At 45.7% G+C, this 576,716-nt stretch overlaps 1 protein-coding gene across 2 annotated transcripts; it reads left to right on the top strand.

Annotated features, from left to right (window-relative positions):
* The first annotated feature begins 274,317 nt into the window (after positions 1-274,317).
* LOC147658893 (prostatic acid phosphatase-like) lies at positions 274,318-574,651 on the top strand. 2 transcript variants are annotated; one of them, XM_086952050.1, is made up of 12 exons: positions 274,318-274,493; positions 306,809-306,904; positions 339,032-339,118; positions 353,320-353,472; positions 389,345-389,443; positions 392,941-393,039; positions 430,313-430,445; positions 473,032-473,114; positions 503,922-504,028; positions 539,526-539,701; positions 566,575-569,152; positions 573,620-574,651. In XM_086952050.1, the coding sequence occupies exons 1-11, from the start codon at positions 274,380-274,382 to the stop codon at positions 566,685-566,687; spliced, it is 1,260 nt and encodes a 419-aa protein (XP_086808176.1). In that variant the 5' UTR covers positions 274,318-274,379; the 3' UTR covers positions 566,688-569,152; positions 573,620-574,651. The 2 variants fall into 2 exon arrangements, with proteins under 2 accessions (XP_086808176.1, XP_086808177.1); XM_086952051.1 differs by lacking the exon at positions 566,575-569,152 and having other exon boundaries at positions 574,174-574,651.
* The last annotated feature ends 2,065 nt before the right edge of the window (positions 574,652-576,716 follow it).

The following is a 576,716-nucleotide window of genomic DNA, read 5'->3' as shown; positions in this document are numbered from 1 at the left end:
AGTGGATTCAATCGAAGGGCGGTGTCAAGAATATGGCGCTGAGATTATCGGGTGCCAGTCCTGTGGAAGATATAAATTCAAGAGACAACGTGGATTCTTCTTCAAGATCAGGGAGTTTGAGTTCCTCAATTCCAGCCCTAGATGGGGACAGAACGGGGGACACAACCACTATCTGTTCTGACATGCCCCCATCTCCTATCACTGCCATCACTACTGTCACTGCTGCTGCCCCTGCCACTTTCACGGCTACTGATCCTATTTCATCCTCTATGTCTGCTAATGAGCCACCCGCTTCTGAGGAGACATTGGGTCTAGATCACTCTGCTTCTTCTATTGATTTAATTTTGAAGACTTTAATGGACCAACGGCAAGAAGGGCAACAATACTTTCTGCAGTTAAGAGAGGACAATACTAAATTACAGAACTCTTTGTTAGAAGTATCTAGCAAATTAGGTGGGGTGACACAGGAAATTGAGGAACTAAAGCAAAGGGTAGTTGAGGTGGAGGAAGGAGCTACACGAACCGAATCCCTAACCCACTTACATGTAGAACGAATTACCAGTCTCGAAGCTAAATTGGAGGATATTGAAAATCGCACAAGAAGGCAAAATCTCCGACTTTTTGGGGTTCCCGAGGGATCTGAAGGTGCAGAGCCCAGGGCCTATGTAGTTAAACGGTTTCAGAAAGCCTTCTTAGATATTTCAGATTGGGACTGGGACTCGCAATTACAACGTGTACATAGATTACCTCTTGTTCAGAGAAATAAGGAAAGCAAATTCCCACGCCCTCTTCTGATAAATTTTGGATTTTTTTTGCTGAGGCAAGCAGTGTCCTTAAAAGCTAGGCCTAATACTCCTGTAACTGTTGATAGTGTAACATTTTTTGTGCGTTCAGATTTGTGCAAAAGTACAATGGATAGGCGATGGCAACTACGCCAGGTAATTGATTCTTTCAAAGATATTGGTTGCACTGTATATTTACAAGAACCAGCCCGTCTTAAGGTGATCAAGAGTGGCCATGTATATTTCTTCACAGATCCTAAAGAAGCTGAGCAAGCACTAGCTAAATTTAGTACTTAAGCTAGATGTTGGATATTTGTTATTCATAAATATATTTCTGATAATGCATACTATATGATCTGATACTGTTTTGTCTCTCTCTCCATATGGGAAAAATTATTATTTTTTTGTTAAGGGTATTCGGTTAAAGCCTCCCGGCTGCTACTCTGCAGTGCTGCCACTCCAACGGCAGCAGGATATAGAGGGGTGCTCTCCCCACAGGGACTAGAGGGTGGGTGGACTGAGCTTGGGGTGAGGGGTGAGAGGGTAAGTAGGGGGAAAATCTTATTGCAAGAGGTAGAGGTGGTCAACAGAAACAAAGCAAATCATTTCATTTTAGGAGTTTAATAATACAGAGGAAGGGCTGTAGATTTCAAAATATGTCTTCTTTTAGATGTTTAGTTTGGAATGTAGCTGGTCTCAACAGCAAGCATAAGAGGAGACTTGTTCAGGAAGAGCTTAACATGTATAAACCGCAATTGGCTATGATTTCTGAAACACATATTGGGTTTCAAGATGGAAAACTTCTCGGACAATTGGGTTACGAACTTATTGTTTGTTCTACTTTGGGAGCATCGATCAGGGGGGCTGGCAATATTGAAGCAGAAGCATTTAATGATTGAGTTATCAGAACGGCTGCTGATCCGAGGGGGAGATGGGCGATTGCTCAAGCACAAGTTGAACACTCTAAATATGTATTTTGTGTAGTTTACGGGCCTAATATTGATGAACCAACAATTTATGATCGGCTGAATATCGAGTTGCTAGACTGGGAGGGAGAATTTCTGATTATGGGCGACTTCAACTGTGTCATGAACTATGACATAGATTCTACCAGGCAAGGTGCTTCACCACGGATGCGCAAAGTTAGAGCTGCTATATTGGAACTAAGTGATCTGCATAATCTGAAGGATCTCTGGCGTACCATACATTCTAATATAGCAGGATTTACTTATTATTCAGCACCCTACCAATTATGCTCCCGGATAGATATGATATGGGCCACAGATCGAATCTTGGAAAGTTGTAGTATAGAATTGTGTCCAAGCGTAGCATCTGATCACAATCCTATACTGTTGGAATTTAATATTTCTACTATGAGACAAGGGGCTCGGCAATTCACATTTCCTAGACACCTTTTTACAGATTCAATATTTATTTCACAACTTAAAGTACATATTACTGAATTTATAGAAATTAACAAGAACTCTGCGGCAGTAATATTTGTATGGGATGCTTGTAAGGCCTGCATCAGGGGCTTTGCCCAACAATATGTCCTAAAAAAAATGTTTGAGACAAAAATTATGACTTCCAATATTCTATCTGTGGAACAACAGTTAGCAGCGGCCCTCATGCAAAGAAAACGAAATATCGAGGAGTTAAGAATCGAATTAGTGAAATTACAATCAGATACTAAAAAGATGCTAAGGGAGAAATACAGTGTGAAACTTCATAAGTACCATTTGTCACAGTATGAAAGTGGGGATATAATTGGGAAAGTGTTAGCTTATAAGGTTGCAGATAAGAAAGCTAGAACTACTATTAAAGCAGTTAAGGGCTTAGATACAGTCATCTATAATCAGCCAGAGCAGATACTAGATCAATTCGCTAAATACTATTGTAAGCTATATACTCCTGAGAACTACCCCACTAATGATAATATACTATTATATCTTAGTACTAACCTGAACAATCAACGAGATAACGAAGGTGTTAGACAATTGGGCTCTAAGATTACAGCTACTGAAATAAAATCTGCAATCGCCTCTCTTCCCTTGGGTAAGGCAGCTGGGGAAGACTTACTTCCTATCGAACTTTACAAGACCTGCATTCAAGAATTACTTGCCCTCTTTTTGGGCTAGTTCTAGATTCAACTGGAGAAACTGGGAAGGCCCCTTTGTCCTGGAAAACTGCTAAAATTGTATTTTTTCTCCAAAAAAAAGCCTGCGGATGATTGTGGGTCATATAGACCAATTTCATTGATTAACGCTGATGCCAAGGCTTTTGCTAAAATGTTGGCAAATCGATTAGCTCCCCTTATGCCCGAACTAGTCAACACTCAACAACATGGATTTGTCATGGGGAGAGATACTACTGCCCATATCAACATGGCTATTACAGCCTTTGATGTAGCGTCAACTGAACTCACCCCACTCGGAATGATTATGCTAGATGCTGAAAAAGCATTTGACCAAGTGGGGTGGGACTATTTATGGGCAGTTCTTAAGGCCTTTGGCATTCAGGGGCAATATCTTGGATGGATTCAGTCACTGTGCGATCATCTGATGGCTAAGATAAGTTATGCAGGAATGAATTCTTCCAATTTTCTGATAGAGAGGGGAACAAGGCAAGGGTGCCCTTTGTCTCCCTTGTTGTTCGCCCTCTCTATGGAACCATTTTTAAACTCACTCCTTACTCAAGGTCATATTATCCCTTTTCAACATGCTGGGAATAGCCTAAAAATAACTGCATAAGCGGATGATATCGCGATACTCACCACTGTTATAGTTAAGGCCATCCCAGGGATAACAGAGGAAGCGAAAAGATTTGGGGATGTTTCAGGCTATAAATTGAATATAAATAAAACTCAGGTCATTCTCAATTATAAACCTGCGGTTCTGGTACAAGGTATGTGCCCAAATGCTACTTATTTGGGAGTAAAAATAGCGGCAAATATTGATGAAATAATAGCATTGAATTATGACTCATTATTGAACGAAGTAACTCTCTCACTAAAAAGCTGGCATAAGATACCACTTAGCCTGGTTGGACGCATCAATTTAATTAAAATGAAAATTGTGCCTAAATTTCTTTACTTATTTAGATCAATTCCATTACGACTCAATAATCTTTTTTTTTTTTAAATGGATGGAATTTGTAGTAGTTTCATATGGGGATACAAAAAAGCTCGCAGATCAATTCAGCTACTGAAACTCCCAATTGAAAAAGGAGGCTTAACTTTCCCCGATTTTAGACTATATTTTTTTTGCAACTTTTTTTGGTCGGATCCACAGCCTTCTTAAAAATGAAAGCTCGTTATTTTTCCATCAGTATATGTTAGGACCGGACTGTAAACAATTTCTGGCTCGAGCCACGATCCAAATTACTTTAAACGAGTCAAGTTTAAGACTGCTACACATATAACAAAAATCTGGCATCGAATTATGATTTTTGATAAGATTTCGTTTTTTACTGCAGAACTACAACTGTGGGGGAATCCAGGACTGCCTGGAATTTTCTCAGATGGTACAGGGATTTCATGGGCAAGGTGCGGTATTAAAACTTTGGGGGACCTCTATGGCTCTGATGGATTACTAGGATTTACATCACTCAAACTTTTATATAAATTGAATGACGGTATGCATTTTAAATATATGCAAATTCAGGATTTTCTAGTCCTGAAAATATTAATTTATCAGGTTCCCTATTCAGATACTTTGAAATGTTTGTATTCGGACCGGACTAAATCACTTATAAGCGAAAGCTATGGCTATTTAAATCAAGGCAAGATGGATGATTGTGGAAAGATAGCATCTAAATGGTCGAATAGATTGAAATTAAACATCACTTCTAGTCAGATATCTGCCTCTCTATGCCAAATTAATCAGGTTGTTCAGTCCTCTAATGTAAGATTACAACTTTACAGAACCATTTGTCAATTATACTACACTCCTCAAATAATTTCCAGGTGGTCACTAAATGATCGATATAACGAACGTACGAAGTGCTCTAAATGTGATCTGGAAGCTGCTGATATAGAACATATGCTTTTTTCTTGCCCTGCGCTATCTCAGTTTTGGAAGGGAATAGAAGGCGTTTTAAATAAGAAACAAATTAAATTCCCGACTCTCTCAGCTCATTTGATCTTACTTGATCTACAGGATGTAAATAGTATACATAAAGATTTGAACTCTATTTTATTTGCCTGTGCAAGATTAATAATAGGTAGGTCGTTGATCTCTTCAGAACCTCCACATGTTATGGAGTGGTGGACTTTAGTCAATGAAATTTATACAATGGAACTAGCACTAGCAAGGCTAAGGGGGCCTCGCTCACTGAGAAAAAGGGAGGAAATTTGGGGAAAATTTATCTGATTTGCTAAATATTGCTTAACTTTAAAAGACTGATGAGACCATTTTAATTTACAGTTATCTTATATGTTTAATACTTATTTCTGAACTTACTTTTGTCTTAATGAATTCCTCTGTAGTAATAATTTGTGGTAAAATATTTTCGCTTTAATGTTATGTTTTGAACCATAATGTAACAATAAAAATATTTTTTTTTAAAAAGGAAACAACTGCGGCCACCTCAAATGTCAAACCTTTCATATCAAGGCTATACCATATAATGTTCTTCAAGGCAATAGCCCAGCTACTTCCCATGTGCCCTGTTCTCAGCATGGCTACATGACCAGTTTACTGTGATATAAGTCAAAATGTCTGTCTATAGCCATGTATGGTGCCCCCTTGTGGGGATTGTCGCCTCAGGGGAAAATACAAATTGCGGAAAACAATTTTCTTAGAACATTGCTAGGAGTCCCACAATCAACACCAGTTTTTTCCCTGCACACTGAGCTAGGCATAGGCTATGTCACCGATGAGTTACAATTGGCCCCTCTTGTTTACTGGGCAAAAACCTGGGTAAATAACGATATACCCTTGAACCACTGCATCCTTAAAGACTGCATGGAGTTAGATAAGGCAACTAACATCTCCTGGCTTGCATATATCAAGAACACGATGAATAAATTGGGTAGGCCAGATCTCTATGATAACCCGAACACCATAGTCAAAGGTGACGTAAATTGGATAAAGGAAAATTTCCTGTATAGGGCTAACCAAGCAAGGGAAGAAGAGGAACTAATCAAGCCTAAAGTAAGAGCGAATTTTCTGCTAATAAATACTCCTTCCCTAGAACCCTATCTGAAAATTGTCAGCAATCCATTTCATCGACATCTCCTCATCAGATTCAGCATTAATATTATACAATACTCCCTAGGCAATTTCCCTGTGTGGGGGGTACCTGACACTCTAAACCCATGCAGTTGTGACAATTTCTCAGAGCAGTCTCTTATGCACTTTGTTATGTTCTGTGATCACTTTAAGGAGAGTAGAAGACGGTTTTTAGCCCCAATTCTAAGAGACGCAGGTTTTCTCCAGGTTCGCCCAGCTCTCTTGTACCTACAACTCTTAGGAACCACAAGGGTACTTTTCGGGGTTGCTAGCTTCCTGGTAGCTGCTATTCGTATTAAGTCCAGGAAGCTATCCCCGAATAATTAGGCGGGCTGAACAAATACACTGAGTCTTTTTACTATTTTTAAAATTGTCTCTTTTACATGTCCACTTTTTATCAACTTGAAATGATTTTTATATGCAGTGATATTACCACTAAAGTTTACTGTATTTTTGAATTGATGAATTGTGATACTGTATTTTTATTGTCTGATTGTGCTTTTATGATTTTAACAATCGAATAAAGCTTGTTTTGACTTGACTTGACTGTGAAGTGGCCACAAATGCAAATCTCCCCCATACATCCTCCCACAAAAAAAGTGCAGGGTCGTGGGATGTCAGGTTACTCGGGAGAGTAAACTGCCTCTGTCTGCCATGTTTAGGAGAGGGAGGAGCTCTGTTGATAGGGGTACTCTGATAAAGAGGTTTCCCAAAGAGGGTACGCCCTCTAGGGAAAGTATGTGAGGGAGCAGGGGCGTAACAAACACCCCCACAGCCTCCGCGGTGCGGGGGCAGTCTTCAGTAGTTGATAGGGGCCCCCTCACCTCTTCAGTAGAGAGCTGTGAGAGAGAGGCTTGCTCTAATGCAGCTGCAGTGTGCAGCCTGCTCTGAGCCCCTTGCTCTGACCCAGTACTGAAGAGAAACAAAGTAACAAGTTACATTGTTTCTCTTCTGTCAGAGCCCAGCTGAAAAAAGGACGGGGGTGGGGGCCCCATCGACAGCACTCTCCACAGGGCTCTGCTCCTCTGAGGCAGCACAGAGCTGATGGGGCAGGGGAAGGATTGCAGCTAAAGGAACAGGATCTGCTGGGATGCATCGGAAGGTAAACAAACATTTGCAATATATGGTTTTGCAATATATGCATTTGCATATATGCAAGTCATCTATGGTTTGGATTGGAATTGTTCGTTGTGGAATTGTGTTGTGTGGATTGGATCTGTGTAGTGAAATAATGTGGCACGGTGTGCAGTGTAATTATATGGATAGTAATTGTGTGGTATTGAGTGTACTGGAATTATGTGGAGTGGGATTGTGTGTCATGAAGTGGGATTGTGTGTTTTGGAGAGAGATTATCTGGAATGGTATTTTGTGTTGTGGAGTGGTAAGTAGTGGAGTTTACTTATGTGGTGTGCTGTTAAATATTGTAGCATGATGGCATAGACTGGATTCGTGTGGAGTGTATTTATGCAATATGGAGTAGAGCATAATTATGTGGAGGTAAATTATATGGTGCTGAGTGGTATTATGTGGAGTGTAATTATGTTGTGTGATGAATTGTGTGGGGATGAATTGTGGAATTGTGTGACGTGTGGAATTATGTGGCATGGTGTGGTGTATAATTGTGCAGAGTGGAATTATGCAGCACGTTGCAGTTTTGTATTTTGTGGAGGGTAATTATGTATTTTGGAGTGGAGTGTAAATATGTTGTGTGTAGTATAATTATAAAGGTTGAAGTGGAATTATGTGTAGTTGAATTGTGTTGTGTGGAGTGTCATTATGTGGTTTGGAGTGGTATTAAGTTTTGAGGAATGTTATTATGTGATTTGGAATTATGTAGTATGGAGTGAAGTGGAAATGTGTGGTTTTTTTTATTTCTAGGATTGTAGTTATGTGGTATGGAATGTTGTAGGGCTAAATTATTTGTAGTTGAATTGTGTGGCATGGAATTATAAGATATTCAAATGTGCTGTGTATGGTAGACTTAGCATAGCTGCCAACGTTTCAGATTGCAATGTGTGACATTTTCATAATTTCACTGTAATTATGAGTGAAATTTCAACGTCAATGAGTGACACTTTCTCGTGAACAAAATCAAGCAATGAAGAGGAGAGAAACATATAAATATTAGAAATTACGCCCATTTGAGAAAATAGAAACTCTAAGAAAGTCACTGAACTGAAGTGCGCTACCAGCAGGCTACTGAAAACTGAGCAGACAAAGGCTGTGTGAATGTCACCCATTATTACAGTTAAATTATGAAAACGTCACACTTACCAATGTGAAACCTTGGTATCTATGAGTGAATCAGTCTGAAAATGTGCTGTAATTGATGTGTATTTCCTCCTCACCGTGATGGTGACCAGCCTGTCAGATGTCTTTGCAAACTTGCAAGCGCCAAGCAGTTTTCCATCAGCTACATGTTAATGTAACTCTACAAAATAAACACATAGGATGTTCACTGCAGAAATCAGAGGTTCGCCTGCACCAGGTTACACTTACTCCAGCACTTTAAAAGTGGCAGTTCATTCAAGGTCCAATCAGGCCTCCTATAATGCCTGGTTACTCTGCATAGAAATGCTGCAAAGTTTTTTTAAATGCTAATCTGTGGTCAGATTAGACCTTCCAAAAATAGCTGCTTTCTTCTATGAGTAATCAGTCCGATTCTGGGATGCTAAAATCACAGTAAGACCCCGTGACTTACCCTCTAGTGCCTCCTCAGTGATCTTCTGTCTGAGATTGGGTGCAACTGGGATCTAACATGTTTTAGGACTATGTGGTCTAGACTGCCCTGGTCTGCAGTGTTTCGTCCATTTGGCCAGGAGTGTGAGGAGGGGAGTTCTAAGCCTAATCAGTATGTGCAGTGGTGCCTCTGATGCTCCCAGACTGGAATTAGGCCACAGCTCCCTGCACCACGGTTGACACCTAGACCCTCAGCGCAATCAGATCGTCTGAGGAGCAAGGTCTGTAGGTGCATTAATACAACACCTGCTGGACGGACTGGGACCTGAGGCCTCTTCTGTGTGTGTGTAAATTGGGCCTCACAGGCCTGCGACCAGCAGCCAGAGGCCAGAACTTGAGAGGCTAGGTGAGGCAATATAGTAGACTGTTAGAGCATGCCTTTTAATGGACTCTAGTCACAAGAGGATAATTGAGGATCGTGTGAGGGCCAACAGGCATTAGATGGCTTTGAGGTGACTGACCACAGTAACAGGTGGAACTACAAGAGAAGAGTGGAGGCGCTAACCCTCTGAGGAGCAATATTTCATGGCAGTAAGGGCAGGGAAGGTTATGTCTATGCACTCAGAGAGTGTATTGTGTGGTATCAATAGAATGTCACCTAGGTACAGTAACGCTTTCGGAAACCATTGTCACTGATTTAGCAATTACTCAAAGTAACACCCCTAATCAGTGCAGCTATATATCTATCTTGCTTCTGAAGAAATCAACGCTCTGACACAGGTAAGAGTTACCGATACACCTAGGTCACAGGAGTTATGGGACATTCACAATAAAAAAAAATGTTTTTCATTCCGGTCTGTCTGCTGCTGAAAGTAGTTATTACTGCCATGTGAAACTTTCGAGGAAACAAGTACGAATCAGCCTTGAAACAGACTCCTGCATGTTATTCCTTTAATACTTACTCATCGTTATTTCCATTCACCCAACAACAAAACAGCAATGAAATTGGGCACTTCAGCGCAGAGGTTATCCCGGGCCACATCAACCACTCCAGAGCTCCGGTGACCTTCTCAATCCCCTAGCTCCCATCAGGAACCAGTCCTTGCATATGTTGCACTCGAAACGGCTGACTTTGTAGGGCTGCTGGTGCATGGTGTGCACCTGCAACAAATTCTCGCGAGACCTAACTTTATGGACATACTAAGGAAATATGGAAAAATGTTGTGGACATAGAAAAAGGACATTCATTATAGGACTACCACACACACAGCTGTACTGCATAATGAAATTTACTGCATTGCGTTTAGGTGACATGGGAAGCACCAGAAAACAGACGGCGGCCACGTGGAAATAATACTACACCAGAATGTATTAGCAGCACTGGTACCCGAGGAGGTGTGAGTCCGGTTATGCGTGATTACGCATTTTAGTGCGGTGATGCAGACCACCACACTTAAATGTGTTAGTCTAACGCGTGGTACTTGGCAGGGCTGAATTAGGTGGCGTGGATTTGGACAAGCTGTGCACGGTAAGGCTTTTATGCTATGGGATATAAAGTGGATGTTTGTCTATTTTGCTTTGTAAAAATAACATGGGCTGTTTCGTTACCTTCCGGTACATTTCTGAACAATTTGTTAAGCTAAATTGTATTGTTGCATTGTGTGCGCATGCAGGGAAGAACAAGTGTCTGGCAGACATGCAAAAAATCATCCTACATCTCAGTATTAACTTCCACACTTCTAAGCAGTAATTCCAATCCTAAAATGAGTTACCTGTTTGCTTTACGACGGCAGTTAGAAAAACAAGTAAGTGCTTTTCGAGCCTGTATGAGTAGCAACGGTTTTAAAGGGACTTATTTTCGTGCAAAGTATTGCTTTTCCCAGTTCACGGAAGGGATAAAAAACATCTGCAGATAATATAAGGGTTGACAGGAAGATGCAGTAGCAGAATATTGATACGTGTGGATCTGGTGAGGACTGCGGGCAGCAAGTGCTTGATACGCTATTTGCATAAGAAAATACTATATATTTTTTCACTATCCTCCATTAGTTATTAGTAAGGAAGGGGGAAGAGAAGCGTTCACCGACAGCGTTCTTTTAGTCTTACGGAGACAAAGAATGCTTTGGTCTGTGGTAGATGCCGCCCAGAAGTCATAGGTATATGTATCAGGAGCTGCCATTGAAAGGAAGTGGAAATGCGTTTTAGATGTTGCCGGTATTCATGGCTAATTTGCGGTTGCAGACTTCGCTGGGCTGACAGTTGGTGGGGAAATGCTAAGTTGTCACTATAGGTTTAATTACATGAATCGGAACGTGGCCAAGATGGCGGTGTGAGCAGACGTGCCTCGCCGAGCTCCCGCCGCTGGCCGCCGTTCTACCGCTTCTAAAGTACCCCTTCTGGTCCCGGGTGGCTCTACGGGACCTCCGGACCCGACACTAGTGCAGCGGTATCCCTGTGGGGCGGCGCCGCGGACCGGCGGTGCCTGGATCCGGCAGAATCCGAACGGGATTGACGCGGACCGCTGGGGCCTGCAGAGGCCGGAGCTGCGAAGACGAGGCCGCGAGGGGCAGAGCCAGGTAGCCGGCGCTGAGGCTTCCCTGGCGGGCAGTGGTAGGTCCGACCCGCGCTGCCGAGCGCGAGGCCTCCCACGGCTCCTCCACGGGGGCTTCTGCGGACCTGCCATCCTTCAACACAGACACAGCCGGGGTACCTGGGCCGCGCACAGAACTGTTGGAGTGCGGCGGCGGGGAGAGGTGCAGCGTCGCACGCGACCAGCAAGAAGTCTGAGGTGAGGAGAGTGGGGTGACCGGGACGACCCCCCAGGCGTCACACCGACTCCAGACTGTAGCACCGGGGCAGCCAGGGGGAGCTAGTGACAACGCCGACACCCCCTCCATGGTGCTCCACGCTCAGAGCCCTCCCCCGGTCCCTGCTGTGATTGCTGTACCTGAGAGCCGCCATTTTGAGAGACGTGTGCCCGCGGCCCATGCGGCGCCCTCGCTGGGCCTACCCTTTGCCCCCACCTGGTTGGGGCTTCGGGCCACCCCTGCAGCCGAGCTTCTGCCTCTCTGCGCATACGATAGCGGGGGACGAAGCCCTGTACCCGCTGAAGCCCCGGAGATTGAAGGTGTGCGGGGGGCCCCCAGCTTGCACAACGGACGGTGGTGGGTCAGCGGAGGCGACGTGGAGATTCCAAGGCGGAGCAGTTGCCTTGGTGGCCCCCTGCACGCACTGCACCGTCCATTACCCGAGTGGTGGTCGGTTGCCTCGTGACCTCTATGATTTTGAGACCTGGGGGCTGCCATTTTGTGACTTAGCCCAGTCCTGCGCCCTGCCCTCACACACGGGCCGCACTGCCTAGGGCTAGACTCTGAGCGCCGTCTCCGGGAGGGGGTGAAGACCCGTGCGCGCCTCGGCTGGGTGCCTGGCCTGGTGGGGGGAGCTGGCGCTGGTGACCCTAGCAGCGAGAATAAGTGGCACCGAGGGGCCCCGCAAAAGTCCACTAGGGCTGGACTCTTCATCCCTACTGTCCGGAACTTAAATATTGAAGCTGCGACGTACCGTCGGCCCGGTCTGCCCTGCCCTGCCTGGTTCTACTGGCGGGCCTGGGGGGTATGGCAGCAGGAAGAGTGCGCAAGGACAGGACCATTAAGGACTTGCTCAATCCCATCACCATGGGGAAGAAAACCGACCTTCACAGCGCTGGACCCCACGCGGCACCCGCCAAGTCGACAGCCGGCTCACCGGGAAAAAGCCCTCAAAGCACAGATGAGCCTGTCACAAGGTCCTTTTTGGAGTCTCTGTTTGGCGGCCTAAGGGAGGATCTCCAACTCCTTAAAACGGAATTGAAGGGGGAGATTCGGGAGCTACGGCGGGACACAGACGCCATTGGTGAGCGAGTGGCGGACCTCGAGACGAAGAGCGATGGCCGGGATGTCGAGATGGAAGCGCTCCAGCAAGAAATTATCCGCATTCACGATCAGCAGGTTGACTTGCAATCGCATGTTGAGGACTAGGAGAATCGTTCTCGAAGGCATAACATTCGAATCCGAGGGGTGAAGCTCACCCCGGACACGGCGGACCTCTTCAAGTTCACGCAGGGCCTCTTCAACCACATCCCGGGCCGGCCGGCTGATTCCGTTATAAATCTTGACAGGGCGCATCGGACGGGACCGCCTAGGGCCGCGAGTGCCTTGCCAGCAGATATCCTGGTGTGCGTACAGGACTTTCGCACCAAAGAAGAGATTCTTAACAAGGCGCAACAGCTAGGCCCCATCACCTATGGCGACCACTCTCCGACACTCTTTCAGGACCTAGCCTCCATCACCTTGGAGAAGCGTAGGTCATTCAGGCCGGTCACTGCTGAACTGAGACGCATATAGTTGGGGACACCCGTTCCGTATAGTGTTTAAATGGGACAATAAAGTGCACCAGCTGAGATCCCTCACTGATGCTTGCCGGTTGTTGGGCATTGAGGAACCAGAATCGGAGGGAGGCTCGCAACCTGGGAACAACTCGGAGACTGGCCCCGCTAGCCGATGGCGGCAGCAGAAACGGCAGCGTAGGCCGCGTCGCCCACCCCAGGAGGAGATCCACGAAGGTCAAAGGGCGGCAGTTGAGACAGCGGCACTGGAGCTGGCAGCGACGGATGACGGCTGACGGACGGGAGCCGGGGGCCCGGGTTCCCTCGGGCTAGCCATGAATTGCTTCGGCGATCAGCGGCGGGAGGGGACTCGAAGGAGCCAGACACACTCCCCTGCTTTTTCCACTCATCTGTGAAAGATGAGGGACAGTGTTCTACTTTTGTGGCACTATGTTTTGTGGTTCTCAATTCGGGGATGTTGGGGGGGTGGAGGAGTGTGGGGGAGGGAGCATGGAGGTTTGAAAGAGGGTGGGGTAGGGGTAGTTCCTTTTGGCGGGTTGGCGAGGGAGGGGTTCCAGGTCCAGGGAGTACTATGGAGTTGGATCGTACGATATCCTGAGTTACGGGTGTCTGCTTACAGCGGGATATGGCTCAACCTGATGGGGGAGTCCGATTGGCGCAAGACTAGGTGCACTGAAGACCGACATGGGTGCACAAAGCGGGTGGTATGGGTGATGACTTATGGCTTCCACTGAAGTGCGAGTCCTCTCGCTAAACGTGTGGGGCCTCAACAACCCTATCAAAAGAAGGGCGGTACTGTCCTGCCTTGAACACACACAGGCTGACATCTGTCTCCTCCAGGAGACCCACCTATTCCAGAAGGACTGCATGAGAATGAGGGCTCACAACTTTCCGCACCAGTTCTTCTCGTCCACACCTCATAAGAAGGCGGGGGTTGCAATATTGGTTGCGAGGAGGTTCCATGGGAAGGTCCTGAGACAGGGAGCCGAGATAAAGGGAAGACTCTTATCATACCACTTATCCTTGGGGGGCTCCGAGTTCACAGTTTGCTCCGTCTATGCTCCTAATGAGGGACAGGAAAAATTATTTCATGATGCGCTTAACACACTGGCGGCTTCCGCAGATAGGCATGTCCTAATGGGGGGTGACCTCAACTTGGTGTTTGACACCACTTTAGATAGGTCAGCGCAGCGCTCTACACAGGCTGGGTCTCTGTCAGAAGAGGGGCTGGCGAGATTGCGGGAGCTGGGTATGGTAGATCTCTGGCGCAGCTTCCATCCTGGTATCAGGGCTTACTCATATTTTTCAAGCGCGCATCGCACTTATGCCAGGCTGGACTACTTCTTGGCCTCCTCCTCCCTGCAAGCGCTGACATCAACAGTAGAGATAGGCGTAGCTTCCTTCTCAGACCATGCCCCACTGCTGGCGACTTTCCTTCTCCCTCCAGCGCAGCGGCCCTCACGGTGCTGGCACCTCAGAGACACGCTGTTGCACCGCAGGGAAGTCCCGGAGAAAATAATAGGCGCGATACAAGATTATCTGCTACACAACAATACTACAGACACCTCCCCGACAACACACTGGGCGGCGCTTAAAGTGGTCCTGAGAGGTGAATTTATAGCCTTATCCGCAGCGGAGAATAGGGCGCGGGCGGAGAAGAGGGCCAAACTGACACAAAAAGTCATGGAATTGGAGGGTATGCACCAACGGACCTGCGCCCCGAGGATCTGGAGACAGTTGACCTTGGCTCGAAAACAGTTAAGCGCGCTAGACCAGGACAGGGCAGAATTCGCGGCACTAAGGGTGCGCCACATGTACTACAATGGGGGGATCGATGCGGGCGCCTCCTGGGGCGAGCCCTCAGGGAGAAACGCCAGCGTCAAGCGGTAAAGGAAATTAGGACACCTGACGGACGCCTAGTTACAGAAGATAGAGAGATCGCGATAGCCTTCAGCGGTTTCTACACCTCGCTGTACTCGGGAGCCACGTTGGAGGGGGAAGCGGGCGACATCTTTCTGGACGCTGCTCAGCTCCCGGCGCTCACCTCAGATCAGGCAGCGGCCCTAGAGGGTGACATCAGACCCGAGGAAGTCATTTCGGCCATTGCCAGGCTCAAGTTGGGGAAGGCCCCGGGACCAGACGGCTTCACAGCCCTCTTCTATAAGAAATTTTGTGCGCAAGTCGTGCCGCTGCTTACCACCCTGTTCAATCATCTCTCGGAACCCGGAGCGATCACAGAGGACTTGTTGGATGCTACCATCTCCGTGATCCCTAAATCAGGGAAAGACCATTCGAGATGTGACGCGTACCAGCCCATCTCGCTGCTCAATATAGACTTGAAACTATACACCAGCATCCTTGCCGCGAGACTTGGCCCACTGATGCCGAGACTGATTGACCCTGACCAGACGGGCTTTATCTCGGAACGTCAAACCACTGACAACACCAAACGGGCAATGCATCTCATAGAAAAAGCCACACGCACGGAAGGGGAGTACATGTTCTTATCCATCGACGCGGAAAAGGCCTTCGACCGCGTCCACTGGCCATACCTGGAGCGGGTCCTGACGCGGGCCGGCCTGGGTGATCGTTTCCGCGCTTGTGTGCTCAATTGCTACTCGAGGCCCTCGGCAACGGTTCGAGTTAATGGGTGTTCATCTCCCCGTTTCCCCATAGAACGGGGCACGAGACAGGGGTGTCCGCTCTCACCCTTGTTATTTGCCTTATATATGGAGCCCCTGGCACAAACGATAAGACTTGACCCGGGGATTAGCGGAATCAAGATGGGAGCCTTTGAACACACTATTAGCTTATATGCAGACGATGTTCTGTTATCCCTTCCTCCCCCCGTGCATCACTTCCGGCCTGTGTGGCGGTGTTGGATGCCTTCGCTGAGGTGGCTGGTTTTAAGGTTAATCTCAATAAATCCGTAGCACTTGACCTTTCCTTGGCGGCATCCACAAGGGCGCACTTACAGAGTCTTTTTCCCTTCCCGTGGGCATCTGAGGCCGTCCCTTATTTGGGTATTCAGCTAGCCTCTACACTACAGGGTACGGTCCAACTACGCGAAACTTAGGCGTACGATTCGCTCGGAGCTCGGCCGCTGGAAGCATCTTCCGTTGTCATGGCTCGGCAAGGTGGCAGCGGTCAAAATGACAGTCCTTCCGCAGATCTTGTACTTATTCAGGGCTATCCCTATGAGGCCCCCGGACGGTTGGCTTCGTCAGACCCAAGCTGAACTAGCCCAATTCATATGGAATGGACGGCGCCAACGCATAAAGCTGCGCCTGGCAACGCTGCCTCCTGAACACGGAGGACTGGGCCTTCCGGATCTATTATTATATTACCAGGCGGCGCAGTTGAGGACACTCGTGGAGTGGAGCAAATGGGAGTCGGAGAAGCATTGGCTCTTTCAAGACCAAGCAGTGGCCGGTCGCACTTTGCAGGAGGTTCCTTTCCTGTGGCGGCAGCATCGACCCCCTAATCTCTATGCCTCCTTCATCACGAGAACGCCTCTGGAGGAGTGGGATCGGGTGAGCAAACCCCATGACCTGACCTCCTTTCCGTCCCCACTGACGCCTCTGGTATCCAACCCGGATTTTAGTCCTGGCATGGATGGAGTGGCATTCGCGAAATGGGGGCCCGCGGGTTGTAAGGTATTATCCCATATATACGCTAAGGAGGGGGTCATCCCCTTTGATGCCTTCCGCCGAGAATTTGGCTTGCCGGAGGGGGAACGGCTACGCTACCTCCAAGTACGTCACTGGGCGCTCCATCCCACAGTTCGAACCGGAACTGACCGTAGACTCAGCGAATATGAGTATTGGCTCTTTTTGAGGAAATCTGACCGCAACTTAATATCGGACCTTTACCGCATGCTGTTGGGTAGGTACACGCACATTCACAACGCGGGGAGAGCAAGATGGGAGAGAGACCTGGGGCGCGAACTGGGCAATAAGGAATGGGAGGGCATTTGCTACAGGGCCCGTCACTCCGCCCACCACATGGGCTTAACTGACACTCTCACTAAAATTGCCACTTACTGGTATCAAACCCCTGAAAAGCTGCACGAAATGGACCACACACGAGACACACTCTGCTGGCGGGGCAGTGGGGAAAAGGGTACCCTAGTACACCTATTGTGGGACTGTTCTTATCTACAGGAGTATTGGAAACAGGTGCTAGACGAAGTGGACCTCCACTTAGACACCACCATCCCAAGGTTCCCTGCTTATGTGCTGCTGGGCTCTCCCAACCCTATCACCTACCCGCTGCGCTCCCACAGAGGAAGATTGATAGCCATAGCTCTAGGATCGGCGACGCAGAATATTCTCTCTCATTGGCGCACTGCGCATGTCCCCACCTTTCAAGGTTGGTTGCACCGTCTCTGGCACGTCCTAGGTATGGAGAAATTGTCCCTGATTGCCAAAGGGGAGGGAGACAAATATCCAGAATTATGGCAACCCTACTTGTCGCTCTTAGCTTCTGAATTCAGAGAGGTGACCTGCCCTAGATACTTGCGCCTACTCCGGCTATCCCAACCGGATGTCGGACAACCTAAGACATGAAAGAACACTGCTTGGTGGTGGACGGCTGGACCTGGAACTGGGGACGGGGGTGGGTAGGTTGGGGGGTGGTGGGCTTGGGATCCTTCAGTTTGGTTACTGTTCTTTTTTCCTTTTCTGGACGCTATTGCACAGCTTCGATGCAGACCCGCTCCCTGGTGACACTACCTCGAGGCGGCACTCTAATGCTCCGAGCCGCCGTCAATGGTTCTTGGGATGCCTTCTGTGGACACTTGGTCCCATCTCCGGGGCCTGCTATGCACGATTATCTATGCAATTCACCCTCCCTTTTTCTTGTTTATACTTGTTGTTAAAAGCTGCATTAACGCTGGCCGAGCTGAATGTTGATGCCACGCCGGCTTGTCAAGCATGTTGGTATGTCAAATTTGATGCGCAGCGCAATAAACAAAATTTGTGCATAATTACATGAATCGTGCATTCTCTCTGGTGTTTGTCCTTGGGGTACCAGCTGACTGGTGCTACACATGGGATCAGGTTTACCTTTGACAGGAGATATGGTTTAGTGGGGTACATAGTTTAAATTAATGTCGGCGGACGAAACAAAAATCAGACCCTTTGTACATTTAATATTATTGTGTGTATCATGCAGAGGATAAAAAGTAGCAGAAACGGCTTTGATGCCGTAGAGGCTAGCAGGAAGAACTGTTTTGTGGTGGTCAGTTGAAGAGATTGTTTAATATGTTTTAAACTACTACAGTGGCATTGGGGAGGGCAGCAGCTGAAAAGCTCTGTCTTTACTGGTAGGCAGTGGTTAGATGGGGACTAGTCATCAGTCTTTCTGTAGGTGGTGGACAGGGGAGCAGTGGGCGGTGGTCACGGGTTCGCAGTGACATCCAAGGGGTGGTTTTAAAGGCGGGCGGAAAAGCATAACTGTGGGTTTCGTAGGGTGAGAGTAGAGTTAATGGATGCGTTAGTAGCAGGCACGAAGGCAGTGGTCTGTGCTTGGAGGTGGTTAACTGAGCGGGCTTCGCTTGAAGGTGGGTCATTAAGTAGAAGGATGTGTTTGGTAGGCCAGCTGGAGGCAGTGTTATGTAACTTTGCTGGAAGGCACAGCAGCAGTATTTACTGATATATGTAAATCACCCAATGAATGTGCGGATGTGACCAATGGAGAAACCAGAATCCCTTTTTTATGGCTGGGGTGAGCCCCTGCAGTATGGCGGGTCGCTGGCCTGAGAGCTCTTGACTGATGCGGAGAATGGGGGCCCCCCTCCATGTAATTTGCAGGGGGCACCCTCAAGTTTTGTTACGCCACTGGCTTAAATGACAAAGTAGCCAAATAATACTGCCATATTATGGTGCATAATTTGCCTTATCTTGCCACATAATTTAGTCAACCCTGCAGCATACTTTGGTCCTCCGTTGAAAAATATTTCAGAGGCCCTCCCTATATGTCTGGGTTTTTAAAGAGGACCTACATTCTGAGACAGCCAAACCTGTCTGCTGTATAGAGAGTATGTTCTGCTGCCCTACTGGGTCACAGGCTGACATAATCAACCATAAATGACCCTTCTTTGAGAAAAAAGGCCTTTTTTATGAAGATGTAGTCCTAGTAGTGGAGGATTTTATCTCATCAGGAGCTTATCACCCAGAGTGGTACATCTCCATGCAGATTTCCAGTATAATTAACAGTGTCCCACCATTGTGGCCAAAAGTTTGCTTTGTTTACTAAAAACTGATAGTCTCCTCTGCCATGCAATATCAGAATCTTTGAGACCAGGGCATGAAGGTACTCAAACCTGATAAAGCTGCAAGGTCATACTAATTGCACCGCAATACTAACAAATCTCTGTTAACTTAACATAACTGTAGGAAGGTGGATACCTGACTATGGTTGCCCCCAACTTTTTGCCTGGTGTTTTGCTGGTTTTCCGACTTAGTTGGCCTGGGACCCTGCCAATCAGGACCCCAGGCCTACTGCTCTCTCTCTAAAATGGATTCCATGTACCTTAGGTACATTTCCAATTGGTACTGGGCCACCTTATCAGACCCTGTAACTCAGGGCATGGGTGGACCCAGGGCCTACCAGGGGCTGAAGCATGTATTATGCCACCCCTGGCTGGCCATCTAAATCTGACACAACTGGATGCACGACAGCTGGGGCAAGGTGGTGTAATCACCCTTTGCTTTAGATATAGTACACCTATATCTAACCCTAAAATGGACACACAGATTCCTATCAGTCACTCCTATGGCAGGCCTTGACAATCCTGAAGGCAGAGTGCTTGGAATCGCGTGAGACAGTGCTCTGGCATGAGCTGAGCCCGTTTGCAGCTTGCGGAACCAAGTCCTAATAGCTGTTCCATGATAACGCGTACCATATACTCTTAAGTGCATTATAATCCTCGCGGTTAAATGCTATCTTTGGTATCGCTTTATCAAAACATGTCGAGTAAGGTGTCATACAAATTGGAATACTAACCCCTCGCCAATTCTGGCGACGGGGTTAGCATTCCACCCTTCTAGAGGGACACGACATGTATGTAACTGTGAACCCCGGTTAAAGTTAACTCGAGCCTCAGCATCACAAAATGGATGCTGCCACCACAGACACGGGTCTGACCCCCTGCAGCTGGGAGTCCTTCCAGCGAGGGGAGCTTGGACAAAGGGTTTCCTGTCTGGGGCGGTGCTCGCACAATCCCAGACAGGGTTTTGTGTATCCTGGGTAGGCAGGGCTTTTCAGGAAGGTGACTGCGAGTGGCACCCCGGTGCTCACTGGGCATCTGCCGGCTAGAACCAGTTCCAGGGGCACACCAGCCCCTGGCCTGGGGAAAGTCCGGCATGGGAGAGGGGTGTAACCACCCCCCTCCTGGTCCCACCCCTGGGGCAGGACCTAGTCGCGTACCCACCCCTTTCTTTAGGATAAAGGCAGGAGCGGGGACCCTTCCAAATTAGATCATCTTTGAATCAAGAAACTACTTTCCACGAAAGGAACTCTCGACTCTTCTCAAGATTTCTCCCTTGTGACTAAGGAGTAGTCACCCTGCATCCGCAGGCACCATCTAAAGAACTCTGCGGTTTGCTGCACGTCCTTCCTCCGGAATCCGACTGACCAGCTCGACGAGACCCGGCTTCCCTGGCACCTCTGACCTCTACCTACCTCTACAGCTAAGCTGAGAACCGTAGGTGCGACGAGACCTCGAGGGACCGGCCATCATCAGAACTGCACGACTTCTATCCAGCACGACCGCCGAGGGATCCTCTGGTGAGTGCTTTGGGGTCCGAGAAGCCCCGACCCTGAGCAGCTCCAGCACCGAAGTCCAGCCTCCCAGCATCCACGAGATCTGCGTGGGGCCCTTCTGCATTTTGCTGCTCACCGCGTTGTCTGGCTACTAGCCCGCTGGCTTGTGGCCTTCCCGACGATGCCCAACGACAACAACGCTGCTGGTCTGGTTGCTCCAGACTGGCCCTTGCTCCCTTCCAAAGGAGGAGCACCCCGGACCCTCCTGGTCCACTCCAGACGCCATTTTAGGTCCACCGCGTGGGCTTGAATTTGCCAAGACTTGTTGCCCCAATCCTGGGTCCAGCGACGTCGACAGCATCAACCATCGTGGGACAGCTCGCACCTCCATCCTGGTCGCCGCAAGGCCTCCTGGTCCGTGAGACTGCAGAGCCCAGCGTCGCCCACTCACCTGGTCGAGGTGACTACCATCCGGTGCCCTCCTGGTGCCATCTGATCACTGGCTAGTGGTCAAGAACTTGGTCCCCTCTGCTTTCAGGTGTCATCCATCTTCGATTCAGGCTTGGATCACTTCGAACAATCTTCACTGGTCGCCTGCCAGCAACTCTTTCTTCAGGCTCCTGGTTCGTCAATGAGGATTCCCGACGTCTTTTCAGACCTATGCAGCCGCAGCCCCTGGGCTAGGTAACTTCGGCATTTCGGTGCCCCAGCATAGCCTCACTATCCAAGGGTCCAGAGTCACTGTCGTTTTCGACCTACCTTATCGGGTTCGCCCGAGAACACTAACTTTTGCTTTTACTAGCTCCCATAGACTTTGTCCCGCATCCCGCGTGAGAGTGCACACTCTGCACCCGAGTCCCCTAGGCCTCCTACTAGTAATCTGAAGGTTCAGTAACGTAGTCCTAGCGATTCCAAAGCCTATTAGTCCAGTACTTACCTGCTAGTAATTTCGCATTCCACTTCCATAGTATATGGTTTTCCGTGCCCCTCGGGCATTTGTGTAAATTGTGCAACTTAAAGTATTTTCGTAAGAGTTTTGTTGTGTGCTTAGTACCCTGTCCTCATAAAGAGTATAGGGCTGTTGTGATCTAAATAAATACACTGTTTATTTTCATAACACTTGTGTGGTGTCCTTTCACTTGGTGTTCAAGGGGTATATGTGATGGTATAACAGCTGGCTTAACACGCCCTCTAGAGTTTAGCCCGAAGACTGCTCTTGTCCATGCTACTAGGATAGCTGGTCTATCGGTTGACTTACAACCAATCACCATAAGGGTTGTTTGGACTGATACATAGTGATCACTAGAATAGTGAACACTGAATATCAGGCCAACTTCTCACATTGGTGAGCAGCGGGTGGGATTTGAGCTTGCTGTTGTTTTACCACACGTATCCTAAGAATATCTTTGTGAAAGATCACATAAGTATTTAAGGTACATATAACTTAGCTTAGAATACTCTGAGTTCTACTGAACCAGCTGTTGTAGTTCAACAAGGCTTAGCACACCTTGACTACAACTCTTAGCAAGGGACCAGTAGGCAAACAAATAGTGTAGGTAGGTGCATCACTTACACCACACTAGAAGCATGTCTAACCACAGAGAGTCTTCAGAGACCTCTCTTGTGGTTGTGGACCCTCCACAGGTCCCTTCCAGATATGCTGCTCTTAGCTTCCAGGAGATGAGACAAATCTGTACATCCAGGAAGCTAAAACAGGGTTCCAACCCTACCATTCCTTTTCTGATTGGTCTCTTGGAGACTTATGATGCCAGGAGAACTGCTAACCCAGATTCTTATAATCCAGATGGGAATATGCCCCCCTTAGAGGGAACCACTGGTGACCCTGACCGCCACCTCCAGGCAACAGATGATGCAGAGGAGGAGGAGGAAGAGGAGTTATCAGAGGATGAGGCAGACAAAGGTCAGGTAGAAGTCAGTAGACTCACTAGGACCAACTTAAGTAGGCATGAGAATGGATTTGGGGGACCCCCAGGGCCACTCTCAGGCAGACTTAACATTGGGAATGGACGAGTTAGGTCTCTATCCAGAGGCTCTAACAGATCCATTCGAACCAATGGCTCTCAGACCTCTTCTCATAGAGGGATGTCATCCCCTAAGAGAAGGGAGCATGAAGCTAAAATGAAGGAAGCCAATCTGAGGATTGAAAGGGAAGAACTTGCCCTGGCCAAAGAGAGGCTTGCCTTTGCTAGAGAGCAAAAGTTAAGTGGGTTAGATCTCACTGGTGGCAGCATTCTCCCAAGAGAAAAAGACAGGAGTTTAGACACTAGACACCTGAGTAAGATAGTGCCCCCCTTTAAACAAGGGGATGACATCCACAAATGGATGACTGCTTTGGAGAGGGCCTGCACTATACAGTGTGTCCCCCAGAGTCAGTGGGCAGCTATCTTGTGGCTCTCCTTTGAAGGCAAAGGTAGTGATAAGCTCCTCACTACTAGAGCTGAGGATGCTAACAATTACCAAGTACTGAAGAATACACTGGTTGATGGGTTTGGTTTAACCACTGAACAGTACAGGTTGATGTTCAGAGATACCCAGAAAAGTCAGTCTCAGGATTGGACTGAGTTTGTTGATTGTGCCACTAAGGCTTTCGAAGGCTGGCTACTGGGAAGTAAGGTTACTGATTTTAAAGGATTGTACAATCTAATTATGAGAGAGCAAATCTTAAGTAATTGTCAGAACCAGTTATTACACCAACACCTGGTAGACTCTGATCTGACCTCTCCACAAGAATTGAGTAAGAGGGCAGACAAATGGGTCAGAGCCAGGGTCAGTCCTAAGAACCAGGGTGGTGACCAAAAGAAGGAATCAACCAAGCCTCAAGAGAAGGGTGGGAATAAATCTTCTGATCAAACCACAGGGCCCCAAAATTCCTCTGAAAAGGGTGGGTCCCAAACTTCTCCCAAAACCCAAAAGAAACCTTATTGTCATACCTGCAAACAGGTAGGCCATTACAAAAGTGACAGCAGTTGTCCCAAGGCCAATAACAATAAGGAGAACATACCCCCAGGTAATACTCCCAGACCTCCTGTTACCACTAGTGGTAATCCCCCAGGTGGTGGGAGTGCCCCCAAGAATGTGTTGGGCATTACTTTGGGAAACCAGGTGGACTATGGCCTAGCCAGGTCCCCTAACAACACTCTTGTCTGTGAGACTGGCATGGGGTTTGCCAACTTCACTACTGGTTCCCACATTTTGGGAAAGTATAGACAAGAGCCCTTTATCAATGGTCAGAAAGTTGAGGCATATAGAGACACAGGGGCCAGCATCACCATGGTGATTGACCATCTGGTCCCCTCTGCTCAACTGACCCCTGGTTTCCTTTATCAGGTGACAGATGTTCATGGAGTGAAAAGAAGGCATCCCATGGCAGTAGTCGAGCTCAGTTGGGGTAATGTCACAGGGCCCATGAGAGTGGCAGTGACAGATAACCTACCTGTAGATTGCTTACTGGGGAATGACCTGGAACTCTCAGCATGGGCTGAGGTGGAGCAAGAAACTCACTCCAGGATGATAGGCCTACCCAGGAAGGTTAGTGGGGCAGTAATAACTACAGCCCCAGTCCAAGCACCAGTCCTCCCTGAAAAGGTTGGAAGAGCAGTGGTAGCCACTGCCCAGGCTCAGACAGACTTTCCTGAACAGGATAGGAGGGCTGTGACAGTCACAGCTCAAACACAGACTGAGTGCCCTCCTGAAAAGGTTGGCAAGGTTGAAATGGTCTCAGCCTCTACTCAGACAGACAGTGGGGTTGTGAAGCCTGAAACAATGGATCACTCCACCCAAACTGAGAGCATTGAGGAGGAAGAAAAGTATTCCCCCTCCCAGACACTAGGTGAGAGCCAGCCTCCTCAGGGAACTGACTCTACCCCTGGTGAAGGAACTGCCCCAGAGGTAGTCAGGCCTAGCCTGGCAGAGCCCCTGATGGCAGTGGACCCTTCCCAGGTGGGACCCAGTCTGGAGCAGGTAGCCTGCACCTCTCTACCCTGCCTCAGTCAGCCCAGGGCTGTAGAGGTCAGGAAGGCCAGTGGTGGACCCCAAAGGGCCCCCTGTCCAAAAATCCCCAGTCAGCAGATTAGGATCACTGAAGCTAGTAGTCCTAGCCAAGTGAAAATAAAACAAACTCCTGAGGGATCCCCCTTAAACTTAGTTAGGGAACTCCCACAGCTGGACACTGCTGGGCACAGCCAAACCTGGGGCCTAAAAACCCCAAACCTGACCTGTCCCTCCAGTAAGCCAAACAGAGGGACTCAGCCTCCAGCTTTAGGTAGCCAGAGGTTGACCCTGAGAGCTCATAGCAACTAAGTACTGGAAAGAAAGGCACATATGGTGGATAGTGATTGGAGGAAGTTGAGCCCAACAGCAGTGGAGTCTCACTTCAGTACTCCATTCCCACACCAGCCTTTTACTTTGCCAAAGCACACCACAGGTAGTGATTCCCTATGGTGGAGACCCTCAGATACGCTTAGAGTCAGGGGTTGCTTAGTGGACCATGATACAGGGGGTAACCATGCCAGTGCATGTACCACCTCATATGGCCACTCAGACAATATAGGCTTACCTGGTCAAGGATAGCCTTATCTCCTTTCGTTTGGGGGGGGTTGTGTAGGAAGGTGGATACCTGACTATGGTTGCCCCCAACTTTTTGCCTGGTGTTTTGCTGGTTTTCCGACTTAGTTGGCCTGGGACCCTGCCAATCAAGACCCCAGGCCTACTGCTCTCTCTCTAAAATGGATTCCATGTACCTTAGGTACATTTCCAATTGGTACTGGGCCACCTTATCAGACCCTGTAACTCAGGGCATGGGTGGACTCAGGGCCTACCAGGGGCTGAAGCATGTATTATGCCACCCCTGGCTGGCCATCTAAATCTGACACAACTGGCTGCACAACAGCTGGGGCAAGGTGGTGTAATCACCCTTTGCTTTAGATATAGTATACCTATATCTAACCCTAAAATGAGCACACAGATTCCTATCAGTCACTCCTATGGCAGGCCTTGACAATCCTGAAGGCAGAGTGCTTGGAATCGTGTGAGACGGTGCTCTGGCATGAGCTGAGCCCGTTTGCAGCTTGCGGAACCAAGTCCTAATAGCTGTTCCATGATAACGCGTACCATATACTCTTAAGCGCATTATAATCCTCGCGGTTAAATGCTATCTTTGGTATCGCTTTATCAAAACATGTCGAGTAAGGTGTCATACGAATTGGAATACTAACCCCTCGCCAATTCTGGCGACGGGGTTAGCATTCCACCCTTCTAGAGGGACACGACATGTATGTAACTGTGAACCCCGGTTAAAGTTAACTCGAGCCTCAGCATCACAAAATGGATGCTGCCACCACAGACACGGGTCTGACCCCCTGCAGCTTGGAGTCCTTCCAGCGAGGGGAGCTTGGACAAAGGGTTTCCTGTCCGGGCGGTGCTCGCACCATCCCAGACAGGGTTTTGTGTATCCTGGGTAGGCAGGGCTTTTCAGGAAGGTGACTGCGAGTGGCACCCCGGTGCTCACTACGCATCTGCCGGCTAGAACCAGTTCCAGGGGCACACCAGCCCCTGGCCTGGGGAAAGTCCGGCATGGGAGAGGGGTGTAACCACCCCCCTCCTGGTCCCACCCCTAGGGCAGGACCTAGTCGCGTACCCACCCCTTTCTTTAGGATAAAGGCAGGAGCGGGGACCCTTCCAAATTAGATCATCTTTGAATCAAGAAACTACTTTCCATGAAAGGAACTCTCGACTCTTCTCAAGATTTCTCCCTTGTGACTAAGGAGTAGTCACCCTGCATCCGCAGGCACCATCTAAAGAACTCTGCGGTTTGCTGCACGTCCTTCCTCCGGAATCGAACTGACCAGCTCGACGAGACCCGGCTTCCCTGGCACCTCTGACCTCTACCTACCTCTACAGCTAAGCTGAGAACCGTAGGTGCGACGAGACCTCGAGGGACCGGCCATCATCAGAACTGCACGACTTCTATCCAGCACGACCGCCGAGGGATCCTCTGGTGAGTGCTTTTGGGTCCGAGAAGCCCCGACCCTGAGCAGCTCCAGCACCGAAGTCCAGCCTCCCAGCATCCACGAGATCTGCGTGGGGCCCTTCTGTTTTTTGCTGCTCACCGCGTTGTCTGGCTACTAGCCTGCTGGCTTGTGGCCTTCCCGACGATGCCCAACAACAACAAAGCTGCTGGTCTGGTTGCTCCAGACTGGCCCTTGCTCCCTTCCAAAGGAGGAGCACCCCGGACCCTCCTGGTCCACTCCAGACGCCATTTTAGGTCCACCGCGTGGGCTTGAATTTGCCAAGACTTGTTGCCCCAATCCTGGGTCCAGCGACGTCGACAGCATCAACCATCGTGGGACAGCTCGCACCTCCATCCTGGTTGCCGACAACGCCTCCTGGTCCGTGAGACTGCAGAGCCCAGCGTCGCCCACTCACCTGGTCGAGGTGACTACCATCGGGTGCCCTCCTGGTGCCATCTGATCACTGGCTAGTGGTCAAGAACTTGGTCCCCTCTGCTTTCAGGTGTCATCCATCTTCGATCCAGGCTTGGATCACTTCGAAAAATCTTCACTGGTCGCCTGCCAGCAACTCTTTCTTCAGGCTCCTGGTTCGTCAACGAGGATTCCCGACTTCTTTTCAGACCGATGCAGCCGCAGCCCCTGGGCTAGGTAACTTCGGCATTTCGGTGCCCCTGCATAGCCTCACTATCTAAGGGTCCAGAGTCACTGTCATTTTCGACCTACCTTATCAGGTTCGCCCGAGAACACTAACTTTTGCTTTTACTAGCTCCCATAGACTTTGTCCCGCATCCCGCGTGAGAGTGCACACTCTGCACCCGAGTCCCCTAGGCCTCCTACTAGTAATCTGAAGGTTCAGTAACGTAGTCCTAGCGATTCCAAAGCCTATTAGTCCAGTACTTACCTGCTAGTAATTTCGCATTCCACTTCCATAGTATATGGTTTTCCGTGCCCTCGGGCATTTGTGTAAATTGTGCAACTTAAAGTATTTTCGTAAGAGTTTTGTTGTGTGCTTAGTACCCTGTCCTCATAAAGAGTACAGGGCTGTTGTGATATAAATAAATACACTGTTTATTTTCATAACACTTGTGTGGTGTCCTTTCACTTGGTGTTCACGGGGTATATGTGATGGTATAACAGCTGGCTTAACACGCCCTCTAGAGTTTAGCCCGAAGACTGCTCTTGTCCATGCTACTAGGATAGCTGGTCTATCGGTTGACTTACAACCAATCACCATAAGGGTTGTTTGGACTGATACATAGTGATCACTAGAATAGTGAACACTGAATATCAGGCCAACTTCTCACAATAACCTGCCATAAGTATTTCTTTTATTTGGTAAGAAGAAGTCAAGAAAGCAATATAACCCACAGCATGGGGTGAGCCAGTGCCCAGTGACTGTCAGACAACCGTGTCTCCCTCATCTCCATTCCCTCTCTTTTCCCACAGCCTGGCTGCCACATTCCTCTGAGCCCTGCAGGATGCACTGGATTGGGTATGGTACCAGAATATTGTAACTAAAATATCGCCTGACTAAAATATTGTATCTTAAATCTCATTTACAAAAACATTGCCTCTTTGGAGTTAATATTAGGAAATCTACACCCAATGGGATAATATATTTCAAAAAATATTTAGGAGATAATATTTCTGTCACATAACCTTTTTGCTAGCGATATTCTGATATACAGTCCTGGGTTGGAATTGTGTTGGTTAGTACAAATTTGTCACACCACATGAATTACAAATATGAACATGTCTGTATTGGTGCTTGAAACGCATACCCCTTGTTATGAGTCCTCGCCTGTGACTTGAGAAATAAGGATAAAATAAATAATTCAAAGGTTACACATATATACATATTTATATATTTATCTTTATGTTAACAAATATGTAGTTATAAGTCATTATTTCATTCTTTTGAAAAGTTTTGAATCTTATTTTAAAACAGTGGAATTAGACTACTAAAGAGACGCAGAACAAGAAAGTAGTGTACACCTGTTCACTTTACTATTACGAATGTAGAGGAGTATACATACATGTTCTGTAAATGTACTTATGCTACTAACCTCAGCTGTATGTCGTCTTTCACGATGCTTGTCTGTAATGCATTTATACTGTTTTGAACGACCTCAGAATGTTAAAAACTTCAAAAATGCAATATATATATTTTTTTAATTACATTATTAAAGTTAATGAAAACATACATATTAACAACATTTACTACATGTTAAATCAAAATTGTTAGTGTGGATGAGATTAATTATTTAATACATATTTATTTTAATAAGTTAATGCGCTTTAACATTTTATTTGTTCTGGGTTAAAAACAAAAATGTAAAAATATTTTTACATTTATATTTTAACATTAAAATATTTGTAGTCATTTTTTAAACTAAAATAAACGTTATTCATGTCTCCTATACTTTCCCATTGGGAAACCACCACGACAGTGGCAGAGATCTCCATCTTTGTGTGCAAAGTTAATAGTAGAAAGTTTACACTTGTAAATCCTGTTGTAGAAGGCTCAAGCCCCTAATGTGATGGGGGGAGGGGTAATGCATGAATGTCTACACCTAGATGGTGACTAGCAAAACAGTGTAGAGTTGCACATGTGTAGTTGTGAATACACACACGCACAATTACGCAAATGTAAATTCATATTAGTGAATAGGCCCCATAGCCAGGGAGTTTATGAAATACATTAAAGAGAGTCTCTTTCAATATATCCAGCTCACTTGCTACCCACACAGAATCATCTCAGATGGAACACCAAGAAGCCACTTTAACAATATTGCAGTGAAACATCCAGACACAAAAAGTAGCACGAGCATTGTGTGCCGCAAAAATGGATACAGCAGCTCACATAGAAAATTAAATAACCACTTCTAAGGATTGCAGATGGCACAACCACACAAGCTAAACAGGTTGACACAGCAACACGCAACAAAGAAAGAGCTATTTATCACAGCAGGGTCATCAATGCAAAAAGTGTCAAAGAACAGTAAGACCAATATAGTAGCAGTACCAGAACTGAGTGATGGATATATTATTTAAAGAAATGATCCAGGTACAGAGAATGCATAAGGGGTTTTTGCACCCTTGAAATCGACACTTGTCTCTGTAAGCTGAGAAAGGTTCTGACGGGAGGGAGCCTGAAGGAGGATGAAGAGGGAACCTCAACAGTAGAGGAATGGGTGGAGTGTACGACACACAGGACCCATTTTACAAACATGCCCAGAGGTATGCCTGGAAATCTACACTAAAGCCCGTATTACAGAAGTGCCCCGGGGCCTCAATGGGCATTTGAGCCCACTTTGCGCACCACCGGGGCACTTTGGTATAAAAAAACGGGTTTTTAGAACCCAGCGGCGCCAGGGGCACGCCCAATGTCTTCGAGTTCACCTGTCTTAAAATACAGAGACACGGGATACTTCTCAGTGACGTCAAAGATCAAATTTATTGGCTGCAACCAGGAACAGAAGTCTACGAAGCACGACACAGGTGGTTCGTCAGAGACTGTACAATTTTAGTATTGCGAGACATCGTTTTTTATGCCAAAAATCACATTCCTGACTAGCATCAAATATTTACGAACTGTCCAATTACAAAGTGACATTTCAGAAGGTATCGCATAACGACAAGCCCACTTTTCAGTTTGTCCAGCCCACCATCAAATACACGGGAAACCCAACATTCTTGCTCGGACAAGCCAGACAAACCCATAATAAAAGGACCTCAACCCAAACCATGAATAGGCCATAAAAGAAGGAACAGAAACAGATGAGAAGCAAGATAGAAATGGGTGTGCATGTACCATAAACTCAGCAATGTCCTGCTCTTTGATCTCTATCTTGGCCAGCTGCCGAACAAGGAACTGGCTCAACAAGGTTAGCTTCGGGCAATGGAGTCAGTTCGCTCAGGTCATCTAAAAGTCAGCTAAAGGCGTACGTGTCCCAAGAACTCGCTCGGCCGTAGTTATCGGCCTATGTGAGGGCAACCACAAAATGGCTGCCGTACACAAAATGGAACCCAAAGGTTCGGAACGAAATCCCTGAACACACAGTGAATCCATCAATCGAACATGACTAAAATACTCGTACATACCGCACTCATCATTTGCGGTCCGCTGATACCAAAATCGTCACGATACGACGACCTTTATTGAACGGGTTCAGAATCACGGAACCTCAGACCCTCCTTTTGCCCTTACATAGGCAATAAACCCAAACTCACATCAGTCTGAATCCAGGTCTATATTCATCAGATCATCAAGGTGTTGCTGTAGCATCATCCTAGTACTTAGTAACTCTCTCTGGACAGGTCTCCTCGCACATGAAGTAGCACAGAGGCCACATATAGCAGGAGCACACTGTACACAAAGACAGAACAGGAAAAGGATAGCTAATGTCATCCCAATGATCATCAAAATCTTCCATCCCCAGGTGGATAACAATCCCCAAAACCATCCCATTAACAACCAATCTCCTTCGTCCACATGTACAGACTCGGAGATCTTATGTAGCTTTGGAAATGGCTTGGTACACTGTCGGAGCGTTGTCTGGAATGAAAACACAGCAGCTCGATTGAATCAATTTACATACCCCTCCTCTATCTGCAAGTATGACATCTAACGCAACTCTGTTCTGAAGAGTCATAAGGCGATCCGACTGGAGCTCGGCAGTCAAGTTACTAAGGGCACCAGCAGTCTCAACTATGGTGGACTCAACCACTCTCGTCAATTGTCGGATGTTCCTGCTGTTAGCCATAGGTCCCCAAAACTGCAGAAAACCCTTCAAGAAATCTCCTAATTCTTGTCCTGCAGTATCTTCCTTACTGAAGACACCTCTAACACCTCCCGTCTTGTGGTAATCTGCCGCAGCTGTATACGTAGGAGGCAACAGGAACGAGACAAAACATGTGCCCGAGAAATCAGGGGGCAACCATGTGTACGCTCTATCGTAGCAGACAAAATAGGTACCCTTAGCTGCTAAAAACGATGGGGAAGTCTGGGACACAAAAACATACGTCTCAGTGCAAACACTCTTCCCTAACTGAGCTCTCGGATTCTTGCCATTACCTTTCAGACAGTAATGACCCTGATGGGGTACAATCCAAATCAGAGAGGATCTTTTCGCTCGCTGGTTTCCACTCAGACTAACTCCATATCCAGTAACGTTCCATCCAATATACGCTAGTGTCTCATCTCTCGGGATAGTCTCGTAGGAGCTCACTCCTCCAATCATGTCTACTATACCCTTAACTAGAGCACTATTCTTCGGATTGTCCTTCACAGAACGTAGGGGGTAAACTTCACGAGCATAGATGAGCATCGTTCTGTATGCCCACACAGAACCATTGTAGCTGAATGGCAGGACCAGGTAAGGAATACCTTTATCAGTAGTATGAGGCATAAGACCACACACCCAACAATCAGTCGTGTTCAATACTAGCTGGTGTTGGTGCAGAAGCTGAACAACAGAGTTATAAACAAATTCCAACCTCCTAATGGACTCAAGTTCGGGCAGAGGGTGAAAAGAATGCGAAGAAACAGTAGGAAAAGGCATAGGCTGTGTAGTGGGTGCAAACGTCACTTGGAAAGAGAATATAATATATCCCATCAGAAACATCATTAGGCTAAGTAACATAAAAGGACACAATATTAAAAAACACTTTCTGCTCATAATTTTACACATTTTGCTCTTAAAGCTCATTCTTTCAACAGGTCTCTCCATCTCGAAAAACTCCATCCTCTAACCGTGCTGTTCGCGGCAGTTGGTTCGATTCACTCAGTGTACCTCTGAATGTCCCAGGGAACGCCCTAGAACAAACCAGAACCGTCGACCTTGTGTCTACACGGCAGTACGCTCTAAGTCTTTATACCGCGACCCTACAGCTGAACCCGGATGGCGGTTCGAAAAACAAAAATCGGTCAAAACTGTTTCTCGTCGGAGAGAGCTTAAATTCAAAAATAGCAAAGAAAAGATTTTCACTTTATTAGTCCCACGACTCTTGGTCGCAAATTATAACGGCCTTTGCCAGGCAATGTCTGATCACGGAACAAAAGTTCAGGTTCAGTGATGTCTAGTCGAACTGTCGGTGGCACAGCTTCTTGCAGAAGATCGTCGCTTTCACGCTCAGAGTTTGTCCCAATTAAACATGCATCGCTAAAAGGCAGAAAACGAGGCACGGTTTCACTTTCAGAGTCAGGAATACCTTTCTCGACCCACTGGTCGTACGGCAGAGGCAAAGGAGCTCTCTTACAATGTACGCCGTGGTTCCAGTTCTTTTTACCGCACACTTGCACTGCAGATCGTGTAGATAGCAACACCAAGTAGGGTCCGGTCCAGCGGGGCTGATCGTTCTTGGTCCGCTGAAAATTCTTGACCAGGACCCAGGAACCAGTATCGATGGTGTGTCCTGAATCTTCAGAAGCCTGAGGCAATGTATCATGAACCTGTTGGTGTAAGACACGCAATTTAGCCGTCAATTTGTACAGATAGTCAAGCAATACAGGGTGCTCAATTTCGCTGAATTTGGTCGGCCTCGGCACTCCCCATATGTTTGCCGGGCGACCAAAGACAATTTCATAAGGACTAAGTCCCACTCGTGAATGTACAGTCATCCTTGTTGACAAAAGTGCTAACGGCAAAGCATCGGGCCATTGTAGACCAGAACTCGCCTGAATCTTGGCCAATTTTAACTTAAGGGTGCCATTATAACATTCTACCAGACCAGCAGATTGGGGGTGATTTGCAGCATGGAACTTTTGTCGGATTCCCAAACCATCACACACTCTCTTCATCACTTCACCCACAAATTCACTCCCATTGTCACTCCAGACCATTCTTGGCAAACCAAACCTAGGAAAGAATTCCTTAACAAGGGGCTTTAGCTGTGGACAAAGCAGTATTATCTTTCAGGGGATATGCTTCTACCCATCTCGAAAAGGCACAAACAACCACGAGTACGTATTTCAAGTTGTTGCACCTCTCCATGTGGATGAAATCTAATGGCAGTAACTTTCTTATGTGCACTGCATTTCACGATCGCAACTTGCAACGGCAAAGTAAGTGACTCAAGAAGTTCATTCACCAACTGACCATGCTGAATCTTAGTTCCATGAGGCGTGAGGAACCCACGTTCCTTCCACAATCGACCAAAACTATGAGCCACACCAAACGCATACTGGCTATTAGTGTACACAGTCATGCGTTTCCCTTTCGACAACACACACGCTCTTGTCAATGCAATCAACTCTGCTGCTTGCGCTGAATTATGTGGGATACGTGCAGCTTCAACAATCGTATGCAAAGTCGTAACAGCATGTGCCGCAGTCGTATCACCATTCGGAAGCTTGAAGCACGAACCATCAACCCAAAAAGTACCATCACACTTTGGAAGAGGAGTGTCCCTAAGATCAATTCTACCTTTCGTTTCCTCCTCTGTCCTAAGAAAGCAATCAACGTAGCTGGATTCAACGTATTGCATCTCTTTATGTGCACATGACTTGCTAAGAGTGTCAACTCGTAACCTGACAACCGAGCACTAGTTAAGTGCTGTGTCTTGATCCTATTCAACGAGGTATCCACTGCATGTGGAACCATCACAATCAATGTATTATCCATCACCAAACCAGCAGACTGTCTAATAGAGACAGCCGCTGCCGCTGTAGCTCTCAAACAGCTCGGCAACGCTCTAGCTACCGGATCCAAAGTCGACGAGAAATACGCACATGGACGTTGCTTATCGCCAAACTGCTGTGTCAAAACTGACAATGCACATCCCTCTCTCTCGTGAACATAGAGTGTAAAAGGCTTACTGTAGTCGGGAGTACCCAATACAGGAGCCGAACACAGGCGATCACGCAATTCTGAAAAACTCTTCTGACATTCATCAGTCCAAGGAATAGGATTCGGAGTATCCTTAACAGTAAGAGCTATCAAAGGTTTCGCAAGGAGCGAAAAATTTGGAATCCACTGTCTACAATACGACGTAATACCCAGGAAAGCATGCACTTCTCTCTGTGTCATTGGCACACTCATTTTCGCAATCGCTTGAATTTGTTCTGGGGTCAAGCTTCTTCCCTCCTTCGATTAGAGATGACCTAAGTAGGTCACTTCTTGTCGACAATACTGCAACTTCGAAAGAGACACTTTATGGTGCAAGTCAGACAAATGACGCAACAACAACAAAGTAGCCTCTTTACAAATCTCCTCATTATCAGCAGCAATTAACAAATCATCGACATACTGAATAAGAGCAGCACCATCAGGTAAAACAATCGTATCAAGCTGTGTTTTCAAAGCCTGACTATAGATGGATGGACTCTCACAATAGCCTTGAGGAGCGCGCTTGAACCGGAAACTTCGGCCTCCTAAAGAGAAGCCAAAAATATCTCTACTCTCCTCGGCAATCGGGATGCTGAAGAAAGCATTCTTCAAATCAATCACCGAAAACCAGGTAGCAGAAGCTGGAATCAGAGTCAGTAAAGCAGTGATATCTGGCACAACAGGAAATTGCAGAACTACAATCTTATTCACCTCACGAAGATCGATCACAAACCTATATGCAGGCGGTTGCGAAGAATCAGTACGTTTCAGAACAGGCAGAACCGGACTATTGCACACGTTACCTCTCGTTTCTTCAATCACACCTTTCTCAATCAGATCATAGATGATCGCTAAAAGCGCTCTTTCACCATCGCTAGAAATCCTATATTGGGGAATACGTGGCAATTTAGCATTCGCTTTCAATGTCACAACATATGGCGGGATCTCCAAAAGACCCACATCATTAGGACCAGTAGCCCAAAGAGAATCAGGAAGAGAAGACAATTCTGCCGGAAGTCGATCTTTCGACAAATACATTGGAGAGATCACTCTCTTACCCAATGTAAGCTGTACTCCTGAAGGAGAACAATGTAGCGTTGCATACAATCTTTTCAACAAATCTAATCCCAACAAGTTCTCACCACAACCTATCGTCAGAATAAGGGGTGCTTCAAATTCACAAAGTCCAACAGAAAGAGACAAAGGACTAGAAATCGGATTACTAACTGGGGCGCCAGAAAAACCTACTGAAACATTCGTCAAGCCAGACAAAGGTGCGCCAGGGAGTTTAGAGTGCATAATAGAACTCTTCGCAGCACCAGTATCCAACAGAAAAGGCTCTGACACACCTGATGTAATCACTTCAACATAAGGTCCACTCTGATCTACTGGAACTGAAACAACTCCCTCTCTTTGTCTATGGCTGTCCTAGCAATCATTACCATCCATATTCTCACCTTCGACATAGTAGTCGTCAGCATAGTACTGAGTCGTCCTACTAGACGCACCATTCTGCTGATCAAAACTATTAATCGAATTCTGTTGTGGAAAGGAACGCGCATTCTGGGGGAACACAGCACATCCCCTACCTCTAGGAGCTTGCTGAACACCTCGACCTCTCACACCAGAAGCACCATTCGTGCGTTGCAACAGAACCGGACAACTATTCTTGAAATGACCCTCTTCTTTACAATACGCACACTGATTAGGGCCTACAGGAAATCGCTGTTGAGAAGACTCGAACCTTTGCGAGTTTCTCTGATACTGCTGAGGTTGCTGATACTCGCGCTGATTATTATGAGGCGGATATGCTTGCTGTAAAAGAACCTTTGTCTTTAACTCTTTAGTCTTCTTGTCGGCTCTATCTTTCTCATCCTTATCCCTATTCTCATAGTAATGTGCAGTAGCCAATATTTACAAATTCTAAATAACATAACATAACACAACATAACATATCTGCGCTGACGAAGAAACAGCCCAAGAACTCTCTGAATCCTTCAACTTAGTACACAAATCTGGAAGCAAATTAAGCACAAACCTATCTACAAACAATCGTTGACCACCTTCCGTACTCATGTCCTGACCACTATGGTCAATAAACGCCTCTTCAAACCTAGTGAAGAAATCAGACACACTTTTGTCTTTCTTCTGCTTACATGCAGACAATTTGTCCCAGTTTACCCGCATAGCAGGCATCAAAGTCTTCATATAATTAATAATCCTACCAGGAAGTTCTGCAACTAAAGGCTCAGGTTTAGCACCACCAACTTGTCGGCCATCCGCTGCACCAATATTATTCCATGTATCACCTAACTCTTGCGCATGATCCGTATGACGAATCAATCCCCATAAAGGCTGAGGAACCACATTTCCAAACAACATGTCTACATCGGCTAAATTCATAACACATGAGTCTGCAGTCTGTGATAATTCCTTATAGTACCCTGCTGGATTTTTATGAGGATCAGGCAAAGTCTGCTTAAGGGCCAAAACTTCAGCTCACTTCCATGGAACATGTACCCAAACATGCTTAAAATGAGCCGGCGCAGCTAGAATACCCTGGTTAACATCGGCCTGAACTGCCTCTTTCCACACCGGAGGAACCTCTCTCATTGGATATTGTCGCATTTTTCTCCTAACAGGAGGATCAGGCTCAAACAACGACTGAGAAGGAGACTCGCTCCTAAACGACAACTATGTCGCAACTGCTCGTTCAACTTCGAGACTCACTATAGTTCCCTTCGCAAACTCGGACTGTACACGGAACAACTCAGACGGAGTCTGTCCCAAATCACCATCTTCCCATTCTTCACGAAGGAAAGTACACATTTTATCGAAAACATACCTCTGCTTCGGTGCTTCCCATTGACGGAAGACATCCATAACAGACTCTAAACTATATCTTAAAGAATGAGTAACCCATTTACGCGCTAAATGATCCAATACTTCCCGCTCATTGGGACCAGGCATTTGGCTACGCAACTGTTTACGCGCTGAAGCAGGAGTCGTACTCAATGACCCAAAGAGAGGAGACAAAAGACCAGTAACAGTGTCAGTCATTCTCTGTCGAACAGAAGGAGAAGTTGACAAAAGAACAGGAGGAAAAATAGGCCGAGACAAAGTATACGTAGAAGTAGTATCAGAAGGAGTATCGGAAGAAGTAGACAATATAGGAGACAAAGTCGTAGGAATCGGAGACGGAGCAGGTAGCAAAGTCGGCAGCCCTTGAGAAGGCTGCACCAGAGGAATAGGAGCCAACTGAAGAAGAGCTGGCGGTTGTACAAAAACAGGAGGCAAAGCAATCGGAGGTTGCGCAACTAAAGGTTGCGGAGGTGCTGTAGCACTCTGCACATAAGGGGGTGGCGAACTCAACAAATGTGACATCAAAGGATCTTTCTCAAGGTCCTTCGTTGCACCTTGCTGATGAGGTGGCAAAGCTGGATAATATTTATCAATCGCCATTTTTCGTTGCCTGTGCAACTGCTCACTCGCTTGTTCTTCTTCGTTATCTTTAAACTGTATAGCAGCCTGCATTATTGAGATACCCTTCTCTCTTTTATTTCTCTTCGCTAATTTGATTTCTTTCTGTTTGGCTTCCTTTCGCCAAAGGCGGAAAGAGTCTAACATCGCCGGCCGGGCTTTCTTCTTAAAGAGTTTAACTTCCAGATTATCTAAAATCTCTGTGTCATAACTACCATATTGGGGCCATTTTAGGACACCATCCTTCCTAGTATATCTAATCCATACTTCATTATAAGTGATGGGGCCCACGCCATGTTTCAAATAGAGCTCATAAGTCGGAGTTCCAATCGGAGGTACCGGACACGAATCCTCCAAATGGGAATCCCTATTACAACCACAACAAAATATCTTTCCAAGCCTGCTAAGACCAGGTATCTTCGCTCACTAGTCTAGCTTCAAACTTCAAGGGAATATCGAATACGATAGCCTCGCGAATACACGAGTCCCTCTGCTTTGGAGCTTGCAAATCCCAAATCAAAGATCCCAAGGGATACCCAAAAACTAAGGACTGGGAGACGCTCCACTCATACTTAACTGAAATATCGATGACGTCGCCAGAAGACCCGTCTATCGTCTCGCTTTACAAATCATCAAAGGGTCCAAGACAGGGCAACAGTCAGGGCAGCAGTCCTTCGTAGCTGTCAGAAAGCGGGGAACCTCGCAGCAAAGACTTTCGGACCACGACGACATACAGGGGTCGATGAAGTGGTAGGCCTTCCTCCAGAATTTTCACACGAAGCTCCTCACGATCTTCAGGCTTGGACCGGTACCGCTGAAGTCGCCCCACATTGGGCGCCAACTGAAGAACCGGGTTTTTAGAACCTAGCGGCGCCAGGGGCACGCCCAATGTCTTCGGGTTCACCTGTCTTAGAATACAGAGACACGGGATACTTCTCGGTGACGTCAAAGATCAAATCTATTGTCTGCAACCAGGAACAGAAGTCTACGAAGCACGACACGGGTGGTTCGTCAGAGACTGTACAATTTTAGTATTGCGAGACATCGTCTTTTATGCCAAAAATCACATTCCTGACTAGCATCAATTATTTACGAACTGTCCAATTACAAAGTGACATTTCAGAAGGTATCGCATAACGACAAGCCCACTTTTCAGTTTGTCCAGCCCACCATCAATTACACGGGAAACCCAACATTCTTGCTCGGACAGGCCGGACAAACCCATAATAAAAGGACCTCAACCCAAACCATAAATAAGCCATAAAAAAAGAACAGAAACAGATGAGAAGCAAGATAGAAGGGTGTGTGCAGGTACCATAAACTCAGCAATGTCCTGCTCTTTGATCTCTATCTTGACCAGCTGCCGAACAAGGAACTGGCTCAACAAGGTTAGCTTTGGGCTATGGAGTCAGTTCGCTCAGGTCATCTAAAAGTCAGATAAAGGTGTACGTGTCCCAAGGACTCGCTCGGCCGTAGTCATCGGCCTATGGGAGGGCAACCACAAAATGGCTGCCGTACACAAAATGGAACCCAAAGGTTCGGAACGAAATCCCTGAACACACAGTGAATCCAACAATCGAACATGACGAAAATACTCGTACATACCGCACTCATCATTTGCGGTCCGCTGATACCAAAATCGTCACGATACGACGACCTTTATTGAACGGGTTTAGAATCACGGATCCTCAGGTATTATACGTAAGGGGCTGTAGACGCTGGTTTGGTCCCTTTTGTTATGCAGATAGCGCCGGCTTATAAGTTGCGCCAGAGCTATCTCAATTGGGACAGTTAAATGTTGCTCAGTTTATTGATTTCAGAATGATGAAAGGCTGGGTTGGTCCTGCCTGTATTCAAACCTGTGACCTGCAGATTACACCAGATCTTGCCAGCTTGAGAGGTAGCTTCACGGTGCATGTTGACATTATTAAAGTTGAAGTAGAAAATGTGCATCCTAGCCAGGGCCAGCTCTGGGGTAAGGCTTTAGGTAGTGAAGTGAAGTGAAGTGAAGTGAAGTGAAGTGAAGGGGTTTTGTAGAGCGCGACTGCTGCCCAAGGGCGTCCAAGCGCTAATTAGAGGAAATGAAACTCTGAGGGACAGGGGAGAAAGACCAGGAGGGGAGCTAATTTCTAAATAGGAATGTTTTCAGCTCTTTGCGAAAGGACGAGAGAGTGGGGTTGGACCTTAGTGAGAGGGGAAGAGAGTTCCATAGTCTAGCAGCGTTGAGCGTGAAGAACCTGCCTCCTGCTCTGGACCTTTTAATTCTGGGGACTGCAGCAAGAAATGCGTTTGTGAATCGAAGAGATTTACCGGGACAGTAAGGGGAGAGAAGTGAGTGGTTGATCTCAGGGCTAGCTCTATGGAAGGCTTGGTGCGATATGCAAACCCTGCAAACCCTGCAAACCCTGCACTCCCCCACCCTCGGACAACATCGCTCACAGACCCTGACTCACTAGCGGTTCTGTGGCGGCCATATTGCGGGAAGTAGGCAGTCAGCGCGCTCTAGCGCCACACTACAAAAGGAGCTCTCGCGAGCCCCCGCGAGACTTGTGTATTTGTGTGCACCAGAGGCGGAAGCCGGGTGTTAGGCCACTTGCAGCACCTCTTATTTTAAAAAATTGAAAAACCCTCGTTATACTTTTGATTTGCGCCGTTTTTAGAAGGCAACAACTGCAAACCCTGCACTCCCCCACCCTCGGACAACATCGCTCACAGACCCTGACTCACTAGCGGTTCTGTGGCGGCCATATTGCGGGAAGTAGGCAGTCAGCGCGCTCTAGCGCCACACTACAAAAGGAGCTCTCGCGAGCCCCCGCGAGACTTGTGTATTTGTGTGCACCTGAGGCGGAAGCCGGGTGTTAGACCACTTGCAGCACCTCTTATTTTAAAAAATTGAAAAACCCTCGTTATACTTTTGATTTGCGCCGTTTTTAGAAGGCAACAACTGCAAACCCTGCACTCCCCCACCCTCGGACAACATCGCTCACAGACCCTGACTCACTAGCGGTTCTGTGGCGGCCATATTGCGGGAAGTAGGCAGTCAGCGCGCTCTAGCGCCACACTACAAAAGGAGATGGGCACTACTCCGCGCAGCGGACGCGGACAGCGGCGCCGCAGTGGCGCCGAAGTCAAGCCAAAGTCCTGCCCGTCTGCGCCCGTCCGCGCTGAGTCCGGGCCTAGGGCCAGAAATTCTGCCCTAATCACCCCCCACATGTCATTCAGTAAACAACAACTCCTATCGCTGAATACCCATACCTCCCACTGCCCCCAAACCATTACAGTAGATAAGTGGACTGAACATTTCACCTGCCCACAATGTAACCAAACAATTGTACCCTTTACAACTAAAAGCCCCAAAAATATTGACAGGTCACTCAAAGGAGGCCTTATAAATGCACGCTCCATGTGCAAAAATGCCCAACACGTATACGACCTTATTTCTGAAAATGACCTTGACTGCCTAATGATTACTGAGACGTGGCTCAAAGACTGGTCCAATCCCGATATAGTAAAAGCCCTACCCCCGGGCTTTCTAATCCAAAGACTGGACCGACCTCTTCAACGAGGAGGAGGACTGGCAATAATTCACCGAGACTCCCTTAAATGTTCCACCGCAGTAATACCAGAAATAAAAGAAGCAGAATGCCTTAGCTTTAGTCTGTAAGCCCACGACTCTTTTACTTTTTCCGGTTTATTAGTATACCGGCCCCCCGGACAAGCAACTCTCTTCTTGGAAAGCCTTGGAGAAGCACTTGCCAATCTAATTCTACGATCTGCTAATTTCACTCTACTAGGAGATATTAATATACACCTCGACAACTCTAATGACCCTAACACCGTATGCCTCAAAGATATTTTAAACATACTGGATCTGACAATTCTAACTGAGGAACCAACTCATAATGCTGGGCACATATTAGATTGCATTTGCTCTAATGCCAATACAATAACAGTAGAACCGCCACTGACCCAAACTTGGTCAGACCATAAATTCATCAGTTTTAATATAAAAACTGACAATAATAAAGACATCAAAAACATTAATCTTAAACCCTGCAATAATAGTTCAACCCCCTGCTGGAAAAAAATAATCGAGCACCCTAATCTAATGAACTGGGTACAGACAGAAAAACTACTACCAGTAGGAAATGTGAGCACTGACTATGAACACTATAAGAGCTGGATGAAATCCATTGGAGACAGATTGACTACAGGAGGAACCAAATCTAATAAGACACAAAGGAAAAAATCCGCTCCTTGGTATACCAAATCCTTAAAAGTCACGCTGAGAGAAGTTAAACTTCTAGAAAGACAATGGCGACGCCATTACAGGAAGGAAGATAGGGAAATCTATAAGAACGCCAGGAGGAATTACCACACCTCTATCAAGCTAGCGAAAACAAATTACTATACCAACCTGATAGAATCGTCCAACAACAACCAAAAAGAAATATTCCAAATAGTCAACAGCTTTAGAAAACCCAAAATATTATCACAGGAAATTCCACCGTCTCAAGCTCTCTGCGATAAAATCGCGGAATATTTCGAACAGAAAATTACTAACTTCACCAAAGAATTTCCACAGATTAGCCAGCTAGCATTAAACACAATGGACCCCAACTTCCCTAAAGATACACCTGGTACTACAACATGGAACAGTTTTACCATGATTAATTTAGCCGAGTCATCTCAAGCCATTTCAAAACTGAACTCAGGTTCCCCTCTTGATCCCTGTCCACCTCTACTACTCAAGACCATAAAAGATGAGGTCAATCCAATGATTAACTCTATTCTGAACTCTTCCCTGCGAACAGGAGACATCCCCACCTGTTGGAAAGTCGCAGTAGTCAAGCCTCTTCAAAAAAAATCTATCCAAGACCCCACGACACTGTCTAACCTTCGTCCCATATCACTTCTCCCAGCACTATGTAAACTTACAGAGACATGTGTAAACAAACAGCTCACCGCATATTTGGAAAACAATAACCTTCTTCACCCCAACCAAGCGGGTTTCCGTTCTCACCATTCTACTGAATCTGCCCTCATCTTCTCAACGGAAACAATTAGGACCGCATTGGATCAGGGCAAGAGAGCTGTCCTGATCCTACTTGATTTATCCGCGGCGTTCGACACGGTGTCCCACGATATTCTACTTCATCGCCTGAGTAGCACAGGCATAGGGGGCACCGTGTTGAAATGGTTCACCAACTTTCTCAAACAAAGAAAACAAACCATCATCCTAGGGCCATATCACTCTGAGGCCAGGGAAGTTAAATCTGGGGTACCTCAGGGCTCTAGCTTAAGCCCTATATTGTTCAACCTGTATATGGTCCCACTAATGAAAATCATTTCCTCCTTTTGCTATCAGCTCGATAGCATACGCCGATGACACTCAACTAGTGTTAATTCTAGAAGAGGACACGGCAATCGCCGAACGCTCCCTTAAGGACTGTCTGGAAGCCACCTTTAAGTGGATGAACCTAAACCACCTTAGATGTAACACCGCAAAGACCGAAATTCTACCCTTCGGGAAAAATAACTTGTTCTCCCCCCAAACCTACTGGCCACCTAATGCCGAAGCCCCGCCAAGCACTATAAAAAGTGCCCGCAACCTAGGCATCAAATTTGATGAGGCATTATCATTTAAACAGCAGACCATTGAAGTGGCTGGCTCATGTTTTAATGTCATCAAGAGCCTTCGGAAATTCTTTGACTTCCTTCCCTTATCATCCAAGAAAACAGTAGCGGTGGCATTAATCACATCCAGATTAGACTATTGTAATAGTCTATACGTAGGGGCCAATAAAGCATTACTACATAAGCTGCAAATGGTACAAAACGCTGCAGCAAGATTAGTGCTAAAAACATCGAGAAAGTCCTCGGCATCGGCAGCACTAGATACTCTCCACTGGCTTCCCATTCAAAAGAGAATATTATTCAAACTACTGATAATTTCCTTCAGGGCATTCCACAAAACAGGTCCAACTTACCTGTATAACAAATTCAACCGCTACCACCCCGGACGTCACCTAAGATCTGCCACGGCCAACCTAATGATTATCCCAAAATTCCGATTGTCCACTAGAGGGGGAAAGTCTCTGACGGTCAAAGGATCAAGAGCATGGAACAAACTCCCTCCTCAAATCCGGGAAATCTCATGCGAAAGCAAATTCAGGAAAGCCATTAAAACCTGGATCTACAATCAAACAGCCACTACTTGTAAAGCCCTGGTCTAATTCTGAAACATCTTTTGGGGTTACTATACCTTTTCCCCTCCTTTGATCCACACAAATCACATCCAGCGCCAAGATGCTCCTCGGAGCGATAGAGCGCTATATAAAACCCCCAATCAAATCAAATCAAATCAAATATGCACAGGGTTTTTAACTTTATTCTGTCCCTGACGGGGAGCCAGTGAAGTGACCTGATTCCTGCCTTAGCTGACTCTCTGCGAGGGATTTGGAGAAGGGTGCGAGCTGCACAGTTCTGCGTGCGCTGAAGTTTCTCCAGCACGTATTCAGGGGCTCCCAGGTATAGGGCGTTGTTGAAGTCTAGCCTGGACTGGATGAGGCCCTGAATAACAACCTGCTTAGCTTCAAAGGGCAAAATCGGCAGGATCTTTCTCAGCATTTGGATAATCCCGAAGCAGGTTGCTGCTGTTTTAGTTGCCTGAGTATTGAAGGTGAGCGTTTTGTCCAGCCATACTCCTAAGCTTTTGATGTCCTCCTTCGGGGTTGGAGGTGGGCCTAAGCTTATGGGCCATAGCTGGTCGTAGGCGATGAGAGTAGGGGGGCCGAGGATCATTATCTCGGTCTTGTCGCCGTTGAGTTTTAAGGATGATGTTGTCATCCATCTTCTAACATCCTCCATGCAGGCTGCCAGGTTGGATTGGGGGAGCCCGCTGTTTTTCTGTGTCAGGGAGACCACCAGCTGGGTGTCGTCCGCATACGAGATGATCTTGATACCGTATTTTTGGACAACCCCAGCCAGCGGCCTCATGTACACATTAAACAGCGTGGGGCTCAGGGAGGAGCCTTGGGGTACACCGCAGTTTAGGGGTCTGCTCGTGGAGCAGGAGTCGCCATCGAAGACCTGAAAGGTTCTTCCGCTGAGAAAGGAACTCAGCCAGTCGAGGGCGTTTCCTGAGACTCCAAGGTCGAATAGTCGGGACAACAGGGTTCTATGGCACACCGTGTCGAACGCGGCGCTTAGATCGAGGAGGACCACTGCCACTGACCCCCCTCGATCCAAGATCCTCCTGGATTCTTCCGTGATGGCTAGAAGAGCCGTTTCTGTGCCGTGTTTGGAACAGAATCCTGTTTGGGTGGAGTCCAGTAGAAGGTTCTCCTCAAGGTAGTTGGTGAGGTGGAGATTGATGTACTTCTCCAGAATTTTGCTAGCCCATGGCAGCAGGGAGATTGGACGGTAGTTATTAGGGTCTGTGGGATTGAGATTGGGTTTCTTAAGCAATGCTCTCACCATTGCTTGTTTCCAGGAGGGGGGGGCCACTCCTCTTTGCATGGAACTGTTGAGTAGGTCCATGAGGATGGGGAGGATGACATGGTTGGCCATGTTCATCATCTGAGGGGGAGCTGGGTCGAGGGGGGAGCCTGATTTTACCTGAAGTGCAAGGGATTTGAGTGATTCCAGGTCTAGCGGTGGGAATTCATTCAGGTGAATTCGCGGAGGATGTTCTGTAGCGCTTGGGGGAGGTGATATGGCAGTGATAGTTTCCGGGCTGGTGGCTGCGAAGGAAGAATATATTTTATTGATTTTTTGAAAGAAATATTCAGCCAGTTTGTTACAGCGATAAATAGGATCGTAGGTTGGGGCTATGGCGGGGGGGGGATCTTAGAGAGGCTTTTGATTACTTGATATATTTCACTTGGCTTAGATCGGGCTGCCATAATTTTCTCTTTGTAGTAGTTGGTTTGAGCTGAGTTTATTTCGGTTTTGTATGCCCTGATGGCTTCCCTATATCTGTCTTTCTCGGCGATGGCATATCCCAGGCGCCATTTCCTTTCCATTTTTCTACACTGTCGTTTCAGTTCCCTGAGTTTCTCCGAATATCAGGGGGCAGTTTCTCGAGCTCTTTTTAGCCTGGTTTTCCTGGAAGGGAAGATGGTGTCGATGGAGTCCTCGATCCACTTGTTGAATTTCCTGCTGTTGGGTGCAGGGTTTTTGGAAAGAGCGGATTTGGAGGTGGAAAGGAGGCTCGACCACTGCTCTAGCGGGAGTCTCGATCAGTTTCTCATCTTGCGCGAGGTAGGGGGGGGAGTGACTTTACAGGTAGACCAGTTGAGGGGAATCAGGAAGTGATCCGTCCATGGTAGGGGAGTAATGGTGCCAACTGTTAGGTTGAGGCAGTTGCTAAAGACTGGGTCGAGCAAGTGACCTTTGTCATGAGTGGGAGACCTGATTAGTTGTTGTAGTTGAATCGCGGCTAGACTAGAAACTAGCTCGTTGGCGGTACTGTCGGTGTTGACATCGAAGTGGATATTGAAGTCACCCAGCAGCGTGAAGTTGGAGGAAGACATGGCAGATTCTGCCGATAATGAAGGTAGAGAGGAGTGGAAGTGATTTAGTGGGCCTGGCGGGCGGTATATAAGCGCCCCTGTCAGACTGTCGTTAGGGGTGAGTTTGAGGCAGAAAGACATGCTTTCGCAGTCTGGGATTGGATCCAGGGTACAGTAGCATTGGTATATAGATTTATGAATGATGGCGAGGCCTCCTCCTTTTCCGCGTGTGCGGTCCCTACGAACAATTTGGTAGCCCGGTGGCAGGGCTTGAATTACATCTGGGTCGCAGTCTGGGGTTAACCAAGTCTCGGTTAGGAAGATGGCGTCAGGAGACCATTCCTCTAAGAGAAGGGAGATTTCTGCACTGTGTTTTGGCAGAGACCTGCAGTTTAGGAGCAGTAGGGTGTAGTTTTGCTGAGCCTGCTTGAGCCGAGCCGTTAGCAGGTTGGTGTTGCAGTACTGACAGTAGGTGGGTAGGTTCAGAGGATGGTGTTGGTGAAGGCAGCTGTCCTCCGTGGGGGGGATTCAGTGTGAGAAGGGTAGCAGCACTGTATTGTGTCCTAAGGGGGGGAGCAGGGGGGTGGCCCCTGTCCCCGGCCGGACGCGGACGGGTGCAGACGGGCTTGCCTTTTGCGCGCCTTCGGCGCGCTGGCGGCGCGCCCGCTGCGCGTTCGAAAAATGCACATATTTGTGTTTGCGGGAGGGGTGTGGCCTCCCGGCAGTGGGCTTGGCCTTGTGGGCTTGCGAGGCTAATGGCGGCAGTATGATTTTTCAACCTGCGGCAGCGTTCTCACGAGCTGCGCAGGGGTGTCCAGGTGGTCTCCAAGGGGGGGAAGTGCCCAGGGAGCAGTGAGTAGCAGGTAAAAACAATTTTTAAACAAGAAGTTACATTTTTAAAAACGAGTGCTTTCTCCCGGCTTCCGCCTCAGGAGTCCTATTCTCTAATGAGACCCTCCGGGTATGTAGCGCGCTATATAAATTCTTTGACTTTGACTTTGACTTTGACTTTAGTGATTCAGCGCGTCTTATGTAGCAAGGAGAAGGGGGCGTGCCTCCCGGAAGTGGGCGTGGCCTTGTGAGCTTGCGAGGATAATGGCGGCAGTATGATTTTTCAACCCCCGGCAGCGTTCTCACGAGCTGCGCAGGGGTGTCCAGGTGGTCTCCAAGGGGGGGAAGTGCCCAGGGAGCAGTGAGTAGCAGGTAAAAACAATTTTTAAACAAGAAGTTACATTTTTAAAACGAGTGCTTTCTCCCGGCTTCCGCCTCAGGAGTCCTATTCTCTAATCTAACAGGTAGCTGTTTAGAGGGGCACTAGATAGCCTTTGGAAGTAGCAGCTCTTCCTCTTTCTGTGGCAGAGCGGTTGCAAAATCCTTACATCAGCTTTGCTCCCAGCCAATTAGATCCGAATAAGTGTGGTTATGGGAAACATTTGTGTTCAGTGCAAACTGTTTAAGAAGTTCAGCAGGCATAGAGAAAAACATCTGCCCTGCATCTCTAACAATCACCAACAATGGGCATGGATGTTACTTTCTTTGATGATGTCTGCTTGGATTTTGAGATGTATTGCGACATCATTCACTGGATCGCCCCTTTAAGGAATCCCATAGTGGCCATGAGGTAACTGGTTCTACATTATAAACCATTACTAAACAATGCATTGGACAGACTAATCTTCACTAACCAAACACAATGACTTCAGGCCAACATGACGGCAACAAGACCTCCGACAACCCCACAGAATCTGTGGCCTTACTCCGAAAGCACTATCAGACCACACAAACGAGAGAAATGCACTATGCAAATGGTCATAACCTAACATACATACCATACCATGACAAAGAGTCCTTTTCTTTTGTTATTTTATCATAATGATGGCTTACAGAAGTTTGGAATGTCAGGATCAGTGCTTAACTCTTGCTATAAGTCCTCACCTTTGAGTCGAGACACATGGATAAAGGCTTTCTAACCCAGTAGGTCGTCAGAAATCTGTGCAAGCAGAGATGGAGGACTACGTCAAACAACAAGATGATAGAAGGAATGCGTAAATGAATCTCAGCCTCTGGCAATCGCTTGAGCCGCATTCTAGTCCATCGTTTTTCACCCACTATGTCACACTAGACCAGTGGTACTCGTAGTATGGCCCGAGGCCACGGACCTTGCAGATAATGTACCCATGGACACCACGATTTCACCACAAAATAAAGCAAGGGGCGCTTGTGGCTTTTTGCTTTGCAGGTGCAATTTTGAAAACGTCCAGCCTTGGGAAACCCAATATTACAAGTGACAGAAGAGAGTGTGAAGGACGAGAATAGAGAGTGGAAAGAGAGAGAGTGGAGAGAAAAGAAAGAGAGTGGATAAAGAGAGAGTGGGGGGAGAGAGAGTGCAGAGAGAGAGGAGAGAGAGTGGAGAGAGTGGAGAGAGAGAGGAGAGAGAGATTGACTGACTGACTAAGATACTGACTGAGAGAGAAACTGACTGACTAAGAGAGTGACTGACTGACTGACTGACTGAGAGAGAGAGACTGACTGACTCAGAAAGAGACTGACTAACAGCGAGACTGACTGACTTAGAGATAGAGAGAGAGAGAGAAACTGACTAACTGAGGGAGAGAGAGAATAACTGAGAGAGAGACTAACTGAGAAAGAGAGACTGCCTGAGAGAGAGACTGACTGACTGACTGAGAGAGAGAGACTGACTGAGAGAGAGATACTGACTGACTGACTGAGAGAGAGAGACTGACTGAGAGAGATACTGACTGACAGAGCGAGAGAAAGAGAGACTGACAGAGAGAGCGAGAGAGAGAGAGACTGACTGACTGACTAGGAGAGACTGACTGATAAAAAGAGACTGACTGACTCACTGAGAGAGAGAGAGAGAGAGAGAGAGAGAGAGAGAGAGAGAGAGAGAGACTGACTGAAAGAGAGAGATAGACTGAGTGACAGAGAGAGAGTGACTGACTGACTAAGAGAGAGAGAGAGAGAGACATTGTGCTGGAATTGGGGTCAAAGTGTATATGAAGCTATGCAATGCCTCTTATGCCGGGTCGACTGGCCATAGCAGGCAATGGGCGTTTCCCTGGTTGGCCGCTAGGGTGGGCCGGTTTTGGGCCCCTGGGGGCCGTTTTTGTTACCGGGGGTCGGCAATATCGGTCCCCTGTAACAAAATCAGCCAAAACCGGCCCTCGCAAACTGCTCGGCTGCACTCCCCTCACCACAGGGGGGCCAGCTGAGCAGTTTGCCAGGGCCGGTTTCTGTTTCCAGTCCAGCCCTGCTCTTAAGATTGCTATTGTCTGCTAATAAAAATGTATCATCAAAATGTGCTCTTTGTAGTTAGATCTGCTTTTAAAATACATCATTGTCGCATTGTCTGTTTTGAAACAGTTTGTTTTTTCTTACTTTATCCTTGCCCCCCCACTAACTTTGCCCCCCCCCCATTGACCCCACCTTGTAAGTTTGGCCCCCAACAGAAAGTTTGTGAGTACCCATTCTCTAGAAAGAGACCAGTTATGTGCAAATCAATGATGTCCCTGCTTCAAGAGGAACAGTCTGGCCCGAACCACTACACCAGGTCCTCCCCCCGGATGAGAAGACAAGCAACCCTAGAGCGGTTTCAGCCTCCTTGGGAGGAGAATGAACTTGTTGTAAGCACCTCACTAACTGCCACATGCACCCCAAGAGAGCAGCTCTTGCAGTAAAACCGCTGCACTTTTACAATGAGTGCAGTCCACCGTTTCATTAAGTTGAGGATATTCTATATAAGGTTAAAGTTAGCATGCATGGAATGGGTCTAATTTAAAATGCGATGCTAATGAAAAATCCTCCCGTTTCTGCAGGAAGAACTAAATCGAGAAAAGAATGAACTGAAGCAATTCCCACTGCCCTACAGGTGAATGAATGAATGATAGGCTGAATAGCTCTCAAAACCTTAAAAGAGATATCCCAGGATAGAACAATGGAGAATATTCCACCTCCTTATTCTTTTGCAGACTTCTAGAAATCAAAGGCTTCTTCATTACCACCCGAAATCTATATTAGAACTTTGGAGGGTTATTTATGAGAGCCTTGCATCACTTTTGTACCTCATATAGTGGTAAATGCGTGACACAGGGCTCTGAATCAGATTTAGTGAGCCACACCAAGCCATCCTGTGTGGGTTTGAGCGGCCTCATAAATCCTGAGTAAGATGACGCAGCACAAATTGCTGTGTGGCTTACACTGCGCTCGAGAGGCGTTTCATGTGCGTTGCGGTAGGTGTTTCCATGCAACACCCATGGATTTTGATGCTGCCCCGGATTGTCAAAACATGTAATCCTGGGGAAGTGCCTAAACCTTACGCCTCCCAAGATAAAGCGTAAATAGGAGAAATATCTTTATTTCTCCTCACATTTTCCTCTTCCTTTGTGTGCTGTAGAAGAGGAAAAGGCCTCTTAGGATTGTTTGTGTGCAGGCAGGGACCCCTTCTTGCACAAAAACAATTGTGCATTCATGGAGGCACCCTTGCACCATGGTGCAAGCGTGCCTGCGTTGGCCCGAGGCTGCCAAAACCGCGCCAGTGCATGGAGAAAGGACAGGACTGCACCGTATTGCATGAATACGGCGCATTTCTGCCCTTTCATGCTGGCATAGGGCAGCGCAGCTAGGTGACTTGCTGAGCTGCCCTATGCCAACATCCAGAAAATGAGGACCTTAGTGCACAGTTGCTGTAAGAGATGCAATTGCCCGGTTCCTAACTATATTAGATACTCCATAAAGAGGGCGCCAGTGTAGAAATAAAAACAAATATTCTTTTTACTACTCCTTCACCTCTCGCAATCACCAACAATATTCCTTCCAGAACGTTGCCTCTTTCGAGGATGTTTGCCTGGGTGTTGAGATCTCTTGTGACATCACTCACTGGACCGCCCCTTTAATGGCTGGTGCCTTCTACGTCACTCCCTCTGCTCTTTGCTCTGGCTTTGGAATTTAAGCTGATAATTACTATTCTGAGGAGCAGGAAGATGCCAACAGACTAAGAACATGTTATTAATATCCGCATGTCATAAATCGGAAGCAGACAGGGCCGAGGATGCCTGACCTTTGGTGGAAAGCCTCCCAGCCTCGCTAACAGGTAAAGATGCTGAGCCCTGGCTGAAGGCAGTTCAAATCGACAAGCACTTGTCGCTGCAAATGTCACTGTCAATCTCTTGGTGTGCTTCTAACATGCAAGGCTTAGCTAGTGACCTTATTGTCCAGCCGTGGTGCATGCCTGGGAGACCGTTGGGGCCTGTCGGGGGGAGGGGAGAGGGGGGAGATGGGGGGGGTTGGAGGGGGGATTTCAACAGACGATGACAAGGGGACATTCATTATTTATTTAATTGTCCCTCGTATCATCCGTCAAAATCTCTGATCTACCCCCTACTGAGCCTCACCGCTCTTACCTGCACGGGCCGCTTCTGTTATTGTCTCTCTAATATGACTGGCCCACTAGGTTTCAGCATGCAGCCAATATTTTACAATATTTTGCACAAAAGTCAGACTCTCGCTAATCTTTCTGTTTCATGGCTTTATTTGGCTCGTAGAAGAGCCGGGGAGCAGGGACAGAATGGCTTTGCAACGGTCTTCAGCAGAAGTGTAAAATGTGATTGGCAACATGGTTGAATACAGTATCACACACTATGATTCACATTATGTTCTACCAGTATACCTGGTCCGTATAGTGAAGGAATACCACTGCCAAGCGTAATTTAATGCAGAATATATGAGTAGAACTACCACTACCATAATGAATACGAGGTAACTGAAAACACATAATTGTGTTGCTTTTTCAGCGTAAAGATGATTTTGTTATACTTGCTACATAATTCAATATTTGCTGTACTATGCAGATATTAAAATGTATTAAAACTGCTGCAGAAGGTGTGGGGTAAGATTGGTGTTTCACTAAAATGTTCATGACTGGACATATAGGCCCTCATTTATGGGGATTTGCCGAAGGGCAGTGCAGTGCTGCACTGCCCTTCGTCAAAGTGAAAAGGCAGAAATGCACCGTATTTATCCAATATGGTGTATTCCTGTCCTTTACCCCTGTGCTGGCGTGTGTTCTGCAGCCTAGCACCAACTCAGGCACCCTTGCACCATGGTGCAAGGGTGCCTGTATTGTCAGCAGAATTGTTTTGTGCAGGAAGGGGCACCTTCATGCACAAAAAGCAATCCTGGAAGACTTTTTTCCTCGTTCTATGGGTGCTGCATGCAGCACCCATAGAAAGAGGAATAAAGAAGAAGAAATAAAGATATTTCTCCTTATAACGTCTGCCCTGGGCAGGTGCAAGATTGTGATGCATTTCCAGGGTTACTAGTCCTTGTAAATCTGCAAATGCGTTAAAGACCATGAGAGTTGCGTGGGAACATCAACTCCAATGCCCGTGGAACACCTCCCTTGCACAGAGTAAGGGGCGGCAGCAATTTGTGCTACGATGCCTCACTCAAGATTTATGAGGCTACTCAAGCCCACACAATGTGGCTTTGCGTGCCTTCATATATCTGACTCAGAGCCTTGCGTCATGCATGTACTACTTTGAGTGGTGGAAACCTGACACAAGGCTCTCATAAATATGCCTCTAGTGCTTTATTTGTGAAAAAAATAGTAAGTATTGATCCCCAAAATTCTCAGAAGGCTGAGCGAGGAGGTGATGTATGACAGCAAGGCATGTCTTACCTTCCTCGTTCGGATGAAGATCCACTACTGAAAGTAGGTGCCTGTAATCACCTTTGATATGTCAGTCAGCTCCACAGTCAGCCCGGCCTAGGAGCTGCAGGCATACAGGCCAAACGTGTGAGTAACAGTCCTACTGTCAGTTCCATTGTGATTTTTGAAAACAAAAGAAGGGCTACCTTTACCATGAATGATTAAGAATGTCAAATTTCCTAGCTATTGAGAAGCAAAGTTTCAATTCTATTGACTGGGAGGCAAGGATTATGCATTTTTTTCTTCACTTTATTAAATATAGCAGCTGTTTTAAAGTACATTCCTTTAATAACAAAAACTACATATGCCAGAGGCACATGTGAAAAAAGTACCCTTTACCAATACAGTCTGCCAATCATATAACAGTCTCCCAAATATACTCTCATTACGTCCTTTCCTCTTCCTCTTTCTTCAAGCAAGGATGCTAACTTTTTTGCTTTCATTGTCATTCTTCTTTTCAAAACCTAAGGGGATAAAATAGGTTTTGTCACCTACTTCTCTATTTAATACCTATTTCAAATGCCAAATATTCATGCCAACATCTATTATATATGTCATAATAACACTTAAAACCTACAAATTTCAAATTGGAAATTCCTTACTTGCATCTAAGCATATTTTACCATGGACTTTGTCAATTCTATTACAAAGACCAGAAATGACATATTTTGTTTTGGTATCAAGACTGATTTCTCTTTGGTGATCACAAAGCCCAGATGCTGTGGTAGCGCAATAGTTGTGTTCAAGTTAGAGCTCAAACATTGGCAGCATTGGTCCATCAGGAAAATGCCATCCAGGTATATTATGGTTTTCCTCATTCTTTGATTCTCCACCGTCGGCCACAGTAGTTTGGTAAACACCATGGGCGGATGCTTGGCCAAATGGAAGTGCTTAAAACTCATAAACTTGGTCCCTCAACAGAAATTGGAGGAATCTCCTGTGTGGGGCATAGATGGGAATGGTTAGATAGGGGTCTTTTAAATCTCCTCTTACCATCCAATCCGGAGAAACGAGAACTGTTTAGTAAGTATGAATGTGTCCAATTCCTTTATGAATAGATGTTCAAAAAGGTCTCCCTGGGCTATGGATCCATCTTCTGATCTGCAAGGTCCCTGTGCTTGGGATCTATTTTGATTAGGAGAGACCTGCACCATTTGCACTGCCTAGCAGGCATATCACTGTTTGTGCCCATCCTGCCAATATTTCTGCTGACATAGGAGTACCTGAGGATTTTGCTTCTCCTGCCAACACAATGATTTTTAGAAGAAGCCTCCCCCACCCCCCCAACATCAAGACGCTATCCTGACATGCCCTCCACGAGCTTTCACTCCCTTTTTGGGGTCTGTCATATACTTTCCAAATAAAGTACACATCTTTCGGATGATATCTGAGTTCACTGTCACCTTCATCTAAAGAGAGGATCTCGGAAATTCCTCCCGCAGGTGGGCCCTTGCATCTTTTTCAAGGGAGTGTTGTATCTTTTTGGCAATTTATTCTCCATCTGATGGTCTGGCATTTGCTTCAAAGACCTAAGGTGGTATCTGTATTTTGGTTCAAACATGTTACCTGGACCTGTCTAATTTTCAGGTGTATCTGTCGCGTTAGTTCCAGGTCGCTATGGACCGCTAAAACCCAGTCCCTTATCCCAAGAGTTATCTTCATCATCTGCGTCATCCTCCCCTGATGTGGGATGTTTTGTTTGCAGAATCTGTATTTGGGGGCACGTCATTACCAGATTTCCCAGGGGAAAAACATCCTCCCGGTAGGGTGCATGTTTAGCATGCATGTGTTCTTATGGAAGACTTTGCGCTGCTTGCCTAAGCCTTCCAGGTGTCAGCGTCATGCTTAGTAGCAGTCTGGTTTTGCCATCTAAGTTGACCACTAGGACCTGCCTCTTGAGTCTTTAACTTTTCCCCATAATAGTGGGGAGATGTTCCACCAGTTTGATGAGTTGTTCATTGACAGGAGTGCGAGCTTTGGAAATGGTCCAGTTCCAGGGCTCTATCCACCTCTTCCGGCAGATGCTCCTCTTCAGAGGGCCATTCCTCCTCTGGCTTCTCATAATACTGGGTGTATCTGTGGTCCCTGAAAGATTCCATTAACTGAGGGTGGGAGCGCCACACATATATCACCCTATGACCATGTAAAACACCGTTTGTATATGCCCAGGCAACCCCTTCGCCTGTGTCCTATGTAAAATCTTTTATATGCACATGCTTTAAATGAGAACTTAGGGCCATATTATCAAGAACGGAGAAAAAATTATCGCCGTTTTAGCTGCAGGAAACTGCTGCTAAAGCGGCGATAAGGGGCTTGATAATATGCCGTGGAGAATTCCAATAGAAGCCCAGGTTCTGGTGTGAAGGACCACAAACCTGGGCTGCTATTGGAATTCACAATGGCATATTATCAAGCCCCTTATCGCCGCTTTAGCAGCAGTTTCCTGCCGATAAAGTGGCTATAACGTTATCGCCGTTCTTGATAATATGGCCCTATATTTTTATTTTCCTTTTTGCACAGGTGCAATGTGGCATCACATTCTACCCACAGGATTTGTCTTGGACTCCTGTGCAGTGTCAGGCGAGAGGGTTTGGAGGAATTCCCCTTTAACCTTCCCCTGACGAGTTCCTTTAGATGCCCTATGTCTGAAGTTGGGAGCGCACAGGGCTTCCCCGCCTCGGAACGCTGGAGCGGGTCATGAGGAAGGCTTGTGTACGACACTGCATGGCACGACGCCACCTACGTTTCCTCACACAGCTAAAATAAACCCAAAGCGCTCAGTAGTCTTGGAGCCTACTAAGGCACTATTGATGGATGTGCAATTGTGACCAAAATAAATATTTTACAGTAAACAACAGTGAGAGAATGAAAAACGATATGACTTCACTGACGAGCAGTGAAGAAAGAGAAAGAGAAAAAGGACATCATGAGGGGATATTCGGAGCCTGTCATTTGATTGGCAGGCTGCATTATTAATCTTTTTTCCCATGTGTTGCTGGGAAATGTAGTTTGTGTTATTAAAGGGATGGCCTATAAAACGACTGCTATATATTATAAAGTGAAGGAAGAAATGCATAATGTGATGGAGCAGAATAGTCTAACACGGCATGCATTTAGGGCCTCATTTATGGGGTTTTGGTGTAGGGCCACAGCAAATCACCTTGATGCGCTGCCCTACGTTAAAGTGAAAGGGAAGGAATGCACTGTATTTACCCAATACAGTGCATTCCAGTCCGTTCCCCTGGCGCCTGCAAGTAACCTTGCCCATGGTGCAAGGGTGCCTGTGTTGTCGGCAGGATTCTTTTTGTGGAAAAAAGGGCACCTTCCTACACAAAAACAATCCTGGGAGGCTTTTTCCTCTTTCTATGTGTGCTGCAGAAAGCAGCAAACATGAAAAGAGGGGAAAATGAGAAATAAATGTATTTCTCCTCATTGCGCCTCAACTGAGGAGACGTTAGGTTTTGGAGTATCCCCAGGTTTACATGACTTTGCAAATCTGGGGAGGCGTCGAAATCCATGGGTGTTGCATGGGAACACCCACCGCAGCGCCCATGGAACGCATCCTTAGCTCAGAGTAATGCACAGCAGCGGTTTGTGTTGCTGTTGCCTTACTCCATATCAACAAGGCATTCAACGCCAGGTAAGGAGGCATTAAATATGCCCCTTAAAGTATATATTTAAAGTATGCACTGGTTTCTTTGCTTTCTCGAAAGAGAGCTGTTAGTTTCAGTTTCATTTCTATATCTCCTTCATCACTCATGAGACAATTGCGTTTGTACCTGCGTTGGCGCTAGGCAGCACATTGTGCGCCACCAAGGAAAGGACAGAATTATGCAGTATAATGTTAAATGCGGCGCATTCCTGACCTTTCCCTTTCACGCAGCGCAGAAAGGTGGCTTGTTGCGCTGCATGAAAGTTTGATAAATTTGCCACTTCGTATGAAATATGTGATAGCTGTTCCCATCCCAATATGGGATCCGTAGCAGCGACAGAGTTAAAATATTCTCGTTTTGGCGCAGAGATAAATGAATATTGTGCTAGGAGATTGTCCCCCAGACGAAGGATAGAGTTGTTCCAAAATGCATTGGGGGTGCTCTAATTGTTTATGATCAAACGTGATTTAAAACTCGAGCTTCCCAAGTGCTGTACAAAACAATGATTCTTTGGCATATACGGAATAAAGACAAAATTGTATAACTCCATCGAATGAGTTTTGAGAAATTAGTTGGCTTTATCAAAGCAAATGACAGATTGTGCACCATGGGACGGATCCCATATTGGGAAAAACTATTATATTATATGACGTATGGGTGCAATAAATACACATGAGTGGTGCTAAGAATTGACGTGTTTGGCAAGGAATTACTAACATGGCCACAAGATGGCAGTGTTTCATCAAAATTGAAGATTATTTTTAATACAAATTTGAGATTTCGAGAATATAGCCAATAAGTAATTTCACATTTCAGGTCTTGTGTTTAAAACAGCATAACTCTCGGACGATTTGAACAAAGAGATTCTTGTTCTCGCACCGAGTCCAGTAAAAAAGAATGCGATTCCTGCCAAAACTCTAAAAATGAAATGCTTGCACTTCAATGAGGAGGCTCGTTTTAGGCCTTTATATAATAAACACCAGGGGCCTTATTTATGAAGGTCTTGCGCCACTTTTGCGTCACTTTTAAAATGGGAAAAAGTGACGCACCGGTGGCGCAGGGCCTTCATAAATAAGGCCCCAGAATTTGTAGGTCTCGCCTAGCGACGCCGTCCATGCGCTGTCGCTTGCGAGAACTATTGTTTTGGATTTTGCTTGCAAAGGGAGACAAGAGATGTGCAGGCTACGGACCAGACAGGACATGCGCATTCGTAGGGCGTTTCGCGTCCTTTCAGCACAAAGTGTGCATGGCGCGCTGTCACTTTCCTTCCCTGGGGGCAGTGAAAGTGCATGGGGCACTTTCACTCCCCTCCCCCCTCATCCCCGTCTGCTCCAGATCATCTCTGAAGCTCCTGGGGACCCTGCACAGCGTCAGCAGTGTCAGAGCCAGTTGCATAACCAGTGCCATTCCTTTCGGTGAGTCCTGAAGTATCGAGAACAAGGGTAAATCCTCACCGGTATATCCGTGGTTTTATACGCCAAAGTATGCATGCTTCTATCACACAGTAATTCACTTACTACTTTGCACTGACACATGTTTTTTCATAGATCAAAGTTGCACTGACACGTTTTCCATGTGTCAGCACAACTGCTGCTCCTCTCCCTGCAATGTGTACACCACCGAAACTGGACCCAGGCAGAGCCAGAGTCACACTACAGAAACTGCATGCCACACCCAGCACATGACAAAGCCGAAATTTACACACTACCCCCGCCTCACACAGAAATATCTGGTCAGCCAAAATATGCCTACTCATATGTTTTGCTGACTTTGTTTCCGGAGGGTTGCTTGCCAGGCGCATGAAGGGTTGTGGCACATCTCCATTCTACTAGTGGGAGGACAGAACCTTTGAACAAGGAAATTACATTTCACTCAGTGCTGTCTTGTGAAACGAGTTACGAGTAGGGGTGGGCGGCCAGCTACGCTCCGTGCACGGAGTGTGCGTAGTGCCGCCTACTCCGCATTTTGCGGAGCTGGCGTAGCCAGGCGGCACTACGCACGCTCCGCAGACGGAGCGTAGCTGGCCGCCACCCGCCTCCCTCCCGCCCTCCCTAAATACTTTCAAATAAAGGAATCAAATAATTTAAAAAGCACTTACCTTGCCCGCCGCTGCCCGCCGCGTCCCCGGGGCTCGTTATCTTCCGTCTTCCGTCTTCTTTACTAATGCGCATGCGCGGGCGGCCGCGCATGCGCATTTTCACGAGAAAATGCGCATGCGCGGCCACCCGCGCATGCGCATTAGTAAAAAAGACGGAAGATAGCGAGCCCCGGGGACGCGGCGGGCAGCGGCGGCAAGGTAAGTGCTTTTTAAATTATTTGATTCCTTTATTTGAAAGTATTTAGGGAGGGCGGGAGGGAGGCGGGTGGCGGGTGGCGGGTGGCGGGGCTGGCGGCCAGTGGTGTTTGCGGAGTGGGGCTACGCGGAGTGCGGAGGTGGGCGTAGTTTCTCGCCCACTTCGCGTAGCTCCGCGAAGCCCCACTCCGCCAACTCCGCCCAGGGTTAGTTACGAGGTTGGATGCTTTGCCCCCTGAGGATGGAGGCGGAATGAACTACCGTTTGACACAAGGGTCAGATTTATGGTGTGTGTGGTCGGGACCACGGGAACGGGGCAGCGGTTTATGCCTCGCCTTCTGAAGCACAGAAGCCTATTTTTTCTTTGATGAAAAACTCTGTCCAAACAGTGGCTTAATATGTGGGTTTCTCAGAATAATAAACTCCCATTTAACTAAGCGGGAGTCCACAGTCCGAAATTAACTCTTTTGAAGAGTCGCTGTGTTTGCCGGCACGCAGCACGGCTCGTCCAAGAAACCCTGGGGACCTCATAAGATATACATATGCACAGCAGAGAGAGTTACTCATACTAAGTACACGTTGATTCCCAGCAACCAATTACGATGACACGAAGATATTTTCAGTGATAACGTTAGTTATTGTCACTCGTCATAACCTCAAGGATACGTCATTAAGACCATTCACATTAATGACTGTGGCATCTACATCTCACAAGGTCACTTCGCGCGCACTAACTGCTGGCGTTTCTTGTCACTTATCATCCACAACAAGCATTTGCAATGCAATAGGTCTCACATTTACTCGAGTTTGAGTTTTTGAGATTGCAAACAATAATGCCTTTTATTTTTGTTTTTGTTTTAAAAAACTCTAAAAAACACAGATATTCAACATTTATAATTAAATGAAGTAACTATAACTCACACTCTCACCATGCATAGCGTTTTCATCAACGATATCATTTCAGATATCAAACGTGAGGCTGTCAATGTCATAGAAAATGTTATGATTGACATAATATGTGAGGTCATGCGCAGTGCATGGCGAGGGCACAAGTTAGAGTTATTTGTACCTGTTCTTTTTGCATGTCTAGGGAAAACAACCAACTTTGCTTCAACTAAGAATAAACCTTCTACCATGCATCAACTTATATGGTGGTTTTCCTGTGATTCTCTTAGGTGTAGTATGATAGGCTCCCACCAATTTTGTAAAAACCAATGATGGTCATGCTCCCACCACGAACCCCGATATTTCTTTCCCGTCAGCCATATTCACATTCCTTTAGGGTTTAATAACCCTGCTACTTTTGCTGAGACATAACTACAGAGGGATGAACCAGAATGACAGCAGAGAAATGTATAAGTGGGAGCTGCAAAGATTAAGGCTACTGCGAGTGCTGAGATTAACGCTGTGCTGACGCATCAAGAGGGACATCACGTGCTACGTACGCCACTACTAGATGGGGCAACTCTACACAGTCGCCTGATAAGCAACTTGAGAAGACCAACTTGGCTGGGGCCAACTCCATGTTGTATCCAAGAGGGACATAGGAGATCATAAAGAGCAAGGTGAGGCCTAAACATGGGAACATGCCGCCGGAGAGGGGGAGAGGAACAGGCCACTGCAGGGACTGGAACAGATGAGCCAGATGCTGCTGACTAATCAATACATGTAGGCATCTGGATAAAGTATTAGCAGCCATCGTGGATACAAAAGTCACTTTGCAACAGGACATAGGGGCCATGTCTGTGAGACTGGGCCTCCTGCAAGTGAAACACCATAAACGAGTAAATAGAATGAAATGCAGTAGTAGAGCTAAAACCAGAACAAGCAGACTCGTCCAGCAAACTTGATGACTTGAATGCCAGTGTCAACACTCAAGCAACGTGCTGAAGATGAAGAAGGCCGAACTGTTTCAATAATATTCAAGTGGTGGGTGTCCGAAAACCACTGGGAAAATCACTGGGAAAACGATGGATTTAGGCCCAGATCCTTGTACTGGGTTGAATGTATGACATTGTTCTACATTCTGTCCATCAACTGTGTTTTTTGCAATTTTTACCCCGAGTGTGCTGGGTATACTCAGACGTGAGTCCCAGGCTCTCCACACCACTGGAGTCAAGCTATCCAGGCTGATGAAGGCTGATAGCCAGAAACAGGTCCTTGGATGCTTGATTCCGGTCGGGGAAAGACATGGCTTGGTAGTTCGGACTGGACTGTTCCCATGAGGCACAGGGTCAGAGCTGATTTGCATATAGCCAGTGTCTAACCCAGGGTGGTGTGGAGTGCAAAAAAACGATGGATTTAGGCCCAGATCCTTGTACTGGGTTGAATGTATAACATTGTTCTACATTCTGTCCATCAACTGTGTTTTTTGCAATTTTCACCCCGAGTGTGCTGGGTATACTCAGACGTGAGTCCCAGGCTCTCCACACCACTGGAGTCAAGCTATCCAGGCTGATAGCCAGAAACCAGTCCTTGGATGCTTGATTCCGGTCTGGGAAAGACATGGCTTGGTAGTTCGGACTGGACTGTTCCCATGAGGCACAGGGTCAGAGCTGATTTGCATATAGCCAGTGTCTAACCCAGGGTGGTGTGGAGTGCAAAAGAACGATGGATTTAGGCCCAGATCCTTGTACTGGGTTGAATGTATGACATTGTTCTACATTCTGTCCATCAACTGTGTTTTTTGCAATTTTCACCCCGAGTGTGCTGGGTATACTCAGACGTGAGTCCCAGGCTCTCCACACCACTGGAGTCAAGCTATCCAGGCTGATGAAGGCTGATAGCCAGAAACCGGTCCTTGGATGCTTGATTCCGGTCTGGGAAAGACATGGCTTGGTAGTTCGGACTGGACTGTTCCCATGAGGCACAGGGTCAGAGCTGATTTGCATATAGCCAGTGTCTAACCCAGGGTGGTGTGGAGGGCAAAAAATCGATGGATTTAGGCCCAGATCCTTGTACTGGGTTGAATGTATGACATTGTTCTACATTCTGTCCATCAACTGTGTTTTTTGCAATTTTCACCCCGAGTGTGCTGGGTATACTCAGACGTGAGTCCCAGGCTCTCCACACCACTGGAGTCAAGCTATCCAGGCTGATGAAGGCTGATAGCCAGAAACCGGTCCTTGGATGCTTGATTCCGGTCTGGGAAAGACATGGCTTGGTAGTTCGGACTGGACTGTTCCCATGAGGCACAGGGTCAGAGCTGATTTGCATATAGCCAGTGTCTAACCCAGGGTGGCGTGGAGTGCAAAAAAACGATGGATTTAGGCCCAGATCCTTGTACTGGGTTGATTGCATGACATTGTTCTACATTCTGTCCATCAACTGTGTTTTTTGCAATTTTCACCCCGAGTGTGCTAGGTATACTCAGACGTGAGTCCCATGCTCTCCACACCACTGGAGTCAAGCTATCCAGGCTGATGAAGGCTGATAGCCAGAAACCGGTCCTTGGATGCTTGATTCCGGTCTGGGAAAGACATGGCTTGGTAGTTCGGACTGGACTGTTCCCATGAGGCACAGATTCAGAGCTGATTTGCATATAGCCAGTGTCTAACCCAGGGTGGTGTGGAGTGCAAAAAAACGATGGATTTAGGCCCAGATCCTTGTACTGGGTTGAATGTATGACATTGTTCTACATTCTGTACATCAACTGTGTTTTTTACAATTTTCACCCCGAGTGTGCTTGGTATACTCAGACGTGAGTCCCAGGCTCTCCACATCACTGGAGTCAAGCTATCCAGGCTGATGAAGGCTGATAGCTAGAAACCGGTCCTTGGATGCTTGATTCCGGTCTGGGAAAGACATGGCTTGGTAGTTCGGACTGGACTGTTCCCATGAGGCACAGGGTCAGAGCTGATTTGCATATAGCCAGTGTTTAAACCAGGGTGATGTGGAGTGTAAAAAAACGATGGATTTAGGCCCAGATCCTTGTACTGGGTTGAATGTATGACATTGTTCTACATTCTGTCCATCAACTGTGTTTTTTGCAATTTTCACCCCGAGTGTGCTGGGTATACTCAGACGTGAGTCCCAGGCTCTCCACACCACTGGAGTCAAGCTATCCAGGCTGATGAAGGCTGATAGCCAGAAACCGGTCCTTAGATGCTTGATTCCGGTCTGGGAAAGACATGGCTTGGTAGTTCGGACTGGACTGTTCCCATGAGGCACAGGGTCAGAGCTGATTTGCATATAGCCAGTGTCTAACCCAGGGTGGTGTGGAGTGCAAAAAACCATGGATTTAGACCCAGATCCTTGTACTGGGTTGAATGTATGACATTGTTCTACATTCTGTCCAATAACTGTGTTTTTTGCAATTTTCACCCCGAGTGTGCTGGGTATACTCAGACGTGAGTCCCAGGCTCTCCACACCACTGGAGTCAAGCAATCCAGGCTGATGAAGGCTGATAGCCAGAAACCGGTCCTTGGATGCTTGATTCCGGTCTGGGAAAGACATGGCTTGGTAGTTCGGACTGGACTGTTCCCATGAGGCACAGGGTCAGAGCTGATTTGCATATAGCCAGTGTCTAACCCAGGGTGGTGTGGAGTGCAAAAAAACGATGGTTTTAGGCCCAGGTCCTTGTACTGGGTTGAATGTATGACATTGTTCTACATTCTGTCCATCAACTGTGTTTTTTGCACTGAATATTTAGGGCGCACTTTATCTGATCACAACCCACTACTACTGTGTCTTCGCCCTCTGGTTGAACCCACCATGACTACCACATGGCGGCTTAACTATGGCTTTCTTTAAGATATGTGCTTTAAGGATTCTTTACGCACGATGATCTCTGAATAATTCTGGTTTAACCAAGGTACGACCACCACCAGGATAGTGGAGTAGGAGGCATTCAAGGTTGTGGTGAGTGGGCACTGCTTGGGGCAGACAGTGGGGTTACGAAAATAACTGATGGGAGAACTCTCCGCAGTAAAGAACAATTAATATACAGAAGGCAAGAGGGGATTTTGTGCAAGCATAGTGTATTACAATCTCAGGTAACTTGTAGGGTCCTCTAGTCTATGCTCTAAGGGTGAGATACAACCCTTGCCAACAGTTGTAACCACAGACAAACAATGTATGTCTGTTTAAACAAATATAGAAATTCTCCACCTGAGCAATACTCGGGGGATATCTTTAGGATCAGTCAACAATAGAATACTTTTCAATCAAATAACAGTAAATATCAGTGGAAGTATTTTTCAAATTTTTCTTCTTTATTTCTTCATTTTCTTTCAGTCACTCAGTACTAATCTTCCAATATTTTCATAATATATTGTTCATTGCCAATGCCATGCCAACACGTGTTTCGTCCAGCTTTGCAGCCTATGGACTTCGTCAGGGCAGTCTCTCTTTCTATGATCTGTAGATTGGTGAAACCAAAAGGTGCTAAAATATTTTGAATCCTAATTCTTCACGGAATCAGTCCTTCCAATATTAATGTGCTTCAAGATAATATTATTTGTGTGTGGCAGTAGACCGCGTCCTCAGCTTTAATTAGTGGCCACCGGAACGAGCACTTCCATACGTCCGATATAGGCAGTAGCCTTTAAATATATCTCCGCTATGATTAGTTTCCACCGGAGCGGGCGCTTCCACATATCAGATTAGAGGTAGTAGCCTCTAAATATATACTTAGATTAAAGGTTCACCAGAGCGGGCGCATCCACATGTAAGATAGGGGGTATAGACTTCTAAATATATCCAGTAAAAAGTTTAGAATATCGGCATCTGGGAGTCTTTCAGTCTTGGCGTCTAGCGTAAAGAACAGCCTACACGATCAGGGCTTAGACCGTCGGCGGCCACTGAGACACATAAGCAGTTGGAAGGTATGATAGGGGAGTTGAACAGGGCACTGGAGCATCTGCTGTGCTTAGATCTGCGCGAATACCAGTCACAAGTCCATGAGAAGGGGGGCAGGGCAGGTAGGTTACTTGCATGGCTATCTGCCTCGAATCTAGGGGATCACTTATTACACAGATCACAACTGCGTACTGTACTCCCCCAGGGCCATAAATAGGGCATTTAGGGCCAGATGTAGGTAGCCTAATACCGGTCGGTAACGGCCGAAAATACCGAATTTTGGCCGTTACCGACCGGTATTAGGCTTTTCTGATGTAGGGACCTAATCTAAGGATTCGGTAATTTAAGAAATCAGTAAATTATGGAATTCTTATATACCGATTCGGTAAATAACCGAATTCTTAAAGTAGGGAGCACTTAAATGAGTGCTTTTCCCATGTTAGGATTCTTTATTTACTACCAACTACAAATTGGTGGTAAATAACGAAAACCCCCCAAAAAAACAATTTCATGCAAATTATTTCAGTGCCATGTGGCAGAGACACATGCCCTTAGTGGAGTACCGGGTTTTTATGGACCCGGCGGGGCCAGGGAACACACCTGAAAACTCCGAGTCCTTCCTGTTTCAGACTACAGAAACACAGAGTCTTCTAGGTGAAGTCAAAGATCGTATTTATTGGCTGCAGCCAGTAACAGGTATCCTAGAAGTACAACGGCATGTATGTTCTCAGGAGACTGCTCAAAATTACATAGCCAGTCTTCGTCTTTTATACAAAATAATAAGCTTCAGGCAAACATTCCTTATTTTACAGTTGCCCATACACATATTTCCACTACAAAGAAAAAGCAGAGTCATGATGACAAGCACATATTTTAGTTCGTCCAGCCCATAATTGATTACCCGGCAAGGCCCAGTATTTTCATCAGATATCGACGGACCCCCAATAAAATCGGAAACCTCCTCCTCATAAAACGAGTCATAAAGCAGGAAACAGGGACAGGTGTGTGTAAGATTAGGCATGGTTTGTGTGTGATGAAAGGTTTATGATATGTTGTGCCGTGATACTAATCTCGCTCGGCCACTGGGAAAGGACCTGGCCGAACAGGTTTGGCTTCAGGCAGTGGAGTCAGCTTGCCCAGGTCACAGAAGAGTCAGTTAAGGTGTACGTGTCCTTCGGACCAGGTTTTGGCTTTCAGTCATTTGGCTATGTGAGGGCAATCACAAAATGGATGCCGTTCACAAAATGGAACCCGAGGGTTCGGAACGGAAATGCTGACTTCAGGGTGATTTCGTCACTCGATCGTGACGGAAATGCTTGTGTATGATGCTTAAATCATTACCGGTTCGCTGATACCAAAATCGTCATGGGGCAACGATGTTTATGACACAGGTCCAGAATTTTCAGTACCACAGACCCTCCTTTTGCCCTAACATAGGCAAGACAACCACTACTCATGCTAATCTGAGTCCAGGTCTGTGTTCACAAAGTCATTGAGATGTTGCTGTAGCATCATCCTATTACTTAGCTTGTTTCTTGATACAGGTTTCCTTACACACGATGTAGCACAGAGGCCACATATTGCAGGAGCACACTGTACACACAGACAGAACAGGAAAAGAATGGCTAAGATCATCCCAATGACTATCAGAATCTTCCATCCCCAGGCCGATATCAGTTCCCAGAACCACCCCATTAGTGACCAGTCTCCTTTATCCACGTGAATAGTTTAGGAGATTTTATGCAATTTGGAGATGGCCTGGTATACTGTCGGAGCGTTATCTGGGATGAAAATGCAGCAACTTGATTGGATAACTTTACATACCCCACCTCGGTCTGCAAGTATGACGTCTAAGGCGACCCTGTTCTGAAGTGTCATGAGGCGGTCCGACTGGAGCTCCGCAGTCAAGTTACTAAGGGCACCGGTAGTTTCAACTATGGTAGATTCGACTACCCTTGTCAATTGGCAGATGTTCCTGCTGTTCACCATAGGCCCCCAAATCGGCAGAAAACCTTTTATGAAGTCTCCAAACTCTTGACCCGTAATGTCGTCTTTACTCACGACACCTCTAACTATCCTTGTCCTATGGTAATCTGCCGCGGCCGTGTAGGTGGGAGGCAACAGGAACGAAATGAAACATGTGCCCGAGAAGTCAGGGGGCAACCATGTATATGCTCTATCGTGGCAGATGAAGTAGGTACCCTTAGTTGCTAGGAATGGAGGAGAGGTCTGAGACGAAAAGACATAAGTTTCAGTACAGACACTCTTCCCTAACTGAGCTCTGGGGTTCTTGCCATTTCCCTGCAGACATAGGTGACCCTGATGGGGTACGATCCAGATTGGAGAGGATCTCTTTGCTAGCATGTTTTCACTCAAGGTAACTCCATACTCCATTGTGTTCCATCTATTGTAAGCCTTCAGCTCATCTCAGGGAATCGTTCTATACGTGTCAATATCTCTGCTCATATTTGTGATTCCCACCACCAATGCCTTGTTGCTTGAGTTACTTCTCGTGGAACGTGGTGGATATGGTTCGATGGCAAATAGGAACATCGTTTGGAATGCCCATAAAGAACCATAGTAGCTAAGTGGCAAGACAAAGTATGGGATACCTTTATCTGTGGTATGTGGCATAAGTCCACACACCCAACAATTAGTCGTGTTCATTACTAACTGGTGTTGGTGTAAAAGCTGAACGAATGAATTATTTACAAACTCCAATCTTCTAGCAGACTCGTGTTCAGGCAGAGGGTAAAAAGAATGTGGGGAAACAGGAGGAGGAGGTGTGAGCTGTGTAGTGTGTGCAAATGTCACTTGAAAAGTGAATAAAACATAACCTATTAAAAACGTAATTACACTAAACAACATAAAAATGCATATTATCAAAAATCGCGTTCTTGTCATCACTGTGCACATTCTGGTCTTAAAGTTCATCGATCTGGCAGGTCTCTCCGTCTTGAAAAACTCCATCCTCTATAATTGCTGCCCGCGGCGGTAGGGTGTTCTATGCTAAGGAATGCTTCTGTCAGTCCAGGGCAACTCCCTTAGACCAACCAGAACCGTCGACCTAACGTCTTCGGCTGCACCCCAAAGACTTGGGCAACCACGACCCTAGCAGCAGAATCCGGATGGCGGTTCGAAAAACAAAAATAAGCAAGTTTCTCAGAGGAGAGAGAGCTGCACCTTTTTAAAAATGGAAGAAAAAACAATTGTTTTATTTGTCCATAGTCATAGTTCTCGGCCTCAAATGGTAACGTGTTCTTCCAGGTGTTGTCTGGTCCTGGAACAAAAGTTCAGGTTCTGTAGTGCCCAATCGCATTGACGGTGGCACAGATCCTTGCAGGATGTCGTCACTCTCGCGCACAGAGTTTGTTCCTTTTACCTGTGCATCACTAAAGAGCAATAAGCGAGGCAAAGTTTCAGTCTCAGAGTCAGCAATCCCCTCCTGGACCCACCGGTCGTGAGGCAGAGGTAAAGGGACCCTCTTGCAATGGGTCCCGTGGATCCAGTGTTTCTTTCCTCCTACTCGGACAGCTGATCTTGTGGAGAGAAGTATTAGGTGGGGACCGGTCCAGCGGGGCTCATCATTCTTTGTCCACTGAAAATTCTTTATGAGCACGTAGGTTCCAGGATCGATAGGGTGTCCTGGAGCTTCAGTAGCTTGAGGTAGAGTATCATGTACCTGTTGGTGTAAAACACGCAATTTAGCCGTCAATTCGTACAAATAATTAAGCAGTACAGGGTGCTCTAACTCGCTGAGTTTTGTGGTCCTTGGCACTCCCCAGATGTTGGCAGGACGTCCGAACACTATTTCATAGGGGCAAAGTCCCACTCTTGAGTGTACAGTCATTCTTGTTGATAGGAGTGCCAAGGGCAGAGCATCAGGCCATTTCAGACCAGTGCTCGCTTGGATTTTGGCCAGTTTCAGTTTTAGGGTGCCGTTATAGCATTCTACTAATCCAGCTGATTGGGGGTGATTTGCAGCGTGGAACTTTTGATGAATGCCTAGCCCTTCACATACTTTCTTCATCACTCGACCCACAAATTCACTCCCATTATCACTCCAGACCATTCTCGGCATTCCGAATCTAGGGAAGAATTCTTTGACAAGGGCTTTAGCTGTCGATAAGGCACTATTGTCTTTCAGGGGGTATGCTTCTATCCATCTTGAAAAGGCGCAAACAACAACGAGTATGTATTTCAGATTGTTGCACCTCTCCATGTGGATGAAATCTAGCTACAAAACCTCGAACGGGTACGTAGGAGAAGCAAAATGACCAGCTGGAGTTGGGGTTCCCCTACCAGGATTGTATTTCAGACACACCATACAGTTCTTGACTGTATTCTCTGCATACTTAGGGATTCTAGTGTTTTGCCATACTGGAGCCCGTAGCTTGCAAATCCCTTTCACACTGATGTGTGCCATTCCATGCGCCATTGTAACCACTGCAGGCACGTACGCATCGGGTAGCAACCAACGCTGATGCTCTGACAATTCGACCCAACAACCATTCGCATCCAATTTACCCATGCTTTCTCTCCACACCTTCAGTTCTTTCTCTGTAGCTTCAGCATGGATGGACTTCACACTCTCAATCGTATCTTCACACATACCAACGTCACCAATCCATCGTGCAGGGCCTGCAACATACATTCGACTCATCACATTCCTTGCAGTTTCTTTCGCAACTTTATCCGCAAACGCATTTCCACGACCAACATCATCTGTCACCTTTTTGTGTACACTGCATTTCACGATCACAACTTGTAACGGCAAGGTCAGTGACTCAAGAAGCTCATTCACCAACTGACCATGCTGGATCTTAGCACCATGCGAAGTCAGGAACCCTCGTTCACGCCACAAACGTCCAAAACTATGAGCAACACCAAAGGCATACATGCTGTCAGTATATATGGTCACTTTCATTCCTTTCGATAGAACACATGCTCTTGTGAGTGCAATCAACTCTGCTGCTTGCGCTGAGTTATGTGGGAAGCGTGCAGCTTCGACAATCGTATGCAAAGTCGTAACAGCATATGCTGCGGTTGTGTCACCATTCGGAAGTTTGAAACACGAACCATCAACCCACAAAGTACCCTCACATTCAGTGAGAGGAGTGTCCCTAAGATCTACTCTCCCTTTCGTTTCTTCTTCTGTCCTAAAGAAACAGTCATGCTGCTTTTCAGCGTCCTCTGTATCAACTGGAATCGGCAATAACGTGACTGGGTTTAATGCGCTGCATCTTTTAATGTGGACATGACTTGCTAATAAGGTTAACTCATAACCTGACAATCGAGCACTAGTTAAGTGCTGTGTCTTGGTTCTATTTAACAAAATGTCTACCGCATGCGGGACCATTATGATCAACATGTTATTCATCACTAACCCAGCAGACTGTCGGATAGAAACAGCTGCTGCCTCTGTGGCTCTCAAGCAACTCGGCAGTGCCCTAGCTACCGGATCCAAAGTTGACGAGAAATACGCGCATGGACGTTGCTTGTCCCCAAAAGACTGTGTCAAAACTGATAATGCACAACCTTCCTTCTCATGGACATACAGTGTAAAGGGCCTACTGTAGTCGGGGGTACCCAACACAGGAGCCGAACACAATGCATCACGCAATTCGGAAAAACTTCTCTGACACTCATCAGACCACGGAATGGGATTCGGTGTATCTTTATTTATTGCCACCAAAGGTTTGGCCAATAAGGAAAAATTTGGTATCCACTGCCTACAATATGACGTAATGCCCAAAAATGCACGCACTTCTCTCTGTGTCCTAGGTACACTCAATTTTGCAATTGCCTGAATTCTTTCTGGGGTCAGTTTCCTTCCCTCCTTCGATAAGAGGTGACCTAAGTAGGTCACTTCTTGTCGACAATATTGTAACTTCGAGAGAGAGACTTTGTGATGCAAATCAGACAAATGACTCAACAACGACAAGGTAGTTTCTTTACAAATCTCCTCAGTGTCTGCGGCGACTAACAAATCATCGACGTACTGAATAAGCGTAGCGCCATCGGGTACAACAATCGTATCGAGCTGTGTTTTCAAAGCCTGGCTATATATTGATAGACTTTCACAGTAGCCTTGAGGAGCGCGCTTGAAGCGGAAGCTTCGGCCTCCTAAACTGAAGCCAAAAATATCTCTGCTCTCCTCGGCGATTGGGATGCTGAAGAAAGCGTTCTTTAAGTCAATCACCGAGAACCAAGCCACTGAAGCTGGAATCATTGTCAATAGTGTAGTGATGTCAGGGACAACTGGAAACTGTGGCACAACGATCTTATTCACCTCCCTAAGATCAATCACAAACCTATAAACAGGTGGCTGAGAGGGATCAGTACGTTTCAAAACAGGCAGAACAGGACTATTACAAATGTTGCCTCTCGTCTCTTCAATCACATCCTTATCAATCAGGTCATAGATGATCGCTAACAATGCCTTATCACCTTCTCTAGATATTTTGTACTGGGGAATGCGTGGCATTCTAACATTGGCTTTCAAAGTCACAACATATGGTGATATTTCCAAAAGACCCACATCATTAGGACCAGTAGCCCAAAGAGTATCCGGAAGAGAAGATAATTCTGTCGGGAATTTATCCTTAGATAGATACATTGGAGAAACCACTCTTTTACCTAGTGTGAGTTGTACTCCCGAAGGAGAACAGTACAAAGTCGCATATAATCTTTTCAATAGATCCAATCCCAACAAATTTTCGCCACAACCTGTTGTAAGAATAAGGGGTGCTTCGAATTTACAAGGTCCAACAGAAAGAGACATAGGACTAGAAATCCGGTTCCTAACCGGGGCGCCAGAAAAACCTACTGAAACATTCATTTTGCCAGACAAAGGTGCACCAGGGAGTTTTGAGTGCATAATAGAACTCTTTGTAGCACCAGTATCCAACAGAAAAGGCTCTGACACACCTGATGTAATCACCTCGACATAAGGTCCATTCTGATCTACTGGAACTGAAACAACTCCCTCTCTTTGTCCATGGCTGTCCTAGCAATCATTGCCTATCATATTTTCATCCTCTGCATAGTAGTCATCAGCATAGTACTGAGTCGTCCTACCAGACGCGTTATTCTGTTGGTCAAAACTGTTCATTGAATTCTGTGGTAGAAACGGACGTGCGTTTTGTGGGAACGCATTGCGTCCCCTACCTCTAGGCGCTTGTTGAACTCCGCAGCCTCGCACACTGGTAGCACCATTTGTACGTTGTAACAAAACCGGGCAACTATTCTTAAAATGGCCTTCCTCTTTACAATACGCACACTGATTGGGACCATACAGTAAACGCTGTTGAGAAGACTCGTTTCTTCGCGAGTTTCTCGAATATTGCTGAGGCTGCTGATAATCGCGCTCATTATTAGTGCGGGGTGGATACGCTTGCTGCAGCAGAACTTTAGTTTTTAATTCTTTAGTCTTTTTATCCGCTTTCTCTAACTCATCTTTGCGCCTATTTTCATAGTACTGGGCTGTAGCTAAAATCTGTGCTGATGTTGAGACAGCCCAAGCACTCTCGGAATCCTTTAACTTAGCACACAACTCTGGAAGTAAATTATGCACAAATTTGTGGACGAACAATCTCTGGCCACCTTCTGTAGCCATATCCTGACTGCTGTGATCTGAAAAAGTCTCTTCAAATCGCGTGAAGAAGTCGGACACTGCTTCGTCTTTCTTCTGCTTACATACAGACAACTTATCCCAATTGACACGCAATTCAGGCATTAGAGTCTTCATGTAAGTTATTATTCTACCAAGGAGTTCTGCAATTAAAGGCTGAGGTTTAGCGCCACCAACTTGTCTGTTATATACAGCAGCAATATTAGCCCATGTATCACCTAACTCCTGATCGTGATCGGTGTGGCGAATCTTTCCCCATAAGGGCTGTGGAACCACGTTCCCAAACAACATGTCTATATCGGCTAAGTTCATAATGCAGGAGCTTACAGTCTGTGACAATTCCTTATAATACCCTGCAGGATTTTTACGGGGGTCAGGTAATGTCTGTTTAAGGGCCAAAACTTCAGACCTCTTCCAAGGAACATGTACCCATACACGCTGAAAATGTGGCGGAATGGCTGGATTAGCATTCGCGTCCCCTTCCCTCCAAACCGGTGGAACCTCTCTCATGGGATACTGTTGCGCCTTTTTCCTACCGGAAGCGTCATGCTCAGATAGTGATCGAGAAGTGCCCCCTTTACTCCGATACGATAACAATGTTGTGTTAAATAAAATTACTGTATCATTTTTCCATACAATTATAAGTCAAAAGGATAGCTCAATTAATGAGAGGCAGAGTCCGTGGAATCTGAGTCATATGGGCTTTAATGAAATACCTCGAGGTATTGGACATCGAGTTCCATCACCCCTAAGGCTCAGGAAGGGATATTCCACATTTTATTAACATCACACATTATATATAGTAAAACAGTATACTTGAATCGAATACAGTAGGCGTAACAGGTGAAAAGAGAGAGATAAGAACACATGTGCGTAACAGGAGGCGTGTAAGAAGGCGTACACATGGGCGTGCACTTGACATGTCAGAGAAACGTCACATGGAACGTCACAAGTGGGTGGATGCTTAGTGAAAGTTTTGCAGAGTCAGCAGAAACTCTTGACCTAGATGCGCGCGCAACTGAGCATGGCGTGTAACTGGGGAGAGCTGGGGGCTTTGACTTTTGCACGAGTAGAGGAGACTAATGTCTGGGGTGTCAGAACGACCTACACCTATAGCATATCTGGTATCTCATGTTTGGAGGATGTAGTGTCTGAAGTAAAAGGTCTCTCGGGCAGAGGCCGTTCACCACTAGTGCGTGCATATGAATCTTCATGTAGAGTGCGGGGGCCATGGGCCTACCATGGTAACGGGAGCAGTAAATTACTTGCATGGAGACAGGACGGCAGGGCCCTTTGCACTGCAGCCGGGAATATGTTTACCTATTTCATTAGACTGGAATGTGTTTTCGCGGAGGCTGAACAGATAACTGTAGGCAAAATAACGTTTTGGCAGGCAAGCAGGCCGAACCGGGCACCGCTCGTCTGTGCAGGATGTAAGGTAGAGGTCAGGGATGCATACCTAAACTGCAGCTTTCAGAGGCAGAAAAGAACTCGGAGCCTCGTTAAGGGCCTGGCTCGACTGGGCCAGGAAACATGGAGAAAACGTGTGCTTTACTCGAAAGTGTACCATGTAAAGACGTTGGCACCATAGGCCTACAAGCCTAATTAACGTGATTTTCTTGGGGAACTGTATAACTGACATGTTAACGTTGGACGCAAATGCATATGCGACTTTCTAGCATGCACGGAAAAGGAATTACATGACATACATGGAACACGTGTGTTTGAATGGGGTGCGAGTTGGGGACACTTGAGCTACCTGAAAATTTCTATTGCCTCATTCCCTCCTTGGCCCCTACTTCACCCTTTAGGATATGTCTATATTCATGAGACCATCTATCTGTTCATATAACATCATTTGCTCTTCTTTCTTCATTCGGGAACGGGAACTTGGACGGGGAATACAAGCTGTGGCGCACAAGCCGCAAATCGCTGGCCCACATTGCAAACAGAGACAACAACTGAATAGAATAAGTAGTATGGTTCCTAGGAATGATAGCAATTTCCATCCCCAGGCGGACATCACACTCCAGAGCCAACCGGACCAAGTCCAGGTGCCTGGATTCTGGTGAATCAGGTGAGCAATTTCGTGAAGCCTTGTTATGGCCTTATACACGGATGGCGCGTTATTAGGAATGAAAACACAACAACTGGATCCGATCACTCTACAAGCCCCGCCCCTGTCGGCCAGGATGACGTCAAGGACAAGGCGATTTCGAAGAACTACAAGTCTCATAGCAGATTGTTCTTCGGTCAGGTTACCTAAAGCAGAGGTAGTTTCGTTCACTACCGCTTCCAGGGTTCTAGTCAATTTGCGTATCAATTTACTATTTTGAACAGGACCTACAAAGAAAAAGAATCCTTTATTGAAATCTGTATATTGTTCCCACGTTGTCTCAGTCTGATCGACAATTGGGGTCTTGATCTCCCTTCTATGTCTTACATTCACAAGGCGTGAATTTCGATGATAATCAGGCGGGGCTAGAAACACAGGTGGTAATAGGAACGCAATATAACACGTCCCATCCCAATCAGGGGGCAGATGTACATAAGCTGTCTGACCACAGATAAAATAAGAATGGCGTGAGGCTTTGAAAGTAGACTTTCCTTTATCACTGAATTCGACCACAGTATTACAATCACTGTGTCCTAGATGTACTGAACCATTCTTTCTAACACATAATTCACCTTTCACTGGTAAAACTGTTATAAACGGCAAGTTCGAATTAGTCTCGGACTGGACGTTCAAGATCATAAGATTGAGGGAAAAGTTACCTAATTCATACACTTCATTTTCTAGATCAGTCCCTCTCCTTTGAGGGAGACCGTCTGCGTCTGGGAAACATGCTCTATTCATAACTGTATTCAGATTCCCCCATATCCAATTGCCTTGGGAAACTTGGGACTTACTGTCTAAGGAAGACATTAAAGCAAACCATGCTCCACATGAACCATTATGTGTAAACGGGTAGGGAAAGAGGGGCAGAGCTCCCTTATATTTCTGATAAGGTGGGAGTCGGCCACATACCCAGCAATTCGTGGCATTGCTGGTCTGGTGAGTATGGTGTAACATACGAATGAATGTATTGTTGCGCATTGCTAATCGGTAGGACAATTCATGAGGGGGCAGGTCGCTGAAAGTGTGCTCTACAGGACCATTAGAATCATTAGAAAAAGTATGTACATGTGAATTGAAAGGAGGAAAGAAATCATGTAGCAAGAAGCTTATACATATGATCGAAATGCTCAGAATAAACATGAAAATTAACGTTATAATGCATCGACTATGCAAGTTCTTACAATATTGCTCTCTCTTTTTGATTCGCCTATCTCTCTGACTACTTGGGTCTATCTTATTCATGTCAGAAACCTGTCTAACCGCTTCACCCGAGGGGGACTTAAACAATTAAACGCTGTCTGACTTACTAGACCTCAACTTGGCACGATACTCCTGTTGGGGAGTTTTTTCTATCAGGGGAAGTTTAGAGTCAGTGTCCGAAAGGGGGCAGTCCTTAATCGAAGTCTCTGGACACAGTCCGTGAAATTTTTTAATATGACTGGAGTGTAACCACCCCTTGCGACCTTCCAGCTTTACAGCGGTCCTCGTTGTCATCAACACCAGCTTGGGCTGCTTCCATCTGGGTTCCAGGACTCGATCTGTCGAAATTTCTGATGTAAACATATTCTCCCGGAACGACTTCATGCGGTTTTACTTGGGTGTTGTCCGGGAAGGCAGCCGCAACCTGTGAACGACAAGATTGTAGTGCAGACATCAAGGAAGCTAGGTAATCTGTCAACATATTACTATCGACATCAGTAATCTTTCTGGGCATAGGCGTACCCCACATATTGGGAGGCCGCCCGAAAACTACCTCATAGGGAGATAGTCCGGTTCTGGAATGAGCTACCATGCGCATATAGAAGAGGGCAACTGGCAGGGCTACGATCCAATCTACACCTTTTTCTGCACAGACTTTAGCTAATCGTGTTTTCAGGGTCTGGTTGTGTCTTTCGACCAAACCAGCTGCTTCGGGATGTCGTACACAGTGAAATTTCCACTGGTAACCTAACAGGAGCGATACCTGTTTCATAAGTTCGGACGAGAATGGCTGTCCATTATCTGAGTACACGACACGGGGCAAGCCATATCGTGGGAAAAATTCACGAACCAGCTGCTTGGCAGTGGTCGCGGCAGTGTAATCTGGGACTGGATATGCTTCTGTCCATCTGGAAAGGGCACATACAACTACGAGGACATATTTGAATCCTCTACATCGGTCCATCTGGATATAATCCATCTGAAGGACTTCAAAAGGATGTTCAGGAGGATGAAATCCACCTTGTTCCACGGGAACACCTTTGCCTGGGTTGAACTGACAACAGATCATGCAGGTACGCACTTTCTGTTTTGCTGCTGCTCGTAAATGCTTGTTGAACCATAAATTCTGAATGCTGTCTAACATGGCTTTTTCTCCTAAGTGTGCTGGACTATGTGCTGTGTTAATGATAACTTGAACCATAGAGTCGGGGAGGAACCATGTGGCTCTTCCCTTCGTCATCCATCCCTGATCTGTTTGGATCCCTCCTTGTTCAGTCCATTTCTTTATTTCGTCTAGAGTGGCATGTGTCTGTATGTCGAGTACATCTAGTGTGGGATCCTTCACTGTCATACAATGTGTCTGGGTTGGTACTTCAGTCTTTGTCGGATCTGTCGGTATGTCTGTCTGAGTCTGAGCTGTGAGTTTAGCTGTTCGATCTGCCAGGTCGTTTCCCTGGGAAATAATATCAGTGACTTTCGTATGTGCCTTGCACTTCATGATAGCAATGGATGCAGGTAAGTGTATTGCTTCTAACAGAGCTTGAATAAGGGGACCATGCTGTATCTTGGCTCCATGAGAAGTTAAAAAACCTCTTTCTTGCCAGAGGATACCGAAGTCGTGAACAACTCCGAATGCATACTGTGAATCTGTATATATGTTTACTTTCAGGTTCTTGGCTCGAATGCAGGCTTTGGTCAGAGCGATGAGCTCTGCTGCTTGGGCAGACAGTGTGTCAATACGACGTGTTTCTATGACTTCAGTTTCAGTGGTCACTGCATAGGCGGCCACTAACTCTCCTGTGCTTGTTCTCATACATGAACCATCCACGTAAAGTGTCAGGTCTGGATCGGGCAATGCGATGTCTGTTAAGTCTTGTCTGGGCTTCGTTACAGTATTGATGACTTCTACACAGTCATGTGGTGTCGGGTCAATTGTACTCGAGGGTAACAATGTGGCAGGGTTTAATGTATTGCAACGTCTGATCTCTATGTGTGGCTGAAACAATGTCAATTCGTATCCAGTCAGTCTTGCTATGGTCAAGTGTTGAGTCTGGATTCGGTTCAGAGGAACTTCCACAGAGTGTGGAACTTGTACTGTCAGGGGATGTCCTAACACTATTGAATCGCTTTGTCTGATTGCTAGAGCTGTCGCTGCAACTGATTTGAGGCACGCAGGCAGAGCCTGGGCCACTGGATCCAATGTACTAGAAAAGTAAGCACAAGGCTTGTGTTTTCCTGCTTGATCTTGTGTGAGCACAGATAATGCTGTGCCATCGCGTTCAGTAACAAAAAGTGTAAAAGGCTTGCTATAACATGGTGTCGCTAAAACAGGTGCTTGACATAAGGCTTTCTTTAACTCGTCAAAAGCTTGTGTGTGTTCCTGAGTCCAAGGGAGTACAGTCGAAGTCGCTGCCTCCTGTGTTGTCAACTGTATGAGTGGTTTGGCTAGATATGCATACTGAGGGATCCATTGTCTGCAGTACGAGGTGAGGCCAATAAAGGCCCGTACCTCCTTTTGTGTCTTTGGTTGTGGCAGATGTGCAATTAACTGGATGCGTTCTGGTGTCAGTTGTCTCCTCCATTTGGACAGCAAGTGCCCAAGGTACACCACTTGCTGGGCACAGAATTGTAGCTTCGAAGGGGACACTTTATGCCCCTTTTCGGCCAAGAAACATAAGACAGTCAGTGGCGCGTGCTCGCAGTCACGTTCGGTCCGTGCAGTAATTAACAGGTCATCAACATATTGGAGCAGAGCAGTGTCAGCAGGCATGTGAATACTGTCTAGTTGTCTTTTCAGGGCTTGACTGTAAATACTGGGACTTTCCGTGAATCCTTGAGGTGCACGTGCAAATTTGAAGCATCGGCCATTTAAAGAGAATCCGAAAAGATACTGGCTTTCCGGATGAATGGGAACACTAAAGAAAGCGTTCTTAAGGTCAATTACAGTAAAGAACGCTGCTTCGGAATCAATAGCCGTCAATAAGGAAGATATGTCTGGCACTACTGGGTACTGGGGAATGATACATTTATTCAGTTCGCGAAGATCAATCACCAATCTGTAGACTGGTGGTGCATTTGCGTCAGTTCGTTTAAGAATCGGAATGATTGGAGAATTACATACATTGGAGTCAGTTTCTATAACTACTCCTTGGGCAATCAGTTCGTCAATAATTTTCAGTAAGGCTGCTACAGCCTCGGGGGGCAATTTGTATTGTCGGATTCGGGGTAGTACAACTCCTTGCTTGAGAGTGACACGATAAGGTGTAATGTGCATACAACCTACATCAGTTGGACCTTGTGCCCATAAATGCGCTGGTACATTTTGCAATCTTGGATCAAAATCTCGTAACACATAATGACCTTTGAAGTCACGTAAGAATAATCTCACTCCTTCCGGAGAACAACATATTACAGCTCCTAATGCTTTCAACGTTTTAATACCAAGCAGATTTTCAGGACATGCTTTCGTAAGTAACAAGTCTGTAGTACGGGACAATGGACCAACTTCAAGGGAAACTGGCTTTGACACTTCGTTAACAATAGGCTTTCCTGAAAAACCCAGGGAAACATTCTGTGAGCCTGAGAGGGGTGCCCCTGGAACCTCGTCATGACTGATGGTAGTTCTGCTCGCCCCTGTGTGAATCAAAAATGTTCTGTCTTTCCCTAATACCTGACTATGTACATAGGGACCCTCTTGATCTACAGGAACCTCAATAAGAGGCAAGCCAACCTCCCTCTCTAGGCTGTTTCATGAGTACTGCTGGTAATCGGGGTAATCTGACTGTGCATACTGGTACATTTGTTGCGTGACATGTTGCGTGGCAGCAATAGGCTGGGGTTGAGGTTGGGGTACAGCTACTGTCTGTGGTGCTTGCTGTGGTGGTTGCGTATTCTGTGGAATATGTTGTGGAACATGTTCTTGTCTAGGAGGACGCGGTCTTTCTTTCGTCCTGCCGGTAGCAATATTGTGTTTCAAAACCAAACATTCATTTATATAGTGACCTGGCTGTTTACAGTAGTTGCAATTCCCTTTAACAGGAGCTGCAGAATGACCTGGAGGTGCTATACCCTTTTTCTGACCGTCTGCTGGAACAGACTGAGCTACTAGTACTTTCATTTTCGTATCTTTCATACGTCTCTGTTCATGATCATGTTCCTCTCTAATTCGGTTCTGGTGGTACTGTAACATTTGCAACATTTGAGAAGGGGTATTTGCTTGCCATGTGCTCTCGACTTTCAGGACTCTATTCTTAACTTGGGGTAAGGAATTCTCGACTAATTTGGTCACAAAAAGATGTGGATATGATTCACTACTTGTTTTTAGGCCGCTATTAATAATAAAACATTTCTCAAATCTGGAATAAAAATCACTAGTATCCTCGTCTTGTTTCTGTTTGCAGGCTGAGATTGCATCCCAGTCTTCCTTTTTAACCGCCAATAACCTCGGCAAAACCTGTACTAATAATCCTGGTAATGCTTTAGTTTTGGTCCCAAGACCAGTACCTGGAATACGTGTATTTTCTTCGTCTTCTAATTCAGTCCAGATAATCTTTTTATCTCCCACCTCCCATTCTTTTTCTTTAAGTTTCTCGTAAATACCGGCTGGCAACAGTACTTTTAACATTTTAAGAATATCGGGATATGTGTAATCTCCCATGAGTAACATGTCTTTTAATTCACGGTGAAACCCTGCTGGATCTTTATCATGACAAGGCACTATTTTCTTCATTTCCAATAATTCCATTTTGCTTAAGGGTGTGTATATGAATACACGTTGAAGCGCACCCCCTGTAGTCTGGACGGGATGAACTTCTCGTAAGGGATTCTGTCTGTCTATGTAAAAGGGTTTCCTTACTGGGGGTGGAACAGGAACAAAATGTGGAGTCAGAAATGTTCTGTATTTATGACGTTGTTCAAGAATCACATTAATTAAATCGGTACCTAGGCCTCTCCATCTCTTCAGGAGTAACTCGTCCAATATATTATATAGGGGACCTGGATCAGAATGCTGACTCTCATATAGCATAATGAGATGCTGGATCATGTACATACCAGCCAAACGCTGTTCAGTTGGAGAAAGACTCAAAAATGTTTGCGCTACTGAATCATCTTTATATACACTGTTATTATCGGCCCACTGTACTGCGGACCGTGCTAGTTCCTGTTCACACATGGTGCTAAGTTCACTGTAACCAATTCGTTGTTTCAGTACTTTATCAGTGGCTTGGAATAAATGCTCAAGAGAACATTGTTCTGGTATGGGAGAAAGAAAACGTTTCTTGTTTTCTGGGCGTATGGGTCTGTCAAAAGGTCTTGCTCTACCTACTTACGCTATCATTTCTTGGTGTTCTTCTGTCTCTTCTAACTCGTCCTCTTCCCCGGTTTCATTCTCTTTCTCGGTTCCCCTAGCTTCTTTTTCCTTTTCGTGTATTATTACTATTTCTTTGCGGATCTTTCTGTACATGGCTTCTATGCAATTTTGTTTATCATGTTTACCATCAGCTATGTTGTTACTCCAATTTATCAGTATGTCCATCTCTTCTTGGCTTGTACCTGGCCGATCTCGTTCCCTTATCAAACAATTTATCAGAAACCGTAAGATCATTTTTTGTGTCTCAACCTTTTGATGTGCCATGGCCTCACGAATGCATTCAGGTCTCTCCCCTGTTCTAATAAAATGATATATATTGTCTAGATAGTTAGTCATTTCCGGTAAAAGAGTCAGATAGTTCGTAACACGTCGTAAACGTATCGAAAATAACATCATCTCTTCTTCGCCAGGTACTGAGTCATATCTACAATCGGTAAGGTACTTTTTAAGGGATTGAAAAGTCGCTGCTTTGGGTGTCGCTGTAATGCTAACTCTCTGAGCGTCGTTCGTTTTACTTGTGGCGGGGTGCGAAGGTGACCTCCTACGGCGCCTCCTGTAGCGGAAGCGAGGGCATGAACTGGCTGGGTTGAAGCTGCTGGTGTCATAGCGGGTATAGGTGGCATATGTAATGGAGGTGGACTCTGGGTTGCAGCTGTCCCGAAAGGATTATGGGGACCAGTAGTTGGGGGAACAGTAACAGTAGCGGCAGCAGTAGCAGTAGGGGAAGTGACAACAGGCGCGGGAAGCGCGTCTTGGGAACGTGGAGGGGTTGTGGCTTGAACAGGCTGAGCAGACTGCTGTACATTGTTAACGGGTGGTACGGGTACATTAGTATAGGCTGGAGCAACATCATCTAAATAGGAAGAAAGAAAAATGTCTGCTGCGGTTTGTTTATGACGGAGTTTAGTCGGGACCAATGGTGGTGGCAAGTTACGTGATACTTCCGGGGTCGCCTTGGGCAGGCCCTCGGCAAGAACTGGATACAGTCCTGTAATAAGGGCATTTCTTTGTCTGTCTTGTTGTTCTATTCTGGCTCATTCTCCTTCTTCTAGGAACTCTTTTTCTCTAGCTTTTTCGGATTCTTCTCTACTTCTCTCTGCTTTCCTGATTTCTTTTTCTGTTCTTCTATGGGCTTCTTTACGCCATAATTCTATGGCATCTTTCTTGGATTGTCTGGCTTTCTTTTTCCATAATGCTTCTTCTACTCTCATGATGCAATTAGCATCCCATGTCCCTGAGACAGGCCATCTATACTTCTCTTCCAGACCCTTGGTGTAGTCCGCCCACAAATCTAGGTACAGTATGGCATCTAAGCCATGCTTATTGTACATAAAATGTCCAGGAGTGTCCCTAGGTGGGACGGGAACTGCTTCTTCGAGTATCCCTTTCCTAGTTCCTATCTGACGTAATTTCGAGAACAGTGGCATATTGAGACTGATTTGAACGTGAACACAATAAACACAGTAATGAATTGCAAACAATCATTCATACCACGACATGAAACACATTAAAACATTTTCGAACAGTTACTACCTGGTACAGGAAAACACAACACTGCTAGAATACAGATTTACTAGATGCACTGCTAGAACAGTACAGACATACCGGTCCCATAAAGAGACACGTCTTACCGTATTTACCTAAGTAAACACGTCTGGACCAGGCCTGTGTACCCAGACCTGTCTTGACCGGGCACAAATTAATGAACCCGTCTAGATGCGTTCCCAATAACGGTACTCAACGGGAAGCAGAAACTGAAGGCCTCGGAAACCCAGACTGGACTGGACTGCGTCAGGCTACGATTACTCCTACGCATGCGCTTCGGAACAGGTGGGCCTCTGGATACCTCGGACCTTGCTCTCTAGACTCGGGGCTCTGGTCGGGATCCTCCGCATTCCTCACTGCCTCGTCCCTGGATGTCGGGTCGCAGTCACCGTCTCCTCCGTAGGCCTGAGGGAGATTAGCAGGAAAACCCGCAGGAGTGCACTGGTTCCGTCACAGCTGTAGAAGGGGTCAAGGCCTGCGGTACATCGCCGGCGAGTGGGGAAGGGAGGGGTTCCTGTTCGGGCGCCAAATTATGTGGTAAATAAAATTACCGTTTCATTTTTCCATACAATTATAAGTCAAAAGGATAGCTCAATTAATGAGAGGCAGAGTCCGTGGAATCTGAGTCATATGGGCTTTAATGAAATACCTCGAGGTATTGGACATCGAGTTCCATCACCACTAAGGCTCAGGAAGGGATATTCCACATTTTATTAACATCACACATTATATATAGTAAAACAGTATACTTGAATCGAATACAGTAGGCGTAACAGGTGAAAAGAGAGAGATAAGAACACATGTGCGTAACAGGAGGTGTGTAAGAAGGCGTACACATGGGCGTGCACTTGACATGTCAGAGAAACGTCACATGGAACGTCACAAGTGGGTGGATGCTTAGTGAAAGTTTTGCAGAGTCGGCAGAAACTCTTGACCTAGATGCACGCGCAACTGAGCATGGCGTGTAACTGGGGAGAGCTGGGGGCTTTGACTTTTGCACGAGTAGAGGAGACTAATGTCTGGGGTGTCAGAACGACCTGCACCTATAGCATATCTGGTATCTCATGTTTGGAGGATGTAGTGTCTGAAGTAAAAGGTCTCTCGGGCAGAGGCCGTTCACCACTAGTGCGTGCATATGAATCTTCATGTAGAGTGCGGGGGCCATGGGCCTACCATGGTAACGGGAGCAGTAAATTACTTGCATGGAGACAGGACGGCAGGGCCCTTTGCACTGCAGCCGGGAATATGTTTACCTATTTCACTAGACTGGAATGTGTTTTCGCGGAGGCTGAACAGATAACTGTAGGCAAAATAACGTTTTGGCAGGCAAGCAGACCGAACCGGGCACCGCTCGTCTGTGCAGGATGTAAGGTAGAGGTCAGGGATGCATACCTAAACTGCAGCTTTCAGAGGCAGAAAAGAACTCGGAGCCTCGTTAAGGGCCTGGCTCGACTGGGCCAGGAAACATGGAGAAAACGTGTGCTTTACTCGAAAGTGTACCATGTAAAGACATTGGCACCATAGGCCTAGAAGCCTAATTAACATGATTTTCTTGGGGAACTGTATAACTGACATGTTAACGTTGGACGCAAATGCATATGCGACTTTCTAGCATGCACGGAAAAGGAATTACATGACATACATGGAACACGTGTGTTTGAATGGGGTGCGAGTTGGGGACACTTGAGCTACCTGAAAATTTCTATTACCTCAATGTCGCAACCGCTCTTTCAACATCGGTGCCTACAATCATGCCCTCCGAGAACTTGAACCGCACACGGCACAATTCAGACAGGTTGTGTTCTGGGTCATTTCCCTCCAGATCTTTATGGAGAAATACACACCTTTGCTCAAAAACATATCTCTGCTTCGATGGTTCCAATTGACGGAAGACTTCCATGATAGACTCTTCATCATATCTTGCAGTATCGACAACCCATTTACGCGCTAACTTATTCAGTAATTCTCTCTCTTGGTAGTCAGGCCGTTGACTTCGCAACTGTCTTCGTTCTGTGCTAGGGGTCGTATTAGGCGACCCAAAGAAAGGTGAGAAAAGACCAGTAACAGTGTTGGCCATTCTCTGTCGAACAGAAGGAGAAACTGACGGAAGGACAGGAGGAAAGACAGGGTGCGGTAATGCAGAAGCGGAGGAAGAAACAGAGGGAGTATTAGGATAAACAGTCGGGACAGTAGGCGAAGTCGTAGAGAACACAGATGGAGTAGGTAGCAAAAGCGGCGGCCCTTGAGGGGGCTGCGCCGGAGGAGTCAGAACCTGCGGAAGAGGAGCTGGTGGTTGTGGCAGAACTTGTGGTCCAACAATGGGGTGTTGCACAACCAAAGGTTGCTGAGGTGCTGTAGCACTCTGCGCGTAAGGAGGTGGTATACTCAGTAAATGAGACATCAACGGATCTTTATCAAGTTTTTCTTTTGATTCTTGTTCTTTACGTGGCAGAACTGGGTAGCACTTATCTACCGCTAACTTCCTACTTCTAAGCATTTGCTCACTCTCTCGCTCTTCCTCATTATCCCTGAACGCAACGGCAGCTTGCACCATTGTCATACCTCGTTTATTTTTCTTTGCTAATTTCATTTCTTTCTGTTTGGCTTCTTTGCGCCATAGGTGAAAGGAGTCAAACATTGTCGGCCGAGCTTTCTTCTTAAAAAGTTTAACCTCTAGATTATCTAAAATCTCTGTGTCGAAGCTACCATATTGGGGCCTTTTTAAAACACCATCCTTTCTGGTGTATCGGATTCATACTTCATTATATGTGATGGGGCCTACGCCGTGCTTCACATAGAGCTCATATTTTGGAGTTCCGACCGGAGGAACCGGACACGAGTCCTCCAATCGGGAATCTTTATTACAACCAAGACAAAACAAATTTCCAAGTCTGCTAAGACCAGGCATCTTCGCTCTCTAGTCTAGCTTCAAACTTCGAAGGATTATCGGATACGATAGTCTCGTGAATACTCGAGTCCTTCGGTTTTGGCACTTGCAAGTTCCAATACAAAATAAACCCGAAGGATACCAAGAACTAAGAATCAAACTAAGGTCTGGGAGACGCTCCACTTATACTTAACTGAGGTATCGATGACGTCACCAGAAGACTCGTATATCGTTTCGCTCTACCAATCATCAAGGGTCCAAAACGGCGATAGTCAGGGCAGCAGTCCTTTGTAGCCGTCGGGACGCGGGGAACCTCGCAGCAAAGACCTTCGGACCACGTCGACATACAGGGGTCGCTGAAGTGGCTGGCCGTCCTCCGGAATTTTCACACGAAGCTCCTCACGAACCTCTGGCTTGGACCGGTACCGCTGATACAGCCCCACCTTGGGCGCCAACTGGAGTACCGAGTTTTTATGGACCCGGCGGTGCCAGGGAACACACCTGAAAACTCCGAGTCCTTCCTGTTTCAGACTACAGAAACACAGAGACTTCTAGGTGAAGTCAAAGATCGTATTTATTGGCTGCAACCAGTAACAGGTATCCTAGAAGTACAACGGCATGTATGTTCTCAGGAGACTGCTCAAAATTACAAACCCAGTCTTCGTCTTTTATACAAAATAATAAGCTTCAGGCAAACATTCCTTATTTTACAGTTGACCATACACATATTTCCACTACAAAGAAAAAGCAGAGTCATGATGACAAGCACATATTTTAGTTCGTCCAGCCCATAATTGATTACCCGGCAAGGCCCAGTATTTTCATCAGATATCGACGGACCCCCAATAAAATCGGGCATCTCCTCCTCGTAAAACGAGTCAAATCAAATCAAATCAAAATAAGCTTTATTCGGCTTTTGAGATTAAAACCATAAAAGCAGCAAAAACAAATACATAAATACAAAAATAACTCAACATAACCTTGCATAATTAAAAGGAAATACATTTAACCCAACTAAAATAGTTTAGCAAATCAGCGATTCAAAAACAAATCAATAACCCAAGATACACAGAATCCCCCTTTTTCATCCAGTGTTATGGTATTTCGGTACTCGGGAACCTGGGTAAAAGTCATACAGGTCCCAAATACAGATGGAGCCATCTCCAAGTTTGGGCTGGGTAGATCGCAAAAAGGGGGCAATGTTCCTGCGTTTAAATTTGATTAAAATCAAGTCCCCCGGAACATTTTTGGGCAAATGACCAAGCCACCCCACCCTTCTGACACTCAGTATCCCACCGTCTAGCGCGGATGGTAATGGTCTATTGTTTTTGAGCCAAAAAATGGCTTTATTCAGAAGGTCCTGATGTAATTCACGTGTGCCCGGGCTGAGTGCAGGGACCCCAGAAAGAACGGTGACATATGGGGCAGCTTCAGGGGGTAGATCAATACGATGCCCTCTTTCTAGTGAGATAATAGGAACTCTGTGTGGGGCATGTTCGAGATTCAGAGTATCATTGCGACCAGATTGAATGGGTAGTATGACAGGGGAGTCACAAGTTTGAGGTATCCTGGGAGCATTGTTGATAGACCTTTCCTGGCTGTTAGTGGGGATAGAACATGTAGATATAACAGCGTTTCCAGTTGTTGGATTAGACCTTATTACAGTTTTTTCGATCCTGGACAGCCTGTCCCCCAAATCATTGATTTTTGCTATCAATGGAGATAGAGCAGTGTATAATAGGCGCTCGATTTGAGCCAAAAGGGTCGATTGTAGGGGGGATACAAAGCCATTTGGTCGGGTCTCAGCTTTATCCAACGTTGATGAGGCTGGGTTGGGGCCAGGTAAAGAGGGGCTGCAGTTATTGGATAGAGAGAGGGTAATATTGGGGGATGCCTGGGGAGTGCAAATTGTTTGATCAGTGACTCTGGTCACTATAGGGGGGGTTGAAGCATCCGGGATATAGTTTGTGCCACACAAGGCATTCAGCTCTTCCCAGATGGACATGGTAGGTGGGAGACAGGAACCCGGGGAACAGTGTAGGTAGTTAGAACGGTAGGGGTTGAAAGGATATAAACTGGCAGTACCTTCTCCTATGATGGAGCCAGGAGTGGTGGCCCGTCCCGTCCTCCTAGTGCCTCCGAGGGCCACAGAGGGCCCGCCCTTTGCCCGGGCTTAGCCCGGCTGGTCCCGCGCGCGTCCCGTGAGGCGCGAGGGGCGGCTGCCTCTTATGCGCCTCCGGGCGCTGCAGGATGATCCGGCGGTTCGGCGCCCCCGGTGGCAGTGAGGGGCGGCCGGGAATTGTAGTCTTTTCTCTCTCCCCGCAGCGACCGCGATGTCAGGAGCGGCGTCGGTGGGGGGAGAGCGAGTGCAGCAGTGGGTGTACTGAAGAGAGATGAGGAGCTGGACCCCGCAGGTAAGTGCCCCCGCCAACAAATGGCCCCCGCTCAGCAGCATGGGCGGCTGCCTCTTATGCGCCTCCGGGCGCTGCAGGATGATCCGGCGGTTCGGCGCCCCCGGTGGCAGTGAGGGGCCGCCGGGAATTGTAGTCTTTGCTCTCTCCCCGCAGCGACCGCGATGTCAGGAGCGGCGTCGGTGGGGGGAGAGCGAGTGCAGCAGTGGGTGTACTGAAGAGAGATGAGGAGCTGGACCCCCGCAGGTAAGTGCCCCCGCCAACAAATGGCCCCCGCTCAGCAGCAGGGGCGGCTGCCTCTTATGCGCCTCCGGGCGCTGCAGGATGATCCGGCGGTTCGGCGCCCCCGGTGGCAGTGAGGGGCCGCCGGGAATTGTAGTCTTTGCTCTCTCCCTGCAGCGACCGCGATGTCAGGAGCGGCGTCGGTGGGGGGAGAGCGAGTGCAGCAGTGGGTGTACTGAAGAGAGATGAGGAGCTGGACCCCCGCAGGTAAGTGCCCCCGCCAACAAATGGCCCCCGCTCAGCAGCAGGGGCGGCTGCCTCTTATGCGCCTCCGGGCGCTGCAGGATGATCCGGCGGTTCGGCGCCCCCGGTGGCAGTGAGGGGCTGCCGGGAATTGTAGTCTTTGCTCACTCCCCGCAGCGACCGCGATGTCAGGAGCGGCGTCGGTGGGGGGAGAGCGAGTGCAGCAGTGGGTGTACTGAAGAGAGATGAGGAGCTGGTCCCCCGCAGGTAAGTGCCCCCGCCAACAAATGGCCCCCGCTCAGCAGCAGGGGCGGCTGCCTCTTATGCGCCTCCGGGCGCTGCAGGATGATCCGGCGGTTCGGCGCCCCCGGTGGCAGTGAGGGGCCGCCGGGAATTGTAGTCTTTGCTCTCTCCCCACAGCGACCGCGATGTTAGGAGCGGCGTCGGTGGGGGGAGAGCGAGTGCAGCAGTGGGTGTACTGAAGAGAGATGAGGAGCTGGACCCCCGCAGGTAAGTGCCCCCGCCAACAAATGGCCCGAGTCATAAAGCAGGAAACAGGGACAGGTGTGTGTAATATTAGGCATGGTTTGTGTGTGATGAAAGGTTTATGACATGTTGTGCCTTGATACTAATCTCGCTCGGCCACTGGGAAAGGACTTGGCCGAACAGGTTTGGCTTCGGGCAGTGAAGTCAGCTTGCCCAGGTCACAGAGGAGTCAGTTAAGGTGTACATGTCCTTCGGACCAGGTTTTGGCTTTCAGTCATTTGGCTATGTGAGGGCAATCACAAAATGGATGCCGTTCACAAAATGGAACCCGAGGGAATTCAGGGTGATTTCGTCACTCGATCGTGACGGGAATGCTTGTGTATGATGCTTAAATCATTACCGGTTCGCTGATACCAAAATCGTCAATGTGCGACGATGTTTATGACACGGGTCCAGAATTTTCAGTACCACATTAGGGCATGTATGTGTGCCACATGTGCACCCATACACAATTGAGGGGTGCAACAGAGTGTCAAAGTGACACACTGCCACCCTTCAACGTTTTCCCCCTTTTACCGAATCGGTATTTACCGATTTGGTAATTCCCATTCATTCCTAAGGGCCTCAGGCCCATAGGAATGAATGGGGAATACCGAATCAGTAAATACCAATTCGGTAAATACCGAATCTTAACGATTTGGTAATACTTACCAAATTTTTCCCTACATAGCATTTACCGATTCTGAAATACCGAATCGGTAAAATTCAGTATTTTAGAATATGTAAATGTCCCTCACCTACATATGGCCCTTAGTGCATATTATGAGAAACTATTTGGAGCTCCGCACCAGCAAACCATGGGATAACATGGTTGAGTTCCTGGCGTCCCTACTGCTGAAGACATTGGACCCCAACCTGAGAGAGGGGCTGGGTGGGCTGGCGACAGCACAGGAAGTGCTGTAAGCCCTAAAAGCCACTGGGAAAACTCCAGGGCCAGATGGCTTGCAATAGAATTCTATTCCGCTTTCGCACAGACTCTAGCTCCTAAATTGGAGGTGCTTTATGTGGAGGCACTAGACAAGGGCATGCTACCGGCTTCCAGCAGGGACTCCTTCGAAAGACAAAATTGTCTGGGGCACGCACATCTGAGTTTCGCCCACTTTCCATGTTGAAAGTGGATTTTAGGTTTTCAGCAAAGTCTTGGCTATGCGGCTCTTACCTCATATGGCAGGTCTTCAACATAGGGACCAAAATGGTTTCATACCAACTAGGTCCACCTCTGGCACCATTCGTAGGCTCTTCCATGTCATGCATCATCCGAACGGGGCCATTATCCAGAGGCTCTTATAATGTGAGTTGTCCTGGAAAAAGCATTCGACTCAGTGAGATGGGACTTCCTATATGTCACAATGAAAAAAATGGGCTTGGGTGGCAGATGGATCAGATGGGTGAAACTATTATATTCACATCCAACAGCATGAGTCAGAACAGGTGGGGTGATATCATACTTGTATCACATTTATAGGGGTATCAGACTGGGATGCCCGTTGTCCCCACTTCTGTTTGCCCTGGCCATTGAGCCCTTAGCAGAACTTTTTAGGCAGAGGGGATGTCAAAACTGCATGGGCCTAGGGGGGAGAGACAATGTCATTTCCCTTTTTGCCAGTGACTTACTATTATATTTGGGGAATGGGAATCGAGGGGTGGAGAAGGCATTAGTCCTTCTGAACGAGAATTCTACTGTGGCAGGTCTTAAGCTTAACAAAGCGAAAACCCATATCAGTCCACTAATGAGTAAATCCCAATTGCCTGATGGCTTGCCTGTTGACCTGACCAGGTCCCCACCACTCCTTTAAATATTTAGGAATACAAGTATTCCACACTGTGGAAGACCTATAAGATGGAAGCCTGAATCTGGCCATGAGCTCCCTAAAGACATGTGTCCTATTTTGGCGCTCACTGAAGCTGTCAATGATGTCCCGTAAAGCAATATCTAGAATTATCATTCTTCCAATACTCTTATATTATTTTAGGAACTTACCGGTGGAGATCTCGGCCTCATGGTTCGCGGTCCTCAATAGATTGCGCCGGGAATTGATTTGGGACAGAGGACGGAACAGAGTCTCGTTGGTAGTGTTGCAGAGGGCACCAGAAGAGGGAGGACTAGGCACCCCAGAGTTTGAATTATATTACCTGGACAGCCAGCTGCAATGGCTAGCCCAATGGCTGGACAGAAGGAACCTTGAGTTGTTAGACACAGGCTAGTAGATAACCAAGGATTGCTGCTGGCCAAGCTCCTACATCCTTCGGTGATCATCCCGGAACCGGGGGAGTTGCTGCAGATGGTGTTCCGCTTGCCCCATTTTCAAAGGGCAAATTGTCAGAGTGGATGTCTGATGGGATCAACACGGTGGGAGACTGCTTCCAACATGGGACTCTGATCCCCTTAGACGACTTCCTATCTCAATATGTCCTATCCAGTGGGTAATTCCTTACGCACTCCGTGGTGCCAACAGTTGGCGATCTATGGCAGAGCGTCCGGCAAGAACCATGCACTCATGGGTTTCTCCAAGTGTTGGTAACATTAGGGTCAGCTAGGCATTTGGTGAAATGGCACTATAGAGAATTACTAGAGAAGGTGAAGACTCTCCTAGATCACACGTGTGGGAGGTGGAGTGTGGCAATAGGGAGAGACCTGCATGACAATGAATGGGCTTGTGTATTGTGAAGTTCAAAACAGGTGTCCAAGAACGTTGCATGAAAAATGATTCAGTTTAACTATGTCCATATGGTCTACCTGACACCTCATAGATTGAACGTTATGCATGGATGGGAGGTTTGTGGCTGCCCTAGATGTGGAGTACGATATGCAGGATTCGCCCATATGACTCTGGAGTGTGCAAACCTACAGGGGTTCAGGAGGGCAGTGCTGGACCATATTAACATGATGCTATCTCACACACTCCCTTGCTCGGCTGAAGTCTGTCTCATGGGACTATTCCCCAGACCAAATGCGAGGAAAAAGTGGGTTCCGGATACGCAGACCTAGCCCTGGTCCTAGCGGGCAGGCAGATAGTAGTGAGATGGAAGACGGCGACGGATCCTACAGTGCAAAAATACGGATATGTCGGCCAAATCGGAAGAAAGGGCAATACAACGTGAGGATGCTCGAGAGTTCACTGCTGCCCATTGGTGGACCTGTTGACGGAACTGTTGAGGGCATGGAACACCAGGGAAGAGGTACATTTGGGAGGGAGCGAAGAGAAAGATTATAGTGCAAATAGTAACTGAGCTGGTACTGCAGAGCTCTAAATGGTAGGACTGATATGAGAGAACTGACCAGGAGGTGATTCCCCCTCGCCCCACTCTACCAAGAGGCATATAGAGATCCTGCATACCACGACACGTACATTCCCCCCACCCCCATGAGGAAATCATTTTAGGCCATGAAATGAGGCGATGAAACTACTGGACGACACTTAGTTACATTGTTTCCCAGAGTTTAGGCAAATTGTTTTGTTATTTTTTATATTATATGTCTGTACGATGAGAAGATACTTGTGACGCCCTAGAGCACATATGAATGAGGAATACAGGGGATATTGTCATGATACTGTACTGTGATAGACAATGATTAATTTGCAAAAAAATAGGTGCCAGGACCTTCGTCAGGAGGCCACTGCAGCTTGCACCACATATTCTCACTGTCAGCGCTGCCAATGGCAGTACCTATACAACTCTTAACCATCACACTGCTACAAGTGTGAGAGTTCTTACTGTTTGAGGCCAAAATGTTATAAGAATGGTGTGGGTGGCAGGTATTAGTTGTTTACAATGTATATTGAATTAGTAAACAACTGTTGTTCTGCTCATCTTTAAATTACAAAAAACAGCGCCAACATGTGGCAGCTGTCAAGTGGCGGTGTTTGCAATTAAGTGGCGGTGCTGAGCACCGGAAACCATCAGCTCAAATTAAGCACTGGTAATAGATTACATTATTGCAAACTTAAGTTGATTGAGAACCTAATAACATGTTAATTACCACTCAGGTAAAGTCAAATATGCACATTGTATCTCATAATGTTACTGACTGATGCCAGCATTATCCCTGTATGTGTATATCAATATGCTATTGAAAACACCAATACAGACATATTTAAAAAAATATATATATCTATACTACTATTATAAAGAGAGAACTGTGTCCTTTGAGCCAGGTAAACTCGAAAAGTACACCACCAATCGCAACACCCAATACATCGTTGGAAAAGGGGGGTCCAGTAGAAGGACATAGGCTATAAAAAATTTAAAAAATAAACGTTTAAAAAAAATAAACAATAAAAAAAAAGTAGTCCCTAAGAAGTAGCGCCGGCCGTGTGCGCTAACAACGTGGACGTGCGTGCTGACATCATCTAGCGTGGGGAGGAGCGGCGAAGTCGGGCTGATAGATGAAGGTATACATAAATGTGGCATAGAATACGGGTGAGTAAAGCTGCATTTAAGTTGCACCTTTCTGTGCCGAACATTGTCTGTCTGGAAATACTGGGATATATTCAGTGAGGTCATAAAGCGAAGAATGTTCTTTTGCTGTTGCAGCTGCTGGGTACCCTCCACACGCTCACACTTTGCTTTAATGGTTATATTTGCTTTCATTCTCTGACCGCAGTGCGCTGTCTGCTCAGTGTTACTGCTGACACGCTGTATGTTTGCCTTACTTAAGGGAGGGTTTCAGGGCTTGACATGGTTGGTGAACTGTGTAAGACACTTGGAAGCATAACTCGGGTTCCAGTAAACGGACCCAGCAGATGCCTTGCTAGAAATGTTCGGAGCTGTTCGGCGTCCTGTGCAGCACAAGTGTCTGTGCGAGGGGAGGGGCAGCTGACGTTGCCTGAATTGTAACTGTACTATCTCATGTGTAATAGGAAGGGGCCAAGCTGAGAGCGGGTTAAGCGTGTTTATGTTTTAAAATTATTTACAGGGCTCTGCGCTGCAGGAAGAACTCATTCTATGACAGGTTTTGCAAATCTGACAACTGAAGACCAGCTCCGGCTTTACCGCTGGTGGAGCCCCGTGCGAGAATCTCCCCCGCCACCCTCACTCCCCCCCCCCGCCTAATGGAGACGTTCTCGGCGGATTCCCTCAGTAACACCCTCCAGCAGTGCGTATAGCCCCTCTATCACATGCATTTTATTTATTTTATATTACTATGAATACCACTGTAGGGCGTCAGAGCACTTTACATCACACCAACAGATTATAAAGAGACAATGAACCATACCTGTGTAAATCAGTCTACAGTCTACATATAATCTATACTACTAATATAAAGAGAGAACAGACACCTTTTGGCAAGGTAAACACGGAAACCACAGCGCCAATCTACACACCCAATACATTGTTGGAATCCTCAGGGTGTGCAGATGGACATAGGCGTGGGGGGGGTCATTCAGGGTGTGTAATTGCAGAACAGATGAAAGGTGCACGCTCTCTGGTCATGAGGGTGTGAACTTGCTTTCGGGGCCTGTTTTCCAGGTGGTCGCTGTATACCGAGGGGCTTCTGTCTGTAAGGGGGTGTTGGGGGGGAGCTGTACGGGGCCTGAGCTGGGAGTGTCTGCAGCGGGCTGAGGGGTCGGGCGGGGCAGGTCTCACGCATATCCCCTCCCTCCTCAGGTGAAAGTCTGGTTCCAGTACCAGTGGACCAAGTTCAAGCGACCAAAACTGGAGGAGGAGGGCTCGGAGTCATCCCAAAAGAAGAACGGCACGCACCACATCAACAAGTGGCGAATAGCCACCAAGCAGGTTAGCCCCGAAGAGATGGATGTGACTTCCAATGACTGAGCCCTCCCCAGGCTACCGAAGATGTACTGTACCTGCCGCCGCCGCTCTTACCTCCATACAGACACTGCGGAGAGAACAGGGCGCCCAAAATCACACAGCGCGGCTCTGCGCTGGGAATATTCGGGGGGAGCAAAACAATGTTTTCTAGAAATAAAACTGAACCAATGACAGGGGGAGACAAGGAAGAGAGGCCCGGAGCCAGGTAGCAACGCTTGAGGATGGGTGGCAGACTTACGTACCAAACAGGCACCAACCCAAGGTGATGTGCCAGGATTCAATGTTTCTTGTAGGTCTGCTCATAAGAAAGTAAACATATCCACAGTACATTTTGCACTTGACAGTTTTCCCATATCATCTGAACGAAATCAATTCAGCCATGTCTTCGAAACAACCTAAAATCATAAAACCTTAATTTCAGAAACTTGAATTGCACGGGAAGTGTTTAAAGAAACATTTCATTTTTTTTTTATTTGCGCTAGGTTACATGTTCTTTAATTTATTAGTGCGTTTTCGGTTTGACTGGAAATGCACCAAATCTATACTACTATTATAAAGAGAGAACACAAACCTTTTGGCAAGGTAAACTCGGGAACCACAGCGCCAATCCACATACCCAATACATTGTTGTAATCCTCAGGGTGTGTAGATGGACATAGGCTGCATAAAAAAAAACGTAAATTAAAAAATTTAACTTTAAAAACAAAGTAGTCCCCTAAAAGTAGCGCCGGCCGCAACGTAGCGCTGGCCGCGACCTAGCGATGCCGGCAACGTGCGTGATGACGACAGGCGGGGAGGAGCGGTGACGAGCACCGAGGAGTGGCGGTGAAGTCCGGAGCGCGGGGAAGAGCGGCGGCTCAGGTAAGGCAAAGGCGAGGCGGGCGGGAGGCGGTCTGGGCAATGTCGGGGCGGGCGGGGTAAGGCAAAGGCGAGGCAGGCGGGAGGCGGTCTGGGTAATGTCGGGCTGGGCGGGGGCCGGGGCGGGAGTGCACTCAAGCCTGAAATGTTGCCCCCAGCCCCCTTCTGCCCCGGGCAACGCTGCCCCCAGCCCCCTTCTGCCCCAGGCAACGCTGGGGCGGGCTGCTAGTATATATATATTTTGAACTCTATATTAAACAATCAATAAGTATGTATATTTAGGACAATATTAGTGTCAACAATGTATTTTTCTGGTATTTTGATACTTACCATTGTAAGGTTAGGAGTACGATATTGTGGTAAACAGTATTTTTGACAATAATTTTTACCATGATATTGTGTCAGCGATCCCCATCTGTTATTACGTATCCTTTGATTCCACATTTGAAACAGTTGTTATATTATCATTTTCCTTATCCAAACCGCTACTTATGCTAACTGGGAGTAAAGTGTTTTTGCCCTCCCTTTCAAACATGTTACAATTGGTATTTTTTAATTGGCACCTTTAGTTTACTTGAAAGTCTCTAGCGCATGGTCCCACCTGCACATAAGGCCTGTAAATTAAATGCTACTTGTGGCTGCATCATTTGTGTCACACACTAAAGCAGCCCTGTAAAACATGTCTCAAGGCCTGTTATTGTAGCCTGGGGGTGCGGTTTTTAAACTGATATTTCGACCTGACAAAGCAAATCTTTTGCAGGGCCTAACCCTTCCTTTTTGATAATTATGAGTCACTGCTAAGGGAAGCCCTAAATGCCCATAGGGCAGGGTGCCTGGTATTTAAAATATAGGACATGTACATTTAATATTTTACATGCCCTGGCAGCAAAAAACCTCCAAAGTTGTTTTTCACTTTAGCAAAGCTGGTTTTACTAGAGGATAACACGGGTTTACACAATTACATTTAATACATGCTCAATTTAGTTTTAATGCAGCTAGAAAATTGATTCAATGACTCATTTTAATAGTAATTTAAAATCCAACTTAATAGTCAAGTCGAAGCTTATATTACTATTTGGGGAATTATACTTTTAGAAATTTCTAATTTCCCTGCTGTAAACCAAAAAATCTTTACTACCAAGTACAGCTGTTACCTGAGCCATGATGGGCCCTCTGTAGTGAGATGTGGTTTGCACCAAGACAGTGAACAAAGGGCTCTGGGTGTGGGAAGCTGATATACTCCCTTCACACGATGGCTTGGGAGATGTGCCCATCCCCTTCCTGAGCTTCAAAGAATGCCTACCTTGTCACTGACAGATGAAACTTACATCTAGGCCTGCCTCCCTCTGTCTTTCTAGTTAGGCCCGCACCAACCTCAGAGTGAGGGGAGGAACTGGCAAGAAGTGGTTTAGAGTTTGGACAAAAGATTGCCCTCCATCACGGACTGGCACTGTGTATAAAAGTGGCAGCCCTCAGAACTTCTCATCAGAACACTCCTGGAACAGGGATGAACCAGAGGAAGGACTGCCCTGCTGTATGAAGAACCTGAAGGACAACTGGACCTGCTTACCTTGAGACCCATGCACCCTAAAGTGACTCCAATGATCAGTTGGCTGACCTTCCGTTTGAGATACCAGCTTCCAGAGGCCTCTCTCCCTGCAGCTGCCTAGCTGACTAGCTGAAACGGCCCCTGCCCTGGACCCAGCTGCTGGCCTCTCTGGGAGAGAGTCCTAACTCCCATGAGGTGCCCCCCAACACCTGGACACTTGGACGGGTTTAGAGTGTACTCCTCCTTTCCCCAAAAACTGCGAGAAGTGGGACTTGGAAAGTTTTGCCAACTATCTGCCTTGAGAGACAAAAGAGACTAGGATCGCTGTTGGACCTGCATTCGTCAATGTCGAATCAATGGTCATTACCTCAGCTTGCTGATTTGCCCTGATGAAGGAGATCTAACTTCCGGAAAAGTTCTAAATAAGAATGCAGAGGGATTCATTGGGACCAACGGCGAGTCATATCTGAGACCTTCCTGGTCAAGGGCTTCACTCATTTTTTCTCGCCCTCGACGACGAATACACCGGGACCTCGCTCTTCAGCAACTCGCCATCATCGAGTCCCAATTCAGATACAGCCTGCAGCTTACCCCGTCCATGACTCATCAGCAACCACTTTTCCTACAAGAACATTTCTAAGTCAGAAGGTAAACTTTCCACCGGGATGAACCTTGTCCCAGAATCGGATCCGAGCTCCATTGTGATCGGAATTAACTTTTGACGTTGGCTACAAGGTTGGTTTGGGGAAGTGACCAAATACACTACGCACATACGTCACACATGCAGCAGCAGCAGCATCGCAATGAAGCTCGTTTGATGTGAGTGCAGTGTTCTAACCCCAGATTCCAGGAGCAGCTTGGAATGGCCCAGCTTGAGAGCCTCGGGCCGAGCAACACTTGATCCACGCCATGGAGTGCTGCATGTGCGTTGGGGGCGGCATTAGCTCCACTCCATCTACTGTGCACATCGGCGACTTGGCCCCCCCCTACATGCCCCATACCCCTGGTACCCAGCTCCTTCAAGGTGAAGGCCACATCTGGAAAAAGGGCTGGCGGCCACCTTTGCGTGCAGCTCTATTGTGTTATTGTGCCATCATGGTTCGGCCATCCTGGCCCAGCCCACGCAGTCTAGTAAACCCCTCCTAGTTTTCCCTCTGCAATCCTCCTTCTGGCCCTCATCCCCCCTCTCCTCAGAGAAAGGAGCAGAGCCAGGGAGCAAAGGCTAAAGACGACAATCACGTAAAAAAGGCATTAACAACTAAGGAGGAAGTAAGGGTGGACATGATCGAGTCTGTTCTGTTCACATACTTATTATTTTTCCTATCTGTACAATCCACATAACCTAAACCTGATTCTGCACCACTGCAGTTCCACCTTATCTGCCCCACCTGTCCTTACAAGGACACCAGATCTAGAGCTTGATGGGAAGGCGGAGAGGGAGATGGGCATCGTGGGGATAGACAGCAGTCAGATCATTAGGAAGCCAGCCTTACCAGGGCGGATAAGCCCCTCATAACACCTACACAGCATGGGGTTAAGAATTTGTTTGCCCCAGGCGAGTTCCCTGTAGTTAGTTCAGAGAGCAAGGGAGGTAAGTCCCACATGGCATGGAGGCGGCCAACACAGTGGTCGGTGTGACCTGCGTCGCGGTGATCTACCCCGCCTTCTCCTTCATTCCTCCGCCATTGGACAGTCATTCTTTTTCTGCAATTGGCTGCATTCAAACTGATACTCATCTGGCAACCGCTGATAACATTGCTGGTCTGATGGCCTCCCAACAGTCCATCACCAAACATTTAAATCAAGATCTTAACTCAGGCAGAACGTATTCTCAGATTCTACATGTGGAGCCGTGATTTTCAACACCCACGCCTTTGGAGGATTAACCTTCATATTACTCCGCCATCTAAGGATCCAAACTTATCACCTTCTAAGAGAAAATGAAGTTGGGCAAACACAGGGTATGTTTCTACTCAGGGTGGAGACCGATCAAAAAGGAAATAGTAACAACAGGATCCTATTACCAGCAACGTAAATTCACATCTCCAGCTCCCTGATCTACCTGACACCGCGGATGTTCAACAAAAATTCAGAGACCTTAAATACCCCAAACAAATTCACTTTTCTTAACGACCCTTCCACTGCAATATCTTCATGCACAAGTGATATTCCTGGCCTACCAGCAGCAATAATTATCCTCACAAATCCTGAGGGCTCAAAGCAAAGCAATAACAGGTCACAATTTGCGAACTCCTTGACAGTTCCCTGCAAACGATGGCAGACACCCCCAACTTTGATGCGGTTAGCTTGTCATCAGTTTTGGAACTGCATAACATGGCAGAATGCAATCTGGAACATACATTTTTGCAACCACCTTAGCTCTTGCCTACTGATCCCCTCACCTAGGAATAAAATCAGCATTGCCTTACTGATTTTAAACTGGGCTCCCCTCGCAAAATTATGCATTGCCCAAGTTCATTCAACCCCTCGGGCAGTGCTGTAACCCCAGCCCTGGCTAATACAGCGATACTAGGAGCAGATGCAAATTTACAAAGCAAGTTAGGAGTGCCTTGCCCAGCACCCCTAATGAATCTACATGGGGCACACTCTAGGGCCATTGACTTGGTATCGAATGGCACTGTTCCTAAAACTCGAGTCATAAGCATCCATAAAAAATTACTTAACCGCACCTGAGTTGGACCTCCAGGCCCAGGCGCGGATGGACACAGCAGCCACACTCAGTAGATGGGAAAGTGAGAGAATGGTTCTGAAGAGTGTCAGGAAGATTGGCGCTCAGCGAGGTCCCAGTGTGTATGGGGCGGTAGGGTAGTTCTATGTGCGGTGCAAGACAGGTCAGGGGAACAAAACCAGCAGAAAACAACCCCTGTGTAGACAGAGATTCGAATCCCTGGTCAAATGAAAGGCAACAAGGTTCCTGTGCACAGGAACCTTGTTGCGACACTCAGTAGATGCCCGAACTACCAGTCAAATAAACTAGACTTTCAAGTAGACGTGCTACTAGTGACACCACATATCTCAGGTCTTAATACAAAACTGGCCGGCCTGAACAATCTAATTATGAGAGCCCAATAGCGCAGCCAACATCTCCTTTCAGGTGCCCTCTCGGACCAATAAATTACAAACTGGACTCCTTGTCTGGCATACCGTCACTCCTGCTAGATGGCATAAAACCATGTTTGATACCATCTACTATTGATAGTAATAAACCAGAAAAAGCACTGGCTTACAAAGAAAGGGGAGCCCTTGCTGGGAATCCCAATCCCAAGAGCTTCATGTCACCTATAACAGCTCATCCGTTACCAGACAGTATAAATCCTTTGCTGCAAAAGCAACCAAACAACCTTAGCTTTACAACGGCCGACAAGATAACCAAAAGGAATAAAATCATTTTCAGGTGAGTTAACAGTAATGGAAGACACCCAAGAGGAAACCGTACAGGATGTCAGCCCTCCAACATGTGAATTGCAGCAAGATTCCTCACCGACAAAGAGACAAAAAAAGAGGTCAAGAAAAGGGAGAAAGAAAGGAGTAAATCATCTCTCAGCCAGAGTTGACATCTGTGACATTTACCCAATTTTCGTGAGGCATCCTGAGAAACCATTGACTAAAAAGGACCAAAAGCATGGCTCTTCAGATGCAGGACCTACTTGTAATAGAAGCCCTGACAAAAGAACGACTGGAAGTTCTATCACAGTTGATTATATCTGGGCCACAGATACAACTGTGATGGGTCGTATCACCAACAACAAAGCCGGGCAAAACCCGTTCTCGGCCAATGACCACAAGCAGTGAGCAAAGGTCTTATCATAATCAAGTACACTGCTTACTAGATGCACCATCTTACTATCTCTTCCTGCCACACAGTCACACAACAACCTTAAAAAGCTGTAGACCTTTAGACAAAATTTAGGGAAGCAGAAAGTACCTCCACCCTCCGCACCCAGCACATCAACCCTACCCTGGAGTGTAAGACAAACAGCTCGGCCTCCAAGAGATCTGGGGCCCGATGTAGGTAATCCCAGATTACCGATTCTTAAATACCGAATCATACCAATTCGGTATTTAAGAACTGGCAATCGGGATGTAGGTATATTTACCTAATTATTTACCGAATCGGAATCATTCGGTAATTACCGAATCGGTAAATACCGATTCGGTAATTGCCATTCATTCCTATGGGCCTGGAGGCCGATTCGGTAATTGCCATTCATTCCTATGGGCCTGGAGGCCGATTCGGTAATTGCCATTCATTCCTATGGCCCTGGAGGCCCATAGGAATGAATGGCAATTACCGAATCGGTATTTACCGATTCGGTAATTTAAGGAAACATTGAAGGGTGGCAGGGTGTCACTTTGACACCCTGTTGCACCCCTCAATTATGTATAGGTGCACATGTTGCAGACATACATGCCCTGAGGGCATGTATGTCTGCAACATGGCACCGTTTAAAAAGCAAAAAAAATGCTTTTTAGAGGGTTTTCATTATTTACCACCAACTTCTAGTTGGTGGTAAATTATGAATTCTTACACCCCTGTAGCACTGATTTCAGTGCTACCTACATTCCAAAATACAGATTCGGTATTTTTACCGATTCGGTATTTTACAGAATCGGTAAAATGACCGATTCTGTATTTTGAAATGCCCCTACATGTCAATATCCAAATACAGGTCGGAAACGGCCGAAAATCAGTATTTTCGGCCGTTTCCGACCGGTATTTCGATACCTACATCGGGCCCCTGGCAACGAACTAGCGCGTTCAAGAGAGGAAACAAATGTTATCCATCCAGAATATACATCCACAGGGTTGCAGGGCATCTTAAACAGAGGGAACATCCTAAAACTCCTGAGTGCCTTACCCTCACTGACTACCTTAACTATCAAGGACATTGTCTTGGTGGAATTTATGTCATCAGATAAGAGCCACTCAAGAGAAGCCACACTTGTGGATTGGCTTTTCTCAGCCTCTGCGTCAATGGTACTAAAAGACAAACATCATTTCGAAGCACGGGAATCTCCATCTCTCCCTACATCCAACCTTGTAATCCTTGTTCATTAGAAAATCACACATCAAGCATGGCAGTAAAACCCAGACTCCAGCCTTTTTCAGTCCTCAAAGAAGCAATCAGCAAATCACCAAAATGTCCAACCAATAGTTCTCACCTCAGTCTAGCTCCCCTGTCCCCCAAGGATCCATGGCCATGGGTCCACTCCCAAAGGGAGGATTATGGTTGGCTGCTAAGTGCCCTGCAAACATTTCCAGCCACAAGAACCGGAGTCCTAAGCCCCCTAGACAAAAAGAATGTGAGCACTTTAAAAATCTGCTCATGGTATATAGCAGGGGCCAGATGGAAGCTAGGGGATGCGCATCCCCCACCGGAATGGAAGAACTGTGGTATTGTGGCCCTCCAGGAATCTTGGGCTATGACCCCTCTGCCAGTCACAGGCAGGCTATATGCAGTATACAATCCCAGCACAAAGGCAGTCAGAGTACGGGAGACCTAGAGGGGGTCTTGCAGTAAATATAATTCTATCTTTGCAAGCTGAAGTAAACGCACAGAATGCAATTGATCAAGTCCTGGAGTTAAAAAATAGGACGCTGATGGAACCGCATCCCTATTCATTTGAAATGTCTATGTTCACCCTGACAAGGAAACAAAAACGACCTGCACATCTATAATGGGGACTTTAGTATGCAATTTGACGCGTTAAATTCTGGCGGCAGGTCTTATTTTAACTGGCGATTTTAACATGAATCTCCTTCAGAACTCTGGGGAAGATGACTTTCTATCAGCCCAAAATCTGCACTGGGAAATTTGGGATCATCACACAAGGAATGGCACTCATCAAGACGAGACGGACAAATACTTAATAAAAGGTCTCAAATAAGCCGGCCGTAGGTTATTGAATGGCAGGACCACCCAACAGCACCCCACCAAACCATGCGTTTTACGGATCTCGCTGGCACTCAGCTATTGGGTATGCACTTGTGTCCTTACACCTATTTTCCTTGAAATGTTCATTCAGAATTGAAACACCCACAAACAGCGACCTTCTTCCTAAAGACATTGAATCATGCTTAAATATACCTAGAATCCCTAGCCAACACACTGCTTACTCTTAGTTGTACTTATTTCCTTTCTTGTTTGCTTGCGTCTTATTCAGTGGCTTGCCTTGTCCATCTTTTTATTTTTCACCCCTGTAGGAAAGCTCTTCACTTGTGCAGCCTACAGTGCCCCTGGCCCAAACGGAATTCCATCTGCAATATTTAAAGAAAACCATCCTCTTTGGACTGGTAAATTCTCCTCGCTGTTTAACCTTGCATTTGTAACAGAGTCAATATCAGATGGCAGGTGCAGATCAATAATACATCCGATCATCAAAGGTGGTGACAGATACAAGCCACAAAACAACTCTTTAATAGCTCGTGTGGCCAATGAGGCCAAGTACTTTGCTACAGCAATTTTGGGAGACCTCAACATCTAGTCAACGACAAACAATATTGTACCCCTCAATCAAACAGGTTTTTAGGTCGGTTTCCGAGACCTCTTGTACATACTTTAGTATATACTTTTCTTGAGCTTATTGTCATTCCCCCTGCTTTTCGTTTGTTTGTTTCAGTGTCCTTTAAAAATCCATGCTTGCTATTGGTCAGTCCTGCCTCTTTGTCCCTCCTTTTGCTCTTTCGTTCCTCCCACAGAGCAGGAACTGATTACAGTATGTTTACGCTTTGGTTCTTTTTTAGTTCTTTGAGGGACTATTTTCTTCTTCCTTTCCTGCTCATTTTACACTGTGGTTGCCTATTCAGTTTCAGGCTTGTAGCTGCATGCATTTTATTGCAGCATTCGTCCCTCCCACCTCCTCCCATATCCCTGGCATTCTTCATCATTCATCTAGGTGTTGTTCTTCTCACCCTGTGGCTCCCTGAGCATCTGCTCCCCCATTAAATCCTAACAAAAGACAGCTACCAGGCTCAGTTTGTTTTCTTTTCTTTCAGGCCAGCCCCACCCAGGCTGTTTTTCGAAGGGACCCTCTATGTTTTCACTTTTGTGAAAACAGGGCTGTAAATCTTATCTTGTAGCTCACTGAAACTTGCAGAGGAGCCCAGGTGCCTCCATCTGTTTCCAGCAGAGCATTCTTACAAGAGGGCAGGAGAGCACCTCTCCCTGCCTCTTCCTACCTTCTCTGTTGAGGAAACTTGCAGGCGCGCCATGTTGGGGTGCAGTCGGTTCAATAACCACAAAATAATGGGAAGGCTGGGGATTTTTTTAATGAAATGCATGAGTGCATGTTTTATGTGGTGTGGTGTGGCTCACTGGTTAGAGGCTGCAGACCCGGAAGCAGAGGTCGGCCCGGGACCAGGGTTTGATTCCCGACGCAACAGGGTCTTGAGCCATGGTCAGCGGACTCGATAATTCTCGCCTCTGTGCCACTCTAACCATGGGTCCCACTCAGCAACTCTGGGCAATAGCTTGCTTAATCTCTACTAACGACCCCATCAGCGCCGGGGATGCCTTGGAGATGCCCAGGAGGGACCATCTCACAGGGTAAGCCTGGATGAGTTCCCCAGTGGTATACAGCGCCGGGACGCCCCTTTGCTGGGGCAGCTGTGCGCTTTACAAGTATACGACATTTATAATTGTCTCCTTTGTATGCTTGATACCCGTGCTCTGTGTCACTCTCAAGAACTGTGGGGCATATTAGCAAGAACCTTGTTAACATTATGGCTGTTTTAGCGGCAGGAAACTGCCACTAAAACAGCGACATTGAGCTTGATAATATGCGTTATAGAATTCCAATAGAAGCCCTGGTTAGATGTCCTGCACATCTAACCTGGGCTTCTATTGGAGTTCTATAACGCATATTAGCAAGCCCATTATCACCGTTTTAGCGGCAGTTTCCTGCTGCTAAAACTGCGATAATTTTAACGAGGTTCTTGCTAATATGCCCCCGTGTGCTTCAGTGCACCCCACGCTCCACATTACTGTTTCCCTTGTGTGCTGTTGGTCCGGCACCCACACCTGCACTTGGCATCCTGTATAATGTGGCAGACAAGGGAGCCCACGAAGGCACCTACTGCTCTAGGGCTGTCTCATGACTTTGCCTTCGCTTCCAGACACAGGCGGCAGTGTATCTTTACATCGTCATCCCCCCTGCTTTATGTCCAAACAGCACTCCAACCCCACCCCTCTTCCCTCGACTGCCCGCGGCCCCATGCCCACAACAGGATGACTTTTATGTCTGTTTTTCTTAGGTATGTATAAATGATGATTCCGGACAGTCATTTAGGAATAACCATTTCCTTTTCTCAACATTTTTCCTGTAATTGTGTGTGTGTTTTCCTGTATTTGCTATACACATAATCAAGAAGTGTTGTACTGGAACCGCTCTCAAACTTTGTTTAAGGACACGCAGTGGTTAGAGGGCAGTTTAATTTACAAACATCAGCTAACATTCACCCAAGTGTCAGGGAAGGAGCATAGTGTGACATTAAAAGAACACATTTAAGTCCTAACTCTTGGTAACTCTTGGGGACTACGGACACATAAGGATTAAAATACTATTTTTTCGAATCAGTTGGGTCTGCATTTGCATCGCGCTATTGGCCCTCTGCTCTACGACACAAGAGGCTAATATTTGGTAAAGACCCTCAAAAGCCAAGATTTTCGAGTTTCTATAGGCAGAGGCGGCCTGAGAACCTGGGAAGGAGGGGGGCACGGATGGGGGTAGTCCGGCAGTCCCGGTCTACTGCAGATGTCATGGCTGGGCCAGCATTTATTGGTCGTGCACAGTCAGCTCACTGGGTAGTGCAGTTTAGTGGTAAGAAACTAGGCCAGTGCTGGTTTTCCGTGAAGAGTGTCTACATTTAAAATATTGCCAGGAAACAATATCCAGTTTTTATTGAAGGCACGTCAGGTTAAAACAGGTTAGCATTTACTTTAACCCGTTCACTGCGGTGGCTATTCCGCCGCAGTGCTAAGGGGGCAGGGCGGAAGAGCGGAGGGCGCATGCTGGTGACGGAACCGCTCCGTCACCAGCGTCAGTTGCGCTGTGCTTATGAAAGAGCGGTTCCGTCATGGCCCCGCCCGCTCAATAGAACGCTCAGCACAGGCGCGGAATTCGCGCCGCGCATGAGCGGCGGGCGGGCCATGACGGAACCGCTCTGTCATCAGCACAGTGCCACCGCAGCTGATGACGGAGCGGTTCCGTCATCAGCATACAAGGGGTTAATAGCCCAGCTCTACACATGTTAATGCATATCACTTCTCGACCCCCTATTAAAAAGTATTGAAACGGTTGCAAGCTTTAATATTATTATTTTATTATTTCCAGCACTCCTCCTGCATACTTCAATATGCTATGCAATAGTTATGTCTTAATAAAGGTATAATAATATTAAACATTACAAATCTGGCAGGAATTGGAAGCTGTACTACAAAAAAACATTTTTTTAAATATCACACTGTTTTATTCCATTGCTTTAAATGGGAGTGATTTTAACTATTTCTTTTAAATGCACCTGAGTGTTGGATTTTATATTGTAGGACCAGATTTTAGGATTTTAATGAACGTGATTTTAATTGGTTTTATTGATACTTTGTGATGAATTGTGTTTAGTGGCTATTTTCCATGTGTGAAAGGCGATTTTGTTTACAGTAAAGTTGAAAGAACTTTACAATAAATCTAAAATTTAACTTTTAGAGGCAAATGCTAACAATGTAACAAGTCATACGACCGCGGACTGCAGTCACCAGCATGGCTTGCGCCCCCTGGAATGTGACTTAGGGCCTTATTATGAGTGCAGGGGTCTTTTTTCTGGCACCGTTTCATCGGTGATCCCAGGAAGATCCCCAAGTCTGTGATGTACCCGCCTGCCGGATTGTGAGTTAAATCCTGGGCGGGCGGTGCGGCAGCGGTGTCATGACAACGAGTATGTTAGGTTCATAGGAGAGCCTTAACATCATACTGCCGCTGGGAGAGAGCCTGCAGCACATGTGCACGGTGTTGCATGCACCATGTTGTGCATGCCATATAGTGCACACACACAGGTGCAATTGTAGAGGGGCACAACATGTGCCCCCCCACCGGTACGCACCTCCATGGCTAGATTCGCCCAGCTGCTCTGTTATGACCCCCTTAACTGCATTTAGACGCCTTTTAATGGCGGGGTCCCCGCCATGAAATGGCCAGTGAAAATGCAGTTCGTAATATGCTCAGCAGTGCCAGCATTGGTAGTTCGGACTGGACTGTTCCCATGAGGCACAGGGTCAGAGCTGATTTGCATATAGCCAGTGTCTAACCCAGGGTGGTGTGGAGTGCAAAAAAACGATGGATTTAGGCCCAGATCCTTGTACTGGGGTGAATTTATGACATTGTTCTGCATTCTGTCCATCAACTGTGTTTTTAGCATTGGCACTGCAAGCATATTCAGCCACTTTTCAGATCGCTTCCACAACGGGATCCTGGATCCCGGTCGAGGTGGTGGTTTTGTGGTGGTCCCACCACAACCATTGTGATACAGTGGTTGGACCGCCATCGTGAGTATGACTGTCCCAGGACTGCTGTACTTGTAATAAGGCTCTTACTGTTAGCTTACCCAGAACTTACAGTATGCTTTAAGCCAACTCACTGATTGCTATGTGTTGGGCTTATTATCATTGTTGTCTACTTGCGTCCTATTCAGTGAATTACCTTGTTCATTTTATGTTTTTCCACCCCTGAAGGATAGCCTCTTTACTTGTGTCCTTACACTGCTTGAGAACTCCATCAGAGAAAGTCCCTTGCGTGTGTCTTTCTCCCACTCCATGTTGCTCTCTCTCATCCACATGCTTTTCTCCACTGCGCTCTGTGTTGCTATCTCTGTGCTTGTCTCCTACCCCCATGCTTCCTGTTGCTCTGTGCTTCTCTCTTGTATTGTTCTCTTCCTTCTGTGCATCTTCCAATGCCCGACTTAGTGCTCCCTCCATCGTGTGTGTTTTCCACGCCCTCCCTGACCATTAGTCCGACCCCCTCTTCTGTTCTACATATCGACAGTCATACTTTTTAAAAATAATTTTAATTTTTAGGCGGAAGCGGGGGAAAAACAGCAAATTGCTACTGTCCCTTCCACTTCTCAAATCAAAGCGTCTTCATGGTATTTAATATACATATATATATATATATATATATATATATATATATATATATATATATATATATATATATATATATATATATATATATATATATATATATATATATATATATATATGTATGTATATTTATATATATATATATATATATAAAACAGGTGGAACAGTTAAGAAAGTGTATCCATCCAGGATTAAAGAACTCAAACTCCCAGACTGCATTGCACACAGTCCCATCCGGGCAGCCATTTGAGAGGCGTGTTATGAATAAATTATACAGTCATGGGACTACACGCCATTTCGTACTTTGCCGCTGAGGAAGAAGGAATTCGAAACGCGTACGGCGTACGGAGTGACTGTTTTTCAACCTTCCGACATGTTGCGTGCCATCTATACTAATGATGAAAGGTTTTTGGGTTGAAACTTCACTGCTGTCGAAGTGCTTCCTACCTGTGTGACAAACCCCCGAGCATTGTATATATTGTTTTACCATTCCATCCATCCCGGGATTATAGACCATATATGTTGGGAGGGCAAATTGAGTATTAGGGTAGCATTGAAAAGTCATACACATACCAAGCATGAACTGATGCTATTAAAAGATTCACTTCTTGCTCGACAGCATACAGTGGAGCACAAGCAGGGACTTACTAGTATGAAGTCAAAACATTACAAATTACCACACAGGCTCTGAACATATGTGCTAATTGCATGTGAAAAGAAGCGCAGCAGCCCCCAAGTGTGTGCTAAAGACTGCTGCTGTACTTACTTGGGTGGTGAACACACAAAGGACAAAGAACATTATTATACTGCAGATCTGTGGCACACAAAATATTGCAGAACTGACATATAGTCATGAAGCCTTCCACGGTCATGTGCTGCAGCAGGAAGGGCGGCTTCCCCACGCTGCAGAACACTGGGACTTTTCTTCGAAAAGGGACATGTGACCTGTAGCAGTCCATCTGCCAATTATAGAAAAAAAGCAATTTTATTTATTTTTTATTTATTTTATTTATTTATTTCTTTATTTTGGCCACCTTGGCCATAAAAGACACATACATAAAAACACAGGATCATAACAATATACACATACAGATCTTTTAAAAAAGGAAATTAAAAAGATATATCATTAAGTACAAAATTCATTATAAACATCCTCATAAAAACATTAACAAAGACACCAAAGCTTCATCTCATTTTTTGTCTGGTTGCTAAGCATGTACCAGGTTAGGAGGGATATTAAAAAAGCAGTTTTAATTTAAAGCAATGTTGGAAAAAAGACTCAGCCACAACCCTCAGTCTCCTCGTGCGCGGGTGGGGGGGAGGGGGCAAGCAAAAGCTGTGCTGCATGGGGACATTGGGGCAATGCCCTTGTCCTCAGAAAACAGACACACCTCCCCCCTTGACACTGCGGGGCATTAAACTATATCAGACCGAAACTCTGTTATGCAGACAGGGTGCAGTGCAAGCTGCTTCACAAAGAATGGCAATCTCACATATAGGGCCTATTTTTAAAAGGTGTTATGACACTCCTGCAGTTTCTAGGCACAACCACCAAGTGCAAGCATTTTATTTTCCCATTGAAGCATGGATGGGAAATTGGGCACGAGCAACACAGCAGGGTGGGATGTTGGGGGTAGCAATGCAGGGAGCTAACAGAGGGAACACAGAGGGCGTGGTTGGGAAGTAGAAGCAATGGGCGAAAGAGAAAGAGGACCCGAAGCTGAAAGCAATCAGATGGCGGGAAGGGGCGGTAGCAACACAGAGGTGTTGGGGAGGAGAAGCAAAGGAGGGGGGAGCCAAGTGTGAGAGAGCAACATGGTGTTTGGTCTACATTGGCCAAACAAATGACACACTCCATAGAAGATAATTTCACATTAGCCGGAGATTGCAACCATGTTTTTGATCCTTTTGTTGATAGGAATTCTAAATTCTCCTTTGTGCCTAATAAACCACATAAATCTTTTGTTCACACCATCAGTCAACACAAACTCCTAGATGCTTGGCGCTTATGTAATCCAACAACCAGGGAATATACTTTTTATTTACCTACATATCGCACCCAATCCAGACTTGATTACATTTTTGTTTCCCAAAATATATCTCAAACACTAACACATGCAGAAATAGGCCCTATTTTAATCTCTGATCATGCTCCTGTTTTGATTGACATTGCCATTGTACCTAAATCTCTAGCACCTAAAAGGTGGTGTTTTAATAATGCTCTCCTTTTAAACCCTGAGTTTACTGCTTCCTTCACTAATTTCTTTCATGAGTATTTTGAATTAAATAATTCTGAGCACTTGCCATTCTCAACTATTTAGGATGCTTATAAAGCTTCGGCAAGAGATTTTATTATTGGTTTTGTCGCCAAACAACGCAGAAATGCCCTACACGTACTCAAAACCTCCTTCAAGATATCAAGAAGTTAGAACACTCCTATTACACTTCACATTCAAAAGACTGTCTAAATACCCTTATTAACGCTGAATTGCAATTTAACAAAAAGTTTACTGATGAGGCTTCACTATACCTATTAAAATACAGCTCAAAATTCTATGGTGGCAAGAATAAAGCTGGCAAAATATTGGCTAATTACTTAAAGGTTAAACAAAATAAGTTAAATATAGACTCCATATATGACACTGACTCAAATTTAAAATTTAAGGATAATGATATTTTAAATGAATTCTCCCTTTTTTACAAATCCCTGTACTCATCTGTAATGCAACCGACGCAACACAACCTATAAAACTTCTTTTCAAACATACCAAACCACACCTTTCTTCCCTAGATTTGTCCATTTTGGAATTGGATATTGCACAAAAGGAACTATCATCAGCACTTCAAATTTTCAGAAAAGATAAGGCACCGGGTCTGGACGGCTTTACCGTTGAATTTTACCTCCATTTTTCTAAACTTCTTTTACCTAAATTATATTCTTTAACAACTTTTTTTAGCTCTCTAAATAAATCGTCTGGATCTTTTTCAGAGGCTCACATCTTTCTTATCCCTAAGGAAGGCAAAGACTCTAGATATTGCAAGAACTATAGGCCTATATCCTTGGTCAACATTGACTATAAAATCTATTCGAAAGTGTTAGCTATACGATTGGATTCTTACCTACCACACTTATTGGGAAAGGAACAATCTGGTTTTGTTAAGGGACGTTTTATCACAGACAACACCCGACTTCTTTTTGATATCTTGTCCAAATCTCTTCGACTGAAGCATTCCCTGGCAGCAATCGCGTTAGAAGCGGAAAAGGTGTTCGACAGGGTCGAGTGGGAATATTTGTTTTATACTCTTAGATGGTTTGGCTTTGGCCCTAAATGTATTTCCTTGATATCCCTTCTTTACTCTAACCCTCGTGCTGCAGTCTGCGCTAATGGTTTGATTTCTTCATTCTTTGACTTAGGAAGAGGTGTGCGTCAAGGTTGCCCCTTATCTCTCTTTTTGTTTAATTTAGCTTTAGAACGATTCCTTTCCAAACTGCGCCAAAATCCAGACATACATGGTTTCCAATTGCCTGATTACCATATTAAACTTGCAGCTAATGCTGATGATATTTTGCTTTTTATCTCTAATCCAAAAAAATCAATTCCTGCTTTCCTAGTTGAAGTTCAATCATATTCCCAAATTTCCGGATATAAGCTAAACAATGATAAGTGCGAAATCTTACCCTTAACCAAATACACTTTCAAACAGGATTTAATGGCCTCCAATTTCACATGGAGTCCTAAACACATCAAATATCTAGGACTATATATAACACCTAACATCTCCGATATAGTAACTTTATGCATGAATAAATGTTTCCAAAAGCTCTTGGATCTAACCCCCAGATGGCATCCTCTTTATTTATCATGGTGGGGACGTTTAGACGCCATTAAAATGATGTTATCTCCCATAGTCTTATATACTATATCTAATATACCACTTCCAATTCCTATTAAAATTATTTATTAACGTTAATTCAATTCTTTCCTCCTTCTTATGGAACAACAAAAACCCCAGAATGTCCTTGAAGAGAATAATGTGTTCCAAAGATGAAGGTGGTGTAAATTTTCCAAACTTTCAGATGTATCAGAAAGCATTCCTTTTGTGTCAGGCATCTTTTTGGTTACTTGAGCCCACAGACCAATCCCCTTTGTGGTCCTCAATCGAACGTCTGTTTCTATCCCCCTTTTCTTTTCAGGAGTATCTTTCATTTTCACGCAAACCGCAGTCTCTTTCCACCCCCATCATTAAACTGACCTCTAAACTCCTCCAGTCGTTATCTCCCCCTGATCTCCATACGACAGACTCCCTCCTTAATTAAACTATTTGGCATAACAAAAGCTTGCTCATTAATATTAAACCATTTTACTGGAAATCTTGGAGACAGAGAGGACTCATTTGGGTTCATCAGTTATTTTCCCAATCACTTTTCCTACCCTTCTCCTCACTGAGTCAATCAATCAATCAATCAAAATTCCTTTATTCGGCATTTCAACAACACCATAAAAGTACATTATTCATACTGTAATAACATTTCATTAAAAAAGAAGCAGGAATAGACTAATCAAATATACAATATTAGTCCGCCTCCACATTTTCTACATTCTTAACGGTGTCAAAAATCAAATTCATTTAGTGGACCTTAATCTTTCTGAAACCCTCAAAAAGTTTATCACACAGAACAATGTCAGGGGATCTCTAGACTCTTTTAAAAAACAAGGGCATCTCTTGCTGATCTTAAATTAGCTTTTTTTTAAAGTTGTATTAAAAAACAGCGCCTAGGTGCTAAATAAAATGGGCATAATAATACAAAATGAAGGGTATCCTGTGGAGATCGATGATCACAGCCACAGGGACCCTTTGACTCAACTGCATTAGTGAATCCCGCAGGTTCAGATAATAGGACCCGTACCCTCCAGATATGCCCCCGCCTCCCATTTGACATAGACATGCATAATCCCCACATTTGAAATCACCAAGAGATTCAGGTGGGGTTAAAAAGGCCATGTTTAATCACAACATTGTATAAACATGACAAGCAAATAACATGCATATCTAATATTTACAAATTACATTTATAACTACATTTACGAGCATATCATGCTCCTTCAACCTTCCCAACCCTAAGGGAGGAACACCATCTGGTTCACATCTCGCAACTGGGTATCCTACGCCAGGTGCCGTGCACCTGCCCCTTAGAGTGGTGGGCCCCGCCCTCCGGTCCTTGTCCGCCATTACCGGGGCCCACCTCTCGACCACCAGGCTGCCCAGGGACGCCCGGGAGGCTCGAAATCTGTCGCCCTAGCCTTCCCAGCCGGTGGTCACTTCCTCCCAGTGGAGAGCCTACCATATCCCCCCTCAGAGCTGGCCTATGGAGCCCGGCAAGCGGGCTCCCATCCATCTTGTTTAGTCACTGGTTACTGATCGCAGGTCTCTTCTCCGCCACAAGAGTGGCCAAGGCCCAAAGGTCTGACACCCTCCCCACCTGCGTTCAGAATAAATGACCAAAGTTCTCTGATAAAAGTGTCTGTTCCTAAGTCCGACAAATGTACCCCATCCTGGTGGTACATCATTTCTCCAGAAATCATCCAGTGTTGGAGGTAGCGCAAGCGGCCCTTCACTGAGCACAACCTTGCTAGTTCGCCGTTCAGTCGTCTTACTGAAATGTTCAAAGACCTAGGACGCACTCCTGGACCCCATGTCCTGCGTGATATCATGCCTGACCAGACAATCTTTGCTGATGGAAACATATGCCCCAACCAGGCAAATTCTGCCAGTAGGGCCTCTTTGACCGCCAAGCGTCCTCTGTCGACCATGTCGTTGCCTCCCAAGTGCAAGATAATCCAATCAGGTGATTTGTGTTCCTGTGCCCTGAGCTCCTCGACGATTCGCCTCAAGTGCCGGATTCTCATCCCTCCAATGCCACGCCATAGGAATTCGGTCTCACCCAATGCGGCCGGTTTCACCACCTCTCCTCGCTGCAAGCGCACCGCCGCGCCACGCACAAAAGAGTGCCCGAGTACCCACACCACTGACGCGGGTATACTAATCAAAAGGAGAGAGATGGAACCGTTAGACACATTACACACATGTTTTCACAACAATTCTGGGCTTACATATCGCTGATAACACTCGAACTATGCCTTTCACCGCATTAGAGGCGAGACCAGCCCCAGCCGCCAAAGTGGCAGCGCCAATTCTAAAGGAATGTGAAGAGTAGCCTGCTGCTCCCAGTCCCAGTTTTCCCAGAGCCAAACCGAATACTGCCTTGAACTGGAATTGGGACAGGCAATCCCCATTTTCATGGACGAAAAGCGCCGACCCCCCCCAGCTGGACGTCGGGCCAGGTACGCCTGCATACGGGATGCGGGGCAGGCCGCTACCCCCAATGCTGGCTGCAAACGAATGGTGACCCCCTTTCCTCCTTGATCGGTTTTGGACCGCCTCAACCACAACACTAAGCCCCCCGGGGAAAGGGAGATATCCCGGAACTGCAGGCCCACCCCATGGTCTAATCTAGAGGCCCCAACTATCCCAACTATCTCACCCAGACGGAACGCCCCGTAGAAGGCCAGGCAGAAGGCCGCCCCCAGCATGGTGCCCTCGACCGGAGTCTGGCAAATAACAGGCAACACCCCCAGAATATCAATCAAGGTCGGGAGATCCAAAGGCCTACGACAGTCCCGCCGTGGCCCATCCAATCTGGCCCATCCTGCTAAGGCCTTCCTGATCAAGAATGATGCCCCAGGGTCCCGCTCCCCCGCCAATTTAGCAAAGAAGCCTATCACTGAAAGGGAGGCCCTAGCATATGCCACTGCTCTGCCCTGATCCCGCAAAACCTGTAAAAAGGCGTAGATCGTTTCAGTAGAAAAGATCCTCGCAGCCCCTGTCTGCTCTACAAATGATCTGTAAACGTTAAACTGTGACTGATAGGCACGTTTGGTGCGATCACTCAGAGCGGCACCTACCTGCCCCGCTAAAGCGGGGCTCCAATTTTCCACAGTGACGTAGGGAACGTCGTCATGCGCTTTTCCGCCTGCGGATGGAACCTCCGGAAGTCCTGCAACTTTGAACGAGACAAAGCATCAGCAGCATGGTTATCAACACCTGGTATATGCGCAGCCTTAAAAGTTAAATTCAATCTTAAGCATGCCAACACCAACAGCTTCAACAACCTTAGCACATGTGGGCAAGTCGCCCCTTGCCGATTGATAACTTGAACCACCGCCATGTTATCCGACCAGAAAGTCACTGCCCTGTCCCTGAAACGCTCTGCCCAGACAGTAACTGCCACCCAAATGGGAAAAAGTTCTAAGAAGGCTAAGTTCCTCGTCAAGCCTGCTGAGTGCCAAGCCGCTGGCCAGACCGCACCGCACCAGGCGGGGCCCAGAATCGCCCCAAAACCAATGCTTCCGGCCGAATCGGTGTATAGGCCAAGCTCAACGCTGGACACCGGCGGTGCGGGCCACACCACCCGCCCGTTGAAGTCCCTCAGGAAATCGCGTCACACCTTGAGGTCTTCCTTAACCCCTGCTTTCAATCGCACCCGATTGTGCTTCTGGGTAAGACCTACCATCGCTCTGGCTATAGACCTCGAGAAAGGGCGCCCCATGGGGATGATGCGCAAAGCAAAATTCAACTGACCCACAAGTACCTGTAACTGGTGCAACGTCACCTTCGGACCCGCCAAGGCCACCTCAATGGATAGGGAAAAGGCTCTCACTTTATCCATCGGCAATCTACACTCCCCCGCTACCGTGTCAATCTCGATGCCCAGAAAGGACATGCACGTGTCAGGGCCGACTGTTTTGCTCGGTGCCAGCGGCACTCCAAATTCCTTCAACATAGCTACCAGCTGACCCAGAGCCAAGGCGCAGGCATCCGAAGACGCGGGGCCCATCACCATGAAGTCGTCTAAATAATGCACCACATCTGCACATCCTGACTTCTGAGAAAACACCCACTGCAGCATGGAGCTAAAGGTCTCAAAGTACTTGCAGGAGACCGCACACCCCATCGGCATACATTTGTCGTAATAAAAATGCTGTTGCACCTGAAAGCCTAGCAAATGGTAATCCTCGGGGTGCACGGGCAACAAGCGAAATGCTGACTCAATATCTGTTTTCGCTAGCAACGCCCCCGGCCTAAGTCCCTCACTTTCTGAACTACGGCATCAAAGGACGAGTACGTCACTAAGCATAATGCCGGATCAATGGCATCATTTACAGATGCACCTTTTGGTGCAGAGAGGTTATGAATCATCCTGTATTGTCCCGGCTCCTTCTTGGGCACTACTCCCAGAGGGGAGCACACGTAGTTCACCCATGGAGGAGCAGGGAAAGGGCCTGCTACTCGGCCTAAGGCCCGCTCCTTCTCCACCTTTGTGGCCACTACAGAGGGATGGGTTCTCGCTGAAACTTGGTTTCTACACTGGCTAATTGGGGGGACATGGGACGCTGGGATACGGAATCCACTGGAAAAACCATCAAACAACATCTTAGCAGCTGCCCTGTCTAGGTACTCGTTCAGCCAATAAGTCAATTTTTCAATATCCACTGGGGTAGGCAGATTAGACCTGGGGGGGCTTGATATCCTTAGGAGCGGTACCCCCCGCTCTTTTGATTTCTTGTTGCACTTGGAATCGGGATGGGACGGGTGACCGCAGTAGGCGCATGCGTGCTTAAACTTGCATTGCCCGGGTGGCCATGTGCACCCTTTGCCATTGAATGCCCAGCAGGTACCCTTCTTCTCGCCCGGCCCTCCCTGGGAAGTCCGAAAAGGCTGCCTAGCCGGGTGTTCCCTACTGCTCACACTCTCTAACCAGGCATTGACCTCAACCTGATCCCAACAAATGGCTGGGTTCTCTTCCTTCGCCCAGCGAAACTCCCTATTGTAAGTCAACCAGGCTGAGCCCCCATGTGTGGAGTGTGCCTTCACGATCTTAATGGTGTAAAACACCAACGGGATAGCCAACTCTGGCCTTTTTTCCAACAATATTGTTACATAAACATGGAAACCGAAAAGCCAATTCGTTATTGTTTCCTCAATCCTAGGTCTCCGATCTCGGAAGGAGTGCTCTTTTCCCTCCCTGTCCTTGTAATCCTCCTCTCTTCTCTTAGGCCTGATAAGGGAGAATATATCCACGTAGGCACCCTTCCAAATCTTCTCTCGCACTTCCATACTCACATGTGTAGCTAACATCCCCGACTGAGACAACACATTCCCCTGTATAGCCCCAACCTCGCTGCTCCTCGCTGTAGCGTCACCAGGCTTACCTCCTGTAGGTGTTACAGCTACCGCTGTCGCGGGGGGCTGCGCTCCAATCGCTACGCTGGGAAACGCCTTGCACGACTCGACTAAGAGCGCCAACTGCCTCTGAATGTCCTGCAACGCGCCCTGTTCCGTGGCCTGGGGGGGCACCAAGGGTGCCGCCGCTCCAGCGCTCACTCTCTCCGATACTTTATCTGGGGCCGATAATTGGCCTACTAATGTGGAGACTGATGCCAGCAAGCTATATAACGGATCACACGCGGCTGCCACTGCGGCCACCGGCTGCGGTGGGAGTGGGGCCGGTGGGACCGTAATATTTGGTACCGCACCTCCCGGGGCCAACGCCTTCAGCGCCTCCCTAATCTCGGACAACACTAAACCTACTGGGTCTACTGGCTCGGGCACTACCACCTGTTGCACATCCGGAATGGGGACGGAAGGGTTGACCGGCTCTGCAGCTAAAGGAGGCGTGGAGACGGGACCTACTGATCCCTCGTCCCCCTTCCCCCTGGCAGGGCTAGGCCTACTCTTCCACTGCTTGGCTCCCCCCTTCCTCTTTGGCTGTGCCCTAGCTTTCTTCCTTAATGGTGGAAAAGCGGCCCTCGGTGGCACCCCCTCCCTGCGTGGCCGTTCCACTACCTCGGGCTGCTCCTTCTGTGAAGAATCGCTATCTTCTCCGCTATCGGGAGCCTCTTTGCTTAACTTCTCCAGCAGCAATTTCATAATCTGTGCCAACTCAGGCTCAGAATCCTTCCTCTTTTGTCCTCCCTTTTTTGGCACCATGCTGTATGTATCTCGCCCTCACGCACTACCTCGCGATTGCACCTAACGCGCCCCGACTTCCCTGCTCCCGCTCCCCTAAGCACCGTTCACGCCGCCCGGCAGGAGCCCGCACCACGAGGTTCCCCGCACACAGCCGTAAGCCCCGTAAGGCAGCGACAATCCTATCCCCGTCCCAGCACCCACCGTGACTCACGGCTGCCCACGAGGCCCTCAAAGGCACTCGACCCCTTACCTGGCTACTCAAATGATGCTCGATCCTTCTGCTTCTAGAGTTTCGGAATGCCGGTCTGGAACACGAGAATGGCCAGGTGCCGGCGTGAGCAGTCAAGTATCCAGGAGTGATAGCGGGAACAAAGACCCCAGTCACAGGGAGTTGACCCTAAATAGGCCAAAGGTCTCCGCCCCCTGACCCCCAGGTCACGCGATATCGCTGGACCCGCAAATGGGTCGGCCGGACGCCGATTGGGCCGTCCGCCCGACCAACCACTAGAGACCAGGGGCGGGGTCCGGAGAGGCCGGGTCCTAAGTGCGCGCGTCGTGATTCTCCGCGCTTGTCAAAGATGATGAAGCAAGTTGAGTCTAAAACGCGCTAATAAAAACCTATTGTGCGGGTTGTATACAAGGGAGAGATAGGGCTCCATCCCACTAGAGGGTTTCACTGTCATATAGACCTGTACAGTGTGCTTACTCCTTTCCCTCATTTCTCGTGACCTAGTGGTAAGTTTGGAGAGCTTCTCATTTATTCTTGCTTGATCTTGTTTTGTAATACTCTGTGGAATTGAAAACAGATTTCCAAATCCAATGCTCTACAAAGCCCCTTTCACATATTTTAGCCAGGGAATAGACATACCTTTCTCACTCCCCAAACAATCTAAGATAATCAGCCGCAACAGATTGGCATCCTGGTTGACCCATAGTTTTAGCCAGGCCATAAGGGGTCTGTTCCTCACCCTGTCCTCCAGGTATTTACAGCCAAGTTCCTCATGAACTATATATGACGGTACAGATTGGGGTACTTTAAGCAGCCTCCTTAAGTATTTGTTTTCCTTGGTCTGTAAGCTGGTTGCATTTGCCATTCCCCATAACTCCGCCCCGTACACAGCCTTTTCAACAGTAATCGAGTTGTACATGGTCAGCATTTGTTCGGGACCCCATTGGCCCAGTCTACGCCCAAAGTTCATAACTGCTCCTGAGCTCGCTGCCAGCTTCCTACCATTTTCTTCTATCAATGGTTTAAAATTAAAATTTCTGTCGAATAAAATGCCCAGGTATAGAAAAGTCTGCACTTTCGCCAGACTTGTAGCACCTATTCTGTAATTAAAATGTTTGCCTTTATGTTTTGGGCCCAGCTCCATTATATATGATTTTGTCAAGTTGGCAGATAGGTCAAGGCTAGACATAAACTCCACGAACCCATCAATCAGGCGTTGCAGTCCTACTGGCGTTCGGGCCAGCAGGACCGCATCGTCCGCATAAAGCAGAAGTGGGACAGATCTACTTCCTATTCTGGGCGTGTCTGCTTTCAGGTTAAATAAAAAACGTTCAAGCCCATTAATGTAAATGGAAGTATGCACCCTTGCCTAACTCTGCTCGTTCATTTAAAGGAGTCTGTCTGGTCACCCTCCAGATTATACCTCACTGTTGCGGAGGTGTTCTGATGAAGGTTCCTCAAAATAGACTGAGTCAACGGTTTAATCTACCCACTTCATTCACTAACAAATATAATTTATTGAAGGAAGCAGTTATGACTACTTACTCCCACATATCTAGTACTTCTATCACTCCTACTAATTCCAATCCTAACATACCCTTGCATATTATATTAAAAACTACACCTAGAGCTTCCACCATTTATGAATTTTTACGAAATACCGATGTTACTAGACAGAAATCTAAAGTTGAAACTGCATGGGAACATGATCTTCAGAACTCCTTGCAAATATCTTTATGGAACAAAATGTGGATCAAATTGCGCAAATCCTCAAGAGCAGCAAACACAACACAAACACTGTTTTTTGTATATAACAGACTTTTATTATCTCCACAAGTTTTAAACAAAGGTTTTTCAACTGTATCAGATGCTTGCTGGGCATTCTCTTCTCCAAATGCCGATCTATATCTTATGCTTAGGCTTTCCTGTTTTCAGTTTCTATGTTTGGTAAATTCTGGTGGGGTTTTTTCAGTGTTTTGCAGTGATTTCAATACCTTAAAAACAGTGGTTATCAGTGGTTACACATTTACACGCCATTAACAGATACAGTGTTTATGGAAGGTTTTCCTTTTGTTATTGCTTGCTTTCTGCACTGATAGTGCATGGTATATAGACATTGTACATACAGTGAATATGAGGTCCAAATACATTTTTGCAAATCAAAATTATTGTAGTGCACCATACAATACTTTTTTACAGTGACTCTTTGGTCATATGTGCTTGCTCTTTCCTTCTCATGTAAACTTTTTTTCTGTGAAAAGGACCTCTCAACATTGGCACAGGCAATGCCAAAACAGCCAGTACCCAATTTGCTAACTCTGGCCACTGACATAGCTTTTCATGCCAATACTGGTGCACTTGAAGATTGCAATTCTCTGGACAGGTTCTGCAACATTTGAGTTAAACTGGGGGATTACGCCCTCAGAGTTGTTGAAGCGGTCAAAAATGAAGCAGCACGTTTGAAATTACGGAGAAGATTCCCTTTACAGAAGGGATCTAGAACTTGTACAGAGTACCCTAGTGAGGTTTAATTGGCTTCAAATGCCATGGTTGGTGAAGGGACATTTCTATGCATCATTGCAAGCCATTTCTCATACATTGTAAAATAAAAGCTCCTGAATTTCTCTTCAACATTGCTTTGATTACCAAGTGCCAAGCACTCTAACATGGAACATGTTGCGGTGCAAAATTCACTAAAGGTGTCGCCCAGCCTACTCTTAAGGAGATGTTTCACATCTACACCAATTATGCTGAACACTTGGCAGACAAGAGTTTTTTTATTATGTCCAATACAGCAGTTATGTTTTCCTGTAAAAATCTAAGAATGCAGTAGAGGTTTCTTTTCTTTTTACATCACTATCAATATGGGACCAAAGATCCGCACCTTTCTTGCCTTTGGCATCATTACTCCTCAAAAAGTCTGTAAAAAATTGTCACATGGATAATATAGCCTTCACAGCTTCTTCCCCTTGGACTGAGAACCATAAGCTAAGTGTAAGTGGCACAGTTGGGATGAGTCTTTCTTTGATGCCACACAAAGCACAAAATGAGAAATATTTGAGTTTTAGTTCCTGCCCATAACAAAACAGTACATCAAAATGGACTTAAAAGTCAAAAGCATCCTTCATTAACTCTGAAGATTGTAAGGATGCTTTAAGCATACCATCTAACAAGTGGCAAGGATCTCTTACAGGGAAGCACTTCAGCTCAGGTATCAGTTTTGACAGGTCAACAACAACAATATTACTCAAATCTTTGTTGAACTTGGAAAGAGCCTTTTTGCAGCAGCATTTCAAGTGACATTGCTTTCCATGTTTTCCAAAAGTCTGGTGTCATGTTTTCACCACTATCCCAGATGCTTGGTGATAGCACTCTTTTCACATATACTTGTCCCTATACCTTGCATTGAATGTTTAAAGCCTGAGGTGTTGGGAAGTCACCTACTATCTATACTAAATCGCTAGAAACTGGGGGTTGATGTATCAGGGGTTCTTGCCCATTATCTGTGGGTAAATGTGATGGCACATATTGGGAAAGATTCATTTGAAACCAGACATTTTACCTATCAGTGAAAGAATCAAACGCAGCCAAAAAAAGAAGACCTTAAACATGCTTCTAAACCCTGCAACTTTAGACCAAAGACCACAAAACTGAAAAAAATCAAACGGAAGAAGAAATAATATTTTAGTGACATCCCTAAACAACAAATCTCAAGCAGCATAATGTTAGCCCATTCTTTCTTGCTTCTACCTTGTATAACAAAGTTACATTGTATTGGGCACTTCTGGAAGTAAAAAAATGACTCTTTGGCTCTCCTTTTCCTTTCTTTGAATGACATTTAGCTTGTGGATGTGCAGGTGTTTTTTCAGTGTTTATATATTTACACTGGTGAGGGCTATTTCCCTCTCGGTGGGGTATTATCAGTTATTATAGGTTTGAACCTAAAACCGGACAGCTTACATTTGCGGTTTTCTTGTGACCTTATATGTAAGTTTTGGAAACAGGTATGGACTCAAATCAATTTAATTTTTGGCACAAATGTTTCTTTTTCCTTCACCAATATCTTCATGGGGAGTCTTTCACCTGTTTAAGAAAACATGACGTTTAATGTTAAAATTCTGGATCTATTATTGGCTGTTGCTTTTCAGCAAATCACTGCAAATTGGAAAGATTTTACAAAAGTTTCAAATAAAGTCTGGTGGTATGCTATTTGTCACAATCATAGATTAGATACTGTTCTTTTCTACCCTATTAATTTGGCAACGAAACGTTTGGGTTTATTATGGTCACCTGTTACGATATTTTTAGATGCAAGTGCTAAAAAGTTCTTCCAGTTACAACCTTCGCAACAGGAAGTTCTTAAACCCCCTTGATTCCCTAATTGTTCCTATTTTCTTTTGTAACTTATGGATACTCAGATTACAAACGTATTATTTCCTGTCTTATACAATGCTATTATAAGTCATATATTAATTTATTTGTAAATATATTTATTTTGGATGTTTTGATATGAGGCTCTTAATATGTATTCTTTACTGACACGTTTACATTTTATCAATAAACTTTCTTGAACTTAAAGAGAGCAACATGGTGCTGGCTTAGCTCCACTTTCATGTTTTGTATTTTTTTTTTCATCTGCGTCTGTCGTGCTTGAGATTAGGTACCCTTCCCTGAATCACTTAGTGACTATAAATAGTGCGTGACGTCAATGAACACTCATGGTTTACAAGAGTTCTCCAAGTGGAATCGAAGTTGAAGGGAGTTAGAGCGGTTGTAGTCCAGTTTACACATGGTGGGGTGGAAAACACATCTAGTAAGATCACTGCATGATCGCCCACCCAAAGCCCGCCCACAGAACACTGGGAGCATCCAACACTACCCCAAGCACGTACACAGTTGCCTTGCTTGCCCATTCCCTTCCACCCATCTCCCCTGCTGTCACCATGGCCAAGCTCCTCAGATCGCTCATCTGTGACATACAAAAGGAAACTTCAGGCTGATAGACATCTGGAATATAGGGGGCATGAAATCATCAGATAACCTCCAGACAGAGAAATATATGAGGATTCAAATACCTACAAAGGTAGTGTGCTTTGAGGTAATACACAGCTGTACAGTTGGAGTGCCTGCTTCTTGTGCTTGGAGGTAGCGGATTGATGGGGCACCTACTGAAGCGAGCCATAACTATGCCTTCCATAATGACCGCTAATTAATTGCTCACTGGATTGTCGAGGACGTCTGTACGACAAATCAGATGGTGAACGGGAACAGTGGATGAGCAGGCGATGGGAAGGCCTCTGGTCCACAAAAGGGGGGCTGAAATTAGAGCCAGTTTTTGGCTGGATCTTTTCAAAATCCTCCTTATGGTTTACTTCAGGGGGACAAGAAAGTAGATACTTAGAAGACTAAAGCATCTACATGCATGAAGAGTTGTGAAGAGAGTATGACTTTTTACCCTGCTCGTCCAAACGTGAACAGTGGTGTGCTCATATTGACCGGTGTATGGCAGCTGAGAAGACAGTTCATGAATGAAGGGGAGGTTCCCAAAGTTTTTAGAAAATAAGGGTTCTCTGGGTGGGTTAAGTGAACTCTGGTGAGGTACAACGCCTCAGGCTCCGACTAAAACTAGTAGATGGGAAGGGAATGTTTTTCTCCCATTTATAAAAGTTGGGCTTTGATAGTGTTATTGTATTTCTTTTAAATTATCTTAGACTGCATCAACACACTTGGGTGTTAAATACTGCGCAAGACATGAGAGATCTGCTTATTTGTATACAAGCAATTTTGGGAAGGTAAAGTTAGGGGTCAAATCACTTTGGTGTCAAACAACATAATAGTTTGACAATTGTTGATTTACACCAAAATTCTGGTCAGTCAAGTTTGGTTTACAAGCATTAGCAACTAAAGAGTCTCTTCATTTAAGAATAATAATTAAAACCATGATGCTCTGAGATGGCAAACCTTTGCTCCTTCACTATCAAGAGTGTTTGGGGATAAGAAGGCTTCCCACAAGTTGATGCACTGACACATCCCTCCTTTGTGGGTGGGGAAGAAGAAAGTGTTCCTGCTTACAGGGCAGTAATACTTTTGGTAAGAATGGACTACCTGACAGACCTCCATGTTATGGTGGTTTTAATAGGCCTTGTTTTTGTTTTTCAGAAACAAGCTATTAACGAAGGATTTTTTTTCTCCGAGACAAAAATAATCAAAGATGCTGTTGTGCTCTCATCACCGGTTTATTGTTACATTTGCTTATTCTAGACAGCCATGGCTTTCCCAGCAGTCGAAAACAGGAAACAATGGCATGAAAAGGCCCATTCTTGATTGCTTCTGGCCATGCAAGGCCAGCAGTCTTGTAGACGATGGGTTGAGGGCTAAGCATATGAAGGAGGAACCGGGGAAGGGTAGAAAGAGTAGAGCAAGGAGAGCTTGTGCTTGGTGCAATTATAAGCCAATACAATTGGTTCTCAGAAACTCTCCTACCTTTGTACCCAACATACATTATGAAATTACATCTCAACCAGGATGTTGTGTTGCTCACCACTGGACAAACCCAGCTTCCATTCTTTGGATCTTGGACCAATTGACCTGTCACATGCAGTCTCCTTTGGGTGAGTTTGCCTGACAGTTTCAAGTGCCTTTCCCATGTCTCTCTTCCGGTTGCTTGACAGGGCGCTTCTAAAGAGAGTCAGAGCTTCCCCGCTGGGAGCAAGGGGTCTCTATGCGCTATATGCACCTACAGAGCAACAAATAGTCTTTGCTCAAGTATCCAGACAACCTCAATGTCAATTGGATCAACAGTGTGACCATTTCTTCTGCTTATGATGCAGCAAACTTGCATGAATGAAGGTGATCAGAGGTGCTTCTGCAGCTTTTGAATTCCTGGAAAAATCGAAACGGTGGCAAGAAAGAGGAATGACGTGGTAATTCATGAATTATTTTCCGGTTGTCTTCAGGATACACCAAGTGTGCACTCTTTCCCCTCACAGTCCTTCTCCAGGCCTCCCAACCAGAGGTGCTCTCTAAAGTTGTAGAAGTTGCTTCTCTTTGTCAGTCTGTTGGAGGTTTCCTGGTTATAGAGAGCCATCTCTCTGTCCCCTGAAGAAGAAGCTTAGAAATGGAGGGAGCGAAGGGAATTTACACCGGCGTTGGGGGGGAGGGGGGGGGGGGGGGGCGAAGGACGGGGGATTCAGTAATAAGTGTCTTTAATTAGTTAAGAAGCTACAAGGTATCTCTCTCTAGAGGTAGGTCACTAAAAAAACTTAAGGAATGCGACGAGGAAGAGCAGGAATAAATGTAAAGACGATTACTGGCATATGATTGCCTGACATCTTCACAGATTTATATAACCTGGAGTCTAATGTGCATGTGGTGAACCGTCAAATGGCACAACAACCTTTATGTAACAATATTGATTTGGTTCTATTGTCTTGTTTCAGTGCATGGCAACTATTTGATTGGCAGCTCATGCTTCAAATATCAGTGCAATTTGTGTGGCGTATGTGTTAGTGTAAGTAGTAATGCTCAGAAAATGGCATTGGGAATTTGGCAGAATGTTACTGTCATGAGAACTTACAATATACAAGACCCACTCTCCTTTCGCACATGGCGTTCATCCAATGAATGTCAAACTAGTCCCCAAGGGAGGACCTGGAGCAACAAATGAGTACATGGTAATGCAAGACTTTGCTAACACAGTATGAGTTAAGGCCTATCCTAGCCATAGAGAACTCGCAGAAGACCAGAAAGCAAGACTTATGTATATTAGACTTATTAATATCACAGTTGACCCATATGTGTAGTAAACGAGCGCCTGAAGAAACATGTTGCCAAGTGCCATTGTGTTGAATGCATGTACTTGCAATCAATCGAGCATTTGTAAAGCACACACTGTCACCCTGGGGATATCTGGGTGCTGTGCCTGTGTCAAAGAGCCAGGTCTTGAGTGTTTCTGAAGTCTGCCAGCGAGGAGGCTGTACTGAGCTGGAGGGGAAGGTCGTTCCAGGTCTTGGAAGTGATGTAGGAAAAGGAGCAGCTACTTCTGTGGCTGCGAAGGATGCAGTGGGTGTGTGCAAGGGCGAGTGAGGTAGAGTTCAGGTGTCTGGAGGATTCAATCAATCAATCAATCATTTGTATAGAGCACTACTCACCGGTGGAGGATTGGTGGAAGCTCAGTCGATGGTTGATATATGCAGGTTCTAGGCTGGTGGAGGCCTTTGCAGGCGTGCCTGAGGATCTTGAACTGGCATCTCTTCTGGATGGGAAGCCAGTGGAGATCACTCAGGTGGGGGGCCATGTGGATTCATTTGGGGGGGTCCAGGTTGAGTCTGAATGCTGTGTTCTGTATGGTCTAGAGTCTTGTGAGGAGCTGGGTGGGGGTACCAGCATAGAGGGCATTGCCATCGAAATGGCTGGTGACGAGGCCTGGAGTTGGCTGGAATCCAGCTGAAGATTCTGCGAAGTGTGTGGAAGCAGGAGGAGGTGGCTGCGTTGACTTGTCGTTTCATGGTCAGTTGGATGTCGAGGATGATGCCGAGGTTGGGTGCATGGTTGGTCAGTGTGGGTGTGGGTCTCAGTTCTGCAGACCACCAGTTGTGGTCACATACAGGGTTGTTTGTCCTGAAGATCAGTACTTCAGTTTTGTCGGAGTTGAGTTGGAGGCAGTTGTCTCTCACCCATTTGGCTACGTTGGTCATGGTGTAAACTTGTAAATGACCTTAGGAATGCTTTTTGCATAGGACCAGTAGCGCGGTAGCCTACTTGAGACTGGATCATGCTGGCACATTTGGATGTTAACAGGTGAGGCCTCGCGTGATTCGCACATTCAGCAGCCATTTTGAACTCCAAGACTATAAAAACCACGCCCTAACACCGAACCAATTGCTAGGCAATCGCTGCTGTGAGGGCAACAGTCAGAGGCACTTAAAAGTTCCTGTGCAATGCTACCTCCTTCCACCAGTAGCGGAATGGCATCTTCAGTCAGCACAGAGTTTGGAGTTTCCTGTCGTATTTGGTGATAGGAATCAACCTGTAACAAGAAAAAAACAAAAGAAAGTGAAACATTTACAAAGCATAGAACTTTATCGCACTGAGGAAAGAAACTGAATCCTCAAAACCGGTTGCATAATGAACATTAAAGGAAGTGTAGGAAGAGGCAAGGAACAGCTGGAAACAGATTGAGGAGTGACGAGTTTTATTGAGAGCAACTTCACAGGTCAAGCTCCAGTCAGGGAATGTCTCAAGCACCTCACAACGTTCCCAACTGCAAACCTCCCCCATTTCAAAAGACAACATTCTTCCACCACAACACGAGACAGTCACAAGCTGTGACAGACAATCACCACACTCGTGACGGCTCGTGTAATAGAACAGTTACCCAACACACCTTCCCCCCATAAAACAAAAACAACAACAAAAAAACAAATAAACAAAAAAAAAACTATCATTGTAGACTCAGTTCATAACAAAATCACTAAACCTAGAAGGAAGACGATGTGAACGGACACATCTAGAGTTAACAGAACTGCTGTCAACACTTGTATTGTTAGTCTGTTCAGAATGTTGTCCAACATCCAAAAACACATTACTGTCACCATGATCTTGAGCCGAAATAGGCCCAGAAAAAAACGAAACCCTATTGAAATTCCAAACGGAACCACCATCAAACCTAACGGCATTCTTGAAAACTTCAATAACTTTTTTAGGATTTGACCACACAGGAAACCCTTTACTAACACCTTCTTTTCTTTTAATCCGAACATAGTCACCCACTTTTATCACGCCAACAGAAGCAGAGCCAATCTTCTTTCTCAAGGAAAGTTTCATTTTATTTTTATACAACTCAACTCTGCGGTGAACAGCCTCAAGATCAACCTTCAAAAACTCATCAAATCCACTTATATTCTTCTTCAACCACCAAGGCGCCAACCTGGTACTAGGCTTACGTCCTCTTAAAAGCTCGAAAGGACTAACCAAAGTCACAGAGTTAGGAGAAGTCCTATATGCCAAAAGCATGGATTGTAATGCATTCTACCAATTCAACCCCCCCCTAATGGAGAGTTGGATGGCTTCCTTGATGACACGATTAAAGCGTTCAACCTGGCCATTGGCTTCAGGATGGAAAACTGCAATTCTCCTATGATTAACACCACACTTAACCAAAAAGCTATCCATTTCCTTACTCACAAATTGAGGACCATTGTCCGTCACAAGCTCTTGGGGAATGCCTTCTCTGCAAAAAACCTCATCCAGGAATTCAATCACTTTCTGAGAGGTAACATCCTTAACCATTTTGACCTCCGGCCATTTAGAATAGTAATCAATCAGAACAATTCCAAAAGACTCTTGCTTAGACAAACAACTAAAAGGACCAATGATGTCTAAGCCCAGTTTACGCCAAGGGCCACTGGGAAAATCAACAGGTTGTGGTTCAGAACGTAATGCCACAGCAGTTTTGTCACTGTTTGAACAAAGAACACAAGAACGTACAAAATGATCTACGCAAACATCAATACCTGGCCACCAAAATGTCTCTTTCACTCGTCTCCTGGTAAAAGATATGCCCAAGTGCCCTTCATGAGCAATTTTGAGAATAATGTTTCTGAAAGAAAAGGGAGGAACTATCTTGTCACCCCTTAAAACCAAACCGTTCTCCTCTGCGAGCTCCTCTTGAATCTTATAAAAACTCATCATATCACCAGACAACTTCCTTGGTTCAGGCCAACCTTGTACGAGATATCTCTTGACACTGCATAACTCCACATCTTTACTCATTTCCGTTAACCAATTTTTTTCTTGCAAGAAAGACCGATCCAAATCGACATCATCAAAAGTGAAAGCTACTTCACAATCACCCTCTAAAGCTCCACCAGAAACCTCACAAGGAGAAACCAGCCTGGACATACAATCAGCATGTACATTCGCTTTACCCTGAACATACTCAATTTGATATTGAAAAGATTGTAGTCTAGACGCAAGTCTCGCAAGACGCGCCGACATCGTCCTACCACCGCCAGGAGACATGAGAAAAATCAAGGGTTTGTGGTCAGTTTTTATGATAAACCTTGTACCCCACAAAAAGGGTCTAAAGTGTTCCGCACCCCACACACATGCCAATAACTCCCTCTCTATGACGGAATAATTTCTTTCCGCATCCCTCAAAGCTCTTGATGCGTAGGCAACAATACACTCCTTCTCATTATCCCTCTGTAACAGAACGCCACCTAATCCCGAACTACTGGCATCCACCATGACAATGCATTTGGCACCACATACAAAAGGTTTAAGACACGGTGCATTCACAATAAACTTTTTCAAATTCCCAAAAACTTCACTCATCTCCTCAGTCCAGATAAACTTAGCATTCTTCTTCAACAAACACCTGAAAGGATCAACCTCAGTTGCAAAATTTGGTATAAATTTTGCATAGAATTCAATGAGTCCTAAAAACGCCACAAGTTGTTCTTTGGAAGAGGGTACAGGAGCTTTAACGATGCTTTCGACATGATTACGTTTAGGTTTAATTCCGATGCCACTAATGGTATGCCCTAAATACTCAACTTCTTTTTGCCCAAACTTGCACTTATCAAGGCGCAAAGTAAGTCCTTTCCTTGACAAAGCAGCAATCACACCTTCAACATTTTTATCATGCTCTTCATTGTCCTTGCCGAAAACAAGAATGTCATCCTGAAATGCCACAGAGCCATTTAACCCTTCCAAAGTGTTCCTCATAAGCCTTTGAAACACTGAGGCGGCACTCGCCAAACCAAATGGCATGCGACAAAATCTGTAAAGACCCTCTGGCGTAATAAAGGCAGTAATGTTTTTTGACTCCTCAGCCAAAACTACTTGATGGTAAGCACTGGCCAGATCAATACATGAAAAAACTTGTGCCCCCGCTAGCGTGGAAACCATCTCATGAAGGTTGGGTAGGGGATGAGAATCAACCCAAATCGCCTCATTTACACTTCGAAGGTCCACACAGAGCCTACGTTCGCCAGAAGATTTGACAGAAATTACAATGGGCAAAACCCAAGTGGATGATTCAATTGGTTCTATAATGTTTTTTTGGCATAAATCTTTAAGCATGTCTTTCAATTTGCTTCTAAAGGATAGAGGTACATTCCTCACTCTATGTCGAACAGGAATAACATTATCATGTAGCTTGATAACATGCTCAAAACCTTGATACCGTCCCAAGGTACCACTGAAAACATTAGGAAATGATTTCCTCAAATCATCAACTAACTGGGAATTAACCACAGTGATACTAGATACACTGTATGGTTCTTCAACAAAAACAGGAGGATTGGCTCTGGGATCAATTTTCATTCCCAATTGATATTGATGGGGCCACCCCAAAAGTGACAAACCAGATTTTGCTACATAAATTTTCGCATCAGTGTGATGGCCAAAAAATTGCAAATTAGCTTCAAAATAACCAACCAAATCAATTTTGTGACCTGTGTAACCACCAGGTGATACATCAGGAGAAATCAAAGTTTTACCCGGCAATTTTTCATGAAACACATCCAATGAAATATTTGTATACCAGGCACATGAATCTACAAAAAATTCCATATCAACACTGTCAACTCTTACTGTACAGGAAGGAAATTTAGTGCATTCACCCTCCCCACATACATTAATAACAGTGTTGACTTGAAATTCTCCTTCATCATCAAGAGAATCACTGTCATAATAATCATGTACACAGTTTACTTTCCTTGGTAAAGATTTACATAATCTAGTAAAATGCCCTTTCTTTCCACATTTAGAACAAGTTTTCCCCAAAGCTGGCCAATTTTTACAATCAGCTAAATGACCATCACTTCCACATCTGAAACATAGTAGTCTAGAAAACGTCTTTTCCTGCTTTTGATTCTTAAATCTGCCATCAATTTTAGACGGAAAAATCATTCCTTTGTGAATAATTTTTCTTAAATTTTTCAGAATCTTTAGAAACATTGAAAACATCACTCTTATCGTTGCCTCTAATCTCTTTCACAAATTTTTCAGAATGTTCAATGGCCTTGGCAATATCTATGGCATTGTTTAAGGACAAATCGGATGTAGTCCAAAGTCGTTCTTGTACTTTTTTGTTATTGGTTCTCATTAAAATTTGGTCTCTTAACACTTGCTCGTAAGAAATGTGTTCAAAATCACATGTAACAGCTAATGATCGTAGAGCTGAAACAAAATCTTCCACAGGTTCATCTGTACGTTGTTTCCGAGAATAAAAAATAAACCTCTCCATAACCACATTTTTCTTTTTACCATAACGCAAATTTAATTGTGACGCAGCATACTCATAAACATTTAAATTCCCTGGGTTGACTAAAGGTGGTAAGGTTTTATATTCCTTCAAAGCAATACCACCCAAACAATGTTTTAATAAAGATAGTTTCCTCTCAGGCTCACATTCCCCCTCCTCTAGTACGTCTACATATGCTAGAAAAACAGGCTCCCATATTTCCCAAGCCATAGGTGGTTCACCTGGAGATGAGAGGAAAGACGGAGGAGGAACAATACCAGACATTTCAAGAATAAAGAAGGGCTGCTTTTTTTTATTCAATGCAGACAAGAAATGTTAGATGGTTGCCATGGAAACCGGAAGTACATTTTTTTTTCCTTTTGCCATATATTCACATGAAAACGTTGGAATCCACAGAACTGTTCACACAGCAAAACTAGAAAACGAAATCCAAACAGAAAAGAATAATTGATACCTTTCGATAAAAACTGTCATAAATCGGATCAATGAAATTAACTTCCTCAGAGTTTACTTCCTTTCTTTTTTTTAAAATGGCCGCTACGTTGTTTGATGCGTTCTTTCCAAAAGAAATTGGCCTTGTTTCTGAAACGTATCCAACGTGGTGTGCGTGATATTCTTTAAAGGAGATCGAGCACAATAACAGGATGTACGCTCGAGACAGGATGTACGCTCGAGACCAGGATGTACGCTCGAGATCAACCTGCGTAGTTGTAACTTGGTGACTCCGACCTAAAAAGTCAGTTTTCCACGCACCTGAACTTTCTGAAGAGATCGTATTGCTTCCAGACGAACCTTCTCCAGAATGAAACTCCTCAAACAGGTAAAATTTCCAAAGTCTAGTTCCGCGAAGCAAACTTCCCTTAGTTCTTAAGTATCCTTATTATTTTTTTTTTAAATACGCGGCAATCGAAGATCCCATCCTCGTCGCCAGTGTAGGAAGAGGCAAGGAACAGCTGGAAACAGATTGAGGAGTGACGAGTTTTATTGAGAGCAACTTCACAGGTCAAGCTCCAGTCAGGGAATGTCTCAAGCACCTCACAACGTTCCCAACTGCAAACCTCCCCCATTTCGAAAGACAACATTCTTCCACCACAACACGAGACCGTCACGAGCTGTGACAGACAATCACCACACTCGTGACGGCTCGTGTAATAGAACAGTTACCCAACTAGAAGTCCAGGAGACTAGTGAATGACTTTCCTCACTAGAAGGCTGGAATCCTAAACGACCAACGGTATATTTGAACCATCTACCAATACTTGGTTCTTTGCACAGGAAGGTGCTAACGAATGTCTATTTCAGAGTTATCTTCAAACTTCTAGTTCCCTTCAACAAGGTACACGTTGCTTGCATGTATGAAACATTCCTAGAGTATAGTGTGTGAAGTGGTGAATTAGAGCATATTGATAACAGAGTATTGTTATTGGTTACACTTGCTAATGTTCCACTCAGGGTTAGATTGGGATGCAAAATATTCCCGGGCACCCTAAAAAACATTGGCTCATATTTGCGGATTGCGCTTTTTTGCAAAACACTGCTTCAGTGTTATGAAAAGAAAGGGGAAGGCTGTCTAAAAGAGGCATGTTTTCTTAACTTCACTGAGTTAAAAATAAATGCAAATATTGCCAGCGCTCTTTGTGTACTGATTAGTTCACAATGGTGAATAACACCTGAATATAAGTGAGGCCATTTCCGCTCAGGCCCCCTGCCCCAACTCAATCTGCATACATTATTGGGAGGCCCGGGGAAAGACTGGGAATGACACCTTCTCCTCTTGGTAAAAGGGGGTAATAGAGGCCCATCTGCCTCTAGTAAGGCCACATGTGCCCCCGGAGAGCTGCTGGCGGCATATGAAAAGCAGAGACACAGTCCAAGCTCCATGCTGCCCAGAGAAGTGGGCCATAGATGCAAATCAGATACCGGCCCATCGCCCTTTGCCTGTCTTACCAATCCGACCCTGGTACCCTTGTTTCCCCGTAGTACAGATTGAACACCAAAAGCTGATAACCCGGAGGAAGGAGTCGATGAAGTAGAGGTGCGAAAATGAGTGGCAGCAGTTGGTCAATTTGTTATTTTGTCCTGTTCCCCAATTTCATTTCAAGACTGGAGGCTACCATTATCCATTATTCCTTTAATGCCACTCCACGCAGCACCTGAAAGAACATTACATCATAAAACAAAAGCAATCTAGAATAGAACATCCACGCAGTATGAATAGTCAAGGCATTGAACAACCTTCTTCTTTTAAATGCTGCTCCTCACACCGATAGGTACTTCTTTATCTTAACAAGCTTTTCATATTGTTATTGCTATTAACTTGGTTTGTTTCAGATTACTTTAGTTTCAAATCTATGGAAACATCTTCCCGTTTATTCCTAGTCGTTTTGGTGTTTATATTCCCAGTAAGTTTGGTGTTACATAAAATAGCATTGAGCATTAACACCTTAGCCATGGCCGTTATTTCTCGGCAGTGCAGCGGTTCCGCGGAGTGGGCTGGGCCGCGTCGGCCATTGGACGTTCGCAGCACCAGCGAGGTAGTACTCGCGACGGCCGACGGCAGCAGGGAAGGGGTTCATGAGCCTGTTAGAAAGAACAACTTCCAACATGCAAATATTTACTTTTTATGTAGACAGTTCAGTGGCCCGCAACTTTTACTGCAGAGATTCATGTGTTACCTGAGGGTCATAAGTGATCATTCTTGTAATATAGCTCAGTACATTATGAAACAGCATGAAAGAGCTGCATGCAAACTATAAGGCTAAAGAGTAGAAACGTACTATTTTTTCCTTAATCTATGCTAGAGGCATGTTTATTTGTGTAATTACTCACATAGATATATGTGACTTTCCTCCAGCGCATGTATACCTCCTACATGAAAAGCTCAGAAAAACCCCAAAACTTGCCTACAAATCATATCTTCCAGCTATCCCGGCAAGCAGATAATGGTCCGGCAGCATCACAGGTGAAATCCTGCAACTTTGTTTCACTAGGGTATAAATCTCTTTTTACTTCCATAGAATAAATTGGTGATTAGATATGGTGAATAGATATTCATTAAAGCCATTTTACAGTGTGTATTCCTTTTAAGCTTTCCTATTGAACCCTTTCTATGTTAGAGAGTTTATTCATTTAGGTTTACCATAAGCCTATAACTTGTGCCTATTTTTTATAAACATGTACCTTATTTACATTATTCCAGAGAAGGACAGCTTATAAGCTTACACCTTATTTAAGTATGTCTGAGAAGGACAAAGCATCTCCTGAGATCCAGGAGGAAAAAGTTAATGAGGAGATCTTTAATTAATTATTCCAACATGAGAAGCGAATCTGTGTACGCCAGACCATTGGCAAGTAATGTTTAAGAAGAAAGATAAGAGTGGTTCCGGCAGTCAATAATGGGCTATTTCAGAGGGAGTTTCTAATTGTGGGGACAAATGAGGTATGAAAGAAGGAAGATCAATCATATTGAGAAAAGGTATTTACCCTAAAACAGTAGGGCCAAGCACCTCAAAGGGGATTGGTGTCCTATGCGGCACAAAAAAGAGAGGTGTCCAATGTAGCACAATGGAGTAATGGTGTCCTATGCGGCATGAAATAGAGAGGTGTCCAATGCGACACAATGAAGGAACAGTCTCCACTGTGGCACAAAAAAGAGATGTGTCTGATGCGGCAAAACGGAGGATGGTGTCTTATGCGGCACAAAAAAGGGAGGTGTCCGATGTGGCACAACGGAGATGGATGTCCTGAGTGACATGCAAGACATGGATACAATGGGGATGGGTGTCCTGAGCCACACACAGGACATGGACATTCAAGAAATTGAGTTTGGGGAGGAGAAGCTCCGGAAAGATTATGATGAGCCTTATGAGGAGTATGTACTCGACCTCCAAGACGATGTTCATGGAGATGACCTCTTCAGTGAGGATCAAGATCAAATTCCTTCTACCTCCAAAGACGTATTCAGAAATCCGTTAGGAGAGAATATGTTCTCGCATTTACAGTATTAAACATCCTAGAAGTGCGGGAAGGTGTCAGTTTAACATGTGGGCAAATTCATTGAGAGGGGGATTGGATTTCCACTAGAGAAAGAAGGGAGAAATGTTCTCATGGCCGAATGTTCTAGGCCAGTCACCCATGACAAGTACGCTTAACGCATAATTGACAGGGATCCCAGGAAGGATCTTAAGAGATTCCTCAAGAAACATCAAGTTAGCTTCCTTGACATTGTTGGCCCACCGACAAGGATCATTTTTTAGGGAAGTCCATCAGACTTAGAGGCTAAAGGCTGGCGCCTGCATGCTATGGTTCTCCTGGGGAACGCCAACACATGACTACAGGCCGAAAGTCCAAGGCAGCTTGAAAAAAAATCAACCCTAGGTTGGGAGATTTAGTGGAGAAAGAGACCACAGAGAATCCTAAGGGGCTCATTTTTGGTGAAGACATGGTGAAACCCCTAGGCAAAGGGCCATGGTCACACTGGATACCAGGGAGAGTACTATATTTTCTTATGCTTCTTCTTCTCAGGAAAGAGTGGGTGGTCGCCTCAAACATTTTACCCAACTGTGGGAACCCCTTAAACAGAATCCATGGGTTTTAAAAAACCATGCAAGGTTTCAGCTTAGATTTCTCAGAAACCCCCCTTTTTCAGTATACTCCTCCAAGAGAGTTGGTTTTAAATGCAAATAAACAAAAAGTAGTACACAAGGAGGGAAAATCTGTGTTGTTAGAGGGAGCGATTTCAGAAGTGTGCAAAGAAAGAAGAATTTTCATAGGTACACTCTTACAAGTAGAGAAAAATGACAGGGGAAGAAGATATGTTTTAAACCTAAGGGATTTGTACACATTTTTGGTGTACAGTCAGTACAAGATGGAAGGGATCCATCTTTTAAGAGGCATGTTGCTAAAGAGACAATTAGTTGGTAAGTAGGATCGGAAGGGTGCCTATTTGTACAATCCCCATGATGAAGGATTACCAACTTCATTTTCAGTTGACTAGGCAGAGTGGACTTTCCTAAATTTGCTCACTTCCATTTGGCCTTCCTTCAGCAGCATGGTGCTTCCCCAATGTTATGAGGGAGAGAAAGGGGCATACACATGGTTTTCTTAATTAAACGATTTTCCGTTTATGTCCCAGCGTCAATCTCAATTATTGTACGACAGCCTTCAGGTAAGTCTGAGGTTCATAGTGAACACAGAAAAATCAATCCTCATCCCTTCACATTCTCTAAAGGTTTTTAGGGTTCACAATAGGTACCATCAGCATAGTTCTGCTTCAACCTACAGCTCTAAGCAAGCTTGCAAGGCTACTAGATCTACTGTCCTCTTCAATTCAGGCAATATGTTGTGGTCCGTTAGACTATCGTGCATTGTAAAGTGGAGAAGTGTGGCTCAGGGGTTAGAGGCGGCAGACCTGGAAGCTGAGATCGGTCCTGGACCAGGGTTCAATTCCCTACCTCGGCGGGTCTTGGGCTCAGAAATTCCACAGACTCGATAATTCTCGTTCCGGTGCCTACTCAACTCATGGGTTCACACTCTGCGACTCTGGGCAATAGCTTGCTTAATCTCCACTACGGCCCCTCGCGGCGGGATGCCTGGCTTTCACCTTGTGGATACCCTGCTGGGGTTATCTCACAGGGGAATACCAGGACGGGTTCCCAAGGCAGGCAGGCGCCTTGATGCCTTCGGGTGATACGTGCGCTATATAAATCGCAATACATTTACATTTACACATTTTAAAGGATAAGGCAAGGGCCCTTTGGGGAGGTTTATAGTATGGAGATGAGTTAACTCTAGATCAGGAGGAAAAGGTGAAACTGGTTTGGGGATTAGATAGTTTAGATGCCTGGGCAATCTTTGAATGTTCGCCAGACTTTGTTCTGGAATTGGATGCAAGTTTAACTGGTTGGGGAACACGCAATGGTTGTACAAAAAACTGGTGAAAAACAGCATCATTTAAACTATTTGAAATTTACAGCAGGTCTTTATCCTTCCTAGAGTTTCAGACATTGTTTACAAGGCAGAGCAGTATTATTGTGAATGGTCTATGTTGGCTCTGTAGCTTACATAAATCGCTTATGAGGTTCATAATCCTTGGATCTTTCAGATTTAGCCAAGAAACCTTTAATTTTTCGCCTTAAATCCAAAATCAGTTTGTGGGTAGAGTAGTTGCCTGGAAAGGCGAATGTATATGCAGACTGGAAATCAAGAATTTTGAGGGATTACAGTGAGTGAAGACTGAACAAAGTTTGTTTCAGCTTGGTTTTAGGGTCCTCTGACGGTAGACTCTTTTTGCAAGCAGACACATTTCAACAAGTATTACGGTTGGATTCCAGATCCAAGTGCCCTAGCGGTGAATGGATTCATTCAGAGTTGAAAGGGAATGAACAGTTACATGTTTCCCCCTTTGCAATAGAGTCCTACAGAAAGTGAGACAAAAGAGATGCTCACTTATACCGTTAACCCTGTTTTGGACTTCTTTTTAAGTTCAATAAAAGTTTATTAATCATGGTTTAAAATAGGAATACATAATCCAGCAAAAGAGAATTATGGGGAAAAATGGGAGGGGGAAAGGAAAAGCATATGAAGAGTAATCAGATTACATCGTAAAATAAAAGAAACAATGATAAACTCATCATGGGTATGAGAAAGTCAAAAGAAAGGGTATAATGATTATGCAATAAAGGCAAATGCAATTGAGGTTATGCAGTGAAATACTGTAACAAAGAAAGGGAAATGAAAAAGGGCATCAGGGAGGTTTGGAAACTTTCTGTTGAACAGGTCGTGGACGAAAGGAACGAGTTGTACATTTATCTAAATACATCGTAACAGGGAGCCATAAATCTGCAAGTTTTATGGTTATGACAAACATTATACCACCATGCTTTGAAGGTAATGCTAGAGGAAGACTTCCAATTAATAGTAATTTGTTGAAACGCAACAGCCAACAGCAAATCAACGATACGAACATAGAGATCAGTCTCGTCCCAGCAAGGAGAAAGACTACCCAAAAAGATATGAGCGGGAGAAAAGGGAATAAAAGTGCAAAAAATAACATTAATTTGTGCCCAGACTTGTAACCAGAATGCATGCACATTCTTGCAGAGGAACAACATATGGACCAAAGTAGCATTAGGTAAGGAGCAAGACCAACAAATATCTGGGGTGGCGGGAAATCGCGTGTGAAGTGTAGAGGGAGTTTGAAGTAATCAGTTGTATATGAAAAATATAGATTGTGTCAAGAACGCCGCCCTAGAAGTTTTACGAACCTTTGTACTCTCCCTGTTTTGGACTTCTCAAGGGTGGTTTTAAATGATTTTGGAATTCGCTTGTGACATTCCACTTTTCTTCTTCCTGCTATGGAGGGTCTGTTGAAAGCCGTAGATGGAGAGGAACATCCTCTGATAGAGTCATGGACTTTGAACTATCATGCATGGAAAGTATCAGGAGATCTTCCCAGATGTGAGGGTCCAGGAAACCTATAGTGGTATATAAGAATTTGAAGAATTTGGTTACTTTGGTGCATGAAAATGAACATGGTTCTCATAGAAGGTCCTATAGTTGAAGTAGATATCTTCCTGGTAGATCAGTTTTTAAGGGGCCTTAGTTATGGAGTGTAGGAGGCTGGCTTAGTATATGGTGTTCACTTATGTAAGTGTCGAACCCTGTTCTAATCCAGACAGCCCTTATGGGGATTTTAGTGGTCTTAGACAATATTAGAAAGCTCTATAAGTGGTAGCTTTGAAGAGCAGCCTTTAGGCTTAGTCCATAATGAGTGTAAAGCATCTTGTTTTACCAGTACTTTTTATTTTTCGCATTTTATATTTTTATATAGCGCGAACTAGACCCTAAGGTATCAAAGCGCTTTACATGAGCACCAGTTCCATTACAGATGGACAAATTTATTTTTGTTAGGCACTGGGAGATTAAGTGATTTGTCCAATATCACAGGATGTTGTGCATCCCTGCCGAGACTTGAACCTGGTTCCTGAGCTTCGAGGTTGATCGCCCTAGCCGTTAGGCCACATCCTCTCCCCAATACTTAATCTTATAGTGTAGGTTAAGTGAAAAAGAACCACACAGTGTAGTTATAAAAATATGCATTTAGTATTAAGACTCACTAACATATTGCAATATCTCCTAACCAAAGATATAACCACTATACACACAATACTTTGATAATAGAACACGTAAGTAGCACAAATACACAATGGTCTCCAGGGGGAGGCCAAACACTATACTAAAATAGTGAAATGCGAAAAACAACCTATTTTGAGACTGGACCCAGAACACGTAAAAGAGCTGGGGACCCAAGGAACCACTCAAGATAAGTACCTAGGAACCCCACGTAGGCCATGTGCAGAGTGAGAACACGAATGTGTACTCAATACAAGTCAATGGGTAAGTTGCAGTTGCAGTTTTTGAGAAGAAGGACCCTTCCCAGAGAACTGTGAAGAAACCCCGTTGAAGATGGCAGGTTGGAGAGTCATCCCACCCATGGATACCCCGGGAACCAGGATACCAACACCAGAAAAGCTGGGTGCATAGGTGCGGAGACGTCGGAAGACGCCCAGGATCCACAATGGAGGACTTCAGTGAAGATTTTCCTGGTGAAAAAGGTGGGAGAATCCGGTGGAACCCAAAGGTGTATTCAAGATGAGAGGTACCTGCAAGCGGAGGGGACAGAGTCTAGGCCACTAAGGAGTGCCCAGGAGGAACGGAAGACGAATGCCCACAGTTGTCGGGGATGCAGGAGAGTTGATGGTGCCCTTGGATCTGCCCTGTGCAGACTAGGCGATGTTGTGGAAGACCAGGAGCTGTTTGCAAGCTGTCCTATGTCGGATGTCAAGAGCCAGGGGGACGGTGTTCATCGGAAGCACCAATAAGCCTTGGCAACGGCAACAAATGTGGTATGCAAAAAAGGTGCGGTGTCGGGACCAGCACGGTCCAAGTGACTCACCATGGTCAGGTACGTCAGAGTAGGCCTCAAACAAGCAGGGGAGCCCATTTGAGCCAAAGAAGACCCTCAAGAGGACCCACGGGTCAAAAGTACAGGCATCGCAAGAGGATCTCGAACAGCTCACCAAATGATGAAGGCCCTGGGTGCAGAGGATGCGGTTCAGGCAAAGATCTCGGTTGCAGGATTGTTTGAGGCTGGAGCCCGAAAATCTCTGGTGAAGAGAGTCAACAAGCCTTGGAAACAATATGGTGCACAGAGGTACTGCTCCAGTGGTTCCAACTAGGGATACTGACTTCACCGAGTGCAGGCCTTGAGGAAGATGCAGAACTACCATCTATGTTGCTGAACCTTTCGGAGTCCTTAGGAGCCCAGGAATGTCAGACTGGTCAGCTTTGTTGTGGTGCCTGCAGATGCAGGGAAGTGACTCCTTAACTTCAAGGGAGATTACTTCTGCTGTCTTGTATGTCCACAGGCCTGTAGAAGAGCCTGTATGGAGCACACAGGCACAGAGCATGCAGAGGGCTGGTAGGACGACGAGACCAGGAGCATCAGGAATCTTCCCAGTTGCAGTCTCGGTTCCCAAAGCAAAGTCCATTGAAGTCCAAAGTGCCCAGGCAGTTGAAGATGAAGTGGTTTCGGATCTGAATCTTGTCCCATGACGAATCTAAGGAACCACCCACATGTAAGCCTTTAAGTTCCCTAAGGAAAGGGTTGGGATGATTCAGGGAACCCTCACACTGGAGGGGCTGGACAGTGGGGAGGATACTCCCATTTCCTATGTCCAGTTTCACACCAGAGCAGGAGCCAACGGCTCCCTGAACTGGTTCCAACTGGAGTATGCAAGGAGGGCACCAAATGTACCCTTCAAAGCAGCCTAGTAGTGCTGGCAAGCGCCCCACCTTGTCCCAATACACTACATCCTGTCAGGGGGTTGGTCACGCCTCCCTTTGACAGGAAACCTATTGCGCTACCTTACCTTGTTCAGCAGCAGGAGGGCAGAATTGTTGTCTCTGGTCGGCAGCAGCTATAGTTTGCTGTCCGGGTCTAGAATACTGGTCCCGGCAGCACTGAGGCCCTCCCAGAGGAGCTCAACACTGCATGGAATTATCCCTCCTACACCATTTGTGGTGTTGGGGTATGAGTTAACATGTTTGATACCAAACACAACAGGTTTTGTTACAGCCAGTTTAGTTAGCCATCGCGTAATGACGCATGGCCACTCTATGTATCATGATGGCTGATGCACTTACAACCCAGGAGAATGGACTCTGTGGATTGTAGGGTTGTCCTGCTCATGCAGTGGCACCCTCACATTTATAACCGAGCACCCTGCCTTCAGTGTTGAAATGCCTGCCTTAGGGGTGACTTATAGGTTTTCAGTACCTAAGCAGATTGGACTACTGCAATGCCTTGCTGCTGGAGTCTCCAAGATATTTGATAGAGAGGCTTCAGAGGATTCAAACAATAGCAGCTAAGTTAGCTTTGAGGAGACCAAGACGTTCATCTGCCTCTCCCTATACTGCAAAGAGTTCAATTTAAGTCCCTTTGCATAGTTTTTAAGGCCTTGCATGGGTCTGGACCTAAACTAATGCAGAAGAAATTCAACCTGGTATGTCCCTGGTAGGAACCTTCAGCACCTCTGCTGCCCGACTATGGAATAATCTACCATCCGAGTTGTGACAGCTGGAGGATCTACTTCCGTTCAGGAAGAGGTTAAAGACATTCTCTTTCCTAGTGCATAACTTTACTATTCTGATGGGATCCCCCAGCCTGAGCCCAGCTGGGCACACATATGTTAGCGCCAGGATGCCTGTTGGGTGACAGTGCGCTCTACAAGTGTTGAAAATAATAAAATAATAATAAGTGCAGTGACCTCAGATATAAAGAAACTTATATCTGTCATAAGTGGTGCTACACCAGCTTACACAGGCTGCAATGGCAGGCTTGTAGTCACAATTTAAGTGGTCTCCCATGGGTGGCATAATATATGCTTCAGTCCATGGGGGACCCTTGATGTGCCTATGCCCTGGGTACCTTAGTACCATATACTAGGGACTTACAAGGGTACATCAGTAGCTAATCTGGACTGTACCTAAGTACTCAACATGTCCAATTTAGGAAGAAGCAAAGAGACTGAGGTCCTGATTTGCAGGTTCCCAGTCAGACTAGTCAGAAAAACCCAATGACATCAGCAAAAAGGGGGTAACCATGATAGCAGACGCTACTTTCCTACATACAGCTTTTATCTACTACAGATCAGCAGTCTCTGCAGGTCGCAGTCTGATTAATGTGTAGAGTGTAGGATATCATATTTTGGTTTACATAGTCCATAAGGAACTTAAGATTAAGAAGACGTCCTGGACCAAGATATGAAAACCTGTGGGATGTTAATTTGGTTCTTGTCCTTATTTACTGAATGGCCAGGTGAAATATATTTTGATTAGAAAAAAAATAACTATGAAACTGCCCTCTTTTTTATGTCTAAGCCCTTGTCGTTGAACTTCAGATATTTAGGCATTGGAGGTAAGTAACAAGTGCTATGACCCATTTCATTTTTTTGGGCTACTCAAAACTTCTAAAGAGGTGGAAGGCTGGAAGATATTATGAGAACAGATTGGTCTAATGCCAGTTGAATACATGGCTGATGTGGTATTAGAGGGCTACCATCATGCATAAAGGTAGCCTCCAGTCTTGTAATGGAATACCGATTCTCCATATAAAATGCCAAGAGAATCTGAATCTCTTTAAGGCATGGAGGCTAACCCTTGCTCACTTTGCCACTGGATTCAAGGTAGCCTGGCTGATGAGGGGTGTTACCCCAAAACCGGTCCCAGGATGCTTGTTTCTGGTCCAGGGAGGACCTGGCCTGGCAGTTCGGGTTGGACTGTTCCCAGGAGGCACAGGGTCAAGACAGATTTTCATATGGCTGGGTCCAAACTGGGGTGGCGAAGTGAGCTAAAGAACAATGATGGATTCCACCCAGATCTGTGACTGGGGGTGAGTGTCTGAAAAGTTTCAGCACTCTGTCCATCATCTCCTTGTGTTTGTTTTGTTCGCCCTAAGTTGGCAGAATATGCCCAGACGTGGGTTGCTCACTTTGCCACTGGATTCAAGATAGCCTGGCTGATGAGGATTATGAATCCGAAACCGGTCCCAGGATGCTTGTTTCCGGTCCGGGGAAGACATGGCTTGGCCAATGGATTCAAGATAGCCTGCTGATGAGGATTATGAATCCGAAACCGGTCCCAGGATGCTTGTTTCCGGTCCAGGGAAGACATGGCTTGGCAGTTCGGGCTGGACTGTTCCCATGAGGCACAGGGTCAGACTGATTTGCATATGGCAATGTTTGAACTGGGGTGGCTGAGTGAGCTAAAGAATGGTGATGGATTAAACCCAGATCAGTTGACTGGGGGTGAGTGTTTGATTTGCTCAAACGCTCCGTCCATCATCCCCTTTTGTATCGCTTCAGACGCTTCCTGAGGCATACCAAGAATTCAGGGAAGGCTTCGATGAAGTTCGAGCCAGTAAGTGAACACCCCACAACTACTATGACTGTCGTATCAACTTTGTTCTCAGGGCAGCTGTCCCTTGCAGTAAAATTTATGCTTTGACGAGCAAGAAAATCAATTTATGAATGCTTACTTAGTTAAGAGCCTAGCGTCGGATTACATACTACCTTTCCATTCCACTGTATCATCTATTTTCTTCTTCATACTAAAAAAGGGCAAGGAATTGGGCCCATGTATAGACTATCAGGAGATAAAATGGATTACAGTCCAATACAGGTCTTGATGTCCTCCTGACACTTGCACTTGGCAAAGAGAGGCTGCCCCATCTGATGGACTACACCTAACACATCTAGGACTAGCAGTAGAGGACTGTGTCTGTGGCTCCTGGCTTGGGACAATGTTGCTCCAGACCCAGACCAAAGAAGTGTCTCCAAGGGTAAGTTGGCGGACCCCCTGGAACTAGCACACAGGCCATCAAGCTGAAGTGGCTCCCTCATCAAGTCAGAAATGGCCCATCCTGCCAACATCTATTCTCCTTTTGTCTCACTGTCTATGAGCAAGACACAAAGACCAAGAGTCAGTTACACATTTTCATGGGAACCAGGATACAGGCTGCAGGCGCCAAATGGTTGGAACAAGAAAATGTCAACTTTCTAAAAATTCCATCGTAACTTGAAATCCGACTTTACCAATAAAGAGAGTTTTAAATTACAGTTCTTTAGACACCAAACTTGACTTCCCTACTTGCTCCTAATGGAAAGTTAGCACTTATTAAATGTAATAAGGCAACTCAATGTTATCGTATGTAAGAGATTTTCAATCCCAAGACATGTAAATCTTAAAAAGTACATATCCAACTTTTTAAATACACTGCACCCTGCTCTATGGGGTGTTTAGGGAATACCCTAGAGATTACTTATAAGATAGGTATTAAAAAGGAACGTTTAGATCTGGCAAAAGATTTATATTGCAAGGTTGAATTGGATAGTTTAAAACTGCACATACAGGCTGCGATGGGGATGGTTCCAGGAGCCCCTCGGGCCAAAAATAAAAAAACACTTTTTTGGCCTTTTTGTAATAGAGGTTGATCAGCGCAGCACCCTCATGTGCTCCCTTGCGACTCCCACAGAACCAAAAAAAGGGTCTGTGGGTTTGGTGCTGTGTGGCTGAAGGTCATGTGCAGTGAGGTGTCTGCCACTCACGAGGTTTGCCCAATACCCCAACCCCCCTCACTGTGCTTCACCATTAAAAAGAAAAAGCAGGAAAGTTTGTCCGTTATACATAACTGACATGAGTGTAACTTGCATCGCTTTGATTCTCTGCTTATGACTTCACATATTGGATCCCAGATGACATCTGAAATCCATAGCGGTCCGAGATATGCTTATGTCAGTTACTTATAATTTGTAAATTTCCCAGACTTTTAGGTTCTTATATGTTAGTGATTTTTCAGTGAATTTCTAAGGGTTTTTTAATGTAAGATGTACAATATTGGGTTATTAGTTGTGTGGCCTGCACAAGTAGTTAGTTCAAAATTCTTCCTACTGGTAACCAAGCGCCCCATTGTAGCGTTTGACTCTCTCAGGGTAGTGAGGAAGAGCAGGCAGAGTAGCCCAAGCCCTACTCAGGGAAGGTGGTGTGGGCTACCCCAGGTCAACATCTAATCCTGCAGAGGGACCACTGCACAAGGCTACCTGTGTGCAGTTACCGGGCTGTGCACAACAGTAGTCTCCCACGATCAGCCTGTACATGTGTGTACATGCATGTGTACATGTGTTCACCTGTAACCAGCCAAGTGCCCCTTACCCTTGCTGCATCGCAGTGCCCTATCTTATAAGATGGACACTTGTGGTAAACATGTGCAGTATGTTTGCCATGTGATTACCATGGGCAAAACACATGTAGTGAGACTCACCTACAGTAAAAAGTCCAAAACTAGGTAATCCAAAAAGCACAAAATCAGGGTGCACTGAATGGGCTTAACTCATGCATAACTCCAATTTAACATTTTTTTTTCAGTGAATATATATACTGTTTGTACATCAGCTGACCTGTTTCATCCACCGGCCTTCCTCAGGACTCACACTGGACACAAATGTAGCCACAATTTGAATACCTTTTAACAAGAGCTATGGTTCAAAACAAAGGTGCCCCCAATAAATTGGAGTATACAATCCATTTTTTAAAGGTTTGGTAGTCACATTTGTCATCCTTTGCATTCAAGAAACTTGGGTTGATATCCCTTTGTATATCAATGGATTTAAAACATTTTCTACCCCAGCCATACCGTCCAGATAAGGGAGAAAAAAGGGAGGTTTGTGTATCTATATCTCACACAGGTTACGACGTAAAAAAGTTGGATCTTGGGGTTTCCAACATATACTATCAGGTCTTATTAATACAGAAAGACGCTTCTCATAGTACCATCCTGGTCAATTTTTATAATCATATTCCCCTGCCACACAGAGAGTTTGCCCTGTCAAATCTACTGCAAAATTTGGAAAAACACAAATGTCAACTTCTAAGGACTTGTTTCTGATTTGGGCGGGTGACTTCAATATTGGTCCCTGTAACTATGCTGGACGTGGTAATTACGGTTTGATACTGGACGATGATGTAGATACTTCCCATTTCTCTCACTCCCCTCTTGGGGATAATTTAAATGAGATTAAGTATAACTTGAACTTGGGCTTTGTGAACAATCTATGCACACCACTTGTTCCGTTTACTGGCACTTTTATTGGTCCTGGTTTGTCCTCCACTATTGATCATATTCTAATTTCCAATAGATACACAGATAGTCCAAAACGCTGTAATTCACACTGTTGCATTCAGCGATCACTACCCCATTAGTGTTACCATGGATCTTCAAGCAAATGTACTTACAGAGGTTCATCCGTTTACGCCTTGGCAGGATATAGCCTTAAACAGAACTAACGGTTATGCCATTAAGTGGAAGGGGGCAGACCCTATGAAGTTAACCAAGCTGATCTTGGATAGTTGCAAAACAGATGTTGCTATCTGTTTGCATGAGTCCGCTATGGACCGGGGCAACCTTAATTCCTTTGGAAATATTACACAGGCTATACATCTCAATCTGATATCCGACTTCAGAAAACGTAACTTTACCAAGACTGGTTGGTTTGACTCTAAATGTAGTAAAGCCCATGCAGTTTCGAAACCTGCCTTATGTAAATCCCCACGAGATCTGTAGATTATAAGAAGCGCAAGAACTATGTATAAACAATCACTGAAGGCCCGGAAAGAGGAGGTTAGAAGGGAATTATGGTTGTCTCTTAAGAAAGCCTCAGAGTTAAAAGATACCAAAAGCTTTTGGCAAGCTGTCAATGCCCCGTTCCTGGTGCCTACAAAACACCCCGACCATTGAAATCTCGATTGAGGACCATTGGTTAGCCCCCTTTTGTAGGATATATTGTGATAACTCTAATTCTATACAGTGAGAGGAGCAAAATATTGGTTACACAAGTAACCTCCCAATCGAAATTGATTTAATGTGGAGGAGGTGATTGCAGCAATAAACAACAGTGTGGGGGGAAAAGCCCCCGGACCCGATAGTGTTCTGTTGGACTTGTTTAAATCCTGTCCTCAATTATGGGGCCCCCTATTCACCATGGTCTTAAAAGCTTGCCGCACACATGAATTTACTCCAACTTGGACAGAGTCCATACTTGTCCCTATTTTTAAAAAAGGCAACCGTAATGACCCGGCCTGTTATAGACCTATTTCACTTTTAGATTCCATCGTGAAAGTGGCCGGGCGCATCGTCTTGAACAGACTTCAGATGTGGGCGGAGGACAGGGGTGTTCTTTCTGAGCTCCAGTACGGCTTTTGTCAAGGGCTTGGCACTATCGAGCAGGGTTAAAATCTGAGCCTTTTATGGGGAAAATACACTAGGGCCAAACAAGGTTGTCTCTTTTTGTGTTTTGTTGATTTAAGGTCAGCCTTCGATTCTGTTAGCCATCTGAAACTTTGGGTTATCTTAGAGCTTATGGGGTGGAAGCACCATTGATCAACTTTCTTAAACAGTCCTATTTAGACGCTAAGGCAAGTGTCTGCTACGGGCTTGCAGGTGAACGTAGTCGCACCTTCCCTGTTAGGAAGGGGGTGAGGCAGGGCTGTGAGTTTTGGGTCTTTTATGTCCAGGCTCGACCTTAAGGTTAACATTACCAAAACATTTGTTATGAAATGTAGTAAACTGTTGGTTAAATGTCGAGACATCTCTTCATAGACGACAGAAAACTCAAGTTCGTCAATTACTTTTCTTATCTTGGCATTGTGTTTGATAAGCGGGGTACATGGAGCATAGCCATGAACACTATAAAATTATTGTTTGCGAAAGCTATAGGAGCCCTAATTAACTTCTCCAGGAAACTTGGCAAGCGCCCTATTGCTGACTTGTTGACCATCTATAAATTTAAATGTATTCCTGTAGCCATGTATGGCACAGGCAAATGGGGTTTTGTAAACACTGAACCCATACAGATGGCTGAGAACAGGTTCTTAAATGACCTCTTAGCCGTCCAGAACTGCACAGCTACATACATCTGTCATGCTGAGCTGGGCCTGTCGTATTTATCAGATCTTATTCAAATTCAGCCAGTTTTACTCTGGCGTAAGGTCTGGACCAGCACCGCGACTGGGCTTAATCGGGACGTGATTAAGGACTACTAAAATCTGCCGCGGGCATCCCGCATTCCATGGCTTGCATTCATTAAAAACTTTATGTCAACCCTGCCAGCCTCTCCCGAGCTTCCAGGAAGGAATTGAAATCACTATGCCTAGACCATTTGGAGACGATTAGGTTGTCTGGAAATGTTATGAAATCGACTGTCAGAAAACATCAACTACCCCTGACACAATTTGGGCTACAACCCTACTTATTCATTAGGCATCTACGATAGGATGCTGTTGACGAGCCTTCGTTTGCGCAACTTTCATATTAGGGGGGCTTTTCCTGAGATAAATGACTGGTCCCGCACCTTGGGCCTCATTTATGAAAAGTGACGCATCTCTGCGTGAAAACAGCGATGCGTCACTTTTCACTGCGCTCTCCTTGCGATACCAATGATGCGTCATATTTACAGTATGATGCATCATGGCGCAAGGAGTTACAGATACGTCAGTATTTCTGACGTATCTGTAGGCGCAAAAGTGACGCATTGCTGGAGTGTGTCACAAAAGTGACGCAACTCCAGCAATGTGTCCTTTCACATGGGGCAAGCCCCATGTGAAAGGCCTGCATCAGTTTTACGCCTACTGTGAGGCAGGCATAAGAAATTGACGCATTTGTGTCCTAGAAGTGGCGCAGTGAAATCTTATAGATTTCACTGCGTCACTTCTATGACCCTGTCTTGCGTCAGAATGCCCCCCTTGCATACATTATACCTGGTGCAGGTATAATGTGGCGCAGGGGTTTACAAAGTGACGCATCTACCTAGATGCGTCAGTTTGTAAATATGGTGCAACAAGGCACATTTTTTACGCTGCTGGTGCGTCACAAAAAGTGACGCACCGGCGGCGTAAAAGTGACGCACAGCATCATAAATGAGGCCTTGTGTCGATGTCCGTGTGATGATGCTTCGTCACAGTCAACAATTCATATCTTCTTTTTCTGTAATTTTTATACTCTTATCAGAAAGAAATGGATTTTGCCCAGTTTGAAACGGCTAGATTTGAGACAATGTCGACCCGCTTTTATAAAATCGCTACTCCTTGATTAAACGATTTTTATTGATCATATTGTTACATTTTTGAAATGGGTAGTTCGCTTCAGAATGAGCATGCAGGGTAACGCCTCATAGCAATTGTATTTAAAATTTTAACACACCTTGATTGTCATTTCATTGTATCATGCATTGCTGTTCTTAATATTCATTTAATATTTTATACTATTGTATTTTATCTGTTTTAAACGCATTGTGTTTTTATGATTTGATACTCTTGAATCGAATAAAGCGAGATTTGATTTGATTTATTCACATTTGTCATGTATACCCTGGTTTACATCTGCAGGCAACAGCTGTAGGTTTACACCACTGCTTATGTGTTGCATCCAGTGATAAAGCTACTTATTAATGGCGTGTGACTTCTTTGTCCTCAGTTTTCATTCTAGAACGAGTGATTAAAATACAAATACCGTCTGATGCATGTTGAGCAGAGCCTCTGGCTGGATAAAGCATGCTGGCACAGCAACTTTACTGTTTACAAAGTACTTGAAGACAGCAGTTTTTGACAGGCTGAGCAACCTCATTCTATGACTCAGCCCTTGGGGCAAGGGTGCGACAGTAGATCTTACCCAAATGGCATGAAATCAAGTTTCACCTTTTACATTCGAGTCAGTGGTTTTCAGTATCATGCAGATGTATTGAGCATCATGTCGATGTATAGAGCAAAGGTTTTTGCTTCATGTATCAAGCTAAATAGTGAACAATCCAGGAAGTGTTGATGCCACGCGCACTGCAGTATTTCCACGTAGAACTTCAGAACTTAAGATGTTGATTAATGGTGGTCAATAAAAGTGCAACCCAACCTCGGCCACTGCCAGCCTGAAAAATTCAAGGTTGTCCACTTGCTTTAGTGACATTTTCCCCCGAAGCAGCTCCTGCACCCATGATGGGTGCTGCTTCAGAGAGAGGGTAACTGTGACAGCATGACTGCCAAGCCATGGCGGCACAGGGAACCTGGAATCACTTATGTTATTTTGGCAGACAGACCCCCCAAAGTGTGAGCTCAGCTTTAGAAATAACATCACTAATTTCCCCCAAGTGCTGGTATTGTTTTGGCAGCATGTAAAAAGCATCTCCGGTAGTGCTTTAAGTGGGCAGGTGCTCTCAGGTACTCGATACCTGCATGTTTTTGATTTGTAAGTGATAGTACTGGCACATCTTAACACTGCTCCAGTGCTTTTATTGGTAGAGTACCGGCTCATCTCAGCAACAAACAGATACTCTGGTGCAAGGGGTGCAAGCACTTCTATATTTCCACTGATCTCCAGACTTTAACTGTTCAGGACCATCATGACTGGCATGACAAACGCGGACTGAATAGACCCCAGGGTGAATACCATCTTACGGCCTCCCACCTCATTGCTGCCAGCATTGACTTCACTGCAAAGGTTTTCCTGATGGGGGAAATAGCAGTGTTCTGCAATCCGTCCATCAATTGTGTGTCTTTTGCTATCTCGCCCTAAGTGCGCCGGGTATGCCCAGACGTGGGTCCCGGGCTTACTGTGCCACTGGAGTCAAGCTATCCTGGCTGAAGAGGGGGGAAACCCGGAAACCGGTCCTAGGATGCTTGTTTCCGGTCCAGGGAGGACCTGGCTTGGCAGTTCGGGCTGGACTGTTCCCATGGGGCACAGGGTCAAGACTGATTTGCGTATGGCCAGGTCTAAACTGGGGAGGCGAAGTGAGCAAAAGAATGATGGATTTAACCCAGATCTCTTGACTGGGGGTGAATGTTTGCATTCGTTCTGCATTCCGTCCATCAATTGTGTGTCTTTTGATTTATCGGGAAAACCACACTCCCCCACACTTTAAATGAGGTAAGTGACCAAAAGGATGGCAGGTAGACTTCTGTCAAAATTTGATGGAAGCTCTCAGTGGGGTAGTGTGGGTTGGCAGCACCCGGGGCAAGGTAAGTATCCTTCCACTTTTCTTTAAAAATGTTCTGCCCCTAAGAATGCCCCCAAGAACTTTGCGCCTGGGGCAACCAGCCCTGTGGCCACGCCCATGCTATGTCACTGGATAATCTGTTACAGGCGTTCTCTAAATGAGGCTCGAAGAACTGCTATTGAGCTGAGCAGTAATAGAGGTGAAACTCTAGCAGTAAATCAGCCGGCAGGATGACACCAAGCTCTAAACCTGGTCCTGTGCTATGTACAGAACTAGTTGCCATTTCTCAAAGTGAGTTTCCTTCTCCATCCTTTCTGAATGAGGTTCATATACTCCCCTTTCTTTAAATATACGTTTGGTTTGCCCAAAGGATGACCTCTTAAAGGACCAGGAAACTTACTGCTCATGCTGTAAGACAGCAGCACTCTGCCAATGGTGGTCGGTAGATGGCACTCAGATGGGATGCTCTTTTTATATTTAGAGCCTGGTGTTTTTGAGCCATTTCTTGGCTCAAATTACTTCATTCACTTTTTTTGTGTTCACACAGGCACTAGAGTAATTTAAATGAACACCAGGTTATATTACACAAAATCAGATTTTTTGTAGGTATGGGGAGATAACATAAATTTACCTCAGTAAAGTAAGTTTAGATTCTGGTTTGATTGAGTATAGAAAAAAATCTTCACACGTATAGGATACAAGTGTCTGCTTTGGCATGTGATCAAACCAAGGGGTGAGAGCCAGGTTATTAAATTGGTCTAGGCTGTGCATTTTCCCCAGTCATTAGCCACAAGTTAGCCACGTTACAAGACATGAATACGGATGTCCCAGTTCTGACTAATATTTCACTATTCATCTTGTCAAACACACCCCTGAAAAGGTTAAAACCACATCTCATAATCCTCATTACATCTAACCTCTTCATTGTTACATTAATTCAATCATTAGTTGAGGGATGCTGTCTCCCCAGTAGGTTATGCATATAAGAGGGGGAGGAATATGTGGTGGTGATATTAGGATTACATCATTCCATTATTGCTGTAAGGGTGGACTTCCGTAGACAAAGAGGCCTCTTTGGGACTACCTTGTAGTGTCCTTAGAGTTAACAATGACTGAACCCTTTTTGGATTTCGATAAACTCCGTAGAGCTATGACGTAATGGGTAGGGTGTATTGCAGTGAAGGTTGCTTTACAATGTTGAGTTCTCAGTTGCACACAGATGAATATAAATGTGTGACACCAACCTCTGTGTGTGGAGTAGTCAATGGCGGGTACCCCGGCTGGGAAGCGCTACAAATAAAGACGAGGGTGGGATAAGTAACCCGAATGTTCACAGTACTGAAGGAGCTGGGTTCCATGTTCTAGATCTACTCTGGAACCCTAGGCCGAAGTCTACAACAGCTGAGAGGATTAGCTGGTCCAGAGCTGAGCTAATAGCCTACAATAAGGGTAACTACTGTGCATTACATCAAACTGATCTGGCTGGAATGGGACTACCACCTAACTGCCCACTATGAGGACAGGCCTTCGGTGCAGTACTTGATATGTCATCTCCCACTACACAGACTGTTACGGAGGCAGGCCGCCCAAAGACCACACTTATAGAACACTGTGAGCCATTTCGGGCTGGCCTTGTGAATTGTAGATCCCTCCCTAGGCATGCCGATGACATCTGGCTGACTCTGGCGGATTCATCTTGGGACGCTATGTCCCTTACTGAAACCTGGCTGAACGAAGGTACAATGGCATCGATTACCCTAGCCATTCCTCCGGGCTTTATAATGGGCTTTTCAAACAGGGAAGGCAATAAAAGAGGAGGCGGTTGGCCATTATTTATAAAGAATCTTATGTAGTGACTTCCTCTAGACCCCTCGACATACAGGGTACTGAGGGGCTCTACTTCTGCATCCAAATTAATCCGAGAGTATCCTTAGCAGGTCTGCTCATCTATAGGCCACCAGATTGTGCAGCTGATATCATTTTTGATCTATGCAACTACATCGTACAAAATTTGTTAGCTCACTCATATTTTATGGCATTGGGGGATTTTAACTTTCATGTTAATGATCCCAGTTGCTCTCAAGCGTCCCAATTTATTGCATCAGTAGAAGCTGCCAACTTAGCACAAATAATCTTGGGGCCCACTCACAGGGCAGGCCATACTTTAGACTTAATCTTCTCTAATATCCAGGAAATTACAGCAGAGGTGCCGCAACCATTGGTCTGGTCAGACCATTACCTGGTCCCTTTTTCAGCTAAAATGGCCAATTTAAGCCAGGCCAGAGTTAATCGGTCTATTATGAAGAGGAAGTGGAATAATCTATATGTTGAAACCTTAGGTCCTATTTTAGAGATATACCCATCCGCCCTCACCTCAGACCCAAATGGAGATGCCCTGGCATTGAACCAGTGGATCGCTTCGGGGTGGATGCCGTTGCTCCAGCAAAATTGGTGCTATCACGCAGACAATCTCCATCAGCACCCTGGTTTTCAGAGGCACTTAATGAAAAAAAAGGAGCTGTAAGAGATTGGAACGGCTGTGGAGACAAAGGTATAGCGACACAGCAAAGATGTGCTATAAAAATGCCTTAAAAAATCTACACAAATCTATAAAAACGGCGAAAGGTAATTTTATTGCTTCTTGCATTCAGAAAGCAGACCAGTTGAGTAAAGAAGTCTTCAAAGTAGTTCAATCCTTTTTTAGGCCTAGAGCAATTGAGACAGAAGGGACTTCGACACCAGTTTTGTGCGAAGATATTTCTAACTTCTTCGATAACAAAATCTATGACACTTTCTCTGGCCCTTTTGCGACAGAGAAGCCTGACTTCTCTTTGGCCACTAGGTTGGTCCCGTCTTTTGCCTACTTCTCTCCTATCTCGCAGCATGAGGCATTGGCTGATTTTGAAAAATGTAAATCGGGGGCCCCTGATGACCCATGCCCACCCAAACTATGGAAAAGGAATCTCTTTCTCTTTCTCTGTCAGATACACTCACCCATATTTGGAACACATCCCTTGTTACCGGAGTTTTTCCTGATTGATGGAAGCATGCCACACTGCTTCCTTTGAAAAAAAAAACAACAGAGCCATGGAAGATTTTAACAATCTCAGGCCAATTTCGCTTCTAGCTGTGCCAGGCAAAATGTTGGAGAAACTGGTTCAACGCCAATCGAACTACTTCATTGAAAGTAATGCCATCTTGCACGAAACACAGTCAGGCTTTCGACCTGGTTTCAGCACCGAGACCACTCTCATAGAGGTTGCAGAGTCAGTTAGATGGGCACTAGATTCAGGGGCATCAGCAATGCTGGTGCTCCTGGATCTATCTGCAGCATTTGACACGGTCGACCACGACAGGCTGCGGCAGAGAGTGGAAAGCATTGGCCTGTGTGGGAAGGTGCTGGCTTGGGCGCAGTCCTATTTGAGCGCCCGCTCTCAGAAAGACGCTCTACGCCCTTTTTCATCTAAACCCAAACCTCTTTTGTGTGGTGTTCCCCAGGGCTCATCCCTAAGCCCCTTACTTTTTAATGTTTATCTGGCCACTCTTTTTCCCTTAATAGCCAACTAGGGTGTCAAAGCGATTTCATATGCCGATGACACACAGCTGGTCTTCTCTCACAAAGAGCAGTCAGTGGAAGCCTTTGGCAATTTTAAGGGCTGTCTTTGTGATATTGCTGTTTGGATGAACACGAATAAACTAAAACTAAATGCAGGGAAAACGGAGGTGATCTTCTTTGGAAAAAGCCCAGTGCCCTCGCCTGATATCTGGTGGCCTACTGAATTGGGGCCCCTGACTCTCTCCAGCACTAGTGCCGAAAATTTGGGAGTGAGATGGGATGACGGCCTTTCTTTCTCTGCTCATATCCAACAGGTAACGGCGGGGTGCCTAAATAAACTTAGAAATCTCCGAAAGTTCCTGGATCTATTACCAGAATATTGCTGTAAAGCAGTAGTCCATGCCACTGTAACATCCAGACTGGACTACGCTAACGGCCTCTACCTTGGTCTGCCGGAGTATGCAATCCAGCGGTTACAGATGGTGCAGAATGCGGCTGCAAGGCCGATCAAACATATTCCGTTCAGGCATCATGTCTCTCTGCACCTTCGCAATCTTCACTGGCTTCCAGTGGCAAGCAGGATTGAATTCAAGGCTTTGACCCTGGCCTATCGGGCGCTTCAGGGAAAGTGCCCTAATTATCTTAAATTAAGATTTCCCCAATATATGCAGGTGCGGTCCCTGCGCTCGAATACGCTGAACTTGCTCTCTGTCCCCCGATTCGCGAAGGCTCGCCTTGGGGGTAGGCGCTTTTTCGGCTAGAACAGCTAAATTGTGGAATGCCCTTCCACTTGTCATTCGCAGTGCTAACTCAGAGCCCTGATTTAGGAAACAGCTAAAGACGTGGCTTTTTAATCCTTAATCTCTTCCACTGCTGTTTTTTTAATCACTCAGCTTATTTGACTGCTCACTAAGCGCCGGGACACCTCCTAGCGAGCTAGCTGCTTGCGCTATATAAAACTCAGTATTAATATTCTTTATTGTTCAATATATCCTCTCCTCCCTAAGCCTAATTCCTAAAACAAAGATATCATTCAAGCTAACAAAGATGAATTCTACACCTGCAACAGAAATGTGAGAAAGAACAAAACCAGTATGCACATGGAATTTACTAGAGAGTCAAATGCAAGAGCTTTCATGGGAAAAATACTATGCAGGCCTACAGAAATTAGTCGACATAAGAGATGGCCGAAGGCCTCATGAAGTTACACATATACAATGAAAATTTTTAGTGAGCACATCTAAGTCAACACGTTCCATAAGCACAGCAGTTATCTGAATACTTGTTAATGACAGGTATAAATTCTGCATGTTAATGTTTTCGACTAACCACACATAGTTGCAACGTTAATTTCTTCAAGTTTATACTGAAAATATTCCTAACACATCATTTTCCATGTTATTACAGTTCACATTCTAATGGACTAAGTTAATATAATAAAGAATTATGTGTAGGTGCCGACTACCTATGATTATAATGCCCTACAAATGAAAGAGCAACATTTGCGCTCTAACAGTCCTCTCTCTGAGAGTTTGCCATGATCCAGGAAAACTGCTTGTGCATGTCACTTGTACTGTCATCTAAGTACAGAATTGACGCCTAATGCATGTGGAGTCAAAGCCACTGAGAAGCAGTTGAAATGAAAGCCTTATAGAGAATCTACACGTTGTTGGCTGAGAACCTGTTGGTCAAGCCATACAAAAAGGTACAGCGCTACTACGCAACATCAAGACACACATAGTACCGAGTGATTAAACTGAGATTTCAAGTGCTGCCAGGCAGCGATCAACCAGGATTTTAAATGGTACAAAGCGATAAAAAAGTGCACGAAAGCCCAGATTATCACTGCCACAAGCCACAACAGTGACATGCTAAAGTTGAAAGATATAGTTACACATAATTTGTGGAACCAGCATACTCTGCCTCTCACCAGTGAGGGTGAATATCAAAAATACAGAAATGTCAAAAATGAACTGTCCATAACTCAAGAGGGAGTTATATTGGGAGAGTCCAGGATCTTGATTCCGGAGAGTCTGCAGCAGAAAATGATTGAAATGGCCCATGAAGGACATAGGGGAATTGTTCCCACAAAACAAGCTCTCTGAAACCGAGTCTGGTTTTCGTAACTCAACAAGCGGATTGAGAAGAAATTAAAGGCCTGCCATCTATGCACTGACTGTCTACAAAAGTTAATCAACACTCCCTAAACATGTCCGAACTCCTGAAGCTACCTGGGAGAGAATAGCCATTTACTTTTAGGACCTCTCAACAACAGACATCACCTGATGGTGATTGTGTATGAATACTCGTGCTATCTTCATCCTCGGGCAAATGGGCTATTTTGCATAATTACAATTATTGATTTAGGCTCATCTACATAATCGTACGCACTGCATATCTATTGTGGTAGAACCCCCGAGATTAATTTTTTGGTGTAAAAGAGCCGCCTCTACGCTGACACTGACACAGAGGTTCTTGCACCCTAAGGCTTCAACACACAGCAGTCTGACCTCCCTTGCAGGGTGTCCAACTCGTGACTAAGACGGGCCCTTCATTCTCTCCCATCAGGTAATGGGGTTGGCTCTTTCCTAGGGGATTCTTGGCTCCAAACCCACATACATGCTAGGTACATTGTGGTACAGTTAGGTGGGGTACGCCTCGTAGGAGTATGCGAAGACTACTGTCTTTATATATGCCTGCATATTTCATTGCTTAGCACCATGGTAGAAATGTATCTACTGTTTACTCTGTTGGTACTTGTAATCTCTTACATTTGCGTCTGTCACAGATTGTCGTAGCAAACATGTTTTATACTAGAATGGGGCTGGTTCAAATGCTTATTGAAAATGCCCCCTACGCTTCCTCTGTGTATCTCTCTGAGGTTAAGTGAGCATGAGTGACTGAGCGAAAAGTACTGTACTGTTTCCACAATCCCTAAAGGGTCAAGGATTGTCAGGTTCAATGGTTGCCAAAAACTATCAGCTCCTTGGTAGGTTTTCAGGGAATTATAGTGGCACTGTGAGCTAACTGGCCTATATGCTGCCATATCCTGTGGAGTTGTCCGGGATCAGTCTAGACACCAATCCCTTCGTTTATGTTGTCCAACAAACACGCAGATCCTGAGAATTTTAAGGAACTACACAACATGGCACCGCCAACGTTGGTTTTGTTCTTATTTTACGGTCAAATCTGAGTAGTTCGATTGTGCCTTCTCAGAGACCTCTGCTCACTTTTAACCACTGACGTCTGAAGTGAGAAAGGAAATCCACCTCAGCTGAGTAGGTAAAACCTATGCATTCCCTGTAGGTTATGCAAGCTTGAAGGATTGAAATTTCCCACACTGTGCAAAACCTTATCTCTTTACCTTACAACTTCCTCCCACAATGTCTGTCACTAGAGACGGCGCTGCGGGTACAGGGGAAGAAGAGCAGGAAATTGCTATTAACATTACAGAAAATTGCAGACCTGCATTCAGAACAGAGGTATTATATTCTTTGGTCAGAATTTCGCCTGCAGATGCACGCACTAAGTTGTTTCATACTTACATTGAAGATGATAGACCTGAAGAATACTTTCAATAACTGGACATAAAAGTCCTGTTAACGTACCAAGAGCATATTAATTGGCTTAAAGGCTCCCTCCCCCACAAATGTGAGACTCGGTCCGCTCAGCAGAGAAGGAGCTACCTGGCCGGACCTAGCAGCTTACACACAGCCTCCAGACATTGATACATTGTCAGCATCAAAATGATGTATACTTTACAGAGACAAAGTAAAACTATACAGAAACCATACACAGTTCTTAAAGCAAACACTTACAATTCAACCTGCACGGACTGCTCAAGCTTGTCAACCTCAATTGACTACACCAACTGTCAGCCAACAAATGCTGAACGTGGTTATGGGAAGAAGGCCCATCAAGTGGGAGCAAATTCCGTTCTGGATAGCACAGAAAATAGCACAACTTGAAGCAGTATTTCCCCATATGGGCCCGCAGGAAAAAACAGAATACTAACAATTTGCTTGCTAATAGGGATGGCTCCCCCAATGGAGAACTGTACCACTTGAGGTACTGTGTTTCTGCTGTTTATACCAGAACTCATGGTACCCCCTCAAAAGCAGTTTTACCAGATGCAATGAAACAAATACAGAATGAGGACTGGGCAGAACCTGCCCTAGCCTTGGGGGTGAAACTCATGGGCAATATTGCCCAGGTATCAGCAATTATATTAAGTAACATAAAAGGGGAGGCAGAAGCTGTGGCTATACGCCAACACCTGAGGGAATTCACTCCTGAGAAACAGGAACGAGAACTACCTAGGATTATCGAAGAAACATAGGCTTCGCTGGATAGAGATAACTTGGGAGCCAGACCTGGGAAACTGCAAGTGGTGGGTAACTCTGAAAAGGATAGCTTGAAGCAAGCACCTGATTCTTCTAAAAAGAAATGGGATAACACACAATCAAAAAATAATAAGCAGAATGCATCACAACGACAGGGTGTGTCACCTCAACAGGAGTCCTCTGAAAAAGGATAAAATCTTAGAAACCGTGAAACTTGACAGGTATCAGGATACTCATACACTTTACTCTCGTTCCTTTCAAAGGTAATCAAAACATATGGAGAGGGAAGGGCGACAGAACACAGATCAGAAGAGCGAGTCAAGCCAAAAAGGGAGACGGATCACACTTCAGACTACATTATTAAACAAGAAGATAAATCCAAACTAAGCATCAATTTAAAAAGACGAAGGTAGCTGGCCTTAAAATAAGAAATGCTCAAGCTACTGGGGCTCGGCTTCTGAACAGGGTGGAATGGGCCCTGACTATGCCAGACAGCACAGCAGAAGTAACAATAGCTTGCTAGAATCTCTGGAATTTATTGTGACAGCAGCGTTTAATGAACATATCACTGTGGAGACACTGGATACAAGGGTAAGTGTCCCACACGTTTATACAAAATTATGCTCCAAATAGAGAGGGCCATACCCAGTAAAGTGAAAGGTCTCTGTTGGGAGAACCTGACATAAGGATGCAATATCCTTTTGGCTGAAAGAGATTGGGTTTTCCAGCCATACTAAAATCTGACACTGGCCCGCCTTTTAATAGTCAGGAGTTCAAAGACTTCTTAGAGAATTTGAACATAAAGCATCAAAAGAACACTCCTCTGTGGACACAGGTCAACAAACTGGTTGAGAGATTTATGAGTACACTGACAAAAGCTGTGCAGCGTGCTACCCTTGAGAAGATCAATTTACAAACTGTGGTAAACTCTACATTGAGAGCTTACCGTTCAACACCTCACTAGACCACTTGTGAAAATCCAGCAACATTGATGTTCGGGAGAGCAATGACAACCAAAATACCTCAGTGGGTCTAATCAGAGAGAAAGAGATGCTAATGCAACTCATATAAAGGACTTGGTTGAAAAACAAAAGATGAAGAAATATGCTGACCGAAGGCAACATGTGAAAAACATAATTTTGCAGAGAGGAGATTGAGTGCTTGCATGTCTGAGGCGAAAAAGAAAATCTGATGCTCCGTTTGATGCAAAAAATTTCAGGTGGTGTCGACCGAAGGACACATGGTTACTGCCCGGTGCCCTGGGAAGTCTATTACCAGAGACTCTTCTCACTTTCAACATTTAACTCATTGTTCACCAGACCTCCATGGTGAAGGAGGGAATTATTCTGAAGCACTAGTGACGGCAGTGGCCTTTCCACCATCGCAGCAGATCTTGGGGGGGGGAATGTGGCCTAATGGCTAGGGTAGTCGACCTTGGAGCTGGGAAACTGGGTTTGAGTCTCAGCAGGGACGCTCATCATTCTGTGAATCTGGGCAAATCACTTAGGGCCAGATGTAGGAAGCCTAATACCGGTAGGTAACGGCCAGAATTACTGAATTTCGGACGTTACTGACCGGTATTAGGCATTTGAGACGTAGGGGCCTAATTTAAGGATTCGGTAATTTACAGAATCAGTAATTTAAGGAATCTGTAAATTACCAAGGGCCATATGTATCAACATTCCGTTTTGCGATTCCTAAATAGCAATTTTTAAGGAATCGCTATTTAGAAATCGCAAAATGGTATGTATGTAGAAAATCGCTTCTTTTTAGCGATTCCTTAAAATTCCATAATTGCGATTAGCAAATTGCTAATCGCAATTAAGGAATAATTTCCCATTCATTTCTATGGGCCAGGAGGCCCATAGGAATGAAGGGGAAATTGCGAATCGCAATTTGCTAATCGCAAATTGTGAATATTTTCAAGGGTGCAGGGGTGTCTCAAGAACACCCTGCTGCACCCCTGAAAAGTATTTACAACAAGGGGTGGAGAGGGACAGAGTCTCTGAATTAAGCAGAAAGCTCTCACCCAGTCAAGAGATCAGGGCTAGATCCAACACCGTTTTTTAGCTCACTGCACCATCCCAGTTTCAGAACCTGGCTGTATGCAAATTAGTCTGTTCCTGTCCCAGTGCATGATGGGAACAGGGCAAACCAAACTACAAAAGCCAATTCTTACACTGGGAAGGAAACAAGCTCCCGGGGACCGGTTTCTGGCATTACAGGCGTCTTCGGCCCGGTTTGCTTGAATCCTGATGGTGCAATGAGCAAGGGTCTCACATCTGAGAATACCCTTCCACGCTTAGGGTGGACAAAAATATTTACAACAAGGGGTGGTGAGGGACAGAGTCTCTGAATTAAGCAGAAAGCTCTCACCCAGTCAAGAGATCAGGGCTAGATCCAACACCGTTTTTTAGCTCACTGCACCATCCCAGTTTCAGAACCTGGCTGTATGCAAATGAGTCTGTTCCTGTCCCAGTGCATGATGGGAACAGGGCAAACCAAACTACAAAAGCCAATTCTTACACTGGGAAGGAAACAAGCTCCCGGGGACCGGTTTCTGGCATTACAGCCGTCTTCGGCCCGGTTTGCTTGAATCCTGATGGTGCAATGAGCAAGGGTCTCACATCTGAGAATACCCTTCCATGCTTAGGGTGGACAAAAATATTTACAACAAAAGGACATGTGTGCGCATATGGCGCACATACATACCCTAAGGGCACCTTTTGATTTTTAAAGAATTCAAAACTTACCACCAGCTAGAAGTTGGTGGTAATTTGCGATTCCTTAATGGCATTTTGGAATGTTTTTTTCCTTGATACATTACATTTAAGGAATCGCTAAATTTGCAATTCCTTAAATGCAATCGCAAAATAAGGAATGGCAAATTTAGCGATTCCTTATTTTGCAACAAAAATGTTTCATACTTAACGTTTAGCGAAAATGGGTTCGCAAACACAGGAATTTTGCGAATTTCGGCGTTTGCGAACCCATTTTGCCTTGATACATATGGCCCTAAATTCTTAAATACCGATTCGGTAAATTACTGAATCCTTAATGTAGGAAGCACTCAAGTGAGTGCTTTTCCCTTGTAAGGATTCGTTATTTACCACCAACTACAAGTTGGTGGTAAATAACGAAAACCGTTAAATAAGCAATTTTGTGCTTTTTTTAACAGTGCCATGTGGCAGACATACATACACTTAGGGCATGTATGTGTGCCACATGTGCACCCATGCACTATTCAGGGGTGCAACAGGATGTCAATGTGACACCCTGCCACATTTGTAAGTCTACCCCCTATTACTGATTCGATATTTACCGAATCGGTAATTCTCATCCATTCCTATGGGCCTCCAGGCCCATAGGAATGAATGGGGAATACCGAATCAGTGGAGTGGTGTGGCTCACTGGTTAGAGGCAGCAGACCCGGAAGCAGAAGTTGGCCCGGGACCAGGGTTCAATTCCTGATGCGGCAGGGTCGTGGACCAAGGTCAGCGGACTCGATAATTCTCGCCTCGGTGCCTACTCTAACCAGGGGTCCCACTCGGCAACTCTGGGCATTAGCTTGCTTAATCTCCACAACATCCCCATCAACGCCAGGGATGCCTGGCTCCACCTTGGGGCCTCCCAGCAGGACCATCCCACAGGGAAAGCCAGGACGGGTTCCCCAGCGGAATACAGCACCAGGATGCTGGCTGGCAACAGTGCGCTTTAGAAGTAATATATTACTTTACCGATTCGGTAAAATTTACCGAATCATTAGGTACATACCATTTACCGATTCTAAAATACTGAATCAATAAAATTCGGTATTTTAGACTCGGTAAATGATATTTACCTACATCTGGCCCTTAATCTCCCCGTGCCTAATAAAAAAAGATGAACGTGTCCATCTGTAATGTAACTGGTGCACATGTAAAGCGCTCTGATACCTTCGGGTCTAGTTCGTGTTATATAAAACTCCACAAAATAAAGAAAATCTTAGATCATGATGATGGCAAGTCTCAACTTCTCGTCCCTGATGGGAAAAATAGCTCTTATAAAGATGGTTGTCTTGCCTCAGTGCCCATATGTTATGCAGAATACTTTTTGTGAATTACCCCAGGCAGTGGTCAGGGAGCTTGACAAGTTATTACAAGAACTTCTGTAGCCAAGGGAGGCGTTGCAGAGTTAGATTGTCCACCCTTTGGTGCGAATGTATTAAGGGGGGCATGGAAGTCTCAGAACTTGAGCTGTATTACTTTCCTGCGCAGTTGCGGCATGGAATTCATTGGCTGGAAGGGGAACCTATTTGGGAATGATACCTACTGGTGGGCTCTTATGGTGATCACCAACTTGGGGCCCTCTTGATGCTAGGAGGGGCTATGCCGGGGGACCTCCCACACTTAATTCACCTGATGGGAAGGGTTTGGGAGAAGGCAGTGAGAAGAGGACTGTATGCCCCTGACCTCGAACTATGGCTGATTTACCTATTAGAAAAGATGGCTAAAGTGATGTCCCTTGTTAAATGGCAGGAACTGGGATGTATTATGTTACCAGATCTGGGAGGGGCACTTCATTTCCTTCCAAGATGCCACAGTGTGTTTAATTTACGCCATGGACAGTTTCTCAATACGATAAGAAAGCAGCAATGGCTTGGCAATTGAGGCCCACATTTCTGGAGGCCCACAAGCTCTTGCAAACCCTGGTGATGCTTTTATCAATGGCGGGGTGTCGCGGGCTCAATACGCATTTATATCAAGCTCTACGCTCTGATATACTGTTCCGGCGGCTATGACAATAGTACACTGAAGAATCCCTTACCCCAAAGTACTGGTCAAAAATTCATGCAGGGGTGTGCAAGGTAGTAGTAAGTGATAGTTTCAGGCAGATACAATATAATATAGTCCATAAGACATACTTAACCCCGAAAAGGTTACATTCTATTTACCCCTCGAGAGGACAGGGATGCCTTAAATGCAGGGCAGGAGAGGCAGATTGTTTACATATGGTTTGGCACTGTTCTTCCCTGTTCTCCTTTTAGGTCCAGGTTTGAGCTTAACTAAAAAGAGGGACGAGTTGGGATATTCCCAGCACAGTTGATAAATGTTTATAAGGGCTCCTCCCAGAGAACCCGAAAACGTTTCCTAGTATGCGATATGCCATACTAAGCCTTACAGTAGCAAAGAGACGTATAGCCATACATTGGATGTATTTGGGAGCATAGAGAGGATGTAACGGCCTATGACCTTTGGTCCCAACACTTGTATATAGCCGAAACTGAATAGGATCAGCATGATGGAAAATGTATTTGCATCTGTGGAAGCCAACAGTACCTGCTTGTATTCTGTTCGGTAGTGTTGTTCACTTGCTCCCACGATAAAAGCTTGTTCCTGAACAGGCGGAAATTTATGCAGCGTTGTGTAATGACGTAATTTTGGGCATTTATTTATCTATTTTTTTAAACCTTTATTTACGTCATTTAATAGCATAACATCTGGCATCAGTAGAGTCAACATTGCAGTGTACACCTGCACATCTTGAACAGTATCTCATCACCACATCAATAGAGGAGAGGGGGGAGTAAAGACAGAATTGACAATCTGCCCCTAAAACATGCAAGATGGGTATAGTGGTTCTAGTCCTGGTGGGAGGGTGTTAAGTGGTATAGGTGAGGGTCATGTGGACGTTCCTCCCCGGTGGACTGAGTGAATGGTCGGTGCATTGCGCAGGAGGTGCTGACGCAGTGGATCCCAAATGTCTATTGGTCTGCTTGTCCGTGGTAGGAGAGTGGCATAGACCTCAGAGTGGGTAAAGCATGGGGTGAGGTCCCTCAGCCACTGAGCATAGCGAGGAGCAGAGGGCTTACCCCAGTTCATTGCCACCTGTCGCTTCCCCAGCAGAAGAGCTATGTCCAAAAAGTGTCTGTATGTATTGGGGATATCTTTAACATATCCATGTAGGACAAACATAGGAGTCAGAATGAGGGAGAATTAAGTCATATTGGTGAGCTCTTGAGCCAGCTCAAGGGGGGCATTCCCATGACAAGTGTAGAAACTCAGTATTTGGAGCAATTCTCCTCCAACAGTCAGTGCCAGTGGATAAACTATATCTGGTGAGGGAGGCAGGAGTGTAATATATCCTATGTAAGAATTTAAGATGTACCAGGCAGAATTTGACATTCAAGGAAACTTTTCAGGTCTGCTTGCAGCATGACCAGCTCTGGGCTGGGATATTGTGCCCCAGCTCTGCATCTCTTCACACAGCACACAGCACCCAGCAGGTGGTGCAGAGGGTGCCATGGGTATTGTGTGATAATAAATTCTAGTGATGATCTCATACTGACTGGGATTAGTCAGAACCATAGACTGAAGGCCACTCTGGTGGATCCTTAGGAAATGTCGGGTAGATGGCCTGTATCGAGCTGCGAAGTCTGATACATAATAAAATCTGTGAGGAGAAGGGAGGGGAGCCGACCAGAAACTCTTCAAATGTAAGGAACGTCCCTCTGGGGAACAGGTCTCCCACCTCCTTTAAGTCCCTAGCGTGCAAATGTCAAATTAAGGTGAGTTCAGATGTCATTACCAGTCTAGGATTAATAAATGTCAGTACAGCCAGTACGCATGGTGAGTTGGACAAGATCCAGCCGTGAGATGAACCGTGTGAATTTCGGTCCAGGGTCTATGGGCCCCAATAGGATCGCAGTCTTGAGCAGTAGTGGAGCAAGCAAACCCACCTCTAAATTTCTGGGAGATGATTGGTGAGCGTCATGGGGCCAGTAGTGTGCAAACTGGGCATGGGCCATCAGGTAGCAACACTCGAAGTCGGTGGCGGAAAAACCACCCTAAATGGCTGCATCAACATTGACCAAGCTATTCTAGGGTATCTGCCAGCATAGGCCGGTCTGATCATTATTGTCATTAGGTGTGAAAAAAATGACGTTGTCAGCAGTATTCAATTGTTCTGTAAAAGGTATAGCAACCTTGGAAGGATTATCATTTTCATTATTGCCACCCTAACCCCCAGCAACAGTGGCAGCTTGATTTAGTTACACAGTTTCCATAGTTTTCTCAGAACAGTGTCTCACTGCCAAGATGGAACCAGATACCCAGCTAACATATGGGCTCAGTCTGCCATCTTAATAGATAATCTAACTCCGGGCATGTAGTCTTGTCTGTCTTTAGCCTAATAGGCAACTCATCCCAGAGAATCAGCAGACCTGACAGTGATTCAAAGACAACAATCTACCCCACCACCTGAGACAGATTTTTATCTGGATCTTTTAGGATCAACAGGATCTCATCTGCATGCAAGGATATTAGTAACCTGCATGTATGAATTTGAATTCCTCAGTGGGAGGGGTGATGTCTAATGATGCACACCAATGGTTCCATCGGCGACGGGAACGAGATCGGTGACAGGGGGCACCTCAGACTTGTTTCTCTAATGATCCCAATTGAGGAAAAGAGGAGACCATTACCACAATTCTTATCATGAGGCTCCGTGTAAAAAAGTGTGACCCGCCATACTAGTTGCCTACCCATACCCATCTTCTCCAGCACCATCAAGAGATAGGACGATTCTATGGAATCAAAGGCCATAGGCCCATCGAGGAATACCGCCGCCACTGCCAGCGCTGGATCAACTTGATAGCAAAGTGCAAATAGTGTTCACAAATTGTCTGAAATTGACCTATTTGGTACGAATCCCACTAATCTGGCCGTATCATGAAAGAGAATATAGGAAGGAGCTGTTTCGCAATATTCAGCTAAAATCTTTGTATCTACATTTATTAATGAGAGGTCAGTACGATCTGGAAAGGTAAGCTGGTTTACCAGGTTTAACCCCTTCGATGCTGATGACGAGCTCAGCTCGTCATCAGCCACGGGGGGCGTGTGCGGATGACGAGCTGAGCTCGTCATCTAACGCAGCTTTTCGAAAAAAGCAGCGTAGGGGAAAAATCACCGCAGCAGCAATGCGGTTAAGGAGTGTGATGATCACTGTCTCTTTCAGCAACAAGCGTGGGGGGAAGAATTCCATTCACAAGAGCCTCATTGTATAGTTCCAGCAGAATGCGAGCAATCTGGTCAGTGTAGGGTTTACATAACTTGACTGGAATTCCCTCTTCCCCAGGCATGGACCCAATATGTAAATCTTTGATACAGTTTTTAATTTCGAAGACCATACCAGGAGAGTAGAGGGGCTACCTCAGATATTGGTTCAGCCACGCTAATGTAACCCGTTCCAAGTTTTCATGTATCTGTGGCCTTGTGGAGTTGTGTCAGGCAGTGTAGAGATCAGTGTAGTATGTGAAAAATTCTTGCAGAATCTCTGCTGACCTATGATATGTAATCTTATCATAGGATTGAATCTCTGCTATGCCTGTGGTGGACCAGGGGGGCCATAGCATTCCAGCCATGGACCGTCCCGGCCGCTCTCTCTCCCCTTACCGCAAAGCTGTTGTATGTTTACCTAGGAATTTAAACTCCCACTCCGCAGCATCCCAGAACACCATCCACTTGGTGCCCAGCTGAATCAGCATCTGGCGGTCTAATCGAACCCATAGTTTTGTCCAAGCTGAGCAATTTCAACCCTTAAGTTGGGATAGCTTCCTACGTATTGACTTCCAAATTTCATATCCGGTGGAAATACATTCTCCTAATATAACCACCATAAATGCTTCTCAAAGAATAATAGTCATTGTGACTGTGCCAGTGTTGCTGTCAAAGGAGGAAGACATTCCCTGCCCAATTTCAATCTTGAAGACCTCCCAAGTAATTCCTCCATAAGTAAACACCTACCTCTGATACTCCAAGTGCATTCATCGTGATAGCCACTGGTGCATTACCAGAAAATGTCTGTGGTAGATGTTCAATCTTGTCCACCAAGCCCAGCCCATCCCAAGTACCTAGCCAGTAGAGCAGCCTAGAGTGAAAGTAATGTACAGCGGAGAGGAAGGTGCAAGGAAAAGATCCACCACCCCCACTGAGTCATTACACCACTGTCCAGGTACAAGTATGATTCATCGCCCGTCTCAGTAGTATCCACCTCAGGTTGCAAGAGGATATTCAAATCCCGACCCCACAACATCTTGCAGTGATCATCTATTAAGAGCTGTCATCCTTGGGTTACGTAGAAATCTGGATTGTCAAAATTTGGGCCGTATACATTAAGCAGCATTATTCGATCATCCACTATCTGTGTAAGTAGTATAATATAACATCCCTTTTCATCCGTTATCACTTCAAGAGGTCACATCTGCACCCCTGTCTAGATTAAAAAGGCAACCCCTCTGGCGTAATTAGACTACGAAGAGAAGAATCTTTGTGAACTCTACCGGATGGAAAACACCAGAAAAGGCTGCATCAACAGATGGGTCTCTTGGATAAAGGCTATCTCCATCTTGTGGCAAGTGAGATAGAAAAGCATAAGCTGGTTGCTCCGGGTGTCATTCATACCCCACACGTTACATGAAAGAAGCTTAAGAGTATTAGTAGTAGCAGGTGATGTAGCGCAAATGTTGTGCTTTCAATAGTAGAGGTGCCTCATAATCACCAATAGTCTGCACCCGCATGTATTCATTTGTTGTATTAACATATGACATTAGAACGTGAATGGTAATAACTTGAATTGCGGTGTGTTAGGGATATTTTCATGAAAACGTGCAAAAATTAACGTGGAATTCACATGTGTTAAGCTGAAAACATTAACGTGCAGAAATCGTATTTGCTGAGGACAATTATTCACATATTTGATGTGTTTATGTAATGTGTTAATTTAGAAGTGCTCAGTAAAAGTGTTCATTTTGTATGTAACTTTGTATAGCCTGTGTATATCCTTATGTTGGACTTTATCTGTAGGGCTGTAATGCATTTTCCCTGGGAGCTCTTGCATTATATTAATAGTTGAATTTCAGGTACACTTTGGATTCGTTCTTTCTCACGTTTCTGTTGCAGGTGGCAGATTCATCCTTGTTAGTTAGAAAAATGTCTTAGGGAGAAGAGGATACATTCAGCGTTGATACTGATAATGGAGAACTGTTTAAGCATGGGCGGAAAATCCGTTCCGCTCGCGGATTTTGCGGATTTTCGGTAAATTCGCAATCCGCGAACTCTCGCAAAATTACCGAAAATCCGCAAATTCGCACTCAGCGGATTTTTTTGCTTGGTGATACAATATTGCGGCATGCGGCGTTCACTTACCATCATTCAGCGTTTGCCGAGTTGTTTTTCTCGATATTTTGCGAGTGCTGCGCCATTTTGGATCTTGCTGCGGGATCCCGTGGGAGTTTGGCGACGCATCGCGAGAGTTCGCAATTGCGAACATGTAGATGCGGCGGGCAGCAACAGTCTCGCACTCGCGAAATTACAATATTTGCAATTCTGCACAAGAAATCCACCAGCAAGCAGCATAAACCTTCTGAAAATGATGATTTTTATCAGAATAACTTCTCAGGTTGACATTTGCCTGCACTTTCTTTTGCAAGGAGTCCATTTTTGGGGGGGGGGAGTGGGAGGAAGGAAGTGCCCCACAGAAAAACAAGTTTTGCAAAACTGAAGGCACTTAGCAGGTGCAAAAGTTCAAACTCATCATTAGTAACCATTCCCTGTAGTGCTTCCTGAGGGGCCCCTCCAGAGTTCAGTTGCCTACTTGCAACTATTCTATGACCCTGCTCTGACCCTCACAGCAGGCTCATAGAATAGCTACAAGTAGGCCACAAAGGTCCTGTGAAAAAAAATTGCACTGCAACAGAAAGCAAATTACAGATAAGGAAGTAGGTGCCAGACTGGAAGTTTAAATTCAGTGACACATTAATCAACCCCAAATTAATTCATGTCAGTTGAAGCAGGGCAGGTGTGCTTGCTTTCCCCCCCCCATAATCTACAGTGATGAACCAGAAATTAATTCATGTCAGTTGAAGCAGGGCAGGTGTGCTTGCTTTCCCCCCCCCATAATCTACAGTGATGAATCAGAGGGTGGCAGTGATGTACCAGAGGGTGGCAGTGATGTACCAGAGGGTGGCAGTGGTGAAACAGAGGGTGCTGTGAACCTGTGATGATGAACCAGACGTAGAAACAACAAAGTTGCGACCGTTGCAAGCCGACAAGTAAGTTTGCAATTGTGAACTGGTACAAAACCCTCGCGAACTGGCAGAAACCCTTGCGACTACACAAAAAAAAAATCTGCAAATTCGCGAGAGTTCGCGGATTTTGCGGATTGCGAATTCGCAAATACGCTAATTCGCGAACGCCAGATTCTCAAAATTCGCCCATGCTTAGAACTGTTGTACTTTCTCATCAGAGAAAGCCTAGGAATCACGGTGATCTCGCCAAAGCTTGGGACCATCGCTGCCTAATGGAAAGTTACCTATGAGGAGGGGAAACAGCGTTTACAACGCTGTCGGTACAACACGAAAACCATTACAACGCAGTCAGTACAACAACTGTGTTGTTACACCACATACCATTACAACACAAGTTATTACAACGACTTGCAGTAGGTGTTAGATTTGCAATCCAACACCTTCCCTACTGTTGCACAGACTGGAGCTGGAATAGTAAATTATACTATTCCAAACTCGAGCTCCCCCTACAGCAAATCATTGTGATGACTTGCGTAGTAATGGTATGCGTGGTAACAAAACGGTTGTTGTAGTGACCGTGTTGTAAAGGCATGCGTTGCAATGTCAGGAGGTGGCCTGACTGGATGGTGTGATGTTGCAAAGCACCATGGACTACTACCTGTGGTATTGATGTATTGTAACTTGGGAAAGTGTCCAGGAACTTCTGCCTTGCCTTGAGAGAGCATCTCACAACGAGCAATGTGGCTTTCTGCACCATGACCTAACTGATGTGAAGAGACTTTAATGGATCTTGCCCTGGGAAATGCTATGTAGGGATGTCACGCTACTGATAGTGTGGGGACAGATTAATGCTTAATACCCACACATTTCCAATGAAGTGGAATCTAGATGTCTGCTCAGTTATCTTTTGTATCCTGTTCATGTTGCGCTGCCTTAACTTCATTTGTAGATTTGGCTTTGTATTAGTTCCGATGTATTTCTACACCCTCACTGTGAGGTACCTGTGTCCAGTTGTTCTTAGCTTTGTAATAAATTAATCAAACAAAGCTTGGGAGTCTGTGATTCTTATGAGTCATAGTAAATTGGAACTGAAATGATTGACTGGCTAACTATTTCTCTCCCCTTGATGCTTTCATGCTGATAAAAATAACCATCGACCTGAAGTTCCTGTTCCCGTTAATGTAAATGCCCTCTCGGGCATTTGCATTGACATGTTGGAAAACATCCCAGCCCCTCTATAATGAGTGATGATGATGCAACAGTATAAGTGATGAACAAGAATCAGTCAAGCTCACTGTGTAATGCACTGTGCCAAAACTTGCCTCTGGCCCCCATGCATATATTGCCCAAACTCTTCGATGGAATACCCCATGTGAAACTTGGTTGTGGTAGTCGTGTTGCCCTACCTCACCTAGGATCTCACCCCTCCCCTATAGGTGAGCAGCAAACTCTCAGGCCCTGTCAGCCATCACAAGGCTCTGTCCAAACCCAGAATCCGTCTCTATGTCATAGTCAGGGCCGGTCCTAGGCATGGGCGGTATGGGCAGCTGCCCAGGGCCTCGCGCTCAGGGGGCCCCCTGCCGGCCCCGCAGAGTAGGGAAAAGCGCACTCGCGCAGGCAGTAAGGCACTTAGAGGGGCCTCACATCTTCCCTTTCGCCCGGGGCCTCAGAAGGCCTCAGAAGGCCTAGGACCGGCTCTGGTCATAGTGCCCTTGGAACGTTACTTGGCAGCAGTTATTCCACATTGTCTATTGAGTGAGCCTCTGAGGATGAAGGGGAGTGCTGATTCAGGGCCTGACAAGCGAGGAAGCTGTTTCGCAATTTGAGATACATCGTCCAGGCTGTTGAACACACAGGGCTTATCCTTGTATGTAATGCGCAATCGGCCGGATAGTGCAGAGTTTCTACTTGACATGAATGAACTTGCTCCTAGCCTACCGGACAGCTTGGGTAAAATCTGGGTAGAAGGGCAGATTGTAACCTTCAAGCTAGATCATACCACATTCTCGGGCCAGATGGAGGAAATCACCTTTTTCCTTTTAATTGAGAAGTTTAATAATGATCGCCTGTGGTGGTGCCCTGGGCACTGGATAACACTTAAGGGAGCGGTGCACTCTTTCCACAACGAACACCTGGTAGAGGTGCTCACTCCCAAAGATGGTGATCAGTGGGTGCTCTATGTACTCCTCTGGCTTTGCCAAGTTGATGGATTCAGGCACACCAACAATTCATGTTGCTCAAGTCTCCAAGTCTTCCTTTTTGGCTTTCACTTGCTTGTAATATGTGTTCATGTACATGCGCTCATGTTCACACGTGCTCATGTTTCCTTTTGAATCCGACTTCATCTGCACACTTTCTGTTAGGTGCGCATGGAGTCTAATGTTAGTTGATTAGTGTTATCATTTAAAGATGCATTCTCGTGAGGGCAGCCTGACTCTCTGGCATGGACGGTTGTACTTGTCAGTTGCCGTTCATGCTCCGGAGAGGAAGGATGCACTCCTGTGGTGTTATACTATTTTGCTGGAATAAATCTACGTTATATCACATTTGCTTCCTGAGGATTATTTCTTCTTTGGAAACACCAGCTTTACAATTGGCGACGATTTTCGGCGAATTTTAAAAACATCAATGATTTGTGCCTCTCAACCCTCAACTTACATTAACGATCTGCTCGTCGCATCTGCTCCCTTAGGCAGCATGGTAGTTCGTGAAAACACGAAGACGTCATGAGAGACTCAGGGCTGGCGCAACTGACAAGGTGAGCTGCAAGAGCCAATTTCACATTTGAATTCAAAGAGTAACAGATATTTCCAATTGGGCTTAAGGAAAAATATCAAATAATGAATTCTGGACTCAAATTTGATAAATATTTTTCCACAAAGTTAAGCTGAAACTCAGGCATCGAAAGGCATTGTGACCGGAGAGGAAATACGTGACTCAGCCTGCATCTCTCTGGATTTCATTTCTCATTAAGGGTCCTGCGCGCTCTTGTAAGATCTCCTTCAATTGGTTTTCCCTCGTGCTGCCACGCCTATGATTGAAATGATTGGCTTGTCACTTCTTCCTTGTTATTCAGAGAGCTAGAGCAGGTTCGTCTCATGAAAAACTATTTTACTGACTTGTAAAGCAAACCGGAGTACAATTTTTCAGTAAAAAGGAACTGTAAGTTTGAAAAGAACACATTATTTTCTTTCTTTCTTCTTTATTAAGACTTTTATTTATATTTTCCCTAAGAAGGTTATTACAAAGTCTTCTAGACATATTATTTTTTAAAAAAAGTACTTGACATTTTAGAAGAAAAGAAGGGGTCAAAGTTTGTTTTTGATAAAACATAGCTTTTATTTCTAATGATAAAGCAAGAAATATTTCAATTGGAACATTTTTTACCTCATCAGGGTAAACCTAAAGAACCCTGGAAACTCTGGATTAAGTCTTTTGAGAACTATTTAGTAGCCATAGACGCAGAGGATTATTCAGCTAAACGCAAACTTGCCATTTTATACAATTTCTTAGGGAGAGTTGGGCGTGAGACTTTCAATAATTTGCCAGTCACTATTCCACATCCGGATGGAGGTGAAGGATGGATTGTATATACAGATGCTGTTCAGAGATTAAATAAGAAATTCTTGGAACAACCAAGCGTGATGCTAGAAAGATTTAACTTTAGAAAGAAGAAACAGAGTTCAGATGAATCTGTTGAAGACTATATATCAGTTCTCAGGAATTTGGCATCTGAATGTAACTTTGGAGCAGAATTAGACTATCATATAAGAGATCAATTTGTTTATTCTTGTTTTCATAAAAAGATACAAGAAAGAATTCTTAGCTGCAGAGACCCAACATTGACTGAGGTTATTGTCATGGGAAAGGGAATAGAAAGATCCATCATCACTTCTTCTTGCTTGAATCAAGAAAATGTTTCTCCTATTAATGTTGTTGAACATGATGCTTGTGTTAATAATATTTCTTACAGGGCACGGTTTTCTAAACCTTTTCAAGCAAGACAAAACAAAACCTCATCATACTGTTACAGGTGTGGGGCTAGATCGCACTTAGGTGATAGTCCCATTTGCCCAGCGTTAGGTAAAAAATGCACTAAATGTGGTAAAACTGGTCATTTTTATAGTGTCTGTAAAAGCAAAAGAGTTGTCAGAGTCAGTTCTCTAGATACTAGAGAGATTTCAAGTGAAGACTCTGCTAAACATAGTCTCATTCTTTCTAATAGTATGGAAAGAATGATGCTTTCTGTTGATATTGATACTGTAGATTTGAGTACTTCTGAAAAAAAGGTCAAGGAACCATTAGCTGAATTTATGATAGGTGATTTAAAATTAGAAATGATGGGTGATTCTGGAGCACCAGTTACGATCATTTCTGACATATTGTTTGAGAAGCACTGGCCTGGGAAAGAGTTAGAAAAATTAGATATTATTCCTAAAGGTTATGGGGGGCAAAAAATTGAAATGCATGGTTATTTCATTGAATTTGTGTCTTGTTTGGGGAGAAAAAGTTCTACAAAAGTTTATGTGGCCCTTCAAGGTAAGCTCATTATTGGATGGCAAGATTTAGCTAAGATAGGGTTAAGGTTAGTCCCTGGCGCTGAAAATCCCATTCAAATCAATAATGATGTTTCTATTGATGTTGTAGATGGTTCTGAAGCAAATGATGCTTCATCTTTCACAACAAAGATTCTAAATGAATTCTCAGATGTTTTTACAACACGCATTGGTAAGATTACAAAGGTAGAGCATTTTATAAAGTTAAAAGAGAATGCTATTTCCATTGTACATAAGGCCAGGCCCATTCCTTTAAGTGTGAGAACTGATTTAAAGGTCTTACTTGACAAATTAGTGGAAGAGGGGATCATAACTCCTACAGATTCCTCTGAATGGGTGAGTCCCATTGTTATTGTGCGGAAGAAAGATAATTCGATTCGTTTGTGTGCTGATTTACGCTCGCTGAACAAAAACATAGCAGTAGACTGCCACCCATTACCGAAAATTCAGGATCTATTATCAAATATTGCGGGTGCCACTTGTTTTTCCATGTTAGATTTAAAGTCGGCGTATCATCAAATTCCTTTATCCACACCTTCCACTGATCTTACAACCTTCATAACACCCTTTGGTGCATATAAATACCTTAGGTTACCCTTTGGTTTGGCCTCTGCGGCAAGCGTGTTCCAGAGGTTCATGGATCACATGTTAGCTGGCATTGTTTCAGTTCAGGCTTACCAGGATGATGTCCTGATTTACTCAAAAAACAAGAATGAACACATTATTACCCTAAGAAAGGTACTTGAGAAATTCAAAGAATTTGGAGTTACACTTGGTGCGGATAAGTGCAAATTTATGGTTCAATCACTAGATTATTTAGGGCATACCATTTCAGCTTCTGGTATCAGCCCTGAATTTTCTCTTACAAAAGCTATTGATGAAGTAGTAGTTCCTCATACCAAAGATTTGCTTAGGTCATTTCTGGGCATGACGGAATATTATTCTAGATTCATATCCAACTATGCACAGATTGTTCAACCATTACGCCTTTTGTTAAAGAAAAATATTCATTTTACATGGAATGATGATGCACAGAAAGCGTTTGAATTAGTTAAAAAGTTAATTCTTCAGGCTCCAGCTTTATCGCCATTTTCACCTGGTTACAAATGTATATTATCGGTGGATGCGAGCCAAAAAGGATTAGGGGCGGTCTTATCTCAATGGGTAAATGGGAAAGAGAACACAGTGGGTTTCTCTTCCAGATCTCTCTCTATTGCTGAATCTAACTATAGTACAATAGAGAGGGAGGCTTTGGCTTGTACCTATGCTGGTGAAAAATTCAGGACTTTTATTTGGGGTACACAATTTGAAATTTTTTCAGACCACAAACCTTTAATCCATTTACTATCAGGTAATAGAACAGAAAAAGCATTGTCAAGGTTGGTAAGATTATTATCACGCTTGCACGAGTATAATTTTATTATTAAGTATATTCCTGGTGGTCGCAATGGCAGAGCGGACTGTTTGTCAAGATTGTCTTTAAAGCAGAGGTCTTCAAGCTTTTGGATGCCGAGACCCCCCTGTCAAAATTTCTAGGGGTGAGGACCCTCCTCCTGAAAAAAATGTCTAGAACTTGGTACTCCTCACCCCGACAACCACAAACGCATCCAGTTCCCATGGCAAATCAATTTTTACGGTGGGGAAATATTATTAAACTGTGTTTAGAAAATTAAAGGTTTGTGGGTGACTCAAGTTTGGAGTCATAGGCTTACTACACATTTCAAACCAAAAATCTCTAAAAAGGCAGGGCTGCTGGAATTATGAGGCAAGCGAGGACCGAATTATGCCACAGTTTTAAACTTGTAAAGGCCAAGCTTTAGAGGTATTTTGCAAGGTATGGTAGACTACATGCACTTGTGCGTCCTGCAGACAATATTTGTGGTAATAGCACAGAAATTAAGAGTAAAACTGTCCAACAGAATATAAAACAGGTCAGCAAGCAGCAAAATAAAGCACACACACTGACCTGACTGGCCACCCCTGTGGGCACTGCCAGACTGCCCTATAGGAAGGGCTACTAAAATTATGAGGCAAGGGAGGACCAAATTATGCAGCAGGGTCGACAAAATTGTGTGGTAAGAAAATGTAAATAATGCTATGTGATGCACATATTTTGGGATACTTCTGCTTCATTATTCTGAAATTATTTACACATGGTAACACTGGGCAAATGTTTCACCTCATCAGTACCAGTTTATAAACAAAATACAGCAATGAACAACAGAAATATGTCTAGTCAACCTTTGTAAAGGGCCTTTCACTCTGCAGGAATATGTGTAGCCACATTAGAAGCTCACCTGGTCCTGGCCGGGAGAAGTAGGGTGCCCCTTAAAACCCAGGAGGTCTTGTGCAGAGTTAAACAGTTTTCACATATGCCTCTTTCCTCCCACCCCCTCCCATCTCTGTCAGTTAAAGCATGCCTGACTCTGTCTCTCAATACCTCATAATCACACACAGGCCGGAAATTGTTTGTCCATGCTCTTCCCTTTCATCCCATCAATGCTATACCCCCTCCAAGCCCCCGCCCACGCACACTGCCTTTCTGTCAGCTGAATAATATAACATAACATGTGTATTTGTAAAGCGCACCTATCACCGAAGCTAGGGCTCAAGGCACTGAATAACAGATGTTTATAGTTACCCAACTCAATGGTACTCATTTTATCGACCTCAGGAGGATTAAAGGCCAAGTAGACCCGCTGGGATTTGAACTTGTGACCATGAGGTCAAACACAGGCGCTACAGTGGATGCAACAGCCCACTAAGCCACCAGACCCGGCTTGATGGCAGCACCATTTCAAAAGGGGGCAGAGCACCTGGAGCCTGCACCACAATCACACTGCCCCAACCGTGCCTTGGAAAGAAAGTAAAAGGCACCCCCCCTAGCCCTCTGAGAGCTTGAGTCCGAGTGCACACAACACATGATGTCTCTGGTTGGTTTCTACAACATACAGTTCCCGAGATATCACACTTTAAATCCATTATTGGGATTGGAACCATAAACCAGTATACGCTTCTCCAAATGCAATTGCCACCGAGTCATCTCAGGACAAATCCCCTATTAAATGCACATCATGCTTCCCTTACACTATATCCATTTACTTGCGGAGCATAGTGGGATTGTGGCGCTCCCATGGGAAGGTTGTGTTGCGTCTGAAGGGCCACATGCTTCTAGCCGAATTATGGGTGCTCGTTTTCATGTATTTTCTACTAATTTCCCCCTTTCTATACATGAATTTATCTCCATTTAGCACTTCCTCCATCACCCTTTTTCTTTTTCTTTCTCTGCACCTGTTTATCTCTTTACACTCTTCCTCTCACCATTTCCCCTTGTCTCTTTGCTGTTCCTTTTTTATGTCTGTATCTAGTCTTCTGCCATCTCTCTTTCTTTGTCTAGCAGTCATCCAGGCACTAATCCTCTATTTATTTTCATCCCTCCTGAGGTCATTCTCTTCCGATCACGCACTATCTGTTCCCCTCTTCCACCCCTCCTCTCTCTCGCTTCTTCTATCGCTCTCTCTCTTACACACACACATGCGCTCACACACACACACACACACACTCTCGCTCTTTCTCTCTCTCTCTCTCTCTCACACTCACACTCTCTCTCTGGCAAAGCACGTATAAGGTCCCAAAGGCAAGACCTATTGACTATGCCAATGCTTGTTCAGGTATTCAAAGGCTAACAGACTACTGTCTATTAAAATACATACCCTGTAAGCCTACAGTAGATGGGGGATCAAAGGCTGCCCACTTCCCTAGGTGCTGCTCAGTCTTATGGGCAGCAAAGGGCATCAGTGTTAATAGAAAGTTGTGCACGGAGTGCTGAAAAATCTAGCAGTGCGGCGTTGGCTAACCTTTTAGATCCCAGGCACTCACACGAGGTTGCCACACCACCTGATGATAACACTCCATATTTATGGTGCCTGAATCATCAAGCTAATGTCAGTAAGCCCCCCTGCAAACATTTTATTTTTATTAAAGTTTACTTCTATAAGTAATTTGGCCCCAAGCCTACTGCCAGTAGAGTACTTTATTTCATGTTGCTGTCGAAAGCAACAGGACGTCAGACACAAAAAAACATCATTGTGAAGACATATGCGCAAACTTTATTATACTTATTGCATGAATCCAACATCTGTTTAAGGAGTTTACATGCAGTAACGAACAACGATACATGGTGACAGTTAGGATATACAAACACATCAGACAATTCGCCCGTTCCAAGAAAGCCAATTAACACCTTAGCTGCTTCGCAAATATCCCTCCCCAGTGCTGCGCTGTCCATTGGAACTAGTGCTGAATGGACGTCCAATGGTCGTGCGCAGCACTGGGGAGGTAGCGCTCGTGACGACCGTTGGCCGTCAGCAGCGCTTATGAGGTTATCTTTTAATTATTGTTTTAGGAAAAAAGGCAAGGCTCAAGCCCACGTTAGGTTGTGTTACCACTTCCAGCAAGCCCCTGCCTCCACGCCACCCCTCCTATCTCTCTCCAGCAGAACTCCGTACTCCAGTTTCTCTGTTCGTGACTCTCAGGCACTAACACTTCTTAACCTACGATCTCATCCCTAATTACTATCTCAGCCTCCTGTCAGCAACCTGGGAGTTTGGCTCCTCACTCACGCCGCGGCTCGGCCCAAGAACTGAGTTTTAATTAATGAATGCGATGGCTTTTACTGTGGCTTTTACTATCGCCCTCCCGGACCCTTGGGTAGTTTCCCTAACTCTCTCTTGGAAATTACTGCACTTCTTGCCTCTTCAACTGCCAACTTTGTTGTTCTCAGAGATTTTAATATCCATCTTGAGGACCCCGCTAATGCCACAGGAGTCGATTTGCTCGATGATCTCAAATCTTTTGGAATCAATTTGGCCAACTCGGGCGCGACCCATGAGAAGGGCCACCTGCTTGATCCCTTACTTTCTAATCTGGACCATCTTACTCCATCTCCGGCTCTTGCCCTACCTTGGACAGACCATTATTTGGTGTCCGCGTCATGGCAATTCGACAGCCGAGCTGCGGTGGTCCCACGGGTTCACACCCTGGAGAGAGCCTGGTCGAGGCTCCCAGTTGACACCTGGGCGGCACACTTGGAGGCCACGCAGCCCCCTCAGGGAGCTAACCCGATAGTCGCTGACGCGCACTTCCATACCTGGCTCGTGGATTCTCTGGACACTCTCCTACCCAAAAAGAAACAACTTACGAGGGGGAAGAGAGTGGGCTCGGCACCTTGGTATTCATCAGAATTAAGAACCCTGAGGAAAGGATGCAAGAGGCTAGAGCGGTCCTGGAGGAAAGACTGGAGTGAGGCGAGTCGTAAAGAATATCGTGCGGCCCTGAGCAGGTATAAATCCGCTATTCGGGTGGCAAAATCAGGATTCTTTGAAGAGCGCATTGGCTCTGCGGCCAACTCTTCCAAAGAGTCATTCAGGGTCATTAAGGAGCTACTCAATGCCCCCGATCCTCAGGTTTTCCACGAGGACCCTCGCAAAAAATGCACAGAACTGGCCTCGTTTTTTAAAAGCAAAATCGACAACATATTGGCTTCCCTTCCCCGGCTAGGTGAGGTCTCCTCCTTGGAGGACAATCCCAGCTCTCAACTTGAGCTACAATTGGTGGAGCTGGCCTCCCTCGGTCCAGTCACTAAGGAGGAAGTCTTGTCGGTGCTGAGATCTATGAAGAGCGGCTCCCCGAAAGACCCAGCACCTATTAAATATCTTAAACAGGTGTCATCCACTATCGTCGGCCCTGTGACGGACTTGATAAACCTGTCTCTCGCCCATGGGGTGGTCCCCCCCAGTTGGAAAGAGGCGGTGGTTAAGGCTCTTTTGAAAAAGCCTAACCTCGATCCCGCCGATCTTGCCAACTTTCGGCCTATCTCTTTGCTGCCGTGTATCAGTAAGGTGGCTGAGAAGCTGGTGAATAGCCGCCTTTCCAACTTCTTGGAAGCCAATTCCCTCCTGGGCGACTCCCAAACGGGTTTTCACCCCGGTCAGGGGACCGACACCGCCCTGCTGGCGGTCGTGGAGAATGCGAGGAGCATGCTGGATTCGGGGGGATCAGTGGCAGTGATCCTCCTGGACCTCAGCGCTGCTTTTGACACCGTGGACCATCAGGTGCTTCTCCAACGGCTGTCGGGGGTGGGGGTCACGGGTTTGGCCCTCAAATGGTTCGCCTCCTTCCTGGAAGGTCGTACATTTGAGGTGTGGGAAGGCCAGGAAAAATCATCCTCTACCCCTCTCCAGTGTGGTGTGCCACAGGGCTCTTCATTGAGCCCTACCTTATTCAACGTTTACATGGCCCCCCTGGAGAGTGTGGTACGGCCGCTGGGTATTAAAATCATCAGTTACGCTGATGATACTCAGCTGGTGGTAGGCCTTTCCCAGTCGGCGTACCAGCCCGACCGGCTGCACACGTGTCTTGAAAAGATCTACACGTGGATGTGCAGCTCAGCCCTAAAGTTAAATGGCTCCAAAACGGAACTGATGCTGCTGGGGAACTCCTCTCCATCTTTGTCCCCCAGCAGCTGGCCAGACTGTCTGGGACCGATGCCTCCCCCCAAGCAGGAGATCAAGAGCTTGGGGGTATGGCTGGAGCAGGACCTATCGTTTAAAACCCACGCCAAAAAGACTGCTGGCGTGTGCTTTGGCCTGCTCCGTTCAGCCCAGAAGATTCTGCCCTTGCTCCCAGTGGCCACTAGAAGGCTTCTCATCCAGGGACTTATCATCTCGCGGCTGGATTTCAGCAATGCGCTATTCCTGGGCGCACCCGAATCTACCCTGAACAGACTGCAGCAAGTGCAGAACGCGGCTGCCAGGCTTTTGACGGGTCTCCCTAGGCGTCAATCTGCCCGCCCGGCGTTGAGGGCATTGCACTGGCTCCCTGTGAGGGACAGGGTGAAATTCAAGTCACTCTGCATCGCCCACAAAGTTCTGCACGGGGTAGGTCCACCTATTCTGGAGGAGATGGTCCAGCCCTACAAGGCCTCTCGCTCTCTTCGCTCTGACCACCAACATCTCCTTCAGGTTGGCAGGGTGAAAAAGGCAAGAACTGGTGGCAGAAGGTTTTCAATAAATGTGGCCTCCTTGTGGAACTCATTGCCCCTACAACTGCGCTCGGAAGCCAGCCTTCTCAGGTTCCGTAAACTTTTAAAAACCTTTTTGTTCTCCGCTTAATCCCTGCATTCTTTTAGTAGTGTTATGTTCTGATAAGCGCTGGGATGCCTATTGGTAACCAGGCGCTATACAAAACTCAGAATAATAATAATAATAATAATACTGTATGAGCATGTCAAGGCAGAGTTGTGTATCCTGCTGGCCGGAGGTGCCCAAACGCTGTTCAGCATCTAAATAAGGCACAGCCCAAACATCCATCCCAAAAATGAAAAGTGGACAGGGGCAGCAAAATGCTCTGGGGCTGGTCCCAAACAAGAGGGGACATAACTATTGCCGTGCGGTACTACCTCGGAGGCATCCAGACAGAATCAGAGTATAAATTAAAATAAGGCCCCTCAGCTTGCACCTTTACGAACCACTGCTCCAGAGTCTTCCACACTCCAAAGGTGCATATGCAAGGCCCCAGTTCCCGGCATTTCCTGGTGTGCAGCGCATCCTGCAGTTTCTCTGATTGGAGGACAGTCATCAATGACGTTGTATTCTTTTACAACGTCCACCAATCAGAGAGGTCCGTGACATGCACTGTTCGGAATCCAAAACAAAGAGTAAACGTTTTGGATTCCAGATTCAGGCTGAAGTGCGACAGGAATGTGCAAACCCCGTTCCACGACTCCACGACCCCCTTGGGGGTCGCGCCCCACAGATTGAAGACCCCTGTTTTAAAGGATGACTACTTGCCTTCAAGGTTTGATGATGTAGAATGTGTAGTTGCCACCATTGAGGATGTTATTATCGATCTTCCTCATGTAACAAAGGATGATTGGTTAAAAGCTTTTGTGGAGGATTTTACTCTTCTAGCTGTTAAGAACAAGTCAGCGAATAACTTTCTATAGGAGAGGGTTTAATTATGCGTGGAGATTTAGCAGTACCTCCTTTTTCTTTACGGAAAAGGATTTTTGACATAGCACGTGAGGGCCATTTAGGCATAGGTGCGACAGCTAGAAGGTTGAAAGAAAGTTTTTGGTGGCCTGCCTTAGAGTCTGATGTTACCAACTGGATAAATGCATGTAGTACATGTCTTGTCTCAGACAAGCACTGGAAGATTGCAAAACTTCCGTTACACAATGTACCAACACCAGAAGAAGCATGGATGAAATTGGCATTAGATTTTGCAGGCCCGTTTGATCTACTTCCCAATGATAAAAAATACATTTTGGTGTTAGTTGATTATTACTCAAAATGGGTGGAGTTAGAGTTTTGTTCTTCAGCCTCTTGTATTGCTGTGATTAACTTTTTAACAAGAATATTTATGACTGAGGGTTTTCCTAAAGAGTTGGTCACAGACAATGGTTCACATTTTACCTCAAGGAGTATGGAGACATTTTTCTTGTCTCATGATATCAAGCATTTGAAGGTTGCTTTATATTCTCCGGCAGCTAACCGTTTAGTTGAACGAATGAATAGGGTCATAAAAGAAGAATACAGACAGCTTTAGCTGAGAGAGTTCCTGTGGATATTTTTCTAAAGAGGAAACTTTGGGCATATCTCATTACTCCACACACGACCTCTGGTGTTTCTCCCTTTAGGCTTTTGAGGAAAAGGGAACCAAAAGGAACTCTGTGTCCTTCATGGATTAAGGATTTCAGGAAAAGTGACAACTCATGTTTGGTTTGTAAAGATAAAAAAAAAATGCTATGATGGTAAGAAATGCAAAAGTGATTCTGATTTTGAAATTGGAGACTGGGTCTTGATTAAGTCTCCAATGAGAGTTAAGAAGGATCTTTCCAGGTTTTCTCTTCCTGTACAGGTATTGAAAACTTCAAAAGGTTCTTTATTTCTTGGTCAAAGAGGTTGGTGGAGTAAAAGAGTTTTGGTGAAATTAACGCCAGATCAAGCTAGAAGGATTTTTGACAAGAAAGAAGTCTTGCAAGATGATTTACACTTTTCACACTTTTTGGAGGGTTTGGGTGTTCAAAATGAGTTTCATATTGAACCGGATCTTCAAAACCCAAGTGTACAAAATAGTCTCGGTTGTCAAGATCAAGATGAACAATATCAAGAGTTAGGAAACTCTTTGGTTAATACGATGCTTTCAAGTGGTTCTTTATGTAATGATGTTGAGTGTACTGAACAAATAAGACCAACACGTAATTGCTCTTTTCCTTCAAAGTACAAAGATTTTTATTTGTCTTAACTTTCTTTATTTTATTTGTTTATGAAAGGGGAAGGGTGATGTAATATGTGCTCATGTACACGCGCTCATGCTCATGTTCACACGTGCTCATGTTTCCTTTTGATTCCGACTTCATGCGCACACTTTCTGTTAGGTGCGCATGGAGTCTAATGTTAGTTGATTAGTGTTATCATTTAAAGATGCATTCTCGTGAGGGCAGCCTGACTCTCTGGCATGGACGGTTGTACTTGTCAGTTGCTGTTTATGCTCCGGAGAGGAAGGATGCACTCCCGTAGTGTTATACTATTTTGCTGGAATAAATCTACGTTATATCACATTTGCTTCCTGAGGATTATTTCTTCTTTGGAAACACCAGCTTTACATTGCTCTAGCTCTGCTTTCCACTCACCGTGGACTTTCCCATGTTGAGCGGCATCGTCCTCTATATCAGGAATCCCCCTTTCATCTAAATATATTCAGGTGTGCTGTTGGTCTAGGCTGTCCTTCATGTCATCCATACATTGATCCATACCATCCATACCTGGTCCATGGGAGTCAGCGAGCCGAGCAGATCGCAAAGTACGCACCCTCCTTCCTCGAGGGCACTGGTTATCACCATCTGTTCATCGGCCCGCAGCCACATAAGGCCTCGCCCAAGTCCGTCAGTCCCCACGGGCAGTAGCTACTCCAATCAGCCAGACAGGCTGTTCAAGAAAGCAGCCATGCTGCGGGCATTAGGCATCAAGGAAGGCCGGAAGGGACGTCACTACTAACTCACCAGCAGTTGCTGTATCACGGCAAGGTTTTTTCTCGAGGGGGGGGGGGGGGGGGGTGCAAATCTGTTCAGCCGAAGAGCGAGGTCTTGATAGCCCCACAGAAATATGTTGATCTCGTTCCATTGTAACTGTTAAACAGCTGGACTCTTTCAGCAGGTCCTGCACCTTGTCTGCTTTCCATTCCCAGCAGCAACGTGCAGACAACACGGGGGCTTTTTTTCCACCTCCAGCTGTGCCGAAGATAAATATTTAGAAGAAAAAAGAGCGACCCATACGTCCTTGTGAACTGGGTGTTGCATCGGAGCAAATTAACAATGTTCACAAGGAACTCATTTATCAAAACAATACAGTTTCTGCAAGAAAGTATGATTTGCTTGAATTAATCAAGGTCATTAACAATCAAAATGAGACCTTACTGAGGCAGGTCAAGGCAATAATACCAAAAATTGTAATAATAGTGTTTTATCAAAAATCTCTTAAAAAAAGCCCACACAATAATTTTATCAAAGCCGATGTGAGTAGGTTTTATTTCGTAGTCACAATAGTTACCACAAAAGTATCGTTTTGAGAAATGACTGAGTTCCTTGTGAACATTGTTAATTTGCTCCGGTGCCAAAGATAAAGGCAGAAGTTAAGAGGCCATCAGGCCTCCTTTTGATCTAACATCGGACTGGAGGCGGCCTGGAACCTCACACTTACATTTAAATGCAAGGGAGAGGAAATAAAAGCACAGCACGTTTTATCTCTTCACAAGTACTTAAGAGATGCATTCTATTTACTTTGTTTAGTCCCTGTATATAAGTGCATGCACTGTAGGAACGTCAGATGGGTTGATCTGTCCCAGTATTTACACAAATATCAAATTTAAAAAGCAGTATTTTATTTCTTTTTTAGCGCTACTCATCGCAATGCAGAGTGTTAGAGCGATTTACATAACATACACATTATCCATTCAAAGCAAAACATGTAAGTGTGCAAATCAATGTACTAGATGTGTTACATGAGACAGTCAGGGTCACAAGGTATAGGAGTCAAATGCCTTTCATAGCTCACTGTGGTCTATCAAAAGGATTAAAATGTTTTTATATGTACTTTATTCGATATAAAAATATCATAAAAGCATGTACGCGCGTGATTTAGCAATAAAAAACCATCATTACATACAACTAATGACACTAATAATTTATCTAAAAATCATTACAAAGTTTATACAGTATATACAATAAAAACACATATCATATAAAGGGGGCGGTAATACAGATTTGGGACCCTTAAATCACGAGCTCTTATTGTGCTTTAGCAGCTTAGTACGTGTTAACCAGGCGCTGCCCAGGTATTTGGCCACCGCACAGGTCATACTGAGAGAAGAAGGATCTGTTTTAAATGTGCGTAATGCTGCCCTGTAGTCCATAAACTCCAGATTTTTACAAGTGGGTTTAAGCCATTTCCTCCTGGCAGCCCTATATGCGGGACAAGCAATGAAGAAATGGGGGATAGATTCTGAGGGCACCTGACAACCGGGGCATCTCACAGATAGTAAACTATGGCTTCTCCAGCCCGCTACCAACTCATTAACAGGGAGAATTCCTAACCTGAACTTTGTGTAGAGCATTCTATCTCGTGGAGATTGTATGTAATCGAGATAGTATTCAAATCTAGCATCGGGCTTATGCTCCAGTACCTGTTCTGTGAGGGTGCCCCAGTTGGATTTTCGAGTCTCCTCCCCTTTTACCCATTCCCAGTATGCCTTCTTGACTATTTGCTTAACTGGTGGGGTCTGACTTGCCCATGACTCTCCATACCCTATTGCTGTTACCAACTGCTTTAATTTGCAGATCCATTTGATCTTGCTCCCTGTGTCTAAACTGATAATCTCGCTCAGTGCAGCGGCATAGTAGGCCAGTTCAGGGGTCCTTCTTAGGCGCACCCAAAAAAGTAGCGGGCGTAATCTTACAATCTCTGTAATGGAGTGCTTCCCAAAATCCTTGCAGAGTGGTGTTAGAGGGGTAGAAAGCGGAAGAGAAACCAGACCTCTGTAAAACGTATTTTCTGATTTCTCTAAGTCGCTGACATTCTCGACCCATAGAGTGCTAAGGGCAGTGCTTTACCATCATAGACCACGAGAGCCGGGCCTACTGGTCTGCTAGATGAAAGCTGCTGTTCTCTCAAGATTGCCCCCGCCACCCGCTTATGATTAAGGAGCATTTTGGCCAAATGGGCATTCCACTTCATCAAGTTGTTCATCCGAATGCCCAGATAGTCAAAAGACTCTACGGTTTCTAGGGGAGTGCCATTCAAAGTGATGCCTTCTTAAAGCGTTTGGACGGGGAAAGTGTCATTAATTTCGTTTTACTAGTATTAATAGATAGTCCCCGTAGATCGCAAAACTGGCTGGATCTGTCTAACAATTTTTGTAGGCCACTAGGGCATTTTGACACCAATAGGGTGTCGTCGGCAAATAGGAGGGTGGGGGATTTCTCCCCAGCCAGGGTTGGAGCGTCAGTTGGAACCTCTCTCAAATGGTCTACCACCCCATTTATAAAGAGAGAGAACAAACTTGGAGCCAGCCCGCAACCCTGGCGAACCCCCCTATTCACCACCACCCTTCCAGTCAACTGTCCCTGGTTACCCCACCTGATTCTGGCATAATTCCCCTCATGGAGGCGCTTGGTAAAATCGAGAATCATAGGTGGGATGCCCAAATCAGACAACACCTGCCAAAGCTTGGCTCGAGGGACCAGATCGAATGCGGTCTTGAGGTCGATAAAGGCCAGATATAAACTGCCTTTCCCGATAGTCACTACTTTCCAATGTAGCATGCAAAATCTAAACACTTGGTCCATTGTGCCGACTTTCTGTCTGAACCCTGCCTGGAAAAGCGAAAGGATGTTGCCGTCATCCATCCATCACCTTATCCTCATTAGGAGGACCCTGCCAACCACCTTCTGTGTTACGTCGATTAAGCTAATCGGTCTGTAGTTGGCAGGATCCTCCCTATTACCCTTTTTAAGTCTCGGGACGAAGCTGCGAAGCAGCTTCCGGTCAGAGAATTAATGTCCTCTAGTGGGGCTTCAGAACCCGCCTCCCTGCTCTGTCTCTCCCCATTGGCTGGCTTCCTAAAAGGAGGCCAGCCATTGGAGGAGAGATCAGTCACTCCAATGTAGCCCCGTCCTTATCGGATTTGGGGGCGTCATTTTTGCTGTTCTTTAGACAGTGACGTCGTCCGTCACTCAGCACAGCAAAACACGCCCCCAAATCCGAAAATGTGGTAAGCCTAGTTGCCGCCATTGTTGCCCAGCCAGCGCCGAGTAAGGTGATGCAGCACACATGCTCCGGTGCGGATGGGGCTTCCGCCCAGTGCCTCGGAGCCCAGCTGCAGTCTTTTCCACTTCCTGATGTCCCTGGCCGTCGCCGACATGCTGAACGTCCTCTACGGTGAGTTTGTCCTTATTTGCGCAACTGTGTGATCCTGAACAGGCCGTCTCCCCCCCTCTCTCCGCCCGCAGCTCTTCTCAGGCCGGCTCCCCCCCCTCCCTCCGCCCGCAGCTCTCCTGTGTCCGTTTCCCCCCCCCCCTCCCTCCGCCCGCAGCTCTCCTGTGTCCGTCTCCCCCCCCTCCCTCCGCCCGCAGCTCTCCTGTGTCCGTCTCCCCCCCCTCCCTCCGCCCGCAGCTCTCGTTGGGGTCTGTTTCAGTCCCCGGTGTACCAGCAAGCAGTCCGTCTGCCCATGCTATAAAGTACATTGCTTTCAGCACGTAGTCGCATTTATTTTTACAGTGCCCATGCTTTTCTGTATTACACGCATTACATCATTTGGCATGTTTAAATTCCTCTTTATAGTGCTGCGTTCATGTATTTTCACACAGTTTCAAAATGTCCGCTGTAGTTTCCTATTCACGTGTATTTTAGTTCGGGAGTTCAAAGCGGGCTCTGCAGCCAGAATGTGGGCCACTTTTTTCGTCAGTGCCCGGGCCGAATTGTGATCCCAATCCGACCCTGATGCCGGGTACTGTGCGCATTGAGCAGAAGGGCTAGCTTTTCATGTGGCTCTGTGGCCCCTGGCACCGCCGGTACAACAGTACGACACATGTCCTGGGGCCCAGCCTCGCTTTTGCTGCTCTTCGTTCGTTTGATGAGACAGGATGCTGCTCTCTGCAGTGAGTTGCGACGCCTTGCTGTTTTTCCTTGAAGTGGACTGTGATTATATTTTGACGTCTGTGGTTAAAGTCTACCATAAGTCTGCGTGGGCTGCGCTGGTGCCCTGTCAGCTGTTGTGAATGATTGAGTTTTGCCATCCTTCTGTGTCATCTTTCGGTTACTTCGTAGCGCTATGAGAAGCTACACTCAGCTTAGCCTTCATTTCATATGGTAACGTTTGGAGCAAGCAACAGGTCAGGATGGACTGAAGGTTGGATTCAGCCCTCTATTTCGCGCTGTCAGGCTGTCCACGGCAGGCCCCCGCTCCTCCGTGCGCTTTCAAGAGCCACAGACAGACAGTAGTGCTGCTGCTGGTGTCCCCTAGCGCCGTACCAGCTGTCCGTGCTTCTGAGCACTACCACCAGCAGGGCTGGTGGCGGTGCGGTCTAACGCCAAACAGGCCACCTTGTGAGCTGTCCTTGCTTCTGGGCACTAACAGCAGTGCTGGTGGGGGCGTGTCCTGGCGCTACACTGGCCACAGTGTGATCAGTCCGTGCTTCTGGGCACTACCGACTGCAGGGCTGATAGTGGTGGTGGGGCCTAGCGCCACAAAGGCCACCGTGTGAGCTGTCCATGCTTCTGGGCACTACCGGCAGCAGGGCCGGTGATGGGGTCTCAAAGCGCCACCCAGGCCACGGTGTGAGCTGCCCTTGCCTCTGGGCACTAAAGATAGTAGTGCTGCTGGTGTATCCTAGCGCAACACAGACCAGCTTGTGAGTTGCTCCTGCTTCTCGACGCTGTTGAATTGTCCCAGCGAGTCACACAAGCCAGCTGCATTCCAGAAGCTTCTTTGAAAATAAAGAGAGGGGCTCCTCTTTGTTTGATTTCCAATTCCAAGACGTATTTAATGAAGTACGACGCCACAGTGGGATCGCATCAGTAAAGTAGGGGGAGGGGCAAAAGGGTGTTGTACATCGATTTGGATATGTGTCATCGGGTGATATTGATATTGGGAAGGTCAGTTTCACGTTCAATAGAAAGAATTCCTGCAGAACATAAACAACATGGGGCAGATTTATGAAGGGCTTGCGCCACGTTTACGCCGCCGTTGCGTGACGCAACGGCGCGGAAACGTGGCGCATCCCTGCGCCCTATTTACAACGTGACGCATCTAGGAGATGCGTCACGTTGTACAGCACTGCGCCATGAGGAGGCGTTCCTGCGCAGGGGGGGCGTTCCTGCGCAGGAACGCCTCCTGAAAGTGGCTGAGTGAAATCTATGAGATTTCACTCAGTCACTTTCAGGGCAATGCTGCGTCAAAACCCTGCGCCTGCTTGAAGCAGGCGTAAGGCTTGAGGCAGCATTGAAAGAATAGGCCCCCCTAGAGCATTGCTGGAGCTGCGTCGCGCTTGCGACGCAACTCCAGCAATGCGTCACTTTTACGGCACAGATGCGTCACGCATCTGTGCCGTTTTTGCCCCATGGTGCGCCGCATCATAAATGCGGCGCACCATGGGTGGCGTAGCTGTGGCGCACTGTGGCGCATGTTAACTGGCGCATCCCTCGGGATGCGCCAGTTAACATAAATCTGCCCCCATGTCTTTATATCGAGTTTTTACTTCACTGCCGCTCTTTCTAATCGCTCTAAATGGCAGATGGCAGTACTAACCAATGCAATGGTACTCATCGACCTCAAAAGGCTGAAGAGCTAAGTTGGTTTTGATTTATTCAACCCCAGGACTCACAAGTACACAAGATGACAGCAAAATGTAACGTTTGTAGCGGGTTAAGCTTCATTTACATACACAAAATCGTTACCCTAAATGCAGCAGGAAGTGAGGCTGACCGAAGGAGGGAGGAACAGAGAGTCCACGCTGAGGTGGAGGCAGTGCTTTAAATGGGCCGGTACCAGTACTTTTCTATTTTGAGAGGGAGAGTGCCTGCACTTCTGAAGAGAGACGTAATACTTATTTGGAGAGTACCCACCCTTCTCAGAACTACGCAGGCGCTCTGGTACAGAGTGCCTGCACTTCTTTTTTTCCCATTTCAAGCACTGGTGGGAGGAGGAGAGAGTCAGTGGTGAGATGGAGAAGAGAGGGTGAGGTGGAGAAGAGGGAGAGGTGGAGGCGGAGAGGGGGCGGTGGAGAGGAGTCTTGCCGGTGGCAGTGGCAGGCTCTATCCGCTCGCGCTGTCAAATCTTACAGCTCACTTTGCTTAGCGCTGATTACAGCGTTCTTTTAATGCTAATGAAGTAGCCTCATTTTTAAAAATTGTTTGTTGGACTGTAAACCCACTTTACTTACCTATCTGCCGACTCCCGCCCCGGTCCGCCGCGTCCATTTCTGGGCGTTTGTTTGCGGAGGGTGAGGAGGAGCCTAGCACTTCCGGGCTCGGGCGGATGGTCAGCGCTCTAGTTGCGCTGTAGGCTAATTGTATTTAACCAACTGGTTCCTTCAGTCGCGCTGTGGAGAGGAGTCTTGCCGGTGGCAGTGGCAGGCTCTATCCGCTCGCGCTGTCAAATCTTACAGCTCACTTTGCTTAGCGCTGATTACAGCGTTCTTTTAATGCTAATGAAGTAGCCTCATTTTTAAAAATTGTTTGTTGGACTGTAAACCCACTTTACTTACCTATCTGCCGACTCCCGCCCCGGTCCGCCGCGTCCATTTCTGGGCGTTTGTTTGCGGAGGGTGAGGAGGAGCCTAGCACTTCCGGGCTCGGGCGGATGGTCAGCGCTCTAGTTGCGCTGTAGGCTAATTGTATTTAACCAACTGGTTCCTTCAGTCGCGCTGTGGAGAGGAGTCTTGCCGGTGGCAGTGGCAGGCTCTATCCGCTCGCGCTGTCAAATCTTACAGCTCACTTTGCTTAGCGCTGATTACAGCGTTCTTTTAATGCTAATGAAGTAGCCTCATTTTAAAAAATTGTTTGTTGGACTGTAAACCCACTTTACTTACCTATCTGCCGACTCCCGCCCCGGTCCGGCGCGTCCATTTCTGGGCGTTTGTTTGCGGAGGGTGAGGAGGAGCCTAGCACTTCCAGGCTCGGGCGGATGGTCAGCGCTCTAGTTGCGCTGTAGGCTAATTGTATTTAACCAACTGGTTCCTTCAGTCGCGCTGTGGAGAGGAGTCTTGCCGGTGGCAGTGGCAGGCTCTATCCGCTCGCGCTGTCAAATCTTACAGCTCACTTTGCTTAGCGCTGATTACAGCGTTCTTTTAATGCTAATGAAGTAGCCTCATTTTTAAAAATTGTTTGTTGGACTGTAAACCCACTTTACTTACCTATCTGCCGACTCCCGCCCCGGTCCGCCGCGTCCATTTCTGGGCGTTTGTTTGCGGAGGGTGAGGAGGAGCCTAGCACTTCCGGGCTCGGGCGGATGGTCAGCGCTCTAGTTGCCCCTACAGCCTATAAATGTGTATTGGCCAGCGACCGCGCAGCGGACGCGTGCAGCGGGCGCGCCGGAAGCGCGCCGAAGTCGAGCCAAAGTCAAGCCCGTCTGCGCCCGTCCGCGGCCGGACGGGGCGCGGGGCCACAAACCCTGGTCAACCACAGCCCCCTCTATTACGGTATGATAAACATACTCTGCTTAATCTACGTCCTGATCCTATGTCATCTTGTTTACACTCTATGGAGGCGCTATCTGTACACGACTGTTCTGTGTGCCATTTTACTCCTAACACCTGCTCTTCCGATAACCCCAACACAAGTGTTCTAAAAGCCGCACTACTTAACTGTCGATCTCTAAGCAAACACAATATCCAAATATATCACCTCCTTGAGGATGAAGCTCTTGAGATCCTATTTCTGACCGAAACCTGGCTTGGTGAATATTCTGATCCAGACATCATCGAGGCGATGCCTCCAGGATACTCCCTCGCCAGGCTCGATAGGCAGGATGGTAGGGGTGGTGGAATAGCCATTGCCGTCAGAGCCCCTCTGGAATGCTCTTTATCGCCGGTGAATATTGATCACTGCGAAGCTAGTTCTTTTACTATCATAGTGAGTCCTAAATGCTCCCTATCTGGCATTCTCTTATACAGACCCCCGGGCAGATTGTTTGACTTTACGAGCAGCCTTATAGAGGCCACAGCCCACCTTGCTCTAAGGAAATCTAGACTATTGGTACTAGGTGATATGAATATACACTTTGACGATGCTGGGGACAAAGACGCCATCAGCATAAAAGCAGAACTACTTTCTCTGCAGCTAGATCTTAAACATCAAAGCCCCACTCATAGACAGGGTCACCTGCTCGACCCAGTATTTGGTAACTGGAACGGAGTAAAAGTGCTTCCTCCAATTCCCGTTCCCTGGTCTGACCACTTTGTGATTCCCCTACACATACTAGCAACCGAAGCTGTAGTCAAGAATGAAAACTTGCAGACCTATCGATGTCGCAAGTGGAAAAATTTTAACCCTAACACGTTTGTCGACAAGCTTGAATTGGCTGGACCCCCCAAAGGCTCTGACTGTGAGACCGCCTACACTTGCCTAAAAAATGCTATCCTTACTGCCCTTGATGAGACCGCTCCCATCCGGAGATCTGTGACCAACAAGAAATTTAGAAAACCATCCCCATGGTTTACATCTGAACTTCAAGATGTTAAAACCGCCTGTAAAAGACTGGAACGAGATTGGCGTGTCAATTTCTGCCCCACTGCTAAAGACCACTATAAAAAAGAGCAAGCGAGATATTATAAACTGATCCGCTCCGCTAAAGCTCTACACTATAAGACCCGTATAGGTGAAGCAGAAAACTCCTCTAAGGAGCTTTTTAAAATTTTTAAGGAAATCTCGGTAGTCACCAACGAGAGCAATGCCCATAATGACTCGGTGGCGAAATGCAATGATATTGCCAAATACTTTGCTAATAAAATCACTACCATTTACTCTAATTTCTCCACCGACCTGCCATCAGGATCTGACTTCACTGAAAATCTGGAGCTCATCCATGTAAAAAAATGCCTGACCAGCTTCTCTGTTCCTCACACTACTGCTTTAACTAGGATCTTTAAGAGCATTAAGTCTGGTTCTCCCCGGGACCCTGCCCCCCCCAAGATACTTACAGCCAGTCTGGAGATCCTTGAGCGTCACTTCAGGCACATCCTCCAACTCTCTTTCTCTACGGCCACCCTCCCTATGGAATGGAAAAAAGCCATTGTGCTGCCGATAAAGAAAAAACCCAATATCAGTCAAGATACTCTGGAAAACCTTCGGCCCATCTCGCTGCTACCCTACCTAGCGAAGGTGGCTGAGAAAATAGCTAATAGCCAACTCATCGCCCATTTAGAATCTAACGGTGCATTTCACAGCTCCCAATCAGGATTCAGGTCAGGTTATTCTACCGAAACCGCCCTATTGAGAGCGACCGAAACCCTACGGGCAGGTGTAGATGCAGGACAGACCATGGCACTTGTAATGCTGGACCTGAGTGCGGCTTTCGACACTGTAGCACACTCCATCCTGCTACAGTGTCTGAACAAAGCCGGGGTCATCCAGGAAGCATTGGGCTGGCTGAAGGCTTTCCTTACCAATCGCTGCTTTCAGGTTCAGAGCGGTGCTTTTCTCTCTGACAGCATTGCCTTGGAAAAGGGGGTACCTCAGGGCTCTGCCCTGAGCCCTACCCTGTTCAACCTGTATATGGCCCCTTTGGCTGAAGTGGTGCAATCGTTCAGCATTGAATTAGTTTCATATGCCGACGATACTCAACTTCTCATCTCCCTATCCCAAGCCCCCTCTGTTTCTGCAAATAACTTCAAATCTTGCATGCAGGCTCTGGCAGGTTGGATGACCCAACACTGCCTGAAGCTCAATGGCTCGAAAACAGAGGTTCTGGTATGGGAGGCAGGGATACGAGCTGGACCAAGGAGTGGTGGCCTTCATGTCTAGGGCCGCTACCCACCCCCTGTGAAGCAGCCAAGAATCTGGGGATTTGGGTTGACCCCAAACTCTCCTCCGACTGCCACGTGAACAGGGTGGTCGGTAAATGCTTTGGGGTCTTGAAGACCCTTAACCGTACCCTTGATCTCCTTCCTCTTGAAGCGAGGCGCACTATGACACAGGCTCTAGTGACTTCTAGAATAGACTATGGGAATGTGCTTCTGCTTGGAACGTCGCAAAATAACATCAGGAGACTTCAAGTCCTCCAGAACACAGCAGCACGTCTAGTCCTCAGACTTCCCAAGAGAGCTCCATCCAAACCTGCTCTAGATACCCTCCACTGGCTACCCATAAAAAAAAGAGTTCTTTTTAAAGCGCTATTAATGTGCCATAGGATCATCTCCCAAAAAGCTCCTCCCTATATGAATGACTTAGCCATTCCCTATGAGCCCAATAGAACTCTTCGCTCTGGGGGTACTGGCCTGCTCACAGTACCCCGTATCAGGAAGGCCAGAATGGGTGGCCGCTCTTTTCGGGTTATGGCCGCCAGGGAATGGAACGCTCTCCCTATGGAGATCAGACTAGCGGACTCGGAGACCGCCTTCAGGAAAAGCTTAAAAACCCACCTGTTTTCCCTGTAACTCCCTACTCTGTACTTGACTTCTTTCCACAGCGCGGGGACACGCCGTGATGGCGTCACCAGGCGCTTTATAAACTCCTTTGTTGTTGTTGTTGTTGTTGGAGAGGAGAGGGGACGAAGGAAAGATAAGGTAGATGAAGCAGAGAGAATGAAGTGTTAGGGTGAGGGAAGAAAGTGTGGTAGTTCAAAGGGAGATAGTGAGGCAGAAATAAAGAAGGTGTGGCAGAGAGCGAGAGGAGGGCAAAGGGAGAGAAATACCAGATTGAGGCAGAGAGAGCGAGGAGTCCGTGACAGAGAGCGAGCGGAGGGTGAGGCAGGGAGAGGTGGGGAGAGAAGCGCGTGAGGCAGGAAGGAGTAGAGAGCGAGGTGGGCAGGACAACAGGGTGGAACGGGAATGAGAGGTGGGTGAGGTGGACAGAGAGGTGGAGAGAGTGATGGGGGGGGGGGTTGGAGAGAGAGTAGAGTGAGGCGGATAAAGCAGGTCTCTTTTATCTCTCAGCGCCAGGATGCCTGCAATGGTGACAGCCGCGCTTTACAAATGTTTAAAATAATAAGAGATGGTGCTTAGGTACAACCCTTAGAAATACAGAGCAAACAAAGTAGGCACCACCCGGGCAGTGGAGAGTCCGACCCCCCCCCTACCCTTCCCCCCCATGACTGCCCGCATTCCCAGGGCTAGCTCTTAGACACCTGGGAGACGCTAGGCAGCCCGTTCATCTTTAAGGGCCACCCACGCTTCTTCTTCTTCTCGCCCTCCCAGATCCCGAACACGGGAGCAGGGCCTGTGTAAGGAGGCAGCCCCAGACCCCTGCAGCCATTCAGGGTGGCATGGAAAGGCGTGTTCCTATTGCATGCAGTCAGTGTCCTGTGCGCAGTGTGGGGCAGGGGATGGGGCTGGCCAGAGCAGGGAAGGAGTGGTTTTCACTCACAATGTGCGCATGAACTGTTTGGACGGCCCTCGTGGGCCGACCAAACAGTTCGCCAACAAAACAACCATTGGTGTACAGTAATGAAATTACAGATGTGTACAAAATTAGTGGAGGCACACAGCTTTTGCCCAATCAAAATCTGTACTGAAGATAATTGGCATTAGGAGGGCACAAAAGCCCCTCACACTATTGCCTTCTTAAGCTCTGTTTCGGCTGATGACAAAGCTTGGATACAGCTGTGCCATCAAGCCAGATGTAAAAAAAAAATAGTCGCACCATCCATCGAATCCAGTCCTACTCCTTTCTCAAACTCTACACACATGCCTTCTGTGAAGGCTCACTCTCCTTCATTTTATACCTAAGGCTTTTATTACCAAACTTGACTGCTTGTTATAAAAATGTCTTCTCTCTAATGCTCTCCTATTGCCATTGTAAATGACAATACCATTTATTTATGTTTGAAAAAAATGTTTTAAAAAAAAAATGTAATGAGCAATGCCAATAGCTCTACCTTTAATAATGCCGAGACCATTGCATTGTAAAGGCTTGTTATATATTGCAACTACCTCTGCACCCTTCCAAGAGTTCGGAACAGGATGGCCTCTAGCTATCAGGTTCATTAAAAGCAAAATAAAGTCAGCCCACACTTTTGCTTCGCGTAGCAAGAGGTCGCCAGGGAGGCCATCAGGACCCGCTGCCTTTCCTGCGGCTAGCCCAGCTATAGCAGATGAAACCTCATTGAAGTTAAAAGGTTCAGATAGTTTAGAGCCCTCATGTGCATCGTCGGGTGTAAGACCCCCGGCTGGTAATGGGAGCTTCTCATTATAGATTGGTGAGATGGTTCAAACATCACAATATATGCCAAGAAAATGGGCATGCCATTCATGTTCTGTGATGTGGTTAGGAATCGGATCGGATCCCTTCTGGATACCTTTGTTGAGTATTTCCCAGAACACAGCGGTGTCTTTCAATTGGGAGGTGGCTTTAAGTTCCTGCCAGTGCAGTTCTTCCCAATTGCGCTTAGCTAGCTCTACTGCCCGAGAGTACTCTTTCCTAGCTATTCTAACCAGAGAGAGATTGTTGCTTTGTAGAGCCATAGAAAGACGATGCCTCTTTTCCCTGCAAACGTCTGAGTACCACAGGTTAGATGGCCTGGGGAGATGTTTTTTTTTGGTACTTTGATTGCTAGGGTCGGGAATGACAAAGAACATTCCCAATCCGTCTATCGTCTTTTGATAGAATTCAGGGAGTGGGGAATTCTCTATATCCTCTATGGCATCGCTAATTGACACCAGCTCTATGGTCTTATGCTCAATGAGCTCTCTTATACTATTCAATTTATCCTCCTGGTATGCAACCTTATGCCATTTAAGACAACGGTTATAGTTGGAAGAGATTACCTCTTTTGTTAGCATCCTCACTGAATTGGTGGACTTATAGAGATGGCCCAGTTGTTTCTTAGTTGCATACAAAGAGGATTGTGGTCACTATCCTGGGTTGCCTTCACTTCCATATCCAAAAGGTCACCCCAGAGCCGAATGTCCAGCAAGATATAATCAATCCGTGAGGGGCAGCAAGACCTATTGTATGTATTGGACCCTTTTAGATCAGAACGTGTCCTACCGTTCACCGCTCTTAGATTATACTCCACGGTTAGGGCGTTCAATTGGATAGCCCTTTGAGTCCACTTTTTGATTGGGGCTAAGCTGAGCGGTGGAATAGCTAATTTGCTATCCTGCTCCCCAATACCCAATACATCCTCCCCTTAAAATGTATTACTTCAAGTAACAAAAGGATCTCTGTGTTCACAGCAGTAATCCACTTACCTATCTACATAAAATAAAAATCCGTGATCTACATGTTACATGATGTGCTTGGCAAGAGACAACTTTTTTTGTTGAACATATTTTATTGCATTTTCAGTTGGCATATGTTATAACATACACATATCAGAGCTCTATTGCATAATTAAGCTGTACATTTATGATCACAACATTGTTTGAGATGCACACCATGGGCCAGATGCACAAAGGTTTTTTGCGGGCGGAAATGGGTTTCAGACCCGTTTGCACCCGCAAAAGACCAGTGGCCCACATACTAATCTGATTTTGCGAGTCGCAAATCAATTTGCGATTCGTAAAAATGGATTAGCAACTTGCTATTAGGAAGGGGCGTTCCAAGGGCATCCCCACCTAATAGTGACTCCTTAAGATATGTGAGAATGTTTTGCAACCACAATTGCGGTCGCAAAACAATCGCAGTTTACCACCCTTCTCAGAAGGGTGGTAAAGCCTTCACAAACGGGAAGGGGTGCCCAAAGGACCCCTTTCCCTTTGTGAATTCATGCACAAATATTTTATAAGGGCAGGCAGTGGTCCCAGTGACCAATGCCTGTCCTTAAAAAATGAAACTGAAAAGTGCATTTAAAAAAATTGCTTCATTTAAAAGCAGCCCCAGACATGGAAGTCTGCTGACCCCAGCAGGCCGCCGTCCCTGGGAGTGCCAGCCAAACCCAATGAGGTCGCAAATTGCGACAGCCTCATTAATATGCATGAGGCATATAATTTGCCACCCCATTGGGAATCGCAAGGTGTCTCAGACACTGTTGTGCATCCCAATTAGACCCGCAATTTGCGAGTCGCAAATGCAACGCAATTTGTGACTCATTAGGTGGGCCGTACATCTGGCCCCATGTGTGTTGCAATATCATAAATAACAAACCGGAAGAAGGTAGCAACAAAATAGAGGTTTAACAATCCCCAAACGGGGCGCTCACCCTCCCCCCCAGCCACCCCAAGAACAGTCGGTGATTGTTTTTCATGATACAATAGAAACAACAGCTACCCTGCCAGGGTATATTTCAAGGTCCCTAAGAGGATCCTTAAGTATCAGTAAATGGTGACATAGAATAAGTATCAGAGCCAATTATACATCAAACAGAGTTCATTTTCCTTTTTTAGATTTATTTATTAAATTCATATAAAAGGTTCATATAAGTACTTAGGATTGACACAGATTGGTTTTAACTCAACATATCATATAGAGTGAAGAAAAAGGATTGTTTTGTAGTTTTAACATGATCCATTAGTTGAACCAAGCAAGATGCATACATACGTATCCCACGCACTCCCAGACTCATCCACTAAATTCACGCTTACTTTCAGACTCACCAATTACAGATATACACAATCACATACATAACATTCACAATGGTATATCAAGTCCTGCAGAAGGGATATCTTATGGCTGCATAGGGTACGGTCAAATTGTGGAGGCAAGTAGATGGAAGAGAGATAGTTTTACAAAGACTAAACTTTGAGCCATGCACAATGGTCACGCCGACGCGCGTTTCGGTGTTGGGCCTATTTAGGCTGCACCTTCATCAGGGCGATGATGACCAGGGGGCGGGGACTCACACACTGTAGATAAAAAGGTTCTAATATTAAAATGACATATAGGTATAAGAAAGTACAATCAATGAACATTTTTACATTTTACATGGCAATTATTTCTCCATGGTGTACAAAAATGCAATAATGAACAATTTCATAATATTTATAATGTATATTTCAACATGATGTGTACCATGGCTCTGATATCATATAGTCACTCGGCAGATCTAGGTTCTTCCTCAATGGGAGAGAACAAAGGGTCAATTATGATGGACCAAAGAACAGACCAGGCAGAAAACCAGTGAAAACAAAACATCCATTTGATCGTGAACATTGTATCTAGGACTCAATCAGGACAACTTATTCTGAACAGCTCATTGGGGAGGGGATTCTATCATATTAGGATCCCCTAACAGAAGCATTGGGAGGGGGAGGATTTTTTGGAGAGGAGATTTCTATCAAAGGGATACGTCTGAATCATGGTACGGTTATTTTAGCAAAGAGGGAGCAAGTACTTACCAGTTTCCATGCTGCACAAGCAGGAGGGGTATATAGGTTTCGCAGTGGATTACATGTTCTCGCTCTATTCTAACATCCCGCAGAGAGGAGCATATGACACTATTGAAAACATACTAATTACCAGACCTGACCTTACCAACTCTGAGTTTATATTGCAGTGCCTTGAATTGGTACTCTATGAAAATTACTTTGAATTCAACAGCTCCCTTTTCAGACAGACTAACGGTGTCAGTATGGAAGCCAGTTGTTCCCCGAGCATCGCTTGTCTATACATGGGGGAATTTGAACGAATTAACATCTTCAATGAAATGGCACCCTTTTAGGAAAACGTTAGGGGTTGGCGTCGATTTATCGACGAAATCTTCTTGATCTGGAAGGGGGACCATATATCCCTGGAGGAATTCATTATCTTGCTGAACACAGCGGATTCCAACTTATGCTTTACTTGCCACCACAGCAACAAAAGAATTGAATTCCTAGACATCTGGGTTGAACACCAGGACAACACCTTAAGAGTTTCCCTATATACCAAGCCTACAGCTAGGAATACCCTACTTCAATACACCAGTTTTCACCCGAGGAGCCAAAAGGAAAGTATTCCTTACAGTCAGTTCCTCCGAATCCGAAGGAATTGTACGGACATACGAGATTATTTATCTCAATCAGACACCTTGAAAGAAAAATTGTTACACCAAGGCTACCCCAGAAAACTCATTAAGGATTCATTCAAAAGAGCAAGGTATGCCAATCGAGACCTTATGTTTCTACCGAAACACACTGAACCCATGGAACAACTGGTGTATATCACCCGCCATTCCAATATGAATCACAAAGTGCGACAGATCATAAACTCCAGTTGGCATCTTCTCAACTTGGAGAAAGGAAAAAAAAACCCTTGGTCGACCCATATTCGCGCTCAAAAGGAACAGAAACTTAAGAAACCATCTTGTCAGGGGCAAAATGCTGGAGGCCCCCCCTAGTATCCAAATGGCCATTACCAATCTGGACCCTATTTTCGGTAACCATCGATGTGGCACTTGCCATGCTTGCCCCCACGCCATAGTAGGCGACTCAGTGAGTACCACTGAGCGCACCATATCGGTGGCACGGAATAAAAAAATGACCAACTTCCGTACTGCTAATATCATTTATGTCATCTTATGTCTTTGTGATCTCCCCTATGTTGGGGAAACTGGACAGGAATGCCGTCTCAGGATCGGTGAACACAAGTCGAATATCCGGAACAAGAACACATCTGCCCCCCTGGTCACACATTGGCTGGACAAAAGCCACACTGAAACAGAACTGCGATGGTTTATTCTGGAGAAAATAATGGCTAAACCGGAGGTTGACTCCACTAGTCTACTCAAAAAAAGGGAGGTTTTCTGGATATTCATGTTCAATTCTGTGAAAAAAGGCCACAATGATCACAAAGCCCTCCTGTGAACTAGATTATTCCCCTGGCATCTCTAATTAGTGAGTTTCACGACTGAAAAAATGTTTCCACATATTTACTATGTGACTCGCTGAGTGATACAAAAGGGGATGATTGACGGAGCGTTTGAGCAAATCAAACACTCACCCCAAGTCAACTGATCTGGGTTTAATCCATCACCATTCTTTAGCTCACTCAGCCACCCCAGTTCAGACATGGCCATATGCAAATCAGTCTGACCCTGTGCCTCATGGGAACAGTCCAGCCCGAACTGCCAAGCCATGTCTTCCCTGGACCGGAAACAAGCATACTGGACCGGTTTCGGATTCATAATCCTCATCAGCCAGGCTATCTTGAATCCAGTGGCCAAGTGAGCAAGGGACTCACGTCTGAGCATACCCTGCCAACTTAGGGTGAACAAAGCGATACAAAAGGGGATGATGGACGGAGCGTTTGAGCAAATCAAACACTCACCCCCAGTCAACTGATCTGGGTTTAATCCATCACCATTCTTTAGCTCACTCAGCCACCCCAGTTCAGACATGGCCATATGCAAATCAGTCTGACCCTGTGCCTCATGGGAACAGTCCAGCCCGAACTGCCAAGCCATGTCTTCCCTGGACCGGAAACAAGCATCCTGGGACCGGTTTCGGATTCATAATCCTCATCAGCCAGGCTATCTTGAATCCAGTGGCCAAGTGAGCAAGGGACTCACGTCTGAGCATACCCTGCCAACTTAGGGCGAACAAAGCGATACAAAAGGGGATGATGGACAGAGCGTTTGAGCAAATCAAACACTCACCCCCAGTCAACTGATCTGGGTTTAATCCATCACCATTCTTTAGCTCACTCAGCCACCCCAGTTCAGACATGGCCATATGCAAATCAGTCGGACCCTGTGCCTCATGGGAACAGTCTAGCCCGAACTGCCAGGCCATGTCTTCCCTGGACCGGAAACAAGCATCCTGGGACCGGTTTCGGATTCATAATCCTCATCAGCCAGGCTATCTTGAATCCAGTGGCCAAGTGAGCAAGGGACTCACGTCTGAGCATACCCTGCCAATTTAGGGCGAACAAAGCGATACAAAAGGGGATGATGGACGGAGCGTTTGAGCAAATCAAACACTCACCCCCAGTCAACTGATCTGGGTTTAATCCATCACCATTCTTTAGCTCACTCAGCCACCCCAGTTCAGACATGGCCATATGCAAATCAGTCTGACCATGTGCCTCATGGGGACAGTCCAGCCCGAACTGCCAAGCCATGTCTTCCCTGGACCGGAAACAAGCATCCTGGGACCGGTTTCGGATTCATAATCCTCATCAGCCAGGCTATCTTGAATCCAGTGGCCAAGTGAGCAAGGGACTCACGTCTGAGCATACCCTGCCAACTTAGGGCGAACAAAGCGATACAAAAGGGGATGATAGACGGAGCGTTTGAGCAAATCAAACACTCACCCCCGGTCAACTGATCTGGGTTTAATCAATCACCATTCTTTAGCTCACTCAGCCACCCCAGTTCAGACATGGCCATATGCAAATCAGTCTGACCCTGTGCCTCTTGGGAACAGTCCAGCCCGAACTGCCAAGCCATGTCTTCCCTGGACCGGAAACAAGCATCCTGGGACCCTTGCTCACTTTGCCACTGGAGTCAAGCAAGCCAGGCTGAAGACGGCTGGAATGCCAGAAACCGGTCCTGGGAAGCTTGATTCCGGTCCAGGGAAGACATGGCTTGGCAGTTCGGGCTGGACTGTTCCCATGAGGCACAGGGTCAGACTGATTTGCATATGGCCATGTCTGAACTGGGGTGGCGGAGTGAGCTAAAGAACGGTGATGGATTAAACCCAGATCAGTTGACTAGGGGTAAGTGTTTGTATTGTCAACGCTCCGTCCATCACCACCTTTGTTTTTTCTTTACCCGCTGAGTGATCCCACCACCCGCTCTTTATCCCATGAACACGTGCTCTGGATCTATACCTGCCCGAGAGGTTTCTCCTCTCCAAGATGGCCGCTCCTGTAATCATGAGCCATTAATTATAATTGTGCCCCTGGTCCCATGCCCTCCTGTGAACTAGATTTTTCCACTGGCATCTCCAATTAGTGAGTTTCACAACTGAAAATTTTATCCACATATCTTCTATGGGACCCGCTGAGTGATCCCACCGCCCGCTCTTAATCCCATGAACACGCGCTTTGTATCTATATCTGCCCAAGAGGTTTCTCCTCTCCTAGATGGCCGCTCGTGTAATCATAAGCCATTAATTATAATTGTGATCCCACCGCCCGCTCTCAAACCCATGAACACGCGCTTTGTGTCTATATCTGCCCGAGAGGTTTTCCCTCTCCAAGATGGCCGCTCCTGTAATCATGAGCCATTAATTGTTTATTCCTTCTGCCATGCCTGATAACATTTTGTTAAAACGACCACTTCCTCAGAATGCCCCCGATCCCATGTCTAGCTGCGACTAGGACTCCCTTCCTGGCACCCCTCCCGAGTTGATACTCCATCCTTATACTTGCTCAAGATGTTTTATCCATTCCAAGATGGCCTCTGCCGTGATTATGATCCATCCAGTGTCCGTCCTCTTTGTTGTGTCGTTGAACACACCTGATACCCATTATGGACGGAGCCTAATAATACTCCTTAGCCGGCTCACTAGTTCTGATAAATCCTTCCCCGAGAGAGGACGCCGCTCCACAGTCCATGTGGATCCCTACAACTCAGGTAAAATATGCACGGCACCCCTTCACCCCTCCGCCCCCACCGCTACCCATTTATCCTCAGATCTGTAACATGGTTTGTTGCCCTCTACTCGTTGTCATCGGACTTGCTCATTCTAATTTAAATGTTTATGCTTGTTACAGGGCTGTTTTTCATTATTTACTCATTCAGTCCTTGTCCTACCTTTGACTGCAGCCGCCTATCGTACCCATCCGTTGAAGAACTGGCCGCGACGCGGTCTTCCCATTATCCTGCGAACTGGGTAAGAGCGCTTCTCTTTAGGCGGCGCCCTCTAAGCATAACGCAAAGCATCCTGGCCTCACGAGCCCCCCTTTCCACTCCCTGGATTTTTCCGCCCCCGTCCCTAGGGCGCGACACTATCCTCTGTCCCTCCTCGCATCCCGATGCTAGTTTCTTTGATCATAACTCCATACGATGTCTTGTTAATCTGTGCGGGACCTCCCCCATACCCTTTCCTATTTTTATCTCTATCCGTTACATTCATGGTAAAGCACGGCCATAGACCTTAATTTACATGGCACCGCCTTATACATACCGCTTATAGTGTATGAGGATCTCTTGCAGAATATCCATACTAATCACGGAAGACCTCTATCGATCTAATTGAAGGCTGCCTAAAGAGAAGGACAAGCTTCGGATCAAGCATTTTTCGCATATTTACTGCGTTAGAAAAGGTACTCATTTGCCTGTGTTTTGCATGAAAATTATCGCATTAGGACTGGATAGCATCAAGCGCTATTCATTTAACAACGCCGGATGACTAGGCTATACATATTTATAGAATTGTATACTCTCTTCTACTAGACCTGCTCCAATCTCATCTAGCGCGTAGGATCCCCGACCTGATTACAGATTCCTGAACCCTGTGCATACAAAGAACCCTTGTCGCCGGACCTTCTGGAGAAGATCTGTTCCTCACAGGTACCTAATCCGTTATATGATAGACTGGGACTAGCAATCCTCCATCTCTTCTTCTTCTTTTAAACCCTCCCCCCCCAAAAGAGCAGATTTAGTTCCTTATGAGGTATGACTTCTCCCCCCCCCCAGATATCTACTACTTTCTGACGTAGCGAGAACATGTAATCCACTGTGAAACCTATATACCGCTCCTGCTTGTGCAGCGTGGAAACTGGTAAGTACTTGCTCCCTCTTTGCTAAAATAACCGTACCAGGTTTCAGACATATCCCTTTGATAGAAATCTCCTCTCCAAAAAATCCTCCCCCTCCCAATGCTTCTGTTAGGGGATCCTAATATGATAGAATCCCCTCCCCAATGAGCTGTTCAGAATAAGTTGTCCTGATTGAGTCCTAGACACAATGTTCACGATCGAATGGATGTTTTGTTTTCACTGGTTTTCTGCCTGGTCTGGTCTTTGGTCCATCATAATTGACCCTGTGTTCACTCCCATTGAGGAAGAATCTAGATCTGCCGAGTGACTATAGGATATCAGATTCGTATAACGGACTGAGCTTCTCAGAGTAGTGAGAATGAAAAAAGGATGAAACAAGAGTTAGATATGAAGGTGCAGATAAATGGAAATGAATCCCATCAGCCTCGTCATCTGGGATTGGTTTGCAAGGTCCTGGTCCAGATAAGGAGGCACACCTGATGAATTGTGTGTTCACTCCAATTCTCTAGGACCACCCAGGCGGATCCGACCTCACATACAGAGAGTGGGTAAATGGTGTGAGAAATCAGGAAAAATTTGCAGTGCAACAAAAAATGTGTAAACAAAAATTCTAAATAGAATGTGAGCTAAAATTGACTACCATGATAGAAGGAACAATTTTTATTGGGGAGTAAATCATGGGGTCAAGGTTAAAAATGGAGTGTAAGACAGTGCAACCTAATAACTGCCCTAAGAAGATGATATAATGGTCGACATGTTTCTGCTATCTCAGGGGCGGCTCCCCTGCTCAGCTTTCATCAAGACCAAGTCTTAGTTATACACTACTGCAAATGAAAAAAAAAATGTAACCAAAAAATGTGAAAAAATTAGGTAACATAATTATTGCATTATGAATGTTACCTAATGATTTTTCTGACTATAGTTCTCTACGCAATGTACTCACTGCGCCTATTTCGCCAGATTTAGTCTTAAGGGATTCTTTCCTGTGAAGAAATAAGAATAAGACACACAATGTCTATTATGCACCTCAAACTAACTCTAATAACACAAACTGAAAAATCAAGTACAGTATCTCAGTCCACTTACAACAGCGGTAAAGAAAAATGATAAATTATATCAAGTGATTCATTTACTTACCCCAGTAATCTAGGGAGTAAGCCTCACCTCTCCTGGCACCGGCTCAGGGATAGGAGGCCCCGCTCTAAATCATGTGAAAACAACAAGTAACAATAAGGATTTTATTTTTTCCAATTAAAATCCCTTAACTGTGTATCCAACTTATGTGCATTTAGATATGGAGCACAGAACAAACGTTGGTATAATGACAGGGTTTGAGCAAAAAGGCTGAAAACAACAGGATAGTGGACAGTCAGTTATCCTTTCTATAGTTGCCTATTAGTTATTAGTACTCTGTAGACTGGTCAACAGGGTTTCCCTATAACCAATATTAAGGCAGCATAAGGGAGCAGAACGATGTTGAAATGCCCTTACCTGTCCGTCGGTACCTCTGGCCTCTTCCTGAGGTTATTGCACTAATAAATTGTTGTGCTGCCTTGCTACTGTTTTTGGCATTTACTACGGGGAGCCATGCCTTCATCGCTTAATATCATAATATCTTTATACACTACTTCTGAGAGATGCGCGATGTTTGACGTTTGCCTAAATAAGCAATGGAAACACGCGACATCGCGCATGCGCGTAGCTTTCTATTTTTAACTTTGTATGCTCTCGCTCTGGTCCGCCAGCTAATTCAACCAATAGCGGCTCACCAGCGAGTATATTAGCTCAAACACGATGTCCTATCGGTACCTCCCCCCTAGCCTCAGGAAGAGGCCAGAGGTACCGACGGACAGGTAAGGGCATTTCAACATCGTTCTGCTCCGTTATGCTGCCTTAATATTGGTTATAGGGAAACCCTGTTGACCAGTCTACAGAGTACTAATAACTAATAGGCAACTATAGAAAGGATAACTGACTATCCACTATCCTGTTGTTTTCAGCCTTTTTGCTCAAACCCTGTCATTATACCAACGTTTGTTCTGTGCTCCATATCTAAATGCACATAAGTTGGATACACAGTTAAGGGATTTTAATTGCAAAAAATAAAATCCTTATTGTTACTTGTTGTTTTCACATGATTTAGAGCGGGGCCTCCTATCCCTGAGCCGGTGCCAGGAGAGGTGAGGCTTACTCCCTAGATCACTGGGGTAAGTAAATGAATCACTTGATATAATTTATCATTTTTCTTTACCGCTGTTGTAAGTGGACTGAGATACTGTACTTGATTTTTCAGTTTGTGTTATTAGAGTTAGTTTGAGGTGCATAATAGACATTGTGTGTCTTATTCTTATTTCTTCAAAGGAAAGAATCCCTTAAGACTAAATCTGGCGAAATAGGCGCAGTGAGTACATTGCGTAGAGAACTATAGTCAGAAAAATCATTAGGTAACATTCATAATGCAATAATTATGTTACCTAATTTTTCACATTTTTTGGTTAAAATGTTTTGATTTTCATTTGCAGTAGTGTATAACTAAGACTTGGTCTTGATGAAAGCTGAGCAGGGGAGCCGCCCCTGAGATAGCAGAAACATGTCGACCATTATATCATCTTCTTAGGGCAGTTATTAGGTTGCACTGTCTTACACTCCATTTTTAACCTTGACCCCATGATTTACTCCCCAATAAAAATTGTTCCTTCTATCATGGTAGTCAATTTTAGCTCACATTCTATTTAGAATTTTTGTTTACACATTTTTTGTTGCACTGCAAATTTTTCCTGATTTCTCACACCATTTACCCACTCTCTGTATGTGAGGTCGGATCCGCCTGGGTGGTCCTAGAGAATTGGAGTGAACACACAATTCACCAGGTGTGCCTCCTTATCTGGACCAGGACCTTGCAAACCAATCCCAGATGACGAGGCTCCGCCATATGGGTGGGCTGATGGGATTCATTTCCATTTATCTGCACCTTCATATCTAACTCTTGTTTCATCCTTTTTTCATTCTCACTACTCTGAGAAGCTCAGTCCGTTATACAGACCCTATATAGCCTTTCTTATTGATAACGGTTTAAGTTGGGGGTTTAGGCTGTTAGTGGTCTATAAATATTGCAACCCCTTGGACCCTTTCTCATCTGATTGTGTTACATATATGATATCAGAGCCATGGTACATATCATGTTGAAATATACATTATAAATATTATGAAATTGTTCATTATGGCATTTTTGTACACCATGGAGAAATAATTGCCATGTAAACTGTAAAAATGTTCATTGATTGTACTTTCTTATATCTATATGTCATTTTAATAATAGAACCTTTTTATCTACAGTGTGTGAGTCCCCACCCCCTGGTCATCCCTACCCTAATGAAGGTGCAGCCTAAATAGGCCCAACACCGAAACGCGCGTCGGCGTGACCATTGTGGATGGCTCAAAGTTTAGTCTTTGTAAAACTATCTCTCTTCCATCTACTTGCCTCCACAATTTGACCGTAGCCTATGGAGCCATAAGATATCCCTTCTGCAGGACTTGATGTACTGTTGTGAATGTTACGTATGTGATTGTGTACATCTGTAATTGGTGAGTCTGAAAGTAAGCGTGAATTTAGTGGATGAGTCTGGGAGTGTATGGGACATGTATGTATGCATCTTGCTTGGTTCAACTAATGGATCATGTTAAAACTACAAAAACAATCCTTTTTCTTCACCCTATATGATATGTTGAGTTAAAACCAATCTGTGTCAATCCTAAGTACTTATATGAACCTTTTATATGAATTTAATAAATAAATCTAAAAAAAGAAAATGAACTCTGTTTAATGAATAATTGGCTCTGATACTTATTCTGTCACCATTTACTGATACTTAAGGATCCTCTTAGGGACCTAGAAATATACCCTGGCAGGGTAGCTGTTGTTTCTATTGTATTGTGTTCTTCCCCTCTTTACCTGCCAGCATCCTAAATCCCCTTGGGGAACCCCCTTCTATTCTGATTGTTTTTCGGGAGCCAACTTAATCTTTTATAATACTTTGATTCAAATTTGGGACTAAAAAACACAGATCTCTCCAACAAATGAGTTAACCACCAAAGTTATTTCACCATTTTTATTATTCCCTAAGATTTACTGGACACCTCTGCAGCAGATGCCTTAACACCATACAATATTTTAAAATGCTCACTTTGCAACCAATTAAGCAGAACAGATCTACTACCATGCTTTTCCTTGTTGCCAATTTCTTTTTGGCAGGGTTTTAAATACATTTATTAGTTGAGGCCCAGATTTTGTGTCAGGATTGTGCCACTTTTCTGGCACAACCCGACTCCAAATCTAATTTGTGAAATATCATAATGCACTTTAATGTACTTATGATACACCTGATAAAAATATGTGTGAGTTCTTAGTATCTGATGTATTTTCTTGTGATGTCACTTCCAGTGAGTTCACTTCTTGTGATGCCGTGTGGAATGTCACGCGTTGTGACATCATGTGCTGTGATGTCACTTGCATAATGCCTAACTTGGTCAGCCCCCCACTTCTTTTTATGGACTTGTGCTCTGATATGACACATACTATATACCTGACTACCAAGAAAGTGATTTGAGCATTTAGGAGGGGCAGTACAGCGCTGTACAAACTGCAACACGATACTATAAAGAACAATAAGTTAACTTGTTTCGTATGGAGTCTTCTATCACAGAAAGCTCGATATGCCACTGAGAAGCAGTCCATATGTAACGCAAACACCGATAGCCAACTGATAAACAAATGAGAAATTCGAGGCAAAAATTGTCACTTTGAAATGACTGTCAAAATTGCTACTCCCAATGTGTTGTGATAAGTGTTCTTTCTGCGTGATCTTTTTATATTCTTGTATGAGTGCACATCCAAATGTTCTGTTTGTTTTCCCCCGATTGTGGTAATATTGTTTATCTGCACCCACAGTAGATGTGCCACTTAGTTCTGTTTGAGTTATTGCTCCATTAACAGTGTTTATTTCTGGAACGACGCTGCACAAGCTGTTCTCTTCTTGTTCTTCATTTGTTTTCAGCACACATTACCCTTACATTATTTAGATTGAGTGATGTTCGTTATGTTGTGGTGATTGATGCTTCAATATTTTGCCACTTATAATTAATTCCTTCCTCAATTCATTCAGCGTTCTATATTAGGGTTTTACCCCTTCTATTCCTTGGCAGCCGGCACCATTAAAATCTGGTGAGGCCCGATGCCCAAAGAAATCACCATATATGTTGCACATGTTGGCATGCAGGCTCAGTTGTGGTTTCACTTCATCCTGGCACTCGCCTCGGTGTTGACTCCAGCAGGAAAGGGAAGGACTTCCTTCTTTGTGCAACTCAAATCCAACCAATCCTGGAGCTACAGTGCAGATCCAGAATTGGTTGGAGCAGGCTAACCCACCCCTCATATTGAGGCTTGACGCCTGTGACTGCAACCCCCTGGCTGATTCTCAGCCCTGGGATTGCTAGCTCTGAAGTGCGCATGTTAGTTTGGCTGGTTCTAGACACCCGGCCAATCTTACATGCGCACTAGCAGGGGCTGCAGTATACTGTAAGTGCACGAATCAGCCTTACCACCCGTGCCCTCACACTGTAAGACTGCAAGACTGCAAGCCTGCAAAACATTATAATAAAATGGCATTTATTACAATGTTATTAATGTGTGTACCTGCTGGGGCGACGCTCCTCTGCCATAACAGAGGAGCCATTGCTGAATTGGGGAAATCAACCCTTTGTGTGGGGACAGGACATTACCTATTTAGTTGCACGTGTCAGCTCCTACCTCCCATCCTTCCCTGGAAGGGCTATCAGAATGCAGCAGAGTGCTCATACACACCTAACCTTAAAATTTCTGTGTTTGTTGCTGTCTAGAGGGGATGCACACAGTGAAGCTGTCGCCCACCCCAGACATGTATTGGAGACAGGCTGCAGGTACACAGAGCAGTAAGAGCATAGAAATGCCCACTTTCTAAAAGCTGCATTACTAAAATAGTAATGTTAAATCGAACTTTACTAGTAAAGAGAAGTTATCATTACCATTCCAAAGATATAAAACATGACACATCCACTTCTTTCTAATCAGGAATTACAGTTTGAAAGTGTACTAAGGCATTCCAAATGTTAACCTATGAGAGTAGTAGGCCTCACAATAGTAAAAATCAAAAGTAGTTTTTTTTTTCACTACCAGGACATGCAAAACTTATAAGTACATGTCCTACCTTTTACTTAGACAAAACCCTGACCTTAGGGCTACCCAGGGCCTACCTAAGGGGTGACCTATGTGTAAGACATGGGAAGATTCAGGCTTGGCAAACGGTTTTAAATGTCAAGTTACGGTGGCAGTAAAATGCCCACCCAGGTTCTGCAGTGGCAGGCCTGAGACATGTTTAAATGGCTACTTGTGTGGGTAGCACAATCAGTGGGGAGAAGTGGGAGAAGGGGAGAAGCACAGAGTCCCATAATGTGCTTCCTCTGAGAGTGGAGATATTGATAGTGAAGAGGCACTCAATGTGGAATTTCCCAATATTGGGCCAGTACTTGACATTCTCAGCACACTCTCTAAAGAAAGACCCTATCGCTCATGACAAAATGTCTGCTCTAAGAAAAGATTTATCACTATAATGAACTAGAACTGGCAGAATGGGAACCTGAGATGAAACCCAAACTTGTGCTTCTTTTTATTTACCCTCAAAGTTGCCCTTATCCTGGGGGCGCTGGTGAGCCCGCAGCAAGATGGCCGCACAATAGTGCTGCTCTGCCGGCTGAATTAATATCCATTAATTACAAACAGAAATAGCAGGCATCCGCGAGTTTTGAAGCCAGATTTATGCATCAAAATATGAGTGCAGCATAATACCACTGCTGAGAGAAATGTGCGCCCACAGAAAAAGAAGAAACACTAACAAAGAGGTTGAGGGCCGCGGACAGACTTGAGACAAGATGGCGACGTAACATAAGGACTGGACTACAACGGAGGTGTAGAACCATCCACCCACAAATCGCTGCGAAGCCCCTTGCGGGAAAGTGACGGACTAGGAGCAGGGCCGGACTGGCTACCGGGCAGTTTGGAATGCTGCCGAGCTGCTGGAAGATTTTACTGTAGTGGGGGCTGATTTCGTAAGTGGAGACCTGCGTGTACTTCGAAATAATGAAAACAAAATTAATTTCGTTTAGTACACGCAGGTCCCCATCAACGAAATTAACCCCCAGCTCAGCAGCATTCAAAACTGCCCGGTAGCCAGTCCGGCTCTGACCAGGAGCCGCTAGCCTGGCTGGAGGCAAAGAAGTGCTCCCGCACTCTCCTCAAAATAAAGGCAGGTGAGAATTGGAAGGGCGGATGCTTGATTGACCGCGTCCTGTATGTTTGCTGCGCGCCTGGAAGCAGGCTACGGGGTTGTGGTCTGCGGGCGCTGCGCAGGCAACCTACAACATACATAAGGGCAGCTATGTGCATAAAATGGGAATAAATGCTAGAGTGATTAAGGACATTATGCAGAATGAACATGAGCGGTTTCCAAGACATAATAGCTTACAAGGGTGTAAAGGCGATGCAAGCAGTATACTGAAATAACGTACTTGGCCCAAAGAACACTCCCCTACATGCACGTTAAGTCGGAGGATACTGGGGCCAGGAACGAACTGCACTACAATGCGCGCATAGTTCCACACCCTTCTGCTATACTACGAGATTAAAATGCTATGGCTTACACTCTAAATTAGTGGTGACTGTCCTCCTGCACCAATGTAGCAGCATACCCCTATTGCAGTAAATACGCACGGAGAGCAAAATAAGGGTCCTATGGGGATTTAAGCTCATAAAGACAACGCGAATATATGAAAAAAAAACCTAAGGAGTGGAAACCTGTATAATGGCAAAACGTTGTGAATTGCTTATATCACTCCAAGAGCTGGCTAGTAGGTTGTGGAGCCGGACACATGAGCAAGGCCGACAAATAACAGTCCAAGCTGTCGTTTGACTCTCGACGGGCCCCCAGATCTACAGTGGCACACTCAGATACTGATCTGGAGACGGGACAATCGAGTGTATCATCAATGGAGGCCACCCTAATGGCGATTCAACAAAGTTTACAGGCTATTGATTCAAAGAACGATTCTCTCACACTCAGAATGGACAATATGACCGCTAAATTAGACAAGCAAGGAGCACGCCTAGACAACGCGGAACAGCACATCTCCTCTGTCGATGATAAATCGTATGCAACAGTGAAAAAATGCAGTGATTTGGAAAAACTTCTAGAGGCCATAAGAGCAAAGAATGAAGATTTAGAGGCGCACTCCTGAAGAAACAATCTTAGAATAATGGAGGTTCCATAAAGCACGAACACAGGTCACCTGGAAGAATATGTTGAGACAATGCCCAAAGAAGTGTTTGGTGCGGAGAACTTTTCCCAAGTACTGATAATTGAGAGAGCGCATAGATCACTGGCACCTAAGCCACAACTGGGAGTGCCACCACGGCCTATTATAGCTAGAATATTGAACTACAGAGATCGTGATACCGCACTGCGACTGGCAAGGGAGAAACAGCAGATCAGTTACGGGGGGAATGTGCTGTTCTTTTTCCCGAACTTTACTATGGTGGTAAAGGTGGCGCGCAGGGAGTTCGCTCCCGTCAAGAGGAAACTGCGCAAGATGGAAATCACATTTGCAATGCTTTATCCTGCTAGGCTGAGGAGCACGAATGAAGGCAGGAGGAAAAAAATTTCAATGCCGAAAGCAGCCTAGGATTTTCCTAAACAGGTGAAGGTTAAGCAAAAAGGCCCGAGGCGTTCTCCCTCAACAGCGCACTCGGAGTCATAGCGAATAGGGTGAGTCATTTAAAAATGAAATGTGCCCTGATAGGGAGATTTACTTTCTGCTGTAACAGTTAACCAACAGCAATATTATGTGAGGGAGTTCAGTGCAGGGTGGACTATACCACAAACTTTGGCATAGGAGATGTGCTCATACATAATGTATAAAAATGGAAACTATATCACAGGAAGTCAATAAAACAATAATATTCCTGCCACATCCGCTTCGCGGGTGGGGGTATGGGTAGCTAGCCGCCCCTTAAGGATGTTCCCCAACAAAGTTAGAATGTTGATTTCAATAGTTTTATGGCTATGTCTTGGGCATTATTGGGGTGCTAAAGTGGGTAGGGGAACGGGTTGTATGTTTTATCAGGCATGATATAGTGTTGGAACTTGAAAGTGGGATTCGTTATATACACAAAAAAAATCACCCAGAATAACAGATTACACATACACACAGCACATACAAGTGCTAAGATGACACAACACATGCACATGGAATATTAGAGGGTTAAACAACCCTAGGAAAATTAGGCAAGTAATGGCATATTTGGACAGACGTCAGATAGAAGTAGCTATGCTTCAAGAAAAACCTAAGAAAATCAAAGGTGGACAGAATTTGTAAAAGATGGGCTGAGGCCACAATAACATCCTCATATTCCTCATATGCAAGAGGAGTTATGATACTAATCAAAAACAAGCATTTTCAATGCAATAGGTCTTGCATTATAAAAGTTTGAGCAGTTGGCATTGATAATAATAATGCAACACTAGCACCTGACTGCCTCAAACTAACTACACAACATAAAACAGACCACAGTTCTTCAAATCAGCCACAATTCCTGAAATCGATCACAGTACGTGAAACTAACTGCAGTACGATATCTGAAACTGACCACAACCCTTGAAACAAGAATATATGGTCCTGAGTGGTATTATGCTGAGTGTAGTTATGTTGTATTGAGTAGAGTGTAAATATGTGTTGTGTAATTATGTGGTATTAAGTGTTATGATGAGGAGAGTATTTATGTTGCATTGATTAATGTGTAAATATGTGGTTCATAATTGTATGGTACTGAGTGGTATGAGGGGTGTATTTATGTTGCATTGAGTAGAGTACATGACTACACTCAACATAATATCACTCAGTACCACATAATTACACATCACATAATTACACTGTATTCAATACAACATAAATACACTCCACATACCACTCAGTACTACATAATTGCACGCCACATAATTACTCTCTACTTAATGCAACACAAATACACTCCACACAATACCAATCTGTGCCACATAATAACACAACACATAATAACTCTGTACTCAATGCAACATAAATACACACCTTTCACTCAAGTTTGTGCTATATAAATAATGTTTTTTTTAAAAACAATAGGTCTCACATTACTCAATCTTTGAGCTTCTAGTGTTGCATTATTATTAGCAATGCCTACAGCTCAAACTTTTATAATGCGAGACCTATTGCATTGCAAATGCTTGTTTGAAAGGCTAAAACATAAAGAGATAATGACCTGACTGCTGTCAAAGCCACCACTATGTGGCCGTCTCCCATTGACCTTATTCCCTGACACATTCTTAGAGGCAGATCCCGTCTCTTCTGAAACGAGTCATATTCTAGCAGGTGCCTTGAGCAGTCTGTGCCATCCATCCGACAGACTTCCTTGAGGTGTGGCAGGCAGACTTTGTACAGTGCGCAGACTTCAGCTTTCAGTTTCCTGCTTCATTGCGTAATGCGGGGGGAAGTTGTGTTCCTGCCTCGAGGTTCAACCTAACACCAGCAACTGAGGCTGCTGGAGGCAAATACAAAAAAAACTCTGGAATTTTGTTTGCATGCATGTGTGTATCTCTACGATGTGAGTGTGTGCATAGAAGAATGAGTGACAGCGAGAATAAGTGACAGTGAGCGCATGTCAGTGAGCATATGATAGTGTATGAGAACGCGGATTTGTGTGTGTGTGTATGTGAAAGTGAGTGAGAGAAAGTCATAGGGAGCAAGTGAGAATAATTGACAGTGAGTGAGAATAAATGAGACTAAATGAGAGCGAGGCTGTGAGAGTGAGTGAGTATGACACAGTGACTGAAAATGAGTGTGAGGCAGTGTGAAAGAGATAAGGCGTATGAGTGAGCAACAGGTTTGAGTGAATGTAAGTGACCATGTTTGAGTTAAACGTGTTAGTCTGCCACTGGCCTGGAGATGATTATTGGCTTACAGGGGCACCGATTGCAAATACTGGCATATTGGTGATAATTCTCGTCACAAGGAGGGCCTATGGCAAAATGCTGGCACACTAGACATCATTCTTCATACATGAGATACCCATGGCAAAAAGCTAGCGATGGCATATTGAATATAATTCTTGATGTAAGAGACACCACCACAGAATACTGGCTATAGGAAATAATTCTTGGCATAAAAGCACTCATGGGAAAATACGGGCACTGGCCTATTTGACATAATTCTAGGAATAAGGAGTACCCATGGCACAATGCTGGAGTGGGCACACTAGAAGTAATTGTTGGTATATGGGATACCCCTGACACAAAGTTGTTGCTGACATACTGGAGAAAATGCATGCCATTATCAAAGACAGAACCTGACGAAATGCTGTCCCCGACGTACTAGAGATAATTTTTACATACAGGTCACCCCTTGTACATGGACCCAGTTAATGGGAAAATTCTAGCTCTAGTGTACTGTATGTAATTCTTGTCATAAGGGGCACCTGTGGCATACAAAAGGCATCCATGACATGACAAACCAGTTGTTGTACAGCCTCTGTTATCTCTGCGTCCAAGATGGGCGTGTCTTAGGTTATATAGTGTTCGTGGGGGATCCATCTGAGGGAGTGGTATTTGCTCTAGGAAGGACCAGGGCAGTGTGGGCAGCTGCCCAGGGCCTCGCGCTCAGCACAATAACATGGGGCCCCCGTTTCGTGTGAAAGACCACACTTTCACAGGCAGCCCTTCTACTCCCCGAGGCCCCGCTCCCCAACCCGATCACCTTGCTAATGTATTTATAAGCAAGGTGTCTTGACCTCGCGGTTCAGGGCATGGTGGCATTCCTGGGTGTGAAAGGTGGGGGGAGGGTAAACAAGGGGTAGAGGACGTGAAAGCAGCAAAGCCAGTAATTACCTCAGCTCTCTGGAACAAGGGCGGGGCAGCACCTCTGTTAAAAACCTGTGGTGAAGAACTTGGCTGCCCTTTGTGTATTTCGTCTCCAGGCAACAGAAAGCCCTTTTGTTTTCACAATGAGCCGGACATTAGCAGGTAAGGAGAGGTTGATGAGGGGAGGGGGGAGCATCTAGCTCAGACTGCCACAGTAAGGCAGTGCTCAGCAAAGTGTCTCACTACTGCTTTGATACACAGAGCCCGGAAGCACTGAATCAAGCTGCAAGGTTAGGCGTGGGGCCCCTTTCACTGGGACTTGGGCCATTATCTAGTGCTGTGAAGTCCAGGGCAGGGGGTGCCTCCCAGCTCTTGACCAGGCTGCAAGGTCCAGATGTGGCCCCCCCATCGCAGGGCTTTGTAGCCATTATTTTGTGCTGGGAGGCTCAGGACAGGGGGCCCTGTTCTTGGCCTCGCAGCGCTACTGTTAGATCATTAATTTTTATTTCCCAGAGAGACTTGCATGTTTGCTTCCCAGTCTAGGCCACCAGTGATAAACTTATAGGGTTGTCTAGTAAATGCAGCTAAGTGCCTAAAAATAGATTACGCACCCAATTTCCCCAGCATGAAGCTCCATGGCCCCTCTTATCGCAAAAGAAGCAGATTTACTGCTTTGTGACACACTTTGAGCCCCTCACTTATGTCAGAGTGGCAGTGAATTTCTTGTCCATTTAATTACTTGTAGGGGATTTCATAGATACTGTTTAGACAACTCATGTTTGTGCTGCACCTGGGTCTTGTTTAGCAGGGCAGAGAAGGTGGGGTGGGGTAGAAGACAGAAGGGAAGTACTTTAGCTGGACAAGGTTTCTCGTTGTGAAAGAGTGTGACACGCTGTCAGCTACTAACCATGAAAACATCTTGGTTGACTTTTCAGATGTAGAAATGTCAAGCAACTTCATTGATATTATAAGTTGAAAGACATTGAAAAACCTATTCAGTGTAATGTGCAAAGGAATAAATGCATTCCGATGAACTACTCCTGGCAGAGCACCCTATATCCGTAGGCCCTTGTCCCCAATCAGTTCCTCGGAAAAGCTGCAAGGGTCCTTAAACATCCCTCTTTTTTAGCTCTTCCTTTTGATCTCTGAAGATAGCAAAATGCGGCTGCGCAAGTGATTGTTGAAAATCTTTTAGTGCTACTCTGACCCTTTTTAGTGTCGTGCCTGCAAGAGCATGCGCTACTGCATGTGTCTTGCTTCCGAGAGACTGTTGTATGCATAAATGGGCTTGGAACCTGCCAGTTGCTTACCACATGTTGATTTGCGTGGTACTCTTCTTTACAGCCTCATAATTGGTCAAGGCAGAATTAACATCACTTCCGTTACTCTCTGTGGAGCAGGGACCAGGCACTGATGGATTCAACGTAATCAGTGCATGTTCCCTGCTCCCGATGTGATTGAGATACTATTTTATTCTGTTTAACTTTTAGTGTCCTGCAAACAGAAGACGTGAGACTGGTAAAAACGTGCCCAGCAGGACAAACAAAGTTGCAAAGATTTATTTTCTATTGTTAAGTTTCTTTTATTTTGCCAAGTCTTCTTTTCTTACTTTTCACTAATGTTTTCTTTTTGCTTGTGTACGTTGTTCTCAAATATTATTACAAATTGACATGGTTTCTTTCTTATGTGTTTTTTTCAGAAAAATGCTTTAACACATAATAGTTCAGTCCACCTCCAATCGGTCCCACTCTAATCAACGCCAATCCATCCCACATCACCCCAAACCAATTCACCCTACTTATTCCAATCCATCCTAGACCAATCCAAACCACCCCACTCCACCACACTCCAATCCTCTCACCCCACACACCAATCTGCCCCACTTCAATCCAAAACAATCTGCCCCACTTCAATCCAAAACAATCTGCCCCACGTCAGTCCAAAACAATCTGCCCAACTTCAATCTAAAACAATCTGCCCCACTCGAATCTCCGCACTCCAATCTGCCACCCTCCAATCTTCGTACGCCAATCTGGCCCACTCCAATCCAAAACAATCTGCCACACTCCAATTCTAAACAATCTGGCCTACTCCAACCCAAAACAGTCTGCCCCACTCCAATCTCCGCACTCCAATCTGCCCCACTCCAATTTCCACACGCCAATCTGCCCCACTCCAATCCAAAACAATCTGCTCCACTCCAATCCAAAACAATCTGGCCTACTCCAACCTAAAACAATCTGCCCCACTCCAATCCAAAACAATCTGGCCTACTCCAACCCAAAACAATCTGCCCCACTCCAATCCAAAACCATGTGCTTCAATCCAATCAGTGCCACTCCAATCCAAAACAATCTGCCACACTCCAATCAGCACCAATCCAAAACTATCTGCCCCACTCCAATCTGCACCACTCCTGTCGGCCCCACTCCTGTCTGCTCCTCTCCAATCCAAAACAATCCGCCCCACTCAGTTCCATCCCTCTACAATCCAATCCACCTCACCCCTATCCAATCCAACCCACTCCAATTCAATAAACCCAACTTCAATCCAATCCACCCAAATCCAATCCAATCCACCCAAATCCAATCTACCACACTCCAATCTGACCCACCACACTCCAATCCAAACCACCAAAATTCAATCCAATCCACCTCACCCCAAGCCAGTTCACCCCACCACAATCCAATTCACCAAAATCCAAGCCACCTCGCTCAATACAATCCACCCCACTGCAATTCAATCTACTCCACTCAAATCAACCCCATCCCAATCCAATTCACCAAAACCCATTCCACCCCACCTCACAACATTATACCCCACTCTAGTCCACCCCACACCACTTCACACCACTCATGTTCACTCTTCTCCACTCCAATTCACCCCACCCCAATCCAGTCCTCCCTTCCCATTTTAATCCACCCCACTCCAGTCTAATCTACCACATTCAGTCCACCCCACTCCACTGCAGTTCAATCCACCCCACTTTACTCCAAACCACCCAACTCTTCCCCAATCCAATCCACCCTGCCCAAGTTCAGACCGCCCCACTCAGTCCAATCCCTCCAGCCCACCACACTCCAATCCACCTCACTCCAAAGCAATCTAACAGAACCTACTCCAATCCACCTCACTCCATTTCAATCCATACCACTCCAATCCAATCCACCCCACCTACCCAGTCCAACTCACTCCACTCCCTCCAACTCACTCTATCCCAATTCAACCCAAGCCACCCAATCTACTCCAATCTACTCACTACCTCAGTCCACCCAACCACTCTACCCGATTCCACCCTACTCCAATATACAGCACTCCACTCTATGACTCTGAACTTGATGATACTGCACTCTACGACACTCTCTGACACTGAATGACTAAACTCTACTCCGCTCTACTCAGCTGTATGACACTCTACTCAACCTATTCCACTCTACAACTACTACTCTAAAACATCCAGTCAATTACACTCTATTCCTATCACTTCACTCAAGGACACTCCATGCCACTAACTTTTAACCATGCTGAAAAACAGCCACTCTGGTGTACAACACGGCAACTCAACAATGCCAAAGCCAATATTTCTTCTAGGCAAGACCGATTGGCTTTGCCAATGCTTGTTAATGGTGATGTTATTCTGAGCCTTTGCCTAAAATACTTAGCATGAAAAGAGGCACACAACACATTGGATATTAACCTAGTGGTGAAACACACAATATCTATGTGGTGGTGTGCAAAAGGTATTTTTAGCTGTCATTTGCATTATCAAGTACATATAAAGATGTTTGATTCCACTTTTTCTAAGGAGTTACTATTATATTATTTAATGATGCTCAGATAATGGATCCTGGAAAAATGATAGTGTCTTACATAGATTCAAACTGCTGTGTGATAACCATGTGTCCCTCCAAATCATGAATGGCGGTGATAGATCTTTGGGATGAGCCTGTCTTCAGTAGCAAAGCTAGCGGTTTGGGCAGTGTCAGGTGGTTTATCTACGAGATTGGATGCACCCCCTGTTTGTGTCTGAGGTCTGTCCAATTAATTCCTGCCCATCTTGGTGGGGGGCCGATCTGAGTCACGTTAGCAGTGGCCAGTAGTCATAGCAGTGTATGCTTGGGTGGGGGTGTCGTCTGTGGTGAGGCAGCAGCCTTTTTCGTACCTTTCCCTGTGGAGTCTGGTTAAGTAAGTTGAGCAACGCTGTCTTTTCTTGGGTCATTCCTAAGTGCCCAGCTTCGGAACCCATCTGTGTTTCCCCTCTGCGAGGAACACGTTCCCCCAGAATGGAAGATAAGAAGGTGGCGGGGTCACCAGGCTGAGGTCCGTGCCACTGTTTCAGATGGCGACACCCAATTCCCCTCATAGCGTCTTCCCGGTGCTGGCAGCCCCCTGCGGCAGCTGTTCTCTTGCTTAACGGGGAGAACCACGGAGGCCTTTGATCGGAGTTCACAGGGGGAGAGGGGCCCCCTCGGTTCCTTCTCTGGCCAACTGGCTACAAGGAGCTCCGGGAGCCGATTGAATTCCCCCTGCCTTAAGAGTCACTGATGCATCGGATGGAGGCAGAAGAGGTAGCCTTGTCATCGGGCCGAGACCCGTTCCTTCATTTCAGTCGGCTTCACCCGGATCCGCCCACAGCAATTTCCCTGCACCAGCAGCATGCCCCTTATGTTTGCAGTTTCACTGTTTACCAGGCCTCTACTGTTGTTGCCTTGCCCCAGGAGGGGTTGCCCCAAAGGGCCTCTGTTCCCAAAGCTCCACACTGTGTGGCTGAGTTTTTCTTCTGGCTCTGGGTCTCCCTGTACAGGGTAAAACACTGCCCAGTCAGCCCTCATTACCGCGGCTGGGCATGATGATCTAGCTTCGCCATCGGTGCTACACCGTCAGGCACCTGTGGTGTGCTCCGTGCATGGGTCATAGGACCCCCGCCGATGAGTGTGACCCAGTGCAATTGAAGCAAAACAAAAAAACACGCCCGCGAGTGGTGCGCGCGCGCCACTGCGAGCCATATGTCTTCAATTATCGCGCTTGTGTCAGGGCACGATAATTGAAGACATATGGGCTTTGGTGCGCGTAACAGACACCAATAGGCCGTGAGCGGAGCAATGTGCCCTCCTTTGGCATATTGTGTGCTTTATTAACATTGTACACGCACTCAAAGCCCAATCACAAAAGAGCAGACAAAAAACACACGCACGAGTGTGTGCGATTCCAGGGTCCATTCTGAACCCCGGACAAAAGGACTCTCGCCTGCGCGAGCACTGCTGCGCAGTGCAACAAAAGTCGTGAGACCTAAAAAGGGGTGCCGCACAAGCTAGCGGACTCGAAATATTTTAGATATGTACAAATCAGACACTCCCTCCAGACTAACATCCCCACAGGGTCCTTCCCCACAGAGTCCTCTCCTCTAGAGGATAGACTGCTGGATGGGTATTTGCCGGACAAAGGCATCTCCCTCATGTACAAAAAGCTCATTCATAACACTCCGGACCCCTTAATATCACTGAGGGAGAAATGGGGGCAGGATGGCCTCGAGTTGGATGATGAAGAATGGCAGGAAGCACTGTCCTCTCCTAGGGAGGTCGCCATCTCATCCAAGCTGAGGATTGTCCAGTTAAAAAATGTACACCGAATTTATATCTCCGGCCCTTGGCTGGTGTTGATGGGTAGGGTTGAAGAATGGTTGTGTAAAAGACAATGTGGCTTAGAAGGCTTCTTTATGCATATTATTTGGGAGTGTACGCTAATTCTAGACTACTGGGGAAATGTGCATGAATGTATGAGTGCAGTCTGGGGAGTGAAATTTCGGCCTGAAGCCAAGAGATGCCTCCTAAACGTCTGGGAGCCCACGGACCTTAACACCAAGGGTAAACTCTAGGCTACTCTTGGCCAGATGGTAGCCAAACAGAACATTGCCTGTCTGTGGGGAGCGGCGGCACCAGCAACGCTGAGTGCCTGGAAGGCGGATATGGACTGGTGTATGGTAAGGGAGAAGAAAGTATATGTAGCACATAGCTGCCCCCAAAAATGGATAGCAATATGGACTGAGTGGAATGTTTATTGTGGCAATATTTGTGAACCCCCAATTGTCCCCACCGTAGACGAACCGTTATCACCTTGATATGTATGACCAGTGAGCCTCTTATCCTGCCTCATGTACCACCATATGCTATGTAACTGCTCGACTTGATAATGTGTGATACTGCCGCGACCAATGATTAACTGTAAGCGTTGACCATAACCCTTTTTTTTGTTGAATAAAAACAGTTATTAAAAAAAAAGGTTTTTAAAAAAGGGGTGCAATTTACGATAGAACGCACAATCACGGATGAGCAGTCACTACGTATGATCAAATGTGGATAATCCAGGATTTTATATAAACATATGGAGAAAGTTATGAGAGCTGCCAAAGATGGAAATACTGTGGGGAGGTGACCTGTATTATTACTGAACGATAACTATGACAAATCACATACAACGACAGAGCATCATAAGCAAGCAGCCAAAGCAATATTAAATGGAATGGTAGAATTCCATATGGTTGATATGTGGTTACTGCGTAACCCGCAAGCACGAGAAAGTACACACCTTCTACAGCTTCTAGGCTGGTCTAGAATCGACTATTGGCTGACTTAGGCCGTAGCTAGCAACCGGGTGCGGGGGTTAGACATTTCCCAAAAACAGTATCGGACCACAAGCCTGTACTGTTATCTCTAGATATTCAGACCAATACACCGCAGCCATTTGCATGGAGATTTAATGCCAAAGCCCAGTTATACCCAACATATAGTAACACAATTAAAAAAGCAGTGGAAGAATACTTCCAATTAAACAAAGGATGCAAGACTACTCTGGGAAGGGTTCAATCAAGAATAAGAGGGGTCTGCATTAGTACGACTGCAGGAATCCCAAGAGACATACGTTCGCAATTGAAGAAATATGAAAATACAATCAAGAAACTGGAAGAGGAATACGATTGCATGCATCAGGCAGACACCTTGGGAGAAAACAACTCACTAATAATAAAGAACTTGCAAATAGTGAAATCAACTACTTGGTGCACAGGCACACAGCTAGAGCAAACGGCAAGTGTGGCAAACCGGGCAGCACGTTGCCATCAAAAATACGGGTCGAACACAAAGCACAGGAAATCATAAAAATGACACAAACCAGGTAACACACTATGACACCAAAGGTCTAATAGGGGCATTTTCAGAAACAAATAGTAAACTCCATGCCACATGTGACACAGCGATACCAAAGAGGATACCAAAGGGTAAGATGGACGGAGTGCTTGAGCAAATCAAACACTCACCCCCAGTCAACTGATCTGGGTTTAATCCATCATGTGGCACAGCGAGCACACAAGAAAATACGGAATATCTCGATGACTTAGCAATAGCATGGCTATCGGAAGGCCAAAGGGAATATATAGCACAACTAATCACAGTGCAAGATGTACAAGAGGCCATCAAAATACTACCCAACGATAAAGCTCCTGGACCTGATGGGTTCACAGGAGAATTTTATGAGGAATACACAGAGCTGCTAAGCCCATACCTAGTGGAAATGTACGATGATGCATACAACAAATAGGTCCTGCCCCCAACACTGCGAGAAGCGCTATTAATTACATTATTAAAGCCCGACAAAGACCCAGAGAGATGCAAGTCCCACTGACCGTTATCCCTCATCAACACAGACACAAAAATATTGATTACTAGATCAATCTTGATTCATACCAGCAAGATCCAAAAGCACATAATACACACCCTATTTTTTGCCCTACAGCACCAATTAAACCCTAAACTAGAAGCAGCAGCTGTATTACTGGACGCTGCTAATGCTTTTGATTCAGAAGCATGGACATTTTTTTGCTATATTGCAAAGAATGGGTACGCCTGCTATACTGTTACAATGGATAAAACTTTTGTACACTAAACCAATAGTGTGCATTAAAGGTAACAGACATATCTCAGATGCAATACAAATACAAAGAGGAGCAAAACAGGGATGCCTATTATCACCTTTGCTTTTCGCCATTTTGCTTGAACCCCTTGCATGTAAAATAAGGCAACAACAAACGGCCACAGCACTAAAATTCCACCAGCGCCCGATAGACATTTCTTTATATGTAGATGATATGGTGTATTATGTGCACAACCCTAGAAACAACTTATCACCACTGTTGGGAGAATACATGAAATTTGGGAGGAAATCTGGATTGCAAATTAATTGGAGCAAATCCACAGTACTCCCATTGATGGAGATTTCAGAATCACATCATATGGAATTTCCCCTAACCTGGCAGGAGGACCCAGGTAAATATTTGGGCATATGGATCCATAGAGAGCCAGCAACTGTAATAAAAGCAAACTATGGGGTAGCGATAGACAAGCTTGAAACACAAGTCAATAGTTGGATTCAATTACAACTATCCCTAGCAGATAGAATATCCATCATAAAGATGGTAGTGTCACCCACATTTATATATCTATTCACTAATATCCCAATAACACCACCAACCCCAGTTTTCAATAGGTTAAAAGCATGTATGACCAGATTAATTTGGGCTGGAAAGCAGGCACGTATAGACTTACAAACCCTAAGGACTGCCATACATGCAAGGGGGATTCACAACACCAGACTTATTACTATATTATTTATGTGCACAAGCGCAATATGCACACTACTGGTATCACCCAATACGATATATGCCACATTTGGCAGTCGAGGATGGAGATGCAAATCCTATCCCACTCAGAAGTAGTCAATCAGTCAGCCAGTCAAAATACTTTATTCGATAATTCAATATCATAAAAAGACAATGATGAACAAAATACAATCGATTACAATCACACATTTTAAATATCTTAAAAATCTAGCCAAATAAAAAAAAAACGTTAAAAATTCAAAAACATTAATCCTATCCCACTCAGAAGTATATTAACACACCAATGGGAACAGGTGACTAAAAATGAAATTAACACAATACAATCAACATCCTCAGCATGGCAACATGTGTGAAAATGAGCGCGCAAACTGGCATTATATGTGCCAGATATGCCATTTAAACAGCCTCCATTGATCTCTGTGACACAAGATAAGGGCAGCATGGAAATGCCACAGCAGTTGGGAATAGTGACAATGTGACACCTATACAAAGATGGCGCATTCCTTGAGCCTGATGACTTGGCTTATGTAAGCAATCAATCCCTATTGTTTAAATTTACATATCACAGGTTAAGAGCAGCAGTCACAAAACTATATCCAACCTTCCCAAGCGAACCGCCTACGCTATTGCCACTACAAATGATAATAACTAATTCAGATAACACACACACGCAGTTACAAAATTATATAAGACGATGCAAACCAAAATAGCACGTGGTACTAGAAAGGCGCAGGAGAGATGGAATATACTATTGGACACTCCTCTGAGTGCAGAAGACTGTGGTTCTGCTGTACATTAACGGAAATGCTAACCCCAAACGGGAATCTTCGCATTATACACTACTAGCAGCCCGTCCCGACGTTGTCCGGGTATGAATTGCTGCCGGCCAGTAGTATATTGTTTTGTAGGATTTCGTTTTGATAGCATTTCTTATCTGTGACAGGCCTGTGAAATGCTCCGATTCACAGTGCACTGCTGATGCACTTAAGAGTGCGCGTTCAGTAGTGTGTGAACTCGAGTTTCCCTACTTTATTTTTCCTTGCAATATTATATAGCGCGAACTCGACAACATGGCATGAGCACAGATTACATTACAGAAGAACACATTAATTTATGGTAGGCACGGGGAGACAAAGCGATTTGCCTGGAATCACAGGATTTTGAGCTGATGCCGAGATTCGAGCGTAGCTCCCCAGCTCTAAAGTTCGCAATTCTAGAACTTGTGGCGGGAGGTCTGTCTAAAAGTGTATGTCGGTGCTGGCCATCAATAAGAGAGACCTGTGCATTTTTCAAATGGGTGGTGAAAAAGTATGAGTATGTTGCTGGAGATGTGGGCCGCCGTGCCACCAATGTACTTACTGGGGAAGGGTAAACACCATTATTCCGCAAGAGGAACAGCTCGGGATTTTTAAAACTCTCAGATGAAAAGGCGCGCTACCTGGGGTGTACGTATGATAATGTCTGAATAGGAAGGTTTAAAGGTATGGTGCGTTAAGAGTGAACTGAAAAAACCCTTAACCGTTCAAAGGAAAGTTTAAAAAACTCCCACTGCATGTAAAGACAGCAACACTCTCGCACACAAAAACAAGGTATGAAAACAGTAATGATGATCAGTTAAACAAGAGACATGTATAACCAAGTAGACAGATGCAGTATTGTGAAGTATCTTTCACGTAGGTTTAATAATTGATTCCATAAACAGCCAGCCGACACGTGTTTCGTCGTGTGATCATCAATCACCACGACTCTTCAGGGCTTGTGGCACTACCTGTACGTTGTAGGTTTAGAAGAACAAGAAACAATTTCGGTTGGAATCACTTGTTTTGTTAATAATCGCGCATATAAGATTCCGGGTCAGGAATCCCACGAAATTTCTGTATGAGCCTCTGTCATTTAAGAACAACCCGAGTGCGTTGGCACTCTGTTGGTGAACACTTAATACGTGTGAGTATTAAGACGGTACCGGGAGGGGATCCACCCTCCGTAAGCAAGCCACAGGTATCGCTATGGAGTCAGCGTGTCCTCAGAGTTGTGGTATCCCTCCTCTTGTGCTTCCCGGTCGCCGTTCTCCCTGTAACGGACCATTATTCCGCAACTTTCTTTCCTCATACCATCACTCCGCATACTTTCATTACGAAAGTACCATGACTCCGCAATGCCATTATAACGCATGGCATTACATTTTATATGCTGTTACCACGCATACATTTACAACGAAATTCGTTGTAAATGCATGAATGGTAAAAGCATGTTTTTTTTAATGTTTGGATAAGGTAAGTATGGGTATAGGGGTATATGTTTTGGGGTACTGAGGTATTTTAAGGATTCAGATATAGTTTTGGGTTATGGGGTACAGGGGTAGTTTTAGGGTTTAGGGATAGGTATGGGTTTTGGGTTACAGGGGTATTTTTAGGGTTCAGGGCTAGGTTTGGGTTTTGGGGTATAGGGGTATTTTTAGGGTTCAGGGGTAGGTTTGGGTTTTGGGGTACAGGGGTATTTTTAGGGTTCAGGGCTAGGTTTGGGTTTTGGGGTACAGGGGTATTTTTGGGGTTCATGGGTAGGTTTGGGTTTTGGGGTACTTTGGTATTATTAGGGGTCAGGGCTAAGTTTGGGTTTTGGGGTACAGGGGTATTTTAGGGTTCAGGGGTAGGTTTGGGTTTTGGGGTACAGTGGTATTTGTAGGGTTCAGGGCTAGGTTTTGGTTTTGGGGTACAGGGGTATTTTTAGGGTTCAGGGGTAGGTTTGGGTTTTGAGGTACAGGGGTATTTATAGGGTTCAGGGCTAGGTTTGGGTTTTGGGGTACAGGGGTATTTTTCGGGTTTAGGGATAGGTTTGGGTTTTGGGGTACAGGGTATATTTATAGGGTTAAGATGGGTTAGTGTTTAAGGGTGTTGGGGTATTTTAAGGAGTACGGGTGGGTTATGATTATGCGGTGCAGGGGTATTCAAAGGGAGCAGGGTGGGATTAACACACGATATGAGACATGGCATGAAGGGCGGAACGTAAGACACGCCCCTAGCGTTTGTCACGCCCCCAGCACACGCCCACAGCACAACGCAGACACGCCCACAAGGGACTACTTTGCTGGCATGGTTCTTTTACCTTTTTAAATGTATATGGTGGACGTCTGCATAGCCTATGTCCTTCTGCTGCAACTGCCCTTTCCAACGCTGTTTTGGGTGTTGTGACTGGTGCTGTGGTTCCTGAGATTACCTGCCTCAAAGGTTTGGGCTCTCTCTTTATTATATTAGTATGGATAAATATTTACAAAAAAACATACCATACACCAGCAAAATTGCAGAAATATGGGCTGCGAGAAAAGGCAATCTGCCGAAGGTGGGGGGTGGACAACGCTGATTTCTTGCACCTAGAATGGAATTGTAGTAAACTCAGGTTATACTGGGAACAAGTTACGCAAATGCTAAGGTGCATGCTAGAATGTAACATACAATGTTCAATACGAATCTGTCAATTGGGTTTTTTAAGACAATTGCAATCGGTCAAATGCAAATTTGGTGCGGTAGTGCTGTTGTTAGCAAAAAGAAGGGTGTCAATGCACTGGGACAGTAAAATATGTCCCACAGATAATGGACATGGTATTCTGCAGAGGCACTCTTAAAGCATATGAAAAGGAATTACCAACGGCCTCAACGCCTAAAGACTTTTGGGAACTACTCACAACCTACTTAAGAGCTAACCCAGATATGATGAACGTGAACGATGCGTAAACATAAAATATTCCAGAAAAGGATAATGTGATAAAATACTATAATGCAAGAGTAAAATAATGCTAAATGTGTACCATATGCTGTTGTGAGGATCTATGACATGGCCTGTTATGTTTGTTAAATGTGTTTTAGAGGAATCATTTACTCACCAGCTCTGTCTTTGCTCTTACAGTATGATATCATACAGAATAGTTAAATAGATACTCACAATCCTGCATAGATATTGATGATACACAAAGACCATCTGTCTCGCCTCATATGCCAATGCCGTGCCTGCTATTATCTGGTATACCATGATTAGGGGGACATTTAAAACATGATGGGCAGTTTGCAAATCTTTCAGGGTAATAGACCCATCGCCCTGGGGCACTCAGGCAGAGGAACATCTGGTCTTTTTAGAGATCATCCCCTGCCTGGTATTTCTGTGCTGTGGGGGCAGCCACGCCACAGGTGTGCTAAGCGGGCGCCATTTTCAAAGCACACAATCAGCAAATTTCTTTGGATTGAACAAATAAACCCTCAAAGCAGGTTGTTTTCTCAGTGCACAATACAGAACTTCTGATGCACAGGGAGATTTATCCCTGCATTTGGGGGCCATTCTACATTTTCCCTGCTTGTATTCACCATGTATGGCTATGTTATGTTCTTTCTATTTTGCTGCTTCCTCTGCTTAGATTACATGTCGCCCTGGGTTGTGCAAAATAGAGGATCATTCTATGTTTAGAGAGGCTCCTATAATTAAATGATTTTTTGGATAATCTTCATATCTTTTCTGATGTTGTTAGTCAATTCAGCATAAAGCGCCTTAATTCACTGGACTTTAACAAATTAACTCAACTTATATCTTGTATGAATGTTTTTTAATATGTTAATGCGTGCCTTCAGGTACTAAATGCAGGGTTGTTGTTAGAAAAAACCAAGCAGAAATGATGGTTTGTGGCTCTTGTGATGGAACATGGTCACTTTAGATTTTAGCTCAGGTGTCTAAGACTAGGCTAAGCTGTGTGAAAGCTGAAAATAAAATGTATGTCTAATCAGAGACATACATCTGCTGTCTAAAGAAAAGCCATCTATGATTAGTTTCTCAGAGTGCATTATAAAACAGGTGTAGACTGTACTTTAAATGTAAGCATTGTCTCTTTTTTCTGGGAGGAAGTACACCAGCACTCCCTTTGTGTGGACATTGCAACGCTGTGGGATGCCTCTTCAAACTAGTGTAGTGTAGCAACAAAATTATTATGAAACCATAGTCAACTGTACAACTTAAACAGGGGCCTAGCTAGAGCAGCATAACTCTGGTATTGGAGATAAATACCATTATAGAGATTATGGTAATTATTTTCAAAGGAATTTTGGCAAAATTCATAACAAATGTATTTTATATTGCATGTTGCCCGTGCAGATTTAAAAACATTGCTGTTTTAGTGACCTGTGCTGAGGGTTTCAGAACAGAATTGAAAGAATGGTTGTGGTTATTACAACACCCCCTACTAAGAAGACTAATTTCTTTTGGAGTGACCTCTATGCAGGACATTGCCCATTAGCCACACATTCGTTATGTCAGAGGCGGCTAAAGAGCATTGCTCCACCACCCTCACTGTAAGAAGCCACATACCATGTTTTTAAATAAAAGGTTTTAGTCTTTCCAGTTATTTTATTTTTGTTGCAGACGGGGTCTGGTGCATTTCTGCTTGGAGTGAGGGTGGGGATGAGGCTTGAGTGGCAGCAGGAACTCCAGGGAGGCCTCCAGGGCCTTGAATTGAAGTGCACATTTGGTTGGACGTCTGCCTTGTTGTGTCCAACTTGACATTCGCAGTTTTGGCCTATTGTAACTGTGCAATGTTAGGGAGCCAAGTGGAATACAGTCACAGCTTCCCAGTCTCTTCTGGAGCACAGAATTCCCCAGCCCTAGCCAATCCTAGCATTGCTCTCATGCTGTTTACTAACATATTTACAACAAGGGGTGGTGAGGGACAGAGTCTCTGAATTAAGCAGAAAGCTCTCACCCAGTCAAGAGATCAGGGCTAGATCCAACACCGTTTTTAGCTCACTGCACATCCCAGTTTCAGAACCTGGCTGTATGCAAATTAGTCTGTTCCTGTCCCAGTGCATGATGGGAACAGGGCAAACCAAACTACAAAAGCCAATTCTTACACTGGGAAGGAAACAAGCTCCCGGGGACCGGTTTCTGGCATTACAGCCGTCTTCGGCCCGGTTTGCTTGAATCCTGATGGTGCAATGAGCAAGGGTCTCACATCTGAGAATACCCTTCCACGCTTAGGGTGGACAAAAATATTTACAACAAGGGGTGGTGAGGGACAGAGTCTCTGAATTAAGCAGAAAGCTCTCACCCAGTCAAGAGATCAGGGCTAGATCCAACACCGTTTTTTAGCTCACTGCACCATCCCAGTTTCAGAACCTGGCTGTATGCAAATTAGTCTGTTCCTGTCCCAGTGCATGATGGGAACAGGGCAAACCAAACTACAAAAGCCAATTCTTACACTGGGAAGGAAACAAGCTCCCGGGGACCGGTTTCTGGCATTACAGCCGTCTTCGGCCCGGTTTGCTTGAATCCTGATGGTGCAATGAGCAAGGGTCTCATTTCTGAGAATACCCTTCCACGCTTAGGGTGGACAAAAATATTTACAACAAGGGGTGGTGAGGGACAGAGTCTCTGAATTAAGCAGAAAGCTCTCACCCAGTCAAGAGATCAGGGCTAGATCCAACACCGTTTTTTAGCTCACTGCACCATCCCAGTTTCAGAACCTGGCTGTATGCAAATTAGTCTGTTCCTGTCCCAGTTCATGATGGGAACAGGGCAAACCAAACTACAAAAGCCAATTCTTACACTGGGAAGGAAACAAGCTCCCGGGGACCGGTTTCTGGCATTAAAGCCGTCTTCGGCCCGGTTTGCTTGAATCCTGATGGTGCAATGAGCAAGGGTCTGACATCTGAGAATACCCTTCCACGCTTAGGGTGGACAAAAATATTTACAACAAGGGGTGGTGAGGGACAGAGTCTCTGAATTAAGCAGAAAGCTCTCACCCAGTCAAGAGATCAGGGCTAGATCCAACACCGTTTTTTAGCTCACTGCACCATCCCAGTTTCAGAACCTGGCTGTATGCAAATTAGTCTGCTCCTGTCCCAGTGCATGATGGGAACAGGGCAAACCAAACTACAAAAGCCAATTCTTACACTGGGAAGGAAACAAGCTCCCGGGGACCGGTTTCTGGCATTACAGCCGTCTTCGGCCCGGTTTGCTTGAATCCTGATGGTGCAATGAGCAAGGGTCTCACATCTGAGAAAACCCTTCCACGCTTAGGGTGGACAAAAATATTTACAACAAGGGGTGGTGAGGGACAGAGTCTCTGAATTAAGCAGAAAGCTCTCACCCAGTCAAGAGATCAGGGCTAGATCCAACACCGTTTTTTAGCTCACTGCACCATCCCAGTTTCAGAACCTGGCTGTATGCAAATTAGTCTGTTCCTGTCCCAGTGCATGATGGGAACAGGGCAAACCAAACTACAAAAGCCAATTCTTACACTGGGAAGGAAACAAGCTCCCGGGGACCGGTTTCTGGCATTACAGCCGTCTTCGGCCCGGTTTGCTTGAATCCTGATGGTGCAATGAGCAAGGGTCTCACATCTGAGAATACCCTTCCACGCTTAGGGTGGACAAAAATATTTACAACAAGGGGTGGTGAGGGACAGAGTCTCTGAATTAAGCAGAAAGCTCTCACCCAGTCAAGAGATCAGGGCTAGATCCAACACCGATTTTTAGCTCACTGCACCATCCCAGTTTCAGAACCTGGCTGTATGCAAATTAGTCTGTTCCTGTCCCAGTGCATGATGGGAACAGGGCAAACCAAACTACAAAAGCCAATTCTTACACTGGGAAGGAAACAAGCTCCCGGGGACCGGTTTCTGGCATTACAGCCGTCTTCGGCCCGGTTTGCTTGAATCCTGATGGTGCAATGAGCAAGGGTCTCACATCTGAGATGCCAGAAACCGGTCCCCGGTAGCTTGTCTCCTTTCTGGTGAAGAATTAGCTTGGTAGTTTAGTCTGCCCTGTTCCCATGATGCACTGGGCCAGGGACAGACTGATTTGCATATAGCCAGGTTCTGAGCTGGGATGGGGCAGTCAGATAAATAACGGTGATGGATCAAGCCCTGATCTTTGGACTGGGTAAGAGTGGTCTGTTTAATTCAGACACTCTGTTCATCACCACCCCCTTTTCTGAATCGTTTACTAACATAAACAACAAGTGAGCAGCATCTGGATTTCCCAAGAAGCAGGGTGGGTAGGCCTCTATTCCCATGACAGACCTACACAATAGGCAGTGCCAGGTGAAAGGTTCACAGACCAGGACCAATCATTGTATGGCAGTATTTTGAATCCATACAGTGATTGGCAACATTCTGTCCCTTGCTGTGTGATGCAATGCTCTTTTTCCTTCACAACTAGCGCCAGGTTTGGAATTGTGCATGAAAGTGCAGAGCCCTAGAGTTACCGACTTGTTCTAGAATCACAATCCGGTGGTTCTTTTTAGCAGCATGTAAGCGTAGAGGAGAGAAAATCATGAATAACACTAATCAATTCAATATGAATTTCTCTAGACACCTAGTAACCATAGACAATTACGTAAAGTTAGTTAGTTTATTACAAAGCCAAAAATAACTGGACATAGAGACACTTCAAAATGAGTGTAGAAATACAAGGGAATCAGCATGAAGCTAAATCTGAGAATAAAGTTGAGTTGATGCAATATGCATAATACAATCAACTCAAGAAATAGGATGCAGAAGATCAGAAAGCATGTGTCTAAGTTTCCTTGCATCGAGGGTCGATGAATATAAAGGATCAATCCATCCCTATTCTAGCGATAAAATGACATCCCTACTTAAGCATCCCCAGAGCAAGGAATAAAGGTGTCAGCATGTGAAGTCTTCCTATGAAGTCTCTCCACCATCAATGGGTCGAATAACATAAAGCTATCGAGACAGAGCTTGTTCTGAGATGCTCTCTCTCCTAAGGCAGAGAAGAAGTGGGCTACTTTCCCTACTTGCAATGTCCCAATATCACAGCTATCTTCACAAGAGACCTTGCGGGTCACGCCATCCACTCTGACCAGGGTCTCATAGGTACTTTTCCACGGGACAGCGATGTACCTGAACTGTAACATGTTGACGTTGATTCCCAAGCCTTCTCCGGTGTGAGAATACAACAGTTCTCCTTATTGGTTTTAGCTTGTAATGTATCTACTTTTCTCCTTGTCTAAATAATAAAACAAAGGCATTATTCTAGCTAACAAGGGTGTTTCTTCCACCTGCAACAAAAACGTGAGAAAGAACGAAATCCACAGCACACATAAAATTCAAACTGTTAATTCTAAAGCGAGAGGTTCCAGGGAAATTGTATTTCAGGCCTACAAGATTCAGCTAACATATGAAAAATAGCGTATGAGCTTCACAAAATTGCATAGGAAATAAGGCTACTTCATTTAATATTCCTACCTACATTTAAAATGGCACGATTGATAAATACATTTAATAATGAATGATTGTCAGTTGCACAACACTACTTCTTCACTTCTTCACAATTGATCCGATCCACCAAGAAATCAGCATTCAAGGATCGACTTGACAACAACGCCCAAAACAGCAAGGAACTATTCAACATTGTCAAAGAATTTACCAACCCCACCGCCGGCACCAACGACATCACTCCCTCACAAGACCTCTGCGACTCTCTATCCTCTTTCTTCCACAACAAAATCACCGACATTCATAACAGCTTTGGAAACCTGTCCGAAGAACAACCCATTCCACCCACCTCTGAACCAAAACAGCACTCTCACAACCTCTACACCTGGAACGCAATCTCAACTGAAGACACCATCCGACTGATGAACTCCATCCACTCAGGGTCGCCAACCGACCCATGTCCCCACCACATTTTCAACAAAGCAGACACCATCATCGCACCCCATCTCCGCGATGTCATCAACTGCTCCTTCAACTCCGCTACCTTCCCAGAAAGCTGGAAACATGCCGAACTCACCGCCCTTCTGAAGAAACCCACAGCGGACCCATCTGAACTTAAGAACTACCGCCCCATCTCACTCTTCCCCTTCCCGGCCAAAGTCATCGAGAAAGCCGTTAATAATCAGCTCGCCGCCTTCCTTGAATCCAACAATTCACTTGACCCCTCACAGTCCGGCTTCCGAGCCAAACATAGCACCGAAACCGCCCTCATCGCTGCTACAGACGACATCCGAACGCTCCTGGACAACGGAGAAACAGTTGCCCTCATCCTACTTGACCTCTCCGCCGCCTTCGACACAGTCTGTCATAAAACCCTCATACAACGCCTCAACAACGTCGGAATACAAGGAAAAGCGTTGGACTGGATCATCCCGTTCCTCGCCGGAAGAACCCAGAGAGTCCGCCTCCCCCCATTCAAATCTGAAGCAACCGAAGTCATCTGCGGCGTACCACAAGGATCATCACTCAGTCCCACCCTCTTCAATGTGTACATGAGTCCCCTTGCATCCATCGCGCGACAACACAACCTCAACATCATCTCTTACGCTGACGACACCCAGCTGATCCTCTCCCTCACCAAAGACCCTGACACCGCCAAAACCAATCTACACGAAGGAATGAAAGAAGTAGCCGAATGGATGAAGGTCAGTCGTTTGAAACTTAACTCGGACAAAACGGAAGTCCTCATCTTAGGATCATCACCCTCTGCATGGGATAACTCATGGTGGCCTCCGGCCCTGGGTACAGCACCCATACCCACAGATCACGCTCATAACCTGGGCTTCATCCTAGACTCCTCCCTCTCGATGGCCAGACAAGTCAACGCCGTCTCATCATCTTGCTTCAACATCCTACGCATGCTCAAAAAAATCTTCCGCTGGATCCCCACCGATACAAGAAAGACAGTCACCCACGCACTAGTTATTAGTCGACTAGATTATGGAAACACCCTCTACGCCGGAATCACAGCCAAACTACAGAAAAAACTCCAACGCATCCAAAACGCCTCAGCCAGACTCATACTGGACATCCCCCGTTAAGCTCACATTTATGTTCATCTGAAAGACCTCCACTGGCTTCCCATCAACAAAAGAATAACGTTCCGTCTCCTAACCCACGCACACAAGGCCCTCTACGACCTAGGACCCGAATGCCTTAGCAAACGACTATCCTTCTACACACCCACCCGCCAACTACGCTCATCCAATCAAGCCCTCGCCACAATCCCGCGCATCAATAGATCCACCATGGGAGGAAAATCTTTCTCCTACTTAGCGGCCAAGACCTGGAACTCACACCCTCCCTGAATTTATGCACCCACCCTCACGCAAGCGCCTTGAGACCCTCTGGGTGATTAGTGCGCTATATAAATTACTGAACTTGAACTTGAACATTTACTTTCTACATCAACCCTTCACATTTTCTATTCAACAAGCTCAATACATCACATTTTACGTTATTACATTTCAAGATCCTAACACTTTATGTTAACACGACAAAGGATTAAATGCGGGTGAGCTCTATGTGTGTGATTATAATGCACTCCTACAAATAAAATGAAATTTCCGCTTCATCATGCGCAAGGCAGTAGAAGTGTCTGCGTCTCAGTCGGTATCAGAACATATGCTGAGTGGAATTGAAGGCCGTGCCCGAGAGGCATTCCAGCCATTTTTTTCATTCGGATTCAGGGTTGCAGCAACAACCATTAAACTGCAGTGGCATACAGCGACTTCACTTCATAATCATCGTTAGTTTATAGTGAATTCATTGTTTTGAATCCTGCTCCTCGCTGTCCTTATTATAAGTTTCGTTTTGTCTTTCTCTGTCAAAATGAAACAAGTGAAATCAGCTGTTTGCTACTTTTGTAAATTGTGCTATTGACGTCAGCAGACTCTGCCAACTGAGAAGTCTCATCACAGGGGTGAGACTCCTCAGTTGGCCAAGTCTGCTGGTGTCGATATCACAATGTACAAAAGTAGCAAACAAGTTCATTCACTCCTGTTATTAGTGTATATGACATTTTTTTGATTATTTCTTTCTCTCCAACCGTAAGACCCTCATTCAGTTAATCTGTTGTCGCTACTGTGGCATGATACAATGCACTTATGGAATTATCGCCTCACCACTTTTTCATTTCACCCGACGCCACCGCTGTATGCTCTGGAGCATGAAGGAACCCTTATTTCCTTTGCATGTTAGAACACCATTCATTGCAAAGTTCTTTCAAGGTAACTACCTTTTAGCCAGTTCTTTAGTCATGGTGGCTTCCTTCCTGTATGGATGCAGCTCAGTCATCTCATAGGAGAATGTGGGGTACTAGCAACGACTCATTTATTTTGATTTAGGGTAGTGCAGATTCCTGGCATTGTCATTAATGGGCGGTAACATTGCTAACTGTTTGGCACTCACATATTCAGTCTCAGGAGGAATGGAAGCTGCATTAGGAATCAGACCCATGGCTTGCCAGTCACACCTCCTGAAAACAGGTGCTTAACCCAGTAAACTCAATATTCTGAGACTTGCACCTGTGCAGCCTCAAACAAGCATTTGTTGCAACCTACAGACGAGCAAACCGAAAAGGCACCTTTGGGCAGGGACGTCTTTCTGAAGATGGAATTAAAAATATTTCATGAGCTCACTGTCATTTCACAGAAGGAAGTAGCAACAACTGGCAAGAAGCATTGGCAAAGGCAATACCCCCTGCTCCATTGGTTGAGCTGTTAGTCCCCCTCTGAACAGTGCCTCTAATAGCAATCAGGCCTGGTTCTAGAGTATGACCCGGGTGGGCCAGGCCCTCGCAAGGAACACCCTGGCTCACCCTAGGTCATTCCAAAACTGGAAAATAAGCGTTTTTCACTCTAATGCTTCACAGGGGCGTGAAACCCAGTGGGCTCTGCCTAATTGTTTATTTAATTATTAACACCACTGACATAAGCTAGTTTCAGGCCTGAGTAGAATCAGCAGGGGTACTAGATGCTACGAGTATAAATGAACAGCACAAACATCCTGAACACTTTCACTAACTCACACTAAAGAGGCTGCAGGCTCCCATCACAAGGTACCAAGGAGTGAAAACAGTGATATGACAGAAACGCTCTGCAAAGGATTCTCCTTTTCCCAGGAAAGAAGGTACAATGTGTATACAATTAGGATATAGAATTACTTAGGGTTAGTTGTATTTTCTTCCTGCTGTGAAGCAATTACTAACTTGAAACATTACATGAAAAATAAATTAATGGAAAAAGTTAACAAAAGAAAGATTTTGGGCCCGATGTAGGTAGCCAAATACCGGTCGGTAACGGCCGGAATTCGGTAATTCCGGCCATTACCGACCGGTAAAAGAGAATCGAGATGTAAGAGACCGAAAAGGTACCGAATCGGTAAATACCTGTCGGTAAAACATCGAATCGGTAGTATCCGAATTGGATTTTACCGAATTCATATTTTCCGAATCGGAAAACAAGAATCGGTAAAAATCCGATTCGGAAATCACCGAATTCACATTTACCGACTCGGTAAATAACAAATGGTAAAAAATGGCTATTGAGATGTAGCAAAAGCCAAAAATACCGATTTACATGGAATTCAGTATTTAAGAATCGGTAATTACCATGGACTGGGAGCAGGTGGAAACCAGGAACAGGATATAAAAGTAGGACCCAAAATGCAACAGTGCAACCACAATGGCGGCATTTTACGTAATAGCCAGGCGTCTACGGATACAGGCAGCAGGACAGAGGGTCTGGCTAAGGGAGGAGCAGGTATATAGACAGAGGATCACCCTCTTCCAATTGACAGAAGCTGAAATCCTGCAAAGGTACAGACTGCACCCCAGGACCATCCTGGACTTGATTGGGGACCTCCAGCCATATTTGGAACACCCAACCCCAAGAGCACATGCAATCCCACCACATGTGCAGGTGCTGTGCTGCCTGCACCTCCTCGCCTCAGGTAGCTACCAGCACGTCATAGCCGCTGTAGGTGGTGTGTCTCAGAGCTGCCTATCAAGGTTTTTCAGGAAATTCTTAAACGCCATGATGGACAGGATGGAGCACTACATAGAGTTCCCTGAGACACTGGCAGAACTCGCTCGGACCAAGACCGAGTTCTATCAACTCGCCCAGTTTCCGCACATCATAGGCTGCATCGATGGGACACACATCCCACTATGCCCACCTGCAGCCACGGAACATATTTACAGAAACCGGAAATCCACACATTCACTCAATGTGCAGGTGATCTGCAACGCTGACAACATAATAACGGACATTGTTGCAAAATATCCTGGGAGCAGCCATGACTCCTACATATTCACCAACAGTGGGATTTATAGACGCCTTGTGGCTGGCGACTTTGGTGATGGATACCTGCTGGGTAAGTATGTGCAAGACACCATGATAGTCCATGCTGAAGGAAACATTGAGAGTATGTGACTAATAAAATTCTCATTACCCACCTAGGTGACAGTGCATATGCCCTACGGTCATTTGTACTCACCCCGTACCTGAACCCATCCAACATGAGAGAAAGGAGATACAACATGGCACACCGAAGAACACGTAGCGTTGTTGAACGCACATTCGGACTCCTGAAAAGCAGATTCAGGTGCCTCCATAAGAGTGGGGGTGCACGCCAATATACACCAATTATCTGTTGCAAGATAATAGCTACCTGCGCCATGCTGCACAATCTTGCAACGAAGGAGGGCACAGACATCGAAATAACCTATCATGAGGACATAGATGACGTGCCTGAACAAGCCGATCACGCTGCAGCAGGAGCAGCACCTGCAACAGATGGAAGACTGCGACGCGCAGAAATAACCAATAGATACTTTTGAATCACAGAAGACACACAGGCATGTCCATGTCTTGTAACACTAACTTTAATGTGCACAACGGCACTATTCTAGACCACAAATTAACAAAAATAAATTCACCATGCACACTGGGTTGCCAAAGTTGAATTCACTATGAGCAGTCCCTTTAATGTTACATTCCCTCAATGCTTGCGCTTGCGTGTGGTGTGGAGTGAGCCACGGGGCTGGGGTTCAACCTGCGCAGTGGGAACCGTGTCATCAGCATTGAGTCTGCTGCTCCGACGAATGTCCTGCACTGGTGTGCTTGCCTCACTCCTGCTTGTGGACTCCTCCATGTCCAGTACACACGTACCCCCAGCAGTGGCTGTCTGCTGTGTTAGCAATACCTCCATGGCAGAGGTCACCCTCCTCATCCCCCTGGACATGTCACTGCAGCAGTGAACAATTTTACTCTGCATGGTCACAGACCGGCGGCATAGCAGTGTGCTAGACGTAGCCAGACGGTCAATGGACTGGCTCAGCTCCTGTACCTTGCGCCTGTACCTGCGCCTTTCCTGGTGGTCAGTCTCCAGAGTGTCACAGAGGGTGCCCATGCACGCTCCCATGTCCCTCACCCCCTCTGCCATGGACTCATTTCCTTTGCCCATTGACTCCATTCCTTTGCCCATTGACTCCATTCCTTTGCCCATGGCCTCCATTCCCTTCGCCATGGCACCAATCCCCCCGAACGATGTCCGACATCCTTTTGTTCAGGATGCGCACCTGTCTATGCACGGCCAGGATACCCTTTGCCTGTATGCGTTGCACCCTCACCATTGTGGCTTCCAGCCCGGCAAATATGCCCTGCTCATACTGCCCCTCATCCTGCTGACGTGCCCTACGGCCACGGTCTCTTTCACCGCCACTCCCCATTGACCCCTGTTGGCCTGCGTTGCTAGCCGGTGGTGGTGTGCTTGGTCTGGGTGCCTGCAGCACTTCCTCATCAGAGCTGTCCATTATGTGCAATGGCAGTACGTCCTGCCTCCTTGGCCTCACAAGCACTGGGGAACCGGAGCTCGGTGTTGTGGCACCTGCAGGTGGTGCTGCTGGCTGTGTCTCGAAAAGGAGGGGCGACAGCGGCTGTGCATTGGCGTCTTCCTCCGTTGGTGTGGGTGCTTGCGTGGTCTCCGTGTCCACTGGGACAGTGCTAGGTCCTGCAGTGTCTGTGCTTTTTTCTCTCTGTGCCATTGTTGGTGCTCTTGACTCTCCTCCCTGCGCTGCTCTGCGCGATGTCTCTCCTGTGGAGAGACATGGACAATGATCAGATGTGTGTTCTCATCACACATATTCCTGCTACACATTAATCTGTCACTCAACTGGTTGTGTTTGGTGTGTGTGGAATGGCATGCTGTGTTCATTATTGGCAGCTTTTATGTTTATGTCTACGCCTACAACTACCATGATGCATTGCTGCTGACTACTGTGATGTGTACTGGATTGTGAGTGATTCACCTACATTGGGGAAGGGGACCGGGAATGTGTGGGGTGCATTGACATGCATCTTACCTTTCTTCCTTGCAGCTCTGGCTGTGCTATCTGCATCCCCGATCCCAGGTATGCTCTCTGACTCCATGGTGGATTCAACAAGCTGCTCCAATTCAGTCAGGCTTGGTGCACGGTTACTCCCCCCACCTGTAAGTCCTGATTCCTTCCTCTGGCTGGCAAGCTTCTTTTTGGTGGTGATCCTCAGATCATACCACCTTTTCTTCATGTCATCTATTCCACGGTGAGTCACTCCCAGCGCATTCACCTTGCTCTGTATTTCCAGCCAGGTGTTCCTCTTGATGGACTCTGGTACTTGCAGTGAATGTCTCCCAAGCAGCTGACTGTAGTGCTGCACGACCTCCTCCACCAGCACCTGGAGCTCTGTGGGGCTGAATATAATCTTTCTCTTCCTGTCACCTCCATCCTTCTGTGCCTCCTGGCCCTCCATGGGTTTGCTGTGCTGGGCTCAGTGCAGCCTGCTCCTCTGTCTCACCTCCAGCTCTCTCTGCTGTTCTGTTGCTCTGAACCAGCATGGGTGTGGCCTGCTACAGGTACTGGGGTGTGGTACTTGCTTCTGATTGGTTGGATTCCCTGAGGCTTTGTTGTTGGGTGTGGCGGGTCTCCCTGATTGGTTCACTGTGCTCACATGTCTGTTTTCGAATTTTCCAGAGCGGATTTTACCGAATCGGTAAATACCGATTCGGTAATGTCCGATTCGGTATTCTCCAATTCGGTAACTCCCATTCATTCCTATGGGACTGTAGGTCCATTGGGGTGTATGGGTGTTACCGAATCGGAGTTTTCCGAATCGGACAATACCGATTCGGTATTTACCGATTTAGGATTCCGATTGGTACCGAATCGGTATTGTTTTCCGACTTTTTACCTACATTGCGTTTTCCAGTTCAGAAATACCGATTCGGTATCGCTCGGTATTTATAAACCGGTAAAAAATAATTACCTACATCGGGCCCCATATCTTTTAATTGGATAAATGAAAGAACATTCTATGCATCATTACATTAATTCATACCCCATTCATACGTATGTTGATGTTTACAACTGATAGACCGATTCCTTGTGCAGGCACCCATGACCTGGGCCAACCAGAATTATGCGATTTTGAGGACACAGCATTTTTAACATAGGTATGGATTTGACACATTTTCCACATAATCCATAATCTGCAGATTTGTTTGAAAAAATGGTTTCTAGCTCAAACGGCTCAAAAGTTACTAAAAACGCAGCTGCATGTGTTGGCTTGTAGTGGAAAGTACTTTCGAAAGGTTGACTGGTCACCTTTCTGTTGCTTATTGATATATTTAGGGTTTAAACTGGTACCAGTGAGGTGCAATCTATGCCCAGACAGTGTTAACATGTGTAGAAATATCAAAAGAATGAAATAATACTACCACAAAATGTGCAGCATTGTGCCACATAATCTACCTTTTCCAGCTGCACGTAATTTGGCCCTCCCCTGCCGCATAATTCCAGTGGCCCTGCCTATGTGAAACCAGCAGACACTTTTTGATTCCCAGCAGAGTTGTCTCAGGATTTCATTCTTATGAGGCTGATAAAATGTGTGTCTCATAGTTGACTAATAGGAACACTTGTGGCAAAGTATTTGGTAGCAGATTCCACATAAAACACAAGAGGTTATCGATTTATTTTAAGATAAAAACAACAAAGCTTTCAACAGACCTTAAAGTTACAGCTGCTACAGGCTGCTGCACATAAGGAAAAAAAACAGATCCTTAGGGAACAAAATCCAATCAGAACTGAAACATAGTTGAGGTGCTTCTTGAAAAAAAAGATTATAATGCTTTAATAATACATCAGTTATTCATAAACTATTCAGTAATTCGTATCGTGTAGCTCTATTATGCTTTTTAAAGCACCTTATCTGATGTATTTCAGTACATTTGAGATATTAAGGTTCATAGTGTGCACCCATTGTGACTTTCACACTTGTTGAAATATGTGTATTGAATGAATGGCTAAACACAGCTATGTAGCGAGCCATACAGCATTGTGGAGTGTACGCATATATGATTTCTATGTTTGTTTGGTATAGTGCAAAGCAATATTGTTTTCCTGAATGAATAAGGCTTCTCTAATGGTCGGTTCACTTGGTACATGCTAAACACCTTTTACACAATTGCATGCCAAATACAAGTTACAAACACACAAACAACTAAATATTAAGGTGGTGATTGGCTTGCTAGAAGTGCCACCACTGGAGGTAAGACTACCAGAGCTTGGAATGGCCAAAAGAAGCAATATCTCAGACACAACGACTTGGACGGCCTCAAAGACAGATGGGAGACAGACACAGGCCCAATACAAAATAGGTTATGGGAGGAAGAATTTACCTACACCCCAGAGAGTTATCAGCAAGATCTGGTTTCCCTAGGCCCAAATGAACATTTTCCACAGTGCACTACCCAAGGGTTCAGCTGTGCTAATCTGGGCAAACTAACAACGAAATGTGTTCACGAAGCTGTGGCTGAGAGGGTACTTTTACCCACACACTGAGGGGTTGCTTGATTATAGATGAATACTGGGAGTAAGTTGATAAGTAGCTGGGGTTCCACTAGCAAAGAGATATTTAGCATAATGATGGGTCACCCCATCACCACCAGAGATTGCGGAATGGACCCCATAATATGAACTGGTGTATAGCAGCAGATATAAAGGTAGGGGATGTTCTCAAGTAAGTTGAAGAAAATCTTGGGGGATGTGCAGGGCCACCAGAATTATGTGGCAGAGGAACAGCCAATTATGCTTTAAAGTTCACTAAATTATGCACAAAAAGGCAAATTATGGGCATAAAGCGGCACATTTATTTTATAGTATTACTTCATTATTTTGTCATTTTCAATATTATCTGGGCAAATATTTTACCTCATTAATGCCAGTTTAATCACCTAATACAGAAAAAAGTAACTGAAAGGTGACCAATTAACCTTGGCATAGGGCCTTCAAATTTGCGCAAACACATGGCTACATTTTTAGTATGTTTTGAACCCTTTCAGCTAGAAAAAAATATTTTTTTGTTAAAATCTGCCGATTAAGCGGTAGACAATGAATAATGTGGCAAATGCTGCAATTCCATCATTATGTGAAAAAAACAGCTGCTGCAGAATCGCATGGTTCCAGTGGTCCTGGGGATATGGAAGGAACATAATAGATTTGACTGAGTGAGATGCGCAAGTCAAGTGAGGTGGGAAGTTATATAACACAGCACTGTTAACTAAATGCTTAGTCATTCTGAGAACTCAAAATGTATCCTGCGATGAATATTTCATAGTTGAAAACGCTTACATGTAGTTTATTGTGCCATTTTGCCTGCAATATTTCAGTATTTGATCATCACTGCAATGTGCAGAGACTGCATATTTTGCTTTTGTAATGTCATGAAATGTTCACCAATTGTTTGAATGAAAATAAAAATGAAAATATCAATACAACTGTCTACATCCTATAACCAATGAAATCATTGATTAAGGCTCACCTACCTTTGTTTATGTAACTAAATGTACATCTTTGTATGGAAGCAGAAATGTTGTCAACTTTATTACAAAAATGCAAAACACCTGGCCCATATTGGATTATATATAGTGTTAGAAACGGGACCCTGGCCGGCCAAGACTCGCGTCGAGGTCAGTCAGGGATCACCATTCCCAAAGTCAGGGCAAGGGAGTTACACGCCAAGATAACCCCTTCTCGCCCTCTAGGTAACGTGGAGCGAGCAGTCAAGGCTAAACTTGGAGGCGATGTAAGTTAAGTATTTGCGCACGCACCCCAGCAACAACAACCAAAGGCCCACCACAAAGGAAAACTCCACACAAGGTTATGTAAAAATAGCCTTTGTATTATAATAAATATACATCAGATAAAACACACATCTTGTTACACTGTGCCAACAGGCACGGGCGGAATTTACAAGGGATATTTGTACAGGACAGGGCCACCTGGACCACTGTCAAGGGTATCAGCACTTTTAGAAATAATACTTTCAGAAGGTAAAATCAGTGTAGCACACAATATAAAAGTAGAGCATACAACCAGTAATCACTGTTAACAGGACCTCTCTAGCACCACCTGTACTAGGGAGGAAACAACCACCTACATGTCACACTACCTGTAGGGGTGTAAAAGCAAAACACATGATGCAATGCAGGACATTCATTCAGAGGTGTAAAGGCACATGACGCATAAACAATACATTCAGAGGTGCAGAGAAAATACCATTGCGCCAAACTCACAAGTCACCACCTGTGACTGTCCCGGTGTCCCAATGTCAGGGCCTAAACGTGGCAGTTGCCCACAAAGTGCTGGGCAACTGGAGCAGGGAAAGTTAGGGCAACGTTGGAGCCTCTCTGGGCTCGAGGAACCACCACTGTGGCACTGGTGAGCCTCTCTCCGGCTCTCAAACAAACAAGGGTGCTGCTGAGCCTCTCAGGGCTCCAGCAACAAAAGGTGCAGCCTCGCTGGGCTGTGGGGTCCCTCTCTCTGGGGACCCGGAGCAGAGACAAATGCCCTGCAAGAGCCTCGCAGGCTCACGGACGAAATGGCCCCTCAGAGCCTCTCTGGGCTCGTAGCAAATGCCCTCGCGAGCCCCTCTGGCTCTCTAAACAAGAAATGGCGCCCTGTCGTTGGAGCCTCGCTGGGCTCTCTTCATGCTATGCCCCCGAGCCTCTCTGGGCTCTTCCACACGAGGGCGCGAGGTCGCGCTGCCGAGGGGGGCGGGGGGGCGGACACCGACAATGTGTCCCGGCGCCCCTCCCTCCAGAACGGCCACACTCACCGGCTGGTCTCCAGCGGAGGCGGGTCTCTCCCGCTGGTCCCGGGGCTCTCCTCTCCACTCGGGGAGCCTCGGGGATCCGGCCGGCAGCTTCTCTCTTCCCGGCCCAGCGTCAGAGGCGGGACTTCCGGTCGGCCTCTCCTGGGCCGCGCTAGGATTGGGCGGACCCCCAACCACTTCCGGGTCGCCGCGGGCAGCGCGGGGGCTCGCTTTTAGGCAGGCAGGCGGCTTCCCAGGTGATCCGAGGAGTGGGCTCCTTCGTAGATCAACAACCCGGGCTAAAACAACGCGGCAATGAGCGGGGTGGCACCCGCGCCGCCAACGCAAATATAAAGCGAGGTAGGCACTCGCTGGGCACCGCAATTTCGGGCTGATGCCGGGTGGGCACCGGCTGGCTCTCAAAGCGCTAGCAGCGCTAGCCTCTAAGAAAAGGCGCTCCCAAGCGCCACCGGGCCAACTGCAGCGCTCTCAAGCGCTAGACAAGGGATTCCAGCGCTCCCAGCGCTGAAGGGCAGAGAGCAGCGCTCTCAGTGCTGCAGGCAAGGAGTCCTCAGTGCTCCCCAGCACTGGAGGACATGACAGGGCTCCAGCTGGGCTGGAGGCAGGCAGGGGGGAAAGGCTGGGCCAGAGCCAGCACACTGGGTCTCCAGGCAGGGAGACTCCCCAAGTGGCGGTCCTCCTGGCCCCAGCAGCAGCAAAAGCCCCCTCTGGCAGGATCCAAAAGTAGAACATTTTCCAAGGGGACACAGCCCCTTTTTATACAGTAAATCCTTTGTTACAATGTGCAGGGTGGGGGGAAAACCAGTCGCAGCTGGTTCTGGAGCACTCTTGATGGCCCAACCACCCATTTCCTTCACTGGGGAGGCTAGGGTCGTTAGACACACCACAGGGGGGCGGAGCCAGCATTGTGTGGGGAAAACCCAGCCCATCCAGGACCCAGGTACACTCCTCCCACACATCACTCATGCTAATCTCCCACTCACCACCGGGCAGACCCATCCAGACTTCCTGGAGCCTGGCATGCCAGCCAGCTCCAGCCAATCACGCTCCAGCACCCTCACTGCACACATATCTCAATGTCCAGAAGTAGCACTTCCCAACTAGACACATACATGCCGCAGACACCATCTTGCAGCATTCACTCTCACGAGTTTATACATACTAAACTCGAGCCTGTACTCCCCACGCATCAGGAACTACTAGGGACACACACATTCCCCATGCATTCCTATGGGAGGGCAGGCCAGCCATACTACACGCACGCACTTTCACTCTGGGACTCAGGGGAAAGTGCGCAGAGACCCAAAAATCACTGACACAGGTCACACATGAGGCAAAAAGTCTAGGGGTGAACCTGCCCTGCGGGCCAAGTCCAACATATAGCATCTATGTAGGATACATATCAGGTAACTGTGTAATATGGTCCAATATTGCCATAGATGGTGCCATCATAATACATGAGGCTAAATATAGAGTGGTTTCTAAATGTCATTGGAACCATGGGATGGCAAAACAGGAAGGGGTATCCACTCCAGTGCATACCCCTCTGCGTCCTTACATACTTACACAAGGGCACCAATGAGTATGCAGTGCACTCCAGTGTCTGGCACACCCCTCAATGCCCTTACATAAGTATGCAAAGGTACCAAGAGGTATCCACTCCAGTGCATACCCTCTGTGCCCTTACATACCTATGCACCAAGGGGTATGCTCCCTGCAGTAGTACTTACACAGTGCTGGGGGAGGGAGCTGTCCCTCTATGTTTAAAAATCACTGCAGTTTAGAGTTTACTATGCAATGGTTTTTAGAGGGACTGCTCTCTCTCAGCCCTGTTTACGTACCATTACAATGCTGATTTAATTTTGATGCAGCAACGTAGAATTATTAAATTATTTCAATTTCACCGGGGAATAAAAAGTTCTGCCCACTCTAGTTTTTAGGTCTCGCTGGTACTGCATCCGAAGGATGCGTCCAGCTGGAGACTTATAGTCGGCGGTCTCGGGGGGATGAGGGACAAGAGGGTGTTACGAGCTTGAAAGCCGGATTTGGGTGCGCGAACGCGCACGTCGGCTCCCTCCACATTTTCAGCAACATGCGTGCGCATACACGACAGACACTCGCTCGCTCACATGCGTGGGCATACACACACAGACAGACACTCGCTCGCACGCCCCCCCCCCACAGTCATCAGCCTCTTTTAAACACACACACGCATACAAACACGCATACACACAGACTCCAAGACACATACACACACGCACGCTCACACACATACAGAGCCCCCCCGCCGCCGCACGCACACACATACATGCCCCCCGCCCTCGCAGCTCAGCAACAAGGCAAAGCCCCACTCACCGGCATCCTTGGTGCGGCGGCTCTCCTCTCATCGGCAGCTGCAGGGCTCCCGCGGCTCTTCCGTGGGAGGCGGGGTAGGCTCCTGCCCTCCTACTTCTGGTTTCCGGTTGTCCCGCCCGGCCTGCCTGACTTCCTGGTCACAGGCCGGTGGCGATGATCCGTGGCCCTCGTTTAGTCATTCTCAGGGGCATGAAAAGTTGATGTAAACAGGACACATGACCTGAAGGTTACTCATAGATCACAGCACTTCACCGTGGGTTATTGTCAATGCTCCAGCTGTACTCTATATATCACCCCGTGCCCTCATTCAAAATGCGCCACGCGCGCTCAGTCAGAGAGATAACCGTGAACCCTGCCCGGGGACGGCTGCACGTGACTGTCGGCTGACGGATCCAGGCACTGACCAACCACAGCGCCAGCAGAGACGTCCGTCACACCCTCTGTAGAACCCTGGGCTGTGATTGGACAATGGTTTGAGTGCTCTTTGTTTTCCCCTGGCTGCGGGTGCCTGGAGGGGTGATCTGTCTGCTACCTCCAGTGGAGGGTGCCCCGGTCCAGCCTAGTCTGAAAGCACAGAACGACAAACACCTGCAGGCACGACAACCACAAATTAAGCAGGCGTGGACATAACAAGCACCCACAGGCACAGCAAACGGGGAAAGAGCCTGAGGAGGCACGTACTGAAAGAGGACGCGCTGGCCGCCGGCGGCCACGGAAACAACTAGCCCCAGAGTCCACAACAAACACATAAAAACGAAAGACACCTGCAGATAAAGCATGAGCACACAAGGACCCGAACCCACCAGAGCAAGCAGTTTATAAGTGTGTAGCAGGTGCATAAGAACAGGAGAGACAACAAGCACACCTGAAGGGTTAGCCCCTGATGCACAGCAAGCAGGGGACGGCGCCCCCCGCAGGCTCACACGCCCCCCCTCGGCAGTAGCAGGGTTTCACCAGGCATTCACGCATCAGCAGTCATCGGCAGGCACATGCGGCACACGCCGAGCTCGCCCCAGACAGCAACCGGGGGGCCGCGCCGACCCGACCCGCCGGAGCATGGCGAAGAGAAGCTCCCTCACCATCCGGATCGTGGAGGGGAAGAACCTGCCCGCCAAGGACATGTGAGTACGAGGCCGAGGGGGCCCAGGTCATGACATGTACCTGCGATGGGTGTGTGAGTGCAAGGTGGCAAGAATACCCCCAGCGGGCATGTGAGTAAAGCCAGTGGTGCGTGTGAGTACAAGGGGCGTGTCAGTGCAGCTAAACGGGCATAGGAATTCAGCCAGAAGGGCGTATGGGTACAACCAAAGGGGCGTGTGAGTATAAGGGGCATGTGAGTACAGCCGGAGAGGTGTGTGAGTATCCCAGGTGCGTGTGAGTACAAGGTGCGTGTCAGGGCAACTAGACGGGATATGAATACAGCCAGAAGGGCGTGTGGGTGCCACAAAAGGGGGCGTGTGGGTACCACCAAAGGGGCGTGTGAGTACCACCAAAGGGGCGTTTGAGTATAAGGGACTTGTGAGTACAGCCAGAGGGGCATGTGAGTACAATGGGGATACGGGCGTGTGAGTATAAGGGGCATGTGTGTACAGCCGGAGAGGTGTGTGAGTATCCCAGGGGTGCATGTGAGTACAACCGGCATAGGTGTGTGTGTGAGTACATGGGCTGAAATGACTACAGCCGGAGGGGCGTGTGAGTAAAAGGGGCATGCCATGCCAGTACAGCTAGGAAGCTTGTGAGTACACCCTGAGCTGCATGTGAGTACAGCCAGAGGTACATGTGAGTGTACACGCAGGGTGCCTGTGAGTACAAGGGGGCATATGAGTACAGCCAGAGGGGTGAGTGAGTACAAAGGGGGATTTCAATACAGCTAGAGGGAGGGGCGTGTGAGTACGTTCGGGGGGGTACATCTATTTTTCTTATTAAAGGGAAACTTGCGTCACTCACTGCTGTCTGTGCTGTAGTACTGCGCCCTGCGTGTGAGGAGGCTTGCAAAGCAGCTGTGCTGTAGATGTTGTGTATGGAGGACACATACACCCTTGTGTATGACTTGCATTGTGATTCCATTCACATAGCGCTACTTGCCCCTGACGAGGAGTTATATGGGGCAGTCGTTTTGCTGCTGTTGTCGGCTGTGCAACCTTACTGTGGTGCGCGTGCGGGCACACTGTTCCTTGTGTTTTTGTGTAAATGAAGCTTGTACTCCTGCTCCACCCACTGCACATGTTTTGTATGCGAGTTAAGCAAATGTGTCCTTCCGCCATCCTTCGATGTTCAGTGTCATGGGCGCTGGGCAGCAGCCTGGCAGTGGAGCCATCGAATGGCAACAAGGAAATGGCACCCCTTTGTCCAGGTTGGGTAGCAAATGACAGCATCAAGCGCTATGCAATGGGTTCCTCACTACCCCTGGTCAGGTGCAACTGCACCTGCTGCCCTTGATATGCAGCCCGTCGCTGGCACTGCTCGCGCTGTCTGTGGTACAGACCACCCTCTCCCCGGAAGGGCCAGGGTCGGCTCTCCTAGGGGTTTAGTCGGAGCCGTACTTAAAAAAACATAACCAGGTCGCGTACGTGCTAGGGACCTGGCTATAGGAAGTGCAGCAGGTACCGTGTCACCATGACCCAGGGGTGCTAGAAGCCGTATGGACTCTCATTAAGGCTAACTCTCATTAAGGCTAACTCTCATTACTAAATTGTGACCAGGTGATCCATTTCCCTTGATTGCATGACGGCCCGTGTCACTCTTTCTACGCCATGGCCTGTGCATGGAATCTCACCAGGCTCATGCTGCTTCACCTAATGGAGCACAGCTTCTACTACCGTGGTAGCACTTCACAGTTAGACACCTGCTGAGACACTACGATTATGCGTGACAATGCATTTCAGTGCGGTAATGCAGATTACCACACTGAAATACGCTAGTGTCACGCCTGATGCGTGACACTTGGCAGGCCTGCTTCAATGGCAAACACAACGCTCTCAAGCGCTAAGGAGGCAAATCCCGCGGCCAATGCCGGGTGGGCACTGGCCTCCTGCAACAAAGCGCTCCCAGGCGCTTCAGGGAAATGAAGCGCTCCCAAGCGCTAGGCAGGTGAATACAGCGCTCCCAAGCGCTAGAAAACTTGTCGCTTCAGAGCCCCCACATCCTAAAAATCTCACCACACACTGGAAAGGAGCAGGCTCTGGGGTCATCGGTCTAAAGCACTTTTCTAGTAAAAAGATTATTCCACACAAACTGTCATCCAGAGACCCAGTACCCCTGATACTCTCTTGCAGCACTCTCACCACAGTGAGACTCGTGTGAAACCAATGACGTGTCATAGGGAAAATGACACCAAAGGATGAAAGGCAGAGGCTGCCCAGCAGAGATGTGCACCTATAATCTGCAGAGAAACACACACACATACATACATACATACACACATACATACACACACACATACGTACATACAAACACACACAAACAAACCCAAACACATAAACACACGAACACACACATACATATATGCACACGCACGCAAGCACACAAAGTCACTGAAAAAAAGGACAAATTAACACTAGGTATCAATTACATTAAACAATGTTCCATGTGTAGCGCTTAACACAAAAACGAATGGATAGCCCCTGACAACTATCCAACACTGCCAGCTCTTTCCTGTATTCCCGAGCATATTGTATAATGCTATTAAAACAGAGACTTTTTAGGTCGATCATGAGCAGCGCATGTGCTGCTCTTCGAAGCACTCTGTATTCAGGTATGGACTTGCTAAGATAAGCTTGCAGTTTTGTCCTATCGCTGAAGGTTGGTAGGTTGGGGAAGAAGTGTCTGGGGCGTCCTTTAAACAAGCATTTGCAATGCAATAGGTCTCACTTTTGCGAAAGTTTAAGCTATTAGCATAGAATGACAATGCCTTTTATTTATGTTTTAAAAGCAAAAACATAAATAAAAGGCGTTGCCATTTACAATGCCAATAGCTCTAACTTTAATAATGCGAGACCTATTGCATTGCAAATGCTTGTTATACAATTGCAAGCTGTGTAATAAAAACACCAAAACATGATATATATGTTTTCAGTGTCCATTTGCATGGTTAAAGCACATGTCACTGTTCGATATGGGGTCTCTAGTTGGCAATGGTATTCACCTTTGTCCAAATAGGGACCTTTACTTTTAAGTCAGGATAAGGGGATTACACTCCTTCGTAACCCCTGCTCACCCCCTAGGTAGCTTGGCACGAGCAGACAAGCTTATCTCATAGGCAGTGTGTTAAGCATTTGTAGATATATATAGTAATACAGTGAAAACACTACAGATGGACACAACACAGGTTTTATAAAAATAAATATTCTTTATATAGACTTAACAGAAGACCACAAACAATACAAATCCACAATACTACACATAAGATTGCTTAAAGATGATAAAATGTTGCTTAGTTCAAGTTGATGATTAATGCAACAAAGTTCTCAACAAAGTACCTGGATGCGTAACGCAAAGTAAACAAAAGGCTCGCAAAAAGGGAGATGCGTTGGTTCCCTGATCCGGGGGAGATGATGCGTCATGTCTCAGTGCTTGTGCAGAGTAGGGGATGCGTCGTAATCCTTACCGGTGCGGAGGTGATGCATAGATTCGCAGGGTGCGGGCCCGTTGCGGTGCGCAAGATGGCTCCTTGATGTGATGCGATGATCCGTTTGAGATGCGAGAAGATGGCGCCCTTGATGGGGTGATGCAATGACGATGCGTAGACGCCCTGGCAGCCTTGCGACGACTCTGTACTTTGGAGCCGCGACAGGCCCTGCGTCACGCTTCTCCGGTGATGCGACAGCAGGCAGCTTCGATGAACACACGCTTCCAGGGAGGTGAGGCAAAGGCTCGCTTCTCTGGAGATGCGACAATTTCAGCTGCGGCGGCGACACACTTCCTTTCGATGCGTCGCGCTTCGAGCTCCCAGTGACACGCAAATGTCTGGAGTTGAGAATTCCCAGCAAGGAAATTCAGAGGGGAGCTGGAGGTGAAGTCTTTTGTCCCTGAGACTTCAGCAGGAGGCAAGCACAGTTCAAGCCCTTGGAGAATATTCTGTAAAGGATGAAAGTCCTTAAAAGTTCCTTCTCCTTTCCTTGGCAATGAAGCAACCACTGCAGGCCAATCCAGCAAACAGCACACTGGCAGAGGGGTAGTAAAACTCCTGCAGTTCTTCTCCTTAGCAAAAGGTTTCTTGTTCCAGAAGTGATCTAATTTCTTAGGATCAGTGTCTCAATATTTATACCCCAAAATCCTTTGTTCTCTGAAGACAAAGAGGCCTTTGCCTAGTCCAAACCAGTTCCTGAGCACTTTGTTTACATGACTCTCTTCTTCCTTTCTCAGGAGGTGGAGCCAGCACAGGGGAGGGATGGTACAGCTCTGGAGCACTTTGTTGACATGATTCTTTCTCCCTTTCACAGTGCAGGAAGACATCAGACAAGCCACAGGAGGTGGAGCCAGCATTGTAGAGGGAAGGCCCAGCCATATTCAGGTCCCTGGTGCAACTCCTCCCTCCCATCTAGATGCAGATCTCTCTATTCACCACTGGGCTGCTCCAGCCTGTCTCCTGGAATCCCCCAGCCCTGTCACTCAGAAACCCAGACAAGGAATACACAACCTAGCAGAGGCAAGCCTGGACAGTTAGGCAAGAAAAGACCTACTTTCTAATAGTGGTATTTTCAGACACAGAATATTAAAACCAACTTTACTAAAAGATGTATTTTATCATTCTGAGTTCAGGTATACTAAATTCGAATTTCTACCATGTTCCTTGAGTCAGTTAGGATTATAAGAATGTAAAAATCTAACTGCCCATTCTAGCCTATGGAGAACAGATAGCCTTCAATAGTGAAAAACGAAAATGGCTGTAATTCACTATTAGGACATACTACACACATCAGAGCATGTCCTACCTTATACTTACAATGCACCCTGCCATTGGGCCTGCCATAGGGCTGTCTAATATGAAGCAAAGGGAAGGTTTAGGGACTGGCAAGTGGGTGCACTTGGCCAAGTTGACATGGCAGTGCTAGACTGCACACATGCCTTGCAATGGCAGGCCTGAGACACACTTTACAAGCTGCGTCTGTGGGTGGCACAACCAGTGCTGCAAGCCCACCAGCAGCATTTGATTTACAAGCCCTGGGCACACATGGTGCACTGTACTAGGGTTTGACAAGTAAATAAAATAACCCAATCATGGAATCACTAATTAATACATCAATTTAACATAGGGAACACTTGCACTGTGGCACTGATTAGCAGTGGCACAGTGCCCAAAGCATATAACCAGCAAAAACATATCAAGACAGAGTAGGCAATCCGTCAAAAATGGAAGAGAGACTCACACCAATGATGCCAGGTCTAACAGTCACTTTAAATAAGCTGATCACACCAGGCAGCACTGTCATATGATCAAGGCCGTGGCAGGCCGCTCCGCGTTATGGTGGATAGTCTCAAATACATTTACCAGCACAATTCAACGGTGGTCGTTATCTGTCTTTTTTTCGGAGAAGAAATTGACTGAAGCAGATTATTTGATATATTGGGCCAGGACTACTTCCTCGACTCTATACGTACCCCCTCTCTAGAGTAGGCCAAGCGAAATCAAGTCATATCCGGGGAACGGCTGAGGCGGCGATTCGGAAGTGAAAGTCAGTTTCGGAAGAAGCAACTGTGGTGACTCCCTGACAGCGTGAAGTATTTTTCTCTGCGGTGTGCAGTGCAACTCGAGTCGGTGACCCGAGGGCGCTGAGGACACTGATAACTACAGAGGTACAGCAAAAATGAAAGTCAGGTTGGGAGGTGTGCGACGGGTGAGGAATTCCCATTTAAGTAATATTCCCACACCCGCCAATTGAACGAGACATCATAGGATAATGTTTGCTGACATGCTGCTAGATAGAGAGGCAGCAGCGGATTAGATGTTTGGTAATTCCCCAACACAGGGAGCGCATATGCAGGCACCCAGTGGGACGGCACGTGAGAGTTCCGGTAACATTTAGGATTTATTATGGAAGATGGAGAAACTAATGAAACAGAACAATCTAAATGGTGGTACATCTAGTATCTACAACACTATTTAGATGTGGGAAGGATCCTGAGGGGTTTCAGAATCATGATTGCCCCTAGTTATGAAAACCCCACCCCTAAGACAATAGAAGTGTGGGCAGAGTGTAATTTAGAACCATCTAAGAGACTGGTCCAAATATTAGTAAAATATGCCGAAACTGATTGGATTAAACTGCAAAAACAAATAGATATAATCAATGAGGAACTTGAAAAAATGGGATCCAACCAAGAACTATCCAAATTGCGGGAAGAAATGATGGGCAGACTGCGCAGAGAAGAGGAGAAAATCAAGGAAAGGAAATCATATAAGTTTCAGCGTGATAAAGCTGACTACGAGAACGGGCACATTTTTACCTTCGCAAAGAAATATGATTCTTTAAAAAAACTAAAAATCAAGTGGAAAAAGTGACAACCCATATGGTCTGCCCACTAATAAGGCATCACAAGCTACTATGTCAGCATCGGCTCTGAGTGTGTCAGAGCCAGAAATAAATCAAAGTGAAGCTTGTCAAAACAAAACGTATCCTTAGCAGAGGAACTTGATTTGTTATGCCAGGACAGAAGACAAACGCTTCTGAGAAACAGCAGAACCTGCAGAGGAGAAACAAAAAGTGGCGCAAAAGGAGAAAATTATGCCGAAAACAAAGTAAGCAACAAGCCAGTGACAGTCAGGTGGAGACGCAAGTGAGCCTAAATCCTCCAGACGCTAAAACGATAATCAACTTGGCACAAATTAATTTGAACAAAGCTGAAACACGATTACTCTCATTAGGTTTGTCATACTGTCCTGAAACGAGCTTCAATTATGCGCAGACAAGAACTGATGTTTTTTAATTTATACGCAAATTGAAGCTGAAAAAATATCATCTTTTACGCAAAGTTAACAGCAATACAAGTACCAGACAGGCCGAAGATAATGCTTGAGACGCATTGAACTTGACAATAGGTTATTTGTCATTACCTAAGGATCTCAAGGATTTGCACGTTGAGAATTTTAGTGAAACCTGTACAAGTGAGGCAGTCATGATGTGTACAACCTCAACTCCAGCATCCCCTGCAGGATCAAGTGTAAGAACTTATACACCCTTCAAGCAAAACTCCATTTTTAATCCTATCATGACCCGCGATTATTTAGATATTTTTAATGAACAGGTTGTAGCCCAGATCAAAAAATTTAACTATGGTCTTCAATGAACTAGACCCAAACTTAGTAGTCAAGAGCAGCAAAATCGTCAATATCGTCAATAGATTTCTAAGTTACAGAAAAACGACCAAATAGTGATCAGAAACTCGGACAAAGGTAGGAACATTGTTCTTTGGCCAAAAACAGATTATATAGAGAAGACATTATCTCAACTGAATGATAGTAAATGCTACAAAAGAATCTCTACTCAAGCAGTACGAGTGATATACAATATATTTTATGCAAAATTATTGGCCTGGAAAAGTGCTGGTCTTTTGAGTATCGATTTATTTAAATATCTAAAAAACGAGCATCGAGTTATGGCGATAATATATATCATACCAAAGATCCAAAAGAACCCAAATAGACCTCCAGGTAGACTAATTATATCTTACCTAATGGCTTATTAGAGAACACATCATGTTACATTGATTATTTTCGGCAAGATTATGTGAAAGGCCTACTTTCTTATATCCAAGATACAAGTGACTTCCTGCGGAGGATACATGATATAGGTTGGCAAGATGACTACATCCTCACTATGACCCAAACGATCCTAACGCAGAGAAATAACCTCTAGTTTAGACGCCGTCGAACTCCGACAACAAGTGCTCTTACCCACCCATCAAAAGGGCCACCTTCTTGACCCTATTTTCAGTAACTGCCCGAACCTAACAATTGCAAGGCCCTCTCCCCTCCCCTGGACAGACCACTTTCTTATCCCTCTCACGTGGACCGCCCCCAACTCCCACCTATCCAAATCCATAACAGCCCAAAAATCCAGAAACTGGTCAAAACTCCCCCATCCAGAATGGCTGGAGAGGCTTGAATCTATTAAACCGCCCATAACCTCCAGCCCCATAGAGGGGAATGAGAACTATAACACCTGGATCACTAAATCCCTTGATCTGGTGCTCCCACTCAAAAATATCAACCCCAAACGGGGAAACATGACTGCCCCATGGTATACCACCGAACTACGGGAAACAAAACGTAATTGTAAAAAGCTGGAGAGAAAATGGCGCCTGGACTATTCACCCACGAAAAAATTGGCCTACAGAGTGGCAATCAAAACCCACAAAGCTTGCATCAAACTAGCGAAGGCAACGTACTTTGAGGAAAAAATGATTAAGGCAGCCTCTCAACCCAAAGAAATCTACTGAATAGCGAAATCCCTCCTCCAACTACCAGAGACTCCAAAGGAGTATGGCAATGTCCGTGCCCACTGTGACAACCTAGCAGAATTCTTTCTCCATAAAATTGAAATAATTAACTCTTCTTTCTCCCACCACGCCCCTCTGACCAGCTACTCTGGGGATCCCGCGCCACTTCCCCCAGCCACACTTGAGCACTTCCCTCCTCTGGACCTCATCAACTTAGAGGCAATTATGCAGCAGGTAAAATCAGGCTCACCAAAAGACCCAGGAACCCCCGGGCATCCTCCTCCCGATCCTCCATCACATCTCACCTATTATTCTGGACCCGCTCAATACCTCCCTACTCACTGGCACTGTCCCACCCCCCTGGAAACAAGCTATGGTCAAGGCCCTCTTAAAAAAAACTACTTTAGATCAGAACAACCCCTCCAACTACCGACCCATCTCCCTATTACCCTGGCTCAGCAAACTCCTTGAAAAACACGTCAACTCAGTTGTGGCAAACTTTCTGGCGTCAAATACTAGACTCGATCCATCTCAGACGGGCTTTCGACCCCTTCATGGGACCTAAACGGCCCTGGTTGCGGTAATGGAGGAGGCAAGAAGGATCTTGGACAATGGAGGCTTGATGGCCATCATTCTCCTTGACCTTAGTGCCGCCTTCGACACCGTAAACCACAACATCTTACTCCACCAATTCAACGGGGTGGGTCTCTCGGGAATGGCAATCACCTGACTTAGGTCCTTTCTCTCTGATCGCTCCTTCCAGGTATTCGAGAAAGAACACATCTCCCCCAGCAAACCTCTGAACTGTGGGGTGGCACAGGGATCCTCCCTAAGCCTCACCCTTTTTAATGTTTACATGAGCCCACTGGCTGAGGTCGTCCGCACCTGTGGAGTAAAAATTGTCACCTATGCGGACGACACACAGCTGGTAGTGGCTCTAGACCCCCCTTTTAATTCACAGGATAAAATATGGGGCCGTACAGAATGAATCTGTAGTGACGTGGCTAAGATTCATTGATGATTTGTTTATCATTTGGTGAGGCACAAAGGATAGTGCCTTGGAGTTTGTTTCTATGAGTAATGAAAATTATATAAATCTAGAAGTTTACAGCAACAGTTAGCTCACACACAGTTAATATTTTAGATGTACAGATCAGTATCGTAGACAGCAAACTAGTGATGTCGTAATTCAGTACAGAATGCCACTAGCTCCCATCCAAATCACGTGATCCAAAGCATACCCTATGGGGAAATTCTTAGATTGAGACGAATATGCGGCAATAACGCGGATTTGTTAAAGATGTAAAATGAGAGTACGTTAAGATTTTTAACAAGGGGTTATACTATCAAGACGTTAGACAACGCAATTGGTAAATCAAAATTACGAACCCGATCTGAGCTACTGTTTGGTAATACCAGCTGTGATACAGTCTGCCAACCTTTACACACAAGACAGGATTTAGATCAAACTAGATTGATGTTCACTTACAGCAAACAGGAAAAACAATTGAGGAACATAATCAGGTGCAACTAGCCACTAGTATTAGACGATCCCATTTTTAATCACACACTGCCCAAAGTCCCTCCTATCACGCTCAGAAAATCTGTCTCTATGTGTGATGCTCCGGTTAAAAGAAGTCCAGAGGTTGGGGAAAGGGGGACTTGGTTATCCAGTAGAATTCTTTTTTTAGATGTTCAACGTGCCGCGCATGCAAATTTGGGGGAAACAAAGCCTCATATTCAACACCTTCCTGTGAAAAAGTAATGAATATTAACACGTTTCTTACATGCAAAACAGATTATGTCATTTATGTGTGGAATGCAGTTGTGGACTCCGGTGCATTGGTAGTACTAAATTACAAGCCCACAAATGCATATTACAGCATATCATGCCTATCACTAACTCGGATCCCACCTACCCTGTTGCCCGCGACTTTAAAGAGAAACATGAGAACAATTTGAAACATCTGGATATTATCTATTAGATGCAGTTCCACATCTTAGGAGAAGAGGTAACAGAGATGCATTGTTAAGAAAATTGGAAATTCGTTATATCTTGGAATTAGATACCATGATACCAGGGGGGCTCAATACCAGTGAGAATCTGTTCACCAGCTTGACCTTTTGATATGAATTATGGGTTGTGGATTGATCGTATTACAATCATGACATAAATTAGTCTCCACTATTGTATGTGGCATTGGTTCCACTAAAGAACAAGTTGGTGAATAGATGTGATCTATATAATGTACCGAAGGTTGTAAGATACATGTGCCGTTTTAAGGATTTAAAGAAAGAGAAAAAAATACATTTTAGGATTACCATCTAACTAATAATGATTACTGCTGCTATCTAATTTTGCTTAAAGCACTTTTGCACGGTATAGTAAGTTAATATTCTTACCAAGGTGATGACGCACATTTGCACTTTATTGTTTTGGCACCTTCAATGAAGCACTTTAGACTGTTTACTGACAAGCTGTGATAATAAAAGTGAAAGACATAGTAGGAGCATGAATGTCAATATTGTAGATGGGAGGTAACTTCTCACAAGAGAAGGTACCAATGTGTATGGGAATATAAATATATACAATACAGGTTTTAACTGGTATTTTACGGTTATTTTAAAACCATAGAGTATTTGTCTTATTCAAACCTTACATTTGTGTATTTATTTTTGCATATATTTATATGTGTACATGTTTATCTATATTTATATATTCATACGTTTAAGCAGTCTGTTTTCAGTGTCCATGTGCATGTTTAAAGCACATGTCACTTTAAATGAGCTGATCCCACATGCAGCACTGTCTTGTGATCAAGGCAGTGGCATGCCGAAACGAATTACGGCGGACAATCTCAAATAAATTTACCAGTACAATTTAATGGTGCTCTGTATCCGTCTTTTTTTTTTGGAGAAGAAAGTGACAGAAGCCCATCAGAGAAAGTGAAGTATGCAGCTCTTTTGGTGGTTTTTATTGCGTAGAAAATGTCCAAGAGGACAGATGCCAACACCTAAAATATCAAATCTCTGAAACACTTCCCAGTACCCATCCATTTTCGTCTCCCACCCATGCTTCTTTATGGCCCACCCAGAGAAACAATCCTGCGCCCGGGCATGGTTGCATCCCTGAGTAGCAGACAGTTTCTTCCACCCCGCTCCTCACCTTTTGCCACATAATACTGAGGTGGCATACTCTACCATGTGGTGTAAGCATTTTTTCTTAAAGTATATCAAGTCTAAGGTCCTGATTACGACTTTGGCGCAGTGGCGACAGCGCAAAGCCGTTCCACTGTGCCAAAGCTGTGCAAGCACCGGCAACTGTATTACCAGTTAAAAATGTGTACATCATAATACTGCGGTGGTCCTTTGCTATTCCCATGACGGTGCCTGGAAAACGGGCACCGCAATAGAAACAGCAAAAAAGTTCCAGCATGGCATGGATGTGGACACCATGCCGTGCTGGATTGTGGGGGTACAGACAGGGGGCGCACGTGCCCCACTGAATGTATCTCCAGGGCGGAGGGCCTTGGGGCCCTAAAGGTCTCCCTTTGGTCCTGCACCACCAGCCTTTTCATGGCTGGGCACTTTAGGAACGTGATTATGAAACTGGAAAAGTCAGACTTGGAAGTTCTTCAAGAAAAGTTTATTCCAAGAAGTACCAAGGTACAAAGGATGCATGCACTTCCTCCAATGCACTCCAGATCCTAACTGCTTAAGCAGGAGAGAACACTCTAGTGTTTAGATTCTGTGTTAAAGGAAACGTACATAAAAAACGTACCATAAAATACTACGAAAAGGCTGGCAGTCCAAGAACTCCTAATATGCTGAGTGGGACTGCGCCAGTCCCCGCTCAGCACATTGTGGTGCTCCTGCTCCACCGCTTTCCCTGGTGCAGCCAACGATCCACCGCCGCGACATTAGAAGGAGGTGGTCTGCCACTGCTGCACCACCGCAAGTCTAGTGGTGGGACGACAGTTAGACTTGAAATCATGCCCTAAGATTCTTTGAAAAAGTGGGGTTGTATCATTATGGGCTGCGCTACTATTGTATTCCTTCTTACTATTCTACTGTTCTTAGAACGGGGATGTTAACATTCTAGCTTGGAGGTTCTTTATGTGACAGTTGCTGTCTGACCTCCGATGCTGGAAAAATGTGTTGGATGAGGCTGAAAATTCTGGAGAATAAAGCTTAAAAGAAACCTTCTACTTATCTGGTTCCTGTCATTTACCTTCTATAGTGACACTTCATTTTGGCGACTATCGGGATCTTCAAATTTTTAAGCCTCCCTAACACCTTTCTATCTTATGAGGAAATAATATCCCTGATTTACTCACCTGCTGCAGTGATTCTTCCATGGACACTCTTCTACTTCAGTCCGGTTACGGCGACAGGTCAGAATTTTCGTTTTGTCATATTACTATTTAGTTCTTGACCAGACTTGCCTAACTGCACTCTCAAGTGCCTGCAAGCGCAGTTGGAACTCTCCATCTTCCCCGGCATTCTTCTTCCTCAGCGTGTCCTCTCGAACGCCTGCACGCGCAGTTGGAACCCTCCCGCTTCCCCGACATTCTTCTCCAGTGTTCCTCCTCAAGTCTCCACGTCATCACGTGTTGCCCTCAAGATGCGGGGTCACGCAACGTGCCGCCATCTTGGGCTTCCACGAAATTCATTTTACAGGCAACTCGAGTCTTCAGTGTTATTGCGTGTCACTTCTTCGGTGACACGCACACCTTCATATTGTACAGCGGGATTTCCCTGATATTGCGTATAATTTTTCGGTGATACGCACACCGTCAAAGTTTCAGTGATACTGCGTGTCATTTCTTCGGTGACACGCACACCTTTTATGGTAAAGCGGAATTTACATGATATTGATTGTCATCTTTCGGATATACGCACACCTTCTTCTGCTACAGCGTGATATTGCCTTTCACTTCTTTGGTGATTCGCACATCTTTGGCAAGTTTACTACTAATACAGCATATTTACGGTGGGGATTGTAATTACACTACAGATTAGAGATCAGATTTATTTTTCAATTTCATAATTTTCTGCGTGTAACTTGATATTTATCATTTGAACATTCTGTATGTTTTCTCACCTTTCATTAGTTAGAATTTAATTATTGTGTGAGGTTAAATCTATAGTTGACATATTGTATGCTATTTGGTTTTATTTCTACATATAAATTGTGATTACAATTTTGTCTTCTTTTCATATTTTTGCACTGGTTATAGTCTTTTATTATGCAAAATTTCACTTGCCCCCCACACTTCTTGCCAGAACCTGGTATTCCCATAACTAAATGGAAACAATGGTTGAATGGTTTTGCTAGTTATATCATAGCTTTAGATGGAACTAAATTTGATCCTGTCAGGAAATTAGCTCTACTGTACAATAATTTAGGTGCTGAGGGACAACGTATCTTTGACCATTTACCTCCTGCAGTTCAAAATAGTGACACTGATTGGGATGTGGACAAAGAAGCAGTATCTAGACTTGCTAAATATTTTATTGATGAAACTAGTGTTGTAGTTGAGAGACATAGATTTTACACTAGACGGCAATTTGAGTTTGAGGCTATTGACACTTTTTTAACCGAACTAAGAGTTTTAATCGCCACGTGTGAATTTGATGGTAACATTGATTCTTATCTTAGAGATCAACTTACTGTTAATTGCTGCAACAAGAAAGTACAAGAGAGACTTTTTTGTTGTCAAAACCCTTCCTTGATTGAGACGTTAGAGTTAGCTAGAGGCATTGAAAAATCTGCAGTTTCGCAAAAAGAATTAAACAAAGTCAAAACCGACACAGTTACTGAAGCTATTATTGCCTTAAGCACCAAGCCCAAACTCAATCTTAACAAACCTAGGGATAACTCCAAAGATTCCAAAAAACAGTATTTATCGTAGAGATGTGGTTCCCCATCACATTTATCCAATGCCAAGAATTGCCCTGCTATTGGCAAATTCTGTAATAATTGTAAAAAATATGGCCATTTCACTCGTATGTGTAACAAGAGTTCACTTAAAGTGAACTCAATTGAGAACGTGGATGATGTTTCTGAGAACAACATATGTACCATCAAAACTTCTAAAAAGATTGTGCTCTCAATTGATTCTGATGTTGATGATGGAGGTCCTTAATGTGATGTAACTATTGGTGATGTAGATGTCCAAGTTACTGTAGTTTCTGGTTCTCCAGTTACGTTCACTCCTTTTGGTGCCTTTCAATTTTTAAGAATGCCGTTCGGCTTAGCGTCGGCGGCTTCAGTTTTTCAGAAATTGATGTACAAATTGTTTGGTGATTACAATAATGTCCTTGCTTATCAAGGCGACATTCTGGTGTTTTCTGAAAATAATGATAAACATCTTCCATTGCTGTCTAGAGTGTTACACATTTTAGAATCAAATAGGTTCACAGTTAAAAAAGGAAAATTTAAGTGTATGGCCACTGAAATTGACTATCTGGGCCAACACATTTCTGGGAATGGTATTACACCCAAATTGGATTTGGTGAAAGCTATTATGGACAGCACAACTCCAGAAAATAAAGATCAATTGAGATCCTCCCTGGGATTGTGTGAATATTATTCAAGTTTCATTGATAGCTTTGCTCTTCAAACAGAACCATTAAGTAAACTTCTTAGGAAAGGAGAACAATTTATTTGGCACGAAAAATAATCTTTGGTTTTCAACAATCTTAAAAACCTTATCATCAAAGCTCCTGCTCTTCATCCCTTCAGAGATGATGTTCAGTCTATTGTTACTGTAGATGCAAGTGGTATAGGAATAGGTGCTGTTCTTTCACAATTTATTAATGGTGTTGAACGTACGGTTGGTTTTGCATCCAGATCACTTTCTCAGGCAGAGCGTCACTATAGCACCATAGAGAGGGAGGCATTAGCCTGTGTCTGGGCTACCAAGCATTTCAAAACTTTTCTTTGGGGAGAAGATTTGTTTTGGTCACGGACCATAAACCTCTTGTTTTTTAATCTAAAAAGGGCCATGATAAGGTTAGTCCTAGATTAGTGAGATTACTCTCAAGAATGTTTGACTTCAATTTTGCAATTAAACACATTCCTGGGGAAAGAATACCCGTGCAGATTTTTTGTCTAGGTGTCCTTTAGATGTGGATTCTCCTACATTTTCAGTTGATGATCCTGAATGTGCAGTTGAATTGATTGATGGATTAGTGGTTATGGATGGTGCAATTAGCAGTTCTGAATGGTTAGACTCTGTTAAGTGCGATGATGTTCAGTAAATGATTGCACATCATATTATCAATGGTTGGCCTTAAGAAAGAAATATAAATGAAGGTTTGCAAAGGTTTAATAAAGTTAAAGATGATTTAACCATTGAGAATGATTTCATCATGAAAGGCAGTCTATTAATTACTGATGTATTATTTTATGAACACTGGAAGTCCTTAGAATTGTTTCCACCAGATATTCGCACAATTTCCTTTGGTGGTCATAATATTGACATGCTTGGATTTTTTAATAATGATATTAAATTCAAAGATCGTGTAATTTCCACTAAAGTATATGTTGCAAAGAAGGGATATAATATACTTGGATGGAAAGACCAAGGGAAATTTGGTATGGTTTTAAGACCAGGTACTTCTTGTCCTATTACATTAGTGACATTCCTAAAATCTCTTCATTGCAAGATCTTCTCACAAAACACGATTTGCTATTTAAAGACAAGTTAAGTCTTGTACAAAATTTTGAACATAAAATTATTCTGAAGAAAAATGCCACCCCAATTGTCCACAAAGTGAGGAACGTTCCACTAAGTATAAAAGAAGAGTTAAAACAACACCTTGACAATTTATGTGCAGAAAAGGTCATCGAACCAATAATTTCATCTGAGTGGATTTCTCCGATTGTCGTGGCCAAGAAAAAGGATACGAAAGACATCAGACTTTGCATTGATTTAAGATCTTTAAACAAGAACATTCTGGTTGATTGTTTTCCGTTACCCAAAATCCAAGAAATGTAAGCTCAATTAAGCAGTGCTCAGGTTTTTTCAAGTCTAGATTTGAAATCAGCTTACCACCAAGTTGTACTTTCAGAACATTCTAAATCTTTGACAGCCTTTAACACTCCTTTTGGTGCTTTTCAATTTTTAAGAATGCCGTTCGGCTTAGCGTCGGCGGCTTCAGTTTTTCAGGCTACTAGGTCCTGATGCAGACACCGCATATTTTCATTAAAATCTAATGCCAAGGGCTGAGTGATTAAGGCACCAACCTTTACAAAAAGGGGTAGAATTGAACTATATAGTTTAGTAGTGCCTCTTTCGAAGTCACCAATTTCTCCCACCTAACTCTACGTCTATTATTGGTTACAGACAACCCTTCGACCACATCTGGGGCAGGTTCCTTTTCATTTACCCTTGGCCATGGGCAGTCCATCTTCAGACTCAATGCGTTGTGGTCGCTGTCCACCCTGGATATTACCTCAAAGTCGAGAACCTTCGACCATAAGCATGCCTCCACCATAATGTAATCCAATCTTGATTCGTGGGCCCTTTTGTTAAAAGTATACTTGGACGGAACATCAGAGGGCGTCTGACCATTGCAGGCCCTGATTGAATTATTCAAAGTTAGTGCCGTGATCTGAATGGCCAGTGAGGACCAGGACTTCGGGTGGGGAGACTGGCACGGCGGGATTCCCCAATGTTGGTCCTCACCCGTCAGCACCCCCTCATTTAAGCCGCGCAGGGGCTCGAAGTGGCAGTTTAGATCCCCAGTGACTATATAGTGTGTATTCCTGCTAAGGGAGCCAAGAAAAGATGACAACTCTTCAATAGTTTTAGACTCATTCGCAACACTTGTCGGGCGTGAATAAACATTCACGATGGCGAGTTTATAGGGGATTGGCCAGGACAGGAGAACACACTGGATGTCGCCAGAGTAGGTCGAGATAGATGTAACCCAACCCAAGTTGTAAGGCCCCCTGATGGTCTTCCCTTGCCTCCCCATCGGGCAGCAATGTTAAAGGCTGCAAAACCCACTCTATGTTGGTCCTCCCTGGCCCAAGTTTCCTGAAAAACACATATGTCGCTACTGTCCACAAAAGTGCCCCACTCCGGACATGCTAATTTATTTGGTAAACCCGCCACATTCCAGGACATGATACGCATGCACTTTGTGTTACCAGCACTAAGACCTGCACTATCGGGCGAAGTAGTGTCATCCCTCCCCAGGGGTTCATCATCACTAATGGTTACCAAGGGCAGTGCTAGTAGGGGATCATCGACTATCCTCCCTGAATCAGGTGTATCACTCCTCCTATTTCTCCCTAATGGGTGATTCTGGGCTCCTACCAAATTGTATTCCTTGTTACTTCCCAATACACCCGTGTTGACCTTGGTAGCAACATCCTGGCCTGAGATGTTACATGATATTTCCTGCCCACTTAGTTCTAGTCAGTCTACCTGTTCCAGGCCACTGAACCTATTGGCACATGGGATCTGGTTCCAGGCAAGCGCAGGTGATGGCCGTACCTGTTCGTCCTGCCCCTGCCCATTCGGCAGTGTGATACAAGGGACCAGCCCTCATCTAGATCCCTCAGTTGTTCACTGGGATAGAAGTAAGAAAGAGGCCTAGCTTCAATTTTAGTGCCTGAGCTAGCTGTACTCCAATTACAAATGTAGTCTACGGTATGTGGGTCCCTAACATTAACCAACACACAATCACCAGTTAGAGTTTTAGGTGTACGCCCTACCCAACCCACCCTTCGGCCCATAGATATCTCACTTGTAGTGTGTGGGGGCAGTGGTCTGTACATGTTGAGCCAGTGGGTGGCTTTATTTTTCAAAGTTATATAAGATTCAACATTCGGCGCACGAGTTTCGGGGACCCCTGTTAGAACAATTAAATAAGGACTCACTTCTGGTGGCAAGTCAACTCTAGGCTCAGTACTAGGTCTGTTTTTTGTACCTAAGTTTGCAGGTGCCCGTCCACCATGACTGTTAGTATCGGTTTGGACCCCTCCTACACTGCTGCGTACTGTGTGTTGGCCGACCCTGGACCCCACTCACAGTTTCTTGGGAGATACATTTGTAATTGCAGCAATTTCCGCCATGGATTTGGTGGGATTACCTGCAGCTGGGTGTGTCACAGGGATAGCGAGATTGTCGTGCCTCACAGCCCCCCCGATGTGGCCAAAAGATTTTAATTACCCTGATCTAGTGCATTATGAACAAGGCTATTTAAAGTTCCCAATGTTACATGGTCAAACTTGGAGAGTTGTTTTTCTATTCGGACAAGTCTCTCTTCCAACGGACGCAATGAGGCACTCAAAAGTGCGGTGAATTTCAGACATAAGGAGTCCTCCCCTGTCGGTGGATCTTCCGTAAATACACCTGCACCTTGCACACTATCTCCCCCAGAGCTTACTAGATGCATGGGTAGATCAGGTATGACACTTGTTCTTCGTGCCTCAGCATCCTTTGAGCTTTCCAGCATTAACTTTTTCTTCTTGCGGCCTGTAGCAGGTTTAGCTGCCCTAGCTCCTGCGGTATTGGCAGTGAGGTGCTTCTTCTTGGGAATCGCACCCATACATTTTCCCCGAAACTGGCGGGTATTAGATCTTTCCGGGTTCTTAGACGGAGTGGGTGCACCCAATGACACTAAAGTATCCTGCTCGATTGAGTGAGTAGACGGGGAAGTTAAAGCCACACCTTGTGTCGGTAAATGATATTGCACAGTCATTAAGCATTATCCATATTCAAGCCCCTAGCAGCCTCTGGTGTGCGAGCATTCGCAAAGTGCCCCATTGAGGATCTTTTGGCCATAGCAAGATCCTGTGACACCCTGCGTTCCATTAACACAATACCCTGGTCAATCACAGAGTTGGCTCTCAATATAAAGTTGTCCAGGGTTCCCGTGAGATTGCCATTGTGGGCTTTAGTCCTGGACTCCAGTGCAGCCATGTTTCAGAAGTGGGATAATAAGTGAAAATCTGGTTCCACCACACAAAGTACTTACAAGAGACTTGAGACAGCACCTGCTTCCAGGGATGACGAAAGAGGGGGGGCCCATTCCGGTCTCCTCCAGGCTCGAACGGGCTACAACGGACCCGCCCTTGGCGGGAACAACAGGGGAAGAGGACACAGCTGCGACCAAAGTAGAATGCTGGTCCTCGCAGTCCCGGGAAACGTGCTCCTTCCAGCCCCCAACAACCACTATGAATGGCCCCCGTGGAGCGGGGGCCGTGAAAGGTCTTTTCAGTGTCCAGGCAGGGGCGGGAACAACAGGGGAAGAGGACACAGCTGCGACCAAAGTAGAATGCTGGTCCTCGCAGTCCCGGGAAACGTGCTCCTCCCAGCCGCCAACAACCACTGTGAACGGCGCCTGCAGAGCGGGCCGTGAAAGGTCTTTTCAGGGTCCAGGCAGGGGCGGGAACAACAGGGGAAGAGGACACAACTGCGACCAAAGCAGAATGCTGGTCCTCGCAGTCCCGGGAAACGTGCTCCTTCCAGCCCCCAACAACCACTGTGAATGGCCCCCGTGGAGCGGGGGCCGTGAAAGGTCTTTTCAGTGTCCAGGCAGGGGCGGGAACAACAGGGGAAGAGGACACAGCTGCGACCAAAGTAGAATGCTGGTCCTCGCAGTCCCGGGAAACGTGCTCCTCCCAGCCGCCAACAACCACTGTGAACGGCGCCCGCGGAGCGGGGGCCGTGAAAGGTCTTTTCAGTGTCCAGGCAGTGGCGGGAACAACAAGGGAAGAGGACACAGCTGCAACCAAAGTAGAATGCTGGTACTCGCAGTCCCAGGAAACGTGCTCCTACCAGCCGCCAACAACCACTGTGAACGGCTCCCGCAGAGCGGGGGCCGTGAAAGGTCTTTTCAGTGTCCAGACAGGGGCGGGAACAACAGGGGAAGAGGACACAACTGCGACCAAAGTAGAATGCTGGTCCTCGCCGTCCCGGGAAACGTGCTCCTCCCATGCCAACAACCACTGTGACTATCCAGTCAGCTACTATTCTAGGTGTTTCTATTCAAGAGGCTGTTCAAGATCGGTTGTAGAGCTATCACAATACTCCACATTCGGTCACTACTACACCTCCTTTTGTTCTTCTCAAAGGGCGGTTCGGATCTTCCAAATTCAGTCTTAATTGGGTTTTAGACCTAACTAAATGTGCTGACATGATTCCTGACATTAAACAAGTTTGTGATTTAGTAGAAAAGTCTCAAGTAAAAAGGAAACAGACATATGATTCTAACATGAAAGTAAAAGCACTACAATTTGCAATTGGTGATTTCATTAAGATCAAAAGACCATTTGGGAATAAAAGTAACAAATCTAAGTTTTATCCTATGACACGTATTATCAAAGTTTCAAAGCATTCAGTTTTGGTGGAAAATGGCAAATTGTGGAGTAAAAGGAGTGTTGTGTTGGTTAAGAAAAATGTTCCTGAAGAAGTTGTAACAAATAACTATCACCATCCTGATTCTTTTCCTGATTGTTCGTTTAATCCACATTCCAATAATCTTCACATGAATCAGTGTGGTGATTGGTGATACCAATGTCACACAACACTCAGATAACAATTCAAATGATGATTGTTTGGATTCTGGCTGTGTTCATGATAATTCAAGTCCACGTGATTCAAATGCTTCACTCAGTAGACATTTGCATGATTTTTCAAATCTTCATCAATTGTTAAAAAGAGAATCACGTGTTCCTTCTTATTTGAAAGACTATGGGCCGGATGTAGGTAAATCTAATTTACCACTTCTAAAATACCGAATCATATCGATTCGGTATTTAAGAAGTGGTAAATTAGAGGGGGGGAAATGTAGGTAATTCTGATTCGGTAAATACCAATTCTGTAAGATTCGGTATTTACCGTTTCTGTAAATACTGAATCTGTATCCCCCATTGATTCCTATGGGCCTTGAAGCCCATAGGAATCAATGTGGAATACCGAATCGGTATTTACCGATTCTGTAAATACCTATTCTTGCAAGGGTGCAGGGGGTGTCACTTTGACACCCTCTAGCACCCCAAATTCAGGCATGTGTGACGTGGCACACAGACATGCCCTAAGGGCATGTCTGTCTGTCACATGGCATAGGTGTGCATGCACACATGTGCATGCACACCTGGATTCGGTATTTTACCACCCAATTGGATTGGGTGGTAAAATACCGATTCTGTAAGGCCTGTGGGACTCAGAAGAGTCCCACCTACATCTGCAAGTTACCGAATCGGTAAAAATACCGATTCGGTAACTTTACCGATTCGGTAAATTTACTGAATCGGTAAAATAGGGCCCCTACATCACAAATGACCATTTACCGGTCGGTAAATGGCCACCTACATCTGGCCCTATGTATTACAATAATTCTTGTTTAGTTTGTTTTATTATTTTGTAGTTTTTGTTTGTTTTCCTGATAGGGAGGAAGATATGTTGTATTCCTTCTTACTATTCTACTGTTCTTAGAACGGTGATGTTAACATTCTAGCTGGGAGGTTCTTTATGTGACAGTTGCTGTCTGACCTCCGATGCTGGAAGACGTGTTGGATGAGGCTGAATATTCTGGAGAATAAAGCTTAAAAGAAACCTTCTACTCGTCTGCTTCCTGTCATTTACCTTCTTCTATAGTGACACTTCAGCTACCTTTTTCTATTCACCTGCAGAGGAAAAAGTGAATTACTTTAACCCTATATTTCGCTGAGAGAGTAATGCTTCCTTTTCAGACAGTACAGCTCGAACCAGTGACGAAAGTTCGCCACTACATGTTTCGGAGTCGTGCTGTCTAAAATAATGAGTTTACTCGAAGAAATGTACTTTAAACACTGCGGGTGCAAAAAAGCGGGGGCTCTGCTGTGGGGGGGGGGGCGTTGTAGGAGGGGTGGGGGGAATCGTGATAGGACCCAGGTATTTCTATAATAGCATTTAAAAAAATGCCAGATGGACTATTTTGCTTGTCAATGCTTTCTTCTATCCCGCCTTATACATGCCCTATGAAGTAAGCGAAAGACGATTAATAAAACTATTAAACAACTAGCTAAATAAAATTCACAATACAGTAAGAATACACCGGTTATTTGAAGGGTTCAAAGACTACTGACAGAATTGTTTCCCCACGTGTCGTCATCGTGAACCAAAAACATGCCTGGCAAGCTCGGATTGGGGAGGAGTAAGCGAAAGTGGAAAGGATCTGAACAGAGCCAGTCACATGGCCTCCTCTGTAAGCAGGCCACACTCCCATGCCCTCTTTGAAGTCATAGATGGCCCCGCCCCCCTCTGTTGAGTCACTGTGCCAAGTGTATCTCTGGTCTAGCGCCTCAGACACTGCGCGCCGCCGCGCCATGGAGGGCGCTCTGGGCAGGGCTCCGTCTGTTTGGTGCCTGCTGCTGGGCGGCCTCTGCCTGCACCTGCTCCCCGGGAGCGCCGCCGAGCGGAAGCTGAAACTAGTGACAGTGGTGAGTGAGCGACCCCCTGGCACACTTGGCAACTTCCTCCCTAGCAACGGGACTAGGCGGTACCAGGGCAACAGCAGAGCCAGTTCTGGACGCAGACGCAGGGCTGCGCGTTACCGACTCGTAAAGCGCGATTTAGTGCACACCGAGGGGAGTGGGCATATATACAAGGCTCTTGCGCCGCCCGTGCCTCACTTTGAACGTGGGGGAAAGTGTCGCACCTGAGGCGCAAGGGGTTTGTAAATAAGCCCCCGTGAACTGGTTTGCCTCTAGGCACTATTCATTCTGTGAAAGTAAAATAAAATGAAAACAGCTTCTTTCGAGACGCACTTTTGGGCCAGGGCATCCCGGGTCCGCAGCAGCTGTTCCGCAGTGTCGAACAGACTGGTTCAAAAGTGCCTTCTTTAGTAGCAGCTGCTATTTACTGCCCAGCAGGGCCACGAGCGCTATACAAAAATGTTTATTGTAATTTGAATATTTTTGATATAGCGTTCACTACATCAGATTTGTCGTTTCGTAGCGCTGTGGATGACAGGAATGTTAATGACTCAATTTGCAATAGCTTTCGAAGTGTGACATTAAAATCTGTGCGCTGCAGGCTGCTCACAGACACGAACATTAAATACCTAAGTCACTCACCTTTGTTGCCAGACGCTGGTAAGTGGTGGAGCTGGTCGGGAAGTGGGGGCCACCATGCCCCCCAGCTCTTCTTGTCCTGCTGTAACCGAGGAAGGCCTGTCTGCCTGGCGCCTAAGATCAGGAACATTGCTTGCATTTTATAATTGAAATGCAAGCCCTTTATTTGCACAAGCAGCACTCGCAGCCTATTTTTTTTAATGAAGTGTTTACATTCCAGACATAGGATGCATCATAGATCCTGTTGCCTGGTCCGGGTTTTTCTCTGAGACGCTGTGTTGGCAACTGTGTATTCGCTAAAGTGGTTAAAGTGCAAACGCCTCAAGGGCCCAGTCTGGAAGACAACTGCTTTGGAGGTTGAGTAGACAAAGAAGGGGGTTCCCCGTGGGTAGCCTTAGGATATAGGCAGGTAGTAGGGGGGAAAAACCAATTTAAATAGAAAAAGAGAGTACCCTGCCTCAGGATATACAGGCCCTAGCTAAGGGGTCCAACAGATGTATATGAAGGGGTGATTAACCTAGGGGTTGACACTACACATAGCAATCACATGGTCAAATCAAATAGACTATACAGTTCATGTTAGAAAATATATATTTTTTATTTATTATTGTTTTCTGATAACAGGGATATTTAAAAAAAAATTTTTTATAAAGAAATATTTTTTTTGTATCATAGGTACATATAAGTCATAAATAAGACAAACATAGATATAAGGACAACAACATCAAGACAGTTCGTCCTACCCAGTAACGGCCAATCTTTACACACACAGTGTCATTCACTTCAATCCCTACTCACTCTTTCTCATCTAATACCATACACCATTCATTCTACCATTCATTCTTCTATTTCTTGCGAGTACAGCACATAGGTGGTTAATGTGTTGTATAAATCGGGGTGTTAGTCCGGATAGATGGTTTTAGCTACGGGTCCTGATGTAGTGAGGACAATAACCGTATTCCTGGAGACATACGCCTAGGACAATAACCGTATTCCTGGAGACATACGCCTAGGACAATAACCGTATTCCTGGAGACATACGGCGATACAAAAAAAATATTTCTTTATAAAAAATTTTTTTTTAAATATCCCTGTTATCAGAAAACAATAATAAATAAAAATATATATTTTCTAACATGAACTGTATAGTCTATTTGATTTGACCATGTGATTGCTATGTGTAGTGTCAACCCCTAGGTTAATCACCCCTTCAATATACATCTGTTGGACCCCTTAGCTAGGGCCTGTATATCCTGAGGCAGGGTACTCTCTTTTTCTATTTAAATTGCTTTGGAGGTTGAACCCTAATTTATAAAAAAAAACCAGCCCTTCTCAATACCTTCTGTTCACTGGCCAGACATTACTTGAAGTTCTTTTTCTACATTTTGGAATGCGCTAGTGCAACTAATGTACATTTCCGACCACTATAATGCATATGCATTATCTTTTATAACCCATCCCTTTCATGCACACTCGTGGGTAGCTTGAGAAGTACATTTTAGGAGAGCAGAACATTTAGTCTATGCCCTGTCATGTGAGTGGGTCTCAGCATGTCCTACCTTCAAAGCATACACACCTCTTTGCATGGTGGGACTTGTAGTCCTGCATTTATAATGGCATGTACAGGGCTGCAAGAATGAAAATGAGCAGCTATATGAGAGGAAAAATACTCACTGAACTCAGCTTCCTGTTGTACTATGATTCCACCGCACCAGGCTGGTCCAAATAGTAGCCTGTGAGCTACTGGTAGCTCTCCACCTACATGTAAGAAGCTCTCCTGTGTGCTGCCCAATTTACTGAATTTAAAGCTGTTACTCGGTTGAAATAATACATGTGTACTTGAGACAACCGTGTGTAATTTCAGAACTCATGAGCCGATGTTTGGAGAAAAATGGATGAATTTCTGAGATATATCTAAAGTTGATATTTAAATGATAAATCATGTGGTACTGTGGGATTATTACCTTGGTGCCAAGGGCACTGAAGCTATGGCAGCTGTGTGTTACCCTTGTATATGAATGCTTGCAAACCTGCCTGAAACACTGGAGTGTCAGTGCGCATGACAGTTTGGCCGGTCGTCTCAGGCTCAGTGAAGCTCTCGCCAACACCAGCTGCATTACTGGGGTTGGAAAAAGCAGGCACAGACTCCCAGTCTGTCCTGGAGCCCTCATTGAGGGCGCTCAGGCCAATTCTGAAGCTGTTCTCATGTGAGAGCAGCTTCAGGATTGACCGTAGGGCATTCTGAGAGCTTGTGCCAAAGAAGAGGAGCAGGACGCGGCTGGCTGAATGCAAGTTAAAAAAATATATAATATTATTTATTTTGCCCCCCTCCCTTCGCGGCCCTTCTGCCCCCCCCCCCCCCCCCCACATCCCCTGCTCGCTCGCCCTACCTCTCGTAGCAAACACCAGGTGCTACTGAATATAAGTATCTCTTATTATAGAAAGTTTGGAGACCCATGCCCTGCACGAATAAAGTGTTTATATGACTTGAACATCGAAACACTGATCGACTCTATTAAAACCCAACTCAACGGTACTTATTGTATCTGTGTCTAAAATATCAAAGGCTTTGCCTTAATAATAGCCCATACCTTGTACTGTGCCCCGGAGAAACAGCATTTACAAAGCTGTCATTACCACGCATTACCTTCACCACGCGTCCATTGCAACGCTTTAGTCTCTACAAAGCATGTCTTTGCCATGAACACTTTTATCACGCATTCCTTTACAACGAAAATGTAAGTATTTTGCAGGTAAGTGTAATATATATATATATATATATATATATATGTGTGTGTGTGTGTGTGTGTGTGTGTATATATATATATAGAGAGAGAGAGATAGATATAGATATATATAAATATATTTGGATATATATAATCTCCATATGACAAAATGTTGCGAGCAAAAAGAATTTGCTCATCAGGGGATGAATATGAAAATGAAATAACTAAAATGATTGGAAGATTTACCCATCGAGGTGACCTTCCCAATGTACTAAAGGAAGCTAAGCAGAGGGTTGATTAAAAAAAACAGGAGAACAATTACTGAACCAACAGAACACTGAACCAACTATGAAAGATGCTAAAGTAAAAAGGCTGTTTCTGGAATTCGAACCCGCTCAGTCCAGTATCAAAAAAATCCTACAAAAAAGTTGGGATATATTGGAAAAGGACAAACATCTCAAATAAGTCATTGGCATGGGTCCCAAATAGCATATAAAAAAAGGTCATTGGGGGACATTGTAACGCTAAACTTTTATGAATCAAGAAAAGAAAGGAATTGGCTATCAAATAAAATTAATGATTTTATAAAATGCAATTAACGTAAAACCTGCGAATATGGATTAAGCCCAAAACATTACAGACCTATGGGGGGGTCGCATTGTTACAATTCAGGGCCGAATAATATGACACTGATTAGGTGTGGTAAAAATTAAAGTGGTAAAGACATGCACGGTAAAGACTAATGAGTTGTAATGGATACCTTGTAAAGGCATGCATGGTAATAGCATGCATGATTCCGTCATACAACATAGTATGTGCAGTCATGTTAGTGTCATGTGTAGCACTGCGAAAACTAGCGTATTACTCTAAACTGAGCCGCCTACAAACATGGCCTCCTCTGCATTGTGTTGTTTTGTTACAGTTTAACCCCTTGCATGCTGATGACGGCCCCGTCCGTCATGCAGCATGGTGGGCATGTGCTGATGACGGCTGGGGGCCGTCATGAACCCGCCCACTCTTTAGAAGTGCCGCATAGGCGCAGAATCGTGGCCGCACGCAAGGGGTTAATACCCAGTGCCGAGTACAGTGTTTCACAAAGACATTTCATGAGAATCAGCTTCATTTAAAAGCAGCCCCTCGATGAGTTTGACATAAACAGTCCACCTCTCCCAGTTGTACTCTGACTGTGCAGTGATTAGACTCATCCTGCAAGGTATCGTGCCAAGTATAAGCAGAGTGTTCAAAAGCAAGCATGCTATAGAAAGGACAGTGCCCATCCAAGGCCAGCCGTCCTCTGGGCACTAGATGTTCAAGTGCTTCACTTGCAAAAGCACCTGGTACTGCACAATCCACTTTTCTAGTCCCTGTTTCAGTAGTATTTTACAAATACAAAAAGTATATAAAAGTCTTCCACCTCGACCCACTATAGTGCCTACACACAAACAGTACCAAGTCTGCCTGGCTGCTTCAAATGTACTCACTGCTATGACAGGACCTGTATGTCTCTCACATTTAATACAAACACCGCTACCTTACGCCTAGAGGCAGCCACATGCCGCCTTCACAGCCACTGATGCACTGACCTCCTTTCACCGCTACAGACCATCAAAACTGTCATTAGACACCAGAGTCCTCTCTCACAGCTCCCCAAAGTGTCTCAATCACTCGCACACCCAGTGCCCATTTCTGAATACCACTGACTAAACCTACTGACTTTTGCAGCCGCTGCCTACTTCTCACAGCTGCCGACTGAGCAACATTAGTTACATGACCGCACTAGCTTACGTGCACTGACAATAACCCCCACTCGCTGCATCTCACCACCGCTGCCTGACTCAAAGGAGCACTGACTGCCGCTGAGTACCTGATACAGAACCTGACAGGCAGTGACTACATAACACAGGCAACAAATGAATTAATATTTAAATTTGCATAGAATATGCAATAACGACATCTGGGCCATCCTGGAACTTGGTGAAACAGGAGCCTTCATCCCCGTAGACCTTGCAGCCACTTTTGACACTGTCTCCCATCACATCTTGAATAATAGGCTCCACCACACCGGAATCCAGGGAGACACCCTCAAATGGATCGCATCGTACCTCACCAGAAGAACCCAGAGAATCCTTCTCCCACAGTTCACATCACAACCCAAGAAGATAATCTGCGGTGTTCCCTAAGGATCGTCACTCAGCCCCATCCTCTTCAACACATATATGACCCCCCTGCCAACACCTTCAGACCGCACAGACTCAACATCATCTCCTTACCGACGACACCCAGCGCATCCTCTTGCTGTCAGAAGATCCCTCCACTACCAGAGCCAACTTCCACAGATGTTTGATGAACATCGCTGCTAGATGAAGGACAACTGTCTCAAGCTCAGCACAGACAAGACGAAAGTTCTCATATTTGGGAACAACACCTAGCCATGGAACGACACATAGTGGCCTGCTGATCTCAGCCCACCCCCGCCCGACAGACCACGCCTGCAACCTCAGCATCATCTTGGGAGGCAAGCTATTTATGAAGAAGCAGGTAAACACAGTATCATCTGCATGCTTCCACATGCTATGCATTCTCCAAAAGATCTTCAGATGGCTCCCAGTCAACTCCAGAAAGACTGTCACGCAGACCCTTGTCATCAGTAGGCTGGACTACGGGAACACACTGTACATAGGAATTACCTCAGGCCTCCTGAAGAGACCACAGACAATACAAAACTCAGTAGCAGCACTCATCCTCAACCTCCCTTATATAGCGCAAACACAATCCTAAGGAATTGGAGGGCTTTACATGAACACCAGCTATATTACACAAGGACATATTTGTTCATTTTTAGGCACAGGAGATTAAATGAGTTGCCAAGAATCACAGGATGTTGAACCAACGCAAAGATTTGAACCTGGTTCGCCAGTTCCACAGTTGAGAGCCGTCGCCTTTATGCCAGATCCTCTCCCCAAATGTATTACAGACAAATACTGGGATTGTTTGCGTATCATCCTGCAGAAGGTGATTACCGTTTAGTTTTCCCAGCAGGTTTTACATGCATTACTATCGATACTTTATGCGTTACTGAGTTGCAGGTTATTACTATAAATGCTTCTCACGTCTTTATCCTTAATAAATCACAGAAGACTATACCCATGTTTTATTACACTGCATAGGAATTTGGAAGAGAATTACTTTGCATTAACTGTATAACTTTACTATGCCTTATATTAAAAGAAAGTGCATGGTTTATTTTACACCTCATCTTATTATGGAAGCCTATTACAAAGATATACCCCTTACTTAATTGCTGAAGTTTAGGTACATTAGTTTATAATTTTTTTAAATTATAGCACATAAGGAGCCAGACTTCACCCTGCATTTATTCCGTCACACACAGCACAAGTACGGCATAAGCGGGATACTGTATGGCCAGAAATATTGATTCCAGCGGGTGTCCCTGCTCCTAAATTTGGGGATTCTGAATTTTTATCCCTTGAATTATTGGGTCCAAATCCATATGTGAAGTTCCTATATGGGAAACAAATACACTCGCATTTGCAACCGGCTGTAAAGTAGCCTGTGCAAGGGGTGGTTGTCGAATGGTGGTTAGTGTGTGATGGGGCAGGAGAGGCTTTCGGCTAACAGGGGAGCTTTCAGTAGTTCCCCATCCCATAGGATAGGCATCAGGCGGGTGATTGGCTAAACATGAAACACTTAATACGCCCATGATTTTACTGGCAAGAGTTTCCAGCCTGTACAGTCGGACCCTCTGTTTATTCACTCAGAAAATCAAGATGTGGGAACACAGGCTCTCTAGTGATCAAGAGAAGCAGTATCCCATCCAGCCAACCCTGCTCAACACAAAATATATCACATAGAAGTTTATTAGGCAATAAACGGGGAATGACTCTTCTTCTAGATTAGAGCCCAGGGTACAAACGGTGTCCACTACTCAGACAAAAGTAGACACTGAGGATGTCATGCACTCTTAAGTCTGAATCTATTTCTGATTCGATTTCTCTGTCTGCGTCGTGCAAAGCTTTAAACTATGCTGGGTGAGTAAAGTATAAGCATTCAGTATCTTGTTGGAAATCGGGAACAAGTTCAAAAGAAAGTTTTTATAGCAAACAATATGAGTATCATTCTAACAATCCCTATTGGTATACAAATGATGAAAACCTCGAAAGTTTTCTGACATTCTGTTGGTAAGATTGCATTGCTTTCCCTGTAGGTGAATGGCTGCTTTTAGTAAACATCACCATTTCAAGGTGACTTTTTAATCCGGGGTTACCTTACCTTGCCTTACCTTACTTTACCTTTAAGTGTGATAAAATACATAACAATGTAGTAATACTTACATACCTGAGCTCTGTCTTGCTGCACTGTTCTCCCTGAAACTATCAGACTATTGGAGAGATAGTTGAATAAGTTAAACATTCATCAGTGGGAATCATCCGGTCACGAGTCCCGACAGACGGGTCGCGAGTCCAGGCAGACCAGCGAAGCTGAGTACCATAAATTTGGTGATAGATACATCTGTGATTTACAGTGTATAAAGTACTATATCAAACAAGTTTTATGTAGATTGTTCTGAGCTGTGTCTGTCCTGTATCTAAGCTTTGGCCAGAAACTGTTACAGCAAAGCGGTGAAGAATGGAGGCTAGCGAGTGTGAGACCGCCCCTTCAAGGCGGGTGCCATAGGTCAATAAGTTGGGAGGTATGCTGTTAGTAAACTGTATACTTACCTAAGCCGCTTATGTAAGTGATAGTCTATTGCTTTCCAGCCAGGCCTACCACCAACTAATTCTAAATTGGTAATCCTACTGCTTATTCAGAGGCCTCTCGCTGCCACAAAATGCAGAACTCACTACCTGGACCACTGAGCCGCCACAGTAACCAGTTTCTCTACAGAAAAAAACAATGCATTGTGGAGGTTCCAGTTGGTAAATATGTGCTTCCTGGGTGTCCATAGCAGAGCTGTGTCAAAAAAAAAAAAATCCCTTTGGGCACCGTAATAAGAACAGATCAACTTATACATACAGACTATACATCAATTCATCAAACATAAAAACATATCAATCAGAGCAATGCAATAAGTAACCCAATTCTGTAAAGACAAATAGATTCAAAATGCACAGTTTATTATTATAATTAAAAAGCAGATTAAAAACACATTAAGAAAGTGTATAAAACAAGGGAAAACAGACAATATACATAGGAACAAATGATATACAGAAGTTCATCCAATTAATTCCTAAAGCTAGTAAGGGAGGGACAGAAAAGGTATATTCAGCGCCAGTCAGAATACTCCTTGACCAATATGTATTGTACTTCTCCCCCAGTTTTCAACGCGTTTCGACGGACATTTAACATACAGCCGTCTTCCTCAGGAAAATATTAGCTGTCTTCCCAAGATAACTGAAATTCAAGTAAAATATGTCTTCGATTCCATACTATGACAAATCAAACAAGCAAACTGTACATAAGGCAGAAATCCGCCGAAAGAACAGAACTGGTATCATATGGCTATTGCTCCTCAAATTGAACATCACATTACAACATACTCATATCACATTAAGATGACTCTGTACATACACATAAAACTTTTTTTCTCTTCTTTGGTTCACAAGAATGGATCGTATCCATATAACTCATTATGACCATAAACAAGACCCTACTTCTTTATACATGATCTATTGAAACCAATATCTTAATCAATGCAGTTTGCAAGATATCTCTGTCAACATTTTAACTTCATTAGACACTTCACATTTCATTGTCTTTCTTTTCATAATCACATATTGAGCAAATGGTCTTTCTGATTCCAAATTTGTTCATACTGGTTAGACCCCAGAAGATATAATCACCTCGGTGGTCCAATTCAATGGTGCTAGGTACGATAAACCCTATTGCCCACAATCCATTACTGACCTTTAAGGGAAAGCCTGCCTTCTAGGTAGGGGATAGACACCTCCTTCCTCTCAAACAGGGTCGTATTTTCAACTGCTGAAGGTATTTGTATAGACCTCAGCTCAAATGCTGTAATACATAGTGAATAAGAACAAGATAATAATTTTCGTATTAAGGGAGAATACGGCAAGGTTGTCTAGGTCTATATCAAATTTTAGATCTAATAGAACTGGATTTTAGTTCTCTGCCATAGCGGTGCTACTAACAGTGGCCATGCCATATATAGTATAGATGATATGCATATAATTACATTCGCCTCTATGTCTAGATGAGCGAGGTGTGATACTTACATCCTGTTTTTTTTCCCCGATGTTGTATACACGAAGAACGAACACGAACTGTCCCTTCTGGGCAGATTAAAAAAAATATATATATATATATATATATATATATATATATATATATATATATATATATATATATAGGACCTGCAAGATAGAGAGTTATCACTATCAATCTATGTCACCTAGATTGCCTACACGTTGTTCCCTTATTTCACTATAATAGTAAGATACTCACTTAAAACCTTGTTGTGTATAATTTTACTTGCACGCGGTATAGAGTTGTGATTGCCGAGATTGAATACTCGTGATACACTAATGGATTAGAAAGAAATACGAAAAATATAAACGTTATATATCCATTAGGGTCTTTAAACATATGCACTATTAGTGTATTCCGATAAGTTCGCGATAGTCATACTCACATTCAATTTCAATTAAGGCGCGCTAATGGTCTGAGAGCTGCCTTCAGTCTCTTCAGTCTTTAAATAATGCCGCCTCTGTGAAAAGAGTTGCCGTTTTATAGTTAGTACCCAGGCAATCTCGAGATTTATTCGCTATCGCCCCATGGCCAGCCAACGTACCTTAAAATAATAAGTGCCGAACCTTCCGCGTGCAGTTCCCGAGGTATTCGATCGAAATGCGGTCTGAATCAACTGCGCGATTTATATACTCAGTGATACGCGGTAATACGCGACGTCTCCTAGCCGTTAGATGACGTAGTATTCAGTGGGAGTCAATGACGGACACTGATACTAGACATAGAAAGAGGGCCACGATTTAGTTAACCCAGAAGAAACTACAATGTCCAGAGGCATACCTGATACTATTCCCAAATAGAGGGACCCTTTCTTTACTCTAACATATTTACTTAGGCGGAATTTTTTTTCCGAAAATGCCCAGATAACATTATGTATTATGGTGATGCGGCATTTTGGTAACGGTGCGCCCGAGATCTCTAAATCGAAGGACACACCCTCATTCTTAACCCTCTATTATCGTGTGCGTTTATTCTTGAATATATTTATTGTTCAGCACACATTGATAGTCATACAAGACACATCAAATACTGACATTATTGGATATTTTAAGTTTTGCGTAATTCAAATGTTGTTGTTTTTATTATTTATGTATTTGTACGGCAGCCTAATTCAGATTTTATGAAAACGATTGTTTTTATTATTGTTGTATTTGTACCGCAGCCTATACATCCCGCTTTTTTGGCACCACATATCTACATTTCTGCGTCAATTGATACTTCAAGTATAAAATAATAGTTTAAAATAATAGTTATACTCCTATATCGGTTACGATAAGCTGTCTTGTTGCTATACCGGGTGGTTAGTTTATGGCTATTCAGCTAAAGTGCCAAGAGATCACAAGAGTATATGTTAAGATCGCCGATAGGTCATGAATAGATATTAAAACTAAAAAGAGTCCTATCAGTTATCCCCTATTTAGGCTCACAGAGATCTCATTCTATTCTTAGATGATACTGGGGTCTCAGCAATGAGGCTACGGATCCATAATGGAAAGGACTTACAGTCCACCAATTATCCGCTCCCATTCTTCACGGGAGTTGAGTCCATTTCTTACTGTGTTCAGATAAGAAATGTACCATTGCTCTCTTTATTTTCGAGCCCTGACAATATTCCCTCCTCTTTTGCCTATCTTTACCCTCTCCAGTATGAACCACTTGAAATCACATTCTCCATGTTTCATTTCTAAAAAATGTGAGACAATTGGAGCAGTTATCTTTTTTGTTTTGATCGCTGATCTATGCTCCTGTAATCTGATCCTAGCCTCTCTCCCTGTTTCTCCAACATAGCAGAGCCCACAGGGGCATTCAAGTAGATAAATCACATTTTTACTTTTACAATTGTTGTGAGTCCTACATTTAACTGTTTTGTTGTTACATGAAATTTCAGATGCTACTATGCATTGTTCACAGATGTTACACATTCCACACTTAGATGTACCCACTACTTTGGTGTTGTCAAGTGTTCTTTGATTATCTCTTGTCTCCTCTCTATAAGTGTGTAAGTCTTGCAAATTTTTGTTCTTTTTAAATGCAAAAAGTGTTTTTTCTAATGCATTTTCTTCATCGTGATTTAGAATGGGCCAGTGTTTATTTACCACATTTTTGATTTGATTGCTAATGTGGGAAAATTTACTCACAAATACTACTCTATTCAGAGGACTCTTCTGTATATTAGGTTTTTTGATAAGGGCATCGCGATCATAGAATCTGGCCCTCTTTAGTGAGTGAGATAAGAGTTTTTGGGGATATCCTCTCTCCTTAAATTTGTTCTTAAGGATTTCAGCATGCTTGTAGTAGTCATTAATATCAGAACAATTCCTCCTCAGCCGGAGGAATTGGCTAAATGGGATGCTCTCTGTTTGGGATTTGGGATGAAAGCTAGAGAAGTGGAGAAGAGTGTTTTTGGCCATAGGTTTGGTAAACAACTCAACTGCTAACACCCCTTCCGAATTTTTGATGGAGGTGTCCAAAAAGTCAACTTTTGTGGTACTGTATGTCGAGGTAAATCTGAGATTTGGGTCTCCTGGGTTAATCCAACTCAAAAACTCTTCCAATAGGTCAGTAGTCCCTTCCCAAATGAAAAAAATATCGTCAATGTAGCGGTACCAGCCCGCTACATTCTCAAAAAAGGGTGCCATCTCGTTGTCAATATGCTTAGTCTCAAAATTTCCTACATAGAGACAGGCCAGACTTAGGGCACATGTGGCCCCCATGCTGGTCCCCTTCAGTTGTCTAAAATATTCATTTTTGAAAAGGAAAACATTGTTGGTCAAAATTAGTCGTACACAATCCACAATGAAGTCCTTATTAGTCCATAGCAGAGCTCCTTGCATCTTGACCCATCCCTCTTTCTCCTCCACCCATGGCAATCTTCTGGTCAGTGTTCGACAGAGGAGAGGGTCTGCACCAGTGCTGTGAGCTCTCTAGGGTCAGTCCTTGGGTGGGGGCAGGGCAGTGGAGAACTCAGGAGACCAGACCATCCTAGCCTTGTATTAGATTTGGTTGGAACACTTATTCGTGCTCAATCTATGTCAACAAAGGAATAGGACACTTTACCCCGCACACTTTTACTCAGCGTGCCATTACTCATCAGTTTTTACACCGCAAAATCTTTAACAGCGCAGGGCTTTACATCACAAACTATTACAACGCATTCCCCATTGCAACGCAATTTACCATGGTAACTCCACAGGGCGTTACTTTGGGGAATGTGTTGTAATAGTTTGCGGTGTAAAGACCAGCGTTGTAAAAGATTTTGCGGTGTAAAAAATGTTGGTTAATGGCACAGCGGAGTAACGCATGCGGGGTAAAGGATGCTGCCCCATCAAAGTCTGCAGGGTTCACAAATACAGATACATCTAGCTCCTAACTCACCCCAGTATCTTTTCACTTTTCCTCCACTTTTCTTCTGCACTAGTCTCTTGTATTTCACTGAACTGTGCACTGACCTCCTCTAAAAGCTCTCAATTTCTGCAAGATAAACTGACTGATGGCAGCCCCATAAGCTGGCATGCTGAGGATCACACGGTTCTCTCCAGCCAGAGGGAACGCCGGGATTTTAGCTTGAGTCTCTCGGTTTTGAAGTCTGCAGCCTTAACCGCTAAACTCTTTCTTCTCTCCTTATCCACCGACCTCTTTCCCCTTTGTGCTCAGTCACCTTAAATACATATTGAGACAGAGCAGTGCGCATAGGCTTTCAGCAGTCACTATTTGAAATGTAAATGAAAATATCTGATGGTTTACTTTACACAGCTCTTTATCCTAATATATAGGTATTTTTCTATGTACTCCCAAACAGGTCCGTATGAGTATTAAAGCAAACACAAAAACTTGTTTTTCAAAATCCTTATGTGGGAAGTAACAATGCAGCATTTTGTCATGCTTCTAATTATCATGTTCACATCTATTTGAGCTGGTTTGAAGAGGACTAGATATGTGAGTTTAAATGATGGTGACATCACTCTTAGGTCACCCATTAAGGCCTTGTCATTTATTCCTCGTGATGTCTCTTGGCTCAAAAGGCATATAGCCGTTTCCTTATTAAGTGCTACTGCAAGGCGATTTCCTATGATGCAATCTGAGGGACAGAGGTTACTATAGATCAGGTTCCAACAAAATCATTAAGAATTCAAATAGTGGTTTTAAAAATTGTAACCCCCCCCCCCCCCCCCCCCCCCCCCCCCCCCTCTGTTCGGACACAGAACTCAGACAAGTTTGGAAATTCTCGATAAAACAATCAAATGAGGTTAGGAAGCTTTTTTGGAAAATAATTTGGTGCTCTGGGACCTTGGCAGCCCCCCTCAACGCCCCCCCCCCCTCACCCCCGGAAGAGGTCTCATAAATGCTCATTGTCGATGTTTGGCAGCAACGCTTTAGAAATTGTGTATTTTTTTTCATTTAAATATTTCATTGAAATAAATGAGAGTTCTGTGGAAATGGCCATGAAAGGAAACCAGCACGGAAGTGACTACAACCCAGCTCTTACACACGCACGCTATCCGGTTGCGTAATATGTTAGGCTGCGTGAAGTGAATTTTTTCAGTTGTCTTTAATCTCTTCCTCACAGCCTGGCACCAGACAAGGCACCGTTCCAACCCCGCCCTCTTGCGGACAGCCGAGGCAGTGTGTTTTGATGAGTGTGCACCCCTAGTGAAAATTGCATTACCTAGTGACTAATTACATTATTTTCAATTTCACTAATAGTTTAGTTCACACTGTCTATCTTGGGCATCAATCCATCAGCGTTTGTATAGCGCAGCACCGTCACCCCTAAGGGTATCTGGGCGCTGAGGGTGCCAAGTCTCTGTCGAAAAGCCAGGTCTTGAGTTTCTTTCTGAAGTCCTCCAACGACGGTGCTTTTCGGAGGTGGAGGTCATGGGTGCAATGTAGGAAAAGGAGCGGCCCCCCTTGTGACGGATGCGGGGGTGTCCAGCAAGCAGATGGAGGTTCCGTTGATGCCTGGTGTAGGATGGTCCTTCATCGTGGAAGGCTTTGTAGTTGTGCATGTGGATCTTGAACTGGCATCTCTTCGTGATGGGGAGCCAGTGGAGGTTTCTGAAGTGAGGGATGATGCTGGTCCATTTGGGGCAGTCCAGGATGAGTCTGGCTGCGGCGTTCTGTATGGTCTGGAATCTTTTGAGGAGCTGGGTGGAAGTTCTGGTGTAGGGTGCTTGGCTGTTATCGAGGCAGCTGGTGATGAGAGCCTGGGTAACTGTCTTTCTGGAGTTGGTTGGGATCCATCTGAAGATTCTGCGGAGCATGCGAAGGGTGTGGAAGCAGGAGGAGGTGACTGCATTGTATTGTCTTATCATGGTCAGTTGCCTGTCTAGTATGATGCCTAGGTTGCATGCATGGTCTGTCGGTGTTAGTGTTGGTCCAAATTCTGCTGGCCACCAGCTGTGGTCCCATACGGAGGTGTTCTTCCCGAAGATCAGTACTTCAGTTTTGTTGGAGTTGAGTTTGAGGCAGCTGTCTCTCATCCATTTGGCTATGGTGCTCATGGCGTTGCAGAAGTTGGTTTTGGCATTAGATGGGTCCGCGGTGAGTGAGAGGATAAATGCGTGTCATCTGCATAAGACATTATGTTGCGTCCCTGGGATCTGACAACATCTGCAAGGGGGGTCATGTTATATGGGGTTTTATAGCTCGCTCAATTACTACTGGAGTATCCTGGCAATGCTAGAGGCAGAAGTTAGAGGCGGGAAGATGTAGATGTTGAACAGGATGGGGCTGACGGGTAAACCTTAGGGTACGCTGCACATGAAACCCCTGGTGCAGAGTTGAAGGGAGGCAATGCTCTGTGTCCGTCCTGTAAGGAAAGAGGCGATCCACTTGAGGGCGTTTTGCTGTATGCCAGCATTGTAGAGGCTGTCAATGAGGGTGTAGTAGGAGACGGTGTCGAACACAACAGAGAGGTGGAGGATGATCAGGACCACAGTTTCTCTTCGGTCGAGGAGAGTTCTGATGTCATCTGTGGTTGCGATCAGCGTGGTCTCGGTGCTGTGGTTGGCACAGAATCCTAACTGTGAGGTGTGGAGTAGGTGGTTTAGTTCCAGGTATTCGGTGAGCTGTTGGTTGATGGCATGAGGTGGGGAACAGGAATATTTGCCCTTTGGATGCCAAGATTCAGTCTGTGATAGCGTGGGAGGTACCTTCTACTCAAACTGTGGTGGGGGCCTTTTTAGGACTCACTTGTTATTACGAAAACATTGCGGGCCACTATGGAAGTATGTTTTTTAGGAACAAGGGGACCCCAGCACAGAGACCCGGGGTAAAGTATGATGCTTGTAAGAACAGTGGTCTTTGTAGAGGCCCAAAGGGTCCTCTGGTAGCCTGGGCTAAAGTGATTTTTTCAATAGATTAAATCAAGTGAACAGATTCATGAGGAGTCCTAGGAGGACTAGGTTATTTAATATTCATGGACACAAAGTTTTGTTACATATGACAATACATTTATTATCTCCATAAATTAACCATCATATCTTTTACGTAGTGTTTCAGTGCTCACAAAGGGCTTTAGAAGTTCGTGAAGTGAAGGTGTGTAGGTGACAGTTAAGAAAACATTGCATTGAACAACAAACATAAATTACAAAACTCCACAAATAAATGCAAGCAGTAATGGAGTTTTTGTTGATAAGGTCGACGGCGTTTCAATCTCAAGTTACTGAGATCATCATCAGGACGTGAGCCTTTGAGCATTGAGAATCCAATAGATAATGTCAGCGTGTGGGTGTCGGATACGATCGCAGGGGGATTACAGGTTCCATCAGCGGAATAATTGACTTGCAATTATTCCGCCGATCGAACCAGGTCATTCCGGTCCTCACCAACGAGCAGTCTCTTCAAATACAGGTCCTCACCTCGCAAGGACAGACCTCCAGACACCGCTCCGCCCAGGCAATTCACCCCCAGCCCTATGACCCTTGCGGGCTGCCCCAAATAATGCACTAGGAGGCTGTCGGGACACATAATAGCCACCGCTACGTGTAACTCTTAAATCGATCACCACGCAAACCCTGTAATCCCCCTGCAATCGGAACCGATGCCCACGGGGAACCATGCGTGCTGTACATTAATTGAAATAAATCATAGATAAATATGCAAGCAATGCCATGCGTAAATAGTAGGGCCCCTTTTATTTCTTAGCATTTTAAGTGCAGTGTAACTTGTGCTCATTATGCCTTGCGCGGTGTTAAGCAAAGCAGTTTTGAACCATTGTTAAATGCATAGGCCATGAGATATATAAATCACATATGTGATAGAGAATCCTAACAAATCGCTAAGTGGAATGTTTAAAAATAGCACTTTCCTGATAGCGATTCCTACAGAGTCGCAATCGCGATTAGGAAATCGTTATGTTCAGCGCTTAGAGGCCCCGGTGGTTATAACGCGCTATACAAATTAAATAAATAAATAAAAATGTGGAGCCATTCATTCCTCCCTGAACACCTTCAGGAAGAACCTGAAAACCTGGCTCTTCAGCTAAACAGATATGCGGATCCCCCCCCATCAGCGTCTTGAGACCCTCACGGGTGAGTAGCATGCTTACAATTGATTGATATGGGCCAAGCCACAAAGTTACAAATAGTTTTGCATTTCCTAATAAAGAATCACAATTTTGGGAATGCAAAAGTATTCCTACCTGTGGGCCTAAGCCCCCCCAGATCAAATGGAAAAAATAGTGCTGGTATAGAGCACTCAGTTGCTCTCGGGGCAAGTTAGGCGCTCAATGGCACAGTAAATATGCATTTTAGGTGCATTTTGAAAATTGCACATGAATACCATCGACTTGGAGTCGATGGTAATATAATTTACAAAATCCACTTTTCGTATTTAGGAAATGCTTTGTACATGTACTTAGGAAATGGCAAACAGGTAATCCTATTTGTGATTATCCCTATTTGCATTTTCATTTTTAGGGACTTGAAAAATGCTATTTCTGCTGGGTAGAAATCCCATTTTGTGACCACCTTTCGGCCTTTGTACATACCAAAAGGCTATTTAGCTTTTCTCAATGGCCTGAAAAAGCGATCCAATCTGTTAAAAAATGCTGAATAGCTTCTTACATATGACCCAAAGATCCTGCTTGAGGCAGGCGTAAGGGGTGACACATGGGGCTTGTCCCATGTGAAATGACACATTGCTGGAGTTGCACTGGTTTCCAGAAACACTCCAGGAATGCGTAATTTTTGTTCTGACAGATACATCAGAATTCCTGACGTATCTGTAAATCCTTGCAACTTGGAGCGCCGCATAGTAAATACGGCGCATCCATGGTGTTGCAAGGATTGTGCACTGAAAAGTGTTGCATCGCTGTTTCACCCAAGCGATGCAACACTTTTCATAAATAAGGCCCTAAGTTTTTAGAAACTATTGACAGAAAATTCACACTAAAGGCATTCTCCTGTAATACCAAGAATGTACTCAGATGTCCTTGCATGGACCTGTACGTGAGACAGACAACAAAAATGATTTAACAGTTAATCGCCCAACACAGAAGCATGTATTCGCTGGAAGGTGGAAGGAGCACCTTTGGTACTAAATTACAAGGAACTCCGACACATGGAAAATTAGTAATATTGGAGATGGCTGAATTTGTGATAACCGCGGTGGAAGTATCAGCGAGATTCTCAACCGCACAGAATGCAAATGGTTGGACATGCTCAAGCACTACCATGGGACGGAATGATGTGGTTGAAATAAGATGACTTTTAGTCCTCCCTACATGACATGTTTCATGTGTTCTGGGCATTAACTGACTCACTGCATTATGTGGTGTATTTAAACATGAAAGATGTTTGTTATGATCAGTGTTACAATATAATGAGTCAAACATATCTGTTCATAGTGCAATGAGCGAATGAGCCTTGCTGTACAATACATGGTCTACCCGTAACTCATACACCTTCCACCCTAAACAGACGCAAATAAAATAAGCAACATGCCACTGTTCACAACTTCCCATCTCCATGTCTACTGCACAACAAGGCTATTCTACAAAACAACACAGCTCACCAACTCACTCAACCACCATTTCCACCACCTACACATGCCTTCTTAACCTGCTGGACATTAATACAATACAGAACAGCTACACTATTGCTATCCTCATACAGCTAATACCAGCACCAAGGACACCTGCTACAAGTCCACAAAACACTGCTCACTCTTCTAAAAAATCGAGTCACACCATCACCAAAACACACTCTTTAAACTGCCTACTAATAAATGCTTGATCTCTCAAACACAACCTGACTTACACTCGATAACTGAATCATGGCTGGGAGACCACATTGCTCCAGTGTTGCATGAAGCTGTTCCTCTAGGCTATCAAACTATCACACAAAAATCATATAAGCAAAAGAGGAGGTGGCTTAGCTGTTGTATTCAATCAAACATTAAATATCACGAAAACTGACAACGTCTTCATTCAAGTTTGTGAGACATTCCCAGATACATTTATAACACTACACTCCAGCCTTTGCATTTTTGGTGGCCTAAACATTTGGTTTGACAAACCCAATATGTCCCATACAAAAACAATCATTACTGGCCTAGATGCACTGAACCTACATCAGATCGTCCACAAACCCACACACATCGCTGGAAACATCCTAGATGTTATTTCTGCAAATTAAGAACTAGTTACCTTTCACACAATTACTCAAATCATATGGTCAGACCACCATTTGCTCGCTTTCCAACATAAAACAGCGCAAAGCAAAACACTCAAAACCACTGTACATGCCTACACCTATTGACCGTGGAATAAACTTGATTTTAAACACTTAGAAACACAACTAACATCCAATACAGATCAAGGTTTAATAAAGTCCATTCAGAAACTATATGAGCAGCTACAGGAAGCTTTTGATATCCTAATACCACAGACAACAACTCAACAGAACAAAAGAAAACAGACACCTTGGAGAAACACAGAGCTAAAAGAGATAAAACAGGATTATTAGAAATCTGCAACGCACCTGGCTCAAAACAAACACCAATCAAGACGAACGTCAACTACAGAAACATAACAGATTATGCAAGTCAGCAATCAAAAAAGCTAAGACAAAATACTTCTACTCTCTCCAATGCACTACCCTATTTCTCACCAAATACCTCTCTCTATATACCCTCTACCTCCACTCTCTGACTCATCACAAACCCCATTCTACTACTATGATCCCCCAAATAACCCTTTCTAGACTCTTTCCTCCTCTACCCCTCCTTGCATCATTTCATACCTCTTTTACTATTTAGACCTTTCAAACAAGCTTTTCTAAACCCTTCCCTCTGACTCTTCCGACGTCCACCTCCCCTTTAGTCATCCCAAACCTCATCCTACTGCTTTGATCTCAAAAAAACACTTTCTAGACCCTTTCCTCTTCTATCCCTCCACTATCCTTTTCAATCCAGCTAACAGACTCACATGGCCATCGCTAAAATTAATGTCATATTTCCCTATGATAATTCCCCACTAATCCTGCTTGGGTTCCGGAGTAACATGCTTCCTACTAAAAAGCTCTTCAACACCTCAATAGGGGTAGCAAGCGCTACATAAATGCAAACCCTCCCCTCTTCTATCCCTCCACTATCCTTTTCCATTCCAAATAACAAACTCAAGTATAGTACCTTAAAGGATGATATACTAGGCTTTACTGACATGTTAATGATTGTGGTTTCATGTTTAGATCTTCATTCACAAGACCACATGGACTTGAGAACTTGTTTACGTATTTTGGAGTGGTGACTTAAAATACTCAGAGTGATGTGGAATTATTGGCACATACCCTTAAACGCATGAGCACTGAGCACAGTGTAATACCGATCATTTTTGGATGAGTTCCACTGGATTGATGTGTGGCATGTTCAAATAGATATTGGCATATGTTTAAAGCTGTGGTGGTTGTATACATATGGATTTCGATCACACCTAATGTAGTGGGATGTCATATGCGCCATATCATACTAAGCTTAACAACACTATCAGGGCACTATGAGGGCCCCACCCTCTTTAACAGGTGCATGAGATTCGTAGCTTGCCATCGCCCATCCTCACCACTCCACGGTAACGGATGTGCTCTTAACACGAGATTATATCTGATAGACACTTGTTAATCACTATGAGCCTTTCTGCCTTGTGCGCATTAATTACAGGGTGGCTACCTGTTTATGCAGGATCTATGTGATTTATCACCCTCATGGCTTCGCCTTTAACTATTGTTCGACACTGAATTGCCTAACACCCCTCAAGACATGCTGAGAACAATCTACATGGTGCAGTGAGCTAAAAAACGGTGTTGGATCTAGCCCTGATCTCTTGACTGGGTGAGAGCTTTCTGCTTAATTCAGAGACTCTGTCCCTCACCACCCCTTGTTGTAAATATGAGAACAATCTACACGGCATTCCATTTGCTGAAAAATAACAGGGGCGCTACCATTTACGCAAAACATGTTTTGTATATTTATCTCCGATTTATTTTAATTAATGTACAGCATGCCTGATCCGTGTAACATTTTAAATTGCCTACTTTTTACACTAGTATGGTGATTAGACCTCACGCGCTGGTTGGGATAGGTATAAATTAATTGGTTGTCTATCTATCGGGTAATAATGATATATAGTTTCAGATATCAGTAGTCCAAATTGGTGTATATGGATTTATGTGTTACTTAGAGACAGTGTATCGCACATAGGAGACAATTGCTCCTTCAGACACATGGTCATCCTTTGAGAGACCTCCTAGTGGATATGAATTAGTTACACAAACATCATTTTTGGTGTATTTTGGTGAGATATTAAGAAATACACTCTAGATCTATTACACACACGCAATAGTGATTGACGGCACTGGCTGATGGGTCGGTCTGGTTTCTGTCTCCCACAACATTCAGATTATAAGCCAGGCGACTTTGTTCTGAAGAGACCCTCCCACTCATAATGGGCCAACACGTTGAAATGCATCTCCATTGGTTAGGTGATCATTTTTGATCCGCATTGTACTATACTGTATGCACATTGTACAACTTGACCCAGGAACCAAGCACAATGCATTGTGTCTTTTGTATATATTTTCATGTTTACTCACTTGTATTGAAGGAGAATAGCAGCAGAAACTTTTCCAGCATCAGTGTCTGTTTTATGCTACCCGAATGAGAACATTCTATTAGGCTACCTAAAGAACACATTTAGTGTGGGTTTCCCCAGATTTATTCAAAGAGGATTACGTTTTCACAAAAAGCCTCATGGTAATAACGTATTGTGGCTGTAGGCTGACACAGCACAGGTTAACAAGTCCAATTTTACGCTATGATCAATAAAAAGATTAACAACATAGTTATGTTGGAGAAGTCTCACAGATACACATTCTTGAGTATGGCTTCAATTAGCGGTCATACCACTGTTGTGTCCCCTTTGCAATTTAGCTGGTCCTTGCTTCCCAATTAGAATGCAAAATCTTGGCAGCAAGTTCCTTTCATTTAAGAGAACTGCCACGATGGAGGCGGTGACGTAGTGTTGAGGCCAGAAATGTCATCACTGTTACCCACACTGTGGCATCAAGGCACATGGTTTGTTACGCGTGTGATGATGCAAGTAGTGATTCATGGTGTCAGAGTTACATGCAGTACTCATCTTATAGACAACCATCACTGCATCAGCTGCCTTCTCATACCTTTAGGGGCTCTGATAAAGGGACAGAATATCTTCCTCTCCACAAGCAACTTCCAGATTCTTCTCTTGCTTCTTATAATCAACATTCTTGACTGTGCTGAACCTGGCATTCAATGGCTGGTGGGAGACATGATTGAGAAATTTCAACAAGCTGGGGAAGAATCTATCTTATATATGCTAGGCTTCTCAAGATGATCTAATATGGTTACAGTATCACATTTTCTGCCACTCTGCCAGAGTAATAAGTGATACCAACCGTTGCAAATCTTAGAAGAGGTGGGTCAGGAATCAAACATTACATGCTTGCTGGACAAGAATGACATTATTCCTGCCCCATGGCCTCACAGGGGCAGGGTATCTATTCAACGGTTTTTCTTGTTCCTAGGGACAAGTGGAGGGTTTCTTCTTGTCTTCCTGATCTGTCCCAATCGGTGTGTCATCATGCCTTCAATAGGGATGCATTACAACAAATCATTTCCTTGGCATCTCTGGAAAACTTCACAGTGACATTGGATTTAATAGATGTTTATCTCTATATTTGAAAAGTTCTTCAGAATTGTTGTTCAGGCCTGTGTACATTGTCTTTTTATTTTCAATTCAAAGTGCTTCATTTTGGGGTCAATACTGCTCCACGCGTCTCTTTCGAAAAGAAAGCCTTTACTTCATAGTTTCTCTGCTTCATCTGAAGGTTCGGTCTCTTTTTCTGTATCTGGACAAGTGTCTGCTCCTACCTATACCAGCAGAGTTTGTGGCAACAAGTGTGCTATCAGTTCAGGAATGTCGGCCTTATCATGCCTGTGTACTCATTTTTTCAAGTGTCATCTAATTCCTTCTACAGACAGTACATTTATTGGAGCCCAATTCAGGAAGGTCATAGGGTTGGGTTTTCTACCTACTAGCAGAGCAGAAAAAATGCTCTCATTACTGAAACAGCTTTTCTCCAGAGATTCTTCCCCAGTAAGTATGTTGTTCAAGGTCCAGTGTTACATGGCAGCACGTGCTTTCATGGTTTCACTGGGCTGCCTACATATATGCGTCCTCTCCTGTCTTATGCTCTCTCTGTTTGAGGCTCAACGTCTCAAGCATCTCTGGTTCCTACTCACCACTACTTTAGACCCAACTCCAATGGTGGTTTCATTTTCTTGATTCTTTGCAACCTGCCCTACCTTTATTAGTCATGACAGATGCCAGTTGTTTGGCGGGGAAGCCACATTGGGAAATCATTCAACACAAGCCCTTTGGAATCCAAATTAGAGTTGGAGATGGGAGAGAGTTAGCTGTAGTATACAGAGCTCTAATGAATTTCTTCCATTGATCTGGGACAAAGCTGTTCTTGTATGATGAACTCATAGTGGCAGTGCCCTTCGTAAATTGCCAGGGACCTCCACTTCCTATTCTCTTAGTTCTGATAATGGGCAAAGTATAATCTCCTTTTTCCAAGGTCCACAAACAGGCAGAGAGCGTTCAGACAGATAATCTTAGCTAGGAGTTCCCTGCTTTTCAGGTCATAGTCACTTATCCCTGGATATTCAATACAATTTGCTGGAAATATAGGGCTTCGAATTTCGACTTGTCAGTGTTTCATGAGAATGTGATGGTAGAGAAATATTGCTCTCACTTTACATATTCAACAGCACAGGGAACATATGCTCTTTCAGTCCCATAGCCCCAATAATCTCTATAGATGTTTCCTTCAATTGTACTCATTTACCAGGTTCTACCAAGAATTTGGATGGAAGAGTTATCAGTAATCATGATAGTGCCCTTTTGATTAAGAAGTGCCTTGTTTCCCCAGTTACAGACCCTAGCAAATCGATCACCTTGGAAACTTCCTTTGTTGCCATCACCTGTATGATAGAACTCAGTAAATCTACTTAGGTTAGTACTCATCGTCTGAAGATTGAAAGATTGAGGCTTCACTAGAAAGGTCTCCCACATAGCCCTAGTTAATCAGGAGTCTATAAGATCTTCAACAGTTCAATCTTACTCTGTCCACCAGGGCCGGACTGGCTACCGGGCATTTTGATGTGCTGCGGAGCTGGGGGCTAATTTCGTTGATGGGGACCTGCGTGTGCTGAACAAAGTTTGTCTCGCTTTTTTTATTTCAAAGGGCACGCAGGTCCCCATCAACGAAATAAGCCCCCACAGCAGATAAATTAGCCCCCAGCTTAACACGAAAACGCCCGGTAGCCAGTCTGGCCCTGCTGTCCACTGGAGTATCTTTCACCTATGGTGTCTAGCAAAAAAGATTTGTTATTTTTCTTGTGGTTTTGAGATGTCCTTCAGTTTTTCTGGGAAGGGTTTGTCTTAAATCTGGCGCTCCTCAGCAATACAACCCAAAGGGCGGCCATTAACTTAGCCTGAGAACCTTGGGGAGAATTAAGTTCAGGAGATCATTTATTCTAATCACCTTATAATGAGTTTTGTCCCACCTTGTCCATTCATTAACTCTTTGTCACCTGCTTGGGATCATCCTTTAGTTCTTGAGGAACTGCAGAAACATTCCTTTGAGCCTTTTTCTTCAGTTGATCTAAAATTCCTCACAATGAGGATGGTTCTTCTGGTGGCAATAACATGTTAGAACAATAGAGAAATTGGGTGGCTTAGTATGCAAAGTAGATGTTTTGTTCAGTCTTCAAAATCATAAAGGTTTACTTAAATTTAAGAATCAATACAGAAGACAAAATGCAGATAGTAGTCAAATTTAATTCACCATCAATAATGTATCAAATAATGTAAATGTGAGACGATCAACATAAGGTAGTTCTCCAAAGCAAGTAAAAAACCAGAACCAAAATGTAGTTCAGCTAACATAAAATCTGCTCAGTTCAAAAGTCAAGGGAACATTAAGTATAAATCAATAGACAGACTAGAACAGAGTGTAAAGCAAGAGAAGTCTGAATATAAATCAACAGACTGACAAACATGGAGTCCGCCTTTGAGAAGTAAGCAAAATGTCTGTCACATCTTCCAAAAAGGGCACATTTTATAGGTTTTAGGCGGTGAAATTCACAGACTTTAGACGGCGAGATCTGACAGAATAGGACGGTACTAATAAAGTTACATACTCGTAAACTAATGGCGTTTTAAATGAACAAATATGATACATCAAATAAGAAACATTTCTAAACACCTATTTTCATACATAATTATAATAAGGCATACATAAGAAATGAAGGAAATGACATGACATTTGTGCATCATATAAAAACAATATACAGTACAACTGATGAACAGTTGCTACAGCTGACTTGAGGAAATAACTTACATTTGTTGCAAATACAGAAAGATTCTACTCAAGGCTTCCTTCTCAGGAACACAAATTAATAATTTTAATCTTGATAAATAAACAGCACAGTGAAATTAATTCTATTTACTTATTTTCCGAAATGGAACCCCAGAGAAGCAAAACATGTTCACGTAGGAAACTCGTTCATGTAATTTTATAGCACAGTTTTTTCTACCACTGTTAAATGAATGTCAGCGCAGGCTGACTAGGCCTTGTCATGTTAACTGAAGCCTAGTTATGCTAGCTAGACACATTAAATTCAAGCATTATTTATCAGCACAGTCACATAACAGGTATTCATTCCATTCTGCAACTCCCACCACTTCACCCCTAGTCCTCTGAACAAGCACATTCCCACCTTTTTAGGTCTCGCCTAGCGTTGCAGCGCGCATGCGTTGCTCGCTCTCCGAGACATATTGTGATAGAGGAGATTTCAGAAGGGGGCTTGAAGCCCCACCTCTCATTTTCATTGGATGGCGTCATCGTTTATGGTAAAGGGTGGCCTCCGATTGAAAATGAGGCTTCTTTGTTACTACCCTTTCTCCTTTCCATCCGGCCCATCCGGACTGGATCATCTGCTTTTCGGCTGTTGTGAAGGAATTTCTTATCTTAAGGAGGCGTGTTATATAAACAAGCCGTGAAACAAAGGATCCAGTCCGGATAGGCCGTCCCAAAAGGAAACAGGGCGGTAACAAAGAAACACTGTTTGGAGAACTTGTTTTATTAGTGCTCCCTTAGCGCCGCGACACACCGTGAGAAGCAAGGTCAAACAAATGTGGGACCAATGAGAACATAATGGGTTTCAAGCAAGGCACGTACAGACAAGGGAGGAGAGGATTGTATTTATGTATTTACTAGTAGCCCGCCCCAGCGTTGCCCGGGGCAGAAGGGGGCTGGGGGCAGCATTTCAGGATTGCGTCCACTCCCGCCCCGGCCCCCGCCCGCCACGACAGTGTCCCGGACAATGTCGTGGCGGGCGGGAGTGCACGCAAGCCTGAAATGCTGCCCCCAGACCCTGAGCCTTACTGCAGTTGTTCCGGGCCAACCTCCCGCACCGGCTCCCTCCCGTCCCGTGTCCCAGAGCCTTACCGGAGCCGCCGCTCCTCCCCGAGCTCCTCACTTCACCGCCGCTCCTCCTCGTCATCACGTACGTTGCGGACAGCGCTACGTCTTGGCCGTCAGCGTCGCTGGCACTTGTCTAAGATTTTAACATCAAAAGCCAGGGGAATAGTATTAAAGATAAATGTAAATTTGGGGAGGATAGACATCTTTATTAAATTCACCCTGCCCAGTATGGTAAGTGGGAGGTGAGACCAAGATTTTAATAACTTCCTACATTCATTATAGACTCTCTCTAAGTTAACTTGCGCGATGTCTCCAACTTCTTGAGTCACCCATATTCCTAGGTAACGCAGAGTTGGTCACACCCAGATGTAAATTGGGGATATTCCAAACCATGATGTCTGTTTTACTGGCATTGATCTCATACCCCGACATGCAACCAAACTCCTCCGCCCTCTTAATAACCGCGGGAAATGATGCCTCCGGATCAGACGTTAGGATGAGAATATCGTCTGCGTAGAGTGCAACCCGTCTTTCCCACTCCCCAAATTTGAAAGATGGAATATTTTCATCTCCCCGCAGGAGCTGAGCAAACGGTTTGATGTACAAATTGAAGAGAAGGGGAGAGAGCGGGCAGCCCTGCCTCGTGCCCCTCATGATTTTAAAGGATTCTGTCAGGACGCCATTTATTAACAGCCTTGCCGATGGAGCACCAGACATGAGAGTGATAACACGACAAAAGTTTCCGCCAAAATTAAACTTCTTCAATAAAGCAGTCAAGTAGGGCCAGGTGACCCTATCAAAGGCTTTTGTCGCGTCTAAATTGAGTGTAGCCAGTGGAAGAGAAAAAGCCGAAGCGATATCTATTGCCCCCACCAGGTCATACGTCAAATCAGATATCTGACGCCCTTTGATGAAACCCTTCTGGTCTTGATGAACAATTTCCCCAATTACAGATCCCAATCTCGCTGACATGATGGAAGTGAAGATCTTATAATCGCTGTTCAAAAGTGAGATTGGTCGATAGGACCCACACTCAGTTGGGGCTTTCCCTGGTTTGGAGATCAGGACTATGGTCGCCTCTCCCCAAGATTTTGGGGGGTCTTCCCCCTTCCTAAGGATCCCATTGAAAAGGGCTGTCAGTATAGGGACAATAACAGCGCCCAAAGCTCGGTATAACTCACCTGGCAAACCATCGAGGCCTGCCGCCTTCCCACGCTTAAGTTGCCTGATAAGTTGGCTCACTTCAGCCTCAGATATTTCCATCTCCAGGCATTTGCTCTGCACTGTTGAGAGAGTTGGCAGGGAAATTTGGTCTAGCCATGTGTCCCTTGCCAGCTGGTCATTTGGGATGTCTTCCCTATAAATCCCCTCAAAAGACTCCTTAAAGGCAGTTCCTATCTCCCGATTAGAAATCCTGCCTACACTCTCCCCTTCAACTTTGATCTCTCTAATATAATTTTGGGCTTAGTCCGCCTTAACCTTCCATGCCAATAACCTACCCGCTACCTCCCTAAACTTGAAATGGGAGATCTTACTTGCCTCCCATCTCTTAACCACTCTTTCTTGTAGGATATTCTCCAGTTGTTTTTTCAGCTCGCCCAACTTCTCTTGCTCGCCTGGTGACCCTATCGAGGCACCGAGCCTCTGCTCAATCGAATCCATTTCCTGCTCCAAGTTTTTAATCTTCTCCCGATATATTTTGTGCCGATGGGAGGCTCTGTTGGTAATGCAGCCTCTCAAAAAAGCTTTCAATGTCTCCCAGACCGTAACTAGTGCCACAGATTCTAGATTTATCTCCAAAAATGAGGTGGTCTCAGTTGCCAGAAAACCGACTTCCTCGTCTTCCAGTAAGGTAGTACGATCAAATAACCAGGATGGATGTTTAATCTGGGCTTCAAGTTTTAAAGTGAACAGGAGAGCTGAATGGTCAGACAGGTGGGAGGGAAGGTAGTCTATCCCTAATAGGGTGTTCTTAAGGCAATAACTGAATAACGCATAATCAATTCTTGATTTGTGCTTGTATTTAAGATTCCGGAAGGAAACCCCCAGTTTATTGCCAACCCTTTCCCTCCACAAATCTGCCAAACCCAACTGTGTCATGATTTCTATGAGAGTTTGCCTTGATTTGGAAGGCGTGCAGGCTCTGGAGTTAGTTGATTTATCTAGTTTGGGATGGAGCACAATATTAAAATCTCCCGCCCAAATTATAGGGTCTTGGGAAGTTATCAGATGGTTTCTAATTTATCTACCCATCTCTGCTTTTTTAGTAGTGCGATGACCTCTGCTTTAAGAAGATGTGTCTCCTGTATGACAATGATCTGCTCGGGGAGTCTCTCAGATATTGTAAAATATGCTCTCTTCTGCTCCTCAAACGCAGGCCATTGACATTCAAGGACACAAATTGAACAGAGGTCATCATTTGACATCCGTCCTCCTCCCTATACCCTGCCACCTGGCAATCTTATTATCCCGAAGCTGAAAATGTAACCAACTAGGACACAAAACGGACTTGTGAAGGGCTGACTCATGAGGATTTTTTGCTTTTGTACCCCCCCTAACTCCCCCCACCCCTGGAAAACCCTCCCATACTTACTCCGGCCAGATGTGAAGCCAGATTTGCCTCCTCTGACAACCCTACCCCTCCTGCACCGCTTGGCACTCCTGGAGCACTCCTGGAGCGATCAAATACCGGTTGGATTACTTATCAGAGAGCCCAACTAAAAACCATACTCCCCCCCCCCCCTTTTTTTTTCCTTCCTTATTATTATTTTTTGGTTTTTTTACTAACCCCAATGCTCTTCACCTATTTATATGTACACTAATTTTTTTATTTTTTTTATTTATCTTCTCTTCGTGACTCTAAACACCAATAATTCTTCCCATTCTACCTCCTCAATACTGTGTACACTACCACACTTTCCATTTAGCTTAAAGGACTTTTAAGAAAGGGTGTCAACTGACCAAAGGAATCACAAAAATTATGTCTATTGGTCTACTAGTGTATGCTACCAGTAGAGGCAGGAGATAAGGACATCATTGGAACAGAAGCTGGGTATTGCTATATTAAATTCCACCCTGAGAGTAGATTCCAACAATTCATCGGCCTCCAGGGGGGATCTAATGTTGTGCGTCTTGTTATTATACATCACCCGCAAAAATGTGGGAAACCGCATCTGTACAGTTGCACCAAAAGACCTGAACTTGTCCATCCTCTGGCCCAGTTCCCACTGTCTATCCAGAGTGGATTTGGAGAGGTCAGACCGTGCCTCGAAAGAAAAATCGGGGCCCTTAAACGTTTTTGCTTTTAATTAGAGATTTAAGATTTTTTTTCCTTCAGGGTATATGTAAGGAAATTGATCAAAATCTTCCTGGGTATCGTTCTGCCAGGATTTAATCGGAATGGGTCCCGATGTATCCGCTGGATATCTTTGTCAAGCTCCTCGATGGATTCTTCGAGATTAGGTGACTCCTTCAATACATTGATCATGAAGGCCTTGGCATCCCCTCCTTCCTTTCCTTCCGGTATCTTCAGGAGTCGGAGGTTGTTCCGTCGTGAGTAGTTTTCCAGCGATTCGACCCTCTCCCTCATAGCATCTCCTTCTCTCTGTAGGTTTTGGATTTTGGATTCAGCAACCTCTAGGCTGGACTTCAATAACACCACAGAGCCCTCAAGTACCTCTGTTCTCTCGCATAATCCATCTACTTTCCTTTCTAAAGTCTCGCATGATGCTCGTATCTTGCTCTGGTTGGTTTTAGATACCAGGAAATAATTTCTTATTTCTTCCCTCGTAGATGATATTGACGATACTATGGCCTAAAGTGTGCTCCCGGCCCCATTTACCTCCCCACTCTTGCCGTCCATTATTGTCCACACCTGCATCTGCCTCCTCTTCCAGAACCATTGGAGCTTGTTCGCAAGTACCATCGCCCTCAGCTACCACTTCGGGGAGAGGAGGTGGGTCAGCCATCCCTGATTCAGTGGTAGTGGTAGTGATAGATCCTGAAGGTGTAGGTGTGTTTGGTGAAACTGTGGGCAGAGGAGCAGATGTATCTGTAACTGTAGCTGGTAACAGATCCTGCACCTGGGGCAACACTTTAACGAATGAGCACAAAGAGGGGGTAATCCTTGCCGTGCCGCTCTTGGAGTATCTATTACTTGGCCCCCTCTGAGAGCTACCCCTGGGTTTCGTGCCTTTACCCACCTCCTTACTGCTGCTACTGACCCTCTGGTTAACCTGGTTAACCTCTATACCAACTACAGTAGTAGCCTCAACCTCCACTTCTACACCTTTGGATATCGCTGTTCCTTCCTCGAGCCTATCCCCCTCTTTAGCTGGGCATTCTGGGACTGGTAGTTTCTTCCCTGACTTCTGACCTTTCCCCCGTTTCCTGCTCACATTTTTTGGGGTTTGTCTCTTATTTGAAGCTTTCCCACCACTGACTGTCTCCGTGCCGCCCCCCAACCCCCCAACCTTACTGGCAAGATCCACAGTTGATTCGGGGATTCCGCAGGCTTCCTCCTCCCGGGTCCTGTCGCTGACAATACCTTCCACTGAGACCCCGCCGGGTTTCTTCACAGTGACGCCGGAGACGCTGGAAACGCTAGAGAGAGCTTGCTGGGGGCCAGCAGCCCCCCTGTCGCAGCCTGACCCGCCTCGAAAAAGTCCCCGAGCCGCCGCCGTGCGGCCGCGCCTAAGCTGCACGGCTGCTCTGCACCACCGGCTCCACCACAGCAGGGAGGCAAGGGGGAGGGACCGGGAACCTGCACCTTCAGCCAAGCACATCCGAGAGAGCCTCGCAAGGGCAGCGGGGAAAACAGCCAATGTATACGGCAAAGAAAGGGTCTAAGCAACGTTCTTTTCCTCCTGGGGGGTTTGAGACCAAATTACGGCTCCATTAAACTACAGAAGAGTCAGCAGCACCGCGTTGCATCGGAGGGTTGTTTCGGACACGCGCACCTCACTAGCCTGCAGCCGCCATGTTCTCCGTTTGACTTGGAGTGAGCTTAATATGTTGTTCATCTGCGATCTCCCATTGTAATAAGTCTGCCAACCACATTTTTATATCTGCCATGCTAAGCACATCCCAGTGTATACCTATACTTCTCTGCACCAGCACCAAACCCAATGCGAGCATTCGAGATTGCATTTGAAAGTGTTTCCAATGTGGTTGCACCCCTTGTAAAAAAATATCACCACATTAATAAAAGCCAGTACTATTTACAATACCGAGAACTCACACTAGTACGAATGCAATGCAATAGATTTTGCAGTTACAAAAAAGTTAGCTATTGTCATTTTTTCATTACAACATTTGATTAATGTTTCATGAAGGGAAAAAAACCAATGTAATTTACAATGCCAGTAGCTCAAAATAATGTCATTGCGAGACCTATTGCATTGTAAATGCCTGTTTCCCTAAAGGTTCGAGTGTGGCAGATACAACATATTGACAGATTTCCACATTTGTGAGTAAAAATCCACATCCTGAGGCATGTAATCATGTTTTAATTGACTGTTGTAAATAGCTTTTTCTGTAGACCTACTTTCCAGAGAATAATACAGTGATACCGATGCCTTAATAAAGGAAATGAAAGATTGATGGTAATCATTCATTTTAATATATGTTTATAAACTTTTCCCAGGTGTATCGTCATGGCGACAGAAGCTCACAGGAAAGCTATCCTAATGATCCGCACAAAGAAGATGCCTGGCCACAGGGATATGGACAACTTTCAGAGGTTTGCTGGAATGTCACGCATATTTCTAACTTTACAATGTTTTTTATTTGCATATCTTATATATATATATATTCATTGGAAAAACCAAAGGCTACAGGGATGTTATTGTTGGGCTCAGATTTCACTCGTTCAAAACCAGAGAAGTTCAGCAGTTATAGTTACCTGAGATAAATATCTAACTAACTATAACTTACACCCCCGCATTGCACTGCTTAGTACCTTACATATTGCATCACTTATGACAAGGTCAATGACATCACTGATAACATCTCAAATGACATGTAACATGGTGGTGGGTGTGCTGGTGCTTGATGCTGGTTTCATGGACCCATTGTGGTCAGTGTATGGGCCTCTGTTGTTGCATGAATTGACATCTGATGGGGGATGTGTTGGTGTATCATGTTGATTGAGGTGCTGTATGATGCTGGCTGTGTTGTCATATGAAAATATATCTGTTAATGTATGTCAGTGGGTTTGTTCCCAGTTTGTGAGCGGGGTTCCGTCTATGCCCCCAAATCCATCCTTATAGAACCATCTACATGTGCAGAGTGTTCTAGGCTCTGCCCCAGGCCAACAGAACTCTTTGGATGAGCACAGCAGGCTGTACATTTAGGGCAGGGGGTTTGGCTGTGCACTGCACCTTAATTAATAACCTGGGAATCTGTAAAGCACATTGTCTGAGCACAGAGAGCGAGCCCCAAAATCAGTAGGACAGAGCCTTCGGTCGTGAGGGGGAGCTTTAGATGCCATGTCTTGTGCCCAGTCAGCTGACGCCTGACCACTCAGCACCCAACGCTCTGATGTGTTGTGAAATATTAGTTTGTTATTGTGTTATTGTTTTTTGTGTTGCTCTGTTGTATTTTTTTGTGATACAGTACAGTTCCTGGGTGTTGTGGTGTGTTGTTTTGTATTGATAATGTGCTTTATTGTGGTTTCTTTTTAAAATATATTTTTATTGGTTTTCAGCATCAGAAGTCATGAAGTAATGGCACATCTTGTAACATCACATATTGATACATACAGTTTTTTTCCAGTGTGTTATTGAAACATACAGCACTTTCCCCTTTATGTCTCTCTCTTTCTCCCCATGCTTTATTGTGTTGCTTTATTGTATTGTGTTGTTGTTGTTCCTGTGTTATTGTATTTTTGTGTTGTTGTGTGGTTTTTGGTTGCTGAACGTTTTTCCTATTTTTCATTGCTAGCAGCATCAGAAGTCATGAAGTAATGGCACATCTTGTAACATCACATATTGATACATACAGGTTTTTTCTAGTGTGTTATTAAAACATACAACAACACTTTCCCCTTTATGTTATGTGGTTTTGGGTTGCTGAACGTTTTTCCTATTTTTCAATGTTTTCTTGTTTCTGCTGTATTGCTTTTTGTGCTGTAGTGTTGTGGATTTGTTTATTGTTTTGTATTTTTCCGTTGTGTTATTGGGTTGCTGTGCTGTGTTGTTGCAGGTAGGTCAAGGGTACAAAATAATTGGGTTTTATGAAGCATTAACCTTTTAACCTTTTGTATACCTGGAACATTATGTTTGCATGTCAGTTATAGAACCATTCAAATCCTGACTTTAAATGAAATACAAATCAGGTTGCTTCTGATGCATTGTCAAGTCAAGGATTGGCCTGAGCATCCTCGATTTGCGCTCCCACAGAGACAGGGAGCCTGTGCCTGCTGTCTCCAACACAGCAACGCAGCTTCAATGAGCATGTCGGTTTGGCCGGCCTGAGACGGCGGGCCAAACCCACATGTGCACTGATAACAGTGCACACCACTCCCCTTCCGTGACTGCCCCCTCGATGGCATCGCACCCGAGACTTGCCTGGGAGTGAAAAATAAAATGATAATAACCCTGGTTTATTATTTTATTTTCCAATTTTTGCAGCTGCTGGTGGGGAGTACGCTTGGCGGAAAAGCTGCCTCTGTGTAATTGCAGTGTGCAGTGTTTGCTGTAGTACAGAGCTAACATTCCTATGGGTCTTAAAATGTGAAGTGTTGGTCTTTGAATGGCTTCCAATATTACTTTGCCCAACGTGACCCAACAAGCTTGACAGACCAAGCACCGCCAAGGTGCCAAAGCAGAAACCGAAAGTATGCTTTCTAAGACTGTAATTTAACCTAGGGTCACTCTGAATGCCTCTGCGATGTGTTTGTGTACATACATATTTATATAACTGAAAAAAATACTAAGCAAGAAAGCGAGCTAAGGTTTATGGAGGTCATTACTAACTTCCAGCACAGCATCGAAGAAGGTATGAAAGCCATAAGTTAAGGGTACGCCTGTAAGTTAAACTCCTGAGTGTTTCGTGTTCGAAAGGTGTCAATGAGCAATGAATATAGATGAATACGTTGGTTAGTGTGTAAGAGTTTATACGATTCAGTAACTTGATCAGGATGGGTTGGAGAAATTCCTGTCTAACCTTTAGGAAGGACTGAGGAAGCACTTCCCCATTCACATAGGGGGAGCGAAAGTGGGTGGGTCCAAGGATGACTTACCAGCCCCTAACCAAGGCGTGATGGCTTCCCAGTACCTCCCCACCTTGTCAAGGCTCAGGTGGAATTTGAAACCCCCAGATCCTTGCCAGGAGGGGTAAGAAGGGGGCCCCTTTTTAGTTTTCATCTCTCTCCTACCTGTAAAAAGACCGGGTACAGGGCTACATAAGTGGGCAGGCTAGAGCCCGCCATCTTATATATCTATCAGCTGCCCGGCTGTGCTGCTTTTTAGGTCTCGGCTAGAAGCGAGCGAAGCTCGCTCTCGCCAGAGACCTTATTGTTACCGGCTCATCTTCCCAGGAGGACAGCACTGGCCGCGCGCGCCGATTTGTTAAGGCCACGCGCACGAGAACGCGCTCGCGGCCAGGTGCTGTCCTCCTCGAAAGCTGCCTCCCTTCCCCGTGCAGGGCGGGCCGCCGCGCTGCCTGCGGCGACCCGGAAGCATTGCCGGCCAAACAGGAAGTAGGTGCTTCCTGACTATCGCAGTGTTGAGCTCGGTGGGCCGCACTGGCTACAGGCAATGGCTGGAGAGGCGGAGACGGGCCTCAACCCCGCTGCCCACCCCCGCCCCCCAGGCACCCACCGGTTGCGACAGAGAACAATCGCTGAGGTGGCACTGAAGGGAACGACTTCCAGGCCGTTTTCATACAGCGCGAACTCACCCCAAGGACATTTGCATACACAAGGTCAGAATCATCTATGTTTTTTTAGTCCCGCGGAGATTGAGTCATTTGCCCAGAATCACACAATGCTGAACCGATGCCGGAATTTGAACCGGATTCCCCAGTTACAAAGTCAATAGCTCTGGTCGTTACGCTGCATCCTCTCCACAGATGGAGGGAAGCGGCCCCTCAGGTAAAAGAGAAAGAAGATTGTCCCCTCGCTGCTGGAGCCATCCGTCACCGGAGACCCACTGCCCATTACCGGCCGAGCCTGCGGGGTCTCCTGTCTCCTCGGAAGAGGACATAAAACCAGATTTGCAACGCCCTGGGGTCGTGTTGCTGGCTTCTCTCCGCGCCTCAAGATTGTTTTAGCCAGTTGGGACAACGCGTCAGTTTCCTCATCTTTCACACAGGCCCCGTATGCAGCCGCTTGATTTGCTTTTATGCCCCTCTAGTGAGTTAATTGAAGCGGCGAGCGGCGGCCCGTAATGTCCCATTTGCTTCATTGGTGTGCAGGGAGGCGTCACTCGAGCTCGGATATGGCTGTTTCCGTGTTAGTCATTGCCTGCGATCCGTGCCGGGGAGAACACACAGCCATTGACACCGCCCGACTCGGAGTGCCTAATAGGATCCTGGCAAAACGGGGTGATTTCTGTTCATACAGCCTCTCGGCAGACTGCAAACCACGCTTTCAAGGATCGACAGCGAGCTGAGGAATGTCCCTATGAGACTTGCAAGGGTTTCTGCAAGTGGCTGTTTTGGACAAGTATTTTATTCATTGACAGACCACACCCCCTATTAATGAAAGCTACTAAGTAAGCCTGCAGCATGGTCAGTTTAGCTGAAGCAGTGTACAATGCTGGTACAAAGTGGGTAGGACCAGTTAGCAGCCATGCAGAGAATTCTAAATCAGTTTAATAAAAGGTATGTTGTGGCTGGCAGTGCATGCTGGAGGGGGCATTTTGAGTGTACTCACACCTGAAGAACAGACTCTCACATGAGGGAAGAGTGTCTGAAAATCGGGCACAGTTAAAGGCAGAATGGCCGGCTCTGTCCAACCGCTGGGAAGATTAGAGGTGCATGAGTTGCATCCAAGACAAGAAAACAACGGGTCTCTGTAAAGTGTAGGCAAGGGAGACGTCTTGCAGCAAATGCAGAGTGAACACAAGAATACATGCGAATTAGACAGGGGCGATAGTCTTCCTCCATAATCCATTAAAAATTGCTGGGTACAGGTGCAGTGTGGGAGATGAAATGCAGCCCCTGGGGCTGAAAGGAGCAGGGCCAAGAAAGAAAGGCAGCAAATGTTAGGTGTCGAAACAGTCGACTCTGGCAAAGGGAAAACAATCGAGAGATTAGGGCACAAAGAAGTTGCTTGGCAACTAAGGTTTTGCCATTAATACATTGTAAAGGAGGTACAGTGGACTCCTCACAGCACAACCTTGGACACAAACCTACCTGCCTGTGGTCGGAAAAATTATGAGCCTCAAATAAAATTGAATTGAGACAGAGTTTAGACTAACATGGCAAGATGGGCACAGCTACATGTTTCAGCGAGCTCTAGCAAAAGTTTCTTTGCCAGTGACCCAACCATAACCTTTACCAGCGCAGTGCTAAGGTAAGAGTTGGTGAGGGCCTTGACTGCTTTAATGAGAAATGGGGTTTAAATCAGCTCCTTAAATAAAGCAGGAGGGCAGATATCTAGTGTGAGCTCTGACATTTTGCTCTTGTTCACAACAGATACAAACTCTACAAGTGGGCACCAGGACCCTGAGGACGCTACTTTCCGGGCAGCTGGTGTGGGAAGCAGGAAGTGGTGGGCACAGGAAGGGGGGGGGCACAGGGGGACTAGGGACAGAGGGGAAACAGGGACGTGGACCTGCCCAGGCCGTGCTGTGGCCATACATGTAAAGCTAAGACTGAAGAAGCTACTACTACCTCTTATCTAGCTCCTTTGAGCTCCTTCGTCCTTCATGACACGACAAGAACATTATTTACATTTTTAGGTCTCGGCTAGAAGCGAGCGAAGCTCGCTCTCGCCAGAGACCTTATTGTTACCGGCTCATCTTCCCAGGAGGACAGCACTGGCCGCGCGCGCCGATTTGTTAAGGCCACGCGCACGAGAACGCGCTCGCGGCCAGGTGCTGTCCTCCTCGAAAGCTGCCTCCCTTCCCCGTGCAGGGCGGGCCGCCGCGCTGCCTGCGGCGACCCGGAAGCATTGCCGGCCAAACAGGAAGTAGGTGCTTCCTGACTATCGCAGTGTTGAGCTCGGTGGGCCGCACTGGCTACAGGCAATGGCTGGAGAGGCGGAGACGACCCTCAACCCCGCTGCCCACCCCCGCCCCCCAGGCACCCACCGGTTGCGACAGAGAACAATCGCTGAGGTGGCACTGAAGGGAACGACTTCCAGGCCGTTTTCATACAGCGCGAACTCACCCCAAGGACATTTGCATACACAAGGTCAGAATCATCTATGTTTTTTTAGTCCCGCGGAGATTGAGTCATTTGCCCAGAATCACACAATGCTGAACCGATGCCGGATTTTGAACCGGATTCCCCAGTTACAAAGTCAATAGCTCTGGTCGTTACGCTGCATCCTCTCCACAGATGGAGGGAAGCGGCCCCTCAGGTAAAAGAGAAAGTGGCACGTTACAGGCAGTCACTGTAATTATGCAGCATTGATTGGGTACATTCCTTGGCAGTATTATACATTCATTATGGCAGGGTAGCGCACATTGATGCAAAAAACGAATCTCTATGTAAAATGCAAAGGTCTCTTAATACATATTCAGAAGATGCTATATTCTTGACCAACAAATTATTTTTGTCACCGGGAAGCACAGAAAAATAATTTAAGCAACTGCCTTTAATAGCTGTCATAGTAAAATATACAACGCAGCAATTAGCAGAAAAGAAGCCTAAATATAATTACAAGTATTCCTCAGGTATTTTTTAAGAAATGGTCTTCAGTTTTCGGTTAATTGGGTGTGCCTACTATGGGCTTCCGGAAGTACCTTTCCCCTTTACGAAACAGATTGTCAGAAAATATGTATGTTACGCATTATATTTAAATGCAACAATAAAACCTTTTGGGGGATGTTTCTACACTAAGAATGATCTCTTGAACTGTGGTAGCCAGTGTGTCAGGGGCCCAAGTGTAAGGAAGAAAATGGATACCCATCAGTGCTTAATCTGCGTCGGTGTTTTCCCGCCCTTGTGTGAGAGTGTGCAGGGTGAGCAGGGTGTTTGTAGGGTGAGCAGTGTGTGAGTGTGCAGGGTGAACAGTGTGAGAGTGTGTAGGGTGAGCAGTGTGTGAGTTTACAGGGTGAGCGTGTGTGAGTGTGTAGGGTGAGCAGTGTGTGTGTGTAGGGTGAGCAGTGTGTGAGTGTGTAGGGTGAGCAGTGTGTAGGGTGAACAGTGTGAGTGTATAGGGTGAACATTGTGTGAGTGTGCAAGGTGAACATTGTGTGAGTGTGCAGGGTGAGCAGTGTGTGAGTGTGCAGGGTGAGCAGTGTGTAATTTTGCAGGGTGAACATTGTGTGAGTGTGTAGGGTGAGCAGTGTGTGAGTGTGTAGGGGCAGTGTGTGAGTGTGCAGGGTACAAAAACTCGAATTAAGTCCACCACACACATAAGACCACACACATAAGACCACATACACACACACACCACACACACACATCACCACCACACACTCTCAGACCACACTCTCACCACCACACACTCACCACCACACACTCACCACCGCAACGCAACGACACACACAACCACACACACACACCACCAGCCGTCAGTGCACACTTTTTCCGGGCGCAAACACCACCAGCAGTCAGTGCATGCTTTCACCGGGCACAAACACCACCAGCCGTCAGTGCACGCTTTCACCAGGCACACACCACCAGCCGTCAGTGCACACTTTCACCAGGCACACTCACCACCAGATCCACTTCTCTGGCACCCCTTTACCAAGGCCCCAGGTACTACCTAGTGAGAGGTTTACATTTCACATCCGCTTAAAGCAAAGAGTCTCTGAAATTTTTAACACCAGTTGTAGATCACGTACTGCTGTGCAAAATGTAAGGATTTACAAAGAATTGCTACAGACTCCAGTCTATGACCACATCTTCAAGACCAGGCCGGGGGTTTCCTAACACCAATAGCTTACAGCTTCACCACAAAAAACAAACAAGCGAGCAATGGATGTAAAAAAACCTCAAACGTCCTTTTTAGGTCGAGGGAAACTGAACTGAACTGAGATTTTAAAGCGCTACAGTATGCTTAACTCAGTAATCCCTACATGGCCACGCTCCTGGGTAGTTGATTTGTTTATATATGTCCAAAGAAGGTCTAGAAGGGCTGCATCAATGTCACTGACCACATATATTAATCACTTTAAATTAATTGTGGTAATTTTTTAATTATAAGGATTTCCATATATACGGCTGAAAAATAGCACAAGGCGAGAATAATGAAATTCAACAGTACTGCGAAAGCATGGCTTACATTACAAACAAAGTCTTGCAGTTGCCCATTGTAAATGACAATGCCATTTATTTAACGATTAAGCTACTGGCAATGTAAATGACAATGCCATTTATTTAACGATTAAGCTACTGGCAATGTAAATGACAATGCCATTTATTTATGATTTAAAGAAAAAAAAAAGAAATGTCATGAGCAATGCCAATAGCTCTACCTTTAATGATGCCGAGACCATTGCATTGTAAATGCTTGTTTTCTTCTTTCACCCTCTATTCACAGACATAGACAGAGGTAGGGGAGTCTACTGCTCATGAGCCTACGTAACGCCTGCACATTGTTTTCATTTTCATTGTTTGCAACAAATTCTCCATTTTTTATCTGTAGATGGTGTAGGAGAGTAGGATCTGCTTACTTTGGTTACCCCCACTTTTTGCTGTGTTTCACTGGTTTATCGACTTTAGTCTGGCTGTGGCCCTGCTAATCAGGACCCCAGCCTAGCTGTTCTCTCTCTAAATGTTTTGCATGTACATTAGGTGCACACCAGATTGGTTACTGGGTTACCCTTGTGAGTCCCTAGTATATGCTACCTCAGGTACCAATGGCATAGGTACCCCGGAGGCCTACCAGGGGCTGAAGCATGTATTATGCCACCCCTGGGAACAGGGCCGGATTGGGAACCACAACCGGCCTTGGCAAAGTGCTCGGCCGGACCCCCCTCCCCACTGAGGGTGGGGGTTGTGGTTGCCGCCGAGCCCTTTTGGTAAAGGGCCTATTTTGCAGCATTGTGCAAAAACGGCCCTATAACAAAATCGGCCCCCAGGGGCCCAAAACCGGCCCTCTCCCGTGCGGCACACCGGGGGATTTCCCGGTGCCCGCTATGGCCAGTCTGGCCCTGCCTGGGAAGCCTTCCAAAATGGCACCACAAGCCTGCACTTACAGCCTGGGTATGGTGGTGTAAGCACCCCTTACTGGGATATAGTATACCTATATCCACCATTTAAAACAGACACATATTAACCTACAAGTTACTCCTATTGCAGGCCTTGATAATCCTGAAGGCAGAGTGATTGGTTTTGTGTGAGAGGGTGCCCTAGCATGAGCTGAGCCCCTCTGCAGTTTTCGGAATCCCTTTCTTATAGCTGTTCTGTGATATGGCCATGCCATATATTCTTAAGTTCATTATAATCCTCGTGGTTAATGCTAACTTTGGTTTGGCTTTATCAAAACATGTCGTGTTTGGTGTCAAACACTTTGGAATACTACCCCCCCACCTGCCAGTTATGGCGGCGGGTGTAGCATTTCACCCTTCTAGAGGAAGAAGACATGTACACACTTACCCGGTAAATGTTTAAAAGATCCTCAGCATCCCAAAATGGATGCTGTTGCCACAGACACGAGTCTGACCTCCTGCTGCTGGACGAAACTCCGGCAGGGGAGGCCTGGACAATAGGTTTCCTGTCCAGGGAGGTGCCAGCACCTCCCTAGACAGGCTTTAGTGTATTGGGGCGGAGTGGGTTGCATTCAGTGAATGCTTTTCAGACACTGCCTGGGGCACACAAGGTGCTCTATGCATTTCCAAGTTCAAACCGGTTGACGCGAAATTGGACAAAGGGGAAGGGGTGTAACCACCTCTCCCCAGGTTCTCCCATAGGTGGGACCCTAGAATTAGTTCAACCCCTAAACTTAGTATAAGTATAGGACCCCATTCCCTAGGACTTTAGATTACCCTGGACGAAACTCTGAAGACGAAATCTTGGACCTGCGACATTCCATATCGACTGGAAGACGGAAGAAATCTCCCTTGGGGTCAAGGAGTGACCCCCTGTTTAAACAGGTACCAAAGAAGCATCTTGCCGGTCTGCATTTTTGAGGCTCCCGCCAGATCCCGAAGAATCTGCGACACAGAACACGGACTTCCAGACATCTCCGAGGCCGACACGAGTCCCTAGCGAAGCTGACACCTGTAGCCATTACGAGAGACGTGGGACCAGAAATCCTGGACATCCTGCAAGTTTGCAAGTGCACCTACTTCCTGAAGTTTCCCGAAGTGTGCATTGGGCTATTTGTTGCCCGTGCCCTGAGCACCTTTTGCACCGAAGCTGAGAGGCCTACACTCCACGAGTGTTCCGTGGGCCAGCTTTCTTCACCGCAGCTAGAGGCTCCTTCGCGATCTCTAGTCCGTTGGCTAGCAGGGGCCGCACGAAGGACAATCCTTTGTTTCTTGGGCTTTTCTGGTTGCTGCAGACGTGCCCGGACTCCCCCCAAAAGGGTGAGTCCCTCAGACCTTGCTGGTATGAACCAAAGCCAATCTTGTCATCTTACATGGGTTGCTGTTGCTAAGGCTTGTTGGGTCTAATCCGGATACCGACGCTGCAGGACTCGACATCCGACGTGGGACAGCTCGAATCCAGCTCTTGGTTGTCGTCGACGCCTCCTGGACCTCGTTGCTGAAGAGTCAAGCTTCCCCTACTTCACCTTAAAGCACCAAACATCGGCGGGCATCTTCCTGTCGCCATCCTGGTCACTGGCTAGTGACCCAGACTCTGTCCTCTCTGCTTTCAGGTTCTTCAGATCTCCGATCCACTCTTGGATCCACACGCACACTTTTCCTCTGGTCGCCTGCAGCACTTCTTTGCAGCTCTCCATTGAAAACTAAAACCTAACCCGGCACAAAAAGACACCTGTGCACCCGGCTTCCCTGGGTGAGGTAACACGAGTACTTCAGTGGTCCCATGGGTCTTGACTCTCGAAGTGTCCAGTACTGAAGGGGTTCCACCGTAGTCCACTCCTAAGTGTCCTTACCTTGGGTGGATCCTGGTTGCCCCAGCGGTTCTACAGGCTCTAGGCCTCACTTCTAATGCTCATGTGGTTCTTATACCACTATTTTAGTATATGGTTTGTGATGCCCCTAGGGCAAAACGTATACTGTGCTCTTGACTGTGTGCTATTTAAAGTTCTTGTATTATACTTTTGCCTCTAGCCTCATAAAGAGGCTAGAGGGGTTATGTTTAGAATAAATACATATATTTTATATATTTACCTTGTGTGGTGTACTTTCATTTGATTATTCAAGAGATTATAGACTGGTAAAACAAGCTGCTTTACATTCCTTCAAGACTTAGCCTGAAGGCTGCTCTCCACAGCTACCACTAGGATAGCTTTCTATAAAGGTTGTCTTAAACCTACCATCAATAAGGGTCATTTGGACTGGTGTAAGGTGCCCACTAGAATAGTGGACATCATATGCCAGGCCAACTTCTCACAGATGGTAGCCTGTTACAAAAGATATTTAGCTCAAAAGTCATGGACGGAATGCTTAAATTCATATCTGCTGCTGATAATTACACTATGCAGCATTCCATTACATCTTTTTTAGCCCATCTATGCCATTATAGACAGAAGCTAACTGCATATTTCCACACCACATCCAAAATGTACAGGTTAAGTCGCCTCTGAACAGGAACACAATAAACCTCAAGCCAGTTTCAGCCTTGCACGGCCTCATCAGGGGGTTGCAGCTTAAATCCTATGGCCTGATGCTGCAATCCCTAAAAGACAGAGACTGCTTTGGGGTTTCTTCTGTTCCTGTATGGAGGGGACCTTCCCTGCCAGGATGGTCTAGACCAGTGTTCTCCAAAATTAGTCCAGGAGGGCTGAGTCCATGTCAGATTTTTAAGATAACTACATTTATCTAAATGGGGCTATGCTGCAAATCTGGCATTGATTCGAATCTCCAGGACCGACTTTGGAGAACCCTGGTCTGGACTGTCATAGATGAAGCAGGGCCAAGTCTCATTTCATTAAAATTGGTCCTTCTCTGGAGTGGCACGGTAAGCAAAACAACGGACTGGAATGATGCACATAGCGATTAGTAGTAGCTGAAATTAATATGACCATTTCACCCATCACATTTTTGCGTTTTTCAATGAGATGGCCTAAGTGCGGCGGGTATGCCCAGACTTGGGTCCTATGCCCTCTGCCCCATAGGACTTATGCACCTCGCTGAGGAGGCTCAACATTGCTGAATTCATCTAGAATGTTTATTTTCCCACTCACAGTGGACCTGGGAGGTTGGGTGAAGTTTTCCTATTGGAGCAAGATCAGGTCTGACTTGTATAATGCTGATCCCTTTCTGGTGTGACAATCGGAGGGGAATAAAATGATGATCTGGAATGTAGTGCCATGTAATTACCCAGGGGCTGAGATGAATTCAAGCATCCCTTGTGCCTTATATCTCAGAAACAGCTGGATGCAAATTCACCAAAGCAAGAAAAGGCACCAAATGGTGGAAAGACAGCTGTGCCAACAGTTTCCGACTTCTGTGTGCGGAATTTGGCTATGGGCAAACCTATTTCTTCCAAGTTTGGTACTAATTGGTCAAGAGAGCAAAGTTATTAAGGGTGCTGAAATGGGACTTACATCGAAGCGAAGTGTCAGTCTTCACCACAGATACACACTGCATCTCTGTAACATATTCAAAGCACCACACTATACTAAAAACTGCAGAAATAACTACACACAGAACTACACCCTTAACTGACGCTGAATGCTGTATTGTGTTAGTAATGCCCAGTGCTGTTCTTCCTCTGTGGCTCATTATGGGCGGTGAGCTGGTGATGCAAAAACAATCAGCCAAGCCACGTGGCCCAAGGTCACGGCGTTATCACGTCACGGTCCTGTAATGAATCGCCGGTGCACCAAACACACCTCTCATTCACCTGGACCAAAGGTGGGCTTTGGAAGAGGGCGGTCCTGTTACTTATGAATTCCAACAGGACGTGCAAAGGAGTTGTTTCCAAGCCATAAAAATGCCAAATGCTGCTGAGCGGGGTATCTACTTACCCAGGGATAATATTAGGTTGTGACTATTAGAGAAATGTAAACCCGCAGGCCTTTTGTTATAAACTTCGGAGTAGTTTCAGCGTGCCTACAACAACTGGGCTGGGGTGATCCATTCTCTTCAAGGTTTGCTATCTTAAATTCTTTATTTATTGCGGGATTAAAAGTAATTTAGATCTATGTGTATAAGATTTCTTCAAATGTCAATCTTGCCTGAAACCTTATATCTGCACTCATTTTGAGGTTAGCAGTAACTTTACCTCGTGTGGTGCGATTTGGAAACAAGCATAGGCATAGCTAGTAGGTCTCACCTATGCAAGAGGTATTTGCTTTGCCAATGTTTTTTAGACAGGCATGACTAAACTTTAGTGGAACAGAGGGCAGCAGAGTTGCAAACAGTGGACTGGAGTGTGAACGAGTGCAGCGGAGCAGAGTGGAGTGGAACAGAGCTGCATAGAGTGGATCAGAGTAGAGTGGAGCAGAGCATCAAGGATTGGAGCGGAGTAGAGCAGAGCAGAGTGGAAAAGAGCAGAGCGGCTAGGAGAAAAGCGGCAAAGAGTGGAACGGAGCAGAGCGGCAAAGAGTGTCGCAGAGCAGAGCAGTAAAGAGTGGAACAGAGCAACAAAGAGTGGAGCGGAGGAGATTGGTTAAGAGTGGAATGGAGCAGAGAGGCAAAGAGTGGAGAAGAGCGGAGCAGAGTGGAACAGAGAGGCAAAGTGTAGAGCTGTAAAGAGTGGAGCACAGCCAGCAGAGTGGCAAAGAGTGGAGCAGAGAAGAGCAGTAAAGAGTGGAGCAGCGCAGTAAAGAGTGGAACAGAGCAACAAAGAGTGGAGCAGAGCAGTAAAGAGTGGAACAGAGCAACAAAGAGTGGAGCAGAGCAGTAAAGAGTGGAACAGAGCAACAAAGAGTGGAGCAGAGCAACAAAGAGTGGAGCGGAGCAGAGCGGCAGAGTGGAGCGGAGCAGAAAAGCAAAGAGTGGAGCAGAGCAACAAAGAGTGGAGCGGAGCAGAGCGGCAGAGTGGAGCGGAGCAGAGAAGCAAAGAGTGGAGCAGAGCCGCAAAGAGTGGAGCAGAGCGGCAAAGAGGGGAGCAGAGGAGAGCGGCAAGGAGTGGAGGTGAGCAGAATGGCAAAGAGTGGAGCGGGGCAGAGCAGCAGAGTGGAGCGGAGCAGAGCGTCAAAGAGTGGAGTAGAGCAGCAAACAGTGGAGCAGAGCAGCAGAGAGTGGGGCGGAGCAGAATGGCAAATAATGGAATAGAGCAGAATGGCAAAGAATGGAGTGGAACAAAGAGGCAAGGAGTGGAGCAGAGCAGAGCGGCAAAGATTGGTGCTGGGTAGAATGGCAAAGAATGGAGTGGAACAAAGAGGCAAGGAGTGGAGCAGAGCAGAGCGGCAAAGAGTGGTGCAGAGTAGAATGGCAAAGGATGGAGTGGAACAAAGAGGCAAGGAGTGGAGCAGAGCAGAGCGGCAAAGAGTGGTGCAGAGTAGAATGGCAAAGAATGGAGTGGAACAAAGAGGCAAGGAGTGGAACAGAGCAGAGCGGCAAAGAGTGGTGCAGAGTAGAATGGCAAAGAATGGAGTAGAGCAGAGAGGCAAAGAGAAAGCAGATTGTAAAACAGCGGAGCAGAGCGGCATAGTAGAGCGGAACAGAGCAGTATGAGTGGAGCAGAGCGTCAAAGAATGGAGCGGAGCAGAGCAGCAAAGAGTGGAGCGGAGCTAAATGGCAAATAATGGAATAGAGCAGAATGGCAAAGAATGGAGTGGAACAAGGAGGCAACGAGTGGAGCAGAGTGGCAAAGAGTGGAGCAGAGTAGAATGGCAAAGAATGGAGTGGAGCAGAGCAGAGCGGCAAAGAGTGGTGCAGAATAGAATGGCAAAGAATGGAGTGGAGCAGAGCGGCAAAGAGTGGAGCAGAGTGGCAAAGACTTCTTACAGCGAGGTCTGCTTTACTCTTCTCCGACACACAGACCCAAATGGATCCCATTAGAACAAATCAATAACAATGTAAAAATATACCTAGGACACATCGCAGACCACACCACCTTCACGGATGTCTCTGCTCGCTACACAACTTGCCGCCCACGTCAAGGCTAAAGCTGCTGCTCAGCTGTTTGTGGTTGGACTCTTTGCAAGAAGCTGATAGAATAAAACCACACGCTCTATTCTGGGGAGGCCCGAGTGACTTTATCACAGCTGCCCCATTCACTTCCTCCTTCGGGGTCTCTGCAGCCTGCGCGCCACCCACTGCCTGGACTGATGCTCTCAAGCAAGCCTCAGATTGGAGCCAGTGCTCACAACATGGGTGCCCGCTCAGTGGCAGGGGATGCCACCATAGAGCGACCTCCTGGCTCGGACGCTGGTCTGACCACAGAGGACAAAGTCATGTATGAATAGAACGTGTTGGCAGGTGCGAAAAACAGACCCTGTGCAACAAGCAAAGTCTGCCCACCAAGATCTGCAACGTCCGCATAACGTTTAGACGGTTCGTAAGTCCTCGGCAAGGCAGGTCTGACCACAGGCCACTATCTCTACTGCCTCCGAAGAGTCCTTCATGCAGAGCTGACCTTCACAGGTCTGTAAGCAAGCTCCACCAGACACATGTATCACAGTATTATTTACAAGGAAACACTGGTCCTATGGTTTGTCCACCAATCTAGTAATGGCTGCTGTTATAACTAAACTTAAAAGTATTCTGCTTTTCACTTCAGAAGTATGACAGACAGTGAGCGCAGCAGCAGGTTGAACCTGTTTCACTACTTATCTCTGTATATATAAATTAAAGGCAGCAGTTGAAACTATATTCTATTCGACCAGTTTTACAAATGTGACAATTTTTGGCGTGACCTTGGAGAGACTGTTCTGGAAGATGGCGAAGACTTAAAACCAGTGAGGAAGATGCACTCTTCAGAGATTGGCTGAAACACTCCCCTGTAACCAAAGGCTGCACTTTGGTTCGCTCAGGCTATCTGCCTGCGCTTCCAAGAGGGACACCAGTGAGTTGGACATCCAGGGGAGCCTGCATGTTTGCTGGGCACAGTTCAGTCCTCCTATACACAGGGCACAGCCTGGATTCTTGGAAGTAGCTTTGCTGCTGTGACATGAGGAGAGGGGTCCAGGAATACACCAGCGTTCTGGTCCTCTGTGTGCTTTTGCTGTCAGTCCCTCGAAGTGGTCAAGATGTGAGTTTACCTCGGTACATGCTGGACGGATGCAGCCGGTACAGCAGCACCGTCCTGAGCATCCTTGAACTCCACCATCGCCCAAACTACCACAATCACATTGCGCCTACACATGTCCCACACATGGAGAATTGTCAGGAGGAGAGACTCATTAGGCACTGTGTTCAGGGGGTGTAGGTAAAAAGGCCACACACACACACACTTAGCCCGACACATGTCCCACACAGAAGGGTAGTCAGGAACCCTAGTTATGGAGCATGGACAGTAAGAAGTCTCACTGGGCGCTTTCTTCAGGGGGATGTAGGTAAAAAGGCCTGTGTCCCTGAACAACAATGATGCTGCCAAGGCCTCTAGGTTACTTACCCTGGAAAGAGCAGAATAGTCTTACCGGACACGCTCTCCACCGCTCTGAGCCACTTCTCTGCAGTGATCCTTACATAAACCTATGCTGGGTGAGCAAATTCGCTTTCATCCCCCGCTCTGCACCGGAATGAGCCCAGTTTTCTAGTTTTCAGTTGGGTTTCTGGCAAGTCTGTGGCCTAATTCCAGCTCACCATGAAGCTGTCTAGAGAGTTGTGTGGCCACTTGACCAGACCTACTGTTAGTCTTGCCTTTATTGCTCGTGTTGGGCAGGCACAGTCCACTCCCTGTTTGCTCCGATGATCACCCTGTAGTTTGGTTACAGAGAGCCAACAGGATGGATCAGATGACGCATTACCTTGAAAACCCAAGCAGCGCTTCATGACCCTAGTACAGTGCTGCTCCAGACCCCACCGAAAAATATCAGTGGAGCACTTTACAGAGATGTGCATGGTGCAAAGTAAGGTACAATCAAGACCACTTAACTGGTGACATTGCATTGATATGTACAGTATGCGTCAAGGTCTAACTGCTTACAATGGTACTCCTCATTTTGTAGACTCTGAGATCTCTGGGAATTATACTAGACAAACAACTTGAGTACAGAAGTGCCACGCTCAGTGGCCTTCCCAGATACAAACTGGCCCTTTTACTGTCCTCCTTTAATGCTGCGGTCAGACTCATCACCGGAACAGAAAGAAACAATCACATCTCCCCTGAGCTGAAATCCCTAAACTCAGTCCTGTATGAAACACAAATTCATCTAAAAATCGCTTGCATGACCCATAAAGCCATACATTTCAACACCCCAAGATACCTAGCACAAAAGCTGGAACTTTCTGGCGGATGTAGGACCTTGCAGAGCAACATGTGGGGGGAGGGCGGTTCCCAGGCGCCCTCAGGACTCTTTGTCACCAACTTTGGTCACAACATGTCACTGAAAACCATGCAAAGTTCTGTTTGATGATGCATGTGCTCTGGGGAGACAGACAAAGTATTGGTTAGAGGCAATGGATTGCAAATTTGCTTTCATTTAGTCATCAGTTGATTTTAGCCTGGAACTTTACCCAAGAGCACCCAAGTCTGGCACAATCACATAAAGAAGGGGAAAGGGAGAACAAACAATTCAGAAGAATTACCTCTGAAAATATCTGTTTAATAACCCTTTCTCGTACACCGGGAAACACATACAAATACACTATGAGAATACATAAATTAATGCATACATATTTCAGTGGAGCTGGATGTAGAAACGAGAATTTGTTGGGAAGTCATTGTATGAAGGCACATGGCAAATAGCCACTGGGCGTACGACGACATAAGAATAACAGAGGCGCTCAAAATGAATGAAAATACCAGCGCTCCTGAGGAGGGCTCATAAACCAAGAAAAATGATGTCCCTAAAATGGTCATAAAATGAGACCAGCGGAGGGATAGTGTACTTGGTCCCTGCTCTCGGAGAGTGGGAAACACAAGAAGAGGCATGACGAATGCAAGCATGAAAAAAGGAGAGAAAGAATAGGAGAGCGATGAAGCAGCCTACAAATGGGAAGCCTATGGGTGGTTTGAAGCCCACAAAGTACATACAGCGTGTCTCTTCGAGACAGCGCATCCCCTGTTTACAGCAGAGACGTAAAGATTGCTGCATATTGTTAAAAAAAGTACAAGACCATGACCAGGAGTTGCAGTATTGTCATTGTTTTTGATAAAACATAACAATAAGGTGGTAGTTACTCTGTTACCACCCAGGATGCCTCATTTTTTCGTCCAAATTGCTAAATAAGGAGGTAAAGCCCATAGCCCAGCACAATCAGTACTTGTGCTTTAGTTTTTGCTTCGAAATGTAGCGGCAAACACTGTATTTCTATAGTTGAGTGAATACATCAATCTTTATTGTGGTTTTCTCAGTTTAGTGGACCCGTTCGGCTACTTTGGCGTTCTGTGTGTCCCTGAATATCATATATTTATGCTTTTACGTTTTTTTTCAGCTATCACGAATTTGATTAATCCACATCGATGTATGTGCAAAGAGCAAACTATGCCTGAGAGCAATGGAGCACTGCACAACACTGGTTATAGCGTTTTCGGAATGCCTTTTATGCTAGTGGAACACTTCGTACACCTAGCAACACAGTAAACTGCGCAGAACAAGCCACAGAGTGCAAAGTGCATTTAGTAATCGCAATGCATTAATTTAACGGATTCTATGTTTTCTTGTTTCTAATTTTTATTCCCTGAAATATGAAAGAAGGATTGTGAATATGTGAGTAAGCATTAATCGCACAAACAAGTTTTATTGCTCAATACGTATTAATCAATAAATCATTTTTTGCAATATCCTATGGAATATTGTACTGTAGCTGATGTGAACATTTCAGTTTGCATAAGACAAGTATACATATTTGAATGGTATACAAGAGTGCATGGTGACATATAGGAAGGGTACCTAAACGCTATCTTTGTAACCCTCAAGGAAACATCAGGAAGCAATAATCCTTGTATTTAGGGTGTACTAGATGGGTCAAATCTGTCAACAGCAATGAGTTCTTACAGAAGTTTATATCATCAGCCACGACACCAAATCTCCCAGTCTACCACATGCTGAGATGAAGTTCAGGAAATTGGGTTCACCATGCCCAATTATTGTCAAAGTTTTATTCTATTCTCTTATTTTTTCTATGAGCAGAACAAATTATCTGATCATTCCTCAGTGGTGGAAGGCTGACTGTAAACCCAGTGGCCCGTTGTGTTAAATGGTTTTGCATTAGAAAAGCCTGCTGTTCCCAAAATCACAGGCTTTGTGACCACACAAACCTATGTCACAATGTCTTTGTGAATTGCAATATACGCTTTACAAAGCATAATGAATTGCAAAAATGTTTTGACCCCATATATGTCCGAGGTCTCCTCAGAACGCGGCCTGGTTACTACCCATTGTTAATTTTAATCATGGGAAGTTCTGTTGGTCAGTGGCCCTGGTTGCCTCGGTACTGCTAAAATCAGCGCATTTTGAGCAGGCAACGATACTCTAGAGGCTCTATTACAAACAACCCCCCAGAGCAGAAGATGAAAGATTGAGTTGTATAATCACCTATAATATTTTCCAACAGTGTGAAGAAGGCCATTAACATAAATTGGCACCTCCTAGATTTTGGCAGTCTGTATTGGAGGAATCTATGTTCTCCATTAAAAGAGGTACCAACTTGCAAAACATTTTGGTACACACAAGAACATCTACACTGAATTCTGAAGTTAGGACTACTACATCATGAGGTTTACCCCTGGTGAGGGGTCACTTTCCATGTGGCAGGTGTATTGTTTGTACATTGACATCATGGGCCTTACAAACACTTTGGCAACTCAATAAACACGTCAGTTGCAATTCAGAGAACATCATTTGCCTGATCTGTGTTGATTAAAGTACATCAACATGATGACTTGTATGGTTTGGATTCGGCTAGTGGAATGCTAAATTAATATCTTCTTCAAAAGAAACACAACATATATAACTAATCACTTTCTTGAATGTGGTCATTTAGAGAAGGACATGGAATGTATTATGTAATTTTATGCAGATTTATAGAGCACACTATCGCTGGGAGCGTATCGGGGCATTGAGCAGGTGTGGGTCTAATCATACCTAGGAGCTGGTGGAACTACTCAAAAAGACAGGTCTTCAGCTTCTTCCATAATTCAAGAAGTGAGAAGGAGGCTCTTATGTGTAGCAGCAGATCACTGGGTCTGCTTTTCTGTGTGCATTGGATGTGCGCAAGCAAAAGTTCGGACAAGCAGAGGTGTACAGAAGGTTTGTGAAAGCAGATGCGATTGTTGAGGAATGCTGGGCTAGGATTATTTAGTGCCTTGAAAGTGTGGGTCAGGAGTTTGAAATGTGCTTGCTTGTGAATGTGGAGCAAGTGGAGCTAGTGGAGCTCCTTCAGGTGTGGTGCGATGTGAGTGCAGCGTGGGCGGTTGAGAGTGATTCTGGCCACTGAGTACTGAATGGTCTGCAGTCCTGGCATAGAGGGTGTTTGCGTAATCCAGCGTGGCCGCAACCTCATCTGCAGAGTTCCACAAGGATCCTCCCTGAGCCTCTTCATTTCACAGGTGATTCCTCTAGCCAGCATCACCCGCTCTCATGACATCAATGTCCTTTCCTATGCTGACGACGACCACACGCAACTCATTCTCTCCCTCCCGGACAAGCCCCGGAATAAGTTCAATGCATGCATGACTGAAATTAGCCACTGGATGAAGACCATCTGTCTAGAGTTGAACACCAAGAAGACAGAGCACATTATAGAGAGACTCCACCTGGTGGCCAACAGAGATAGGACCAACATCCACCCCAACACTGAAAGAGAATGATGAGGGCACACAATCTTTGTTACCTCCTCATCCTCTTCCTCACCCCGGAACTTAGTAGCATAAGTTGTAATCCTTCCCGAGAGGCACCTCACTGACACCTAAAACAAAAACCATCATGAGTCCTCAAAGGGAGTGGCTTTGCCCCCTACTATATGCACTCTATTGTCAGAGGATACCCTAATCCTGTTCTTGTGTCTGACCAATACAGACTCTCTGCCCTGCCCTCATCGGAGAGTCCACCTTTGGTATTTTCCGTTTTCTTACGTGTTGTGCATGTAACGAATCCATAGGTATTTTGTGATCGTGGCTGATTTGGCCCTGCCTGGCCAAGGGTCCATTGCCTACTGTCAGTCTTTGGAAGGTAATGCTTGCCCGTGTGTTGACGGATGCCTCCTTCCGTGTGTCCCCCGAGTGCGATTAATTTCTTGTTCCATCTGCTGCACCCTGAGGAAAGTAGGGATTGCCTGTATGTTATCAGATGCCTGCTTTCTGTGGCTCTCCCTGGATCCTCAACTAGCTACTCCCTTGGTAGACTGTATGTGGGGTGCTGGCTGTTCGTTTCTTTTTAGGTCTCGCCTGAGCCAGAGGATGCGCTGCTCTGGCGAGACTTTTAGTAAGTGGGCTTCAAAAAGCTCACCACACACTGTTGCTTGTAGCCAAAAGCTTACTGTTATGCGAACAGTAACGCGCACAGGTGCCATCTGGTTTTCCTCTCAGGGTCTTTGGCCATCGCTCTTCCAGGCACGCGCGCGCACCCCTCGCAGGCTCACCTCCTGCTCCCCCTCTCAGTTAACAGTTAACTTTCGCAGCCGCGGGGCCGCGCTTGTGTTTTACAGCTTTTTTTTCAATTAAGCACTGTTTTTACTGTACATTTTATGTGTTGTTAAATATGTTTTTGTCATTTTATTATGTCTTAGCAACTTTTGTAATATTCGTATCGCAAATTATTTTGCACGCTACAAGCAAATTGTCCTGGCATTCGCCTGGAACCACTGTGCCTCGAAGATGTAGCGCCAACCCTCCTCATTCTTATGTGGCAAGTGAGTTCCCGCATTGACTCGTACAGCCTTTTTGTCGCAGCTCATCACACGGTGACAAGGAACGTCTCCACAGTCTCACGGGACTCCCGCTACTGCAACAACATTTTACTGTAGAATGAAAAACTCTGCGATGGCGCGGCGCCATTATTGCCCCAAATTCCGAATTCATGGGACTGTGAGCCAGGATGTAAAAGTCGTCACTGATTAACCTTTGCCGCCGGAGAATATTGCCTAATTGGTCTTGGCAACTTCCACGCGCTTTGGCACACTTTGCGGGGCACCTTTCATCCCCGGCGTTCGCCATTGCCTTATGTTTTTTGCTGAAATTCTTCCTCTATTATAAACCCATCAGAGACAGCGGTGACTTTACTGCACTTTCATGTAAAATATGTGTGAATCACCTTGCTGCTGTGACATCTGTAATAATCTAATACAATCAATCTCGGTCTGCCTCGCGCACGCGGTCACTGGGCTCGTTTGTGCGACTGGCTGCTTCTCTACTCGCTCAGATATTTTCTGATGATGATTTGCAGCTGTTCATTCCTGGTGGATCTGGTAGGTGGGAAGTGCCATTTTATTCCTGAGAAAATAACCAAATTTGCGCTTTCATGTAAAACTTTTGAAATAAGCCCATTAGTTAAAACAAGCATCGGCATAGCCAATAGGTCTCGCCTTTTGGACCTTATAAGTGTTTAACCATGCAACAGTTAATGTTGTTGTAGTAAGGATATTGTGCTGCATAACCAAATACTTATAAGGTCCCAAAGGCGAGACCTATTGGCTATGCCAATGCTTGTTCTTTTTCTGCTCACTTGTAAGTGTTGTCTCCCTACCAATTCTGCTTGGTTGCCCCTCATTGCTGTCAGCAACCCATCTCCCTATGGACCTGTGTGGTGGGCACCTTTCTTTCAATGCTCTCCAGAGCCGTGCCCTTACGAGACGTTGCTGAGGTTCTTCACGTTTCACGCAGGGGGTGAGATTACGTGTCCTGTTCTCCTCCTATCTCAGCTAAAGAACTCACTTCATGCCATCTCGGTTAGACAAGGGTAGCTTTACACAAGGTGTGATCTATCAGTAGATTTGTAAATCGCTACTTGTCACCCGTGAGGGTTCTGTGCGCTGGCTCCGCTCCTCTCAGTATCCAGCACAGCTTCATGTGGTGGGTTGTCCCATTCTCTGGGTTTCTTTTTGTGGTGCTGTAGACATCATCTTGGATCAAGCTTGTCTTTCCGTTGCTCCATCATGTTGCGGTTGAGCACAGCTCTGCCATGTTTAGTTGGTTATCGGTGATCCATCTACCTGCCCTCCTTCTGTTTCGGTCCTGCTTCTTTCCGTCTGTTGTCAGTCTAGCGCCTCTTTCAAAGTTCTCTCTTGCTACCCTGGGGGAGCTTCCAGTATGGGTTGGATGCACACATCAAGCATTCATTGTGCCATAGGGATAAGATCTCTGGTTGAGGGCCAAGCTCATCGTGTCATGTCGCTTTTAATTTGCCTTGGGGTTATACATTAGCAGACAGGAAAAGAATGGGGTGAAAAAATTATCCCCAATTATTCGCTCGGCTGATCCCTATATTTTATTTCCGTGTAAATAATGCAGAAATTTGAAGTAGCCGAAGAGTTGTTTCATTTTTCAGAAAGAGCAAAACAGCAGCATGAGGTCTTTCACAGATGAAACCCGTTATTAACTACAAGTTGAACCACGCTAGTTCCTTCCTAAAGGAAGTTACACTGGAAGTTAAACAGATGCTTCCTTACAATGAGATGCAATCCATACATATTACAGTATTTAAAAGATAAGCAAAGGTGGTTGAAAGGTGAAAAAAGAAGAATCATGCATCCTGTTTCGATGCATTACTTCGTATTGTATAATTAATTGTGTGAATGGGAATGGAATGACTATGAAGGGGCACTGGCAAAGCTAATGAGTTTTGCGTTGGCTGTCAACCTTTTGTCTTTGTCAATGGTTGTTTTGTTTGGTAATGGTTCTTGTAAAACGGTACTTTAGGGCAAGCTTCAAAACATAACAGAACACGGACTATGAGCAGAAATGTTTTGTTTCATAAAGAAACGCATTGCGATTGTAGTCCCTGGCACCGAAGGGAACTATTTTGTGTGCACATGCTCCCTGTGAAAGAGCTGAAGGCGGTGTCACTCACAGTGAATTTATCTAAGGGCTGGAGTGGGCTGGCACACATGCCATCGCAGGCGAAAGGAAAATGTGAATGGCACAACAATAGGCCAATGGATGATTCGGGTGGCTGAAAGCCCCTAGAAGTAAGTATAGCGTGTATATAACTTTAGTAAACTCGAAAGGTGTTGGCTAACGCCAGACAAAACGTTGCTTTTCTTTATAGTAGCAGAGTTTGAAGGGGAAACACAGGTTTGGCAGGAAGATGGACGGAACAACACTTTCTCTGTTTTGGATTCAAATTACCTTGAAGGCAGCGACTGGCATGCGCCCCCGGGCTAGTGACCATGTGCTGACTTGCAAATAATCGTACAGTGAACGCCTCGGCTTGAATAAGTGAACTACTTATCAGGAAATGTGAGTCATGCCTCTCTCTTGCTCAGCAGCTTCAAGAACAGGTTCTTCCTACACCTTAGGAATCCAAGAACAAACTCCCAGGGCAGAGTTTTGTCCTTGAAAACAACAATGACCTTAATGTGCAGTAAGTTTTGTTCCCTGTGTGCGGCAGCCATTGTGCAATCTTTATGCCCAAAAGCTCGATGTATCCAATGGGGGTCTCGGGTAGGGAAATCTAGTGGCCGTCGCTGTGTCTGGGTATGAATTGGTGGTCCTCTGGTGGACGGACCACCAGATCAAGGATACCCACCAGTGGGGCTCCCCAAGGCTCCACCATAAGGAATTTAAACAATTGGAGCCTCACCTATATGTATACACATCCACATAAAAAACCAACAGGAGTAGGGACCCCTCCTTATTAGTGTCCCCGGGGATTTGTCAATGACATAGATCCAATGGTTAGAATGTGTGGAGATACTAAAAATCACACAGGACCACTCAACTTCATCCACCAGAAAAGTGTGAAAGATAGAGAGAGTACCTCACGGTAGCACCACCCGAGGGGGTTCCGGGTTAGTAATTGCCGGTATACCCACTTCTCATCATTGGCCACTCTCTCTATGTGAAAAGACAAAAGTGCACTAAAGAAAGATAATAGTGCAGACGTGAGAACAGTGATGTGAAAAAACACAAATAGTGACAAACGTCTCACCACTGACACATAATTTGAAGTGTACAGAGCAGATGTATAGACCCCTAACCAAACACACAAATAATATGTAAAAGTGTGGTGGGGTTGTGCTTGCTTTACCGTTTTATTCTGATGCAGCAGAACCCCACTTCTTAAAAATGGTAAATATGTACCATAACTCTTTTCAATCTCAAGCCGACATGTTTCATCGCTGCAATTTTAGCGATTTCATCAGGGCAATGAGGGGTAAAAAATTCTCAGTCTTTTCATGAAGTCATGGACCTGTGTGAAAGAGAAAAAAGACGCAAAAGTGCGTCGTTCAAACCCCTACATATGGGGCATCGCTGAAGCAGCTTGATAATGACACGCAAATTTCAGATAATTTTACCTTGAGGGTGCTACGTTAGCACATACCAGCACCACTCAAAAAGGGGGCACCGTGTTAAGTGTCCACGTGTCCCAACATGTGACCGACTCTAATCACAGCCACCTGTACATAGAGGGAGACAAAGACCGAACAAATTCACATTAATGTCTCCATAGGTGCAGGTAGCTGTCGCGTTCTGACCCGTGTGGGTTCAGCCGCTCTGGTCTCAAAGCACAACCCCTCGGTCTACCGCCCATTACAGGGGTGAAACATACATATGCCAGCGAGGGGTGTTAGAGGAGAGCTCACGCTTAACGCTCTATCAACAAGTAGAATTTCAATTATGCGTACGCGGTCACTGCATCACATGTATCAAGTCAGTTTACTCTTAACGCTACGGAAATGACACCATTCACCATAACACCAGCGGTCAGCCCCCCAGCCTCCTTACTGTCGCCGAGTCCCTCCGGCGCTTCCGACGATCCACGCATCCATTCAGTGCCGGGATGCGGAAGTAGCCGGTGGCGGGACGCGACTCCGCCCCCCACGTCAACGTGAGGGGGCGGCCATCTTGGATTGGTTCCAAAGTGAACCCACACTGCACCAGCGTTGGTAGGCTACAGCGAAGTTCATAGCCCAAGAATGCTACCGGAGTATCACCCTTTACAAAGATGCATGGATAGGAATTTAATTAAATATATCTATTCAATAGATCAACCCCCTCTAGACTTATTTAGAGACAGACTGTTGGGCAACTAAAATTTCTGGATTTGTTATGAATTAGACAACTGCTTAATGATGCAACTCTGTGGTGACCAGATGCTTCATAGGCGCCTGATGTTTCGCCTGATATTTATACCAAGTCCCCCTAGGTGATATTAGATAGAATGATAAGCCTTCGCAAGGCAGGTAATTGTGGGTTCTGGCACATCGACCGTAGTGTTTCAAAGGTTGTGCCTAGTCAAGATGCATATGTGAAGGGGGTGGAGGTGGGGGAGGCGGGGGTAATTACATTAGGTACTCCCTCTAGTACTGTGATGTTAGTTTTAGCAGTGAGGACAGAGGAGAGGATGCGAGAACAGAGCCCTGTTATCGCCTGCTGACCTTATTCCATTCAATATTTTCATTAAGTCCCTCAAGGTCAGCCTTCTCCAAAAAAATCCATTTTGCCTCTTTCCTTGCTAGAATGCTTTCCAGGTTGTGACTGTCACCCACCACCTTCTCCAAAACAGTCCACCTCAGATTTTTGGGGTCATGTCCAGTGACACTGAAATGTTGTACCAAGCGAGTTGTTAACTTCTTTGCTCTTATGGTACTAAGATGCTCCTGTATTCTTATTTTGACCTTGCGAGTGGTAAGACCGATATAGTAAAGGCCACAACTGCACATGAGTCTGTAAATAACATGTGTCGTGTTGCAGTTGCTAAACCTGTTTAGGAACCAGGTTTTGGCCCCCGCAAAATTACACTTTTTGTTGGTGTGGTGAGCCCACAAACTGAGCAACTGCCGCATGGATAATGTCCAGAAGGAACAGTACTCGTTTTGGCCGTGTTAGGGTTACGGGTGTGTACCAATTTATCTCGCAGGTTGGAGGCTCTTTTAAATGCAAAGCGTGGAGTTGGCATTTTATGGTCCCTTGTATCAAGTATCGACCAATGTTTCTTTATTATCTGCCTTATTTTGGTCGAGAGGGGGTCAAAAGTGGTGACTACAGGGAGGCATGATTGCTTCTCTTTGCTGTTACGCTCCAACAAAACATCACGTGGGGTATTCAAGGCCTGCCATTCCTCCTTGGTCAAATTGTGACCCGAGGAACAATTTGACCAAGGAGGAATGGCAGGCAATTGGTACTCTACAAAGAAATGTGGCTATTACCATCAAGCCAGCCGACAAAGGCGGTGCTGTAGTCATACTCAACACCAGTGACTACGAAACAGAGATCCTAAAGCTTCTGGGGGTCCGTACGAATTACCAGCCTTTGATGCGTGATCCCACGCCAGACCTTGCCAACACCATCAAGAGCATGGTGTCAGATGCAGTGTCTAAAAAGTGGATCTCAGCCAAGGAGGCGGACTTTATCATCAACAGCAATCCAAGGGTGCCGGCATTTTACATCTTGCCTAAAATTCATAAGCCCCAACGTCCACCTCCTGGGCGTCCCATTGTCTCTGGGATCCAATCCATTTTGGAACCTTTGTCTCAGTTCGCTGACTTCTTCCTCAGGGAAGCGGTGGTAACCCAGGAGTCATATGTACAAGACACCACGGACATTCTTAATATCCTGAAGGAAACACCTTTTGACCCTGCTAACCAACTATTGGTTACAATTGACATCGAGTCACTGTATACCAGCATCCCCCAGGATGCCACGCTGGTGGCAGCAGCGCGGGCCCTGGGGGAAATGGAGTGGTTCTATGACACACCACAAACATTCGTCATGCAGTGTGTCGAACTGGCACTTACAAGAAATGTTTTTGAGTACCAGGGACAACTATACCTACAGACCTCCGGCACGTCAATGGGGGCTACATTTGCTCCCAGCCTGGCCTGCATTTATGTGGGCCAGGTCGAGAAGAATGTGATCCTCCATGAGACGAATCCATATAGAGGGAATATCTCTCTGTGGAGACGTTATATTGACGACGTCCTCTGTATCTGGACAGGTACAGAGGACCGGCTCAATACCTTCTTACAATGGCTGAACCAGGTAGATGAGAGTCTACGCTTCACCTGGACCATCAGTAACAGCTCGGTGGTTTACCTTGATGTTGACATCACAGTGTCCGACTCACAATTGGTCACGAGTGTGCACCACAAAAGTACGGATAGGAACTCCCTCCTCCACTACCACTCTTTTCATCCCAGATCCCTCCGGGACAATCTCCCGGTGGGTCAGTTTTTGAGGTACAGGCGGAACTGCTCGTCCACAGAGACTTTTGTGGAACAGTCCTCTGAGTTGGTCACTAAACTGAAACAACGGGAATATCCTACCAGAGTGATTAAACATGCACAGAAGAGGGCCTTGAATACCCCACGTGATGTTTTGTTGGAGCGTAACAGCAAAGAGAAGCAATCATGCCTCCCTGTAGTCACCACTTTTGACCCCCTCTCGACCAAAATAAGGCAGATAATAAAGAAACATTGGTCGATACTTGATACAAGGGACCATAAAATGCCAACTCCACGCTTTGCATTTAAAAGAGCCTCCAACCTGCGAGATAAATTGGTACACACCCGTAACCCTAACACGGCCAAAACGAGTACTGTTCCTTCTGGACATTATCCATGCGGCAGTTGCTCAGTTTGTGGGCTCACCACACCAACAAAAAGTGTAATTTTGCGGGGGGCAAAACCTGGTTCCTAAACAGGTTTAGCAACTGCAACACGACACATGTTATTTACAGACTCATGTGCAGTTGTGGCCTTTACTATATCGGTCTTACCACTCGCAAGGTCAAAATAAGAATACAGGAGCATCTTAGTACCATAAGAGCAAAGAAGTTAACAACTCGCTTGGTACAACATTTCAGTGTCACTGGACATGACCCCAAAAATCTGAGGTGGACTGTTTTGGAGAAGGTGGTGGGTGACAGTCACAACCTGGAAAGCATTCTAGCAAGGAAAGAGGCAAAATGGATTTTTTTGGAGAAGGCTGACCTTGAGGGGCTTAATGAAAATATTGAATGGAATAAGATCAGCAGGCGATAACAGGGCTCTGTTCTCGCATCCTCTCCTCTGTCCTCACTGCTAAAACTAACATCACAGTACTAGAGGGAGTACCTAATGTAATTGCCCCCGCCTCCCCCACCTCCACCCCCTTCACATATGCATCTTGACTAGGCACAACCTTTGAAACACTACGGTCGATGTGCCAGAACCCACAATTACCTGCCTTGCGAAGGCTTATCATTCTATCTAATATCACCTAGGGGGACTTGGTATAAATATCAGGCGAAACATCAGGCGCCTATGAAGCATCTGGTCACCACAGAGTTGCATCATTAAGCAGTTGTCTAATTCATAACAAATCCAGAAATTTTAGTCGCCCAACAGTCTGTCTCTAAATAAGTCTAGAGGGGGTTGATCTATTGAATAGATATATTTAATTAAATTCCTATCCATGCATCTTTGTAAAGGGTGATACTCCGGTAGCATTCTTGGGCTATGAACTTCGCTGTAGCCTACCAACGCTGGTGCAGTGTGGGTTCACTTTGGAACCAATCCAAGATGGCCGCCCCCTCACGTTGACGTGGGGGGCGGAGTCGCGTCCCGCCACCGGCTACTTCCGCATCCCGGCACTGAATGGATGCGTGGATCGTCGGAAGCGCCGGAGGGACTCGGCGACAGTAAGGAGGCTGGGGGGCTGACCGCTGGTGTTATGGTGAATGGTGTCATTTCCGTAGCGTTAAGAGTAAACTGACTTGATACATGTGATGCAGTGACCGCGTACGCATAATTGAAATTCTACTTGTTGATAGAGCGTTAAGCGTGAGCTCTCCTCTAACACCCCTCGCTGGCATATGTATGTTTCACCCCTGTAATGGGCGGTAGACCGAGGGGTTGTGCTTTGAGACCAGAGCGGCTGAACCCACACGGGTCAGAACGCGACAGCTACCTGCACCTATGGAGACATTAATGTGAATTTGTTCGGTCTTTGTCTCCCTCTATGTACAGGTGGCTGTGATTAGAGTCGGTCACATGTTGGGACACGTGGACACTTAACACGGTGCCCCCTTTTTGAGTGGTGCTGGTATGTGCTAACGTAGCACCCTCAAGGTAAAATTATCTGAAATTTGCGTGTCATTATCAAGCTGCTTCAGCGATGCCCCATATGTAGGGGTTTGAACGACGCACTTTTGCGTCTTTTTTCTCTTTCACACAGGTCCATGACTTCATGAAAAGACTGAGAATTTTTTACCCCTCATTGCCCTGATGAAATCGCTAAAATTGCAGCGATGAAACATGTCGGCTTGAGATTGAAAAGAGTTATGGTACATATTTACCATTTTTAAGAAGTGGGGTTCTGCTGCATCAGAATAAAACGGTAAAGCAAGCACAACCCCACCACACTTTTACATATTATTTGTGTGTTTGGTTAGGGGTCTATACATCTGCTCTGTACACTTCAAATTATGTGTCAGTGGTGAGACGTTTGTCACTATTTGTGTTTTTTCACATCACTGTTCTCACGTCTGCACTATTATCTTTCTTTAGTGCACTTTTGTCTTTTCACATAGAGAGAGTGGCCAATGATGAGAAGTGGGTATACCGGCAATTACTAACCGGGAACCCCCTCGGGTGGTGCTACCGTGAGGTACTCTCTCTATCTTTCACACTTTTCTGGTGGATGAAGTTGAGTGGTCCTGTGTGATTTTTAGTATCTCCACACATTCTAACCATTGGATCTATGTCATTGACAAATCCCCGGGGACACTAATAAGGAGGGGTCCCTACTCCTGTTGGTTTTTTATGTGGATGTGTATACATATAGGTGAGGCTCCAATTGTTTAAATACTGTATGAGTGGGGGGCTGCCTTACCTATTCCCTTCCCCCTATACCCCCAAGTGATTGTTCCACCATAAGGAACCCCGCTGGCCCCCGCGTACTGCTTTATGGCAGATGTTGAGTTACCAAAGTCTTAATAATTTCTTTTGAGTTTTAATGATAGAAATTGGGGTTTGTGGCACAGAGAAAGAGCAGGGGGGGCTCAGAAAAGGAGATTACTTTGTAGCTCTGACGAATTCTGCTTAGAAGGTGGCTGGTGATCTCTTTAATGTATTGTGTTAAAAAGTAGTTGAAGTTTCATCGTGACACCCACAGTTTTGGGTCAGGTTGTCGTCTGGACAGTGGGTGAAATGTGAGTTGTTCTGGCTAATTTACTATTGGGGTCCATGAGAAAGAATTACATTTTAGGTTTCGACTACAGTGCTTGAGCTGCACTTGTGAAATATCTTGTACTTATTATGTTTTAAAAGGGGGCTCTTATTAGTTCCCATCTCGGAATTACTGTGTTCATTCGCTGGAACTTTTGTGGAACTTTTTTTCGGTTAACTTCACCTGGCTGTATTTACGATACTTCTATTAAAGCTGTTCACACTGCTTTATCCCCATTCACTCTCAAGATAAGCTCTCTTCACACGGAAAAGGCAGGCAGGTTCTAACAGTATGCTGAAATGCTTACTTTTTAATACTTAGTTGTGTAAAGCAGATGCTTTAGCCCTAGACTGTTTGTAGCATTTCCTATTCATGCCTCAATACTTTTCTTTGCACTTTGTAGGCATTATCAGATTGATTTTTTCAACTTAATGTATTTGGTCATTATGATCAAATTCTAAATGTTGTAATAAACATTGCACGTTAAAAATAAAGTTAATATACAAGAGCTATGCTATATTTTATTACTAAATAGGCAGCGAAAAGGGTCATGCTTTGAATGGTGCAGCAGGTGCAGTGGCACCAGACACCCATACATTGTCAGAACTCCTCTAAACACATAATAGTTCTATATTTGACTACAAAACAGGCATTCACAATTGCAGTTACCTTGCAGTTAAAAGGGACTTGATTGGAATGGTGCAGCGGCACTGGGGCCAAAAGCTCTAGGGACCCCACTAAACCCAGATTATTGGTAAAATTTAAAAGAGATATCACTGTTAGGCAATCTTTCTAAGAGCCCTTACCTGTAAACATCGCCATCCCCGCGAAGGCGCGCAGTCTCTTGCTATGGCCTCTAATGCCTTAGCAATAAATTGGAAAAGAGGGAAAACAACTTGTGCAGCACATCAATAAAATTTGAAAAGAGTTGCCACAAGAACCAAGGAAAGAGGGAGACTGTGCAAAGTCTCCAGGAACTGCTTAATTATAGAAATAGCCTTCACATGCTTGGTGTTCCTTTTTGTTGTCTTTTTGTATTTATATAGATTATATTTGTTTGCGTCCTGAGACTAACTGGGCACTGCACAGATACTGATGCTTAAATGCTTAACACATCCTAGGGATTTTCATTGACTTACCCAAGAAGATAGGAGTGTATAAGCAGTTGCCTCTCTTGGTTCAAGCCTAGGGATAGTTTCCCAATCAACTGAAACTAATACAGAATTCTGCTTTTTGTTCTTCCATGTAGATTGGAATACAGCAGCACTATGAACTTGGACAGTATCTAAAGAAAAGGTATCAGGGATTCCTGAATGCCACCTACAACCATGATGAGGTAAGCTTGAATACACAGGGGAAAGCAGCTGCGGTCTCTTCGATGTGGCCTTTAAGCTAATGGGGGAATATCTGCTTGGCTTACTACTTTAAAGCTTTTTAACCACCTTAAGCTAATAATATAAAAGTATTACTTAATATGAGGGCTAGAGTTCTCCTGATGCATTTTAGCCGAATGTACTGCAAATGGAAGCAAAGAACATAAAACGTTTTGGTTCTCTTGGGGTAACTACAGCTAAGTTTTAAAACCTTAATATTTCTACAAAGTAATGGTGGCTTATGATCTTGGAAAGTGGTGGCTGTAATACTGCCCGGACCTCCAGTGAAAGAACAAGGGGCCTCATTTAGAAAAAGTGACGCATCGCTGCGTGAAAGCAGCGATGCGTCACTTTTCACTGCGCCCTCCTTGCAACACCAAGTCAAGTCAAGTCAAGTCATAAAATTTATATAGCGCACTACATACCCAGAGGGTTTCAAGGCGCTTAGGAAGGGGAGGAGGATTATTTGTCAAAAATCCACGTTTTAAGCTGTTTTCTGAACGCTAGGTGATTCTGGGTGAGGCGAAGGTAAGCGGGGAGTGAGTTCCATGTTGTGGCAGCTAGGTATGAAAAGGATCTGCCTCCCATGGTGGTCTTGTTGATGCGAGGTACAGTGGCGAGGGCTTGGTTGGAAGAGCGAAGTTGGCGGGAGGGGGTGTAGAAGGACAGTCGAGAGTTGAGGCAATCTGGTCCGATGTCGTAGAGTGATTTGTGTGCGTGGGTAAGCAGACGGAAAGTAATCCTCTTATTGACGGGTAGCCAGTGGAGGTCTTTGAGGTGACCAGAGATGTGTTCGTTGCGTGGGATGTCTAATATGAGCCTGGCTGAGGCGTTTTGGATTCGTTGTAGTTTCTTCTGGAGTTTAGCGGTGGTACCTGCGTAGAGGGTGTTTCCGTAGTCCAGTCGGCTCGTGACCAGGGCATGGGTGACTGTTTTCCTTGTTTCGGTGGGGATCCAGCGAAAAGTTTTTCTGAGCATGCGAAGAATGTTAAAGCAGGAAGAGGATACGGCGCTGACTTGTCTGTTCATAGAGAGTGAAGAATCCAGGATGACGCCAAGATTCCGTGCGTGGTCTGTCGGGATGGGTGCATTTCCGAGGGCTTCCGGCCACCAGGAGTCGTCCCATGCAGAGGGGGATTTACCTAAGATGAGGACTTCTGTTTTGTCTGAGTTCAGTTTCAGACGGCTTTGTTTCATCCATTCGGCGACTTCTTTCATTCCTTCGTGTAGGTTAGTTTTGGCGGTGCTGGGGTCCTTGGTGAGAGATAGGATCAGTTGAGTGTCATCCGCGTAAGAGATGATGTTGAGGTTGTGTTGGCGGGCGATGGCCGCGAGGGGGCTCATGTATACGTTGAAGAGGGTGGGACTGAGTGAGGATCCTTGTGGTACGCCGCAGATGATTTCAGAGGCCTCGGACTTGAATGGTGGGAGGCGGACTCTCTGGGTTCTTCCGGTGAGGAACGAGGTGATCCATTCCAGTGCCTTTCCTTGGATTCCGATGTTTCTGAGGCGTTGTAAAAGGGTGCTGTGGCAGACTGTGTCGAAGGCTGCAGAGAGGTCGAGGAGGATGAGGGCGACTGTGTCTCCGTTGTCCAGTAGAGTTCGAATGTCGTCTGTTGCTGCGATGAGGGCGGTCTCAGTGCTGTGTTTGGCTCGGAAGCCAGATTGTGAGGGGTCGAGTGATTTGTTGGCTTCGAGGAAGGCGGCGAGCTGGTTGTTGACGGCTTTCTCGATGACTTTGGCCGGGAATGGAAGAAGCGAGATGGGGCGGTAGTTTTTGAGTTCGGTGGGGTCTGCTGTTGGTTTTTTCAGAAGGGCGGTGAGTTCAGCGTGTTTCCAGTCTTCTGGGAAGGTAGCGGAGTTGAAGGAGCAGTTGATGACGTCTCGGAGGTGCGGAGCTATGATGGAGTCTGCTTTGTTGAAGATGTGGTGAGGGCATGGGTCTGTGGGGGATCCAGAATGGATGGAATTCATCAGGCGGATGGTGTCCTCAGTGGAGATTGGGTTCCAGGCGTTAAGGGTGTTAACGAGGGGAAGATGGTCGGCTGATGGTAGGGTGGGTTGGCTTCCGGGTTGGTTGTCAAAGCTGTTGTGGATGTCAGCAATCTTGTTGTGGAAAAAAGAGGCTAGGGAATCGCAGAGGGTTTGAGTGGGGGTGATCTCGTTGGAGTTGGCCGAGGGGTTGGAAAATTCCTTGACGATGTTGAAAAGTTCCTTGCTGTTGTGGGCGTTGTTGTCAAGTCGATCCTTGAATGCTGTTTTCTTGGCTTTTCGGATCAGTTGGTGGTGAGTACGGATGGCGCTTTTGAAGGCGTCCTTGGTGTTGGTGGATGGGTCTTTTTTCCAGGCCTTTACAGTATGACACATCATGGCGCAAGGAGTTACACATACATCAGTATTTCTGACGTATCTGTATGGCGCAAAAGTGACGCATTGCTGGAGTGTGTCACAAAGTGACGCAACTCCAGCAATGTGTCCTTTCACATGGGGCAAGCCCCATGTGAAAGGGCCTGTGTCAGTCTTACACCTGCTGTGAGGCAGGCGCAGGAAATTGACGCATTTGTGTCCTAGAAGAGGCGCAGTGAAATCTTATAGATTTCACTGCGTCACTTCTATGACCCTTTCTTGCGTCAGAACCCCCCCCCCCCCCGCATACATTATACCTGGCGTAGGTATAAAGTAGCGCAGGGGTTTACAAAGTGACGCATCTACCTAGATGCGTCACTTTGTAAATATGGTGCAACAAGGCACATTTTTTACGCTGCTGCTCAGGCAGGCCAACAGAGACTTCCCCATGGTACTGTGGGGGGACAGGGGACGCGCCTAGACTTCTTAAAGCCCTTTGAGGATATAAACTTAAAGCAACATGTGGTCCTTTAAGGGATTCAGTTTGACATATATTATCAGCATATATGACAAGATTTTTCTTTCTGCTGCTCTCTGGAGTCATGAAATTAGTCTCAGCCCCAGGGCACTGAGCTCCACGGAGCTTAGGAAGAACGACCGGCCTGTCCTCCTTGAAATGACCCTACTTCAGGAAATCACAGCTGGTCCTTGAACACCCACAGGCTGCCCTCCTAGAGGTTCAAATACCCCTAACTGGCCCTCAGTTCCCAATAAATCACCATCTCACATCAGAGGTCCTTCACTGTGTTTCAGGCATACATAGATGGTCATATAGTATACTGTGGGCCACAGGCTAAGAGACCCTGAGCATCAGGCTGTCAGAAATCCCTCAGCTATGCTCTAGAGACACTTGGTATGGCTTCAGAAACAACTATCTTACTTTCATATACCTTCGGCTCACCTTCAAACACGCAAGACCTAGAAAATCTCAGGTCTACCTTCAGATATCTCTAGTAGGCCCTCGGAGCGCCGAGGCAATATCCCTCCCCTTCCCCCCTAGACAAATTAGGGGGGATAAGGTAGACACACTAACCCAGTACACACTTAGGCAAGGTAAGGGTAGTTGGTAAAGTACACTTACACCAGACCTGAGCAAGGTGGGAGTGGGATTAGGTACAGGTACACACTGCCCTTACCACTGGGCAAAGAGGGGATGGTGCAGTTTAGACACCCCCCGGTCAGGATGTTGAGGGGTGCACACATTGCCCCTGCCATACAGCAAGGTGGGGGTCATTGCAAAAATATGGGGAGAGTGAAAAAAATTGACCCCTCCTACCATGAATAAAGGTGGAGGGGGAAAAAGAGCGCCAACCATATACAAAGGGAATGGCATTCATTTCTTTTTTATTAGAATTTGGCAAAAAATGTCATGTTTTCTAACCAAAACTTCATTTTCAGCAAACATTTTATCATCACCAGCACAGTTACATGGACAGGGATAGTGGGACAAGGATAGACACAGAGGAACATGAGCAGCGGGAGATAAACAAGAATAGGGACAGAGGTGCATGAACGCAGAGAGGGACAGAGGGACAGGAACAGAGGAACGGGCAAAACTGAGGAATGGGGCGAAGAGAGGGGCCTGGCACAAAGAGACAGGGAGAGGATGATGGCGACATATACAGCGGGAGTGGGACGGAGATAGAGATGGAGGGACAGAGGTATAGGGGCAAAGGAATAGAGGGGGAAAGAGAGGCAGGGGCAGTGGGACTGGGTAAAGGGGCAGTAGCATAGGGATACAAAATGGGAAATAGAGCAATAGAGAGAGGGACAGGATCACAATGAGCAACAGAGACAGAGTGATAGAAAGAGGTGAAAGACAGGGGATCATCGTGAAGAATAGTGGCATAAGGATATCCGCACAGCCGCCATCATGTGCTCAAACACCCACCATCCCATACCAACGCTCTCTCATCAGATTCCCAAACCCTCACTATCAATCACCAACAAACCCATCATCAGACTCCCCCAACATCATGTGGCCAGAAATCCACCATCCAAACCTCTTAAACATACAATTCCATTCCTAAGCACTTACCATCATACAGGCACTTGTCCACCATCAAGCTCCCATACTCACGCCATCAAATGCCTACACACCCACCATCACACCACCCACACATGGCCCATCTTGTGCCCCACACCCACCATTATACTCCCACACAACTACAATCAGACAACCACCATCATACACGAACTTACCCACCTTAACATGCCCACACTCTCACAAGAAGATTATCACATATCCATGATCATAGGTCCACACCTACCGCATACACCCACCATCAGACACCAACACATCTCTGTTCATAGGACCCACAACTAAAATGACACCCTTGTCACAGTCGGCATCATAGGCCCTCCCAACCAACATACTTTGCCAAAACACACACACCAGCATAAAGTTACAGAACCACTGTTGTGTACGATCACATATTGATTCACACAACATACACCAAAACATACTAACTGCAGTAATCCATCCACCATCACTCCAACATAATGACCGTTATATGGGCACTTACCAACCACCTTACCCCAACACAGCTGTCCTAATATGCCCAAACACACACCATAATACAATAACACACCCACCATCAAATGAATATGCACCCCCAAAAATCCCAGACCTACACCACAACATACCCACCAACTTATATCATACTCCAATTCACCCATTATGATAGGGCGACATACTCAACATTATATATGATCACACACCTACAGTCATATCCACACAGCCACTATGTTATTACCATACAGCTACCATGATAAGCCAGCAAAGACACCTTAATATTGCCACTCATTCACCCTCATATATGACCACACACCCGCCATCATATGTTCACACACCACCCTTGTTCCTCCTCACAATCACCCACACCCATTATAATATTTCACCCACTATAATATGACCGCTCACCCACCATCATAAACTCAAACTCCCACCGCCATACACAAACAACTACCATCATACATCTGCTGTGCCTTACTTTTGGCAGACCTTTGACTAACTCACTGCGTGACAAACACCTTGTTCTGCAGAGCCTTTGGTCTTGTGCAGTGAGTTTGGCCACAGGGTCTGGCCTGCAGCTAGCCCCTACAGCCAACCTCCTGTTTGAACAGGCCCTCACTGGATGCAGCTTTCAGCTGTACACAGTTTGGGGTAGCTGCAGGATGCGGCCAGTGACCAGGTCCTGTAGTCAAGGCCAAGTGTTAAGGAGGATGGCAGCAAGGCCTTCTTTGAGCTACAATGTCTTCCCAATTTCTTGTGCTCCCCCATGGTGCACGGCCATCACCAAGAGCTCAGGGCTTGGCTGCAGTACCCGCTCTCTGACCAGTGCCTGCACCCAACCTTGCTTGCATCCAACCCCCACTGCTTGTGGCTTTTGACCATGCAAAGCAGACGTTGGCTGCAGTGAGGTAACATTGAATTCTCAAACAGTATTCTTAGCATAATTTCATCCAGAATAATTACCTCTGAAGGATGCTTTCTTAGACGAATTACAATCAAATGACAATGGTTATTTCTTCACATATGGATGAAATGTACCACTCCTTTTTGGAGGATTGTACATTACCACCATTTTCTAAATCAGATGCTAAACCCTTTGAAGACAAGGGTTGAGTTGAGTCGAGGTTATGAATTTGTTTTAATGCACAAGTTACTACTTGTGTAACAATATATCTGTAAGAGACATTAGTTAGTGATAGATTCCTTACCTTAGAATATTCCCCAGGCATCAGACTGGATCCGGAAAGTTTTCCTGCTTAGCCGTAACCCTGCACACCTGTAGGTGGCGTCGTGGGGCTTTGCGTCCGTCACTGGCGTCGTAAGTGCCGGGATTACATCACGGAGACTACTTAGTCGCCACCCATGTGCACTGATGTCAGTTCTGTACACAACTTTCCGCGCCGAAACGCAGAGCCATGCAAGACACTGACTATTGGTGCATAAAATTAGGGCCCTAAAAGGGGATGCTCTTAACCCTAGTAATCAGGTCGCTGAACGGGGAGGATGGGTGGGGCGGTAAGGAATCTATCACTAACTAATATCTCTGACAGATATATCGTTCAACAAGTAGTAACTTGTGCAGCTGAAAGAGACACGTTAGTGATAGATTCCTTACCTTAGAATAGATACCCCAGCAATACCAACGCGGTGGTGGGTCTGCGAACAAGATTACACCAGAAAGTCACGGAGCACAGAACGGCCAAGGAACCCGTCTCTCCGGACCTAACTGTCAAGGCAGTAGTGTTTTGTAAATGTGTGCAGCGTTGCCCACGTAGCTGCCTGACAAATGTCCTGCAAGGGAACGCCGTGTCCCAAGGCAGTAGTGGCTGCGGTTGCCCTGGTCGAATGGGCAAAGAGCCCCACAGGAGGCTCCTTCTTGGCCAAGGAGTAACATGCTTTGATGCACAGAACGACCCACCGGGAGATGGTCCGTTTGTGCGCAGCCCGACCTTTTTTTGGCGCCCACGTAGCCAACAAAAAGCTGATCATCCACCCAGAACTGCTGTATACTGCAGATAGAATGCAAGCGCACGTTTTGGGTCCAGACCGTGGAACCTCTCCTCTTCCCTTGAAGGATGCAGAGGCGGAAAGAAGGTGGGCAAAGTGATGGTCTGCCCGATGTGGAAGGGCGTGACAACCTTTGGCAGAAAAGAAGGATGGATCCTCAAAACCACCTTGTCCGGATGAATAGACAGGAAAGGAGGTTTAGAAGAAAGGTCCTGGAGCTTACTCACTCTTCTGGAAGAGGTGATGGCAACCAGGAAGGCCGTCTTGAGAGTGGAAAGACGTAAGGGACAGTTATGAAGGGGCTCAAAGGGAGCGCACATCAGAAAAGTCAAGACAAGATTCAAGTCCCACTGAGGCATTATGAAGGGCACAGGTGGGAATGTATGCATAATGCCTTTAAGGAAACGGTTAACAACCGGGGACTTAAAAAGAGAAGGCTGATCTGAAAGCCGCAGAAAGGCGGAGATGGCCGAAAGATAACCTTTGATAGTGCCCAGAGCAGAGCCCTGCTGGGCCAAAGAGAGAAGGAACAGAAGAACCTCATAAAGAGGGGCAGAAAGGGGATCCACAGCCTGTTCCACCTGCAGGCGTATACCGTTTTGGCAGAGGGACGCCTGGCTGCCAGAATGATATCACAGACTTCAGGAGGAAGATCGAAAGGTGTCAACTGTCGCCGCTCAATCTCCAAGCATGGAGGTGGAGGCTGGACAGGTTCGATTGGAGGACCGTCCCCTCCTGCTGCGACAGAAGATCCTCCCGAAGAGGCACACGGATTGGGGGATCGATGCTCATACTGAGTAGCTCGGGATAACATACTCTTCTAGCCCAGTCCAGAGCCACAAGGATGACTTGGACCCGGTCGTGCCTGATCTTCATCACTCGGGCAGAAGTAGTATAGGTGGAAAAGCGTACAATAGAACGCAGCTCCACTCGTGACGAAAAGCGTCTCAGAGCGAGTGCCGCCTTGGAAACTCCAACGTGCAGAACTGGTGACATTGCGTGTTCTCTTCGGTGCCGAATAGATCTAACCAAGACTCTCCCCACTGCAGAAAGAGACCTTGCGCCACGTCCGAGTTCAGATGCTATTCGTTATCCACCATGCACCGGCGGCTGAGTTTGTCTGCCCTGGTGTTCAGAGAACCTGCCAGTTGTTGAACCACCAAGGTAATGCCTTGATGTTCCAGCCATGTCCAGAGGCGCAGAGCCTCCCGACATAGGGTCCACGACCCCACTCTGCCCTGTTTGTTGCAATACCACATGGCGGTGGGGTTTTCCATGAACACCTGCACTACACTTCCCCGGACAGAGTGAAGGAATGCTTTCAGTGCAAGCCAGATCGCCCGCAGCTCCAGACGGTTGATATGGAGCCAGGACTCCGCCGGAGACCAGAGGCCTCTGATCTCTGCCTCTCCCATGTGGCCTTCCCATCCCAGGAGGGATGCATCCGTCACCACTGTGTGCTCCGGTTGGGGAAGGGAGAGGGATCTGCCACTGACCCAATCGCGGTTCGTGAGCCACCACTGCAACAGTCTTGCAGCACCCTCCAAGATCTGGACGTGATCAGACAGGTTACCCTGATGCTGTGCCCACTGGAACTTCAGGTCCACTGCAGAGCCCGCATATGCCATCTGGCATGCATCACTAGCAGGATGCAGGAGGCCATCAGGCCCAGAAGCCGGAGGGTCACCCTGACTGAAACCTGGGATAGAGGCTGAAAGAGCGGAATCATATCCTTAATATCCCGGACTCGTTGCTCGGGAGGATAAACCCGAAACAGTGCCTAATCGAGAACCACTTCGATGAAGGGGAGCTTCTGAGAGGGACTCAGGTGCGACTTTGGCACTTTGATGGAGAACCCCAGCAAGTGCAGGAGGTCGGCCATAGTCTGGAGGTGGGTGACGACTGCCTGGGGCGAGCCCGCCTTCAACAGCCAGTCGTCGAGGTAGGGGAAGACTGACACCCCTGAACTGCGCAGATGAGCTGCGACCACCGCCATCACCTTCGTGAACACCCGAGGGGCACTGGTAAGGCCAAAGGGGAGCACGGCAAACTGAAAATGCTCCTGGCCTACCGTGAACCGCAGGTAGGGCCGGTGGGCCGGCAGGACGGGGATGTGGAAATAGGCGTCCTGCAAGTCCAACGCCACCATCCAGTCTCCAGGGTCCAAGGCAGCCAGGACCTGAGCCAGAGTTAGCATCTTGAACTTTTACTTCTGGAGGAAGCGATTGACGTCCTAGAGGTCCAAGATGGGGACCAGGAAGTAGTGGGAATAACAACCACTACCTACTTCCTGACCGGCCCCCTTGGCCAAGAGGGCCGTGATTTCCTGACAGAGAAGAGACAAATGATCCCCCGACATGCCGTGGTACAGAGGTGGCATGGCCGGAGGGGAGGACAGGAAGGGGAGTGACTAACCGTGACAGATTATCTGCAGCACCCACTTGTCCGAGGTAATTTCGCCCCAGTGGTGGAGGTGGTGACGTACCCTGCCACCCACTGGTGTGGGGTGCTCCATGAAGCACGGATTAGGAAGGATTATAGGCGGAAGCAGCGGGGTGGAGGTGGACTGACCCGCTCGCTGGTTACCAGACCCGCCCTTGCAGAAGCCACAGTCGTGGCCTCGCTGGGGCTGGTGCTGCACAGACTTAGCAGAGGAGCGTGCTTGAGTGCTCTTACACTGACCACGAAAGGAACAAAACCCAGACGTGGCAGGGGCCTTCGTGGAAAGACCCAAAGACTTGGCCGTGGCGCGTGAATCTTTAAAGCGCTCCAGGGCATTGTCCGACTTGTCGCCAAAGAGACGGGAGCCATCAAAGGGCATGTCCATGAGCGAGCTCTGGACATCGGGTGAGAACCCAGTGGAACGCAACCAGGCATGGCGCCGCAACACCACCGTCGTGGAAATCGCCCTGCCCAACGAATCAGCGGTGTCCAAACCACACCTGATGCCAAACTTCGCCGCATCCTTGCCCTCCGCAATCGCTTGGGAAGGACAGCCTGGACCTCCTCAGAGCACTGAGGCAGAACCTCTGCCACCAAATCCCACACTGCGTGGGAGTAACGGCCCAATAAGCAGGCGGTATTAACCGATCTCAATCCCAAACTGGCTGAGGAGAACAACCTCTTGCCATATTGGTCCAGCCTCTTAGAGTCCTTATTCGGCGGAGCCGAGGGAAAGGCACTATGCGATATCGAGGCCTCAAGGCGTAGGGTGAGTGGTCAAGAAGGCGAGATCACCAGTTGCCGGACGATGACGCCTAGCGTCGTTCTTATCCACCGGTGCCCCCGAGGCCGGCCGCAACCGAGTACCCAAGAGGACTTCGGTAAGGGCCTTATTGAAAGGGAGCAGCGGCTCCGACGACGTAGACGCCGTCTGGAGCACCTTCCTAAGGAGGTTGGTCTTAAGGGCCACCGTAGGGAGGTCGAGATGGAGAGCCTCCGCGGCTCGGCGCAGCCCCATAGTATAGGAAGCACCTTCCTCCATAGTAGGCGGAGGTGAGGCAAACCCCGGGTCAGAAGACACATCAAGTTCACCCGCATCTTGAAGGTCATCCACCCAATCATGCTCGGAGTCACACTGCGGGCAAGGGGGTCCTCGAAGCTGTCTCAGTCCTAGTATAGCTCCGGGGTAGAAGGAGCCGGCCGTGGCGGCAGGGCCGGAGCCTAATAGGGGGCCAGCGGTGCTGGCAGCGGCACCAGCTGGGGCCTTGCCGGAGCCGCATCCCAACGCGGATCCCGGGCCGGAACAAAATGGTCCGGCAACCGGCGCAGGGGCGGGATAAACAGCATCCAGTGCGGCGCCTGTGGCGGAGCCAAGGGCGGCGCTGGGGCTGGAGCCAAGGGCGGGGCCGGAGCCAGCTGTGCTGCACCTTGTGGGGCCAGAGCCGAGGGCGTTTGATCCAGTGGCTCCGGGGCTGGCGCAGAGGCGGTGCCGCCGGGCCAACAGGATCTGGACACGGGGCCCGCAGGCCCGCCTGCAGGAACCCGAGGCCTAAACAGGCGCTCCATGGCAGCAAGAAACTCTTGCACCTGTTCGGGAGTCGCTGACGGACCCGGGGATAGCGGGTAGGCCACGGGGCTCCCAGGCTCCGGAGGAGCTGCAGGGGCGGAGCCCCTGTCCCCTACGTCCGCCTCCGGGGAGCGACGGGGGGACGTCGGCCAGCGAACGCGCTTCTTCGACTTCTTCTTATGGCGTCGCTTACCGGAATCTGAAGGTGAAGACTTAAAATCCGAGGAGCGACGTCTCCGGTCCTGCGAACAGCCCCTAGACCCGTAGCGGCGGTGAGAGGAGTGCCGGACCTCCAACAACTTCCGGCGCCACTCCCGTAATGCCTTCGGGCCATGGCACGGCAGTCCCGACAATTCCGGGAGTCATGGTCATGCTTCAGGCAGTAGAGGCAGACATCATGGGGGTCCACCACCGACATATTACGGTGGCACAACCCGCAAGACTTAAAGCCGGGCATCCCTACGTGCACCAGGAGACAAGAAAAGGAGACAAAATGTCTGAAAAAAGTGGTCAAAAAGTGACAGAGGCACGCGCTCAATCCGGATCTGCGCTTTCAGCACGGAAAAAGAAAGAACTGACGTCAGCGCGCATGGGTGGCGCCTAAGTAGTCTCCGTGACGTCATCCCAGCGCTTACAACGTCAGTGACGGACGCGGAGCCGCATGACACCACCTACCGGCGTGCAGGGGTACTACTAAGCAGAACAACTTTCCGGATACAGTCTGACGCCTGGGGAATATTCTACGGTAAGGAATAGTTACAAGTAGGCAATGAGGCGCCTGTCATGAAAATTAAACCTCAACAGGAAGCACTGACAAATATGAAAACAAGCATTTGCAATGCAATAGGTCTCGCATTAGGAAAGTTTGAGCTATTGGTCTTGTAAATGACAATATTTTTTATTTATGTGTTGGTTTTGAAAATAGCTAAATTAATAGCTTTCTCATTTACAATGCCAATAATTAAAACATTCGCAAATGTGACACCTATAGCATTTGTAATGCAACATGTTTTGTATTTACGTGACTTAGATGTATTGATATTACAAATTACAATGGCTTTTAATTTTTTTAAATAATTAATACTTAAATAAAAGTGATTTTAATTTATAATGGCAATAGCTTAAACTTTTGTAAATACCTTTTGTAAAGATTATGTTCAGTGTATTTTATTGTGACGAAAATCCAAGAACAGAAGTGAAATATTAACATCTTTTTGTGACATTTGTAATAAAGCTTGAAACATTGAGAGAACATATTTGAACCAGTTGTTGTTGAATGGTTGCGCAGATTGATGCTGGGGTGGCGCTGAGTGGTGCTGTGGTGGTGCTGAGTGGTGCTGTGGTGATGCTGAGTGGTGCTGTGGTGGTCCTGAGTGATACTGGGATGGTGCTGAGTGATGCTGGGGTGGTGCTGCTGAGTGGTGCTGTGGTGGTGCTGAGTGATGCTGTTGTAGTGCTGAGTGGTGTGGTGGTGGTGCTGAGTGATAATGTGGTGGTGCTGAGTGATGCTGTGGTGGTGCTGAGTGATGTTGTGTTGGCGCTGAGTGGTGCTGTGGTGGTTCTGAGTGGTGCTGTGGTGGTGCTGAGTGATGCTGTGGTGGTGCTGAGTGATGCTGTGGTGGCGCTGAGTGATGCTGTGGTGACGCTGAGTGGTGCTGTGGTGGTGCTGAGTGATGCTGGGGTAGTGTTGATGTGGTGATGCAGAGGGCAGAAAGGCACAAAAAGCAGTCTAAGAAAGGGCAGAAGGGCAGAAAAACAAGGGAAAAACTAGTCTAACAGAGAGCAGAAGGGCACAAAAAACAGTCTAACATAGGACAGAAGGGCAGAAAAACAAGGGAAAAACGAGTCTAACAGGGCAGAAGGGCACCAAAATCGAGTCTAACAGAGGGCAGAAGGCACAAAAAACGAGTCTAACAGAGGGCAGAAGGGCAGAAAAGCAAGGGAATAACAGAGGGCAGAAGGGCACAAAAAACAAGTCCAACAGAGGGCAGAAGGGCAGAAAAACAATGGAAAAATTAGTCTAACAGAGGGCAGAAGGGCACAAAAAACGAGTCTAACAGGGGGCAGAAGGGCAGAAAAACAAGGGAAAAACGAGTCTAACAGAGGGCAGAAGGGCAGAAAAACAAGGGAAAAACTAGTCTAACAGAGGGCAGAAGGGCACAAAAAACGAGTCTAACAGGGGGTAGATTGAATCCCGCCCTGCGTGTTTGTCCACGAAGATGCCACCGTTTTGTGCAATACCTCTACTCAACTGGAGTACTTTCTACTGTCTAATCAGTAAGTGCTCCCTCGTTGGCTAAATGTATAGGGGCAGATTTACAATAACTGGCGCATCCCCAGGGATGCACCAGTTATTGTGCGCCGCAACTCCGCCACCCATGGTCAGCCGCATTTACAATGCAGCGCATTGCTGGAGCTGCGTCGCAAGCGCGACGCAGCTCCAGCAATGCTCTGGGGGGCCCTATCTCCCCAATTCTACGTCAAGCCTTGCGCCTGCTCAAGCAGCCGTAGGGTTTTGACGCAGCATTGGCCTAAAAGTGACTGAGTGAAATCTTGTAGATTTCACTCAGCCACTTTTAGGAGGCGTTCCTGCGCAGGAACGCCCTCCCCTGCGCCGGAACGCCTCCTGATGGCGCAGGGCTTTACAACGTGACGTCACGTTGTTAATACCCAGACCATGGCGCATCTTTTGTGATGCCGCTGCATCACAAAAGTGACGCAACTGCGGCGCAAAAGAGGCGCAAGAGGCTTGTAAATCTGCCCCATAGTGCTTTTACTACACTGTAGCTGTGTAAACGGCCAGAAGATGTGTCTCCAGTGACCATGTGTGCCTGTGGCTGTGTTACAGGCACACATGGTCACTGGAGACACATCTTCTGCCCCTTTACGCAGCTGCAGTGTAGTAAAAGCACTATACATTAACCCAATGAGGGAGCACTTACTGGATTAGCCAGTAGAAAGTACTCCAGGGCAAATCGCAAAAAAATCTGCGATTTCGTGGGAAAATTCGCAAATTCGCGGATTTATTTGCGATTTCACAGGGAAATTTCGGCCATGCTTAGTAAGGAATCTATCACTTACGTGTCTCTTTCAGATGTTTGTACTACTAAGGTTCAGGCTGTATCAGCCTTAGTACTTGAGGGTAAATTACCTTCAGTGTTCATCAAAAATAAAAACACAAAAATGTCAGGCTCTCTACTTACCCGTTATTTACATTCTGGACGCAGATTTATGTGCGCAGCACGGACATGGATCGAACTCTGATGAGTGCCCAGGCCAATCTGGCAGGAATGTATCCACCGACTGGGGAGCAGATTTGGAGTCCAGACATACATTGGCAGCCCATCCCTGTGCATACCCTGCCATTGTTTGAGGAACAGGTCAGTATGGAGTGTGGTGACTGCTTCAACAGCAGGTTCAGGTTCATATGGCGTCTTTGCATGAGTCCACCTGTATTGAAATGAAAAATGGATGTAAATTGCTCCTGAACAGTTTCCAGTTATTAGTGTTTATGTAAGTGCCTTATGCTGAGAAGTAGACAAGGGGACCCTGCTTCCAATTGTTTTTGCAGTAAGAGGACTATGTTACAGGAGAGCAATATCTACAAGTACTAGGACACAAGTAGTCACAATGGGCACAAGAACTCATGTTTAGTTTTTGGCGTATTGCCCTTGCTGTTCTGCCCTCATCCAACATTAGCTCCTTGCAAGTGTATTACCCATTTTCCCGATATTCAGACTCCACGCTCTAAACACCGCACTAACACTGAGCAAATCAAGACAGGACAAAAGCCCTGGGTCTGGACTCACCGCAAACAATATCTTACCTGATGAGGAGGTAAGACTTTTTTGACTGAACAACAAACCCAATTGGGGAATATTAATATTGCAGAGCATGAGCAGACACCTAGGATAATCTCTTCTGAAGTTATTCAAGCATTAAGGCCGCACCTGCAGAAATTGAAACTCCTTGCATCAGCTTATTTTATGAGCTTTAAATTACCAGTAACTAATGTTTGGAAGACACTCAGCTTTATGCCTGATGCCAAATTGGTCTCAAATGTGTCTCACTGTGTGTCAACACCCTCTTAAGTTTCTTCTGGACTATGTACCAAAGATATCTCAAATGCGTTTCTTCCTGCCTGGTTCATTGAGCCTTGATGCAATAATAGCCTCTGTTGATATTGAAAAAAGAGTGCCATGAATGAGGTGTACATGATGGGCCACTCACTAAATGCACACATACAACACTCACTTGGAACCATCACATATCATGCACTATCAGTGGCCACTCTTTTGCGACAATCAATACCTCAGTTACTATTAATGACCTTGAAGAAACGTATTCTCAGATTTCTGTTTTCATGTTAGAACGGGCAATGGCACATGTACAGTCCTTGATTAGGGTAGAATCCATGGTAGCGATGGTAGTAATACTATGTATTATTATAATGTAGGATTATTTTACCTTTAGTGACTCACGGCACACTGGATTTTGTGTTGTCATCTGTGGTCATGGTGTAGGAAATATAAATGCTTACTGGTAAGCAATTTAGGACCAAATTTGATCATAAATATTTCAAAGGGAGTGTACAGGCAGTGCATCCTTCCTGCAACCTAAATGTGGTCAGTCAGAAGTCTTACCACTCAATGCAACTCAGGATGGATCAATTAACGATTGTCAGTGCCGGGTCTAATGAGCATAATCAATGTCATGATAATCAGCATCCTAAGATGAGCAGTACACTATGCCATGGCTTGTCTTCAGTGTTTTGGAGACCTCTGCAATTCTCCCTAAAGATCATTTAGATGTTGGCAAAACTGATAAAAGTGTCTTTGGCTTACCATCAGTACAGTCTAAATGTGTCTACTGGCTCCCTCTTTATAGTAACCCTCTGAAAAAAAAGGCAGCAATGCAAAGCGGGGAGTGGGTAAGCCAAACTGGGCAATCCCTGATTGTGGCAATAACAGTAATAACAGTGATAAGAAATGCCAATGTAAGGCAATCTTCCCTCTCCAAAAATATATGCAATAATCGAACATTTTATTGCTCGTGGGCCTATTAACAGTCCAAAAAAATTAATAAATCCACTGTACCAATTATTGATATCAATTTTCCCCAGTATCTAGAAGCAAGGAATTGATTTCCTCTGAAGGAAACATTGATATATAGTCAATTCTGATTAGTACAGTTTTTCTCCCATTAAATAATACCCACCCTAAATAATTATTCATAATTATTGTAAATGCTGTCTTCCGTTCCTCGGCTGTACTGACTTAAGAGGTCCTGAGACTTATTTAATCTATAACACTTCAATCAATATTTAAATATGAACTAACCAGTGAAATTGGAGTGGTTCATTTTACAAGAGAATTTGTGTTAGGATATGATGACCATATGCATCTGGTGGGTTTTGATGTCTTTCCAGTGTCCATTACTGCAGGAAGCAAAACTAAGAACAACGACCCAAAACATCCTAATCAGCGATTAGAACCCAACTCTGACTAGCAAAATTATTTTATGAGTTAGCCTACTATTGTAATTAAAGCTGGAGTTAGACTGTTGGCTGGAAGCACAAGCTTGAATATATTGGGTGCAATGAGACTACTGACTGCCAAGGTATAGATTACAATGTTGATAATAAAGGCAATAGGGATAAGGTGGAACAGAAAGAAATGCTTACCAGCGTGCTTCTTGTGATTCTGAAGATGTCTACCTGGTGGAAATAGACAACCACTTTTATGTAGTTTGTGGAACACGGCAGGGCTTCAGTGCCCCATGTCAACTAAAGATGTTTTTAACCACGTTGGGCAAATCAAATTAGTTTGGTACAGGAAACACGAAGGACCTAATGTTAACTATAACCCAGGTCCAAATTAAACCACATACACCTCAAAGTGGAGTCTCCTGGTTGATTTGCCAAGATTGCCATAAACTGTGCTATGCATTTTATTTTGTTGACTCCCAATATCAATCCTTTAAGCCTCTGTTTTTCCTTCCATTGATGGATGCCTTAGCTTGGGCATGTTTTTTTTTTAAATGCTGCATTTTAACTTGTAGAGGCAACAAGGGAAAAAGCTTGAGCTGACGGCTGCCATTATTCTTGGCCCCTCCCACAAGGATTGTTCTATGTGCAGTGGTGATGTCAGCACCAAAGTGCCAAACAATTGATTACTTGAGGCTACCACTGGATACTGCTCAGATTGGGTATTCCTTAGTCTAAATTTTGGGATCTCTTGGTGGATAAGAGGCCTTTAATTATACTTTCAATCTCCAGTGGGAATACCAAAAAGTCCAGCTATATCTTGTTTGGAAAAATGATCTTGTTCAACTCTTTTCATATCCCGTTATTATGAAAGGAGGTAGCTAGGATTTTTTCATAATCAACAAAGTTACAATTCAGGCCCCAAAACCCCTTGAAGTTGGGAAATCCAATCACAAATTATTTCAATTCACCTTCATATTTGAATTCCTATAAAGTTAGAATGCAATCAAAGACATATTATATATCTGGACATTAACTTCTCTAATCCAGAGACACTTAGAACAGTGATCACCCAAACATTTAATTTCAGTTGCTCAACCAACAACGTATGTGTCCTAGTCTCACGCTATAATCAGAGATTGGTTTGAGCCCTTAACTTTGTAGCTCTGAAGAAGAAGAAAGGAAAGCTCCATGTTACTCCAAATAATAAATCACTAAAAAAAAAGACATCATGAGACTAGAACGAAATGGTTACAAACTCTGTGTGTGTCTGTGTGTTTATGTATGTAATCTCCAACTCTTCTGCAAGAGAAAGAAATCATGTAGAAAGAACATACATTTTACTAAATTATTAACAACCAAATCAGCAAGACCAGATACAGAACCCCAAAAATTAAAATTGGTAAAAAATAGGATGCATCCCAGCTCTTCAGCTTCCACTGATGGGCGTGTAAAGTTGGGATTTTCTGTCTCGGATAAAATAAAGAGTATTACATGTGGAAACATTGACAGCTGAAATCAAGCATAAATATTAAACTAAATGGTTGTCTTTTATAGATATTGACTGAATTTTCTTCCGCAAAGCAGCTGGAGACCCAAAGCCTGCTTCATGCATAGATGACCCCATCCCGTATTCCTTAGCTGAAAAAAATGACTAGAAGAAATTTAGCTTAGCATCATAAGAGTTCCTCTAAACAGAGTAGGGTGCCACACTCCTAAAAGAGAACAGCTGAAGATAATTTTCAAAAACAGGTAGTGATGCAAGTGATCTAAACTGCTACATGTCCATCACTCGTCCTCTACTTATTACTAAACTACTGGAGGCCTGTGGAGAAGCTCAAATTTAAAACAACATCTTGGAGCGCTACCCTAGTGGCCTCCAATCTGGCTTCAAATCAGATGCCTACACCAAACTGCTACTTTAGTTCTCAGACTGTTGGAGAAAGCTGAGGCATATCTTTGCAATTCTTTAGACTACAATATAGTCCTAGGGTATTCTATGCTAAAATTGTTCTCATCTTATCTCTACGAGAGAGAGGTGGAAATACACACATACAGCCACTTCTCTCCCCAATACCTTATACCACACAGTATTCCAGTAAATTCCACAATGGTCCGTCATCAACCAATTTAATATGTATATAGAGCAGCTGAGTAACTAAAAATATCCACATTGTCTACCGCGAATAGGCTGTTGATACTTAACATAAAATCATTTGAGGATGTCTACTTTCTTGCCCAGATTTCAAAAGGTTTTGTTTCAGGTTTGCGTTATGTTTTTAAAGCTGACCCGGCGCAAAATCCAGGTTTGTATTTACAAAGCAACACAAATGGTGAATTGTGTTGACTTGCAACCAAAGTAATGTAACATAGCACAATGCACTGCCTATGGGTGGTGCCGGTGCACCCATTGATGCATTTTCATGCAATTTCATTTCTACAAATAATTGTATACATGGATTTGATCCAATAACCTGTGCCTCCCTGAGGCTGGAGTAACAAGGAGAAATATTTTTATTTACCCTTGTTTTTCCTCTTTGCATGTGTGTTGCATTCTGCATCACACATACTAAGAGGACATTGCCTTAAATGGCCCCTTCTTGCACAAAATCTGTGCTGATCACAACACAGACACCCTTGGCAAGGGCCCCGGAAAGTGCACCACCGTAGGGTGGGAGCAGAACTGCACAACATCTTTCGAGATATATCACAGTTCTGCACTCTCAAGGGCATGCAATTCAGTACAGCAGCTTTGCTTGCTGCCCTGTATTGCATCAAATCTTTGCAACTCTGGGCCTTGATGTCTAAATTCTTAGTTAGGGCCTGATTTATAGTTTGGCGACGGGTTACTCCATCCCAAATGTGTCTGTTGTACGACAAGTGCTATAGATTATAATGGGCTTGTAATAGGGGCGAACTTGGTATCCTGCGTGTTTGTGACAGAGCAACCCTTCCGCCAAATTCTAAATCGGGTCCTTAAACTAAACACATCCAGAGCTATCTTCCCTCCAAAAGGATGAACACACTAGACATACCATCAAAGGTGCTCAACTACCCTTGTAGTATGTCATAGAATTCATGATTCTTAACACAATTGAGTGCACTAAATCCCTCCTGTGCAACCTTACCGAATTCAGACTAAGAACCTTTAAAAGTAATAATCCATGGGATTCTGACAACAGCCCTAAGGACCACTCTTCCCCAGTACTCAGTGACCTTGGGAAGCTGCACTAAAAGCAAGATAATATGCTCCTGCAAACTAGTGCGCATCGCTTGTAAGCCTGTGAGGTTCTGTTACGTTATGCTATGCTATGTTACGGTATGGTATGGTATGTTATGCTCCGCTATGTTGTAATATGTTATGTTAGGCTATGCTATATTATGTTATGTTACTTTACATTATGCTCCTGACATTAATAATCTGGACCCTTATGGTATTCTGGCTCCCCACTGAGTACCACATTCTCTCTTCCTTCACTCAGACAACACAAGGAGGACTTCCCTTTCACTGCACATGTGGCACCACCTCTTGTTCTCCCAGGACAGTGAACAGTGGCCCGCCCTGTGGGCAGGGCTTGTGTTGTGCCAAAGTCTATAATGCACTTTTTACAGCTAAGAGTAGGCTTGGCCTCCTGTGTTATTAAACATCATACTTTCTGGTAATTAGATCATAGTTGTAAAAAAAACTGGTTGCTCAGGCTTTTGCTGTAATGAAGCGATTCATGGCTGCCCGGGAGACGCTCGCTGTCTCTTTTCAGCCTCTTGGGCCAGGAATGCATGGTAACAATAGGAAACTTTATTGCAAAATTTAAAAAACCTTTGCAAGTTACAAAAGATTAAAATGTACGTATTAAAAAGAAAGTGGAACCCCAATTCCTTATTAAAAGAGCCCCGCCACCTCCAATTGTCCGAGGTCTCTTGTAGCTGCCCTGCCGCCAAAGCATTGGAGGCGGCCCCTGTGGGGCTATTGTGATCGTGTCCAAGTTTAAAGAATGTTGAGTCCCGGAGTAGTCCAGCTTGAGTGCACGGCCCCTTTAGTCAGTTAGTGTGATGACTCTAACAGTTTATCCTTTTCTGGATGTCTACAGGGAAGACTTGCCAGTTATTTTTCTAATGAAGGTTGCTGTTCATGGATCCCCTCCCCTAGGTTTTTTACAGCATGATCCATAAACCTTACTAGTGCACAGTTTAAATTGGCGTTCCGTGAGTCAAATCAGGCCAGTACTGCGGCTCTGCATGATCTGACCTCATTGATGTTCCAGCCTTTCCGTAAAAGGGACCGTCTTTCCTTCAACAGATTTGGAAAAAGGCATAGGGTGTGTATTATGTCTTCTAAGAAAGAAAAACATAAGCCCATAGTAGATGAAATCCTTTGTGACCCTACCAGCCCCATAAATCCTATTGAGGTAAATGTCATAGAGGCACAAAGGGGGGGTAAACACAAAATCCAGTGACTATTTGTGGACAACATCGATGGGCCTTTAAACCCGATAGCATGTGAAGCTAGCATTACCTGCTCTAACCGCTTTTCTGTGTTGGAAGGGGAAACAAGAGAATTAGCTGAAGTCCTGTCACAAGGCTTGGGGGAGGTCACAGAAACAAGGAAGAATAGTTCGGATAATTGTTCTAGATGTTTGAATTTTAATGTTTTACTTATGAAGAAACTAGAGAGTTTTAAAATGGATATAGCTTTTATAAAGAAAACTACAATGGATTTGCTAACCCGGGAGGAAGTGCACAAAACAAAGTCCTCACATGTAACATCAGCATTGACAAAAACCCCACCTATGCAAACAGTCGCATTAAAACACTTAGGAGGAGAGACTTCAACGCAGCACCCAACTAGCCACCCCAGGAGCCTCCAAAGCTACAGGGGAGTCACGACTTAAAACCTTGGCCAAACACACTGTAGCCAAAATGCCTTTTAGGCAGAGCTCATATGCGGATACAGTAAAAGGGAGTAGATCAACACTGCAGAATAGGGACACGCAGGGGGTCAATGAAATGGCCGGGAGATCAAAATGGAGTATCAACAACATAGATACATCATATAGACCCTCCATTGACACTGTTTATATGACCGGGGTCCCCAAACTAGGTGCCAATAAGTCTTATGAGAATAGTGAGTCCATACGCAATAAGGCCATTCACTGGCTTCGCAATGTAAGAGGGTGTAGCTCAGTGATTAGAGAGGACTTCATTAACGTTGAAAGACTTTCTTTACCAAATTCGACAACCGACTGCATTGAATTAAAATTTGTAAATAAATAAATTGCTGAAAACTTAGCAGCCTTGGAGTTTAGGACATGCCCCCCCAGGTACTCTAACATTCAAATGAGATATATGCCATCTTGGTCCAAACCTGGGCCCGATGAAGCATCAGGACTCAATAACATAGATTGACTGTCAGAGGATATTAATCAGGATAATTTTTTACGAATACATATCTTAGATAAATGTAAGCACCAGACTAACCCTACTACAAGTCTTCCTGATATGGTGGCTAGGGAGCCAAATGATGAGTTTAATGATGAGATTGCTCCATCTGGGGAAGAAAAGAACATGGAAGTGGCTAACGCCCCAAATCAACACTCAATAGTAGCAGAAAGATTAGCACCTGAATTGGCTAACATCGAGAGGGTTGCACATATAGATACAAATACTATCAAATTATTTTCCTGGAATATAGCGGGGCTTCTAAAGAATATGATAAACCCCGAATGGAATACTTTTGTAGACAACTTTGACATCTGCATGTTCCAGGAAACCTGGAGCACTTCTCCCTTGTACAAATGTGGCTATTCTACTCACTTTATTACAGCTTCTAGTACAGGGAGGGGCCGCCCATCAGGAGGTTTGCTAGTATGGATTAGTGTGGCCCTGAATTGGACAGTGTCTGTGCATACTCTACCTTCTCAGGACTTACTCCATATCTCTGCTAAGGCTCCACAATGTGAAATCCCAATAGAGCTATTTGATGTGTATGCCAGAGGGTCCCCGGGAGATCAGACCTCACCCACTATAGCCATATTGGACGTGGCATTAGCCGCCATTTCCCCAAAGTCTGGAGTTATTGTAGGGGGAGATTTCAATTGTTCATATGAACCCCTAAGTGAGGAAGACCTGTCTGGTCTTAATGAAGAGGACCATAAACACTCTATCCCCCCTCTATCATTACCTTCAATTAAAAAATGGACACCCAGAGTGATCCAATTAAATGCTCTGACAGTGGAACACAACTTACGTGCCCTTAATGGTAGAACAATCTCAGACCCTAATGGCGCGATGACGTACAATAAACTTAGCTGTCCATCCCGCATCGACTATATTCTGCTCGACATAGGCTCATGGAGCAGACTGGTCGATATGGAAGTTAGGCAGACACATGATAGTGATCACAACCCACTTTATATGGAATTTAGCTGGGGTAATGAAAGTGCAAGGATAATAGGCCCACTAATGACCACAAAAGAGGTGGTTCCGTCAAACTGCAAGCGCAGATTAAAATGGGACAAGGTGGTATGCCATGAAGAGAGTCTAATCTGCATCAAAGAATTAGTAGAAGCAGGGACCATGGAGCTCACATCCTGTAACCCGCCGCATATTAACAAAAAGAGTACCAAATTTATGGATGCCTATATGAATCTAATAGAGAAAATAGGCTTGTTCTTTGTCATGGGAAACACCAGAGTAGGCAACAAGAAGAACACGCTGAAAACAGGTACACCTTGGTATACTACTGAATGCAGAATAAAGAGAAGGGCTATAGGAAATGCAATTAGGAACAAGGATTCTACTGCCGTGCGAACGGCCCGAAGGGACTATAAAGTCTGCATTACTAATACAAAGAAGGAATGGGAGGAAGATTATTGGCAGCAGCTTAAGGATGCCGCCAATCTGAAGAATTCTATACAGTTCTAGTCTCTGATAAATAAGTATGACTCCCCAATCATATAACTGAGCATCAGTGGCATTCCCACTTCTCAAGCTTATATTGTATAGAAGAGGAGCGATGCCAACCCCGGAGGGAACCAATGGATGTCCTCTCTACTGAGGAGTTGGCATTAACAGAACCTTTCTTAGCACAGGAAGTCTCTGAGGCAATTCGGACCATTATCCCCTCTAAAGCCGCTGGCCCCAATGGGCTACCGGGCGACCTGTACTTGCATGATGCTAAACTGTGGTCTGACTAAATCGACCCGTTAATGAATTCAATCCTCCATGGTTATCCTGTCCCAGATTCATGGATGGGGGCTGAAGTTGTGACAATTCACAAGAAAGGCGACAGGGAGGACCCGGTAAATTACAGGCCGATTAGCCTAATTGATGCCATTCAAAAAATAGTTGGCATGGTCATTATAAACAGAGTAAACACGTGGCTAGAGGGAGGGAACATCTTGTCCCATTTCCAGGCAGGATTTCGCAAGAACGTGGGCTCAATAGACCTGGTATTCAGGTTCTGGGCAACCTATTGGAAAACTGTAACCATCAAGAGGGGAAACCTATACCTGGCCTTTATTGATTTAAACAGCGCTTTCGACCTGGTGCCCCGCGATAAACTCTGGAGGGTGCTGCTGGATATGGGGTTCCCGCGGTACCTACTAGAGGTTATAGTTAAACTCCATCAAGACAACTACGCCAAGATTAGATGGGGCAGGCAGGGTCAGCTAACAGGAAAGGTGTCTGTGAATAGAGGAGTACGCCAGGGCTGTGTGATGGCCCCGACATTGTTCTCCCTCTTTGTTAATGGGGTGGTGGACCATTTGAGGGAGGACAATGCCGATGCCCCGGTCCTGGCGGGAGAAAAAAACCTACCCTCCTCTTCGCAGACGACACGCTTTTGCTGTCCAAAATTCCCTCCGGACTGCAGAAACTGCTGAATAGTTTTAGTTCGTTCTGCAAGGAAAGCGGGCTGACCATCAACACATCTAAAGCTAAGCTAATGGTCCTGCCCCCCTCAAAAAAGGCAAAGAAAATTAATATTACCCTTGATGGGACACCCCTGGAAGTGGTGGAGAATTTTGATTATTTGGGAATTAGATTAAACAACAAAATGATGTGGGATTCCCACATCTCCAAGATGCTGATAAATCTGAAGAGAGTGTCTGGCGCTATTTTGAGGAGTCAACGTATGTCTGCAAGTAGGCCTATAGCCCCTGCGCTTGCAGTATACGAAGGAAAGGCGCTGGCCTCCGCAGTTTACAGGTCAGAATTATGGGGTAGTGAAAATGTAATAGACTTGACTATAGCTGAAAATAAGTTCATAAGGGACTTAGTCTCTCTCCCCACTTCAACCCCATTGAAGCCACTCTTTCATGATATGGGCAAACGCTCGATATCAGATATAGTTCGTCTCCGCCCTTTGCTATTCTGGGTGCGCCTGCGGAGGACCCCAGAACTAGCAAATTATGCATTGGTGATGGACGCACTTATCACACTAAATGGTGCGAATAAGATCCAGTGGCTAACTAAACTCAGACAGTTGGTCACAAAGTTGGGACTGGCCGAATTCTGGACCACGCAGCCCCCTCCGCCAAAACAAGTAATTAAGAACATTTAATGGGAATGGATCGAAAATGAGGAACTCAGGAGCACAAAGTGGAGAGCCTTAACTGCCCAATTCCTCGAGCACAAGCCCATTAGGAGGTTTGAACTTCTTTTACACTTTATTCAAAAACCTAAAGATAGAGTTATCTTTTTAAAAATGAGGTATGGTACACTTCCACTCAATACATTCGTGGAGGGCTGGAACGGAAGGCGGGCTCTAGACGGCGCTTGTCCAAGCTGCCCATGCAAAATCGAATCCTTGCCGCAGTTTTTGTTTGGATGCAAAGCATACAAGAAAGCAAGAGTAAAATGGTTGAAACCAATATGCATGATGTTAGGGGTCAGAGATTTTAGGGTTGCTCTCCGCATTCTCTAACTGATACAACTTCTTTAGCTGTTGTATGTGGAGTTGCTAAATACCTATCAAGTGCTTGGTTTACCCGCTCTAAGTTGTTAAATTGTAATAACAAATAGAGCCCGTAGGAGTAGAATCTTTGTATGTGTATTACTGTTACAGAATGAGAGATTGTAAAAATACTTGTTCTTAACTTACATATATATATTTTTATTGTCTTTTAATTGTATTTTATCTCATGAAATAGCTATTAATTGTCCCTCCTAACTTTCTACTTTTTATATTTTTACCAAATGTATGTACTTTTATGATATTCATATCGAATAAAGTATAAGTAAAGTATAAAGTATTATGTCTTCCCTATGATTTCCACAAAGTCGACAATGTTCCTGGCCATGGTCTCTTTTCCATTTAGGCAGATGACACAACAAGTTGATCACTCCCATTCTCAATTTAAAAAAACTTAATTTGGTGCCTTCGCTAAACGGCAGGGTTAAATACCTCTGAGGCGTCAGCTGGACGTATGATGACAGGGTCATCCAGCCGTGGCTTCTTCTTGCTAGACGTGCCTTATCTTCCAGTGAGGAGAGTTTCTTACGCTTATTTTTGCTAGCCTTTTAAATTCGTTATGGCTGGTTTGTAGGTTCCAAACTTCCTTCAAGCCTAGATTTTTTAGACCTCTTGCCCAGTATTCATGCCCTACTCGCCATCGTTTCCTTTGACGATCTCAGTTTGTGACAGCACATTAAGAAACTCATTAATCTGGCCAGTGATTGATTGCAAATGCCCAGTTCCAGCCTAATTTGGGCCGGTGACGTTTGTGTTGGTAACTTGAACACTGTTCTATAGATTTTTGCAATGATTTTGTCTAATTGGCCACTATCCAATCCTTTTAACACCTCACTTCCATACGTTAATGTAGGAATGGCTTTTGCCTGTGCTGCCTGCAATGTTCGAGTGAATGTTGGGCCAAGTTGCTTCTTGTAAATAGAGCTGATTGAAAAAGCTAGCGCTGCTCCCTTCTTTTTTTGTTCTTCAACGTGGGTTTTATATCTTCCGTTATTGTTGAAGAGAACACCTAGATACTTATGGCAGTTGGATTCTGCAATACTTTCAGTCAGCCAGAACCTCTTTATTCGGATACAATCGTAACCATAAGAGCACAATATATAAAACAATATATAAGACATTACAGTAATTACAAATATAAAATACGATAGACATATATCCTAAATAGACAAGGAATACAAAATATTTAAAAGATAAAATACGAATATATGTATATCAAAAAGTGGCTAGTGCGTGGGCAGTCGACAAACAATGGATACAATTAATAAAATAGAGCAGTGGACAAATTTCATGGGGGTCAGGGAACCAGCATTGACCTACGGGCCCTTATAGCCCTTGTAAGAAAAGTGCCTGTGCGAAAAATCAAATCAACATTGACTAGGTCTAACATGTGACAATATGCTTGCTCCAGACTAATTGGTCTTCGCTTGTTAAAGTATGGGTAAAGCAGCTGTTTAGAATATATACAGTAATATGTACAAAGAAATATAAAGTGGTTTGCTCACTCCGATCGTCACACGGACACAAAATATGATTTCCATTTATATTGAAGCCTATAGGAAACAGAGTGCAAATCGAATTGTACCTGCCCTGAATCGCAACAGGACACTCCTTTCCCAGCTACTCATTGAGAGGGTCAGATACAGGTGAAGCGGAAGACTATACTGTTCTATGGCCAAGTAGTTGTACACCATGGTTTTCCTGGACTCCACCACTAACCGCTCGTTGTTATAAAGTTGATAAAAAGCGTCCTGAATTTCCTTTTTTGAGACAGATACGACCGGAGTGGGATCCAGGAAAAGACTTTCTCTATTTATGCTACGCAAACTGGAAGTGACACCGCTTAGCAGTGGGATTTCGAGGCCTTTGTCGCACTGAAGACAATCCTTTATAATCTGTTGTGTCAGAAGTGCTGCCTCATTCTTCCACACTGAGACCCACATAAGTGCCGGGCGTGCTCGAATGAAGTCGATTATAAAATCAATGTTAAGCTCCTTGTGACATATGTATTGGGGAGTAGAGATAGGGGTGCACACCAATTTCCTGCAAAACCTGTTCTCTTCTAGCTGTATTGCTGAACAATTAGCAGTTCCCCAAATCTCTGCGCCGTATGTTGCCTCCGGTGCACATTGTAATTTATATATTTTCTGGATTGCTGCGAGGGCACCCGTGCTCTGAGGGCGGGCTAAACTTAAAATTTAATTGGGGGCCTTTGAGAACTTGCTCCTGGCGTGAGTGATATGCCCACTCCAGGAGCCGTTCGCAGCAAAGGCCAACCCTAGATAAACAAAAGATTTACAGAGGTCAGTTTTTGACCGTCTATTGTTAGGGATCCCATGTCGTGCTTCCCTGGCCCACTGCTCATAAGAAAGGATTTTTTCAAATTTACCCGGAGGTCTAATTCCTTCATGTAATGATTAAAACTTTGCACAAGAAGACGCAGGGAATTAGGGGTACGACCTATCAGAACAGCGTCATCCACGTAGAGAAGTACCGGGATAGGCTCTTTTCCAACATATGGGACGTCATTGGTAGCCATTTTCAGGGAAGAATTGAGCCCATTTATATATATGATAAAAAGCAGGGGTGCCAACACGCACCCCTGTCTGACACCCCTGCCGATATTAATGGTCCCTGAAACCTCACCACCCTTCCCTATCCTTACTTAGGCTTGAAGATCACGGTGTAGGTAGGCTAGGAATTTTACCAATGCTGCGTCCAACCCACCAGCCACAAGGATAGCCCACAGCTTCGACCTATTAACTAGGTCAATAGCTGTAGAAAAGTCCATGAAAGCCATATAGATGGGGGCCCTACTAGCAATGTTGTATTTTCCTAGAAGTAAATTTAAATTGAGACATTGTTCAACTGTTCCTATCTTACCCCTAAATCCCAGCTGGCATGGATCCAGAATAGCATTTGCCTCTGTCCATTCCAGGATTTTATTATATACAGGGCCAGACTGAAAGCAGCCCTGGCAAATTTCTGAAGACCAGCCCCGTCTGGCGCGCATCGAGCGTAGCGAGCGAGCCCGACCGCTACTAGGGGGGTTTGGGGGGGTTCTCCCCCCACGAAAATTTTGTAAAATGACAGCCCAAAATGGTGATTTTTACAGCTCATTTTTCATTACATACTCAATTGTATCCATAGTAGATGATGACCTTAAAGAGCACCAGGTTACCCACCCAGTCATATGTACCCATACACGTTCTTTCAGAGCGCACAAAATATAGACACAAGTAGTGAATCAGAGAGAACAAAGTAAAAGTGAGACCAGCCCCCCCCCACCCCCCCATGGTGTGTAGTGATCAAGTGCAGTGAGCAACCACTACTAGGGGAAGTTTGGGGGGTTGAACTTGTCCCCCCCCAAGAAAATTTAAGAGACAGAAAGGCCAAAACAAAGCATTTTTCAACACATTTTTCATTACATATTAGATTGTATTAACTTTTAAAGCATAGTAAATTGTCCCTCATGTTATCACACATTAAGCACTGACATGTGATGTCACACATGAGCACACAGGCCACAGGCCACTGTCTGAGGCCAGAATACTGTGGAAATGTCACACATAAGCACCTAGGCACTGACTCAGGCCTCGTCCCACCACCAGGGCAGTAAGCATGCAAACGTCACACATAAGCACCCAGGCCAGTAAGCATGGAAATGTCACACATGAGCCTCCAGGTCACTGAGGCCAGAAAGTATGGAAATAGCACACATAATTAAGCACCCAGGCCAGAAAGCATGGAAATGTCACACATAAGCACCCAGGCTGACAGAAGTAAAGGAAATGTCTCAAATGGCACCCTGGCCAGAAAGCATGAAAAATTAGCACAAAGGCCCTGGCCTTGACATGACACATCTTTAAATAGCCTACTTAAGTGGGTGGCACAATAAGTGTTGCAGGCCCACTAGCAGCATTCAATGTACAGACCCTGGGTACATGTAGAACCACATTTCTAGTGACTTACAAGTAAATTAAAATTGCCAATTTGGTGTAAGCCAATTTTACCATGTTTGAAAGGAAAGAGCGCAAGCACTTTAGCACTGGTTAGTGGTGGTAAAGTGCACTGAGCCCTAAGAGCCAACAAAAATTGCCTTTTTTTGATGTAATAAAGCAGATGAAAACAGATTTTAATGTGGAGGAATCTGAGGCCAACAAGGCCTTATCTAACCTTGTCTCAGCAGTCACCACCTCCTAAAATGGCCCTGAAACTGCTGCTGCATTATTTATCCAGCACTGAGATTTTTCCCCCCACGGACCAAGGAGACAGTGAGAAGGAGCAGATGCAGCAGTACAGCTCACTAGTGAGTAAATCATAGCTGCCAAAGTTTCGGATTGCTATGTGTGACATTTTCATAACTTCTGTGAAATTATGAGTGACATTTCAACGACTATGGGTGACACTCTCTCGCGAGCAAGATCAAACAATGGAGACCAAGCAAACATATCAATATGAGAAATTACACTCATTTGAGCAACAAGAAACTCTAAGAAGATCTTGAAACTGTTGTGAACCACCAGAAATGAAAAGGCACTAACAATCGACAAATAGTCCATCCAGGCTCTGGCAGATGTAAGACCTGACCAAGCAGGCTGAGAGGCACCAGCGAGAATCTCAGCTGCTAATTATAATCACATTACTAAGTCAGTGTGCTACAGGGTTAGTCAGGCTGGAATAATATTTTAGACCTTTAGTGCTAATAAATAATAATGTATGGACTGCACTCATTGTGTCAGCCGAGTGGAGGTCTGGGGCATTAGCGCGTCCTGAGAGCAGTGTACAGGCTCAGGCAGAGCAGTTATGCTGTAATTAAATATAATGTACTGTTGGTTCGAAAGTTGGACATCACCTGACCAGAATTAAACGGAAAGCAGGATGTGTCTGACTCCTACGTATAGTTCAAGCACATGAGACAATAGTAAATAACATGGATCATGCTCAGAGCTGAGCGGCGCTGCTCTGTGCAGCCTGAGAGAGCAATGAGCAGAGTGGAGCTGTAACATGGTGTCAGTCAGGCAGTAAGTGACGCTCTAAATTGAATATATAACAGATCCTGTATTAGTCATATTTACCACGCGCCAGGCTGTGAAACTACGTGTTACAGTCAGTGGAGGCTGGAGCAAAAACAGATGCAGGGCTCAGCTGAACCACCCGGCCCAGGCCCAATCAAAAATAATGTGTTTGCCACCTATTTGAGATACCGGCATTTGTAACAGATGGAGCGCGCATGCTGGCTGATTAAATGCACAGCTCCTTGGTGTGAGGTGCCTTGCAGGAATCACAATCAATTAATCCACGCATCACTGCGCCTGACCAGGCAGCCTCTGTCCACGTGGGACCGACTAAGAAGGCTGAGAGGCACCAGCACAGATCTCAGGTGCTGCCTTTTAACCAATTTTAATTAACATTTCCGCGGCACCAGCTAAGAGTTACAGAATCAGACTGACTGTAAAAGGAAGCATTTACAACAATACAATCAGAATTCACACACGCACCCATTAGCGCGGCCGGACTGTGCTAACATGACTTCAGCATCACGATGGGAAGCATTAGAATCTGTAGGGACTACTGATATTTCATGAAGAAAACACACACAGAAGTTGTAAATGTTGATTATTTTAACCTCTGCAGAAGCGGGCTGTGCCTATCAACCCTTCACATTTCAGATCATCTAAAAACCTTCAGCAGGGCCACCTGTTTAAAAAGTAAATGATTACTGTAAAAAACAAAATAATAATGACTTCACAATTGTTGAATTGTGCACAACAGCAGCATAAACTTTGCACCCTTTTCACTCTATGCCTGTGCTATAATGAGAAATGAGTTGTATGCACAGTCTGTTGCCAGCCCAGGATATGACTCAAGATTGTTTACAGTGAGGCAGGTAATATGTAGACGCCTATCGTGATACTAAATACATCGACTTTGAAACAAAAGCAAGATTAGTTGGAACTGCCAAGATTTGAGACTGGGACCTACGGGTTAAACACATATCTCTGCTGCAAGCACCTAACCTGCTGTGCTACCTCATTAGCTTCCAGGACTGCTCACCCAAACAGAGAGCCAAGGCTCATATCAGCATCCAACCAATCCCAGCAATGCTGGGATTGGTTGGTCGTCCTACCACCACCCTTAATTTTACTCCCCACACTTCCCTTAACTTGCCTTGTCCCTGCATCTGTACTCTCCATCCTAAACCTAACAAACTAACTTTGCTTTTTAAAACTGTAAAACCTTCAACTCCCTGCCTTCTGCAAGTATAAACTCTCTCCAACCCCCACTTTCAAACGGCTTCGGGGGGACAAGAGCAATAAAACGGACTCAAACAATGATGAAAACCTCTTTGCAAACCACCGCTCAGGAAAACACCCCCATTGAAAGTTTTTCAGCCTATGCCCTCTGCAATATGTTTCCCCTACTGAGTTCCTAGTGTGCCCCAATATTGTTGACCACCACCTGACACCAGAGCGTACCCCACAGCTTCCAGTAACTGTAGCAAATAGAGATTCATGCCCATGGCAGACAAGTGTGCACCATAATGTCTGATTTGCCCGGTGCCCGGCATTGCCAGTCCGGCCCTGGGCGTCACTAGACTCTAGACATAAAAGTACAAGAAGGCAAAATCTAAAGGCAGACCATTTCTAAATGTGTCCTGAGAATCTGTAACAAGATCTTCATTGACATCAGTACTGTTCCACTACTCCTGCAATTCAGTAAAAATCTGAATCCTCATTATGATAAGAAGCATTTCCCCACACAATAGAATTACCAGTTGCCTACTAACCTATATACACCTGTATCGCTCCACCTACTCTCACCTATTAGCAGTACTCCAATGCTTCTCAACTAGGTTCATGCAACACAAGTGCCAGAACATACTTATTATCAACACTCCCCACAGCTGCCTGTCTTTAACATAGCTGAGTACGGGTTGCCTTCAACCAAGATTTCAGAGATATGAAGAAAGCCTACTTATTTTTCTGGTAGTCTCTCCTGGCTTTGGTAGAAACATCCACAGACTCTTACAATAAAGCATCACTGACTCTCTGCTTGCTGCCAGTGTGCTGAAATCCAGCATCTTTAGAGGCAGAATGATATGAATCAATGCTATGAATCAACAGCTGCAACTCTTTCTTAATAACTGACAGATTGGTTGCCTTATGGACCGTGGTCTGGCCAGGTGTGGCAGCATATTGCATAGCCTAGTGTCTGTTTATTATTCTCTGTACTTCAGTTTTTGAGAGGATTTCCCCTTTGTTGCTAAATCAGACATATTGATGCCAGTATGGATCCCTGATCTATTCCAATGACCTTCTATCACCTGAATATTTACATGCACCAAATGTATGCATTCGAGAAGGCGTTTGTGCCCCCTAGTGCTTATTTAAACAATGAGTCATCCAAGTGAGCTTATGCAGGAGATGTGCTGCAGCTGCAATACATATGCCTTTCTAAAAGTGCTCATGTGTGCACTATCCGGGTTGTTTTCTTCGGGATCTAACGCCAGGGCAAGGTTCTGGCTTACTCTTTCGGCCTGCGTTTATTTAAAGTGAAATGCTTTGCCAAGACACTATCCAGAGCACAGCTCCCTGATCTGCTCTATTTGTGTTGGTCTGTAACCAGGTGCTGTCTTCTGTATCCTCACCTTGCATTTCTGCAGCTGGCAGCCCCAGGTCCCTATCCTTCTAGAGGACTGTTGAAGCACTGTGATTCACGTTGGGGTCTCTGTTCCACTTCTTCAGTCTGGTTCTTTTGATTACCAAGCTTGGGATTCAGTTAAATGCAGCTATCCTTGTGTTTTTCTTCCCTTTTTCAGAAACCTGACCTTTCACACTGTCTGGTAGTAGGAGACAAGTGATTGCCTCTGCTGGTGTAGTCTCTGCACTAGACTCTTTGTTCTTTCAGGAGGCTGGCTGATTCAGAGGACTGTGGCTCATATTTCCCTATCCAGTGAGTGTGGTCTTCTCAGTCAGACTTTGGGGTAATGTCCTCATCCTTACCAGGAGGGGCAATCAGTACAGAACGTACCGGGCATCAATCAACTAAGTTGTAATAACTTTTTACTACTGATTTGTCTCTCTATTTTTTGATGGGGGCTGCTTCACTGGTGATGAACCATGGTCTATTCTATATAAGTGTATTTCACCCGAACAAACAACCTTTTTCAATAATCACACCTTTCCTTTGCAGTAGGTCAGTGGATTAAATTAGCTGAAGTTAGGTGTGATCATTTGGGGGGAGGGTAGGACCGTACGCAAGTTCATGGAGATGGCTGGTGGGATGAGATTACGTATTGCTAGATTGCAGGATTTGACTTTCAAATTAGGACAGGTTGTGACCTTTGAAATGAGATTCAGTAATTTAGGGAAATACAATAACAGATTAGGACAAACATTCCCATGACTTGGATGAATACTAAACATACGTGCCAGAAAAAGTAAAAATATTGCTATGCAGAGAAAACAGCCTTTCTAAAGGTACTTTTCTCATGCTGCCATTGGAGTATCTGTGATTGACTTTAGACCACAGAAGGTCACTCAGTTCAGAGAACGTACATGGTACAGGCGGCACAGGTTTTTAAAGGTATCTGTGAAAAGTGGTAAGACGGCACTATGCAAAACACATTGCTTGCAAAAATAAATGTAAATAACAAAACGCAAAACAGTGTCTTAACACCTGCAAGGAGTACACTAACAATGAGCAGTTGCGTAGAAACACAATCTGTAAAAAGACTTTAAAATGTAATGTGATACGAAAAGTAAACACAAAATAAAAATGTGTCATTGTGCATTTAGCCATCAAGCACCCACACCTCATATAGAATGTAGAAATGGTGCATGGACCGCGGTTCGAAAAAATAAATAGTATGAAGCCTATTCGATTCAGCATCTGTAGTAAAAATATTTTGATAGCCATATTGAGAAATTAGGTTACAAAATGTTGGCGTGATCAAGGAAGGGCTAGCCTAAAATACAAGGTGATAATAACAAAGATAAGCCAATGTGCCCAAAGAAAGCCAAGAACACAAAGTGTATGTAAGAAAGTAAAACGTTCGACTGTGCAGCTTAAAAGAAAACTGAACACCATGTTGAAATAAATACAAAATCTCAAATATGCCACATCAAACCTGTTGCAACAAAAGAGCGGGCAGGCCAGTAATCACGGTGGAGGGGCCCCTAGGCGGCCGGTGGCCAGCATCCGCTACTGTGGTGTCTTTTCTAGTCTGCAGTGATCGATGAGGATCCCGGGGTGGGTGAAGTGCAGGAGGACATGGTGGAAGCTTGTGGCGGGAGATGTCAGGAGGGGGGTGAGGAGGAAGGGGGGGGAGAGCTGTAGCCAACGGAGGATTGCACGTGTAGTGTGATCGTGGAGCGGGCCGTTGCTTGTGGGACCCCGAGGAGACGGAGGGCCGGGTCACTAGGGCGTAGGGAGCCAGTACATAAGTCCTGTTGTCTTCTTTGCAGGTCGCGAGGAGCAGCAGGTTGGCAGACTAGGGAGAGCCTGGTGCGACAGGCTGCCTGCCTCTGCAGGCTCGGCTCCTTAACAGACACAGGGCCTGCACTGGACGTGAAGTGGCGCGCACACTGTAGTTGCATTCACGTGACTCCACCACGTCACGTGAATGCCGTGCCGGCTGGCCCGCAGGCTTTGTACTGCGCTCAGTAGTGGTCACTGCTCATTGCTGCGCTGGCTGCAGCAATGAACGTCCCCCAGCAGCAGATCTAATAATGAATGCTCATTGCTGCAGCCAGCGCAGCAATGAGCAGTGACCACTTTACTGAGCGCACTACAAAAAATCGGCCCCCGCCCCACCCAGCAACAAAACCGGCCTCCGGCACAAAAACCGGCCCCCACCCCTGGCAGCCGACCGGGGGTTTGCCCGGTGCCCGGCATTGCCAGTCCGGGCCTGATTATATAGGACTCTCCCTAAAGTTTTAAGGGTATTATCTATGAGAGAGATCAGCCTGTAATTACATGGGAGCGATCCATCTCCCTTCTTAAAAATTGGCACTATAATGCTTCTTGCCCAGGTCGTAGGTATAGTGGTCTGGGTTAGATTGATAAAAACGTTCAAGAGTAAGGGGGCCCAAAATACCGAGTTTGACTTAATCAAATCAATTGGGAGCCCATCCGGGCCCGGGGCCTTATTGCCTAAGCTCTGATACATAGCTTCCGTTACTTCAGAGATATTTATATCTATGGGGACTGGACTACCAGGTTTGAAAATTTCATCATGTAGGGGCGGAGGAGTATAAATACCCGAGAAGTGTTCCACCCATGCCTCACTGGCTATATTGCAGCCGATGGGCGATGCTGATTGACCAGTAGATTGGACGTCACGGACCGCTGCCCAGAAGTTACTGCCCTTCTTCAGGGTAGCGGCCTCAGTTAATTTGTCCCATTTATCTATCAAAAGCTCCTTCTTCCTATCGTTAGTTACCTTCTTGTAGATTTTCCTGGCCAGTTTAACCTCTGACGGGCACCTTGGAATAGCATAGAGGGCACTGCGCAACTTCCTGTTAGCTAAAGAGCACTCCTTATTAGACCATCTAGGGTTAATTGCCATTTCTATAGAGGGCTTGGAAAGAAAGGTCTTGATCGTCTGACAGATCTTCCCAAAATCCCTGGTGAATGGTCGAGTGAGTGGCAAGACTCTATCAATGGCAAGTTATTCCTTACTAGTTTACTAAAGATTTTAGATTTTAGAATTGTCGAGCCCCCTCCAACATAGTCTTAAGTTGTCCGATGCACTGTTAGATTTGTGGCCCCACATTCAATCTGGAAGGTTGGCCTTTGGGCGGTAAGTATCACTATTGTAATTGGGTTGTGATCACTGAAATCGGATGGCACCACCTCAGCGGCTGCCAGTTGATATTCTATTAGTGGATATTTGACCAATAGCCTTGTATATCTTCTTTACCCCAGTTGCTGATCCATCCCTTAACTAGCGCCGAGACGCCCACGGGTATTCGCCGCGCTCTACAAATGTCAATAAATAAATAAATAAATACAAAAATAAATTCTATGGTGGTGCTACAGCCCCTTCCCCTATAGGTCGGACAATTGTTCTTAGTACCCCCTTCCCAGATCCATAACGTTAGACATGTTGTGTGATGCTATGAATCTGGATAATTCTCTACCTCTACATAATGATCGGCTGTGATAGGCTAACTCAGTTTCAGAGTCTATTTCCGAAAGTTTGGCATTAAAATCTCCGCCCAGGATAAGGCCCAGTGAATCCCCATTAAAAGAATGGTTATCCAGTACCGATATAAAATCAAAGAGCTTTATGAAGCTCTTATTTGGGACTGACTGAAAATCTTTGTTATAAAAGTTAATCAGATGGAAATGAATCCCTCTTTTGTACAAAACTGCTTGATAGTCTAGACTGTCTGATGGAATTACCTCAACTCTACCACCAGCGGCCACATTAATTCCCAGGAAGAGACCTCCAGAGGGTCTCCTAATCCTAGGAACTTGGGATGGTACGCTAAAACAATGAAAGACCTCAATAAATAGTTCTTCTGTGGCCCACGTTTCCTGAAACATTACAATGTCGTAGGACCTAATCATATTTACCCAATCCATATTATCAAGCTTTGAGCGTAGACCTGCCACCTTCCAGCTCAAAACGCTCAGGCTAATATCTTTGTCACTTATTAGTGGGTATGACCTTTTTTCTGTATAATTAGCTCTAGGTAGGTTATTTATGGGTGGCCTGACATTTGCACCTGCGTTGAGGACCATATCTAGTAGTCAATCTTGTGGCTCCAGAGTAGAAAGAGCATGGTAACCGTTAAAAAGGGGCATGGCTGTTTCAATACTTCCATTTGGGATTAGAGGTGGCTTATAAAAGTAGCCTAGGTGAAGTGAGCTAATATTGGTGGGGGGATTAAATGATTCATCCATAGTGGACAGTAAACGACGGACCATCTGGGGTCTCCTAAAGTTTAGGACAATGCAGTCCCCTTCTATAGATTTATTTGAAGGTCCGACCCAACCCACTCGCCTAGCCATGATTATTTCATCCATCCTACGCAAGTCAAACTTTTTATGTTTATGGGGCCAGTCTGCCGATTTATTTTGCAGATCGCTCCAGCACTCTGTCTGCCCCTCCCTAAGTGCTGGGATGCCTGCTAGGACAAGTACATATGGGGCGGAGGCTGGGGGGAGGTGTAGGACGTCTGGGTTAGGATTGTTCCTTAGGGTGCGGTGGGAGCCAGATTTCCCAATATCTCTATTCCCCGTGGTGGTAATATTGGCTGGCCCTAGGGCCTGCTTTGGCTGTCTGCCCTGAGTGATCCCCCCCCCCCCCCCCCCTTAGGAATGCCTGTCCCAGCCTTTAGTGTTGACCTACTACTTCCATCTAGGTGACAGTCGTGTATAACCAAAGAGGCTCCTTCCGTCCCACTGGTGGCAGACGAAGGCTTGAGAAAGAGCTATGGGGTCTTCTGACCTTTGGGTTTTGAGATCGCCATTACTGATAATTTTACCATTTGACTGATCCCCACCCTTGTTTATGTTAGTTATCTTAGACATAAACATCCATGGACATCAAGTTTCTTTACAAAGATGTCCATCACACCATCCCAGTCTTGACTCAAAAGCTTCAAACATGGAATTTAAAATCTCAATTCCCATGTCAGTAGTATTAGGGCTAGGGTCCCACAGTTATTCAGTCTGGGTTGAGGTAGAATTGCATCGCCGAACTGTAACGAGGCCATCACCTCCAGTGACATCATTGCTAAATGGGGTGCCAATATTAGGGTCTGTATGTTTTTGCCTCAGCTTTAATTGGTTTGGTTTGGCAGTGATTTTCTTTCCCCAACAGCTGTGGCAACCAATAACTGCCCTCTGGCCAACTTACTCAGGGTCCCTCTGGTGTTGTTGGCAGGTGCACTTTGGTCCTGGTTAGTAAGTGCAGGTGAAGAATTATTGTTTGTAATAACAATAGTGGGGCTTAAAGGCACAGGTGAAGGCGTTATACACCCTGTTGACGTTAAATCCTGAGTCCCCCCCAGTTGACAGACGGGGTGTAGTGGAACAAGATCTAGTGACAGACGACTCTCGGTAGCCTGTATTTCGTGTATTATCACAGATTCCGCTCTTGTAAAAAAGTCATCTAAGATACCAACAACCCTCTTCCGTTTGCTCGTTTTAGCAAAGGTTTCCATTATTGATTGAGATCAGACAGTGGGGCAGCGTTAATACAGCAATGTATTTCAAGTGGCACTGAGTGCGAATATCACATACCTGGGTTCCTTGAGACTGAGAGCCTTAAAACAACAGTTAAATGGGGTGGCCCAGCCCGCGGCCTCCTTTGGCACCTGACGGCCACAGACGGCCCGCCCTTTGCTCAGGCTTAGCCCGGCGCGTCCCGTGTCATGGAAGAGCGTAGTCAGTTAAATCCTCGTGATGACGGTGGTGAGGGGGGAGGGGCTGCCGGTCACGCTGCCTGATGGTGTTTGTAGGCGCCAAGATATGCCCCCGCTGCTCCTCTGTTTGTGCTGCGATGCGTTTCTCGCAAAGCGGGAAACGCGAGGTCCAAAAATACCCGGGGGGGGTGAGGGGGGGAGAGGGGCTGCCGGTCACGCTGGCGGCCCCCGCTGCCTGATGGTGTTTGTAGGCACCAAGATATGCCCCCACTACTCCTCTCACTCCTCTGTTTGTGCTGCGATGTGTTTCCCCATGCCAGCTTCTTTGGCCATCCTGGACGTACCGCCAAGATTTTGGTTTTCTTGGTATTTATCAGGAGCTCGTTCTTGTTTGAGTATTCGGCAGTAGCGTCCATGATTCTTTGCAGGCCAATCTTTGTTTTACTCAGAAGAACCACGTCGTCGGCGTAAAGAAGATTTGACAGCTGGAACCCAGCTAGTTTGGGCGCATGAGAGTTTACCTTATTTAAGGCTTCTGGGAAGTCTGATAAAAATAAGGTAAAAAGTGTGGGGGCCAGGACGCATCCTTGTTTAAGACCTTTCGTCTTAAGGAATGCTTTTGTATTATTCGTGGTTATAACCACCCACACTAACAAACACCACAATGATCCAAATGTTAAGCTGCCCACGTTAAGAAAGATCTTAGATTGCAAGGTTCTGAAAAGGAGTCACCTAACCGAGCGGATGGTGACCGAGTCTGAAATAAAAAGCTGTCAAGCAAATCCTTTTAGTATTTTTTTAAATTTCTTTAAAGACAGTTGGTGGCAGTATATTCTAATAATTGTTTCAGGTCTAATAGAACAACATGTATGTTTTATATTTTTTAGTTGAAGCGCATAATTTATTTCATAAACTTTTTTGCTAGCCTTTAGCGAGTGAGTGTTTTTTGTAGCACACTGCCTACAGGATGTCCTCTACACACTTCTGACATTCGCAGCTGAAGAGACCTTAGCACCGAAATGATGTGAGTTCGCCAGGATCAAGGGGAAGTAAAGCGTCTCGCTCACGCTATTTATTATCTTCTTATCTTCCGACTCTCCTATACTACCTCAGACAGATCACATAAACAAGGACTGGTTTACAAGCATATGTGGGCGATGACAGGCGTGTTGGGTTGGGGAAGAGTCAGGCCTATTCTCTAATAGGGAATCGAGGTATGGAAGATCACTAGCATGTCAGACAGAGCCTGAGAAGTCAGTGAAGCTCCCCCAACCTGCAGGTCATTTCATAAAGGAACCAATAGGCCATTCTGCCTATGCTTCTCCCTCGGCCACTCCATCAGTCCTATCTATCCTCTTCCTCCGATTGCTATACTTCCCCCTCTCCTTTTGCTCCTTCTCCCATTTCTCATTCTCTCCCTCCTTTCTGCCCCTGCTGTTCATTGCTTTTCCTTCTATTCTCCCCTTCTTTCTTCTTCTCCCTCATTTAACGTTGATTTCTTCTTTTCCCTTCTTTCTCTCCTTACCTCTGTTCAGCACCTCATTTTTCCTACTTCATCTACTCCTTTTTTTTCTTCCTTCTCCTACCTCCCCTGTATTTTTTGTCTTTCACCTGATCCTTCCACGCTCGATTCCTCTCCTCTTCTCTATACCTACTCTCTTGCAGTGGTGGGCTGTAGGAATTGTCTATGGAAAGATTCACTCATACCAGTCAGGTTCCTCTCAAAGACTGGTGGGGATGGGAAAGGGTCAGTCGGTGCTTTATTTGAGCCGGTGGTTTCCAGTGCTCAGCACCGGCACTTAATTGTCGGAACAACACTTATGACAGTCCGCCACATGGTGGCCCTGTCTATCTAATTTTGGAATGAACACTGTTTGATAATTCTGTTGACATTAAAAAAATCACTAATACCTGCCGTCCAAGCCATTCATATAGTTTTGGGTGCCTGGAATAGTCTGAATTGTCGCACTTATAAGAGTGTCATGGTTACTAGTTATGTTGATACTTTTATTGGCAGCGCTGCAAAGGCAAAGGGTGGTGCATGCTGCTGTGGTCTCCTCACATGGGCCCTCGTATTTCTATGTTTTACAAATTAAGCACTGGGGTCAGTTACATATTGTTGATTGTAGCTTAGCCCATCGGAACGTTTAGGACAGGCAGAGGGGCTGAGAGTGAGGTCTATGCGGCAGCATTTGTTTGTCCTGTGTGCTAGGGGTGCTCCCTCCCTCAGTAGACAATCACTCTAAGGTACATACCCTAGTTTGGTATCTTTTCCGAATCCTCATGGGTGAGCTGAGACACTGCCCTCCTGGTGCTGTATTGCTACATTGACGGAATCAGTGCATGCAGAAAAGCTTCAAGCCTTCGGTAAACAAGTTTTTCCTCCGGGTTAAGTGTGCGCAAACTTGATTGCCACTTGCTGCTGTTATATGGGTTGTATCCAACCCTACCCGCAAACACTATTGAAGCCTCCTGTTGGACATCTGCGTGTCGTACTATGAGAGAGCAAGCCGGCTGCGTCTGAGCTCTAACACTACCTGATCAGGGTAGACCACTCTTTCTGACTTTGAGAAAAGGCAAATATCCTGTAAAAATGACACAATCTGTTCATTCTTTCATAGGACTGATCACTGAGTGAGCCTGCTCGGACTGAGGGAAGGGCTGTATCAGTGTAAGATTCTAAGGCTCTCTTATTTGTTCTTATGTGCCATATAGTTTATGAGTGGGGCAAAGCTGAAGGTTTTATCCATCAATGTTTCCACAATATTGCAGAAGCCATTAAAAGGTTTCTTCCGACAGCCATATAGCAATGCAGGGATGCTAGCATTCAAAGGATGATGCAGAGATCTGCATCTGACTAGGTCTTCACAACTTCAGACTGTGGGTGTAGAAGCACACTGTGGACAGCTCCCTTCCTCAAACCTGTATGCCTGATCCACAGAGGGATGCAACAGGTTTCCTTCGGTCCTGGTGCCAAAGAAATCAACATTTTCTCTGGTAGCAAAAATATTGCTTGGAGGTTACCTGTCAACAAAAGAATCACCTTCAGGCTCCTCACGCACACCTACAAAGCCCTCCACAACCTGGGACCCGCATACCTCAACCACCGCCTCTTCTTCTACGCTCCCACCAGTCATCTCTGCTCTGCCCAACCAGCCCTGGCCAAATTTCCATGGATCCGCAAGACCACGGCTGGAGGAAGATCCTTCTCGTACTTTACTGTCAAGACCTGGAACTCCCTGCCTCTGCACCTCAGGCAATCCCATCACTGCCGCCATTGAAGAAGGACCTCCACTCGGCTCTTCAACTGAACTGCAGATCCACACACCACCCTCCCCCCAACGCCTTAAGACCCTCACAGGTGAGTAGTCGCGCATTATAAGATTGCTTATTGATTGATTGATTGAGGTGCTCCGTCTATAGAAACAGAATCTACCTATGGAGCATCTGCCACTTCTGCTCTCACTAGGTCTAACAAAAACATTCAACTAGGAGAAGATCACAAGTTGGGCAACTTGTAACAATTTATTTATGGTGCTCCAGGAGGGCGCACAGTTCGGAACTTTTTCAGCAGGCTGGAAATTCTCTTTCAATTCGTGAACTCTCAGCTCTTAAGCATTCCATTCTTTCATAGCACTCTTTAACAGTGGTTGCACGCACCACATTAGACACTAACTCTGGTTGGTAGGCCATCAGGAGGCAAGCTGATGTAACCAAGTCCTTAGGGTAGCACATTGCGGAAGAAGCCAGGACAGCGCTCCAAATGTTTCAAGAGCAAGGGAAGGATGAATATTTACCTTGTTTTTTTCTGAAGGTTTGTACCACTTAGAATGGGTGCAACATAACCGTTTATTGTGAGGTCAATTTAGGATGCCATCAGGATGCTATTGAAGGGGGCCCTTGATTAATATCCAGCTGCCCCTAAAGTGTCCCCTACTCACTTCTTCCTAGAGAGTAGTTCAAGACATATTAGATTTAGAGTGAGGTTAAGAAAAAAGCTAACAGGTCATATCCTGTCCAATCAAATCCAAGTGCCTTTAAATTCTCAATGCCTGGACCTTAAGTTTTGAAATACTCACAGGCAAGGAGGACTCCTCTCAGCCCACAACTTTTGCAGAAATGAATAACCTCCTCTATGACTCTCAATCGGGTTTCCGAGTAGGATATAGCACGGAAACAGCATTGCTGGAAATTTCCGAATCGGTACGAGAGTCTGTCGGTAGCGGAAATGCAGCCATGATAGTACTTTACCTATTGGCAGCTTTCAACCCGGTCTCACATCAGATCCTGCTGGAGCGTTTATATCATCTGGGCGTGAGGGGAGTAGCACTCTCATGGCTTTGGTCCTATCTGGAAGATCGCTCTCAACAGGTCTTTTTTACAACCTCACTCATCCTCACCAAAATCTTTGGTGTGCGGAGTACCGCAGGGCTCGACTTTGAGCCCAGTGCTTTATATTCTTTACTTGACCCCCTTAGCCACATTATTTCATCTTGAGGAGTGAAAGTAGTCTCCTACGCAGATGAAACGCAGCTGGTATTTTCCTTCAAAGAGCACTCCCCAGCAGCATTCAATAAATTCAAAGAATGCATGTTAGAATTGGGGGTCTCTAGTTGGCACAGGTAGGTACTTGTGACAAATAGGAACCCTCTCCTCTAGTCAGGGTGAGGGGATTACACTCCTTAATAACCCCTGTTCACCCCCTTGGTAGCTTAGCACGACCAGACAGGCTTATCTCAGAGGCAGTGTGTTAAGCATTTGTGAATATACACAGTAATACAGTGAAAACACTACAGATGGACACACCACAGGTTTTTTAAAAATAAGTATTTAGACCACAAACAACTGAAATTCACAATACTATACTTAAAGTTGACTTAAAGGTGATAAAAGTTGCTTAGTTTAAGTTGATGATAAATGCGACAAAGTTCTCAACAAAGTACCTGGATGTGTAACCGAAAGTGAACAAAAGGCTCGCAAAAGGGAAGATGCATCATTCCGTGATCCGGGGGAAAGGATGCATCGTGCCTCAATGCTTGCGCAGAGTAGGGGATGCGTCGTGATCCTTACCGGTGCGGAGGTGATGCGTAGATTCTCGGCCTGCGGGCTGTTGCAATGCGCAAGATGGCGCTTTGATACGATGCGATGATCCGAATGCGATGGGAGAAGATGGCACCCTTGATGCGATGATGATGTGTAGATACCCAGGCAGCCTTGCGACGACTCTACTTTAGAGCCGCGACAGGCCCTGCGACACACTCCTCCGGTGATGCGATGAGGACTCTCTCAATGGCGTCACGCTTCTCTGGTAATGAGACAGCAGGCAGCTTTGACGAAGACACGCTTTCTGGCAGATGCGGTGGCGGCAACGCTTCTCCAGCGATGCGACGATTTCAGCTCCGGCGGCGACACGCTTCCTCTCGATGTGTCGCGCTTCCAGCACCCAGCGACACGCAAATGTCTGTAGATAGACTTCCCAGCAAGGAAATTCACAGGGGGAGCAGGTAGTGAAGTCTTTTGTCCCTGAGACTTCAGCAGGAGGCAAGCACCAGTTCAAGCCCTTGGAGAATATTTTGCAGATGATAAAAGTCCTTTAAAAGTTCCTTCTCCTTTCCCTTGGCAATGAAGCAACCACTGCAGGCCAGCCCAGCAAACAGCACACTGGCGGAGGAACAGTCCAAACTCCTGCAGCTTCCTTTGGTTCTTCTCCTTGGCAAAAGGTTTCTTGTACCCAGAAGTGATCTAAAGTTCTTGGGACTGGGTCCCAATATTTATACCCCAAAATCCTTTGTTCTCTGAAGGCAGTGAGGCCTCTTCCTAGTCCAAACCAGTTCCTGAGCACTTTGTTTACATGACTCCTTGTTTCCTTCCTCAGTGCAGGGCAGAGACATGAGACGCCCCACAGAAGGTGGAGCCAGCACAGGGGAGGGAAGGCACAGTCCTGGAGCACTTTGTTGACATGATTCCTTCTCTCCTTTCACAGTGCAGGGCAGATACATCAGACACACCACAGGAGGCGGAGCCAGCATTGTAGAGGGAAGACCCAGCCCTATTCAGTTCCCAGGTGCAACTCCTCCCTCCCATCTAGATGCAGATCTCTCTATTCACCACTGGGCTGCCCAGTCTGCCTCCTGGAATCCCCCAGCCCTGTCAATCAAAACTCCAGACAAGGAATCCACAACTTAGCAGAGGCAGGCCTGGACAGTTAGGCAAGAAAATGCCTACTTTGTAAAAGTGGTATTTTCAAAGACAGAAGGTTACAACCAACTTCACTAAAAGATGTATTTTATCATTCTGAGTTCAGGCATATTAAATTCGAACTTCTACCATGTTCCCTGAGTCAGTTAGGATTATGAGAATGTAATAATCTAACTGCCCATTCTAGCCTATGGAGAACAGGTAGCCATGCAATAGTGAAAAATGAAAATGGATGTAATTCACTATTAGGACTTGCTACACACACCAGGGCATTTCCTACTTCATACTTACAATGCACCCTGCCCTAGGGCCTACCATAGGGGTGTCTGATATGAAGTAAAGGGAAGGTTTAGGGACTGGCAAGTGGGTGCACTTGCCAAATCGACTTTGCAGTCACAGACTGCACACAGGCCTTGCAATGGCAGGCCTGAGGCACACTTTACAAGCTGCTTCTGTGGGTGGCACAATCAGTGCTGCAAGCCCACCAGCAGCATTTGATTTACAAGCCCTGGGCACACATGATGCACTGTACTAGAGTCTGACAAGTAAATCAAATAACCCAATCATGGAATCACCAATTAGTACATCAATTTAACATGGGGAGCACTTGCACTGTGGCATTGAATAGCAGTGGCACAGTGCCCAAAGCATATAACCAGCAAAAACATATCAAAAACAGAGGAGTCAATCAGTAAAAAAATTGAAGGAAGACTCACGCCAATGATGCCAGGTCTAACAATGCATGAAGCAGATTTCCACGTGGATGTATGATAATTGCTCGAAATTGAATGTGGATAAGACTGAGGTCTTGTTCTTCAATCAGAGCTCACCACCACTATCCAATCTCTGGTAGCAGGAAGAATTGAACCCCTCTCCAAAACCTAAATAGTCTGCGAGAAATTTGGGTATCAGGTTTGATACTGATCTTTCTTTTTCTTTTACTACGCACATCCGACAAGTCTTGGCCACATGCTTCTGAAGGTTACGGTCCTTGAGGAAAGTTTTATGATATCTGCCTGAGGAAAACGGTAAGATCATCATACATGCCCTGGTTACCTGCCAGCTGGACTATGCAAACAGTCTGTATATTGAGCTCCCGACATATCTGGTCCCCAGATTACAGATTGTGCAGAATGCAGCAGCAAGGCTGCATTCTGACTCCCGACATCATATTTCCCCTCACCTGAGATGGTTACATTGGTGCCTGGTGAGCAACAGGATTGAATTTAAGGCCTCAACACTGACTTTTAGAGCTATAAGATTCGTGCCCGCTTCATGTGCAACGATATACCAAAGAGCGTCAAGGGGGAAGGTCATTCTTGGTTAGGGCAACCAAACTCTGGAATGCCTTTCCCCTCCACATGCGCCTAATCAAGTCAGAACTAGAGTTTAGGAAGACCTTAAAGACGCTGCTTTTCTCACAGATGTAGTACCTCTATGCTGATCTCCGCTGTCAGTCTGCACTAGTGCTGGGACACCTCCTTCAAGGTAGCTGTTGCACTCTACAAATGCACTTTGATTGATTGACTGATTGACTCGAACACAGTGGCGTAACGCAAAATGATGAGACTCCCCTGTGAAAGTAGTGAACTGTCCCTCAGGCTCTTTAGCCTTGGCGTGAAAGATGCCCCCCTTAATCCCAGGGGTGAAGGTGAGAGTCGACCAGTTAACCTGTGTACAAGAGGCTAACATAGGGGTTAGATTAAGGCCTAAGTATCTAATCATGTCAGAGGTCCATTGAAATGGCGCAAGTCCTTGTAAAGTGGGGTGATACTGCTTGGGCATGGTGAGGTTGAGTGCAAAGAACTTGGTCATACTGACTTTGAACCCAGACACCGCTTCAAAAGTGGCAGGGCTGTTAACGCAGCTGGTAGAGAGATGGTGGGTTGAGAGATAGTAAGCAAGAGATCATCCACAAAGAGGCTTGCCTTTTGAGCTCAACCCCAATCGTAGCAGTGTGCCTGATAGTGATGGCTAAAAGCTTGACTGCTAGTGCAAAGAGAAGGGGCAATAGTGGGCACCCTTATCGGGGCCTCTGAAAATACAGATGAGGCTGTATTGTGCCTGTTGACTAGAATTGAGGCTATTGGGGCAACATAGGAGGCAATTATTTTAACTATTATGTCCAGTTCCAGGCCTATCTTATCCAGACCCACTCGGGGGAAGGTCCAGTTCACCCTGTTGAATGCCTTCTCAACATCAAGCAAGAGAAGGCACGCCGGGATGTTGCAGCAGTGGGTCTTTCAACCAAGTGTGCTATCCAGCATATCTTGCTGCACCCTGTCTGTTGAGGATGAACCCCACCTGATTAGGATCTAAAAGACCTCGGAAGTAGTGCCCCAGCCTTGGGGCTAGTATCTTCACGAGTATCTTTTCGTCGATGTTAAGAAGGGTTATAGGGTGATAGGAATAGCACTGTGTAGGATCTTTCCCTGGTTTGGGTATAAGGGCAATCTCAGCCGCTGCCATAGTGGGCATTAGGCCGTATAATGGCTAAAGGAATTGAAAAGCGTTAACAGGTGACCTGCAGACTAAGAAGGAACAGTCTGTAGAAAGTAACATGGAGCCCGTCGGGTCCCAGAGTTTTCCCAAGTGGCAGTGCCCTAACCACTTGGCTCGGTTCCTCTTGGGTGATTGGGGTGTTGATTAGCTGCATTTGTTGGGGATGGATAAGATCCTAGTCGCAGATTCACAGATTTGCATCGATCAGGGTTTGGGAAGCATCTTGTGTGTAGAGAATTTGATAGTATTCATGGAATGCCCGCTGTTTATCCCTTTCAGAGGTCGGCAAGTCTGTGACCTTGAATCAAAGTTTGGCCATATATGTTCTAGTTTGGATTTGGCGGAGTTTGAGAGCCAACAAGTAGCTGACCTTATTCCCGCTTCATAGTACTTCTGTTTCAGGGCTAAGAGGGAGTGGTCTGCTCTATTAGTTCTGTGTGCCCTCATCTGGCATCACAGGATTGCTAGTTTCTGTTTGTTGCACCTAGTGGGTGTCATCTGATCCTTCCTCTCTAAGGCTTTGATCTCGGCTGCCAGGCCCAGCTCCACCAGTCTAGCCTCCCTCTCCCTGGAGATAGCAATGAATGAGATCACCCCCCTGATGTTAGCCTTGAACCCATCCCAGAGTGTGTACAGTGAAGTATCCAGGCGAGCACTGAGCTCAAAGTAGTCGACTATCTCCTTGCAGATCTCGGCCTCATCATGCTTGAGTATGATGCATAGACGTAAGAATAAAACATTCTACCAAACTTTGTGCTCCCTTCCTACCTTGATGCTCCACTTGTTTAACACCATCGGTGTAGCGCATTTTCCCGCTGTGCGCTGAAGATTCGAAAATCCCGCGGGTCATGACAAGCTCAGTTCGTCATGAGCGTACGAGAGGTGTACTTCATGACGCGCTGAGCTCGTCATCAGCGTCGAAGGGGATTGTCAGCATGCTGCCTCTTCCCATCCTGACAGGATCTCAGTGGCATTGGTGGGCAGTCATCCTGCTACCAGCACTGCAAGCGCATTTCAATATGGGTATCCTGCCTTCACTCCATATAGCAGTAACTAATCTTCATCTCAGTACATCTGGCTGCAGGTCTGATTCCTGGTAGAACTGGGGCTAAGCTGATCCCCAACACACCTGTCCCCTCTTCTTGCTAATAATCTTGTGAGTAAAACAAAGCTATTGTAGGTCATAACTACATAAAATATTAAAGTAAGCATACATTGATTTATCCAAGGACCAACCATTCGTTTGCAGAATAAAATATTTTAAGAAAGAGTTGAAGTCCATGTTATACTTATAAGTCAACTAGTTTGCGATGTTCACAAAAGAATGGAAACGTTATATAGCAAAAATGGATCTTCACTCTGCTCTCGATTATTCAATCTGTATAAAGTAAGCAAGCTGTATAGCTGTCTTGAGAAAGGTTAGTAGACCAAAACGTATGGACAGCAGCTGTGTGCCTATTAATTAAATTGAAATATATCTGACTTACTGAAAACCATGGTGCAAGTGCTGTTTCACCCTGCAAAGCAAGGGATGGTCTTCAAAGCTTGCCCCTTAGCTAATCACCAGTCCCAAAAGTAAAAGCACCTGCACTCACAGGCGAGGGCTGAACATATATTGATTCATGAATATATTTATTTATTCATTATGTGGTTTTCCCTAGCTTAAGCACTAATCCCATTTGAATATCCAGGAAGGGTGGCATAGATCTGCTGTTAAGTACACAAACGCACACTTCCAAATAAGGGTGCAGTAAATTCTTGGTACACACGGCCAGATTCATCAAGCTTAATTGCGCTCGCAAAGGGCCAGATTCTGAGAATCTGGCCCTTTGCGAGTGCAATTTTTGCATTTGGGATTCATCATCCCAAATGCAAAATTCGCTATTAAAGAATTCGCACATTTGCGAGGAATTGCATTTAAGGAATCTCTATTTGAGATTCCTTAAATGCAATTCATGAACAATTTTAAAATTGCGAAATCGCAATTTTGGGCCGCTATTTACCGCGAGGTCAAACCTCGTGGTAAATAGCGAAAACTTAGAAAAATGCATTTAAATGCATTTTTCTAAGTTGCATGTTACACACACACATGTCTTTTGGACATGTGTGTGCGCAACACCAATGTAGATTACATTTCAGGGGTGCTACAGGGTATCCTTTGGACACCCCTGGCACCCTTGAAATCGCTTCCTTATTTGCGATTAGCTAATTGCTAATCGCAAATAAGGAATGACTCTCCATTCATTCCTATGGGTCTTAGGCCATAGGAATGAATGGAGAGTCATTCCTTATTTGCGATTAGCAATTAGCTAATCGCAAATAAGGAATCGGTGGGAATCGCAAATTCAATTGCGATTCCTACATGAATCCCGTTTTGCGAGTCCTTAATAGCGAATCCTTATTACCTTACCTTGATGAACCTGGCTGATAGTTTCCAATGCAAAGTAATGTTGGTGAGTTCAGATCTCCTCTGTAGCTGTTTCCATCCTCTTTGCCATTAAAGATGTGACTCTAACAAACCAGAAGCCTGGACTCTGCAGCTCATCTGTGTTTTTTAAGACATGTTGCTTTATTTACATAACAATTCTGTAATTAACAGCATTGTCTGTTACTTCAAGAATATAATATTAATGTAAGGATAATAAGGAATATGTATGTGATCCCTAATCCTAGTAGTATTTCATACACTGAGTGTATCTTTCTTTTTATTTCAGTTGTTGCTCTATCCTCTTGACAATTGCCCCCACTTCAATGAACTCTTGAAAGAAACTTTAAAATCAACGCAATTTCAAACGATAATCGCACCCTATCAGGTACGTGGCCTCTGGGCATATGATATGACTCAATTTCTCCATGTCTAGAATATGTTGCGGTAGCTTTACCTAAGCATGAGTCGATTCATACTCGTAAGCTTCAATCTTCTTGCAATGCCTGTTGGCGATGATAGAAGAGGAGCTCAGCATCGAGTAACCCAGAACTGCCAAACTGAGATAATAAGTACACAAATCAAAGCATTGCATGTTTGACTACCTGCCAGGTTCCTTTCGTGGTACATTGCTATAGGTGAAAATGGAAAATGTCTATGGCAAACATTGGTGTTCCAATATGTAGGATTAATAATGCACCATATATAGGACGTTAAGTCTCAATTGGGGGATTCATGGAAGATGCAGGTATTTAATTTTTTTTCGAATTGGATGAAAGGTAAGCATTGGTGTAATGTGGAATGAGCTCTTCCTAGGAAGGTTTCATGGGAATCAAGACTCAGTCTGCCACACAGGTCCTTTCTTAATAGGGAAAGAGTGAGGCAGAAGGCTATCCTTACATTTAAAGTACAAAGACTATGGGCCCGATTCACAGAATGAATGGATGGGCACTCTCAGAGTATAAAGATGCATACAAATTTGAAAACTTCATGTCTTTGACGTGATGGTGAAAAAAAACGAGCAAACTTTGGAATAAAAGTTGGAATAAAAATTGGATGAATTTGGAGAAAATATGGATTATGTGTGAATATCATTTACATTTGTGCATATGGCTGTGCAACTCCTTTGTGGCACGGACATCCCGTGCCCCCTACAAGGCTGCCTAGGCTGCCACACAGCAGACATGTTGCTGGACGCCTGGGTAGAGAGCCATCTGCTCCCCTGGGCCTGCAACAATGCACGTCCTGGGCGAGGTGCTTGGTCTCCTCCCCCAGGTTGGGCAGGGGAAGCTTCAAAGGCATGTCGCCTTTGTGAGCTTCTCCATACCACTTGCTGTACCCAGCAACTGGCCCCCACCGGTTCTGTCCCCCACTCTGGCGGGAAGACTGGCGGGAAACCCTACGTGAGGAAAGGGGGTGTGCCAGCTTGTGCCAACTCCACCCCTCAGGTGGGAGAGGCGAGGTGAAGCACAACTCCGGGCTCCGGTCATCTTGAAGATGGGGAGGCCTGCCCAATCAGCGATAGGCTCCTGCCCCCCTCCCACAGAAGAGGAGCAGGATATGGGGTGTACTCACCCCAGGACAGGGACCTGTAGGTCCCTGCCCTTCCCCTACCTGTAACAACCCTACATTTAGTATTTAGGGGCACCCCTAACCTTCCTTCCTCAGATCCCGATTTGAAAACAAGAAAGAAGATCAAGAAGAAGAAGACCTGTCATGCAGCTTCTAACAAGAGGATGACACCAACTGACTTGGCCCCAGCTCTACAGGCCTGTTGATCCCTGAACCTGCTCCTGCTAAATCCCGGCGCCTCCTGTGGACAGCAACCTTGAAAACCCTGGAGGACCTGCCTGCCTTGAACCTCTTAAAGACTGGGACTCCCATGAGCAGTGGTTCTTTTCAAACAGCAACACCCCTGGTGCCAGCCAGGAACCACGAATCCAGCCCACTCTGCACCCGCCGGGCCCGGCCTGTGCCCGAATGGACAACGACCCTGAGGAAGTCCCCCCGGCGATTGTGTCCTGAAATCCAGTGCCCAAGGACCCTCCTCGACGACCCAGACGAGGCCTGCAGTCTCACAACAGAAGACCCCTCCAACCGCGACCAGCAGAGGGTAAGATTTTCCAACGTACAAAGACACCCCTGCACCCGGCGCCCCCTGTACCCCTGTGCCCAACTCCTGGGTCCATAAAGTAACATTGACTGGTTTCACTTGGAAATGCTTCTACGTGTGGAGTTTTGAAACTTTAAAATATTCATCTAAAATCAGCTGAACAACAAATTCCGACTTACTCACCTGTTATCAGGAGAGAATCCAGTGCTGCATCTTTTAGCCAAGCACTGGCCCGGAAAAGTAATTTTAACCACACTTGCCAGTAACTTGAATTTCCTTCAGTAAGAATCCATTGTCTGCTTTTCATCAAAAAACATTCTGTTGATTTTCACAAACTACAAATATTCCTTAAAAATCACCTGTATGACTTAAACGCATTATTTCAACTGTTTACAGGAGATGCACCAGTGCTGGATCCAGGATCCAACACTGAGTAAGAAAAAGTAACGATAACACTACTTACCTGCTAAGTGAATTTCTTCCCATAGGATAACATTGGTGATTCAATGTGAAAGTGTCAACTTTTAAAATACAATAATATTCCTTAAAAATCACTGTAACCAAAACGCTTTCCCTCAACTGTTTACAGGAAATGTCCCAGGACTGAATCTAGGATCCAGTCCTGTGGTTAGAAAAGTAATCTACAAAGTAACTAATTGCATTTAACTAGAAATTCCCATTGAGCTCAATGTTGCATTGTATTTGAAATTGTGTTGCCTATTGCAACAACTGTAACTATTGTAATCAAAAATCTATTGCCTATTTGAAAAGTATTTAACGAAAGTAACTCATTCTTAGAAAGTATATTTTGCTACCTTGTTGGTTCTAAAATAAAACAACTATATATTTTGATACAAAACAATTGTCCTAGAGTTCAGTTCTTTTGTGTGTGTGAGACCATTTGCTGACTGAGTGTGTACAACAAATGCTTTGCACTGTCCTCTGCTACTGCCGTACTGCTCGACCAAGCTACCACTTTAGAGAATAAGGTTATATCTAACTTTAACCTCTACCAAACCTCTGGGGACTGTTTCCCTTACTTTGGTCCAGTATAAACAGAGCCACTCTCTTACATCCACCATAAGTTGATGGAGCTCCCTTCCCACCAACTTAATGGCGTCCCTGCCCATTTAAAGGTGGATGAACTGCTGGTGTCCAACAGTGGTGCTGCAAAGGCTCTTTTGACAGTAACACTTGACTCAGCAATCAACTTAAGGACATGGTGGCTCTCTCCTTTTACCATACAGGTCCACCACATAAGGAGTGGGGGCCCTAAGCAAGGAAAAGAAATAATGGTGCCCCAATAATAGTGGACAACTCTTGCTCCATCAGGCCCATTTAGCTTATGTTTTTTTTAACAATCAAACGAAAAAAGAAGGCTAAGCGAGTGGAAAAATCTTCCCTCCCCCCCTTGCCATTTGATGTCCTTCAGTGCATCTGCTGATAAGATGAATGTACTGAAGGCATCAACATCCCTACCTGTTGACCTGTAGGTATCAGTGGTCCCCTGCCTGATTAGAGGAGGCCAGGGTCTTTGCAGACCTGAAGGGCTGGTGTGCTGCCCGCCATGATCCAAATGAACCTGTAAATCCATTAAAATGAAAATACGCAGGGTAACAGCCAAACCAAAAGGTTGATTTTTCTGCCTAAACTATGACAATTCTGTGAAATTCATGTAGAAACCCAGGGTGGGGAGGAGGTGGATTTGAATTCGAAATAAATAATTTTTTATGGTAGTTATACTTTTATATGCTCTTATTGTTATATTTCAGGATTTTATTCAGAAGGTTTCCAACGACACGGGGTATCCTGTGAATGTCTTGATCAATAAAGGCAAGCTGTGGATTGTGTATGACACTTTACTTTGTGAGGTATGACATATATTACATCATTGCATTGTTGACCTTGCTAAATTAAAAAAATACTTCAGAATTCATTGTGAAGTTGGAGTTAATTCAACACCGAGTTTAATTTAAAGTTGGGTGGAAATAAAAAGTTCTCTGATTTCAGGAGTATGTGTTAAGCCCTAGAAAAGCCGCGGACATTTTCACTATCATCCAATCCCTACAGGATGGGACATTTAACCGTTTGAGATTGCAAATGAACCAAATTTAGGGGCATTAGCTTCACATTTTGCATTTGTTCGCACTGATTCCTATTTACCAGATGAATGTACTGTTTATTTTATTTAGGAATCAGTCTGTGCACAGCCGTTGGTAAGTGAAGTTGTATAGGTGTTCTGTGCTCCAGGGTATCACCCTCTGAACAGAGTGTCTCAATTACTTGTTTATGATCCAGGTAGCTTATGGAGAGTTGTTCTTGTGTGGTGGTAGTGAGGGAGTCTGAGGAGGAGGTCATGAGAGGGAGGGGCTACTGAGAGATGAGGGGCACTGGTGGATGGTGGCAGTGGGGGAATCTGAGGAGGAGCCCGATGGTGCCTGATATGAGGCTGGGGCCCAAGGTCAGCTGTGAAATAAGGTGTACTGGAGAGGAGTAGTGGATAATTAAGCCGGTAAGGGAGTGCATTGCAGAGTCCAGGGACAGGTTGAGGTAGTAAAGAAGAGGGATTCTCCCTGTAGGCTCGCACAAAAATATTGTGAGGTTACAACGATATTAAACAGCATTAAACCCAACGGAATGTATTTGGTTTATTGAACTGGATACAAACTATTGAAACCTTAAATAAGGACTATTCCTTCCAGTGCCCTGGGGACATTCCCCATGGATATGAGGGTGCAACTTCAGTGTACCATTTATTTTACCACAGTCTTCCAAATGCTGCTCTCAGATTAATTGATACAATCAAGATTGAGTTAATTTACTTAAACACAACTCTCCATAAGCTACCTGGGTGATAAACATCCCTTAAAAATTGAAATATTAAATGAGGCATAAGTATGCACTAATCAAGCAATCTAATCTAACCAAATAATAGGTAAGGTTTATGTTTAGGTAAGGAAATAATATAGAGAAATGTTGATTATTGGTACAGATTAGGTGAAATGTAGTGAGAGAGCTGTGGCGCCTCGTTTTTTGTTCCTTCACATTTATGGACTTAACCATCTACGTATATCATCCTTGAACTAACGGCGAGGAATAAGAATTGGGTATGGGTGTTATTGTAAAACATTTATGGTTCAAAACAAAAAGAACACTAAAATAGAAATAATAAAGCAAAAATGAAATGTTGCAAGAGCAGGATTGCAAACATACATTGTTTACATTTCCAGTACAATAAAGAAGAGAGGCTAGTAAAGGAAAATTCGAACCTCTTTCAAGCAAAGCGCTAGCATCGCTGAATTAGCAACGCGAGCATGCTGTTACCTCCAAGAAGAATTTCTTTCACCCCCCATCCTTCTTTACACGTGTCCATCCCTCACCCCCCAAGCCATCTATCCCTCATCCATCCATCCATTCTTTCACTCTTCCTTCCATCCGTCCATCAGTTATCCATCCACCATTCCATACATTCACTGATTTGTTCACCTCTCAAACACTTCCTTCCATCTAGCGGTCCACCCATCCTTTCTCCCTTCCATCTATCCACCAACCCATCCATCCACCCATCATCCATCCATCCTTTTATTACTATTTCCGTGCATCTTTTCATCCATCCATTCTTCATAACATCCATCCTTTCATCATTCTATTCATTATGTCAGCCTTGCATCTATCCATCTTCACCAAATCCATTGTTCCATTCCTCCACCCGTCTACGCATCCATCATGACAACATTACTTTCTTTCATCGTGCTTTCCTTCCTTTCAACCTTTCTCGCATCCTTCCTTTCATTATTTCTTTGTCTTCCTTCCAACCTTCCCTCTTTCCTTTTTCCATTCCTTTGTACACCAATTTTCTAAACACCATTCTTTCTTGTCACCCCTTCTTCTTTTAATTTTTTACCTTTCCCTTTCACCTGTGCTCTTTTTATTTGTCTGTCTTTCTCTGTCTCTTTTACTTTACTTCTATCATTTGGTAGCCCTCCGCTCTCACCCATTATTCCCTTACACTCTTATTTGGGTGGCCCATAAAAAAACGAAATCAAGCTTTTGTTCCCACTTGCAATCCCAGCTGGGGCAGCCAGAGTGAGTCACTGGTGAAATATACACATTGGAGCAGAAGTGACCAATGCCGTGCAAGGATGGGCGGATCCATGCCAGATTTTCAGGATAAAAATATTTTTAAAAAGTGTGCTTATTGAGATTTTTTGTAATGTAGGTGCTTCGGAAAGTCTTATTCTTCTCACGTTGAAGAGGCCTGAATGTTTGTGAATAAGATCATTTATTAGCTAGGACTTTGTGGTAAATAAAGTATTTCCCTGTCATAATTTCTATAGTTAAACAAAGGATCATGCATATAATGAGAGGCAGAGTCCGTGGTGTCCGATTCAAAAGGGCTTTATTTCAATAACTCGAGTTAAGGGAGAATCGGTTCCATCACCACTAAGGTTCAGGAAGGGTCTTCTAAACTTTATTCACAGAGTACAATATTTATACATTCAATTGCATATAGAGGAGGAGCGCTCCAGGCAGAGCAAGAGAAAGAGAGATAAGAAACATGTGGGCGTGCATGAGGGCGTACATGTGGGCGTTCACTTGAGGAGTCATAGGTGAGTCATAGGTGGGTGGATACCTGAAGGGGGGTTGCATGACCAGCTTGAACCTTACCCTACTTGTGTGCGCAACTTGGACATGACGTGCAATTGACGTGTAACTGGGGGAACTGGGGGAAGCTGACTTTTGGTCTAGTAGGGAGGCCTTCAGTGTCAGGACGACCAGCACGTCTGGTATTATCTGATATCTTATGTCCGGGGATGTATTATCTGAAGCAAAGGTCGCTCATCACTAAGAGCCAGTGTGGGCATATATTTCTTCGTTCATTACGAGGGGGCCTCGGGCTTTCTATGGATGCGAGCTCTGTAAATCACTTAAACAGAGACAGAAAGGCTAGGCCCTATCTCTGCAGACGGGTTCTGTTTACCTTCTTCACCAGGCAGGAATGTGATTCTGTAGAGCAAGCGGATAACTGTTGTGCAAAATACTGTCTCGGCACCCCGGGCAGGGCCCCTCTCGGCTTAGCCAGAAGTATGCGAGAGGTCAGGGATACGTAGCTGCAGCCCTCAGAGTGTCTGGAGGCATGAAAACCCTAATTCGGAGACTGGCTCAGGCTGAGCCACAAAATGGGTTCTTCGTGATATATTAAAAGTGCACAATGCAAACACATGGGCCTCAGGGCCTCAATGCAGAATTAACGTTTCTTTCATGGAAGACTTGGTAACTGACATCCTAATGTGGGACGGAAATGCAGAGGCATTATTATTGCAGGTCATAGAGGGAAAATGCATGGGTGACATGTACATACACTAAACGTTGGGTACAAGCAGGGGACACATTGGCCATGTAAAATTTCATTTTCCTCATTCCCTCCTTGTCCCCTACTGTACCCTTCAGGACACATCTATTTTCATGAGACCGTATATTTGATCATACAGCATCATTTTTTCATCTTTGATCTTTTGTATACGTGGATGTGGAACACAGGCAGTGGCACACAGGCCGCAAATCGCCGAGCCACACTGCAGACAGAAACAGCAGCCGAATATCATAAGCAGTATCATTCCTAGGAACGACAACACTTTCCATCCCCATGCTGATATTACACTCCAGAGCCAACTTGACCAAGTCCATGTGCCTGGGTCTTGATGTATCTCGTGAGCAATCTTGTGGAGCCTTGTTATTGCTGCGTACACAGATGGCGCGTTATTTGGAATGAAAACGCAGCAACTGGAGCCGATCACTCTACAAGGCCCGCCCCTATCTGCCAGGATGACTCAAGAACAAGGCGGTTCTGAAGAACAACCAATCGCATGGCAGACTGCTCCTGGGTCAAGTCCGCCGGGGCAGATGCAGTCTCATTCACAACTGCTTCCAGAGTTCTTGTTAACCTGCGTATGAGTTTACTGTTTTGGACGGGACCTATGAAGAAAAAGAATCCTCTATTGAAATCTGTATATTGCTCCCAGGCTGTCTCAGTCTGATCAATCACTGAGGCATCTGTCTCTCTCCTGTGTCTAACATGCTCTAGTCGTGAATCTCGATGATAATTGGATGGGGCCAGAAAGACGGGTGGCAGAAGGAACGATATATAACATGTCCCACCCCAATCTAAGGGCAGATGTACATAGGCTGTCTGACCGCAAATGAAATAGGTATGGCGAGATGCTTTGAAAGAAGACTTTCCTTTATCAGTAAACTCTACTACAGTATTACATTCACTGTGTCCCATATGTACTGATCCTTTCTTTCTAACGCACATATCGCCTTTTACTGGTAGGACTGAAATAAACGGTGGACCTGCTTTTTGCTTGGGCTGAACATTTAACATTATAAAACTGAGGGAAGCATTTCCTTGCTCGTATTCTTCATTTTCTAGATCGGTCCCCTTCCTTTGGGGAAGTCCGTCTTCGTCTGGAAAACATACCTCATTCATTACTTTATTCAAGTTTCCCCATATCCAGTCACCCTGGTAAACCGTGTACTTTCTGTCTATTGATGACATTAAGGCAAACCATGCTCCGCACGAACCATTGTGGGAGAACGGAAAAGGGACGAGGGGCAGAACTCCCTTCGTCTTTTGAAAAGGTGGAAGTTGGCCACATACCCAGCAATCTGTCGCATTGCTGGTCTGATGGGAACGGTGCAACATCCGAATAAAAGTATTGTTGCGCAGGGCTAGTCGATATGACAGTTCGTGGTGTGGCAAATCACTAAATGTATGCTCTACAGTGTCATTAATGAAAGAGTGTATATGTGAAGAGATAGGAGGAAAGAAAACATGTAGTATTAAGCTGATACAGATTATAGTGATGCACAGAAGAGACATAAAAATCAGATGTTACTATACATCTACTACGTAATATCTTGCAGTATTTCTCTTTCATTTTGCTAATTTTACTATTCTGGTCCGCGATCTTATACATGTCAGAAACTTGCATAACCGATTCACCACCTAGTGGACTTAAACAATTAAACGCTGTCTGACTTTCTAGACCGTAACTTGGACCTGTATTCTTGCTGTGGAGTCTTTTCTAGCAAAGGGGGCTCAAAGTCTGTAATGTCTTTATTCTTTACCAAAGTTCCAGAGTCTCCAAAGTACTTTTTGCAGTGATAGGCATGGAGCCATCCCTTTCTTCCTTCGACCTTGATGGCTGTCCTCGTGGTCAGTAACACTAATTTCGGTGTCTTCCAACGCGGCTCAAGGGGGCTTGATCAATCAAAATTCCGAACGAAAACAAAGTCGCCAGGGACGATGGCATGCTCCTTGACCTGGGTGTTGTCAGGGAAGGCGGCGGCAACCTGTGAACGACAAGAGAGTAGTGCAGACATCAAGGAAGCCAGGTAATCTGTCAGCATGTTACTGTCAACATCAGTTATTTTCTTAGGCATAGGCGTACCCCACATGTTCGGCGGTCTACCGAAAACCACTTCATATGGTGATAGGCCTGTTCTGGAATGGGCTACCATACGCATGTAAAAGAGGGCAACCGGCAAGGCTACCATCCAATCCACGCCTTTGTCTGCACAGATCTTTGCTAGTTTTGTCTTAATTGTCTGATTGTGTCTTTCTACAAGGCCTGCTGCTTCAGGGTGTCGTACACAATGGAACTTCCAAGTATATCCTAACAGAAGGGACACTTGTTTCATTAATTCAGAAGAAAAAGGCTGACCATTGTCTGAGTACACGACACGGGGCAATCCATATCTAGGGAAGAATTCACGCACCAATTGCCTGGCGGTTGTCACAGCAGTATAATCTGGGACTGGATACGCTTCTGTCCATCTAGATAGTGCACACACAACTACCAAGACACACTTGTAACCTCTACATCTGTCCATTTGGATATAATCCATCTGGAGAACCTCAAAAGGGTGGTCAGGAGGATGAAATCCGCCTTGTTCCACCGGGATGCCTTTACCTGGATTGAACTGGCAACAGATCATACACGTACGTACTTTTTGTTTCGCTGCTGCACGTAGGTACTTGTTAAACCAGACATTCTGTAAGCTGTCTATCATTGCCTTCTCTCCCAAGTGTGCTGGACTATGTGCTGTGTTTATGATCACTTGTACCATGGAATCTGGAAGAAACCATGTAGCTTTGCCCTTAGTCATCCAACCTTGGTCAGTCTGGACCCCTCCTTGTTCAGTCCATTTCTTTATTTCATCTGGAGTGGCATGTGTCTGTATGTCGAGTACGTCTTGAGAAGGATCCCTGACTGTCATACTTTTTGTCAGTAATGGTACATCTGCCTTTGTCGTGTCTGTTGGTGTCTGGGCTGTAAGTTTAGCAGTTCGGTCTGCCAGGTCATTACCCTGGGAAATGGTGTCTGTAGCTTTGGTGTGTGCTTTGCATTTAAGGATAGCTATGGCTGCAGGTAAATGTATTGCTTCCAACAGGGCCTGAATAAGCGGGCCATGCTGAATTTTGGCCCCATGAGAGGTCAAGAAACCTCTTTCCCTCCAGAGAACTCCGAAGTCATGAACAACGCCAAAAGCATACTGTGAATCTGTATAAATGTTCACTTTCAAGTTCTTAGCTCTTATGCAGGCTTGTGTCAGAGCGATGAGCTCTGCTGCTTGTGCTGACAGTGTGTCTATTCTTTGTGTCTCTATGACTTCAGTAGCAGTGGTCACGGCATATGCTGCCACTAATTCTCCTGTGCTCGTTCTCATGCATGAACCATCTACATAGAGTGTTAGGTCGGGGTCTGGAAGGGCAATATCTGTCAGGTCTTGTCTTGGTTTCGTCACTGTGTTCATTATTTCCACACAGTCATGTGGTGCGGTGTCTACTGTACTTGAGGGCAACAGTGTAGCAGGGTTCAGAATGTTACATCGTCTGATCTCTATGTGTGGTTGAAATAACGTCAGTTCATATCCTGTCAGTCTCGCTACAGTCAAGTGTTGTGTCTGTATCCTGTTCAAGAGAACTTCCACTGCATGCGGAACCTGTACTGTCAGGGGTTGTCCCAGCACTATGGAGTCACTTTGTCTTATGGCTAGGGCTGTTGCTGCAACTGATTTCAGGCACGCAGGCAGAGCCTGGGCCACTGGGTCCAGTGTACTAGAAAAATAAGCACAAGGCTTGTGTTTTCCTGCTTGATCTTGTGTGAGGACTGATAATGCTGTTCCATCTCGTTTATTTACGAAAAGCATAAAAGGTTTGCTGTAACAAGGAGTCGCTAAAACTGGCGCTTGACATATGGCTCTTTTTAATTCTTCAAATGCCAAGGTGTGTTCTTGTGTCCAAGGGAGGACAGTCGAAGACGCTGCCTCCTGTGTTGTCAACTGTATGAGTGGTTTGGCTAGATAGGCATACTGGGGAATCCACTGCCTACAGTATGAAGTGAGGCCAATGAAGGCCCGCACTTCCTTTTGTGTCTTGGGCTGTGACAGGTTAGAAATTAACTGAATACGTTCTTGTGTCAGCTGTCTACCCCTCTTGGACAGCAAGTGTCCAAGGTATACCACTTGCTGTGCACAGAACTGTAACTTCGAAGGGGACACTTTGTGCCCCTTGTCTGCCAGAAAGTGTAAAACTGTCAGTGATGCATGTTCACAGTCTGTTTCTGAACGTGCTGTAATCAGGATGTCGTCAACGTACTGGAGCAGTGCTGTGTCGGTAGGCATATTAATACTGTTCAGCTATCTTTTTAAAGCCTGACTGTAAATGCTAGGACTCTCTGTAAAACCTTGTGGTGCCCTTGTAAATTTAAAACTGCGTCCACTTAAGCTGAATCCGAAGAGATACTGGCTATCTGGATGAATTGGAACGCTGAAAAATGCATTCTTCAGGTCAATTACTGTAAAGAACATTGCCTCAGAATCAATAGCAGTCAGTAATGAAGAAATGTCTGGGACCACTGGGTACTGTGGTACTACGCATTTATTCAATTCTCGAAGGTCAACAACCAGTCTGTAAACTGGTGGTGCATTAGGGTCTGATCGTTTAAGAATAGGAATGACAGGTGAGTTACATACATTCGAGTCAGTCTCCACCACCACCCCATGTGCAATGAGTTTGTCAATAATTTTCAATAAGGCCACTTCGGCATCAGGTGGTAACTTGTATTGTCGTATACGTGGTAGTACTACTCCTGCTTTGAGAGTGACACGGTGTGGTGTTATGTTCATTTAACCTACGTCTGTCGGACCTTGTGCCCATAGGTGCTGTGGTACATTCTGGAGTCTGTGGTCAAAATCTGTCAACACATAATGTCCCTTGAAATCACGTAAGAACAATCGCACTCCTTCCGGAGAACAACAAATAACTGCTCCTAGTTCTTTCAATGTCTTTATACCAAGTAAGTTTTCTGGACATGATTAAGTCAGTAGCAAGTCTGTGGTACGTGACAATGGACCAACCCGAGGGAGACTGGTTTCGATACTTCATTAACAATAGGCTTTCCTGAAAATCCCAGGGAAACATTCTGTGAGCCCGAGAGGGGTGCTCCTGGAACCTCGTCATGGCTGATGGTAGTTCTGCTCGATTTGTATCAATCAGAAATTTTCTGTCTTGTCCCAATACACGACTATGTACATAAGGACCCTCTTGATCTACAGGAACCTCAATAAGGGGCAAGCCATTTTCCCTCTCAAGGCTGTTTCATGAGAATGCTTGGTATTCTGGATAGTCTGACTGCGTGTACTGATACATTTGTTGTGTGGCATGAACAGGCGGTGGTGGGGGTGGAAAATTTGCTACTGTCTGTTGTGTGCTCTGTTGGGTGTTAGTGTTATTTTGCCTAGGAGGGTGTGGTCGTTATTTTGTTCTGCCTGTAGCTATATTGTGTTTCAGGACAGCACATTCCTTTACATAGTGACCTGGTTGTTTGCAATAATTACAGTTCCCCTTGACAGGTGTCGTGCCATTTCTGTTCGTATTTACCGGTACCGTTTGGGCAACCAGCACCTTCATTTTTGTCTCTTTCAAACGTCTCTTTTCCTGATCCTGCTCTTCCCTAATCCTGTTCTGGTGATACTGTAACATCTGCAACATTTGTGAAGGGCTGTTTGCTTGCCAAGTACTCTCAACCTTCAGTACTCTATTCTTGATCTGGGGTAGGGAATTCTCTATAATTTACTCACAAAAAGATGTGGATACGATTCGCTACCGGGCTTAAGGCCACTATTAATAGTAAAACATTTCTCGAATCTAGAATAGAAATCACTAGTGTCCTCGTCTGGTTTTTGTTTACAGGCTGAAATAGCATCCCAATCCTCCTTTTTTAGTAATCAATAGTCTCGGCAAAACCTGTATTAGGAGTTCAGGTAGTTCTTTAGCTTTGTCACCAAGACCAACCCCCAGAAGCCTGGCTTTATCCTCTGTTTCCAATTCTGTCCAACTCAACTTTTTCTCTCCCACCTCCCAGTCTTTTTCCTTAAGCTTTTCATAAATACCTGCAGGCAATAGTACTTTCAATAGTTTCAGAATGTCAGCGTACGTATAATCTCCGATGCGGAGAATGTCTTTTAATTCTCGGTGGAACCCCCCCGGGTCTTTATCATGGCAGGGCAGCATCTTTTTCATTTCCAGTATTTCTAATTTCGTCAAGGGGGTGTAAACATACACCTGTTGAAGCACATTGTTGGCATCTTTGACGGGATGTACTTCTCATAGGGGGTTCTGTCTGTCTATGTATAGGTGCTTTCTGTCGTGGTGTGGGGCGGGAAGCATGCATGTGGTCAGGGAATTTAAGTACTTATGTCGTTGATCCAGGATGACGTTAATTAAATCAGTACCCAGGCCTGTCCATCTTTCTAGAAGGATGTCGTCCAGTAATTTATACAAGTGACCGGGATCGGAATATTGACTCTCATACAACGTTATTAAATGTTGAACCATGTAAATACCGGCCAAACGCTGTTCGTTCGGCGGAAGGCTCAAGAAAGTTTGGGCCACTATATCATTGCTATATATATTAGAATTGGACACCCACTGGGTGGCTGACCGGGCCAACTCTATTTTGTGTGGGGTGTGAGATCGCTCGCTCCCTATCCGTCGTTTCAGTGCTTTTTCAGTAGCTTGGAATAGATTTTCAAGAGAATATCTTTCTTTTATAGTCTGTCCCTGTTTACGGTAGTCGAGGCACTTGGGCCTGTCAAACTGTCGTGCTTTGCCTACATAATGTATTTTGTCCTTTGCCTCGTTTTCCACTTCTAACTCTTCCGTTGATGACTCAAACTTCTCGTCAGACTCTGCTCTGTGTATTGCTATTATTTCCTTTCGTATTTTCTTCATCATGTTGTCTGTCTGTCCCTGTTTATCATGCCGACCGGCATCTATGTTATCACTCCATTCGATCAGACCTGACTTTACATCCCCGTCTCCTTCGTCTTGTTCCCTGATCAGGCAGTTAATCATAAAGCGGAGAATGTAGTTCTTAACCCCTACCTTTCTGTATTCCATGGCCTGTTCTATACACTCGGGTCCCTCCCCGTTCTAATGAAACGGTATATTTTATCTAGGTGTTCTTTCATGTCAGGTAGTGTGACCAAATAGTCGACGGCTTGTCTTAATCTTAGTGAAATCACGAGCATTGAACCCTTTCCTGGTTCTGGATCGCCTATACAGTGTGAAATTGCTACATCTACAGTAAACTTATATGGCGTTGGCCCCCCTCCCCCTACGGCCCCTTGTCCTACGTCGTCTCTCACAAGCTGGTGGAGCTGTTGGAGCTGGTCTGCTGGTGGGGGCGGAGGGAAATCTGCATTTACGTTTGCGTTTACGTTTCCGTTTGCGTAATCCGGTGGGGACTCTTCTAGATAGGAGGATATAAAAGCCTCGGATGCTGTTGGCTTTGTTCTACGTACTCTAAAGGGTACAGGTGGTGGCGTACGCGATCTACGGGGTGTTTCTGAGGGGGTCACTCTAGCTAGTTCTTCTGAGAGGACGGGAAAAATACCAGCAACGACGGCATTTCTTTCTCTATCAGCCTGCTCTGCCTTGACCCGTTCCCCCTCCTCCCGCAGTTCTTTTTCTTTGGCCTTTTCCGCTGCTTGTTTATTTCTCTCTGCTTGGTGGAATTCTTTCTCTGATCTCCTATGTGCTTCTTTGCGCCATAACTCAATGGCATCTTTCTGAGAGGGTCTTGATTTATTTTTCCATAGCGCTTCCTCTACTCTCATAATGCATTCAGAATCCCACGTTCCCGAGGCAGGCCATCTGTACTTTTCCTCTAAATCCTTTGTGTAATCTACCCATAAGTCTAAATACAATACGGCATCTAGCCCGTGCTTATTATACATGTAATGACCAGGTGTGTCTCTAGGCGGGATGTTAACTGGCTCTTCTAGTATCCCTTTTCTGGTCCCTATCTGACGTAACTTCGAAAACAGTGGCATGTTGAAACTGACTTAACGAAAACACAATACACAACAAAATAGACTGACTGAAACAATCATTCACACTACAACACTAAAACACTAAAACAGATACGTTTTAACTGATACATAGACTTGAAAACATGTACTTGAAAACAGTTAACTTTATGCACTGGAATACAGTACAACCATACCGGTCTCATAAATGAGATACGTCTTTACCGAGTTCACGCTAGTGAACCCGTCTTTACCGTGTTCGTGTGAATGAAACACGTCTTTACCGTGTCCACGAAAGTGGACCCGTCTTGAACTTTATGCGTTCCCCATACTGGTACTTACCGGGAAGCAGAACTTGAAGGCCTCGGAAACTTGATACTGCGCATGCGCCTCGGAACAGGTGGACCTTCGGAAACCTCGGACCTTGCTCTCTCACGGCTTGGGCTCTGGTTGGGATGATCCGCGATCCTCACCGCCTCGTGTGGATGCCTGGTCGCAGTCCGTCCTCCGCGGGCCTGAGGGAGTAAGCGGGAAGTCCCACTGGCGTGTACACTTTGAAGTCCGTCACGGCTGTAGAAGGGGGCAAGGGCTGGACCTACATCGCCGGCGCGTGGGGAAGGGGATTTGTCCCTATTCTGGTGCCAGATTTATGTGGTAAATAAAGTATTACCCTGTCATAATTTCTATAGTTAAACAAAGGATCATGCATATAATGAGAGGCAGAGTCCGTGGTGTCCGATTCAAAAGGGCTTTATTTCAATAACTCGAGTTAAGGGAGAATCGGTTCCATCACCACTAAGGTTCAGGAAGGGTCTTCTAAACTTTATTCACAGAGTACAATATTTATACATTCAATTGCATATAGAGGAGGAGCGCTCCAGGCAGAGCAAGAGAAAGAGAGATAAGAAACATGTGGGCGTGCATGAGGGCGTACATGTGGGCGTTCACTTGAGGAGTCATAGGTGAGTCATAGGTGGGTGGATACCTGAAGGGGGGTTGCATGGCCAGCTTGAACCTTACCCTACTTGTGTGCGCAACTTGGTCATGACGTGCAATTGACGTGTAACTGGGGGAACTGGGGGAAGCTGACTTTCGGTCTAGAAGGGAGGCCTTCAGTGTCAGGACGACCAGCACGTCTGGTATTATCTGATATCTTATGTCCGGGGATGTATTATCTGAAGCAAAGGTCGCTCATCACTAAGAGCCAGTGTGGGCATATATTTCTTCGTTCATTGCGAGGGGGCCTCGGGCTTTCTATGGATGCGAGCTCTGTAAATCACTTAAACGGAGACAGAAAGGCTAGGCCCTATCTCTGCAGACGGGTTCTGTTTACCTTCTTCACCAGGCAGGAATGTGATTCTGTAGAGCAAGCAGATAACTGTTGTGCAAAATACTGTCTCGGCACCCCGGGCAGGGCCCCTCTCGGCTTAGCCAGAAGTATGCGAGAGGTCAGGGATACGTAGCTGCAGCCCTCAGAGTGTCTGGAGGCATGAAAACCCTAATTCGGAGACTGGCTCAGGCTGAGCCACAAAATGGGTTCTTCGTGATATATTAAAAGTGCACAATGCAAACACATGGGCCTCAGGGCCTCAATGCAGAATTAACGTTTCTTTCATGGAAGACTTGGTAACTGACATCCTAATGTGGGACGGAAATGCAGAGGCATTATTATTGCAGGTCATAGAGGGAAAATGCATGGGTGGCATGTACATACACTAAACGTTGGGTACAAGCAGGGGACACATTGGCCATGTAAAATTTCATTTCCCTCAACTTAAGCAACAAAAAAAATGTTTACATACTTCAACTGCAGGACGCAACAGTAGCACCTTCTTTTCTCATGGAGGCTGCCTAACATAAAAGTGTGTCCTTCCTGTGGCCACAATCCTGCTTAACACTTGGGGTCTTATTGTGACTACAGCAGTTCATCGGCACCGCCGCACCAGCAGCCCAACTGCCCCCATTACAATTTTGGCGGTCAGAAAGCATTCGCATGGCTGCAACCGCCAGGGATCAAAGATCCCTGATGGTGTTGCATCGATCTTAGGGCCGCAATAAGCTTGCCGGACCTCTGAGGCAATGCCAAGCATATTATGAGTTTCTTCACTGCCACACGTTATGTGGCGGTGTGACTGCCATGAAAAGTGTGGTGGTGAGGAAACAAAAGGGTGCATCTGAGCCTTCGGGTGCATGCAGGGTGGCACATGTTGTGCCCCCTTTATGCATCCACCCCCAGTTCCTGCAGGTCATGGACTTGATAGCCAATGCCCTGCAGGAATTGCCTCTGGCACTCCCATTGCGGTGCCTTTTTCAAAGGCACTGCTGTGGGACTGCCAAAGAACTGTCTGCCAGAGACTTCAAAAGTCGTACTCTGGTGGGCGATTATTATGGTTATGGCAGTCTTGGAGTGGGGCGGCGGCGTAGCGCCCCGCTCCGAGACCGCCAAAGTATTAATAAGGCCCTTAGGAATACCACTTGGAAGCAACAGGTGTCTCTGTGAAATGACACTAATTGAGGAAGAAATCGAAGTACAAAATAGTAGAGGAATCAGGCACTCACAAAGCCCAGTCAAAACAAGAAGAGAGGGGTCCCACAACCAAGGGGACAGGACACCTGATCAGACTGTGCAGTCCAAAAACTTTTTCTTGGAACTCAATATTACACTATCATAAACATGCCGGATCATTTATTCATTCACCCCTATTGCAATCCTTTAACACTCTGTTATCTCTCAAATCCAAACGCAAGAGTGCCACAGAAGTATCAGGTTGTGAAGAGCTTTATTACCATATGTGACAAAACACATCTAATTTTATATAAATATGAAGTTATATGACATAGCTCATCCTGTAGTTGGTTAAAAAATCTGACAATATATTCTAACAATAATTTAAAAACATCAGCAAAATACAGCACAAATATTAGAAATTGTTTTTTCATACAAAAACATGCACGTAATTAAAAAAAAAAGACAAACAATTCAAAACATGACAAGGACGAGATACAGAAGACAACCACATATGTCTTTTTCCACTTCATATCTGTTTGAATCATAGATCAGGACAAATGATTTTCCCTGTTAATTGTCATCTATTGTACCCCCAAAAGGGGGGCGTGGCCAAGCCAGCCAAGATGGCGGACGCACTCTCTTAGTGCTCCGATCGGCTGCCCACGGGAACATCGCCATACTTAGCACAGAATGCCAAAACTACACCAAATTGCTTCGTGGTGCAGCAGGGAGCCCATGAGGATGCCAGCGGTTTCCCAGAATTTCGCCTAGCCAACGCGGGAGGGGGGCTACAGGACTGCAAACGGCCAAGAAGAAGGACAAGCAGTTGACTCCGTAAGACGGGCCCCACTGGTTGCTGTGGCCGAGGCAGGGGGTGGGGATCCCGATAAACTTGCAAATCACCGGCACGGCGACGGAGACACTGATGCAACAGCCCCGTCAGTGGGGAAACACAGAGGGCAATTCGGGTGGGTCCTACCACCCCTGCACACGTCAACTGCTGAGTCGGCTCACGGCCTATATGAGGAGACCCCCCGGTGCGGTCCCTGTGAACGGCGAGCGGCCTCAGGCCCCCCCGGCCCCACCCGCCCCGATCCCCACATAACGATCAGCACTGGGGGTCAGGAGACACCAAGACCCAGGATGTTTCGGGGGACGAACTGCTGAAGGGTTGTGCACATAATCTACCGGGCCTACACAAAATGGTGGTGCACATTGGCTGATCCTAACAGGAACAAGGCAGACCAGGGGCCAGACCGCGCAGAGGGAGCACACATAATTACCTAACTGGCAACGATAGAGGACGAGCGCGGGCCTATGTACAGCAATTGACCCCGCTGCACATGAGGTGGCGGGTGCCGACGGCGAGCTCAGGTGACGTACCAGGACGGCAGGCACAAGAGAACCCCGGGTAGATCTTTGCGCCCCCCTTTTCGCCGCGGGATCCCAGAGGTGCAGAGGATCTGGACCGTACCCTGACACAGGAGGCAGTGGGTACCGCCAGCTACCGGACAGCTGCCGGGGTCCTTTCCATCACATGGGACCAGGAAAACTACTGAGTGGGCGAGGACAAGACGGATTGCGCCCTCACGTGTGAGATCCACACGTCCTGGCTGCGCGGGGCTCGCCGTCGGGGTCCATCACCTAGCCGTGGGTGGAAATGGAGAGACAGCAGCATACAATGACCACGACACCAGCGCCGGCAACGAGGAGACAGCCCTCCCCAGGGCCCTAGGGGAGAAAACAGAATGGAGAACCACCGCATGCGGATGATATGTCGACGAAGTTGGACAAAGTACTAGCAGCAATGGAACATTCCCGGGTGTCTATGGAGAGTACACTTGGTGAGTTAGCCACGGACCTCAACCTGTTGAGAGACGATCACAGGAAACTGGCTGAAAAAGTAAACCAAGGGGAAAAACGCTACAAGGAATGGGGCCGCAGGTAGAGACACATCAAGAGGCCATCAAAGAGCTACAGAGCAAAGTGAATTCCCTAGAGCGCAAAACCGATGATTTGGAGGGCCGCTCTCGCCGGAGCAACATACGAGTCCTCAACTTACCGGAGGGTGTGGAAGGGGCAGACCCCATACGATACATAGAAAATTGGATCAAAACTTTCACGCTGGCCCAGGACCTATCACCATTCTTCTCGGTGGAGAGGGCGCACAGGCTTCCATCCTGGAAGCCACCCGCGGGTTCCCCACCCAGGCCGTTTTTGCTCAAACTGCTGCATTATCAAGACCGAGACGCGGTACTGCGAGCAGCCAGACAAGCGAGAACACTGAGAGTGGAGAACAAACACGTAATGCTGTTCCCAGATTATTCCCAGGCAGTACAACGTCAACGGGCCACATTTCTTGCGGTGAAACAAACCCTACGTCAAACCAACGTGCAGTATGCGCTCCTCTTCCCAGCACGCCTTAAAATTATTCATGGAGGATCTATGCACTTGTTCACAGACCCAGCAGAGGCGAGAAATTGGTTGGAGCGACACAGTGATGACCTGCCTGAACGCAGAGCCACGCCACATCATGGACTCCCCAATAAGCGGCGACTGCACTCTAAACGGGTCGCCCTTACACAGCTGAATCATCCGTCTGTCCCCGGCACCAGAAATTCCCCAGATCTGGAACAAATAATAGCGGACCGAAGAAGAGCCTTGCAAGCGGCGGCGGGAGCCCGGCGCACGGTAGATAGCTCAGAGGGAGAACATGGCCCACATATCTTCACGTCGGAGGAGGAGGAACACAGCGACACTCGCACCTTCAGAGAGGGCTCAGTCTCACCACCACTGATGACCCCACAAACTGCTGGTATGAAACACAACATGAAGGTGACATGGTAAGAGCAAGATATTCCATGCAGATGGACACCGACAATCATCGCGAACCAAAGATGAAGGTAATGGCAGGTGCAAGCACACTCACAGATACACTATGAAGTGGGTAGCCAGAACACTGACCACCAGTTGCGACGCCAAAAGACCCCCCGCACGAAACGATCTAGAGACAGTACGAGATGTACAGTTTGGACTTATTGTGTTGAGCAATAGGCCCCTTATGTTGGGAATGTTTCCCGAAAGTTGTTTTTAAGTTCCCCCTTCCCCATCACTTTCCTGGTACTCTTGCGGGAGCGAGCAGCTGGACTGATATAGGACATGTGGAGGGTGGCTGTGCGGGCGGGGGAGGCCCTCGCTATGTGGTGGAGCAGGATAGAAAGAAGACATACGTAAGTAGTCACGGACATGACGAGAGCCCCTAACACGGACATTACATTTGTTACACTAAATGTGAGGGGACTGCACACGGCTACGCAGTGTATGCCTATCTTAAGAGACAGCAGGCACACATAGCCCTCTTACAAGAGACCCTCTGACGACATTAGAGGTCGAACGATTACAGAGGAAATGGAAGGGGCACCATTTGTGCCACTGGGTACTCAGCGTTCGCTAGAGGGACATTAATCTGGATCAGGCCAGGTACCCCGTTTAAAGAACAGGTAAGGGTGGTGGATAAGGAAGGGTGATACATGCTGATAGAGGGATTATTGGACGGGAAATCGGTATTGATAGGCAGTATATATGCCCCTAATGTAGAGCAAGACGTGTTCTGGTTCCGCCTCACGAAAACATTAGCTCAACATACGCACACCCCCTGGATATTAGGTGGAGATTGCAACTGTGTCTTAGACACAGACTTGGACCGCTCCCATCCCCCACTGGCACATTCACCACTCTATAGACAAACGGAACTCTTCAACGTATGGGTAAAACACTGGGCATTGATAGATGCATGGAGGGCACAACACCCCATCACTAAACTGTACTCATTTAATTCCATTCCCCATGATCTACGGGTGCGCCTAGACAGATTTTTATGCTTGGCTGCCTCACACTCCAAAGTGCAACACACAGATTATTTGGGGAGGGTGCTATCAGATCACGACGCCCACTCGTTGACCCTTAGGTGGAGACCGCCTCACCCCCCAGTACCCACATGGAAGCTACCCCGGGAATGTCTCACGGATCAGACCTTCACACATGACCACGGGGAACACTTACAGGAACACTTCACAATAAACGCGGGAACAGCATCCTCACGACTCTTGGAGTGGGATACACACAAAGTGGTGGTGAGGGGTCACTGTTTACAGCAAATAGTGGGAGTGCGCAAAATACTTGAGAAGGCGCTACAAGATACGGAACGTACCCTAGCAACCCTACTGAAAAAAGAGGACTGTGGCGAGGCCACCCGGAACGAGTTGCGGAAGCCAAAACTAGATATGCGGAAACACTAAAGGACCTCCGCAAATATCATTTCAGAGTATACGCTGCCAGGGTACACCGGGAGGACAACAGGGGAGGGACACTTCTGGCCTGGCTTACTAGGTAGGACCCCGACCTGAAACTAGTCACGGAAGTGAGGTATCAGACAGGACGGCTCCAGACCTCCCAAACTGCGATATTACAAGTCTTCCAAGCATATTATTCCAACATTTACCAGGCCCCGGGACAGGGAGACCCCGAGCAATCAATAGATTTTTCCATGCACTAACACTCCCCCAGGTCCCGCAAGCGGATAAGAAATTGCTAGAGAAAAAGATACGACCTGAGGAGTTCAAACAGGCGATAAGAGCATTGGCTAGGAACAAGGCCCCAGGGTTGGACGGCTTCCCACTTGAATATTAGAGCACATTTTCGGCCCACTTGCTCCCACGTATGGTTATCATGTATAATGATAGTGAATAAAACATGGACCCCCTGAGCACAAAATTATATGCAAATCCTAGGTCAGGGAAAAATCATATGTGCAAACATGTAACTAGGCATTCACGGTTGCTTGTCTAAGAAATAATATGAAACCTAAAGACCATTCTCAAAGATGAAATTACAGTTTTATTGAGAGCAGTCAATGAATTTAGTTAAAAACAAATATTTAATTAATCCAAAAAGTTATTATAAAAATCGTCCGTGGGGACTATACATAAATTCTCAACATAAAAGGAGAAAATAAGTATACATCAAACAAAGGTGAAAGCAACTACACAATGTAAAAAACAATTGTAAGCAAATAAAAAATACAATAAATATTTGTATTTTTTATTTGCTTACAATTGTTTTTTACATTGTGTAGGTGCTTTCACCTTTGTTTGATGTATACTTATTTTCTCCTTTTATGTTGAGAATTCATGTATAGTCCCCACGGACTATTTTTATAAAAACTTTTTGGATTAATTAAATATTTGTTTTTAACTAAATTCATTGATATGCTCTCAATAAAACTGTAATTTCATCTTTGAGAATGATCTTTAGGTTTCATATTATTTCTTAGACAAGCAACCTTGAATGCCTAGGTACATGTTTACACATATCATGTATAATGATGCACTCGAGAAAGGGGAATTACTAGGATCCCTTAGGAAATTGATTATAGTTACTTTTCTAAAACCACACAGAGACTCTACACTCCCGTCTTCCTACAGACCAATCACGTTACTCAACGCGGACTGCAAAATACTGGGTAAAATTCTGGCAGAGAGATTCGCCCAAATCCTGAACCCGTTGGTGCATCCAGACCAATGTGGGTTCGTTCCACGCCGTAAAACGTTGTAAAATATACGTAGACTGTTCTACATTCAGGACACAACAGAGGGGCGGTTCCCCAACGTGGCATGCCTAATTTTAGATCTTGAAAAGGCATTTGACACCCTGTTATGGCCGTATTTATTTGAGGTCCTTCGAAGAAACAATATCGGCCCGGGTCTATTAGCATACACAAGGCTCCTGTACACGCGCCTTACCTCTCGAGTCTGGATGGGCAAATACATCTCCCCAGAGTTCGCAGTGGAGGGAGGAACCAGGCAGGGAGGCCCACTGTCACCCCTCCTGTTCACCCTAGTGGTCGAACCCCTGGCAATCCTCCTGCGACGGGAGGGAGAAGACTGGGGAATTCCCCTAGCAGGTACAATGCACTGTGTGTCCTTGTATGCGGACGACCTATTAATATATGTCCGGGACGCCACCAAAGATCTGACGGCCATCTGGAGATCACTAGGAGACTTCGCGGAAGTCTCGGGCCTCAAGGTGAACTGGGAGAAATCCTCCCTCTACCCGCTGAGCCCCCACATGGCCCCATTCGAAGCTCGGGTTGGTGCCCAGTCTCTCAGATGGAACGCAGAGGCCCCTAGGTATCTGGGACTGCGACTGTACCAAACCCCGGAGGATCTGTATGAGGGGAACCATCGTAAAGCCCTAGCAGGACTCAGGTCGGCAGTAGGATTTTGGAAAACGTTACCTCTGGCCCCCATAGGCCGAGTGGCACTGGCAAAAATGATAATGGTCCCCCGACTATTGTACCCTTTCACTAACCTCCCAGTGGTTCCACCGAGATCATTCTTTAAAGAGCCAGACAGTCTCCTTACTGAGCTTATATGAGGAGGAGGGCGGCGACGAGTCGTGTTGTCAACGTTATACCTACCCAAGACAGAGGGGGGCTTGGGAGCGCCGGCATTCGAAGCATACTTCTTAGCGGCACAGCTCCAATGGCTATCGTATTGGACAGCGGGGCGCCAAATAGGGAAGACTATCACCATGGAGGGCCTCATGCCACAACCGGCAATCCATAGAATGCTGCTGTCGGGTACTAAACCCATACGCGCGCGGCCACTACAGGTGTCCATAGCCCGCACCTGTATGATGAAAATACATCATATGTCTAAAACACGGCCACCATACTCTCCCTTACTACCGTTGGTGGGTTTTCCAAAAGGGGACACGTACTACACACCGGGTGCCCTCCCGGTATGGACAGATGAGGCAGTTACAGAGGTAGAATCATTCTTCGAAGAAGGGCAGTTGAAGACATACCACGAGATGATGGAGCAGTACGATCTCCCACCCCGGCAATTTCTAATACACAGACAGATTCTAGATAGCAGGTGTAGGTACTGGAATCCTAACACAGGGGAACCTCCAACGCACCCAGTGATCCACACGATATTACACATGGGAGTGGGGCGTCATTTTGTCACTTGGCTTTACAAGGCAGTGCGTGAGCTGATCCTCCCATCCCTTCAGCCCTTGCGTCAAAAGTGGGAAACGGACTTAGGTAGGGTAGTCCACGACAAAGAATGGAGCACAGCTCTGGAATACCCCAAAAAAGTCTCCAGAAAGGCACGATTCCAAAAGATACAGTTTAATATCCTACACAGAGCCTACCTCACACCGGACCGCCTACACCAATTCTTCCCAAATACACACTTTGCATGCCCCCACTGTCAAGCCACAGCACCAGACTTCAAACACATATTTTGGGACTGCCCCACACTCAATGGCTTTTGAGACAGGGTGCATCGGACACTCACAGTAGTCACCAACATCACGACTATGTCCACATGGGAGGCATGTGCACTTGGGATTTTCCGCAGGCGGAAAACCGAGAAAGTACAATATCGATTCATGTCCCTAGCCATCCTCTTGGCAAAAAGGGGAATAGCCATGCACTGGAGGTCCTTCACGGGGCCTCCGGAAGCAGCCTGGATAGGCGCCATGAACAAATGGGGAAAAGCTGAGGAAGAGACACTCCGGGAGGAAGAATTGAAGGGAATCCGCAAACACCCTATTTCCTTAGAGTGGGCACAATTAATGCACGAATTTACACAGGCAACGAACCCACCGGAGACTCCCGCGGCCTCACAGTCCCAGACCCAGCCGGCCGCTCCAGCCCCCTGTACTTCAGAGACGTCACGACAAAGTCCGCCACCCCGGACCCAATCAGGAGTGGTACTCACACAGAGTGGTCACCCCTCGGCAGAGTAGGGATCACCACAAAAACTCGACCCCTCGACCCCTCTGCCCCGCACACGCTACCACTTCTCACACATCACCGAAGTAGGAATCCAGGGATAAGAGAAATCCCACCAAAGCACGGTTGGAAAACTCCCGCTCCCCTTTAGTTCCTCCCTTCCCATGGTTTGCTCCAACGGTTAGAAAAGTTAGCAAGTTCAAACTGGAAAGGGTGCCCCCGCCAGAGATTTATTGGGAATGCATACAGAAAAGGTTGACACGGCAACACCAAGGGATGCACATCACGACGACCCCGTCAGGTACACCCAGAACGACAGATTACACCTAAAAGTGACGCAGGGTCGCTATTGTGCTAAGAGGGGTGGGTTACTTTCCCCCGACAGGTCTTTATTATTATAAAGAGTACAACACTGACGTTGCAGGAATATGATGTATGTAACAATGGACCAAACAGTTCTAGAACGGTCGGACAACACAATGCTCATGTATGAGAATGTATACCTGGATTTTATTGTTATTGAGTCTTCACAGCATCGCACTAATGTACTAACTATAACTGTCATAATGAATGCAAAAAACCCAATAAACAAATTTAAACAAAATTCTATTGTACCCCAAAATTCATCAGGGTTAGTCCAAGCTGTGAGTTGTTGCGTTTCAGTGGATAACAGAAATTTGACCACCTTTCTCAGGACAAAAATTATATCTCTCACCTTTACATACGTAGAGACAAATAAAACTTTATGTTCGTGAGTGTTTCTACTTGGTGTCCGTCTCCTTTTATTAAAGTCCGGACAAGACCAATAGATCCCAGTCTCACACAGTTCAAAAGAAAGTTTCTTGTCGGTGTGATAACACATCCAAGTTATCTGTTTCCTTCACCAGGCCTTGGTGCTGCGATGTGTATAAAAACACCCACGAGTGGATCAACCACCTCTGATCTGAGGTTTGGCGGGTTGATCTTTAACCATACCCTGTTTTGTCAATTAGCAGGCTGGCAGGTTTCTGGTACCTTCCAAACTGTGGATCGATACAGACCCCCGCTCACTCAAATATCCAGCAAAACAAGTAGAAAATAGTGGAAGAATCTAGCACTCACAAAGCCCGGACCGGAGTAGATGAAGAACTGTGCTGTTGGAACCGGAGTCTAGGAGACATAGCTGAAGGAAATCTCTTAAGAGAACCAGAGTCCTAATAGCAGAAAAAACAGGAAACAAAGAAGAACATGATGCAACAGTTACCAAGGGTTTGCGGCACATAGTACTGATGGTTCCTGTTCATCATGTACGGAGACACAAACAATAATAGACAAGAAGCAGTAAGTGACATCCAGGCAGTTAATCGGCCATGAAGGAATGGGAACTCACAGATAAGGTATTAACAGAGGAGTCCATACTGGATTGGGAAAGACATATTAGGGCTGATTATAATCTCGCTCGGAAAGCCTCTGACCTTGGGTCGGAGGCTTTCTGACCAAGATCATCAGTTTCAATTCCAACCAGCTGATTACAATACTGCCGCTCGGAATTGAAGCCGGTCGGTAATTTGCGTTTCCACCATTGGGACTACGATGCGCGGTTTCTGACCGACTTTCCATGTCAGGCTTTCTGGCGTGGAAAGCCTGTCAGAAAGTGTATTTTTGGGCTCATGACAAGGCCCACCTAAACTTGCGGCTTCTGGTTGAGGTGCACTGTGTGGCAGGCACCTCTTGTGGTGCAGGGATGAACACAACCTCCCATTTCCCTATGGGAGCTTGTTCTATGGCCGGTTTACAGCCGTAACACATGCGGTCGCATCGTAATGAGGTGGTTGGGACCGCCGACCTTAGGTCAGTCGGTCCCGTTTCCACAGCAGTGTTGATCAGAGGAAATTCCGACCGATATTGTAAAAAGTCCTTTTTCATAAGCACAACAGGCAGAGAATGGAGCCATATTGTGCACAAGAAAGCGACCGGAGTGCCCAAAAGCAGTGTAAGACCTGGGGTCACCAGCTCTTAAGGGGGTAGCATGGCTCGAGCAGGAAGGCAGCCAGGGGCTTGCGTGTAAAGCAGCTACTTGACACACACATCCAATGAAACATACAGTGGCGCAGTAATGGAGACCACACCAGTAGTTGTATTTGAAAGAATCAAGATCTTTTATATAGGCTTTCAAATAGAGCGTTGCATTATTAATTCATCAGCATTTCAGGTAAGCATTTCATTGAGACATTTCATGAATCACGTTCAGGTTACATTTCCTATGAAATGGTGAACATTTCATTAGAATAATAACCAGCTCATCTAGCAGTGAAACACTAGCTAACCCCGCCTGTCGTATCAAACTCTCTGACAGGCAACGGGGTAACTGTATTAACCTGGAGGATCCTACAAGAAGCGACTATAGTAATGAGTTTAAATATCACATCAAACCTCTCATGGACGCTTTTCCTTAAAGGTAATAAAACATATCAGCAAGTACTTATCAGTCCAACAAGGAACTCCAAAGAATACAACCTTTAATCATTTGTGACAAGCCTTTCTTCTTGTGAATTCCGGTCGGCTTGCAACCTAGATCAGGTCATCAGAATACTATGGAAGCCCACCTCTGCAAGAAAATTCAGTACAGTGAAGTGAATATCCCTCTCATTTCAGGCTTGGAAATATGGTGCACTATGAACAATTCAGGCTTGTAGATACGGTGCACTATAACATTTCAGGTTTGTAAATACGGTGCACTATAAACATTTCAGGCTTGTAAATACGGTGCACGATAAACATTTCAGGCTTGTAAATACGGTGCACGATAAACATTTCAGGCTTGTAAATATGGTGCACTAAGAACAATTCAGGCTTGTAGATACGGTGCACTATAACATTTCAGGCTTCAACCTCCATTCTCTTGAGGCACATCCGAAGGGGGGGCCAACAGGGCCCAGTCTCAGAGAATCCCGGGGGAGGGGCGACCTCGGGACTCTCCCGGCCTACCGCCCTCCTCCCCAGGGGGTTACCTCACTTCTTCGGCCCTCCAGGGCCCTTGCGTCGGTTTCAAGGGAGGAGAGGGGGTTCCAACCCTCTCGTGGCCTCACTCGTCGCAGCGCGGTGCAGGCTCAGCTTCAGGGCACCGGCGCTGGGGACGAGGCAGGGGCTGCATGCGGCGCAGAACGGAGGGGGCTTCCTGACTCCACGACCCCCTCCGCAACAAGATGGTGCTTCCCCGAGTGCCGGGGCTCGGCAGGGAAGGCCCGGGCAGGCAGCCAATGACTGCGCGGCTGTGGCGGGGGCGCGGCCGTTGACGCGGCGGCGCTCCCGTCACGTGACACAGGCCTCAGAGGCTTCAGGCCTAGCGCGGCCTATCGTGCGCGATGCGGCGGCCCTCTCCTGGCATACGGGGGCCGCCGAGGGTGACAGGACGAGGCAGTGCTCCACCCGGGCGCCGGGGCTCCAAGCAGAGGGTGATTTCCGGCCCAACTGGGCCGATTGAGGATTCCGGCGGCCCTCTCCTGGCATACGGGGGCCGCCGAGGGGGGGTTCCACGCGACCTCTGAGGGGATTCCTCGACGTGGCGGTGAGTCAACCGGGGCAGTGCTCTTGACTCCCTGAGTGCTACGGGGGCAAGGGGACAGCACTGTGCCGAGAGCGCTCGAGGCACTCGATGTGGGGGCACTCCCCGGGGCACTGCAGGGCTCAGGGCAATAGCGACTTCCAGTCTGGGCAGTCTCTGACACAGCGCTGGGCAGGGAGGAGCAGGCTGGGAGCAATTTACAGTGCTGGGCACACAGTACAGTCAGGGGAATACAGGTCGGCCCAATTGTAGGCAGGGAATGCGCAGGGCAGCACAGTCCAGTACCTGGTCCCAGAAAGCAGTCTTCTTGGCGCTTGGATGGCTCTGCGCCCTTGGTTGCTTGTTTCTTGAAGTTACTGGGGGGGGGGAGGATGAGTTGAAGGCTTGAAGAATTTCTCTTCAGTCACTGCAGATGGTCCCTGGGGTTCCCTACCACTGGGCCAGATCAGGGGGCTAGCTTAGGACACCTCACCCAGCTTAAGAGGCAGCACCTAAATACTGTCACTCCCAGTAGCATAGGTTCCTCACTAGGCCCTCCCGCCTAAAACTCCTGTGTGGGTTCCCCAGGTCAGTGATGCCCCAACTGACTAGAAAGTTCCCCTCCTTTTCCTTATATAGTGTCAGTTGGCAGTGGCAGTTGGTGCCTCCCCTATTCTGGAAGGTTGCAGGAGCTTCCCTCATTCTAGCTATGGGCAGGCTGGCAGGCTGGTATGGCAACATTGTTTCAGGGTTCCAGCCAGCTCCTGGCTACTAGAGTGCACCTAATCAGACCACGCTGCAGTAGCAGGGGTCAGTGGCAGCCATGTTGGGGGAAGAGAGCACCTGCACCCTGGCATTGATTAGCAATGGGAGGGTGCCCAGAGTTCTAAAGCCAACAAAAAGTAGGTGTGAAAAATGAGGCAAGGGCAAAAAAATACAGGGAAAGACCACCCTAGGGCTGACAGGTCTAACAAGACGTTTCCAAGGTAATAATGTGAGTGGATTGAAGAGAAAGATAGGCACCTAACTCTCCTGCGGCTGTGCAGTCCTCACGTTGCCGGCACGACCAATGTCCACAAATGCACACCCGTCCTAGGAGCAAATCAATTCCCAGAGGAAGATGAGACCATGACTGAGCGGCCCCTCTAACAGTATGTCGTAACAACATCATAGATATTAAACACAACCTTAAAATGTGTGCAGATATTGCAGTGCTTAGGGCCATATGTATCAAGATGCCAATTAGCGATTCTGTAATAGCGATTTTTAAGAAATCGCTATTTCAGACTCGCTAATTTGTATGTATCAAGAAAATCGCAATTTTTTTGCCATTTCTTTATATTCCTTAATTGCGAATTTGCAAATTGCGAATTCGCAATTAAGGAATACTTTCCCATTCATTTCTATGGCCCTCCAAGCCCATAGGAAGGAATGGGAATTTATTCTCAATTTGGGATTTGCAATTTGCTAATCGCAAATTGATAATAATTTCAAGGGTGCAGGGGTGTCCAAAGGACACCCTGCTGCACCCCTGAAATAAGTATGGGTGCACATGTGATGCACATACATGCCCTAAGGGCATGTATATGCGTCACATGGCACTTTGAAAAATGCCAAAATTGGCATTTTTCAATAAATTCGGAAGTTACCACCAACTTGAAGTTGGTGGTAATTTGCGATTCCTTAGGGTCAATTAGCAATTTTTTTTAGCTTCATACATTGCATTTAAGGAATTGCAAAATTTGTGATTCCTTAAATGCAATTGCAAAATAAGGAATCGCAAATTTTGCGATTTCTTATTTTGAACCGGATTTTCATTCATACATCCCATTTAGCAAATTTGCATTCGCGAATGCGAATTTGTATGATGCATATGACCCTTAGTCTCGAAGTGCTCTGTGCTATATGCATACATTCAAAAAATGGGCAAAACCGTAAGATAAGATCAAAACAGAATGGAAGAACACAGAAGTTACTGTCAAGACATTTATTTTATTTCCAAGCAATCTGCTACATTCACACGCCCACCATTCGACCATCTGTTCAAAAATAGCACCGGGTCTTTCTCAGGGCGGAATGTTTTATAAAGAAGGGCCACCATTCAAGTTTTGACCTGCTGCATAGAGAATGCTGTTAGTGACGATGAATTAATAAAGAGGACTGTTATTCTTTCACTTATTGATGTGAATAAATCAAGCACTAGATGATTGGTGGGAAGCTCCCAAGCTCCATGGATAGGTGTTGTAGACAGTTCCTAATGGGATATGGCTTTGCCCTGTTTAATTGCTGAGAAGCCCAGGATAAGTACTGACTACATAAGTGGATCCAATTTAGATTAATGCATGTAAATGTATACTATGTGGATATCCTGAGAATCTGGCATCGATCTGGCTCGTAAAGGCCAAAGTCGGAACCCTCTGCATTAGAGCATCAGTTGGTACATAACCCAGTGCAAAAGAAAGTGACTTGCCCTAAAGGCTTGGCACACCCATCCATCGATGCACAGAGGCAAAAAGGAACAGGGCTGCCTCCTTTGTGCGTGCTACTTCACAAAATCTGAATGAAAAGTTTTATAATTATCCTAAACCTCAGCTTTTCGAGTCGTTTGGGACTTGTCGAACTGTATTTAAAGAACTATCTGGCAGATGCATCAACGTAGCCTTTTGCTATTCCTAAATAGCGATTTTTAAGGAATCGCTATTTAGGAATAGCAAAAGCCTATGCATGTAGGAATCGCTATTAAAATAGCGATTCCTAAACATTCCTTAATTGCTACTCACAAATTGCTAGTCGCCATTAAGGAATGCTGTCCCATTCATTCCTATGGGCCTACTGGCCCATAGGAATGAATTGGAGATTGCATGAGCAATTTGCGAGTACCGGTAGGTACTCGCAAATTGCTCATGCAATTTCAGGGGTGTCAAAATGACACCCTGTTGCACCCCTGAAATTGATCTCTGCACATATGTTGCACACACACATGCCCTAAGAGCATGTGTGTGCACAACATGAAACTTTGAAAAATGCATAAAAGTGCTTTTTTCAAAGTTTTAGCAAATTACCATGAAGTTCAACTTCATGGTAATTTGCTACTCCTATTAGCGAATTCGCAATTTTTTTTACTTTCATGCATTGCATTTAAGGAATCTCAATTTGGGATTCCTTAAATGCGGTCGCAATTTAAGGAATCTCAATTTAGAGATTCCTTAAATTGCGATTTTTGCATTTGGAATGATGCATCCCAAATGCAAAAATTCCGGGAGCAAACGGGAAGATTCTGAGAATCTGCCCATTTGCTCCCGGTATTTACTTTGATGCATGTGCCTGTATATATTCCTGAAATCTTTGTGATGGCAGTATACAACTGTTCACGTGACTTGTTTGACATGAAGCACAGTGTTTGAGATAACCTTTGATTTGTTATACTTGTTTTATGCTAACCATTGTTGGTCGTTTACTTCTGGTAACTTTCAAGCCACTGGGCATTTATTTCATTGTATCAGTACGTTTTCTCCAATAGATTCCAGCAGGTCAGACCTGCCAACATTTATCAGTAGTAATGGTCTCTAAAAAGGGCAAAACTTGTGGAATTCAGTAAGTTAAATACCAGTTCTGCATGTTATTTCTCATTTGCAAGTTAAAAACTAGAAAGAAGAAGTATTGACCACATGTCGCAATGATCTCAACTTTATATAGGGCCTGGTTTGTAGTTTGTCATAATCCAGTTGATTTTATATCGCACCCGATAAAAAGAGATACTCTGCGGTATGATATTTAGCAGGTGCATTAAATAGCACTTATTACGACTTTCTGGGGAATAACTTGCAGATTTTGGTGATTACTGCACTAAAATTTGCATGGTACAGTAAATACTATCCACTTTTCCCCTTTTAAATTTCAGCAGGTTTAACGGGCTGAAATGTAACGAAGGGGGAGATATTTGACACATCTTGTAGTTGCCAGATGCAGTTATTATGACCCAACAGGTAAATCCAATCCCTGTGGAAACAAGAACTTACGCAGGGGCCAGAAAACAAGGGTCCACTAGTAATCAGGGCCACAGCATGTCTGTTGCTCCAGTTGCCTGCCTCTGCCTCAATCCCTACCTCCATGTCCTCAGTCACTTTGACACTTCCCCTCCCTCATCTTCAATCTTGTAATTTTGTTAAGATTCTCTTATTTTTTTCCTCCTAATAGTAGTTTTGCCCAAGTCTCGCAGATTGCCCACTGCGCCAAAACAAATTCAATGCTGTGGCCTCACTTATGTCTAACCCTGGGCGTTGTTCGCGTAGTCGCGCTACGGGTAGCTACGCAAAGTGCAGTTCGCACTACGCAAGCGACGCGAAGTGCACTTTGCACTACGCAAGCTACACAAACTGCGTAGTGTGGTAGGGAAAATGCTGTTCGCACTGATTGCACAGTGCCGGATGCTTGTCCGCACTGTGCAATCATTGCAAATGGCATCTTGCACAGTGCAAGTGGGTGTTTTCTGACGCTCGAGTAGATTTCTACTCGAGCAGGAGTTTTCTCAACGCAGACTGGTAGTTTCTCATTGCGAGCGGTCACGAGCATACGCGACCACTCTCAATGAGAAACTTGACCTCCCCACGCTCGCGATCGACAACTTGATGTTGCTGATCGCGAACGAGGAAAAAGTCTCGCTGGGATGTCATTTTGCTCGCTCGCGGTCGCCATCTTGACGTTGAGGACCGCGAGCAAGCAAAAAATGCCCGCTACATGTTTTTGCACTGTGCTACGTGCAATTCGCATACCGCGTAGTAGCACAAACTACGCAAGCGTAGCATAGCCCTACGCCCAGGGTTACTTATGTCTTTAAAAATATATTTTAATTCCAATTGTCTTTGTAGTCAACTTGTATCCCTTTCTAGCTATGTCTATTATGCCGATTAACTACCAAAACTTCTTACCGAGTACTGCTCTCTAGTGGTTATATATGTTGCGGCAACTGTTTTATCCACAATTCTTAACAAGATGTGTTTTTGTGTTGCGGCCCCAGCGTTTAGTTAGGGATCTTTTTACTGGCAGGATCAGTACTTAAGTGTTGGACTTTTTTTATCACATTTGCTTAGATTATGTTGCCCGATATTATTAAATGTTTGAATAGAATGTTTTCTGCTAGGATTACCTGCAGTTTCTTTATTGTTTAGTGTTTAAAGAAATGAAAGCAATCTTTCAAGGATGATACTTTTATTAAACAAATCCATATTTTGGTTCCTCCCTTTCAAAAACATATTAAAGGAGATTTCCAAATACACCTTAGCAACCATCAAAGCAATACCGACATAAGCCACCAGACTTTGTTCTAGAACAAGAAAATGCATTCTTATTGCCATTGTATCAGAAACCACGGCTCTGCGCCCCTTACTATTACAACACTCCCTTATAAGCGCAACTTACCCCTTCCCTTATTTACTGTTTCCCCAGCCCCTTTACATATGATGCACCTCCCTATCACTAATCTTTCTGCTTTTCTCCACTATAAAACCACCATCATGCATCATTGCTTTGTAGCTAGGTTTTCTTATTGGTAATGGAGCTCATCCTGTTCAAGCAGGGGCGGCTCCTCTATTATGGCGTAGGAGCATCGCTCACTCCTGGAACCAGCAGATGTATGTAAAATAAAATGAAAATAAAGCAGTTATAAAGCTGCTTTATTATAATTTAATTTTACTCCCGCAGCTGAGTCTTGGGGTAGGGGGTGGCCATCAGGTGGAGGAGGCGTGGTGGACTCAGAGTACCGCCAGTGCGCATGTTGGTTTGGCCGGCCCTCCACGGCCTGCCAAACCGACAATTGCACTTGGATATTTCCGGCTAATGTTTAGAGATATCGACAGGTTCAGGAGCACAGGCTCCCAGTCCCTGCTGGAGCGTGGAACCAGCCTGCTCTGCCAAATCCCTGTGCTTCTCTCATGGGTAATATCAGCATGAGAGAAGTGTCTGGATCGGCGCACAGGAGTTTTAGAGTCTGTGTGAGCATCGGAGCTGAAGAGGCGGCGAATGTCAGGCTGCAGGTAAGTTTTGTTTATTTTTATTTTCTATTCTCCCCACTGCAGCCCCACTGATTTCCCCTGCCTGCTACTGTCCCGTTGCACACGTGTCCGTGTCCTATATACTTTTCATCAGCAGCCATGCCTGCACATATGTATATATATTTTTTTAGTTTTATATAGTAGGAACTAGACCCGAAGGTATCAGAGCTCTTTACATGAGTACCAGTTGCATGACAGACGGACACGTTTCTTTTGTTAGGCACCGGAAATTAAGTGATTTGCCCAGAACCACAAGATGTAGAGTTTCCCTGCCGAGACTCAGCTTCTAGGTTGACCTCTCTATCTTCATGTCATCATGAAACCTCTGAGTCATCAAGCAGGGGAAAGCAACATTGGGGGCCACCCCTTCGTTCATATAACAAACCCATTCAGAGAGTGCAAAGCTTACCTCCAAGAAAACCCCTTGGCACTATTATTATTATTAGATGTTTATTGTTACCCGAATCAGTGGCACTCATTTCATCAATCTCGGAAGGATGAAAGGCTGAGCAGGCTGGGATTTGAATCTGTGACCGTAAGGTCAAACACAGATCCCAGTAGTGGATACATTAGTCAACTGAACCACCAGACTGGCCTTTTCAAATAGGACCACATCTTTTCCGAAAACCTTGTAATTAAATCTTTTATACTGCTACTGGAGTCAATTATTTTGTTTTATTTTTATTTTGAACTAGCAGCCCGCCCCAGCGTTGCCTGGGGCAGAAGGGGGCTGGGGCAGCATTTCAGGCTTGCGTTCACTCCCGCCACGGCCCCCGCCCACCACGACATTGTCTATGTCCCGGTCAATGTCGTGGCCAGCGGGGGCGGGAGTGCACGCAAGCTTGAAATGCTGCCCCCAGACCCTAAGCCTTACCGCAGTTGTTCCGGCCCAACCTCCCGCACCGGCTCCCTCCCGTCCCGTGTCCCAGAGCCTTACCTGAGCCGCCGCTCCTACCCGAGCTCCTCACTTCACCGCCGCTCCTCCTCGCAAGCCTGAAATGCTGCCCCCAGACCCTGAGCCTTACCGCAGTTGTTCCGGGCCAACCTCCCGCACCGACTCCCTCCCGTCCCGTGTCCCAGAGCCTTACCTGAGCCGGCGCTCCTCCCCGAGCTCCTCACTTCACCGCCGCTCCTCCTCGTTATCACGTACGTTGCGGCCAGCGCTACGTCGTGGCCGTCAGCGTCGCGGCCGGCGCTACTTTCAGGGCCCTACTTTTTTTTAAGTTATATTTTTAAATTTACATTTTTTTTTAATTTTCTATAGCCTATGTCCATCTGCACACCTTGAGGAGTACAACAATGTATTGGGTGTGTGGATTGGCGCTGTGGTTCCCGAGTTTACCTTGCCAAAAGGTTTGTGTTCTCTCTTTATAATAGTAGTATAGATAACATGTGGGAGTGGAGAAATGCCCAGCCTCATGGTATAGTCACTAAAATGCAATATGTCAGTGAATGCAGCAAGTAACAGTGTGAAACATTCTCTAGTCTGGTATTTTAACAAACGGTTTGATCCTGGGCAGATGATACTATCCTTGTGCCTCTGTCCACTCATCTGACTGAATGTAGCAGCACTTTGAAACACGCCTTATAGAGAGACAAACACAATGGGCATGGGATATGGATTTCTGAACCAGGCTCCATTGTAAAGTGCTCTTAATGCTACCCTGACTCTAGCTGTTCCCATAATCAGCTTCAAATGAGATATTGACATGTTTTCATGACCTGAAGGTACATTCAGCTTCCACAACAACAGTTTCCTGTTTATCAGCAGCATCGAGACTTGAGTGTGGCCAAGACGCCCGAGAATATCTCTGTCTCAGGGTCTTCTGGTACATATAGGAGATGTAACGTTGATATGTGCACAGAGGTGATGCATAGAAAGAATACTGGGTCTGGCTGGATTCTTCCATTACGTTTCTGTCCTACTTGACATCCACGATCAGTTTGATCAGATAGAGTACACGTGGTCAGTTTATTATATAAACACTGAGATCTGACCCTTCAGGTGAGAGAGGTCTCCGCCCGAGCTCTCAAGAGAGGAGTCAGATCCCAGATCACCGCCTGCTGTCCTTCCTAGGCCGACGTTGGACACACGGAGCAGTAACGGAGGTCGGCTGACCTCCACTCACAGACGGCCCCTCCTCCTTGCGGCCCAGGGTCTGACTGGTCGGCATGCAGAATGACAATGCTAACGCTGCCCCTGTAGGTGATGTTAATCATCTTTGATGCTCTCAGAGGAGTGAGCGATAAGAGTGGGTGCAGGAGAGAGGGAGCTGCCGGGTGCTGAGTACCATGAAAATACAATTGTTGGGTTTACGTCCATAGTAAGCCCAGGAATAGCGACCCGACTCCTATGTTCCGTGGTCATAGCTCATGTACTAATGCATAGAATACTGAAATAAACGTTTTTAAACATACGTTGTGTCATTGTTAGTGCAGATGCTCGAGTGTGACATTCTCAGTGTGAAAGTCACGCTTCCTGCGCCCCTGGGAAAGGGTCTGGTTTGTTTCCAGCGCGCGCATCCCCTCTCGGGAGGCGGAGCAGAGATCAGGTCTGTAGTAAAGCAGAGCCCTCCTCTCTCATACACAGCGCATTGCTTGTGTCATTGGGTCAGGGGGTCTAAACCTGTAGACTTGGGGAATGGTCCTAAGATACGTAACAAGGCTTCCAGGACATGTGCATATTCAGGGCTGTTCATCAGCAGGCGGCTGGTTTGCAGACCTAAAGCTGAGCCTGCTCCTCACACTTTATAGCTCATTTAGGGCTCAAAGAGTAGAGTTTTCTTGGAGTTTGAGAGAGTTAAAATAGCGGGACGACTGGACTCCTAGAGCTCGTCTGTGTGGGCGGGGGGCACGTGATTGGAAGAAACACCTGCAAGATGACTGGACACCTGCATGGAAGCCTCACATACCCGAGGCCAATCACCACACCCATAGGACTCGAGCACAGAGCGTGGCGCATAGCGCGAGGCGCCTCCCGCCTCGGCTTTGAAATCCCCCCCCACCCCATGACGACTTACCTCCCCGCGCTGCCACTGCTCCTCCGCTTCTCACCGCTCGGTATTGCTGTTGCTGTGGTGAACTCCGCTCCTCCCCTCACTCAGACGCTAATCATGTCCTCGCTCCTCCTGTTGCTGTGAAGGACGCTACTCCCCTCACGCATACGTCGCGACCGGCGCTACTTGCAAGGGACTACTTTATTTTTCTTTGTAAATATTTTAAACAACGTTTATTTTTTATTTTTATGTAGCCTATGTCCTTCTGCTTGCACTGAGGTTTTCTAAGATGTCTTGGGGGTTCAGATTGGTGGTGTAGTTTTCGAGTTTACCTTGCCCAAAGGTGCAAGTTCTCTCTTTATAATAGTAGTATAGATGCATCTAAGCCTGTTTTGATATAATTCTTTCATTCATTCACTGTATTGTATTGCAGTTTATTTACTGATGATCTCTATCTTCTTGCGAGAGAAGCCTTTGGTTAGACAGACCGAGTAAACAGTAATATCTGTAATATTTTAGTGAGAATAGATTAAAAATCAGGGTTTTTTCAAAATATATTTTTCTCATTCCGCAACGGTTCGGGAGGTTAAGGATAAAGTGTGACTTCATTAACATTAAGGGGCCGATTCCGATCTCAGTCGGATGGGCTCCGTATCGGGTTCAGGTTTAGCGGGTTGGATTCGTTGGCTGAATTTCCGTCCGGTTCGTTCACGGGTCCAGACGACGAAGTACGATGCGAACAAGTGCCAAATCTCCGGCCGAATCGTTTCCAGGTCCGAACCGCTCCGTACGTCTCGGCCGTAAGCTAACCGTGGCACTCAATGGAGGCGAATTCCAACCGAGCCAGTACGATGCGCGTTTCGGACAGCCGGATCGAGTCGGAGCTTCCGGCTCACAATAGCTCCTGGAGCTGGACTTTGGGGGTCCACATCGGACCCCTGTTACCCGCAGCCTTACGGCTCAGACCCATGGGTCTCCCCAACACAGCCATGTACGGTGCGGATGACACCGACACGTACACACTGTAGGGGGCGCACTTGTCCGGAACGTACCCATTCAGTCAATGGGAGCCCATGTACACGTTGTACGACCGTCTCCCATCGACTTCAATGGGAGTCCGACCGAAACGAGTCCGACAACATACTGCTGCATCGTACTCGCTCGGTTGGACTGCAGGAGTCCGGATCGGTCGGAAAACACCCCGGATCCGCTCGGTCAGAGTGATTTCCGACCCAGATCGGAATCGGCCCCTTAGTGCTTATCAAATTTTTGGGGTGTCAAGTTGAAGTTTTTCACAACGTTCTGCGGAAAAGGGAAACAGGCCTTTCCTCTTTTTAGGTCTAGTGCTGGCCGAGAATTTTGATTTTACTAAAATCATACATCTAATATGCCTGCTTAGATTCCTATGCCTCAATGTTTTTTTACATTTATGAGGGCCTGGCAGACCCTCCACCAATAAAGGTTTGCAAAAGTCCTTACAAAACAAGCAAGTCAAGAGGCTAGGCTAACACAAGACCTATTGGGTTTGCCAATGCTTCTTTCACTTGTGGCCAAAGGTGTTACCATTCTCCAGACTTGACGACCCTGCTCTATGTGTTTTCCATGTGAGTGGATTTCCGTTTGTTGTCATATATGGGTCTCCTTGTAGGCCTCCTGCAATGTGTTAAGACTTCTGTGATCCAATCAACAGAACAAAAGCAGTGAACATACTAATGACTTGCAAAAAGCTTTCAAAATAGAAGTGTATTTTTAATCAGCCAGCCATATTATTAATATACTTGTATGCCACAACTGTGTACAATTATGCAGTAGTGAACCCCTCACAAGAGGTGGGTGGCCCTTTTCAGAGGGCCAGTGCAACCTGCACCACCCATACCCCACTAGCACTGCCAATAGCAGAACCAAGATACACCTAACCATCACACTCCTACAAGTGTGGCAATTCAGACTATTTTGAGCTGCATAAAGCTATAATAATGGCATGAGAGGCTGGCATTATTGATTTAAATTAAAAAGACAGCGCCTCCATGTGGCGGACTGTAACTATAGCCAGTGCTGACAATCAGGTGCGGGTGCCGAGCACCCGAAACCACCGGCTCAAATTAAGCACTGGTGGTGTGGACACGGCGTGGTTTGCCAATAGAGTTTGTGATTGCCTACAAGCTTGTGAGTTTGTGAATATTCACAACCTCATCACTGACCTTTTCCTACAGTAAATGTTGGTGATTTACACCCGCAAAGAGCTAGAGTAATTCCTCTTCAAAGGTCATAAAGGGAATGGCACAACTCAAGGTTTGTGGCAAGGCAAACATATTTTCCCTGTGAAGTTAAAAAAGAAAACAAACACAACAATTTGAAGCTGCCTAATTTCAGCATTACACAATTGTACCGTGTGCACAGCTCCTCATCAGAATAATAGAAAATGTTACATAACATTCCTGGTAGTACACATTGGGAGGTTGTGACTGGCACAGATTTCCAGGCTTACTACAGGCAATGTTTGTGAGTTTCCAAACTGGCAAATCTGCAACTGTCTCTAGGAGTATGTGTGTGAGTACAGATGTATGAGCATTCTTTGTGAATCATGCACTACATCCTTTGGTGAACACATATGAAATGTTCCCCATAGGGTTTATTTTTTTGTAAATGTTAAACGACTTGAAGAAATGTTAAAAAAAAGAATTTCACTATATATGCCAACATGTTACTGCTTCTGTTGTGGTTCAACTATTGTTACCAGACAAAAAAGACATGCAACCATGAAAAAGCCTTTAATAAAATGTTACGTATTTTAAAGTTTCTATGTCACTCTTTCTACTGTGGCAAATAGTCCTAAAGACTTATGGGTGAACAGCTCAAAAATAATTATTGTCTTCTTGCAGGAAATACACAATCTTACTTTACCAACGTGGGCCACTCCGGATGTTCGGGCCACATTATTAAAAGTCTCACACATCATATTGAAGGCCTTATTTGGTCTTTACAAGCAAGAAGAGAAATCACGCTTACAAGGAGGTAAGTTATTGCATGTTCCATGTATTTGTGTAAAACTAGTGAAATACACTGGACTGTCAACTATAAGGGGATCACACGCTATGTCTCAGTAAGACAATTATCGTGAAGGAATGGAAAATGTAAATGATATCTTATTGTGATATTACTCCTGAACATGGTGGCATGAGGTAGGTATCTCCCAAATGCTAGTAAGAGTCCACCCATGGATGTCAATTCACGAAAATGCCAGGGGAAGCGCAAGTGACAGCACATGCCTTTTGACCTCCACTTTCACACACACACACACACGCACATACTTATACATACATAAACGCACTCTCACCCGCAAGCACGCACACAACATACCTTTAAAAGCATTTTTTACTTACCTCAACAAAACCCTGGACTGGATCACCTCCTTCCTCACTGGCAGGACCCAGAGAGTCTGCCTCCCACTTTCAGATCCGAAGCCACCACGATCACCTGCGGCGTACCCCAAGGATCATCCCTCAGTCCGACCCTTTTCAACATCTACATGGCACCACTCTCCAACATCATCTCGTACGCCAACGACAACCAAATGATCCTCTCCCTCACTAAGGACCGGGCCACCGCCAAATCCAACCCCCACAAGGGAATGAAGGCCGTCGCAGAGTGGATAAAGATCAGCCGTCTGAAACTGAACTCTGACAAGATGGAGGTCTTAATCCTCGGGCTCCACCCCCTCCACGTGGGATGATTCTTGGTCGCCGGCCAAGTTGGGAGCTGCCCCGACACCCTCCAACCACGCACGCAACCTGGATTTCATCCTGGACTCAACGCTCTCCATGATCCAGCAAGTCAATGCTGTCTCCTCCTCCTGCTTCAACACCCTCCGCATGCTCCGCAAGATCTACCGATGAATCTCCAGCGAAACCAGAAGGACGGTCACCCAAGCCCTTGTCAGCAGCAGGCTGGATTACGGCAACGTCCTCTACGAGGGAACCAAAGTCAAACTCCAGAAAAGACTCCAACACATACAAAATGCCTCAGCACGCCTCATTCTCGGAATCCCTCGCCAAAGCCACATCACACCCCACCTGAGAGACGCGCTGGCCCCCGGTCAACAAGAGGATCACCTTCAAGCTCCTCACCCAAGCCCACAAAGCACTCCACACCACCGGACCAGCATACCTCAACGAACGACTCACCTTCTGCACCCCGAACCGCCAGCTTCGGTCCGCTGACCTCGCCCTCGCCACCATCCAACGCATCCGCCGAACGACCACTGGCGGCAGATCATTCTCCCACCTCTCCGCCAAGACATGGAACACCCTCCCCATCCGCCTGCGACAGACCCAGAACCTGCTGACCTTCAAGAGACTTCTGAAGACCTGGCTGTTCGATCAGTAGCAGCTTCTGCGCCGCGCCTTGAGACCCTCAGGGGTGAGTAGTGCGCTCTATAAATGTTCTGATTGACTGATTAATTGACAATAGCAGGTTCCTAGGACGACGCTTAGAATTCGTTGGGAATTCCAATAAAGTTTGAAATTTGCCCGTAATATAGGTTTGAGCGAATATGAGTAGCTCTTCGACTGTCTTTGTGAATCGAGCCATGTAATAGGGCTGCTGTACACATTAAAGTCCAGGGCAATTTACCCAATTATATTTGCAGATTCGCAGTCCTTAAACTTAAAATACGCGTGAATTTCAAAGTGTCTGACACAGCTTGAATACTAGGGGAGGGTTAATTGGATAGATGAAAGCGGCCTCTTTAAGGTAATTGAAATATAATAAGTTGTGAATCCCCCACACCCTATGATGTGTAGAAAATCCTGGGTTTGCATGTATCGGTGCAATGTAGGAAGTGCTCTATAAAGCGAATCAGAGAGTAGTATTGTGCAAGCCTGTTTGCATATCACATATTTTCTGAAATAGGTATTTATGCAGACTGGCTCGCCCAAAACCATACAAAGAGGGTACATCAGACTCTGGTGTTGGTGCAAACAGTAGCTACAGAGGTTTTTGCACCAGCGTCTATTTCAAAGCTTAATTTGTCAAAGAATTAATGCCAGTGCTCAAAGCTCTGCTAGAATGCGGCCAGCACAATTAAATATCAGTGTGCCGAGCACCAAGACTGCATATATTTGAATCTCCCTCATGCTTCTTTAATCCTCTACCAGACACTTCCTGCCTCTTTCTCTCACTCTTGCATAATCCTGCTCTTTTCCTCTGTGATGTTTTTTTCGTCTTTATCTTCTTCCTGTTCCCTTTGTGTGTCTTTCCCTTTCTTGCTCTCGGAATATGTCTGAAAAAGAAATAAAAGTGCTGGTCCCCAAATATTAGTGTTGGTGGCCCCTTTGGGCAATGACCAACTCTGTTTAGAGTAAAGTACAAATTGCTCTTGCTTGAGGTTTGCAGTCACATTTACCGCGCGGTGCTGGAAATTGGGGTGCAAGAAACCTTGCAAGAGGTCAAGAGAAGAGTAGACAAGAAAGAGGCCTTTAAAAAAAAGTCAAAGTCAAAAGTTTTTTATTTGCTTTGGTACTCAACTGAGGACCACAAATTTAAAAACAGTTTACAGAATATAGCATAATCAATATAGTTTTAGAAAAGATTTTAAAAATTTATAGAAATTATAGCAAACCCATTTGTCAGTCGGTCGTTTACATAATGCTAGTAAATTGTTTACTGTTGTAATATTGCATTTCTGATATATCGGCTTAAGATATCTAGCCCGCGCTTTTACTACACTTGCGTGAGGACAAACAAATAAAATATGCACAATGTCTTGATCACCACCATAACAGAGTTTACAGATAGGGGAGTCTCCTGGTGACCATTTAGATGTGACGGTGGAAACTGGGAGAATGCCTAAGCGCAACATAGTTATGGACCTTCTTGCTCCATGTGTAAGGCAAAGCCCCAGATATGGCGGTAATTGCTTATATTCCAACGACTCTATGTAAGTTTTATATGTAGATAACTTACTACAATGCATAAAATCAAGATCGTAACTTAGTCTTGGGGTAAAGCATTTCAAGAAAAGTTTTAACTGGGGTTTTGTCCATGATAACAGAATATCTTCAGTCAGGTTCGCTGTTTTAAAAGCTTCAGACATATTCTTCGTTTTGAATATCTCAGTCTTCAACAAGAATCTCAACGTTCCTTCCTTTGCATGCAAGATGTTGTACGCCCATCGAATAACATTTGCCATAGCTGTTGCATATGAACTTGTCAATGCAAATTCCAGTCTGAGAGCCTGTACAGATGTTGATGTAGAAACCTTTAGTATTCTTTTCAAGATCTTTCCTTCGGTAATGTCCATGAAAGACCATTGTTTTGTAGGTAAATGTTCAATTGCATAGGACAAAACCGAGGGTATTTTTACTTTATACACCTTGAGTAATGAGGAGAAATGCCTACTTCCTGTGGCAGTATACATTCTAGAGAGTGCCCCGGCATGGATGTCAGATTTTTTCTTTAAATTGTTTATATGTTTAAAATTTTGTAAGTTCTTAGTAAAAATCCTGCCAAGGTAAGTATATTCATCTACTTCCTCTACTCTTATCCCATCAAGGTTCCAGTGATATTTAGCGCTTTTTTTCCGGCCAGAAAACGCCGCCACTTTTGTTTTCGTTAAATTGGGGATTAGATAATGTTCCTTCGAATAAACATTTAAAGAATCCAGTAAGTTTTGAAGACCAAAAGGTGTGAGGTCTAACATAACTATATCGTCTGCGTATAGCAGCGCGTGTATGGTCTGAAAAGCAATCTTTGGTGGCAGGCTAGAGCATTTTTGTAAGTAAGATGGTAGATCGCTCAGATATAGTGAAAATAAAATTGGTGCAAGAAGACATCCTTGTTTGAGACCATTCGAAGTATTAATTGATTTCGTCAGACCTTTTTCACTTCCCATTTGTACCTGGGACCAGGTGTTCGTATGTAATTTGATTATAATTTGCAATAAATTTTCAGAAATCCCCAGTCTTCTCAATTTTTTCCATAACGTTGGTCTATCTACGCGATCAAACGCGGTGGAATAATCTATAAAGGCAGCATACACTGGTTGTGATTTCCTCCCAATGTATTTATCGAGAATAGTCTGAAGTATTGAGATATTATCTGTTACTGAGTGATTAGGACGAAAGCCAGCTTGAAACATCGGTATTATTCCATTCGAGAAGCACCAGGCTTTTAATCTGTCCAGTACCTCCGCTGCGAAAATTTTACCTGTAGCGTCCATTAATGCAATTTGTCGGTAATTACTAGCAACATTTTGATTCCCTTTTTTGTATATAGGGATTATTGTACTTCCCTGCCATGATTTAGGTATTCTCCTGGTACAAAAGATAAGATTAAAAAGTGATGTTAACATCTGACTCCATTCCTTAGGATTTGACTGCAGAACTCGACTGCAGAACTTTAATCGGTATCAGGTCGGGACCTGACGCTGAAGTATTCCTGGCATTTCTAATATGATTTTCAATAGAATATGCTGTACTTTTTTCTATTGGAATTGGGTTGCTTTCCAAACAAATTTCAGCAGCATTACTGTCAGTCTCAGTTGAATTCGCTTTATATAGGTCAGTTAAATAGACTTCCCATTCCTGGGGTGGTACTGGTATGGCATATAATTTCTTTTTTGTTCCAGTTATTTTGGCTATCAAAGACCAGTATTTTTTTGATTGTATTGTTTCGCCGCCTCTTGAATGTCCACCCAATTTTTGTCTTGTAGCATTCTTTTTTTGCTAGTCTTCTCTCTTCTAAGTTGATTCTTTAACTTATTTATCTCTTGCTGTATAACAGGTGAGTAATCTAAGAATTGCCCTCGTATAAGTTTATTTAGTTTCCTCCTGTGTATATTTTCATTAGAGTTCTTGTAGTCTTTGTTTTTGCGTGGTTTATCCCTGTTAAGAAGAAATCTTTTAAGAATTGTCATAATACATTCGAAGTTTATTATTTGGTCTTCCGAGTGTATTTTGGTTAAAACGTTATTTTGTAGAATCTTTCCATTTATATAGTCTAATGTCCCTGAATTCCAGAAGATTCGTCTCTGCTTATTATCAATTTCGATATTCCCCTTAAGGTACATAATTGGATTAGACGAAGCTGATTTTAGCGACCAAACAGTGTTTAGGCATAAAAGCGCATGGTCGCTTTCTTCTGTAAAATTGACTTTCAGATGATGGAATGTGTCCGATATCTCTAAGCTACATGTTAGATAATCAATGATAGAAGGGGATCCATTTCCACGCCTTGTGTAAGATGCCGGTCTATCACCTTCTACGTAACCATTCAAGATTAAACCGTTTATACTTGGGAGTGATGCTAATAACATTTTCCCTCTTTTATCGGCGACTTTTCCTTTTGGGAATATTGGAATAGGTAAATCTATTGACTCATCTTCGTATGTTTTTGCCCATTTGCCAATTTCAGTATTAGAGAGTTTCCCGTTCACATCACCCACGATTAAGTACGGAATGTTAGCTCGTTCATCGATTATCTTGGATATTAAATCTATGGTTTCTACAAAAGAGGCATCCTGAGATGTGCCTGGAGGATTGTACATGTTGAAAAACAAAAGGGCTTTTTTTTGGTCAGAAATATTTGTTTTTAGTATGACCTTGATGCATTGAAAATTGTCAGATTTGGAATCGATTATTTCTTGAGACCATTGATGTTCCTCGCTTAAAAGAATAGCCAAACCTCCCTTGGCATGACCTCTGCTAGTTGTTGTAGCTGGGATAGTATAGACATAGTAACCCTTCTGTTTGAATGATTTTATTGCCCATGTTTCCTGTATAGCTAGAATATCAGGGTTGTCTTTTAGTGCTGTGGTCATTTTGTTGGATAGTTTTCCGGCCATATTCCACGAGGTGATCTTTAAGCTACTGTTAAACAGTGCATTGCAATCGATGTACTTGTTTGTTGCTATTTAAGGCCTCAGATATCCAGGCCCAAGATTCTGTTGTTTTTCTGGCCTCTTTTTCTTCATGATATTGGGTCCATACATTCCTTTGACCATTATTTACCTGAATTTTCAAAATATCCTTCCTAGAGCTAGTTTGCCCCAGTTCGATGTGATCAGAGATGTTTGTAGACCAATTGTTTGTGTGGATATTGGTAATAGTGTTTTGAGGGCCAGTCGATTTGGTAGTGAAGTTCTTTGGTGGAAATATTTCAATGACATCATATCCATATTTATGCAATATTTCTTTTTCCCTTACAATGATCCCGGGAACAACAGTTGACCAGAAGGCTACTTTCGCGATTTTTTGATTTTCTTTTATAGGAAATGTGACTAAATCTATTTCTTTACTAGTGATGGATTGTAGCGTATAGATTTGTTGCAGCAAATTGATTATCCTTTCTCGATTTAGCGATAGATCATCAGTAGAAAAAAGTTCTTCAAATTGTAGATATTTGGTCGAAGGTTGGTCGCCACCGAGGGATAGCATCTTATTAGTTCTGCTTTCTTTATTTGTTTGATCAATACTGTTTCTAAGAGGTACATATTCAGGTGCTTTATGATTCAGTTGTTTTGTGGGCAGTATGTTTATGGTTTCATTTTGTTCCTCTACCATAGATTGATTAGTTGTTACCTTTTCCAGAGATCCTTCCTCAATATTCTGATCAATGTTTACATTTTCAAATCTGATCTTTCTGGTTTTCTTTTTATTGATTCTTCTTAATGGCCTCCTATTGCTCATTTTTCTTTTTGATCTTTTGTTACATTTCTTTTGGTAGGGTTTTTCATTTCCAGCCTCATCTGATACAGGTACTAGAGTAGTTATTTCATTTCCTTCAACGGTATCTTTTATCATTTTGGTATTCTTAATCGAAAAGATCGGATACTCTTTGGTTATCGATGAAGGTTCCTCTTTAAACAGTTTCTTTAGAGAGTATATTCGGTCCCCATTGGGATTTTTCTGGGTCTTAGTGTTAACTAGATGTACTGATTTTTGATCGGTGGTTTGAGTACTGTTATCACGTTTATTTTGAGATTCAGGAGTTGGAGTTTTTGTTGAAAGGAACAATTCAGAGAGCTCTTTTATTTCCTCTTGAGTCTGTGTACTTTTTGTTAATTCAATATGTTCTTTTTTCCTCTTTTCTTCTACCAAAAACTTCAGAATGCCAATTTGAACATCCAAAGTTTGATCTGAGTTTTCTAAGATGTTACCTAAAAAAGAGAGGACAGATTCAAGTATTTCCTGTAAAGTATGTAGAGACTTTGAGACAGGTGTCGCCATGTTAGTAGAGTTCATATTATTTGGAAGAAATGTGTCCAATGATGTATCCAAGTCTATTTTGTGATCAAATATTTGATCGTGAGATTCAATTTGCAGATCAGCTGAATTTGGTAATATCTCAGAAATATTTTCTATCGGTTTTATATCGTTTGGGTAGGGAGCCTCGATGTCAGAAGAGTGATTTATTTGTTTTACCGGTGTGATGGTAATTCGTTTTGAAGAGTCAAGAATCGATGTTTGAGACTCCTGTGTTGGACGAAATATCTGAGGTTTTGATTGGGAACCTTGATCACTTGAAATTGAGGTAGTCTGTGCATCCGTAGTAGGCAACTCAGAAGCCTCTTTAGGTGGAGTTTTTTCCATTGTTATAGGCGATTCACGATCAGGTAAACAAGATTGGTCTTTAGGAGTAGGAGCTAAGAAGTATTTACTAATAGCTGGTGTGCCAATTAACCAACCCTGTTTTACTGCTTTTACGGAACTTTGCCTTACAGCTTCCTCTGTACCCATTCTCTTCATAAAAATGGTACGCGATCTTAGTTTTTTATATGCCATAAATAATTGTCACAGTCAAATATATAAAGTATATTGTCAATAGTTACCGTGATGTTATCAGATGTGTAGTTTATCAGCGTCAGTAGTCAGCGGCAAGTACTTTAGAAAGAAGAGGCTTTTCCACGGTTTAGCTGATTTCTCCTGGTAATAAAGACTATATAACTATCGAACATTTTAATCCAAGTATAAGTTTCACAACGATAAGCAAGGAGATGAAAAAGGGGTGGCCCGTCCCGTCCTTATGCGTCCTTGGACGGCCTTAGACGGCCCGCCCTTTGCCCGGGCTTCGCCCGGCGCGCTCCCGCGCAGCGGGACCCTGTAGTTGAAAATATACTATCTAGGGAGGAAGGGGAGGAGCCTGCAGGGAGAGCGTCCCAGCTGCTGACGATTGGGAGTTGTGGGCGCTCCTGGGACTTTGAGTCCTGCGCCCACAACACGCTCGCAGCCCTGCAGGTCTCAGTGCCCAAATTCAAAATCCAAGAAGTAGCGCTGTAGTCCAGGCAGTAGCGCTGTCGAAGGGTGCCCTCTGGCGACGCGGGACCCGCGCAGCGGGTACCGCTAGCTGTGATGTTGAAGGTGAAAGCAGAGTCTCAAAAGCACAGCGAAGACTCAGCGTCAGAACGCAGCAACAGAGCAAATCAATGCAGGAATCCTCTGACACAGGTGAGAGAGCGGGTTATACCGCGTTTGAACAGCCAGGGGAGGAGCCTGCAGGGAGAGCGTCCCAGCTGCTGACGATTGGGAGTTGTGGGCGCTCCTGGGACTTTGAGTCCTGCGCCCACAACACGCTCGCAGCCCTGCAGGTCTCAGTGCCCAAATTCAAAATCCAAGAAGTAGCGCTGTAGTCCAGGCAGTAGCGCTGTCGAAGGGTGCCCTCTGGCGACGCGGGACCCGCGCAGCGGGTACCGCTAGCTGTGATGTTGAAGGTGAAAGCAGAGTCTCAAAAGCACAGCGAAGACTCAGCGTCAGAACGCAGCAACAGAGCAAATCAATGCAGGAATCCTCTGACACAGGTGAGAGAGCGGGTTATACCGCGTTTGAACAGCCAGGGGAGGAGCCTGCAGGGAGAGCGTCCCAGCTGCTGACGATTGGGAGTTGTGGGCGCTCCTGGGACTTTGAGTCCTGCGCCCACAACACGCTCGCAGCCCTGCAGGTCTCAGTGCCCAAATTCAAAATCCAAGAAGTAGCGCTGTAGTCCAGGCAGTAGCGCTGTCGAAGGGTGCCCTCTGGCGACGCGGGACCCGCGCAGCGGGTACCGCTAGCTGTGATATTGAAGGTGAAAGCAGAGTCTCAAAAGCACAGCGAAGACTCAGCGTCAGAACGCAGCAACAGAGCAAATCAATGCAGGAATCCTTTACATTTAGTTAATATCTTGTTGGATTTGCTGTAGGTTCAAAAACAGGTCAAATGTACGTCTGACAATGTCTTCTGACAAACTGCTTCTTATTCTTTTACATGGTGATTGGTGTTTACTTTTCCTTACTCTAACTGCGATGATGAACATTTGTGTTCTGAACCAAGTGACATTCTTGTTGGGGTGCAGGGAGCATGAAAAGAATGAATGAATGAAGTGGTTTTTATATTGCGCAAACTTAGCCCAATGGGCGTCAAGGCGCCTAAATCAAAGGTGGAGGTTAAGACCCCTCTCTGCAGCATTATCTCATAGGTAAGCCCTCTTGAAGAAGAAAGTTTTAAGAGCCTTTTTAAATGACTCTATTGAGGGAAGAGTTTTTATTTGAATAGGGATGGAATTTCGAAGCTGAGGGGCAACCACAGAGAAGGCTCTGGCTCCCCATCTAGCAAGTTTAAAACGGGGCACAACAAGTTGACAGAGTTCCGCAGAGCGAAGGTCTCTTGTAGGAACATAGCGCGAAAGAAGAGAGCCCATGGCACTTGAGGGACCTTCTGTCAATGCTCTGTAGGCCAGACATAGAATTTTAAAGGAAATTCTGTGCTGGACAGGAAGCCAATGAAGGTCTTTCCTGGCCACAGTAGCGGAAAAGGATTTGGGGAGGGCCAGGACAAAGCGCGCTGCAGCATTCTGCACAATCTGCAGTCGGTGTAAAAGGCTTTTGTTGGCAAGGTCAGATTTATTGGAAATTAACCATATAAATATTTTAAAATATATCCACAGTAAGGAAACTTATCGCATAAGGCCTGCTGCTTTTTTGGAATTCTTAAGTTTGATTGAAACAAAGATTTCAAGAGGATCAAAACAAACAAAAGACACTTCACGTAAAGGATAAATATGCGCTGAAACTTGATTTCTACAGGTTATTGTTTCTACGCCATATATATTTAGGAGTAGAACTGCATATCTGATGCGACTTTAGTAGCCCTTTCACAAGAGCATTTCAGTGGAAAATGTGCAAGTTGTAAATGCAGTACTACACCACACTATGCTTTAGTTATATATTCGGGACAATGCACTCTAAAATGTGCCACAGGACATAATACTACTCCCCTACCACTCTCGCTTGCTTAATTGTAACACTTGTTCCTTCTGTAAACCTTGGATTAGTCAGTGCCCTTATGACTTCAGTGATGTAACATTGATAGCAGCACCCCCACTCTGAGAATTGTTCCTGCACCATTGCATGTACCGGCTGGCAGGGAGAATGACAGGAAAGTACGTCCCCGACAGGCCGCGCCCCTGAATCTCCTGTAATGGCGGCTTCGCGTTGTTCTGCATGGATGGCGTGTAGTGGGGGCTTGGTCCTCTGAGCCAGAAGGAGCAGGTAGAGGCTGCAGCTGCTTTCTTTTGCAGTACTGACAACCACATAGTGAAGTGGAGTTTAAATGAGCTTGTTAAGCAGCCTTGGATATATCTGTTATACTACACTATGTGTTACACTACAGGAGTTATCAGCTAGTTGGAGGATTGGATGCACATAGTAAGGGAAATTGCTGGGAGGTTGCTGAGGGTAGTACTGTGAGCGTGGCAAGAGCTGTGAAAAGCAGCAGCAGCTCCTCTACTAAGGCAGAGGAGCGTCGCCCCACTGCTCTCCGAGCAGTTGAAAGAGGAAAAATAAAAGGATACTAACGCAGCATTATTATCATTTTATTTCTCCTACTGCAGTGGCTCAGTTTGGGCGGAGCTGGGCTCCGAGACATCAGAGCACCAAAGGTGGAGGAGTGGCGAGTGCACTTTGTGAGTGTGCATGCCGCTTTGGCCGTCTCTCTTGGGCCAGCCAAAGCGTCCCCTCTTGGGCGGACCAAAGCGTCATGCACGCTTTGCAAGTTCTCCACCCAGACCGCATTACAGCCTGGGTGGAGAGCTTGCCCAAGTCCCCAGCCCCTGTCTGAGTGGCGAACCACGGCACTTAGACCAATCACAATGCTGCAGTGCAGCCTTGTGATTCACTGTGGGGAGCCTGGGAGCGCGGTGCTTCCTTCTGCCTGACTCAAGGAAGATGAATTGGACCGGCTAGAGGTGGACGCCGGCGCCATTCCAGGTAAGTGGGATTTAAATTAAAAAATATATATATTTTCATTCCCACTCCTCCCCTCACTCCGATCAGTATCAGCCGCTACTGGCCAAAAGGCAAGATGGCTCAGAGACAGCCTAGACCTTGTTTGATCTTTTTGGCAATGTGATTTCTATAGCAGGGGGAGCAGGATGAGAGCTTGAGTCACACACCATTTGACATGATAATTATGGGCAAAAACGACACGTGTACTTTATTCTGAAACCCAAATTTGTTGTATAAAATGGAACGAAAAAGAGAAGGGGTCCCCTTTTTGTGTTTTTGTTTTAGCTTCTAAGTAAAAAAATCTCCTCCCCTTCTTTGAAAACTCTTGCTGGGTTCATTTAGCCCTGATGTGTGTATGCACCTCCCTGCGCCCACTTTTATGCCTCACAGTAGATTGAAATGCTGAAAAGGAAGGCTTTGGTGAGAAAGCCAAGGCCTTTTCAAGCTAGCTCCCTCTCCAGAGTAAAAACCCACATTTTGAAAGAATTAAGACCCCCAGAACAGCAAGCTATGGATCTTGTAGGTGAAGCAAAGTCGCAAGGTTCTTGAGGGTAAGAGACAGAAATCCATTGAGGGGCAGAGAAAGTGAGAGATAAAAATCTAAGGGGGAGACCTGTGCTCAGCAAATGGGACAGAATGAAAGGGCAATCTCACAGCCGTTTGCTGAGCAAACCCGGGGTACAGACTTAAACTCTCAAGAATGGAGAAGATTGACCCACTTGAGGCAAGACACAATTGTAAGACGGTGGAAGACAGCTTACAGGTTGACGACATTAAAACCGATTCCGCCCGCTCCCCCAAGGAAGAATCACAAAACAGGGCAGACAAGTCTTGTGAGTGAGACTCAGTACCCAATATCTACAAGGATTGGAAAAGGGGGGGCCCTCCACCATGTGTTTCATCAAGTTCTTCGCAATTGATCCCCTCTCCACCCAGGAGACCCAGTAGACCCAGGTTGAAATATCAAACAAGACTGCCCTCAATTCAAATAACACCTGGCTATCACTGGAAAAGGAAAGGGAATCCCTTTTAGCTCAACAGGTTCAGTATTATCAGAACATTGTTGAAGAGAACAGAATGGACAGCTTGCCGCTTGCAAGCTTATCAGTAGCTGCAAACATGGAATCAACTGGCTTGTATTTGGGGTATTAGACAGTGACTTTACTTCCGTAGACAGCATTAACCTCCCCCCCCCCCCCCCCCCCCCCATCCCCCATCTTCCTCAGGTTTGGAAATTACTTTGGGGGTAGAGCCTCAGGGTCTGGACAAAACATTTTTTTTGTCCTACTTCAGTTGGTCCTACAGGAAGAGCGAGATATTAAAACCTCCCAAGCTGATCTAGTGAGTAAACTGGAAGCAAGACTAGAGGACACAGATTATATAATTTCAGATTTAGATATCCGGCAAGCAACAGCCGAGCAAAGGATATCAGATATAGGGGACACAGTTGCTAAGCAGGACAAATGAACTCAAAAAACACACAAGGAATTGCAGTCCTTAAGTGGAAAGCTTGAAGACTTGGAAAATTGCTCTTGCAGGTCTAACTTGTGTTTTTAGGTATCCCGGAGATCTGGAAAGCAGAGTCAGAAATAACAGAGGCAATAACAAACCTAATTGTGACCTGTTTTCTCTAGGAGCCAGTATCAGACATACTTATTGCTAGAGCACACAGAGTGCCCGCTGGAAAATCACCTAGAGTCAACTAATGACCTCAAACTATATTTGTGTACTTCCAAGAGTTTAGAATTTGTGAACGAATATTGCGGAAGGCCATCCAAATGTATAAATGTTGAGCGAGACTTCTTTTAAATTTTTGCCTGATAGATCATTCGAGACTTTCCATCAGCAAGGGGAATTCAAGCAAATGCTGTGCAAATTGAAAGTGAATTGTGTGCCAGCTCAACTGGTTCAAGCAGCCAATTTGAAAATGTTGTGGGAGGGTAGATTTCTGGTCTTCTCAGAGGTAGAGGCAGTGAGAGATTTTTTGATGACAGTAAGTAGTGCCTGAGACTAACATTCCAAGGTTTAGAGGTGTGCCACTTTTTTGTTTTTTAGGGAGCTTTTGATGAGATGTTACACAACTAATGAGTGAGAAGATAGCCAAAGCTGACATGGGTGCCTGGATATCGCACACAGAAAATGTTGTGGACTGGAGAGCTTTGTTGGAGGGGACAAAGCGCTTCATGGGTGGGGAGGGACACGGGGTGGTGGTTCAACAAGGGGAAGGGAGAAGGGGCAAGGGGTTTGACCCAGGCATTTAGGGTAAGGGCATCAGCAGAAATTTGGGTGTGTTGGATTTCATTTTCGAGGGTAAGGGTCACAGGAAGAAAAATGGAGGTGCAAGGGATGCAGCTTTTCGCAGGAGGTTTAGAAAATTGATTGAGAAGGAATAGAATTTTGGTGGGGGTCAAGCACAGTAGAAATGGTGCAGGGTGGGTTCAGTTGGGGTCGTTCCCAGTAACACTTAAACATGGTTTACATGCAATGCAATTTAGGGAGGCCTTTTTAGGAGAGACTATTTTGATATTCTGGACAAGCTTACTGTTTAGAATGTATAACTCTTATCGCACTTATCACACCTTTAACGGCTGGACGTTGACTATATGTAATGCACTTTATTGCTCTAGGTATGCACTTTATGAACACACCTTGGAAAGATATTTCGATATTTTTTGTTTCATATTGTATTGCTGCTTTGTTACCAGGTTCTTTTCTCGGCACTTTATATTAGCATTAGCACTTTAGCATTATCGCTCAGAATGAACTAATATATACCAGACTTAAGGTTTTTTGTTTTACTGTATATAGGCTGAACAACAGTTGAAAAAGGCAAGCTGTAGAACCCATGATTCAAGCGCATAATCCAACAGGTGTATTCATGCAGGAGACACACATTCCTGCTAATAAGTATACTTATACGTTTACTATGTTTAAGGGCTGGGGTGACTTTAAGTGCTTTTCCTCTCCTAGTGATGCCCAAAGATGGATGGCAATATATATCCATAAGAGGGCACGTGCTAAAGTCCATCTATGGCAGGCCAACTCTGAGGATCGATGGTGCTGGGTCAATTGTTCGCTAGACTCTTTTTTAGTTACATTGATTTGTCTGGATGCGCCTATGGTAGATAATCCTGGTCCATTAAGCAAACTCTATCGATCTTTAGGCTAGATAGAAGGTGAGATTCTTTTAGGCGGGTTCTTCAATTTCCTTCAAAACCCAGATTTTGACTCTTCAACTAGAAATATGAGACAGCACAACCCTCAAATTGCAGGCATTTTTTAAAACTTATTTTAGTATGTTTAAATTATCAGACTCATGGCGAAAGGCCTTTCCCAATAAAAAAAGAGTTCACTTGTTTTTCAAACAGATACAGCAATGCACCACACAGTGATTACTTAGTGATCCCACTGCAGTTAAGTTCAAATGGCTGGACTTGCTGCCAAATGGATTTTTAGATCAGTCAGCACTAGAACTGGAACTATGGGGTAGGGAGACAAAATCCAAATCTCAGAGGTGGGTTTTTAATAAGACTTACCTAGAGCAGGAGAGCTGGTTGGGCTCCTGCAGAGTCGAAATTGAGAATCTTTAGGACTCAACATAGGCACCGCACCGCTCCTGCCACTATGGTTTGAAAAGCCATTAAGGCTTCTCTGCGGTCTTCCCCGCTCTCCCAGGACATATTTTATCTGAAATCGTTAAAAGCAGAAAAAGCCTGTTTGGAAGATGGAATCAATAAGAAGTATGAGGAATTTCTTAGGGTGGGGTCCAGGGAAAATAGAAAGTCTCTGGATAAGGCCAAATTGGCACTATGGGAATATTATAATGCTAAAAATGATGTGCAGAATTCCATGTATTTGCAGCAAATGTATGAAGAAAGTGATTATGAAGAGAGATTCCTGGCTTGGCAGATCCGGGAGCGCTGCAATAATTATACAATTAATTTTGTAAGGTGCCCTAAGTCAAGTGCCATGATTTCATCAAAGGGGAAAATATCAAGATTTTTTGGGAGCATTTAAAAAATATATAGATCATCTCTAGTGACATTGATCAGGTGGAGCAGAGTGTTTTTAGAGGCTATTCCACTTACGGTTTTATCTGTGGATGACCGAGTTTTTATAGATTACTTAATTAGCCTTCAAGGACTAAATGTAGCTAAGAACATGCCTGCGGGTAAGGTGAGGGGGGGATCTGATAGATTCCCCACCTAATTCTATAAGGCATTCGGAGATCTTGTAAACCCTTTGTTATTGGAGGTGCCCCGCCCCCCCCTTTTTCAACCAGGGTAATAAAAAGGCAAAAACACTCTAGATCTTAATTCATTTTCGTCCTATTATACTGCTTAATGCAGACTACAAGATTGTAATGCAAATATTTACAAATAAGCTGAATAAACTGGCCTCCAAGTTGATACACAATGATCAGAATGGATTTGTTGCTAGGTGGCAGCTTTACACCAACACTAATCATTTAATTGATATATGTGTTACCCAAATTATTCCAGCAGTGATCTTTCTTTTAGACACTAAAAAATGCATTCAACCTTGTGGTCTGGGAAACACTCTTTCGGATTCTTGAGAGATTCAGTTATTTTCCTCAGACCCCAGGATTTAAAAAAAATATATATTTTAATGCTGAAGGTAGCTGTCACCTGAACTTCGAGGGGGGTATAGCCCTGCAAGGAAACTACGTGCAACTTGGCTCGTTTTAACCTTTTCATTTACTGAGCATTTGTTATGTCTTTCTTTCAGCCTGCATTCTTCCAGTCACGGGGTGGTAGACCTTGGGTAAGAGTACTTCGCCTCTCCTTGAGCTCCCCTGGCTCCTTTGTCACATTCTGCAATTTCATGCCCCTCAGGAAAAGAAAGAAAAACTGGTGATCATCGGGAACCGACCTTAGCTTAAAGGGTAGGGGGTAGTGCGAGAGGTATCACCCAAAGAGAAAAAAAAGACTAGGAACTACCACCAAGCGAACTCCGGTTAATGCACCGGTTCCCGTCTTGTCAGCCGAGGTGTATCCTCCCCTTACTTATTTTGCCCCCCCCCCAGTGCCCTGTGAGCCCGCGCAGTCTGAACCGTACCCTGGTTAGCCATGCTCCTCCGCGAGTGTGGCGGGGCGAATCGCAGGACCGTTGGCCTCCTGCCATCTCCTCTTCTTCGGGGAAGATTTCTCAGCTTTTCGCTGGTGCTACTTTCCCGGTTGTCATCCACTCTCTCTGGCTCTCCTCGGTTCCTCAGCGTTGTCCGGGGCTTATTCTCTCTATAGCCTTGGTTCCTGCATCCTTTTCCGGCTTTGTCAGAGCGGTTCCCTCTCCCCATTGGCCAGGGAATGGAGTCCTCGTCAGGGCTGGCAGACCACCTTCTTCTGGGATGGTAGGCTCCGGATTCTTAAAGGGACAGGCAGGAAACGAAGCCTGTGCAGGGAGGAAGAGTACCTCATTTACTACAGTCATCGGGGAGTATGGCATCTCCTCCCCTACGTCCTCCTCGACCCCATGATACTAGCCTAATTTTGAATATATCCATAAGTGAGGGTTTTAAAGTGCTTGGAGACACCAGGCAGGGTAGTCCTCTTTCCCCTTTTCTTTTTGCCTATTTTAATGAGCCCCTAGCTCAGGCTATTAGGCAGGATGCTAACATTAAGGCACCTTTGGCTCAAATGTCCAAAATGAAATTATATGCGAATTACGTAGTGTTAATTCTGGCACCTGAGAGTTCAGTACAAAAAAAGAGTGTTTGAGATCTTTAAGGATTTTAATATCTTAAGGGGGTATAAGATCATTAAAACTAAAACTGAGATTATTCTTTGCAGCTGCTCAAGGGAGAAATTGCTACTGGAGTTTGGATGTGATGCACATAATCAACCAAGACGCTACTTGGGTGTTACAGAAAATCTAGGTGGTTTGTACAATATGAATTACCAGCTCCTTTGTTAGGTCTCACCTAGCGAATGGAGCGCATGCGTTGCTTCGCCTTGGCGAAACTATTGTTGGCTGTTTGGTGCACGAAGGTAGACAAACCATATGCGCGTGCGGACACGCAATGTGCACACGCATGGCGTCTCCTCTCTGCCTCACACGCTCTCACTGTGCGCTTGTTAGGTCTCGCATGGGCGTGGCAGCGGAAAAGCGCTGCTTCGCATCTGCAAGACATACTATATATGTAAGATTTCTTAAAGGGACTCTAAGCCCCGCCCCTCCTTTCCATTGGGTAACGTCAGCATTTATGGTAAACACTGGCTTCCCATTTGAAAGGAGGGTTTTTGGTTGCCGCCCTGTCCGCTTTTCGGACGGCCCCTCCTGACACCATTGCCAGCTTTGCGCCTGCTGTGAAGATATTTCTTATCTGCTTGTTTATTTAACAAGCAGATAAGAGAAGTCTTCACGATGGCTGTGAAGCAGGCGCAGGCACGGAACGCTTAATGAAACAATGAGACATGAAGGCACATCAAAGAATCCTCAACAGCAATGAGGTCTCCTACGAAGCACTCAGTGCATTTCCAGGAATCGGGGAGAGGCGGGGGCTGCCTCGTCGGATTCCGAATTCTGTCTGTGAATACAACCAAGTGAAAAGACAAGCTAATCCAGACAGAGCCTCGCAACCAGCCAATGAAACTCCAGGAAGTGCTATCACGATGCGGAGGAGGAGAAGAGAGCTCTGTGGAAAGAGGCAGCACAAACAGAGACTGTCAATGTGCGCCTCACGCCTGCTTTGTGGCGCCTCCAAAGAGATCTCGGACTCTGATATCTGCAGTGGGCGTCTCACACCCACCGCTGAAGAGAGCGGTCTTTCAGACAAGCCATGAGCGTCTCACACCCACCTCGTGGTACCACCAAATAGACCGTCTGCGAGGTCTGCAATGTGCATCTCACATCCACCTAATACCAATGTCAAAAAGACAGACTGGTCTGTGCCTCACACCCACCTCTGAGAAGCCAGTCTTGTCACCCCCGGGTCATGTTTTTCTCACACCCGCATCTGAAGAGAGTGCACGAATCCGAGACCAGCCATGTGCTCTGCACAATCACCTTTAAAGAGACAGTCCATCCCTGCGCTTCACACCTACCTACAAAGAGACGGCTGCAACTGAGACCGGTCACGTGCTTCGCCTCACACTCGCATCCGAAGAGACAAGCATTCCCTAAACCCTGCATCCCGCCCTGAGGCCGTCCATGGGCACCTCACTCCAAAAGATACATCCCATCCAGAGACAGGCCATTTGCTTCTCACACTCACCTCTAATGAGACAGTCCATCCCTAAGACCTGACACGTGCGCCTCACACCTGTTGAACGAGAAGACAGCCCGCCCGTCCCCATCCCAGACATGTATTTCACATTCCCTAAACCCGCAGCCTAGGAAACAGCCCGGCCCTGTGCACCTTACGTCCTTCAGCCCAACACCCCCTCCCGCGAAGAGACTGTAAAATTCACACATCACCCACGTGCACCTCTCCCCCACCCCCTAAGAGACAGTCCCGCCCTGACACCGGCCTGGTGCACCTCACACCCTTCAGCCCAACACCCCCTCCCGCGAAGAGACTGTACAATTCTCACATCACCCACGTGCGTCTTTCACCCACCCCGAAGAGACAGTCCAACCCTGAGACCGGCCCTGTGCACCTCACACCCTACAGCCCCAACACCTCTTCTTCTGCGAAGATGCTTTCCAATTCTGACACCGGCCACGTGCGCCTCTCACCCACCCCCGAAGAGACAGTCCGACCTTGAGACCGGTTACGTGCGCTGCACACCCTCCTCCAAAGAGAGAGCCCGAACCTGAGACCCATTATGTGCCTTACAACCATCCCCAAGAGACAGCCCAATCCTGAGACCGGCTACATGCGCCTCACCCCCTCCCCCCCCTCACCCCCACCTGCCCCCACCAAGGGACAGCCCGACCCTGACACATTATGTAAACAGTGCCTATATTTATACTGTTAGCACTTTACTTGTTTTTTCCTTTTCCCCAACTCTGCTCTTTTCTCTCGCTCCAATTTTTTTATCGCTCCATTTCTGTCTATCTGTCCCTTATCTCCCCATCTGTCCCTTCTCTATTCCTACTCTAATCCCACTCCTCTTCCTCCAGCCCCTTCCCCCAGTATTGGAGCATAGACAGCTTCAGGTGTCTGGTGCCTTCTCAGTCTCGGCTCTTGGGGGTGGGTGAGCCCTCCCCTCCTTTCCCCCACTTTAAGTGGGTCACATCATCAGCGGATAATAAACCTCTCTTTACCAACAAGCACGAGCGGTCTCAGTTGACGGCTGATGCGGGCAGGGATCTGCTCTCGGCCCTGGCAGGGCCTGTGGAGAGGGGGTGTTACCTTACACTAGGATAGGAGGTGAAAGTGATACCACCCCCTCCCCTCGTTACCCCCACCTCTGTCTCTCCTCTTCTCTGTCTTACCTTACCTCCACTTCTGACTCCCTTCCACCTCTATCTCTCCTCACCCTCCACCTTGGTCTCTCCTCACCGCCACCTTTGTCTCTTCTCACACTCCACCCCTATCTCTCCTCACCTCCACCTCTGTCTGCCTCCCTCCACCACTGTCTCTCCCAATCCTCCACCTCTGTCTCTCCCCCCTCTACCAGTTTGTCTCCCCATCCTCTACTTCTGACTTCCCCCTCCACCATCTCTCCCCATCCTCCACCTCTGTCTCTCCTCACCTCCACATCTGTCTGGCCTCACCTCTACCTTGATCTCTCCTCACCCTCCACCTCTGTCTCTCCTCACCCTCCACCCCACCTCTCCTCACCTCCACCTCGCCTCACCTCTACCTCTACTCACCTCCACCTCTGTTTCTCCTTACCCTCCACCTCTGTCTCTCCTCACCCTCCACCTCGGTCTCTCCTCTCCTCACCCTCCACCTCTGTCTCTCCTCACCCTCCATTTCTCCTCGCCCTCCACCTTTGTCTCTACTCACCTCGCCTCACCTCCACCTCTGTCTCGCCTCATGCTCCCCTCTGTCTCGCCTCACCTCCACCTCGCCTCACCTCTGTCTCGCCTCACGCTCACCTCTGTCTCGTCTCACCTCCACCTCGCCTCACCTCCACCTCTGTCTCGCCTCACTCTCACCTCTGTCTTGCCTCACCTCGCTTCACCTCCACCTCTGTCTCTCCTCACCCTCCACCTCTGTCTCTCCTCACCCTCCACAGCGGTCTCTCCTCACCCTCCATCTCTCCTCACCCTTCATCTCTCCTCACCCTTCACCTCTGTTTCTCCTGTTAGCATCCGCAGCTGGGTCTTAACTGGGACTGAATTACTGTGCAAGTTGCTCATCCACCTACATCTGGGCAATGCCAGTCAGTAACAAGCATTGGCAAAGCCAATTAGTCTCGCCTAGTCAAGATTAATTGGCTTTTGTCAATGTGATTTTCATCCATGTTGCACAGCGGCTGATCTAAAAGTTTGTTTACATTTTTTGTGTGACTTGGAGCATTATTGCATCATAGCGCTTTTTAAAATCACTTTCAGACATGTTGCATAGCAGCTACTGTACAACATGGCAAAGCAAGCATTGAAAATGCAATAGGTCTCGCCTTTGATTAAGGGTAAAAAATTAGTTTTGCTATACAACACTATTAGCAAAGCAAATGGCTTTAACTTAATCAAAGGTGAGACCTATTGCCTTTTCAATGCTTGTTTAATACAGTGAAAGCATTGCTAGATAACTGTATGCTTTTGCCTCAAAAGATGCTGGGTAGAGTGGCTCTTATAAAGATGGCAGTGCTTCCCTTATTTAATTGTTTATTGCCACAGCCCCTTGCTTTCTGTACTCCCAATTTTTTCAGAAAGTGGATTCTATGATCTGATCATTCCAATGGACTAGAGGCAATCCGGGAATCTCTTTAGCAATTTGATATGGAAATACAGGGAGCTGCCCTTCCTAATTTGAGAACTTATAATTTGCTCACTTTGTACAGTTTGCTTTTCAATTTTGAAAACCTCTCTCGTTGCTTAACCACTTACATATTGAATTGATGGTCATAATGACTGCAGAGAACCTAATTGTTGATGCCTTACGCCTATCCAAATCTCCTTAACATGTTAGGTAAAAGACTCCAGTGGGTTTTTAGAAGGAAAGTGCAATTTAAAAAAAATATATAGTCTTCCATTCATAAACTCTGAGTTGCTCATCGGGCTCATAAAATGAGGAAACGAGAGAGTAATGTATTGATCCATTTCCAAAAGCTGGCAAATGATTGGGTTTTAAAGATTAGGGCCAGATGTATCAAAGGGGTTTGCCCATTCTGTGTCTATGGGGAAATGTGTTGATACATATGGCCCTTAATGATTTCCGGGTCTGCACCAAATGGGAAACTTGGGAGGAAGTCTCCATCACCAGCTAAAAAAAAACTGGCTCCAATGGTCGTCTAGAGTTATTTATGGGCATTTGCAGTTTATATATCCCAAACCTCTGGCCGAATAAAGGGAGCCAGCTGGAAATGTAATTAGCATCCCTCAAAGGACAAAAGTGGGTGATTGGTGTAGATATCTGCTAGTATGTGATAAAGTAGATATTTTCGGCTGTATCTCTGCTAAATGGCTCATGAAGGAAGGGTTAGAAGTGTCACAAGATATGTGGCACAAAGCCAATGGGTTAAACTTTAAAATTCTTAGGCGTGCTAACTATTGCAAGATGCTATTTTTTTCAAAAATACTTATCTATGGGACCACCCAATTTATAAATAGAATTTGTAAAGATTACCCCAACAAATGCTTCAAATGCGATGCAATAAACATTGGTAATTGGGATCACATGATCTAGCACTGTTCTAAACGAAATCATTTTTGGAAGAACATATTCAGTTTTTAGGAAGATAGATTGCAGCTTGATATGTTGCAGAACCCTTTACTTGGTCTTTGCCTTAAGCCGTTGATAGCGAAAAGAATTCCCAAGATAATATTTATCTCAATGCTGGTAGCCAGATCGTTACTTCTACAAAATTACATCTCTAAATCTGTCCCATTCCTTTATTGACTGGGTAAATTGCAGAGGATCAGGGCCAGAGAGAGGAGTACGCAAAGAGGATTGGATGATCCAAACAGTTTTATGAAATATGGATTTGTTTTATGGTCTCTGCAGAGAGCTACAGAAGTGCTGGGTCTTGTTAACAGCGGATTGCGATTTATTAAGCCTTTGGTATGGAATTGATATTTTTAATTTAATGTTTATTCCTGCAATATGTCTTTGTATTTATTTCCTTGTATGTTTTTCGTTTCTCCTCCGCAATAAAATATTTTACCAAAATTAAATTAAAAAACATTGTATTTTCCACCTGTTCTTAGATTGAAAAATTTACAGAAATACAAATTATACATACATTGTGAAAAATCTCCAGTAATAAAACTGTTTACCCCTCTGAGGAATCCAGATCTGAATTCCTGTGGTGTCAAAAAATTATACTTTCTTACATGAATCTAAAATGGCGTTTTGAATAATGCCAGCAATATTGGAGGTGAGAATTGGACGGTGGAATTTTAACGTATATCCATCTTATTACATATTCAGTTCTTTGAGGACTGTGCTCCTATACATTTTTCTTAGTTATGAACAAGTTAAATACATAAAATTCATTTTATTAGTGCACTGGACATGCAGGTGCCAGCACAGTTGTAAGAGTTGCAGTGTGCTACCCAGTGGCGGATCCTCCATGGGGGCGTTTGGGCGCCGCCCCACTGCTTTCTCGCCGTACGAGAAGGCAAAAACAAATAGTAGAGAACTACCTTTTGTTTCTGCCTTCTCGCACGGCGACAAAGCAGAAGTTCCTGCTTTAGAGAGTGAGAGGGGTTACTCGAGAGCAGGGGAGAGTGGCTTTCCCCACTGTTGTTAATACTGTCTGTTTTGGCAACCTGAGAGGCTGTCCAAACAGACAGTATTAACTGTATTAAGAACAGTGGGCAAGCCGCTCCCCCCTGCCCTCGAGTAACCCCACCCACTCTCCCTGCTCTCTGTATGCTGCAGCATACAGAGAGAAATGACGCTGTAGGGCAGCCGGCCGAACCAATCACAGCGCTCTGCTGTGGTGGAGTGGAGGGAGGCTGCCTGCAGCCTTCCTCCGTGACGACGAGCACCATGGGAAATGAATTCAAGAACAGGACTGCATCGGCGGGAGTCTGGTGGAGTCCCGGAGTCGGAACTTGAAGGCGGAAAGAAGGTAAGTTTGACTTTTATTTATTTTATTTATCCCGCTTCCCCCCCAACGAATTCAAAAGCTTTATTTTTCTATTTTGAAAATTGTTGTATGACTTGTGAGACATGTAACAAATCTAAAATGTTGAACATACTAGTTAAAAATCTTTTCATGCTTCTCTGCTCCAATGCTGTTATAGTTTATGGTTCTTATTATTTGAGTTAAAACACAATCTGTTAGTATGGATTTGCGCTAGTATTCCGGTCCAGTGGTGACTTATCCAAAATGGTTTGGTTGATACCATGACAGACTGAGTCTAGCTCGGTTTGTGGAGATGTCCGGTTGGTAGAGTGAGTGAAATTAGATTTCTGTTGGAGGGATGTGTTAAAATTGATTTGTGAGTTTGATGGGCAAGGCCAAAAGGGAATACTAAATGGGTACGAATTTTCTTGCTTGGTATGCATTCATTTTTCTGGTGAGGCAGATGTAAATGTGTAGTAGTGATCCAGCCCTGTCGGGAAACACGTTTGTTCATTCGCTATTCAAAGGGTTAGCGAAGAATGACATCTTGTGTGTGCAAGTACAACATTTGGGTTAATGTCATCTTTCAGAGGATCTCCTACTCTTGTCGCATTTGGTTGCCGAGTACAGTTAGAGCAGGTGTATGCAGTCACTGACCATATGTCCACTCGATTTTAATTTTTTTCAGGGGGGGAGGGGTTCAGGCACCGCGCTACGGCCCACCTCTTTCAAATGTCATCAGCCGCGACTGGTGCCACCTATTTGTTAAAGGGATGTATCCGGGGCCACAAGAGGAAATGGGCTTCCTTCTATTTATATCTGTTTTGATCTCCCCCGTCGGTTGCTCCCTTTATTTTAAAGTGTATTTAACTGGATGGTTGCGTCTAAAGATGAGGACTTGGTACGCATGCCAGATATGAGTGACAGGAAGGTGATTGCAATCTGCGTTTTATAGCTGGCTCCAGATAAGAATGTAAATCTTTTATTGCCTTACTATATTGGTGAGAGAGCGCATTAGTTTGAAAAAGCTTAGCTGAATTTTTTTTTTTTTTATGTAAACTTTAATTTGGAAAATTATTCCTGCATGTTGTCTATGCTTTAAGTGTTGTCTATTATTTTGCATAGTTTCACACTCCATTAAAAATCTCAGCATGAAGTATGCAAAGTTAAGAACAATTGTAAATGTACCTAACCCCAATATAACCATGTTTAAAAATAATCCACCCAGTACTACATAATTGTGTCCCTAAAATGTTGTGGTAGTAACCTAAATAAGTCTAAAAAAGACAGCACCTCTTCTGAACTATCCAACACTTTTAGCAAAGAAACAAGGGTCCTTATTCAGAGTGCCCCAGTAATACGAAGCAGTAAACCATTTTTTAGGTCTCACCTACGCAGCACGCATGCGCTGCATAGGCAAAAAGACCTTTAGCAATCGCTTCGGCTCTACAGCCAAAAACCGTCACGCGTTCCATTGCCTTCAATGGCAATGCGGGCACGTTTGGCGATCCACTTGCGCAGCGCCATATGGTAGCAATTATCGCTCCAGGCGCTGCTCGCTCTCGCAAGTGAAATGCTTTCACTTTTGCTGACACTTTTTTTTATCCAGCACTCCCCCCCCCACTTGTTTTTTAGGTCTTGTGTTTGGCAGCGCATGTGCTGTCTCAGCGACACTTAAAGTAATCTGTATATTGGCTTCACCTCCGTGTAATTTTCCTGCCCCTCGTGATTGGTTTAACCCCTTAAGTGCTGCGTCGGTGCGTTGGCCGACGGCAGCACTACCTCCCCAGTGCTGCGCTTGACCATTGAACGTCCATTCAGCACTAGTTCCAATGGACAGCGCAGCACTGGGGAGGGATGTTTCCTAGCATCTATGAGGTTAAGTTTGGCTTTGCTGTTGTTTTCTTGATTTCTGTTGGCTGTTGGCCTATAGTCACTTCTGTGTAGTCCAGAGGCAGCAGTGCCGAACTACAGTTTCGCTCTGCTCGCACTTAATTGCGTGCAGTGTGCCATCTGGTTGGGGGCGTGGCCCCCCTCATTCCGTGCGACCACTTGTTCTTGCTTGCCTCTGACTGATAGCAAATGCACAGCCACCTCATCTGTGACATTTCTCACAGAGACAGAGGTGGTTTGCTTATACGACCCGGTCTGAAGGACTTCAGCAGACGTCGCCACCACCTTCGCTTTTTAATGAGACCGTAAATATTGCGGAGGGTCCCAGCGATTAGAGTACACATTCTACACGCGGGAGTGGGAGGGGCAGTCGAATGACTCATGTCCCCTCCTCCCCGGCAACGCCCACTGTTGATTTATTCCAGGCAGATGCTTTTGACAGGGGCCTGTAAAAATCAAGCCCTCAGTTTATTGTGGTAGTTAATTATCAGTCCAGCTGCCAGTGCAGACCCCTTTATCGTGCAAATGTCTTTGGTGCCTCCTGGCTTAGAGAGAGGAATGTTCAGCTATGCTCGGCACTGCCTCTGGCTGAAACTAAAAGTCGCAAACACTTTTTTTGCATCTGGACAAAAAAAAGAAGTCATTAAGTTTCCTGCTTACCTCAAATATAAAATGAAGAAAACAACCCACGCCTATGTTCACATGTGCTTCCCTCCTTCAGTCTAGTGGTACACGTTTTAAGTAATATGGCACACTCTGAGTTTCACACACGGACAGAGATCTGCCTTCATTTTTTAAAAGTTAGTTTGGTGGACAAAATGTCTCCATTTACTATTATGCAAGCTTCAACAATGACACAAATCCTTTTGCTCCCATTTTGCATCTATGCAAAACTACGTAGAGTACAGTGATCTTAGAACTCTTTAATGAATCAACACAACATATTGCTGCTGTTGTAAAATGCAAACCGTTTTGAAAGCCGATAGATTTTTGTTTGCTTCAGAAGAGTCTATTGTACAACTGTGTGCACGTGTTCACTAGCCGTCCCAGGCCACTTTGCTCTGTTGCCTGGGGAAACACAGGTTTGCAATAGCATAAGCATACATTTACTTTGGCACGGTGCATTTTCTATCAGTGTGATTAAAAATAAAAATAAAAAGATGAAAGTTTATGTCCAACAACCTCAAAAGAACATCCCCTACTTCATATGTTCCCACAAAATGCAAACCCATTCTCTCTGCAATAAATCTTTTCACCGCTCTGCCTTTGGTCCTTTTCTCTGAAAGACAAGGCCTCGGGCTTTGTTTTCACAACGTGTTTACTCAACCATTGAGGTGACTTAATAAAGCACTTAAGTAGGCGCACACCATAGTCATGCGGATGGCTTGGTTTTGTAAGAGTCTTGTTTTCAAGGTGCAAGAGCGGGCCTTCTGTTTGTGATGAGCGAGTTAAAGGGGGGCGCTCAAAGAGAAAAGGCTGACAGGGCAATCAAAAAGGTTTGATCTTCAGAATAAAATAAGGCTTCATTTAAACAGGGGTGGTTACGCTCAAAGCACTAGGGGTGGGCCTATGCAGCCTTTTATTTGGCATTCTGTCAAAGCCTGCCGATAACGTTTATTTGGCATGACACTTAAACTTTTTCCCAACCTTCTTTTGACTAACTTTCCAATCAACCTTTTGAAAAAGGGAGAGAAAAAACTTGAAATAAACACCAGAAATGGAAGATAAATAAATGTTTTTCTAAGTGCCTAGCTTGGCGCGGACTGAACCGAAATCCCTCGAGGACCCAAGCTCTCTCTTGCTCCCCCTTCTTCCCCTATTTTGTGTTAATGCTTCAAAAATTTTCCAATGGCCGAGTTTATTCCCACTGCAAACACTTCTATTTACAAGGTCAAGTGTATCAGCACTCGACACAGCTTAAAGTGTAATTATTTATCTAAGGGCGTTTGAGTGTAGATCAGCAGCCCTGGCAGAAGACCAGGCATCAGCCCACAAGCACAACATCCCTTGACAACAATATCACAAGCCCGTGCTTATTATAATATATAATATATATATAATAATATTCATAGATGTATAGACCGAAACTGATATCCATACAGCTGAATTGGAGCTGATAATGGCTAAATAAATTAGTAGAATTGAATAACGATCGCTGGCCGGATAGAAAGACACTACCATGTCTGGTTTCACAATGTCTCAATCACCTGCACAATAATGTTAGACAGCTCAGTTTCTATATTTGTTTTAAATTCCAAAATCTATAAAAATATAGAAACCCCAAAAATATGGAAATTGAGAGGCAGTGCCCAAAAATACAGTCAAAAACAAATTGTGAGAATATGCGGTGAGACAACATAAAAATGTAGGGGTTGGTACTATCGTACAAATTTTACGTTGGAATTTGCTTCTGATACATACTACGTCAAACACTGACGAGCATGTATGCCACCTATCTTCAAGGATTTGGTAGAAGGATAGTTATCCATCTGGGGATGTAGCTCAGTGGTAGAGCGCATGCTTCGGTTTCAATCCCCGGCATCTGCAGCTCTTTTAATAAAAATTTGCTTTTCTATATTTTTTTCAATTACACTAATAGATCAGATGAAACATTTACTTTTTTTCTTTTAATCTGATTTATTTTTCTGCTCATGACTGTTGCAATGTCTTCCGAACACTAGCTCATTAATGTGCTCCTGTGACCCGCGTGCAAGTGCTCGTGTGCTACTGGACGCAAATACCACAACATATTTAGGGGCAGATGTATCAAGATACCATTTTGCACTTCTCAAATAGCGATTGTTAAGGAATCGCTATTTGAGAAGTGCAAAATGGTTTGTATGTAGAATTTCGCTATTTATTAGCGATTCCTTAAAATTCCTTAATTGCGATTAGCAAATTGCTAATCGCAATTAAGGAATAATTTCCCATTCATTTCTATGGGCCAGGAGGCAAGGGTGTCTTAAGGACACCCTGCTGCACCCCTGAATTTGACATGTGTACGCATATGGCGCACATACATGCCCTATGAGCGTCATATGGCACCTTTAGAATTTAAAAAAAGTGTTTTTTAAAAAGAATTCGCCAATTACCACCAACTACAAGTTGATGGTAATTTGCGAATTCTTAGTCAAAAATCGCAACACTGAAGTGCTTAATACATTTCAAATGAGAAATCGCAATTTGCCATTTCTTGAAAGCCTCGCAATATTAAGGAATCGCTAAATTTGCGATTCCTTAATATTGCGAGGCTTTTTGCATGATACATTCCAAATCCCGTTTTTTGGTCGCAAACGCTGCTATTTTCCGAATCGCAGCGTTTGCGACAAAAAAAAACGGATGATACATCTGCCCCCTGGTCAGTTATGGATTTGCACTCATTATATTAGTAGGACACTGTGTCCTCAGCTCAAATTTGCTTTTGTTGGTTGTCTCTCGATAGCAAATCAGCAGGAGTTGTACACTCATTTCATGTACACTGTACTCTATCAGCGACTTCAACCACTACCTGATCAGATATGCACCCCCTTTCTCATCACTAATGAACACTGCTCCCCATAATCAGCCGTAGCATCTCTTACTGACTAGTTAGTGCACAACACTTCAGTCATCGTAAGTGGCGTCTGGCAGTTAATTTCTCGCTGGCCCATAGCAGATCGGACACCCACCTACAAGGGGACCCTCAAAGGAGGTAGGAAAGGGGTAGGGTCAGGAAATGGTAACCGAGGAGATTGAACCTCTCCCCAGGTACACCGACAGTCTCTTAGCACCCTCTCATTATAAACAGACCTGTCGGACAGCCTTTAAGTAACAAGTCATTGATTAACCTTCATAGGAAAGTGAGCTCACTGAACTGTGACAGACGCGGGATCATTTCATTTAGAGTTATTCACTGCTCTCTTGTGCAACATCGGACTCAATCCCAGAGTCGAGCCCGCTCTGTTGAGTTGATCAGCTAAGTGTCAGCGAGAGGCCAAGTAATGAATGAGCACTTAGTCTATGCTGTGCTCCTTCTTTAGCGGAGTTGATGCGTGCTAGCAGGCTGTCAGAAAAACGCTAGCTGCAGTGAAGGACTTACCTTTTAGAATTTTTTGTGGTATCGAGTATCATTAACTTGGGTCAGAGGCACAGCGGCTATTATTTATAGCGCTTAGTAACTATATTAGCGTTGTATATAATAAGAAATTATCATTAATACTACTCCTGTCAATATTACTCTTCGACCAATTGTAAGTGTACCTAACCATGTTAAAAATCCACCCAGTACTACATAATTGTGTCCCTAAAATGTTGTGGTAGTAACCTGAATAAGTCTAAAAAATACAGCACCTCTTCTGAACTTTCCACACTTTTTGCAAAGGAACAAGGGTTCCTATTCAGAGTGTCCCAGTAATACGTAGCAGTAAACCATTTTTTAGGTCTCGCCTACGCAGCGCGTATGCGCTCCATAGGCAAAAAGATCTTTAGCAATCGCAATGGCTTTTCAGCCAAAAACGTGCACGCGTTCCATTGCCTTCATTGGCAACGCATGCATGTTTGGCGATTCACTTGCATGGCGCCATATGGTAGCAATTATCGCTCCTGGCGCTGCTCGCTCTCGCAAGTGAAAAGCTTTCACTTTTGCCGACACTTTGTTTTTATCCAGCACTCCCCCCACTTGTTTTTTTGAATTGGAGACTCCTGCCACCACTTGTTTCCTAATGCTAACGTGAGGTGCATACTTTGGCACACTTCCTTCTTTTGTTGGAGTTAACTGTGCATTCCAAGAGGGCTTCTACAGTCCACAAGTAACAATGCGGTCAGCATTGTGGACGAAATACTGCATATTTAGAACCTGTAAGTAACGTCCAGTATAAATAAACGTGCACATGAGTAATACAAATCCATTTTCAAGATGCAGAATCGGGTTCTCCAGAGAAATACAGCGTGCATTAAAAGCGTTCTATTGCTTTGAGGCTGTAAGGTTGTCCTTCTGTGTTTATTGTGAAGTGCAATGTTTTGCACCCTATTGGTTCTTTGCTGTACTTCCTGCGCCTGTCTGTTGCGGCCTCTGAGCAATGGAAGCGTGTCTGCTTTTTCTGACAACACAGCGTGTGGTGCTGTAACTTGCTGCCCTTACGCTGTGGTCTTATCCATGGCCAGCTTGCCTCCTCTCCGCGCCCGAAAGGAGTTCAAGTTCAAGTTCCAAAATTTATATAGCGCACTACTCACCCAGGGGGTCTCAAGGCGCTTGAGGGAGGGGGGTGCTTTACTTATCGAATATCCAAGTTTTTAGTTGCTTTCTGAAGGAAAGGTGGTTCTGAGTAAGGCGGAGGTGGGTGGGGAGGGAATTCCAGGTTTTGGCCGCTAAGTAGGAGAAGGATCTTCCCCCCATGGTGGATCTATGGATTCGCGGAATTGCGGCGAGGGCTTGATTGGATGATCGTAGTTGGCGGGAGGGGGTGTAGAAGGACATTCGCGTGTTGAGGCATTCTGGTCCTAGGTCGTAGAGGGCTTTGTGTGCGTGGGTGAGGAGACGGAACGTTATTCTCTTGTTGACGGGGAGCCAATGGAGATCTTTCAGGTGGCCGGAAATGTGAGCTTGCCGAGGGATGTCCAATATGAGTCTGGCTGAGTCGTTTTGGATGCGTTGGAGTTTTTTCTGTAGTTTGGCTGTGGTTCCGGCGTAAAGGGTGTTTCCGTAATCCAGTCGGCTGGTGACCAGTGGCTGAGTGACCGTTTTTCTTGTTTCGGTGGGGATCCAGCAAAAGATTTTTTTGAGCATGCGTAGGATGTTGAAGCAAGATGATGAGACGGCGTTGGCTTGTCTGGTCATCGAGAGGGAGGAGTCCAGGATGAAGCCCAGGTTACGTGTGTGGTTCGTAGGTATGGGTGCGGTTCCTAGGGCCGGAGGCCACCATGAGTCGTCCCAGGCAGAGGGGGATGACCCTAAGATGAGGACTTCCGTTTTGTCCGAGTTTAGTTTTAAACGGCTGTTCTTCATCCACTCGGCTACTTCTTTCATGCCTTCTTGTAAGTTGGTTTTGGCGGTGTTTGGGTCTTTGGTGAGGGAGAGGATCAGCTGGGTGTCGTCTGCGTAGGAGATGATGTTGAGGTTGTGTTGGCGCGCAATGGATGCGAGGAGGCTCATGTATACGTTGAAGAGGGTTGGGCTGAGTGATGATCCTTGTGGTACGCCGCAGATGACTTCGGTGGCTACTGATCTAAAAGGGGGAGGCGGACTCTTTGGGTTCTTCCGGCGAGGAACGAGATGATCCAGTCCAATGCTTTACCTTGTATTCCGACGTTGCTGAGACGTTGTATGAGGGTGCTATGACAGACTGTGTCGAAGGCTGCGGAAAGGTCAAGTAGGATGAGGGCAGCTGTTTCTCCATTGTCCAGTAGGGTTCAATTGTCGTCTGTTGCTGCGATGAGGGCGGTTTCGGTGCTGTGTTTGGCTCAGAAGCCGGACTGTGAGGGGTCGAGGGATTTGTTGGATTCAAGGAAGCTGGAGAGCTGACTATTGACGGCTTTCTCAATGACTTCGGCAGGGAATGGGAGGAGCGAGATGGGGCGGTAGTTCTTAAGTTTAGTGGGGTCTGCTGTGGGTTTTTTCAGAAGGGCGCTGAGTTCGGCATGTTTCCAGCTTTCCGGGAAGGTAGCGGATTTGAAGGAACAGTTGATGACATCGCGGAGATGGGGTGCGATGATGGAGTCTGCTTTGTTGTAAATGTGGTGGGGACCTGGGTCGGTTGGAGATCCTGAGTGGATGGAGTTCATCAGGCGGATGGTGTCTTCGGTGGTGATTGGGTTCCAGGTGCAAAGGTTGTTAGAGTGCGGTTTTGGTCAGGAGGTGGGTGGAGTGTACTGGTCTTCGGACTGGTTTTCAAAGCTGTTGTGTATTTCGGCGATTTTGTTGTGGAACAATGAGGATAGAGAGTCGCAGAGGTCTTGGGAGGGAGTGATGTCGTTGGTGCCGGCGGTGGGGTTTGTAAATTCTTTGACGATGTTGAATAGTTCCTTGCTGTTGTGGGCGTTGTTGTCGAGTAGATCCTTGAATGCTGATTTCTTGGTGGATCGGATCAGTTGGTGGTGTTTGCGGGTGGCGTTCTTGAAGGTGGCCAGGTTGTCAGTGGTTGGGTTTTTTCTCCAGGCTTTCTCGAGAGTACGACAGAGCTTCTTGGATTTCTTAAGGTCATCGTTGAACCAGGGGGCTTTTTTGCTACCTTGCTTAATTTGATGTTTTTTCAGGGGTGCTAGTTTGTCAGCGCTGTGGGTGATCCATTGTGTGAGGTTGGAGGCTGCTTGGTTTGGGTCCGATGATTTTGCCGGGGGGTTTTGGTGAAGCGAAGTGAAGAGCTGGTCGGTGGTGATTTTGTTCCACTTTCTTCGAGGAATAGGTTGTGGGGGGTTGTGGGTCGTGGTCTTTTTGTAGTTGAAGTGAACGCAGCTGTGGTCCGTCCAGTGGAGAGCTGTGGTGTGATCGAAGGAGATGTGCTTGCTGGAGGTGAAGATAGGGTCGAGTGTGTGTCCGGCTAAGTGAGTGGGGGTGTCAACAAGTTGTTTGAGTCCGAGATTGGCCAGGTTGTCCAGAAGGGTGGTGGTGTTGCTGTCGTTTTTCTTTTCCAGGTGGAAGTTGAGGTCTCCCAGTAGAATGTAATTCTCGGAGGGGAGGGCATGTGGGCTGATGAAGTCAGTGATGTCTTCGCTGAATTGTGTGCGGGGTCCTCGAGGTCTGTAAATTAGGGTGCCTCTGAGTGTGGTTTTGGGGTCGGAGTGGATCTGGAAGTGAAGGTGTTCAGCGGTAGCTAGGTTATCGTCGGAGCTGGTTGTGATGCGGATGGTGTTCTTATGGACGATGGCGATGCCTCCTCCTGTTTGGTTGGTGCGATCTTTTCAGATGATCTTGTAGGCGTCCGGGAAGGCTATGGCGATGTCGGGCGCTGATGAGGCATTCATCCATGTTTCTGTAAGGAAGGCGACATCCGGCGATGTAGTGTCGAGTAGGTTCCAGAGTTCAATGGAGTGTCTGTGGACCGAGCGGGTGTTGAGCAGGATGCACTTTAGGTGGTTAGTGTCGGAGCTCTGTTTGGAGTTTGAGGATTTGGTGTGGGTCCTGATGCAGTCGAACTTGCAGGAGTGGCAGGTGAACGGTCCATGGGTGTGTCCTGGGACCGCTTGGTAGCATTGTGGTGTGCGGCCGGGATTAAGGGCTGAGAGGGTTGCGGCGTCGTATGATATGCGGGTGGGAAGGGATTTGCGGGGACCAGGGGGTCTGGCGCTGGGCGCGGACGGGCGTAGGCGGGGCTACCTTTGGCGAACCTTCGGCGCACATGGGGCGCGACCGCTGCGCGTGAACGCTGCGCGCAAAAGCATCTGTCATAAGTGGATAGTGGAGGGGGTGGGACGAGGGAGGAGCAGCTGGGAGGCGGGAGCGGGGTGGAGAGACGGGCATAACAACAACAAAATGGCAGCAACAAAAAGAAAGCGAAACAGGGCGAGACTGGGGCACCAACTGAGGTGACTGTATGGGCAGATGCACAATCGGGCATAAATTACTTTCAAATTCAATGCGAGCAGAGCAATGCGAGCACAACAATTACAATACAGGCAATGGCAGCAATGCAGAGGAAATATAGTGCTAGGAAATCCTCAACAATCACACTGAGATAGCGCTACAGATAATGGCAGCAGAGCGAGCGGTGGTCTAAATTAGCCTGAAAGCGCTACGATACCACAGAGCCTCGGGAGCAGATTGAAGCGCTACGATGCCACAGTGCCTTGGGAGCAGCTTGAAGCGCTACGATGCCACAGAGCCTTGGGAGCGTGTGGCGCGACCTCTTCTGAGCCGGTCAGGAGAGTCACAGCGCGGGGATAGGCGGGCCGGTGAAGAACTATCTGTGGGAGGGAGGAGCAGCTGGGAGGCGGGAGCGGGGTGGAGAGACGGGCTGTGAGGCACAACAACAACAAAATGGCAGCAACAAAAAGAAAGCGAAACAGGGCGAGACTGGGGCACAAACTGAGGTGACTGTATGGGCAGATGCCCAATCGGGCATCTGCCATGGCGACCCTGCCATGGCAGAAGAAGCAGGTGTTGATATTGAAGTAGATGATGTGTCTGAAATAGGTGCCGGAGGGTGAGTAACTGTATTTATATAGCGCTTACTACCCCCTTCTCCTGACTTTAGGACCGGTACAATATACCGCTTCCTGGCCAGATGTTTTTCTTAAAATTTGTAACAAGCTCGTTCTGTTCTGGTTTGATGGTATGCAGCACTGCCTTCAGGGGATTGTAGTTGTGTGTAGTAATGAGGTCTTATTCCTTATTGTAGTATGCAGAAATGTAGAACTTTGTGATGTAAAATAGAACGTGTGGTTCTGTATTGAAGCAGTGGTATGGAATGTTATTATTACATTAGTGATTAGTAGCTGCTGTAGCTGTAGACCAAGGAAGGACAAGGGGAACCCATAAAATCGCTCGGGACCATGGGTGGCAAGTAATTATCAAAACAACAAGTGGTCCTGAGCTTACAGGAATGAGGGAAACAAATGTATATAGATCACAATGGAATTCTATATAGTTCAGGATTCCTTGACCAGCCGGCCAGGGAATGTTTATTCGTTCAATGAATCTAGAATCACAAAATACAACATATAACCCAAAGCATCCGGGTTACATTGGGGCACAGTCCTGTGCCAAGCAAGAGAAAGAGAGGTGAGAAAGTGGAGGCAAGTGAGGAAAGATATCAGGCAAACAGAGTGAGCTTGCAGGTCACTGAATTAAATTCACATTGACAGTGTATCCTGGAGTCATTCATACAAACAATAATATCATGGAATTAACTGTATGAATTACTCTACGGTCGTCGACGTTTCGATCCCCAGCTCAGTTACAATGGGATCATCATCAGGACATATAAAATAATTTTGCCTGAACAAAAGTCAGTTATAACACCTGTTTTCGAATAAAAAGGAGGGAAAAACAGAAATATATGTACAGTCATTATTAGTCTTGTCAGCGCTCACATTATAACTACAGACATTGCATCCGGACTCGCAGTGTTCGGTGTTGCCGTGAGGCGTGGGACTTTTGTGAAAGGTCTCTAATACTCATGCAATTATACCCAAGTATGCTTCCATAATTTGTGAAAACGCTACACATACATTTGTGGTAGTGAGTATTCAATTGGCTGTGACAGGTGAGACCGGTTGTTGGCACCAAAAATTGGAGAGCCGTGAAGGTTTGTGAGGTTTGTGGTGGTGAGACAATAGTGGTGTCATTCGGGGGTCAAGGGGCCAGTGCTATCACTTCGGGGCGTGTGACAACTGTTGGGTAATCGCGCCTACCAAGGTGGTGGGTTGAAGTACGATTATCCTCGGCGGGCAGGTCTGTTTTGTGTCATCAGTGCGATTTTTTCTGTTGAGAATAAAAAATATATCAGGGGATGTCCTTTGCAGATGGAAATTGGGGACATAAAGCCAATATTGGCCTATTTACCATTATAAGAGAGTCGTTCCTTTTTGGGGGGTGCAGTCAAGCCGAGGTTCTGTGCAGGCGCAGTTATGGATGTAGAGTCACGCCTGATCTGTAACAGATATTATAGTGACTGCATGTATTTTACATCAGGAACCACTTTTTCTATGGCCAAGGGGGTGAAGTTTAAATTACCATATGCCAATCAGGGGAGTATGGCACCGGGAAACCGTCTTGTAAATAGTCAGCCAGGAACTGTGGTCCTTAATAATTACCCGGCTGTGGGGATACACAATGCAGTTAAATCAGGCAAAACAATGGTTTCAGAGAATTAGAAAAACGTTGCCTGTGCAGTATTACCATGGTTAAAATAGGAGGTTTCAGTGGTTTGCAGAAGGTCGAGTTAGTTAGCGTACAGTTTCTACAGCCAACCTCTGTAGAGAGAAAAAATAGAGTTTTTTAAAAAGAAGGGGGGTCAGGGGATCGCGGGGCCACCAAAAGCGAGCGCTAAGTTACCGGCAGCTTCTGGGCAGGATCGCCTTCCTCCTATGTTGTGGGTAACCGGCGAATCGCGCGGCCAGGCAGATCCCTGGTCCGCTCTAGGGTAAAGTAACAACTGTTAGAGGATACACACGCAGGCTTTAAGCTTGCTGTTCTATTTGGGAGCAGTTTTCACGATCTTACCGGGTTTCAGTCTTCAGTTCTGCTCGGGAGCTGCTCTCGATGGGGCGCTTCCGTGTGTGGAGAGACCTTCCATGTTATTGGTTAGGTAGGGAGTCACGTGGTTCGGGCTGGCTGGCTCTCGCTCCGTTTCATTGGTGCAACGCCGGACATGTGATAGGTAGGGAGTCACGTGATTCGGGCTAGCTGGGGCTCGTTCGAGTCTATTGGTGGCCCATCAGGCACGTGCTGAGGGGGAGACCATGAGCCAGAATGGCTTCATTGTTTAGGCGAGTGGCCATTTTGGGCAGGGAAAAGTATTACATAGAAGTCGACAATTGAATACACCCTTCAGTTCGAGGGAGTAGGATTCAGCATGATTATTTATTGGGGTGTGAGTCTATAGGTAATTGACGTGAAAAGTAATGAATAAATAAATAAATAAAAATAAAAAGGTGCTCATAATGTGAACAACATTATTTTGGTGAATAATTATAAGGAAACTTACAGGTCTATACACGAGTATAACACAATATGTATAAAAACATTTTGCAGATTTCTGCCAAAAAAGTCCTTTCGGAATTACGGCTGTTCTGGGCCAAAGTTTGTAATTGGGGGCACTTTGTAGGCTTACAACAGGGTCGTCCAATCCTCACTTCTGTTGAGCCCTGTGTGGATGGTATCAAATTGTATAATTGTCTTTAGTTCCTCTCGATTGAGGAGTTGAGCCAGGTTGCCTCCTCTTTTTGGAAGTTTCACTGTTTTTAACACCGTCCACTTGATGTCCTCTGCTGTATGTTTCAATTCTGCATAGTGTTCAACGAGGGGTGCATTTGGAGTTCCACAACGTATACGGCTTCTGTGCTGGCCGATGCGGGTCTTTATTTTCTGGGTAGTTTGGCCAACGTACATTTTTGGACATGGGCACAGAATAGCATAAATGACATTTTGGCTATTGCAATTGGTGAAGCTTTTCATTGACAATGTCACATTATTATGGCTAAAGTTTTGTGCCTCAATAGTGAATTCACACATTGTGCAGCATCCATACTTAACGTGCCCCAGGATAGGAGGGAGACCCCAGTTACTTTCAATTGTGGTGGATGAAGTGGGAGCTGGTAATGCCGCTCTCACTAGATGGTCTTTCAGATTTTTACTCTTTTTAAATGCAAATAGTGGCCTCTCTAGATGTATAGGGCCTGCATTTAGAGTGGGCCAGTGCTTGAGAATGGACTGCCGTATTTTATTGAAGACAGGGGAAAAGGTGGTTACACATGCTATGCGCTCAGTTTTGTCTCTTTGTTTTGGTGTCAGAAGGGCTTCTCGGGGGCAGTACCAGGCCCTTTTGGTGGCTGTTTTAACCAGTCTCCTCGGGTAGCCGCCTGCTTTCAATTTGCTCGATAGCACCTCTGCTTCCCTGAAATAATCTGCTTTAACTGAGCAATTTCTTCTGATTCGCAGGAACTGGGAATAAGGTAGGGAGTCCTTTAATGCCCTGGGGTGGTTGCTGTTGTAGCTCAAAAGTGTGTTGCGTTCCGTAGGCTTACGGAAGAGGCGTGTCAACAGTTCATTGTCATGATGGAAAATGGTCAAATCAAGGAAAGCTATCTGGCTTTTGTCATGGGTCAGGGTGAAACTAAGGCCGGCACAGTTGTTGTTCAACCAGTGATTAAAAGAATGCAGTGTGGGTATGTCATGGTTCCATATAAGGAAGATATCGTCTATATACCGACGCCATAAGCAAATCCCCGTGTAGAAGGGATTGCTTTCGGTTAAGATGTTGCCAGTCTCTAGGGCATCCATGAATAGGATTGCCAGGTTGGGGGCAAAAATAGCCCCCATGGAAGTCCCCTTTACTTGTTGGTAGTAAGTATTCTCGAACAGGAAATAGTTCCTAGTTAGGCACAGTTCAAGGAGCTGTAGGATGAAAATGGTGGGGACCCTGTGGGGACGTGGTCTTGAGTCTAAGGTTTTTTGGATGACCAATAAAGCCGCTGTCTGTGGTATGTTTGTGTACAACGACTCAACGTCCATTGTACAGAGGGTGTGAATCGCTGGGTCGAAAGGGTGATGTTCCACCAAATTAATCATCTGCATACTGTCCCTCACGTAACAGATAGTAGATGGAACAAACTCTTTAATGAAGAAATCAACATAAGAGCCCAAGGGCTCTAAGATTGAGCCACAGGCGGATACTATGGGTCTACCTGGGGGGCTGTCAATACTCTTATGGGCTTTTGGGAGGGTATAGATGACTGGCTGGCGTGGGCTTTTTACATTCAAGAATAGGTGTTCCTTCTTACTCAAGAAGCCCTGGGAAACTGCATCCGTAGTGATCTTAAGTATTGTCTCTTGTATACTTTTGGTAGGGTTGCCTGGTAGCCTCTGGTAGTGCTCTGTGTTCCCTAACTGCCGTAAGATCTCAAGCTTGTAGGAGTCAGCGTCTTGGAGGACAATTCCTCCGCCCTTGTCGGCACTTTTGATCACAAGAAGAGTATTATTCTTTAGTGATTTGATGGCGTCTTTTTCTGCCCTAGATATATTATAGGGGACATATAGTTTTTTCTTTTCGATAGCACACAAGTCTTTGTGTACCAATTTTTCAAAGGTTCTGACCTCTGAGGGGATCATGCTAGCCGATGGGAGGAATGTGGAAGGTGGGCGGAATGGAGTATTAACATTGGTTGCAGGGGGAGGATGTAGTTGAAAGAAGGCTTTCAGACGAATTAGTCTAAAAAACCTGAGAAGTTCAGTTTGTAATTCCATAAAATCTGGACGAATGGTAGGTACAAAGGAAAGGCCTTTCTTTAGTAAGGCTATCTCCGGGTCCTGCAGTAGATGTCTTGATAAATTGAAAATTGGTATTAGTTCCGATGTACTAGAGTGGGAGCGCGAGGAATTTGTGGTTCCTGTGAGGCTTACCACTGGTAAAAATTGTTCCTGGTCTTGCGTTCCCCAGGGGGGTTGACCCATCTCTGCGGTTTCTTGACCCTGCCTCTTTGCGGAGTGTTGGGTTGGCCCCTCGATAAAAAATTAGTTTGGGCTCCCCCGCGTCTTTGGTTACTGACACCTTCACCTGGATCAGAGCTATCGGATGATTCCTCTGAGGTTTCAGAGAAGCCCACTATGTTTTGGCGTCTATTGTAACTGCCCCAGGGTCTGCTGTTAGGGTTAAATTGGGGCCTATTAACATAGAAGTCTTTCTGAAGGTAGGGGTAAGTGTTTTCCATGTTATAGTTCTTGATATCTTTTTTTATTTTGTTGGACTTTTTATTCTGCTCTATGCGGTGGAATTCTGCAACTGTCTTTTCTACCTGCTCTAATAGTTTTTTACAGTCTGCAGTGGGGTCAGAGTCATTAATTTGTTTCAATAAGTCGCTAATTTCAGTTTCTAACGCTTTCAGGTCTCTGAGGCAATATCGATACCTAGGGCTAGCCAATGTCGGGAGCATGTGGTGCCTATGTAGCTAAAGTTAGAGATGTACTTGGGGTTGTCTGTAAAGATCCCAGGTATATTGCGGACCTGTAGACCTACTGGAATTACATCTGCCTTAAGGTAATCTGTCAGCATAAGTACCATGAGTTGTAGTCGTACTTGCTTCTTTTTTAATTTCTCCAATTGCTCAGGTAAGGAAGAGTTGGTAACTGTGGGTACATCAGGGGTATCAGATAGTAGGGAAGGACCAGAACAGAGTTGTTTAAGGTATTCTGTGGTATACAAGGGAGCATGTGCTGACATAACTAGTCAGAGTAAGAGGAGTGAGATATACAGGAGAAGAAATGTGATGGCACTAGGGTGCCCAGCCTCGTAGTGAAGAGGGTGAAGGATTCAGAAGAAACCCCTGCAATCATGCGATTGCGCTTAATTGATCAAGGAAGGACAAGGGGAACCCATAAAATCGCTCGGGACCATGGGTGGCAAGTAATTATCAAAACAACAAGTGGTCCTGAGCTTACAGGAATGAGGGAAACAAATGTATATAGATCACAATGGAATTCTATATAGTTCAGGATTCCTTGACCAGCCGGCCAGGGAATGTTTATTCGTTCAATGAATCTAGAATCACAAAATACAACATATAACCCAAAGCATCCGGGTTACATTGGGAGACAGTCCTGTGCCAATCAAGAGAAAGAGAGGTGAGAAAGTGGAGTCTCACCACCACAAACCTCACAAACCTTCACGGCTCTCCAATTTTTGGTGCCAACAACCGGTATCACCTGTCACAGCCAATTGAATACTCACTACCACAAATGTATGTGTAGCGTTTTCACAAATTATGGAAGCATACTTGGGTATAATTGCATGAGTATTAGAGACCTTTCACAAAAGTCCCACGCCTCACGGCAACACCGAACACTGCGAGTCCGGATGCAATGTCTGTAGTTATAATGTGAGCGCTGACAAGACTAATAATGACTGTACATATATTTCTGTTTTTCCCTCCTTTTTATTCGAAAACAGGTGTTATAACTGACTTTTGTTCAGGCAAAATTATTTTATTTGTCCTGATGATGATCCCGTTGTAACTGAGCTGGGGATCGAAACGTCGACGACCGTAGAGTAATTCATACAGTTAATTCCATGATATTATTGTTTGTATGAATGACTCCAGGATACACTGTCAATGTGAATTTAATTCAGTGACCTGCAAGCTCACTCTGTTTGCCTGATATCTTTCCTCACTTGCCTCCACTTTCTCACCTCTCTTTCTCTTGCTTGGCACAGGACTGTGCCCCAATGTAACCCGGATGCTTTGGGTTATATGTAGCTGTAGACATCCTAGTACTTAAAGAACTGCTCCGTTCTCAATGCCCTCCTGGACTTCCACCCTCGGGACCTTCCGCAGCTGCATGTAAAGCGGAAGTGGGGCTTGGAGGGTCTGGTTTGTCTAGGTTTGTGTGTGAGCCTATCTCAGCTATTTCCCCTTCACGGTGTGGACCTCTCGGGGTCCCGCCAACTAGCCAGCTTCAGGACTTGCATGAATGGCACCCGGATAAACCTGCTGGTCTCGGGCTGAAGAGAGGCAGTATATTGCCTTCCAGTTCTTGTATGTGGAACCCGTGATTTATGAGCATGCGAAGGGAAGCTAAAGTGTAAGTTTGCAGTGGGTGCCACATTTTGATAGGAACCTTCCAGGTCTGAAATGTTCAGGTGTCGTCAATCTGCACACACTCTTGCCTTCACTCACCCCCTCTCTCCTCCTCCGTCCCTATTTTTAGAGTAGCACTTAGTAATCACTGGGGAAACGGTTACTAGTCACTTCAGAGCCCCCCTCATTCTACAGATCTCACAGCACACTAGAACGGAGCAAACTCTGGGCTACCAGAGGGTGCAAACACCGTACAAATGACACAACAATAAAATACCAGCATCTTCACCCTCACTTCTCTTCCCCTCCTCCTCTGCTACTTCTTATTATATCTTTTGTTTCTCTTTGCTCTCCCTCCCCCTTCTTCTACTCCTCTTATCTCATTCTCCTCTCCGCCAGTCATTATTATAAATGTGTCACCAGGTCAGCCATTTTAATTCCAAGCTGTGTGTTTATCCTGGCTGCATTCTGTACTTTTAACAGGCCTGCCCAGCTTATCGGATGTCCCCACAAACAGCCCTTTCTTGTATTGGCTCAGGGAAGTTAGGGTATATAGGTTGCTTATTCAACTACGAAATGGCTGTTTTTTTAATGCTTCGTTGATATTTGTAGTTAGTGCTTGGCAACTAGTAAAAATTTATTATTTTTATTAGGTATCATTGATGATTTCTAGTTGTTTTTATTCGCTTTCTGGAACTCAGGGCATCCCAGAAGGGTTGTCCCCACTTGAAAACCTGGCATAGCCAGTAGGTCTCGCCTTTGGGACCTTTTAAGTGTTTAGCCATGCAACAGCTGTTGCACCAAGAATATTGTGCTGCATAACTAAATACTTCGAAGGTCCCAAAAGCGAGACCTATTGGCTATGGCAATGCTTGTTTTGTTTTTCCGTGGTGCAGCGTTCTGCCGGTCGAATTAGTGGTTAGTCAGTAATACTGTATGCTTTTCCCCATTCAAAGTTGCATCACTCAAAATGCTGAGTTTTTTTGCCACATTTTACCTGGAAAGATTTGTGCAATGAAAACCCCTCCACGATTGTGTGGTACCTGCACACAAGTTACGCAAGGGTCCTGCCTAATCATTTTCTTCTCTTTTGTTTCAGGTGTCCTTGTGGGTACCATTTTGAAAAATATCACAGATTTTGTCACAACACCTACCAAGAGGAAAATGATCATGTATTCCGCCGTAAGTATGAGTTGACTATTGGGGCTGATTCACAAATTTCACTTTAAAAGTCAGAAATCTACACCAATAATTTGAGTGGATTGTGGGACTTCACAGATGTTTACAAGAAACTGAAGGAAATAACCAGAAGTTGTAGATTTCATGGAGTGGTCTCCTCTGTACAATTGCTCATATAAGTATATTTAGATTTTTGGATAAACACATAATTTTTTTTATTTTTTCTTGAATTTCTTTAATTCTGGCAGTATTCCCTTACCTTTTCCACTCTCTGAAGGCCCATATGGTAACCTTTCCTGTGAAGTAAAATTACTTTTTTACAGGTTGAATGTCATCTTATAGAATGTTGTCATGAAAGTTTTTTGTGGTCACAAAACCTGAAATGAAATTCACAGGGTGTGCAACCACAAAGCACCTTTGTACTATTTACATAAGCCCTTATATGACTTGGGAAAGATTTTCCGACTCATATAAGGGTGTTTTGAGACCCTGTCCGAATTGAAAATCGAAGAGGGGATGAAAGAGGCATCCCCCTTCTTTCTGTCTACGATTCAGAGAGGGATTTATCAATGGTTTGTGATTTCAATTATGGTTGCCAACCATGTTAGATACCAGCACCTCAAAGAGGGTGATATCTGATTCGCAAATAGGTAAGCAGTGACCATGGTACAAACTCCTATTTGAGAATCATGACGGCGACCTCAAACGAAGTAGGCAATGGTCCCTAAGACCACTGCTGCTCTCCCCAATGTCTTCCCAAACAGGAAACCTTATTTTGAAAACAACACTAGTCGATTTAATGGCTACAGACTGTTTTTAAAAAATATCAAGTTTTTATACCCCAGGCAAATGTACAAATTGTGATTTGCACTTCCATTTGCAAACCATGCAGGGTGCAAATTCTGCATCCCTGGGTTATGAATCGGAATAGTAGAAACCCCATTGTTCCCTTAAGTTCGGCAATGAAAAATGTAATTTACTAGCTAATTTTTCCTAGCTGAAAATTCCACCTGGGGATATAAATCTCCACAGAACTTAATTCCGTGGTTCAGGGCTTAGAAATCGTGCCTTCAGATTTATGATTTTTTTTCTCCCTCGTAAAAAAAGTTTGACAGTCAAGTTCATTGCAGGATATAATTAACCATTATGCTGATTGGATGTCTCAATGCATGCACAAATAGGCTGTTCATGTTTTCCGAAGGCAATAACAACAAAAATAGCATAAAGCGAGGTGGGTACGACAATGAGTGCTAAGATTTAACTAAGCAATTTTTGATGCATAAAGTATATACATGTACAATGCAACAATGTTGTGGTGCAACTAGTGTTTACAATCACTACAAACACAAAGGACTTTTGAAGGAGGAATCCGTTTAGAGAGACAAATGTATGAATGAAAAGTAAATGGATGGAAGGCTGAGCTTCGTGCAGTGCACTTTTCAAAAGGTTTAGTTTTAAATGATTTTTGAGCATATTCCAATACAAACAAAATACAGCGCAGCAAAAAGCAATCACCACAAAACTATGGTATTACATTCAACATTTTCAACGCAGCCTTTTTTTAATCATATATCACGAAGTCAGTGCTTCAAAAAAACATACCATTAAAAACTTCGAGCCCCGGGTCATTCTAGGGGCATGGGAAGGAAATCAGAGAGATTGCAATACAGAATCAGTGCAAACAAACAAGTAGGCCGAATTTGGCTAACTCACAATCTCACGTCACTCTTCCCCTGGTAGAGACTGTCTGACCTCTCATTGGCTCAGCACTCTTCCAATCTCCAGAGGGTAATAAGATGACCGGACAATCACAACAGTTTCAGTCCCTTAGACCTGGTACAGTTAGTAAATGGCAGATGTGAGATCCAGCAGCCATCTCCAGTCCCCATTGGCCCAGCCTCTAGAAGAATTGGTTCGATGCTGTGAGGTGCAGAGAGTCAACTGATCAAGCACTGTCAAGATCACTGATTGGAACTCGAAGTAATAGACCACTTCCTGAATGTGAGTCCTAATCTGTCGCTCTGAAGTGGTTTGTAAAATGATCTGTGTCTAACAGAGGAGACTCCAGAAATTGGGCTATAGTTAAAAATGTATTCCAGTAGAAAAGTACGATGGAGCCACAAAGACCCCCAACCCTCAAGAATCTCCTAGCCCAGATAAATCTAAACATTCTTAAATCTGTAAGAATGTTCCATTCTAAAAGACAAAAGAATGAAACACATCTATCATTCCTTAAAAATAGACTAAACCAATACATACTATTTACTGAAAACAGAGTAATTCCTATCAAGAATAATACTAAAAGAATGGTAAGAAAGCCACTACTTGTACACTAAATACAAATTAAATGATTAATACAAAAATACATCAAACATAATATTTTAACCACTTAGGATGGGCCATCACTCGATTCTTTTTGCTTTTCAAGGACACTTTTATGCACTTCTTCACCACACAACTTAGAAAGTATCATCTCTTTCCCATTGAAATAAATTAATTTCTGAATGTTCTGCATTTCTCCATTTTCCAAAATCCAAAATCACTGTATAACCTAACACATGTTTTATCTTTATGGGCTCAGAAAACTTTGAATCATTCTTTGGTACAATACCGCCCACGCTGACTCTCACCCAGTCACCAACCATGAGCCCAAGAACATCTCTCTTAATTCTGCTGTTGTGTCTATCATTACAACATATTTGCTTCATCTGTACACATTTCACTACATTACACTATCATTCTGTACACTTCTTCTCATCTGTCCCAGCTAAATATCTGTCTTCATTTTCCTTACCCGCAATAATACAAAAGGTATCTGAATGCGGGGTAGTGCTGTAGCTCCAAAGAATTTATTTTAGCTCTTTCTTCCAATTCATTCTATGTTCCACAGACATCTGTAAGCAGCCTCTCAAAACATGTTTTTTTTAAAAATCTTTTTTTTCAGTTTACGCAACATAAACAAGAACACCCATTTGGCATCACTACAATGTATGCATACATTTCGACAACCTCATTATTGGCACTTGGGAACGTTGGCAGCATCCAGAGAGGTTCGGACACATGAGGAGTAAACAAATTAGCAGACAAATAAAAACCATCTTGAGGAAGCAGCCAAGTACGTCACAACTATAGGTGGTATATAACTCTAGGGGTCACCCCCTCCCTCACTTTCAGACCCCGACACAACTGGCGTACACACCTCGCCACTCGCACTGTCAGACCCGCGCTGGGAGGACCCAACCCTCTCCACCAGACCCAAGGCACACATCACGCGCCAGGCGAGTAAGTCGTCCTGCAGTTTCTCGTCTCTCCGAGCAAGTTGCATGTGAGCTTCCTCAGCCAGAGACGACTCTCTAACATCCCTAAGCCAAATGGGCACCTCCAGAGCCCTCTGTCCCATCCAAGTGATCGCTACCCTGCGCCTGGCAAGCACCAACATCAATTGTAAAAATTTGTATGAGAGCTTCCTTTTCTTGGGTCTGGAGACTCTCAAAATATGGCTAACCCTTTCAACTAGCCATTCTCCCTGCGATGATATAAAGATGTCAAGAGATATTTAATATCTTGAACATATAATAATTCCTTCATCATTGCAGACACAAATTGTGGACCATTATCTGTGACTACCTCTTCTGGGATCCCTTCTCTTGTGAACACTACACTAAAAATGAAATAATGATTTCAGCTTTTACTTCATCCACATTCCTTATCTCAGGTCCTTTTAAACAATAGTTAATTATTACTATCTCAAACTTGCCCCTCAATTCCCTGTATCCAAAAGGGCGACAGATATTGTGAGAAGTTGGCCTGGTATATGATGTCCACTAATTAAAATGGTAACGTTGCACCAGTCCAAACAACCCTTATAGTGATTTAAGAGGTCAAAGATAACCTTACAAAGCTATCCAAGTGATAGCTGTGGAGAACAGCCTTCAGGCTTAGTCCTGAAGGAATGTTAAGCAGCTTGTTTTACCAGAATGCAACCTTATTGTATTGGTTAAATGAAAGGAGAACCACACAGTAGTTATAAAAATATGTACTTATATTATCACATACCTTAAATAGCACACAGTGTCTGCTACAAACAGATAAACACAAAGCACACAATACTGTAGCACAGAAACAAACGTAAGTAGCACTAATACACAGTGGGCTCCAGGGGCAGACCAAACCATACACTAAAATAGTGGTAAAAGAACCACAACTCGAGTCAAGACAGTGTGTAGAGGTTACAGAACCGCTGAGACCCCAAGGAACCACCCAAGATGAATAAGGAGGGACCCCATGGAGGAAGGATGCAGTGTGAGAACACGACCGCGTGCTACGTACAATTCAATGGGAGAGTCGCGGTTGCAGTTATAGTGTAAGGACCCTTCCCAGTGGATTACGAAGAAACCCTTTTGAACATAGAAGGTTGGAGAGCCACCCCACCCGTGTATATCAAAGTACCAGAGTTACCTATCCCAGGGAAGCATAGGGTCGACGTGGCATCGGAAACCGCTGTCGTTCTCAAGGGGAGTGTTCAAAGAAATTCCACTGCTGGAAAGAAGGACAGTGTCTGGTGGAGCCCACTGGTGGATTCTTGAAGGAAAGAACCTGAAAGCAGATGGGACAGAGTCTGGGTCACTCAGGAGTGATCAGCGGCTCGGTAGACAAATGCCCACCCATGTCAGGTGCTTCAGGTGTGAAGAGAGAGACCTTGACTCTGCAGCCGCGGGGACCAGGAGACATCGAGGATGACCAGGAGACAGATATGAGCTGTCCCACGAAGGATGTCGAGTGTTGGGGAGTCGGTGTCCGGCGGGAGCACCAACAAGCCTTGGAAGCGGTAACCCAAAAAGAATGTCGAGGAAGGTCATGGTCTGACCCAGCAAGGACCAGGGATTCACTGCAGCAAGGGGAGTCAAGGCCGGCCTGGAGCAACCAGGGGAGATTAAGAAAATCAGTGTTGTCCCTCAAATGGACCCACAGGCCGAAGGCACAGGAGCAGTTTCACAAAACAACAGCTTCAGGGCACAGACTGCTAGGAGGCCAAAGTTCTTTGTACGAAATGTGCACAGAGGTTGGGACTATCGATAGCCCAATGCACTTAATTGGGTAACGCCAACAAGCATATGCACTTGCAAATGTACGCGGTGCACAGGGGTTCGAGTTATGCGGTCCCACACGAGGGATACTGGCCTCAAACTTGGTGAGAGGCAGCTCGACCTCAAGGAACGGTGGAAACCACCTCCTGTGTTGCTGAAGCCTTCGGAGTCTGCAGTAGCTCAGTATCAGCAGACCGGTCAGTTGCGTTACTGTGCCTGCGAATGTAGGGGAGTGACTCCTGCACCCCAAGGGAGATACTTCAGTTGTCCTTGATGCTCCACAGGTCCTGCATGGAGCCTGTATGGTGCACTGGCACAGACAATGCTTTGGACGGAGAGGGAGACGAAGTCAGGCCTAGTTGAATTCCAGCAAAGTTCAGAGTGTCCAGACGGTCGAAGGTCAGTGGTTTCTTAATAAGAATCTTGTTGACGTCGAATCGAGGGTCCTACAGCCAGGTATGCACTTTTGTACCCACGGGAGTGGGTTACACAGATTCAGGGGACTCTCCCAGGGGAGGGTCAGGACAGTGGGGAGGATACTCCCCTGTTCTTTGTCCAGTTTCGCACTAGAGCAGGAGCCAACGGCTCCCAGGACTGGTTTGCACTGGACTATGCACAGGGAAATCAAGTGTGCCCCAGATGCAGACTTTCAGGCACTTTTGAAGTGCACCCACCCAGCCCCTATACACTAATCTTGTCTGGGAGGTGGTTACACCTCCCTGTGACAGGATGTCTATTGTCCTGCCTTCTTCTGCTCGAGCTTGGCTCAGCAGCAGCAAGGCAGAAATGTGTCTCTGGTCGACATCAACCATTTTGTGCTGCCTGGGTCGAGAAGGCTGTTACCGGGAAGACCAGTGACCCCACAAAGCTTGTTTGGGTATGATTCCAAGGTGTTTGATACCAAACACGACATGTTTTGCTGCAGCCGTTTTCGAGATAGCATTTTACTGGAGTATATAATGCACCTCTACCTATATGTCTGGCTGCGTCACTGACAACGAGGGAGAATGGTCTCCGAATCCTGGAGAGGGGCTCTGCTCATGCAGGAACACCCTCTCACTTAAAACCCAGCACCCTGCCTTCAGGATTGTCAAGGCCTGCTAGAGGGGTGACTGAAAGGTTTTAAGTGTAGTAACCTATAGATATAGTAAGCCTATATCTAAAGTAAGTGGCGCATGCGCCACCTTACACAGACTGCAATGGCAGGCCTATAGTTCCATTTTGCATGGCCTCTCATGAGTGTCATAATACATGTGTCAGCCCATGGGAGGCCTCTGGGGTACCTATGCCCTGGGTACACATATACCATATACTAGGGGCTGACAAGGGTACCCCAGTATACAATCTGGAGTGTACCTAAGTAATTGCATAACAATTTAAGGAGAAAGCAGATAGGCTGGAGTCCTGATTAGCAGGATCCCAGTCAGACTAGTCGAAAACAGTGTAATATCAAGCAAAAAGTGGGGGTAACCATAAGCAGATCCTACTTTCCTACAGATGTCCACTCCATCCTTTTGCCAAGGTCTTTTTCTGAAATCTAAGAGGTATAATGAGGGACTTTCTGACTGACATGGAGTTGTCACTCTACATGTATTCCCGACATTCTCACGCACCTCTCCAAAACCTCGTCCATGCTTGGAGACCAAACGTTCATTCTGCCTTTTGTCTTCATAGATGTCATCCCACTGATAATTTCATTTAGGATGCCAATGATGAGCATGCTACAAAATATGTGGTAGAGTTGCTCGCTTCCAATTTCTTGAGATACCTGTCATATACCAGTAGACATACTTAAAGTCCCTGTATAGCACCCACTTAAATTTGGTGTGTTTATATATTACAGTTGGAAGGTTTTACATAAGTTGTACCTCTCTCTCTCTTCCCTCTGTGTATAACAGCCTTGATAAACAGCCAACCAGCCCTTATGTTTGTTACGGCTTGCACATACTTTACTGCAAATGTGTATTCTTGCAATCTGAAAAGTTACTTGGCTATGCGAGGTATAGCCCTCTTTGCTGCTTTTGTTTTAAAATGTCCAATACAGTTTTGTGACCTGTCTATAGTTAACATTTTTGCCCCAGAAATACGACCAAAACTGTTGAATCCCCCACTGGCAAGCCTCTTAATTTTTTAGCATCCTAGATGCAAATGCCACTGCTCTTCCATGACCTTGATCAAGTTGCATCATACCCGTCCAAGTCCATAAGCACTGGCGTCATTCATTACAATCTACTTGAAAGATTCAAATGGTTTCAATATGGGAATATGGACACTACTTCTCCTTACAACCAAGAAACAGTTCACAATCCTTCAACCATTCAAATCTCACCTATTTGTTAAGCAACAGCCTCATTTTTGCTGTAATATTGAGTAAGACCCAAAACCGTCTTCAATTGGTCCTTGCTTGTTGGACTAGGAGCATCTTCAGTAACCTCCAGATCTTTCAGTTTGGATTTAATGCTGTATCCATTGTCAATAAGATATTCTATTTCAGGAACTGCAATTGTGCACTTTTCGGCACCTATTAATAATTCCGAACTCTTCAACCTTTCCAACACCTCCTTCAAAACACAATCAGGCTCAAATATGTCTCTACCACTCTCTAGAACATCATCTTGAAAAAACTACAACACAATCCATTCCGGATAATACCCTTTGCATAACATGCTGAAAAACACTCATGCAGAACTAAACCAAACATTATCCACTTATACCTAAATGGTCCCTCCAGCATCCAGAGTTCTGACTGATGATAAGCATTAGACAAATCTAAAGAAGAAAACAACTTCCCCTTTGCCAAAGTACTCCTCAATTTATTTATGTTATGGATTGAATGTCGGTCCACCCAAATGCATTCATTCAAATCTTGCAAGTTAATGCACATACACACTTTTCTATTGGACATCTGAGGCAAAACTATTGGGCTTAGCCATTCTGATGACTCTCACTTTCAACTTCAATTCTCTCTTAAGTAACTCTTTTAAAGTTAAATGTAATTACCTGACTTTGTGCACTTGCTGTAATGAGCCTTGCTGCAAAATAATACAGTGCTGAAATCCTCTCAGTTTGGAACACTTCAGAAAACTCTAATTTCCATTCTTCCACATTCAAAATGTCCATAACTACTACCTGCTGAGGATGATTAGGATCCAATGTGATTCTTAAGCCCTTCTGCTTTCTCCATCCCTATAGCATTTTACCTTTTTGAATTACATAAACCATACCAACAGTTTTCCTTTGCAAGTTAATTCCAATTCATAATATCCCAGAATGGGTAATATGAATCTATAATAACTTGTGCATTGCTTAAGAGTACACACCTGAGCTGCTCCCACATGGAACATGACTGCCCACATGTTTACTTCCACACCATTGAATGAAACAATACACCTGGGTGGTGTATACATTTGCACATTAGCAATACACTCAGTTGTACAGGTACAAATGGAAGATAGATTAATTGACTCTCTCACAAGCAGGACTTCATCGCTACCACTACTGTCTTCTTCCACAAAGGGCACACTTTTGTTTTTAAGTTTAACGTCGAAATCACTATTTTTGCAGACACAATGTCCATTTATTTTACAACAGGAACATCTAGCTTGGACCACCCGCTAGACATGCTGCGGTCCCACCACTGCAATTAGGATGTGCCCACCATTCTGGCGGGCGCATCAGGGCCTTTAACATTGCGGACAGTGCTGCTGGCTGCAGCTCTGTATGCAATGCCAAAATGCCATGCTATGCATTTACCTACACAACGTGGCAGGCACAACGTGGTGCCTGCCACACAGTGCAGGGAAATGCATGGGGGTACCTCCCCCACCAAGGGGGGGTCCGCTATGGGCCCCCTAATCTGTTTCCGCCTGTCTTTTCACGGTGGGATGTCTGCCGCGAAAAGACAGGCGGAAAGGGATATCATAATTCCTACGGCAGTGCCTGCAAGGCACCACTGCAATGTTGCCCCCTATTGTAGTTCCGCAAGGCGGGCAGAAAAGACCACCTTGCGGAACCGTGGTGGATGGTCTTTCCGTCCGCCGCAGACTGATTGGGTTTGCCACCGCCATCCTAATTCGGTGGTGGGAAAATTGGGCTCCAATGGCGGAAGGACGGGCACCGCATGGCTGGCGGTGCCGGTCCTACCGCCATTGTAATGAGCCCCTATGTATTTCTGACTCGCATATCTAATGCACTGTGCCTTTTTGAATCAATCAATCAATCTTTTGTAAAGCGCACTACATACCCCAAGGGTCTCAAGGCGCTCGGGGGGGGGGGGGGGGGTGGGGGGGTGGGGGAGGTGGACGCTACTAATCGAACAGCCAGGTCTTGAGTATCCTCCTGAAGGTCAGCAGGTCTTGGGCCTGTCGTAGGCTCAGTGGGAGGGTGTTCCATGTCTTGGCGGCGAGGTAGGAGAAGGATCTCCCACCGGGGGTTGTTCTTCCGATGCGCGGGACGGTGGCGAGTGAGAGGTCGGCGGAGTGTAGCTGGTGGTTGGGGATGTAGAAGGAGAGCCGTCTGTTGAGGTAGGCTGGGCCGGTCTTGTGGAGTGCCTTGTGTGCGTGGGTGAGGAGCTTGAAGGATATCCTCTTGTTGACGGGGAGCCAGTGCAGGGTTCTCAGGTGGGGGGTGATGTGGCCGTGGCGTGGTATGTCGAGGATCAGTCGTCCTGAGGCGTCTTGGATGCTTTGTAGTCGTTTGATGAGCTTGGTCGGGGCTCCCGTGTAGAGGGCGTTTCTCTCTACGCGGGCACATCAGAATTGTCAGCAAATGTATGAATTTGATATCCAGTTTTCTTTCTGTGTCCTTAGAGAATTCTATGAGCTCACCCACGTTTTGGTTTTCTTCAGTATTTCTAGGTTTCAATACTTTTAAGTAAGACTATATACTTTCAAGTAGCAACTGTCACAGATGTTTCTTTCATGTTAAGAAGTTTCTTGTGAATTTTTAAATTTGCTGTCCAATTTACTAGTTAGTCTTTCACAATTTCTTCCTGCAGATATTTAAATATACAAGGAGGAGTTAACACATGTAAACATCCAACATCCTGTCAACTGATTCCCCAGGCATTTGAGCTTTGGAAAAAAAACTATCCTGTTCTATAACCACATTTAATTTTATTTTTATTCCATAATTCCGCACAAATAGCTTCTAAGTAGGTTTCAAATGCTTCTTTGTAGTCTTCTCATAATATCACTGGTTCTACAGAGAATCTCTGGAATGTTGGAGGTGCTACAATACTTTCCATCTTTATAACACACTGATGAAGATGATAATAGACTAAATAGACTAAAAATGTTGTGGGTTGTAGAGTGGGGATCCATTGGCATGGAGGAATCAGGGCCCCATGTTGGGGGTCGGGGCAAACGTTGCCGCGACAGGTACTTCAACGGTTTTGAGGTATGGGGTGGGGTGTGTGGGGGTTCAGTTTTTTGGTAAGGGGTTTTGTTCTGTTTAGATTGGAGTCGCACTACCACAAGGGGTTCCATATATCTGTTCTTTGCACGCCAGCATGGCCTGATGTCCGTGCGACTACTCTGGCTGTTTCCTGATGGCGAGACATGTGGATAAGGTCGTGGGGTGCCATGGCACTCTTCGGGTCCTCAGCTGGAATGTGCGGGAAATGTTAGATAAAATCAAGAGGGGAGCAGTATTGCGCCGGGCGAAGAGAGCGGGGGCTGACATCCTTATGCTACAAGAAACTCATCTACTGGGTACTAAGGCTTTTTGCTTGTAGTGCTATGGGTTTCAGCAGGTCTTTCATGCGGGGTTTGTGAGGCGTTCCAGGGGAGTGGCTATACTAGTGCATCGCAGAATTCCCTATATCCATTCCAAACAGTGGGCTGACACACAGGGGTTATATTTGTTCATTAGGGGCATGGTTGGGGATAACCCCCTGGTGCTGGGCTGTGTCTATGCTCCGCCCCCTCTGCAGTAGTCACTGGTCGAGAAACTGTTCGCGATCTGGGCGGACATTCCAGACGCGTTGTCGGTAATTGGGGGAGATTGGAATGATGTTCTCGACCATGCCAAAGATAGATTCCGGCCGGGGGGAGGCCCGAGTATAGGCCATTCTACGAGGCTGGGGATTTGGTGGCTGGGTTGGATTGGTTGGACACATGGCGGCGCATGCACGGGGATCGACGAGAGTTTACATTCCTTTCTGCTGTGCACAAATCCTTTTCCAGATTGGACTATCTATTTGTTCCTAGGGCACTGGCCGGAAGGGTTGAGTCGGCTGCGATCCTCCCACGAGGCCTCTCGGATCATTCACCTATCTCCGTAGATATTAGAGTCGGCAGGGGGAGGCATCCCTTTCGTTGGTGCCTGTCAGTGTGGCATTTGCAGCAGGAAGACTATGGGAGGCATATGAGTGAGGCAATAGCTGATTACTTGGTTGGGAATGTGGGCATCGTCTCTAGTGCTGCGACGCTATGGGAGACTCTGAAACCCACGCTACGGGGGTGGATATAGCTTGGTGTGTGGCGGCTCGAAAACAGCGTCGAGCAGAACTAGTGCACGCAGAGGTGGAGATTGAGGAACTAGAGTGTCAGAGTCGGGTGGCAGACGGGAGCCGAGGTGGAGGTCAGCTCCTTTTAGTGCAACAGACATACCCAGCCCTCCTATTAGATAAGGCTCAACAGATTTGGCTCGCAACGTGCAGCAGGATATGTAAGTGGGGGGATAAGTCTGGCCCAATGTTGCATCTGCTCTGTCAAGGGGCCTTCCATGCACAGGCTCTACCTGGGCTGCTCGATGGAACGGGTGCCCCAATTACAGACCCCGGGAACTCGCGGAGAGGTTCGCCGTGTATTATACTGATCTATATGCCCCGAGGGAGTGCCTGCCGGAATATATGGTAGATAAGTTCATATCCGATCTGCCCCCAAAGGCGGTGTCAGACAAGGTGGGGGATTGGTTAAAGCTTCCCTTGACAGATGAGGAACTGGACACAGCCCTGGGCGAGCTCAATTCGGGGAAAGCGCCGGGTCTGAATGGATTCCCCTGTGAGTTCTTCAAGAAATATTATTTGCAGCTGGCTTCTCACTATCGGGCGGCTTTGCAGGAAGCCAGGGAACAGGGTAGACTCCCCCCAGACTGGAGGCATGCAGAAGTGGTTGTCTTTAACAAGCCAGGTCGTCCCCCGGAACAGCATGCCTCTTATCGTCCGATTTCCCTCTTGAATGTTGAGACCAAAGTTCTCGCCAAGGCGCTGGCTAACAGACTCCTCCCTCATATCACAACGCTTGTGCACCCGGATCAGGCCGGCTTCATGCCCCAAAGGGCGACTAGGCACAATATTCGACGGGCGCATGTGGCGGTAGAGGCGATCCGAAGCAGGGGGACCCGGGCAGCACTTCTCCTCATGGACATAGATAGGGCGTTTGACTCGCTGAGTTGAGTCTATCTGTTTGCGCTGTTGCCGCGGCTCAATCTGGGGCCTCGTTTTTTGTCCTATCTGCGTCTTCTTTACACTGATCTGACAGCTTCGGATCGCGTGGCGGGAGCGATCTCATCCCCCTTTTCCATTCGCCGCGGCACTCGGCAGGGCTGCCCCCTCTCGCCCTACCTATTCGCCCTGGCTATGGAGCCACTGGCGGCGTGGGTGCGCATAGATGTGCAGTTGAGAGGCTTTGAGTGGGCACAGAGGCCGTACGATAGGATCGCACTATGGGGCCGATTATGATGGCGGACGGACCTGAGTCCGTCCGCCACCATAGAGTAGGAGGGAACCTCCGCATTGCCTGCGGAGTTCCCTCCTGTGCAATTAGGATGTGACCGCCACCCTGGCGGTCACATCCTCAATCTTTAACATTGCGGCGGGTGCAGCTTCAAGCTGCACCCGCCGCAATGTTAAAAATGCATGCACGGCATTTGCGTGCACAAAGCAGCAGGCACCGCGCGGTGCCTGCCGCTTTGTCCACACAAATGCAGGGGGGTACCATAGGTACCCCCCATGTGCACCCCCCCCCCTTCACCCAGGGGGCCTGCAACGGGCCCCCGAAGTGAAGCTCAGTATGCTTTTCCACGGCGGAAAAGCCGCCGTGGAAAAGCATACTTTGTACTCCATCCTAATATGGATGGCGGTGTCTGATAGACACCGCCAGCCATGTTAATGCTTTTCCGCCGTGGTTGCCTACCGACCGCGGCGGAAAAGCGAAGGACAGATTGTGAGACCCACCAGCCATCCTAATTTGGCGGTGGGTCTTTCAAGCCTCTGCGGCGGATTTCCCGCATCCTCCGGGCCGGCGGTGGCTTCCGCCGGCCCAGAGGATGCGGGAAATCCGCCATCGTAATGACCCCCTATATGCGGATGATGTTCTCTTTTTTCTTATGGATCTTGACAGGTCGGGGCCTGTCTCCTGCAAATAATGCAGATTTTTGGCAAGTCCTCGGGGCTCTACATGAATCCTCTCAAGTCCACGTTATGGGTGCTGGGGGAGCGGACACGAGTGGGTGATTGGGCAACCGCTTTGCAGGTAGCCTTGGGCGGTCTCAAGTATCTGGGAGTCTTTCTGTCGGAGGTCCCGGCCATATCATGGGAGCGGAATCTGGCGCCGGTCTGGGAATGAGTCAGGGCGGATCTTAAAGTCTGGTTGCGGATGCCGCTTACTATTTATAGACGATAAGCGATTTTTAAAATGGTGGCGCTTCCCCGCCTGTTGTATCAGCTGCAAAATCACCTGTATCCTACATCACCCAGTTGGTTCTGGCAGGTAAACTCCATCTTAGGGCAATCAATTTTTGTGGGGGGGTGGGGCGGTTCGTGTAGCCATACGCACGTGCTTCCTCTCTACGTATTGTGGCGGGCTAGCGACTTCAGACATCCTTTCCTATTACCAGGCCTCCCATCTTTTGGTCCTGAATGAGTGGTGGTATGGTGATAGGGGGGATCCGGCATATGCTATGGAGCGTTACTTGATGGGTTCCCATACGCTTCATACCGTTCTATATACAGCGTCAATACGGAGTGCGTTACCAGCAGCCACACAGCTGGTGTTTCCCATCTGGCGGCAGGCTCTGCGCCAGATGGGGTGATGGAATACCCTGACCGGTGAAACTCCTCTATGGCACAATGGGCGGCTGCCCTGTCTGGCGGCGCTGCAGGGCTTTAGGGGATGGGACAATATAGGGATCTCGACATTAGGGGATGTGCTGAGGGGTACGACTCTCAAGTCCTTTCAGGAACTCCGGGAAGAATTTGACATGCCTCGCTCCCAGTTCTGTAGGTACCTCCAATTTCGTCATGCACTAACACCCAGTCTGGAGGGGCTGGAGGCCGTCCCTGAGTTTAGTCTGTTGGAAGCGAGATTATTCATGGGGGACCTGGACAAAAAGAAAATATCCTGCATTTATCAAGCGTTAGTCACCCACTGTTCCCCTACACTGCAGAGACTCCGGGAGCAATGGGAGGAGGATGTAGGCGAGCTGGAGGAGGAGGATTGGAAGGAGGCGCTGGCCGCCCCTAGGTGTGCGGCCATAGCAATGCGTCTCCGCCTTATTCAGTTTAAATATTTACACAGAGTGTACTTGACAAGGGTTCGGCTGTGGAGGGCTGGGCTGATTGCCTCACTGGTCTGTCTCCATTGTAACAGGGAGGACGGGACATTTCTCCATACAGTATGGAGCTGTGAATCCCTGACTCGGTTCTGGAGGAGGGTCCTGACCTGCATGTCTGAGGTGTTGGGATGGGTGCTCCCGCGTGCGCCGCAGATTGCCCTACTGCATGTTATGGAGGGGGTTGGGGGTAACCTCTACAAGAGACACCTGATGCTACTTGCCCTTACACTGGCCGAAAGAGACATCGCTAAAGGGTGGAAGGATTCACAAGCCCTGTCGGTGGCCGTTTGGAAGAAGGGGCTAGATTATTATATGGGGTTAGAGCAGCCGATCTTCGTGGCTAGGGGGTGCCTGCGGAAACATTATAAAATTTGGAAGCACTGGGCGGATTATAGGGGCTTGTGGCTCGATACCCCAGCGGAGCAGAATGATCTTCTGTGTGTGGGATGACGGGTGCAGATAGTTCTGAGAAGGGGGGCATGGGAGCTTGGGAGGAGGATGGTGTGTTTTTACTATGCTTTTATCACTAAGTATGGGTAGAGCCTGGGGGGTTACTGCGACTCGGGGGGAGGGAGTTGGGGGGGCAAGGGTAGTGGGGAGGGGGGAGTTAGGGTGGGTTTCAGGTCCATGTGATTCATTTGTAGTTTGTCTGTACTTGCATAAGAAAAGTTGGTTGCCATTTGGGTGATGTACTGTTTATTCCCACCTGCAGATATCCCTGGGTTACAGGGCACCGCATAATATGTGCAGTCTGACAATAAAATCTGTTTAAAAAAAAAAAATTCAAATTACCAACTGAAAAAAATAGTAAAAGTAGTCATCATTGTCAGATTTGTCTCTTAGAAAAACAGCTGTAGTGTTCAAGGTAAGTATATCAATGACAATTCAGTATAAGAAAAATAGTCTGCAAGGTTGATGTACATTTTCTTTTATAATTGACTTTTCTCTTTGTGACAATTACAATAAACAGCAAAGTAAAATAATAAATGTAGCCACCGTTGCTTATTGTATGGAAAGATAGTCTTTTTTAGGTTTTGCCTGGGGCACGGAGCTTTAGCTCCGCCCCCAGGAGAAATCTGTAGTTTTCAGTAAGGGACACTTGAATACGCCCTCTGTTCCATTGGCTAGCTCCATAAATGGAGGCTAGCCATTGGAACAGAGATCTGTCCGTCAAGGCCGGACCAGATTCGGGGGCGTTCCCGAGATTTTTTCCATCTCCACCCTTTTTGCCTCGTCATCGGGCGGTGGGCGTGTTTACTTTTTTCTTCTTTCTGCAGCATCCTTTCTCACACCAGCTGGATGCTCTCCATGTGAGGACGCAGACCTGACCGGCTCTCTACTCCGAGCCGACACAATGGAAGGTGATTTGTTGCCAGTGCCCGTTCCCGCCCCTGCCCCCCTCCCGCTCTCCATGTGTTCGTTCCCGCTCCTGCCCCCCCTCCCGCTCTCCGTGTGTTCGTTCCCGCCCCCCCTCCCGCTCTCCGTGTGTTCGTTCCCACCCCTGCCCCCCCTCCCGCTCTCCGTATGCCCCCAGGAGGGGCATGGGAGGTGAATCTGTCCGTCAACGCGGACCCGTTTTCGTGTTTTCTTCCGTGCTCCAGCTGGGCGTTTTTTTGCTGTCTGTTTCTTCCGGCCGGCTTGCTGTCTGTTTCTTCCGGCCGGCCAATCCCTGCGCGGCCGGCTGGAAGTCCCGCCCCCCGCAGCCCGGGAGACAGGAGAACAACCATGGCGGGCGCTCTGCCGGGCTCCCGTGAGCTGAGGGAGCCCGGCGGCATCAGAGGCGGGAGAGCCCTGCAGCACCACCAGTCGTCAGTCGTGAATACTAGAGCTGCACCCTGACAGGTATTTCTAACGGCAAGAGCACCGAGTCTTTAAAACTCCACTGAAGTGCAGCACTTGGAGTCTGTCTGTGCCTCGATTTAAAGCGCCGTCGCCTTGAAGTGCAGGGCGGTCCGTCGACCTCTGCCGGTGACTTTACTGGGATGAATAAAAGGGTCACGCCCTCCCTCGGCTCTAGGATTGCTCGAGCAGTAAGCCGGGCCATGGTCACTCCTCTGACATCCCGCGCGTGGGAAGCGTCATTGTTGTAAGTGCCCGCGCGAGCCAAGGGACGGGGACCGCTTCACAGGTGGGGCGATCCGTGCAGGAACTAATCACACTGTACACACAGAGCACGTCAGAGACGGGGGGCCGGTATGGAACACGCTGTACATAAAGCACCACGCATCAGCCGCACGCCCAGTTCCTCACACCGGCTGGTACCGCCAGGCCCCGTGCAGCGATAATCCTTGATTTTACGTAGGACGCTGCAGAGCGACGCCGCTGCGCGGGGCAGATGTGCTTCTAATGGTGCAACACTACCTATACCACCGTAGCCGTAAGGGCAGAGCATCCACGGGGCAGCAGGGCTCAATGAAACACCAGTGCCGCAAAACACACCTGACGGCACCAGCACTACTCTGCGGGACTGCTGCTATACGTTTAAAGGGGTGGTGCAAGCACTTCTCAGCAGTCATAATACTTGCTATACATCCGTTTAGGTAGTCTCAGCACGTGTCAGCGGGGCTACTGCTGTGCGTTTGAAGGGTAGTGCAAGCACTTCTCAACAGTTATGCTATACATCCGCTAAGACAGTATCAGCATTTCTCACCGGGACGGCTGTTGTACACTTACTGTGGTGATACAGGCACTTCTCACCTATTATGCTACACCTCAGATCCAAGCGCTTCTCGTCGGACTCCTGCAGTATGTTCAAAGTGGTGGTTCAAACACTTCTCAGCAGTTATCCTATGCATCTGACAAGACAGTCTCAGCACTGCACTGCGGGACTGCTGTTGTATCCTTAAAGTGATATACAGACACTACTCACCTATCCTCCTACATCTCGGGTTCTTTGATAAAGCAGCAGGAGCACTCCTCAGAGGGCCTGCCTGCCACTGCTGGTTTAAAGTGGTAGTGCTTGCACTTCTTAGCTGTCCTGCCACACTTCAAGTCCTTTTATAAGGCAGCCCCACTACTCATCGGGACTGCTGCTGTGTGTTTAAAGTATTAATAAAGGCACTCCTAACCTGCCCCGTTACGCCGCAGATACTTTGATAAGGCACCTCCAGCTATTGTATGTTTAAAGTGGAAGTGCACGCACTTCTCGGATGCCCTGCTACACACCTGATAAGGCAGCCCTAGCAGTTCTCAGAGGGATCTGCTGATGTATGTTCAAAGTAGTAAATCAAGCACTTCTCAGCTGCCCTTCTATACATATAATAAAGTACACCCAGCACTTCTAAAGAAGGGCACCATGTGCTTGGTGGGGCAGTTCAAGGAAGTCTCGCCTGAGCTGCCATATGTTTGGTGGGACAGATGTGAACCGACACTTCTCAGCAGCGTAGTGTACATACTTGTCAGTGTGGCTGCCTATACACCAACTAGTCGAGAGCAACAACACGTCTAATCAGGGTTTTTAATGCATAGGACAGAGGCGGCAGTGTTGCTGTCCTTTCAGGTGCCTAGACCCAGGGCTTCTGGCAGACAGCTGAGCTATTCGTTTACTGGGGCTATATACACTCAGTAGAGGCGGACAGAAGTCGCACTTTATACGTTTAGTAGGACAGAGAAACCCTCCTCGCCAGGGCTGCTCTTTATCCATGGGTCACTGAATGTCCTCTCCAGCTGTCTTCGTCTGCTTTTCGTTCGATGGGACGCCCGTCTCACTAAGATTAAGAACGTTCAGCACAGCAAAGCCTGACACCTCAGCAGGGAAGCTCTAATAGGATTTTTTAATGTAACAGTAGGGGGTTCATCTTAGAAGATTTGCGTAAGCCAACGACGTAAAATCATTATTTAAAAAAAAAACGTGTTTATAATATACTGAATAGGTGTAATTATGTTGATGGGACAGAGTGAAAACTTCAGCGGGGATGGTAAACGTTTAGCGGGGTAGGACTCGCACTTCATGCCAGTGATGCTTGGCCCCATTAGGACATTACCTGCACTTTTTGGATGCCCTGTTATTAGTGGAGAGCGATAGCTGCACACCCTACAGAGAAGTGGATATTGTGAGATGATGTACTTTATTCACGTTTCAGGGGTTGCAGAGCTAGAAGCCCGCATAGGATATAGCATGTCGACCGCCTTGCAGCAGAACAGCACTGTTCAAAGCCATACACCACTGTCGAACTCCCAGTAACGAGGCATTATGCGGACACTTCTACAGATTCAAGTTTAGCAGCGGAGGGTGGAGTTCACCGAGCGGCACAGGTGCCTGTGGTAGAGGAAGCACAGGTGCGCGGACGGCAATTGTCAGCTCAGGTACCACTCGCAGCGCAGGGCAAGCTCCTACCTGCTGCCGGACGGGCGCCTGCCGCTCCTAGAGGGGGAGTCCCATGCCTGCCCCAAGGCTGCTGCAACTTCCCTGCCTGAGCTGCAGGAGCGCACCTCTGAACTTCCCGAGTCCCGGGGACGGGGCGGGGCCCCAGCAGGAGGCTGTGCGGAAGCCGCTCATTGGCCAGGAGGCAGGTGTGGGATGGAAGCCAGCGTCTCCAGACGCTTCTAACGGCTGCGTCTATTGGTCGCCTGCACCCGTGCCGCCTACTTCAGAGATTTCATGCTCCCGTTGGCCACTTCCAGCTCCCCTCACCGTGTTTTGTTTCGCAGGAATCTTACAAGCTTACCAATTCCCAAACTCTGAAAAGAGGCAGCGTATGCCGCTTCACCGGACCTGCCAGAAAGCATTACCATCATTCGATCTTATGTAGTTATCAAACATGCGTGCACATGACCTTTTTTATTCTATAAATATTCCCGATGCTGAGAACTCTCATCTAAAGAAAAAACTAAAAACCACCAAAATCCTGTTGACTATTCAACCATTTTTTGGGACTTCCTCATCATAAGGAATGCTGCGGTTTTTTTTGCTTACAAAAAACAACGCACATTATATATGTTTTCACCCTTTTTAGGTTTTGCCTGGGGCACGGAGCTTTAGCTCCGCCCCCAGGAGAAATCTGTAGTTTTCAGTAAGGGACACTTGAATACGCCCTCTGTTCCATTGGCTAGCTCCATAAATGGAGGCTAGCCATTGGAACAGAGATATGTCCGTCAAGGCCAGACCAGATTCGGGGGCGTTCCAGAGATTTTTTCCATCTCCACCCTTTTTGCCTCGTCATCAGGCACGGGCGTGTTTATTTTTTTTCTTCTTTCTGCAGCATCCTTCCTCACACCAGCTGGATGGCTCTCCATGTGAGGACGCAGACCTGACCGGCTCTCTACTTCCCGCCCCTGCCCCCCCCCTCCCGCTCTCCGTGTGTTCGTTCCCGCCCCCCCCTCCCGCTCTCCGTGTGTTCGTTGCCGCCCCTGCTCCCCCCTCCCGCTTTCCGTATGCCCCCAGGAGGGGCATGGGAGGTGAATCTGTCCGTCAACGCGGACCCCTTTTTGTGTTTTCTTCCGTGCTCCAGCTGGGCGTTTTTTTGCTGTCTGTTTCTTCCGGCCGGCCAATCCCTGCGCGGCCGGCCGGAAGTCCACCCCCCCCCCCACCCCGCAGCCCGGGAGACAGGAGAACAACCATGGCGGGCGCTCTGCCGGGCTCCCGTGAGCTGAGGGAGCCCGGCGGCATCAGAGGCGGGAGAGCCCTGCAGCACCACCACGCCTCCCGCAATGGGCCTTGGAGAGGAAATGCTGCTGGGATCTTCTTGCGGCAGGTCGAAGGATCCCAGGCATGTGTTGTGGGCGGGAATGGGAACAGGCGGGGAGGGGGTGCATTGATGAGTGCTGTCGTCATGCCCGAGCTCTGACCCTAGATTAAACGCCTGAATGAAAAGATGATGGAGGGGTGTTGAACGTCTTGGGAAATGGATGGCAAGAATAGAGAGAGAGCCCGCCTTGAAAAGGTTCTGGAATCGCAGCATCGGTTTGTGCTTTTTCGTCTCAGTATGTTGTGAATAATGTTTACACACATTCTATGGGCATCTGCTTTTCTGCTGAGGGCGTGTGCTGTGCGACTCCGAGGCTCCTCTGTGATTTAGCCTGTTAGTAGAGGGCACTGCCATAGTATGTGTAGAGGGCTCTGGGGGCACTGCTTAGTTTTGCGAGCCCACAGAGGCTCGAGAGCAGTTTCTTCTTTCCCCCCAAGTAGCCCCATTTGATTTTGAGTCCCGAGAGGCTCCCGACCGCATTTCTCATTTTGAGCCCAGGGGAGCTCGGGCCGCATTCTTTGTTAAAGAGCCCAGCGAGGCTCAAGGCTTAATCTTATTGGTTAAAGCCCTAAGAGGGCTCTGGGGGGGCATTTGTAATTAGGAGCCCCGAGGCTCCAGGGCAAAATCGTTGTATTGAGAGCCCAGGGAGGCTCTAGAGGGCATTCCTTTTGGCCAGAGCCGCGCTTCTCCCCTGCATGTCCATGTTATGCTGCCCTCCTGTACGTCTCCCCCAAGAGTTGCTTTCTAATCCATGTGCTCCTCCCCACCCGCTCCATGACGTTCTTTCGCCTGTTACTTCCCCCTAACCCCGACCTCCATGTTACTTTCCGCCACCCGCACCCTCTGTGTTGTTTCCCCACCCTCCCAGTGGCACTGACCCTACGTGCATGCAGTGAATCAATAAAACTGTGAAGAGCACAAAGTCGAGTTACATAGTGATAGCCATGTGGTAAATAGTGTGGAATCTTCTTTTCAAGTAATGTGTTTATGGCAGTGCAGAGGTTACTCAAATAGGACAGTTTGTCTCATAAATAAGGTGAATGAATGAGAAGCTGTCTAGCTAAATATAATTCCCATGTGATTCTAGTGAGAAAACGCCAGGGCAATTGATAAGCAGTGTAGAGATTGCTCATTTTATTTAATTAAGGAGAGATGGAAGAGCTGCTTGAGTAAAAAAATCAAGACAAACATTAAAATATAAAACAAGTGCCATCCATCAACTTTAAGCTTTCTTCTTCCCTGGAGACAACCCGATTTCCCTTCCTTTCCTGCGCAGAATGTCCTACAGCCTCTGCTCACCCCCCTTTCGGATCACAGAAGCAAGACAAGCCTGCATACATAAACACTGGATTTATTGCTTTCGAGATTGCGGTGCTTAAATCATTCTGTATTTTATCTGTTCATGTGATCGAAACAAATGCATTGAACTTCAATGACCCCCCACCTTCACCCTTTCTTTCCACATGAACAATCTGCTCCGGGCTCAACATTGAACATTGAGTAGAATAAATAACCATTCGTATTCTTAAAATTTGCATATCCACGCCCGCTAACGTGGCAGCAGTTACCAAGAGACTGCTAAGGGTTGACATGTAAATTCAGCAGTTCGGTAGAGTTCACTCCTACCTAGCACTGAAGTAAACAAGTAAAAATGATTTTTGAGCATGGGCAGGTTCAGGCCAGCCAAGACTGTTTGCTTCTGAAAAGCAAAAATCACAGCAGCTCAGAAGCTGAGTATGGGGCCATAGTTGACTTTTTCGGCCTGAGTCCAGTATGCCTGGATAGGGACAATCTGCATTGGAAGGCCAATTCCAATTATCGTGAACCTCTCAATTAAGAAGATGCAGTAAGTGCCTCTTTGAGGACGGGCCTCCAACAAGGACTAAAAGCTCCAAGGACTGTTAGCAGTTCTCCTGCCACGGTGGGAACCTTGCCATTTGTGCAGAGAATTCTGTGCTGACTAAGCCTAAAGGAGGTCCTCAAACCATATTGTTGCAGCACTGGAAATTAAGAGTCATGCTTTAGTATAAAGATTGAAGAGATGGCTGATGACCCTGTTTTGTGCCTCTGTTGCCTGCTTGTTGTGTATTTCTTCCCTCTGTCTGCCTGGTGTTTTGTGCCGTTCTACCCTCTGTTACAATCATCCCCCCCTCGTTTTTCTGTCCTTCTGCCCTGTCTGCCTCGTGATTTGTGCCATTCTGCCCTCCGTTACAATCATCCCCCCCTCGTTTTTGTGTCCTCCTTCCCTCTGTCTGCCTGGTGTTTTGTGCCAATCTGCACCGGGTTATAATTGTTTCCCCTCGTTTTTATGCCGTTGTGCCCTCCGTTAGAATCATCCCCCCCTCGTTTTTGTGTCCCTTCTTCCCTCTGTCTGCCTGGTGTTTTGTGCCGTTCTGCCCTCTGTTATAATCACCCCCCCTCTTTTTTGTGTCCTTCTGCCCTCTGTCTGCCTCGTGATTTGTGCCGTTCTGCCCTCCGTTACAATCACCCCCCCTCGTTTTTGTGTCCTTCCTCCCTCTGTCTGCCTGGTGTTTTGTGCCGTTCCTCCACCTGAACTGAGCCCTTTAAAATAAGGCCATGCTCCAAAAAGTACCGCAGCCCCCTGCCCTGAACCATAAAAAACTGCCCCCTACCTCCGTGAAGTACTCTGACTCTGCTCCCTACCCTCCCTTGGTGCCTAAAACTGTCCCCTGCCATGCGGTCTACAAAGCCTCGACTTAGTAAACTGTCCCTTTTCTGTGTGCTTCGAGGCCGTAAAATGTAAGCCTAGGCACAAATGGATGGTTGGATTTGTGGGGTAAAGTTTTATTTAATGTGATTTTATGTAGCGCGAACTTTACCCAAAGGTGTCAGAGCGCTTTACATAAGAACCAGTTGCCAAACCTAAGGACTTTGATTTACATGTGTTAAGTAAAAGATACAAACAGGAAAACAATTGAAATGTACTACATGTAGTCACACAAAGAAGAGACTGTTGATTCTCGTTATATTTCTATATACATATGGAAGGGATATGAATAGATGTACTGCAAGAGTCACATAGGAATGTTAGACTAGAAAGGTCTACTGCATATACTAGTGAATACAGTCATCTCTATATACAGAAAAAAAGAGTTATATTTAGAGGGGTCGGAGTGGGACACAGTGGGTGGATGGATGCATGATGGATGAATGTATGCATGATGCATGGATGTATGGGTGGATGCATGGATGGGTTGTTGGTTGGATGGGTTGGTGGATTGCATGAATTGTTGAGGGATTGGCTGTATATATGCATCTATCCATCCATCCACCCATCTGTGCATCTATCCATAGACACATCCATACACCCATCCATGCATGCACCCATGCATGCACCAACTCATCCATGCAAGCATTACAAGAGCCAGCAGCTCTCCTTCGTCTCTCCTCGCCCCCCCTTCCCTGAGCCCGCAGCTTTCCTTTGTCTCTCCTCGCCCCCCTTCCCTGTGCCATGCCCTGCTATTGTAAATGACAATGCCATTTATTTATGTTAAAAAAAAACATAAATAAAAAAAATGTCAAGAACAATGCCAATAGCTCTAACTTTAACAAAGGCAAAACCATTGCATTGTAAATGCTTGTTTATTACTGTGTAGTACATGGCCAGATTTCATTAGTCCTTTCTCCATTTCTATGAAATATCCCAAAGGCCACCCCATAAATGGATTCCACAACAGCAGGGGAGAGAATCCTAGTCATGATTGATCACAGTGAGTCACATTCAGTGCTTCAGCTTTAATTGCTGGTTTCACAGCTCACCTCAACATTTGCTTCACCAAGGATGATGTACGGTAGTATTTCACTCTAGGAAATCAAGCGCTCTTGGTTCTACATTACTGATCAGATGCGAGAGTCGGTGCATGCAGTGGGCTCGTGAGGGCAACATTACAGCCAATCTAATTGCAAGTTTTAGATGAATTTCAGCTTTAAGATTTTGATTTGATGCTGTAATGCTGTAAGGTTTTCTCATGCTGAATATTTCATAGCAAGACTATTGTATTAACAACCGCTAATCCACAAACGGAGAAGCTGCGGATGGAGTTTGATCGCCAGTCACTCGTCTCCACTAAAACCATTTGTGTCCAACTGATGAGACTCCACAGGCTGGCTTATAATAAAAGGTTTATTCCAGTAGAAAAGTTTGATACAGCCACAATGAACCTGATCGTTCTTCGAGCCACAAGAATTAAACAGATTCACCAGGGGTGCCATGTTCCAGTCCTGAACATTGACTTCAGAACCTATTATGAATTATTAGGTATCATAGTTGTAGTTATTCTCTCTTGAACAGATGGACTAGCATTATAGTTTAGGATTACTTATAGAGGCAAGACTAAACTAACTGCAATATGGTGTCCCTGATCAGATGAAGGCATCTGGTCAACTTTTGATGTATGAAAAATTCGAAAAAGCACATTATTCCTTATGGGCATGATGAGCAATGCATTTCCTAAGGGCATGAGGAGCAATGTGTTATAATTTGTCCCTTTGCAGCACTGAACTGAATAAACCTGTTTAAGAAACTGACATATTAGTTTGGGGGAGGGGGGTGAATACCTACCTTACCATAAGCACAATCTTTGCCAAGGTGAGCCACTAAAGTCACTAAATTGATCTGAGTTGAACCCACTAGTAGCCGTGGGACAGAGCAGACAGGCTCAATTTATGGGTAATGTGTAAGTTATTTTTATGGAACCAACAAAGTAATAACAATAAAACTCTAAAACTTTGAAAACTAGAGTAAATTGTAATGAAGAAAATGACAAAAATCCCAAAAGGGGAACTGGAGATATCAATTTTTAAAGTTTAAAGTAAAAATAGTAACAAAAACCTTTAAACGCCAGCCAATGTCAACAGTTTGCAGTAGACTGGGACGTAGCTCCAGGTTGAAGCCGACAGTGATGAAGCATAGATTGGACAAAGAAGCCAGGTTCCATCCGGTTGGAGGTTTTGCTTTTAGACTTAGTCTCAAAAATAGATGTCAAAAATCTTCAGAGGGTCAAAGCATCAGAGGGCTTATAGCCATTGGATGAGGTGTCAGTGAAGCAATAGTTTTTTGGTGGGAAAGCTGTGAGTGGGAGGAATTCAAATTTTACACCCAGGAAAAATCCCCCACCGGCCAGATACTTTTGGCGTCGCCCTGGTCAAGATTTGCATTTAGTCACTTTTTGGAGCTTCTATTCCTCCAGAGACGCTAGACTGCAGGCTATAGCCAAAGAAGATTCAATGAGACTAGATACCATCTCTGCGACATCCTGGCAGTGACGATTTGCTTTCATGAAAAAGCAGGTTTGTTCCAGTCCTTCGGATTCTGTGGATCCCGAAAAGTTCTTAATGCCAAGGTTTTCAAATGTGATAGGAGAAGTTAAGCCAGACAGAGCCAATGGTCCCAAGACCTCACCAACAGCATATGAGCATCAGGATTAACTCCAGCAGAGGCTCACAGCAGGATCCAGGCCTGGTCCAATTGGAACTGGTCAGTTGTCAGTAAGGCCCCTTGTAGCTTGTTATGTCCCTTTAGCTTGAACAGCTCAGCCTTATGACCCTTGAAATCTACTTCTTTGTCCTGGGTACAAGAGGAAGCAGGTCCTCCAGGGCTCTTCTCAGTTCTTAGACATCAGGTACAGCCCTCTTCTTATCGTCCTCATGTCCAAAGGAGGTTGCTGGCGAGCCCCATTTAAGCCTGGCACCAGCTTCTCGGAGGGAGCAACGTCTGGCTATTCCCTAACCAATGTTCCCAAGAGTTACCCTACACACTTTTTCAGCATCTCCTGTGTACCTTGCTGCAAACAATCCCACAGTGCCCCTTTATGACTAAATTCAAGTTTGTGAAACCATACTCCCTTTGTGCAGAGCCTGTGTGCCCATCCTAGAGGAGTGGTCGGCAAATGAGCAGCTCTCCCTCTGTGGTCACTCCATACCAGATCTGGGGATAGCCTCTCCCCCCACCGGATAGGGGCCTGCATGAGTGGGGGAACAAAACAAAAGAAGGGCCTGCCCAGGTGTCTTCTGACATCTGCCTGTGGCAGAGGAGAACTCTTTGAAGTGAGTTAAGTTCCTGGGCACAACCCACATTATCACTCTGCCAGAAGAATAAACCAACACCACCCACACCCAAGCTTTTGACTCTGTTCTGGGAGCAATTTTCACTCCTCAGGCATGGCTTGAGCAATCAAAGGGCTCCAGTTGAAGACAAATCTAAATTAGCCTTCAGAAGCTTTAGGCAGAAAATGGTAACTTCTGAAAATACCTTTTATTTAATATTAATTAGAATAATTGAGCTCAAAATTGAATTGGGTTTTTAAATCATGTTACAATGAGTCCTAGAATGAGGTTGATGGCAGTTTCCTAGCCAAAGATTGCATTATTAAATTTAAATAGTGCACCCTAGTGTTTCTCAGTGAAACAGTCAGTATTGCTAAACTGAAAATACATCTTAGGTGCCAGGCACTGTAAGCGCATGCGTAACATTAACTTTCTACATATCTGCCTTTTAAATAGCATGCACCCTGGCTTATGGGTGTTAGAAATGGGGATCTCTAGTTGGCAGAGGTAGATACCTTTGACTCTTGCTTCTAGTCAGGATAAGGGGATACACACTTTAGATATCCCCTGCTCATCCCCTTGGTACGAGCACACAGGCTGATCCCAAAGGCAATTTGTAAAGTATTTTTACTCAAAACACACAGTATTTACAGTGATAACACCACAAATAATAATAATAATAATAATAATAATAAAAAAGCTTATAAAGTGTCTGGTTACACTAGGAAACAGTGTGTCCCCGCGCTGGACACCACTCCAGTTTAGAAAAATAAAGTATCTTATCTAAGCACAACAAGACCAAAATGACAAAAATCCAACATACATGTAATAAGAATATGACTTTTAAAAGGTTTCAAGTAACTTGGTCCATAGGACTGTGTTTGATTTTGATTTTGATACCTGTGCCCGGAGGGGCCCTGACGACCTGAACGGACTGTATATGCCTGTGTTCTCACTGATGCCGAGTTTGTGGGGAGGGTAAAAGTTTTAGTTATTTTTGAATTTTATTGAAGTTTTTATTTGTTAAGTATTTCCCAAAAAAAGTGATGATGTACTTTCACCTGGCTGTTCAAACGGCATGTTTATCGCTTTATCATGACTACGGAGTCCGTGTTTCTGATATCATACTGCCGCCCGGCCCCCGGGATGTGGGCTGAATGGCTGTGTTCTGGTGGTTAACGTCCAGGTCTTCGGATCGAGGATGAGCCACGTACTGGTTTACTCCGATGTCTGTCCTTGCATCACAATCAAAATAAAGTATTTAAAAAAAAAAAAACTTGGTCCATAGGAAATTATGGATGCGCGATTTCACACAAAGTACCCGTAGATGTGTCAAATTTCACAAGGTCAAACAGCTGCAGACACGCGAAGTGTCGAGAAACTTTGGGAATGCGTCAGTTCTTGAGTCCTTAGGGAGCCGATGCAACAGTTCTGCTGCACGCAGGAGAAGTGATGCCTTGTATCTGGACTGTGTCGATGTGATGTGTCGATTCCAAGAGAGTTCTGGTCTGCGGGTGATGCGTTGGGGAAAATTGGCACACAGGTGCGAAGTGTGGAAATGCAGGATGCGCTGGTGATCAATGCGGCAAGCAGTGCTGCTTTGGTTTATTCTGCGGCTATCCCACAATGCGTCGGTTCTTGCAGTTGCAGGCTCTGCGTCGTCTCTGCAGCGGCGCGGTGGTGATGTGTGGAGATTCTTCCCGCACGTCGCTGCTGCGTCAGAAAAACAGCTGCAAGAAGGGCAATATGTTCAGTTTCTTCCAGCTCCCAACAGCAGTGACAACCTCCACAGGTAGCAAACTGGAACAGGCACCTCCTGGCAGGTCAGAACTCTTCAGCAGTAGAGTTCAGGATAGCTGGGGGTGAAGTATTTGTGTTTCTTATACTTGAGAACATGAGGCCAGCGCCCACACAGGCCATTGGAGATTCTTCTTCAAGCAAGTTCATAGCAATGTTCCAGTCTTTGTACTATCCTTGGCAGAAACAGCAAATGCAGGCCAACCCCACACAGCAAAGGGGCAGTAGTCCTCCTCACAGGCCTCCAGCTCTGCTCCTTGGCAAAGGTTCCTCTTGAGTCCAGAAGTGATCTAAAGTTCTGGGGTTTAAGGTCAACTACTTATATCCCATTTTGACTTTGTTCTTCTTTGTGCAAGGGTCTCTGAGCCCAGTCCAAACCAGTTCTGTCCTCACTGGTGCAGTATGACCACAGAGGGTGGAGACAGCATTGTGCAAGGGAGACAGACCCTATTCAGGTGCAAAGAAAACTCCTCCCACTACTCTAAATGCAGCCAAGCTCCGTTCAGCCCAGCTCTGAGTCATCCAGGAAGGGCCAGGAACACTTCAACACACCTCCAGTGGCTGTCTACAGTGAATGCACATCCCCAGTCCCTTTCATTCTAAAACCAGACAGTCAATCCGCGAACAGGCAGAGACATGCAGAAGGGTTAATCGAGAAAATGCCCACTTTCTAAAGTGGTATTTTTAAACACATAATTTAAAAACCATCTTTACTAAAAAGATGTGTTATTAAATTCTGAGTTCAGAAAAGCCTAAACTTTATTTCTCTATCTTGTACCAATGGGAAGTTATACTTGTAAGATGTTACAAAGTATCTCCCATGTTATCCAATGTGGCAGATAGCCTTTCCATAGTAAAAAACGAAATACACTGTATTTCAATATCAGGACATGTCACAGACTCCAGTACATATCCTACCTTTCACATACACTGCACCCTGCCCATGGGGGTACCTTGGGCCTACCACATGGGTGTCTTACATCTAGGAAAAGGGAAGGTTAGGGCCTGGGAAGTGGGTGTACTTGGCAAGTCGACATGGCAGTTTAAAACTGCACGCAGTCACTGCAGCGACAGGTCAGAGATAACTTTTCAGGGCTACTCATGTGGGTGGCACAATCAGTGCTGCAGGCCCACTCGTAGCACTTGATTTACAGGTCCTGGCTCACTCAGTGCACTTTACTAGGGACTTACCGATAAATCAGATATGGCAATCAGGGAGAACCAATTGCAATAAAATTTACACAGGGAGCACTTGTACTTTGGGAAAAGACACACAATTGATGGACGGAATGCAGAACAAATCAAAACATTCAGCCCCAGTCAAGAGATCAGGGTTAAATCCATCATTCTATTGCTCACCAAGTTACCCCAGTTTAAACCTGGCCATATGCAACTCAGTCTTGACCCTGTGCCTCATGGGAGCAGTCCAGCCCGAACTGCCAAAACAGGTCCGCCCTGGACCGGAAACAAGCATCCTAGAACCGGTTTCAGGGTTTCACCCCTCATCAGCCAGGATTGCTTGAATCCAGTAGCACTTGTACTTTTACACTGATCAGCAGTGGCAAAGTGCACAAAGCATCTAAGCCAGCATAAACAAAATCCAGCTCAGCATCACAAATACCGGAGGTAGAGGCAAAAAGTCAGGGATAACCACTCCAAAGATCCCAAGTCTAACAATGGGCTATAAAGCCTAAATAGGAGTGACTTCTTAACATTTGAAAAAAAGGTCTTGACCTGCAATAGGGTTTATTTTGACACGTCAAATTGCAGTTTGTAAACTGCTTCAGTCAGGCTACTTTGATAAGCAATGTTTGCACTGCCACAGGAGCGGATGGCATAGTAGATGCTGCAGTCCACTAATGGCCGTGAGTATCCCATATACCATCTACAAGGGAATTCTAGGTACAGTAAATATAATAGTGAGAAGTATACCAATTCAGCCATGTTAAAGGGACGAGCTTTGCTACTATTGGTTAGCAGGGACAAAGTGCACAGAGTTCCTCAGCCAGCAAATACAGATAGCGTTTAAATCAGGGGGTACACCAGTCAATTGATGGTGATTTCTTACAACTAGCAAGAGTCAGTAGATTTGGCAATCAACACCTTTGCCCTATCACAACGGATTTACAATTCTGGACTCAGATCTCTTTGACCATCTTTTCTTAGAACTTGTTTTGAGGCACCTGTGAAGTGCCCTAGATTTTGTTTGAGCTTCTCAGTGTATCTGCAGGATACATTTACTTCTCTCAGCTACTTGTACAGTTTCACAGTATGATATTTGTATTCCATATTTATCTAGGACATATTCCTCTCTATAATGTGTTGTCATCATGTGGTTTGGTATAGCATTCATTAAACCTATATTTGATATTCTATTTTCTGTATTACTATTAAAGGTTTAGAATATAACTTGAAAATGAACAACTAAGACACAAAGAAGGTTGAGTGTAGCAGTTAGGCTCAACCTGTCTTGGCATGAATAGATAATCTACTTTAAGCTCCAGAACAGTGAACCATGAGCAGGAAAGAGGATATGAGTACAGAGAGTGGCTCTGTGTACAATAAGCATCCTCAGAGTCTAAACATTGAATTTGTATCCCTTTCTACTTCTGCAGCATGACACTGCTCTAATAGCTCTCCAGATGGCGCTCAATGTTTATAATAACCAGCTTCCTCCATATGCTGCTTGCCAAATATTTGAGCTGTATCAGGAAGACAACGGGTATGTATTCTCAAAGAGTTCTTTTCTACTTAGTGCACACTGCATACTAAATCACATCTAAAAGCTTGCATTTAACTTTATGATGTACATTTGTTGAATGTGGAGGGGGCAGAAGTAAGAACAAATTTGCGATGTTATGTGCAATCTCACCAGTGATATTAACGAAGATGTGATTTGTGGCTCCTAACTGTAATGGCATTTGGCAGACCACAAGTAGTACATTGTGGAAGAGCTATGGGTGATTTCTAGCCCGACCTGCAGAAATTGTGTTCTTTTTAGGCCTTGGTTGCTAGTCATGACACCTATCATTAGAACTTCTCTTAAGAGTGTTTAAAAGTTTTTCTTTTTTAGAACATTGGTTAGTAACTAAACTTAGGATAGGAGACAAGTCAAGCATCACTTAATATATGTTTGAGGCATGTAGAGCTGTAGATACACATGCTGTGCATACTCCTGCCCTCTAGTGTTGGTTATGGATGTTTGCAAGTTGTTTTTCTTAGAAGAAGTCTTTCCAGTCACAAGGTAAGGTGACTCCTCCTTTCGGTGATAATGCGCATGGGCATCCACTCCATTATTAGATAGTTTTTTTCGCCATCGGGTTCGTATGTGTATTGCTGCGCTCCGGTTCTAAACCGTTCTACGGGTTCCCCTCGGTGCCAAATCCACTCTACCCTCCACGGTATTGTTTCGTACGTGTTTCCTACTTCTCTGCATATTGCTTTGGTCAACAAATCCTTCATTTTCTATCAAAAATGTTGTGGGCGGCCTTCGGGCCTGACCACGTCTGTCCGGCTTCTGTCGATGGAATGGACTCTGTGCCACATTAAGTACCCTTCCACCAACTCACACAAAGTGTGTAACTTGTGCTTGTCTCCGGAACACAAAGAAGACGACTGAGATGCTTGTAAATCGTTTAAGTTCAAAAATACTTTTTGGGGTTGACGGGCTCAACGTCATGAAATGCAGCGTTAGAATATTCAACACACTCCGGATATCTTCTGTGAAGATTTCAAGCATGAAGACGTCGAAGTGTCAGCAGCAGAAGAAGAAGAAGAGGCCATCTCGGTTCCAGAGTAGGATTCAGAACTCGAGATAGACATAGAGTCTGAAGACGTGCCTCCGGGACAGGATGCCGTTAGTACCAATGAACTCTTGCCCCTTAAGCCCATACCCAAAACTCCTAAGGCTTCAGCACCACCTCTGCCTTCTGGCCAAGGTCGGCACCGAGACGATGTTTCTGATGCCCCGCCTTCCGGCTCAGCGCCAAAACAGTTAGTCAAGCCTGTCAGTTCGGGACCGAATCGACTAAAATCCTCTTCTGATCCAAAACCTTCCAGTTCAAATTCCGGAGCCGAAATCCTCCACGCTGAAAGGAAAGCATGTTTCAGAGCCAAAATCTTCCACTCCTAAAAGCAAGTCCCAGCATCGAAACCTTCGAGCCAAAATCAAAAGACAGTCAGAAGTTTTGAACCTTCTGACTCTAAGTTGGACATTGTTCATCCCAAACTGGATCCCAAACAAAAGAAAATTCATATCCATCCCGATACAGGACATATTCATGCTTAATTTCCAGTTAAACGCAAGCTTCCTTCTGAGGACTCTCAATATAAGATAATTTAAAGAAGATGAAAGATGAGGCTACCAGCCCTGTTTATCCTGCTCCACCATCTCTGTTTATCCTGCTCCACCATCCCTGTTTATCCTGCTCCACCATCCCCTCCATTTCCACCCTCTTCTCCACATTTAGATCCTTTACACATTTCACCTCTGGGGTCTCCACTTTTTGACACAGCATATAGAGTGGCTGAGACAAATGGGCAAACACATGTATATGCAAATGGTGTACCAGATAGTCAATGCCTGCAGTGAGATCCAAGGAGACAGCCAGTAAGGGTACCAGATAAGAAAGACTGCCGGTCCATAGGGCAATATAACCTTTATGGCACAGTAAGCAAAGCTTGGCCAGACCGTAGCAAACTAGCTTGGAAAAAAGCAGTGAACATTTTACCTGGGTATATTAGAGAGAGGCCATGGGAGAGGGGTGGGATTGGGTCCTCTGGCCCATAGAAGATTCAGGGAAAGGGGTGCCCCCTTCCTTATACGTAATTTCTTGGCCCTAGGGGATGGGTTCTTGGGGCCTTTAGAGGCTCGGGGAGGGAGGCCGCCCGGCCCCCTCCCCATAACAAATATGCCAGGGAATGGGGTTCTTGGGGCAAAAACAGACCCGCGAGAGGGGCTGCATATCCTCTTTCTCCTCCAAACACCCTTGACCCCAGGTGATTGGGTACCTGAGGGTAAAAACAGCCCGGGGGGTTGCTGGTCCTGCTCCCTCGGAAATGAACGCCAGGCCCCAGGGGATGGGGTCACTACTGGGGCCTAAATCTGCTCGGGAAGTGTGGTAGCGTGCCCTCCTCCCCCTAAATAAAACATCAGAGCCCAGAGGGTGGGCTTCCCGGGACCGAAATTGGCCTGGGGAAGGGTGGCATGACCACCCCCACCCTCAATCCCAAAAAATAAACCCCCCCTTTCCCCCTTGGGCCCTTGCCCACCCTGCATTTGCTTTTTTTTAAAATTTCGAGACAGTCATGGATCTTTTGCAAATTTGCGTCAATTTTCTATTTTAATGTTTTTAGCTCCAGGTGGGGTCCCTCTGGGATCCCACGATCAGGCCTAGGGGGGAAGGGTTTCCTTACCCTGCCCCCTTGTGTCTTTTTTTTGTTTGTTTTTTAGGGCTGAGTCCCGGGTCCTATGATGGCTGCCGCCACTTCCTGGTTGAGGTGGTGACAGCCAACCAGATCAGATTTCAGCTTGATATCTGTCGGGATGTGCTGAGGCCTCGCGTCCCTAGATATACAAAGTTTTTTTAGCATTCAGTGCTCAAAACTACTGAATGGATTTACATAAAAACAAGTTTGGTGAAATCCATTCAGTAGTTTTGAGCAATTAATGCTAAAAAAACTTTGTATATCTAGGAACGCGAAGCCTCCGCAGATCCCAACAGATCTCAAACTGAGATCTGAACTGGTTGGCAGCCACTGGTGTGTGTAGTTCAAGTTCAAGTTCAGGAATTTGTATAGCGCACTACTCACCCAGAGGGTCTCAAGGCGCTTGAGGGAGGGAGGGTGCATTACTTATCGAATAGCCAGGTTTTTAGCTGCTCTCTGAAGGAGAGGTGGTTCTGTGTAAGGCGGAGGTGAGTGGGGAGAGAATTCCAGGTTTTGGCCGCTAAGTAGGAGAAGGATCTTCCTCCCATGGTGGATCTATGGATGCGCGGAATTGCGGCGAGGGCTTGATTGGATGATCGTAGTTGGCGGGTGGGTGTGTAGAAGGACAGTTGTGTGTTGAGGCATTCGGGTCCTAAGTCGTAGAGGGCCTTGTGTGCGTGGGTGAGGAGACGGAACGTTATTCTCTTGTTGACGGGGAGCCAGTGGAGGTCTTTCAGGTGACCAGAAATGTGAGCTTGATGGGGGATGTCCATTATGATTCTGGCTGAGGCGTTTTGGATGCGTTGGAGTTTTTTCTGTAGTTTGGCTGTGGTTCCGGCATAAAGGGTATTTCCATAATCCAGTCGGCTAGTGACCAGTGCGTGGGTCTTTCTTGTTTCGGTGTGGATCCAACTGAAGATGTCTTTGAGCATGCGTAGGATGTTGAAGCATGAAGATGAGACGTCGTTGACTTGTCTGGTCATCAAGAGGGAGGAGTCTAGGATGAAGCCCAGGTTACGTGCGTGATCTGTAGGTATGGGTGCTGTACCCAGGGCCAATGGCCACCATGAGTCGTCCCAGGCAGAGGGGGATGGTCCTAAGATGAGGACTTCCGTTTTGTCCTAGTTTAGTTTTAAACGGCTGTTCTTCATCCATTCGGCTACTTCTTTCATTCCTTTGTGTAGATTGTTTTTGGCGGTGATTGGGTCTTTGGAGAGGGAGAGGATCAGCTGGGTGTCGTCTGCATAGGAGATGATGTTGAGGTTGTGTTGTCGCGCGATGGATGCGAGGGGACTCATGTAAACGTTGAAGAGGGTGGGACTGAGTGATGATCCTTGTGGTACACCGCAGATGACTTCGGTGGCCTCTGATTTGAATGGAGGGAGGCGGACTCTCTGGGTTCTTCCAGCGAGGAACGAGATGATCCAGTCCAGAGCTTTTCCTTGTATTCCGACGTTGCTGAGGCGTTGTATGAGGGTGCTATGACAGACTGTGTCGAAGGCGGCGGAGAGGTCAAGTAGGATGAGGGCAACTGTTTCTCCGTTGTCCAGTAGCGTTCGGATGTCGTCTGTAGCTGCGATGAGGGCGGTTTCGGTGCTGTGTTTGGCTCGGAAGCCGGACTGTGAGGGGTCGAGGGAATTGTTGCATTCAAGGAAGGCAGCGAGCTGACTATTGACGGCTTTCTCAATGACTTTGGCAGGGAATGGGAGGAGTGAGATGGGGTGGTAGTTCTTAAGTTCAGAGGGGTCTGCTGTGGGTTTCTTCAGAAGGGCGCTGAGTTCGGCATGTTTCCAGCTTTCCGGGAAGGTAGCGGAGTTGAAGGAACAGTTGATGACATCTTGGAGATGGGGTGCGATGATGGAGTCTGCTTTGTTGAAGATGTGGTGGGGACATGGGTCGGTTGGTGAACCTGAGTGGATGGAGTTCATCAGGCGGATGGTGTCTTCAGTAGTGATTGGGTTCCAGGCGCAAAGGTTGTGAGAGTGCTGTTTTGGTTCGGAAGTGGGTGGAGTGGACTGTTCTTCGGACTGGTTTTCAAAGCTGTTATGTATGGCGGCGATTTTGTTGTGGAAGAAAGAGGATAAAGAGTCGCAGAGGTCTTGGGAAGGAGTGATGTCGTTGGTGCCGGCGGTGGGGTTGGTGAATTCTTTGACGATGTTGAATAGTTCCTTGCTGTTGTGGGCGTTGTTGTCGAGTCGATCCTTGAATGCTGATTTCTTGGTGGATCGGATCAATTGGTGGTGTTTGCGGGTGGCGTCCTTGAAAGTGTTCAGGTTGTCAGTGGTTGGGTTTTTTCTCCAGGTTTTCTCGAGGGTACGACATAACTTCTTGGATTTCTTAAGGTCATCGTTGAACCAGGGGGCCTTTTTGCTACCTTGTTTGATCTGGTGGTTTTTCAAGGGTGCTAATTCGTCAGCGCTGTGGGTGATCCATTGTGTGAGTTTGGTGGCAGCTTGGTTTGGGTCCGATGATATGGCAGGAGGGTTTTGGTTAAGCGATGTGAAGAGTTGGTTGGTGGTGATTTTGTTCCAGTTTCTTCGAGGAATAGGTTGTGGGGGGTTGTGGGTCGTGGTCTTTTTGTAGCTGAAGTGAACGCAGCTGTGGTCCGTCCAATGGAGAGCTGTGGTGTGATCGAAGGAGATGTGTTTGCTGGAGGTGAAGATAGGGTCGAGCGAGTGTCCGGCAAAGTGGTTTGAGTCCGAGATTGGCCAGGTTGTCCAGAAGGGTGGTGGTGTTGCTGTCGTTTTTCTTTTCCAGGTGGAAGTTGAGGTCTCCCAGTAGAATGTAGTTCTCGGAGGTGAGGGCATGTGGGCTGATGAAGTCAGTGATGTCTTCGTTGAATTGTGTGCGGGTTCCTGGTGGTCTGTAGATGAGAGTGCCTCTAAGTGTCGTCCTGGGGTCGGTGTGGATCTGGAAGTGAAGATGTTCGGCGGTCGTGAGGTTATCGTCGGAGCTGGTCGTGATTCGGATGGTGTTGTTATGGACGATGGCGATGCCTCCTTCTGTTTGGTTGGTGCGGTCTTTTGGGATAATCCTGTAGGCGTCCGGGATGGCTATGGCGATGTCGGGCGCTGATGAGGCGTTCATCCAGGTTTCTTTAAGGAAGGCGACGTCCGGCGATGCAGTGTCGAGTAGGTCCCAGATTTCAGTGGCGTGTCTGTGGACCGAGCGGGTGTTCAGCAGGATGCATTTCAGGTGGTTAGAGTCAGAGCTGTGTTTAGAGGAAGTGGATTTGGTGTGGGTCCTGATGCAGGCGAACTTGCAGGAGTGGCAGGCGAATGGTCCATGGGTGTGTCCTGGGGCAGCTTCGCAGCATTGTGGTGTGCGTCCGGGGTTAAGGGCAAAGAAGGTAGCGGCGTCGTATGTTATGCGGTTGGAGTGGGTTTTGCGAGGACCAGGGGGTCTTGCGCTGGGCGCGGTCCAGGCGCGAACGGGCGTAGACGGGCTTACCTTTGGCGCACTTCGCCGCGCATGGGGCGCGACCGCTGCGCGTGAACGCTGTGCGCAGAAGCATCTGTCATAAGTGGTTAGTGGAGGGGGGAAGGGCGAGGGAGGATCAGCTGGGAGGCGGGAGTGGGGCAGAGAGGACGGGCTCCGAGGCACAACAACAACAAAATGGCAGCAGAAGTGAAACTGGAAACAGGATGGGGCACACAGAGTAATTGATGAGCTTAAACAATCTGAGAAGTAAGCGCTACAAATATCGATGCACAAAAGGAGCAATGCTAATTAGAGTCAAAGCTACACAGCGAGCGTTACAACTGGGTCAGCGCAAATGATTCAAAACAGAGCTTAAGTCTGGAAAGCGCTATAATTAATTAAAAACACTCGATAATGCTTCTAGCAGTACAGCGCTATGACAAGCAGCAGCTAGCAGTCACGAGAAGCACAGAGCAAAGCAGCAAAGCAACGCGTGCAGCCAACGATACCACTGGAGAGCAGGGAGCGTGGGGAGCGACCGCTTCTGAGAGCGTCAGGACGGTCACTTAAAAAACCATAGGTTTCAGGCCTTATATAGTTAGGAATTAGCATTTAAAAAACCATTGAAATTGCTCCTCTATAGTTAGTTGTACTAACTATATTTTGTGCACCCGCAATCCACTGCGGATGATGTCACATATTACATCATTCATGACATGGTCAGTGACATCACTGATGACATCGTTGATGGCATCTCAGATGACATCACTGATGACATCCCTGATGACATCTCATTTGACATCACTGATGACATCATCCAGTGACTGTGTGTTTCTGTAAAGTTTAAATATGTTTTACATATTGAAGAATAAGTGGATGTATAAGTGTCTGGATGAAGGATGTAGTAGGTGCGTGACTGACTGTATAAGTGAGTGATTAAATGTGTCTTACTAAATGCATGGGTTAGTGACTAAACTGTCTGAATGTGTGCATCAGTATGTCTGTTGTTGTGTAAGAGGGTTGGGGGGTCTCTACCCTGCCCCCTTTTCGTGTTTTCCACTCTTGTTTTGGGCTCTCTTGTGCCTCAGTTCTCCTGAAAAACAAGATGGTGGCCAATACTTCCTGGTTTGGACAGTTTGGAATGTTGACAGTCGACTGCCAGCCAATCAGAAACTCGCTCGCGCACGTAAGTGTACGCGCACGTACGCGTACGGTACGCGTATGGTGCGCGTACGGTGAGCGCATATAGATATATAATTTGCTCAAATTCAATTTTCTCAACAACTACTGTAGGGATTTTCACCAAATATAGAAAAGGCACTACTGCATACCTGTCCCTACCATTTTGCCAAGTTTGGTGTAATTCCGTTCAGCCGTTCGGGCTGTAGCCGTGCCTGAAGGGCCCATTGAAAATGCCATTTGAAAAATTTCAAATTCAATTTTCTCAAGAACTACTGGAGGGATTTTCACCAAACGTAGCGAAGGCACATCTTCATACCAGGCCCTACCATTTTGCCAAGTTTGGTGTAATTCCATTCAGCCGTTCGGGCTGTAGCAGTGTCTAAAGGTCCCTATGGAAATTAACATGGGGAAAACACGTTTTGGGACCTCCCTTTCGGCCCCTGCTTGACGAATCCCCCCGAAACTTTCAGGGAAGGAGCGGAGCTGGCCAAAATTCTGGAAAATTACACACAGATACTCAAGTGGCGCCAAAGTTATTCCCAATAGAATGTTGAGCGCATATAGATATATAATTTGCTCAAATTCAATTTCTCAACAACTACTGGAGGGATTTTCACCAAATATAGAAAAGGCACTAATGCATACCTGTCCCTACCATTTTGCCAAGTTTGGTGTAATTCCGTTCAGCCGTTCGGGCTGTAGCCGTGTCTAAAGGTCCCATAGAAAATGCCATTTGAAAAATTTCAAATTCAATTTTCTCAAGAACTACTGGAGGGATTTTCACCAAACATACAAAAGGCACTGCTGCATACCAGTCCCTACCATTTTGCCAAATCTGGTGTAAGTCCGTTCAGCCGTTCGAGCTGTAGCCTTGTCAGAATGTCCCTATGGAAATTAACATGGGGAAAACATGTGTTCGAGGCATATGGGCTGCAGATGGTACATTATGAATAGATCGCCATCTGGTGTTGGGCTCGGATGATTGCACTTTGTTTTTCTCTTGGAGAGTCTTTTGTATCTTGGTGACTCCTCCCTTAGTTGGTAGTGCGCATGGGCATCGGCTCCATCCTTAGATTGTTTTTTTCCGCCATCGGGTTCGGATGAAGATCGAGACGCTCCAGATCAACTTCAGGGAAAAGTGATTTTTCGGCGCGTATTCCCGTTCCAATTCGACGGTATTGTTATCGAACGCGTTCCTTTCCATTCCGACGCGTTACAAATTTAAAATAGAAGAGAAAAACTTGGATCTACGTCGAAGAACAGAAGACCTTTCTCGACGCAGTCAAGCCCGGAGTCCATGGAAAGGACTCCATTCAAAAAATGTCCATCGTGTGGTGCTAAGTTCCCACACAAGGACCTACACGAGGTGTGCAACCTCTGTTTATCGCCTGAACACGAATCCAGGGACTGCGAAGCCTGCGCAGCATTCTCCTCCAAGCTAACGATCAGAAATCGTCGAGCTCGAAGACACGAGGCTTCCAGAATGCAGGCGGAGGCAATCCCGGAGCTGTTCGGAGACGAACAAATCGAGGAAGAAGAGGACCAGTCGGGGTCGGAAGGGGACCAGTCGGAGGTTGAAGAACTCTTCGAGCAACAAACCGTGAGTGACGACGTCCCCTTACCGAAAAACCGACCCCGTGCGGTAACGACCCCGCCCTCGGGCCCGGTCAAACCGCTGAAAAAAGTTTCCGACGCCCCGCCCTCGGGCCCGGCAACGAAACCGAAACTGAAACCGAAACACTCGGAATCCCACCACGTCGGATCCGAGAAAAGGGCGACATCGACTTCGACACCGAGGCTACATACAAAGGAGAGCTCGGTATCGAAACACTCCATGTCGAAAAAGAAATATGATTTATCGCCCAAAAGACACTCGATACCCAAAAAGTCGGAATCGAGCAGACATTCGGTTTCGAAAACAGCAAGATCTGAAGATCACAAACAAAGACAGCTCTCGGAACCAGGACCTTCGGTACCGATTCAAGAGCAACAAACAGATCCCAAACAAAAGATCTTGTTTATTGACCCGCAAACAGGGAAAGTGGTCACGAAGAAGAGAAAGAGTGAACAGTCAGAAGATAAACCTCTTCCTTCAAAAAAGAGAACAATGGGGCCGAACATAACTCCTCCTGCTTCTCCTCGTCCTAGAGACACACCCTCTTCTCCTATTCCTCGCAATAGGCCACATATTCCTACACCCTCCACACCAAGACCAGCTACACCTCAGTCAGAGGTAGACAGCGATACAGGGGAGGGAGAACCTCAAGGGGATGACGAATCTATCCCAGATGAGGAAGATCCATGGGAGAATTACGATGTAGGGTCAGATGAGGACAACGACCCAGAGCTATATCCCTCAAAGCCTTCACCACCTGATGATAACACAGGTTTTGTGCAGCTCATTAATAGGGCAGCAAAATATCACAAACTAGATATGCACACAGAACCTCAGATAGAGGATTTCTTGTTAGAGACTCTACCTAGTGCACAGAGATCATCAGGTACTCTTCCTATGCTAAAGGGTCTTCTCACTCACACAGAGGAAATATTCGAAAACCCAGTGAGAGCCAGGGTGTTAAACCCAAGAATCGATAAAAAATACAAAGCGGCTCCAAAGGACCCAATATTTATTAGAGGGCATGTACCTCTAGATTCGCTGGTGGTCTCAAACGCTCGTAAAAGAGCAAACTCATTATCTACAGGAGAGGCTCCTCCACCAGATAAAGAGTCGAAGCTAATAGATGCATCAGGCAAAAGAGTAGCATCACAGGCAGCGAATAGTTGGCGTATAGCCAATACACAGGCACTACTCGCACGTTATGACAGGGCACATTACGATGAGTTAGAGAAACTTCTCACACATCTCCCTAAGGAACATCAGAAGAAGGCAGAACAATTAATACAGGAAGGAAAAGTAATAACAAATACTTCCATTAAGTGTGCATTAGACGCAGCAGACACTGCAGCAAGGTCTATTAACACTAGCGTCATGCTAAGAAGGCACGCATGGCTTAGAATCTCAGGATTCAAACAAGAAGTACAAACAGCCCTACTGAACAAACCATTTGATCAAAAGACATTGTTTGGTTCAAGTACAGACGAGACATTAGAAAAGATGAAGAAAGATACGGAAACGGCTAAGTCAATGGGAGCATTGCAACAGCCAACACACAGAGGTTCCTTTCGTAGATCCACCTATAGAGGGGGCTCAAAAAACACAGGAACAAATCAGCAATCCACATCTTTCACACCAACATCACCCAGAGGTAATTCAAGAGGTAATTACAGAGGTAACAACAATAAGGGTAGAGGCCGCGGAAATAATAACAACCGCAACGCCTCAACACCAAAACAGTGACTTCATACAACTCCCCCCAGACCACACAACACCGGTCGGGGGACGTCTATCACAGTTCCTACCTGTCTGGGAAAACATCACGTCAGACAAGTGGGTGAGACAAATTATCCAACATGGTTATTGCCTAGAACTCACAGCCACCCCACCAAACATCCCTCCCAAGCAGCGTCCAATGAGTCAGGATCATTTAACATTGTTAAGGGAAGAAGTGTTAGCACTTCTACAAAAGCATGCAATAGAGAAGGTCCCAAAGGATCAACAAGGAACAGGGGTATACTCTCTATACTTCCTAATCCCCAAGAAGGACGGGTCCCTACGACCAATATTAGACCTCAGACCTCTCAATGCTTACATAAATTCGGAACATTTCCACATGGTCACGCTCCAACAAGTACTCCCTTTACTGAAGAAAGGGGACTTTCTTTCTACACTGGATCTAAAAGACGCTTACTTTCATATCCCAATTCACAAAGCCCACAGACAATATCTAAGGTTTGTGTTAGAAGGACAACACTACCAGTTCAAAGTCCTTCCGTTCGGTGTCACAACAGCACCGAGAGTTTTCACAAAATGCCTAGCGGTGGTGGCAGCACACCTAAGAAGACAACAGATACATGTCTTCCCATACTTGGACGATTGGCTAATAAAGGCCAAATCAAAGGAAGAATGTCTTCACAACACACAGAAGACAATTCAATTGCTGCACCACCTAGGGTTTACGGTGAACTACAAGAAATCACACCTGCAACCAAACCAGATCCAGCAATACCTGGGGGCTACAGTAGACACAGAAAAGGCAATAGCATACCCCAACCCAATCAGAGTACAGACAATGGTCGGGTTAATACAAAGATTTCAACCACAACACTCACTACCAGCACGAGTGTTTATGCAACTATTAGGCATGATGTCCTCTTGCATACTGCTAATACCACATGCCAGACTACAAATGCGCCCACTACAAGAGTGTCTAGCGACACAGTGGAATCAGGCTCAAGGTCAGATTACAGATCTGGTGTTGGTAAACGACCGGACGTATCGCTCTCTGAAGTGGTGGAACACAGAAAACATTTCCAAGGGACGGTCGTTCCTAGAGCCAATTCCACAAGTAATAATAACAGCGGACGCATCGCTCTCCGGATGGGGAGCGCATATGGACAAATACACAGTACAGGGGAAGTGGAGTGCGCAGCAAAAGAAACTGCACATCAACTACCTAGAACTCTTGGCAATATTTCTAGCACTAAAAGCTTTCCAAATGCAAGTAACAAACAAGGCAGTCCTGATCAGAACAGACAACATGACTGCAATGTATTATATTCAAAAACAGGGGGGGACACACTCTCTCCAACTGTCCAAACTAGCACAGGACATATGGAGATGGGCCATTCCTCAAAAGATCTACCTGTTAGCGGAACACCTACCAGGAATTCAAAATCAAATAGCAGACATCCTAAGCAGACAGTCAGAACAAGTTCACGAGTGGGAGCTGCACGACCAAATACTACAGCCATTCTTCCAAAAATGGGGGCAACCAGAGATAGATCTGTTTGCAAATCACCAGAACGCAAAATGCAAGCAATTCGCATCCAGGTACCCACACCAAAGGTCCCAGGGCAATGCACTGTGGATAAATTGGTCCAACAAATTTGCTTACGCGTTCCCTCCTCTACCACTAATTCCATTACTGGTGAGAAAACTGCAGCAACACTCAATGACAATGATACTAGTGGCACCCACGTGGGCAAGACAGCCGTGGTTCACCACGCTGCTACAACTCTCACAAGTACCACATCAAAAGCTAAGGTTATTACCCATGCATCTTACACAGAACCATGGAGAAATAATGCACCCAGATCCCAAACAACTGAACCTAGCGATCTGGCTCCTGAGGTCATAGAGTTTGGGTATTTAGATTTACCACCAGAATGCATGGAAATCATTAAACAGGCAAGACGTCCTACCACCAGAGCATGCTACGCAGCAAAATGGAAGAGGTTTGCTATACACTGTAACAGTAAGCACATCAACCCTCTGGACGCATCCACTAAACAAATCATTTGCTATTTATTACACTTACAGCAATGTAACCTAGCATATACCTCTATCAGGGTTCATCTAGCAGCCATAGCGGCGTACCTACAAAACAGGCAACACCTGTCACTGTTTAAAGTACCAGCAATTAAAGCTTTCATGGAAGGACTCAAGAGAGTCATTCCACCAAGAAGACCACCTTCCCCAGTCTGGAATCTCAACATAGTGCTTACCAGACTAATGGGGCCACCCTTTGAACCTATGCATAGGTGTGAAATACAATTCCTCACATGGAAGGTAGCCTTCCTCATAGCTATCACGTCACTTAGAAGAGTAAGTGAACTGCAGGCTTTTACGATTCAAGAACCATTTATGCAGCTACACCAAAATAAAGTGGTTCTTAGAACAAACCCAAAATTCTTACCGAAGGTTATTTCAGCATTCCACATCAATCAGTCAGTGGAATTACCGGTTTTCTTTCCAAAACCACAAACAGTAGCGGAAAGAGCCCTACATACACTGGATGTTAGAAGGGCCATATTGTACTATATAGAAAGAACACAAACTTTCAGAAAGACAAAACAGCTATTTGTTGCGTTTTCTCCCACACATAAAGGCAATCCCATCTCCAAAGCGGGCATTGCTAGATGGATTGTAAAATGCATTCAAATATGCTACTTAAAGGCAAAGAGAACATTAACTGTTCCTCCTAGAGCTCACTCTACACGTAAACTAGGAGCATCTATGGCATTTCTGGGAAACATTCCACTAGATGACATATGCAAAGCAGCTACCTGGGTTACACCGCACACCTTCACAAAGCACTATTGTGTAGATGTGCAATCAACACAACAAGCTAGAGTGGGACAAGCAGTATTAAAAACATTGTTTCAGACAGTTGCAACAGACACGGGCGACCACCGCTAGGGAGAGAACTGCTGTATAGTCTATTCATAATGTACCATCTGCAGCCCATATGCCTCGAACGGAATATGCTACTTACCAGTATGCATCTGTTCTTGGCATAGAGGGCTGCAGAGTGGTACATGCCCTCCCAGCCTCCCCGGAAACCTGTGTCTGTTCCAACATTATCTTATTTAGATACACTTACATGGGCACTCTTATCTGTATTCTACTATACTACTCCATCTAACCCTACCATGGCAAAACAATCTAAGGATGGAGCCGATGCCCATGCGCACTACCAACTAAGGGAGGAGTCACCAAGATACAAAAGACTCTCCAAGAGAAAAACAAAGTGCAATCATCCGAGCCCAACACCAGATGGCGATCTATTCATAATGTACCACTCTGCAGCCCTCTATGCCAAGAACAGATGCATACTGGTAAGTAGCATATTCCTTTTTGGACCCCCCTTTTTTCTCAGCCCCCGCTTGACGAATCCCCCCGAAACTTTCAGGGAAGTAGCGGAGCGCAGCGAGGCAAATCTAAGGAAAATTACAGGCAGATCCCTCAATCGGCACCAAAGTTATTCCCAATAGAATGTTCGGAATTTCCTACGGTAACTAGGTCCTAACTATATATACCTACTGGCTATCGCCAGTAGGTAATATATATATATAAGATCTATATAGCAAAACTTGCAAAAATAAACACAAGTATGACTTTGTGACGTTTGAATACGAGGCTCTGATGGCCAAATTTCGAAAGGATAACAAGGTGATTGTCCGCCCCAGTGACAAGGGGGGCAATGTGGTGCTCCAAACCAAAATCAACTATGACAAGGAGGCATTTCACCAGTTAAACCAACGTGACCATTATGAACGACTAAAGGGTGATGAAACAAAAAAGATGCAGAGTGAATACCATCTACTACTTCACAAATGGAAATCGATTAAACTGTTGGTGGAATCTGAATACAAGTATTTAAAAACAGATTTTCCAGTGACCCCAGCAATATACTTTATCCCCAAGGTCCACAAGGACCGGAACAATCCCCCTGACAGGCCTATAATCACGGCGAGAGGTGGCTTGTTGGAAAAAACGTCTATCTATATTGATTATTTCCTGCAGGGCCATGTCAAATCACTGTATTCCTACATCCAGGACACAGGGGGCTTTTTGGTCAAACTTGAGAACATCCAATGGCAGGAGGGTGATTGGATGTTAGCCCTTGACGTTACCTCCCTATATACTAGTATCCGCCACGCAGATGGCATTGCAGCAGTGCAATACTACTTGGGGAGGAGGGAGGTCAAATTCAGACAACACACTGCTATGATAATTCAAAGGTTAACCTTTTGTTAACAGCACAATGTGTTTATGTTCAACAGTCTCCTATTCAGGCAACTTCAAGGTGTGGCAATGGGGGCCAGTTTCTCCCCGAGCTTCGCGTGTCTTCACATGGGGGCTTGGGAGGAACTGGTCCTCAGGACCCACTTCCAGCATGAAATGACGAATCAGGTAATCACATGGCACCGGTTCATTGATGAACTGTTTATTATTTGGAGGGGGAGCAAGGAGGAGGCGATCGACTTTGTTGATCGTCTCAATGACAATGAGTTAAATATTCATTTTACAGCGACTATGAGTCAACACCAGGTCCCCTTCCTTGACACAGAAGTGTATGTACATAATAACAGGTTGGAAACTAGGCTCTTTCGTAAGAGTACAGCTGGCAACACCACTTTGCATGCTGAGAGTGCCCACCCCTCTCATCTTATCATGAGTATCCCTTATGGGGAAATGTTACGCCTACGGAGACTGTGCAGCAATGAGCGTGAATTAGTGGAGGCTCAAGCTGTTAGCTGTGAAAGGTTTCTGGAAAGAGGTTATACACGGAAGGTGATTGATGCAGCCATACATAAATCTATGGGCTTCTCACGTGAATCCCTCTTAGCAAAGTACACCACACCTGCAGAGGCTACCTCTGACAATATGACAATTGAGTCCAAGAGTGGTGACAGCATAAACACATCCAGGGTCATCACAGGGTACTCCTCTCAACATAAGGAAATATGTAGGGTGATTAACAAGAATTGGCCCATATTACTTAAAGATCCGGTGATTGGGCATCAGTTACCCAAATGGGCCGCCATTACATATAGCAAGGCACCCAATATGAGGGACAGGCTGGTGGATACTGGCCCTGAAGTCCTTAATAAAATCTCTTGGCTGCACAACAGGGGCGGCTTTTATAAGTGCCCATCCTGTAAAGCCTGTACACATGGGATCAATCACACCAGCTACAGGGACGGCTTTGGGATCAAGGACCACCCAATCATGAAGACCCTAACATGTAAATCTGACTATGCAGTCTACGTCTTGGAATGCCCGTGCCCACTCCGGTACGTGGGCAGTACCAAATTGCCTGTGCATAAGCGCATACTACAGCATCTTCAAGCCATTACATCGCAAGACAATACTTATCCTGTTGCCCGACATTTTAAACAATTTCATCAGAGTAACAACAGTGAGCTCACATATTATGTTGTCGATGCTGTACAAGCCAGCAGACGGGGAGGCAACAGGGAAACTAAGTTGCGCAAACTTAAAACTAAATACATCTTGCAGTTTAATAGCAAACAACCAGGGGGGCTCAATGTAACAGAAGACCTTAACACTTGCCTACATTAAACTAGCTTGGTAGAATCAATTGATCCCCCCCTATCTGTTGATCTGCAACATAGGCCTTTTTAACCAGACTATTTATTACAATGATTTTTTAACTAGTGGGGGGTGGGAACCATTATCATATTTCCCGTTCAGGTGCCCATCTGTTAATCAATGTATTTATTCATGTAGGAATGGTTTTTAATCTTACGTTATGTTGCGCTAATGTTTTGGACTGATATGAATTCACTATCTTGTGTTATTCTTCCAGTCAATCCAAGAATTTGTATGATTTGGCTCGAATTTGCTAGAATTTGGTCATAACTGCTGCTACACCTATGGTGGACAATACAAATTATTGTGCGTGTTATACTATACGTTTGGTTAACCCATGAATACTATAGTCTGTATTGAAACATGGCTGCTTAGATATTTTCTGATCTGTCTGGACATGCTGTACTATATAACACTCATGATGTTCTTTTTTAGGCTTCTTTTAGTTTTTTTTTAGGTTTTTTGAAATATTTCTCTAATTTGCTTCTTATAATGTTGTTCACAATGTCTTTTTAACAAGCATATGGAAGTCCTCCTATTTCTACTTTTGTTCCCAATAAGTCTGAGTTATCCTTACAATCAAACAGACTTGCTTATGCGTAACTGGCTAGTAATGTATACATGTAGATTCGTTTAATCATTATTGACTTCACAGAAGTTGATCCCGCCAATACCAGACTGGGCTCAGTCTTGTTGTTGGTGTGTGGGGACGTCGGACAATTGATTTTTGATACTTCAATATATTTGCACTTTTTCCATTTAGACTATAGGCTAGTAAGATGGGGCCCAAGTAGATCCTTGATGCAAGGATAGGGGATTTATCCCAAAATTATTTTAATGCCGCATGTTTAGTGACATTCACCTATTGTGATATTTTTTCATGTGTATATTCTTAAACATGTGTAAATATAGGCGTTATTGTAACAGGATTAATGAAATGCTTGGTATTTCACCAGAATTGATTTTAGCATTACTGTGTTAATCTGCCCTTTTAGTAATAAGGATAATTGTACAACGTTATCTGTTTTTACTGGCAGTCCTTTCACCATGTTGACTAATGGTGGCCCAATCACAATGTAGCACTAGCACTTTAAATATGCACCTCTCACCACAACTCGCTGTCATGTGAGCAAGGCTCAAGGGAGCCGAAACGTCATGAGGCGACAAGCAAAATAAAACATTGAAGAAAACCGAATTTTGGTCCGTGCTCTATTTTCTGTTCGAGGCTGCTTTGGTATTGCAGCACATACGAGGAATCGAAGTTAAAGGATATATATATATATACTCGCCAGTAGCACTGTCTTCTGGGAGTTGAAGTTTCATTTGTGCCACCATGGTTGAATCAACATGTGCCTTGGGGGCGGGAGCCTACTTACCTTCCAATGAGGGTGGTACTGGACATTTCAAAGATGCAGGTGGGGTCATCACGTGTCAGCATCAGCAACCGAAGAAGGCTTATTGCCGAAATGCATTTTGCTATGCTGTCCACCATTAAAACGGCTCCTGCAAAGTTCCCTCGTGTGGCCTCTTCTCCTTTCCTATCTGCGAGGAGTGCGGTTTTTTATCTAATTCGCGCACATGCCAGAGGTGCGCTGGAGGCTCCGGTTCTACAAGTGGCAGAAACGTGCTGGCACCTGCTTCCAAAGCATGTTTGTTTTACCGTTTCCTGGACCATTTTCTGCCCGCTTCAAGTGTTGTGTTTGCCTCAGCCTACTGCCAGCGGCAGCTTGTTACTTAACGAGGAGTCGGATTCATTGACTGTTCGGCTCTACATTTTGGCTCAACTCTTGGCTGCACTACGCTTGAGGTTTGAACTGTTGGGGACTGGAGGGAGAGCGTGAGACTAATTATTTAGCGTGCAAACCTCACTTCAGTACTGCATCTTTACCTTGAACTTTGTCTGCCGTCCCCTGTAATACTCGCCAGTAGCACTGTCTTCTGGGAGTTGAAGTTTCATTTGTGCCACCATGGTTGAATCAACATGTGACTTGGGGGCGGGAGCCTACTTACCTTCCAATGAGGGTGGTACTGGACATTTCAAAGATGCAGGTGGGGTCATCACGTGTCAGCAACAGCAACCGAAGAAGGCTTATTGCCGAAATGCATTTTGCTATGCTGTCCACCATTAAAACGGCTCCTGCAAAGTTCCCTCGTGTGGCCTCTTCTCCTTTCCTATCTGCGAGGAGTCCGGTTTTTTATCTAATTCGCGCACATACCAGAGGTGCGCTGGAGGCTCCGGTTCTACAAGTGGCAGAAACGTGCTGGCACCTGCTTCCAAAGCATGTTTGTTTTACCGTTTCCCGGACCATTTTCTGCCCGCTTCAAGTGTTGTGTTTGCCTCAGCCTACTGCCAGCGGCAGCTTGTTACTTAACGAGGAGTCGGATTCATTGACTGTTCGGCTCTACATTTTGGCTCAACTCTTGGCTGCACTACGCTTGAGGTTTGAACTGTTGGGGACTGGAGGGAGAGCGTGAGACTAATTATTTAGCGTGCAAACCTCACTTCAGTACTGCATCTTTACCTTGAACATTGTCTGCCGTCCCCTGTAATACTCGCCAGTAGCACTGTCTTCTGGGAGTTGAAGTTTCATTTGTGCCACCATGGTTGAATCAACATGTGACTTGGGGGCGGGAGCCTACTTACCTTCCAATGAGGGTGGTACTGGACATTTCAAAGATGCAGGTGGGGTCATCACGTGTCAGCAACAGCAACCGAAGAAGGCTTATTGCCGAAATGCATTTTGCTATGCTGTCCACCATTAAAACGGCTCCTGCAAAGTTCCCTCGTGTGGCCTCTTCTCCTTTCCTATCTGCGAGGAGTGCGGTTTTTTATCTAATTCGCGCACATGCCAGAGGTGCGCTTTAGGCTCCGGTTCTACAAGTGGCAGAAACGTGCTGGCACCTGCTTCCAAAGCATGTTTGTTTTACCGTTTCCCGGACCATTTTCTGCCCACTTCAAGTGTTGTGTTTGCCTCAGCCTACTGCCAGCGGCAGCTTGTTACTTAACGATGAGTCGGATTCATTGACTGTTCGGCTCTACATTTTGGCTCAACTCTTGGCTGCACTACGCTTGAGGTTTGAACTGTTGGGGACTGGAGGGAGAGCGTGAGACTAATTATTTAGCGTGCAAACCTCACTTCAGTACTGCATCTTTACCTTGAACTTTGTCTGCCGTCCCCTGTAAAACTCGCCAGTAGCACTGTCTACTGGGAGTTAAAGTTTCATTTGTGCCACCATGGTTGAATCAGCATGTGACTTGGGGGCGGGAGCCTACTTACCTTCCAATGAGGGTGGTACTGGACATTTCAAAGATGCAGGTGGGGTCATCACGTGTCAGCAACAGCAACCGAAGAAGGCTTATTGACGAAATGCATTTTGCTATGCTGTCCACCATTAAAACGGCTCCTGCAAAGTTCCCTCGTGTGGCCTCTTCTCCTTTCCTATCTGCGAGGAGTCCGGTTTTTTATATATATATACATATATATATATATATATATATATATATATATATATATATATATATATATATATATATATATATATATATATATATTACCTACTGGCTATCGCCAGTAGGTATATATAGTTAGAATTTTTTCCCTATGGGACTTTTGAAAATTCTATGTCTAATAACTTTGGCGTTTGTGGACGGAATCGGCTGAAATTTTCAGGAAAATGGCACATTTTGTTTCTGAGCAGCCCCTGAAAATTTGGTGGGGTTTCGTCAAGGGGGGGCTGAGAAAAAAGGGGGGTCCCAAAACGCGTTTTTCCCATTCATTTTTCCATAGGGCGGTTGGACTCACTTTTAGCTCGAACGGCTGAATGGATTTGCACGAAACTTGGCAAAATTGTAGGGACTGTTAGCCCGATGTGCCTTTGCTAGGTCTCAATATATGTGCTCCAGTAGTTTTTGAGAAATTAACGTTCAAACCAAGATATATATCTGTAACAGCGCTCTGGGCAGCGATCCGGTCCGCTTACTTTTCGCTTATCGGAACTTTGCGCGCAGAAAGCTGATTGGCTCTCCGGTGTCTGTCAACATTCTAAACAGTCCGGAGCGGACGCCATCTTGTCTCTCGGTAGGATCGAGAGAGAAGAAGAGGTGGAAAACGAAGGGGGAATTTAATGAAAGGGGGCAAGGTATCCCCCTCTTGACCCCCTAGGAATGTTGTTGGGGTTATTAAAGGGTCCCGTGGGGAAAATTAAAAAAAAATGATTTTTCACGGTAGAAGCGCGGCCGCGAACTGGTAGCGAAACGGGAATTCGCCATTTTGTGCTTCGTAAATTAAATTACTAGTTATAAGTGGGTGCGGGAGACGTATCCTAATCCCCTATGTTTCCTGAGGGTGGGTGAGGAGGCTGATATATGTTGATACATCTCTTCCAGCGGCTGTGCGTGAGCTTTTTTTTTTTTTTTGCTGCGTGACAGTCCGGAGCGGCCGCCATCTTGTCTCTCGGTAGGATCGAGAGAGAAGAAAAGGTGAAAAACTAAGGGGGAATTTAATGAAAGGGGGCAAGGTATCCCCCTCTTGACCCCCTAGGAATGTTGTTGGGGTTATTAAAGGGTCCCGTGGGGAAAATAAAAAAAAAATGATTTTTCACGGTAGAAGCGCTTCACGGGCCGCGAACTGGGCCGCAAACTGGTAGCGAAACGGGAATTCGCCATTTTGTGCTTCGTTAATTAAAGTACTAGGTATAAGGGGGTGCGGGAGACATATCCTAATCCCCTATGTTTCCTGAGGGTGGCTGAGGAGGCTGATATATGTTGATATATCTCTTCCAGCGGCTGCGCCATCTTGCCTTTTTTCGAATGCCACAATTTTGTCGTGCACGGCAGCCATTTTAGATGCCAGGCTGGTCCCAGGCTATCACCTACCCCTGCGGATGTAGTTTATGGCCCCAGCTGTAGAGAATTCAGACATGCCAATCCTCCTGATTCAGGCGTGTGAGTACTGATTTCAGTGCTAGTCTCCCGCCTCCCGATTTCTGCAAGCAAAAACCCGGGGGCATATTACGAACAACTAGCGATAATTTTTGTCTATAACTTGTTTAGAGACAAAAATTATCGCCGCACATCGGCGATTTTTATCGCAGATAAACCTTGCTATTATCGCAGAAAAGTCAGCGATATTCATGTATTATCGACCTAATGCTCTTAGCCATGTTATCCACCTCCCATTGGATAACATGGCTAAGAACTGCTCAGGGCAGGTGTTAGATTTTGGAGATATTCGCGCTTAGCGCGAATATCTCCAAAAGTTGGTAATAGAAGGTAGCGATGTTAGGGACTGTTTCCAGTCGCTAACATCTTGGCACGCCACTTTGCATGTCATTAGTGATAAGTATCACTGACATGCAAAGCCGGGCCCAAGATGGTCGCTATCTCCTTTTAGGTGTCACTAACTGGTGTTAGCGACAGCTTGATAATAGGGAAATAATTTTATCTCCGCTTTCATGGTTTTTAAAGCCAAAAAAGCGGAGATAAACCCCCTTGATAATATGCCCCACGATTCCTTGGGGGTTTCAGCTGACAGGGCTTGGTATTGTGTTACATGGTAATTTTTCCATGAAACGTCAGAGGGTCGATGTAGGGGTTCTAGAAGAGGTGATAAACCATTTAAGCCTCATGAACAAGCGCATGGTCTTTTAAAGATTTGTGAAGTACTCGGGGCGGCGGTGTGTGTGTGCCCTCTTTCAGGAGCGGGCGGGGGGGCACTGCCAGCAACTTGCCAGGTCAGGTAGTGTTCAACACGTGCATCACCCTTTCTCTGCCTGCTATTGCGCTCCATGCTTCGGAAAGGTAAGAAAAAGAACGTGCATTTGAGTTTGAAATGTCCGATCCTGCAGCAGCACACTTCCAAAGCCCACACATGACAATAACCCGATTCAAGGCCCCATTCACCCGTTTTTCAAAAAATAGATAACACTCCAACAAATTAAGGTTATAAAACTTTATTAACTTTTAACGATAATGAACAGAACAAAAACTAAAAACATTTAAACATTTATTAACACAAAAAGCAACAATGGTTAGAAGCTGTCTTTTGTGCGAATAGTCCCAAGGCAGCACAACGTGCAGAGTTCTGGACGGCACCCAGGTGATGTCGCCTGGGTGCCGCACTGGTTTAGGGATCCTACAATGCTGCTCCGAAAATTGGCGTGGGGCGTCCCGGGTGGGGCGGGGGGAGGCCTCGTCAGTAGCGGTCTGTTGTGCGAATAGTCCCAAGGCAGCACAACGTGCAGAGTTCTGGACGGCACCCAGGTGATGTCGCCTGGGTGCCGCACTGGTTTAGGGATCCTACAATGCAGCACAGAAAAACAGCGTGGGGCGTCCCGGGTGGTGCGGGGGGAGGCCTCGTCAGTAGCGGTCTGTGTCCAGTGTCACATGGCTGACACAACATGTACGACAGGCACCCAGGTGATGTCCAGTAAACTGCCGCACTGGTTTTGGTATCCTACAATGCTGCTCCGAAAATTGGCGTGCGGCGGCCCGGGGGGGGGGGGGGGGGGGGGAGGCGGCGTGAACGGGCCTCCCCAGGTGGCGGCCATCTAGCTGAGTTGCGCTCGCTCTTGCGGCCACAGCGTCTCGCTCACCATGTTGTGGAGTTGCTCCCACTCTTGCAGTGCAGCGATAGGCGGCTGCCACATGGCTGTCAAAATGGCGGACGGCTCTTCGGTTTTGGGCCTGGTCCACTGAAATGGCCCTGGGACACCTTGGAAGTCGGACGCTTGCCTGCTAGGGCTTGGGCTCCATTCTCGAAAAGCGTCCCCTCAGCCGTGAAGATTGTATAAAAGTCTTGGGGGCCCCGACTCCCGCAGGCTTCCGGTGGGGAGCGGCTGACATGATTGCTCGCGGAATGACCACAACGGAGCCAAGAGATGGTGGTGCTCTCATGCTGACGCCAGCTTCAGTCTGAATGATCCAGAAACAAGGTGGGGCTTTCATCGTTTGGGAAAAAAAAATGTTCTAAACCAATGAAAAGTGTTATTTTTAGGTCATATGACCAAGCCTTCCATCTTTAGCAAACCAAAAGTAAAATGAACCAATGAAAAGTTTTATAAACAAGTCACATGACCTGTTATGCGACATAGGGCTACAAAAAGCGTAGAAAATCCGTTGGCACGTGAGGCGGCGTCAGTAGCGGACCGATGTGCGAATAGGCCGAAGGCAGCACAACGCGCCGAGATCCGGATGGCACCGAGGTGGTGTCCAGCAAATTGCCGCACTGGTGTGGCCATCCTACAATGCTGCGCCGAAAGACGGCGTGTCCAGCTGAATTGCGGTCACTGTTGCGGTACAGTGACTCGAACGCGCCGAGATCCGGATGGCGCCGAGGTGGTGTCCAGCAAATTGCCGTACTGGTGTGGCCATCCTACAATGCTGCGCCGAAAGACGGCGTGTTCAGCTGAGTTCCGGTCACTCTTCCGGCACAGTGACTCGAACGCGCTGAGATCCGGATGGCACCGAGGTGGTGTCCAGCAAGTGGCTGCACTGGTGTGGCCATCCTACAATGCTGCGCCGGAAGTCGGCGTGGGGTGCCCCGTTGGCTTATGAGGTGATGTCAGTAGTGGACTGATGTGTGAATAGGTCGGAACCAGCACAAGGCGCCAAGATCCGAATGGCAAGTCCTGGATGTTGAGTGCCTCAGTTGAGATTTCTGAGCAGTGCTTGTAGAACTGTCTGAAGCTTATTTGCACCTGCTGCAGCTTCACTAGGTCCGGCGGAACTTGTTGCCTTTTCCTTTCTGCTTCTTTTCCTACAATGCGTTTCTTCTGAAGACACGACCAGGTCCCTGAATGTGTGCAGGGGGACGCTATTGAATGAATGAACGCGCCGAGATCTGGATGGCACCGAGGTGGTGTCCAGCAAATTGCCGCACTGGTGTGGCCATCCTACAATGCTGCGCCGAAAGTCGGCGTGGGGTGCCCCGTTGGTTTATGAGGTGATGTCAGTAGCGGACCGATGTGTGAATAGGTCGGAACCAGCACAAGGCGCCCTGCACTGTTGAGCCTTTTTCAATGTCTGTTTTTTGTTCTTTCCCCTCCATCAAAAACAAAACAAAAATACAAGGCGCCAAGATCCGAATGGCAAGTCCTGGATGTTGAGTGCCTCAGTTGAGAGTTCTGAGCAGTGCTTGTAAGACTGTCTGAAGCTTATTTGCACCTGCTGCAGCTTCACTAGGTCCGGCGGAACTTTTTTCCTTTTCCTTTCTGCTTCTTTTCCTACAATGCGTTTCATCTGAAGACACGACCAGGTCCCTGAATGTGTGCAGGGGGACGCTATTGATTGAATGAAAATGGCGGCTTGACACAAAGCTGACTCAAGCGTTACTGTTGGTGCTATACAGACAAAAATTGGTTTTCAGTTTGTACATTCTTCAGGTTTTTTTTTCCATCCAAGTCTGATTGAGAGTTTGTAGAAAAATGGCTTCAGATTTTCCACATACTACTCTTCAACATTCTTCCTAAATGTAACAATGTGAAACTCACTAGGAGAACGGCTGTTTCTGTTTCCTTTCAAAATGCTGCCACCAATATTTTCTGAATGGAAGACACCATCTTGTAACATAAAGGGCCGAAAGGGGTTCTGGTCTGGCCGATGGTTGGTGGAGACATTTTGACTATATCTTGGACCTGCCCGGCCTCGCCCAAAATGGCGCCGGTATAAATGGGACTCGTAACTCTTTGCCCGCAAATGTATATCTAGAAAATGTTATTGTAAGTGGCCCTGTCGTATTTTAATTACAAAATGTACGTCCACCGATTCCGCAACTGTTAGACACCTTTGTTCTTGTCACCTAATGGCCCGCTCGTTACGTTCTTCTACAGTGTAAATGTCTCCTCATCATATACGATTTGAGTTTGCTCCGTGGCCGGCCCACGTGGTTATAGGCCCGTATTTGTATACTGACATTTTCACAATAAAGGTTTTTAAAACAAAACACGGTAGTAGTATTTTCATTTGTAAAGTTTTTACTTTTAGTGACTGTTTTCGAATCAGTAAAAGGCAAGTGAAATAAAGCAGTCCAATTACATGACGGATAAAAGGTATAATATGTAGGAACGCAGTAAAGATAAATGGTCAAGGGCAGTTGTGTTTTTCATGTCTGCAACATAAAGTGATCGATAAGAATCTGATAATCAGGCGTATCGGCGTCTAAGACAGCAGGCCGAATCTCTTTTACTCAACGGCTCCGTCATGGAAGGAAGAAACGCCCTTTTTCTCGAAAAAGGAATATATTTTACTTGCAAGACAGTTGTAAATTTTCCGGGAAAGTACATTAGCCTGGAATATTATAACATATGTTTGAAAAAAAAATATTGTTCGAAAATAATAAAAAGCGTAATTTTTAGGTCATATGACCAAGCTTTTCATCATTAAATTAACAAAAGTAAAATGAACCAATGAAAAGTTTTATTAACAAGTCACATGACCTGTTATGCTTACGTTACGCGCTGCGCGCCGCGCCTCGGATTACTTCCGGGTGCGCTAACGCGGCGTGTCATAAAACGCATTACGCGACAACGTAGGTCAAGAATATAGTCTAAATGTCTCCACCAACCAGCGTTCAGAACACAACCCCTTTCAGCAGTCCAAAAAGTTCTGTTAAATGACAACAGAGGGGACAGGCAACAAGAACCATCAGTCAAAGAGGGGAGGGCAAGTTCTTCTCTTCCGGGTCATGTTGGGGCGCTACCGGAACTGATCGAATTGGTAGTCTACAGTGTTTCTGGATGTTTCAGACTAAAGCTGGCGTCAGCATGAGACCACTACCATCTCGTAGCTCCGTCGTGGCCATTCCACGAGCAATCATGGCAGCCGCTCCCCACCAGAAGCCTGCGGGAGTCGGAGGCCCCCAAGACTTTTGTAGAATCTTCACGGCTGAGGGGACGCTTTTCGAGAATGGGACCCAAGCCCTAGCAGACAAGCGTCCAAGTTCCAAGGTGTCCCAGGGCCATTTTAGTGGACCAGGCCCAAAACCGAAGAGCCGGCCGCCATTTTGAGAGTCCTGTGGCAGCCGCCTATCGCTGCACCGCAAGAGCGGGCGCATCTCAACTACATGGTGAGCGAGACGCTGTAGTCGCAAGAGCGGGCGGAAAACAGCTGAATGGCGGAAGAGGCACAGTGTAGCAAAAGCGGGCGGAATGGCAACTAAAACGATAAAGGGGCGCCTCACTACAGCTTGTCTTCAGGTCAAACGGATTGTGGGACAAGGTCCAGAATTGAAGAGTCATCAAAAGGCAAAAAGTACCGCCGGACCCCGGGAGCCGGCCGCCTATGTCGGGGGCGATCTCAGGCTACACCAGTGCTATAAGACTTGGGGAGGGTGTCGGAGCCAAGCGTCTTCTCCGAGTCCATGGCCATCACAGCGCCCCTCAGGGGCCTCCGTCAAGCTGTTTAGGAAGGTAACATATCACATTGTTTTCTAATGCAGTCAGGTCCACAAACGACACTCACTTACTTTGAGAATAGTGAAGCTGCAGTAGGTGGAAATAAGCTTCAGACAGTGTTACAAGCGCTGCTCAGAACTCTTAACTATGGCACCCAACATCTAGAACTTATGCTATTTGAGAATGGTAGTGACATCGAAGCATCTCAGGGACCAAAACCATTAACGTACTTTCACGTATGAAAATCTTACTTGGGGAGGGGGCAGGAGCGAAGCGCCCCCTCCCAGTCAGCGCCACCACACCGTATGTTGAAAATCTGAAGCCATCGTTCTACAAAGTCAACCAAACTTGGATTGAAAAATCTAGAAAAATGTACAAACTGAAAACCAGTTTTGGTCTGCATAGCATCAGTAACAACGCTTGAGTCAGCTTTGTGTCAAGCCGCCATTTTGATTCAACAAAGCACAGGCATTGAAAAAGGCTGAAATTCAGAACTCTAAACTATGGCACCCAACATCCAGGAGCTTGCTATCCGGATCTTGGAGCCTTGTGCTGTTTTCGATCTATTCACACATCGGTCCACTACTGACATCATCTTATAAACCAACGTTATGTAAATAGTTTTTTAATAAAATGTTTTACCCTGTTTCTTTGCTGGTGTGTTGTCTATATTTTTAATATTTGCATAGGGTTTGTCATTATTTTGTGCGGGATGGGTGATGGAGCCGAGCTGTCTTGCAGCCCTCATGGTGTGGAGCTCAGTTCATCTCACTATTTTCGTATTTCTCAAGAAGGGTTGTTCCTAATATTTCTATTTTAGCGAGGTCAAAAAGAGATCCAATTAGTGGCCTACTGATTTTGCTCGATTACTTTTATTTTTTTACACGATTTTTCACTATCTGCAAAGACTAAACAGAGTATTGCGACTTTGTGCTTGTTTGTAAATAGAGAATGATCCAAAGAGAACCAATTCTAAAACAGTAAATGCTTGGACAACAATCAATCAAATGGAGAGACAAGGAGGTACGACGGATTACAACGGGGGTAAAGGCCTGCGTTAACTACCCTTCTGTATCTGCAAAGAGAGAGTACTACTAAGGCAAAAGAGGGGAGGGGGGGGGGGCAGCGTTCAAAGCACATCAGCGTGCATAAATACGAAAATGTTTTTATCTATCACGTACTTGACATTTTAAAGCTTTTCATATTTGCTATTAAAAAACCAATGAAATTCACAGAAAAAACCATAGGTTATAGTGGATATATAGTTAGGAATTTGCATTTACAAAACCTTGAAAATTCAATGAAAAAACCATAGGTTATAGGCCATATATAGTTAGGAATTAGCATTTACAAAACCTTATTTTACTCGCATAAAACCATTGAAATTCCATATATAGTTAGCTAACTATAAGCGCTAACTATATATCGCGCACCCGCAATCCACTGCTGATGATGTCACATATTACATCATTCATGACATGGTCAGTGACATCACTGATGACATCACTGATGACATCTCAAATGACATCACTGATGACAACTCAAATGATATCAATGATGACATCTCAAATGACATCACTGATGACATCACTGATGACAACTCAAATGACATCACTGATGACATCTCATTTGTCATCACTGATCACATCACTCATGTGATAATACAATGAACCTCTTCAGACTCTAATATAACCTTACATACACTCAGTATAAACAGACACTCACAGACTGTCACTCATCCATGGAGTTACTCACACACCTAGTCAGTCATGCAAAGAATCAATCACACCTCCATTTCCTCAACTATACAGTTACACACATCTTACTTATTCAAACATATAATAACACATATTTACTCTCTTATATAATCCCTGATACAAGCTCACAGTGATCGATACAGCCACTCACACATTCACTGGGTCTTATGTTCAGTTATTTATATATCTCAACTCTCACATGTATTGTGTTTTACATACGTACTTACTTGCACATGTAGCAATGAGAAATCCATTCACTCACCAACACACCCATGCACAGTCAACCGCCCATATAGCTGTTTCCACATGCACTCTTGAACTCATACTCCTAGTGAATCAACTGCTTACACATCTATGCACAGAGTCACGCACCTCCCAGCCACCCACACACACACTCAGCCTCCCATTCAAATATTTGGGCAACCAATCAATAACCCATATGGCCACTCTTATAGCTACTGATCAACACATGCAGCAGCTTACACAACAACAAACATACTGATGCACGAATTAAGACAGTTTAGTCACTAACCCATGTACTCAGTGAGACACATTTAATCACTCACTCATACAGTCAGTCATGCACCTACTAAATTCTTCATCCAGACACTTATACATCCACTCATTCTTCAATATGTGAAACATATTTAAACTTTACAGACACATACAATCACTGGTTGTTTTGATCAGTGATGTCATCAGTGATGTCACTGACCATGTCATGAATGATGTAATATGTGACATCATCAGCAGTGGATTGCGGGTGCGCGATATATAGTTAGCGCTTATAGTTAGCTAACTATATATGGAATTTCAATGGTTTTATGCGAGTAAAATAAGGTTTTGTAAATGCTAATTCCTAACTATATATGGCCTATAACCTATGGTTTTTTCATTGAATTTTCAAGGTTTTGTAAATGCAAATTCCTAACTATATATCCACTATAACCTATGGTTTTTTCTGTGAATATATATATATATATATATATCATAACATTACATTACCTACTGGCGGTCACCTGTAGGTAGTTATAGTTAGGACCTATTTTCCGTAGGAAATTCGCAACATTCTATTCCCAATAACTTTGGTTCCGGTTGCAGAATCTTCCCGAAAATTTCAAAACTCGTGGACGCTCCGGTCCGCTCCTATCTTGAAATTTTGGGGTGATTCGTCAAGCATGGGCAGAGAAAAAAGGGGGGTCCCAAAACGTGTTTTCCCCATGCAATTTCCCAATGGAAACTTTAGACACGGCTACAGCCCGAACTGCTGAACAGAATTACACCAAATTTGGCAAAAAGGTAGCCCTTGGTTCAGAAAGAACCCTTTAAATGGTGTAAAACCGTTCAGTATTTTCTGAGAAAAGCAAAAGTAAAAAAGTTTCGATATCTATGGCTGCGGAAGACCCGCGCACCATCCCGATCACGAGCTTCATGCTAATTGGCTGTCAACACTCCAAATCATGAAGTATTGGCAGCCATCTTGTGCCTAGGTAGAACCGAGGCACAAGAAAACAGAAACAATGCGCAAAACACGAAAAGGGGGCAGGATAGAAACACCCTGACCCCCTAAGCCTGCTCAGGGGATCCCACGTAAGATCCGCGCATCCTTCCGCTAAAAAACGCTTTGTTACTATTTAGTCCCTATTTAGTCCCTGGGTGGGCTCAGTCCTGGGGGCAATATTTTTAATGTAATGGGGGGCCCAGAGGGCCACCCCAGCCCCGGGGACCGCCATCCCCGGGGCTTGTCTATAATATGTGTGGGGGGCTCACAGCCCCCCCAGCCCCGGGGACCGCCACCCCCGGGACTTCAAACATAAATGGGTGGGGAAGCTCAAAGCCCCCCCCCAAGCCCCGGGGACCGCCACCCCCCTGGGCTTTATGAAAATATTTGTGGGGGACTCACAACCCCCCCAGCCCTGGGGACCACCACCCCCCGGGGCTTCGGAAATACATGGGTGGGGGGCTCACCCCGTGGCTTTTTAAAAAAAAAAACCTGTGTGGGGTGGCTCGAACCCCCCCAACACGCCCCGGACCACCACCTCTCCGGGGCTTTGGTAATCTTGGGAGGGGGGCCGCGTGGCCCCCCCTCCTGGAGCCTGTAATGGCCCTGAGGACCGCCACCCCCAGGGTCGGCTCCTGCAGTGTCCTGGGGTGCCCACCACCGGGACACTGCTGTTTGCTATGGCTTGGTGGGAGCCTCGCGGCTCCCGCCCTGCCATAGCAAACTGCTTTGGTTTTTGGAAGAGAGAGCAGGAAACCTGCTCTCTCGTCCAAAAAAACCAAAGACGATTGATTTTCCGCAAGGGTGTGTTTGCAGACATGTCACCTCAGGCCCCGCCCCCTTCCTTCACCATTGTGCAAACGCGCCCCCTGACGAGTTGTAAGTTGGGAAATTAATTCCTCTTCAATACTGAGGGTCCCTGAGGGTCAACTAGACCACCATGTACCTTCAGTATGCGCCAGGGAGCTGCGTTGCAGAGAGGTTTTCAGAGGCCACACCCCTTTTTACACCCCTCTGCAACGCAGCTCTGTGGCGCTTACTGGAGGTACCTAGTGGGCTAGTTGGACCCTAGGGACCCTCAGGATTCAAGGGGACTTAATGTCCCAACGTAAAACGGCCACAGGGCACGTTTACACAGTGGCAAAGGGAGGGGGCGGGGCCTGAGGTGATGTGTACCAACAAGCCCTGTGAAATGTTTTAAGTTGGGGAAATAATTCCCCTTCAATTCTGAGAGCCCCTGGGCGTCAACTAGCACACCAGGTGCTTCCAGTAAGTGCCATTGCGCTGCGTTGCAGAAAGGTGGTCCAGGCGTACCCCTTTTTACACCTCTCTGCAACGGCGCTTACTGGAGGTACCGAGTGGGCTAGTTTGACCCTAGGGACCTTCAAGATTCAAGGGGAATTAATCTCCCAACTTAAAACGGCCACAGGGCGTGTTTACACAGTGAGGAAGGGAGGGGACGGGGCCCGAGGTGGCGTGTGCAAACACGCCCTGTGGAGTGTTTTAATTTGGGGAAATAATTCCCCTTCAATCCTGAGGGCCCCTGGGGGCTAACTAGCCCACCAGGTGCTTCCAGTAAGCACCACTGCGCTGCGTTGCAGAGCAGTGGTCCAGGCAGTGCCCCTTTTTACATCTCTCTGCAACGCAGCTCTGTGGCGCTCACTGGAGCTACCTAGTTGGCTAGTTGGACGCTAGGGACCCTCAGGATTCAAGGGGACTAAATCCCCCAAATTAAAACGGCCACAGGGTGTGTTTGCACACATGTCACATCAAGCACATGCCCCTCCCTTCACCAGTGTGCAAACGCGCCCTGTGGCGCGTTTTAAGACGTAGTTTTAATCCCCCTGCCCTATTATGTACTAGGGGCTTACAGAGGAGGCATGGTAATCACAGGGGTACCCCAACGCATAGTGTTCCCCAGTGTATGTAGGTGTTTTCACTGTATTCTAAGTGTCTTGGCTATAGGACTGGTTAGTCAGAGTCAGTTATCACCAGTACCCTTCTGAAAAAGTTGAGGGTACAGGATGGTTTTGCAACAAGGCCTCTTTCCGCTCCTCTGTTTGTTTTTTCTGCACGTCTTCCTTCTTGCTGCACTTTTCTTCGTCTTTGAGGACTTCTGTTGCTTCTTTCTGCATTTCTTTTGCTTCTCTCTGTGCTTTTTTTTCTTTCTTCACATGTCCTTTCTCTGTAGGCATAGTTAGAAACCAGCATTTAAAAAACCTTTGAAATTCACTGAAAAAACAATATGTTTCAGGCACGTTATAGTTAGAAATTAGCAATTAAAAAACCTTTGAAATTCACTGAAAAAACCATAGGTTTCAGGCACGTTATAGTTAGAAATTAGCATTTATAAAACCTTAGAAATTCACTGAAAAACCATAGTTTTCAGGGGCTTCATAGTTAGCTGGACATTTCACTCGTACAAAACCATTAAAATTCCCCCGTTATAGTAAGTTAGTTCAGCTAACTATAACTTGCGCGCCCACAATGCACTGCTGATAACGTCACATATTACATCACTCATGACATGGTCAGTGACATCACTAATGACATCACTGATGACATCATCCTTGTGATAGAGTGGCAGACCTCCTATCAGCCTAATATAACCTTTGATACACACTCAAAAATACAAACTAACATTTTCAAAACAATGCACATACCAATACCAGTTAAAACACACCTATTCAGTAATTCCAAGATCTACACACACATCCACTCATTCACCAACAGTCCTATACAGTCACTCATACGTGTATTCACTCTTGATATGTACTCATACACCTATACATCCTGTTACACACCACCACTCATCTATAGTTACTCACACACATACTCACACATGCAAAGTATAAAACATCCATTTACTTGCATATACAGATATACACACACTACCACACTTACTTCTACTGAAACTTACACATACTTACTCTCTTAAACAGTCACTTATAGATAGAAACACCTACTTATTTCTACAGGAACTCTTCCAATCTCTCACTCTCACATATACTCACTTATATACACCAATACTCACATATACTAGTCTAAAACATATGTAGTTACTCATAAAGACACTATTGAGACAGTCATTCACTGACTAACACACCCATATACACTCATCCACCTATACAGTCCTGCATACATGCTGTCTTCAACACATACAGTGAGTCACTCATTCATTCATCTATGCACTAAGTAATACCACCCACCGAACCATACATACACTCATACTGATACTCAAAAAAACAACTAATAACCCATATAGACACTCATGTAGCTACTCACCAACCCATGCAGCCACGTTTACACAAAGTGAGAGACTGATCCAGGTATTTACATATTTAAAAGTTACTCACTAACCCATGTATTCACTAAAATACACTTAATCAGTCAGTTATACAATCAATTTTACAAAAAAAGAAATAATCCATTTAGACACTTTTATACTTATTTATTCTTCCATCGACCTTGAGATGTACATATACCATGTGGCGTTCCGCAAGGCTCATCTCTAAGTCCGACACTTTTTAACATCTATGTGTCGGACTTAGCTAGGGTTATTAAAAACTACCGGATGAGCCTTACCACATATGCCGATGACACCCAGTTGGTGCTTGCCATCAAGAATGATGGTGAAGAAGTAGCCGCTCGGTTTCAGGAAGGCATGTTGGCAATTAAGGAGTGGATTGCGGGGAACTGTTTAAGACTTAACTCAAAGAAAACTGAGGTAATGATCTTTGGAAAGTTATCTCCGCTGTGGTCTTCAGTCTGGTGCCCCCCACCCCCCCCCCCACTTGGAGCTCTTCCAGTACCCGTTCAAAAGGTTAGGAACCTAGGGATAATTTTCGAAAAAGCTGAATTTTGCCAACCATGCCAATCAAGTAGCATCGTCAGCCTTTCACAAACTTAGACTCCTCAAAAAAATCTTACCATTTCTTCCAGACAACGCAAGAAAAACAGTGGTGAGCTCCTTGGTTCTTTCGTCCTTGGATTACTGCAATGGATTATTTGCAAACGCTCAATCTCGGGTGGTGGCCAAATTACAACTTATCCAAAATGCAGCAGCAAGCTATTATCTGGCACTCCCAACTTTCAATCTATTAAGCAAGTAATCAGGAACTACCACTGGCTAACTGTGAGAAATCGGATCAGATTTAAAACCTTGTGCCTCACCTTCAAAGCATTAAACGGTCTTGGCCCGGTGTTTCTTAAACAGAAGCTTTTTTTCTATCAACCTAACAGATCACTTAGATCTGAACAGCTTCACCAATTGGCAGTGCCACGGACCAGGACGGTCACATGGGGTGATGGATGTTTTACGAACACCGCCGCCAGACTCTGGAATACCCTTCCGATGATGATTAGATCTTCACCTTCATTACTTCAGTTTAGAAAATTGTTGAAAACTTGGTTGTTTGACCAATAATTTTCATTGCATCACTTTTGAAGTCCGATAATGTTTATCACAGAGACAATAAGCAGAGTTATAGCGCCAAGACACCCATGGATCCTTTCAACTTCATGTAATTTTTGCCAGTACACATTGGTTGTAAAAGTGCAGCCTTTCTACTGAAATTGCAGTTTGGGACTGAAACTAGCCCAGTATGTCTTTGTAGAACCCTGTAATAATGCTTCGGATCAAGATACATATGAAGGGCTCCAGGGGCAGATGATTCTACATGATCATCGCTTTGCTGAAAACCTCAGGTATGACATCCTCTTCGTCCCTGAAATGCCACACTGCATCGGACATTTCCAACTCTGCGGCGGCTCCTCCGCTAAGGCAGAGGCATTTTACTCCTCTGCTTTTCAGCAGTGCATAAAAGGAAAAACAAAATTATAATAACACAATGTTATTATAATTTAATTTTTCAGGGCAAGCCAGGTCAGGGCGGGATGAGGCTGGGCTGTCAAAGTAGGGGGAGGAGGAAATATGTGTACTTAAGTGCTCATGACGGTTTGGCCGGCTGTCTTGTGCCGGCCAAATAGTCAGGCGCACTTAGCATGTTCTCCACCTGACTGTATTGTAAAGCCTGAGTGGAGAACATGCGCAGGCTCCCACTACCTGTCTGAGCACCGAACCAGGCTGCTCAGACCAATCATGACGCTGCTGTCATGCTGGAGACAGCATCATTGTGATTGGCTTAGGGGAGCCTGTGAGCTTCCTGTTTCCGGGAGTCAGGAAGAGAAGTGGAGAAGAGACGGCGGCCGTGCAGAGGTAAGTGTTATATATTTTTTTCACCTGCCGCACCACCCCTGTTCCATACCAGCCGTCACTGTTCCAACCACGTATGTTTGCTCTAGCCTGCAACTGAAAGCACAAGTGACATCTGTTAACTTTCAGTGGTACTGCAGTGTTATGATTTGAACTACAGCCTCTGAGGTGCATGTAATAATTATAGCAACGATGATGCTTTGCTATTATTGATGTTATCAATATTTACTTTCAAGTGAGGTGAATTTTAGACCATGCTTTCAATGTGCTGCTTGCTCTAACCTTCTCCTCTTTCCTATGAACCAGCCAATATAGCATTGACATGTTTTATCGTAATGACACCGGGGCAGACCCTCATGCACTGCTTCTGCCAGACTGTGGAACACCCTGCAGCCTCCAGAAGTTTTCAGACTTGGCGTCCCCAATTATTGCAAAAGACTGGAAGAAGGAGTGTGGGATTCAAGCTGAAAGCAGTACCACAGGTAGGGTCGCAAGTATTGTTCTTCCTTTTTGGTGTGGATTTTTTGGGTACCGCGTAGTTGGTCAAATTGCACTAATAATAATAAAAGTATTATGTATTATATTGGGTGTCACATTTGACAAATTTGTATTTTACAAATTTATGGGCATTTGTATAGTTCACTTCTTCCATCTGAGTAAAGATTGGTTTGTCCATTGTTAGTTAATAATGGTTCATCGTAGTTAATGTGGAAAATAAAAGGTGTCCTATGCCCTAAGGGATCTTTATTGTGTACTGTGGGTGTGGAGGCACGTGCCGAGGGCTGTGCCCTTTAATTCATTCCACTGAGGTTAACAGTTGTACATTGCATCAACATACTGTTCTCTACACTGATATTATCTGAGATGCACAATTGTGAGGTTGTGGTATGTTCAAGCTATGCTGGGTTGCTGCAATGGATACGCGTTTGGCTTAAAATTGTAACAGTTCAGTGAGGATAGCCCTGACCAAATAAACTAGGAGCTGGTGGGATGGAGGTATCGCCCTACCGGACATTCAATAATATTACTGGGTGCCCCAATTGTCAACGGTCAATGACTGGGCCTTTTATTGCCAACATTGCGAATGGACAGATAGGTGATGAGTGACAGGGGATACCTGCGGCACTACATGGGAGACAATCTTTAACTGCAATGGAAAAAGCGGTGATTAAGCTCTGGTAGGAAGTGACTAACTATCTATGTTGGGGGATCAAACTCACACAGATGACCCCATTGTGGGATGGGACGCAGCTGAAGACATTGGGGAGTCTGTAGGGAATCAACACTTGGGACTTAATAGGCATCTCCACAGTCAAAGACCTGTGGGTGGGGTGCTCCTCTTGGAACTGAAAACAGACTTTAAGATTACTGACAGTGAAACTCAGAGATACCTGCAGGACAGCTACACCCTGGGGCTGATGGCCACCATACCCAAGGGTGAGGAGCTGGAGGAATCCTCCACACAGGAACATAGACTGCTGGTGGACTCAATTCCTAAATAAACCATATCCCTGATATACAAAATGATTCAACTGATACCCTACTCAAGCTATTGACATAGTGTGAGGGGGAAGTAGGAAAATTTGACGAGCGGGAGGAGGCATTGAGGGCCCCTAGAGAAATAGCGATAAATTCACAGTTCAGATTAGTTCAGTTCCGAATATTGCATCACTCCTACTACCCTAAAACATCCTTAATGAAAATGGAGAGAGCCATGCCGAGCCTGTGACTGCAAGGATATGGTCAGGAAGGAAGATCTAGACATTCCGGAAACAACTCACAAGATGCATGGAACAAACTGGGTGAACAGTCTCAAGCAAAGAGGCAAAGCAATATGTTTTAAATGTGTGTGGAGACTTGGAGGCCCCAAGTTATTGGAAAATATGTGCAATTGGGGCCTAAGTATAGCCTAGAGGAAGATCACCAGTTTATGGGGTGACCACACTAGACGTTGAAACTTGGAAAAAGATATGGATTAGCGCATACTCGCCGAAAAAGTAACATATGAAGGTAGGGGTTGCCCAAAAAGTTGGAGAAAATCTGGCACAGATTTGGTACCCTCCGGAAAATAGCAACGTAGGCTATGGAGACGGGACAATATGTTGGCCCCCAAGAACGAGCCACAGAGGAGGGAGACTAACACTGTGAGCTGGCAAATCTGGGAGGGGGAAAAAGCGGTATGGGCAAGTATACTTATTGATGCAGCATTTGATCTAATCTCTGAGGTAGTAGAATTACTCAAACAGAAACTTTTAGACAAAAGTTACCCCCACAAGAATCATCTCCAGGGCAATTATTAGAGCATGGTTCCGCCACCGGGAAGGTTTACTCACCCCCAGATCAAGAAATGAGGAATAGAACAGTGTGGTGATGGTCAGTACATTCTCTCCAGGTAGTAATGAAGTCAAGAACATTATCAACAGGCATTGCACCCTACTGAGTGACACGTGAAGAAGCCCTGTTGTTTGCCTTTAAGAGAAATAAAAACATCCGAGATCATGTGGTAATGGCATATAAGGAACCCACCAACAAGAGTGACATCAGATCATTACGGGGTCTCCCAGGTGTAATAAGGCACTACAAGTGTGTTGATTGTGCAGTGTGCAAGTTCACTAGCATCACGAAATATCTGACCATGTACAACACGGTCTTTAACTTACGATCCTTTCAAATTGTCATACAAGGAATGTTATTTATATATTCCAATGTCCCTGTTAGCAACTGTATGTGGGACAGACGACACAAATGGTAAAGCAATGCATCGCACAACATAGAAGCCGGATAAGATGCCAGATGGAAGGTGCCCCTTTGGTACGACATTTCATGGAACAAGGCCAAACCAAGGAAGACATATATTGGCAGGTAATGGAGGTGATCTCCTTATCAAGTAGGGGAGGTGATATCTCAAACCTACTGAATATCAGAGGCTGCAAATGGATGAACCTCTTGGACAGTACCAAGAATGGACTTGAAGGCACCAATGTCATGCAAAGATTGTACTTGGTGCAATTTTAGTGTACAAATGTACTTATCATGATACATCTTGTGTTAATGTACATTGAAGAACAGGACTCATATTGGATCATATATTATAAGGACACTCCTACAACATGTGTAACTGATGCTTGGGGCAATTTCTGTTAATATTTAGGCATGTCAGCAACATGTGTAACTAGATGTTTGCGATTAATCGCAAAGTTACCATAATTACTAATTGCCTGCTTTTGACTGAGATTACCACATTGATGGGGATCTGGGTTCTGCCACCATAGACACTGTTGGTCAATCAATTTTGCAAGTAAGCATTTTTGGTACAGAGGTTAGCACTATATAGTTGGCCCTATACAGTTGACTGCTTCGAAGAATACCACCTTGTTAGTTGTTGTTGCGGGGCAGTTGCCCAGGTGTTACGCTGACCCAGACCCACAAGATGGCTCCCGTTGAGTAGCATTCTAGTATCCAGATTGAGAGGAACATAGATAATGGGATAACGTCTGCTGCATCTTCATTACACATCTGAGACGCAAGCGGTACATTTGCTGCAAGGAGTACGGAGGTCTCCTGCTGGTACGTTGATTGCATGACGTACAGCCCACATTTACTTTTGATGCTTGACTTTTTGGTTCATCTGTGAAGTTGAGGCCTAGTTATTTGTGAAATTATTCTCACGCAATTATTTTATATAGGATTGCAGACACCGCGACTTGTAAGCGCCTGTGGATTATCACCAGTTCCTTGACTACCCTCTGGAATACGTTGGCCATTCGTTTTTGGTGCGGCCTTGCCTTATCACGTTTATTGAATGTGGGTGATACTGAGTAGCATCTCATGAGTTATGCAGGCACCAGGCACAGTTTTGCAAGAAATGTGGTCTGCATGCTCACGTAGAATTTTATTTGATTCGCATTTGCATGTTTGAATAGATGTGAGTTACCGTACCAAAGTGCACACTGATGGTGAGTCTACGATTGTGTGGTTACCAGCACCCTCAGGCAGTGGAGCTTTTGAAATTTTTTGATTGTGAAGTGCGCTGGTACTTCGGTTCTTTCGCATTTTATTTAATAGGTGTGGTTGTTGGATGACTACATCCTGAAAGATAATGGGGTTGAAACGTCGACAAAACCCCCCAAATGTTGACACCTGTAAACAACAGAGAGGGCTTTCTAACTTTATGAAAGCTACCCTAAATACTTAAGGACTTGAAAGTGTATACAACCATTGGGGAATATACAGTGTTTTGTGTTATAACTGTTGTCTATACTTTTACTATGTGAGCACTGTGTTGTCTGCACTACTGAATCACTTTTGCGCACACAGGGACCGATTCACAGAACTAATCTGAGACAAAATCCTAACTTTATGACTTTCGGTATTCACAGAATACACTTATGGTTTTTGGTATTCACGGAAGGCACTTAGGATTTTTGGTATTCACAGAAATCACTTATGCCTCCTAACTTTACGTTCGCACTCGGACTGGAATTTCAGCACCGGGAGCGGAAGTCCCGCATTTGGGCTGGAATTTCCGCACCTGGGCCGGAATTTCCACCTGCGGGACAGAATATCTGCATTTGGGCCCGATGATCATTTTCATCAATGCTAAACACCTTTCCAAGTGCCTACAATCTCCCACCATGCTCCAGCTGAAACACTGCAGCCCAACAGCCAATCCCAGCTCTGCAGCACAAATGAAAGATGAGCAAACACACACAAATCTTCCAGCATGTCGCTGAATGTGTTTGTTGCTCAGCCCCTTGCCATGCAGCAGGAAGACTTGAGGAGGAGAAGGAGGAGGAGGATAGTAGAGAGGGTATTCAGACAAAGGATAAACCTTTTTGATGTCAGGGCCAGATACTGTTTCTCTCTAGATGTCATCTTGGAGATGGTATGTGAGTGGGAGCAGGAACTTGATTCTGTGACCTGCAGCTCCCATGCCATCTCAGCATATCTTAAGATACTTTCTACTCTCCATTTCTTTGCAACAGGGTTGTTCCAAAGGGTCACCAGTGACCTTGTGGGCATCTCTAAGGCAAGACAGTCACGGTGCTTACATCAGGTACTTAGCTGTATCAATTCAAGAGCCTGCCTCCACATACGAATGCTCCAGACACTGGACATGAGACAAACGCGAGCTAGAGATTTCTATCTCATTTCTCACTTCCGAAGTGTGCTGGGTGCAATTGATTGTACCCACGTGGCCCTTCAGCCACCCCACTGTATTGTACACATCTTCTGCAACAGACACCAATGGAATTCCATCAATGTGCAGGCTGTCAGTGATGCCAGTGGGAGATTCATTGATGTGCATGCAGTGTTTCTAGGCAGTACCCATTACAGCTTAGTATTTCGCAATTTACCTCTTGCCTGGCAGATGGCTGCAGGAGAATTTGGCAACCTGTGGCTATTGGGTAAGTACCAAGCACTAAAAGTGAGGGATATGTGTAAATGAAATGTATGAATGCCACCTTACATTAACAACTATTGTACAATTAGAATCATCAAGCGACACACACAGTTTCAACAGACACTTCATGTACCAAAATATAGATCATGTTCTGGGAAAATTAAAGAGGGAAATGTAACCAATTTCTCATTCTTCCCTCCTCAGACGAGGCTTCGTATGCACTCTCCCCACAACTCCTCACACCGTACAGACATCCAACATCAGCGTAGGTACAATAGGGCACACAGACGAACTGGAGCCATCATAGAGCGCACCTTTGGTCTGTTGGTCTGTTGAAGTCGCGATTCAGATGTCTTGACCGTACAGGGGGTGTGCTGCTGTACTCCCCTGAAGTTATGTGCAAGATCATGTTAGCCTGTTGTGTTTTCATATTATAGCTTTAACGAATGGCTTACACATACCTCTTGTACCTCGGCTAGCTCTGAATCCAGGAAACTGGACGATTGTACATAACAGAGGTCAGGGTATTCAAATCTGTGATCAGCTGGTTTTCACGTTTTTCACATGAGCAACCTGTTCTGTCATGGATAAAATGTGGTTTGCAGTATGTTGTCAATGATGAAAGTTGAATAATTACGACTCTGTCCAAAAATTCCATCATGAGACTACTTTGCAAACCACACTAACTGCATGTAAACCACAGCTGATGACCGGAGTTCAAAGATTGACCAGAATCAGGTCATGTGCCCATGTCATGAATCAGTGTAGTGGATGTCCCTAAAGAATCTATTGACTCAGAGGAGACAATGTATATGTTCAGAGAGACCTTTCCGAACCTTACGAGAATGGGTGTCTGAATCACAAAAGGGCCTAATTATTGCATTGTGATAGTTTTTGCCCCCAACAGATTTGACTACCCCACAAATGGGCCCACAACGTGAGTGACGATGTTATGGGTGAATCTGGCACTATCTGTCTGGGATGCACAGCACTGCTTCCCCCCTAATTTTCCATAACACAGCAGACAACTCTTGTGTTAAGCACTAAATATGGACTACATGTACCATAATGCAAAGGAGGAGAAAACTAAACTGGGGTGTGATGTTGTGTCAGCACCCACCCTTGTCCCAGCCACAATCTCATTTGCAAACTCTGTGTAGTGGCACTATGCCAGCTCCGCCTGGGGTTAGAGATGACAGTGAACATACACCTAATTTAAGCTCCTAATCACTGACAACTGTATAGTGTGATCAGAGGAGAACAAAGTCTGCCCTTGACTCATATAGATATGTGTCTTGTTCTGACGTGTACAACCACCCCATCATGATTTGTCTTACATTTCATTGGGCTTAGCTGGCCAAAAGGACCAACAGCAGGACCTGGTTCAGAGCGGGACATCTTTGGTGTGCTGGTGGCCCGACCTCTAGCCACAAGTGAGGAAGAAGAGGATGATGCGGGACCTTCTACGTAAGGAGGCAGAGGGATTGCGCCCACCCGGACTGAGCAGGAAGACACCTCTGGTGCTACCGGCCCGGTGGAGGCTGAGGACATTGAAGGGTGGGAAGAAGAACTGGACACCTCTGGCCAGGAGGGGGAGGAGATCGACTCTCCCCCCGGACCATTCACCACTTACTTTTGGTGATGTGTCCTCGGGGCAGGCCATTACACAACCTGGGCCTGCCATCAGCCCCTCCCAAACTCTAGAGGCCCCCATTTCATCGGGGCCTCCAGCTGCATCCCCTGCAACCAGTCCCCCTCATCATAGCTGCCAGGCAGATACCAACATTGACTCCAAACACGAGGCACCACACCCCTCATGTTTTACCCAATCCCCTCCCAGTCTTGTTACAGCTGTAGCTGGACCACCGGACTTGATGTGGACATGTGAGGGTCAGCAAGACATGGCCTGTCACATTAAGCTGCAGATGTGTACTGACTTCCGCATTATGCAAGAGGAACATTCAAGAGCTCTGGCCACCCTCACTCGAGAGCTCTGGCTACCCTCACTCCCAGTGTCAATTCCCTGACTGCAGGCATGTTATTTGTCTATTTCCAAAACCCCTCCCACACCACCGTTAATGTCTCCCCTGGAGTTCTGGACTTTTAATTACGGTCCAGAGGTGTCAGGGACAACACCCGAAGACCCCTGAGTTCTACCTGTCTCGGTGCACAAATGAACAGAAACACGGGCTTCTCGATGGTGGCGTCAAAGACCAAAGGTTTATTACTGCAGGGACACAGAAGTCACAGAAACTACACACGGGCAGATTCTAGGAGCCTGTTCGATTTGCACTAAGTGGGTTGCTCCTTAAATACAAAATATTTAGCTGGGGGCAACATTCTCCACATACTAGTGTGTTTCTCAAACTTTATGTCCTAAACAATAAATATTTGGTGTTACACAGGAATCGTCAACAATATCTGATGTCAAAACATTTACGAACGAGAGGCTCCCACTGTTCCATCATAATCCCATGTCATCTTTCCATTCAAGAGCCGGACCGCCTCATCGTAAATTTTGTTACCTCCCCCTAATAAAGGCCCAGAAGGAAGGGAGCAGAGCCAGGTGCAGAAGATAGAAAAACAGGATAAGAGATGTTTGTGGGTCGTAAATGGGCAAGGCTACCAGCAGGACTGGCCTCGGGCAGAGGAGACAACTTCTGCCGAGTCATGCGGCCACAGCGTTTTTGTCCTAAGGTGCACGTGTCACTAGCAAGGTGAATCGCCGGCTAAAGCCTACGTGTCCTTAAGTGAAAATGAGGTGATCAGAGGTCACTGCGTGTCCATTGACTATGTGAGGGCAAGAATACAAGATGGATGCCATGATCTAAAATGGATGCCATCGGTGTATCGGAAATGTGGTTATAACAGGAGTGCTCTTGCTCGTAGCATAGCGAAAACACCAGGATATGCTAAATGGATCATTTGCGGTTCATCGGTATCAAAATTATGAGTTTACGATAATGTTGAAAACACGGGTTCAAATCGTCACGGAACCTCAGACCCTCCTTTTGCCCTTACATAGGCAATTACTCAGTCTATGTCAGAGTCTATCTCAATGTTCATTAGGTCAGTGATATGTTGTTGCATCATCATCCTTTCTCGCACCTTGTCTCCAAATACAGGCGGTTTTCTAAGACAGGTTGCAGCACAGAGGCTACACAGAGCGGGACCACATTGGATAATAAGGCAGCACGAGAATAGGAATACTAAGATAATGCCAACGACCATCAGAACCTTCCATCCCCACGCTGATAGTAGAGTGCAAAGCCATTCCATTAAGGACCAGTTTCCCTTATCTACGTGGATAGAGTCGGAAATCTTGTGAAGCTTAGAGATCGCTTCATACACTGTCGGAGCATTATTGGGGATAAAAACACAGCAGCTCGATTGGATCATTCTGCATACCCCACCTCGATCTGCTAGTATTACGTCAAGAACCATACGATTCTGTAACGTCATGAGACGATCCGCCTGGAGCTCAGCTGTTAAATTACTAAGGGCACCCGCAGTTTCTGTAATAGTAGATTCAACTACCCGTGTTAGTTGACGTAGGTTTCTACTAATGGCCATAGGCCCCCAGAACGGAAGGAAACCTTTGAAGAAGTCTCCGGCTTCCTGACCAGCGGTATCTTCTTTGCTGAAAACACGTCTTGCTACTCTGGTCTTGTGATAATCTGGGGAAGCAGTATATGTCGGAGGCAATAGTCGAGCAATATAGCATGAACCTGAAAAGTCAGCAGGCAACCATGTATATGCCCTATCCTGACAAATGAAGTAGGTACCGTTAGCAGTTAGAAAGGCAGGGGAAGAGTTAGACGGATACACATAAGTCTCAACACAGTCACTCTTCCCTAGCCGAGCTCTTGGATTTCTCCCATTACCTTGCAGACAGACTTGACCTCGGTGAGGTACGACCCAAACTGGAGTGGAGCTCTTACGCTTGCTTTCACCCAAACTAATGCGATACTCCGTAGAATTCCAACTCAGATATACTCGTAGCTCATCCTTAGGATAGGATGGGGTGTTATTGACGTCTTTAATCATGTCAATGATTCCCTTGACTAAAGCCTTATTAGCGGAGTTATACTTAGCGGAACGTGGTGGACGCGGGGGATAGATCTCGAGGGCATAAACAAATATAGTCTGAAAGGCCTGAAATGATCCATTATAGCTAAAAGGCAAGACCAGGTAGGGAATGCCTTTATCCACAGTGTGTGGTATCAGACCACATACCCAGCAGTCTGTTGTGTTAACTACCAGTTGGTGTTGATGCAAGAGCTGTACAAAAGTGTTATTTATGAATTCTGAGCGTCGAGCTTGCTCGTGTTCGGGGAACGGATGAAAGGAATGAAAAGAAGCAACAGTAGAAGAAACAGGATCAAGGGGAGGTACTGTAGTTGTTACCGGTGCAAAAATCAAATGAATACCGAAGACGATTCCACCCACCAACATTATTAAAACAATTAAAAACGTAATTGCGCATTGCATCATAAAACATTTGTTATGAAGAATCTTGTACAGTCTATTTCTGCGAACATAAATTACATTCTCTCTGTGCAGCCCAGGAAGCTCCATCTTCTACAACCGCTCGTGACCACTGATGGTATGTACGTAGTTGAAAATGCCTCTACCAGCCCTGGGAGTTCCCAGAACTAACAGAAAGACCGACCTTGTGTCTGGCCCCGCAGATTCAACTAGGCACAAAGCCACGACCCTACAGCTACCCAGACGGCAAGGTAATAAGCACAATAGAAATATACAGAGAAATGCAAAATATTTAGCAAACTTCCTGGCTGGAGGCAATGTAATAGATCAAGTATGAAAAATAGGCAGTTTCCTGCTTTATTAGTCTTTAGAATGAGATCGGAGGTTGTATCTCAGTTTTCCTGGAGTAGTTTGATCCGGAAATAGACTGTTTTCAGCAGGAGTGACAGTGTTCAAGTTCGCAGAGGGCAAATTTTCGATTGGTGCAGTGTTCTGGTCAGTGTTCAAAGAAGCAGCTTCAGAAAAAGAGTCAGATTTCGGTGGATCAGTTATCAGTTCTGCATCACTGAAAGGAACGTAGTTTGGAACCGGTTCTGTTTCTAAGGCACCAATTCCTTTTCTAATCCAATTATCATAAGGGAGTGGTAGGGGTACACGCTTAGTATGTGTCGCGTGGACCCAGTTTTTTCTACCGGCCACACGTACAGCAGTCCTTGTTGCCAATAGTACTTGGAACGGTCCAACGAATTTGGGTTGAAGATTTCTGGTCCGTCCGAAGTTCTTTATGACAACAAAGTCTCCGGGTTTCAGCTGATGACCTGGACTTTCCGGAGGCTTTGGCAATGCATCGAAAACCTGTTGGTGAATAAGACTCAATTTAGCAGTCAAGTCAAAAAGATAATCAATTAGCATTGGGTATTCCAGCTGCCTAAACTCCCTAGGTCTTGGTACCCCCCAAATATTAGCAGGGCGACCGAACACAATCTCATAGGGACTAAGCCCTATTCGAGAATGCACAGTCGCTCTTGTGGATAACAGGGCCAAAGGTAATGCATCTGGCCAGGACAAGCCCGTGGAGGCTTGTATCTTAGCCAGTTTCAGCTTGAGGGTGCCATTATAGCCTTCAACTAAACCTGCTGACTGGGGGTGATTCGCACTGTGGAACTTTTGCTTGATGCTCAAGCCTGCACACACACTCTGCATAACTTTCCCTACAAATTCACTTCCATTATCTGACCATACAATCCGTGGCATACCGTACCTGGGGAAGTATTCCTTTAGGAGAATTTTGGCAGTGGACAAGGCAGTATTATCTTTGAGTGGATATGCTTCGATCCACCTTGAAAAAGCACAGACTACCACTAAAACATATTTAAGGTTGCCACATCGATCCATGTGAATGAAGTCTAACTGAATCACTTCAAAGGGGCAAGAAGGAGGAGCGAAGTGGCCAGCAGGTGTGGAGGTTCCCTTGCCAGGATTATGCATCAGGCATATCATGCAATTTCTCACCACTCTTTCTGCACACTTACTAATTCCATCATTCTTCCAGACTGGAGCCAACATCTTACAAATCCCTTTAGAACTGATGTGCGCTGCTCCATGCGCCATCGTTACCACCGCAAGCACATACGCATCAGGCAACATACAACGCTGTTGTTCCGACAAATCAATCCAACATCCATTCGAGTCCAATTTACCCGTTTTCTCTTTCCATGCAAGCTTTTCCTCTTCAGTCGCTTCTTCCTGAATCGTTCTCACACTTTCCATTGTGTCCTTACACATTCCCGAATCAGTAACCCATCTTGCAGACGTTGCAACATACATCCCACTCATCGGATTCCTAGCTGTCTGTTTTGCTGTCTCATCAGCAAAGGCATTTCCTTGACCAACATCATTTGTGATTGCTCGATGAGCACTGCACTTCACAATCGCAACTTCCATTGGTAAGGTTAGAGATTCCAACAAGTCATTAACTAGCTGACCATGCTGGATCTTAGTCCCATGGGACGTAATAAAACCTCTTTCCTTCCACAATCGGCCAAAACTATGGGCTACGCCGAACGCGTACTGACTATCTGTGAACACATTCACTCTCTTTCCCTTAGCTAAAGCACACGCTCTAGTCAATGCAATTAATTCTGCAGCTTGGGCAGAATTCTGACTCACTCTTGCAGTCTCCACAATCGTACTCAAAGTCGTTACTGCATAGGCAGCTGTTACATCACCATTCTCCAATTTAAAACAAGACCCGTCAACATACAACGTGCCATCTGGGTCTGATAGCGGAGTGTCTTTTAGATCAATTCGTCCTTTTGTCTCTTCCTCAGTTCTAAAACAACAGTCATGTGGCTCAGAATCACTCGACTCCTGACTAGTCGGCAACAATGTTGCTGGATTCAATACATTGCATCTCTTAATCTGAATATGACTTGCTAACAGTGTCAGCTCATAGCCTGATAATCTAGCACTGGTGAGGTGCTGCGTCTTTGTTCGGTTCATGAGTGTATCCACGGCATGTGGAGCCATGACCACTAACATGTTATTCATGACCAAACCAGCAGATTGTCGAATGGACGCTGCAGCTGCCGCTGTAGCTCTCAAGCAACTAGGCAACGCTCTGGCTACCGGATCTAATGTTGATGAAAAATACGCACAAGGGCGTTGTTTATCACCAAATTGTTGCGTCAAGACACTCAACGCGCAACCTTCTCTTTCGTGGACATAGAGTGTAAATGGTTTACTGTAGTCAGGTGTACCCAACACAGGAGCTGAACACAGTGCGTTTCGTAACTCAGAAAAGCTTTGCTGACATTCGTCAGACCATGGCACTGGATTCGGAACACCTTTCCCAGTCAGAGCCACCAACGGTTTTGCTAAGAGAGAAAAATGTGGGATTTATTGCCTGCAGTATGAAGTAATACCCAAAAACGCACGCACTTCTCTCTGTGTGCTAGGAACATTCATCTGCGTAATTGCTTTTATTCTCTCTGGGGTCAACCTTCTTCCCTCCTTTGACAAGAGATGACCTAGATAGGTCACTTCTTGGCAACAGTATTGCATTTTGCATTTTGGAAGGTGACACCTTAGTCTGGTGGCAGCTCACTCCCCGCTGGGCGCCGAGCCTGTTACATTGAAAGCGTGTAAAATCTCTGTGGCACACTTGACAATTTCGTGAATTTTACCCTGTGTTCTCGAGTTGTAACTCGATTTTTTTAAATATACTTTTAATCATTGTAGTGACTTTACTGTGTTTTAGTATTCACCCTGTCAAATTTGAGCACTCACTCGCACTCACCAGGGACTTGTATCCTCTTCTGGGGGCTGCTCTCGCTCCGTTTGAAACAGCCGGCACCCCAGCCAATCGCGGCTGTGAAGGGCGGGACAGGGGCGGCACCTAACGGAGTCTCGAGCGGTTAGCGCTCTAGACGTCCGCTTTCCTGAAGGGTATTTAGGTTGCGAGGAGGCTGGCGCTTTCGCGGTAGGAGTCTGGTGGCAGCTCACTCCCCGCTGGGCGCCGAGCCTGTTACATTGAAAGCGTGTAAAATCTCTGTGGCACACTTGACAATTTCGTGAATTTTACCCTGTGTTCTCGAGTTGTAACTCGATTTTTTTAAATATACTTTTAATCATTGTAGTGACTTTACTGTGTTTTAGTATTCACCCTGTCAAATTTGAGCACTCACTCGCACTCACCAGGGACTTGTATCCTCTTCTGGGGGCTGCTCTCGCTCCGTTTGAAACAGCCGGCACCCCAGCCAATCGCGGCTGTGAAGGGCGGGACAGGGGCGGCACCTAACGGAGTCTCGAGCGGTTAGCGCTCTAGACGTCCGCTTTCCTGAAGGGTATTTAGGTTGCGAGGAGGCTGGCGCTTTCGCGGTAGGAGTCTGGTGGCAGCTCACTCCCCGCTGGGCGCCGAGCCTGTTACATTGAAAGCGTGTAAAATCTCTGTGGCACACTTGACAATTTCGTGAATTTTACCCTGTGTTCTCGAGTTGTAACTCGATTTTTTTAAATATACTTTTAATCATTGTAGTGACTTTACTGTGTTTTAGTATTCACCCTGTCAAATTTGAGCACTCACTCGCACTCACCAGGGACTTGTATCCTCTTCTGGGGGCTGCTCTCGCTCCGTTTGAAACAGCCGGCACCCCAGCCAATCGCGGCTGTGAAGGGCGGGACAGGGGCGGCACCTAACGGAGTCTCGAGCGGTTAGCGCTCTAGACGTCCGCTTTCCTGAAGGGTATTTAGGTTGCGAGGAGGCTGGCGCTTTCGCGGTAGGAGTCTGGTGGCAGCTCACTCCCCGCTGGGCGCCGAGCCTGTTACATTGAAAGCGTGTAAAATCTCTGTGGCACACTTGACAATTTCGTGAATTTTACCCTGTGTTCTCGAGTTGTAACTCGATTTTTTTAAATATACTTTTAATCATTGTAGTGACTTTACTGTGTTTTAGTATTCACCCTGTCAAATTTGAGCACTCACTCGCACTCACCAGGGACTTGTATCCTCTTCTGGGGGCTGCTCTCGCTCCGTTTGAAACAGCCGGCACCCCAGCCAATCGCGGCTGTGAAGGGCGGGACAGGGGCGGCACCTAACGGAGTCTCGAGCGGTTAGCGCTCTAGACGTCCGCTTTCCTGAAGGGTATTTAGGTTGCGAGGAGGCTGGCGCTTTCGCGGTAGGAGTCTGGTGGCAGCTCACTCCCCGCTGGGCGCCGAGCCTGTTACATTGAAAGCGTGTAAAATCTCTGTGGCACACTTGACAATTTCGTGAATTTTACCCTGTGTTCTCGAGTTGTAACTCGATTTTTTTAAATATACTTTTAATCATTGTAGTGACTTTACTGTGTTTTAGTATTCACCCTGTCAAATTTGAGCACTCACTCGCACTCACCAGGGACTTGTATCCTCTTCTGGGGGCTGCTCTCGCTCCGTTTGAAACAGCCGGCACCCCAGCCAATCGCGGCTGTGAAGGGCGGGACAGGGGCGGCACCTAACGGAGTCTCGAGCGGTTAGCGCTCTAGACGTCCGCTTTCCTGAAGGGTATTTAGCTACTCGTCGGCCCCAGTGCGCAGCGATGGCGCGCAGGGTAGGCGCCTCGGACTGCGCCAAAGACGAGCCTAAGACCAGCCCGTCTGTGCCCGTCCGTGTCTGGCCGGGACACGGGGCACGAAATTCCGAGGCAGGTAGGATCACAGTGGACCAGATATGGGCATTGCGCCCTACTACTATCAATAACTGTTCCATTCTAAAGCCTTCCCTGAAAGGTACTCATGTGTGCCCTCACTGTGCTTTTGCACTTACAAATATTCAACCTTATCCAGAAGTCTTACATAAGCCTAGGCCACCTACTCCAGCCTCTGTTGTAAATTTTCGTACGTTTACTTTTTACACTGTGAATTGTAGATCACTGCCCCAACACAAAGCTGATATTCACCATCTCCTCATGGAAGAAAAACCCTGCGCAATATTTCTAACAGAGACCTGGTTGCACGATGGCTCAGGCCCCGATGTAGCCGCTGCTCTGCCCTCTAACTATGCTATTGTTAGAGCAGACAGGGAAAGACAGGTTGGCGGGGGTATTGCTGTGATCTTCGATAGGGATTTTAACTGTGACTTTGAACCGGTCAATATCCCTGGATGCGAAGCTGCATTTTTTAAATTATCCTTGAACCCTAATTTTATGTTCTCCGGCTTCTTAATTTACCGCCCCCCGGGTAATGGTAATGTATGGGCTGCAAATTTGGTTAACCTTATTTCCCCGTACTTCCTAAATGCCCAAAATCTGACCATATTGGGGGACTTAAACCTCCATTTTGAGGATAAATCTAATTGCATCGCTTCCAATCTTCTGGAAGATTTCAACACTTTGAATATGTCCCTGAGAAATGAGGTCCCCACGCATAAAGCTGGCCACTTGCTGGACCCCATTATCTCCAATATACAGGAGCTGAAATGGTTAAAAACCGACCCTATTTGTTGGTCGGACCATTTCCTAACGCTTTTTAGCATTACGCTTACACAACCTGAGAAGCTAGGTTCTGCCCGGCCCCCAATTTCCATGAGAAACTGGAAAAAGATAGATATGATCAAATTGCAGAATGCTCTACAGGTATCCCCCCCAGTTTTAGGTGATGATATGGAGATCAATGCGCTGGAAGCTCACACCTGGCTACAAAGTGCAGTGGATATTTGCCTACCCGTTACAAGGTGCAGAGGGAATGTCCATCGGCCCCCGGCTCCTTGGTATACGGAAGAACTGAAGCTGGAAAAAACTAAGTGTAAGGGACTTGAGAGGAAGTGGCGCAAGCACTATGATCCTCAATCTAAGGAACTGTACCGTAGGGCTAGAAACCTCTACCACACGGCCTGTTCCAGAGCTAAGGCATTTTATGTAACGGAGACCATTAATATGGCTGCCAATAAAGCACGTACCCTTTTCAGTACTGTAAAAGACTTAGCCGGAGCAAATTCGGCGGCGGTCGCGCGCCCCCTGACCCCTCAAAAATGCCAAGATCTTGCTACGTATTTTGTGGGAAAGGTCGAAACTATTCTTGCAAACATTAACCCCCCGGTGAGGGAGGACAGGGAAGCCCTTCCTTTAGAAAGCCCACTAGGAAATCGGCTGGATGCCTGGCCTTATATTTCCGTGGGCACCTTAAAACTTTTGGCGACCTCCATCAAATCAGGTTCTCCGTGCGATCCCCTCCCTATTAACATTCTGTGCCAACTGGATGACGGTGCCTTAGGAACTATTGCCGAGACACTTAATGCTTCCATCCGTCTGGCAACTGTTCCGTCATCGTGGAAGCACGCTATGGTCAGCCCTTTGCTGAAGAAGCCATCTGCCGACCCAGAGGTTCTTGCAAATTATCGCCCGATATCTCTGCTGCCTGCTTTCTCAAAAATTTTAGAGAAACATATCCATGGCGTGCTCTCATTGTACACGGAGAATAACAACTTGCTCCACTATTCCCAGTGGGGCTTCAGGGCAGGCCATTCCACCGAATCTGCCCTCTTGGGAGTCACGGAGAAGATCAGGGGACTTTTGGACGACGGGCAAACGGTTGCTCTCGTCCTGCTCGATTTGAGCGCGGCTTTCGACACTATCTCGCACAACAGACTGCTTGCCAGACTGAGTGGGGATGGTGTCGGAGGGGCCGCATTGGACTGGATTAGATCTTATCTGAGCAACCGGACGTTTCAGATCTCGTCCTCACATGCCCAGTCGGACATTTTTCCGTCATCCCATGGTGTGCCTCAGGGCTCAATTTTAAGCCCACTATTTTTCAATCTTTACCTCCGCCCCCTCGCTGATTTAGCAGAGCGAGTAGGTCTTGAACTGATGACCTATGCGGATGACTCACAGATTATTTTTTCCCTCACCAACGCAGAATCTTCATCCCCTTCAGCTCTGAAACTTGGTCTTCAGGAGGTCTTCAGCTGGATGTCAACTAACCAGCTGAAGCTTAACGGGGAGAAGACGGAGATTCTTCTTCTGGGAAAAAATCGTGATCTGTGGCAGGAGAGGCACTGGCCGCCATCCCTGGGAGCTTTTCCCAGCCCATCTACCCAGGTTAGAAACTTAGGGGTGTGCATCGATGATTCTCTATCGATGAAACAACAGGCTAATAAAGTGGCTGGCATTTGTTTCACGATAATTAAATGGCTGCGGAAGATTATCTGGATGCTGCCTGTGGATACCCAGAAGACCGTAGTCAATGCGCTAATAACATCTAGGCTTGACTACGGTAACATTCTATATCTGGGCTCCAACTTAGCTGTAACCAGACGGTTGCAGCTTGTCCAGAACTCCGCAGCCAGGCTGTTGTGTAAGATCCCTAGGACAGCAAGGATCTCGAGCCACCTTAGAGACCTACACTGGTTGAAAGTTGAAAACCGGGTCCGGTTTAAGGCCTTGACCTACATGTTCAAGATTAGAGCGGGAACCGCACCACGGTATTTGCAGAAACTGGTTAAGCCTCATGTACCTGTACGCAATCTTCGCTCTTTAAATGGAGCAACTTTCACAGTACCCAGATTCAAACTGGCCCGAATGGGAGGTAAATCTTTTTCCCGCCTGGGACCAGTTCTTTGGAATTCCCTTCCTTTAGCCCTGCGGAAAGAGGAAAACTATGCCAGTTTTAAGAAACAAGTTAAAACCTGGCTGTTTAATAAATAACTGTTTAAATAAATAGCGGCCAATGTGTTGTCAACAGTTGCTTTCTGTGCTTTGCCCTTTTTAGCCATGGCGCCGGGAAACCCTTTGTGGGTATCTGTGCGCATTATAAATGCAAAAAATAAAATAAATAATAAAAATATGATTTAAATCAGACAAATGATGCAATAAGGAAACTGTAGCTGCTTTGCAAGTTTCCTTGTCATCGGCAGCCACTAGAAGATCATCGACATATTGCACTAAGGCAGAACCAGGAGGAAGTACAAAAGAATCCAACTAACTTTTTAATGCCTGACTGTAAATGGATGGGCTTTCACAATAGCCTTGTGGAGCACGTTTAAACCTGAAGCTTCGTCCTCCTAGAGAGAAGCCGAAAATATCTCTGCTTTCTTCGGCTATCGGAATACTGAAAAAGGCATTCTTCAAGTCGATCACTGAGAACCACGTGGCTGTAGCAGGAATCAACGTTAACAATGCAGTAATGTCTGGAACCACAGGAAACTGTGGAATCAAAATTTTGTTAACCTCTCTAAGGTCAATTACAAATCTATAGACTGGAGGTTTTGAGGGATCAGTGCGTTTTAGAATTGGCAGTACAGGGCTATTACAGACATTTCCTCTAGTTTCCTCTATTACATCTTTCTTGATCAAATCTTGTACTATCAATAAGAGCGCACGCTCACCTTCACTAGAGATTTTGTATTGTGGGATTCGTGGAAATTTGACATTTGCTTTCAAAGTTACTACATATGGTGGAATTTCCAAAAGACCTACATCGTTAGGACCAGTCGCCCAAAGAGTATCAGGGAGAGAACGCAGCTCCAGTGGGAGCGCATCCATTGACAAATACATCGGGGAGATGATTCTCTTACCTAATGTAAGCTGTACTCCTGAAGGAGAACAGTACAATGTCGCATATAGGCGTTTTAACAAGTCTAAACCAAGCAGATTTTCATTACAACCAACGTCAAAATTAAGGGTGCTTTCAATTGACGAGGCCCAACAGAGATAGACAAAGGACCAGAAACAGGGTTGTGAACAGGGGCGCCTGAAAAACCTACAGAAACATTTGTTAAGCCAGACAAAGGTGCGCCAGGGAGTTTTGCATGTATGATAGAACTTTTTGCTGCACCAGTATCCAACAGAAACGGTTCGACTACACCTGATGTGGATACTGCGACATAAGGCCCACTCTGGTCTACTGGAACTGATACTACTCCCTCTCTTTGCCCAAGGCTGTCCTAGTAATCGTTTTGCTGAAATTCCTCACGAACTTCACAGTAATCTTCAACATGATACTGTTGAGATCTAGCTGGCTGTGTAGACTGACCATTTCGTTGATCAAAATAATTAGAAGGGCGATCATTCGTTTGTGGAGGCATAGCACCTCGTCCTCGACCTCTAGAATTTTGCATAGTACCACCACGACCTCTCTGAGCTGCAGCAGCATTATTTTGTGCCAGTTCCGGACACTCATTCTTATAATGACCTTCCTTTTTGCAATAAGCACACTGATTCCATTGGTACTGCGGTCTCTGTGAACCATAGTCGGTCCTCTGATATGGCCCTTGCTGTGTGTTTGTTTGATTCGTGCGAGGCGGATATGCTTGTTGCAAAAGGACTTTAGTTTTTAAATCTTTTGTTTTCTTGTCCGATTTTTCCTTCTCTTCTTTATCCCTATTTTCATAGTACTGGGCAGTTGCAAGTATCTGTGCAGTCGTAGAGACAGCCCACGCACTTTCAGAATTCTTTAATTTATTACTGAGCTCTGGTAACAGGTTGTGCTCAAATTTATCAACAAATAATCTCTGGCCTCCTTCCGTGCTCATATCCTGACCACTGTGATCTACGAAAGTTTCTTCGAATCTAGTGAAAAAGTCGGAGACACTTTCGTCTTTCTTCTGCCTACATGCGGACAACTTGTCCCAGTTAACGCGCAATGCTGGCATCAGGGTTTTCATTAAATCGATTATTCTACCGGGCAAATTAGCAATTAAAGGTTCAGGTTTAGAACCCCCAATTTGTTGACCATCTGCCGCAATAATAGCTGCCCAATCACCACCTAGAGCAACTGGATGATTTTCTCTACGAATTTTAGCCCAAATTGGTTGCGGTACTACATTACCAAATAGCATATCAATGTCCGCTAGATTCATTACGCAAGCTTCAACCGTCTGAGCCAACTCTTTGTAATATCCGGCAGGATTTTTACGCGGATCTGGCAAGGCCTGTTTTACTGCTAACACTTCAGCTCGTTTCCACGGAATGTGTATCCACACTCTCTGGAATTGCGCTGGAGCGGCTACAATACCATTGGCCACATCAGCTTGCACAGCGTTGCGCCATATTGGCGGAACCTCCCTCATGGGATATTGGCGACCTTTATTTGCGCTACGTTTCTCTGAATCTCTTGGTGAACGGAGGGAAGGATCAACCCTAAAACCTAGAATCAATTCCATTGCTTCTTTTATCTCCTGACCAACTATCATACCTGCAGCAATTTTTTGTTGAATATGAATTAATTCGTCTGGAACTTGTTCAGAATCATTCTCATCCCATTCCTCACGTAAAAGGGAACACATAACATCAAACACATAGCGCTGTGTCGGTTCATTCCATTGCATAAATGTATCTAATACATCTCGTACATTATACCTTCCAACTTTCGAAATCCACCTGAGAGCAGTGGAATCTAATATTCCTCGTTCTTCAACACTAGGAAGCTGACTACGTCTCTGAACAGATTCAGAGGCAGGACTTTTAATCAGAGTTTTGTAAAAGGGAGAGAGAATATTAGAGACAGATTCAGTAATTCTCCGACGAACAGAAAGCGGAGTCATATAGCTAGAGGAAGTTTGAAGTAAAGTGGTAGTTGGGACAGAAGAAACAGCACCAGTAGGTGTAGGAGGCAAAGTAGCTTGCGAAACAACAGGTATCAGCGGTACAGGCATAGGCAGAGGAGCTGGCAACCCTGGAAGGGGGTGCCGGAGGAATATTGTTAACTACAGGAAATGCAGGAGCTTGATTCAGGGGAGCAGGAGCAGGTATACCAGGCTGTCCAGCAACCGGTAACACAACATTCGGCAGAGGTGGAGCTGTAGCACCCTGTGCATACGGTGGAGGTGACCTCAACAAGTAAGACAACAGAGGATCGTTTTCATGGTCCTCCACTATCTTAGCTGTACTCGATGGCAAAGCAGGGTAGCACTTGTCTATCGCTAAATTACGCTCTCTATCGGCTACCTCTATCGTTTTCTCAGATTCATTAAGTTGCAGCTGCTTAGCAGACTGTTCTAAAGTCAATTCTTGTTCTTTCTGCTCTTTCTTCAACTTTTTAGTCTCTCTCTGTTTGGATTCTTTTCGCCAACAACGGAAAGAATCAAACATTGCCGGCTGTTCTTTCTTCTTGAACAACTTTCTTTCTAGATTATTGAGAATTTCAGGTTCGAAACTACCATGTAGTGGCCAACTAAGGACACCATCTTTCTCCGTGTAGCGGATCCATACCTCGTTATAAGAGATAGGGCCCACACCAAACTTGCAATAAAGATCATAAAGAGGAGTTCCAATCGGAGGAACCGAACTCGAGTCCTCCAACCGGGAATCACTGTTGCAACCAAAACATGAAAACATAGAATTTTTCCGACTTACCATTTTATAAACCGGAACACAGAACAAACACAAACAAAGGTGCGCACTCGAACTAAGAACTTAGGCCTACCAAAGTGAACAAATGTATCGATACCCAAACCAAACCAAAAGATTATCGTAACTAGAACAACCAGTGATAATCTTCCAAAACCAAACCAAACCAAGGAACTAAAAGGATTATCCAAACCCTTACGGAGTAACCAAACAACTAGCAACCACTTAATTCTTAACTGAGGCACTGAAGACGTCACCAAGGAGAAACCCGTCACGTCTCGCTGTACTAAGGTCTGCACCTCGGGTCTAAGACAGGGCGACGGTCAAGGCAACGGACCACTGCAGCCGTCCAAACGGGAACCCTCGTGGAAGAGAACGTCGGGCCACTTTTGCGATATGCCGGGATCGATGAAGTGGGGCACCTCCCTCCGGAGTCTTCACACGAAGCTTCTCGAACTCTTCAGGCTTTTAGACCGGTACCGAATGACGTCGCCCTACGTTGGGCGCCAATTGGAGTTTTGGACTTTTAATTACGGTCCAGAGGTGTCAGGGACAACACCCGAAGACCCCTGAGTTCTACCTGTCTCGGTGCACAAATGAACAGAAACACGGGCTTCTCGATGGTGGCGTCAAAGACCAAAGGTTTATTACTGCAGGGACACAGAAGTCACAGAAACTACACACGGGCAGATTCTAGGAGCCTGTTCGATTTGCACTAAGTGGGTTGCTCCTTAAATACAAAATATTTAGCTGGGGGCAACATTCTCCACATACTAGTGTGTTTCTCAAACTTTATGTCCTAAACAATAAATATTTGGTGTTACACAGGAATCGTCAACAATATCTGATGTCAAAACATTTACGAACGAGAGGTTCCCACTGTTCCATCATAATCCCATGTCATCTTTCCATTCAAGAGCCGGACCGCCTCATCGTAAATTTCGTTACCTCCCCCTAATAAAGGCCCAGAAGGAAGGGAGCAGAGCCAGATGCAGAAGATAGAAAAACAGGATAAGAGATGTTTGTGGGTCGTAAATGGGCAAGGCTACCAGCTTCGGCCGCCTGATCATGATCAGGCCAACGAACACGAGAACCAGTATAGCAGGACTGGCCTCGGGCAGAGGAGACAGCTTCTGCCGAGTCATGCGGCCACAGCGTTTCTGTCCTAAGGTGCACGTGTCACTAGCAAGGTGAATCACCGGCTAAAGCCTACGTGTCCTTAAGTGAAAATGAGGTGATCAGAGGTCACTGCGTGTCCATTGACTATGTGAGGGCAAGAATACAAGATGGATGCCATGATCTAAAATGGATGCCATCGGTGTATCGGAAATGTGGTTATAACAGGAGTGCGCTTGCTCGTAGCATAGCGAAAACACCAGGATATGCTAAATGGATCATTTGCGGTTCATCGGTATCAAAATTATGAGTTTACGATAATGTTGAAAACACGGGTTCAAATCGTCACGGAACCTCACCCCCTGTCCATTGTGCCACACTGTTTCCCCCATACGCCTCGTGTGTCACAACCCCATGTGGTGCCTGTCCCTGCACCGGCCAGCCAGGAGCCTGCATCGGACTCAGGGGATCTGGACATTGTACAAATACAGGATGATCAAAGGACACTTGACCTGTCTGACAGATTTTTCTAATTTTGACAATTGTTTACTTTGCCTATTGTACATAGACTGGTTCCCTGGACGCTCCCCGACGTGTTATATTTATGTTGCCCCACCCCAATTCAAGTTCCCTTCTCCTTCTGTAGTAAGAACGTCGTTTGTTTTCTTTCTCCCTTCCAAACGTACTGTTGTTTTTTTTTCTAATCCCAACCTTTTTTTATATAATACTTTATTTTTAATCATACTGTCTCTATCTTGTTTAACTTCATTGTGCTTGTCTTGTACAAAATATGTAAGTAAGTAAGTAATATTTATTGTACAGTTAATAAAAACCTTTACAAACAAACATCTCTTTATAAAATTGAGAGGAAAACAAACTTCAAAATATGGACATATAGTTTGGAAGTCACCTGCTCTGCACATGTGAGCTAGTTGCAATTATGCAGTGATGGGGTTACACTTGTACATGTGTCACGCACACACATACATCCTCACATTTATAGGCCACCACAATTGGAAAACAATTGCTTTTCAGGACATAATACGCAGCATAGTCTTGACTTGTGATGAGATTTTCTTTTTATTTATACATATTCACACTGGTCAAAAAGGTTTAGATGTGATCAATGAGAATCATGCTTTCGACTTCGCAAATTTGGAGGTGAGGATCGCTGTGAGGGATTATGTTTGGGTTGTTGCCGAGGTGCATGTGCCTGTACAGGGTGAAGTTCATGTGTAGGGGCAGATGGTGCCTGTACAGTTGGTGTTTGTGCGTGGACAGGGGCTGGTTGTGCAAGTGTTGGTAGTGCCTGTTCAGGGGGTGGTGGTAGATGTGTGGGTTGGGGGAATGCCTGTTCAGGGGGTGGTGGTGGATGTGCAGGTTGGGGGGCTGCCTGTTCCTGGGGTGGCGGTGGATGTGTAGGTTGAGGGAGTGCCTGTTCAGAGGGTGATGGTGGATGTGCAGGTGGTGGAGTGCCTGTTCAGGGGGCGGTGGCGGGTGTGTACCCTTGCTGTGGTCCTGTGCAGTTTGTGCTGCAGGCAGTTGTGATGGCTCCCTTCCCTGTGTTGACCGTGAAGGGACATTTTGGATCACTTTCATCATGCCCTCCATCATCTTCATGGCCAAGGCATGGTGTCTTAAACTCTCTTCCCTTTGGATGGATATCATGTCTCTGATATCCTTGGACATGTCTTGCCAAGATTTATCCATCCTATCCAAAACATGGGTCTGTCTGTCCGCCACCTGAGGAATTTGGCGCATGTCCTGCAGCGCATCAGACATGTCTGACTGGATAGCCCCTATGGCACTAATATCCTGCCTCACATCTGCCTGCTGTTGGAAGAAGTCCTGCTCCCACTGCCCACCATGGCCAGATGCAGGCCCTGTCTGCAGGGGTCGGCCATGGATGAGATCGCCAGGTCCAAAAGCAGGTGGGGGCATGGCAGATGAAAGCATGTGAACAGGAGAATGGTGCACTGGGGATACCTGCACCACAACAGGGTTGGTACTTCCCTCAAATGGTAGAGAGAATGCCTGGGATATACTGTATAGGGAGGAGTGTAGGGGAACCACCACATCTGTCCTGGATGTGAGAGGGTGATATCTATGTTGGGGTGCGTGTGAGCTGTGGCTGGTTAGCTTTATGCAGGGGACAGGCAATCTTTCGTTTTGGAGGAGGCTGAGGCACTTTGCTGGGTGGAGGGTGTGAGGCCTTGCAAAAACTGGGCGATGTGTGATTCTGTCCATGGCATCAGAATCGTCATCCTCTGACGGGATGAACAGATAGTCGCCATCATCGTCAAATCCTTCTGCCCCCTCGGGAATTTTCTCCTCCTCCTCTTGCGAGGTACTTGCCTGCAGGAGCAGTGGATTTTCCCCTTTGATTGCCCGTCTCCCAACATTGGTGGAAGGTCCATCGTCATCATCACCTGGAACACAGAGGTTGCAACAGGATAAGTAATTGACCTAGTATAAGATATAGTGCAACACAAGGGTTGGTCCTATTGCATCAAGAGATGAAGCACAGGTGACCTGGTTTGGGTACCCCTACAAGTGACTGCTCACACCATAGCACTGAGATTTTAAACGGAGATGTGCATTGTACAAGCAAACTCTCCAGCTCCAGCCACAGCTTTGTATCCCTTTGCGATCTCCCTTGATGTCAACTGCTGAATCATGCTCCTCATAGGTTTTGTTGACGAAGCCGTCCCTGATCCATCAGCTGTAGAGGGAAGTGACACCATACTCCATGATCTGCATTACTAATTTACAAACAGGCCCATGTGACACTTATAATATGTATGTAATTTTGTATACACCGACTGCAGATTCTATGCAGAAGGGGACTTTGATCTTTGTCATGTTTTTGTAATCAATGATAGGGAAACACTTCACGCCACAATTACCTGATGGACAGGTGCGAGAGGGTTTCACTGCTGCAGCCAGGATGTCTTGCATTACCCGGGATGGTGTTGTACGCTGCACTGGGTTCATCCTGTCAGCAGCTGTGATGAGACATACGTGTCCATATTTCAGTACACCAGATGGTAGCTATGAGCTAACATGTATGTGTCATTCTCAATGACCATTGATAGGATATTCCTGGCCAATGTGCAGCATGTTTACCTCATGGACTTTACATGTGGGCCACTGCTCATATGCAGCAGTTGCCAGCTGTTACCTCCACACAGCTCTGACATCAATGAGCTGACACATCAACAGACAAACGTGTATGAGAAGGATATTGATATTTGAAGGAAGGGGATAAATAATCAGGACGCCTCTGTATTTCATTGATTACACCTTCACCGTTAAAACTAACATGTCTCATAAGTATAATGTTGTCTGTTGACTAGTCGAAAGGAGTGTACACCACCAGGCTGACCAGTTTCACATTTGCACATCAGATCAAACATTGCTTTGCAGAGTTCATGTGTGAGATTCTGTTTGTCCAGCACATTATTTACTGATTATTCATTGAACACTATCTATTGATTACTCATGTATCATTAATGATTGTTCAATACTTAAGATTCATTACGTTCTCAATTAAGTTGGTACTGAATGTGGTGAAGTAGATTGCAGAGCCTTCATACCTTGGGGTGAATACTCTGGTTCTGAATAAGTCTCATGTGGCTTTTTGTATAGATTGATATATATATTTCATCTCTGAGGCACTGAGAATTTGGTTCATTGTTGTCTTGTCTTCAATGAAAAGATGTTTTAAATGGTAGCATTTGCTTTGACGTATACCTGGAGAATTGTCTGATTCGATGGTCTAGACCCTTCTGCAGCTGCTCCCAGTGCCGCCTTCGTAGAAATAAGGCACATCAGTTCTTGTTTACATTTGTCCTCGAACCTGAAAAATTACGTCTGTGCAGACATCAAGGCACCCAGATATCTTTATTGATCTGTCTATTTTCCTCTTAACTCAAGAAGTTTGAGAACACAGCTAGAATTAAGTCAAATGTATACATGATAGTAACAGACAGTAATTTACACCTTGCCTCCACATGCACTGTTCCATTGATATGTTTTAATCAATGCTATACAGTGGGAGAGGTGTGGCGCAGCGACCAGAGCGGCTGACTCTGGAGTGTGGGGCTCACAGTTCGATCCCTGACGGCAGCTCAGCACCATGTGATTCTGGGCATTAGCTCATTTAATCTCCCCGACGGCGCCCAGCACCTTGAAACCTTAAGGGGTGATATGTTCGCACGTTACAAATATGGATTATTATTTATTTATGCACAGCATGGTGCTACAAGGAGAAAAAGAGAGGACATGAAAGAATGACAAGATAATAGCTGGCCTAAGATTCTGGTTGGGCCAGTTCGTTTAAAGTTCTGCAAAGAGAAATGTTGGCAGGCGTGCACGAAGAAAGTTTGACGTTTGTTTCTATAAAGATAATATGATAAACTATTCATTTGTTTTTCCTAACTTTCCGATAACCTAGATCTACTCAAAGATCATGCTGAAAAGTCAGACACAACAACTTCTTGAGTTGTATTGTATTTATACTTTCAGGTACAATCGCAGGTTTGGCGTTTGCAGCGTGCTTGATGGGACTCATTAATATCCTACTGCTGTTCATCCTATGCTGTCGTAAGAATCCGCGGCATGCCTATCAAGACGTTTGATGCCAGTGGCATGAAAATGTGGCATGAAAACTCAGAAGCGAAACTCCATTGCTTCATCTTCGAAGGGACACTCACAGTGTATTTCTTGAAGTATCTCAGATGGACGTATTAGGACCATCAGATGAATTGTTCTGTTTTGTGAACTTTGTGCCAACATCTGACTTGGCTGTTCTCGCCAATGTACACTTCACAAAAAAATCTAATCTCAATTTTTAATTTCATCTTCGTTGGCATAATTTGTAACAAGACCAACCACTGAATTGGAGAAAGACCTGTCTCCACTGTCTCCAGCATATTCTGTTTGGGAGACTTTCTTGTACAATGCTCCAATTTTAGCACTTCAGCACCAATTTACACAATGATATTTTTTTACTTTGTAAAATGTTTTTTCACTGGACATTGCATTACAAGAAACAGACTCTCGCCTTTGTACTCCGGGTACATCCTTAACATGAGTGAGGGTAAGTCTATGCTATCAGAGCTCCACTCGCTTAAGTTCCATCTCTCTGAGGCCCAGGCCTGAATGTAACTTAAATAAAGTGACAAAATTGCCTAAAAACAACCATTTATCTCAACATGGGGGGCCTTGCTGTATCCAGCGGACATGCTCAGCTACCCAGTGTCCTCCAGTGGCTGACAGGACACTTGGCAAAAAAGGGAGGACCTGGCACCAAATCCTCACCGGGCAACCTAGCTAAAGGTGTCCTAGAAGATTGCATCATCAAAAGACTTAAGGACTAAACCCATAACTATCAGCGTTATGAAAGCGTTATAAGGCCAATGGAAGATGGCATGCAGTGCAGCACAAAAGCAAAAAACTAGATTGAAATAAAATTAACATAGTAGATAAAAATTGTTTTTACTGTATATCACAAGTAGATTCATTATATGCTGAGTAAAAAATGGGGAAAACACCCACTGTTTCATCCACAAAAAGATGCTTTCCCTAGACAATTACCATAGGAAAACCCCTGCTCGTCGGGCCATTATTCATGATTTTCACCACAGCTTGAGCCACAAGGAAAAGATGTAACTTCATAGATGCGTACAATTAGACCTTCTTCCCTATGTTGCTTGTATTCAATTCTGGTGGAGGGCAAGAACTATTCTTAAAAATTAAGTGCATGTCTCGTATCTTGTTCAGAAAAAAGCACACATATATCCAGGCATTTACTGGAAAAATCACAATTTGTTTGCAATTTTGATTGTATTGTACAAATGACCCCCTTTTTATTTTATACACAAAGGTTTTATGTAATTAAAATGGTTTATTAAACCTGAGAAGTGTACTTAAATTATAGAATAATTTTGAGATTATCTTGACCTGCACAAAGAGAATCTATGAGACTTTTTATTTGTGTATTTAATTCCTTTGTTTATTAGTGAATTAATATTAGTAGATCCTCAGCAACTATGACAGGGAATTGCTTCAAATTGTATTAAAAGCACAATCTAGGACCTGATGTGTGCAGGACTTCTTGCCCTTTTGGTACTACAAAAAATGAGTTAGTGACCTCTTCCTGAATTACTGGATCCCCTACCAAGTTAATTCTCTAACGTGCCCCCAGTAGGGAGGGAGCATGCAGAACGGAAACAAGAGTCTTCTACCAAAGGCAGGTAAATGGTTCGACCAGTGCAGCTACCAGCAGCTGAATGGTGTGGTTATAATTTGTCCTGCTCCGAGGAGGTGGCCTTACAGACCAACCTTAAGGCAGGTTGACCTCTGGCGGGAAAAGGCATCAGATGTGGACAAAATAACCTGAGTGTTCGTTTTAAAACTGATGCAGAGTTGGGAATATGGGTTTCGAGGTAGGTATATCAGCTTTTTCAGAATGTGACCTCCATTACAACAGCCAGGACTAACCTAGTACTCCTATCTTGTAATAGCTCCAGTCTTAAGATCAGCGGGCCCAATTCACAGAACTAATCTGAGCCAAATCCTAACTGTATGACTTTCTGTATTCACAGAAGGCACTTACAATTTTTGGTAGTCACAGAAACCAGATATCCGCATTTGGGCCTAATGATAATTTTCATCAATGCTAAACACCTGTCCAAGTGCTTGCCCTCCCCCACCGTGCTCCAGCTGAAACACTGTAGCCCAACAGACAATCCCAGCCCTGCAGCACATATGAAAGCTGAGCAAACACACACAAATTTTCTAACATGTCGCTGAATGTGTTTGTTGCTCTGCTACTTGCCATGCGGCAAGAAGACTTGAGGAGGAGAGTAGAGAGGATATTCAGACAAAGGATAAACCTATTTGGGATGTCCAGCCAAGATTTCAGGGCCATATATCATTTCACTGTAGAAGTCATCTTGGAGATGGTATGTGAGTGGTAGCAGGAACTTGACTCTGTGACCATCCCGGGCATATCTCAAGATACTTTCTGCTCTCCATTTCTTTGCGATTAGTTCTGTGAATCTGGCCCAGTCTTTCCAGCCAATGTTGGGTAACCATAAATGTAAACAAGCATTTGCAATGCAATAGGTCTCGCGTTAGGAAAGTTTTACCTATTGGTATTGTAAATGACAAATTTTTTATTTATGTTTTGTTTTTGAAAATAGCGAAATTAACAATGCCAATAGTTATAACTTTCGCAAATGTGACACGTATAGCATTTGTAATGCAACATGTGTTGTATTTACGTGACTTACATGTATTGATTTTACAAATAACAATGGCTTTTAATTGTTTTTCAATAATTAATACTTAAATAAAAGTTATTGTCATTTATAATGGCAATAGCTTAAAGTTTTGTAAATAACTTTTGTGAAGATTATGTTCAGTGTATTTTATCGTGCCGAAAATCCAAGAACAGAAGTGAAATATTAACATCTTTTTGTTAAAATTGTAATAAAGCTTGAAACATTAAGAGAATATATTTGAACCAGGTGTTGTTGAATGGTTGCACAGATTGATGCTGTGGTGGCGCTGAGTGATGTTGTGATGGCGAACAAGTGATGTTGTGGCGTTCAGGGATGCTGTGGTAGCGCATAGTGATGTTGTGGTACTCCTGAGTGATGCTGTGGTGGTGCGGAGTGATGCTGTATGCTATGCTATGTTTATTTTTGCTATCCTATGTTTTGTTTTCTTATGCTATGCTATCCTATGCTTTGATTTGTTATGCTATGCTGTGTTTTGTTATGCTATGCTATGTTTTGTTATGCAATGCTATGTTTTGCTATGATATGCTTTATTATGCTATGCTATGTTTTGTTATGCTATGCTATGTTTTGTTGTGTTTTATTATGCTATGCTTTGTTTTGCTATGCTATGATTTGTTATGCTATGTTTTGTTGGGTTTGGTATGCTATGTTTTGCTATGCTATTATATGTTTTGTTTTGCTATACTATGTTTTGTTGTGTTTTGTTAAGCGATGCTATTTTTAGTTGTGTTTTGCTATGTTTTGTTATGCTATGTGTTGTTGTGTTTTGTTATGCTATGTTTTGTTATGTTATACTATGTTTTGTTTTCCTATGCTATGCTTTGTTTTGTTATGCTATGCTATGTTTTGTTATGCTATGCTATGTTTTGTTATCCTATGGTTTGATATGCTATGCTAAGCTTTGTTTTGTTATGCTATGTTTTGTTGTGTTTTGTTATGTTATGCTATGCTTTGTTGAGTTTTGCTATGCTATGTTTTGTTATGCTAGGTTTTGTTTTGCTATCCTATGCTTTGTTTTTTATGATATGCTATGTTTTGCTATCCTATGCTTTTTTTGTTATGCTATACTATGCTGTGTTTTGTTATGCTATCTTTTGTTATGCTATGCTGGTGAGGGTGTGTGTGGGTGAGTGAGGGGGTGTGGGTGTGAGGGGGTGTGAGGGTGAGGGTGTGAGGGTGAGTGAGGGGGTGTGAGGGTGAGGGGCGTGAGGGTGTGTGAGGGTGAAGGGGTGTGAGAGTGAGGGTGTGTGAGGGTGAGTGAGGGTGAGAGGGTGAGTGAGGTTGAGGGGGTGTGAGGGTGAGTGAGGGGGTGTGAGGGTGAGGAGGGTTGAGGGTGAGGGTGAGGTGGTGTGAGGGTGTGGGGTGGTGAGGGTGTGTGAGGGTGAGGGTGTGTGAGGGTGTGTGAGGCTGAGGGGGTTTAAGGCTGAGGGGGGTGTGAGGGTGAGGGGGTGTGAGGGTGAGAGGGTGTGAGGGTGAGGGGGTGAGAGGGTGTGAGGGTGTGAGGGGTGAGGGGGTGTGATGGTGTGTGAGGGGTAGGGTGTGGGGTTGTGCGAGTGTGAGGGTGTACGGGTGAGGTGGTGTGAGGGTGAGAGGGTGTGTGAGGTTGAGAGGGTGTGTGAGGGTGAGAGGGTGTGTGAGGGTGAGAGGTGGGGTGAGGGTGAGAGGAGGTATGAGGGTGAGAGGGGGTATGAGGGTGAGGGTGAGGGTGTGTGTGAGGGTGAGAGGGTGAGTGAGGGTATGGGGGAGGGTGAGGGTGTGTGAGGGTAAGGGTGTGTGAGGGTAAGGGTGATGGTAAGGGTGTGTGAGGAGGTGTGAGGGTAAGGGGTGTGAGGGTGAGGGGGTGAGGGTGAGAGGGGTGTGAGGGTGTAAGGGTGAGGGAGTGTGGGGGTGTGAGGGAGTGTGAGGGTGAGGGGGGGTGTGAGGGTGTGTGAGGGTGAGGATGAGGGTGTGTGAGGGTGAGGGGGTGTGTGAGGGTGTGTGAGGGTGAGAGTATGAGGGTGAGGGTGAGGGGGTGAGGGTGTGTCGGGGTGTGAGGGGGTATGGGTGAGAGGGTGGGTGAGGGTGAGTGAGGGTGTGAGGGTGTGTGAGGGATGAAGAGGTGTGAGGGTGAGGGTCCAAAGTAGGGTGAGAGGGTGTGTGGGGGTGTGAGGGTGAGGGGGTGTGAGAGTGACGGGGTATGAGGGGAGGAGGTGTGTGAGGGTGAGGGGGTGTGAGGGTGTGGGGGTGAGAGGGTGAGTGAGGGTTGTGGGGATGAGGGTGTGAGGGTGAGTGAGGGTGTTAGAGGGTGGGTGAGAGGGTGAGGGTGTGTGAGGGTGAGTGAGGATGAGGGTGAGAAGGTGTGTGAGGGTGAGGGTGAGAAGGTGTGTGAGGGTGAGAGGGTGTGTGAGGGTGAAAGGGTGTGTGGGGGGAAACCTGCATGTGGTCACACTACGGAAGGAAAAACAATATTCTAAGAGGAAATGAAGCCACTGGGATCGATATGGAATCTGTGGCTAAAACAAAGTTAAAAGGCCTCGGGCAGTGAGTCTGCCTCCTAACACTGAGGAAAATCGAGGAACATCTGGGGTCTTGGTTTTTAGGAAAGCTACCCTGCTGGAAGAGAGGGGGTTTTGTTTGTAGGGATAATTGATGCAGTGTGTGTTCACTGTGTTAAGGAACATATTGCTGATTCCTAACATGTTGCAGTTGAAATTGATATTATGTCATGTTGAGAAGTGAAAAAAAATTAAGAAATGTGAACCAAACAGCAATCGGAAACTCCAGATGCAAAGGTAGCTCTGCTGGTTAAAGTAAACATAGTGCCAGAAGTAAGTGCAGTACAGAGTTATTTAAAAACATTGGTGGCTTTTCTGACCAAAAGGTCTATTTTTTCGAATTATTTCAGTTTCGAAACATGTGACTGTAGTATTTTATTAGCAGGAGTAAGCTGACACATCAGTGACTGCGGTTGCTTACACAAGTTTTACTTCTGGCACCGTTGCCACTGGAATGTAACTATAGCCAAAGGGCAAGCGTTTGCCTGCATCGTTCGTGACTGCACTGTTTCGTTCTTTCTTGAAATGCTACCCTCACTTGTTCTGAAAAAAAAATAATTTGATGTGTGACTTCATAAAAAAAGATTTTTGGTGGAAAGAAAAAATGAAGAAAAAGTCAGGATAATGAAGAAAAAAAATTGAAATCCAATAGCCTGCAGAGAAGTTCATTAGCCCCGTCGCAGTTACTTGTTTATGGTAAAATTGATTCAATGATCGACGAGAGCCAACTTTGCAGCCATATGCTCCTCAATAAATTGTCTTGAATAGGAGGGTAACACAAAAAAACAACATCAGATGGACAGCAGGGGGACATTACAATTATTATGCAAAACTGCATTGCGACCAGACATGCCAATAGACCCGATTTAGGCGGGAGACTCACGATTCTTCAAGCCAAAAATGGCTTTCTTTTAACTATCTCCCGCCTGCAATTGCTTATTGTTCAATAGAAGTCAATAGGGAAATTATATTCTCCCTTTTTCTATGTCAAAATCTCCCACTTCCCTGTCCTAAAATTTTGGCACGTCTGATTGCGACTGCTCTATCTGAAGGCATTTCCTTCTTGGAATTAATGTCCCAATGCTCTATCCGAAGGCATCAGGTTGTCAGGATTATTGTCTCGAGTGTTTCCACATCAAATGCACTTTCAAAGCTGTGCACCTCGACGCTGCGCACTTCGAATGGCTGGCTGCTGGGAAGGTTTAAGAGTTAGGCTTCTGCTGAGAGTTCGCCCAAACCTCGCTCAGTTGATTGCAGACCTCGGTGCCTCGGGAGCTCGGGGTTCCGTACCTCACGAATGTTTATGACTGGCTGACTTTCTCACTTTGCCACCTGGATTTGTGAAGGCCTCTCGGTCTCTGCTGGGAATGTGCCCCAGCCAGGACCCGGCTGCTCGCCCCTTTCAGTGTGTGTGTGCGTGTGTATGTGTGCGGGGGGGTTTCTCTGTTTGTGTGCGTGCGTGTATGTGCGCTCGTGTGTGTGTCTCTGTGTGTACGCTCGTGTGTGTGTGTGTGTGCGCATGCATGTGCGAAAGCAGGGGGAGGTGTGGCTGTGTGTGTTGGAGCTTCCCAGGAGACAGGAGATGTGCACACGCGCGCGCAGCCCGCTCCGATCCGATTCTTGAAGATGCGCGTGGCCATCTCCTGTCTCCTGGGAAGCTGAGCCGGTGACTATAGGTCTCTGGTGAGACCTCGCTTTCGCGCGGTAATCGTCACGAGACCTAAAAAGGATTACAAAAATAGCTGAATTCTGAGGGACTCCACAAAAGAGATGACTAGTAATTCTTCAGCAGTTGCTTTCGAATAAATAAGATGAGCAAGCACCAAAGAATGCCTTTACATTCCAGATATTTCCTGCCATGTAGAACACTGTTTTTATGGTGTACATTAACTTTGGTCAATATTAAGTCAAATGACATCACTAAAGCACTAATTCTGGAATTCTGAATGCAATATGCAGATTCACTAAGGTAATTGCTGTATTTACACCTGATGAATAAAATCCTTTTACACATAAACAATTGTACGCTATGATTATGTACAAATAGGCAGCTGTAACTCACCTGCAAAGGACTGGGAGTAAGCAGAAAAATGCATGGTTTGCATTGTGAGTTTATCAACGCCCACAAACATGTCAGTTTGTGAGTGTGAACGTTGTTTCTTCTTTATGCTTCTAAAATTGCTTGAAATCAATCTTGCACTAACATGTACTGTCTTCCATTTTGAAACGACACAGTATCACACCACGTAATCATTGTTGTTGTTATTATTTCTTGGCTGTAGCTAAAGAATTACAAGGCTCACACTAGAAGACGGTGAGCGTTTCCAGAGGCTTTTCACCGCACTGTACCTTATCAAGGACATCTCAAGTGCCTCCAAGTTTCCCCTATATAATGTGTCACTTATAATGCATGAATAAACTGTGAGAACTAAATAGAGTCGTATGATGAGAGAATACTCAAATGTATTCTATAGTAAAATGTTTCTTCTTGCTTGTTTCTCGTTGGTGCATATCCTAAGAACCCCTTACATGCTTAGTAATATATGAATTCCTTTGTATGAAGCCCTATAAAAGGATGTACCTTTGCCTCTGTAATAAAAAAAAACATTCCCCACTTTGTAAGGCAAATCTATGCTGGATTTTGCATTGAACTTTACCTAGTTCTTTGTACCTATGTGCTGTATTCGTTATTGCTAACCATTGTTGTGATAAAGTTCATGTATGTTGCTTAGTAATTATTTATGTAAACTCCTTCAAATCTTGACCCGTGTCTCTCATTCTTACTGAGAATGCCACTCTCCTATTATTGATCATTGGAGACGAGTCCAATTAGGGAGTACCAAAATCCGTTGTACTGACTACACCACTCCTGGTCCAAACTGTTGGCATGCACTTGGTAAGAATTATGAGAAAGAGATTTGCTCGTCAATAGATAAGGTAGCAGAGCTGATGGTTCCGATTAGATCCAATCATTACTAGTTAAATCCAATTGGCTATACAACTGATAACTGTACCTTCATAGTCCAGGCAGTTTTCCCCTGAGATTTAAATTGACCAGTCCCAACCTGTTCCAGGTGGCTGGAGAAAAATGATGACATGAGTATCAATAGGATATGTGCTTGTGCGAAGAGGGAATGAGAAATGAGTTGCAAGGAAGTGCATATTGGAAATTGTAGTGATGCAGCGAGATTACCAGCTTGGATTTATTCTAAAACACCATATTCACCTGGGCCCATAAACATTCATACAATAAGCTGGCAATCATGCGCTGGTGATCAGGACTTGATTTACCTTGAAATGTATCTTTACCTGTACACCAATTCTTGCCAAACCTTAACACCTTAGCTCTTAATTTCCTCTGGTCGATAGATCAGGTTGTTAGCATAATAGGTATAAATGACATTTACCTTTATTTCTTTGAATGACCACAGACTCAGGAGAGTTTTAAAACCTTTATCTATGCAATAATTTTGTGAGTCAAATACCAGTAAATGTCAAACACCAATTTTAAAGAGTAAATGATCAAAGAAAATCATAAAGACTTAGTAAAATCTCATGACGTTGGTACCTGGGAAGGGTGGAAAAGGAAACGTTACAAAGACACACCACACAGAATTATATTTACCTAGAATGGTGTGAGGACCAACCCCTGGCCAAGGAGCTGGAAAAGGGACTCCCGAGTAGTCAGGAGCCGACAGGACAGGTTTAGGACAGGAGAGGTAACCTCTTCTAAGTGCAAAGCCAGCGTTACACCCCTCTCTGGTGCTACTCTTCTCGATTCTTCTCTCTCTCCATCTCTCCTTTCTCGATTCTTCTGTCAGAGTGCTCGGCAGCATGTCTGACCTCCATGGCTTCCTCCTTCTTCTGCAGCAATGATGGGTCGGTGACAGGTCTGTGACAAGTCTGACAAACTAACTGACTGAGCCTACCTTAGTTATACTATTCTCAGTGTATGTACCACCCCCCAATGTTTCAATATTCATGAATCCCCTACCGGTGATTGGACAATGAGATGGGGCGAGATTATCACACCATATTAATGTAATATCACTTTCTTAGGTTCATTGTTCTATGTTCCCTCCCCTTAATTTCACTTTCCCATGCCTTATTTTTCCCACCCATATGTCACATTAGGAATAATACATTGTATGCAAATTTTGTTTTTTTCTCCTTCCCTCTCCGGGTCAAGAGGTGCTTTGCCCAAGCATGTCTCCTGGTCAACTGTGCTTGGCAGAGTTTCATTGTCACCGCTGGAGGTTTGACAGTGTCCAACGCGCTTGTGCACAACCCAGCAATATGGAGATTTCAGTCACCCTCCAGGCCCAAATACGAACTAATAACAAAGTAAAAGAAAAACATATTAGAATACGAAAATAAATAAATGCACTGTATACCACGTATTCCTACTCTAATTCCCTTAATTCATTTGAACTATTCTATTAGCAGTTTAATAAAACAAGCGAGTTTTAGTCTAAGCATAGCCATGTGCATTAACATGTGAGATTCAAAGCGGCCATCTTTAATACTACTGCGCAGCTGCAAAGATTTCCCACCAAAGCGAAAGACGTCATACTACGTAGATGCAGTGACGCATGCGCAGAAGAGTCAAGCATTTTCGGCAGCCATATTAGACACTCGAGTTACTTGTTAGTAAAGCACATTTATAAGCTTCCCCTAGATAAAGTAAATGTTGTGTAATGCAATTATTAGTATTTACAAAACATGTTGGTTACATTATTACTTATTATTTCAGAGGATTGAATCCGAGCAAGTTTTTTACGTATGAAACCTCGCTCCATCAATCCCCTCTTTGATTGCATTCTAT

Source organism: Lissotriton vulgaris, unplaced genomic scaffold, assembly GCF_964263255.1.
Source record: "Lissotriton vulgaris unplaced genomic scaffold, aLisVul1.2 SCAFFOLD_1219, whole genome shotgun sequence".
NCBI classification, from domain to species: Eukaryota; Metazoa; Chordata; class Amphibia; order Caudata; family Salamandridae; genus Lissotriton; species Lissotriton vulgaris.
Note: the sequence above shows the minus strand (reverse complement) of the source record. Positions and strands in the feature narration are given on the sequence as shown.

What these genes read in the sequence shown, in the direction of transcription:
- LOC147658893 (XM_086952050.1), top strand. Translation starts at nt 274,380, where the DNA reads ATGGAGGGCGCTCTGGGCAGGGCTCCGTCTGTTTGGTGCCTGCTGCTG. An exon ending in TGCCATTGTTTGAGGAACAG is followed by an intron (nt 353,473 to 389,344) that starts GTCAGTATGGAG and finishes TTTTTATTTCAG; the next exon opens with TTGTTGCTCTATCCTCTTGA. An exon ending in AGCTGAAAGCAGTACCACAG is followed by an intron (nt 539,702 to 566,574) that starts GTAGGGTCGCAA and finishes TTATACTTTCAG; the next exon opens with GTACAATCGCAGGTTTGGCG.